The sequence below is a fragment of the Scyliorhinus canicula genome, chromosome 10 (genome assembly GCF_902713615.1).
Source record: "Scyliorhinus canicula chromosome 10, sScyCan1.1, whole genome shotgun sequence".
NCBI lineage: Eukaryota > Metazoa > Chordata > Chondrichthyes > Carcharhiniformes > Scyliorhinidae > Scyliorhinus > Scyliorhinus canicula.
This window is the reverse complement of record NC_052155.1, coordinates 155064638-155495890: the sequence shown is the minus strand read 5'-3', so window position 1 is coordinate 155495890 and position 431253 is coordinate 155064638. Positions and strand designations below refer to the sequence as shown.

Here is a 431253-nt window from a genome sequence, read left to right as displayed (position 1 = left end):
GATTATGGGCCTGTTGGGGAAGTTTGGAGGGTTCTCAGGGTACAAGCTGAATGTAGGGAAAAGCGAGGTATCCCCGGTGAATGAGCTGGCACAGCGGGCTAATTTAGGGGGGGATATCATTTACGGTAGCGAGGGATAGGTTTAGGTATTTGGAAATTCAGGTAGCGAGTGAATGGACAGGGCTCCATAAGTGGAACTTTACGAAGCTGGTGGAGGAGGCCAGGGAGGATCTTAAGAGGTGGGATACACTGCACTTAATGTTGGCGGGGAGGGTCCAAGTGGTGAAAATGAGTATTCTGCCGAGGTTCTTGTTTATCTTTCAAGCTCCCCTGATCTTTATACCAAAGGCCTTTATCGGAAAGTGGACATGATCATTTTGGACGTTTTATGGGTGGGGAAGGTGCCGAGGGTGGGGAGCACCCTGCAACAGAGGCAGTCAGCAGGGGGGGTTGACGCTGCCGAATGCTTCATTATTATTGGGCGGCGAATGTGGACAAGGTGCGGCTGTGGTGGGAAGGAGAGGGCTGGAGTGGGTTAGGATGGGGGAATCTTGTAAGGGGTCTAGTTTGAGGGCTATGGTGATGGCAGTGTTGCCAATGGCTCCGGTGGGTATTCAAGGAGTCCGGTGGTGCAGTCCACAGTGAAGATATGGAATCAGTTGAGGAGGCATTTTAGGGTGGAAGGGATGTCGGTGCTGACGCCGCTGTGCGAGAATCATGGGTTTGAGCCGGTTGGGGTGGGGGGAAGTGGGGCTGGTCAAGGTGAGGGATCTGTATTTGGAGGAAGGATCGCCAGTCTGGAGGAGGTAAGGGAGAGTGTAGAACTGCCGAGGGGGAGTGAATTCAGGTATCTGCAGGTTAGGGACTTTGCGCGAAAGGTCTGGCGGGGGTTCTCTAGGTTACCAGGATACACCCTGCTGGAGCAACTGCTGCTTCCAGATGTCGAAGGGGAGGGAAGAATTGGGGAAGTAAACAAGTGGCTAGGGGAGCAGGAAGGTGAGCGGGTGGTGAAGGTCAAGGAGAAATGGGAAGCGGGGTTGCGAGGGGTTCCACTTCCCATTTCTCCTCGATCCTCACCACCCACTCACCTCCCTGCTCCCCAGCCACTTGTATATTTCCCCAATTCTTCCCTTGCTTTCCACAACCGGGAGCAGCAGTTGCTCCAGCAGGGTGTATCCCGTCAATCTAGGGAACTCCCTCCGGACCTTTCACGCAAAGTCCCTAACCTGCAGATACCTGAACACACTACCCCCCGGCAGATGTACACTCTCCCTTTGCTCCTCCAGATTGGCGAACCCATCCTCCAAATACAGATCCGTCACCTTGACCAGCCCCACTTCCCTCCACCTCCTGTATACGCTATCCATCCCCCACCCCACCGGCTCAAACCCATGATTCTCGCACAGCAGCGTTAGCACAAACATCCCTTCCACCCTAAAATGCCTCCTCAACTGATTCCATATCTTCACCGTGGACTGCACCACCGGGCTCCTTGAATGCCTACTCGGAGCCATTGGCAATGCTGCCGTCACCATCGCCCTCAAACTAGACCCCTTACAAGATTCCTCCTCCATCCTACCCCACTCTACCCCTTCTTCTCAGCACCGCCGCACCTTGTCCACATTCACCGCCCAATAATAATGAAGCAAGTTCGGCAACGCCAACCCCCACTGCTGCCTCTGCCTCTGTAGCAGGGTCCTCCACACCCTCGGCACCTTCCCCACCCATACGGAGTCAGAGATGATTGTGTCCACTTTCCGAAAAAAGGCCTTTGGTATAAAGATCAGGGGAGCTTGAAAGATAAACAAGAACCTCGGCAGAATATTCATTTTCACTACTTGGATCTCCCGCTAACGTTAAGTCAGTGTGTCCCACCTCTTAAGATCCGCCCTGGCCTCCTCCACCAGCTTTGTTAAGTTCCACTTATGGAGCCCCGTCCATTCCCTCGCTATCTGAATCCCTAAATACCTAAACCTATCGCTACCGTAAATGACATCCCCCCTAAATTAGCCCGCTGTGCCAGCTCATTTACCGGGAATACCTCACTTTTCCCTACATTCAGCTTGTACCCCAAGAATCCTCCCCACCCGGCCCATAATCCTTCCCATACTCTCCAGCGGATCCGAAACATACAGCTAGAGGTCATCGGCATAGAGCAACACCCAATGCTCCCTCTGTCCCCATATAATTTAGATTAGGGTATATTAAAGACGGTGGAAATACTCACCAGTTCTGCTGCTCCTTGAGAGAAAAGGAAACTGAATTCCGAGTCATCAAACTCCGATTTATCACACTCTACTGCAGTGCAAGCAACACTTTAAAGATGTCTACTTTTATACTCAAGTGAAACTAGCCTCTGGAAACCTGTTTAAGCCAGTTATCGATTTAACTAGTTACAGAATCTGTATCAGCCTTGTTTATAATAATAATCTTTATTAGTGTCACAAGTAAGCTGACGTTAGCACTGCAATGAAGTTACTGTGAAAAGCTCTGAGTCGCCACACTCCGGCACCTGTTCGGGTGCACTGGGGAGAATTCAGAATGTCCAATTCGCCGAACAAACACGTCTTTTGGTACTCGAGGGAGGAAACCAGAGCCACCCGGAGGAAACACACGCAGACACGGGGAGAACGTGTAGACTCTGCACAGACAGTGACTCAATCTGGGAATCGAACCCAGGACCCTGGCGTTGTGAAGCAACAGTGTTTTAAAGCTAAAACTAAAACTTACCTTCTTCCAACCTAAAGAACAATTTTTAGTTAACTGCTAAATTAAGGAAAGACTAGACTTCAGATAGAAATTAACCCTTAATTTAATTCTTAAATTCCCTCAGTCACATTCTACCGCAGTCCAAGCAGCACTTTAAGAATACCCACTTTTAGGGATATTTCTGTTAGGCCAGGGAATGAATGGTTATCGGGGGTAGATGGAAATGTAGAACTTGAATCAGAAACCGGTCAGCCATGATGTTGTTGAATGGCGGAGCAGGCTTGAGTGGTCTTATGGCCTACCTCTACTCTATTCCGCATGCTCGTATGTTTTAACTTCTCATGCCAACTTCAAGTATTTGTGTAGGCACGACCCACCCAAGTTTCTCTGTTGCTGCAGGTCCTTACTAATTGTACCATTTAGTGGTTCACATTTTTCCTACCAAAATCTTTCACGTTTGAAAGCCTGTATGCACAGCATCATTTGCACTACTCTCATCAGTCCTCTCCGGAACTTCATCAAAATTCTATCGTAAAATGGTAACTGGAGCTCTGTGTCATAGGACCTAGTTTTATATATTAAAATTCTGCCTGAAACCAATTGCCTTAGCAACGTAGGCTCCAGTAAAAGTGGTAACAGGAGTTGGCTGAACCCATTACTTGTAGCCTCGTTAATATTGACTGTCGTTGGTCATATTTAGATCAATGTGAGAGAGTGACTCACTAAATTAGTTTAAACCTAGCAGAAAAATTATACACCTGGATTTTGCCAATCTTCAAGGTCCACCTTCACCCACTGGGTATTAGGCATCATGTGGGTGTGCGAAAACTTAGTGGGTGGGTGGGTGGGGGGGGGGGGGGGGGGGGGGGGTGGATTCCCCAGATGGTTTTGATGCTCCAGCCAGTTGCTGCTTAACATTTAGGTGGTACAGATGAAAATGTATCCCAGTGCTGTGTAAGCTTGGCTGTGTGGCATTAAAACTCTTAAATAACAGGAGACAGGGGGCAGCACTGTATTACTTTTCCTTTATTCCGGCACGAGCAGTGAAATAAATAACAATGATCACAGAACCACACATTGATACAGTTACGACGCCTATTATTAATGTTGAATTTATTTTGGTGCATGTTTCACTTAATTGGAATAAAACATGCCAAACTGTTGCTGCAAGGATAAATAGAGGCCATGGTTTTAGATAACTTATATACCGTTTTATTTCTCCTGTAAATGACCTGCAGATTCCTGTGTTGATTATATAGAACAAAGTGGAAAAGCACCATCCGGCCAGTAGGTGGAGGAGTCTTGTCCCTTGAACATCATTCTGGATTCATAATCTTTGTGCACAATACATTACAAACACGGCTTTTCAGATTTGTTTTGGCAATAAAGCAACAAGATTTGTTCAAAAACAGAGCCAACAGGAAGTGCTGGAGGTAGAAGCATGACATATATGGTGAGGAAATACATAAAGTAGGGTCACTTACACTGCATTACTGAAAAGACAGCTCTTCAGCTATTGAGGTGTATGTATGAAAACAATTTGCAGTAAACATATTAAAGATTAATAAGTATACAGATTATTTGACTACTTGACAAACTACTGAACTGTGATGCATTGCAACCTATATAGTGCATGGAACAAAACATAAATTTGTCATCGGGAGGATTACACTAGTATTATACTGATATTAAGGGGTTCATTCAAGAATCAACATTAACTCCAGGAGAACACAAATAAACATGGAGTCGCACTTTGTAAGCAAATACATATTCATTTCCATAGTTGGTTTGAAATATATCGAGGTCAATGCCATGCTTCCTGTGTTTTCAGCTAATATACATCTCCACTCTTCATTTTGTTCATTAGATGCTTTTAACCTTGCGGGTTAGCTTTTCAACTCTGATATTTACCCTTTGAAGATTCTAAGGACACAATCGTGCTGTGGGAGACAATGTGGTTTGCAGAGTAAAGTCCTGCTTTTCTGATAACGTCCTCACAGACAGACACCGGCTGAAGCCTACTCCAGTTGCTGAGTGAAATTCTTGGGAAACAAACCTTTAGAGGTGTTGGCAGGGCCGTACTGTAACCAATCCGACTCCCGTACACCTGTGAGCCAGCCAGCATCCTGTAAGGGCAAAGAACGCATTCATCTATCTTCATAGGTCAATGTTAAAAAAAAATGTCACGGTACTATTCAAAGAGGATCAAGGTAACTATCCTCCACCACCAACCCCATGTCCCGATCAATATTTCTCCCTCACGTACCATCGCTTAAAACAGATCCTCCAGTGATGTATTCGTTCTTGTTTGTTTTAGCTTGATGGGTGGTAAATCTGGTGCCACAATTCACAGCGATTACCAGCAACCTACTACCAAAAGGGACAATTTTGCATTTTTGCCTTCTCAGTTAAGAACAGAGGTTCTGGAATGTGTATGGCAGGAAGCACAGTGAGGAAAATCACTGGCATACAATCTGTGACATTTACCATATGCTCACTCACCACTGGGAGTGTGGAAGGCGAGACTGCAAAAAAAACACATTTCACTGAGCATTTAATAACTGAAAACAGAGGCTTTCACCTTGTCAATCTGAAGAGAGAAACAGAAAATTTATACTGCATCATGTCTTTGCCAGTTGAAAAAGGTCTATGAAATCTAATCCCTTGGTCTGTAGCCCTTTAGGCTATGGCACTTCAAGTGCACATCTAATTATTTTTTAAATGCAATGAGGCCTTTTGTCTCCCATTCAGGGAGCTGAGATCCCCACTACCCTCGGGGTGAAAAAAATTCAATTTTCCTGCTAATCCTTCTATCAGTTACTTTAAATCCATGCCCCCTTGGTTATTGACCGCTCTGCTAATGGACATGGGTTCTTTAACTCTATCTAGGCTCCTCAATTTTATAGAACTCAATTAAATCAGAGGTGGGTTTTTTACGCAAAGAGTGGTGAGGCCGTGGAATGCCCTACCTGCAACAGTAGTGAACTCGCCAACATTGAGGGCATTTAAAAATTTATTGGATAAGCATATGGATGATAAGGGCATAGTGTAGGTTAGATGGCCTTTAGATTTTTTTCCATGTCGGTGCAACATCGAGGGCCGAAGGGCCTGTACTGCGCTGTATCGTTCTATGTTCTATGTTCTAAATCCCACCCCAGCCTCCTCATTTCATGAAATCTCGAGCCTATCCAATCTTTATAGCAGTTTACCCCTCCCTGGTGTCATGTATTTAAATCTCATCTGTACCCTCTCTACCACAATTGCATTTTGCCTGTAAAGTGGCGATCAGAACAGTATAAAGTACTCTAGCTGTGGCATAACTCGTGTTTTATACAGTTCTAATGTAACCTTCCTGCTCTTATAATCCCTGCTCCGGTTAATAAAGGGAAGTACCACTTTATCTACTTGTCCTGTTACCTAGGAGTTAGTGGACACGTAATCCATTCCTCTACACTCCACAGTATTATTTATTAATACAGCCAAGGTTAGGCTGACGAACCTCTTTTTGAACAACAGTACACCATTCGCCGTTCTGCAGTCTTCTAGCACCACACTTAAAGCTGGAGAATTGTGGCAGAGGATGCTCAGGGCCTGTTAGTTCCTCCCTTGATTCCCTTAGCAGCCTCGACCCACCGATTTATCCGCTTTCAAAGATGCTAAGCCTTTTTCCTCTCTATGTTCAGACCATCTGATGTTTCACATGCCTCCTTTTCAACAACAGTGCCTGCATTGTCCCCTTCTTTCGCGAAGACAGATGCAAATTATTTATTAAGAACTAAATCAGTGTTTTCCACCTCCACAAACAGGTTAACTTTATGATCTCTAATTGCCCCTATTCTTTCCTTAGTTATCCTTTTGCTCTTTGTAGTTATAAAATATTTTGGGGGGCAGCACGGTGGCGCAGTGAGTTAGCCCTGCTGCCTCACGGCGCTGAGGTCCAAGGTTCCATCCCGGCTCTGGGTCACTGTCTGTGTGGAGTTTGCACATTCTCCCCGTGTTTGCGTGGGTTTCGCCCCTACAACCCAAAGATGTGCAGGGTAGGTAGATTGGCCTCGCTAAATTGCCCCTTAATTGGAAAAAATGAATTGGGTACTCTAAATTTATCACAAAAAAAATATTTTGGGGTTTTCCTTGAATTTACACGCCAATATCTTTTTTCAAGATCTCTTTTTACTTTCCTGATTTCCTTTTCAACTCCAGCCCAGCACTTTGTAAAGTCTCATGGACTTTCGGCTGTAATGAGCTTTTGGTATCTTCCAAAAGCTTTCCTTTTTTATTTTAACCCACTCTTTATGTTCTTTGACATCCAGGGTTGTCTAGTTTTGGAAGTACCATCCCATTTCTATGTGGGAACATACTGGGGTAAATCTTCTGGTCCCGCCTGCCACAGGAATCATCGTGGGCGGAAAGGACAATTTCACGGACTGTTGAAAGACCATTGACTTCAGGTGGGAATTTCCAGTCCCAGAGCGGTGCACGACGGAAAATTCCGGGCTTTAGTTCTGATTCCTCTCTAATTTCTCCCCGACTGCCTCCCACTCCTCTGACACTGATTTACCTTCAAGTAGCTGTTTCCAGTTCACTTCTGCCAAATCACATCTCAGCTTCGTAAAATTGTCTTTTTCTCCAAATTAAAACTTTTACTCTTGGTTTACCCTTGTCCTTTTTTTAATAACTACTCTAAATTCAGTTGGATTATGATCACTACGACCAAAAATGCTCTCCCGCTGATAACTCTTCTACATGCCCATTTCCTAAGAGTAAGTTCAAAACTGCCCTCTTGTTGTGGGGTTGGCTATATATTGGTCAAAAATGTTTTCCTGAAGATATCTGAAGAATTATCCATCTTTTACACTCATTTTATCTTAGTCAGTGATAGTGCAATTAAAATCTACTAATACTGGTGCTAATACTGCCCTATTGTTTCTGAATTTCTCAGCAATTTGCCTACACATTTGCTCATCTCTCTCAATCTGGCTGTTTGGGAATGTTTGGGATGTTCCCAGCCCCTTGTTTATTCCTCGGTTGAACTCCTACAGCCTCATTGGATGAATCCTTCCTCACAGCTGTGATCTGGGATTCACTCAGACCCAGGTTCAGGTTGAAAGGAAGAGTTCCAGCACATTTCTGACAGAAAACTTGGACAGAATTTGTTCTGTAGTTATACTAAAATGCACTAGGGTCGCCAGACACAAAGTAAGCACAAGTTAGTTCCATCCGTGAAATCTAAAATGAAAATTCAAGGTGTCAATCAGTCCCTGTAATGTCCTAACAAACCACTCCTTGAACTCATTAACTGAGCTACAATCTGGATGCTCAGTGCTAGCGCTTAAGGAGCTCTGGCATTGTATTTATTTCTATTCTGCAGTTCAACATTTGGAGATAAATTGTTTGGATTAAAAGCCGCAGGAAAGTACAAATCAGATTTTTGCAAACAACAGCTGATCCTGATCTTGTGACTATCGCTCTTTAATGTGGACGTTAATGTTTTGTCTGGCCTCGGTTGGTTGCATTATTGCCTTTGTTCAGGAAGATTGTGGGTTAAAATCCCACTCCAGATAAATGTAAACTTATGCTTCAATGAAGTATTGAGGGGGGTCATCATTTTGGATTATGACCAACTATCTTTTATTAGCTGGAGGTAAAATACACCATTTGAAGAAGAGCAGGCAGCTCTCCCAGTTTCCTGGCCAACATTTCTCCCTCAGTCCACACCATCTCGTAGTCATTCATCTTTTGTGGTGTTTGTGGAATCTTATGGATAAATGGGTGAACAACAGTGAACACACTTCAAAAGTAAACAATTAGATATAAAGCCCTTATGGATGCTGCGGTGTGTAAAGACATAATATAATTACAAATGTTTTTTCTTATTGGAGGCAAATCCCCCTTGGAAAGCACATGGCAACTACATTATTTTTTTAAAAATCAACTACTCCCACAAAATGGTGAAACATTTTGTTTCCCTTCAGAATATTATTGCAATGAACCTTCGGAAGCTTAATGATTCGAGCCAATTGACCCCTTTCTTCCTGCACATGCACAAGACTGAGGAAATAGTAATAATATTTCATTGTGGGCAACATTTCCAATGAGACCATCGAGTGGATCCTTATGTTTATTAACTTTGAGTTTGTTTCAGATTTTCGAGTTGCTGGGTCTCAGTGTGGTTTGAAAACAGTGAAAAATTTGAACCTTTTAGAGTACTTTTCCATTGGAATTTAGTAGCTCAGTCCCTCTGTAAGTGGTTTCAGCTTACCTGGTCTTCGATTTTCTCAGATGGAATCACTAACACAATGTCTCCACGCTCTAAGTTAAGCTCATCTGCATTAGCAGCTTCAAAGTCATGGAGTGCTTTAACCTGTTGGAACATTCAACCATAAATTGTCTGCTTTCGTTGATATGGGATCCACCACATCAAGGCGCACTTTTGTACATCATATTAACAGCTACAGACTGGATTCCTACACCAACTTTCAACCTGTAGTGTTCTGAAAATCCAGGGTATGCACCTCTGGTATTTACAGAGAAAGGAAGAACTAGTTAATTGTCAGCTTTGAATCAGTGGTAACATGCCTCTGAGTCCATAGGTTGTGGCATCAAGTCTCACTCCCCATCACATAATCTAGGCTGAAAGTTCACTGCAGTTCTGAGGGAATACTGACTGGTCAGAGGTGCCTTTTCTTTTGATGAGATGCTCCATCTGCCCTCCTAGGTATATAAAAACGACTGCATGGCACTTTGAGGAAAAAGAGGGCGGCTTCTCCCAGGGCCCAGGGGTATATTTATCCCTCAAACATCATCACTTAAAACACTATTGGGTCATTGGTCGAAATCTTCCATCCTCGTTTGCGGTTGGGAGTTTCTGGTGCCACCGAAAGCTGGTTCACCAAATTTCCGTTCTCGCTCGCAACGTGTCCCGCCATGAGGACACAGGAGAATCCCGCCATTATCTCATTGCTGTGCACAAATGAGCTTTGCACTTGCCTACGTTATAACTGTGGAGACACTTCAAATGTATTTCTTTGGCTGTAAAGCCCTTTGGGGAGGTGGGGGGGAGGGGGGGGGGGGGGGGGGTGGTTGTGTCCTAAAGTCATGAAAGCCACCATATTAACATACTTTACTTCTAACTCAAATATTTACCCTTTCACCTGGGGGGCGGGGGGCGGTAATTACTCCTATTTGAACAACTGATAACTTGTCTGAAAGGAACAGAATTTTGGAACTTTGGGGGGAGATACGAACTAAATATTTGCCGATAAAATATATGCACTATGGGTAAGAAAATACTACTCACGGATGCCCTGTTTTGGCAAAACCTAGCGACACATGAACTGTCTGTGTGTGCAAGGACTAATTTTGTAATTTCACTGTACAGCAGGAAGTCTTATTTGAAGGGACAGTAGGTCAGGCATGTTGATCCAAGACAGGTTGAGCTGTGATAAACAGCTCTGACGTTACGGACGTTTGGCCTTTGTGACTCTGGGCTAACTGGATTGGGGGTGGGGGAGGGAGGCGGTGCACGATATGGGGAGGGGGTAGAGTTGTGGTGGTGGGGGGGGGGGGGGGGGGGGGGGGGTTAGGCAGTGAAGTGAGATGTCATCCAGGGACCTGCCCAGGAAGTTTGCTGACAACACAAAAGAAGGTTTGTTTCTGAAAAAGGCCAAGAAGACACTAAGTAGAGGTTTTTCAAATTCAGATTTTAATTGTGTGACATTTCCTCTGCTTGGGGAGTCAGTGATGTGAAGTCATCAAGTAAAATTTTTAATTCTCACCAAGAGAGAGATGGCAAATTTCTCCACGCAGAAGATTTTATTTTAAAGGGGCTGGTTTAGCACAGGGCTAAAGAGCTGGCTTTGAAAGCAGACCAAGGCAGGCCAGCAGCACGGTTCAATTCCCGTAGCAGCCTCCACGAACAGGCGCCGGAATGTGGCGACTAGGGGCTTTTCACAGTAACTTAATTTGAAGCCTACTTGTGACAATAAGTGATTTTCATTTCATTAATTTTCATTATTTTACAGAGGGGCGGATGAGACATCTTTAGAGTGCTTGAACTGTTTGGAACAGTGGCAGATATTGGGCTTTGAGGAGTGAATAGAGCAGTGGGATTATCTTTGGATTGGCCTAGGAAAGAATTGGCACAAACACAAGCATGTCCTTTCGTACTGTACATTCATGTGTATGTGTGTGTGTGTGGACCTCTGTTGAAGAAAGACTGTGGCTTACAGTTTCTGCCACCCCTGTTAAACTATCTGTGCTCACTCACTCACATATTCCAAATTCCAATCTGTGGAAGATTTGAAGCTTGATTGGCACCTCGGGAACTGCGTTCTAGACTGAAATGCAGGAGCGGGCAGAAAAGTAGCAATGCTTGGGAAGGAGTTATCAGCTGTAGCTGTAAACTATTACAGTAGAATAACAAATCATATTTCTAGCTGTTCACTACTGAGTGATATTTTTGAAAAACCTGTACACACACATAATGTAGGCTGATTAAGGCATGGAGCGGAATTTTGCCTTTTTTTTGGGGCACAGTGCCACATCAGGCAGGAAAAGTGTAGGGTCGCCCGTCGACTGTGCTGCCGGTCTTTCCCGCTGTATTTTTAAACACTTGGTCAAAAAAACTAATTGCAAGCCCATCCCGCCAGCAACTAGGGTTTTTCAAAGGTCAGGTGGCATTTTTAAAGCGTGCCCCGATTTAAGAAATAAAATTGGACCCCCCCCACCCCCAACCATTGACCGCCCCCTCCCACAGTGCCCGGACACACAGAGGGTAGTGCCCCAGTATGACCCTCTTCTGACCCAGAGGTTGTACTCCCTGTGTACCCTCAGGGAATTCTCCTAGCCAGGTGCATGTTGTGGGGGATCTGTCATGATTCATGTCAGCGTGCTCTCACAACGAATGAATGGACGATTTAATGTCGGGGACTGTCGGGCGTAAATTCCTGATATGCATATTTATATAGACGGGTATAAATATTCCGACTTTTAAAGTTGAGATTCCCATCATGTCATGGAGGGGTGGGGACAATCAATCGGGGAACTCCTGCCGGCACAAAATCCATTTTGAGATCCCCGCTCAATTCTCTTGCCCTCTCTGCCATTCCTGCCTCCCGAAAATGGGAGCGGAACCACACCTTCCCCTCCCATAGATTCTTGTTTGTTTCACAGAAGACACCTCACCTTATACATGAATCCTGGAGGCAAGCTCTGTGAGAAAGAGACTTCATCCTCGGGTGCACTCTGTTGCTGAGGGGGACTGGCACTTTCTGCACTGGCATCTTGCCCAGTGCTGGCTGAGTTCATTTCTTCCGTTTGTTCTGGTGTACTGACTGTTGCGGATGTCTTCTCGTCAGTGACTGGCATCTGATCCACTTCTTGCGCATCCTGAGCTTCATCCTCTTCAGGGCCTTGATCATCTTCCTCCTCATTGTTTGATGCAGGCTGAACGATTACTGAAGGAACTGAAACCTTTCCAAAAGGCACACAAATCAAATTTAAAACACCTCTCATGTACATAAGTCTCTCAAGGTTATGTGCTACCGTATTCCAATTATCTCAAGCAAATCAAACTGGGCTTTTGAGAATTTGTGTGACCTGGCATCAATTTGTGCAATATTTGCTTCTGGTGCACAGTCTGCACCACATGAAATATTGGGATGGGAAACAGCTCCCAGTAAGGAAGGCTCGAAAAAAAACGGCCCTTTAATGTTGATGTTTAGATAGACTGCCTGGGTACATAATTAATTCATATGGATTCACCTCTGCATATTGCCAAAAAAAAGTCACAGGGTGCATTTTCCCCATTTTTGCACCAAGTGCTGACTGAGGGAGAAAACCAGTGTGCAGCTTGCCGGCTGCACAGCTGGCATTTCTCGCCAGATAATCCAGCACTTGGTGCAAAATATCTGCAGGCATGGCCACACCGTCACGCTGGCGGGGCGTGCTGAAGAAAGCCAGCAACGCTGAGAATCTCCATTAAAAAACAAAGAATCCACCCCTCCCCCAACATACACAGAGACCCTCCAACGAACACAGGGAAGCTGCCCTATGGATAAGGGTAGCCCGCCCTCCAATGGAGCTCCCCAGAGGCCCCCCCCCCCTTCTTGGCAATGCCCCCTTGCACCTTGGCACCCCCCTTGACCCCCTGGCAATAAATGCCAGCTTTGCTTGTAAAATCAATATACCAACAATACATTTTTAAAACACTTTTGTCAGCTTGATAAATTTGGTTGTAACCTTAGCTTGTGAATTTAAGCCACTCTACCACTTGAGAGAAGGCTGGCAAATTGGTGCAGCGGGGGATTGGCGGGCCTACAATGTCATCGGCTTGCATCAGACGCAGCCGTCACTGCAAGCACGAGTGCACAGCTTCCATAACTATTCTCAGCTTAAACTCAATAATATTCTGAGTTTATTTTATTATTTTAAAAAATTTTAGAGTACCCAATTCACTTTTTCCAATGAAGGGGCAATTTAACCTGGCCAATCCACCCAGCCTGCACATCTTTGGGTTGTGGGGGCGAAACCCACGCAACCACGTGGAGAATGTGCACAAACTCCACACGGACAGTGACCCAGAGCCGGGATTGAACCTGGGACTTCGGCGCCGTTAGACTTCTGAGTTTATGACTATCTTGGGTTCAAGGTACTCCAGAGAATTGTGGACATAACTTAGGCCAACACATCAAGGCTTCACTGAGCGAATACATTGTCGGAGGTACCATCGTTCTGGTGAGATAGTCTCAGTTGGAAGTTTCCATTGGAAGATTCAAAAAATATTAAAGGGCCGCTGGTCAATGCATCCAACCAACATTTATCCCACAACTAAAAGGGAGGGGGGGGGGGGGGGGTCTATTGCGTGAAGGGGGGAGGTGGCTGTAGGGTTATTCAGAAATAGGCTGAATCTATGTGGATTTGGCCTTGCACACAGCTTCGCGTCCCACACATAATATTTCCAGTGCAAATGGCCCCAGCTCCAAAGAAATGATGAAGGGCGTGATCCACCGGCCACGCTGTACCAGAAAAGCAGCTCGCGCGCGGTGCAGTATGGCCGGTGAAAGCCGGGAGACCCCGCTCCCGGTATCTACCCTGCTCGCAATGCCTCGCGAGATTCAACGCAGTCTCGCAAGACATTGCAAGGGGAATGGTTTGAATTACGTTTAAGTAAATCTGCATGTTAGAGCGAGGCAGTATGGCTTACCGCACTGTGCAGATTCCCGAGGTATCTGGGGCTTTGGGATTCAATCCCTTCGCCTTAGAGGAGCACCATTTGGGGACCAGACAGAATGGCATTAGTGGGGATTGCTAAGGGGATCGGAGACACCCCGCTGCATGGTCTTTGGGCAGGGTGATGCCCTGGCACTGCTGGTGCCACCTGGGCATCCTGGCTGTGCCACCTGCATGCCAGCCTGGAACTCGAACTGCCAGGGTACCAGGGATTCTTTTCGGGGCCACGGAAATTTAAAAGTGGCATCCCGATCTCTCTCCGGCGAGCAAAACTCCCCATTGTAAAAAACGTGGCTATGTGCGGCCTTGGGTGTGCATTTCTTGTTCAGGCCCCTTATTCAAAGCAAGTCCTGTTGGGCGGCACGGTAGCATGGTGGCTAGCACAGTTGCTTCACAACTCCAAGGTCCCAGGTTCAATTCCTGGCTTGGGTCACTGTCTGTGCGGAGTCTGCACGTTCTCCCCGTGTCCACCGGGTGCTCCGGTTTCCTCCCACAGTCCAAAGATGTGTAGGTTATGTGGATGGGCCATGATAAATTGCCCTTAGTGTCCAAAAAGGTGAGTTGGGGTTACGGGGGTAGGGTGGAGGCGTGAGCTTAAGTAGGGTGCTCCTTCTAAGAGCCGGTGCAGACTCGATGGGCAGAATGGCCTCCTTCTGCACTGTAAATTCTATGATTCTATGACGAGCCATGTGTTTCTCGGGATCTTTGTTCCCTTTTGGGAAGATTGCGCCCTAAGTGTGAGAAGATTGCGAAGGAAATCGCGCCGGCTATTCACATCGATTTTGCCACCTGAGATTGACATTTGGTTATTTTTTGGGAGTATTTCCCCCAAAGAATAGCAGTGTAGGATCACTGGAATTGAAAGTAATATAACTTTTTAAAATCCTAATTGGACTATAATCTTGTAAAAGGAGCAGTAATAAGTTGGACCTTTTATCCTTGCTTTCCACTGCATGCTTGCACATAGAAAGCTGAATATGGCTAGTTTATTGGATATACTGGGGGAGTCAGGTTTAGGCTATGTACCTGAGAAGCCTCCAAGTCTTCAGAAATTGGCTTGACTTGTTCGGTCTCTGCATCAGGTGTCACATTCTGTAAATTAAAAATCGGAACAGATTTGAAAACAGCTCTTTGTGACACTTGCACTTTTCTACATGTTAGTCTGCATCATTGTGCTACTCTCTGGTTGGATACTATTCTTACAGCAAGTTATTGTACCAGCTGGATGACAATGTCTTGGCATTTCACTGTTGAAGAATTTTATTTAACTTTCTACTGAGTCTATTGTTCTCCACTCCACTATGTTCTTCAAATGTACTGGAGCACGGTAGTTATGTTGAAGTGCACGGAAGGCTGCGGAAGTGGAAGTAATGGGTTTTAGGTTGTTCGATGCGATGAGGAATAATGTTTAAATTAAAGGCAAAATTGTTTGAATACCACACCAAATAAACTCACAAAGCTTATGGTGCAAGTCCGTATCTGTGGCATCGCAGGCACAATAATATTGAAATAGAGACAACTTAGTCCTTTACCTCTTCCTAATTTATTGGTCAAAGTCAATCAACCAAGCCATTAATCAGAAATTGAAGAATGTTCCTCCATAGAACATATTGTGATATCTGTTAAAAGCCAGTGAATAAGAGAACAAACCAAAGTGATTGAAACCATTTAGATTAAATACCATTTTTAATGTCGCCCCAGTAACATGCCCCGTTGTATAAGACAAGTAGGTAAGAAGTTGCATTGAACATATTACTTATGTTTGGTTCCATTTTATATTTATATAGCTTAGAAACCTAAGATTGAAAGTTGTTTTTATATTCCCACCAAAGTTATTATGGCAGTCGATAAAGGCAGATGGCGTGTGTTTACATTTAGATTTGCCTCTTCAACCCTATCTGGAGACCCTGGGCTGGATTCTCCGCACCCCGATGCCAAAATCGCCGGCGATAATCCATTTCTCCGCATGGAATCGGGATCGGCTCCGGTTCCCCGATTATCCGGGCCCCGAAAAGCGGCGTACTCAGGCCATTGCTGGAGGCCCACCCCGCCATTCTCCGTCCCCGACCGGCCGAAGTCCTGACAGCGTGGATCTAACATGGTCCTGCAGCTCAGGATACTAGATGGCAGCTGCAGACTCAGTCCGCGGCTGTCCTAGTCGGGGGTGTGCCGCTCGGAGGGCAAGTGGGTGGGGCTTAGACAGGACAGGGCAATTTCTGGTCGGGCATGCGGCCAATCGGGAGCACTATGTTTAAGATCCAGCTTCGCGGTCTGAGTCCGCCATGGATCATGGCACGGCCACAGGAGGCCGCCGCCGTGCGCATGCGCAGCCTCTGACTCGGAGGGCCACATATTCCTCTGCAGGGCGAGGAATATGTGGCCCTTTCATGCCAGTTTTTCTGGCGTGAAATTCCACAGTTTTTACGATGGCGTGGGAACATAGTCCCAAAAATAGAGAATCCAGCCCCCTATTCTTCAGCCTTTCTAATACAAAGATTAATCCAAAGATCAACACTTTGTGAGCAACTTTGGGAGAGCAAAGACCTTGGATATTTTGATATGGAATATTACTGGGAAAGGGTAGAAAGAGCAATTGACTGCCAGGTGAAGGATTAGCACAGCTAGCAGCAGTGAAATGGGCTAAAACGATAATCACAGGTTAAGACAACTGGAGAGAATTGAAATATAATAGGTGTTCCACTGCTTGTGTAGTCTCAGTGAGAAGTCTTACAACACCAGGTTAAAGTCCAACATGTTTGTTTCGAATCACTAGCTTGCGGAGCACTGCTCCTTCTTCAGATGAATCTCAGGCCTCGGCTGTGGCTAACATTTGTCCATTAATAAATCTTCAAATTTTTATCTACATATTGAAATGAAAATGAAAATCGCTTATTGTCACGAGTAGGCTTCAATGAAGTTACTGTGAAAAGCCCCTAGTCGCCACATTCCGGCGCCTGTCCGGGGAGGCTGGTACGGGAATCGAACCGTGCTGCTGGCCTGCTTGGTCTGCTTTAAAAGCCAGCGGTTTAGCCTGGTGAGCTAAACCAGCCCCTATTGAATTCAACGTTGGTGTACAGGCACAGGTTTTTAGCCTTTTGCCTCATATAAGTACAAAATTGACATTCCTAATGCTATGACCACATTTATAGTGCTGGGTCACTGTCTGTGCGGAGTCTGCACATTCTCTCCGTGTCTGTGTGGGTTTCCTCCGGGTGCTCCGGTTTCCTCCCACAGTCCAAAGGTTAGGTGGACTGGCCATGCTAAATTGCCCTCAGTGTCCAAAAAAAAGTTAGATGGGGTTATTGGGTTAAGGGGATTGGGTTGAAGTGAGGGCTTAAGTGGATCGGTGCAGACTCGATAGGCCGAATGACCTTCTTCTGCATTGTGTGTTCTATGTTCATTATGAGCCAGTAAGAAAGGTAAGAAATAGATTTGCACTGAAAAAAGACTTAGATACGTGTCACAATACGTAGAATAGCGTGGAGGATTCATTTATGAAACACATTCAAGATAGTTTCCGAGATCAGTGTGTCAAAGAAACAATTAGGGAACAGGCTATTTGATATTTAATATTGTGCAATGAAGCAAGTTCAATTAATAACCCTGTTGTAAAGGAACCTCTGGGAAGAGTGAGCATAATATTGTATTTTGAATTTGAGAGTTAAGTTCATAATAAGAGTCTTAAAGCTGAACACAGCAAACTATGTAGTCATGAAGGGTAAGTTGACTAAGATAGATTGGGAAATTAGATTAAAAGATATGTCGTCACATAAGCAAAGAAAATACGTAAATAATTAATAACTTTAACTAAATACACATTTCCTTAGGAATGAAAACTCCAATGGAAAAGTGTCCAACTGTAACTGACAAACAAAAGTAGGCCTGAGGATTTGGAAAATGTTAGAATTCAGCAAAGAATGACTAAGAAAAACATAGAATATGAGAAGAAACTAGTAAGTGACAAAAAAAAGATTGTAAAAGCGTCTATCGGTACATACAGAGAAATAGATTAATGAGAGTAAAGACTGATTCCTTAGAGGCAGCGAAGGAAGAAATTATAGGCACGATATAACAGACAAAGAGTCCCATTTGGGCGGGTATAGCGGGGTCTTTCTCAGTGGCGGCTATCAAACAGGACCCTGTTTCTTTCTAGCCTCGTTTGGGAACGCCACACCAAGGCCGCACTTACCTCACCCTCTGTACTAACGTGCTGAGCTAATAGATCGCAATCTCTCGCAAGATCTCATTAGAGCCCAAGAGGCGTTCTGTGCATCGTAAATCTCACAAGAGGCCTCTCACGAGATTTAATGCTCTCATTGCGTCACCAAGTAGGCACAACGAGGCTATTCGATCACGCCCAATAATGGGGAATAGGGAGAATAATTAAACGAATATGTTGTATCAGTCTTCACGGTAGAAGATAGAAGAAGCATTCTGGAAATAGAGGGGAACCACCAAGAGTCTAATGCAAATGTGGCACTTAAAGTAATTGGTATTAATAAAGAAATATTATTGCAGAAATTAATAGGCCTAGAAACCAACAAATCCCTTGGACCCGAGGGCCATACCCTAGGGTTTTAAGAGTTTGTTACAAAGTTAGTGGATGCCTTGGTTTTGATTTTCCAGAATTTGCTCAATTCTAAAATGGTCATCATGAACAGGACGGGAACAAACATAATCCTGCTATTCAAGAAATGAAGGGGAGAGAAAACAGGGAAATCAGTTAGGCTGACAGCAGTGGTAGAGAAAATGCTAAAAACTAGTATTAGGGATGTGGCAACAGGCCACCTAAAAATCATAATATGTTTTGACAGAGTCAACATGAATTTATGAAAGGAGAATCATGTTTGTTCGAACATTTTTGCGGTTGAACCTGGCTGGGTAGATAAAAAGGAAACAGTGGATGTTGTCTATTTGGATTTTCAAAATAAATGTTCGATCAGGTGCCACACAAGAGGTTACTACTCAAATTAATGTTCATGGGTTTGGGGTAATGTATTAGCAGAGGTTGAGAATTGGTTAAGGCACAGAAAACGGAGTGAGGGTAAAGGGTCATTTTCAGTATGGCAGGCTGTAACTCAGGAGTGCTACAAGGATCAGTGCCCAGGCTTCAACTTTTTACAATCTGTATTAATGACTGAGGTGAGGGAAGCGAGTGTCGGGCAAAGCATTATATTGGGAGAGATGCCTCACTCAACCTTTCATTGAGGGAAGATGGGCTGCAGATAGGGGTTAGGAGATCATTATTTAATTTGTCAGTATATCATCAACTCAGGATCAAAGCTATTGAAAAGAATATATTTCCTTAGATGTGATATTAGGATGAACATTAATTGAAAAAAAGGATGCGATTATTTATGAAACATTAAATTGCTAAAGAAGCTGGAGCTTCCTCAATCTGACTGACACCGGTTCCACTTCAATCTTGCCAGTGGCAATTTACACCAAAATTTCCTCAGAATCTCATCAACAAATGTCCAAGCTAAGCAAAAGGATACAACGAGCCAAAATCATTGCAAAACATGTTGAAGAAAATGCAATTGTGGGAGCTTCTCTCTTTTAAACATAACAGGTTCTGATTCCATAAAAAAAAAACATTCCAAGATATAGGAGATGCGGTGCAGGTCTTAGTGAGGAGTAATGAAAAAAATCATTATAAAACACCAGAAAGAGTTGACTATGAGATCTAGTCTTGCTTAAAGATTTGGGTGTAGATATACGTCCACTCAGAACAGACCTGAATGCTGGAAACCAGTATTCTCTGACCACTTAAACCAGGGTGTTGGGGGCCTGGGTTGGGGGGAGGTGTCCAGCTGGAGTTTAAAGCCACAAAATGAGCTAAGTGGGATTTCAGTGGCCTCAGGAATGATCGTAACGTAAAATTGTTCTTCTTATACCACAGCTGCGCTGGTGGGGTTTTCTTTTGTAAAGCACACACTTATATTGCACCTCCAGCATGGAGGTTCACCTACTGGGAGCCTGCATCAGGAATTTTGGACCGGTCAGAATTTCCATTCCGGAAGCCCATTTCTGGAATTCAGCAGTCCCGTACAATTTTCTATCTTGGAATCGGGGATCACGGGGGCGATTCTCCAAAATGGAGCACAAGTGTTCGTGCCGTCGTAAACGTCGTCGTTGGAGCGGTTCACGCCGCTCCAGCCTCCCTTCCCAGCGCCAAATGGGCGCCGTGCCAACCTGCGCATGCGTGGGGGACTTCTTCAGCGCGCCGGCCTCGACTCAACATGGCGTCGGTGTTCAGGGGCCGGCTGCGCAGGAAAGTAGGCCCAGGGGGGGGAGGCCGGCCCGCTGATCGGTGGGCCCCGATCGTGGGCCAGACCCATCAGAGGCCCCTCCCGGGAATGGAGCTCCCCCCCCCCCCCCCCCCCCACCACCCACAGGCCGCCATCCCCCGACCGTTCGCGCAGAATTCCCGACGGCAGCGACCAGGGGTGAACGGCGGCGGCGGGACTCCGTCGTATCCACACGGCCGCTCGGCCCATTCGGGCTGGAGAATCGGCGGCGCCGCCGATTCCAGCGGCCCGCGACCGGTGATGCACCAAACGCTCCGGCGTCGGGGTGTCATGGCACGGTTACGCCGATTCTCCGGCCCGGCGCAGGGCTCGGAGAATCGCCCCCCACAGATTTTATAAAAAGAGCACTCATTTTGGAATGGCAAAGTAGAGGTTGCACTAGGCAAGCCCATGGTGCAATCTCTGCTGCCCCGGCAATATAGTCAGCTGCATTATTGCAGGGCACACTGTTTCCAGGTGGAAAGCTCTGCTTCAGGATGAAGTAGGATGAATGAGAGCTGATGGCAAATATTTAACTGTAATGAACAGATGATACAATTTGAATTTAACCCAGCCCTTAAGCAAGATTGACCTACCTCAGTGCTCTCAGTCTCAGCGCTGACGGCTGGCTCCTGTACCTCAGGCTCCTTAACATCCTGGATGGGGAATAAGAGAGGGAATTTATTTAAATTGAACAGTGAATGCTGCAGAACAGAAACACTCTATTCAGCTCATCAAGTCTGCACTGGTGGGTTTCTTGACAAATCTAATTCCACCCTACTGCTTCTCACCATATTGTTCCCCTTTTCCGCACCATCGATTTGATTTCCCTGTGTAAAAGTAATTTGCGGGCTCTGCTTCAGCAATAGTTTGTAGTAGAGGATTGACCATTCAAACCATCTTTTCCATGAAATAAGTTTTACTTATCTCGCTTTAATTTATTTTGTGATTAGAGATGGGCAGCACGGTAGCACAGTGGTTAGCACTATTGCTTCACAGCTCCAGGGTCCTGGGCTCGATTCCCGCTTGGGTCACTGTGCGGAGTCTGCATGTTCTCCCTGTGTTTGCGTGGGTTTCCTCCGGGTGCTCCGGTGCCCTCCCACAAGTCCCAAAAGACGCATTTGTTAGGAGAATTGGACATTCTGAATTCTCCCTCTGTATACCCGCACAGGCACTGGAGTATGGTAACTATGGGATTTTCACAGTAACTTCATTGCAGTGTTAATGTAAGCCTACTTGTGACAATAACCAAGATTATTATTTTCATAAGATCTTCTTAAATCTGCACTTGCTCATTACCATCTTCGGGATTATCAGCTCTTTGTTTGCTCACAGCCCTTCAAAATAGTTTGCTTTTGCAAGTTACGCAAGTTACAAAAATTACATAATTAATTATTTCAAACAGCTGTAGTTTGCTTTTAACTCCAGCAGTGTAAAATAACAAATTGTGTCATTTGAAATGATTACACATTTCAAGAGATAATTAAAAAACAGGTTGATTAAAGAATGAGCTGGAGACAATCTGCCCTTCTCAGTAACTTGAGCCAGTGCTCATAAATGTCCTCTGCAAAGTTTTAGAGGTTTAGCACCAGGTGAAATGTATACCAAATGCACAATAATCACCCAATAAATTAACCATGTCTCTTCCTGCTTAATGTATAGTTTAAATATCCACTCCCACCACCAATGATGTACTGCCATGCAATGTGTCCTATCAACAGGATGCAGTGTAGCAATTCATCAAGATTCTTTGGCTGCACCAAAGCTGCATCTCCACCACTTAGAAGGGAAAAGGTAGCCGGTGTACAGAAGCAACACTATCTCGAGGTGACATATATCATTATTTCTTGATTGTCGCTAGGTCAAAAGTCTGAACATCCATACCCTGAGGATGTATGTGAAAAAAAGCTCCCCAGTCAAAGCAGGAAGAAACATATTTTACATTGTTTGTTCTGATATCACTCTAGACCTTGAACCTCACAGTGGGATTTGAGATTTTAAGTTGCCATTAAAATAGGCAATACAGTAGCAATCGGATGAGGTAGTAATCAAACTGCACAGAGCCTGATAAGATCACACCCTGAATACTGCAATCAGTTTTTGACCCTGTGACAGTGAAGGAACAGTGATATGGGGCGTGATTCTCCAGAAAGATTTCTAAGTGTGGTAGCGAGCGGGAACTGCTGCGAGCTCCAGCGAGACCGGCAATGCAACGTTAATTGGTCCATTTAACGAGATGCCACGAGCTTCTCGCCGCAAATTAAGGTACACCAGCCGATTCAGTGGGACCGCGCCCGCCAGCCCTCCGCTAACAAGATCGAGCAGCACGTAAGCAGCAGTTGCTCAGCCAACCCCAGTCAGCTCGCAATTATGGCACCGAGGATACCGGCCTCAAGATTCGGCGATGTGGACCGGTGGAGGCTCCTAGACACAATGGAGGCCAGGAGAGATGGCCTGTTCCCCCGTGGGTCCCGGAGGGTGAGGAATGAGGTGGCAGCGGCTGCAAGTGCTGGCAGTGTGACCAGGAGGACTGGCCTCCAGTGCCGTATAACGGTCAATGGCCTACACCGGACAGCACAAATGAACAGACACCAAAGCCCACCCCCACCCCTAACCCCCCCCCCCCCTTCCCCTCCCCGCTGCCCCCAGAGAGACCTTTCTGCCCCCCCCCCAGCGCGACCAGGCCCAACCCCAACCTTCTCTGTGGCCCCCAACACTCCCTTCACCCTCTCTCTCTTCAGTCCCCCCCCCCAACCCTTGCTTCACACCACCCCCCACCACTGTGGTTTCCATGGAGTCATGTTTTGCTAGCGCTACGTGATGCCATACTCGGACAAATGCTGCCCTCCTGCCAGGTGCAGTTATTTCACCTCATCTCTGGAGTTCAGCTCTTTTGTCCATGTTTACGTTAAGATTGTAATAAGGTCAGAAGTTAAGAGGCCCTGGCGGAACACAAACTGAGTGTCCATGAGCATTTTTATTGCTGACTAAGTGCCGCTTGATAGCACTATTGATGATCTATCACCTGGCTGATGATCAAGAGTATACAGGTGGTGGTAATTGGCTGGGTTGGCTTTGTCCCACTTTTTGTCGATAGAATACACCTGGGCAATTTTCCACATTTCCAGTAGATGCCAATGTTGTCATTTTACAGGAACAGCTTGGCTAGGGGTGTGGCAATTTCTGGAGCACAAGTCTTATCCATCGGGCTTTGTTCTCGTGCCTTCAGGCATTTCTTGATCTCACGTGGAGTGAATGGAATTGGCTGAAGACTGACATCTGTGATGCTGGTGATCTCAGGAGGATGATGAGATGGATCATCCGCTCAGCACTTCTCGTTGACTATGGCTGCAAATACTTCAACCTTGGGCGGGTTTCTCCGATCCTCCGTGCCGGAATCGCGCCTGGCGCGGTGCGGAGAATAGCCGTTCACGCCGGAAATCCGGCGAGATGGTGCTTCCGCTATTCTCCGCGGACCTACCAGTCACGTACGTGGTCAACGCGGCGCCGGTCGGGGGCCGTTGAAAGCGGTTTGCGGCGATGCTCTGCGCTCGACGGACCGAGTGCCCGCTGAGTTCCGCCGAGTCCCGCCAGCATGGTTCACAGGTGGTCCCACCCGGCGGGACCGCGGCGTTCTGGCTGCGGGGGCTGTCCTGGTGGAGGAGTGGGGGGGTCCGACTCCAGGGGTGGGGCCTCCACGGTCACCAGGCCCGTGATCGGGGGCTACTGATCGGCGGGCGCACTCATTCTGGGGAGGGTCTATGTTCCTCCGCACCGGGCCCCTGTAGGGCTCCGGCATGTTGCGCGGGGGCCAGCACGGAGATGGCCGTCGCGTGCATGCGCGGACCCGCCCCCCATTGCGCACATGCGCAAACCCGCGCCGGCCGTGCAGGGCCGCCTTTTGGCACCGGAGCAGCACGCAGCTCCCCGGCGCCATGCCCGTCCCCTGAGCAGCTGTGAAATTCTGGGCCAGGAGGCTCATCGATGCTGGCATACACCACTCCGGTGTTTACACCGGCGTCAATACTTGGCCGGGATTTCGGAGAATCCCAAGACCTTATACTTTGCGCTAACATGCTGGGCTTCCCCATCATTGAAGATGGAATATTTGTAGAGCCTCCTCCTCCTATAGTTGTTTAATTGTCCACCACCATTCAATACCTGATGTGACAGGGCTGCAGTGCTTACATCTGATCTGTTAGTTGCAGAATTGCTTTGCTCTGTCCACTGCATGCAGTTTCTGCTATTCACCGATACAGTAGTCCTGTGTTGTAGCTTCACCAAGTTGAAACCTCATTTTTTAGGTATGTCTGGTGTGTCTCCTAACATTCCCTCCTGCACTCTTCATTGAACCAGGTTGATCTCCAGGTTTGTTGGTAATGGTATAGTGGGCAATATCCCGGGCCAGGAGGTTACAGATTGTGGTTGTATACAATTCTTATGAGCCCCTGTTACCTCCGTGGTGGAGCCCTTTGGGTCTCAGTGCTGATTGTGGGGGTTCTGGAGCCGGTTGTTGGCTGTATCCGCCCGACCTGCCAGAGTGACAGCATAAACCACGGCTACTCCTTTTTTTTTCTTCAAAGAGGCTCAACATCCCAAGAGTGATATTGGGTGGGCTTAACTGGCTGTTTATGCCGGCAGGAAATTCCGGTCCCACACCGGCGCACGGGTTTCCCAGCAACAAGGGGTGCTGTTACTGCGAAATCCCGTTGCCAATGGCGGGACTGGGTCTCCAGCTGGTGGGCCGCCCCACCCCGCCGGAAAACACACAGTCGGGTGATCGGTAAATCCTGCCCATTGGTGAGTTACAAATTCTGGTAGGATTCTGCCCATGGCCACTATTATTGAGACTAGCTTTTAATTCATAGAAGCTGTTCATAGAATTTACAGTGCAGAAGGAGTCCATTCGGCCCATCGAGTCTGCACCGGCCCTTGGAAAGAGCACCCTACTTAAGCCCACACCTCCATCCTATCCCAGTAACCCCACCTAACCATTTTTTGGACACTAAGGGGCAATTTAGCAGCGCCAATCGGCCTAACCTGCACATCTTTGAACTGTGGGAGGAAACTGGGGCATCCGGAGGAAAGACACGGGGAGAATGTACAAACTCCACACAGTCACCCGAGGCCGGAGTTGAACCTGGGACCCTGGAGCTGTGATGCAGCAGTGCTAATCACTGTGCCACCATGAATTCCAGATTCATTAACTGAATTTAAATTTCACCAGCTCCACTAGTGGGATTTGAACCCATGTTCCCAAAGCCTGAGTCTCTCAATCTAGTGGCAGCACCACGACACTACTGCCTCCCATAATAAAGGTGTATGATATTAATATGGATACAAAGAAGTTATCCCAGATTATTACTTCACATTAAATTGTGAGCTGAACCCGACAGGGGAGGTCAGGGGTGTCATCCAGGGTGGTGTTGGGGGGGGGCTATGGGACAACATTCAGGGATTGTTTGGGCGGGGGGGGGGATGGGGCGGGTCAGAAGCCTTGGAGGGAGGTCAGATGCCTTGACGGGACAGTCGGGGTTCCGACCCTTGGAGTGGGGGTGCTGTTGGAGGTCTGGGGTTCAGACACTTCAGGGGAGATTCGGAGTGTAGATCGGAAACCTGGGTGGACAGGAGGCCCGTGGGGTCGTTTAGAGTCTTCAGAAAGGTCAGACAGAGCTGGAGCAGTTGGGTGTCCAATCACGAGACTGTTGCCCAGGCAGGCACCCTGGATCCAGCAGGTAAGTGGAAAGTTACTTACCTCCTGGGTCCGTCGGTTTTCTCCTGGGTTAAGCTGTGGGGTTTCCCCAAGCCTCAGGAAATCTGACTTCCCAAAGTTACATCTTAATTGTTGATTAATAACGAGACTCCTTATAGTATTTAAAATGTCGATATGTCCCTTTGGAGCAGGTTGACTGCCCACCTCCCCATCCTTCCACCATCCAGCTATCGACAGATTGGGGCTGGAATCAAATTTCAACCTCACATTCAACCTGCCTGCTTTTGGGGTTGGGGAGGGGGATAAAATTCCCCCACAGAATCTTACAGCACACAAGGAGACCATCCAGCTCGTCGTAATTGCACAGATGATCTTGTAAAACATTTGCTAAGCGGCCACTCTGTCCTGCTATCATAGGTTGCTATCATTGGCTTGAAGCGGCGGACACAAAGACAGGTTGGTAGTTCAGTTGGGAAAGAATTCATCAAAGAACTCAGTTTGACCAAACTATCAAGTGGTAGTTTTTTACAAAGAAAATCTGATAGAGGCATTCAATCTGCAAAACACTCATTTTTTAAAAATCACATCACAGAACCAGAGTTTGACTTTATTAAATTATTGTGTGGCCGCCACTTTGAGAATGGGTTAAATGTATTCATTAACTGCATCTTTTCTGAAGACATGAATTTGGCACCAGTGCTCAATCAGCAATGCTACAAAGTGAAGGTTGGCATCAAATGCACACAATTATTAAATACATGGCAGGAATATCAGTCTTTTTCATAATATGCAGATGCATCTCTGACGTACATGTAACAGTTCCATTGCGGAAGGCTAATTGTAGGCATGAGATTTAATGATGGATATTTAACTATCATGAACAGATGATCGACTTTTTTTGCCCAGTCATTGAGGCACCATTGACATACCTCAGTGCTGCCAGACTCAGCACTTACAGCTGGTTCCTGTACTTCAGGCTCCTTGCTCTCCTTGATGGGAGGAAAAAAAGGGAATTATTTCATCCAAATCTATCTCCAATATCTTTTAAATCTTGTTGTGTAAAATATAAGAACATGATGTGATTTGAAATGATCAAAGGGATAGTTCAAACAAGAATGATTTCTCTGATGGGATTCAAGCAATGGATACTTCTTAAAGGCATACCTAAGGAGTCATATATCAGAAACATTTCAATACCGAGGTGGACTACCGAGTTTGCTGAAGAGAGCAGTGGTAGCGAATGCATCTTCTGAAACTGTGCACACTTAGCTGTGCTTTTGGAAAAACAGAAAATGCTGAAAATACCCAGGTCAGGCAGCATCTCTGGGATGAGAAATAGAGTTAATTGCTTTGATTATTGCCATGTTGGGCTGACTTGGGAGCCCTTTAAAACAGTGGGATCTCCATGCCCATTTCTGGCAATTTTCACTGGTATGGGATAAGGGTGTGGCCAGCCAGGCTGAACACAGCTCCCTTGCCCGTGTTGACTCCAGTGTGGGGTGGGCAATTCAAATTCCCCCTCAGTTTTGGTGGAGCCAAGTCCTTTCTTAAGCAGATGTGGTTTGTCACCACTCAGAGGAGTCATGAGCCATGGGAGAACTGATATTATCAACTAAAAACATTTTTAAAAAATTCAACATTCCAGTCAGAATACATTGACCCACTTACCTTATCATACAGCTGTGCATCAATCACAGCTATTCATATTATCAGAAGCATTTATCCATACAAAAGCATTCATGATGCCATCTGTTCAGCCTGCTTTTGTTGACATGGTTACCAGATGACTTCATTATGAATTCCTGGCTGAGCTCCAAGAATACATTTAGATCTCAGCAAGCAATGCTTAGAAACTGCAGAGGGGAGTGAAAACAAACCTCGTCTGGTTGACATTTATAGTACGTTGTTATAACCTGTTTCTTTACGGAGTTTTTCACTGCATGTATGTTTATTTACACAAGATTGAGAGGTCTGAATTGGATAAATGCTATTGACACAATGAATGCCTGTGGCTGACGAAACCTTTAAGAGATTATACGTTGAGCCTTTCTTCAAAGCCTATTTTCATTTGTTGTGCCTGTTTCAAAATTATTTCAAAGACTTGTCAGACTTTCCAAAGGCTCATTGGTTCTGTACATAGTGGGTACTGGGAGAATGGGTCGGGGGAATGGAAAGGGCATGGGTATATGACTTTATGAGAGGGCATGGGAATGAGAGTTGCATGGAGCGGGTATATGGGGTAGGCAGAGTGTGAAGGAAGTATGGGGTGAGAGTTTGAGGGCCTGACATTCATTATTGTAATAGGGATGAAATCGAGATACCCAGGGAGACAGGAATGGGGAGGGAGTAGGGGGGGAGGGGGGCAACGTGTGGGGGGGGGGGGGGGGGGGGGGGGGGGCGGAGAAAATGTTTGTGATCGGGTAGGAGGTGGAGAGAGTAAACAACAAAAGGGAGGATGGTGATGGAAGCGGCGGCAGGGAGCCGGTCACGCGCCTGGCACTGACATCACGCACCCTGTATCTGTGCTTTTGGCACAAAATCACATAGGAGAGAGTCCTCCATTTTCTAGCTGTGAACAAGCAAGGTAACGGGATTGTGAAAAACTGAAGATTTTGTTATAAGGAAGAGAAGGCCAGAGACATAAATAGGCAGTGTACTACCTGGCCAGGAACTCACAATTGAACCTGCTGTAGAGAGCTGCTCAGGAGAGTCCATGGTGGGACAAAGCAATGCTAGTGTTAGCTCTGTACAGAGCTCCAGGGCCTCAGGTGAACAGCCAACAAAGAAAAAACTGAAATCGGGAACAAAGCAATATAAAGATGATTTCTTGAGGTATGGCTTTGTTAAATGTGCCAATGCAAATCAGGATGCAAAGCCAATGCATGTTATATGCAGGCAAGGACTGGCAAGTGAGCTAAACGCTCAAAAGCATTTGAAGAGTAACCATGGCGAGTTCAAAGAATGAAGCGAGAATTTAAATCATCAGCTGAAGTCCTTAGGAGAAATGTAACTTTGAATGGCAAAGCAAGTGACATTGTGAGGACCAAGCTTTCTCCCCTGTCGCATTAAAGGTAAGCTAAAATGGTGTGTCGCGAAGAGAGGCTGGCATGGGTACTGAAGGTCGACTGATTGGTAAATGCCGGTTCCGGGGAAAAAGGTTTGAAAAACACTGATCTGGAGTAGATGCAAATGACAGAATTATGAACAAATGCTGTCTGGAAGCAAAACGAGGGACTCATATGTCAGAAAAAAAAGAAAAACAGCCCAGCAAAAGAAAACAAAATGGTCTGAAGCAGAGTTATGATCTGAAATTATTGAACTCAGTTCTGAGTCCGGAAGGCTGTAAGATGCCTAATTGAAAGATGAGGTGCTGTTCCTTGAGCTTTTGTTGAGCTTCACTGGAACATAGCAGGAGACTGAGGGCAGAGAGATCAGACTGGGAGCAAGGTGGAAAATTAAAATAACAGGCAACTTGCAGACTGAATCGTGGGGTGCTGCAAAGAGGATTCAACATTGATCTCAACAACTGCAGACTGTAACCCCTGCCCCATTTTGGTTCCTTTTTCTTTGCTGGTTTTGGTTTCCACTGTGTCTCCAGCCAATGCAATTGGCTGTTCAAAATGGACACCAATACCTATCTCCCCGTATGCATTCATCCGCACATATACAGAGGCCGGTGATACAGGTTGTAGGAGACACAGTGCCGATTGGATCTCTGGATCCTGAAGCCATTCGCCAAGTTTCTGAGCCGTGCTGGGTACAGCCTCCCCATAGTTTCCGGGAATCGGAATGGGCAGGAGTGGGGGGGGGGGGGCTCCTCATGCATCCGGTGACGATCGCAGTTCCGGGACTTGTTGTCGGTGACAGACCCAGATTCAGGGGCAGAGGCTCCAAAGCAGGAGATTAATATTGGCGACCATATAAAGAGACAGCTTCACATTAGTAAAAGTTGTTAACTTGATGCTGCTGGCACTGTAGGGCACGATTCTCCCAAAAGGGAGCAAAGTGCCATAGCAAATGCGTCTAGCCATGTGTTTCCCGGCACTCACATTGAATAAGGGGTCTGAATGGAGAACGCGCGACTGAGGCTCCACATAGCCCCATTTATTACAGTGTGGAGCTCTGCTCACCGGAACTCCCCATTGTAGCGAGAGATCAAGATGTCACTTTTAAATGGTGTCCCAATCTGCGAGGCCCCCGAAACAATCCCCCACCTCCCCCCAAGACCGAACGTAATGTGGGAGGGTTCCCCCCACAAAACTTCTCCCAGTCCTGATGCAAGGTCATTGAGCTGAAATGTTAACCCTGATTCTCTGTCCACAGTTGCTGCCGGTACTGCTGAGTATTTCTAACACTATGTTTTTATTTTAGATGGCCAGCCATTGCAGTGTTTTGCTTTCGTACCTTTATAAGAATGCCTTGGAGCACCAGCATGTTGTATCTTGGAGCAGTGGGATATAGCCCTATAACTGTCGGACTGTTGGAGCAGCAGCCTGTGGTGCCACGGTGTAGTGGGATGTGGCTCTATACCTGCAGGAGTGTTGTCGTGCTTGCACCAGCTTGTAGTGCCATGGTGTGCAGTGACATATGTCCCTATACTGGTGGCACTCTGGATTTTGGTGTTTCTCGGGTATGCCACTGTAAGAAAATGTATTACAGGAGCCAGTGCCTTCTCCACTAGGAAGCAAGGAAAGAACATCAGAGGGAAAGTGAAGTATCCTGCCAGATGGGCGACCACCAGGTAGATTATGAATGAATGGTTTATTAAAGTAAGAAACTATATATGGAGAATGGGATAAAAGCTACCATGTTCCAGGTGTCCAAACTCCTAACTAATTGGGAAACCGTGCACCGCCCCCAAGATTCATAACCTCTGACTCCATTGGCTGATTGGCTCACATGACTCTCCGGGAACCTGCCCCTTTAAAGGGGCACACCATCACAGAAAGTCACTCCCAGGCTACACTCCATCTTTCTTCTTTAGCCATGGGATGTTGGCGAAGGCCTGTCACTTAGCATCCAGTGCAAATAGCATTAAATAAAACAGGCGTTCACCTACTCTTGTTAGCAGCAGTGAAATCACTGCTCCCATGGGTATCCACTTGCCTTTAACTGATTTTATGTGGCACTTGCGAAGAATGACAATTGCGAGCTTGCTCCTGCATTTATGACTGAATTAGGCTCTTGTCTCACTGGCAGCAATTGAAAACTCAGTTTGCTTAGGGTGAACAATTATAATCTTGCCAATGGGACAGGCTGTTGTCCCCAAACCTGACCATAAATGAGTGCCAGGATAAAAAAACTTCTGAACATAAGCATATCCTAAATGCAAGGGTAAGTTGTCCTTCAGATCTATTATTGTAGGGGCAGCACGGTGGCGCAGTGGGTTAGCCCCATTGCCTCACGGAGCTGAGGTCCCAGGTTCGATCCCAGTTCTGGGTCACTGTCCGTATGGAGTTTGCACATTCTCCCCGTGTTTGCATGGGTTTCGCCCCCACAACCCAAAGATGTGCAGGCTAGGTAAATTGGCCGCGCTAAATTGCCCCTTAATTGGAAAAAATGAATTGGGTACGCTAAATTTATATATAAAAAAGATCTATTATTGTTTTGGCTATGGTTATTTGCAGATTTAAGTTTGTCCAAAGTGCAAGTGGTGTCCAAAGCATGCAGTCATAGCCAGGCACACATGTACACTAACATGTACAGGCAGATATTGGTATACACGTATATATGTACATGTGCACACATCCACATTCATACCCCAGACAAAGTGCTTGTTGCTGGGCGGGAGAACAGTGTAGAGAAATAAGTAATTAACTGCTGCGCAATGCATAGTTTGGTTGCATCTGTAAGAACGTGCCCATTGCTGCGGTTCAGGCATTGATTTATGGAGTGATTTCAATGGCAGGAAACTTACAATTGCATTCAGAGAATGAATATTCAAATTGAGCTAATGTTTAAATTAAGATGGAAAACAGATGGTTTGGGGGCTGGAATGGGGAGAAACTTCACAAGTGACACCATGATGAGGGTGAAGAGAAATGGACAAATGTAAAATGAACAGAAAAAAAATAAACATTTCTGCTGTTGAGCAATAACAAAGGAGGTGGCTGGGTGATGGGATGAATGAAGAACTCAATGAATGAAATTGGTCTACAGTCAATCAGTGGGACTCACCACAACTTCCTCTACAGCCGCATTGGGCACAGCAGGGAGAGCATCCGGGGCTGGTTCAGTGACTGCTTCTGGGGCCTTGGGCTCCTCAGCAAGAGTGGGTTCCGTGTTGATCTTTGGAGGGTAGGGTAAGGAAACTGTGTTAGTGGCTTTGAGCACACATGGCAATTAAAAACTCAACATCATATGAGAATGAAACACAAGTCCCATGCAATGAACTGAATTGCTGAATTTTGCTGCATCTCACCAGCAAGGGTCACTGATTTATTGTTTTTCAGCAGATCCAATGCTTACAAATCACATACAGTGGAAACAGGTTTTGAGTTCTTCAGTCAATGTAAACCAGAGTCCCAGCTTTTATCAGCCCCATACACAGATTGACTGAGACTGAAGCAGCCACTGATATAGCACAGCACTTGTACCAAATATTCCACCTCTTGTATAACACTAAGATGTAGCTAAACAATTTTGAAATGCTGGCTTAGTAAGTAAGGATAACAGAAATGCTGAATAATCTGATTCAAGTACTCTTCATCATTCTCAAAGCAGAAATCAAATCAAAGGAAAGAATATCTTTCCAAAGTCTGAATGTCCATTGCACCAGCTTCTAAAACTGAGGAGGATACCATTGGTTGTGAACCAATTTGCTGGGTTTCCCGTGGTTGTATTTAGATAAAATGGTGAATTATTCTTACTGTGGAAGCCACAGCTTACTATCTTGTCTTATTTCACCACTTTGAACTTTCCTACCTCTTAATTTCCTACACAGAAGGAACTTACTTACCCTCCCTAACTACTCCATTACCTATAGTGGGGCGGAGACTCAAGCCCGCCACCATGAACAGAGCCTGGGAGGAGGTGGCAGAGGCGGTCAGTGCTCTCAGCCATACCAGTAGGACTGGCAGGAGTGCTGAAAGAAGGTGGACGACCTCCTTAGGACAGCTCGGGTGAGTCAGCACCTCTGTGCCCCTGGCATCACTCCCGTCCCTCACCCCTCACATAACCTCCCCACCCCCTCAACTACCTTAGAGATCAACTAAAACCCACCTACCTGGATCTCCCTCACATCCCATCCTCCACCAAACCCCAACACATGTATTTTCCTTTTGGCCAGGTGCCTTGCAGACAAGCCATCTGCTACACACAGTGCCACCCCTCCGCCCCTGTAGAACTCGCCTCCATGCGTCTCACCATGTCCTTTATGTGTTTCCGAGGACAAGGTGGCCTATATGCAAAAACCGAGACCTCTTAATCGGCCCATTCAATCCACGGACATTCCTCATTACAATTCTTACCAGAGGCTTATGCCTCCACTCCCATTTACCATCCGCCATCATCCTGCTGCTTTGCCTCCTGTAATACTATCTTAAATCTGGCCCATCCAAGATGGCCCCCCTCTCTGCTCAAGACCACGCTCAGTCTCCAATTCGGCCATGTTACAAATGGGGGGATCCTTACCTGCCATCTCCACCTCCCGCTCCCCCATCTCCCCCCCCCCCCCCCCCCCCCCACCCCCCCTCGCCTGGTCATCTCTCGCTGCCTTCTCCCCAACCTCACCTCCGTTCACCAGCATTACTTGCCAGCATGGCAGCTCCCGCTCAATGCCCCCCCCCTCCCCCAACACACCTCTCCATCCCTCCTTAACCTGTGCAAACAGTCCGCCTACCCACCTGAATGCCCCTCAGCCGGCAACCCCATTCAGCGGGCCCCACTGTGCACACCCCTTACCCGTAAAGAAAAAACACCTAAAATCGCAAATTAACCCCTCCAAAAAGCAAAACCACAGCAGACGACAAGGGGAGGGTGGATTATCCCCTTACAAACTTGTAACTCCCCAAAGAAGAAAGAACTCACTCCCCGGCAATGCACAATAGCCATAATCTCCAACCTTTCCAGATACAACTCCTCCATCTCACACCAGCTCTCAGTTCTCCCGCAGTTTATGGTCCCTTATATAAAGTCATTGGCCTCTTCTGGCATTTCAAAATAGTACTCCTGGTCTTCAAAAGTGACCTCGCTGGGGACAGCACCCCAAACCGAATCTTCCTTCGGTACAACACCGTCTTGACCCTGTTGAATCCAGCACACCTCTTCACCAGCTCCGCACCAATATCCTGGTATATTCAGAAATGATGGGTGGCACAGTGGCTGATAGGTGTCATGAGAATGTCACTTTAAGAAATGTTTGGCTGCTCATGTTACTGCAGTGATGTCAGAGTGTGCGTGGAGCTGAGCTCTGGCTCTGCTTTTTAGTTTCATTTTGAGAAAAGCTTTGGTGTGTCTGTGTTTTTTTAGTTTTGTTTCAGTGTTGGAGCTGAAGCCAGTCAAAGCAGATGTACTGTTGTTCTCGCTGCTTTGAAAAAACTATCTCTTGATCATTTGGTGAATTCAGAATTATAAATGTTCTGATGTGCTTCTGTTAAAAGGTGTTCCTTTTGTCTTCTGGGTGTTGTTTGGGAATTTATTAAGGATTACTTAGTGTATTCTTTGGGGTTGTATTTGAATTAATGGTTGCTAAAATGTTCACTGAACGTTTTAAAAAGGGTAACTTGATTTCATAGAATAAACATTGTTTTGCTTTAAAAAAAATACTTTTCCATTTCTGATGTACCACACCTGTAGCGTGGGCCGCATGCTCCCCATACCACAATCTAGTAAAAGTTGTGGGTCAGGTGAATTCCATGAAACACTTTGGGATTCTCTAAACCCTGGACCATAACACAGGCTTGATGGGCCGAATGGCCTCCATCGGCACTGTAAATTCTATGATTCTGTGATTCCCCTTCCATTCACAGTCTCACCTCTCCCTGGCCCATCGTAGGAACTTCTCCTTTTCAACAAATATGTGCAACAGTACAATGCCTGTGGTGGCTCCCCCTGCTCTCTGCCTCTGCATTAAAGACCTGTGGGCCCTGTCCACCTCTGAGACCTTATCCGGCACCCCCTCCTCCACCAAACCGACCAGCATTCTCAACACATATTTCATGGCGTTCGTACCTTCCACATCCTCTGACAGACCCATAATTTACATGTTTTGCCACCTAGACCTGTTTTCCTCCTCCTCAAAGTTCACTCTCAATGACATGCAGAGGTCCCCCAGGATCCCCACCTCCAGGGACATGATCCAACTGCTCTGATTGGACACCACGTTCTCCACCTCTCATATCATCGTCCCTTGTGCCTTGCAAAGGTGTTACTGCTCCCTCAATGGCCTTCGGCCATTCACCATGCATCTCCTTCTTTTGCTGGCGAAATCTGTCTTTGATGAAGGCCATCAACTGTTCCACCTGGGGCTTTCCAATTGGCGACGGCCCTTCCCCCTCCGCCATTCTCTCAATTGTTGCTGAGCCATATTGCCTCCAATTACTTAGTCAGGTCTATTGCTGGGTCTGTTAGCCAGTAGGCATGCCAATCTTGGGGAGATCCTCTCTCTCTACACCTTCTGCACCACTTTCCTGCCGGAGCTATTCCACTAATGGGTTTAAAGTGTCCAAAACAATGCCTTTGAGCCGGAGTTGTTTTGTATGCGACCATTCACTCTGTGGCGGTCACTGGAAGTCGATCGGTTACAGTGATGTTTAATGGGAATCCGTACCAGCTGAGGTTATTCATGAAAGCCCCGCCTTCTCATCCTTACGCCTTGCCTGAATGTGGTGATCCTACGGTTAAATCATCACCAGTCAGCTCGCCGCCTCAAATTGGAAAGCAGCCTATGGCCATCTGGGACTCTGGCGCTTTACCTTATCTTTTTAGTGGGAACTAGCATCTTAAGGTTAAGAAGCTGCATGTAATCTGTAATTGTTAAGGTCGAAGTTTAAAAGTTTAAATACAATTTTCTTTTGTTTTAATAAAGTTTGTTTTTAAATTATCCAAGTCCTATTCCTTATATTATCATTCCTGGAACGAACCGATCTTTCCGCACCATCTTAAAAATGAAAAATGTTATGGCATCTAGTCCAATCTCATAGCCACTGTTGAGAGCTGACCAGGCATCTGTAACATACTGCCTACTGGGAAATAGAAGATGTAGTTCAAGTCTTCAGCAAGTTGCAAGATTTTGGACTTCATAGGGTTAGGGATTGGGCCTAGGTAGGGTGCTCTTTCAGGAGGGTCGGTACAGACTAGATGGGTCAAATGGCCTACTTCTGCACTGTCGGGATTCTATGGTTCTTCTTCAGAAGGCAGTTCACATTGATATTGAACTGCAGGAGCATGTCGGCCAGACCAGATAAAGATGGCAAGCTTCCTTCCCAAAAGTATATCAGGGAACCAGTTTGTACAGTAATCCAGCAGCTTCATGCTCAATTTTACTGATACCGGTTCTTCCTTTCCATATTTTAAAAGAATAATTGAATTGAAATTCTCAAATTGTAGATTTCAACTCCACTTCAAGTCTGAAGTTTACATTACTCGTCTCGTTACATAATCACTGCACCCAAATCAAACTTGCAGTACAAGATTTACACTTTCTAACATTGCAAACTATGGCAGGATCCAGTTCTTTCAGGAACACTGTGCACCCAGCAGAACCTAAGGTCTGAAGACAGGGCTGCCAAAAATCACATTATGGAATTAGAAAACTCCAGAGAGCAAATGTGACTCACCGCTGTATCAAACACGCTTTGTTTCGCCAGCTCCATGGCTCCCCCAGCGACACCAGCATCCGGCTATAATAAGGCAGCCACATCAAAAGAAAAAGTGTAATTCAGAAGTGGAAAGGAACAGAGGAGGATCATAGATCTCACCAACTCTGAGCCAGGACAGCCATGATTCTGTTAAACTAACCTATGCAATAGCCCTCGAGGGTTAACCAGCAAAACAGGATAAGGAGCAGAGCTGGATGACACATTCGTGCCAGCTGAGGTTATTCATGAAAGCCCCGCATTCTCATCCTTACGCCTTGCCTGAATGTGGTGATCCTACGGTTAAATCATCACCAGTCAGCTCGCCGCCTCAAATTGGAAAGCAGCCTATGGTCATCTGGGACTCTGGCGCTTTACCTTATCTTTTTAGTGGGAACTAGCGTCCTAAGGTTAAGTAGCTGCATGTAATCTGTAATTGTTAAGGACAAAGTTTAAAAGTTTAAATACAATTTTCTTTTGTTTTAATAAAGTTTGTTTTTAAATTATCCAAGTCCTATTTCTTATATTATCATTCCTGGAACGAATCGATCTTTCTGCACCATCTTAAAAATTAAAAATGTTATGGCATCTAGTCCAATCTCATAGCCACTGTTGAGAGCTGACCAGGCATCTGTAACATACTGCCTACTGGGATATAGAAGATGTAGTTCAAGTCTTCAGCAAGTTGCAAGATTTTGGACTTCATTATATTTTTCATGTTCATTCAGAACAAATCAACTATTCGCACTTTCCAAACTTCATATTCAAACAAATGAAAATATAAATCTTTTATCTTTAAAATTAATTATTTGGATGCGGGCATTGCGAGCAAAAGTGGCATTGATTACCCATCCCTAGTTGCCCTTCAAAGGTAGTAAAGAGCCACCTTCTTGAAGTGGTTTGATACAACAGGATTGGGTTACGATGCTACTGGGAAGCACAGTGGTTAGCACTGCTGCCTCACAGCGCCAGGAATTCGGGTTCTATTCCAACCTTAGGTAACTGTGTGGTGTTTGCAAATTCTCGTGTCTCCGGGTGCTCCGGTTTCCTCCCACAGTCTAAAGATGTGCGGGTTAAGTGGATTGGTCATGTTAAATTGCCTCCTAAGAGTCCGAGGTTTGGTATGGTGCTGGTGATAGGGCTAGGGATTGGGCCTAGGTAGGGTGCTCTTTCAGGAGGGTCGGTACAGACTAGATGGGTCAAATGGCCTACTTCTGCACTGTTGGGATTCTATGGTTCTTCTTCAGAAGGCAGTTCACATTGATATTGAACTGCAGGAGCATGTAGGCCAGACCAGATAAAGATGGCAAGCTTCCTTCCCAAAGGTATATCAGGGAACCAGTTTGTACAGTAATCCAGCAGCTTCATGCTCAATTTTACTGATACCGGTTCTTCCTTTCCATATTTTAAAAGAATAATTGAACTGAAATTCTCAAATTGTAGATTTCAACTCCACTTCAAGTCTGAAGTTTACATTACTCGTCTCGTTACATAATCACTGCACCCAAATCAAACTTGCAGTACAAGATTTACACTTTCTAACATTGCAAACTATGGCAGGATCCAGTTCTTTCAGGAACACTGTGCACCCAGCAGAACATAAGGTCTGAAGACAGGGCTGCCAAAAATCACATTATGGAATTAGAAAACTCCAGAGAGCAAATGTGACTCACCGCTGTATCAAACACGCTTTGTTTTGCCAGCTCCATGGCTCCCTCAGCGACACCAGCATCCGGCTATAATAAGGCAGCCACATCAAAAGAAAAAGTGTAAATCAGAAGCGGAAAGGAACATAGGAGGATAATATATCTCACCAACTCTGAGCCAGGACAGCCATGATTCTGTTAAACTAACCTATGCAATAGCCCTCGAGGGTTAACCAGCAAAACAGGATAAAGAGCACAGCTAGATGAAACTTTCGTACCAGCTGAGGTTATTCATGAAAGCCCCGCCTTCTCATCCTTACGCCTTGCCTGAATGTGGTGGTCCTACGGTTAAAGCTTCACCAGTCAGCTAGCCGCCTCAAATTGGAAAGCAGCCTATGGTCATCTGGGACTCTGGCGCTTTACCTTATCTTTTAAGTGGGAACTAGCGTCTTAAGGTTAAGAAGCTGCATGTAAGCTGTAATTGTTAAGGTCGAAGTTTAAAAGTTTAAATACAATTTTCTTTTGTTTTAATAAAGCTTGTTTTTAAATTATCCAAGTCCTATTTCTTATATTATCATTCCTGGAACGAACCGATCTTTCCGCACCATCTTAAAAATTAAAAATGTTATGGCATCTAGTCCAATCTCATAGCCACTGTTGAGAGCTGACCAGGCATCTGTAACATACTGCCTACTGGGAAATAGAAGATGCAGTTCAAGTCTTCAGCAAGTTGCAAGATTTTTGACTTCATTATATATTTCATGTTCATTCAGAACAAATCAACTATTCGCACTTTCCAAACTTCATATTCAAAAAAATGAAAATATAAATCTTTTATCTGTAAAGTTAATTATTTGGATGCGGGCATTGCGAGCAAAAGTGGCATTGATTACCCATCCCTAGTTGCCCTTCAAAGGTAGTAAAGAGCCACCTCCTTGAAGTGGTTTGATACAACAGGATTGGGTTACGATGCTACTGGGAAGCACAGTGGTTAGCACTGCTGCCTCAAAGCACCAGGGATTCGGGTTCTATTCCAACCTCAGGTAACTGTGTAGTGTTCGCAAATTCCCGTGTCTCCGGGTGCTCCGGTTTCCTCCCACAGTCTAAAGATGTGCGGGTTAAGTGGATTGGTCATGTTAAGTTGCCTCCTAAGGGTCCAAGGTTTGGTATGGTGCTGGTGATAGGGCTAGGGATTGGGCCTAGGTAGGGTGCTCTTTCAGGAGGGTCGGTACAGACTAGATGGGTCAAATGGCCTACTTCTGCACTGTCGGGATTCTATGGTTCTTCTTCAGAAGGCAGTTCACATTGATATTGAACTGCAGGAGCATGTAGGCCAGACCAGATAAAGATGGCAAGCTTCCTTCCAAAAAGTATATCAGGGAACCAGTTTGTACAGTAATCCAGCAGCTTCATGCTCAATTTTACTGATACCAGTTCTTCCTTTCCATATTTTAAAAGAGTAATTGAATTCAAATTCTCAAATTGTAGATTTCAACTCCACTACAAGTCTGAAGTTTACATTACTCATCTTGTTACATAATCACTGCACCCAAATCAAACTTGCAGTACAAGATTTACACTTTCTAACATTGCAAACTATGGCAGGATCCAGTTCTTTCAGGAACACAGTGCACCCAGCAGAACTTAAGGTCTGAAGGCAGGGCTGCCAAAAATCACATTATGGAATTAGAAAACTCCAGAGAGCAAATGTGACTCACCGCTGTATCAAACACGCTTTGTTTTGCCAGCTCCATGGCTCCCTCAGCGACACCAGCATCTGGCTATAATAAGGCAGCCACATCAAAAGAAAAAGTGTAAATCAGAAGCGGAAAGGAACATAGGAGGATCATATATCTCACCAACTCTGAGCCAGGACAGCCATGATTCTATTAAACTAACCTATGCAATAACCCTCGAGGGTTATCCAGCAAAACAGGATAAGGAGCACAGCTGGATGAAACTTACGTACCAGCTGAGGTTATTCATGATCTCAGCCTTCTCATCCTTACGCCTTCCCTGAATGTGGTGGTCCTATGGTTAAATCATCACCAGTCAGCTAGCCGCCTCAAATTGGAAAGCAGCCTATGGCCATCTGGGACTCTGGCGCTTTACCTTATCTTTTTAGTGGGAACTAGCGTCTTAAGGTTAAGAAGCTGCATGTAATCTGTAATTGTTAAGGTCGAAGTTTAAAAGTTTAAATACAATTTTCTTTTGTTTAATAAGTTTGTTTTTAAATTATCCAAGTCCTATTTCTTATATTATCATTCCTGGAACGAACCGATCTTTCCGCACCATCTTAAAAATGAAAAATGTTATGGCATCTAGTCCAATCTCATAGCCACTGTTGAGAGCTGACCAGGCATCTGTAACATACTGCCTACTGGGAAATAGAAGATGCAGTTCAAGTCTTCAGTAAGTTGCAAGATTTTGGACTTCCTTATATTTTTCATGTTCATTCAGAACAAATCAACTATTCACACTTTCCAAACTTCATATTCAAAAAAATGAAAATATAAATCTTTTATCTTTAAAATTAATTATTTGGATGCAGGCATTGCGAGCAAAAGTGGCATTGATTACCCATCCCTAGTTTCCCTTCAAAGATACTAAAGAGCCACCTCCTTGAAGTGGTTTGATACAACAGGATTGGGTTACGATGCTACTGGGAAGCACAGTGGTTAGCACTGCTGCCTCACAGCGCCAGGGATTCGGGTTCTATTCCAACCTCAGGTAACTGTGTAGTGTTTGCAAATTCTCGTGTCTCCGGGTGCTCCGGTTTCCTCCCACAGTCTAAAGATGTGCGGGTTAAGTGGATTGGTCATGTTAAATTGCCTCCTAAGGGTCCAAGGTTTTGTATGGTGTTGGTGATAGGGATAGGGATTGGGCCTATGTAGGGTGCTCTTTCAGGAGGGTCGGTACAGACTAGATGGGTCAAATGGCCTACTTCTGCACTGTCGGGATTCTATGGTTCTTCTTCAGAATGCAGTTCACATTGATATTGAACTGCAGGAGCATGTCGGCCAGACCAGATAAAGATGGCAAGCTTCCTTCCCAAAAGTATATCAGGGAACCAGTTTGTACAGTAATCCAGCAGCTTCATGCTCAATTTTACTGATACCAGTTCTTCCTTTCCATATTTTAAAAGAATAATTGAATTCAAATTCTCAAATTGTAGATTTCAACTCCACTTCAAGTCTGAAGTTTACATTACTCGTCTCGTTACATAATCACTACACCCAAAGCAAACTTGCAGTACAAGATTTATACTTTCTAACATTGCAAACTATGGCAGGATCCAGTTCTTTCAGGAACACTGTGCACCCAGCAGAACATAAGGTCTGAAGACAGGGCTGCCAAAAATCACATTATGGAATTAGAAAACTCCAGAGAGCAAATGTGACTCACCGCTGTATCAAACACGCTTTGTTTTGCCAGCTCCATGGCTCCCCCAGCGACACCAGCATCCGGCTATAATAAGGCAGCCACATCAAAAGAAAAAGTGTAAATCAGAAGCGGAAAGGAACATAGGAGGATCATATATCTCACCAACTCTGAGTCAGGACAGCCATGATTCTGTTAAACTAACCTATGCAATAGCCCTCGAGGGTTAACCAGCAAAACAGGATAAGGAGCAGAGCTGGATGAAACTTTCGTACCAGCTGAGGTTATTCATGAAAGCCCCGCCTTCTCATTCTTACGCCTTGCCTGAATGTGGTGGTCCTACGGTTAAATCATCACCAGTCAGCTAGCCGCCTCAAATTGGAAAGCAGCCTATGGCCATCTGGGACTCTGGCGCTTTACCTTATCTTTTTAGTGGGAACTAGCGTCTTAAGGTTAAGAAGCTGCATGTAATCTGTAATTGTTAAGGTCGAAGTTTAAAAGTTTAAATACAATTTTCTTTTGTTTTAATAAAGTTTGTTTTTAAATTATCCAAGTCCTATTTCTTATATTATCATTCCTGGAACGAATCGATCTTTCCGCACCATCTTAAAACTTAAAAATGTTATGGCATCTAGTCCAATCTCATAGCCACTGTTGAGAGCTGACCAGGCATCTGTAACATACTGCCTACTGGGAAATAGAAGATGCAGTTCAAGTCTTCAGCAAGTTGCAAGATTTTGGACTTCATTATATATTTCATGTTCATTCAGAACAAATCAACTATTCACACTTTCCAAACTTCATATTCAAAAAAATGAAAATATAAATCTTTTATCTTTAAAATTAATTATTTGGATGCGGGCATTGCGAGCAAAAGTGGCATTGATTACCCATCCCTAGTTGCCCTTCAAAGGTAGTAAAGAGCCACCTTCTTGAAGTGGTTTGATACAACAGGATTGGGTTACAATGCTACTGGGAAGCACAGTGGTTAGCACTGCTGCCTCACAGCACCAGGGATTCGGGTTCTATTCCAACCTCAGGTAACTGTGTGGTGTTTGCAAATTCTCGTGTCTCCGGGTGCTCCGGTTTCCTCCCACAGTCTAAAGATGTGCGGGTTAAGTGGATTGGTCATGTTAAATTGCCTCCTAAGGGTCCAAAGTTTGGTATGGTGCTGGTGATAGGGCTAGGGATTGGGCCTAGGTAGGGTGCTCTTTCAGGAGGGTCGGTACAGACTAGATGGGTCAAATGGCCTACTTCCGCATTGTCGGGATTCTATGGTTCTTCTTCAGAAGGCAGTTCACATTGATATTGAACTGCAGGAGCATGTCGGCCAGACCAGATAAAGATGGCAAGCTTCCTTCCCAAAAGTATATCAGGGAACCAGTCTGTACAGTAATCCAACAACTTCATGCTCAATTTTACTGATACCAGTTCTTCCTTTCCATATTTTAAAAGAATAATTGAATTCAAATTCTCAAATTGTAGATTTCAACTCCACTTCAAGTCTGAAGTTTACATTACTCGTCTCTTTGCATAATCACTACACCCAAATCAAACTTGCAGTACCAGATTTACACTTTCTAACATTGCAAACTATGGCAGGATCCAGTTCTTTCAGGAACACTGTGCACCCAGCAGAACATAAGGTCTGAAGACAGGGCTGCCAAAAATCACATTATGGAATTAGAAAACTCCAGAGAGCAAATGTGGCTCACCGCTGTATCAAACACGCTTTGTTTCGCCAGCTCCATGGCTCCCTCAGCGACACCAGCATCCGGCTATAATAAGGCAGCCACATCAAAAGAAAAAGTGTAAATCAGAAGCGGAAAGGAACATAGGAGGATAATATATCTCACCAAGTCTGAACTAGGACAGCCATGATTCTGTTAAACTAACCTATGCAATAGCCCTCGAGGGTTAACCAGCAAAACAGGATAAGGAGCACAGCTGGATGAAACTTTCATCTGTCAGAAGCTCCATTAATATTTAAATGCACAAGCTCCAGCACTGTACTATCCTCAGGAATCTTTAGTCAGGGACAACAGGCCTCCAAAAAGATAAAATACGATTGAGTATCGGAATTGATGGCATATACATCTAAATCAAAGACTTTGGCTTCAACCCAAATCCCACAATTTAAATATAACATAATACTTTCACATAACACTGAGGGAGGGTTACATTGTTGCAGCTTCTGTTTAATGGATGAGACATTGGCCCCCAAACCAGTGGCGTGCAGAGGTCTGGTGATGCCCGGGGCAAATCTTGATTGTCTGCCCCAAAGACTCAAGTATAAGGCCTAATATACTGAGAAATATTATGAGAAAGGAAAACATTTTGAATATATAAACACAGATGAAACATGAAATAAACGCTTTATTCGATTTTAATATAAATCAATCAAATTTATTAAGTTCTTTTCCCCAAATGATACCTCCTGTCACAAAACACCTGAACTACTTCACTTTTTACATCAGCTGTGAGAAATTCTTTTTCAATGCTTATTAAAGCCAGGTTGGTCAGTCGCTCCTGTGACATAGAAGACCTCAGATATGTTTTTATTAATTTCAGTTTTGAAAATGACCTTTCACAGCTTGCGACTGAAAATGCGATTGTAAGCAGTAATCTGTATGAAACACACAGCTTCAGAAAGACATCCCTCCCATACTGCAGTAAAGACTCCAGAGCATCTTTAGGGTCAGGGGGAACTCTATTCCCTCCAGCTCGAAGGAGCATCACAAAATCAATAATTTTGTCATATAACTGAATTGCAACCACATCATTGTCATTATAATTTGCAAAGTCTGAACATTCCTTTTTAATTTCTCTCTTTCTTGTTCATCTTCAATCACTCCTGAATTCAAGTTCAGAAGAAAAGAAAATCGGTCACTGAGTCTTTGAAGACGGACACTGCGGTCTTCAATTTCAGTTTTTAATCTGTTCACAATCTCTACCATTACTCTATTCATTTCTTCTTGTGCCGTCAGTCCACTATCTCTTGCTGACTCTCCAGGCATTATTCTTCTTCTCCTTGTCATACAATTGGTATTGCCCAATTTTGACAATATTCATTGGCTAAATCTATTGCATTGTGGATAATTTCGTCATTCTTCAAATTCAAGATATGAATAAGTCCTCTCAGATCACAAGAAGCTTCATGGAACCCCATTTACGGATCCTGCAAACGTTTGAGACTTATCCACTGATAAAACTGAGTACCAAAAATTAATAAAGCTATAAACGGGAACTGTTGAATAGAGTTCAGTAGCGATCCTGCATCAGATTTAGTTTCCCTTGAAAATTCTCCTTCCAGCAGGTGTTGAAGGCTTGCAATAACGTTGTCACACTCTTCGTGGATTACTTGCACAGCATCATGGCTGGAACTCCATCTTGTGTCACACTGTCTTTTCACAGTCCGAGTGACAAATGATTTTAACACTTCCCAACGAGAAGTAGATGAAGAAAAAAAAGTAGAGTTTTTCTAGAATGCCAAAAAATGTAACAACAACAGGTTGCACCTCACTTGCATGGACACAGGACAAATTGAGGCTGTGGTTCTCGCAGTTCACAAACACAGCTTTTGGGTTAACTTCAAGAATTTTTTGTTGAACACCTCCTCTCACTCCAGCCATAACTGCTGCGTTATCATATGCTTGACCACGACAGTCATTCATGGAAATTTTGTCTTCTTCCAATTTTTCCTGAATTTTATTTACTGCATCTTTCTGGTTGACTTGAAAAAATCCCAGAAATGTCTCCTTTATTTCTACTTTTCTGTTTTCATCAATATGAACGTAACGCAGAATTTCAGAAACCTGATCTTCATGGGCAATATCAGGAGTTGAATCCAGCATTATGCTAAAATATTTTGCGTCCTTAATTTTGGAAATTATATTTTTCTTGACAGTTTCACCAAGAAGATTGATTATTTTGTTTTGAATTCTGTTGGACAAGTAGGTGACACTTTTTGGTTTCTCTTTCCCTCTCTGCAAGTGTTTTGCTAAGATGTCATCATATTTGGCCAAAAGTCTGATTGCTGCTAGAACGTTTCCTGTATTTTCACTGACTGTCTCCCCTGGCTCTGATAACCCAGATATTCCTTCTCCTCGATGTCCACGATAGGCCAGATTCTGTTTTGCCAGACAGGATATAACCTCGACAATCCGTTCAGTTATAGCTTTCCATCTTTTCTTTTCAGCAGACATTTGCTGTTGAAGTTCAGCATCTATCGTAGTTGAATGATGGAGTCGAACTACAAGGTTCAGGTATTCCCTCATGTGAGCTCTATGAGAAGGGCTTTTCTCATGGTCAGGTATTGTTGGATTTAATTTTCTCCAAGTGGAGAAACCGTCTTCCTTTCCAAAATTTGACACAGACAACAAATGCTCCTTTGAAAACAAAAAGCAAACAAAACTAGCATACTTTCCGATATGGAGAGTATAACAACCATTTTCTCTCCACAATTTCTCCGTTTGTGGAAACTTTATCAAACCACTGTTTGGAAAATGATCTCCCATCCTTCTCAGCAAATGGACCACTTTTATTCTGATATCTTTCAGGGCCATGTTGTAATATTGTCATCTTCAAATGATCTGGAATTGGTTTCTTCAAACAGCCAAAATCGCTTCTTTGCAAAAATATGCAAATATCTTCTTTATTTTCTTCACATGGATCATCATCCTGACAACGAGACTGAGGAGAGAGAGTATTATGTTCTGACCGAGCTGAATCCGTATCAGAAAAATCCTTCTCTGCACCCACATCATCTTTTATTTCTCCAGGTTCTCCTACTTCTTTACTTCTTTTTATCCATGCATCTAATGCCCCTCTTTGATGGGACTCTTCTTCGACTCTGGCCCTCTTTTTTTTCCTGTTCTGTGCTCCACTCGGTTGTACACGAAATACTCGTAACATTTCATTTTCTATCTCAAAACCGTAAGACGCATGAGAAAATGGGAAGAAAATGGTAAACAATCGGTCAGTTGCAGACGGATAAACCATATTTCATTTCTTTGTTCCTTCGTATCAAATTATTTCACACTGATTCTCCACTGATAATTTTGTGCAATTTATATCATAGACTTGCAAATTAGTGGTATCTGTATTCGAATATTAGCATGTTAAGGAATAAATGTCTCCTATTCCGAGATTAAATGCCATAGCAGTCCTCTGATCATCCAGGCTTCACTCTTACTACATCCCACGTAAATATTTCATTAAATATCGCCAGAAAACCTATAAAAAACCGTAGTTGCCCCGTTCTAGGTAAATCTAGATGCACAAAAAGCTGAAGAAAAGACGAGTTATGACTCGAGGAAACGCAGGAACGAACAGCCACGTCTGCTTGTTGCTTTTGATGGTTGCACCACGTACATCATGCGCATGCGTGTGGGGGGGATGGGGAGAAGGACCATTTTCTCTAGACAGAAAGGGTACACCATGTTAAAGGAATAAAGGGCTAACAACTGCCTCTGCAGTGTGGTGAGCCTCCAAAAATTGATTTATCACCGCTGAAATTTTAAAATTACTATCTTATTTCCTTCTCTGGGGCAGCACGGTGGCCTAGTGGTTAGCACAACCGCCTCACGGATCTGAGGTCCCAGGTTCGATCCCGGCTCTGGGTCAATGTCCGTGTGGAGTTTGCACATTCTCCCCGTGTCTGCGTTGGTTTCGCCCCCACAACCCAAAAAATGTACAGAGTAGGTGAATTGGCCATGCTAAATTTCCCCTTAATTGAAAAAAATAATTGGGTAATCTAAATTAAAAAAAAAAATATTTATTTTTAAAAAAAAAATTTTTTTTTTTTTAAAAAAAAAATTTTTTTTTTTCCCTTCTCTGATTGGATGCCCCCATCCAATGGATGCCCGGGGCCAAAGCACCGTCGGCCCCCCCCTCTGCACGCCACTGCCCCAAACCCCCAACTGTCTGCTCAAGCCATTGTATAGATGCTATGGCATTACTCATAGAGAACCATGGAATTCTTGAGACATCATGCCCAATGTTCAATTCTCACATGCAAATATCGAATCAGATCAACTGGTCAGACATCCTTGGAGCTGTTTATGGGATCTGACCATGTGCAAGCTAGTGGCAGTGCTTATAGCGTTTTTTATTCTTTCGTGAAATGTGAGCAAGCTTGGCAAGGCTAATTGCCCTTGAGAAGATGGCGATGAGTTGTCCCCTGGGGCCCCGCAGTCTATCTGGTGTAGATACATCTATTATGAAGGGTATGCCTGTGTTAGGGTCACCCTGTTAGGAAGGGAGTTCGAGAATCTTTACCCAGTGACAGTGAATAAACGGCGATTTAGTTTTCAAAGTCTGTGGCTTGTGCCTTATATTTAAACTTTTAAACTTCGACTGGTGGTGGTGTTCCTGTGGTTAGAGTTTGGAGAGGGGCTGGCAAGTGTTGGGGACAGGGGCAGTGAAAGTGGGGAGAGGTTTGCTGAGTGGCGTTCTGGTTCAGGGCACAGGAGAGGGCTGGCAGGGGCCTTGGAGCAGCGCATTGAGCGGGACGCAAAACCACCACCGGTGCAGGTAAAATATCCAACAGAACATTTGGAAGACGAGGAAGGGACAGAATGCATGGGAGAAAGTGGCTGAGCGAGAGACATCACCAGTAGCGCAGGTGCAAATCAGTACTGGAACCGGCTGATGGGGACACACCAATGGTGCCTGCCATGAAAGAAACAATGGCTGGGATTCTCCGACCCAGCGCCTGAACGGAGAATCCCCAGGGGGAAGCGTGAATCCCGCCCCGCTGCCCTGACGCCAGCTTCCCTATTCTCCGGCGCCGTTTTACGGGCGTCAGTGGGATCGCCTGCATGCCGGTCGGGGGCCGTTGATAGTGGCCCCCCCTGCCGATTCTCCGGGCCCCGATGGGCCAAGTGGCTGACAAGTTTTGCCCAGTCCCGCCAGCTTGGATTACTCACCTCACACAAGGCGGGACCTGAAAGGTAAATGTGCGAGGGTTGTCCTGGAGGGGGAGCGGCCCCCATGGTGGCCTGGCCCGCGATAGGGGCCTACTGATCGGTGGGCAGGCTGGTCCTACTTTACACCGTGTCGTGCCCCTGTAGGGCTCCGCCATATTGCCCGGGGACCGGTGCGGAGAAGGGAACCTCCACACATACGCGGAAATATGCCGACTGTTCTGCGCATGCGCGAACCCGTGTGGGCTGTACGGCGCCAGCTGGAGCTGCGGGAACCACTCCGGCAGCAACCTAGCCCCCTAGAAAGGTGAGAATCCCTTACTTTCAGGGACCGTTGACGCCCAAGTGGCTGGCGCTGGTTTTCACACTGGCGTGGGGACATAGCCACATAGCCGCATTATTAGAGAATCCCGCCCAACATCTTTACAGCGGATTCAGTGCAAGCCGAGTGTACATGTTTAACTATCTGGGATGGCCACTTCCAGAATACAACTTGGATGATTGCAATGACTATAGGGAAATGTGGACAATGTTAGGAAAGCGGGCAGGCACAGAGCCTGGATGCGTATTGAGAAGGCAACTCCCAGATGAGACTGAAACTGTAGGTCAATTAACATATTGATGGCCCATCTCCGGTGTTGCTCGTTTTACTGGAGTGTGATTAACACGCCTCCGTTTAAAGGCCGTGTGCTTAACATTACTATGGCTCTGTATGTGTAATTATGCTCGGAGTCGCCAGGTGCCGTATTGAGACACCGTCACAAGTATATCAAGGTCAGGTTCAAAGTAATAAATCCATACACCGATTAGTAAGTCCAAACGATTGGTGTTTATTATAACAAATATAATAAATACACATGCATACGCTAAAGAGACTAACTTATTTCTAATACTAAACAACTAAATACTTATCTAGACAGGAACAGGCAAGGTCAGGGAGCAAGGCCTTCGTCCCATTCTTGGTCTGTAACTTTCTGATTCGGCAAAGTTGTCAAGGGCTAGCAAGGTCTGGATCACGTAGTGATCGTTGTGTTGGCACTTACAGTTCGATGGCTGATGCTCAACGGCCGGTGATGAAACTGGAGTCAGGATGCGATGGAGCAGATCTGGGCCGGAGTCTGGAAGCAACAGACCGAGTCATGTGCTTGACCTTCTCTTTATAGGTCCTAGAAGTCCGTGCCCCTTGGGGCGGGCTCTTTCACCTGCTAGGTATCGATTGGGTCTTTCCCAATCGATATCATTCGAATTCCCCTATCCTGGGGTCGTTTCTCGATGTTTGGGGCGGTCCCTACGGCTCTTTGTTTTGGTTGCTTTGGCGCCATTCTGTCTGGGCGTCTACGGAAAAGTATCCATTGATACTTAAATGTTTCTATTGTACCTGAGCCTAAGCCGGGATCACCTCATTAATATGCAGATCTGTTTCCCATTTGCACCTTTGGCTGAAACTCTGCAACTCTTTGGAAACTGGTTTCTGTACATGCAAAATGCAAAACAGTCTTTTGCAAGCTGTGTGTCCTCACTATGACTGTTTTTCCCTGCAGTTCTATGCAGTTCTCCATTTTGTAGCCCAGTGTCCATCTTAGATGGCTACACCGGGAACAAAAGAATGACACTTAAGTAACCGATACTATTGCAGACACCCCGGTGCCAGAAAGACACAAACAAAGCAAGGCCAACGGCCACCTAGGACACGCCCAGCCATCAGGGCACTCACCCCTTTATTGGTCAAGATCAATACGAGTGATCAAGATATGGCCCAATTGGACTTGACTTCCGGGCGGCGAGCGAGGAGGTCGCAGGGAGAGGGGCTCCCGCAAGCGGTGGACAGCAGGAGGAACAGCCCCCCCCCGACAGGCCGGACGGCGGAGGAGCCGGAGCGGGAGCCGAGGAGACGGAGCCGAGGAGCCGGGGAGCCGGGGAGCCGAGGAGCCGAGGAGCCGGGGAGCCGAGGAGCCGAGGAGCCGGGGAGCCGAGGAGCCGAGGAGCCGGGGAGCCGAGGAGCCGAGGAGCCGAGGAGCCGGGGAGCCGGGGAGCCGAGGAGCCGAGGAGCCGGGGCGGAGGAGCCGAGGAGCCGAGGAGCCGGAGCGGGAGCCGAGGAGCCGGAGCCGAGGAGCCGGAGCGGGAGCGGAGGAGCCGGAGCGGAGGAGCCGGAGCGGCGACAGGGGGGCCCAACAGCAGCAGGTCCATCCCCTCTCCCTCCCCCCCCCCCCCCACGCGGGCCAGGAGCGGTGCGGCGGCGGCCCCTCTTCTCTCCCCCCCCCCCCCCACGCGACCCAGGAGCGGTGCGGCGGCGGCGGCCCCTCTTCTCTCCCCCCCCCCCCCCCCCCCCACGCGGGCCAGGAGCGGTGCGGCGGCGGCGGCCCCTCTTCTCCCCCCCCCCCCCCCCGCGCGGGCCAGGAGCGGTGCGGCGGCGGCGGCCCCTCTTCTCCCCCCCCACCCCCCCCCACGCGGGCCAGGAGCGGTGCGGCGGCGGCGGCCCCTCTTCTCCCCCCCCCCCCCCCCCACGCGGGCCAGGAGCGGTGCGGCGGCGGCGGCCCCTCTTCTCTTTCCCCCCCCCCCAGCCAGCAGCGGGGACCCCCCCCCCCCCCCCCCAGCCAGCAGCGGGGACACAACCCCCCCCCCCCCCCAGCCAGCAGTGGGACACAACCCCCCCCCCCCCCCCCCCAGCCAGCAGCGGGGACACAACCCCCCCCCCCCCAGCCAGCAGCGGGGACACAACCCCCCCCCCAGCCAGCAGCGGGGACACAACCCCCCCCCCCCCCCAGCCAGCAGCGGGGACACAACCCCCCCCCCCCAGCCAGCAGCGGGACACAACCCCCCCCCAGCCAGCAGCGGGGACCCCCCCCCAACCAGCAGTGGGGACCCCCCCCCCAACCAGCAGCGACCACCGGCCCACTCGCCCCTCCCCCCCCCCCCCCCCAACTGCTGTGACCACCACGTGGCAAAGACAAAGGGACTCTCTCTCCTGGTTGAGTGGGGAAAAAAAGAAAAAAGAGACTTGTATTTCTGTTCTTCCCAAAAGAAAACTGGTAAAGAGAAAAGGGGTAGGGGAAATAAATTTAAAAAAAAAATATATATATATATATATATATATATACATATATAGATATATAATAATAAATAAAATAAAAATAGGGTGCGGAAAAGGGGGAAAAAGAAGAACAAGGAGAGAAGAAAAGATGAAGGGGAAGGGGGAGAAAAAAGTGCCAGAAAGGAGCCAAGAGAAAGGGGGCACCGGAAGTAGACTGGGCAAAGGGAAAGCCAGCTCGGGCGAACGAGTCAACACGCGAAGCGGCGGGAAGGATGCTTCGCCGCATCCAGAAGAGCTGGACGGGCGGGCAACCTCTCCCCTGGGGTTAGAGGGGGGCGTGAATTGGAAGGAAGCCTTTGCCGAGGTGGTGAGGGAGCAGCTGCAGGCATTCAAGGCAGAGTTAAAAGCAGACGCAGAGGCCGCAGCACAGGCAGCAGCGACCAAGGCCATGTCAGGGGTGCAGCAGGTTCTGACCAGATTGGAGAAGAAAGTGGATGCCCAAGGGAAGATACTGGAAGCCCAAGGGAAGATACTGGAAGCCCAGGGGGCAACCATTAAAGAGCTGGAGAAGGCAGCGACTGACGCGAGCGACCGGGTCATATCCCTGGAGAGGGGAATGGTGAAACTGAGTGCAACACAGGGGAGCCTGAAGGGCAGGGTAGACGACCAGGAGATCAGCTCGAGAAGGCAAAATATCAAGATAGTGGGCCTGCCAGAGGGGATAGAGGGTAGAAGTCCCACAACATTCGTGGCTGCGATGCTGGGCTCCTTAGTGGGGCGGGAAACTTTTCCCACCCCACCGGAAATGGACAGAGCTCATCGGTCACTGCGCCCGAAGCCCAAGGAAGGGGAAAAACCGAGAGCAGTTATAGCCAGACTGCACCGGTACCGGGATAGGGAGACAATCCTGCGCTGGGCCAAGGAGAATAGAGCCTGCAATTGGGACGGGCACGCCATCCGAATCTACGAGGATTTTGGAGCGGACATAGCTAAGAGACGGGCGGAGTTCAACAGAGCGAAAGCAGCTCTCTATAAGAACAAAGTACGTTTTGGTATGCTGTACCCAGCAAAACTCTGGGTCACATACCAACACAAGGAATATTTCTTTACAGCCCCTGCCGAGGCGAATAGATTCGTCGAGGAGCACGGGCTGGAAAAACGCCATGGGAAGTAGGGACGAGGGGCCCATGGCAAGGAGACACGTCATGCCGACGGGGGGGTGGGGAGGGGCGAGGCAAAGCCAGCCCCCTCCCCCCTGGCAGAAACACCCAGAACGGAAAACAACCCAATGCCCTAGGGCCCGCTCCAGGTGGGAGGCCAGGCCCCGGCACGAGGGAACGGGAGTACTGGAGAGGGGAGAGGGGAAGCGGGACAGCAACCTCCGGGAGGGGAGCCACCGTGCTAGCAGGAAAGCTAGCGAAGGGGGCGCGCAACAGAGCAGGGCCGCAGCGCACCCCCAACAGGGGGGAAGGCGCCAGGCAGGGGAGGGGGGGGATCACCCATCAAAGGTGGGAGAGCAAATGGGGACAGGAATGGGGGAGAGAGGGGCAATGGAGGGGTACACAGGGGTATCCCCGAAAGGGATAGAGCGGGGGGGGGGGCACCCGGGGGGCGAGAGACCAGGGAGGGGAAACGCAGGGACGAAGGGACAAAAGAGGCCAGTAAGGGAATAGGGCCACAAAGTGCCACAGACAAGGGCTCGAAACAGGGAACTGCTGCAAGCACCCACCCAGTACGGTCTGTGGGTGAAGGGGCCCCCCGGAGTGCAGGGGACTACCCGCGTGGCGGACACAAAGTGGACGGCCATGGCGGGTGTCCCCGGGACAAGGGGGAACCCCGGAGCGCAGGGACCCGACCGCATGGGGAGAGCAGTGATAGTGGACATCCTGGACGGCCCCCTAACATAGGGAAACCCCAGAGGGCAGGGGCGCGTCCACCGGACAAATATGGTTAACCCCACAGGAGCAAGGGGGCAGAAGCCCCCCACCAGAATAGTCACCTGGAACGTAAGGGGACTTAACGGCCCAGTGAAGAGATCTAGAGTCCTCACCCACCTTAGAAACATGAGGGCCGACATAGTCTTCCTCCAAGAGACGCACTTGAGGGAGCGGGACCAACTGCGGGTAAGAAAGGGCTGGGTGGGACAAACCTATCATTCCTGTTATGGGGCAAGGGCCAGGGGGGGTGGCGATCCTGATTGGCAAGAGGACAATGTTTAGGGCGACAAAGACGGTTACGGACCCAGGGGGACGGTATGTCATGGTCAGCGGGGCCCTGGATGGGGCGCCGGTAGTTCTAGTTAACGTGTACGCGCCCAACTGGGACGACACGAGCTTCATCCAAAAGACCATGGCAGAAATCCCGGACATAGCGACGCACCGACTAATCATGGGGGGGGACTTCAACTGTGTACAGGACCCAACGACGGACAGATCAAACCCCAGAACGGGGAAAACCTCAAACATGGCAAGGGAACTCAGCCACTATATGGAGCAGATGGGAGCAGTAGACCCCTGGAGATTCGCCCACCCGGGGGAGAAAGAATTCTCTTTCTTCTCCCCAGTACACAACGTGTACACCAGAATTGACTTCTTTGTGGTGGGGAAAACGGTGCTTCCAGAGATAGACAAGGTGGAATACTCCGCAATTGTGATATCAGACCACGCTCCACACTACATGGATGTGCGGCTAGAGACGGGAAGGGCCCAGCGCCCCAAATGGAGGTTGGACGGTGCCTTACTAGCTGACAAGGCCTTCAGCGAAAGGATAGCGCAGGCCATAGCGGAGTACACTGAGATCAACCAAAACGGGGAGGTCTCACCCTCCACGTTCTGGGAAGCGCTTAAGGCCGTACTAAGAGGGGAAATCATAGCCTACAAAGCGCAAAGAGATAGGGAGGAAAGGGTGGCTAGGCAGAAGCTGGTCGACTCCATACTGGAGGTAGACCATAAATACTCCGAGGCCCCGACTGTAGAACTCCTGGCGGAGAGAAAAGAATTACAAAGGAACTTTGACCTGCTCTCCACCAGGAAAGCAGTACACCAACTCCGCCAGGCACGCGGGGCCCTATACGAACACGGAGACAAAGCCAGCCGCCTGTTGGCCCACCAGCTGAGAAAGCAGGCAGCCAGCAGAGAAATCGCGCAAATCAGAGATACCAGAGGCACGTTGGAAACAGAACCAGAGAAGATTAACAAAACCTTCAAGGCCTTCTACCAAGAGCTGTACACCTCAGAGCCCCCAACGGGGAAGGCTGGGATGAACCGGTTTCTTGACGGACTGAACATACCAGTTGTGGGAGAGGGCAGAAAACGGGATCTGGAAGCACCACTAGCACTGGGAGAGATCATGGACAGCATTAGCTCCATGCAGGCGGGGAAGGCGCCGGGACCGGACGGATTCCCGGCGGACTTCTACAAAAAATTTGCGACAGCGCTGGCCCCGCACATGCGGGAGATGTTCACAGACTCGCTAGCTAGGGGCACGTTGCCACCCACGTTAGCACAGGCCTCAATCTCGCTGATACCTAAGAAAGACAAAGACCCAACGGAATGTGGGTCATACAGACCCATATCTCTGCTGAACGCAGACGCCAAAATACTGGCCAAAATCCTAGCCAAAAGGCTAGAAGACTGTGTACCTGAGGTGGTCACAGAGGACCAGACGGGCTTTGTCAAAGGTAGACAGCTGACCGCGAACATCAGGCGCCTGCTGAACGTGATAATGACCCCCTCCGGGGAGAGAACACAAGAGGTGATCGTCTCCCTGGACGCAGAAAAGGCCTTCGACAGAGTCGAATGGAAATACCTCATAGAGGTACTGGAGCGGTTCGGGCTTGGAACAGGGTTCACCGCTTGGGTAAAGCTCCTGTACAACGCTCCCATGGCGAGTGTACAGACCAACAATACCAACTCCCAATACTTCCAGCTGCACAGGGGCACCAGACAAGGATGCCCACTGTCCCCGCTGCTGTTCGCACTAGCAATCGAACCGCTAGCAATCGCGCTCAGGGCAGCAAAAAATTGGAGGGGGATCCGAAGGGGAGGTAGAGAGCACAGAGTCTCACTCTATGCGGATGATCTGCTCCTCTATATCTCGGACCCACAAAGCAGCATGGACGGGATCATCGCGCTCCTGAAAGAGTTTGGAGCCTTCTCGGGCTACAAACTCAACATGAGCAAAAGTGAGATCTTCCCATTACACCCGCAAGGGGGGGGGGGGGCAGCACTAAAGGGGCTGCCGTTCAAACAAGCCCGACATAAATTCCGCTACCTGGGGATCCAAATAGCCCATGACTGGAAAGGGATCCACAAATGGAACCTCACCAGCCTGACGGAGGAAGTTAAAAAGGACCTGCAAAGATGGAACACACTCCCGCTCTCCCTCGCGGGGAGAGTTCAGACGATCAAAATGAACGTACTGCCCAGGTTCCTCTTCCTGTTTAGATCCATTCCGATCTACATCCCCAAGGCCTTTTTCAAAGCGCTGGACAAACTCATCATGGCGTTCGTATGGGGGGGTAAAAATGCTAGGATCCCAAAGAAGGTCTTACAAAAAACAAAAACCAGGGGAGGGTTAGCCCTCCCGAATCTACAACTCTACCACTGGGCAGCAACAGCCGAGCGAGTAAGGGGATGGATCCAGGAGCCAGAAGCTGAGTGGGTGCGTGCGGAGGAGGCCTCCTGCATGGGAACCTCCCTCCGGGCCCTCGCCACGGCAGCACTCCCATCCCCACCCAAAAAACACTCCAGCAGCCCAGTGGTGACAGCCACCCTCCAATCCTGGAACCAACTGCGGCAGCAACTTGGCCTGACCAAAATGTCGAACAGGGCTCCCATCTGCAACAACCATAGGTTCAAACCAGCACTGACCGACGCCACCTTCAAAAGGTGGAGGCAGGACGGGGGGACACTGACAGTCAGGGACCTATACACGGACGACAGGATCGCAACACTGGACGAACTGACAGAGAAATTTCAGCTAGCTGGGGGGAACGAGCTACGGTACCTGCAGCTCAAAAACTTCCTACGAAAGGAGACAAGGACGTACCCACAACCGCCACGACAGACACTACTGGAAGACCTACTGGACGCAAGTATCCTAGAGAAAGGGAACTGTAGTGACATGTATGACCGACTGGTAGATAGGGACGACACCGTACTGGACGCAACAAGGAGGAAATGGGAGGACGACCTGGGGATGGAGATCGGGTGGGGACTCTGGAGCGAAGCACTGCATAGGGTCAACTCCACCTCCACGTGCGCAAGGCTCAGCCTGACGCAACTAAAAGTGGTACATAGAGCCCACTTAACAAGAACCCGTATGAGTAGGTTCTTCCCGGAGGTGGAAGACAGATGTGAACGGTGCCAAAGAGGCCCGGCCAACCACGCCCACATGTTCTGGTCCTGCCCCAGACTCGTGGAGTACTGGACAGCCTTCTTCGAGGTAATGTCCAAAGTGGTGGGAGTGAGGGTGGAGCCATGCCCGATAGTGGCGGTCTTCGGGGTTTCAGAACAGCCAGATCTATTCCTGGGGAGGAGGGCGGATGCCCTTGCCTTTGCCTCCCTGATCGCCCGCCGTAGAATCCTGTTTGGCTGGCGGTCAGCAGCACCGCCCAGAGCTGCGGACTGGCTGTCCGACCTCTCGGAATCTCTCCAAATGGAGAAAATCAAATTTGCCATCCGAGGGTCGGACGACGGCTTCCACAGAACGTGGGAGCCATTCATGCAACTGTTCCGGGACCTATTTGTGGCCAATGTACAAGAGGAAGAATAGTCGGGGGAAGGTAGCGGGAGGGGGGGGGGGGGCTACAGGTTCGTTACGGGGGTTCGATGGCTAGCTAAGGCCCAAAACCAAGCTAAATAAACATGTTGAGGGGGGGGGGGGGGGCGCAGTTACTACTACGAAGATGCTTACCTGTAAATATGTGTGTTAATTTTTGCGTGTTTGTTTTTGTTTGTTTTTTTTTTCTCTCTCCTAACAATTTGTAATTTGTCCAATATAAAATACGAAAACTGAATAAAAACATTTATAAAAAAAAAGATATGGCCCAATTAATCGGGGCCAAGTTCAAGGCCCGCCGAAAAGCACGCAAAGCCCCTTCGGGTATAAGAAGATGCCCCCGAGAGAGAATCGATTTCTTGGACTCGGCTCTCGAAGTGGAGAGACCTGTCCACCAGCTGCACCAGAAGCAAGTAAGTCCAAGGTCAACGCTCGACATCAGATGGACGACTTTAACTGTTCTCCTGTCACCTCTTCAAACCCAACAGCCTCAGAACCGAACAACAGCCATTGTTCCTCTGACTGAGTGGCCACCCGAAGTTAAGTGTAGGCGTTAGAGATAGTTTAGTTTGTTGTATTTTGTGCATGAGTAGATATTACTGTGTGTGTAAATAAATAGTATTGACTTTGAACTAACTGGTGCATTGATTCTTTGATCAGTATTCGGGTTTGAACCTTGTGGCGGTCTCGAAAGATACCTGGCGACTCTAGAGCAAACGTAATTAGGATTAAGGAAGGCGACCATATTGACTGCTGTATTTATAACCAGATAAATATAGCAACACACGCACAACCGTTCTTGCCTGGTCAATCGCCATCAAAGTGTAGTCTCTGTCGGAAAAATTAGTGGCCAATTTGCATATAGTTTCACAAACAGCAAAGTGAATAAAGTCGCCTCTGTCCCAGATGACCATAGGCTTCTTTCCCCATTGAGGGGGAGAGTTGACTGGTGGTGATTTAACCTGAGAATCACCCACATCTGAGGCAAGGGGCAAGGTTGAGAAGGCGGGGACTTCATGAATAACCTCAGCTGGTATGGGAATTGAAGTCGCTCTGCATCATGAACCAGCTGTCCAGCCAAATGAGCTAAACAGCAAAGAGATAACAGGCAGATAATCTGTTTTAAGTGATGCGGTTGAGAGATAATTTTTAGCCAGGGATGAATTCCCCTCCTCTCTTTTCAAATGCACTGTGGGACCTTTTACTTCCACCGATGGCGGTTTAACGTCTCATCCACAATAAACACCTCCAACAGCTCCTTCAGGCTCTACTGAGGTGTCAAGCTGAATTTCATGCACAATTTCCAGGAATAGGGTTTAAACTAAAAACCTTCTGACAGAGGGAAGAATGCAGCACTGGGCCATAGTCCATAAGTCCATAAGAAATAGGAACGGGAGTAGGCCGCTCCGTCCCTCAAGCTGGCCTCGCTATTCAATATCATCATAACTGATCCGATATTCCTCATGTCCACTTTCCTGACCTTTCCCTATAACCCTGGTTTCCCTTACTGATCAAGAATCCAGCTGTTTTGTTATGCTCTTGACGTAGCATAAGCTGCTTCCTTGATGTGCACTCTGACAAAGGAAGGTTCAGACTTGGAGATAGCTTTAACACATTTATTAAACAGTTAACAATTCTCCTACTTGGATTCGACTCTCCTGTTAATCCTGCTGTAGCTACTCAGACTGACGAACCAGTCTGCTACAATCCAGGTGGTGGGTGTGATGTGTTTCAAATCAACCCAGTGTACTCACTGAGAGTCTCCACTGGAAAGAGGAAGATCATGTGTGCTGTGTCCTTTTATATGGGTTGGTGTAATGCCTCCCTGTGGTAGTGTCACCTCTGTGTGTATCATGGCTTTAATGTTGGTTTATAATTCTTTACATCAATGTTTACCAAACTGGGTTCCACGGGACTCATTCAGAGTTTCCAGGATTCATCCAGCAGTTTTAAATTTGAAAATAAAATGCTGTCCTTCCAACATGTCCAATTAGAGCTGGTTTTCACACTGTGTTGGCTTCTGTTAAGTGCACTGGCCTGTCTATCAGCAGCCAATGTACTGAGTGTGCATGTGTTAGAGAGAGAGAGGTGAGTGTGTGTGTGTGAGAGAGAGAGCAAAAGATAGGTGATGCACTATCAATTACGACGAGACGAGAGTAGAATGTAATCGAGGCTTTATTACACAAAGATGTGTGGCCTCCTACAGCAGCTGACAAAATGGCTGCTGTTCGGAGAGCACACACATTTATACTCTGCCTACTGGGCGGAGCCAGCAGGCAGGGATCTACCCCCGTCCCTGTAGTAATGGGGCCTTACCGTAATACCCATATATACAACATAATACAACAGTGGTGACTACCACATTCACCCCCTGTTAAAAATGAGTCCAGCGGGGGTGGTGGGAAACTATATACATACAGGTTGGTTTTAAAATTACAGAGATTACAAATTTAGACGATCGGGTTCCTTGATCTGTCGTTGAGAGCGCCGCAGTGCTGGTGGTGACCCAGGCGTCGCCTTGGTCTTCGGTGACTCTGGGAGCGTGTCGGAATCCTCTTCAGATGGCGCCGGGGGAAGGGAGGGTGGTGCCGGGGCAGAAGAGTGGGGGGGGGGGGATGTGTGGGGACCCAGCTGGTGCCAGATCCCTGAGGGAGACTGTGGCCGTCGGGGTACGCTACGTAGGCGTACTGCGGGTTTGCGTGGAGTAGCTGTACCCTCTCAACCAACGGGTCCGCCTTGTGGAGCCGCACGTGCTTGCGGAGGAGAACGGGTCCTGGAGCTGCCAGCCACCTTGGGAGGGAAACCCCAGAGATGGACTGCCTGGGGAAGGCAAAGAGACATTCATGGGGGGTTTTGTTAGTCGCGGTGCACAGGAGCGACCGAATGGAGTGAAGGGCGTTGGGGAGGACCTCCTGCCAGCGGGAGGCCGAAGGATATCTGGACCGTAGAACCAGCTGGACGGCCCTCCAGACTGTCCCATTCTCCCGCTCCGCCTGCCCGTTTCTCCTGGGCTATAGCTGGTCGTCCTGCTCGAGGCAATGCCCTTGCTGAGCAGGTACTGGCGCAGCTCATCGCTCATAAATGAGGATCCCCGGTCGCTGTGGACGTAGGCGGGGAAACCGAACAGAGCGAAGATGGTGTTGAGGGCTTTGGCGACGGTGGCAGATGTCATATTGGGGTATGGGACGGCGAAGGGGAATCGGGAGCATTCATCGACCACATTAAGAAAGTACGTGTTGCGGTCGGTGGAGGGGAGGGGCCCTTTCAAGTCCATGCTGAGGCGTTCAAAGAAGCAGGAGGCCTTCAGCAGGCACGCACGGTCTGGCTGGTAGAAGTGCGGTTTACACTCCGCGCAGACCAGGCAGTCTCTGGTGATAGCGCTGACTTCCTCGATGGAGTCGGGCAGATTGCGGGCCTTAATGAAGTGGTAAAAACGGGTGACTCCTGGGTGACAGAGATTGTCGTGAAGGGTCCGGAGTCGGTCCACTTGGGCGCTGGCACATGTACCTCGGGACAGGGCATTGGGGGACTCATTGAGCTTACCGGGGCGATACAAAATCTCGTAATTGTAGGTGGAGAGCTCGATCCTCCACCTCAAGATTTTATCGTTTTTGATCTTACCCCGCTGTGTGTTGTTAAACATGAAGGCAATCGACCATTGTTCAGTGAGGGGAGTGAATCTCCTGCCGGACAGGTAATGCCTCCAATGTCGCACAGCTTCTACGATGGCTTGGGCCTCCTTTTCGACGGAGGAGTGCCGAATTTCGGAGGCATGAGGGTGTGGGAAAAGAATGCCACGGGCCTGCCTGCCTGTTTGAGGGTGGCGGCCAGAGCGACATCTGATGCATCGCTCTCGACTTGGAAGTGGAGTGTCTTGTCGACCGCGTGCATCGTGGCCTTGCCGATGTCGCCTTGATACGGTCGAAGGCCTAGTGAGCCTCGGCCATCAGTGGGAAAGCGGTGGATTGAATGAGTGGGCGGGCCTTGTCCGCATAGTTTGGGACCCACTGGGCGTAATACGAAAAGAATCCCAGGCATCGTTTGAGGGCCTTGGGGCAGTGGGGAAGGGGGAGTTCCATGAGAGGCGCATGCAGTCGGGGTCGGGTCCTAGAACTCCGTTCTGAACCACATAGCTGGGGATGACTAATCGGTTCGTGCTGAACACACACTTCTCCTTGTTGTAAGTTAGGTTGAGGAGTGTGGCGGTGTGGAGAAATTTGGAAAGGCTAGAGTTGTGGTCCTGCTGGTTGTGGCCGCAGATGGTGACGTGGTCCAGGTACGGGAAAGTGGCCCGCACCCCGTACCGGTCAACCATTCGGTCCATCTCCCGTTGGAAGACCGAGACCCTCTTGGTGATACCGAAGGGAACCCTAAGGAAATGGTAAAGACGGCCGTCTGCTTCGAACGCAGTGTATGGGTGATCCACCTTACGGATGGGGAGCTGGAGGTAGGCAGATTTCAGGTCCACTGTCGAGAAGACCCGGTACTGTGCAATCTAATTGACCATATCAGATATGCGTGGGAGGGGGTATGCGTCGAGCAGCGTCTACCGATCGATGGTCTGACTGTAGTCAACGACCATCCTGTTTTTCTCCCCGCTTTTCACCACTACCACTTGGGCTCTCCAGGAGCTGTTGCTGGCCTCGATGATGCCTTCCCGCAGCAGCCGCTGGACCTCAGACCTGATGAAGGTCCTGTCCTGGGTGCTGTACTGTCTGCTCCTGGTGACGATGGGTTTGCAATCTGAGGTGAGGTTTGCAAAAAGGGAAGGTGGGTCGACCTTAAGGGTCGCGAGGCCGCAAACAGTAAAGGGTGGTAGGGTCCCGTCAAATTTCAGGGTTAGGCTCTGGAGGTTGGACTGGAAATCCAGGCCGAGTAGCAAGGCAGCGTAGAGGTTGGGGAAGAGGTAGAGCCGGAAACCGCTGAACTCTACGCCCCGGACGGTGAGGGTGGCGATGCAGTACCCCCCCGGATCATCACAGAGTGGGAGTCCAGAAGGCATGATATCTCGTGCCCCTCGACCTTCACCTTTGTCGAAGCGGTCGCGAGGTTGTGCGGTCGAGACTGGTCAATCGTGACCGAGACGAGACGCGGCTGGTCGTCAGCGGTTGCAGGCGATGAGCGGCCTGATAAGGTGCCCGACGGGCAGGGGTCCTGAGGCGTGTATAGTGGCGGCGTCCACGGGCTGCACGTGTCCTGGGGCAGGCAAGATGGCGGCGCCCACGGGCCGCACGTGGTCTGAGGAGAGGAAGCTAGCGGCGCCCACTGGCCGCACGTGGAGGGTGCCGGGACAATAGCGGAGATTGAGCGGGCCTGGCACACTGCAGCTTCTTCTTGCCACAGGCTCTGTGCCGGGCACGCTGCCAGGGGTGTTTTATCTGTCCGCAGAAGTAGCACTTGGGTCCCTCGGGTTTGGTTAGCTGCCACGCAGCGCAGGCGTGGGGTTGGCTGAGGGCGGTCGCTGATGGGATCCATGATGGGGTGGCCGCTGGCGGGGTCCACGATGCGCAGGGGGAGTGGGCCCTGCGGTCGGGGGCAGAAGCCTGTACAAGCGTGACGCGACCATGAGCGTGAGCGCTAGTTTCTTGGTTGCCGCGAGGTGAAGCGTGGCCCTTTCTAAGAGGCGCTGGTGGATGTAGTCAGACCCTATGCCCGTAACGAACGTGTTGGTTCGAATGTGCAGTGGCCGAAACGGCCTGGCAGTCACAGTCTCTCACCAGGGCGAGCAGGGCACGCCAGAAATCTTCCAGACTCACCGGGAAGTTGGTGCCGCGTGGACAGGAGGTGCCTGGCGTAGATCTTGTTGGTCCGCTGAGCGTAATGGCTCAGTAGCGCCATGGCCTCTGCGTAGGTAGGCGCGTCCTGGACGAGGGGAAAAACGTTGGAGCTCAGCCGCGTGTACAGAATCTGGAGCTTCTGTGCTTCTGAGATTGAGTCTGGCGCAGACCCGATGTACGCTTCAAAGCAAGCTAGCCAATGTACGAAGTCCTTTTTGGCGTTGTGTGCTTGAGGATGCAGCTGCAGGCGATCCGGCTTGATGCGGATGTTCATCTCTAAAAAATCTCTGTGTAATAAATTGACCCACTATAAATTACGACGAGATGAGAGTAGAATGTAATCGAGGCTTTATTACACAGAGATGTGTGGCCTCCTACAGCAGCTGACAAAATGGCTGCTGTTCGGAGAGCCCACACATTTATACTCCGCCTACTGGGCGGAGCCAGCAGGCAGGGATCTACCCCCGTACCTTTAGTACAGGGGCCTTACCATAATACCAGTATATACAATATAATACATCAGTGGTGACTGCCACAATAGGTGAGTGTGCGTGTGAAAGTGACAGAGAGAGAGAGTGAGAGAGAGAGGAAAAGAGAGGCGAGTGTGTGTGTGAAAGTGAGAGAGAGATGAGTGTGTGTGAGAGATAGAAGTGAGTGTGTGTGCGTGAGAATGGTGAGTTCATGCTTGAGAGAGAGGTGAGTGTGCGTGAGAGAGAGGTGAGAGTGTGTTAGAGCAAGTGGTGTGCATGTGCGCGTGTGAGAGAGACAGAGAAAGGTGAGTGAGTGTGTGTGAGACAGAGAGGTGAGTCTGTGTGTGAGACAGGTGAGTGTGTTTGTGTGAGATAAAGAGGTGAGTACGTGTAAGAGAGAAAGATAGAGAGATGTGAGTGTGTGTGAGAGAGAGAAAGAGGTGTGTGAGAGAGAGGTGTGTGAGAGAGAGGTGTTTGTGTGAGAGAGTGGAGTATGTGTGAGAAAGAAGTGAGTGTGTGTGTCTCAGAGTGCAAGGTGAGTGTGAGTCTGAGAGAAAGGTATATGTGTGTGTAAGAGAGAGAGGTGAGTGTGAGTCTGAGAGGTGAGTATGTATATGTACAAGAGAGGTGTATGTGTGAGAGAAAGGTGAATGTATGCAGTACGGTAGCACAGTGGTTAGCACAGTTGCGGAGTCTGTACGTTCTCCCCGTGTCTGCGTGGGTTTCCTCCGGGTGTTCCGATTTCCTCCCACAGTCCAAAGATGTGCAGATTAGGTGGATCGGCCATGCTAAACTGCCCTTAGTGTCCAAAAAGGTTAGCTGGGGTTACAGGGATAGGGTGGAGGCGTGGGCTTAAGTGGGGTGCTCTTACCAAGGGCCGATGCAGACTTGATTGGCCGAATGGCCTCCTTTTGCATTGTAAATGCTATGATTCTATGAAACTGTGTGAGAGAGGTGAGTGTGTGTGTGAGAGAGGTGGGTGTGTGTGTTGTATGTGAGAGAGGTGTTGTGTGTGTGAGAGAGACAGGGAGTGAGGTATGTGTGTGTGTAAAAGGGATAGGAGTATACGTGAGACAGAGGTAACTGTGTGTGTCAGAGAAAGAGGTGAGTGTGTGTGTGGGAGGCAGGGAGTGAGATATGTGTGTATGTGAGAGGGATAGGAGTGTGTGTGAGAGAGGTGAGAGTGAGTGAGAGGTGACTGTGTGTGCATGTGTGAGAGGTGACTGTGAGAGAGATATGAGTCTGTGTCTGAGAGGTAAATGTGTGCGTGTGAGAGGTGAATGTGTGTGTGAGAGAGAGGTGAGTGTGTGTCAGAGAAAGAGGTGTGTGTGTGTGTGGGAGAGATATATGTGAGAGGTGAGTGAGTGTGTGTGTGAGAGAGGCAGGGAGTGAGTTATTGTGTATGTGAGAGGGATAGGAGTGTGTGTGAGAGAGGTGAGAGTGTGTGAGAGGTGACTGTGTGTGCATGTGTGAGAGGTGACTGTGAGAGAGATATGAGTCTGTGTCTGAGAGGTAAATGTGTGCGTGTGAGAGGTGAATGTGTGTGTGAGAGAGAGGTAAGTGTGTGTGAGAGAGAGGTAAGTGTGTGTCAGAGAAAGAGGTGAGTGTGTGTGTGAGAGGTGAGAGTGTGTGAGAGGTGAGTGTGTGCATGTGTGAGAGGTGAGTGTGTGTGAGAGATATGAGGCTATCTCTGAGAGTTAAATGTGAGTGTGTGAGAGGTGAATGTGAATGAGAGAGGTGAGTGTGTGTGTGAGAGAGGTGAGTGTGTGTGTGAGAGAGAAGTGAGTGTGTGAGAGATGAGTGTGTGTGAGAGATGAGTGTGTGTGTGAGGCGCGTGTGTCTGAGAGAGGGAGGTGAGTGTATGTGAGATGAGTGTGTGTGAGAGATGAGTGTGTGTGTGAGAGGCATGTGTGTGTGACAGAGGGAGGTGAGTGTGTGTGAGAGAGGTAAGTGTGTGTGAGAGATGAGTGTGTGTGGTAGTCACAACTGTTGTATATATTTTATATAGAGGATGTCGATGTAGGTGCTTTATGATAAGGCCCTATACTACAGGTACGGGGGTAGTTCCCTGCCTGCTGGCTCTGCCCAGTAGGCGGAGTATAAATATGTGTGCTCCCTGTAGGAGCCATTTCGCCAGAGGCCACACATCTTAGTGTAATAAAGCCTCAATTGCATCCAACTCTCGTCTTTGCGTAATTGATCGTGCATCAATTTTTTACACTACGCTTTCAGAAGATGGACCTCCACATCAAGCCTGATCGCCTGCAGCTGCATCCGCAAGCAGACAACGCCAAAAAGGACTTTGAACATTGGCTAGCCTGTTTCGAAGCGTACATCGGGTCTGCGCCAGACCCAATTCCAGAAGCACATAAGCTCCAGATCCTTTACATGCGGCTGAGCTCCAACGTCTTTCCATTTATCCTGGAGGTGCCGACCTACGCAGAAGCCATGGCGCTACTGAAGGAAAACTACACTCAGCGGCCTAACACACTCTACGCCAGGCAGCTCCTCTCCACGCGTCGTCAACTTCCTGGTGAGTCAGTGGAAGATTTCTGGCGTGCCCTGGTTCCCCTAGTTAGAGACTGTGACTGTCAGGCCGTTTCGGCCACGGAACACTCGAATCTGCTCATGAGAGACGCATTTGTTACGTGCATAGGGTCCGATTACATCCGCCAGCTCCTCCTCGAAGGGGACATGCTCGACCTTGCGGAAACCAAAAAGCTAGCGCTCTCACTTACGGTCGCTTCACGCAACATCCAGGCCTACGCCACCAACCGCGCGGCCCACCCCCCTGTGCATCGTGGACTCCGCAGATGGCCGCCCCATCGTTGACCCCATCAGCGACCGCCCTCAGCCAACCCCACGCCTGTGCCGTGCGGCAGACAACCAACCCCGGGGGACCCAAATGTTACTTCTGTGGGCAGTCCAAACACCCCAACAGCGCTGCCCGGCCCGGAGCGCCCTCTGCAAGGCCTGTGGCAAGAAGGGACACTTCGCTGCAGTGTGCCAGGCCCGTTCAGTCACCGCTACTGTTCCGGCACCTCCCACGTGCGGCCAGTGGGCGCCGCCATCTTCCCCTCCTCGGACCACGTGCGGCCCGTGGGCGCTGCCATCTTGTTCTCCCCAGGACCAACGGGCGCCGCCATCTTCTTTTCCCCACGACACGTGCGGCCAGTGGGCACCGCCATCTTACCCGACCCAGGACCCATTCCCCCCGGGCACCTCACCCAGCCGCTCGTCACCTGCAACCGCCAATGACCAGCCGCGTCTCGCCTCGGTCACGATTGACCAGTCTCGTCCACACAACCTTGCAACTGCTTCAACCAAAGTGAAGGTTGATGGGCACTAGATCTCCTGCCTACCGGACTCCGGGAGCACCGGGAGCTTCATTCACCACGATACGGTAAGGTGCTGCTCCCTCGCGGTACACCTCGCTAACCAGAGAATCTCCCTGGCCTCCGGGTCCCACTCCGTGGCGATCCGGGGGTATTGCATCGCCACTCTCACTGTCCAAGGCGTGGAGTGCAGCGGCTTCCTCCTCTACGTCCTTCCCAACCTCTGCGCTGCCCTGCTACTCGGCCTGGACTTCCAGTGCAACCTCCAGAGCCTAACATTGAAATTCGGCGGGCCCCTACCACCCCTTAACTGTGTGCGGCCTCGCGACCCTTAAGGTCGACCCACCTTCCCTATTTGCAAACCTAACCCCGGATTGCAAACCCGTCGCCACCAGGAGCAGACAGTACAGCGCCCAGGACAGGACCTTCATCAGGTCCGAAGTCCAGTGACTGCTTCGGGAAGGCATCATCGAGGCCAGCAACAGCCCCTGGAGAGCCTAAGTGGTAGTTGTGAAAACTGGGGAGAAACACAGGATGGTCATTGACTACAGTCAGACCATCAATCGGTACACGCAGCTCGAAGCGTACCCCCTCCCACGCATATCTGATATGGTCAATCAGATTGCACAGTACCGGGTCTTCTCAACTGTGGACCTGGAATCTGCCTACTACTAGCTCCCCATCCGCAAGGCGGACTGCCCATACACTGCCTTCGAGGCAGATGGCGCCTCTACTATACTCTCAGGGTTCCCTTTGGTGTCACAACGGGGTCTCGGTCTTCTAATGGGAGATGGACCGAATGGTTGACCGGTACGGGCTGCGGGCCACTTTTCCGTACCTGGACAATGTCACCATCTGCGGCCACGATCAGCAGGACCATGATGCCAACCTTGCCAAATTTCTCCACACCGCCACTCTCCTCAACCTGACCTACAACAAGGAGAAGTGCGTGTTCAGCACTAACCGCTTAGCCATCCTCGGCTATGTGGCCCACAACGGAGTTCTGGGAACCGATCCCGACCGCATGCGCCCCCTCATGGAACTCCCCCTTATCCACTGCTCCAAGGCCCTCAAACAATGCCTGGGGTCCTTTTTGTATTATGCCCATTGGGTCCCAAACTACGCGGACAAGGCCCGCCCACTCATTCAATCCACTGTTTTTCCCCTGACGGCCGAGGCTCACCAGGCCTCAACTGTATCAAGGCCGACATCCTCAAGGCCGCGATGCACGCGGTCGACGAGACGTTCCTCTTCCAAGTCGAGAGCGATGCATCAGACGTCACTCTGGCAACCACCCTCAACCAGGGGGGCAGGCCCGTGCCATTCTTTTCCCGCACCCTACATGCCCCCGAAATTCAGCATTCCTCCATCGATAAAGAGGCCGAAGCCATCATTGAAGCTGTGCGGCACTGGAGGCATTACCTGGCCGGCAGGAGATTCACTCTCCTCACTGACCAACGGTCGGTTGCCTTCATGTTCAATAATACACAGCGGGGCAAGATCAAAAACGATAAAATCTTGAGGTGGAGAATCGAGCTCTCCACCGACAACTACGAGATTTTGCATCGCCCCGGTAAGCTCAATGACCCCCATGATGCCCTATCCTGAGGTACATGTGCCAGTGCACAAGTGGACCGACTCCGCACCCTGCACGACAACCTAGGAGTCACCCATTTTTACCATTTCATCAAGGCCAGAAACTTGCCCTACTCCATCGAGGAAGTTAGGGCTATCACCAGAGACTGCCAGGTCTGCGCGGAGTGTAAACTGCACTTCTATCGGCCAGACCGTGCGCGCCTGGTGAAGGCCTCCCGCCCCTGTGAACGCCTCAGTGTGGACTTCAAAAGGCCCCTCCCCTCCACCGACCGCAACACGTACTTTCTCAGTGTGGTCGATGAATATTCCCAATTCCCCTTCGCCGTCCCATCCCCGACATGACGTCTGCCACCGTCATCAAAGCCCTCAACACCACCTTTGCTGTGTTCGGTTTCCCCGCCTATGTCCACAGCGACCGGGGATCCTCATTCATGAGCGATGAGCTGCGCCAGTACCTGCTCAACAGGGGCATTGCCTCGAGCAGGATAACCAGCTATAACCCTCGGGGAAATGGGCAGGCGGAGCGGGAGAACGGGATGGTCTGGAGGGCCATCCAGCTGGCCCTATGGTCCAGAAATCTCCCGGCCTCCCGCTGGCAGGAGGTCCTCTCCGACGCACTTCACTCCATTCGGTCGCTCCTATGCATCGCGACTAACGAAACCCCCCCATGAACGTCTCTTTACCTTCCCCAGGAAGTCAACCTCCAGGATATCGCTACCAGTGTGGCTGGCAGCTCCAGGACCTGTTCTCCTCCGTAGACACGTGCGACTCCACAAGGCGGTCCCGTTGGTTGAGAGGTTACAGCTACTTCATGCCAACCCTCAGTATGCTTACGTAGCGTACCCCGACAGCTGCCAAGACACAGTCTCCCTCAGGGACCTAGCACCAGCTGGTTACCCCCACACACACCCCCCCCTCCGACTCGGCGCCACCCTCCCATCCCCGGCGCACCCACCGCAGCCCCCGCTCCCGGACAATCCGTCCTCCCTCTGCTCACACCCGGGAATGAAGAGGATTTCCACACGCTCCCGGAATCACCGAAGACCATACCGGCGCCGGAGTAGCCGCCAGCACTGCGGCGCTCTCAATGACAGATCAAGGCTCTGGACGGCCTGAATTTGTAATGTTATCTTTACTTTCAAAACACGTCTTTCTGTATATAGTTCTCCACCACCCCCGCCGGACTCAATTTGTTTAACAGGGGGTGAATTTGGCAGTCACCACTTCTGTATATGTTGAATATAGAGGATGTCGATGTAGGTGCTTTATGGTAAGGCCCCCGTACTACAGGTACAGGGGTAGTTCCCTGCCTGTTGGCTCTGCCCAGTAGGCGGAGTATAAATATGTGTTCTCCCTGCAGGAGCCATTTCGCCAGCTGCTGTAGGAGGCCACACATCTTAGTGTAATAAAGCCTCAATTGCATCCAACTCTCGTCTTTGTGTAATTAATCGTGCATCAATGTGCATGTGAGAAAGGGAGGTGCGTACGTGTGTGTGAGAGGCGAGTGTGTGTGAGAGAGGGAGGTGAGTACATGTATGTGTGAGAGGTGCGTGTGTGTGAGAGGGACGTGAGTGTGTGTGAGAGGTAGGTGTGTGTGAGAGATGAGTGTGTGTGAAAAAGGGAGGTGAGTGTGTGTGTGAGAGAGGGAAGTGGGTATGTGTATGTGAGAGGCGAGTGTGTGTGAGAGATGGCTGTGTGTGAGAGATGAGTGTGTGTGTGTGAGAAAGGGAGGTGAGTACGAGTGTGTGAGAGGCGAGTGTGTGTGAGAGATGGCTGTGTGTGAGAGATGAGTATGTGCGTGTGAGAGAGGGAGGTTAGTGTGTGTGTGTGAGGTGACTGTGTGAGAGAGGGAGGTGAGTACGTGTGTGATAGAGGCGAGTGTGTGTGAGAGAGGGAGATGAGTATGTGTGTGTCAGAGGGGAGTGGGTGTGAGATACGGAGGTGAATATGTGCGTGTGAGAGAGGGAGGCGAGTGTGTGTGAGAGAGGGAGGTGAGTACGTATGTGTGAGAGATGAGTGTGTGAGAAAGGGAGGTGAGTGTGTGTGTGAGAGAGGGAAGTGGGTATGTGTTTGTGAGAGGCGAGTGTGTGTGAGAGATGGCTGTGTGTGAGAGATGAGTGTGTGTGAGAAAGGGAGGTGAGTACATGTGTGTGAGATGAGTGTGTGAGAGAGGGAGGTGAGTACGAGTGTGTGAGAGGCGAGTGTGTCTGAGAGAGGGAGATGAGTACATGTGTGTGAGAGGTGAGTGTGTGTGAGAAACGGAGGTGAGTATGTGCGTGTGAGAGAGGGAGCTTAGTGTGTGTGTGAGAGGTGACTGTGTGAGAGAGGGAGATGAGTACGTGTGTGTGAGAGGCGAGTGTGTGTGAGATACGGAGGTGAGTACATGTGTGTGAGAGGCAAGTGTGTGAGAGAGGGAGGTGAGTACGTGTGTGTGAGAGGCGAGTGTGTGTGGGAGAGGGAGGTGTGTACGTGTGTGTGAGAGGCGAGTGTGTGTGAGAGAGGGAGGTGAGTACGTGTGTGTGAGAGGTGAGTGTGTGTGAGAGAGGGAGGTGTGTACGTGTGTGTGAGAGGCAAGTGTGTGAGAGAGGGAGATGAGTACGTGTGTGTGAGAGAGGGAGCTTAGTGTGTGTGTGAGAGGTGACTGTGTGAGAGAGGGAGATGAGTACGTGTGTGTGAGAGGCGAGTGTGTGTGAGATACGGAGGTGAGTATGTGTGTGTGAGAGAGGGAGGTTAGTGTGTGAGAGGTGACTGTGTGAGAGAGGGAGGTGAGTACATGTGTGTGAGAGGCAAGTGTGTGAGAGAGGGAGATGAGTACGTGTGTGTGAGAGGTGAGCGTGTGTGAGAAACGGAGGTGAGTATGTGCGTGTGAGAGAGGGAGCTTAGTGTGTGTGTGAGAGGTGACTGTGTGAGAGAGGGAGATGAGTACGTGTGTGTGAGAGGCGAGTGTGTGTGAGATACGGAGGTGAGTATGTACGTGTGAGAGAGGGAGGTTAGTGTGTGAGAGGTGACTGTGTGAGAGAGGGAGGTGAGTACATGTGTGTGAGAGGCAAGTGTGTGAGAGAGGGAGGTGAGTACATGTGTGTGAGAGGCAAGTGTGTGAGAGAGGGAGGTGAGTACGTGTGTGTGAGAGGCGAGTGTGTGTGGGAGAGGGAGGTGTGTACGTGTGTGTGAGAGGCGAGTGTGTGTGAGAGAGGGAGGTGAGTACGTGTGTGTGAGAGGTGAGTGTGTGTGAGAGAGGGAGGTGTGTACGTGTGTGTGAGAGGCAAGTGTGTGAGAGAGGGAGGTGAGTACGTGTGTGTGAGAGGCAAGTGTGTGAGAGAGGGAGGTGAGTACGTGTGTGTGAGAGGCAAGTGTGTGAGAGAGGGAGGTGAGTACGTGTGTGTGAGAGGCAAGTGTGTGAGAGAGGGAGGTGAGTACGTGTGTGTGAGAGGCGAGTGTGTGTGAGAGAGGGAGGTGAGTACGTGTGTGTGAGAGGCAAGTGTGTGAGAGAGGGAGGTGAGTACGTGTGTGTGAGGTGAGTGTTCCATAAATATGTTTTTGTATGTTTGCACCTATTGTTCAATAACAATCATTGTTTTGTGTTGTAACTCTTCAACATAATAAGAATGTTTCTTAGAGATTCCGTCATTACTCTTGGAAGTTCAAAATTGTTCCACAGCAGGAAAAGTTTGGGAAACTCTACTTCATAACACCCAAAACGGAGTGCGGCCTATTTTCTCATCTAGGACTGTAGAAACTTTAAGGAAAAGATTGTGAAGACCCGACATCCTCGAGCAAATTCTGGGCTCTTGTGCTCTGAATGGGGATGTTAGTCAAGGTTGGGCCAGCCAGCTCCATTTGGACTTCTTCCCATTCCCCAACTGAGCATCATGAATCCGCTGACCTTCACTTTGCCCAGCTATCTGTTCAGTTGCTTGGTCAGACAAGGTTGCACTCTGGAAGCTCTATTTATTAAAACGTGCCAGCAGAATCATGTAAAGGGGACTGGGCGGCATTGTTTATCAGAGATGCCTTACCTGTGCAAATCCATTAAAAGCAGCACTGGGCATCTGGAAGCAATGAAGAAAGAAGTGAAACATTGGATTAAGATCACAAACTTTTATCACTCCAACTACCATAACACACACAACAGGTTTACTTTTGCTATTTATTATGACATGTCCTTTGGGAGAAATAACATAGAACAACAGGCGATTGAAGGAAAGGAATGAATCAAGGATCATAATGAAGCTAAAGCTGATATTTTACAATGGTATTTAGGCATACCTAATAACTTTTTTTCTACACTAAACACTTGACAAGGTACCTCTTCTCTTTCAGCATCTAGCTCCTGGTATAACAGTCCGTATCTCCGGTTAGCAATCTCATCCTCCGATAGATCCAAGAAGTTTGTTTCATTATCTTTAGGGCTGGATGAACTCTCGTTGCTAGCGTTGCTTAAGTTCTTGGTTGGATAGGGCATTCGGGAGCTATGATTCTCTTTAGCATGGCCTCCCTCACTAATGATTTCATTGTCTCCACATAAGCCCTGTTGTAATTGTGTTTCCTCATTCTGATTAGAATCATTCATCATGTTTCCAGCCCATGTAACACCAAATTCATCAGAATCTGCTACAGGACAAACAGTGGCATTCACATTACACTCTTCCCAAAAATATGCTTTTCCATCTCCATTCTGGTAACCAAACTCCCCTTGACCTTCCTGAAATGATGGCCAAGGGTCAAATCCATTATTCAGGCCTTCTGGCGGGCTAGACGAACCCCACTCATTGCCACTAACAGTAGGTTCCCAGTTTTCTGGCCATATCCCATGCCTTTCTCTGCTCCAGGGATCCGACTCCAGGCTTTGAGGACCAAATCTATTATCATCACCAACATCTCTGTGGAATACATCTACTTGATTCACAATTGGGATATCAGTACGGGCTCCATCTGTTTGACTAGTTTCTTTTTCTGGGTTACCTGTGCTACCCGTTTCATTTCTCTTTGCGTTAATTGGTTCAAACTGGCTGTCTGCATCCTGACACTGGACTGTTCTGTCTGTATTGGAACAACTGACACCAACTATGTCATCCTGAAGGGCCATGATTTGGTCCCCTTCACACCTGCAAACAATTCCCTCTATCTCCGGGTTACTCGGAATAGCCTCATTGTCACACATAATAGGAACGTCCTCATTCTCCTGGCTATCTGAAACGTCATCACTTTTGTTCAGTGGAATTCTAGCTTTTGTACATTGACTAGCAGTGTTATCATCCCCATAGCTTCTGGAGATGTCACTGAGCTGATGCACGTTCAATTCTTCCATTTCAGCATCATTATCACCAGGGCCGTCACTTGTGTGGCTTTCAACCTCATGAATCTTATGTGCATTCTTTACTACCTCATGTGTCAGTTGGGCTGCAGAGTCGCAATGTTCCAAATTATCTTCATTACTGGTCTGTCCTAGCTCACTCAGATTTTCCTCTTCACCCAGTTCAATGCCTCCATCCTGGGGTGCATTAGGAACCAAGGATGCCGTCTGATTTACACAAAATTCAGAGCCATACTCTTGTTCCGCACACAGATTTAACTGCCAACTCCTGCACTCCGTAGCTTCAGTGTCTACCTGTTTGTCTAATGGATTCTCCTGCCAATTCTCTGCATTGACTGAACCCTGCTCCTCTTCCTCAGCCCGATATACAGGGTTCGCAATGCTATCAGCTGAGCGGTCAGTACAGCTCTCTGCAGTCTCGTGTTCCAGAGCATGTGGCTGAGCTTCGTCGTGAGAACCATCTAGAGCTTCTTCCTCACTGCTAGTGAGTGGGCCAGTGTCGGTTAACCCCCACTGCGGCACACAGTTCTGGCTGTCCGCTACTTCAAAAACTGCTGTAGTAACATCATTTGGTCCGCCAGCATCTGTGCTCTCCTCCACGGCCGGGTTATTGAGAGAGAAGAGACTTTGTGAAGAGTCGGGCTTTAGACAGAAAATGAGTGAAGACAGATATAAAAGATAATAGAAACAGAGATGAAGATAAAAGAGCAAAAAAAAAGACAGATTTCTCCACACAATAAAATAAGTTAATGTAAATGATATAAAAGCATGTGATATACACCCCATAATTATATAATGGCAAATATATCCAACAGGAGTTTAGGTCAAATGTTTGTAAGGAGTGCTGGCCATAAAAGCAGGTGCTATGGGATGACGATTTGCCAGTCAGTGCCCCACTTAAATCCCATTCCAATCCTCCGACACCTAACAGCAGATTGGACCCGCTCCCTCCATAATTAGAAATAAATTAAACAAAAAGCATGCAGTAAATAGATGCAAATTTACCCGAACAAAAGCTAATTAAATCTCAGCAAAGATGAAAACATAAAATTGAACAGGCATAAAAATAATTGCACCATATGAGAGAATATACCTATAAAAAGTCACTTAGAGATTGGAGAGAATTTATCTTTACGTCATTGTACATGATAAGGAAATGAGGAAAGGTACTCACAGGCTGAACCAGTTCTGCGCTTGCCTTGAAATAAACAAAGATAAGTGATTTTTTAAAAAGCACCAAGTGTCTTGCCTGTAGCTTACCATATACTGCGTTCGTTCACTGTGCAGCCGTATCTCATAGCCCAAGATACTTTCAACAGTAAATGCAATGCAGAAATACTCATTGTAGCGCAATTTGACAAGTCCCCAAAACCTGAAACTTCATGCTTTTCTGATGTTACTTTTTAAAATGGAACAGTCAAGGTGCAATTCTCCGGAAATATTTACAAGTGTGATAGCGAGCGGGAATTGCCACGAGCTTCCAGGCGCTATTCAAAGTTAATTAACATTGACGAGGTCCCACAGGCTTCTCGCCACTAATAAAGCTCGCCAGCCGATTTGCTGGCACCGTGCTCACCCACCAACAAGGTCGAACAGCACTTAAACAGCACTTGCTCAGCCAACCCCAGCTAGCTCACAACAATGGCACCCAAGATTCGGGGATGTAGATCTGGGGAGGCTGCTGGAGGCCAGGAGGGATGTCCTGTTTCCTCCCCACCACCTCCCTCCCCCAAGACCTTTCTCCACCATGCGAACACCCATCCTCACAACTCTCCATGTGACCCCCAACCATCCCTTCATCCCCCCTCTCCCTTCAAACCCTTCCAACCCTTCCTTCACCTTCCCCCCCTCCCCCCCACCGGCCCCCCTACTGTGAATCATGCGTGTGGCTAACAATGCCCTCTCTTATCTCTGCAGGAAAAGCTCTCCCTCAATCGCCGGGAGAGGGCCCAGACTGGAGGTGGGTGCGAGGACAGCACGGTCAACCACGTGGAGGCTGGCAGACCCGCAGAGGTGAGGAACCACCATGCTCCACCCGGAGGACCTATCAAATGTGAGTTATTATTGCCTTACTGACTGACCCAGCCCTCCCACAGGCCACAAGTCCATAATCCCGCAGGTCCTTCAGCCAACCAATCCGGCCCATCCGAGGTGGCACCTTCTCCAGCCTCCCATGAGGCCACATCATAGGGGAGCTCTGAGGAAGACACAATCGAGGCATCACAACTCCCACCCTCCACCAGCACAGATACACACACCTCGGTGGGAAATGTTAGTGGATAGGCTTATGGGGCACAATCTGGTGAGCGCCACACAGTTGCTGATGCACATCAGTTGGAGGCAGGAACCCTCAGGCGAGACAGTAGTCAGAGATTTACTGGATCCCAGGACCCAGCTGGGTCCCAGACTAATGCTGGGCCTATGGAAGAGGTATTACCGGAGCTGATGGGAGACGATAGGGAGTATTCAGGACATTCAGCGGGAGATGTCAGCAACACTCTGGCAGATCCACGGCCGACTGGAGGAGTCCCAGAGGCTACGGGTGCAGGAGATATCGCCGGCAATGCGTGGCACCAAGGCCAACACTGCTAGGATGGCAGTAAGCCCGGTGCATGCAACAGGCACCATTAGTGAAAGTCCAAAGCGTCGCGCAGTCAATGTCGGCCATGGCTGAGAGTCTCGGCAGAATGTCTGCCTCACTGGGGGATGTTACCCAGTACCCAGGCTGACCTTGATGAGGTTATGCGGGACATGTCCAGCTCTCAGATGGGAATGGCCGGGGCGCTGCGGAGCTTGTCCCAGTCACAGCTGGGAATTGCCGAGGCGCTGCAGAGCATAGCCCAGTCACAGAGGGGCATTGCTGAGGGCGGCGACACGGTGGTGCAGACCATGGGAACCGCCAGGGCTGGGTGACCAGATGACACAGGGGAGTTAGGGCTCAAACCAGCCTCCCCTCTGTTCCAAGGTGAACCTCAGGGCCCTATGGGCACCGACCGGGGCCGCTGGGTGGCAACCCGGACCTGCCACATGGAGTGGCGATGGTGGGCAGCAGTTCTCCCGAGTCCCACCCCTCTGATGAGGCCGCGTCTCACAGTCAGCGGAATGGCTGTGCATGTGCCACCGACAAGTGTGTCAGTGCCCTCCAGCCCCAGAGCCCCCAAAGGACACCCATCATGGGCCTCGAAGGCCATGGGGCAAGGTAAGCAGCTGGCCATGGGATACACCTAGAGGCAGTGGTAGAGAGGGTGGGTGTAGGTAGAGGGTGAGAGAGAGGGGGGGCGGCACCATCGGAAGAGTGGGGAATTGTTAAACCGATAAATACCCTTGTGCACAACCAGTATGGTGCCTCTGTCACTTTCTTCCGTTATGCAGCCGACCTCCGAACCCATGGTCCATCTCTCCAGGCATCCCCCCTCTCTGTAGCACTCACCCACCATCTGGCCGTGCACATGTCCCTGGAGCTGAATCCCATCCCCTGGGATTTTGGATGTTGGCTGCTGCGTGTGTGCTCACGCATCCCGCAGTGCTCAGGCACAGTGTCCAGGCATCACGGTCTGATTGGGATGCTAGGCAGTGACTCCCACATGCTACATGGCTTGCCCACCCACGGGAATCCACTTGGGATGTGTGAAGTGCTCACTTAACCATGATTGCCAGTTTCCTATTAGCAATAGTCTAAAGTTGCACGACCAGAGGCCTCGGCAGTCGATGGGGGTCATGGGTGGTCGGTGGCCCAGACGGGCAAGGTCAAGGGTTGCCCTCGGAACGGGTACACATGATCCAGGGGTTGGCAAGGTGATGCTGCACGCGATTGCCCCCTGGTTGCCCCCCCCCCCAAGCACCTCACCTCACCCTCCCATGATGGCCCACCCCCACCAGCCGCTGAGCATTGAGATGGCAAGCCCAGCGCTCCCGGGCCCTTTGCCTGTGAGCAAAGATGGCTGCTCACCTCCTCGGCTCCCCGCAGAAGCCCTTCCACCAGGTTCACGTTGGAATTACATTTCTGGTCCTGGCAACCATTTGCATCTGGCTAAATAATGGGGCGGGATCCTCCAGCCCGCCGCACCCATTTTCTGGTGCGGTGCGCCCCTGCCGGCAGCAGGATTCTCCATCCCGGCAGCCAGCCAAATGGGTTTCCTGTTGTGGACACCCCCATGCCGTCGGGAAATCCCTGGGTGTGAGTTCTCCGCCAGTGAAAGGAAGGATCCCACGACGGAGAATCCAGCCCATGGTGTGTGAGATTCAGAGTCTCAGAATGAATGACCCATTGGACCTTTTAAAGTCAGCTGACAAGTAAGGCTTTATAAAATTCTAAACATGAGACCCATTTCAAATGGAAAATAAAGCATTCCTACCTCCCACAGATCCCAAGGCAGAGTCTAAACGTGGATTAAAAGGGGAAAGAAGAACAGATACATTAAACCAATAGGAATAATTTTCGGCTATCAAGTACATATAGAACATAGAACATAGAACAGTACAGCACAGAACAGGCCCTTCGGCCCTCGATATTGTGCCGAGCCATGATCACCCTACTCAAACCCACGTATCCACCCTATACCCATAACCCAACAACCCCCCCCCCCCCCCCCCTCTTAACCTTACTTTTTAGGACACTATGGGCAATTTAGCATGGCCAATCCACCTAACCCGCACATCTTTGGACTGTGGGAGGAAACCGGAGCACCCGGAGGAAACCCACACACACACGGGGAGGACGTGCAGACTCCGCACAGACAGTGACCCAGCCGGGAATCGAATCTGGGACCCTGGAGCTGTGAAGCATTTATGCTAACCACCATGCTACCGTGCTGCCCATTTGTCATTCTCCATTTTCACCCAGCCCCTCTATAATACAATAACAATTTCATTTATATCACACTTTACCGCTGAATAGTGTCCCAAGACAGTTTGCAAAGAAAGCTGAACCTCAAGAAGGAAGGGTGACCAAAGTCTTGACCAAAGAGCTGTGTCTTAATGAGGGACTCAAAGGCCGACAATGAGGTGGAGGAATCTAGGGAGCAAATTCCACAGCCTGGGACTTAATGGTAAAAGGCATGGTCACCAATGGTGGGGAGAAGGGAAATGGACCGAGTAAGATATCAGTGTCAAGCAGATAGAGAGTTCGGAGAGTCAGGAAGACTACAGGTTGGCAAGCAGTTATAGAGATAGGGCAGGGCGAGGCTATTAAGGATTTAATGTAAGGTCTTGGAGGACTCACAGCTAATGTAGGTTAGCAAAATCATCAGAAGCCTTGTCAAACTGGCTTTTTTAATTCTTTCACTGGCTAGGCCATCATTTATTGCCCATCCATAGTGCTGTTAGAAAGCAAGTTATAGGATTTTAACCCAGTGACAGAATCACAGAATCTTTACAGGGCAGAAGGTGGTCATTTGGCCCATCCAACCTGTACTGGCTTGTTGAAAGGCCATGCTACGGACGCTCACTCCCCTATCTTATCCCCATAACCTTACACATCTATTTCTTTTCAGATAACAATCCAAATTATTTTTTTGGAAAAAAGAAAATCACTGCAGATGCTGTAACCTGAAACGAAAGGGAAAATGCTGGAAAATCTCAGCAAGTCTGCCAGCATCTGTAGGGAGAGAAAAGAGCTAATGTTTCGAGTCCGATGACTCTTTGTCAAAGCTAACAGACAGAGAAAGTTGGAAATATTTATACTGTTGAGTAGGAATGAAAGATGAGTCATAGCCACAAAAACCCAGGGAAACCGGGTGCTAATGGCCACAGATACCAAGGGGAAAGAGTGTTAATGGCAGTCAAAAGATGTGAAAGGTCCCTGCTGTTTGACCTTTCACATCTTTTAGCATTCTTCCTGCTAAAATGAATCACCTTACACTTCTGTGCATTGAACTTCATCTGTCACTTGTCTGCTCAATCCACTAAAATTTCTATGTCCTAAATTTCAAGACTATACTCATCACAGTTAACAATGCTTTCAATCTTTGCATCATTCACAAATTTTGAAATCATGCCCGTATTTATATTAGGAAAACCAAGGGTCCCAACATCGATCCCTGGGGAACTCCACTACAAACTTTTCTCCAATCTGAAGAACAATCATTTATCACAGCTCTCCTTTCCTGTAACTCAGCTCATTTCTTGCCCAAGAGCCAACTTTCCCTTTTCATAGAATCTCATAGAATTTACAGTGCAGAAGGAGGCCATTCGGCCCATCGAATCTGTAACTGGCTCTTGAAAAGATCATTTTACCTATCCCCATAACCCAGTAACCCCACCTCAGCCTTTTAATGAAATGAAAATCGCTTATTGTCACGAGTAGGCTTCAATGAAGTTACTGTGAAAAGCCCCTAAGACTCTAAGGGCAATTTAGCATGGCCAATCCACCTAACCTGCTCATCTTTGGACTGTGGGAGGAAACCGGAGCACCCGGAGGGAACCCACGCGGACACGAGGAGAACGTGCAGACTCCGCACAGACAGTGACTCAAGCCGGGAATCGAACGAGGGACCCTGGAGCTGTGAAGCAACTGTGCTAACCATTGTGCTACCGTGCTTTTATTCCATGAGCTAGAGTTTTGCTCACAAGTCTGTTGGAGGACCTGTAAAATTGAATGGGAAATACCGCTGGTGACTTGCTTCACTGGTCAATATCTGGCCATCTGCCCAGTTGGCAAAATTCTGTCTAAATTCCAAACCTTGCCAATAGGAAATACCTGACGAATTACTATTCTATAGACCCACCTAATGTTCTACTTGGGTTTAATATGAACGATAAATCCCTCATGGACCTTTTGCTCCCTACCAACAGGATCAATTGTCTGTCCATTATCAAGTCAGGTCCTAAAAATCGAATGGGTAATCTTTACCACTGTGTGGAATACCACACACTGCTATGTAACCTCCCGTGGTGTTTGGGAGATGGGTAAATAGCCATTCTATCAAACAGAAGCAAAGTCTGATAGACATTAAATACATATAGTTTATTGAGAGAATTGTAATTAGCATTTTTTACCATACTCCTCAAAGTGGCAAAGCTAGCAAATGTTCCTCCTGTATTAAGATTTAATGTCAAATTAATCTTTCAAACACAGCTTCTCAATTACATGATAATGAAGCATTATCACCATGCCAAAGTGGTCTAGTTTCTCTGGAAGAGGTCTTGTGGTACAGTGGGTAGTGTTTCTACCTCTGAGCCAGAATCTCCGTGTTTGAGTCCCACTATTTGATGGCCACAGAAGGGACACTCATAACATGATGAAGAAGGTTGATTATCAATGTAAATTCTTCCAATCTGCCTTTAAGGGATAGCAACATTCTATCACTTTGAGATGTTTTGCACAAGGCACAGGAAAGGACCAAGTCTTACAGTAAGCTTAGTGGGCACAATAACTGGCCGCGTTGCACTCTCGCTCAAGCGCGGTGTGGCCTGTGGATGCCGGGAGAAGCCTCTGGTGGGTTTCCCGTCAGCCTTCATGCCTTGCAGAATCTACCCAAGTCCCATGAGGCGTCGGAGTCAGAATCCCCCCAAAAGGGGCGTGACCAAACGGCGCTCGCTGAAGGCAGTTTTAAACCAACGTCGGCAAGCTTACCCGGGATCTACTCATCTCCCAGGAGCTACTGACCTCCACTGTGATGGAGGTCATCACAGCCGGGCGCCGTTCAGTACTTCCACCCAAATGTGGATAAGGTGGAAGGGCACCCGGGGGGGGGGGGGGGGGGGGGGATTCTCCTGGGCTATCGGAGACCCTTGGGTGGTCGGGGATAGGGCAAGGTGGCACGGTGGCTCCCTGCCTTCCCCTGAAATGCAGGCTTCTTGGCACTGCCCAGCTGGCAGGAGTACTGCCCGGCTGCCAGGATTGCACTGCAAGGGTGCCCGGGTGTCAGGGTGACATGGCCACGGGTCAGGGGCCGAGGGAGCTTTGCCCATGAGGATGGGGGGGGGGGTTTGAAAAGTGTAGGGGTGTGCATGGCAGGTACGTAGTGGCCTCTGGGAGGTTGGGGGGGGGGGGAAGGGTGGGGTCCTGGAGCGGGGGGGCGTTTGAGGCGGCATGGGGGGCCCGAAGAGCGGGGACCCCCAGGGATCCCATAGTGGGGTGTCCTCATTTAGGGAGTTGTGGGGTAGTGCCTATGTGTGTGGGCAGTGACATTGCCCATGAGTGGGGAGTGTGGGGGACCCACAATCTCACTTAGCGATTAGGGCACCCTTTCAAAATGGCGGCGCCATCTTGGAGTTCAGCTCCCCAGTGCTGAGAAAAATTCTAAGTGTGGGCTAAACCGGCAAGAAACCCCCCAGGGCCCAAAAACGTGCCTAAGTGTCATTGAATAGCGGGGGGGGAACTCACCGGCAGAGGTGGCGGGAGACGCCCTGAAAAACCCGCCACAAATGAATCTAGAAATTTTTCCATTGAATTCCGCCCAGTCTCTCTCCTGGCTTGAGACCAGATTTAAAACTGAGTCCATCATTCTTACAAAAAGCTGACAATTTAGAGGCCCCTGGCCACAAAGCCATCTGTCAAAGGGGCTGCAATGAGGCCCAGTCACCCATACAGATATAGCTGCCAGCTGTAAAATAGCTATCGCAGGTGTCAATTGTCAATCATTTGTAGAACAGAAGGAGGCTCTTTGATAGACCATTCAGTTAGTTCTAATCCCCCCACTTTCCCCTTTTTAATCCTGTGATTATTGTTTTCCTTTTCCAGAGTTTGCCTAATTCCATTTACAAAGTCACATTTCAAGTGGTGGAGACTGCACATTGTGGGTGGGGGGGGGGGGGGGGGGGGCAGTAACCCCCTTCATGTGGTCACCTAAACATTACGCTCCAATATTAACTTGCCCTATTGAACATGGGGAGGGTATTTGGAAGAAGGAAGCAGGGCCCTATTTTACACATGCAGATCATGTTGGGAATTGTTTCACCCACCCCCTCACACTAACACAGCAGCTGCAGGCCCCTCCTGCGGCAGCCCCGAATGCTCACTGCCATTGTGGAAGCCAGCCATGTCCATCAAGCTCTTAGTTTACTCTCTCCAGACAAGCAATAAATAAACTTGGTGGTACAGACCTGAGCATTTGGTGATTGACTTTGTGTTATTGGAGTGGACTGGTCTGGTTTGAAGGGATCAAAGTCCAGGTCGAGTAGTGACTCCACTGGTTGGGCACCAGGTTGTTCTGGCTGTAAAAAAGATAAAAGAGAAATTATCAAAGCAGATTTTAGTTTTCGATGCACAGCATCTGCCATCATTTGAAGCTCCATCTGTGCAAGTTTACTCATACTAATAATAAGAAATTTCCAGAATGACAGCATTTTGTTAAAACGTGGTTCCACTGGTCCCCCTCACTGGTACTTCCCACACCACTGGACACCACACCAGTGGTTCCCACACTACTTGTCCCCGCACTGTTACTTCCCACATCACTGGTTCCCTCACTGGTGATCCTCACACTGCGGGTTCCCACAACACTGGTCCCATCACTGATGGTTCCCACACCACTGATCCCATCACTGGTGGTTTCCAAACCACTGGTTCCCCACTGATGTTTCTCACACCAGTGGTACCATTCTCACACCATTGGTGGTCCTCTCACTGCAGATTCCCACACCACTGGTCCCCGCACTATTGGTTCCCATACCATTGGCGCCCACACTGGAGGTCCTGACACCACTAGTCCCCAAATGAGTGGTTCCCACACAAATTGGTCCCCAAACTACTGGTTCCCACACCACTGGTCCTCACACTGATGGTTCCCCCACCACTGGTCCCCACATGGGAGGCCCTCACACCATTGGTCCCTCCACTGGTGGTTCCGACACCACTGGCCCCCTCACTGGTGATCCTCACACTGCAGGTTTCCATGCCACTGGACCCTGCACTGGTGGTTCCCACACCACTGGTGGTTCCAGAACCGATTGGCCCAACAATGCCTGCCCCTACACTAATGGTCACTCCAGTGATGTTTTCTGCACAGGGGTAATATCATCATTTCTTCTGCACGGTCCAATGAATGAGACAAATGTATGTGTTCCAGCACAATGTCTCTGTCCTTTTCCTCTCAGAACATTTTCAACTTTATCAATCCGTAAATCTACAGTGGAAGAAGCCATAATTCCATCTTTCAACAGTGCAAGAGCTTGGGATTCTTAAAGCTGCTGTAATTCAGTCAATTGCAGTCAGCAATGTGATCTGATCTTGTGAGACTTCCTCCTCTGAAAATTAGAGAAATACCTTTTGCATGTTTATCAGAAAAGTAATGGCCATTTTTAAACATTGTGTCCTCAAATACCATGGGGCCAAAGATCGTGGGCGTTCTGGCTGTAAAAGAACCGCAAATTAGGGCAGGTCATAGCATGGATGGGTCCTGGCCTTACCTGTGAGCCTCTTCTGGCCTTCCAAAGTGTAGAGGGTTTCGTCTATGGCCAAGGAGGGACATGAATCTGGTGGCTAGAGAAGGGAGGTTGTGGTAGAACCAAAGTTGAGAGCTTTGGTCTTCCCACTGCTTAGCTGGAGGACGTTATGGCATATTGAAGAACGAATTTCTGACAAATGATCAGTCAGCAGTGAAGCAGCAGAGAGGTTGAAGAAATGGTGGGAATATTGAGAACTGCTACCAAATGATATGGAGAGTGCCGCCCAGGAGCTCCTTAATGGGCTAAAATATGGCTAGTCGCCATCAAATACCTATAACTCAAGATCCACCTCTCATCAGCAAATTCAAACCATGAAAAACACTGGCTAAGTGGAACAGAGATGAAAATACTGCGCTCCCCGGTCCACAGTAAAAGCTCTGCCTGCTTCATTAATATAACCCTGGCTGATATAGAGATTGAGGGAAGAATCACTACTTTGATGTGTCAAACAAGCTAAGCTGATGTAAGAAGCACTCAACACTGCCAAATGCAATTGCTTTTTTTCCCCCCAGAAGGATGCTTCCACATCATGTTCTATTGACAAGAAATATTTCAAGGCTTGTGGAGCAGCACGGTTCCGTGCCTGAGGGCAGTATACAAGGCGGCTCTACTGCCAGGGCTCTTCGAAGCTGAGCTCACTGTGACACCGCAGGTTGATTGATCAGTTCATTACCCCACCCCTGGATTGAAAGTGACTGCAGCTGAAATTTATTTTACTCCAAGGCAAGAGATTTCTCAAACTTGGGTAAAACTGTGATCATATTCATCACTTATCTTGAAATGGTTATTGAGCGTTTTGCAAGAGCTTAGGCAATAGTGCCATTAAAAATCACATTTTATTCCTCTATAATGAGTTTGCGCAAAATTAGTTCACCATCAATCATGCAACGATAGAAATGAAAAAATAGTTCTGCAGCAGTTTTCATTTACTTACTGTACATCATTAAGGTCCATTCGAAATGGACTGGAGCACGTCCTCTCGGGACAATAATGAGTTTTAATCACAGAGTGAACTTAATGAGGCAAATTCACTGTGATGGTGGGTGGGGTTGGAGGGGGTGGAACGCTCCTAAAATGGAGTACTGCTCAATGGGAGACAGGTCAGACAATCAACTAATTTTACCTTAAGGGGATGTCAAATGTTATACAACGAAATTTGCAGGACATGCAACTATTTTATTGAGTTGCAGTGTAGGACAAGGCACCTCCAAACTGCAACATTTAAACTGTAACAATTTGCATTTATATAGTGTCCTTAACCCAGAAACGTGTCCCAAAGTGGTTCACAGAGGAGTCAGAACTATCAATCTCAGGGCTGAAGAGAGAGATTGTGAGTTTGGTTCCAGAGGCAACATTTAAAAAAGGAAGGAAAGGAACTGACAGGGAAATCATTGGTGCAGATGGTCTTGGAACAATTTTTTTGTTTGCGGGCCCCCCCCCTCAGCGGTTCTCCGGCCTGCGATGGGCCGAAGTCCCGCTGCTGAAATGCCGATCCCGCCGGTGTGAATTAAACCACCTCCCTTACCGGCGGGACCAGGCGGCGCGAGCGGGCTCCGGGGTCCTGGGGGGGGGGCACGGGGCGATCTGGCCCTGGCGGGGTGACCCCATGGTGGCCTGGCCCACGATCGGGGCCCACCGATCCGCGGGCGGGCCTGTGCCGTGGGGGCATTCTTTCCCCTCCGCTGTGTCAGCCTCCGCGATGGCCGACGCGGAGGTGACCCCCCTGCACATGCGCGGGGATGACATCAGCAGCCGCTGACGCTCCCGCGCATGCGAGGACTTCTGCCGGCTGGCGGAATCCCTTCGGCCCCGGCTGGCGTGGTGCCAAAGGCCTTCCACGCTGGCTGGCGGGGCGCAAACCACTCCGGCGTGGGCCTAGCCCCTAAAGGTGAGGGTTTGGCCCCTAAAGGTGCGGAGGATTCCGCAGTTTGGGGCGGCCCGACGCCGGAGTGGTTCACGCCACTCCATCCCGCCGGGACCCCCCCCCCCCCTGCCGGGTAGGGGAGAATCCCGCCCCTGGTCTGAAAGACTGTGAGCACAGTCGACCTCTATCGAGATCAATCGGCTTCGCTGTGCAGGACTCGGGACACCACGAGGCTGTAAATCTCACGAGAGGACTCTCGCGAATTTCACCGGCCTCGACCAAGCCTCGCGAGATCTAACAAGTGAGTGCCAGTCCAGTGCCACACTGGCAGTGCCAAGATTGCCAGGTGGCATCTTGCCCATGCCAGGATTGGGCCCGGGGATGCCCAGCCCTTTCGCTGTGCTTTGTGGGCCCGACAAGGGACTCTGTTAATCGCACCCTGAACTTCTGACATTGCAGCACTCCCTCAGTACTGCACTGAAAAGTCAGCCTCGTCTCTGCCTCAAATAGGGTTTGATTCCCTCGACTTCTGATTCAAACACTGGGGGGCGGGATTTACCAGCTGCTCATGCCGGCAGGAAACGCGAGTCCCATGTTGCCGCATGGGTCTCCCGGCAGCAAGGGGTGCTGTCAATTGGAAATCAAAAACAAGTAAATTGTTGTGAAGGGGAACTTTAGATTATTTTATCTGGTGGGCTGAATGGCCTGCGTTATTGTCATATTATAAAAAATGTTATTCATCACTCAAGTCTAATGTCCAAATTCAGTGGACAAAGAGCTATAAATTAGGCTTTCAGCACAGATCGAATTAGGTATTCTTTTGCAAGCAAGTACTTTCAAAGAGTATGGGAAAGATTCCCATGAGCAATGAAATGCCTTCCAGCAGTTTTCAAATCTAGATTAATTACTAAACTGCTGTCCACAAGCATGGGAGGCTATGATTTATGACAGAAGATTCAATACATACTGTTCAGAGGAATTATATTAAAACATTGAAGCACAACTGACACTTTGCAAAGGCCACTTGTTGACTTAAAAGTCTCATGGGCAGAGCATGGGTGCAGACTGGATCTATTAATAAGTTCTGCAACAGTGTAATAGTGGATGAGAGCCTTCACTATCAGCAGCATGTGTCACTAGTTCGGCCGTATGCAGCACCCAAATTTTAAATCTGTGCTTCCAGGCAGAGCAGCTCCCTGCTGGGAGTGAAATGCTGGAAAATTCTTCCACTATCTCCCACTCTCATTGGGCCCATATTGGTATTAGAACTTTGCAAGCTGCCATTCTGCTATTTCTCCCTCAAGAAAGGCACATCCATTGGTCTAAGGTGCCCAATCAGATGTCATCCAAGTGTCCTTGGTGACATGTTTGGGCCCAGTTGAAGTTTCAGCAGGCTGCTTGACAATGGAACTATTATAGTGAGCCTGACCTTGCTCCTCATTGGATGTTCCCACAAGTAATCAGAAATGAGAATCCTGGATAATTTTGCTCTTCCTAACTAAGGAACTGAAGCTACACGCAGTGCTCCCATCATTGTGTAGGTTGAGATCAGCTTTTACAACAAAAACTGAGGATCAATCCTAGGAACTGCGAACGTGTAAGATTCAGTTGTGTATTGGCTTCCACCAGCTTAACCACAATGGCAACCTGCAACTAATCCTCTGATTTGTTTTTGATACCTAGGGGAACATAAGCTGCTTTGATCTTTCTTGATGTGGAGATGCCGGCGTTGGACTGGGGTGAGCACAGTAAGAAGTCTTACAACCTGAGGTTCACCTGAGGAAGGAGCAGTGCTCCGAAAGCTAGTGTTTGAAACAAACCTGTTGGACTTTAACCTGGTGTTGTAACACTTCTTACTGTTGATCTTTCTTAGTCTTTTATAGTACTTTATGAAGGGAACCACACCTGTATATGTAGAAAGAAAGGGAGGGGAGGGGATGTAGATAAAGGAGCATCAGCCTTCATTGCCAAGGCTCGATTTATCACATGGCATCGGCAGGCCCTCAAGAGCTTGCCCTCCAACGGCTAGTAAGTCAATGCCAGTAACCTCCGCTGCAGGAATACCCAGGCAGGTGGCTCATGGAGAGAACTCCATGAGGCCAATATTTGTACTGGAGCATCCACAAGCTCGGTGATTGTGCAACTGATGTGATGAAGGAAAGGACATAAGCCTCTGCCTGTTTGTAAAGCAATGAAAATGAACTAGATTAATGTGCACTCTGCCTTGCCTTCACTGGCTTCACATGGACTTTACTTTCAATGATCGATTACAGACCTGAAATCCCTTGTTTTGATCATTGTAAGTTGAGACATAAAGATCCTCATTAGGCGGTAATGAGGATATCTAGGGTGGGAGTGAAAAATGTAATAAAACTAGCAAAATGGAGAATTAATGAGAGCAATATATCTTGTATTTATGAAAAACTCAGAGCTGCGCTCCTCTGAGACAGCACAGAGGCAATAACTCTCTCTAATGGCCTTTGATATTGTTTTAGATTGGCAAAGTCAATTAGGTGGAAACAAAGAATATTTTGCTATCTCTCATTATCAGAATCAAATGAAAACAATAATTATAGCTTGCCAGAAAATATCGGAATAATGTTCAATAAATTATGCAGCAATAAAAAGGAAGCTGGGACACGATAAGGTTACAGAATAAATAATATGATGGAATGTGTTCAAATGGAGAGCAAAACAATCCAATAAAAGATACAACCGGTGAAAGGTCAGTTAGAATGTCATAGGAGTCAACAAAAACAACTTGCAATCGTGGAGCAGCTTTAATGTAGTAAAACATCGCGCGCGCTTCACAGGAACATATATTGGAAACTAAAATTCCCCAGAGCCACACACGAGAATATATTAGGGCGGTCTGCAAAAATCTTGTTCAAGGAAGCAGGTTTTTAAAAGAATGGAGAGGCAGAGAGGTTTAGGGAGAGAACTCCAGAGCAGGAGTAAATAGAAGTTGCGCAGGGGGCAAATAATTGGAGGAGTGCAGAGTTCTCAGAGGGCTGCAGGGATGGAGGAGGTGACAGAGTTAAGAACCATTGGAACAGGAGTGAGCCTTCACAGATCCTCCAGCCTGTTCACTATTCAATGAGATCCATAGAATTCCTGCAGGATACATGGCTGATCATGGTTGATACATATATCTTAACTGAATCCTCCTGCCGGGCTCTGTAACCTTACGTACTCTTGATCAGCAAAAGTTTATCAACCTCAGATTTAAAACTTACAACTGAGCGATCACCTGCTGCTCTCTGGGAGAGTGTGCTCCACACTTTGTCCAATTTTCGCATGAAGAAGTATTTTTTTTACCATCTGCTGGCTTCCGGTTTTAAGAATATGTTCCCTTGTCTTGGACTCTCCCACTTGCAGGAAAAACATTCTTTCAATTCACCCTGCTAATTCCTTTCACAATCCTCAGAGCATCGATCAATCTGCTTTCCAGATTCCAGAAAATACAAGTCTTGCTTATGCAATCTCTCATCACAATTTAACCTTCGGAACAAAGAAAGAACAAAGAACAATACAGCACAGGAACAGACCCTCTGACCCTCCAAGCCTGCGCTGACCATGGTACCTGCCTCAACTAAAACAGATTGCATTTACGAGGTCCGTATCCTTCCATTCCCACCCTATTCATATATTTGTCTCGATGTCCCTTAAATGCTCCCACCACCTCCCCAGGCAGCGTGTTCCATATATTTATCACCCTCTGTGTAAAAAAACTTGCCTCGCACATCTGTTCTAAACCTTTCCCCATGCACTTTAAACCTATGTCCCCTAGTACTTGACTCTCCTACCCTAGGAAAGAGCATCGGACTATCCACTCTGTCCATGCCACTCATAATCTTGTAGACTCCTATCAGGTCACCTCGCACCCTCCGTTGTACCAGTAAGAATAGACCGAGTTTATCTAACCTCTCCTCATAGCCAAGGCCCTCCATACCAGGCAACATCCTCGTAAACCGCTTCTGTACCCTCTCCAAAGCATCCACATCCTTATGGTAGTGTGGCGACCAGAATTGTACACAATATTCAAAATGAATATTAACTAAGTTCCTGTACAGCTGCAACATGACTTGCCAATTTTTATATTCAAGGCCCCGATTGATGAAGACCAGCATGCCGAATGCTTTCTTGACCACCTTATCCACATGCGTTGCCACTTTCAGTGATTGGCGGACATGCACGCCCAGATCTCTCTGCCTGTTAGTACTCGTAAGAGTTCTACCATTTATTGTGTAATGTTCTAGTGTATCTGTGCTGCAACTCCTTCCAAGGCTAATATATCCTCTCTGGGATGCAGTGTCCAGGACTGTAGATAGAACTCCAGATGAGGAGCAGCGAGGGTTTAGTCTAGCAGTCGCGAAGCTTTCTCCTCTTTATATTTTAGTCCGCTAATTATAAAGGGTAACATTCCAATAGTCTTTTTGAACTTCTCTTCCACAAATGGCAATTGATGATAGGTAAGTTGTAAATTTTCCATCTGAGATTGATAGAATCTTGTTGTTGCATAGGTATTAAGGGATATGGGGCAGGGTGGTTTTGTGGAGTTACGTTGGAGATCAACCATGATCTTGTTGAATGGCAAAGTACACTTGAGGGGCTAAATGGTCTGCTCTTCCTGTTCCTATGTACCTGACTGTCACAGAGATCTCGGACCACCATTCCTAGCTTTTCACCATAGAATCATAGAATTCCTATAGTGCACAGGGAGACCATTCGGCCCATTGAGTCCATAAGACCATAAGGCATAGGAGCAGAATTGGGCCACTCAGCCCATCGAGTCTGCTCCGCCATTCAATCATGGCTGATATTTTTCTAATCCCCTTTCTCCTGCCTTCTCCCCATAACCCCTGATCACCTTATTGATCAAAAACCTATCTATCTCTGTCTTAAAGACACTCAGTGATTTGGCCTCCACAGCTTTCTGCGGCAAAGAATTCCACAGATTCACCTCCCTCTGGCTAAAGAAATCCCTCCTCATCTCTGTTTTAAAGGATCGTCCCTTTAGTCCGAGATTGTGTCCACTGGTTCTAGTTTTTCCTACAAGTGGAAACATCCTCTCCACATCCACTCCATCCAGGCCACGCAGTATCCTGTAAGTTTCAATAAGATCGCCCTCACCCTTCTAAACTCCAATGAGTACAGACCCAGAGTCCTCAACCGTTCCTCATACGCTCTTCATTCCAGGAATCATTCTTGCGAACCTTCTCTGGACCCTTTCCAAGGCTAGCACATCCTTCCTTAGATACGGGGCCCAAAACTGTTCACAATACTCCAAATGGGGTCTGACCAGAGCCTTATATATATTGCCTCAGAAGAACAACCCTGGGGCGGTATTTTCCCCTACCCGGCGGGGCGGGGGGTCCCGGCGTAGTGGAGTTGCGCCAACCACTCCGGCGTCGGGCCTCCCCAAAGGTACGGAATTCTCCGCACCTTTAGGGGCTAGGCCCGCACCGCTCCCGCTCCGCCGACTGGCGCCAACGGCCTTTGGCGCCACGCCGACGAGCGCTGGGGCTGGCCGAAAGGCCTTCGCTGGTCGGCGTGAGTCCACGCATGCGCCGGAGCGTCAGTGGCCTCTTTCGCCTCCGTCATGGTGGAGGCCGTGGCGGTGGCGGAAGAAAAAGAGTGCCCCCACGGCACAGGCCCGCCTGCCGATCGGTGGGCCCTGATTGCGGGCCAGGCCACCGTGGGGGCACCCCCCCGGGGTCCGATCGCCCCGCGACCCCCCAGGACCCCGGGGCCCGCTCCCGCCGCCTGCTCCCGCCAGCACAGAGGTGGTTTAAACCACGTCGGCGGAAGAGGCCTGACAGTGGCGGGACTTCGGCCCATCGCAGGCCGGAGAATCGCCGCAGGGGGGCCCGCCGACGGGCGGGGCGCGATTCCCGCCCCCGCCGATTCCCAGGTGGCGGAGAATTCCAGCCACAGCGGGGGCGGGATTTACGAAGGCCCCGGGCGATTCCCTGACCCTGCAAGGGGTCGGAGAATTCCGCCCCCGGTCTTGTCTTCTAGCCCCCTCGACCTGAACGTTAACATTGCATTTGTCTTCCTAACTGCCGACTGAACTTGCACGTTAACTTGAGAGGATCGTGAACAAGGACTCCCAAGTCTGCACCAACCCTCTGAAAGAGCACCCTAGCTGCGTCCACTCCCCCACCCCCATAACCCCACCAAATCTGCACATCGTTTGGACACTAAGGGGCAATTTAGCATGGCCAATCCACCTAACCTGCACATCTTTGGACTGAGAGAGGAAACTGGAGCACCCGGAGGAAACCCACGTAGACTTGGAGAGAAAGTGCAAACTCCACACAGTCACCCAAGGTTGGAATTGAACCTGGGACCCTGGCGATGTGAGGCAGCAGTGCTAATTACTAACCAGACAGGTAATGCTCACATCTATTCCTTTGTTTGGCTTATCTCACAATTACCTGCATTAAAATCCATCCGCCACAGTTTTGCCCACCCATTTAATATATCAATGCAGCTGAGTGATTTTATGACCCGTTAACACTAATTACAATGCCTAGCAATCTTCGTGTCATTGATAAACTTGCTTTCATGACTTTTATTGTAATCATGAAGAGTTCCGAAAAGGTTAAAAACAGATTACTTTTTTTCCAGAGTAAACGAAAGCCACAAAGCGGCGGGGAGAACAACTAGTTCCAGCCCCCGGCTATCCGAAGATGGCGGTTCCTTTCCATGCCGGCCTTTATCTGTGGATATTAAGGAGCCCCCCCCCCCCCCGTTGTTGGGCCTCTGTCCCTCAGTGGGGGAGCTTGAATTCCATAAGCCCCATGGGGAGATAAATCGGGTCGACCCCATGGGGGTTACCCCAACTTTCTACTGCGTTATAATTACTGGTTGTAGGTCTCTGAGTGAACAGTTGTAACTTGGGATGTGGTTCTACTGATCACAAAGCTAATAAGTCATGTACCTCAGATTAGAAACCAGGCCCTATTCTATAATAAGAAACTTAAGAGCTGGATAATATTTAGTGCTGGAGATTTTGCCAGAATTCATCCAACAGGAAAAAGGATTGCCAAGTACACAAGTGCGGCAGTAAGTGGATGTCAGATTCTTAATGGTGAAGCTGAAGTTGGAAAGATGAGTAACAGAATATCTGAAGGAAACAGAATTGCCGGGTGCGATGTACCCGAATAATGACTGAGTATTATTTTGGGCGGGTTTGGCGGGGTGTTTTGCATTGGCTGTAATGGCGAGATCAAAACGCATGTTCACCCAAACTTAGTGCAAATAAAACAAGCCCCCCCACGTGAAACTCACCATGTCCGAGGCCGCAGCCGCCTGATTCGCCTATTTGTGCCTCAGATGCTCACCGCTAAACAGAGGCCTGCTCCTTGCTTTGGGTTTCCGACCTGGCTGGGCTTCTCGACACTGTGGCACTCTGTGTGCCCAAGAGACAGGGCACCCTGTACCCCCAAGAGATGGACCACCCTGTACCTCCAAGAGACAGGCACCCTGTACTCCCAAGAGACAGGGCACCCTGTACCCCCAAGAGATGGGACACCCTGTACCTCCAAGAGACAGGGCACCCTGTACCTCCAAGAGACAGGGCACCCTGTACCTCCAAGAGACAGGGCACCCTGTACCCCCAAGAGACAGGCATCCTGTACTCCCAAGAGACAGGCACCCTGTACTCCCAATAGATGGGCCACCCTGTACCTCCAAGAGACAGGCATCCTGTACTCCCAAGAGACAGGCAACCTGTACTCCCAAGAGATGGGCCACCCTGTACCCCCAAGAGATGGGCCACCCTGTACCTCCAAGAGATGGGCACCCTATACTCTCAAGATGGTTGGAGAAACAGCAGCACGGTGACAAACGCCACCTGGGAGGAGGCAGTGGCAGTTAGAACATAGAACAGTACAGCACAGAACAGGCCCTTCGGCCCTCAATGTTGTGCCGAGCCATGATCACCCTACTCCAACCCATGTATCCACCCTATACCCGTAACCCAAAAACCCCCCCTTAACCTTACTTTTATTAGGACACTACGGGCAATTTAGCATGGCCAATCCACCTAACCCGCACATCTTTGGACTGTGGGAGGAAACCGGAGCACCCGGAGGAAACCCACGCACACAGGGGGAGGACGTGCAGACTCCACACAGACAGTGACCCAGCCGGGAATCAAACCTGGGACCCTGGAGCTGTGAAGCATTTATGCTAACCACCATGCTACCCTGCTGCCCCGAGTTGCAGTAAGCGTAGGCAGCATGACTAGTGTCTGATTGACTGAAGCTGCCCCCACCCTAATTGCTGAGAGGCAGTTATCTGTCAGTCACCTGAGGCCTGTTTAGGGGCACAAAGGTGCACATTGTATTCTTCTCTTTGAAGTTTAGGAAGTTTTGAGTCATCGGTTAGCTGAGGTCTGTATAAAAGACAGACAGAAAGCCCACTCAGTAAGCTTGCGCAAGTCAAGGAGACACAGCCGGAGTGAGGCACACCCTGAGTGGGAATTGCAACTTGGTAATTTGGTGCAGTGAGGTAACATCCAGAGTGGGAAGTTGGAACTTGGTAATTTGGTGCAGTGAGGTAATCAGGTGCAGAGTGGGAGAAGGTGCTTTTTCTCTACTGTTTTGTTCTCTCTCTTTCTTCTGGCCTGTAACTTTTAATCTGCAGGGACAGAACCAGAGAGCATCTGAAACCCTGGGCGAGTTCTCCCAGTGAGCCAAAGAAGACACAGCCAGAGTGAGTTTGGGAATTCGAAGCTGGGTGGGGAGGAGGTGCTTTTTAACCCTGGTAAGTGACTGGTAGGTAGTTTTTCTTTTCATTGTCTACTTTATTTATTTTTATTTTGAAATTGTAGTTGTATAAGTTTACCTAAGGTTTAAGACATGGCAGGAGATCCCAGACCCGTGTCATGCTCTTCGTGTGCGATGTGGGAGCTCAGGGACACGTCCACTGTCCCTGGCTCTTTCATGTGCAGGAGGTGTGTTCAGTTGCAGCTCCTGTTAGACCACTTGACAGCTCTGGAGCTGCGGATGGACTCACTTTGGAGCATCCGCGATGCTGAGGAGGTTGTGGATATCACGTTTAGCGAGTTGGTCACACCGCAGGTGAAAGTTACTGAGGGAGATAGCAAATAGGTGACCAAGAGACAGAGCCAGAGGAGGAAGGCAGTGCAGGTGTCCCCTGCGGTCATTTCCCTGCAAAACAGATATACCGCTTTGGATATTGTTGGGGGAGGTGGCTCAACAGGGGAAGGCAGCAGCAAGGTTCATGGCACCGTGGCTGGCTCTGCTGCGCAGCAGGGCAGGAAGAAAAATGGCACGGCTATAGTGATAGGGGACTCGATCGTAAGGGGAATAGACAGGCGGTTCTGTGGACGCAATCGAGACTCCAGGATGGTATGTTGCCTCCCTGGTGCCAGGGTCAAGGATGTCTCGGAGCGGCTGCAGGACATTCTTGGAGGGGGTAGGGGGAGGGTGAACAGCCAGCTGTCGTGGTGCACATAGGCACCAATGGTATAGGTAAAAAATGGGATGAGGTCCTACAAGCTGAATTCAGGGAGTTAGGAGTTAAACTAAAAAGTAGGACCTCAAAGGTAATAATCTCAGGATTGCTACCAGTGCCACGAGCTAGTCAGAGTAGGAATATCAGGATAGATAGGATGAATGCGTGGGTCGAGAGATAGTGCAAGAGGGAGGGATTCAAATTCCTGGGGCATTGGGACCGGTTCTGGGGGAGGTGGGACCAGTACAAACCGGACGGTCTGCACCTGGGCAGGACTGGAACCGATGTCCTAGGGGGGGTTTTTGCTAGAGCTGTTGGGGAGGGTTTAAACTAATGTGGCAGAGGGATGGGAACTGATGCAGGAAGTTGGAAGGTAGTAAAACAGGGACAGAAGCAAAAGGAAGTAAGGGGGAAAGTGCAAGGCAGAGAAGACATAGTCAAAAATCAAAAAGGGCGACAGTACAAGGTACAGTGACTGAGGGGAGCTCAGTGAATAAGCCCAGTAATACTAAAAGGAATAAAACTGGAGATGTTAAGATTCAAAACAGAGGTAAAAAAAAACAACATAAGGGTACTTTACCTGAATGCTCGTAGTATTTGGAATAAAGTAAATGAGTTGATGGCGCAAACCATCGTGAATGACTATGATTTAGTGGCCATTACTGAAACATGGTTAAAGGATGGTCACGACTGGGAGTTAAATATCCGAGGGTATCAAACTATTCGGAAGGACAGAGTGGATGGTAAGGGAGGTGTTGTAGCTCTGTTATTTAAGGATGACATCCGGGCAATAGTAAGGGATGACATCGGTGCTATGGAGGATAAGGTTGAATCCATTTGGGTGGAAATCAGGAATAGTAAGGCGAAAAAGTCACTGATAAGAGTAGTCTATCGGCCACCAAATAGTAACGTTATGGTGGGGCAGGCAATAAACAAAGAAATAACTGATGCATGTAGAAATGGTACAGCAGTTATCATGGGGGATTTTAATCTACATGTTGATTGGTTTAACCAGGTCGGTCAAGGCAACCTTGAGGAGGAGTTTATAGAATGTATCCGCGATAGTTTCTTGAACAGTATGTAATGGAACCTATGAGGGAACAAGCGGTCCTGGATCTTGTCCTGTGTAATGAGACAGGGTTGATTCATGATCTCATAGTTAGGGATCCTCTCGGAAGGAGCGATCACAATGTAGTGGAATTTAAAATACAGATGGAGGGTGAGAAGGTAAAATCAAATACTAGTGTTTTGTGTTTAAACAAAGGAGATTACAATGGGATGAGAGAAGAACTAGCTAAGGTAGACTGGGAGCAAAGACTTTATGGTGGAACAGTTGAGGAGCAGTGGAGAACCTTCCAAGCGATTTTTCACAGTGCTCAGCAAAGGTTTATACCAACAAAAAGGAAGGACGGTAGAAAGAGGGAAAATCGACCGTGGATATCTAAGGAAATAAGGGAGAGTATCAAATTGAAGGAAAAAGCATACAAAGTGGCAAAGATTGGTGGGAGACTAGAGGACTGGGAAATCTTTAGGGGGCAACAGAAAGCTCCTAAAAAAGCTATAAAGAAGAGTAAGATAGAAGTAAACTTGCTCAGAATATAAAAACAGACAGTAAAAGTTTTTACAAATATATAAAACAAAAAAGAGTGGCTAAGGTAAATATTGGTCCTTTAGAGAATAAGACGGTAGTTTTAATAATGGGAGATGTAATGGCTGAGGAACTGAACAGGTTTTTTGGGTCGGTCTTCACAGTGGAAGACACAAATAACATGCCAGTGACTGATAGAAATGAGGCTATGACAGGTGAGGACCTTGAGAGGATTGTTATCACTAAGGAGGTAGTGATGGGCAAGCTAATGGGGCTAAAGGTAGACAAGTCTCCTGGCCCTGATGGAATGCATCCCAGAGTGCTAAAAGAGATGGCTAGGGAAATTGCAGATTCACTAGTGATGATTTACCAAAATTCACTAGACTCTGGGGTGGTCCCGGTAGATTGGAAATTAGCAAACGTGACACCACTGTTTAAAAAAGGAGGTAGGCAGAGAGCAGGAAATTATAGGCCAGAGAGCTTAACTTCGGTAGTAGGGAAGATGCTGGAATCTATCATCAAGGAAGAAATAGCGAGGCATCTGGATAGAAATTGTCCCATTGGGCAGACGCAGCATGGGTTCATAAAGGGCAGGTCGTGCCTAACTAATTTAGTGGAATGTTTTGAGGACATTACCAGTGCAGTAGATAACGGGGAGCCAATGGATGTGGTATATCTGGATTTCCAGAAAGCCTTTGACAAGGTGCCACACAAAAGGTTGCTGCATAAGATAAAGATGCATGGCATTAAGGGTAAAGTAGTAGCATAGATAGAGGATTGGTTAATTAATAGGAAGCAAAGAGTGGGGATTAATGGGTGTTTCTCTGGTTGGCAATCAGTAGCTAGTGGTGTCCCTCAGGGATCCGTGTTGGGCCCACAATTGTTCACAATTTACATAGATGATTTGGAGTTGGGGACCAAGGGCAATGTGTCCAACTTTGCAGATGACACTAAGATGAGTGGTAAAGCGAAAAGTGCAGAGGATACTGGAAGTCTGCAGAGGGATTTGGATAGGTTAAGTGAATGGGCTAGGGTCTGGCAGATGGAATACAATGTTGACAAATGTGAGGTTATCCATTTTGGTAGGAATAACAGCAAACGGGATTATTATTTAAACAATAAAATATTAAAGCATGCTGCTGTGCAGAGAGATCTGGGTGTGCTAGTGCATGAGTCACAGAAAGTTGGTTTACAAGTGCAACAGGTGATTAAGAAGGCAAATGAAATTTTGTCCTTCATTGCTAGAGGGATGGAGTTTAAGACTAGGGAGGTTATGCTGCAATTGTATACGGTGCTAGTGAGGCCACACCTGGAGTATTGTGTTCAGTTTTGGTCTCCTTACTTGAGAAAGGACATACTGGCACTGGAGGGTGTGCAGGGGAGATTCACTAGGTTAATCCTAGAGCTGAAGGGGTTGGATTACGAGGAGAGGTTGAGTAGACTGGGACTGTACTCTTTGGAATTTAGAAGGATGAGGGGGGATCTTATAGAAACATTTAAAATTATGAAGGGAATAGATAGGATAGATGCGGGCAGGTTGTTTCCACTGGCGGGTGAAAGCAGAACTAGGGTACATAGCCTCAAAATAAGGGGAAGTAGATTTAGGACTGAGTTTAGGAGGAACTTCTTCACCCAAAGGGTTGTGAATCTATGGAATTCATTGTCCAGTGAAGCAGTTGAGGCTCCTTCATTAAATGTTTTTAAGGTAAAGATAGATCGTATTTTGAAGAATAAAGGGATTAAGGGTTATGGTGTTCGGGCCGGAAAGTGGAGCTGAGTCCACAAAAGATCAGCCATGATCTCATTGAATGGCGGAGCAGGCTCGAGGGGCCAGATGGCCTACCCCTGCTCCTAGTTCTTATGTTCTTATGTTCTTATCAACCTTCCATGGGAAATTTTATCAAACGCCTTACTGAAGTCCATGTATATCTACAGCCCTTCGCTCATTAATTAACATTGTCACTTCCTCAAAGAATTCTATTAGGTTTGTAAGACATGAACTTCCCTGCACAAAACCATGCTGCCTATCACTGATAAGTCTATTTTCTTCCAGATGTGAATAGATCCTATCCCTCAGTATCTTCTCCAACAGTTTGCCTACCACTGACGTCAAGTTCACAGGTCTATAATTCCCTGGATTATCCCTGCTACCCTTCTTAAACAAAGGGACAACATTAGCAATTAGCCAGTTCTTATGACCAGGAAAACCACACCACCATCCAATGTAGGAAGGTGATGAAAGACCTCCTGCGAGCTGCAAGGGTAAGGTAACACCTCTGTGCTGGCAACAGTCCCGCCTACATCCTTAAATTCCCTAACTACACACCCTCCCCCCACCCTGCAACCGCACCAATCCACTGGCTGACCTCAAACCCTCCATCCAAGTCCTCACTCCCTGTGAGGCAAGGGCGCTGGAGATTGCAGGGTTGCCCGAGAGAGCAGTGACTGACAAAGAGGTTGGCCTCGGCCAGTGGAAGTGAGGGTCCACTGCTCCTTCATCTAGATGACCTATCTCAAGTGAGTTTCTAACGTCTCAAACAATTATCCTTCCCTTTCACTGAACATAGGATCTTTGTCTTCCAGGCTCCCCAGCTGATGAGGCCAGGCCATCCAAAGTCACTGCCACCCACCACACAGCAGGACATTGCTCCACAGCATGGCCCAGTCACTAAGGATCATTGCTGAGGGCGTCAACACCATGGTGCAGCCAATGGGGAGCCTCCAGGACTGGTAGCCGCAGATGACACAGAAGCTTCTGGACCTCAGTCAAGCTGCCCCTCCATTCTATGGAATCACCCACAGCCCCGTGGGCATCCTAAGGGAGGAGGAAGCGCTGGAGCCCAACACCAAGGTGTCTAAGGTAGTCTCCAGGCCTTCTGAATCCCCCCTCCTGACACCGACACAACGCAAGGGCAGCAGGCAGAACAGGGTGACAGTGTTAAGTCGACCGGGGCCCTCCTGCTCCAGACCCTCCAGAGGACATCTGTCAAGAGCATCAAAGGCCACAGGGCATGGAAAGCAGCGGGCTGCCTCCACCACTGATGTGCATCCTGGGGACACACCTAGATGTAGCACCAGGCCCCGGATGGTCAAGAGTGAGAGACACTGAGCGGGCACTGGTGTGGTCACTATCCGTAGCCAGGGGGAATGGAAAACTGTCACATTAAAATGTTCACCAGTAAAACATTTCACACCTGAAACATGTGAAGCTTCCGTCACTGTAACCTTCACAGCGGGCCTGCCTGCATCCCGACTTCCAGTTCCCCCTGCCCCCCCTCGGCACAGTGTCAAAGATCAAAGTCCCTCAACACAGACTCTGTCATGAGGATAGGTGTGAACACACTGTCAGCAGAAAGGCAGGAGACTTAATCAAAATCTGAGGAGCACCACAGCTTTCCTCACAGAGAATGGTCATCACTCCTGCCTTGTACAGTGACCTGCTGACAGTGCTAACACATCACCCTGGAGTAAGGTTACACAGACTCTCGAAGGAGAGGAACACGGTGATTGGGCATGGGGGGAACAGGGTAATCGGGGAAGGGGCAGTGTGATGGGGGAGAGGGGGGGGTAGAGCTGATGGACACAAACCTCATCTCATGTGAATCTAGTGACTCTGAGGGCCTCCCTGGTCCTTCTGGCATGTCGAACCCTTGCTGCTGCCTGTCCTCCTGTGGCAGTAGCTCCCATGCCCTCAAGCTGCATGCTGGGAAAAGGAGAGGGCTACTCACTTCTCCTCGATAGCCATTTTGCCAGCTTCACGTTAGGCCCACAGGACCTCTCACTGGGGTTCGGGTGACTCCTGGGAGGCCGCTGCATTCGACTTCAATCGCGCCTATGAGCTTGAAATGAATGCAAATTAGGCTTAATGAGCATCTCAGCATTTTTGGGTGAGATCCGGAACTCGTCATCGGGAGCGGGCCGGGTGAAGGGCAAAACGAATGGCCGTGAATGGCCTTTCCCGCTATTCACCCGGCATAACGGGATTGGAGCTAGGCTCAACAGGTTGGGAAAATCGGGCCTGCTATGTGTGGAGGAACCTGAGAGCCATCACGTTGGTGTATCTACACAACCAAAACACACAGCAGACTCCATCAGAAGAAAAGATCATGCTCAGTAAACAATGACACAGTGAGTCAGATGGTCATTAAACCTCTGACGGAAACGTTCGCCGTCAGTCCTGCAAATATCAAGCCTGTCATTCTGTTAGTAAGCGGTGGAGTAGTACGGATACCGTACAACAATTTCATCACCATCAGTTGGAGCTATTGTTAATTCTAGAACTGTCAGATGTGAGTTAACACTGCTTTTAAACAGGTGTGCTTATTTAAAAATGTAATTTATTTTCAGGCAGGAAACACTGGTGTAACTTTGAACAAGAAATTAATCGAAGCCCCTTCAGTTGTGCTGTCATAACTTTGCCAGATGTTTACACACATGGGCAGGGTTATCGCCAGGTCTCCAGTGAAGCTATGGCACTGGAGTGAGAGCACCTCTGAAGTACAAGAAACTGTGTGATTCCGTTTTCAAACTGCGGTGTGATTGACATTTGCAAGTTTTGAATCTCCGTAGTGATTTATTTAGTTTCCAGAACCTAATAACAAGTGCTACAGAACAGTCATTCCGGAGATACTGATAAGAAAGCAAATAGCCTGAACTCCTGCCAGTAGCAATGCTAACCATTCAGTAGACTCATTGTGAAAGACGGCTGCCTAATTCTGACACCAGGATGATGCACAAAATAAAAGTTATTTCCTCTGTTTACTCAGCAGGTTCATTGAACATATAGCCATTGCGATACACATAGAACATACAGTGCAGAAGGAGGCCATTAGGCCCATCGAGTCTGCAACGAGCCACCCAAGCCCTCACCTCCACCCGATCCCCATAACCCAACAACCCCTCCTAACCACTAAGGGCAATTTATCATGGCCAGTCCACCTAACCTGCACGTCTTTGGACTGTGGGAGGAAACCGGAGCACCCGGAGGAAACCCACGCAGACATGGGGAGAACATGCTGACTCCGCACAGACGGTGACCCAGCGGGGAATCGAACCTGGGACCCTGGCGCTGTGAAGCCACAGTGCTATCCACTTGTGCTACCCATAATACAGACCAGCATAGGTGTCAGATTCAATCCCTGTGCTGATCTCGGCTAAAATGGTGGCGCAGGCGTGACAGCCAACCTCAGTACTTCAGAGTAGGGAAGGCAGAAGAACAAATCGACCAGGGATTCCACTCCTGCTACCTATGCAGCGATCCCCAACTGGGAAGGTGCTCGGAGAAGGAATGAAAGGAAATAATAAACTCCTCCTGATAATAGTGCATTCAAAATCAAGGTGGAAAATGTACTTGGGTAGAAGGTCATGGTCTCAGAAGAGGACGCAGGTGCACAGACTACATTCTCACACTGAGGCAGATGATTGAAAGGTACTGGGACGAAAATTCTGTGGCCGTGCCTTTTTAGTGTAGGCAACACTGAACTATTGGTAGAAATGCGGAGACAGGGCAGCCCATTGTAAGTCCTTAGCTCTGGGCTCAGCAGCGACATTATTGCTTCTGAGTCAGAAGCTTGTGAGTTGAAGTTCCACTCCGGAGGTCTGAATGGTCACTGGAGTCTAGTACGGAGGGAGTGCTGCACTACCAAGGGTGATGGACAATTAAATTAAGTCCACTCTCTCAGATGGATATTAAAGGTGCCATTGCACTATTTCAAAACAACAGGGAGTTCTCACTGGTGTCCTGCCAATGCTCACCTGTCAAACAACAGTGAGGCCTGCCGATGTGCAATTTGGTGCTGGAATTTTCTAGGCACCCAAAACTAGCTGCAGAGCACTTTGGGGCATCAAAGGTCATGAAAGATGTTTAAATGTAAGTCCTTAGTTTTGTTTTAAAGAGGGCCGCGATGGGCAGAACACGGGTATGATAGAACGCCAATGCCCCAGGTATGAGGGTTTGGGAAAGGGTTCCAGCCGAGAAAGGATCATTTTGAAGGATAAGGCTGAGATGATGAGGCTGGAAATGGAATGGCCCAAATGTAAGAAGGAAAACGCACAGGTACCAACAGGAGCTGACAGAAGCGGGAGAACAACAGCAGGGTTGTGGGGCATCAAAAGCGAGTCCATAGAAGAGAACTGACTGACTGGTTTATCTTGTATGGCCCAAGGGTCAGCCATCATCCTCGCAACATGAACAAATGAGGAATGAGGTGGTTTGACATAAGCTAGATGCAGTTGACTGCATTCCTGAAACCATGCTCACAAAATAATTGAGAAATACCTCAATAATTAGTGATTGGCAAGTGTTCAGTGGTGTATTGGAAAGAGGAAATTTTAAGCAATTTTATTTTGTCCAGTATGAAAAAAATTTCTTCTGCAGTAATTCCATTGCTGGTATTGATCGTGCGAGAGTTCCATTTGCAGCTAATCCTGCCACTCTGTTAGTCTGAGTTTGATTGAGAAAGCTTTGGGGCAATGACAATTAAAGGCATGCCAGGTGTGGATGAGTTATGTTGATCTTTGGTAACCATGTAACTGTTTCTATAGTAACTATTGCTCTTTGAGTCCGATTGGTCTGAGGGAACAATCGAGAAGCAGAGAATCAGAATGCACAGCATGGGGCATTTGGCCCATGGTGTCAGCATTAATTAGCACTTTCAAAGAGCTATTCTATCAGTATGGCTCCCCTGCTCTCTCCCCGTGGCCTTACAAATTTTTCCTTTTAAGTATATATTCAATTCCCTATTGAAAGTTACCATGGTGACTGCTCCCACCACTCTTTCAGGCATGTGCTGCTGATCAAAACAACTTGCCGCAGAAAAATAAAACATCTCCTCGTCTCCCTTCTAGTTCTTTGGCCGAATACCTTAAATCTGTGTCCTCGCACCTGGGGGTGCAGGTTGCCCGGGAGTGGGGGAGCTCCGCAGGTACAACATTTCTAGTTTGGTGAGGAAGGTGAAAGCTCATCCGGCAAGATGGGGTGGTCTCCCTCTGTCACTGGCGGGTCGGGTACAGGCGGTTACTGTTTATTTTCCAATGTCTGCTGATTTTCCTGCCAAAGACATGTTTAAGAGAGACTGAAGGGGCGTGTGGTAGTCACCTCTGTTGTATTGTGCATACTGCATACGAGGGTAGTACGGTAAGGCCCCTGTACTACTGGCTCCGCCCAGTAGGCGGAGTATAAGTGTGTGGGCTCTCCGAGCTGCAGCCATTTCAGCAGCAGCTGCGGGAGGCTCCACATCTCTGCGTAATACAGCCTCGATTAGTCTCTACTCTCATCTCATCGTGATTGATAGTGCATCAATTTATTACGCAGAGATTTTAAAACGATGGATCTCCACATCAAGCCTGATTGCCTGCAGCTGCACCCTCAAGCAGACAACGCCAAGTCGGCCTTCGCATATTGGCTAGCCTGCTTCGAGGCATACATTGGATCTGCGACTGAACCACCCTCAGAGGCACAGAAGCTCCAGATCCTTTACACGTGGCTGAACTCAGACATCTTCCCCCTCATCCGGGACGCGCCGACATACGCTGAGGCCGTGGCGCTACTGAAGGAGAACTACGCTCAGCAGACCAACAAAATCTACGCCAGGCACCTCCTCTCCACGCGGCATCAACTCCCCGGTGAGTCTGTGGAAGATTTCTGGCGTGCCCTGCATGTCCTGGTGAGAGACTGCGATTTTCAGGCCATTTCGGCCGCTGAACATTCTGACCTGCTACTGAGAGACGCATCGTTACGGGCATAGGGTTGGCCAATATCCGCCAGCGCCTCTTAGAAGGGGCTATCCTCAACCTCACGGCGACTAGGAAACTAGCGCTCTCGCTCACAGTCGCCTCACGCAATATACAGGCATATGCCCCCAACCGCACGGCCCACCCATCCTGGACATCGTGGACCCCGCCAGTGACCTCCCCGAGCCAACCCCAGGCCTGCGCCGCACGGCAGCCAAACACCCCGGGCGACCCAAGTGCTACTTCCACGGACAGTCAAAACACCCCCGACAACGCTGCCCAGCACTGAGCGCGCTCTGCAAGGCCTGCGGTAAAAAAGGACATTTTGCTGCTGTGTGCCAGACCCGCTCGTTCACCACGGTTGCCGCGGCACCCCCCATGTGTGACCTGCGGGCGCCGCCATCTTCCTAGTCTCAGACCGCGTGCGACCCATGGGCACCGCCATCTTGCTCGCCTCACATGTGCGGCCCGTGGGCGCCGCCTTCTTGCCTGCCTCAGGACACGTGCGGCCCGTGGGCGCCGCCATCTTCCCCACCACAGCACCCCAGCTCGTCGGACACCTCATCGAGCCACTCATCGCCTCCAACCGCCGTCGAACAGCCACGTCTGGCCTCCGTCACGATCGACCAGTCACGACCGCACAACATCGCGACCGCGTCGACTAGAGTAAAGGTCGACAGGGACAAGGTTTCCTGCCTTCTGGACTCTGGGAGCACCGAGGGCTTCATCCACCCTGATACGGTGAGGCACTGCTCCCTCGCGGTACACCCCCCCAACCAGAGAATCTCCCTTGCCTCCGGATCCCACTCCGTGGCGATCCGAAGGTACTGCACCGCCACCCTCACCATCCAGGGAGTAGAGTTCAGCGGCTTTGGCTCTACGTCCTCCCCAACCTCTGCGCTGCCTTGCTACTCGGCCTGGATTTCCAGTGCAGCCTTCAGAGCCTAACCCTGAAATTCGGCGGGCCCCTACCACACATTACTGTATGCGGTCTCACGACCCTTAAGGTCGACCCGCCTTCTCTGTTTGCAAACCTCACCCCGGATTGCAAACCCGTCGCCACCAGAAGACGGTACAGTGCCCAGGACAGGACCTTCATCAGCTTTGAGGTCCAGCGGCTACTACGGGAAGGCATCATCGAGGCCAGCAACAGCCCCTGGAGAGCCCAAGTGGTAGTTGTGAAAACTGGGGAGAAACACGGGACGGTTATTGACTACAGTCAGACCATCAATCGGTACATGCAGCTCGACCCGTACCCCCTCCCACACATATCTGATATGGTCAATCAGATTGCACAGTACCAGGTCCTCTTGACAGTGGACCTGAAATCTGCCGACCACCAGCTCCCCATTCGCAAGGTGGACCGCCCGTACACTGAGTTTGAAGTGGACGGCCGCCTTTACCACTTCCTTAGGGTTCCCTTCGTTGTCACTAATGGGGTCTCGATCTTCCAACGGGAGATGGACCTAATGGTTGACTGGTACGGACTGCGGGCCACCTTCCTGTACCTGGATAATGTCACCATATGTGGCCACGACCAGCAGGGCCACGACGCTAGCCTTTCCAAATTCCTCCACACCGTCAAACTCCTCAACCTTACGTACAACAAGGAGAAGTGCGTGTTCAGCACGAACCGCTTAGCCATCCTTGGCTATGTGGTGAAAAATGGAGTTCGAGGGCCCGACCCCGATCACATGTGCCCCCTCATGGAACTACCCCTCCCTCACTGCTCCAAGGCCCTCAAATGATGCCTGGGGTTCTTCTCATACAATGCCCAGTGGGTCCCTAACGATGCGGACAATGCCCGCCCACTCATTCACTCTACCGCTTTCCCCATGACGGCCGAGGCTCACCAGGCCTTCGACCGTATTAAGGCCGACATCAGCAAGGCCGCGATGCACGTGGTCGACGAGACACTCCCCTTCCAAGTCGAGAGCGATGCAACAGACGTTGCTCTGGCCGCCACCCTCAACCAGGCAGGCAGACTTGTGGCATTCTTTTCCCGCGCTGTCCATGCCTTCGAAATTCAGCACACCTCCGTCGAGAAGGAGGCCCAAGCCATCGTAGAAGCTGTGCGACATTGGAGGAATTACCTGGCCGGCAGGAGATTCACTCCCCTCACTGTACAATGGTCGGTTGCCTTCATGTTTAACACACAGCGGGGTAAAATCAAAAATGATAAAATCTTGAGGTGGAGGATTGAGCTCTCCACCTACAATTACGAGATTTTGTATCGCCCCGGTAAGCTCAAGGCGCCCCCCGATGCCCTATCCCGAGATACATGTACCAGAGCACAAGTGGACCGATTCGCACTCTACATGATGATCTCTGTCACCCAGGGTCACCCACCTTTATCACTTCATAAAGGCCCACAATCTGCGCTACTCCATCGAGGAAGTCAGGGCTGTCACCAGAGACTGCCAGGTCTGCGCGTAGTGTAATCTACACTTCTGCCGGCCAGATCAATCGAACGCCTCAGCGTGGACTTCAAAGGGCCCCTCCCCTCCACACTGACCGCAACACGTATTTTCTCAATGTGATCAACGAGTATTCGAGATTCCTCTTCGCCGTCCCATGCCTCGGCATGACGTCTGCCACCATCATCAAAGCCTTCAACACCATCTTCGCTCTGTTTGGTTTCCCCGCCTACGTCCACAGCAACCGGGGATCCTCATTTACGAGCGATGAGCTGCACCAGTACCTGCTCAACAGAGGCATTGCCTCGAGCAGGCCGACCAGCTATAACCCCCGTGGAAACGGGCAGGTGGTGTGGGAGAATGGGACAGTCTGGAAGGCCGTCCAGCTGGCCCTACGGTCCAGAAATCTCCCAGCCTCCCGCTCACAGGAGGTCCTCCCCGACGCCCTTCACTCCATTCGGTCGCTCCTATGCACTGCGACTAACGAAACTCCCCATGAACGTCTCTTTGCCTTCCCCAGGAAGTCCACCTCAGGGGTTTCGCTCCCAACATGGATGGCAGCTCCTGGAACCGTTCTTCTCCGCAAGCACGTGCGCCTCCACAAGGCAGACCCGTTTGTTGAGAGGGTACAGCAACTCCACACAAACCCGCAGTACACCTACATAGCGTACCCCGACGGCCGCCAAGACACAGTCTCCCTCAGGGACCTGGCACCAGCTGGGTCCCCCCACACCCCCGGCGCCACCCTCCCTCCCCCCGGTGCACCCCACCACAGCCCCCGCTCCAGGATGATCCACCCTCCCCTTGGTCCCACCCGTGGATGAAGATGAGATCTACACGCTCCCGGAGTCACCGACGACCAAACTGACGCCTGAATCGCCACCACAACTGCGCCACTCGCAACGCTGGATCAAGACGCCCATCTAAATTTGTAACCCCTTTCTTAAATTTTAAACAACCTGCATGTAAATAGTTTCCACCACCCCCGCTGGACTCTTTTTTTAACAGGGGGTGAATGTGGTAGTCACCACTGTTGTATTGTATCTACTGATACAAGGGTATTACAGTAAGGCCCCTGTACTACAGGTCCGGGGGTAGAACCCTGCCTGCTGGCTCCACCCAGTAGGCGGAGTATAAATGTGTGGGCTCACCGAGCTGCAGCCATTTAGGCAGCAGCTGCAGGAGGCTACACATAGAACAGTACAGCACAGAACAGGCCCTTCGGCCCTCGATATTGTGCCGAGCAATGATCACCCTACTCAAACCCACGTATCCACCCTATACCCGTAACCCAACAACCCCCCCCCCCCAACCTTACTTTTTAGGACACTACGGGCAATTTAGCATGGCCAATCCACCTAACCTGCACATCTTTGGACTGTTGGAGGAAACCAGAGCTCCCGGAGGAAACCCAGGCAGACACGGGGAGGAAGTGCAGACTCCACACAGATAGTGACCCAAGCCAGGAATCGAACCTGGGACCCTGGAGCTGTGAAGCAATTGTGCTAACCACTATGCTACCATGCTGCCGGAGGAAATATTTTGATACATGCAGGTTCAAGACTTCGCCAGAAAGGAGATACAGAGCGACCTGATAGAGCCAGATTCCACATTGCTGGAGGAGGTGCTGACGACAGGGTGTCTGGAGAAGGGGGTAGTGTCGGCGGTTGTGGTAGTCACCACTGTTGTACATATCACATACATGAGATGTAATACGGTAAGGCTCCTGTACTACAGGAATGGGGGTAGATCACTGCCTGCTGGCTCCGCCCAGTGGGTGGAGTATAAATGTGTGTGCTCACCGAGCTGCAGCCATTTCAGCAGCAGCTGCAGGAGGCTAAAACATCTCTGCTTAATAAAGCCTCGATTTCTCTCTTCTCTCGTCTCGTCGTAATTGATAGTGCATCAATTTATTACACATAGATTTTACAACGATGGATCTCCGCATCAAGCCAGATCGCCTGCAGCTGCACCCTCAAGCAGACAACGCCAAGTCGGCCTTCGCCCACTGGCTAGCTTGTTTTGAAGCTACATCAGATCTGTGACAGCCCACAGAGGCACAGAAACTCCAGATCCTGTATACACGGCTGAATGCGATATCTTTTCCCTCATCCGGGATGCGCCCACCTACGCTGAGGCTATGACGCTTCTGAAAGAGAACTACGTCCAGCAGACCAACAAATTCGATGCCAGGCACCTCCTGTCCACGCAGCATCAACTCCCCAGTGAGTCTTTCCGGAGTTCTGGCGTGCCCTGCACGCCCTGGCGAGGGACTGCGATTGCCAGGCCGTTTCGGCCGTTGAAAATTCCGAACTGCTAATCAGGGACGCTTTCGTTACGGGCATAGGTTCGGTGTACATCCGCTAGCGCCTTTAGAAGGGGCTACCCTCGGCCTCGCGGCGACCAAGAAACAGGCGACCTCACTAACAGTCACCTTCCGTAATGTACAGGCGTACGCCCCCGACCGCATGGCGCCCCCCTCCTGCACATCGTGGACCCCACCAGCGAATACTCCATTGTGGACCCCACCAACGACCGCCCCCAGCCAACCCCAAGCCTGCGCCGCACGGCAGCCAGCCAACCCCGGGGGACCCAAGTGCTACTTCTGTGGACAGACAAAGCACCCCCGGCAGAGCTGCCCATGGGACGAAAGGACATTTCGCTGCGGTGTGCCAGGCCCGGTCGATCGCCGCTGTAACCAGGCCCATTGTTCCTGCACCCCCCACGTTCGACCCGTGGGCGCCGCCATTTTCACCCCTGCAACCCACGTGCGGCCCGTGGTCACCGCCACCTTCCTCGCCTCAGAACACGTGCGGCCCATGGGCGCCACCATCGTTAAAGCCACCCGCCATGTGCGTGCCGCCATTTTCCCCGCCTCAGGACCCCTGCTCGTTAAGCACCTCATCGGGCCGCTATTTGCCTGCAACCGTTGCTGACCAGACAGGGGCCTTCCAACACCAGCTAAAGCTCGCCTCCATCACGATTGACCAGTGCCGGCCGCACAACCTCGCAACCGCGTCGACGACAGCAAAATTCGATGGGCACAAGGCATCATGCCTTCTTGACTCCGGGAGCACAGAGAGCTTAATCCACCACGATATGGTAAGGCGCTGCTCCCTCGCGGTACACCCCATCACACGACGAATCTCCCTGGCCTCCGGATCCCACTCCGTGGAGATCCGGGGGTACTGCACCGCCACCTTCACCATCCAGGGCGTAGAGTTCAGCGACTTCCGGCTCTACGTCCTCCCCAACCTCTGCGCTGCCTTGCTACTCGGCCTGGACTTCCAGTGCAACCTCCAAAGTCTAACTCTGATATTCGGGGGCCCCTACCACACCTTATTGTATGCGGTCTTACGACCTTTAAGGTCGACCCGCCTTCTCTGTTTGCAAACCTCACCCCGGATTGCAAACCCGTCGCCACCAGGAGCAGACGGTACAGTGGATCGATTCCGGACCCTACACGACGCTCTCTGTCACCCAGGGGTCACCCAGTTCTTTCACTTCATATAGGACCGCAATCTGCCCTACTTCATTGAGAAGGTCAGGGCTATCGCCAGAGACTGCCAGGTCTGCACGGAGTGTAAACCGCACTTCTACCGGTCAGACCGAGCCCACCAAGTGAAGGCCTCCCGCCCCTTTGAACGCCTCAGCGTGGATTTCAAAGGGCCCCTCCCCTCCACATGTACTTCCTTAACGTGGTCGGCGAATACTCCAGATTCCCCTTCGCCTTCCCATGCCCCGATATGACGTCTGCCACAGTCATCAAAGCCCTCAACACCATCTTCGCTCTGTTCCGTTTCCCCGCCTAAATCCACAGCGACTGGGGATCCTCATTAATGAGCGATGAGCTGTGTCAGTACCTGCTCAGCAAGGGCATTGCCTCGAGCAGGACGACCAGCTGCAACCCCCGGGGAAACGGGCAGGTGGAGCGGGAGAATGGGAAGGTCTGGAAGGCCGTCCAGGTGGCCCTACATTCCAAAGCTCTCCCGGCCTCCTGCTGGCAGGAGGTCCTCCCCGACACCCTTCACTCCATCCGATCGCTACTTTGCACTGCGACTAATGCAACCCCCCATGAGCGTCTCCTTGCCTTCCCCAGGAAGTCGACCTCTGGGGTTTCGATCCCAACGTGGCTGGCCCGTTCTCCTCCGCAAGCACGTGCGGCTCCACAAGGCGGACCCGTTGGTCGAGAGGGTACAGCTACTTCACGCAAACCCGCAGTACGCCTACGTAGCGTACCCCGATGGGCGCCAAGATACAGTCTCCCTCAGGGACCTGGCACCAGCAAGTTCCCCTGTAGCCAAGCTGGCCACGCAAAATGGACACTGAGCCAAAGTAAAATGGAAGACAGAAGGAAAAGCCTGTTTAGTGAGAGCAGACAGTCTGCTCTCAACTAATTAGCATTTTGCAAGCAGCAAACCAGTTTCTGGCCAGGTGCAAGATCTCCAAGCCAAAGGTGTTAATGGCAAAGCGCTTAGCATTCTGATGAGGCAGCCCAGATCCAGGCACGAACAATGGCAACATTTCCATCTCAATGTAACACTTAATTGGTTGCGCAGACAGGATGGCACCAAAGTAACGAATATCGAAACCATCCCCCAACACCGAGGAAGGCCCTCGCATTGGAGGATTTCGAAGGTAACCGTTTGGAAACGCTCCAATCGGTACCGAAAGGTAGAGCCCGCCCAGAAGGGGGCAAGGACATTAGAGAGGGGTATAAAGGTAAATTCCCCACATAGCCCGGTCTGTTAAACCTGTGCTCCGGCTCTGACTGACATCTTGCATCCTGACTCCAGCCGTTGAGCACCAGCCGCCGAAACCGTAAGTTCAACGCTCGCTACGCGATCCAAGCCCACTAGACTCCCAAGTACCAGAACGCTTGCTGAAGGCTGCAGTACAAGACCAGGACGAAGGCCTCGTTCTCTGACCTTGCCTGTTCCTGTTAGATAAGTATTCTGATCACTTAAGTTTAGTTATAGCTTAGTCTCTTAGTGTGTGCATGAGTATTTATTATAACTGTATAATAAATATTGATCGTTTGAACCTTACTAATCGGTGTATCGTCTTTATTACTTTGAACTTGACCTTGGAATACTTGTGACGGTGTCTATACGGCACCTGGCGACTCCAGAGCTGAATAAATACATAGAACAGAGCCTAGTAGTGTTAAGCACACGTCGAATACGGAGGCGTGTTAATACACTCCAATAAACGCGTTTTACAACCACAGTAAAACGTGCAACACCCCTCCCCCTCCCCCATGGCCCCGGCGCCACCCTTCCTCCCCCCCCAGCGCACCTCACCACAGCCCCCACTCCAGGATGATCCGTCCTCCCCTTGGTCCCACCCGGGGATGAAGATGAGGTCTACATGCTCCCGGAGTCACCGGCGACTGAGCCGACGCCTGCATCGCCACCGGGACTGCGGCGCTCACAACGGAGGATCAAGGCACCCAATCGGCTGAATTTGTGAACGTCCCACAAAATGTTAACCGTAAAATGCACGTGAATAGTTTTTCCACCACCCCCGCTGGACTCTTTTTTTTAACAGGGGGTGAATGTGGTAGTCACCACTGTTGTATATATCTCATACATGAGATGTAAAACGGTAAGGCTCCTGTACTACAGGCCCGGGGGTAGATCCCTGCCTGCTGGTTCCACCCAGTAGGCGGAGTATAAATATGTGTGCTCACCGAGCTGCAGCCATTTCGGCAGCAGCTGCAGGAGGCTACATATCTCGATTACTCTCTACTCTCTTCTCGTCATAATTGAGAGTGCATCAGCAGTTTACGGGGCTATTTTGGAAGAGAAGAAGGCACCGCTGGATGGGATCAAGGCAAAGTGGGAGGAAGCGTTGGGAGAGGGTTTCTGGTGTGAGGTGCTCCGGAGGGTGAAAGCCTCCACCTCGTGCGCGAGGATGAGCCGGCTTTTTAAGGGGGTAGAAGATGTGTGTGAGCTTTGCGGGGGGCGGGGACCCGCAAACCACGTTCATATGTTTTGGTCCTGTCCAAACCTAGAGGATTACTGGAAGGGGGTTTTTAGGGTAATCTCTAAAGTGGTGCATGTGAAACAGGATCCGGGCCCTCAGGAGGCTATATTCTGGGTGTCGGACCAGCCGGGGTTGGAAACGGGTGTGGAGGCAGATGTTGTAGCCTTCGCCTCGTTGATCGCCCGAAGTCCAATCTGTTGGGATGGAGATCAACCTCTGCACCCTGTGCCTTGGCGTGGCCTGGCGTGCTGGGATTCTTGACTCTTGAGAAGGTCAAATTTGAACTCAGGGGAAAGATGGAGGGGTTCTACAATTCATGGGCGTTATTCATTATGCACTTTTGAGATTACATCAAACATTAGGTGGCAGTTGGGAGGGTTGGGGAGAGGGGGACTGTATGTATTAATGGTAACTATGGGTGATTCCTGATTCTTTTTTGTCATTTGTTTATGTGAACATGCGGGCTAATGTTTGGAGGTTTGGTGGGAGGATGGCACTGTTGTTATTGATATGGGGATTGACATTGCATTCGTTACTGATTACTGGTTATTGTTGGGTGTAAATTTGGGAGAAAATGTGAAAAAAGAGAATAAAAATATTTTTTAAAAAAGAAAACAAATCTGTGTCCTCGTAACCGTAATAAATATCCCAACCTGCCAATAGTGGAGCAAAGGAAATGGTGGAAGGGCAAGAGGCCAGGATTGTATTCTTTCAGAGGATTGTAAGAATGAAGGAGATTACCGAGATAGGAATGGGGCAGCAGGCCAGGGAGTGATTTAAACAGAAGGATAAGAAATCGAAATCAAGGTTTTTTTAAGGACCAGGGGCCAAGAGAATTTTGAATGAGCTGTTTTTGGAGGGCGGAGGATCAGCAGTCAGCCAGGAGACCACTGAAATAATCTGGTCTGAATACAGGCTTGCCCCCTCTAACTCAAAGATGGGAGTTCAATTGAGCCGAGCTGATAACTTGCAGGAAATCAAACATGGTCAATTATGAGAGAGGGAGAGATAGTTGACAGTGCGTGGATTCTGCAGCTGTTGACCCTAGGAATCAGTGTGGAACATCAGGTTTTGTTTGTGTCCATTGGGCTATCAGCAACCACCATGTTTCTTCCAGAGAGATTTTCTACCTCACGCCCAGCCAAATGCAAACGTTGATATACGACCCTTTCAAGAACGGGAAGGTGTGCATGTGAGGCCTGTTCTCAGACCATGGAGGAGTCAATTATGTGAATGATTATCCAGGTTTGATGGTCATAGAAGTCGATGGGATGGGGAATAGGGGATGAAACAAAAAAGTAACCAATTTGGATATGATGGAAAATTAATATTGAGCATTTGATGAAACAGAAACAGGTGACTGCAGATCACTGCTATTTACCTGTTGAGATAATTCTGGTACAGCAAAGAAGGATCCACAGCATGTCAGGGCCTAAGGAGAAAGGGGGAGATAATCTACTTAGTCTAATCAACAAAAGTAGCTGCCTCTGCCAAAACAAAACCGTCACATCCCAAAAATGATAACATCCTTTAATAGTTACGTAGAATTACATAGAATGTAGAATAGACAGGCCGTCTGACCCTACTGTTCTCTTCTGGCATTTATGCTCAATTTGAGCCTCCTCAGACCTAGATTCTTCTCACCCTATCAGCATAAGTTGCTATTGTTATGGGCCAGGATTTAGAGAATCCTAAAGTGTTTCATGGAGTTCACTTAACCCACAACTTTACAGGTGTGGTACAGCAGAACACGGACCAGTGGTTTTTAAAACAAAACAATGTTTATTCTATGAACTCAAGTTAACCTTTTTTGAAACAAACAGTGAATATATTAGCAACCAGTAAATCAAATGCACCCCAAGGAATACAACACTAAGTAATCTGTGTGCTGTCCTTTTGCACCCAAAAAACTTAACAAACCTTCAAACAGGAGCACATTAGGTTTACATTTAATGCTGAGACCTTTTACAATTCTGAGTTCACCAAATGATCCATAGATAGTCTTTGGATGGCAGAGATCACCTTCAGATGCAGCTCAAACTGAAACTAAAAAGCAGAAGTAGAAATAAGCTCCACCCACACTCTGACATCACTCCAATAACATGAGCAGCTCCCTTTCTTTAAGGTACATTTCTTAAACACCCATTTCTTAACAGGTACTCTCACATGACACTATCTTTTCTTCCTCATACACTTATCTAGCTTTCCCCTCAACACATCATGCTATTCACCTCAACTGCTCCTTGTGCTAGGTTGTTCCAGCTCAATGTTGACTTTTAAATACAAACCACCATCTGATTTGTCAAATTGCCACTAGCAACACCATGGCATTGAGCACTTTTTATATCAATCTGCAGTTACTTTGGATCCACTTAATACGCTGGACTGGTCAATCCTCACAATGGCTGATGCCTCAATGTCTGAAATCCATGTCTGCATTCCTGCTGAAATTATAGCTCACTCCATGGCATCCAGTGATTGTGGCCAGGTGGTGACAAAGATTGATAATTTTTCCTGGGGTTCGGATGTTTTCTTACTCTAATTAATTTCTGGTCTCTCAGCCAAGCCTCATTATGTATTCTTCTTTTTAGAAGATATTTTATTCCAAAACATACATAGCATCAACAGAATACACAATCCATCAAAGCATACTCAACAGTTTGTTCAGTTTTTCCCATTTTTCCCTACCCCTCTCCCTGCGATGTACAACTCTTCAAGTAAAGTCATGAACAGCCTCCACCATAGCTCAAAACCCTCTTCTCTCCCTCTGCAACAGAATCCTCTTCACCCTTGGTACCTTCCCCGCCCATATAAACTCCAAGATCAGTACCTCCACCCTCCAGAAGAAGGCCTTCGGGAGAAAAATTAGGAGAGTCTGAAAGACAAACAGGAACGTTGGCAGTACATTCACCTTTACCAGCTGCACCCTCCCTGCCAACGTCAAGTGCAAAGTGTCACACCTCTTGAGATCCCCCTTAACTGCGACCACTAACGCCGTCCATTTCCACCTATGCATCGTGACCCACTCATGCGTTATCTGAATTCCCAAAGACCTGAACCGCTCTCTTGCCGCATTAAAGAGTAGTGCCCCTGCCCCGCTACATTCACCGGAAACAACTCGCTCTTCCCTACATTCAGCTTATACCTGGAGAAAGCCCCAAACCTCTTCAACAGGTCCATGATTCTGCCCATACTCTCCAGCGGGTCCGAAATGTACAATGTACACCTGGTGCTCCCTGCCCCCCCCTCACAATCCCTCGCCACTTGGCCGACTCCCGAAGGGACATTGCCAAGGTCTCGATCGCCCGCGCAAATTACAATGGCGACATTGGGCACCCCTGCTTCGTTCCCCCTGTGTACCCCGAAATATGCTGTACTCGTCTTGTCTCGCATACAAAAATGCATCCACGTCACAAACGTCGGCCCAAACCCAAACCTATCCAGAATTTCAAACAGGTACCTCCACTATACCCATTCAAAGGGTCCGTGTCCATAGATACAATAACTTCCGATGCCAGCAGCGAGTGTTCAATTCCCGTACCAATCTCCCCGAACAGGCGCCGGATTGTGGCGACTAGGGGCTTTTCACAGTGACTTCATTGAAGCCTACTTGTGACAATAAGTGATTATTACTATTATTATTATCCCTATTAGCCTTAAACAGAATAATCTCACCTTGAACCCCAATCTTCAAAGCTTCCCAGCCAATGGGTAAACAAATGCTAAAACCAACTCCTTCGAGCCGAAGCTGCCCCGTGTGCGACTACTCACTCCTTGGCCGCTAACGGAAGTCTTCATTATGCATTCTTGACAAAAGCCTTGACATCTTTTGGACTACTGAAGCACCCAAGACTGACAGAAAACATTGCTTGATTGACAACTCTGGTACCCTGACCAATGCTGTGAATTGTACAATGTTTGCTTAAACAACATGACAAGGTTTCAGTTGCTTGCAGTTTCAGCTATTGATTCTTTATAGCGAAGGATGATTGACAGTTTTATTGACCTGTAGTAAATATGTTTTTTTTTAAAGAAAGTGGAGAGCTATCGGTGGATGGCAATTTTTTAAAAGATTTTTTTTTAAAAATCGTATTGTCACAATAGGGTTCAATGATTCTATACAGAAATAAATGCTGAATGGTCATTGAAGTACCATAGCTGGGTTTTGCTCATGGGGATTTGGTCATGAGGTGGTTGGGGGCATAGCTTGGCACAGGCTGCAGGGGTGCAGATACTTAGCATGAGGGGCCATAGGGAGTAGGAGAGGGGCAAACCATGGCACGGAGGACACGAGGAGCCTGCTTTTTAAAGCGTTGCCTCATGGAGATTGTAGTTCATGACATCTCTGAGGTGCCGTGCACCATGGCTCTTTGAAAAGCTGCTTTGACTCCATGAACATTGTGCGGGACTGGGGTATGCCTATCCCTGCAACAACACCGACCAGGTCAGGAATGCAGAATATGGACTCCTGACCCAAAACAGCCTGCACCCATAAAAGGCACTGTTTAAAACATAGAACACTCTGGGAATGGGGTTGGGAATCCCAGAATCAGGTCCTAGCCTCCATTTTTACAGATCTGTGCAGTCTACCAAAATTCGCAAAAGCCCAGCCTAACCTGTTTGTGAATTGCAACCAGGAACAATTGCCTTGAAGGAGTGTGAATAGGGGCCATCACGTGCTTATTAGTAAAGCTTCCAGATAATCACCTGGACACTCAACAGGGTGGTGGAAAACCATCAGATGTAATCAGTTGGACAACAGGACTCTGGCCGTGATAGGGATTTGTCCAGAAATCATCTAATTCTCTAAGCCCTTCAGCTGGAGTTCCCCAGACCCGGACCATGGGCGCAATTCTCCGCTCCTCACGCCGGGTGGGAGAATCACGGGAGTGTCGGGCGAATCACAACACGCCGCCCTGGCACCCCCCGCGATTCTCCCACCACCCCCAAAATGGCGTGTCATTTGCGACACGCCGCTCGGAGAATCGCCGCTCGCCGTTTCTCACAGCGTCCGGCGATTCTCCGGCCCGGATGGGCCGAGAGGCCTGACGAACCCGACCGGTTCACGCCGGCGTCGACCACACCTGGTCGCTGCCGGCGTGAACATCGCGCGACCGGTAAGTGTGGGGCCTGTGGGGGTGGAGGGAGGATCAAGCACCACGGGCATGCTCATCAGATGTCTGGCCCGCGATCGGTGCCCACCGATCGTCGGGCCGGCGTCTGTAAACGACGCACTCTTTTCCCTCCGCCGCCCCGCAAGATCAAGCCGCCATGTCTTGCGGGGCAGCGGAGGGGAAGACGGCAACCATGCACGCGCGGGTTGGAGCCGGCCAACCTGCGCATGCGCGGCTGACGTCACTTCGGTGCCGCCAGCCACATCATTCCCGGCGCGCCGCTTTGACGCAAGCGGGGGGGGGGTCGGGGGAATAGGGGCCGAGGAGCGGGTTTCACTCCGGTGTCGGCTGTTTCTCTCCATTTCGGAGAATCGCGCCCCACATGTGCAGCCACTGGGCAGTTGGAGAGAGGGGGTCATGTGACAAGACTTTGTGTGCTTAAACGTCTGTTTTCCCTTCAGGCCAACATAAGCAAATGATACATTGAAGGAGCAGCACGGTAGCACAAGTGATTAGCACTGTGGCTTCACAGCGCCAGGGTCCCAGGTTCGATTCTCTGCTGGGTCACTGTCTGTGCGGAGTCTGCACGTTCTTCCAGTGTCTGCGTGGGTTTCCTCCGGGTGCTCCGGTTTCCTCCCACAGTCCAAAGAAGTGCGGGTTAGATGGGTTGGCCATGTTAAATTGACCATAGTGACCAAAAAAGGTTAGGAGGGGTTACTGGGTTACAGGAATAGGGTGGAGGCATGGGCTTAAACTCTTTCCACTGTGTGGGTCTCTCTCTCTCACTAGATCACTGTGTGAGTTTCTCTCTCTCTCTCTCTCTCGATCACTGTGTGGGTCTCTCTCTCTCTCTAGATCACTTTGTGGGTTTCTCTCTAGATCACTGTGTGGGTCTCTCTCTAGACCACTGTGTGGTACTCTCTCTCTCTCTCTATCGATCACTGTGTGTGTGTCTCTCTCTCGAGATCACTGTGTGGGTCTCTCTCTCTCTCTAGATCACGGTGTGGGTCTCTGTCTCTCTCGATCACTGTGTGGGTCTCCCTCTCTCTCTCGACCACAGTGTGGGTCTCTCTCTAGATCACTGTGTGTGTCTCTCTCTTTCTAGATCACTGTGTGGGTCTCTCTCTCTCTCTAGATCACTGTGTGGGTCTCCCTCTTTCTGGATCACTATGTGGGTCTCTCGCTCTCTAGATCACTGTGTGGGTCTCTCCCTAGGTCACTGTGTGGGTCTCTCTCTCTCTCTCTAGATCACTGTGTGGGTCTCTCTCTCTCTCTCTAGATCACTGTGCGGGTCTCTCTCTAGATCACTGTGTGGGTCTCTCTCTAGATCACTGTGTGGGTCTCTCTCTGGATCACTGTGTGGGTCTCTCTCATTCTAGATCACTGTGTGGGTCTCTCTTTGAATCACTGTGTGGGTCTCTCTCTCTCTCGATCACTGTGTGGGTCTCTCTCTCTCTAGATCACTTTGTGGGTTTCTCTCTAGATCACTGTGTGGGTCTCTCTCTAGACCACTGTGTGGTACTCTCTCTCTCTCTCTATCGATCACTGTGTGTGTCTCTCTCTCTCTCGAGATCACTGTGTGGGTCTCTCTCTCTCTCTAGATCACTGTGTGGGTCTCTCTCTCTCTCGATCACTGTGTGGGTCTCCCTCTCTCTCTCGACCACAGTGTGGGTCTCTCTCTAGATCACTGTGTGTGTCTCTCTCTTTCTAGATCACTGTGTGGGTCTCTCTCTCTCTCTCTAGATCACTGTGTGGGTCTCCCTCTTTCTGGATCACTATGTGGGTCTCTCGCTCTCTAGATCACTGTGTGGGTCTCTCCCTAGGTCACTGTGTGGGTCTCTCTCTCTCTCTAGATCACTGTGTGGGTCTCTCTCTCTCTCTCTAGATCACTGTGCGGGCCTCTCTCTAGATCACTGTGTGGGTCTCTCTCTAGATCACTGTGTGGGTCTCTCTCTGGATCACTGTGTGGGTCTCTCTCATTCTAGATCACTGTGTGGGTCTCTCTTTGAATCACTGTGTGGGTCTCTCTCTTTCTAGATCACTGTGTGGGTCTCTCTCTTTCTAGATCACTGTGTGGGTTTCTCTCTCTCTCTAGATCACTGTGTAGGTCTCTCTCTCTCTCTCTAGATCACTGTGTGTGTCTCTCTCTCTCTAGATCATTGTGTGGGTCTCTCTCTCTAGATCGCAGTGTGGGTCTCTCTCTCTGTCTCTCTAGGTCACTGTGTGGGTCTCACTCTAGAACACTGTGTGTGTGTCTCTCTCTCTCTCTCTCTAGATCACAGTGTGGGTCTCACTCTGTCTCTCTAGATCACTGTGTGGGTCTCACTCTAGATCTCTGTGTGGGTCTCTCTCTCTCTCTGGATCACTGTTTGGGTCTTTCTCTCGATCTTTGTGTGGGTCTCTCTCTCTCGATCACTGTGTGGGTCTCTCTCTCTCTAGATCACTGTGTGGGTCTCTCTCTCTCTCTCTCTCTCGAGATCACTGTGTGGGTCTCTCTCTGTCTCTCTAGATCACTGTGTGGGTCTCTCTCTGGATCACTGTTTGGGTCTTTCTCTCGATCTCTGTGTGGGTCTCTCTCTCTCTCTCTGGATCACTGTGTGGGTATCTCTCTCTCTCTAGATCACTGTGTAGGTCTCTCTCTCTCTCTCTCTCTCTAGATCACTGTGTGTGTCTCTCTCTAGATCACTGTGTGTGTCTCTCTCTAGATCACTGTGTGTGTCTCTCTCTCTCTCTCTAGATCACAGTGTGGGTCTCTCTCTCTCTCTCCAGATCACAGTGTGGGTCTCTCTCTGTCTCTCTAGATCACTGTGTGGGTCTCACTCTAGATCACTGTGTGGGTCTCGCTCTCTCTCTAGATCACTGTGTGGGGCTTTCTCTCTCTCTCTCTAGATCACTGTGTGTGTGTCTCTCTCTCTCTCTCTCTCTCTCTAGATCACTGTGTGTGTGTCTCTCTCTCTCTCTAGATCACTGTGTGGGTCTCTCTCTCTCTCTCTCTAGATCACTGTGTAGGTCTCTCTCTCTCTCTCTCTAGATCACTGTGTGTGTCTCTCTCTAGATCACTGTGTGGGTCTCTCTCTAGATCACTGTGTGTGTCTCTCTCTCTCTCTCTAGATCACAGTGTGGGTCTCTCTCTCTCTCTCCAGATCACAGTGTGGGTCTCTCTCTGTCTCTCTAGATCACTGTGTGGGTCTCACTCTAGATCACTGTGTGGGTCTCTCTCTCTCTCTAGATCACTGTGTGGGGCTTTCTCTCTCTCTAGATCACTGTGTAGGTCTCTCTCTCTCTCTCTAGATCACTGTGTGTGTATCTCTCTCTCTCTCTAGATCACTGTGTGTGTCTCTCTCTCTCTCTCTCTCTAGATCACAGTGTGGGTCTCTCTCTGTCTCTCTAGATAACTGTGTGGGTCTCTCTCTCTCTAGATCACTGTGTGAGTCTCTCTCTCTGTAGATCACTGTGTGGGTCTCTTTCTCTCTAGATCACTGTGTGAGTCTCTCTCTCTCTGGATCACTGTTTGGGTCTTTCTCTCGATCTCTGTGTGGGTCTCTCTCTCTCGATCTCTGTGTGGGTCTCTCTCTCTCGATCACTGTGTGAGTCTCTCTCTCTGTAGATCACTGTGTGGGTCTCTTTCTCTCTAAATCACTGTGTGGGTCTCTCGCTCGATCTCTCTCTAGATCACTGTGTGGTCTCTCTCTCTCTAGATCACTGTGTGGGCCTCTCTCTCTCTAAATCACTGTGTGGGTCTCTCTCTCTCTAGATCACTGTGTGGGTCTCTCTCTCTCTAAATCTCTGTGTGGGTCTCTCTCTCTCTAAATCACTGTGTGGGTCTCTCGCTCGATCTCTGTGTGGGTCTCTCTCTCTCTCTAGATCACTGTGTGGGTCTCTCGCTCGATCTCTGTGTGGGTCTCTCTCTCTCTCTAGATCACTGTGTGGGTCTCTCTCTCTCTAGATCACTGTGTGGGTCTCTCGCTCGATCTCTGTGTGGGTTTCTCTCTCTAGATCACTGTGTGGGTCTCTCTCTCTCTCTCTCTCTCTCTAGATCTCTGTGTGGGTCTCTCTCTCTCTCTAGATCACTGTGTGGGTCTCTCTCTCTCTAGATCACTGTGTGGGGCTTTCTCTCTCTCTCTCTAGATCACTGTGTGTGTATCTCTCTCTCTCTCTAGATCACTGTGTGTGTCTCTCTCTCTCTCTCTCTAGATCACAGTGTGGGTCTCTCTCTGTCTCTCTAGATAACTGTGTGGGTCTCTCTCTCTCTAGATCTCTGTGTGGGGCTCTCTCTCTCTCTCTGGATCACTGTTTGGGACTTTCTCTCGATCTCTGTGTGGGTCTCTCTCTCTCGATCTCTGTGTGGGTCTCTCTCTCTCGATCACTGTGTGAGTCTCTCTCTCTGTAGATCACTGTGTGGGTCTCTTTCTCTCTAGATCACTGTGTGGGTCTCTCTCTCTCTGGATCACTGTTTGGGTCTCTCTCTCGATCTCTGTGTGGGTCTCTCTTTCTCGATCACTGTGTGGGTCTCTCTCTCTCTAGATCACTGTGTGGGTCTCTCTCTCTCTAGATCACTGTGTGGGTCTCTCTCTCTCTCTCTCTCTCTCTCTCTCTCGAGATCACTGTGTGGGTCTCTCTCTGTCTCTCTAGATCACTGTGTGGGTCTCTCTCTGGATCACTGTTTGGGTCTTTCTCTCGATCTCTGTGTGGGTCTCTCTCTCTCTCTCTGGATCACTGTGTGGGTATCTCTCTCTCTCTAGATCACTGTGTAGGTCTCTCTCTCTCTCTCTCTAGATCACTGTGTGTGTCTCTCTCTAGATCACTGTGTGGGTCTCTCTCTAGATCACTGTGTGTGTGTCTCTCTCTCTCTCTAGATCACAGTGTGGGTCTCTCTCTCTCTCTCCAGATCACAGTGTGGGTCTCTCTCTGTCTCTCTAGATCACTGTGTGGGTCTCACTCTAGATCACTGTGTGGGTCTCGCTCTCTCTCTAGATCACTGTGTGGGGCTTTCTCTCTCTCTCTCTAGATCACTGTGTGTGTCTCTCTCTCTCTCTCTCTCTAGATCACTGTGTGTGTGTCTCTCTCTCTCTGTAGATCACTGTGTGGGTCTCTCTCTCTCTCTAGATCACTGTGTAGGTCTCTCTCTCTCTCTCTCTAGATCACTGTGTGTGTCTCTCTCTAGATCACTGTGTGGGTCTCTCTCTAGATCACTGTGTGTGTGTCTCTCTCTCTCTCTAGATCACAGTGTGGGTCTCTCTCTCTCTCTCCAGATCACAGTGTGGGTCTCTCTCTGTCTCTCTAGATCACTGTGTGGGTCTCACTCTAGATCACTGTGTGGGTCTCTCTCTCTCTCTAGATCACTGTGTGGGGCTTTCTCTCTCTCTCTCTAGATCACTGTGTGTGTATCTCTCTCTCTCTCTAGATCACTGTGTGTGTCTCTCTCTCTCTCTCTCTCTAGATCACAGTGTGGGTCTCTCTCTGTCTCTCTAGATAACTGTGTGGGTCTCTCTCTCTCTAGATCTCTGTGTGGGGCTCTCTCTCTCTCTCTGGATCACTGTTTGGGTCTTTCTCTCGATCTCTGTGTGGGTCTCTCTCTCTCGATCTCTGTGTGGGTCTCTCTCTCTCGATCACTGTGTGAGTCTCTCTCTCTGTAGATCACTGTGTGGGTCTCTTTCTCTCTAGATCACTGTGTGGGTCTCTCTCTCTCTGGATCACTGTTTGGGTCTCTCTCTCGATCTCTGTGTGGGTCTCTCTTTCTCGATCACTGTGTGGGTCTCTCTCTCTCTAGATCACTGTGTGGGTCTCTCTCTCTCATAATCACTGTGTGGGTCTCTCGCTCGATCTCTGTGTGGGTCTCTCTCGCTCTAAATCACTGTGTGGGTCTCTCTCTCTCTCTCTCTCTAGATCACTGTGTGGGTCTCTCTCTCTCTAAATCTCTGTGTGGGTCTCTCTCTCTCTAAATCACTGTGTGGGTCTCTCGCTCGATCTCTGTGTGGGTCTCTCTCTCTCTCTAGATCACTGTGTGGGTCTCTCGCTCGATCTCTGTGTGGGTCTCTCTCTCTCTCTAGATCACTGTGTGGGTCTCTCGCTCGATCTCTGTGTGGGTCTCTCTCTCTCTCTAGATCACTGTGTGGGTCTCTCTCTCTCTAGATCACTGTGTGGGTCTCTCGCTCGATCTCTGTGTGGGTTTCTCTCTCTAGATCACTGTGTGGGTCTCTCTCTCTCTCTCTCTCTCTCTAGATCTCTGTGTGGGTCTCTCTCTCTCTCTAGATCACTGTGTGGGTCTCTCTCTCTCTAGATCACTGTGTGGGTCTCTTTCTCTCTAGATCTCTGTGTGGGTCTCTTTCTCTCTAGATCTCTGTGTGGGTCTCTCTCTCTCTCTGGATGACTGTGTGGGTCTTTCTCTAGATCACCGTGTGGGTCTCTCTCTCTCTAGATCACTGTGTGGGTCTCTCTCTCTCTCTCTCTCTCGATCACCGTGTGGGTCTCTTTCTCTCTCTCTAGAACTCTGTGTGGGTCTCTCTCTCTCTAGATCACTGTGTGGGTCTCTCTCTCTCTCTAGATCACTGTGTGGGTCTCTCTCTCTCTCTCTCTCTGGATCACTGTGTGGGTCTCTCTCTCTAGATCACTGTGTGGGTCTCTCTCTCTCCAGATCACTATGTGGGTCTCTCTCTCTCTCTCTAGATCACTGTGTGGGTCTCTCTCTCTCTAGATCACAATGTGGGTCTCTCTCTCTCTCTAGATCACTGTGTGGGTCTCTCTCTCTCTCTCTCTGGATCACTGTGTGTGTCTCTCTCTCTCTAGATCATTGTGTGGGTCTCTCTCTCTAGATCGCAGTGTGGGTCTCTCTCTGTCTCTCTAGGTCACTGTGTGGGTCTCACTCTAGAACACTGTGTGTGTGTCTCTCTCTCTCTCTCTCTAGATCACAGTGTGGGTCTCACTCTGTCTCTCTAGATCACTGTGTGGGTCTCACTCTAGATCTCTGTGTGGGTCTCTCTCTCTCTCTCTCTGGATCACTGTTTGGGTCTTTCTCTCGATCTTTGTGTGGGTCTCTCTCTCTCGATCACTGTGTGGGTCTCTCTCTCTCTAGATCACTGTGTGGGTCTCTCTCTCTCTCTCTCTCTCTCTCTCTCTCTCTCGAGATCACTGTGTGGGTCTCTCTCTGTCTCTCTAGATCACTGTGTGGGTCTCTCTCTGGATCACTGTTTGGGTCTTTCTCTCGATCTCTGTGTGGGTCTCTCTCTCTCTCTCTGGATCACTGTGTGGGTATCTCTCTCTCTCTAGATCACTGTGTAGGTCTCTCTCTCTCTCTCTCTAGATCACTGTGTGTGTCTCTCTCTAGATCACTGTGTGGGTCTCTCTCTAGATCACTGTGTGTGTGTCTCTCTCTCTCTCTAGATCACAGTGTGGGTCTCTCTCTCTCTCTCCAGATCACAGTGTGGGTCTCTCTCTGTCTCTCTAGATCACTGTGTGGGTCTCACTCTAGATCACTGTGTGGGTCTCGCTCTCTCTCTAGATCACTGTGTGGGGCTTTCTCTCTCTCTCTCTAGATCACTGTGTGTGTCTCTCTCTCTCTCTCTCTCTAGATCACTGTGTGTGTGTCTCTCTCTCTCTGTAGATCACTGTGTGGGTCTCTCTCTCTCTCTAGATCACTGTGTAGGTCTCTCTCTCTCTCTCTCTAGATCACTGTGTGTGTCTCTCTCTAGATCACTGTGTGGGTCTCTCTCTAGATCACTGTGTGTGTGTCTCTCTCTCTCTCTAGATCACAGTGTGGGTCTCTCTCTCTCTCTCCAGATCACAGTGTGGGTCTCTCTCTGTCTCTCTAGATCACTGTGTGGGTCTCACTCTAGATCACTGTGTGGGTCTCTCTCTCTCTCTAGATCACTGTGTGGGGCTTTCTCTCTCTCTCTCTAGATCACTGTGTGTGTATCTCTCTCTCTCTCTAGATCACTGTGTGTGTCTCTCTCTCTCTCTCTCTCTAGATAACTGTGTGGGTCTCTCTCTCTCTAGATCTCTGTGTGGGGCTCTCTCTCTCTCTCTGGATCACTGTTTGGGTCTTTCTCTCGATCTCTGTGTGGGTCTCTCTCTCTCGATCTCTGTGTGGGTCTCTCTCTCTCGATCACTGTGTGAGTCTCTCTCTCTGTAGATCACTGTGTGGGTCTCTTTCTCTCTAGATCACTGTGTGGGTCTCTCTCTCTCTGGATCACTGTTTGGGTCTCTCTCTCGATCTCTGTGTGGGTCTCTCTTTCTCGATCACTGTGTGGGTCTCTCTCTCTCTAGATCACTGTGTGGGTCTCTCTCTCTCATAATCACTGTGTGGGTCTCTCGCTCGATCTCTGTGTGGGTCTCTCTCGCTCTAAATCACTGTGTGGGTCTCTCTCTCTCTCTCTCTCTAGATCACTGTGTGGGTCTCTCTCTCTCTAAATCTCTGTGTGGGTCTCTCTCTCTCTAAATCACTGTGTGGGTCTCTCGCTCGATCTCTGTGTGGGTCTCTCTCTCTCTCTAGATCACTGTGTGGGTCTCTCGCTCGATCTCTGTGTGGGTCTCTCTCTCTCTCTAGATCACTGTGTGGGTCTCTCTCTCTCTAGATCACTGTGTGGGTCTCTCGCTTGATCTCTGTGTGGGTTTCTCTCTCTAGATCACTGTGTGGGTCTCTCTCTCTCTCTCTCTCTCTCTAGATCTCTGTGTGGGTCTCTCTCTCTCTCTAGATCACTGTGTGGGTCTCTCTCTCTCTAGATCACTGTGTGGGTCTCTTTCTCTCTAGATCTCTGTGTGGGTCTCTTTCTCTCTAGATCTCTGTGTGGGTCTCTCTCTCTCTCTCTCTCTCGATCACCGTGTGGGTCTCTTTCTCTCTCTCTAGAACTCTGTGTGGGTCTCTCTCTCTCTAGATCACTGTGTGGGTCTCTCTCTCTCTCTAGATCACTGTGTGGGTCTCTCTCTCTCTCTCTCTCTGGATCACTGTGTGGGTCTCTCTCTCTAGATCACTGTGTGGGTCTCTCTCTCTCCAGATCACTATGTGGGTCTCTCTCTCTCTCTCTAGATCACTGTGTGGGTCTCTCTCTCTCTAGATCACAATGTGGGTCTCTCTCTCTCTCTAGATCACTGTGTGGGTCTCTCTCTCTCTAGATCACAATGTGGGTCTCTCTCTCTCTCTAGATCACTGTGTGGGTCTCTCTCTCTCTCTCTCTGGATCACTGTGTGGGTCTCTCTCTCTCGAGATCACTGTGTGGGTCTCTCTCTCTCTCTCTCTGGATCACTGTGTGGGTCTCTCTCTCTAGATCACTGTGTGGGTCTCTCTCTCTCTCTCTCTCTGGATCACTGTGTGGGTCTCTCTCTCTAGATCACTGTGTGGGTCTCTCTCTCTCCAGATCACTATGTGGGTCTCTCTCTCTCTCTCTAGATCACTGTGTGGGTCTCTCTCTCTCTAGATCACTGTGTGGGTCTCTCTCTCTCTCCAGATCACTATGTGGGTCTCTCTCTCTCTGTAGATCACTGTGTGGGTCTCTCTCTCTCTAGATCACTGTGTGGGTCTCTCTCTCCAGATCACTGTGTGTGTCTCTCTCTTTCAGCTTGATCACTGTTTGAGTCTCTTTCTCTCTCTCGATCACTGTGTGGGTCTCTCTCTCTCTTTAGATCACTGTGTGGGTCTCTCTCTCTCCAGATCACTGTGTGCGTCTCTCTCTTTCAGCTTGATCACTGTTTGAGTCTCTTTCTCTCTCTCGATCACTGTGTGGGTCTCTCTCTCTCTAGATCACTGTGTGGATCTCTCTCTCTCCAGATCACTGTGTGCGTCTCTCTCTTTCAGCTTGATCACTGTTTGAGTCTCTTTCTCTCTCTCGATCACTGTGTGGGTCTCTCTCTCTCTAGATCACTGTGTGGGTCTCTCTCTCTCCAGATCACTGTGTGCGTCTCTCTCTTTCAGCTTGATCACTGTTTGAGTCTCTCTCTCTCTCCAGATCACTGTGTGGGTCTCTCTCTCTCTAGATCACTGTGTGGGTCTCTCTCTCTCCAGATCACTGTGTGCGTCTCTCTCTTTCAGCTTGATCACTGTTTGAGTCTCTTTCTCTCTCTCGATCACTGTGTGGGTCTCTCTCTCTCTAGATCACTGTGTGGGTCTCTCTCTCCAGATCACTGTGTGCGTCTCTCTCTTTCACCTTGATCACTGTTTGAGTCTCTTTCTCTCTCTCGATCACTGTGTGGGTCTCTCTCTCTCTAGATCACTGTGTGGGTCTCTCTCTCTCCAGATCACTGTGTGCGTCTCTCTCTTTCAGCTTGATCACTGTTTGAGTCTCTTTCTCTCTCTCGATCACTGTGTGGGTCTCTCTCTCTCTCTCTCTCTCTCTCTCTCTTTTTCTCTCTCCATTGAACTTGCAGGTTTTGAACCCTGTCTGTTGCTGCAGACAGAGATTTTTAAAAGAACTAAACTCCACAGATGCCATCTTCAGAAGATAGATAAATTATCCATGTTTATTTTTGAACTGTCTCGACACTGAGAAGAACCACCGAGTTCAGCCTGAAGCCTGCCAAATCGCCAAACCTGAAAAGACAAATCACGGGACTTTCAGGGCGGCATTCTCTGTCCGCTTACGGCATCAGGATTCACCGGTCTTGCTGCAGTGAGTGGGAGATTTGGCTGAGCGCCAGATTCTTCACCCTTGCTAGCAGCGGCAGGGGGGGCGAACTCCCAGCGGAGAATCCCAGCATAAATTGCCTAATCTATCTTCCCACTCCATCATCTATTCATATAATATAATATCATACAATTTACAGTGCAGAAGGAGGCCATTCGGCCCATCGAGTCTGCACCGGCTCCTGGAAAGAGCACCCTACCCAAGCCCACACCTCAACCCTATCCCCATAACCCAGTAACCCCACCCAACACTAAGGGCGATTTTGGACACTAAGGGCAATTTAGCATGGCCAATCCACCTAACCGGCACATCTTTGGACTGTGGGAGGAAACCGGAGCACCCGGAGGAAACCCACGCACACACGGGAAGAATGTGCAGATTCCGCACAGACAGTGCCCCAAGCAGGGAATTGAACCTGGGACCCTGGAGCTGTGAAGCAATTGTGCTATCCACAATGCTACCGTGCTGCTATTGTGTGTTTGTGAATCTTGGAATATTTATGTGCAGGAAAGTCAGAGCATTTTTAAAATTATTTTTCCTAAGGCTGGGTTAAGTACAATAAAAACTATCCTCTTATTTTCAAAAAGATCAAGGAAACCAGTCTGATTGTGGCTGTTATAGTCAAATAGGGAGTGCAAATGGCGGAGGCAACTTACCCCTCCTCACCTGGTTGTAACACCGGTTTCTTCAGTGTTTTGTCTTTTTGGCTTTAGTAAGGGTTAATACCGATTTAAGATGCTTTTAGACTCTTCTCAAGGGCTGTCAGAGGTTTCTCACTTAATTGTTGTACTATCCCTGTTCAATCCCCATATATCTCACTTCTACTCAACTCTATACTCACTCCACTGATATGCTCTTTGTACACATCTACATCTGCAGCTGAAGCTATGACGATGCGCTGATATTAAAAATGAGATGCAAACAGCCTAAGTCAATTTGAGTCCAGCCCAGGGCTGTCATGGTCCAGGCTGCACAAATGGGAAAACGTAAGGCCCAGTCCTGAAATCAGCCCATAGCCAGAACCATTTCTAATACTCAAAATTGATATTTTGCAGATTGTTTTTGAGGTGCCGTGGCAGGGCTGTTAGCATCCATTTAATGCCCTTGTTATACTTTGGTCTTCTCAGCATGTCCAGATGTTACAATGAAGATGGCAGAGGCAGAAGTCCAGGATCATGCCATCAGCCTAGTGCATCTTGCCAGAGGTTGCAGGGGCATAACGTTGTTTGAAAGTCAAAGTTTAACAAGGGCTTTCATTCAATTTACTGCCTTAAATGTACAATTTTCTACAACTTACAGCAGAGAAGAAGGCCATTAATCTCATCACTATTCTCCCAGTGCCAACACTTCAGCTGAATTGATCAGACAAAGTTTGCGACCCTTCTTCTCGCCCTAGATAGGGCTTCATCTCAGATGTGAATTGTGGCATTTCTATGTGCCACACGGACCCTTTTTTGAAATTCTGTCTTGGGATGGGGACGTCACTGGCTACACCAACATTTCTTGCTCATCTTTGATACATTTGGGAAGGTGGTGATGAGCTGCTTTCTTGAACCACTGCAGTTCACATGGTGTAGGTACATCCACAGTGCTGTTAGGGAGGAAGTTCCAGGTTTTAGACCAAGCCCCAGTGAAGGAACGCCAATATATTTTCAAGTCAGGATGGTGAGTGGCTGGGCGGGGAACCTGCAGGTGGTTGTGCTCACATGTGGCTGCTTCCATTGTCCTTCTGGAAGATAGTGTTTGTGGGTTTGGAAAGTACTGTCTAAAGGGCCTTGGTGTGTTCTTGAAGTGCATCTTGTAGATGGTACACATTGCTGCCACTGTGCAGCAGTGGTGGAGGGAGTGAATGTTTGTGAATGGGGTGCCAATTAAAGCTGGCTGCTTTGTCCTGGATAGTTGAGCATCCAATGATAATAATAACAATAATTTTTATTATTGTCACAAGTAGGCTTACTGCAATGAAGTTACTGAAAAAATCCTTTAGTCGCCACATTGCAGCACCTACTCGGGTACACTGAGGGAGAATTTAAAATGTCTAGTTCACCTAACAAGCACGTCTCTAGGGACTTGTGGGAGAAAACCGGAGCGTCCGGAGGAAACAGACGCGTGGAGAACGTGCAGACCCAAGCAGGGAATCGAACCCGGGTCCCTGGCGCTGTAAAGCTACAGTGCTAACTACTATGCTACCATGCCGCTGTTGGAGCTTCACTCATCCAGGCAAGTGAAGAGTTTTCCATTACACCCCTGACTTGTTCTTTGTAGAGAGTGGATAGGATTTGTGGAGTCAGGAGGTGAGTCACCTGCTGCAGGATTCCTAGCCTCTGACCTGCCCCGGTAGCTACAGTATTTATAGGGCTAGTCCAAATCATTTTCTGGTCAATGGTAACCCCAGGGATGTTGATGCTGAGAGATTCAGTGAAGGTAATGCCATTGATTGTCAAGGGGAGATAGTTAGATTCTCTTTTGCCTGGCATTTGTGTGGTTCAAATGTTACTTGTCAGTCAAAGCTTGGATATTGTTCAGGTCTTGCTGCATTTGGACATGGACTGCTTCAATGTCTGAGGAGTTGCAGATTGTGATGAACATTGCGCAATTATCAACTAACATCCCCACTTCTGATCTTGTGATGGAAGGAAGGGCATTGATGAAGCAGCTGATGATGGTTGGACCAAGGCACTACCCTGAGGAACCCCTGCAGTGATGTCCTGGAACTGAGATAATTGACATCAAACAACCACAGTCATCTTCCTTTGTGCCAGGTATGATTCCAACCAGTGGAGGGTTTTCCCCTTGATTTCCACTTGACTCCAGTTTTCCCAGAGCTCCCTAATGTCATACTCAGTCAAATGCTGTCTTGATGTCAAGGGCAGTCACTCTCACTTCACCTCTGGAGTTCACAATGAGGTCAGGGGCTGAGTGACCCTGGTACAACCCAAACTGAGCATGTTGTTGCTAAACAAGTGCCGGTGATAGCACTGTTGATGACCCCTGACATCACTTTACTGATGATCGAGAGTAGACTAATGGGGTGGTAATTGGCTAGGTTGAATTTGCCCTGTTTTTTTGCATACAGGACATCCCTGGCCAATTTTCCACATTCTCAGGTTGCTACCAGTGTTGTAGCTGTATTGAAACAGATTGGCTAGGGGCTTGGCAAGTTCAGGAGCACAAGTCTTTGGTACTATTGTGTGAATATTGTCAGGGCCCATAGCTTGCAGTATCCAGTGCCTTCAGCCATTTCTTGATGTCATGTGGAGTGAATCAAATTTGCTGAAGACTGGTATTTATGATGCTAGTAACTTCTGGAGGAAGCTGAGATGGATCATCCACTGGGCACTCCTGGCTGAAGGTTGTTGCAAATGCTTCAGTCTTATCTTTTACACTGATGTGCTGGGCTCCTCCATCACTGACGATGGGGGCATTTGTACAGCATCTTCCTCCAGTAACTTGTTTAATTGTCCTCCATCATTCACGGCTGGACGTGGCAGGACTGCAGAGTTGAAATGTGATCCATTGGTCATGGAATCGCTTAGCTCTGCCTATTGCTTGCAGCTTGTGCTGTTTGGCACAAATAGTCCTGTGTTGTAGCTTCCCCAAGTTGACGCCTCAAGTTGACTTCCTCCTGCAGAATGTGGGAGGAAAGGGTCACCTCTAGTATCCCTTCTGACTACATCTGCGGGAAGTGCACCCAACTCCAGCTCCTCGAGAGCCGCATTAGGGACCTGGAGATGGAGCTGGATGAACTTCGGATCATTCGGGAGGCGGAGGAGGTTATTGAGAGGAGTTATAGGGAGGTAGTCACACCTCAGGTAAAAGAAGAAAGTAGATGGGTTACCGTCAGGGGAGGGAGAGGGAACCGGCAGGCAGTGCAGGGATCCCCTGTGGTCGTTCCCCTCTATAACAAGTATACCGTTTTGGATACTGTTGCGGGGGACGACTTACCAGGGGTAAGCAATAGGGCGCAGGTCTCTGGCACAGAGTCTGTCCCTGTTGCTCAGACGGGAAGGGAGAAGAGGAACAGAGCACTTGTCATTGGGGACTCCATAGTTAGAGGAACAGACAGGAGGTTCTGTGGGAACGAAAGAGACTCACGGTTGGTATGTTGCCTCCCAGGTGCCAGGGTTCGTGATGTCTCTGATCGTGTTTTTGGGATCCTTAAGGGGGAGGGGGAGCAGCCCCAAGTCGTGGTCCACATAGGTACCAACGACATAGGTAGGAAGAGAGATGGGGATTTGAGACAGAAATTCAGGGAGCTAGGGTGGAAGCTGAGAGCTAGAACAAACAGAGTTGTTATCTCTGGGTTGTTACCCGTGCCACGTGCTAGCGAAGTGAGAAATAAGGAGAGAGAGGAGTTGAACACGTGGCTACAGGGATGGTGCAGGAGGGAGGGTTTTGGTTTCCTGGATAATTGGGGCTCATTCTGGGGTAGGTGGGACCTCTACAAACAGGATGGTCTTCACCTGAACCAGAGGGGTACCAATATCCTGGGGGGGAGATTTGCTAGTGCTCTTCGGGGGGGTTTAAACTAATTCAGCAGGGGGATGGGAACCTAAATTGTAGTCCCAGTGTACAGGATGTTGAGAGTAGTGACGTCAGGGATAGGGTTAAAAGTTCGAAAGAGGGCACCGGCAAGCAGGACGCTGGTTTGAAGTGTGTCTACTTCAACGCCAGGAGCATCCGGAATAAGGTGGGTGAGCTTGCAGCATGGGTTGGTACCTAGGATCTCGATGTTGTGGCGATTTCGGAGACATGGGTAGAGCAGGGACAGGAATGGTTGTTGCAGGTTCCAGGATTTAGATGTTTCTGTAAGAACAGAGAAGATGGTAAAAGAGGGGGGTGGGGTGTGGCATTGTTAATCAAGGAAAGTATTACGGCGGTAGAAAGGACGCTTGAGGACTCGTCTACTGAGGCAGTATGGGCCGAGGTTAGGAACAGTAGAGGAGAGGTCACCCTGTTGGGAGTTGTCTATAGACCTCCGAATAGTCCCAGAGATGTCGAGGAAAGGATTGCAAAGATGATTCTTGACAGGAGCGAGAGTAACAGGGTAGTTGTTATGGGGGACTTTAACTTTCCAAATATTGACTGGAAATACTATAGTTCGAGTACTATAGATGGGTCAGTTTTTGTGCAGTGTGTGCAGGAGGGTTTTCTGACACAGTATGTAGACAGACCAACAAGAGGCGAGGCCACATTGGATTTGGTACTGGGTAATGAACCCGGCCAGGTGTTAGATTTAGATGTAGGTGAGCACTTTGGGGATAGTGATCACAACTCGGTTATGTTTACTTTAGCAATGGGCAGGGATAGGTATATACCGCAAGGCAAGAATTATAGCTGGGGGAAAGGCAATTATGATACTATTCGGCAAGATTTAGGAGGTATAGGATGGGGAAGGAAACTGCAGGGGATGGGTACAATCGAAATGTGGAGCTTTTTCAAGGAACAGCTACTGCGTATCCTTGATAAGTATGTACCTGTCAGGCAGGGAGGAAGTTGTCGAGCAAGGGAGCCGTGGTTTACTAAGGAAGTTGAAGCACTTGTCAAGAGGAAGAAGAAGGCTTATGTTAGGATGAGACATGAAGGCTCAGTTAGGGCCCTTGAGAGTTACAAGTTAGCCAGGAAGGACCTAAAGGGAGAGTTAAGAAGAGCGAGGAGAGGACACGAAAAGTCGTTGGCGGATAGGATCAAGGAAAACCCTAAGGCTTTCTATAGGTATATCAGGAACAAAAGAATGACTCGAGTAAGATTAGGGCCAATCAAGGATAGTAGTGGAAAGTTGTGTGTGGAAACAGAGGAGATAGGGGAAGCATTAAATGGATATTTTTCGTCAGTGTTTACACTGGAGAAAGACAATGTTGTCGAGGAGAACACTCAGGTTCAGTCGACCAGGCTAGATGGAATTGAGGTTCAAAAGGAGGAGGTGTTAGCAATTTTAGAAAATGTCAAAATAGATAAGTCCCCTGGGCCAGATGGGATTTATCCTAGGATTCTCTGGGAAGCCAGGGAGGAGATTGCAGAGCCTTTGTCCTTGATATTTATGTCGTCTTTGTCGACAGGAATAGTGCCGGAAGACTGGAGGATAGCAAATGTTGTCCCCTTGTTCAAGAAGGGGAGTAGAGACAACCCTGGTAATTATAGACCTGTGAGCCTTACTTCGGTTGTGGGTAAAATGTTGGAAAAGGTTATAAGAGATAGGGTTTATAATCATCTTGAAAAGAACAAGTTGATTAGCGATACTCAACACGGTTTTGTGAAGGGTAGGTCATGTCTCACAAACCTTATTGAGTTTTTTGAGAAGGTGACCAAACAGGTGGATCAGGGTAAAGCTGTTGATGTGGTGTATATGGATTTCAGTAAGGCGTTTGATAAGGTTCCCCACGGTAGGCTATTGCAGAAAATAAGGAAGTATGGAATTGAAGGTGATTTAGCGGTTTGGATCAGTAATTGGCTAGTTGAAAGAAGACAGAGGGTGGTGGTTGATGGCAAATGTTCATCCTGGAGTTCAGTTACTAGTGGTGTACCGCAAGGATCTGTTTTGGGGCCACTGCTGTTTGTCATTTTTATAAATGACCTGGAAGAGGGTGTAGAAGGATGGGTTAGTAAATTTGCAGATGACACGAAGGTCGGTGGAGTTGTGGATAGTGCTGAAGGATGTTATAGGATACAGAGGGACATAGATAAGCTGCAGAGCTGGGCTGAGAGGTGGCAGATGGAGTTTAATGCGGAAAAGTGTGAGGTGGTTCACTTTGGAAGGAGTAACAGGAATGCAGAGTACTGGGCTAATGGCAAGATTCTTGGTAGTGTAGATGAACAGAGAGATCTCGGCATCCAGGTACATAAATCCTTGAAAGTTGCCACCCAGGTTAATAGGGCTGTTAAGAAGGCATATGGTGTGCTAGCCTTTATAAGCAGGGGGATTGAGTTTCGGAACCACAGGGTCATGCTGCAGCTGTACATAACTCTGGTGCGGCCACACCTGGAGTACTGCGTGCAGTTCTGGTCACCACATTATAGGAAGGATGTGGAAGCTTTGGAAAGGGTTCAGAGGAGATTTACTAGGATGTTGCCTGGTATGGAGGGAAGGCCTTACGAGGAAAGGCTCAGGGAATTGAGGTTGTTTTCGTTAGAGAGGAGAAGGCTGAGAGGTGACTTAATAGAGACATATAAGATAGTCAGAGGGTTAGATAGGGTGGACAGTGAGAGTCTTTTTCCTCGGATGGTGATGACCAACACGAGGGGACATAGCTTTAAATTGAGGGGTGAGAGATATAGGACAGATGTCAGAGGCAGTTTCTTTACTCAGAGAGTAGTAGGGGTGTGGAACGCCCTGCCTGCAACAGTAGTAGACTCGCCAACTTTAAGGGCATTTAAGTGGTCACTGGATAGACATATGGATGAAAATGGAATAGTGTAGGTCAGATAGGCTTCAGATGGTTTCACAGGTCGGCGCAACATCGAGGGCCGAAGGGCCCGTACTGCGCTGTAGTGTTCTATGTTCTATGTTCTATTTCTAGATATGCTTGGTGCTGCCCCTGGTTTGCCCTCCTGCACTGTTCATTGAGCCAGGATTGATCCACTGGCTTGGTGGTAATGGTAGAGTGGAGGATGTGACGGGCCATGAGCTTACAGATTGTGGTTGAGTACAATTCTGCTGCAGCTGATACCCCACAGTGCCTCGTAGTAGCCAGTCTTGAGTTACCAGATCTGTTCAAAGTCTATCCCGTTTAGCATGGTGTTAGTGCCGCACAAAACGACGGAGAGTACGTCAATGTGAAGATGGGACTTTGTCTCCACAAGTACTGTGCGGTGGTCACGTCTACCGATAAGGTCATGGACAGATGCAGAAGGCAGGTTGGTGAAGGTGTGGTTAAGTACGTTTTTCCTTCTTTTTTGTTCCCTCACCACCTGCCGCACTATGTTCTTTATGACTCGGCCAGCTCAGCCTATAGTGGTGCTCTGCTCCCTACCATTTCCCATTCCAATGAACCAAAGTCATGAGCAGTACAAGCCCATGGGAGTTCCGGCCATACAATGCCTCCATGCTCATACACCAAGAATGAAAATCTAAGCTAATCATGCAGAATTTACAGGGCAGTTTAAGCCACCTGCAACTACTTCACAATGTGCTGCAAGTTGTTAAAAATGCACAACCCAGGAAGAAGATACCATAGCACAATGTATAAAGCATGCACTGACACTACTTTGAGCTAACATATAGGTATCAGCCTTGGCTCAGTTCCAGTGATTTTGCCTCTATGTTAGGAGGTTGTGGGTTTCTGCCAGCTGCCGGGAGGAAAATTGAATCGTAATGACCAGCGAATTCCGGCACCTGTCTGTTTCTTCAAGCATTCAAGATGACATGATCACTATTTGAAACAGAGCAATATGCCTCGGTCAACATTTATCCCTCAATCACCATTTCACAAATCAGATATCTGCCCATTTATCTCATTGCTGCCGTGAGACTTGGCTAGGGTGCAATCTCTGCCTACATTAGAATAGTGATTATACTTAAAGAATATTTAATTAGTTGGAATTAATTAGAGGTTACGAAAAGCATTAAACAAACGCAAGGTTTTTATCTCATATCATTAGTCGTGTGTATAGTAAGCAGTCACCTAAAGCAAATGGTAATAACATTTCCTCTCTGTGACTGAACTGGAAAGAGACCAGGAAAGATTGCTCATGCACATTCGGCCCGCCCACGCCCTGCACTTTGATATGAAACAAACCTAGGCAGGCCAGTGTAAACAGTACAGTTGCAAAGTCAGCTGACCTGTGACGGGCTGGTGACACTGATCTCGGGAACAAAGTTGTCCTCAAAGAAGTTGATAATGTTTTCCTGGTGCAGCTCCTTTGTTGGGGTGAGCTTTGGAGGTGGTGGGACCGGAGGCCCTCTTCTCAGCTAGCCAGGAGAAATGAGAAGTTAAAGGGAAAGGAATGAAAACAAGTCTGGCACACAGGCAACAGTATCAAAGAGACCAGATATCGTAATCCCGCGCTCCCGGGAACTCTACTGAGAGGAACCGGAGACTCAAGTACTCCATCAGTGGGCTGTGTTTACCTTTAGGTTGGCACATAAACTGGATCTCAACACCAACAGTGTTTAGGTGAAAACACCGAGCTTTAATACAACAACAAAATCGGCCTCTGTGATGAGCAATATAAAATGGTCACGGCCAGATGCCAACGGATCCCCAGCCACCAGAGTGTGATAACATGTAATGCCGCTGAATTTCCTGTTGTTTACTTATATTAGGCCTTGAAAAGCCCACATAAAGTTCACTGGCCTTTTTGCACCCCACCATCAGAACAGCATGACACTTTTCTCTTTCCTAGCATGCAGCCAGGTTGAGTACTTAAGTTAAACTCATGCAGGCTTAGATCCTCTTGTGTCAGCTACTTAAATGGCCCAGTCTCCATGAATGCGACCAGCTCACCTACTGTTACCACAACCAGCAGAGAATCACCGTGCCCATGAATATCAGGGCCTGAGAATATTTGAAAAGCGGCAAACAGGTGTTTAGATGGAATGTTAACATTTATCGAGAGCCTTGCACACAAAACATTTGCCTCAAAAGGTGCTGAGTGAAATGTGGTGCATTTGCAGAATTTTCCATATTTGCAGGCATTATTTCTCCCATTCCTTTTACATACATTCTGTGCATCCCTTTGAAACATTTGCCAGTGGTTCAGACCAGACTGTTGTGCAAAGTCTGTGCAGCATGTGGGGGTATTATCCAAGCCAGGGAGAAAATGTTCAGTGTGTCTGTGCTGTTAAGTACAACTGAACACTGCCTGAATCCATTTTGCTTTTGGTTTCAAACTTTACCTGAGATGGTGACTTGGGACGAGTTGGAGTATGAGCTGGAGATGCTGCCAAAGGTGCCAAAGTATGATTGGGACTGGTCACTGGGCTACTGGGCGGAGATGGTTCTTCTGGTGGTGTCGGAGTCTTGGAGATTCTCAATGGTCCTGAGTCACTAAACAGGGCAGAAAAGCATGCAACATCAATTAGCTGGTGAATATTGTAAGATTATTCTACATACCTGTTACAGTGACATTGGTTTTGACCAAAAGTCTGGACCTACCATTGTGCCATCCTCTTCCAATCTTCTGCCAAACATGTTTCACACAAGCTTTTTGGACTGGTGCTGTTGCTTTGTGGAGTATTATTCAGCTTAAAGCTTCATCTGTCACTTCACTGCTCTGTCACGCACACTGCAAACATCTTCCCCTTGTTGAAACAGCCACAATATAGCCATTTATACTGGTAGGGTGATGAAGGGCGTGATTTAATGGCCACTCTGTGCCCGAAAAGCAGCTCACCATGGCGCAGTGTCCGATAGGAACCCGGAGATCCCACTCCCGGGATCTACCCGTTTCACAACGCCTTGCGAGATCTAACACGACCACGCGAGATGCTGCGATGTGAATCCCGCCCAATGTGGGTGGTATCACTTTTAGGCAAGTCTGAATATTAGAGCGAGGCAGCTAACCTCACTCTAATGTGCAGATTCCTGAGTTACCCGAGGCCTGGGATCAATTTCCCTCATCTCGGAGACCTCGGGCGAGCGCTGTTCAGTACTGGTCTCGGGGACCAGTTGGAGCAACACTCCTGGGAGTCTCCCAGGGCAGTGGAGGCCCCCATATTCATGCCCCTTAGGCAGGGTGGTACCCTGGCACTGCTGGTGCCACCCTTACACCCTGGCAGTGCTGGAATGGCACTGCCAAAGTGCCCAGGTGGAACTAGCAGGAGCACTGTCAGGGTGCCAGGCTGGCACCGGGGGTGTCCTGCACACAGGTGTTGGGCAGTGGGTGCATGGGGGTAGGGGGGCAGGAACCCTCCCTTGTGCATTGGGGCAGGGTCGCATTGGGGGTCTCAGAGATTTGGATGGTATTTTTAAATGGTGTCCCAATCTCTCGCTACACAGGAGAGTTCCGGTGAGCGGAGCTCCTCAGTGTACAAAACGGGGCTATGTGCAACCTCAGCCGTGGCTTCCTCGTTGAGGCCCCTAATCAAACATGAGTCGTGTTTTCTAGCCTTGTATTTCTTGGCGAGCACCGGGAATCATGCGGCGAAATGCGCTCGCAATGGAACTTTGTTCCCATTTAGTTAAATCATGCCCAACATGGAAGTAATTGGAGATATTGATCAGGGAGGGCAGTCCTGATGTTAAAGAATTTTGTTTTAAGTTTAAGCTCTCTACTTTTAATTCTACAACACAAAGAGGAACATTAAACTAATTACAAAGGGATTGGATATCTATCTAGACTCAATAACTAAACATGAACACAAACAACGGGTACATATCTAGGATAAATCCATAAAGCAACAAAAGCAGAGTGATAATTACAATCAGCAGGGACAATATCAAACATTAATACGATTTACCACCTGGTAATAATGTTGGTTCATCTTAGTTTTTGACAGGAGGCCAAGTTCTAAGCCTGCTAGCAGGACTACAGCGTACATGATTTGGTATTCCTAGCCACAATCGAAAACTAATCATTCCTACTACCAACTGTGTCTACATCACACACACTCCAAACCTACCTCCAGCTCCTTTGTCAACAGTAGCAAAAGACAGTGTGAAATAACATCAAACATTTGATTATATCCAACTGCTAATCGTTTAAAACATGAAACACTCTTGACTTTGATGTCACAAAGACCTACAGTACATCAGTGGTAAGAACCTCGTACTAATCAAATTAGATTTTCAGAAACGATGTAAGAGCTCAAGAAAAGAGAAATGAAAATCGGCCTCTCGCCCATCAAGTCTTTTGACATCCCATGGACACTACCATATCATTGTCGCTATCCACCTATGTAATCTCCTCCGAGCATGTACACTCAACCTTGTCATTGACTCTGACCCACCCGTTTGATATCCCTTTACAGACCATGTACATTCTACTCCATTGCGGACTTGACCCTAACCATTTAAACTCATTTCACAATGCCAGATTATGGTTTCTACCCCCTCCCATTCAAACTCCTTTTCATTGCCTGTGTACACTCAAGATTATTTTATGAACTCCATTCCACCTATTAAATCTTCTTCCACAGCCCATGTTGTACCCTATCATGGAGCTTCATTGGGTGTTCTTGTCCAATAACAACCAAGAGACCCTGTGGCCAACCATCAGGCCCAGAATTGCACACCTCACAGACACTTGAGTTGTATCCCAGTTCTTTGATGCAATGCTCACTAGAAGACAGGCGGCAAGTGACAGTGATGTAACTGTAGCATGCCAACAACGCAAAAATCCAGACATCCTTATCCCTCTATGGAACAGATGCAGTGTACTTTGAGCGTACGGATAGGGACAGGGAGTAGAATCTGGAGATATTTGTTAATGGGGCATTATGTAAGGCAAAACACTGCGGGATTTTCCAGTTCCACTGCCCAAAGTCAACGGACCTTTTGCTGGTCCGTCAACTTTTCCGCCCGCAATGATTCCCAAAGCACGTGGGACCGCAAACTTCCGGCTGCCGTGTCACCAAATCACGAAAATGTGCAAACAGGGTTCTTTTGGGCAATCAGGTGTACGATACGTTCACACCGATAAACACACTGTGTGTGCACACATACATACATGCATGCACGCACATTCAAACAGGCGCACACATTCAAACTCATCACTGCATTTAAGAGTTCCTCCAGAAATGACTGAAACCCACACATGTAAATCGGCTTGATTTAGAGTGCACAGTCTCCCCCTTTAGGAGTCTAACCATCTACAGTCATGTCAACGAGACAATGAGAATGTATGAGTGTTAACATTAGATAGGCACTACAAATGGGACTGCACATCCTTTAACATGAAAGCAACTCTAAAAAGAGTAAGGCCTGTTAAGGGAGATTCAGGAGCTCCACTCTGAATGTCGTTGAACCTGTTTTGGACGTGACATCTGTCCATTAATGGCAATATACTATCTATCCACCTTTACGATCAGCTTATTTACTTATTGATAGTCTGGATTCAGAACTCTTTAGCCTCAGTAAGTCTTACAACACTAGGTTAAAATCCAACAGGTTTGTTTCAAACACTAGCTTTCGGAGCACTGCTCCTTCCTCAGGGAAGTATGGGCTCTCTGCCAAAATTAGTGCAGTGCGGCGCTCAAGGGGGTACAAAGTGCAGAGGGGAGTCAGTGGCAGCTTCATTGGACACCTCAACTACAATGGGTGTGATATTGGTCGTCTGAGAGTGAAGACGCATTCTAAGCATTGTCTTGCATCTTTGAATTTGTCTATATATGTTTCTGGAACATACCTCTTCATTCACCTGAGGAAGGAGCAGTGCTCTGAAAGCTGGGGTTTGAAACAAACCTGTTGGACTTTAACCTGGTGTTGTAAGACTTCTTACTGTGCTCACCCCAGTCCAACGCCAGCATCTCATCTTTAGCCTCAGGCACAGTAAAAGTTTAGATCCCTGAGATTCACACTTGAAATGAAATGAAAATCGCTTATTGTCACGAGTAGGCTTCAAATGAAGTTACTGTGAAAAGCCCCTAGTCGCCACATTCCGGCGCCTGTTCGGGGAGGCTGTTACAGGAATCGAACCGTGCTGCTGGCTTGCCTTGGTCTGCTTTCAAAGCCAGCGATTAGCCCTGTGAGCTAAACAGCCCCGATTCCACTAGTAAAGTGGAAGATGCTGATGTTAGTGGGTCAATACCAATCTTAATTTTACTGGAAGGTTTGAACACACAACCAACTACATGAAACATAGGAACAAGAGTTGGTCATTCAACCTCTCAGGCGTGTGGCAGCTTTCAATCAGGTGATGACTGACCTGTTGGCTAAACAGCACCGATAAAAGGTTTTCCAAAAAGAGGGCAGCACAGTGGCCTAGTGGTTAGCACAACCGCCTCACGGCGCTGAGGTCCCAGGTTCGATCCCGGCTCTGGGTCACTGTCCGTGTGGAGTTTGCACATTCTCCCCGTGTCTGCGTGGGTTTCGCCCCCACAACCCAAAAAAATGTGCAAAGTAGGTGGATTGGCCACGCTAAATTGCCCCTTAATTGGAAAAAAATAATTGGCTAATCTAAATTTATAAAAAAAAAAATTAAAAGGTTTTCCAAAAAGGATTCCCTCGGTGAGTGAAAACCAGGACTGTGAGCAGGGGGAGTGTGAGCAAGAGAGTTCAGTATAAATGGAAAGCAAAATTGTGCAGGTGGAGAGTGAGAGGGTCGTCTGATTCCATCATTTTCCAATGGGTGAGCTGCATTAAAACCACCCTCCTCCCGATACTCAAAATCCACTTCCATGAAGAACACTGATTTGTAAAATTGCCCCTCAAATTTGTCAAGAAAGTTGTTCAATTTATCTGAAACTCAAGCGACGATGATTTAAGCTTTCACTAGGCACAATACCTGGGTGCACCTTGGATGGTAAATGCTTTGTCAGCGTGCTGCTCTCCCAGTTTACTCATTATTTCATAGAGTTTGTGACAGAGCTAGAAAAGAAAAAAGAACAAGTATGAAATGGCATCTTCAAACAAACACTGATAGTGGCCTGGTAATAACCGGGCCCTCTCATTTCCAGACTTTCAAAAATATTCCATCAAGAAATAAAATAAAATAAGAGTCTAATTATTTGTGTTTACTCTCATTGGGGCCCATCGAGTGATGGGTTAATAATATACAAATACCATACATGCTATGAAGGATTCCTCTTTAAACCACACCAATAGAAATTAAAAGTGGGCACTATAAGACTCAGTGCATTGAGTAACAGAAGAATATATTCAGGTACAGATATCAAAGAGTCCATGAGCCAGGAATTAGATATGTTCAACAGCCAAGTTCTTGATGTACACCCAGGTTTTGGAAAGTTTTACACCAGCAGCCCCAAATCATCCAATTTATCTCAAAGTTGTCCTTCCTTTTATTTCTCACTCTTTTCAATGAACAGTTTTATTTGAAATGTCAAATTATTTATATTGCTGTCTCATATGCACTCTATACAAGCTGCGAGAAACAAGAGAAGATTTACTTGAGGTATAGAATTTACAGTGCGGAGGAGGCCATTTGCGATTAGTGATAGTGAATTCATGGGTAATGATCCATTTGAAGTGTTCAAGAATAATACCAAGTATAAAAGAGATGGAATATGAAGAAATATTTGAGCGATCAAGAGGAAAAACCTTTACAGGAGAGGAGCCTCGTGAAGGATTAAGTGATGAACCCAGATTACCTTGCAGTAAGGGAAGGAAATCGAACTTGAGTAAATAAAGTAGCGGAAAAGTACATTTAAAACAGTATTACAAAGAACTTCTTTTCTCAGGGCCATGTATGATCAGGATATTTTGCCAGGCAGAGAGTAGGCAGATACATAACTGGGAGAGTGAGGATACTGGAGTGAGAAGTCAATTACTACATGAGGGTATGGGGCACATGTCCAGGAGCTCCAGCTAACTATGGGCTCTCTGCCAAAATTAGTGCAGCGCGGTGCTCAAGGGGGCACAGAGTGCAGCGGGGAGTCAGTGGAGGGGACACCTTCATTGGACACCTCAACTACAACGGGTGTGATATTCGTCGTCTGAGAATGAAGACGCAATGCCAGGGACCAGAAGCTTTAAAATTGACTGAGGAATTTACAAATTTGGGAGATATGGGTTGTGTCAGCCATTGGATGCTATGCTGAACTCTAAACACTATAATACAATGACAACAATGTGCATGCACCACCCTCACTCCCCCAACACCTCCTGCCAATAAGGTGGCTTACCATAGCAGAAAGGTGGTTCAAGTAGTACAATGCCCACTGCTCAATTAACAGGAATAATATTCTCACAAGTATCAACACCCATCTAAGACCACCATCTTAAGGCCTTTCAACCATAGTAGACCAAGGAGCTGGAACTGTGTGGAAGCCCTCAGACGATAGGCAGGACATGTAATGAAGCTTGTAAATATTGACTGTGATTGGAAATGTAGTGAATACCATGCAGTAATGGAAGAAACTCATTTGGTTTGTACCCTCTGTAATGTCAATATTAAACAGTCATAGAATTTACAGTGCCATTCAGCCCATCGAGTCTGCACCGGCCCTTACAAAGAGCACCCTACTCAAGCCCACGTATCTACCCTCTCCCCGTAACCGCCACTTAACCTTTTTGGACACTAGGGGCAATTTATCATGGCCAATCCACCTAAGCCGCACATCTTTGGACTATGGGAGGAAACCTGAGCACCCGGAGGAAACCCACGCAGACACGGGGAGAATATGCAGATTCTGCATAGACAGTGACCCAGCCGGGATTCAAACCTGGGACCCTGCTGCTGTGAAGCAACTGTGCTAACCACTATGCTACCGTGCTGCCCAGTCATGTAACGTATTTTATACATTTTATTACAAAAGTATATTTTTTGAAAAACAAAGCAGTCACCGTGCTTCCATTTTAATACACCCATTCACGCCAAGCTGACTTGAAGATGGAGGTGGGCAGTAAAGGTGGGTTTTAAATCATTCCAAACTGTTGGCTGAGATAAACGAAATGGAACATATATATATTTTAAATATTTAGTGATTGTTATGATGGCCACAAAGGGCACAAGGGATCATCATTAGATTTCCCCGTGGGCTCCATGGAATACAAATTCCCCTATTGAGTGGGTGGAGGCTTGCCCATTAAGAGATGCACGGCGGGAGTTCAAAGCCCTCAGTCCCGCCCCTGACCGGTATCTCCATAGGTACCCGGGCTGGGACGCCAGTGTTGTACACAGCAGTTGTGGCCCCATTTGTTACTTTAAATAAGGGAGTTATTGTTAGCCTTGACTAAGTTACTATATTGGCGACGAGGAGTAAAAACAGTCCCCCCCCCCCCCCCCCCCCCCCCCCGAGAGCCTTCAGAGTTGAATACACGCAGTTTCTCCAGTAAGAAACTAAATGCCTCTCTTCAGTAAACTTGAGCCTTCTGACGTAAATGGAGAAGACTGAGCTCAATATGCAGAGCTCATGCGTTACTTCTTCTGGGCTAATAACATAGTGGGAGCTGAGAAACAAGAAGTGATTCTGCGGACAGCATGTGGGGCCCTGACATTCAACATAATAAAAAGCCTGGCCTACCCAGACTCCTCTGTTTCGAAAAGTTTTGACAAGCTTGTAGACCTAGTGCGAAATCATTATGACTCCAAGTCCCCTATCATCCTCCAGAGATGCTGCTTTAATATAGTAGGTGGGAAGCCGGGCAAACCCATCCCTAAATTTGTTTTTTTTTTAGAAAATATTTTATTGAGGCATTTATAATTTTTTTAAAATGTAAACAACAAAGAGATCCAACACACACAAAAAACCCACAATAACATACCCAACTCCCCCTAGCCCTAAACCCCAACTATCCATACATTAGAGTCCCTGCCGTTATTCGTCACTTCCATGCCCCCCCCCCCCCCCCACCCGGTCCCCTCCTGCTCACGGTCAATTCACCTTGAAGAAGTAGATGAATGGCTGCCACCTCCAAGCGAACCCTTGTAGTGAATCCCTTAAGGAAGACTAAATATTCTCTAGCCTAAGAAACCCTGCCATGTCACTGACCCAAACCCCCGACTTTGGAGGCTCTGAGTCCCTCCATCCCAGTTAAATCCGTCTCTTGGCCACCTGGAAGGTAAAGGCCAAAACGTCGGCCTCTCTCCCCCTGGGCTCCCTGATCTTCCGACACTCCAAATATTTTTATATTTTTTTAAATTTAGAGTACCCAATCCATTTTTTCCAATTAAGGGGCAATTTAGCGTGGCCAATCCACCTAGCCTGCACAAGATGTGGATTGTGGGGGCGAAACCTACGCAAACACGGGGAGAATGTGCAAACTCCACACGGACAGTGACTCAGAGCCGGGATTGAACCTGGGACCTCGGTGCCGTGAGGCAGCAATGCTAACCACTGCGCCACCATGCTGTGACACCCCAAATACTGCCGCCTCTGGATTCGGAGTCACCTTCCCTTCCAGGACCTCTGACATGACATCTGAAAATTCCTGCCAAAATCCCCTCAGCCTCGGACCACCCAAAACACATGTACATGGTTGGCAGGACTTCCCCCACACCGCCCACACCTACCCTCCACCTCCTCACAAAACCTACTCATCTGGGCCACAGTCATATGAGCCCTGTGGACCACCTTGAACTGGATCAGGCTAAGCCTGACACACGACGAGGATGCATTGAATCTCCTGAGGGTCTTCTCCCATAACCCAACTTCCAACTCCCCTCCCAGCTCTTCCTCCCACTTCCTCTCACCTCCCCGATTGGGATCCCTTCCCACTCCATCAGTTCCTTGTACATTTTCGAGACTCTCCCTTCCCGACCCCTGTTTTAGACAACACCTTATCCTGTAGCCCCCTTAGTGGGAGGCGAGGGAAGCTCAGGCCCTGCCTCCAAACAAAATCCCGTACCTGCAGGTACCGGAGTCCGTTCCCACCCGGAAACTCAAACTCCTCTAGCTCTGCCAGGCTCGGGAAAACCCTCCTCAATGAAGAGATCCCCAAATCTCTCAATCCCTGCCCGCTGCCACCTCCTGAAGCCCCCGTCCAGGCCCCCCCCCCCCCCCCACACCCGCAGCAAACCGGTGATTATCACAGGTCGGTGACCACACCAACGCCCCCTCCAGTCTCATGTGCTGCCTCCACTGCCCCACACTCTCAGGGATGCCACTACCTGTGGAGTACAGAGCCAGCGAGAATGGCAGAGATGCCTTTTACAAAGCCTTCAGACTCGTGCCCTTGCAAGATGCCGCCTCCACTCGCTCCCACACCGATCCCTCCCCATTACCTATTTCCTAACCATCGATATATTAGCTGCCCAGTACTAATTAATAAAGTTCGGAAGGGCCAAGCCCCCCTTCCCACGCTCAAGAAGGACCTTCTTCATCCTCGGGGCTTTCCCGGCCCATATAAAACCCAGATCGCCACATTCATCTTCTTTAAAAATGCCTTTTTAAAATTGGAAGACACTGAAACACAAACAGCAATCTCAGGAGGACTGTCAATTTCACAGTCTGTACCCTCCCCGCCAATGACAGCGGGAGCACGTCCCATCCAAGGAAGTCCCCTTTCATTTGCTCAACAACCTGCCCAAATTTAGTTTATGAAGCTGACCCCAGTCCCTTGCCACTTGAATCCCAGGGACCTAAAACTCCCTCCCACCACTTTGAACGGCATCTCCCTCAGTTTCCTCTCCTGCCCCCTTGCCTGGATCGCAAAAACCTCACTCTTGCCCATTGCCCATATTCAGTTTGTAACCTGAGAACCAAATTCCTCCAGTATTCCCATAATTCCTGCAATTCCCCCTAACGGGTCTGTTATATAAAGGAGAAAATTGTCCACATAGAGCGAGACCCTATGTTCCACCGCCCCCTCTCGCTATCCCCCGGCAAATGTTGGATGCTCTCAGCGCCATTGCTAAAGGCTCCATGGCCAGGGCAAATAGTAGTGGGGAGACTGGACACTCTTGTCCCGTCCCCCGACACAGACTAAAATATTCTGATCGAACATGGTTTGTCCTTACATTTGCCACCAGTGCCTGATATAGCAGCCGGACCCAATCCACGAATCTCTGCTCAAACCCAAACCTTCCCAGGACATCCCACAAATACTTCCATTCCACCCGATCAAAGGCCTTTTCTGCGTCCATGGCCACCACCACCTCAACCTCGCGCCCCTCCGCAGGCATCATTATTACATTTAGGAGCCGCTTAATGGTGGACGTCAGGTGTCACCCCTTAACAAAACCCGTCTGGTCCTATTACCCCCGGAACACAATCCTCTATACGTGTGGCTAAGATCTTTGCCAGCAACCGTCCCTGAATTTTTAACCAGGTTGCAGAAACTGGCAGATCATTGTGAACTCAATGCATCCTTAATAGAGATGTTGCAAGACATATTGGTGAGTGGAATAAACAATAGCACAACTCAGAAAAGCTACTGGCAGTCCAGTCTGAATCTAAAAAAAAAACATTGAGATAGCCCTATCCCTGGATGTGTTTTTCAGGACAGTGCATGTTTTACTTGGAGCTGGTGTACGGGTCACCACCTTTGCCCCCTCCGACATGGCCAGTTCCCCGGGCAGCAGCTGGTGCATGGTGGTCTAGAGAGGTGGCAGATGGAGTTTAATGCGGAAAAGTGTGAGGTGGTTCACTTTGGAAGGAGTAACAGGAATGCAGAGTACTGGGCTAATGGCAAGATTCTTGGTAGTGTAGATGAACAGAGAGATCTCGGCATCCAGGTACATAAATCCTTGAAAGTTGCCACCCAGGTTAATAGGGCTGTTAAGAAGGCATATGGTGTGCTAGCCTTTATAAGCAGGGGGATTGAGTTTCGGAACCACAGGGTCATGCTGCAGCTGTACATAACTCTGGTGCGGCCACACCTGGAGTACTGCGTGCAGTTCTGGTCACCACATTATAGGAAGGATGTGGAAGCTTTGGAAAGGGTTCAGAGGAGATTTACTAGGATGTTGCCTGGTATGGAGGGAAGGTCTTACGAGGAAAGGCTCAGGGAATTGAGGTTGTTTTCGTTAGAGAGGAGAAGGCTGAGAGGTGACTTAATAGAGACATATAAGATAGTCAGAGGGTTAGATAGGGTGGACAGTGAGAGTCTTTTTCCTCGGATGGTGATGACCAACACGAGGGGACATAGCTTTAAATTGAGGGGTGAGAGATATAGGACAGATGTCAGAGGCAGTTTCTTTACTCAGAGAGTAGTAGGGGTGTGGAACGCCCTGCCTACAACAGTAGTAGACTCGCCAACTTTAAGGGCATTTAAGTGGTCACTGGATAGACATATGGATGAAAATGGAATAGTGTAGGTCAGATAGGCTTCAGATGGTTTCACAGGTCGGCGCAACATCGAGGGCCGAAGGGCCCGTACTGCGCTGTAGTGTTCTATGTTCTATGTTCTAGATCTCCCGGGAGCTGATGTACCGCTTGTTGTAATGGACCAGGTGATAAGCCTCACCCGCAATGCACTCGAAAATGATGTTGATGAATGAATTCATTATGTTCATGCCTTTGGAGGAGATGCCAGTATTCGGGTGGACCTGCTTCATAACTTTGTATCCATAGATGGATTTCCTTCAATTCTTACTGCCCTTTGTTGGGACCTTCGTCTGGGCTTTCTTGGCCCTCTGTTTGGAAGCTGGGACTTTCTTCTCGTCAAGCATGGTCAGCGAAATGTACAGACACAGATTGCAGAAAAGGGGCTCAGAAGCTATGCAGGTAGGGGGTTGGGGGGGGGGCGACCCATTCCTCAGTGGAAGGCACCTGTATGAATCATCCGTCACCAAGTCAGAGCTCAACTGCTGTCCCCTGGTAGACAAGGAAATATCATGACAACCCTCAGGATGCGAGGGAAACCACTTCAGACAGTGCTGTCGTCAGATGATGGGGTCCTGGAAAAGGGCACCACCAAGGCAAGGCTAAAGGAATCGGAAATATGCGTGTTAATCAGGAAGAAGCCGAGGCCAGCACAGGCTCGTACCATATAGGTGCAATTCTTGTCACCGGCCACCAAATGCATCCTGTACGCAGGATGCTCAGGTTGGTGAATTTCTGCCTTTCTACCACCAGATGGAGCTTTTACCTCTTTGTGAGAACAATATAGCCCGAATCCTGGAGGGCGGGGGGGGGGGGGGGGGGGGGGGGTTTGCTTTCCACTGTCCAAAGGCTACAAATTAAACAGAAATTCCAAAGGGTGCAGTAACTTTGTAGTAGCTAACCTGAAGAATATAAATCACAACAGGCAGCAAGACGGGCATTAAAAGTGAATACAGGACAGACAAACACTATCTTAACATCTACAGACACCTTGGGACAGGCATCGATTTCACTGTTGCTTAAAAAGGATAAGGATCCGACGGATACTGGCGGGTAGGCTGGAGGGGTGCCTCCCGAAGATGATAGGTGAGGATCAGACAGGGTTCGTGAAAGGGAGGCAGCTGCTTTCGAATATTAGGAGGGTTTTGAACGTCGTTATGGCACCGGTGGAAGGGAAGGAAACAGAGGTGGTTGTAGCATTGGACGCCGAGAAGGCGTTTGATCGGGCGGAATGGGGGTACCTGATGGCAGTTCTGGAGCGGTTTGGGATTGGACCAAGATTTGTGAACTGGGTAAAGTTATTATATAAGGAGCCGAAGGAGAGTGTCCGCACGAACAATATCAGTTTGAGATACTTTTCTCTCAACCGGGGGACGAGGCAGGGATGTCCTATGTCCCCCCCCCCTGCTGTTTGCGCTTGCGATTGCGCCGTTGGCCATCGCATTAAGAAGTTCGGGAGCATGGAAAGGGATAGTGGGGGGGGGGGGGGGATAGAGCACAGGGTGTCCTTGTATGCCGACGACTTGCTGCTGTATGTGTCGGAGCCGAGTGCATTGATAGGAGGAATATTGGAGTTGCTGCAGGTATTTGGGTCTTTCTCGGGGTACAAGCTGAACTTGGACAAGAGTGAGTATTTTGTGGTGTCTCAGCCGGGGGTGGGAGCAGGGGTGGGGGGGCTGCCATGCCGTAGGGCAGGGACCCACTTTAAGTATTTGGGGGTGCAGGTTGCCCGGGAGTGGGGGAAGGCTTCGCAGATACAACATTACTAGTTTGGTGGGGAGAGTGAAAGCTGACCTGGCGAGGTGGGATGGTCTCCCTCTGTCACTGGCGGGTGGGGTGCAGGCGGTTAAAATGAATGTGTTGCCGCGATTCCTGTTTATTTTTCAATGCCTACCGATTTTCCTGCCAAAGTCTTTTTTCAGGGATTTTGAGGGAAGGATTACCTCGTTTATATGGGGAGGGAAGGTGGCCAGAGTGAGGAAGGTGCTGCTACAGAGGGGAAGGCAGGCAGGGGGTTTGGGTCTCTCGAACCTGATGTACTACTACTGGGCGGCGAATGTGGAGAAGGTGCGGAACTGGGTCAGAGGGGTTGATTCCCAGTGGGTCAGAATGGAGGCGAGTTCGTGCAGGGGGTCGAGGCTGAAGGCACTAGCAAAGGCCCCGCTCCCGATAGCTCTGGGGAAATACTCAGGGAGTCCGGTAGTAATAGCTTCATTGAAAATCTGGAGGCAGTTTCGCCAACACTTCGGGTTAGGGGCAGGGTCGAGGGAAATGCCGATCCGGGAGAACCACAGATTTGAGCCAGGGAGGTGGGACGGAAGCATTCGGAAATGGGAGGATGAGGGGATTAAGACCCTAAAAGATTTGTTTCTTCAGGGTCAATTTGTAGGATTAAGGGAGCTGGAAGCGAAGTATGGGCTGGAGCAGGGAGAACTGTTTAGGTATATGCAGGTTCGGGACTTTGCCTGGAAGGAGATACAGAGCTTCCCGGAGGAACCGGCCTCCACGTTGTTGGAGGAGGTTCTGGCGGCAAGGGGACTGGAGAAGGGGACAGTGTCAGCGGTATACGGAGCTATGTTGGAAAAGGATAAGGCACCACTGGAGGGGATCAAAGCGAAGTGGGAGGAAGAGTTGGGAGAGGTTATAGAGGAGGGGGTCTGGTGTGAGGTGCTCACGAGAGTGAATGAATGCCTCCACCTCGTGTGCGAGGTTGGGGCTGATACAGCTGAAGGTGGTGTACAGGGTGCACCTCACGAGGGCGAGGATGAGCCGATTCTTTGAAGGGGTAGAAGATGTGTGTGAACGTTGCGCGGGGGGGGGGGGGGGGGGGGGGGGGGCGCTAATCACGTTCATATGTTTTGGTCCTGTCCAAAGCTTGGGGAGTACTGGAAGGAGGTGTTTAGGGTAATTTCCAAGGTGGTGCATGTGAAGTTGGACCCGGGTCCCGGGGTGTCGGACCAGCCAGGATTGGAAATGGGTGCGGAGGCAGATATCGTAGCCTTCGCCTCGTTGATCGCCCAAAGGCCGATCCTGCTGGGATGGAGAACGGCCTCTCCACCGTGGGCCCTGGCGTGGCGAGGGGACCTGTTGGAATACTTGACCCTTGGGAAGGTTAAGTTCGAACTGAGGGGAAGCTCGGAGGGTCTACAAGTCATGGGCACTATTTATTATGCACTTTCAAGAACTGGATAACATTGAACATTAGTTGTGGGGGGATGGGTGGGTGGGTTGGGGGGGGGGAGGGGGCTATGTATGTTAAAGATGGCTATGAGTAATCCCTGATTCCTTTTCTTTGTCATTTGTTTATGTTAACATGTGGGCTGATGTCTGGGCATGGTGGGAGGATGGGATCATTGTTACTGTTATGGGGTTTGAGATATTTGTTGTTGGTTATTGATTGTTGTTGGGTGTAAATTCGGGAGAAAAATTGTGAAAAAGGAGGAGAATAAAAATATTTTTTAAAAAACATCTACAGACAGCAGTCAGCCTGGCTTCCATTTATCAGTGTGCAAAGACAGGGACCAAGTCTTTTGGGAAGAGATTGGCTCCAGCGGATCAGGCTGGATTGGCTAGAGATTTTCAAATTGGGCGTTGGAGGACAATATGAAGTTATCAGAAAATACCCTTAAGTCTTCCATGAGAGCCTTGGGAAAATAAGAGGAGCCAGAGAGTTGCCAGAGCCAAAATCTATGTCGAGCCCGACTCTATGCCTAAATATTTCAGGGCTACACGGGTTCCGTGTTCCCTGTTGGAGAAGGTAGAGATTGACCTTGGGTGCCTGGAAAGTTTAGGTATATTAAGATCTGCGCAATTCGCAGAGTGGGCAGCGCCTGTCGTCCCTATCCTAAAACCGGACAAACCAGTCCACCTTTGTGGGGACTGTCCGCTTACAGTCAATCGGGTTTCCAAATTGAATACGTACCCCACGCCATGAATAGATTCCTATATGCCAAACTAACAGGTGGCCAGACATTTACTGAGGCACATATGAGCCTCGCCTATCTGCACCGCGGATCAGACGAGCCCTCCCACAAATACGTCACAATCAACACGCATAAGGTCCTGTATGAATCGCTTCCCCTTCTGGGTCTCTCCAGCATGCTCCATATTCCAACGGGTCATGGAGAACATACTCCAAGGGTCACCCAAAGCGACAGTATACTTGATGATGTTCTGATCACAGGGACTTCAGAACAAGCGCACCTGGCAAACCTAGATGAGGTCTTGCGCCGACTTTCAAAAGCAAGAGTACATCTCAAAAGGGAGTAATGTTCTTTCCAAGCATGTGAAGTGACCTATTTGGGCTATCGGGTAAACAAAAAGGGCTACGCCCAGTGGAGGACCAGGTCAGGGTCATTAAGAATGCGCCAACTCCAAGAAATACCACGGAATTGAAATATTTCCTGGGGTTAGTCAATTATCATGGGAAGTTTATCCCGAATTCAGCCTCCTTCTGTCTCCATTACACATGCTTCTGCAAAAGTACCAGAAATGGTCTTAGGGGGTCGCCACAGGTGGAGCCATTCAAAAGGTTGAAACGGCAGTTGCTATTGTCCAATCTATTGGCTCATTTCAACCCCAAAAAGGAACTCATGCTGACATGCGATGCTTCCCCTTACGGTATTCTCACACCGTGGAAAAGACGGGACAGAAAGGCCCATTGACTACGCATTGGATGGCGAGAGATTAACCCTAATTGTATCAATTAGTGTGCATCTCTTGAATAGGACTCCCTCAGATGGCGAACGGAGATATTCTCAAATCGAGAAGGAGGGCTTGGCAATTGTGTTTGGTGTAAAACAATTTCACCAGTACATCTATGGCAAGTGTTTTGTGATAGTGACCGACCACAAGCCCTTACTGGGACTTTTTAAGGTGGATGAAGCAATCCAACTATTGCCTCCACCCGGTTACAACATTGGGCCCTGTTACTAGCAGCTTGTGAATATCTCTTAGAGCTCCGAACCTATCTATCTTTGTCTTAAAGACACTCAGTGATTTGGTCTCCACTGCCTTCTGCAGTAAAGAGTTCCACAGATTCACCACCCTCTGGCTGAAGAAATTCCTCTTCATTTTAGTTCTAAAGATCGTCCCTTCAGTCTGAGGCTGTGCCCTCGGGTTCTAGTTTCTCCTATCCGTGGAAACATCTTCACGTTCACTCTATCTCGGCTTCTCGGTATTCTGTAAGTTTCAATGGGATTCCCCTTCATCCTTCTAAACTCCATTGAGTACAGACCCAGAGCCATCAATCACTCCTCATATGACAATTCCTTCATTCCTGGGACCATTCTTGTGAACGTCCTCTGGACCCCTCCAAGGCCAACACATCCTTCCTTAGATACGGGGCCCAATACTGCTCACAATATTCCAAATTTGGTCTGACCAGAGCCTTAACACAGCCTCTGCAGTACATCCCTGTTCTTAAATTAGGACAATTATTGATACAATTAGGGTGCATCTCTTGAATAGACATTAACTATGCTGATATTAACTATGTGTGGGCAGTACGGTAGCACAGTGATTAGCACTGTTGCTTCACAGCACCAGAGTCCCAGGTTCGATTCTCAGCTTGGGTCACTGTCTGTGCGGAGTCTGCACGTTCTCCCCGTGTCTGCGTGGGATTCCTCCGGGTGCTCCGGTTTTCTCCCACAAGTCCAGAAAGACTTGTTAGGTGAATTGGACATTATGAATTTTCCCTCAGTGCACTCGAACAGGTGTCGGAATGTGGCGGCTAGGGAATTTTCACAGTAACTTAATTGCAGTGTTAATGTAAGTCTACTTGTGACACTAATAAAGATTCTTCTTATTATTAAGTGCCAGAACTCCCACTTTGTCTGCAGCTCGCCCGCACACAGGAGACAAGAACAGAGTGGGAGGTCAGCACGTCCTGAGACGAAGTTTTAACTTTGAATGGCTGAACTGGCAGTCCTCAGGCCATTCGCCTGCAAACGTTGGCAAATGTAACCACCACACACTTGCAGATGGATACCCCAGAGAGTGCTGAGACGGTGGGTATAGGCTGAAGGTCCCATGTCATTATTGTGTTTCCATCTTGTGTTTCCCTCCCCTGTTCCACTCAGATCAGCGGCACACAGAATTCACGGTTGCGTAGCTAGTCTCCCTCTGCTTCTGGCGCTCTGATTGGCCCTCCCTCCTCCGCAGCCCGCCTGGCGTCCTTTCGAAAACAGAGACGGCCGACAAATGGGGCTGGCAGGTGCACTGCTGAAATACGTGGGATCGGGTCTCAGAAAAGATCCCACCATCATGTACCCAATACTCTCAGCAGCATTCAACCCCTGGTTTCTCCTCTGACTTACTTGCAAGGCCATTGGAGCCTGCTCCAATCTTCCCACATTTTTCCATTCTGTCTGACCTGCTGATCATTTCCAGCATGACCATTCATTTCAGATTCACAGCGCCCTGCGGTATTTAGCGTTTAGTTTTACAGATCAGCAAAATATATTCAGCAATTTGCAGGAATTGCAACAGTTAAAAGAACAGCAGGAAGACTGTTCAGATGTCAAAAGGACCAAGTCTGGAAATAATTGGGTGACAGAGATTGCTCAATGGTTTTTCATCAATCACATCTCCAACTCACATCACTGTTGGTGTTGGCCAGCAATTGGAAGGTTTAAAAAATTGCTCTCAGGATGTGGCGACACAGGCAACGCGGGTATTTAATAACCACCCCCTACTCGCCCGGAGAAAGTGACATTGGGTGAATTTCATTCTCACGATGGCGTTAAGCAGGAAATCCCAGGATGACGGAATGTGTTATAGTCAGGATGAGTGAATTGAGCTTAACCTGGAGGTGATGATGTTCTCTCGATATTTCTGCTTATATCCGTTATGATGGGAGAACCCAGGGGAGGAGGCAGCTCCAAGATCAGGCATCAGTTTCTGGGTCAGTAGAAATGATAATTGAGAAAGGTCCATAATGATGGCTGATCCAATATTGCTCATTTTACGCTATCTGCCTAAGTCAAAATGACTTGCCACCCTACCCGACCTCATGACCCATGGAGTGATATCACATCAGGTCGTAAAAATTGCGACCATAATGAGAGTGGAGAGTATTACCTGTGATTGGTCAATGGCAAGTGCCAGAAGACTGGGAAGTAACCTGGCCATTTCTAAACAGTGCCAATGACTTCAGACAGAAAGGCGTTGGGCAGAATCTTCCCATTTTTAGACCAAGTGCAGTGGCGAGTGTCTCCGGCGCCACTTTCCTGCCAATCAGAATAGCGGGATCCCGCACCAGATTCAGCGCTTTTGAAAGCTAATTAATTGTGTACAATCAAGTTTCCCTGTACTCCCAAACCCAGGCGCTGTACTGATCTGACCCATTGACACAGAAGAGTCCATAGGTTCAGCAGCATGATGCTGTCGATGAAGACCAACGTGGCACAGAGATGGAGACAGGAACCGGTCTGCCTTGGCAGAGTGGTGAACAGAACAGCATTATGGCAGAAAGGTGTTGCATTCATCTCGAAGCCTCTGGCAAACTGAGGATTGCCTTGTGCACGCCGCTCATCGGCAATTGGGTTTGGCGCTGAAGTAAATTCCCGCTGGCGTGACACAAGATTTAAAAACCTGACAGGATGCTAGTGGTCAGATGTTATAATGAACATTCATGAGATGCAAATGAGTGCAGATGACATTTTTGTCACCTGCCTGTGGGAAGAATGACCCGCTATTGACCCGCCATTTAGGGAATTGTAATGTGATTTTACACCAGCAGGTTTCAGTCTTTTTGGCTCCTACCAGATTCACCATATCTGTGCTCTAACCAATGCACCATGGGCTGGTTGGGAGAATACCACACACTATTTTTAATTCTTTTATGATATGTGGGCATCGGCAGCAAGTTTAGCTCCATCCCTAATTACTCTTGAATTAAGTGGCTTGGGGCAGTTAAGACAACCAAATTGCTGTGGGTCTGAAGTTACATATAGGCCAGACCAGGTTAAAGACAGCATAGTTCCTTTCCTGAAGGACATTAATCAACCGGATGGTTTTCAGGTTTAATGGTCAGCATTAATCTTTCACTTATTCACTGAATTTAAATTCCACCAGCTGTCACTGGAACCTACATCCCCAAAGCATTAGCCTGGGCCTCTGGATTACAAAGCCAATACTACCACTACACCATTGTTTCTCTCTAACAGACTGATAAATTAATCTTTGACTTAGTCAATACAATTCTCTACTGAAATACATACCAAGGCAATGGAAGAGCAATTATGGATAGTGAGGTTCTTGCTTAAAAAAAAGACATGAAGGACAAGTGCACAAGCTCAAAGGGAGGACAAACAATGATAATGAATCTGATGATAACATGATTTGTTGTCCAGGTACTGAGTTTGGAGGTGGGGGAGTCGGAATATGCAGTGGAGCTGATTTAGGTCACATTCCTGCCAACAAATAAGGAGTGTAATAATGTGTAACGAGTGTAAGAATGTGCAAGGAGTGTAAGAATGTGGATCAGTTGCCTGCTGCATGGCAGCGGACAATCAGCTGAAGTGCATAAGGCCTCAGGGTTATTTTTCATGCTCATTGGCATTTTGTCTGGGGCGGAACGGAACCAGTCATGTACAGAGGCCATCGGCATCATGGAGGCAGCTTTACTGAAGCAGTCAAGGGTGCCATCTGAGCCAAAGGCGCCATCTGCCAAAGAGCAGCCCCAAAAGCCAAGCAGAGTTGTTCCCCTCTGTATTGAGACACGGCCCATTCGCTAAGCTGCCTCAGCAGCGCCACCCAGTGACTTCTCTTGGTGGGGCAGCCGAAGCCCTCGAGCTGCCGGCCCTCTGATTGGGCCAGCACCATTGGGATCCCACCTGTCATCTTTAACTGGGCAGCAAAGTTGGAGGCCTTGTCGAGCAACATTCTTGAACTGTTCTCACTGCCGGCGCGTGCTGGCTCGGGATCTCAACTTTGAATATGTATGTTTAAAAAAATCACAAAAATAAAGTTTCTAGTGAAGACTGCTAACTTTGGAATAAAGATTATTCCAAGTCCCACAGCACAACAGAAAAGGCTTTGTGTAAAAGTGCACATACCAAAGGGAAATGAGAATGATTACAAATAAATAAAAATATTAAACAAACCGATTTCACCATTTGTGAGGCTAACATTTGCAATATATTGATAGCATCCAGCCAAACCAAGCTAATTAAATTGGAAATAAATGCACTGGAATCTGATTTTATAGCATCCTACAAATGTCCATACTTGTTGGCAGTTAGTCAAGGATTCTGATGAAAATTCAGCCCAGTGTGTGCTCCAGTTCAGTGATATTGTTGTATGTGATGCATGTGCCAGTAAATATGCAGATATATGGAAAACATCCATCTCATAATGTCAGAAAAGGCATCCAACTCAAGTGTCAAAAATCAGATCAATTTTCTGCTTCTTCTCTTCCAATATACAGCTTCAACCACCAGGGAAAGATTATGTGGAAACATTATGGACAGATAACCCAGGGTTGATTTTTCATTATGGGCTCTGCAAAGGTGAGACTCCAAGGTCAATTTGACACCCTCTCCATTGCGAATGGTGATTCAGAGGGAGTAAGATTGTCTGAGTCTGAGTCTATTTACAAGTCAGCACAGTAGCACAGCGGTTAGCACAGTTGCTTCACTGCTCCAGGGTCCCAGATCGATTCCCGGCTTGGGTCACTGTCTGTCGGAATATGCACACTTCCCCAGTGTCTGCGTGGGTTTCCTCCGGGTGCTCCGGTTTTCCTCCCGCAGTTCAAAGATGTGCAGGTTAGGTGGATTGGCCATGCTAAATTGCCCTTAGTAGCCAAAAAGGTTAGGTGGGGTTACTGGGTTATGGGGATAGGGTGGAGGTGGGGTTACTGGGTTGCGGGACTGGGGTGGAGGTGTGTGCTTAAGTAGGGTGCTCTTTCCAAGGGCTGGTGCTGACCCGATGGGCCGAATGGCCTTGTTCTGCACTGTAAATTCTATGATCTATAACAAGTCAATTACGAGCAGCGGCAGCCTCACTGATCCCATCCAGCGATATATTATCTTTACTGTCTTTGAAGTTGATCATGGTTCCGGCTTCAGGTGGGCATGGGCTTAATTTAGAACTAAATCCCATGCCCCAATGACACCATTGGCACCTCAGCATCATTCAAGAAGTCCACATGGGGTTGGGCCAGCCCCGGTAGTTGAATGGTCAGAAGAGGCCAAAGTAAGCTGAACAACATCAATGCTTGTGGGGCAGCACGGTAGCATTGTGGATAGCACAATCGCTTCACAGCTCCAGGGTCCCAGGTTCGATTCTGGCTTGGGTCACTGTCTGTGCGGAGTCTGCACATCCTCCCCGTGTGTGCGTGGGTTTCCTCCGGGTGCTCCGGTTTCCTCCCACAGTCCAAAGATGTGCAGGTTAGGTGGATTGGCCATGATAAATTGCTCTTAGTGTCTAAAATTGCCTTTCGTGTTGGGTGGGGTTACTGGGTTATGGGGATAGGGTGGAGGTGTTAACCTTGGGTAGGGTGCTCTTTCCAGGAGCTGATGCAGACTCGATGGGCTGAATGGCCTCCTTCTGCACTGTAAATTCTATGAAATGAAATGAAAAATTAATCATTCTAGATCAGGATGAACAGGGGCGCTGGGATCTACATTGGAGGCAATTAGCCTACCCAGCCTCAGCCTTGTCTCTTCCTTAAACAATCAGATTCCCTTCCAAAGTCCCAGCCTGGCAGTAACCATATGCCTTGTACTGTTCTTTTGGATTAACTTGGATTTTTTCAGTCCAGTTTCTGCTTCGCTCACCATTGAGCCCTCCTTAATTGGTTTCCTTTCTGTCCAGTACTCATTGCACGTGCCACAGTTGCAATTGATACTCCATTGCAGAATCTACCCAAGGAGAACCTGTCCCTAGCACCTCCTAGTGACAGTGAAATGTCATGCATTTGATGCAGTTTAATCATTTCTAAAATTACTAGGGGTGGATTAAGGTTGAATGAGTCAGTTTAACAATATTCACACCCAATAAATTATCTCGTTGCAATACAGGTTCAGAATCAATTGGTTAGGGCTGTAAATATCTAAGACATAATTCACTTATTCTGCAAGTTGTCATTGTAACAACCATACAATGGAATGCATCCTTCACTTGAACACAATGTGAGATGAATGAATCCAGTCCACACTACTCTCGTCATCGATGCTTATCCTGGATATCCAACTATATCCAGCACAGTGGCACAGTGGTTATCACTGCTGCCTCACAGGGCCAGGGATCCGGGTTCAAGTCCAACCTTGGGTGATTCTGTCGAATTTGTATTCTCCCCTTGTCTGACTGGATTTCCTCTGGGTGCCGGTCCGGTTTCCTCCCACATTCCAAAGATGTGCAGGTTTTTAAAAAAATAAATTGAGGGTACCCAATTCTTTTTTTCCAATTGAAGGGCATATTAGCGTGGCCAATCCACCTACCCGACACATCTTTAGGTTGTGGGGTGAGATCCACGCAGGCATGGGGCAAATGTGCAAACTCCACACGGACTGTAACCCGGGGCCAGGATTGAACCCGGGTTCTCAGTGCCATGAGGCAGCAGTGCTAACCACTGCGTCACTGTGCTGCCATAAAAGATGTACAGGTTGGGTGGAATGGCCGGTGCTATGTCTTTTCGTCCGACGACATTTCGTCCAACGACACTTCGTCCACGTCATTTCGTCCAACGTCTTTTTGTCCGCCCGTCTTTTGGTCCAACGTCATTTTGTCCGGTGATTTTTTTCGTCAAAGATTTTTTGTGACTTTTTACGTGTTTTTGCTGGATGATTTTTTTTGTCAAAGACTTTTTGTAACTTAACTTTTAGTAACGGGGGGATCAGGCGACTTCATGTACGCGATATAAGAAAATAACTGAACGCCTCAAAAGATTGGTCGTTGAATATGATCCCACAGCGAAAATTGATTTCTTGAGGAATGTTGCTCACAATTTACATCAATTTTAAGTAATTTCGGGAATTCATCAGTAGTAAACTTTTAGATCTTTTTAACTGCATTTTTAGATTTTTTAACTTTTTAACTGCATTTTTAAGCTTGCATTTTACTTGAATTTCATCAATTACTTGCATTTTAGCAATTAAATTCACTTGCTGTATTGTGCCTGCTTTCTATCAATTAAATGCTTTTATACGGAGTTGATTTGCAATTGGTTAATTGGACGAAGTGACGTTGGACCAAAAGACGGGCGGACAAAAAGACGTTGGACGAAAAGACGTGGACAAAGTGTCGTTGGACGAAATGACGTCGGACGAAAAGACGCGACACGGGAATGGCCATTCCAAATTGTCCCTAGTGCCCAAAGTTAGGTGGGGTTATGGGGTTACAGGGATAGAGCAGGAGAGTTGGCCTACCCGGTAGGCATCCTTTTCAAAGGGTCAGTGCAGACCCAATGGACCAAATGGCCTCCTTCTGCACTGTAGGGATTCTATGACTCTATATTAGGAAAATGACACCAACCATAGTCCATTACACAAGTGCCAATTACAAAGCCATGGTATAATACATTAGGCACACCAGCTGTTTCACACTGTTCAAACAGCTGCTCTCTCCTCATTTCAAGGTGTCATTAGATCACTCCAGGCAGTCTCATCGCCTCAGTTAATCAGACAGCAAACCTTCCCCCACCCTCCTTGCAAACCCCACACTGTGGCCTCGCGAAGTCTGGCGATTGCTGCTCACAAACAATGGTCAAAGACACATTCTGTCACAGCCTGCTGAAACGTGAGCTGTAGGCCACTGAGTGTGGGGGATGGACTGGAATAAAAGACTTGCATCAGATAACAATATACTAGACAAATGAAAGCTGAGACAGATGGGATTATAACCGCTGCATGCTTCAACTCCATTCAGCTCCCCAACATGACTGAAGATGCAACTGGTCAGATTGCTCTCTCTCTCTCTCTCCCTTTGAATCATTCCTGCATTGTGAGAAATGGCACTGTGCCATTTACACAGAGCAGCAAGTGGAGGGGCAGAGGATGAAAATTCTTGCCGCATTTCAAAACATTTCTTGGTTACACCAGCCTCTCTGTACAATGGGAAAATTCCATTGACACCAATAGGCCCAGTATGAATGTGGCGCACTGAATAAACAAAAAAATAATAATGTGTTGCACTAACAATAGGTCAACCCCTGAGAAGCTGTTTCAGTGCCCATACCACCCCAGTGCCTCAAAGTCCACTCACCACTGCAATCTCCTTGTGAAATTTTGACTCTATACACGTAATGTTTCTGAAGGTGTTGACATAGAAACCAACTCGGCTGTGAAACAAAAAACAAATGATCAGCAAATCTCATCCCCTTATTTCAAAAATACATTAAAAAACACAACACCAAATCATGTGCTTATTAATATGAGGCAAACCATTGTCTTTAGCATGCACACATAAGCTTTCATAAATGCACTGAGGGCTGGATTTAATGCTGGGGGCAGGTTCCCTATAACCCACAGCAGAAAAGTCAGGGGTGAGTCCACAATTATTTGGCAGACTCGCCCTGTGCCATTTAACAGCCTTGGTGCCATTGGCTCAGAGCAGTACATCGGGAGAGGAAGTTCTGCCTCTTTAGAGCTGTTGGTTAATCAAATGGTCCCGGCAGTGCCATCAGGCACTGTGACCACTGATGTGACTGTGTGGTGGGGAAAGAATCGTAAGCGGCGGGAGGAGATGTCGAGGGAGCCCCCAAATGGCCCAGGTGGCTCGTAATGGATGCCCACCCCAGTCGCACAACAAGAATCAGAAAAGAAGCAAAAAGGTCACGTCACAAAAAGTTCACGGGCAGCATCAACGGGTGCAGCATCGGCATTGATGGGAAAGTCTGGGCCAATATTCTAACTGTGGTCTAACCATTACATAGGACATATTTACCTGTTAGTCTTCGATATTTTGTGGGGGGTTGAAATATAAATATGTCGTATCTGGTTTGAAGTAGCCATGTGACCTCTGCCATGAGGAAATCTCTCTAGAAGCTGCCGTTTTACATCAGTTGAATAAATATCTCACACTGAGAAAGACACGAGGAAGCACTGCTGTCTTTGAACTCAAAACATTGATGTGTTATATGAGTTGGTTCAACATTGACTGCAACTGGATGCAGTGAGACTAGAAACAGGCTTCCGACACAGGAGATGGTTCAACACTGTTTTATTGAACCTGCTGATTGCTGTACATAATCTGCTGTAGGTTGACACTCTATTAATCTAAACTGATAACCTCTGACTGGCTTGACCAGACTAGCTCTCTGTCACATGGAGACGGTGCTTACTGCCTTGTGCACTCTATCTCTGTAGCTGTATCCTGTGAGAAGAGGGAGAGTCTAGATGCCTTGTGTGTTTTTTGTGGTAGTTTCCTGTCTGGTGATTGGTTTTTCTGTGTTGTGCGTGTTCATTGGTTATCCTGTGTGTCAGTCACTGCCTGTCTGCATCTCATTACATACATGAGTGGATATTATGACAAACATGTTGTCAGAAAGGGAGATAAAATAGAGTTTTGAAACCTTAGAAATGCTACAGCGATGCCACAGCTCAGATAGGTGCAGAGAAATATTCAAATTTATTAAAAGCTGCTGAAAAAGGACAAGAAGAAGGAAAGAAAAACCGAAGCCTGCAGTAAAATACTGGGTGAGTTAACATTGCCGTCCACTTTCCCAGCTCTGCTCCAATAGAAATGGAAGGCAATGGGCATGATCTACTGGCCACACTGTGCCAAAAAGCATTGCCAGGAGACCCCGCTGCCAGCATCTACCCAGCTTGTCACACCTCGCGAGATCGAATGCACTCTTATGAGATAGAGCAAAGAACAAAGAAAAATGACAGCACAGGAACAGGCCCTTTGGCCCTCCAAGCCTGCGCTGATCCAGATCCTCTATCTAAAACTGTTGCCTATTTTCTAAGGATCTATATCCCTCTGCTCCCTGACCATTCATGTATCAGTCTCGATACATCTTAAATGACGCTATCGTGCCCGCCTCTACCACCTCCGCTGGCAATGCGTTCTAGGCACCCACCACCCTCTGTGTAAAGAACCTTCCATGCATATATCCATTAAACTTTTCCCCTCTCACCCTCTCACGAGATGTTGTGATGTGAAGCCCACCCATTGTGGGCAGGATCACCTTTTGGCAAATCTGCATATCAGAGGGAGACAGTTAATCTCACTCTAATATGCCTGAGGTAATCAAGGCATTGGGATCTGTACCCTTCACCATGGAGAGCTTGGGCATGCACCATTCAGTACTGATCCCCACAAATGGGGATCAGATGGAATGACACGCATTGGGGTCTCCCAGGAGATCGGGAGGCCCTCAGGTGCTTACGCTCTGGGCAGGATGGACTGGTAACCCTGACATTACCAAGGTGCCAAGCTGGCATTTTTTACGTGGTGGTGATTGGGTCCAGGGGAGCCCTGTGTACATGAGATAAGGTATGTGAACCCCCCCCCCCCCCCCCCCCCACCCACCCCACCCACCGAGGACCCCCTTGTGATTTGGGTGGGTTCAGAGGTCCTGACTGGGGGTTGAGAGATCAAGATGCCATTTTTAATTGCCGATTTCTTCCTGCACTGAGGAATTTCTGCGAGCGCCGGGAAACACGCAGTTAAACACGCTCGGTATGGGACATAGCTCCCATTCGGTTTGATCGCATCCAACAAGTCCGAACCTATATTAGTAGCCATACTTCTAACACTGCAGGGAAGGACTGCAGCAAATTGTATTCCATCCTAAATAAAACCAATCGAACAGACGACAGAGATTTTGAAAGCTTTGGACGCACATTTTGAACCCTGAGTGAATGCAACTTTTGAATGCATGGTATTCAACACTAGAGTTCAAGGGGAAAAGAACCCAGGAATCAGTATATGACTGCGGTAACACAGCTTGCAGAATCATGTGAATTTTGGACCGGCAAAAGATGTCTTAGGCGTACAAGACCGCTCAGTGAGAGGATGTCTACTGAACGAGGAGAAACGTACACTCAGCAAAGCGATAGACAGGTGTACAAATGTGCAAGTGTAAACCGTTAGCGAGAGCACATGTATGGCAGAACTGACCAGGCGATACATAATGCTGATAGACATTCCAAGTCAAAAGAGCAGAAAAAGCGCAGAAAAAAGGGCAGGATGCAAATACTGCGGACAACATGATATAAAAGAAAAGAAGGATTGTCCAGCGTAAGGGAAAGCAGTGGAAGAAGTGGAATCATTTTGCATACAAGCGCTTGGCCAGAAAGAAGCAAATCAAACCTTAGCAGATGACCACTGGAGAAGATCACCAGAAGAGTCTTTTTTTAAAAAACATTTTATTAAGGCATTTATGGTTTTACAACAATAAACGATACAAATACAAATGTAAACATAGTTTGGTGCGTAACCCATCCTTCCATCTCCCACTGTTCCCGCCTTCTCTAAACACAAAATACCCTAACTCCCCCCTACCTCCCCCTTCCCCCCCTCCCCCACCTTATTCAATCTGCTGACAGTTTAGTTTTCTCCGAAGAAGTCGATAAATGGCTGCCACCTCCGAACGAACCCGAATGTTGATCCTCTCAATTTCCTCAAGTCTAAGAAACCCAGCCATGTCGCTAACCCACACCCCTGATTTTAGGGGCTTCGGGTCCCTCCATGCTAACAATATCCGTCTCCAGGCTACCAAGGAGGCAAAGGCCAAAACATCCGCCTCTCTCGCCCCCCTGGAGTCCCGTTCTTCCAACACTCCAAAAATCGCCACCTCTGGACTCGGCACCACCCTCATTTTTGGCACCGTGGACATGACATCTGTAAATCCCTGCCAGTATCCCCTAAGCTTCGGGCATGCCCAAAACATGTGGACGTGGTTTGCGGGCCCTCACACGCACCTCACACATCTGTCCTCCACCCCAAAGAACTTGCTCATCCGGGCCACCATCATGTGTGCCCGATGAACCACCTTGAATTGTATCAGGCTGAGCCTGGCACATGATGAGGACGTGTTGACTCTGCTCAGAGTATCCCTCCACAGCCCTGCCTCTACCTCCCCTCCCTGCTCATGTTCCCATTCCGCTTGAGCTCAACTATCTGGGTTTCCTCTCACTCCATAAGTTCTTTATAGATTTCCGAAAACTTCCCCTCCCCCATCCCCATTCTAGAAATTACCTGGTCCTGTACCCCCCATGACGGTAAAAGCGGAAAGGTTGAAACCTGCCTTCGCACAAAATCCCTTATCTGCAGACAGCGAAACCCATTCTCACCCAGCAATTCGAACTCCTCCTCCAAATCCTCTGAACAATAAACAGTTCCTCCAGCCTCTCAGTCCCTGCTCTCTGCCACCTCCGAAACCCATCCAGCCTCCCCAGGACAAACCGGTGGTTGCCACAAATTGGAGCCCACACTGACGCTCCCTCCACTCCCACTGCCCCCAAGCTCTCAGGGCCGCCACCATCACTGGGCTTGTGGAGTACCAGGCCGGCGAGAACGGCAGAGGAGCCGTTAAAAATGCCCCAAACGTGTGCCCTTACCCGAGGCCGCCTCCACCCGCTCCCCACACTGACACCCCCCAACTACCCACTTCCTAATCATGGCTATATTTATCACCCAGCAATAGTTCCTAAAGTTCGGCACTGCCAGGCCCCCCCCCCCCCCACTCTAGCAGCACTTTCTTTACTTGCAAGGTTTTACCCGCCCACACAAAGCCAGAGATCACCCGCTTAAAAAAAGCCTTTGGTATAAAAATAGGGAGGCACTGAAAAACAAACAGAAATTTTGGGAGAACCGTGATCTTTATGGTCCGCACCGCCCCACTAGTGACAACAGGTGCATGTCCCACCTTCGAAAGTTCTCTTTCATTTGTTCAGCTAACCGGATCAAATTTAATTTATGTAACTGCTCCCATCCCCGTGCCACCTGAATTCCCAAGTAATGAAAACTCCCTCCCACCACTTTAAAAGGCAGCTCCCCCAGTCTCTTCTCCAGACCCCTTGCCTGGATCACAAAAACCTCACTTTTGCCCATTTTTAATTTGCACCCTGAAAACCGGGCAAATTCCCCCGAAGATCCGCATAATCTCCCCCATCCCTTCTAATGGGTCAGAAATATATTGGAGTAGGTTGTCTGCATATTACGAGACTTGTTTTTCCACCACTGCCCCCCCCCCCCCCCCCCGCCCTTTCCAGTCCTTTGAAGTTCTCAGCGCCATCGCCAATGAAAACAATAGTGGGGAGAGAGGACACCCTAGCCTTGTCCCACGGTGCAGTCTAAAGTTGTCCAAACTCACCTGGTTCGTCTGCACACTCGCCACTGGTGCCTGGTACAACAACCGAACCCAGTCAGTAAAGCCCTGCCCAAACCTAAACCATCCCAGGACTTCCATTCCATCCGGTCGAAGGTCTTTTCCACATCCATAGTGACCACTTCCTCCGCCTCCCTCCCCTCGGGGGGCACAATTATCACATTTAGGAGCTTTCTAACGTTGGCCGTTAGTTGCCTGCCTTTAACAAACTCTGTCTGGTCTTCCCCTATCAGCCCTGTGGTAGTCACCACTGATGTATATATTGTATATAGAGGATGTTGATATAGGTGCTTTACGGTAAGGCCCCTGTACTACAGGTACGGGGGTAGATCCCTGCCTGCTGGCTCCGCCCAATAGGTGGAGAATAAATATGTGTGCTCCCCGTACAGCAGCCATTTCGCCAGCTACTGTAGGAGGCCACACATCTCAGTGTAATTACATCCTACTCTCGTCTTTGCGTAATTGATCGTGCATCAATTTATTACACTGAGATTTCAGAGATGGACCGCATCAAGCTGGACCGCCTGCAGCTGCATCCTCAGGCAGACAACGCCAAAATGGACTTTGAACATTGGCGAGCTTGTTTCGAAGCGTACATCGGGTCTGCGCTAGACACAATTCCAGAAGCTCAGAAGCTCCAGATCCTTTACATGCGGCTGAGCTCCAAGGTCTTTCCCCTCGTCCAGGACGCACCGACCTATGCAGAGGCCATAGCGCTACTGAAGGAAAACTACTCTCAGAAGACTAACAAAATCTACGCCAGACACCTCCTCTCCACGCGGTGCCAGCTTCCCGGTGAGTCAGTGCAAGATTTCTGCTGCGTCCTTCTCGCCCTAGTTAGAGACTGTGACTGTCAGGCCGTTTCGGCCACGGAACACTCAAATTTGCTGATGCGAGACGCATTTGTTATGGGCATAGGGTCTGACTACATCCCGACATCCGCCACGCCTCTTAGAAGGGGCCACGCTTGACCTCGCAGCGACCAAAAAACTAGCGCTCCCATGGTCACATCACGCAACATTCAGGCCTATGCCCCCGACCGCAGGGCCCACTCCTCCTGTGCATCGTGGACTCCGCAGACGGCCACCCCATCATGGACCCCATCGGCAATCGCCCTCAGCCAACCTCACGCCTGTGCCGCGCGGCAGCCAACCAACCCCGGGGGACCCAAATGCTACTTCTGTGGGCAGTCAAAACACCCCCGACAGCGCTGACCGGCGCGAAGCGACCTCTGCAAGTCCTGTGGCAAGAAGGGACATTTCGCTGCAGCGTGCCAGGCCCACTCAATCTCCGCAATTGTCCCGGCACACCCCCGTGCGACCAGCGGGCGCCGCGATCTTGTCTTCCCCACGGCACATGCAGCCCCAGAGCGTCGCCATCTTGCCTTTCCCACGACACGGTGGCTCGTGGGCGCCGCCATCTTGCCCTACTCAGGACGCCTGCCAGTCGGGCACCTCATCAAGCCGCTCAGCACCTGCAACCACCGACGACAAGCCGTGTCTCGCCTCGGTCACGATTGACCAGTCTTGACCACACAACCGCGCGACTGCTTCAAATAAAGTGAAGGTCAATGGATATGAGATCCCCTGCCTGCTGGTCTCCAGGAGCAAAGAGCTTCATTCACCCCGATACGGTAAGGCACTGCTCCCTCACGGTACACCCTGCCAACCAGAGAATCTCCCTGGCATCCAGATCCCACTCCGTGGCGATCCGGGGGTACTGCATTGCCACTCTCACTGTCCAGGGCGTGACGTTCAGCGGCTTCCGCCTCTACGTCCTCCCAAGGTAGCAAGGGAGCCAACCTCTGCGCTCCCTTGCTACTCGGCCTGGACTTCCAGTGCAACCTCCAGAGCCTAACCCTGAAATTCAGCGGGTCCCTACCACCCCTTACTGTGTCCGGCCTCGCGACCCTTAAGGTCGACCCATCTTCTCTGTTTGCAAACCTAACCCCGGATTGCAAATCCGTCGCCACCAGGAGCAGACGGTACAGCGCCCAGGACAGGACCTTCATCAGGTCTGAAGTCCAACGGCTGCATCGGGAGGGCATCATCGAAGCCAGCAACTGCCCCTGGAGAGCCCAAGTTGTAGTGGTCAAAACTGTGGAGAAAAACAAGAAGATCGTTGACTACAGTCAGACCATCAATCGGTACACGCAGCTCGATGCATACCCCCTCCCACGCATATCTGATATGGTCAGATTGCACAGTACCGAGTCTTCTCGACAGTGGACCTGAAATCTGCCTACCACCAGCTCCCCATCCACAAGGCGGACCACCAATACACTGCGTTCGAAGCAGACGGCCGCCTTTACCACTTTCTCAGGGTTCCCTTCGGCGTCACCAACGGAGTCTCGGTCTTCCAACGGGAGATGGACCGAATGGTTGACCGGTACGGACTGCGGTCCATCTTCCCATACCTGGACAATGTCATCATCTGCAGCCACGATCAGCAGGACCATGACGCCAACCTTGCTAAATTTCTCCACACCGCCACTCTCCTCAACCTCACGTATAACAAGGAGAAGTGCGTGTTTAGCACGAACCGCTTAGCCATCCTCAGCTATGTGGTTGGGAACAGAGTTCCGGGGCCCGACCCCGATCGCATGCGTCCCCTCATGGAACTCCCTCTCCCCCACTACCCCAAGGTCATCAAACGATGCCTGGGGTTCTTTTCGTATTACGCCCAGTGGGTCCCAAACTATGAGGACAAGGCCCGCTCACTCATCCAATCCTCTGTTTTCGCATTGATAGCCGAGGCTCAACAGGCCTTCAACCATACGAAGGCCAACATCGCCACGGCCGCGATGCATGTGATCGACGAGACGTTACCATTCCAAGTGGAGAGCGATGCATCAGACGTCGCTCTGGCTGCCACCCTCAACCAGGCAGGCAGGCCCGTGGCATTCTTTTCCCGCACCCGTCATGCCTCCAAAATTCGGCACTCTGCCGTCGAAAAAGAGGCCCAAGCCATCGTTGAAGCTGAGCGGCATTGGAGGCATTACCTGGCCGGCAGGAGATTCACTTTCCTCACTGACCAACGGTCGGTAGCCTTCATGTTTAATAACACACAGCGGGGCACGATCAAAAATGATAAAATCTTGAGGTGGAGGATCGAGCTCTCCAGCTACAACTACGAGATTTTGTATCGCCCCGGTAAGCTCAAAGAGCCCCCCCGATGCCCTATCCCGAGGTACATGTGCCAGCACACAAGTGGACCAACTCCGCACCCTGCACGACAACCTCTGTCACCCAGGAGTCACTCGTTTTTACCATTTCATCGAGGCCTGCAACCTGCCCGACTCCATCGAGGAAGTCAGGGCTATCACCAGAGACTGCCAGGTCTGCGTGGAGTGTAAACCGCACTTCTACCGGCCAGACCGTGCGCACCTGGTGAAGGCCTCCCGCCCCTTTGAACATCTCAGCGTGGACTACAAAGGGCCCCTCCCCTCCACCGACCGCAACACATACTTTCTCAGTGTGATCGATGAATATTCCCGATTCCCCTTTGTCGTCCCATGCCCCGACATGACGTCTGCCACCGTCATCAAAGCCCTTAACACCACCTTCGCTCTGTTCGGTTTCCCCGCCTACGTCCACAGCGACCGGAGATCCTCATTCACGAGCGATGAGCTGTGCCAGCACCTGCTCAGCAGGGGCATTGCCTCGAGCAGGATGACCAGCTACAACCCCAGGGGAAACTGGCAGGTAGAGAGGGAGAACGGGACGGTCTGGAGGGCTGTTCAGCTGGCCCTACAGTCCAGAAATCTCCCGGCCTTCCACTGGCAGGAGGTCCTCCCCGTTGTACTTCACTCCATTCGGTCGCTCCTGTGCACCGCGACTAATGAAACCCCCTATGAACGTCTCTTTGCCTTCCCCAGGATGTCCACCTCCGGGGTATCGCTCCCAACGTGGCTGATAGCTCCAGGACCCATTCTCCTCCATAGACACGTTCGACTCCACAAGGCGGACCCGTTGGTTGAGAGGGTACAGCTACTCCATGCCAACCCACAGTACGCTTACGTAGCGTACCCCGACGGCCGCCAAGACACAGTCTCCTTCAGGGACTTGGCGCCAGCCGGTTCCCCACAGAAACCCCCCTCCGACCCGGCGCCCCCCTCCCTTCCCCCGGCGCACCCCACCGCAGCCCCCGCTCCAGGACAATCCGTCCTCCCCTTGCCCATACCCGGGGATGAAGAGGATTTCGACACGCTCCAGGAGTCACTGAAGACCAAACCGCCGCCGGAGTTGCCACCAGCACCAAGGCGCTCTCGACGACAGATTAAGGCACCGGACCGCCTGAATTTGTAATATTATCTGTACTTTTAAACATGATTTCCTGTAGATAGCTCTCACCACCCCCGCTGGACTCATTTTTTTAACAGGCGGTGAATGTGGTAGTCACCACTGATGTATATATTGTATATAGAGGATGTTGTTATAGGTGCTTTACGGTAAGGCCCCTGTACTACAGGTACGGGGGTAGATCCCTGCCTGCTGGCTCCGCCCAGTAGGCGGACTATAAATATGTGTGCTCCCCGTACAGCAGCCATTTCGTCGGCTGCTTTAGGAGGCCACATACCTCAGTGTAATAAAGCCTCGATCACATCCTACTCTCGCCTTTGCGTAATTGATAGTGCATCAAGCCCGGAACACAGTCCTCTATCCTTGCGGCCAAACCTTTGGCCAACAATTTGGCATTGACATTCAGTCGGGAGATTGGCCTGTATGAGCTACATTGCTGTGGATCTCTTCTCCCACTTCAGGATCAATGAAATCGAAGCCTATGATATTGTTGGGGGAAGGACACCTTGCTCTCTTGCCTCATTAAATGCCCTCACCAGCAGCGGGCCCAGCATCCCAGAAAACTTCTTGTAAAATTCCACAGGATAGCCAACTGGTCCCGGAGACTTGCAATCCCTCTGCTAGTTCTACAATCCCAATCGGGGCTCCCAACCCCTCCACTGACCTTTCCGCCATCTTCAGAAACTCCAACCCTTCCAAAAACTGCCTCATCCCTTCCATCCCAGCTGGGGATTCCAACTCATATAGCTGACTATAAACTCCTTGAACAACCCATTCACCCCCACTGGGTCCAAGACCGTGTTCCCCCCTCTATCTTTCACTCTTCCTATCTCCCTTGCCACCTCCCTCTTCCTTAGCTGGTGTGCTAGCATCCTACTGTCCTTCTCCCCATACTCATATATCGCCCCCCACTCGCCTTCTTCAACTGCTCCACCACATTCCCTGTGGTTTACAGAACAAACTCCATCTTCAGCTTCTGCCGCCCCTTCAACAGTCCAGCCTCCGGGGCTTCAGAATACCTTCTGTCCACCAGGAATATTTCCCTCACCAGCCTATCCATCTCTACCCGCTCCACCTTCTCCCTATGAGCCCGTATCAAAATTAGCTCCCCCCTGACCACTGCCTTCAGCACTTCCCATACCATTGAACATAGAACAAAACATAGAACATACAGTGCAGAAGGAGGCCATTTGGCCCATTAAGTCTGCACCAATCCACTTAAGCTCTCACTTCCACCCTATCCCCGTAATCTAATAACCCCTGATAACCTTTTTGGTCACTAAGAGCAATTTATCATGGCCAATCCACCTAACCTGCACGTCTTTGGACTGTGGGAGGAAACCGGAGCACCCGGTGGAAACCCACGCAGACACGGGGAGAATGTGCAGACTCCACACAGACAGTGACTCAGTGGGGAATTGAACCTGGGAACCTGGCGCTGTGAAGCCACAGTGCTATCCACTTGTGCTACCGTGCTGCCCAACCTTGCTGCCGAAACTTCCCCCGTATCACTTATCTCCAAATAGTTCTGAATGGCCTCCCTCACCCGCCCGTACACCTCCTCATCTGCTAACAGTCCTACATCCAATCTCCATTGTGGGCCTTGACCCCCCCCCCCCTCCCCTCCTTATTCACCTGTAAATCCACCCAGTGTGGGGCATGATCTGACACAGCTTTCGCCGAATACTCGGTATCCACCACCCCCGCGAGTAAAGCCCTGTTTAAAATGAAAAAATCAATCCGGGAGTACACTTTGTGTATGTAGGAAAACAAAAAGAAAATTCCTTCGCTCTTGGCTTCATAAACTCTGTGTCATCCCAATTTGGTGCTGTAAATATTCACTAGTGATTAGCAGAAGAGTCTGATGAAGCCTATACACCATAAAACAGGCTGGTTCCATCAAGTCTATCGGTGATAAATGGTTTGTAACTGTTACAATGCTGATTGCAGATGTAAAGTATCAAGGGAATAAGAAGTGTCAGATAAACACTGGTGTGCCGTGCAACATCATGACCTTCGTGGACCTCTGCAAAGTGACTCAATATGGTGATCCAAAGGTGAAGCCCTTGAAAGTAAGGTTGAGGCCATAGGATGGCATGATAATCATACCAAGTGGATAACTTAGTCTGAGAGCTCAATGCAATGGCATGAATGAAGATCTGGGCTTCCAAATCATAGATGGCTCGCAACAGTCACTCATCTAAGCTGGAGCAAGTCTAAAGCTTGGGCAGGTAACACTGCACATGACAACAGAGATTTACAATGTGTCACAGCACACAAAGCCATTGGCCGCTGAACAGATCCTCAAGGAGTACAAAGATGTGCTTACAGGCTTTGGATATCTACCAGCAGAAAATCACCTCAAAGTAGACAAGTGTTTAAGACCCAAGCATCTGCCAAGGGGAGTTCCAGCTGCCCTCAAGTCGAGCCTAAAAGACAAGTTGAAGAGCTGAAAAAGAAAAGGGAGTAACCAAAAATGTGACAATTCCTACAGACTAGATTAGCAGCATGGTAGCAGTGAAACAACCTGAAAAACTGTGAGTATGTTCAGACCTACAGGATCTGCATAAAGCATGGAAGAGAACTCACAACACCATGCCAACCATCAAAGGAATCTTGCCTTAACTTGCCAAAACAAAGATCTTTACTACCCAAGGTACAAAGGATAGTTACTGGCAAGTGAAGCCGGATGAAAGCAGCATATTTCCTACAACATTCTGGACTCCGTCCGGGAGATACAGATGGTTATGTGTACTGTTTGGCATTTCCACGGCTCCAGAAGAGTATCAACATAGACAACATGAGATAGTCGGTGATCTTCCCAGAGTGGAAGCCGTAGTGGATTATCTACTAGTCTATAGACATGGAGACACAATGGATGACGCATGATCAGAGCTCACCAGATGAACCTGACGTAGAACCAGAAAAGCTTACAAGTGAAAATGCCTGAAATCAAGTACATAGGTCATGTACTGACAACAAAAGGTCTTAACCCAGATCCTCACAAGGAGAGAGTTGTAGCGGCGACGCAGTGCACAACAGCTGTGAAAGCAGTACAGCGATTTGTTGGATTTGTGAACTATTTAACAAAATGTTTGCCTAATTTGTCGGCAGAGTGTAAACCATTACCCAAATACACTAGCAAGGATATGCAGTGGAATTGGAGAAAAGAACAAAAAGTTAAAATCAAAACAACTCGTGACAACACCACTGTTGAAGTACCATGTCATCAATGATGAAGTCACCTTGCAGTATGACGCTAGCAAGGTGGGCCTGGGAAGCAGATGTTTATCACTGACATACTTTTGAGCGCAACACACCCCACAAAGAAAGTGGAGGATGCTAAAACAGAATGTGAAATCTTTCAGACTCAACAGGAAGCAGCAGCTCAACATTCTGGAAGCATCAACCCAGTAGAGATAGTGGGCAGAATTCTCCCATCTTGGACCAAGTCCAATGATGGGGGTGGGGATGGGGGGTACTTCCCGCTGTGGAAGCTGATGGGAAACCATGGCATAACTTCCAGCCCCAATGTAATTAATTATGCATCCAGGGTTTCGCTCTGTTTTCTGTGGTGGGATAGGATTGATGGCACTCGTCCTTGCCATCATATTCGGGCACCATATTTAAAAGACACCCGACATTCACAATATCAGGCCACAAACAGAGGGACGTCTGCACGGTCACCTGCTGACCCAGCTCTGAAATATAGTGATGCTTCTCTCCATGTCCTCCTGGACCATGTGCAGGTGGGTAGGAAGGAGGAGGCCAAGCAGAAAAAACAATACTACATGGGTGCAGATAGCCAATGCTTTCAATGCCCAGGGGATGCACAAGAGGTGGGCTACACAGTGTCGGAAAAGGATGAATTATCTTATTCATTATGCCAGGATAAGTCTCATCAGATGGTCATATAAACTACAAAGACTCCAATATGTCAGGGTTCAAGGCACAGTGGCAACACTGTACTGCCTCACAGCCCCATTTCAGTATACCCAAGCTGCCAGGCAGTGCCTCCTTCACTCTTCAGCAGATACGGAATACTGCATGGAAGACGGGTGGAGGTGGTGGAGGCGCTGAGAGAACTATCAACCTCCATAAACCACATGTCTGTCTGAGCCTTCCCCTTGCATTGCAGATGTGTTCAACACTCCGGAGGGAGATGGTCCACATCCCTCCTACCCAATTCCACCAGTGTAGACCTGCCGCACAGAGATGGACTGTCTTATGAGGGTAGAAATGATAAATGACCCAAATGCCAATGCTCCAGTCCATGCACCATGCAACTCCTCTCAAACATGTTTTCTTCTTTGAACAGGAGAAGCGCCATCACATTCAGAGAGGATGTGAGAAGATGGGGGTGGGGTGACCACTTTTCAAGTCTCTGGCAGAATTTGTAGAGAAGACATCTGAGATCGCAGGAGTAGAGCGGGACCGATCCATTGCCAACAGGGAGCTTGGCCTTGGGCATCCACCTAGTAAGGATTCATCCATTCAATGCAAACCTGAGGGCCGAATGTGCCCCATGTTGGAGGCAACTGATGCTGTAAGTTGCACTTTCCTATCTCACTCACAGGTGCCTTTCTGACCAAGGTCTAAGGAAGTGGAGGAGGAGGAATCCCTATCAGGCCTCAGCGCCAGTCCAGAGATGAGCAATGAGGAGTGGAAGAGGAGAGCTCTACACCGGTCTAGGCATCACCACGGTCACTTGCACCCTCCACCAGCTCTGAAACACACACCTTAGTGAGTATTAGTGGTAGTTCAGGAAGAGTTTGACAATCTGATGGTCACTGCATGGGTGCGTGTCTACAGCAGGAGGAGGCAGGTTCAGCCGAGCTCCCTGGCTCTCGGAGGACAGCTGGGGAAGAGGTATTTCAAATGCTATTGATTGTCTTTTGTCATTTTATCCACTATTTAATTCCTTTAATCTATCTGGTCATCAACATTCTGAAACATTTTTCCATTGTGTGTACACAACCATCTTGTTGTCATCCGAAGGCGATTAGTCTCACATTTCTATCTGCCACCGTTCTGTCCACTTCCCTAAGACTGCTCATCCACTGGGAGGTGGTCAATATGATAGTGCCACCTTCCTTCTCTACTCCTCTTGTCTAAAATTGATAAGCAGGAAATTGGCATCTCTCCAAGACAGCTCAGCTGAGACTTACAACACCTTGGAAAAGCATGCACAAAAATGTATTCCTTCCCAATTTACACATATTGATACCCCCAATGTGTTGTGTCACTGTGCATTCGCCAAGGAGGAAACATAATCCCTACCTGTCCAGTGGAAACTGGACATACATAAATAGTTCAAATAGCCCATGGCACTTATCCACAATGGTGCCATCAGAAGCTGAGCTATTTTAATGTGTTATTTTAATGTGCTCCTCGGAACATATGGCAAGGACACCCTTATTGACATATACCTGCCAAGACCATTAGATCACAGGACCAGGCTGCAAACGTTACTCAGAGGCAAGCACTGGAACCAACAGTGAGCTTCGTGTTAGCATCAAGTGGATCAGCTTCAGAAGAGGCTTAAAAGGGTAAATGTAACCTTTTAAAAATGACTTTCCTTGTTGGACCTGGAAATGAGCAGTACTCCTTTCGCCTTCAAGAGGAAACCTAAGGTCTTCATATAGACCTGCACAAGACAGCTCAGCCACTGATTCCAAATATTTGCTTGCTTGTTGGGCAGCCTTTGAGTCACATAAATGTTTGCCACTTCCTGCTGACTTTCCATTCAGAGCTTGAGACCTTGGTATTAAATTATCCCAGGTATTTCTAATATCAAGGCTATTCCATCCCAAATCAATTCCCCCCCCCCAGGTAAAATCAGGTCCATAATGTTGATTACAGACTGGGACAGACAGAGCTATGTGATGTACATGCTAAGCTGCTCAAAGCAGAAATGGTATCAGCTGCAATGATGTGAAAAACAACCTTGGTTGAATTAAAGCCTTTGACTTTCTCATTGAAGATATTCAAACCAGAGAGGTATAAATGTGTTTATATGGCAAGAGAGACAACATGAGAAAGAATGGAGTTTAATACCTCCTCCACAATGATGGCAATTCATCCTGTAGGTCAGTATTAAGTTCCTCAAATACTTTCTGAGCCTTTTGGAACTCCTCTTCTGCCTAAAGGATAACAAGAGTATTTGGTGTTTGTTTTTGATAATCAGAACAGTGAATACAAAGACTTTGTTGTAATGCTGAGCAGATGATATGTAGCCAATCAGAAGAGGTCTCTCAATCAACCTACTGGCAAAATCAGGGCAATTGTTCTGATCACTATTTTAGTTTCTTTGCCAACTCAAGCCAGGCCTCTAGTTCCAAGGATTAAAATGGCTGTGGGATTATTGCTCTTATGTTTAACCCCCATTCGATGCTTCTACAATGCAAATGAAGATGGCTACTGGTGGCAGCGAGATTTATATTAGGAGATTGAACTTCAATGCAAATAGTGCCGGGCTTCAGGATTTTCTGTGATACTTTATTTAAATCTGAAACCCACATCTCAATTGATCCTTTTTTAGTCCAATGTAGGTGACCTTTCACGTGCCTATATTGAAATCCATTTATCTTGTAAGGAAGCTCTTTTAAATCGTTGTCTGATCCTTGCGTGCCATTTAATTACTGTCTTGCTGGCTGCTGCAACATTGCAGACTTTGGGTTTGAACTGCAGACTTCAAAATTAGCTGCAAGCTGCTAGTTGAACTGGCCCATGAGAATTACCCTTTTCCAGTGTGGCATGGTCCTGTGATGTCATTTTAATGGACTTGGCTAGCAGCCAATCAGCTCTTCTGAAATACTGGGATTTATCCTATTCTTGATTCTGATTGGTGGAGCCCCACAGAAGCTTCTGGAAGGAAGGTTGGGAGAAGATGCAATCTCCATTTTACATCAATTCTGTTAAGACTTAGAAGGCAGCAAAGAGCCAGTCTGGACTCTCTCTATCACCTCTTTGCCTGGTGATTTAAAATGCTTCCTGCCAGCCTGTGAAAGTTCCACTTGAAGCTAAAGCAGATCTCTCTCAGCTGAGAGCTTGTGACTAAATAACCTTCTCTTTCTGCACAACTTGGGAGCTGTAGGCAAGTAGTAATTTCCGTTCTGATTAGTAAACTGTGAGGCCAGAGCTTTTAGTTCTCCCTTGGTTTCTTCCTGTGGGTTCAGGATAAAGAGAGGGGCTATTTGAAAATCCATTTAGAACTCTCATGTTGTGAACTTCAGTTTGACTCAGTGAGGCTGGTAGTCCATCTGGTGGATGCAAGCTAGAATTGCACAGACCTGAGGAGAATCTTCCCTGTGAAAGCCCAAGTCAGTGGAAGTGAAGGCAACTTCCCAAAGAAAGCCTTACAGCCTGTGAGTTCTAATTGGAGATAAACCTTAGAAGATCAAACCAACTGATGATTTCAAGATCACCAACTACAAAGACTAGCACCTCAGCAGCGAAGATTCATCTCGTGCCTTTTAATCCTTATATTTTTTAACCTTTCCTACCCACCCACTGTGTGTCTGTCTTGTGTGTGTCTGGGTGGGACAGGGTTTGGGGTATACTTAGATAAGTGGACCATTGTTCTATTATTTCCCGTACATGTTTATCTCTTCTCTTGTCATAAATAAACAGTTTTTCAAATGTTTTACTTACAAATCTGGTGCCTGTATGTCATTGGAGCAGTCGAGGGTGAAAGATCTCAGGAAAACTTACTAATTATTGGAGAATCCACTTATGTTGGGACTCCGGGGCCTGTGGTGCTGGAATTGACCGTGCACTCGCCCAGGGTGTCGTAACTGTCTCATATTTTAGGGAACCTTGACATTTGCTGCTGTTCAGAAATCCGTCTTGTACAAACTCTGGTGCAACAAATGCACCAACCTTCAAATAATTCACTTGTTAACAGTGAATGTATCAGCTCAATGTTGGATGCACCTGATTTCACTTTGTCAAGAGGAATGATTTCAGATCATTAGTTTAAATGTTTTCTAATGCCGTACCTTGGTGAGCTTGCTATCATCCCGTCTCCTTGAATGCTGCAAAGATTCTAAGTGGTGTCGTGCACAGTCATAATCAACCAGCTTTCGGCTGCGTTTTGCAATTCGAGTCTGTTTCAGATGCAAAAAGAAGAGAGGACAGAATTATCACCTTGATCCTATTTATACAGCAGCTCCAACACCACTGCAGTTCATGTTTCTCACCCCGCATCTGACAGTCACAGAAATCACAATCGCACACATGACTGAATTCCGTCGCAGAGAGGAAAGTGTATACATGTGTTACCGAGGGATGGGCTTTCTCTTTTAGTGCACATGCTGGATGATTTAGAATAGAAGGCTTTTTCTTTAATTGAAAAAGGAAAACTTTGACTGCTGACAGCTCACATTGGGAGAGAAAGACTAGCATTTACATAGCACCTCTCATGAGCTCAGAAATGCCTTCAAGTGCAGTCACAGTTGTAATGTAGGTAATTTAGCTGCCAATTCTTTACACACAAGTTCCAGAAAGAGCGGGCTGCAAGAGAGGTGTAACTGGGGCCGAAGTGGGAGTGCATCATAACCAATAAATCACATTTGAAGTACAGCCACACTATTATGCGCACAAATACAGCCACCAGAACAGCTGACGAGATGATTAGTCATTTACTCTATTTCTCAGGGCAGTGAGTTAAGAAGGCGGTCATTGGTCAGTATCCAGGAGAACCTTTCCATCATTTGAAATAGATCTAAACCGGCCCCACTCATGAAAGGATCGAGATCGAGAGCTTATTTAAAAGGCCATGATGTGGCGTTGCTGGCGTTGGACTGGGATGAGCACAGTACGAAGTCTTGCAACACCAAGTTAAAGTCCAACTGGTTTGTTTCAAACACTAGCTTTCGGAGCACTGCTCCTTCCTCAGGCGAATAAACCTGTTGGGACTTTAACCTGTTGTTGTAAGACTTCTTACTGTATTTCAAAGGCAACAGCGTTAACAGAGCAGCATCATTCAGTACTGCACTGAAATGTCTTTTATTCCAGTCCTGCAATGGGACATTAATCCATATCTATGCATGTCAGATACAAGTGCAATGAGACATACGGGGCCAAAAGGGTTAATCTGCAAACTGATGACTTCAGTTGTTTAATCAATAGTAGAGGCAGCACAGCAAAAGTTAATTTTCTGCTACATCACCATTTTGATGAAAGGCAAACCTCACCTCACAGAGTCATCACAGTGTAGAAGGAGGCCAATCAGCCCAATGTGTCTGCACTAGCTCTCCAAATGAGCAATTTACCTAGTGCCATTCCCCCCTGTGGTCCCATCACACTCCACATTGTAGTTACAATTGCTGCTTTTGTCGATTACCATAAATTTATTCCCTCTCATTTTTGATCATTTTATGAGTGGGAACCGTTCCTCCCTGTGCGCTCTAGACCCCTCCTGATTTTGGATACCTCTATTAAATCTCCTCTCACCCTTCTTTTCGCCTGGAAAAACAGTCCCAATTCTTTCCATTCTATCTTAATAATTGAAGTTCCTCATCCCTGGAACCATTTTTGTGAATCTTTTCTTCACTCTTCCCCAATGCTTTCACATCTTTCCTAACGTCCAGTGCCCAGGACTGCACGCAACGCTCCAGCTGGGGGTAAACATGTTCAACGAAACCTCCTTGCTCTTGAACTCAATGTCCCTATTAATAAAACCCAGGATACTGTCTACTTTATTAATTACTCTCTCAGTCTGTCCTGCCACCTTCAATCCACATATACACCCAGGTCCCTCTGTTGCTGCACCCCCTTTAGAATTGTACCCTTTCTTACATAGTTTCGTCATGTTCTTCTGGCCAAAATGATCACTTTGCATTTCTCTATATCGAACTTCATCTGCCATTTGTCCACCCAGTCCGTCAAACTTTTTATGTCCTTTGAAATTCTATATTATCCTCCCCACATGTTCTGTATCAGCAAATTTTGAAATTTAACTCTGTACTAATATTAATGTCTCGGTCATTAATATACATCAGGAAAAGCAAGGGTTCCAACAATGACTTCTGGGGGGACTTCTGAAGAGCTCCGATGGTACTTTGATCGCTCGATGTAATACCCAGACCAACCCAAAGTCACCTGCTGGGGGGTCCGTAAGCCCCCCGCACCCCATCTCACATGGGCAGGGCAGCGCGGGGCCCGATTCCCAGTACGGGAAACATGCCACCTGAGCACCTTACCCCTGCCAGCTTCCCGCCCTAGGAGTGCCCTTCCAGGGTGCCAGGCTGGCAGTGCTAAGCTGTTGGGTGGTATCAGCAGTGCCAAGGTACCATCCTGCCCAACATACAACCACTCGGGTGTCTTCAATCGCCTGGGATTACTGACTTTCTGGCTGACATGCTGCCAGACCCGCTGCGTTTTTCAGCATTTTCAGTTTTCGCCCACCTGACTTACATTCTGTAGCGTTTACAGGTCTGCAGCATTGTAAAAGGGGCAGGCATCAACCAAACAAGACTGACATTAAGTAGTTGCTGTGAGATCGGTACAAGCCAAAGAGTGTAACATGTATACCGGCATGAACATGTCACTGAGCAATGTCAAGCACACAACCAAGGCCCTGTTTGATACTGAAGCCCAAGAAGGTGTAATGATGACCTTCACAGGACACCCGGTTTGAGTGACAGAAACAATAGAACGTACAGGTCGCTTTACTGCGCTTATCAGACCGGACGCTTTATGAGCAGCTGAATTGTTGACACTTTGGCAATGGTTGACAGTATGGGACACAATCGGCAGAAAGAGCGATTTCCAATCCCAGTGGGAGTGTTCACTAATCCTGCCTGAGTTGGCGGTCAGGTTGATCATAGATCATAGAATTTACAGTGCAGAAGGAGGCCATTCGGCCCATCGAGTCTGCACCGGCTCCTGGAAAGAGCACCCTACCCAAGGTTAACACCTCCACCCTATCCCCATAAACCAGTAACCCCACCCAACACCAAGGGCAATTTTGGACATTAAGGGCAATTATACCGGGTGCCAGGCCATGTTTAAACCATGCAGATAAGCTACTCGTCTGTTTCAGTCAGAAAACAGCAGCTGACCAGTGAAGAAAGACAGAATGTACGAAAACCAAAGGTAGCAGAAGAAACCCGCCAGCTGCAAGGCAAGACCAGGATTTTGGGAGGAGTGTGGACAGGGGGAGCCGCTGAGGTGTTCTGGAGTCTGGTATATGGGGTGGGAGGGCCCCAGGCAGCAGAGGTTTGGAGTTATTTTTTAGGGTCCAGAGAAGCATTCCTGCTCCATGGAATCCAATTAACAAATAAGACTCATCTCATTGTCCAAAGGGAGCTTCATCTGCCACCAGAACCAGCCGTGCTAACAGAGGGGGGCTGAATTTTAGCACGGTGTTCACCACACTGCACAAACTGTCTGGAAGGAAAGTCGGTGCGACACTGACTGACATTGAACAGCACCGTCCTACAGCCATAACACGCCATGGACAGCCTTCAGCAGGTGAGGGTCAGACATCCGCCGCTCAGTAGGTGGAAGTCCCTCGAGAGTTGCCAGCCAATCTGACAGGACAACAGCTCTCGCAGTAGAGCAAGAACTCAGCAGTAGGTGCTGCTGGAGAGCCCAAAGAGAAGAGCAATGGACGCTGGAGGACTCTGTCTAAGGAAAGTCCCGAGTGTTTTTGGGCAGGACGGGATCAGGGAGCTAAGGCTAGGGTCGGGGCAGGTGGAAAGGTTTTGAAGGCCAAGTGGGAGCGAACAAAGAGAGGGGGAACGGGGAACCCCCCCCCCGCAAAAAAAAAATGCACCCACCACCTCCTTCTTTCATGCCTTTTCCAGAGTTATTAAAGACAGGTCTGGTGAATTTCACCCACCTGCCTACCCAAGAATTCCATGGTGTGGGCAGCATATTATTCAGGTCAACTGGGTAATTTCCCGAAATAATATATATTTTTTAAATGGCAGTGGGTCTGCTGATTCCTGTGCCCGCCTGCCCATTGTATTGTGGGCACCAGGTTGGGGGTGGGCAGGAAGGACCTGGCCTACCCACCCGTCATATTTTACATGCCTTGCAACACCTAGCCCTGCAGAAAACACGCCTGGCATGGTGGGGTAAAATCCAGCCCAGCGAATCGGAGGACTGGCATTGCTCTATTTCAACAGCTTTGCTCCTTCATTCCCACCAAGAGTTAAAATTTCCCCTAATTTCCTTGCGAATAAGTTTGGTGAACAAGATGTGAACTAAACTTGTAGGTAACAAATACACATTAAACAAGTGACATGTTTCATACACAGGGAGGATACATGGAAAAGTCAGATTACCCCCTCTCCGATTAGTGGACCTCCTGTTAAATTCACAGCAAGCAGAGCTCTCTATTGAAGATGAAAATTTTTCCCTATATGTTTAACAGGCATCTAGATGTACTTAACACTGGCGTCCACTTAAGTATCAATTCAGTGGGGATAATTTTGGTCAATACCACAGAAGTCATTTCCATTGACTTCATAAAAATCAGGACAGAAGTATAATGAGCAGTTAATCCAATATCATTCAATATTGTCCAAAATCAAAACTCCCCTCAGTAAGTAAAATATATTAAGTGCAGCGAGCAATACGATTGAATATTTCATAATCAGACGATACCTTAATATCAGGAAACTGGCCCAAGTATGTGTCCAAGGTTAATAAAGCCTGATCCACCAGCTTCTGGTGAAAGTCTGCCCACAATAAATCAGAATTCTGAGGAACAAAGGGAAGATAATTGCAGAGTGTAACAACAATGGTATCGTTCATCAGTGTCTTAATCCAAGCAATTTACTTTTCAAAAACCTGGAGCAATCAGTGAGAAATGGTCAAATCAATAGTGGGAACTACAACAAGAATGTACAAACAGATGATAATACACGAACGATTAAAAGTAATTGATCTACAAATGGCCTGACTTGATACATTAGCACACAAGCTTTCAGAAATGAACGCACACAAGCTCGCTCACTCTCACACACACACACACACTCTCACATTGAGCACTTGAGTGCCAATGTCTTCAAGTTAACGTCACTCTCCTCCTTACAGGTATAAATGGCATAGAACTGGGTGGAATTTTTCAGATGGCGACTGCAATGTTCAGGCCATAAAAAGAAGTTGGAGGGAATGGGGATAATGAAGTCAGAGCCCTCTGTCAATATCCTTTGGTGAAGGAAACCTTTCCCATATTCATTGTGCCCTAGATGTGACTTCAGCTGACCAAAATGGATGACTCTTAGCTGCCCTCTGAATAGGCAATAGATAGAAGATAGAACAGTACAGCACAGAACAGGCCCTTCGGCCCTCAATGTTGTGCCGAGCAATGATCACCCTACTCAAACCCACATATCCACCCTATACCCGTAACCCAACAACCCCCCCTTAACCTTTACTTTTTAGGACACTATGGGCAATTTAGCATGGCCAATCCACCTAACCCGCACATCTTTGGACTGTGGGAGGAAACCGGAGCACCCGGAGGAAACCCACGCACACAGGGGGAGGACGTGCAGACTCCACACAGACAGTGACCCAGCCGGGAATCGAACCTGGGACCCTGGAGCTGTGAAGCATTTATGCTAACCACCATGCTACCGTGCTGCCCAAATGCAAGCCATTCATTCAGAAAAATGCTTTGCAGAAGATGATTCATCACCATCTTCCCATGAGCTATTAAGGGATGGCCGATAATTTCCAGCCTTGCAAGACGTCATCCTGAAAATGAGTTTCTTTAAAACTCAGGATTAATTTCCCGTTATTCTTTGTTCACATGCACAGACCATAGGGCTGAACTTTTGGGGCACCCACCTGAGACCTAAAATACTAGCTCCTGACAGTGTACTAATTTCAATTTCGATCCCAGCACGGGCAATAATCACCAAGGCGGGAAGGAGGGTGGGACAGGAATCCACTCCACTCCCAATGCCTCCAATTAAATTTGTTAAAAAGCTCATTCAGAACTGGTCAGAGGCTGAGGTTCAAGTTTTACCCACCACATCTGAACCTGACCAGCTGAAGGCAGGAAGGTAAACTGTGAGAACACCCTGGTTTCTTAAGTGGGTCAAACTGGGACTGGACACTTGGTAAGGGAGCGCATTTGACAGTGCACAAGTGACGGACAGAATAATATGTCCCATAATGGCGCATAGAATTCACATCCGGAAGTAATCGGCTTTCCCTCTCCCACCCTCTCACCATAAAGGAACACTGCATAAAACAGCAATTGGCTAATAGTGGGCCTGAGGGCGGGTTTCAAGGTCGGGAGGCCGAATACCTTTCTCCCATCCGTCCAATCAGAGTTGGATGGTGGGATGTCCACCTTCTACAGTTGGTAGCTGTGACCTGGAAGGAGGTCATGGGAGCCACCTAGCATGTGTCAGGTGACACAGCAAATGCTGTGATCCAAAGTCAGCATTTATGTGTCAGAGATAGTGGGCATGATTTACGGAAATGGGATCAAAATCTCATAGCCAGCCATTAAGCCGCATGTTTCCCTGCGCCCGCAGCACTGAGAAACACAATGCTATTAAACATCACTCGGGTTAGATAGGGGGCCTCAGCGGGGAGCATGCGGAGACCTGTTTTCTGCGCTGAGGATACACGTTCTGCTAATGGTGCTGAGCATTGTGATTTTGCACGCTGATTGAATGCTTTCAAATGGCACATAACATAATTTTTTTCTGTGTCTCCCGCACAGATGAAGCCTCTCAGCCTGACTATTGCTTCCGGGAAGGATGCAGGTTCACATCCTCGCCCTATTCCAAGCACCAGTGTAGACACTGTCATCTCCACAGGGATTAGCGCATGCTTGATATCCAGCACGATGAATGTGGACATTTGGCAGATAAAGCAGAGATTGTGAGTTCTGACACAGACTGGGGAGGTGTTCATCCAGGCCATGTGCACTGCGATTACCCCCTCTTTGGAACATCAGGCTTCCTCTGTGGAAGTCCTGGAGGAACAAACCAAGCATGCTGCAAACGCAATCGTGACTTGACACTCCAATCTGCATGCAATTAACCTTGTCCTGAGCTCAGGAGCCCAGAGCCAGTGCACTGTTCCAAATCCTGGGACCTCATGGAAAGATAGACAGGACCAAGCGAACCCCCATGATGGAGGATGAGCAGTTGCTGCCACCATCTGGAAGCATCTCTCAGGGTACTTCTAATTGAGGCAGCCTTTCCTCCACCCATCAACCACTAACACAGCCGTTGTCGACTGCCTTAGTGACAGAGGCTGCTCCTGTAACTCAACTTTTAACTTGACGAGGCCCTCAAGGCCTCAGCCACCAAAGTCATCTGGGACAATGGAGAAAGCAGATCACATCCTCTCTCCTGGGTGCCTCGCATGCAAAGGACTCAAAACCGTGAGTGTGCTGACAGTACTTTCCCAACTTTCTCATGGCTCTCATGTTGCACATAGAATGACTTTGAGATACCTGTGGCATGTGCATTTCTGAGACCCAGAAATCCTAACCTATTGGAATATCCTCCTTACCGAGGCATGCCTTTTGTCATCCATTCAAACCAAAGGCCTTACACCTCTACATTGGAATGTACCCTCTCCTCGTCTTCACCCTCATTGTCAGATGAATGGCTGCTATCTAGCGTCACGTATTCCTCAAGGGCATCCTCTCTCTGAATGGTGAGGTTATGGAGTGCCCAACACACGGTTACCATGGGTGACACTCGTGTTGGAGCATACTGCAATTCTCCTCCTGATCTGTCAGGTATCTGAACGTTATCTTCAGGAGCCCAATTGTCTGCTCTACAATGGCCTTGGTGCTTTAGTGGCTGTTGTTGCAGGTCCTCTCTGCATCTGTTCTCAGTCATGAGCCATCTCTTCAAAGGGTCACTTGTCAGCTAGAAGCCAACCATCCAGGGCTTTGACTCCACTGAAGAGTTCTGGCACCTGAGTGTTATGCAGAATGTAAGCAGCATGGTGCTGCCTGGGTACCTTGCCCACACCTGCCAAGCCCATCAATTGTGGTCTCAGACCGACTGGACGCTCAAGTAGTAATATGCCTTCCTGTTAATAAATGATCAGGACTCGCTTGGCAACATGTGCACTGTCAATCGCCCCGTGGACCCGTGGGAAAACCTGCGATCGTTGAAAGTCTTTCTGCATCTCTGTTGATGCATCATTATGCCTGCATTAGCTTCTTGCTTCGTGAAGCTCTGCCACCCTCATGCGCCATCAGCGCATCTTGAACCACTTCTGCCCTTCTTCCTCTTCCTCTCAATCTCCTCCTCACTGCAGGATGCATCTCTCACAGAGACAACTTTTATCATGTTTTCCCGACCAAGAAGGGAGAGGTGCAATTGAGAGTCTAAGTTCATCTCTCAGCAGGAAAAGAGAGCATTCAAAATAACAAATGTTTACCATGGAAACACATCTTTCTATATCACGCACAGCCAGGAATCACAGCACCCTGAACTGCTGAATCCATATCTTTTTATTAAAACAGTAAAATAATATATACAAGGCCTAATGGTACAAACACTAATTTTGTGTTGGAGAAAAAGGGTACCCTCCCCTCAGTACCAATGTACGGGTGGATACTCTGATTATTAAAACTGTTCACATCACATTTCTACCAAAAAACGAATGGTACAAGCATTAAACTTTGCGCTGGAGAGACCAGATACTCTTGCCTCTGTACCAACAGAAGGGAAAGGAAGGGGTTGGTGGGGAGAGAGGGGGAAGGTGGGTGGTGGGGAGGGAGGGAGTCGGAGTGTTAGTGGAGGGGGGCCCAATCCAAACTAAAGACTCAGCTGGGGACTTTAAACCCACCCTTAACAAAAAATACGAGTCTCACCTGGTGTGAAGCACAATCGACATGCCTTTTAATGCTTCCAATATTTGAATCATTGACACAGTAACAAGCAGTAACAAGCAATTGAATTAGATTTGAATAAGATGGGTGGGCTCCTGATTTCTGGCCTGCTAGATTATCCCTATCAGGACGTGATGATGTTGGGAATGTGACTCAAAGTCATTCCACGCATTAATACGTGAACTCAGGCATACAAACGTGTTTTTGTTCCATCTTATCTAACACAGCGAGAGTCGGAACACAGCACCTGGGCTTGGAACAGGGTCAACATCCAGAGGTGAAGGTAAGCTGGAACGGTGCAGGACAGCGTATCGATAAGGAAGTGGCCTAGGAATTGGACAGGAAATGGGAATGCAGAAACATGGGGTGGGGAAGACAAGAGGCAGCTGGAGAGAGGGAAAAAGAAAAGTCACTACAGAATAGATGACCATTTGTTGCTTTCCCCTTTGAAGGGACATGGCTAGGGAGATAGTCGCAGTGCACAGGCCAATGAACATCATCATCATGTGATAGAGAGCTAGTCTGGTCAAGCCAGTAGGAAATTATCAGTTAGGTTAATAGAGTGTCAACCCACAGCAGATTACGTATTGCAATCAACAGGTTCAATAAAACAGTGTTGGACCATCTCCTGTGTCAGAAGCCTGTTTCTCGTTTTACTGCATCCAGTTGCAGTCGATGTTAGACCAACACAGAAAACACATCACACAGAACATTACATTGGGCAGCGTGGCATAGTGATTAGCACAATTGCTTCACAGCTCCAGGGTCCCAGGTTCAATTCCTGGCTTGGGTCACTTGTCTGTACGGAGTCTGCACGTTCTCTCCATGTGTGCGTGGGTTTCCTTCGGGTGCTACCACAGTCCAAAGATGTGGAGGTTAGGTGGACTGGCCATGTTAAATTGCCCTTAGTGTCCAAAATTAGCCTTAGTGTTGGGTGGGGTAACTGGGTTATGGGGATAGGGTGGAGGTGTGCGGTTGGGAAGGGTGCTCTGTCCAAGAGCCGGTGCAGACTCGATGGGCCGAATGGCCTCCTTCTGCACTGTAAATCCTATGAAAGTTACTGGACAAAATTTGCCACTGAGCCTATCATGATGTAGTCTCCTGTCGCTTCACAAGATGAGTGTTCAGCAAGGGCACCAGTTTGCTGTCTAGACTGGTACTGTCTCGTATCTAATATATATCAATTTTTTAAATTTAAAGTACTCAATTCATTCTTTTCCAATTAAGGGGCAATTTAGCATGGCCAATCCACCTATCCTGCACATCTTTGGGTTGTGGGGGCGAAACCCACAGAAACACGGAGAGAATGTGCAAACTTCACACGAACAGTGACCCTGGGCTGGGATCGAACCTAGGACCTCAATGCCGTCGGGCAGCAGCGCTAACCACTGCACCACCGTGCTGCCCTGTATCATATCTAGTATTTATTTGCCAATAGCAAATATTAACTACAAAGTCATTATTGGAAGTGGGGGTATCCGGGAATACAATGGCTCTCCACCAAGCTCACTTGTCCTGTGGGGACCTGACCCTGTTCTCCTCAAATGTAGATACTGTTTAATGACAGAGACTTCTCCATTTGGATCTGTCCAAGATTTTTCTACCCCACCGTGTAGAAGGTCTAACTCACCAGCTGTAAAATTGCCTTTCAGAATGTCTTTGTTCTAAGTCAGAGTCCTCCAGTGGTGCGGGCTGCCATGCTACACTGACTACATACTGTCTGATGTAGGATTCCTCCATGTGAATCGCATACTGACCCAGTGGAGTAAAGCCCTGATGAGCTTCTCTCGATACTAGTTACGCGGCAGCTTGTAAGAACTTTCGGGTGGTAGGGATTTTGTCCTGTCACCTAATTTTGCAGATGGATCCTAAGCAGCAAAACTGGAATGCATCTAGTTGCTTCATGTGACATTGATAGATTATCCATGCGTCACAGCCATAGAGAAGCGATGTGAGAACCACTGCTTTGATCTTCGTTTTGGATAAATTAAACGCTCACTCCAAAGTCTGCGGGTGCCCCAGCCAAATTCTGAGCTTCCTTCTGTCAGGTGATGGGCAATTTCATCACCGAATGTGGTGCTGTTGACGAGGATACTTCCAGAACCTCAAAATCAGACACTCAGGACGCGATCCTCTGGCCACGCTGCTCCAGAAAAGCAGCTCACGGAGAGACCATGCTCCCAGGATCTACGCAGCTCGCAACACCTCGCAAGATTCAATGCAATCTTGCGAGGTGAATCCTGCCCATTTTTGGCAAATCTGCATATTAGAGTGAGGCAGTAAACCTGACTCTAATGTGCAGATTTCTGAGATACCTGAGGCTTTGGGATTCAACCCCTTTTCCTCCGAGACCTCTGGCAAGTGCCGTTTGGTACTGGTCTCAACCAGACGGAATGGCACTTACGGGAGTATCCAAGGGGATTGGAGGCCCCCAGCTGCATGCCCTTTGGGCAGGGTGGTACCCTGGCACTGCCATGGGTATCAGGTTGGCACTGCCATTTAAAATGGCGTCCTGAGCTCTTGCTAAAATGGGGAGAATTGTAAAATTGAGGCGTTTCTGGGTCAGGAGTCAAAGTAGGTCATAGAACATAGGGTGATGGGGGAACAAGCTTTGACTTTAGTTAGTGTATGGCAGCAGGGTTTTAGATGAGTTCAAGCTTACAATTGGGAGTCTGGACAGAGGACCATTAGAATGGTCAAGTCCAGAGGTAACAAAGACACAGATGATGGTTTCAGCAGCAAATAAGCTAATGCACAGACAGTGACGGGTGCTGTAAAGGGAACACTATGAAAAGTTATAATACAATGATACATATGGATCACCTGTAGAAAATAAAACGGTTGTACTTTATTCTAACTGTGTTCTGACTGTGTTCCTAGTCCAATAACAAGATTTAAGTCATCGCTATGTAAGGCTGAAACATCATTGGCCTTTGTTGTCCATATAAATAGCTCTAGTGTATTGAAATGCCAAAGGATTAATTTGCATCTGATTAATCGCTATATTAATCATTAAAATGAGCTGGTGCGTCAGTGTGTGTGTGCATTTTTGGTTAATATACAAGTTTGGCCAGTGTTGCGGAAATGTCTTATTTCATGATTTATAGGTTAAAATATCAAACTTTTAGTCTGGGAATTGAATCTAAATGCAAGACATGTGCCAAAAATAATCTGAATTTGAGAGGATGGCAGGCAGATCTCGGGTGATTGAATTCAAAGGGTGGGCAGTGTTTATTGAATGAGGCCAGAGTCTCATGGGGGAAAACATTAAACAATGGACCCTTTTGTGACACTTGGTGGCGATAAGATGTCCAAAGTTTAAACCATAAAGGGTTCAAATTCGTTATGTAACTTATCAGATCAAAGAAAGGTTTGAAAGCAACTGGTAAACAAGGGAAGGTCTTAAAGTATCCATATGTTTTTCAGATCAAAGAATATCCTCTGAAAGGTGAAGATGATTCATTGAAATCTCTTTCTGGAACATCCCAGGGGTATTAGATTGCCATGGTAATAGGTTTCAGGGAGACACCCTATTATCTGTGTGTTCTTCAGAGAAACAGGCAGTTTACAATGGGAGCTTGAACATCTTAGAAACAGGCAGAGACAGAAAGCAACCAGCAGTGTAGTGGGAGGAAACGCTGAAACCATAAGCAAATGGCTATCAGACACAAAGGTGTTTTTTTTCAATTTTGGAGACACTGAACAAGAAAGCAGTGGAGCTCATGCTCCAATGAAAAGCTCAAGGACAATTGGAGAGTTGCCTAGTTAGATGCAGGTGGAAGGATGCCAATAAATCTCATCTCTCAGGGAAGAGAGGAAATACTGAGGGAATCACAGAATCCCTACAGTGCAGAAGGAGGTAATTAAGCTCATGGGATCTGTGTAGATAGCACAATCGCTTCACAGCTCCAGGGTCCCAGGTTCGATTCCCGGCTTGAGTCACTGTCTGTGTGGAGTCTGCACATCCTCCCCGTGTGTGCGTGGGTTTCCTCCGGGTGCTCCGGTTTCCTCCCACAGTCCAAAGGTGTGCAGGTTAGGTGGATTGGCCATGATAAATTGCCCTTAGTGTCCAAAATTGCCCTTAGTGTTGGATGGGATTACTGGGTTATGGGGATAGAGTGGAGGTGTTAACCTTGGGTAGGGTGCTCTTTCCAGGAGCCGGTGCAGACTCGATGGGCCAAATGGCCTCCTTCTGCACTGTAAATTCTATGTACCGATCCTCCAAAAGAGCACCCCACCTAGCCCCACTCCCCAACCCTATCCCTGTAACCCCATAACACCACCTAATATTTGGATACTAAGAAGCAATTTAGCATGGCCAATCCACCTATCCTGCACATCTTTGGACTGTGGGAGGAAACCGGAGCACCTGGAGGAAACCTACGCAGACACAGGGAGAATGTGCAAACTCCACATAGTTACCCAAGGCCGAAATTGAACCCATGACCCTGGCACTGTGAGGCAGTAGTGCTAACCACTGTGCCAAAGTTAATTCCTGAGAGCTGTGGCACACCTTGGTTTGGTCCCAGGTGAAGTGAAGGAACAGAATAACAGAATTGTTACAGAACAGAAGGAGGCCTTTCAGCCTATTGTGTCTGCACAAGCTCTCTGACTAAGCAATTCACCTAGTGCATTTCCACCACCACCTTTTCCCTGTAACTCTGCATAATCTTCCCTTTCAAATAAAAGTCTAATTCCCTTTTGAATGCTTTAGTTGAACCTGCCTCTACCACACTCAGTACATTCCAGACCTTCGCTACGTGCCGCACAAGAAAGGTTTTTCTCAGGTTATTTTTGTTTCTTTCCCCAATGGGTCTGTGTCCTCTCGTTCTGAATCCTTTCATGAGTTGCAACAGTTTCTCCCTATCTACTCTGTCCAGATCCCTCATAATTTTGAATAACTCTATCAAATCTCCATTCAGCCTTCTTGTTACAGACAGGCGGGAGATTAATTCAAACAGCCCTGATTTCTTATCTCTCCATCCGTCCATGAACAAAATTGGAATATGATTTGCTTCTCCAATGACTTTTGGTGGCGGCATGTAGGAGGAGGTTGTGCATTATATAGCTCCTGACAGGGTACTTGTTTTTTTGCCTAGTTCCCAGGGTTTTTTAGTGGTTAATCTCTTCCTATAAGAAAATAGAGGGGTCCTAGTGTGGAAATATGTCAAAAAAGACCACAGCTAAGAAGTCCTGCGGGTGGAAATATCTGGCTTTGAGTCAAGCCTCAGCAGGGAAGATGGCAGACATTTTGAGAGATAATGGAGAGTGATGATCGATACTCTCTAAGTCGATTGAGGAGGCAGTGGGTCCTGTCCGTGAAAAGTTGGAGATGACTTTGAAAGCTGTAAAGGAGCATGGCAAGGTGTTGAAAGGGGTGGAGGAGACTTTGTTGAGGCACAGCGACCAAGTCGCCTCACTGGAGGCTGAAATCTCAGTGGTGGCAGAGAATCATAGAATCATAGAATTTACAGTGCAGAAGGAGGCCATTCAGCCCATCGAGTCTGCACCGGCTCTTGGAAAGAGCACCCTACCCAAGGCCAACAACTCCATCCTATCCCCATAACCCAATAACCCCACCCAACACTAAGGGCAATTTTGGACTTTAAGGGCAATTTATCATGGCCAATCCACCTAACCTGAACATCTTTGGACTGTGGGAGTAAACCGGAGCACCCGGAGGAAACCCACGCACACACGGGGAGGATGTGCAGACTCCGCACAGACAGTGACCCAAGCCGGAATCGAACCTGGGACCCTGGAGCTGTGAAGCGATTGTGCTATCCACAATGCTACCATGCTGCCCCCAAGAATAAGAATCTGAGGGCGAAGGTGGACAACCTGGAGAATCGGTCAAGGAGACAAAACCTCAAGGTTGTGGGGTTGCCGGAGTGTATGGAGGGCTCTAATCCAACTGCGTACCTTTCGCATATACTTGGTAAGATAGTGGGGGATGGTGTACTAGCAGCCCCTCCTAAGTTGGATAGAGCCCGTCGAACATTCCGGCAGAAGCCTTGGAAGAATGAGCCACCACGAGCTGTGATAGCCAGGTTCCACAGCTTCCAGGAGAAGGTGCAGGCCCTGAAGTGAGCCAAGGAGAATCAAGGCTTGAGATGGGAACTAAGCCTGTTAGAATATATCAGGATGTTGGTGCGCAGCTGGCGAAGAAGCTTGTCTCCATTAATAAGGCCAAAGCAACGTTATACAAGAGTGAGGTTTGGAGTGGTTACCGTATGAGGCTGCGGGTTACCTTTCGGTCAAAGGGCCATTATTTGATATTCCAGAGGAGGTAGAAAAAAATAAAATTTAAAATAATCTTTTTTGTCACACATTAACACTGCAATGAAGTTACTGAAAAAAGCCCAGAGTCGCCACATTCCAGCACCTCTTTTGGTACACAGAGGGAGAATTCAGAATGTCCAAATTATCTAACAGCACGTCCTTCGGGACTTGTGGGTGGAAACCGGAGCACCCGGAGGAAACCAACGTAGACACGGGGAGAGCATGCAGACTCCGCACAATGACCCAATCCAGGAATCGAACCCTGGACCCTGGCGTAGTGAAGCAACAGTTCTAATTACTGTGTTACCATGCTGCCCATACTTTTGTTACAGAGCATTGACTGGGATCTAGTTAAACGGGCCCTGAGTAGGCTTCTTATGGGTGTTTTGGGTAGGAGATTTGAGGCATTTGCTGTGACCTCTGTTTTTTGGGTTGGGATTGAGGGGGGAGGGGGCGGAGGCAAGCTATTGCGATATTGTTTAAGGCAGAGTTTCGCTTTCCTTGGAAATATATGGCTCCCGGTGGGATTGTCATGGTGTGAGTGTTGATTTTTGTTGTATTTTGTAGCTGGGACAGGTTGGGGTATTTCTTTCTCTTTTTTCGGCCCTGGGGAGAGGCTAGAATTAAAATTTTAGCTAGCGAACGGGAATGAGGTGGGGGGAGGGACTGTGGACCTGTTTCTGTGGTTCAATAAGCCTAGAGTTTTTTGTTTGGGTGGGGGTGGGATTGGTTAGGGTGGGGCATTGTTCTTTGGATTGTGATCAATGTGGATGTTTGGGTGGGGTTTGGTACAGGGGACTGGGGGGGAGGGGCGGGCGGGGCGGTAATTTTCTGATGGTGACCAGGGGATTTTCTTTGTTTTGTTTTGCGGGCTGGTTTGACGGCCGTATTGGGTAGGCCTTGGGCCCACATCCTCTGGGCAGGCGTTTGTTAATCCTTTATGGTGAATATTGCTAAATCCGGGTTAAGGGCGATGGAACAGTCCAGGTTCTATTGGTCAGCTGGAACGTAAGGGGATTGGAGGTCCCAGTAAAAAGCTCAAGGGGTTTCTCTCACCTAAATAATTTGAGGGCTGATGCGGTGCTTTTGCAGGAGACACATCTGCAGCTGAGACCAGACTGGGGTGCGGAAGGGGTGGGTGGGACATTTGGGCTTTGAAGGCAGGTTTGGGGGGGGGGGGGGCAGCTAATCAACAAACTAGGTTTGTTTTTGGCGGACAAGTTAGTGGCAGACCCTTGTGGTAAATACGTGATGGTTCCAGGGTCCTTGTTTGGTTGATTGGAGGTGTTAGTTAACATATATGCCCTGAACTAGGGCAATACAGCATTTATTAGGAAGTTGTTGGCTTCCATTCCAGATTTGGATACACACCAACTTGGGGGTGATTAAAATTGCGTGCTGGGCCCAAATATAGACCGTTCTAGGTCAACACCATTGGTGCTCTCAGGGGTGACTAAGATGCTTTTAGCGTTTATGGAACAGGGGGGGGGAAGGGGGGGGGGGGGAGCAGATCCATGGAAGTTTATGTACCGGGGGGGGGGGGTAAGGAATTCTCATTCTTCTCCCCAGTACACAAGGTGCATTCTGGGATTGACTTTTTCTAGTTGGTAGGTCTTTTCTTGGTGGGTAGGTTGAAGAAGGCAGAATATTTTTTCTACATCTCGGATCATGCCCCTCATCTGGTGGACATGGTTTTGGAGTTCAGCGCCTGCCATCGAGTTTAGATGTAGGGTTACTGGCGGCTGTAGGGTTTTGTGGGCAATTGTCCAAGGCCATTGGTGAGTACGTGCAATTCAGTAAGAATGATTCTGTCTCGCCTTCCATTCTTTGGGAGGCCTTGAAGGCAGTGATTAGGGGAGAGATTATATCGTACAAGGCTCATATGGAGAGGGAGTTAAGAGTGGAACGGCAGAGGTTGGTGGGTGAAATCTGGAAGTGGTACTCAAGTGACCCTACCACTGAACTCCTGGCGAGCAGGAAAAAGCTGCAGACACAGTTCCATCTGTTGTCTACGGGGGAGACGAGAGACAGTTGCGGCGGTCGAGGGGGATATTTTACGAGTATGGGGAGAAGGCCAGCCATGTTAGCTTATCAACTGAGGCGGCCTCCCGGGAGATTATTCAGGTTAGCAGTTTGAGTGGTAGTTTAGTTTCCGCCCATTTAGTCAACCCGGCATTTGAGGCTTTTTAGAAGAATCTTTATAGGTCGCAGCCATAAAGGTTATAACCCTTTGTCAGAGCTAGGGTCATCTGGACTCAAAACGTTAGCTCTTTTCTCTCCCTTCAGATGCTGCCAGACCTGCTGAGATTTTCTCTTTTTTGGTTTCAGATTCCAGCATCTGCAGTAATTTGCTTCTATCAAAATGAATATGCTTCCAGGGTTTTTGTTTCAATGTTTTCCTATCTTCCTCCCTAAATCTTTCTCTGGGAGGATTAATAGGTTGATTTTGTCCTTCATACGGGCGGGCAAGACTCTGAGGATCTGTCGGGTAGTTCTTAAACGGGAAGGTGCTGGGGTGGTGCAGTGACCCAGGTTCCCTATGGGGACAGATAGAGGTGAGGTCGTGTAGGGGGTCTAGTTTGGGGGCATTGGTGATGGCCTCGCTTCTGTTTTCTCCAGCAAGGCACTCCGCGAACCCGGTGGTCGTGTCTACTTTAAGGATATGGAGACAATTCAGGCAGCATATTAACCTTGGATCAGTGTTGAGGTTGGCCCCTATCTGTGCCAATCATTTATTTGAACCATTGAGACTGAATGACACATTTGGGATGTGGGAAGTGAAGGGGCTGGAGATATTCGGGGATTTGTTTATAGAGGGCGACTTGCCAGCTTGGAGGAGTTGTCGGTGAATTTTGGGATGGGGGTGGGGGGGCGGACCCGTTCAGCTACCTCCAAGGTAAGGAATTTTGTGCGGGTGGCCGTCCCAACATTTCCCGAGGCACCACAAGTGCCTCTGTTGGAAAGTATACTTTGGCTGGCGGAATCGGAAGTGGGTAGCACATCTGGTATTTATGGGGAAATTGTGTCCTGAGGATTCGAACTTGGTGGATGGAGTGAAGTGGGAGACGGAGCTGGAGCCTTTTGTGGATGAGGAGGTGTGGAGTGAGGCCCTGCGCAGGGTGATCACCACATCTTCTTGCGCATGGCTTGGTCTAATTCAGCTTAAGGTGGTGCACCATGCGCACCTGACCAAAGCTAAAATAATAATCTTTATTGTCACAAGTAGGCTTCCATTAACATTGCAATGAATTACTTCCAGTGGCGGCCATGGAGTAGGAGGTCGCACATTTGGTAGCTCCCGCTTGTGACAAAGCTTTTGGACCTTTTCTCCCATTTTTTTCAGAATTTTACTGGATAAATCGGTGGAGAGTGAGTCAGTGAGGAGCAATCCCCACCAGTGTATGGAGCATTGGACTAGAAGTGACCGTGTAAGGAGACATAGTCAAACAAGGAAGACGCGTGCAGAGCCAGCAGCGCAATAAAACATGGTGGAGGTGCAGGATCCTGGACAATGGTACAGCTGATGAAGTTCTTTGAGGGGATGATGTGGGTGAGGGTTTAGTTTTTTTTGTTTGTTTTTCGGTTGTCTTTTAAAAAAAATCTCGGTGAATGAAGTGGCCATGATTGGTCGGGGTTTTTTTTACGTTGGTTTCTGTGCATCATCTGCTGTGGCAATATGGGTTTTGTTGTCAAATCTAATGTAAATGGAAAACCTTTAATCAAAATATATATATTTTTAATGATTTGTCCCCCCCCCTCCCCCATTCATAAGCAGTGATGTGCTTCCTAACTCATCAGTTTTGGTGTGATTCCAACTTCCTTTTGATAGCCCCAAAGCATACAAAAGATAGGATAAACTTAGTTAGATTATTTGCACTCAAACATAGGAGGAGGTTGGCAACACGACCTTCTCTTCACTCATACAATAAGTGAGTGGGATAGAGAAAGAAATAATTACAGGGTCCAATGATATATTCTTTCACAGAGGTCGGGAGGTTGAAAACTGTTGCTGAATAATTCATTTTTCCAGTAGAGATTACTTCCAGAATGAGACAGACATGTAGAGATAAATTAATAGTTTAGCGATGGTACAGACATTCAAAGATTGCACTACAAACAAGGTAGATGGTGAGGTGGGGGGGTGGGGGGGGGGGGGGGGGCCACAGGCACTGAAGCCTGCACAGGGCCCGTTTCTGTGCTGCTCCTTCATAGATGAAAAGGTGATAGTCTGAACAGTGCAGCTTGAGGAGGCAGTTTTACAGGTTCCACCATTTGGGGTACCATTTCACTTGACTCCTACCAGCCCACTTTGGTTTGACTAAGGGTGTATATCTCTTTGTCTGGGTTCCTGAGATTGTTAATGCTCCCACCAACTAAGTCGTAACGGAAGGTTGCAGGGCCATTTGTCCTTGCAGACAAATTGACTCCAGTTGACTAGGCCTGGCTTATGTAATCTAGATGGCCTTTGTAAACAAGGCCCAGAGGGGTGCTTAGGATATCTTCAGAGATAGCGAGGGACGGGTTTCTGCGATACAACCAAATAGCTCCTAATGTTTAAGGGTCACAACCAGACCGAGCTTCAGCCACTGTCAAAGGACATTGTCCAGTTTTTAAATTTTGGAAATTATCCATGATTAGCCCATTATATAATTAGCCGCATTATACTTTTGCTCTCCACAGTAAACAGTTCCAGCATCTCCATTCCATATTTATAACTGAAATTCCTCAACCTTGGAACCATTCCCATGAAGCTTTTCTGCTGAACTCTATCCATTTCCTTCATATCTTTCCGAAATGTACTTCAGCCCAAGTCAAACTAGCTTCTTGTACATGCTCAACATAACCTCCTTGCTCTTGTACTCTATGCCCCTTTTAATAAAGCCTGGAACACTACATGCTTTATTAACTGCTCTCTCAACCTGTCCTGTCACCTCCAATGACTCATGCACATATATTCCCAGAGCTCACTACTCCTGCACCCTCTTCCGAATTGCACCCTTTATTTTCTCCATGTTCTTCTTACCAATATAAATTACTATGTATTTCTTTACATTGAACTTAATCTGCCACTTGTGCACCCATTCCACCAACTTGTCTACATCCTTTTGCAGTTCTGCACTATCCACTTCACACTTCATCTTGCTTCCAGGTTTCTTATTGCCCGCAAGTTTTGAAATTGTGCCCTGTATACCAAGGTCTAGGCCATTAATATATATATCATGAAGAGCAAGGGTCCCAGCACTGAAGCCTGGGAAACTCCATGACAAACCTTCTTCCAGCCTGAAAAATATCCATTAATCACCACTTTCTGTTTCCTGTCGCTTTGCCAATTTTACATCCATGCTGCTACTGTCCTGTCCCTGTTATTCCATGAACTTCAATATTGCTCTCAAGTCTGTTGTGTGGCACTGTATCTAATGACTTTTGGACGTTCATGTACACCACATCACCATCATTGCCCTCATCGACCCTCTCTGTTAGCTCTTCAAAAAACTACCTCAAGTTATTTCAACATGATTTTCTCTGAACAGATCTATGCTGGTTTTCCTTAATGAAACTACATTTGTCCAAGTCACTATTAATTTTGTACTGAATTATTGTTTCTATAAGTTTCCCTAAAACAAAAGTTTTGCTAACTGGCCTGTACTTGTTGAGATTATCCTTCGACACTTTTTGAATGAGGGTGTATGATTTACAATTCTCCAGTCCTCTGGCACCATTTCTGAGTTTAAGGAAGACTGGAAAATTCTAGTCAGTATGATGAATGTAAGGAATTGTCATTTTATATTTTGTTGCAGTAATGTTATTAAAACCTGGGTTAAGATACATACAGACAGTATGACTGCTAAAGTGGTGATTAAGGTGTTGTAAAAGTGTGCTAATCATTGATTTGCAGGTGAGGTGTAGATGTTGAGAACCATTTACTTGTTTCCAGATAGCTAGCTAATGGGATATTATTCTGATTTGAAGGACCCCTGGGGTGTAGTTAATTTATCAGGAGCATAAATGAGGAATTCTCCGTTCCCCACGTGGCGTGGGAGAATCGCGGGAGGGCCTCATTTTTTATGCCCCGCTGGTGGCCCCAGCGATTTCCCCCCCCCCCCCCCCCCCCAGCTCGGGAAAATCGCCGTTCGACGTTTTTCACGTCGAACGGCGATTCTCCGAGCCCGATGGGCCGAGTGGCCGGCCCTTCACGCCCGTTTCACCCGGCAGCAACCACACCTGGTCGCTGCATTCGTGAACCAGGTGCCAGTTGCCCGTTTGGGGCATCTAGGGGCCCGATAGGCACGGGAGCACCACAACTGTGCTCGGGAGGGGACAGGCCCGCGATCGGTGCCCACCGATCGTCGGGCAGCGTCCAAAACGGACGCACTCTTTTCCCTCCGCCGCCTGGCAAGATCAAGCCGCCACGTCTTGCCGTGCGGCTGAGGAGAAAGACGGCCACCACACATGCGCGGTTCGCGCCGCCTCCGCGATGAAGTCATCCACGCATGTGCGGGTTGGAACCGGCAACCCGCGCATGCGCGGATGACCTCACAAATGCGCCGTTTTGCGCGTCATTTCCGGCGTGACGAGGTCGCAGCCGGGAAAGACGGAGGCCCGCTCCTAGCCCCCCGGGTGGGGGTGAATTAGGTGCGGGGAGCGGGCCCCAAGGCTGTCGTGAACCTCGGCCGAGTTCACGACGGCCTCCACGATTTTGGCCACCAGCGGAGAATTACGCCCATTGTGTTTTGGTCTGGCTGTACAAGTCAAGGGACATCTTGAGGGAACGGATACAAGAATGCCTTTGCTTTGGGTACAGGTAATGAAGTTAATGGGAGGAGCCAGGTCTGTCTGAATAGTCTATAGGTCTTAGAACTCTCCTCTGAATAGAGATGTTTCAGTTTGGTCCTGAAAGGTGTTCTCTCCAAAGATTCCGCAAGCTGGTTGTTAACTTATTCAGGAATAGTATTTAATATATATTTACTAATTAGAAAAAGTGGCAGGTTTAAGAAATAAGTGGTGTGATTCTCCGGTCTCATTGCGCTCTCGCTTGAGCGAAACGAGGCCAGTGAATAGCGGGAGAGGCCGAAAACATGAAACGCGCCAGGTGGCAAAAAGTTTGCGATGCAACCAGCCTGCTCCCGTAGGCGAAAATAGGATCTAGCTGGAGTGTGGCGAGAAACCAATTATCACCACTTAAGCATTATTTCCAAACAAATAACGGAAGCCACCCCATATCCAGTGGCCTTCAGTCATTGCATCAGCCTCCCCAACAAGTGGTCACACTGGTGCCGAATAGTACTCCTTTCAAAAACGTGAACCTGGTGGGGAGCCAAGGAGGTGAGTGGCCATCTTGCTCAGACGCAAAGAGCCCAGGGAGATAGGCTTGCCACCCCAGTGGACGGCACGGGGTGGGGAACCCTCGACTGGGGATGGGGGAAGGACTCTCCACAGGGGTGGACCGCCATGGGAGGGTGGGGGATGGTGTTGGGGGGGGGCCAACTGGGGGGCAACCGCACGTGTCACCACCATGCCAACACCCTGATCGTGTGTACCCAATCCAGGGGCAACTCTTGTCCCTGCCCATCTGCTCCACCAACGACCCATAACCTGCACCGACTGCTGAGACTTCTGGCCGTGCGGTTGAAAGCTAATGCTAATAGGGAATTGGCAATCGTGGTTAAGTGAGCACTTCACACAACTCAAGTGGATTACCGTGGGTGGGCAGGCCAGGTAGCATGTGGGAGTCATTGCCTAGCATCCTACTCAGACTGCGATGCCTGGACACTGTGCCTGAACACTGCAGGAGACAGCACCGCATAAGCAGCAGCCAACATCCGAACACCCAGGGGATGGGACACAGCTCCGGGAACATGTCCATGGCCAGAGAGTGTGTGAGTAGCATGGGGACCCAGCCCGACCCAGGTTATGGTATGAGCGGGTGTCCGGGATACAGTGTCTGGGGCCCAGTGAAGGGGACCCAATGGCCCTGGGTGTGTGAGGGCAGGGGTTCTGGGTGGGGGGAATCAAGGGGGAAAATAAAGTGTCCTGGGGTGGGAGACACCGTTGTTGTCAGTCTAACACCGTCGTCCAATGCCTGACAGATATTGAACACTATGGCAGAGATTTTGGACCCACAACTTGCCCTAGTGGTGCTGCTGCTAGGCCGTGCGGCCAGACGCCGGAGACAGCGGCGCAGCAGCGTCTGCAGATGCTCGAGGTGGCGGACCATGTATCAGACCCGGCCCCACACCCTGATGACCTGGCCACCCATCAAGCCAAAAGGGACCCAGAGGGGGGAGACCCGTGACGGCCCAGGGTGTACAGGCATTGCTGGTCGTTTGAAAAGATGACAGACAGCACATGCCGCAACAAGAAGATGGTGCGACACCTGCGCTATGTCCTCGCAGACTTGTCACCAGATGAAGGAGGAGGACACCCGCTCCCGGTGGCCACCAAGGTTACCGCAATCCTGAACATCTACGCCTCGGGATCATTCCAGGTCTCGAGCGCGGACATGCGTGGCATCTCTCAGGCCACAGCCCACAGGTGTATCCGGCAGGTCACGGATGCCCTGTTTGCCTGGGCGGAAAACTACATCAACTTTGACATGGACCAAACCCAGCAAGATGCCAGGGCAACAGGTTTCTCCGCCATCGTCGGGATATCCCAGGTATCCCATGCTGTGATTTAGCATTGGGCTCCTCAAGCTGCGGTTCTGATGCCTTGACCGCACTGGTGGTGCACTACAGTACACCCCCGGAGGGTTGTCCGCTTTGTGGTGGTCAGCTGTGCCCTCCAGAACCTCGCACAGCAGCAGGGTGATGAGCTCGAGATTGGTGATGAGGAACATGTGGCCACCGAGGAGGAGGAGGATGGAGACGGGGACAAGGATGATGAGGCGGCGCCAGTCCGATAGGGACTGGAGGATAAGGCCAGGGAGGAACCAGAGGACCAACTGGAGGCTGCAGGACAGGCGGTAGCGGCGAAGGTCTGGCAAGCCCAGAGGGCCAGGGAGGCCCTCGTACCCGCCTGATTCACTAAGGATGTGGCCTGGTCCATCAGTGCTACTTTACCCACTGTGGTGATATGCATCACTGTAAATACACAAGGGGTTAATGTAAATACATGTAGACTAGATAGACACGAGAGGGAGCACCAGAGACATAACACACAGACATTCAACCAAAAGGTCAGTAAGATAGGACACGACCAATGGGCATTCATGATACACACAGAGTTGAAACTACCACAGTTGGGCATTACACCAACCCATATAAAAGGGACACAGCACACATGATCTTCCTCTTTCCAGTGGAGACACTCAGTGAGTACAGACACAGGGTTGATTGAAACACATCACGCCCACCACCTGGATTGTAGCAGACTGGTTCGTCAGTCTGGGTAGCTATAGCAGGATTAACAGGAGAGTCGGATCCAAGTAGGAGAATCGTTAACAGTTTAATAAATGTGTTAAAGCTATTTCCAAGTCTGAACCTTCCTTTGTCAGAGTGCACATCAAGGAAGCAGCTTATGCCAAGTCAAGAGCATAACAAAACACCACCCCACCCAATCCCTATCTCACACCCTCCCAGGATATGTGTTACATCACTCCAGGGTAATGGGTCTGTGTCAGAATTGTGAGCGGATCACTGTGGAGGGCAAGAGGGTGATGATAACCCGCAGAGAAGTGCTTCTCCGTATAAGCCATATTCTGACCTCTCCCTGTCTGCTGAGTGCCAGGTCACACCCATCACCTGCAGCCAGTATGCCTGGGAGGGGATGCCTGGAGAGATGGGCCACGGGTTAGGAGGTTGGCGTGCACTGAAAGAAAGTGACAGAGGCATCATACTTGCTGTGCACAAGGGTCGTTATCGTGTTTTACAATTCCCCACTCTCACGATGGTACCACCCCTTATCTCCTAAACCCCTTACCTCCCCCTCCTCTGATGCCCACAGTGATCCTTGATGTGCTTTGCCCTCCTAGCTCTACACCTACATCTAGGTGTGTCCCCAGGATGCACATCAGAGGTAGAGGCAGCCAGCTGATTACCACATCCCGTGTCCTTCAATGCTCCTGGAGGGTGTCCTCTAGGGCCGGAGGGCCCGGCACACTTGCCAGTGGCACATGCACAGCCGCGCCACCCTGTTCCGTGTGCTGCTTGTGAGACATGGTGTCATGTGAGAGTGCCTTTAAGAATTGGATATTTAAGAAATGTACCTTTAAGAAATGAAGCTGATCATATTACTGAAGTGATGTCACGGGGTGGGGGGGGGGGGGGAGCTAAGCTCACTTCTGCTTTTTGGGAGTTTTAGTTTCAGTTTGAAGAAAGCTTGGCTGTGGCTGTGAGCTGCATTGCTGGTGATCTCTGCCATGAAGGACTATCTCTTCATCATTTGGTGAAATCGGAATTGTAAAAAGATCTCAGTATTGAATATAACTGTGCTTCTGGTTGAAGGATTGGGTAGTGTTGTATTATTTTCGGGGTTATCTTTGAACTAAGGGGTGTTAAGAGATCCAATGTTTATTTAAAAGGTTAATTTGAGTTCATGGAATAAACATTGTTTTGTTTTAAAAACCACGTGTCCATAATTGTAATACTACACCTGGGGAACAAGCCGTGTGCTTCAAAAGCAACAATCCATTAAAGGTGGGGGTTGGTTGAACTCCATGATACATTTTGGGGTTCTGAAAACACCTGTCCCATAACAATGGCCTCATCAGAGGGGTGGAACATCAGGGGAGTTGGTGGCCTCCGTTGCTATTCCATGGGACGGGTCTGGGCTGACACTCAACACTCCCACCTGCGATCGGTGCCAAAGGGCCCTGGGCATGGAGGGGCAGCTGGTTCGAGCCCCGGCTGGCCCTGCATCATCTGGCGCTGCCAGCCCTGGCGGCTTCCCCTGGTCTGCACTATCGTGTTGACTCCCTCGGCAATGCTCCTCAGTGACAGGGACATGTTCTGCAGCGCCTCGGAATGCCCACCTGCGACTGAGATAAACTCCGCAACGCCTCGGCCATTCACATCTGAGATTGGGGCATGTCCCGCAGAACCTCATCAAGGTCAGCCTGGTATTGGGTGATATCCCCCAGTGAGTCGGACATTCTCCGAGAACCTCAGTCATGGCCGTCACCGACTGCGTGACACCATGAACATCTTCACTAATGGTGCCGACATCGTGCACCAGGCTCTCCATTGCTGTCGCCGTCCTAGCAGTGTTGGCCTCGTACTGGACATTACCGGCAACATCTCCTGCGCCCATAGCCTGTAGGACTCTTCCAGTCGGCCATGGATCAGCTGGAGTGTCGCTGACATCTCCCGCTGAATGTCCTGACCGCTCCCTATCGTCTCCATGAGCTCCAGGTACACCTCTTCCACAGGCTTAGCATCAGGCTGGGACCCAGCGGGGTCCTGGGATCTATCAGACCTCTGACTGCTGTTTCTCCTGGGGATTCCTGCCTCCACCTGATGTGCATCAGCAATTTGTGGTGCTCACCTGATTGTGCCTCAGAAGCCACTAACATTTCCTACCGAGGTGCGTGTATCTGCGCTGTGGGAATGTGGGGATAACAGCTGTGAAGCCTCGATCGTATCTTCCTTGGAACTCCCCTCCAAGAGGGTCTCCTGGGAGACAGGAGAGGATGCCACACGGGCTGGCTGGCACCTTCGGTTGGAGGACCTGTGGAAGAATGGACATGTAGTCAGTGGGAGGGATGGGTCAGTCAGTAAGGCAATAACAACTCACATTTGGCAGGTACTTATGGTGGAGCCCAGTGGTTCTCACCTGTGCGGTGTCTGCCAGCCTCCGTGTTGGTGACCGCTCTGTCTTCAGTCACCTCCAGGGCCCATTCCTCGAACGAGGTGAGGATTCTTAAGTGCGGCATCCCACTGGCAGTCTGGGCCCTCTCCCGGAAATTGTGCGACAGTTTTTCCTGAGGATACAGGGAGGGCATTGTTTGCCTCACGCGTGGTTCACAGTGGTGGGAGGAGGGTGTGAAGGAAGGATTCGGAGGTTTGAAGGGAGTGGGGTGGAGGGAGGGTTGAAGGGAGAGGGGGGTGGAAGGAAGATTGGGGGTCGCATGGAGAGTTGATGTGGTAGACGCTCATGTGGGTGCAGAAAGGCCTTGTTCTTTCCGGCACTGGAGGCCATTCCTCCTGGTCATACTCCTGGCACTCACAGCTGCCACCACCTCGTCCCAGGCAGCACTGGCTGACCCTCCGGGACTCTCGGGAGAACAGGACATCCCTCCTGGCCTTCACTGCATCTCAGAGCCTCCCCAGATCTGCATCCCCAAATCTTGATGCCAGTCTCCTGGGCGCCCTTGATGCGAGCTGTGATTGGCTGAGCAAGTGCAGCTTAAGTGCTGCTCGACGTTGTTAGCAGGAGGCTGGCGAGCCTTCATTTACGGCGAGACGCCCGTTGGGCCTCGTTAAGTGGACCAATTAGCATTGAATAGCGTTGCTGGCCTCGCTGGGCCGAGCGCCAGGAAGCGGGCTGCAGTTCCTGTTTGCCACCATACTTAGAAATCTTTCTGGAGAATCGCACCTAAAGTTTCTTCTTTTAGTTAAAGTAACTGTGGTAACTAGTAACTGTAAAGCTATTTCTTTGTTACTACTATGGTTAATTCTGTAATTAAATTAAAGTTTGCTTTAACATTAAAGATGCCTATGGGTCTGTGTTATCACTCCTCCTGTGGCGCAGTAACATTTCTGCACAGTTTTACAAATTGGAAATAGTTGGGTTCTAGTTTAGGATCCTAAAACCACTGCCTCCTCAATTTCCACCATCACTTCCCTCAGCATCCTTGGATGCATTGCATCTAGTCCTGCTGGTTTATCAGCTTTAAGTGCAGGCAGCTTATCCAATACCTTTCCCTTTTGAATTTTAAACCCTTCTCGTGTATTAATTGCACCTGTTTCACCAAAGCCTGAGTAGCATCTTCTTATTTGGGGAAGACAGATGCAAAGCATCTATTTAATACCTCAGCTATGCCCTTTGCCTCCACACATAAATCCTACTTTTGGTCCTTACACCTCCTTTTACCATTCTTTTACTATTTATACGACTAGAGAGAACCTTTGGATTTCCTTTTATGTTAGACGCCTGTCTATTTTCATACTCTCTCTTTCCTTCTCTTATTTGTTTCTTCCTTTTCCCTCGGAAACTTCACACTCAGCCACATTCTCCACTGTATTATCCGCCCGACATTTGTTACAAGCATAGTTTTTCTTCCTTCATCTTCATCTCTATGTTATCCAGGGAGATCTGGATTTGTTTGCACAACCTTTCAAAGGAATATACCTAGACAATGCCTGAATCCATCTCTTCTCCGAAGATTGCCCATTGTTCAGTTACCATTTTTCCTGCCAACCTGAGTCCAATTCATTTGGCCCAGAAACAGACTTGCCGCTTTGAAGTTGGCTTTCCGACAGATAATTATTTTGAATTGTTTGTACTTTTCCATAGCCAACCGAAAACATATGATACAATGATCAATGTCCCCTAAATATGTTCTGCTGCAGACTATAGGCACTTGATCTCCTTGGCCCACCTCATTCTCCTTTCTCATTGGGCTGTAAAGACGGCTAAAAACAATTCTCCTGAACACACTCTGCTTTTACCCTCCTTTGCACTTTACACTGCAACTGTTCCAGCCTGTTTTTGGATCACTAAGGTCCCTCGTTATGCTCTATAATTTCCTCGCAAATTTGTTCCTCTACATCCTTCTCTAAAGATTCTGTCAAGTACAGGGAAGTTCTTGGGTTGTAAGAAGATAGAACGGGAGTGATCTGTGGAGATATTCAGGCTTAAGGAATAGGGGCGCGATTCTCCGATGCTGCGCGGCATCGGGAAAGCCGTCGTGAACTCGGCCGAGTTTCACGACGGCGTCTGAGGCCGCTCCTCGCCCCCAATTCCCCCACCCACCCCGGGGGGGGGCTAGGAGCGCCGTTTCGAGAAACTCAGCCGGCGGGCCTTGACGCTTGCATCAAAGCGGCGCGCCGAGAAGGACGCGACGGCGGTGCCTAAGTGACGTCAGCCGCGCATGCGCAGGTTGGCCGGTTCCAACCCGCGCATGCGCGGTTGGCGTCTTCCCCTCCGCTGACGTGGCGGCTTGATATTGTGGGGCGGCGGAGGGGAAAGAGTGCGTCTCTTGGAGACGCCGGCCCGACGATCGGTGGGCACCGATCGCGGGCCAGTCCCCTCCCGAGCACGGCCATGGTGCTCGATCCCCCCCCCCCCCCCCCCCCCCCCCCCCCACAGGCCCCAAACTTACCTTTCGCACTATGTCACGCCGGCAGCGACCAAGTGTGGTTGCCGCCGGCTTGAACAGGTCGGGAACGTCAGGCCGCTCGGCCCATCCGGGCCGTGAAAAACAGCGAGCGGCGATTCCGCGACAAGCCATTTTGGGGAGGTGGGAAAAACATGGGGCGCGATTCTCCGCTCCCCAGGCCGGGTGGGAGAATCGCGGGAGGGCCGCTCTGGCACCCCCCGCGATTCTGCCACCCCCCCAAAATGGCGTGTCGCGTTTTGCGACACGCGGCTCGGAGAATCGCAGGTCGCCGTTTTTCACAGTGACAACCGCGATTCTCCAGCCCAGATGGGCCGAGCGGCCTGCCATTCCCGATCGGTTCACGCCGGTGTCAACCACACCTGGTCACTGCCGGCGTGAACATAGCGCAAAAGGTAAGTGTGGGGCCTGTGGGGGGGCGGAGAGGGGATCGAGCACCACGGCCGTGCTCGGGAGAGGACTGGCCCGCGATCGGTGCCCACCAATAGTCGGGCCGGTGTCTCCAAGAGACGCACTCTTTCCCCTCTGCAGCCCCACAAGATCAAGCCACCACATCTTGCAGGGCAGCGGAGGGGAAGACGGCAACCGCGCATGCGCAGGTGACGTCATTTCGCGCCGCCGGCCGCGTCATTATCAGCGCCGCCTTGACGCCAGCGTCAAGGCCCGGCGGCTGAGTTTCATGAAACGCCGCTCCTAGCCCCCCGGGGCGGGGAGAATAGGGGGCGATGAGCGGCCTCCGACTCCGTCGTGAAACACTCTGGGTTTAACGACGGCGTCGGCCGTTGCGGAGAATTCCGTCCATGGAATCTTAAGGTACAATTATTTCAGTTCACAACTGGGAGTTTGAATTTATTTCTCAAAGTTAATGACCTCCCCAGAGACCAGGTGCAGGATTGTCCGACCCCCTGCCGACCATAGACGCGGCGCCAACCACTCCAGCGCCGGCCTAGCCCCCGGAAGTGCAGAGGATTCCGCACCTTCCGGGCAGCCCGACGCCAGAGTGGTTCACGCCACTCTTTGCCGCCGGTAGCCCGCCCCCCAATTGCGGAAGAATCCCGGCCCAGAACACCATAAACTACAATGCAGGAATCGGCACCTGATTTATTTTCAGTTACTATTTTGTGACAAACGACCCTGTTGCAACAGTCCAATATCTTGCTACGTACAAGTGTTTGTTTGTTTTATTAAAATAATTTTTTCCTTTTTCCAATTAAGGGGCAATTTAGTGTGACCAATCCACCCATCCTGGGTTGTGGGGGTGCGAACCACGCAGGCAAGGGGAGAATGTGCAAACTCCACACGGACGGTGACCCGAGGCCAGGATCGAACCTGGGTCCTCAGTGTCTTGAGGCAGCAGTGCTAACCACTGCACCACCGTGCGCTCCTGTATTTGTGTTACTGTATTAAAGTGTTTCCGGATACAAGCCACGATTTGAAGTGTATCTAACAGTTTTTGTGCAGTGAAAGTTAGCAATCTTTATACCAATCATAACAGACATGTATTTCTGTCGCACTTCCTCAGTTTTCTCATCATTAGCCTTCCTGAAAGAGGAAGCTTAATTCATATACTCTTAATCTTACCTGTCCCACAGTTTTAACATCATCCCTGCCATACCATTCAGGCTCGTAGACCTCATGCAGTGACTCTGTGAGCTTTGTGGAGGCTTCCTGCATCCCTGAAGAAAATAAATAGATCAGACTGTCAGAGGTTTTAGAGGTGTGCACTTGCACATTGATTTTGCACATTGATTTTGCACAATAATGCAAGCATCCCTGTTGACCATTCTTTCTTTCGGTGTATGTAGATTCATTACTCCACCTTCAAACCGTATAGAATAGAAATAACTGGCAGGAGGGGGGGACTGCTGGGGGTTGACCATTTTTTAAGATTCAGAGCCAAATCAAAGAGTTAGGATTGAAACTTAACCTTTGTTTTTTTTTCCCCACAGTTTGGACCGTACTGAACGTGAATGAAGGAGAAATGAAGTAGATTCTGACATGAATAAACTGGTAAATGCAGCAATAGTTTTGGAGGCCTGGAACCAGGAGCAAAATATCCGTCTATCTTTGTGCTGCCCGAGCATCAGGAAATGGGGGCAGATCCATACCTACAGTCACCCTCTTAACATGTCCACTTTGCATCCTTGCGCATTTTATAGTCCACCTAATTTTCCAATGACTGTAACGACAGCCCAGGTGAGATCCTGCTCAGAATGCATGTTTGCATTTAAATTGGGCAATAATGCCAGTGACATCCTGCATATCAACTTGACAACTCTGGACGCCTACAGCAAGGTATAGATCAGAGCAGCCATTGTTTCTGTGGAGAGGCACAATGGAGCCTAGCACATAAGGACCTGGGCAGTAAATTTAGGCACACTGAGTGTCCATGCCAAGCCAGCAGATTTTTCTATTTTGTGCACTAGGAAAATTCTTTCCTACAAGATAATCTATTTCGTTAAGGTGCTGGGTCAGTGGCCACTCATAGCAATGGACATTTCCTGCCGCAGCCCAAGTGGTGAGTGCCCAAGTGCAGGTGGGAATCCCACCAAAACCAGTGTGCTGACTATAATGAATTTGCTGTTGTTTAGGTCGGTTATTAGATTTGGCTGAGGGAAAATGACTGTCTAGTTTTTCTACAGGGCTTCTGCCAATATCCTGCTTGGATATTTCAGAGTTTGAGTCACTTTTAACCTGACAGACCCGAATTTGCATCAAAAAAAGTTGTTTAACTCTTTCAATACATGAAAACAAAAATTAACTTCCCCTGGTTATACCAGGACAGTCACTTCACGGATGTAAGTTACTTCAGATGAGGTAAGAAGTTAGAATAAGGACGGCTACCATCGGGGGCCAAGAAAAAATTACATCAGAGCAGGCAGTTCCGGCAACAACACAGTGCACTGCGAAAGACATCGGTGTGCACATAGATAATAACATCACCATGACGGCACGGTGGCGGTGCCTAGCACTGCTGCCTCACGGCACCGAGGACCCAGGTTCAATCCTGGCCTGGTTCACTGATCGTGTGTATTCTGCACATTCTCCCCATGTCTTCATCCCCATAACCCAAAGATGCCACTGGTCCACAGCAGATGCCATCTCCCTGGCCCTACACTCATCCCTGGTGCATCTCCACAACAAGGACTCCTCCATCAGACTCCTATTTATTGACTACACCTCTGCCTTCAACACCATAATCCCAGCCAAGCTCATATCAAAGCTTCAAAACCTAGGACTTGGTTCCTCACTCTGCAACTGGATCCTCGACTTCCTGACCCATCGACCACAATCAGTAAGGATAAACGACAACACCTTCTCCATGATAGTCCTCAATATGTGGTCCCCATAAGGCTGCGTACTTAGCCCCCTACTATACTCCCAGACTCATGAGACTGCGTGGCAAAATGTGGCTCCAACTCCATCTACAAGTTTGCTGGCAAACCGTAGTGGGTCGGATCTCGAACAACGATGAGTTAGAATACAGGAGGGAGATAGATAACCTAGTGGAGTGGTGTAACGACAACGATCTCTCCCTCAATGTCAGCAAAACTAAAGAGCTGGTCATTGACTTCAGGAAGTAAAGTATCGTACACATCCCTGTCTGTATCAACAGGGCTGAACTGAGATGGTTGACAGCTTCAAATTGTGAGGTGTACCCATCACCAACGATCTGTCCTGGCCCACCCACTTCAACGCTACCACCAAGAAAGCACAACAGCGCCTAAACCCTATAATTTCTCAGGAAACTAAGGAAATTCGGCATGTCCACATTGACTCTTACCAACTTTTACAGATGCACCATAGAAAGTATCCTATCTGGCTGCATCACAGCCTGGAATGGCAACTGTCCGGCCCAAGACTGCAAGAAACTTCCGAGAGTCGTGAACACCATCCAGTCCATCACACAAATCCGCCTCCCATCCATTGACTCTGTCTACACCTCCCGTTACCTTGGGAAAGCGGGCAGCATAATCAAAGACCCTCCCACCTGGCTTATTCAATCTTCCAACTTCTTCTATCGGGCAGGAGATATAAAAGTCTGAGAACACGCACTAACAGATTCAAAAACAGCTTCTCCCCTGCTGCAACTGGACTCCTAACAGACCCTCTTATAGACTAATCTGATCTCGTCACACATCTTCTCTACAGAGTAGTACTACACTCCTGTACGCTTGGCCCGTGTCTGTATTTATATTGTATATTTAATGTTTGTCCTATGTCTTTTATTTTCATAAAGGGAATGGTTTGCCTGAGCTGTACGCAGAACAATACTTTTCACTGTACCTCTGTACACATGACAATAAACAAATCCAATCCAATCCCAAATCAAAAAGGTGGTGCAGGGTGGGCTAAATTGCCTCTAAATTGGAAAATTGGAAAAAAATGAATTGAGTACTTCAAATTTAAAAAAAAAATTAAATGTCATCATGCCTGGTGATGACATGACCCTGAGCATCCCATCCCAAACTAAAAAATCCACCAGAATCACATGTGTTTGCGACTATAATGGAACAGCAACTGAATGCTGGCTCGTCACTGCCTTGTAGGCTCCTGTATTTTGCAGAATTACTTCAGGTGGCTGACTCTTAAATGATCCTTCCATCCCAACCCAAGAGTACTGGATACAAAGTCAACCGGTACCAAACAGTGGACAGGTCAGCTAAAAACTGGACTGCCTGGTCTAAAACCAGGCAGACAGCCATTCACAAATTTCAACCGCCAGTAAAATTACTAAGCCTGTCGAACAATATCCAATTGTGTCCTGCCACTCTCAGTTTCCCTCAAAAATCATTCTAAGACTTAACATTAAATTGTTTGCAATGTCAATCTTGTGGATACAAGAAGTAGTTTCATGTTACTTAGTCAGCAGCTCCAATAATGCGGTATCATGGGTATAGGATGGCAGAAGTTGAACGAGGTGAACGGTCTTGTCTTCATTCAGCAATTTCTATCCTTTTAAAAGTAGTCTCCCGTGATGGTTGACCAAATAAATCTTTTTGAAGGATTACACCAAGGAAATCACTTCGACTTAAGAGTTAACATCAGGGCATAATTTTCAGTGAGAGTGGGTCCTCAGCACATTATCCAAAATGGTGGCGGGATCATAGATCCAGAAGTCAGTCCTGCCTTCGTTTTCAACAGATCCTATTTTTGCCAGGAATGGCGATGTCTCAGAGTTGCTTCCGGGGACGGTGGGCCGGCTCCAGCATGTGCCTGCCCCCGGAACAAAAACTTTTGGGACTGTTTCTCCAGAGGCGGGTGTGCTGAGTTGGGAATTTTCTTTTTTTTTAAATTTACAGTACCCAGTTATTATGTTTTCTAATTAAGGGACAATTTAGCGTGGCCAATCCACCTACCCTGCACATCTTTGGGTTGTGGGGGTGAAACCCACGCAGACACAGGGAGAATGTGCAAACTCCACACAGACAGTGACCCGGGGCGGGGATCGGACCCGGGTCGTCAATGCCATGAGGCAGCAGTGCTAACCACTGTGCCGCCCCTCGAGTCGGGAATTTTCCTGACACTGCAAAACCTAGCCTTGGGAGCAAAAATCCAGGCTCTGTAACATGAGTATTCATCCTGATTCATTCAATTTGATAAAAACACATTCAGCAGATACATTCTCATCATCACCAAGCAGTTAACAAACACATGAATTGGAGAGAATCATCTTAGTCTATTCATAATTCAGTTTTAGGAGTATTACCTAATAAACTCATCACAAACTGCACCTTTTTCTTAATGATTTTCAACATGAGGTGATCTCGACCCTGATTTGACAACATATTTAGGTAGCACGGTAGCATGGTGGTTAGCATAAATGCTTCACAGCTCCAGGGTCCCAGGTTCGGTTCCCGGCTGGGTCACGGTCTGTGCGGAGTTTGCACGTCCTCCCCGTGTGTGCGTGGGTTTCCTCCGGGTGCTCCGGTTTCCTCCCACAGTCCAAAGATGTGCGGGTTAGGTGGATTGGCCATGCTAAATTGCCCGTAGTGTTCTAAAAAAAGTAAGGTTGGGGGGGGTTGTTGGGTTACGGGTATAGGGTGGATACGTGGGTTTGAGTAGGGTGATCATTGTTCGGCACAACATTGAGGGCCGAAGGGCCTGTTCTGTGCTGTACTGTTCTATGTTCTATGTTCTATATGGGGCTTGTTCCCTGGCAACAGCAACTTTGGTTCTTCCAAAGTGTTACAAAAATGATTTTCTCCAAAACCTTGAAAACTAAAGATTTAACAAGCTTTGATGCCCAAACGTCACCTATATTTTGTTTGAACAAAGCACAATGAAGTTCTGAGATTTCTTGCACGTAATATTGAAGAATAGGCAGAGAAATAGGTCTGCCAGGTTTTATGAGCAATCCTATGGGGAGCCAAACGAGGTGGGATTGTGAGATCTAAATGGGCTATAGCCTTGTGAGTGCTGACTGTACAACCCATGATTCTGTTGAGTGAATATATATGCACCAGGCATAACGGTGAAGATTTTATCATTTTAGAAATGATAGGTCTCAGAAGGGACCCACTATGTAGGAAAGAATTGGCGAATAATTGTGTCGAGATCCATGTCCAGCACAAAAAAAATCATAAAACAAAATGGCGTTACAACCTTTCACTGCAGTTAGATAGCCCCGTAGTTCCCTCTGTAGTCGACTGCCTTCAGCCTGAAAAAAAGCACAAGAATAAAAAATCCTCCAGTCAGTGAGCAGTGTGTGGAAAGCATGCCAATTTAATACGATAATATACACTGTTCGCAAAGTGAAACTGAAAGGGATTCAGTAATTGTTCAAACAAATTGGATTGTTTGCCGAGCACATTCTCCCAACCCCTGGCAAGTTACCAACAGGTCACCAGTGATCATTTGCAAAATGGACTTTGCCACACCCTACCCTCAAAGAAGGTCAATAAAAATGACAATACCAGGTATCTGTTTCAGATACAATCTCATGCAGGTGGACTCTCTAGACTGAATTTAAAATACAAGGAGGCTGTCAAGACAAACACCGCAGGCTTAGATAGCTCACCTTGCTCAAGATGGTTTGTAATTAGTCACTCAAAAATAACATAAATCTCCAAACCTATCTTACAGATCCAGCAGTTCCAGTGAAGGGTAGCTGAGGTGAATATTGAATAATGTTAATGACCTTGTGTTTCTGCTCTTCATTCCTACTCACCTCAACTGTTGCTGCACCCTAGTCAAACACCAAGGCCTAGATTTTTGTGGAGTTATGGAAATGCCACGGATTTTCATTTACAACCTCCTGGACTAGTGCACGGTCAATTCCAGCCCAACGTGACCCGGAGTCACAACGCAATTTAAATTAACAAATAATTCTCAGGAAAACACCCAAAGTCTTTGGTCCTTGGCTGCCCAATAACTCAACACAAGGTTGGTAAAAATTAAATACAATTAACTTTATTAACAGCAAGAACTATGATTAAATATGCAGCAGATTCAATAGGTTAACTATTTTCTAATTCTTAACTCCCCCTCCCATCCCCCACTCAAACTTGCTCCATCTTCTACACACACAAGATAGATAAACAGAGGGGAAAAGAGCGGTGAAAAATAATAAGAAAAGGGATAAAAGCCTTTGTTTCGGATGTTTGTTTTCTCACACACCTTTCTTCATTTCAGGCTTTCAGTTCGCGATTTCTGTTTCCAGTCTGTAATGGTTTTCATTGTAGATTCATTCAGGTGTCTGCAGTTTCAGAAATGCAGCAGCTATACAACTTTTCTGAAGAAAACAAGAGTGAAAGAGAGAGCAGCCCCTTTCCTCTGAGCATCCAAGTCTCAACTGTCTTGAATCTCTGAAAAATCATCCCGAATGGGCAGGATCCAATCACCTGTTACTGAGCAGAATACAGTCTTTCTACCCACTCATTGGCCACCAGTCAGCCAATCGAACCGAGTCCCACCGATCTCTTAGATGGCAAAAAGTCTATGTTCTGCAATCCGAAAGCAGGCACAGCGTACTCTGACAGCGGCCGCTGACATCATACCGGCGCATGCGCAGGGGAGGGGGTCTCTTCCGCCTCCGCCATGGTGAAGACCATGGCGAAGGCAAAAGAAAAAGAGTGCCCCCCAAGGCACAGGCCGGCCCACCGATTGGTGGGCCCCGACCGCGGGCCACGCCACTGTGGGGGGGACCCCCCCGGGGTCAGATCGCCCCGTGCCCCCCCCCCCCCCAGGACCCTGGCGCCCGCCCGTGCCGCCAATCCCACCTGTAACGTAGGTGGTTTAATCCACGCCGGCGGGAGAGGCTTGTCTGCGGTGGGACTTTGGCCCATCGCGGGCCGGTGAAGCGTCGCGGGGGGCCGTCCGACCGGCGTGGCACGATTCCCGCCCCATGCCGAATCCCAGGTGGTGTAGAATTCAAGACAAGGCGAGGGCGGGATTGACGCCGGCCTCGGGCGATTCTCCGATCCGGCGGGGGGGGGGGGGGGGGGGGGGGGGTTGGAGAATCCCGCCCCTGGTTCCTCTTCTTGAGGGCCATAACATCACTCCTGCCTCCTGTCCGTTTCATCCTCGTCGCTCCCACAATGCCTTTCAGCGGCCAGCCTCAGGTCCGTGGTAGGTGGAACCTGATCGGCTGGGGAGGGGGGGGGGGTTAGAAGTGCACAGGCGACCTTCGCTTCCTCAGGAGTGCCTGAGGATCACCAATGCAGGTTCAACCTCAGTACTGGGACTGGAGGCAGACCAGTTTCTTCAGCCTCCATATCAAACCCCGAGTCTCCACTGCTATTCGTCCTCCAGGGTGACGCTCCATGGAATATTAATTAGCTGCCAGTAACAATTAACATTGGATCTGGGGTGACACAATGTGGAAGGCTGGGTCACTTTGTTATCTTTGAAAAGGCCCGGCAAAAGCTGGTGGTCTGTTATTTTCACAGTTTGCCAGCCATAGACATACTGGTGGAATTCCCTTACACCAAAAATGCGTGCAGTCCAGCCAGATCGTTCCATACATGAAAAGCATAGGACATACAATAAATACACAATGTAAATACATAGGGTGAAGCATACGGAGTGTAGTACTACTCAGTAGAGAAGATGATGTGTGGACAGTCAATTCAGTCCATAAGAGGGTCATTCAGGAGTCTGGTAACAGGGAGAAGAGGCTGTTTTTGAATGTTAGTGTGTGTTCTCAGACTTTTGTATCTTCTGCCCAATGGAAGAGGTTGGAAGAGCGAATAACCTGGGTGGGAGGGAGTCTTTGATTATGATGCACATTTTCCCAAGGCAACGGAGGTGTAGACAGAGTTTTTTGGATGGGAAGCGGGTTCGCATGATGGACCGGGCTGTATTCATAACTCTGTGAAGTTTCTTAAGGTCTTGGGCCGAGCTGTGGGATGGACTGGGCTGTGTTCACGACTCTCTGAAGCCTTACGGTCTTGGGCTGAGCAGTTGCCATACCAGGCTGTGATACAGCCAGGTAGGATGCTTTCTATGGTGCATCTGTAAAAATTGGTAAGAGCCATGTGGACATGCCGAATTTCCTCAGTTTCATGAGAAAGTATAGGCGCTGTGGTGATTTCTTGGTCATGGTGTCGATGTGGGTGGACCAGGACAGATTGTTGGTGATGTGTGCAGCTAGGAATTTGAAGCTGTCAACCATCTCCACCTCGGCACCATTGATACAGACAAGGGCGTGTACGATACTTTGCTTCCTGAAGTCAAGAACAGCTCTTTAGTATTGCTGAGATTGAGCGAGAGAATGTTGTCATTACACCACGCTGCGAGTATGTCTTACCTTCTCTCTCTCAACAGCGCCAGTGCCCATTTCCTGATTTTTAAAACCACAAGTGAACCTTGCCATCGGTAATTCTCCCCAGTGGTGGCGGAGTATCGTGGAGGTCCGGAGAATACCGTGTCAGGCCCATTAGTGATATGCCAATGGCATTCCTTGTACGTGCGGAGTAGAACACATTGACGCCGCTGTCGAGGCACAGGAGCGTGACATTCTGGTGTGTGCCCGGCACCGGCCACAATTTTGGCGTCACAACCAATTGTACGCGCAGTCAGGTTTTTCCGATTTCGGTGTCGGCCGACGGAGAATCCCACCCATTGTCTCTGAAGGGCAACTTATGCTGCACTGTGCACAGACCAAATTCAAAGAGAGCTTTGCAAAGGCCGTCTGCATTTCATAACCCAGGCAGGCCAATAAGAGTCAACATCTCTTTAAGACAAAGGAGCCAACAATCTTCCTTTCAATTCTTAATGGTTGAGACATTCAACAATCTTGGGAACCCACACGAGGGATACACACCCTTTGTCACAGACAGTGTGAAGAAGTGGGAGTTATGTGACATGGTTTGTGGAGCCAGCAATATTACCTTGCTGTTCTGGAAAGTTGTAGTCTCCCATTTTACCATCTAACTGGTAGCCTCACAGACAAGGAGCTCTGACCCCGGTTGGACACCTGGTCCCATCCACACGGTCTCTCCTGGAAAGCCTGTACCATTGCCTACAAGATATCTCTGCGTGCATATTCCATCATGTGAAGTCGACACCACCATGGAAAAGTGAATTATTCAGCATCGGTTTTCAGCTTACCCACCTCCATGAAGGAATACTTTATTGCACTTTGATTTTGGACTCTGGAACCCAGGTGAATTTTTGCGATCTCTGCATTGTAAATCCTTATTTTCTCTATCCCTCTTTACTGTATGACTGTAAAGAAAGCAATGTTGTGATCCTCTTCTTGCAATTTATGTGTGTGCAAATAAAGTAACCCTTTGAGTTAATCCTATCTCAGGTTTGCTATGGCTTATTAAAAGAACTTGGATCACACCAAAACTGAAGAGTTGGCAAGTACATCACTGCTTAAAAAGGGGGAAGCAAATCAAAACAACTTTTTGTTTAGGGGCAGGTGGTGAGAAATGAATTAGTGCCATTTAAATTAACCCCCTCTTGTCCTTAACGACTGTCTTTCATGCGGCATTATGAATATGTGGCATTATGAATACAAGTTTTTTTTATTACGTGATTAAATAATTGGGAGATTTAAAAGTTTTGAATGGGCTTTCATGAATGGGAGTGTTGCTTCCATTCAGTGAAGTCTGTAAATACATTTATAACTGTATTTTATTTCATCTCAACCCGACTCCTGAGATCTGCCTACAATGGATACTGGAATGTTGAGTGTAAGGGCAAAGAGTTGTGGGTGGGCTGGCATAAGTTGGCAATAGGGGTTATATGGAGTCATGGGGGATGGCTGGGGGGGGGCATGTGTTGGCATGGAAGATATTTTTTGAAATATATTCTTTCTTGGGGATATGGGTACATTGGCAAGGCAATTTGTTGCCTATGACATTTCCCATGAACTCAGTGGCTTGCTAGACCATTTCAGAGGCAAGTGTTTTTGAACTTTATTTTATAAATTTAGTTATAGTTTAGTTAGTTTAACAATTATTTTGTTATCCAATTAAGGTGTGATTTGGCATGGCCAATCCACCTAACCTACACATCTTTGGGTTGTGGGGGAGGACACTCAAGGGAAGAATGTGCAAACTCCACATGGACAGTGACCCGGGATCGAACCTAGGTCCTCAGCGCCGTAGTCCCAGTGCTAACCACTGCGCCACCATGCCGCTCATTTTTCAGAGGAAAGTTAAGAATCAACCACATTACCAGTCTCTCTCGGATAGTGGGGCATCCCTTCCATCCAGCTGAAGAGTTGGCGGCGGCGGAGAACACACCCTGCCAATACAAGTTAATTGGCTGAAGGTGGGTTTCCGCCCCTCCCTCGGGGGGGGGAAGTTTGCTCAGAGAGCTATTGGCTAAATCCGATTGGTCAGCAGTTCTCTAGACCCTACAGTGGACTGGGCTGGGGTTGCAAGCAGCTTGAATGGTCATGCCTGGTGACCCACTATCCCAAACTAAACTTCAAAGATATTTGAGTGTAAAATGCTGTGGGACATTCTGAGATCATGAAAGTGTTGCAAAATTGTATGACTTTTATTCTGTCCACCCTTTCTATTTTTATTTCTATCACTATTTGTAAGGGATGTGTTAATTCTGTCCACTGTGAGGATACTTGGCAGCCTTCCAGGGCCATGATGTTGACTGGGACATAAAGCTCCAGGTGTTCAAACTCAGGCGTTCTCATGCCAAGCTCTGCTTGTTATCCAACTATTTGCAACATCCTGCTGACTTTCCCAGCCACTTATCTCTTCAAGACTGGTTTATTCCACTGTATAACTGAGAGGCCCTTCTGCTAGTTTGCTGGACTTCACCTCGGACCTGAGATACGACAGGTGCCAAGAGTCAAATCACGAACGTCCCAGGGTCCCCGACAAGAGAGAGATTCTTGTGTTGTCTTCTTATCTTATAATATGCTTATATTATATTCTTATATCATATTATTCTTATCAATAAAGTAGAGTAAATGAATTTCTGTCATTGTTCTCTCAATTACATTATGTCCGAAATATAAAGATCCCTTGAAGTAATTCAAGACATATTTGATGTAGTCAGACAGGATTCAGTAGCAATGTTGAACAGAAAGGGACAGACACCCAAGGAGCTTGAATCTGTGACCTATCATGTTCCAGGATGCAATGCAGCGGACTGGGGTTCTGGCTCAAAAACTAATTTGTTTACGTAGGCCGGTGCCCCATGAGAGGGAAGCACTATCCTTGTAAGTAGAACAACAACAGCTAACGTTAGCAGAGGTCGTGAAGGCAGCTCAGGAAAGAGCGGATCGGCGGTAGCGAGGTGATAGACTTGCAGATCTGTGACCGTGACTCCCTAACTCTCTTTATGACGTGATCGGCATCGGGTGGTTAAAAATACTATTAAGGAGTAGAAATTAGTGGAAAATCCTTGAGAGATATTAAACGTGTCTTAGAATTGAAAATACTGCGCAAACAGATCCTGACAAGAGAAATATGAGATTATTGTCTGGTCAAGGCTAGGATGTAGTTTGGCAGTGATTAAATTTGGATTCTTCAAAGCACGTTACATAGAACATACAGTGCAGAAGGAGGCCATTCGGCCCATTGAGACTGCACATGTGAAATGTTAAGATTTCTTTATGTGAAGATAAAATTGGAGCACAGAAGTTAACTATTTCAGCAGACAATTGATTGATTTTTAAATTGCCCAGAACCACGTGTCTGAATTACTCAATATACAGTTTAAATGTTGATTTATAGGAACTCAGTGACGGCAGTTAAAAGCAGAAATGATTAAGTGCTTGAACTTTACGAGCAAATGAATATGTGGTGTTGGTGAGTCATGTTATCGTTAAGGTTTATATGTTTCGCTGCTTGTGTGTGAATGAGATTCATGTGTGTCTGTTGCAAGGCTTCATGTTTTCTGTCGAAATTGTGATCTTTGTGATCCTTGTTTAAGTGACCCAAGTCAAAACAGCTAACAAAACCTAGTGTCATGTTTTTCTGGCCAGAGGCATGATTCCAGGATACTTCTGATCAACATTTGGGAATTTTAATCCGATACAAATTCACACGTGTACGGGTGCGATAATTAAAGCTAATGGGATTTATTGGAATTCGGAATATCTGAAATGATTATAGCCAATCCTGTATTGGACTGATCTCAAGTTAGAACTTCTTGTCAGGTTCAAAAAAAGAATTATTCCTAACACAATAAGTGACACATGAAGAAAGATGGAAAGATTCTGCGATTGGAGTGTAAAGTAGTGATTGTTAAAGAAAAGGAGTCCAACAAAGCGAGGTGGCAACGTAATGACGTCCAGTTAAACACTTTCACTCCGCCGCTTTTCCAAATGAGCAGAGAATTAACCCTTGCCTGTTAACAGCTGAAGGCGTATATTTATTTTTACAGGAATTGTGAATTACAAATTTTAAGTTTGAATGGACCGATTAATTAACCAATTTTGCCTCAAGCAGAATGGATCTTTTGTGTTTTACTTCACAGATAATTGCAAGTGGAACAAGATTTGCGGTTCAGCTGGTGTCCATGGACATAAGGACAAAGCCTATTTTTTGAAGAAGAAATTCTACAACTTAAGACAAAGACGAGATTAACTGGACATTAATAAAAATCTGAAAGCCAACAACAATGTTGATTGAATTTGGGACAATTCTGGGATGCAGACAGTAAATGTAATTTAGCAAGTTACCTTACAAAGATGTAACTTAAGACAAAGAACAAGTAATCACAATGTTACTGCCTGGAATGAAATGGAAATGTTTGATTTCTGTTTTAAACATGAAGATATTTTATTGGACTGCAGGAATTATCCTGGGCTCATGGTTGGGATAAGATTAAGTAACTGAGGGTAGACAATTGAGACAGGAAATCAAAACAGGATATGGGAATTGGAAATGGGGTGAAATGCAATGGAATATTTCAGTCTGGCATTAATATGAAGGGGAAAATCTAGAGGAGGCTAGTAAATTGATACATATTCTCTTGGTGATGCTTGTGTCCTTGCCTATGCTTATTTAAGAGAACAAAGTCTGACACTCTGGTCACCACCCAAGGCATCGAGACATATGTGGAGCGATGAGCAACAACTTTGAGATCTTTTGATAAGATCACAAACCGTTCCCGAATGTGCGGTATGACATTGAGGGCACTGCGTGTGCAGATGAATTACATGTGAAGTGACTAATAGGAAGGCTTGCTATTATGCATTGAAGAGCAGGCCCCATGCATGAACACTACTTGACAAATAGCATGGCCAGAAATGGTCAATGGGGTCAACAGAGTGAAATAACATCATTAAGTGATCAAGGCATTGACACATATTCCATAGAGAAACTGACTTTGAAATGGCTGGGATACATTCAAATAGACTGATACCTGTTGAAATTAGCACAAATGGAGAGACAGGGTAAATTATTTGGATAAGAACTCATAAGAGCCTGGTAGCAAATAAACCAGTTGAGGAATATCCACAAAATGGATAGACAATTTGGAGAGCTGGATAATATTTTAAGTTCATGCACGATGTTATTTTGACTGATATTTGAATGGGATGATTTGCAAATGTCAAAGAGAAAGGAGTATCAATCCAATTATGCAGAGATCATATTCAAGTTACCATAGATTATGGAATAAACAGGAATTGAAAACAGAAACAAAGAAGTGAATTTTCTCTCTGCACAGATCACCCCACTCAAGGGCTAGAGAAAGAAAGTGACCAAGAATAATAATGAGATAAGGGGTGGAAGAGTAAGATCTCACCCTGTGAAAACTGGAACTGTATTGTACGTTACTCAAGTTGAACTGACATTTATTTTAGTTTAGTTAACACATATTCAATATGATTTTATAGCCAATTTCCGATCAAAAGCTCATCCCATGACCCAGTCTCCACATCACACTCAAAATTAACAAGGGAGAAAGAACATATGGCCTTAAGGCAATGATGCGGGATGTCACGGTTGAACAATTACTGATACAAACTATCAGTGCAAATGTTCCCTCACTGCACGAGATAGATTTCTTGCTCAGCTTGTTTCCTTTTATAGGGCCAGATAGCTGGAAAGGGATCATTAATTTGGCAGAACACATTAGAAGTGAGGTTGGAAAAACTCAAACAACCCGAGACTGACACTCTTTGGAGTTGGGCTACGGAGTGGTTGGGATCCTTTGGAAGCCTCAATGGGTGCAAGGCTTGGCCATGTTCTCTGTACTTATTTTTGCTACATACAACTTGTATTTCTGACAACCAAATGTATCTGTAAAAGGATGTCAAGGGGCACTGAAACAGCAACACCTTTACAGGGTACGAGACTCTTACTATTAACACTTTACCACTCATCTTTATTTTTACTAACTCTACATGCTTGTAACCATTTTTTGAGAAGTACCCATTCTTGTCTTGAAGGTTGTTCCGAAACAAAGGGACAACAGTGAATGCTCCCAAATATCCTGGGGGTGAAATGTAAGGGATGGGTTAATTCTATCCATTGTGAGAATATTTGGCAGCCTTCCAGGGCCACAATCAGTAAGAATGAACACCAACACCTCCTGCACAGTAGTCCTCAATACCGGTGCCCTGCAAGGCTGCGTACTTAGCCCCCTACTCTACTCGCTGTACACACACGACTGCGTGGCAAAACTTGGTTCCAACTCCCTCTACAAGTTTGCTGACGATATGACCATAGTGGGCCGGATCTCGAATAACGACGAGTCAGAATACAGGAGGGAGATATGGGGCGGAATTCTCCGCTCCCAACGTGGCGTGGGAGAATCGTGGGAGGGCCTCCTGACATTTTATACGCCCCCCAGCGCCTCCAGCGATTCTCCCCCTACCCCCCCCCCCCCCCCCCCCCCCCTTCCCGGCTCGGAAAAATCGCCGCTCGCCGTTTTTCACAGTGAACGGCAATTCTCCGAGCCCGATGGGCCGAGCGGCCGGCCCTTCACGCCCGTTTCACCACGGCAGCAACCACACCTGGTCGCTGCATTCGTGAAACGGGCGCCAGATATCCAACTATTTGCAACACCTTGCTGACTTTCCCAGCCATTTATCTCTTCTAGACTGGTTTATTCCACTGTATAACCAAGAGGCCCTTCTGCTTGTTCACTGGACTTCACCTCGGACCTGAGTCGCGACAGGTGTCAGGAGCCGAATCTCGAAGCCGCCGTCTACACCGGGGTCCCAGACGAGCAAGAGATTCTTGTATTGTATTCTTATAATATTCTTATATTATATTCTTATATTATATTCTTATATCATATTATTCTTATCAGTAAAGTAGAGTAGACTAACCTCTGTCATTGTTTTCTTAATTTATTGTGTCCGAATCACAAAGAACCCTTAGAGTAATTCAAGACATTAGTCAATCTCTCTTCAAAGGTTTCACGGTGTCCTGCAATAAACCCTTCATCTCATCTTGCAAAATAGAAAACAAATCTGACCTATAATCACATCTCCCGATGGAGAAACCATAATAGACACAAGGATGGGTGCAACATTTCTGCGTATGAAGAAATCTAGAAACTCCTGAGGAATAATGAAAGGTCAAAATAAAGGGGGGAAATCGCCATTGCATCCACTTCTAGCATGTACTGTGAAAATGTGCACTCCTGATTTGTAAAGTTATCTGTAAAAATTATCTGTCACAAAGTTATCTGTATTTTGCCATTGTGGCGTTATATCATGATCTAACTCTGAATAGCTATGTGGTACATTGTAAGGGAAGTGCCGTTGCATTAATTTAGAATCTGCATTCTATTCAGGCTTTGGAACTCAATCTCAAAGTGCAGGCTGCAGATCAAGCTGCAAGCAGCAGCGGGTTGCTTTCCTTAATATATTAATAGCATTCTGTAAGGTTGCAGAGAGAAATAGTCCACACTATACAGAATGGGTAAGTACTGTTACTTCTAGATTTACATACTACTGAATAAATAGTCAAATAGTTTCAATCCCCATAGACTATCCCCAAGAATGGGGCTAATTTTTCAACTATTTGCGGGCAGCAAGCAATCGTGGCTGCCTCAAGTCAATGCTGAAAGAGCATAAGTATGTTTATGTATAGGAAGTACATTATGCATAGGAACCACAGGCGCAGCAAGCATGATTTTCAAGTATGTGGTGCCAGTAGGCAAGGTTTGAAGGCAACTGCTTTCATTTGAGGAAATTATCGCAGATGTGCGGCACTTACCCCTCCAACCTTACCCCTCTAACTATAGCAGAGATAACAGAAAGGTGCACACCCACAAGATGCCACACTCCTCTCTCACTATATTGCGGGAGTCTTCTTGGGCAGAATGCACAACAAGGCTCCAACCATTCCTGCGTCTACAATCTGGAGAACCAGAGAGTAGCAGCACGAGGTGATATATTTCACTGCTTTGCGACTGCATCATGGATCAGCCACAGTGCACAGCAATTTGATGCTGTTATTTATGCTGCACTGAATATCGATCACTAACAAGAACTACGTCAACACAGTAGAAAAATATACTGTGGATCATTTTTCAAAACGGACAAATACCCAGACCCAAAGTGCCACTATTAAGACAAAATTGTTATTTTGCAGAACTCCCAGGTCACTTCAGCAATGAGGTAGATGCTGCCATTCATCTCAGTCTCTCCAGTATTTTTCTCTGCTCATGTTAATTACCTTAATCTCTTCACTCTTATTTTGCTGAGGTGACCCTCTATTTCTGGTGTGCAACTTGTGCCTTCTACTGTGAAGACAGACAGAAAATATTTGCTCAACCTCTCACTGATGCACAATCAATAACTCCCGAAGCGAGATTGGAGTACAATTGAAGGCTTGATTGGACTAGATGTTTCCCCCAGCAGCGCAGGTACAGAATGCAGCAGCTAGGGAAACACAGACTCTTATACTCCGCCTTACTGGGCGGAACCAGCAGGCAGGCTTCACCAATGATCTTACAGTTTCAGGTACCTCCAACCTAGGTACCATAATACCCCTAATACCGACTACCACATTCAGGATGCTTCATTCCCCATGATAATTTATCATTCTCTGCTGCAAAGTGACCAACCATGACTCTAGCTACTCTCTTCATTTTTACAGACTTGTAAAATCTCTCACAATCTGTTTTTATATTCCTGGCTAGTTTTCTCCCATCTTCTGTCTTCGTCCTTTTAAAAAAAATCAATTTTAGGTGGCCCTTTGCTGATTTGAGAGTGCTTTGGGAAGGATATGTTGAACACTTCAAATTCCACTTGATATTTTTGTTATATAACTAAGAAGTACTGATCATACCCTTTCAGGATATGTTGATTCAGAATAAGGAGGAATAACCATTTCCTACAGTCACAGCTCCATTTCCAACTGGTGATCAAAAAAGCTTCCCGAAACAGTCGGGGCAAAACCTTGTGGCAACAATGGAAATCTTGGCCATTGGCTGGAGAGCTGGTGGGACCCCTGTGTCCCCTCTTTTCGGGAGGGTCCAACGCACCGTATGCTGCTCAGGCACTTAACAGGCCAGCAGTAGGCCTTCCCCAGGATCAAGGACCCCAGAGGCAGAGGTCTGTCCTATCGAGAGTTATTGACCAATCAGAGGCTGGCAGCTCTTCTGTACTCAGCAGCACCACCCAAGGCCTAGGATCGAGGAGGGACCAAGGCAGGGGTGAGCGTTGGCAGGGGTGAGATCGTGGAATGGGGTGAGGGAGGAGCGATCTGGCTGAGGGGTTAACAGCGAGGGCAGAAGGCTGACTCTTAGTGCCCCCCCCCCCCCCCCCCTCCCCTTCCCAATGTCCGGTGCTTCAATCAGACTCCAAGTGCCTTTAAATTAGGGAACCCGTGGCAGCCTGCAAGCAAACAAGCCAGGGTTTGCTCGTCGTACCCCCTGCTTGGGGAGTCCCTTGCCTGCTGCTTGATTAATACCAGCAGTAGTGGGATGAGGCCCTCAACTGGGCACTAACTGCTCACTTAAAGGCCTCAATTGGCTGCAGCATAGTATGGCTGTCTGTGGGCCTTCCTAACATGGACTTTATCAGAGTGGAGGCGGGAAATAGATGACAGAGGGGCATTCTCTGGAGGGTGAATATCAAAAATTTTAGCACTTTCTCTGCAAGATTCTCCATTGATATTTGTAAAAAATCAAATGCTGTGTGCGCCCGATCTTCATGTACTCACTCTCTGCATACAAGGTTTCTCGAGGGAGTGCGTGGTCGGAAAATAACACCTTTGGGTATTCTGGTATCAGGTGCTTGATGTTATTTTTGGCATCACAACCTGGTTGCATATTTATGGAGCAGAGGTGTTTTTATTTTGTTAAGTATCCTCATTGAAAGAGGATTTGAATATGTGCTGTCAGTGACTCGTTCCCAAGAGCCCCTTGAAACTCCTCCAATATCAAAAAGCTTTCATTAATAAATCTATTCTGCTTTCAGTTTAAAAAAGGGAAGTAGATGCGGGGTCGGTTTGGGGGTGGATGGAGGCCGCTTCGTGCAGGGGGGCCAGTTTGGCGCCCGAGTTACGGTGCCCCTGCCGCTCCGCATGCACGGTACTCCACCAGCCCCTTAGTGATGGTGACTTTTCGTATCTGGGGCCAATGGCACATGGGGGGAATGGGAGTATCAGTCTGGTCCCCAATTTGCGACAATCACCAGTTTACCCCGGGGAACATGGACGGTGGGTTCCAAGCATGGCAGAGGGCTGGGTTGAGAGGATGGGGGATTTGTTCTTGGAAGGGAGCTTCACGAGCATGAGGGCGTTAGAGGAGAAATTTGGGCTGGCGAGAGGGAATTAGTTCAGGTACCTGCAGGTGCGGGACTTTCTACGCAGACAGATTCTGTCCTTCCTACGCCTGCCACTCAGGGGGATCCAGGACAGGGTAGTGTGGGGTTAGGTGGGGGAGGGGAGGGTCTCTGGTATATATAAAGAACTTATGGGAGCGGAGGAGTCACAGACCGAGGAGCTGAAGCTTAAGTGAGCTCGGAGGGGAGATAGAAGAGGGCTTATGGGCGGAGGCGTTGAGCAAGGTTAACGCGACCGCAACATGCGCCAGACTCAGCCTGATTCAGTTCAAGGTCGTCCACCGGACCCACACGACAGTGGCTCGGATGGGTAAGTTCTTTGGACTGGAGGACAGGTGCGCCAGATGTGCGAGAGGACCAGTGAACCATGTCCACATGTTCTGGGCATGTCCAAAACTCAGGTGGTACAGGCAGGGGTTTGCGGATGTTATGTCCCGGGTACTGAAAACAGGAGTGGTGATGAGTCCAGAGGTGACTATTTTTGGGGTTTTCGGAGGGCCCGGGAGTCCAAGAGGACAGAGAGTCTGACGTTTTGGCCTTTGCTTCCCTGATAGCCCGGCGACAAATTCTGCTGGCATGAAGGGACTCAAAACCTCTGAAGTCGGAGGCTCGGCTATCAGATATGGCGAGCTTTCTCGGTCTGGAGAAGATTAAGTTTGCTTTGAGAGGGTCACTGTATGAACTGTATGGGTTCGCCCAGAGGCGGCAACCATTTATCAACTTCTTCGCGGAAAATTAATCGTCAGCGGGGGGGGGGTTAGGGTAACGTTTGTTTACTTTACTATACTTTGGCTGGTTACGTGGTCATTGGTCAAAGGGGACAGTAAGAATGATCTACTTCCATTTCTCTTTGATAAACAATTTTATTAAGAGATTTTGGCTAGGGGGTTAGGTTAGGGGGGTAGTTAGGCTGCTCCTTGTGGGAGGGGAGCTGGGTTTCTTGCACTATAGCGATTGTTTTTTTTGCACACGTAACCAGCCAAAGTATAGTAAAGTAAACAAACGTCATCCCTATCACATTGCTATCCTTGAAGGATCCCAGTCAGACTGAAGGGCAAATCTCTGCTCACCTCATTGTTACAGTCAATGCAGCAAAACTCCCTACATGATTGTGCAGATGGCTGTAATGGCCTGCCTGCAGACTCCGAAACTTCTGACACATTATGGCTGCAAAAGTTCAGGGAGCTATTCTGGATCTATTAATCTATGTTAGAGCAGGTATTCATCCACTTTCCTGTCCTGCCGAGATGAACCACATTTTCTGATATATTTGTCATGTCTATAGTGAAAATGACCTTGGTGTCCTTTTCATGAAAAGGGTTCATCACAGTCACCAGCCTGCACTAATATCGCAAATGGCCTCCTTAATTAGTAGTGAAGATTTCATGCAGAGTGTAATTAAGACAGAAATTCACGCTGTTTAGGAATTTGGTCTCGGACCACCTGTGATTGTAAGTTGAACTGGCAGAGGTGTCACCTTAACTTATCCCCTCCCGTCACTTGTTTCAGCTTGATGTAGAGGATGGCTGAAGCCCAGGTAATGAAGGGAAGGTAGAAACAATTCCCCTGACCTTGCCTGGTGTTACTGAATCATCTAAAAATAATCTAAATAATTAAACTGTGAGACAAAAAGCTGATTGTATTCAGGCAAGAATAAATGCTGCCTTGCCCAAAGTTTGGAAGTTTCTCTGAGTTTGGAACATGGATCAGAAAGGATGAAAAGCAGTTGGGTTGGAGATGCAGATGGCTAAGGAAAGAGAGCAGCTACACATGGGGTGAGTGGCTGCACAAAATAGAGTTCAATGGCAAAAAAGTTAGAAGACATCGGATGCGATTTAACAATAAAACAAAGTCCGTTATGGGTGGGATTAGTGGAGTCGTTCCCAGTGATCCCCTCCGAATCCGCACTTTAACGTCATTTCCTGCACTGAGAAGCTCCAGCGAGCGGAGCTCTTCAATGGAGGCTGAGATTAGGGTGCCATTCTTAAATGGCACCTCGGTCTCTCGACCCCCAACATGATCCTCGGACCCCCCAACACCGAACACACCTGTTGGTGGGAGTGGGGTGGGGCCAACTGAGCACCCCACACCTGACCACATACTGGCAGGGCACCCCAGGCCTGATCCCCTGCATGGGCAAAATGCCAGCTTGGCACCTTGGCAGTCCCTCTGCCAGGCTGGCAGTGCCAAGGTGGCACCAGCAGGGCCAGGCTGCCAACCTGGCCAGAGGCCCACCACCCGGGGGACTCTGATCGCCTGGGAGATCCCCTCCACCGCCTCAAAGGGCCATTTCACCTCATCCTAGTTTGTCTCCGGCTGGGGTCGCCACGGCGAGGCCGCTAGATGCAGATGTCGGTTAGACCCAGCGGCAGCATCGCTAAGTGAGCTTTTAAGTTCTTTTAACTATGAGAGTCTGGGGCCTGCCCATTGCGAGGCGCAGCAACTGTCAGGAATCTCTGGAGTGGCTTCTCCTGAGATCTACTGACTGCGTCCAGTCCTGATTCTGGCGGGATGTGGTCAGTAAATCGTGCCCACAAGGCCAATTCATAATTCGGGCATGCTGGGTCTGGGTGAGTGTCATAACACTTTGCGAGGCCTGGAGTGTTTTGAACTCCCAGATGAACTCCCCAAGAATCACCAGTGGGGCAGCAGGTATATAAGATCCTGAATGGTCTGGAAAAGATGGACGTGGACAGGATGTTTACTCTTGTGGGTGATTCCAGAACTAGGGGGCTATGTTTTGAAGTTAGAAGATGCCCTTTTAGAACAGAGATGGGGAGACATTTTTTTCTCTGAAACCTCTTTGCGTCAGCGGAGATGGGATCATCGAGAATTTTTATGGCAGAGGTAGATAGATTCTGGTTAAGTAAGGGACTCAAAAAGGTTATCGGGGGTAGTTGGGAGCATAGAACCTGAAACACAAACACGTCAGCCATGATTTTGTTGAATGGTGGAGCCAAATGACCTATTTCTGCTCTTATATTGTATGGTTGAACCTGCCATGCCACCTTCAAATATTTGTGTACATATATCACTCAAATTATACTGTTTAGTTCATATTAGTGGTTCTTGTTCTTCCCACCAAAATGGCCTACTTATGCTCCTATTTTGTATGTTCGGATGGGACTTCAGGTTGCAAGAGGCTGTCATTGAGGATGCGGAGGGGCGGGGGGTGTGAGGGGGGTTGGCTGGTACAATCGCAGCCCAGGAAAGAGGGAAATGCTGACGCAGCCAATGAATGGTCTATGGTTTCCTTCCTTATGCGGCACAGAAGAAAAAGTCGCCCACATGGGAAAAAAAAAACCTTGCAGCATATTTCCTGGCCCAAAGATGTTTAGCTCATGGGTTCGCTGTTACTGTTTGGGACTTTGGAGATTGGAAGTCAAAATTGTTCCCTGTGTATGTCACAGGACCTCGAATTTTACATCTTGCCAAATCCTTTGGTGTCTGCAACTAAGGCCTGACATGCCTTGGAAGCCAGGAGTCAAAATGACAATGGAAGGGTCAGTGCTTGGCCCCTATTTTAATCCTGATGGGGCTTGGCGGGTTAGGATTGGGTCTTTATTCTGTACATGCTGGACTATGATTGAATGACGATGATGGTCTTGACTCGTTTCCCCGGGTCAAGGAAAGGTGTATGGTGCAGGCAGAATAAAAGAGAAAAAGAAAATAACTTGGAAAAAGGAGCATATAATAAAAAATAAATCCTACCAATCATTTGCAAGCTTCATTTGTACCAGATGTGGTTGAAATGCACTTCATCATTCATATAAACCCTTGAAACACTGCATGAAGCAACACCGCAAGTTTCATTGATTAATCATTATTTATGGTTTGCTTTCTTTCAGCCACAAATGATTTTTGAAAGTTTATTTCACTTCATTCCAAAGTAAATCTCAATATACTTCTGTACAAGTGATGGATATGTACATTCGTACAGCTTAGTGATTATGTGCTACAGTTTAACTTTTATAGAACAGTCATCACTCAACGGTCTAACGGTCACTACCTTAATTGGACGTGGTCTCTTCTGATCAATTTACAACTATAATGCTGGAGTGTTTTGTTAACATGATTAATGAGTAATAGACTAGAAAATATTGCAGAATTTCAGAATAAATGGCCTATATTTACTTACCATTGTTGTCACATAACCTACAATTTCCAATCATAACAAATATAAAATTACACTGATACTCATGGAAGTTCCATGTGCTAAATTACTTAGTGATAGAAATTGACTTTTCTAGTCAGCTATAACCATGAGAGTAAGGGAAGATGATAGAGGTTTAACTGCGAACTCATTAAGAATAATTAACTATAATCATATTAAGCATTACTTCAGTGCAACAATAGCTGGGAATCCACTAAGGGTTAATCCAGATCATACACTTTAATTTCATATTAGCAAGTTGCTTGAGACTGCAAGGGCAGTGACACCAACTAGCTGAAAGGCCCCATTGTATGGTAAAAACCTGGTGGCCGTCCAGTATGAGTAATCCCGTGTCTATAGTAACAGCCAGTCTAGGGCTGATAATTTCTTAACGAAAACAGTTTTCTCTAATTAAATTGGCAAGCGATGGAATGGGAAATTGGCACCAATATATTTAAATACATATATCTCTTAAATTAATGGACAGACAGTTTGGCCGAATTGAGTGAATTATAAATTAGTTAAAGCCAATCAGAAGTAAAAAGGTCAGACCTTAAGATAATAATTTCCTTAAGAATCACTTACCGGGATGGAAATACTCAGTCCGGATCTATATTTATGAAACCTATTTATTTGCTGCTTGCTTTTGCTAATCGTCATCTTTCTTTTGTTTAAATCACTTAGTTATGTTATCCTGTGTATTATGATTTGAAGAAATACCACGATCTGTAATTGAATGAAAACTCAACTACTGTATTTGCTAAAGACAATCAATCTGACTAGCTTGCTGCAGGGCTCTTCGGAACTTCCAAAATGTTGCATTGAAAATAAGGTTACCAGTGGCACAGCTGACAAACAAAGTGCAAGTGGACTTTGCCAAAAAGCACAGACTTGACCTCTGTTAGTTGGGAACTGAGAAGGGATAACGGATATCCAGGGTTCCGAATAGACACAGAGATCCATCACTAAGGTACATTTTTTTGCACCTCCACAGCTAGTCCATTTCGTAATATACTACCAGTAACATAATGAGCCATATTCTGGGTGAGAGAAATGAATGCCCCTCACCAGTTGTGGCTCGCTAGCACCACTACCCACCGAGCTGGCTAATTCACAAAGGACATATCCGACAGAACGGGCCTGTGGCGGGAGACTCAATACAGGGGAAAAAACCTACTAAGCCTCTAATGTACCTGTCACAGATGCATCTGTGCATGATTATCGACAGGAGTAACCAGCGTGCAGTCTTTCTGGAGACAAAGTCTCATCTTCAAATTGAGGCCACGCTCCATCTTGTTGTGTGGCATCAACATTGTGTATGAATAGATTCAGAACAGATCTAGAAGCTCAAAACTGGCCATCAGTAGCAGCAAAATTGTGTTCAACCACAATCTGCAATCTCATGGCCCAGCATATCTGACATTCTACCATTGCTTTCAATCCAGGGGACAAAACCTGGTTCAATAAGGAGTGCAAACAGAACTAATGGTGCTCCACAGACCTACATGCAGGTTAAACAGTAAAAACAGCATAGTAGAGACGGGGCTAAGCAATCCCATAACTGGCGGGTCAGATCTAAGCTCTACAAGTCCTGCCACATCCAGTTATGAATGGCGCTGAAAAATTGAATAATTAACTGGTGGAAGAGGCTCCACAATCAACCCCATCCTCAATGATGGTAGAACCCAGTAAATCAGGCAAAAGACAAGACTGAAGCAATTGCAACCACCTTCAGCCAGAAGTGCTGCGTGGACGATTCATCTCGGCTTCCTCCCGGGGTTTACAACATTCCAAATGTCAGTCTTCAGCCAATTCGATTCACTCCACATAATATCAAGACATTTCTAATTCACTAATATAGCAAGGGCTATGTATGGACCCTGACAACATCCCAACTGTAGTAGTGAACCCTGTGCTCCAGAACTATTCATGCCTCTAGCCAAGCTGTTCCAGTACAGCCATAATACCAGGATCTACCTGCAAATTTCCAAACTACCCAGATATGTCCTGCCCACAGTAAGCAGGGCAAATCCAAACTGGTCAATTACCACCTGGCAGTCATCATTCAATCATGAGCAAAGGAAGGTGTCATCAACAGTGTTATTACTCATCAATAACCTGCTCACCAGTGTTCCCCCAGGGTCACGACTCAGCTCCAGGGGGGTGGCAAGGGAGGGACAAGGAGACCTGTAATATATGTTGATTGTCCAGTCACCTCTCTCCTGTCCACTCTGAAACTTTGCCCATAATATGGGGCTGGGTAAGGCACCCACAGGGCATCCCAACTTTAGTCCTATTGAGGGCCTAATGTATCCAATTAAGTGGCAATTAAGAGCCTCAATCTTCCTCCACTGGCATAAAATGCTGGGCAGTGGCAGGTGGGCAAGGGAGAGAAAGTTATTTTTGAAATGGCTTTGTTCCGAGGGCGTCATGCGGCACAGTGGTTAGCACTGGGACTGCAGCGCTGAGGACCTGGGTTCGAATCCCGGCCCTGGGTCACTGTCCGTGTGGAGTTTGCACATTCTCCCCGTGTCTGCGGGGTTTTCATCCCCACAACCCAATGATGCGCAGGTTAGGTGGATTGGCCACGCTAAATTGCCCCTTAATTGGAAAAAAAAAAATTGGGTACTCTAAATTTATTTAAAAAAAAGAATTTTTGAACTGGTGTTTGAACTGACAGGAAGGAAGTGGGGGAGCTCATCAATTAGGGAAGAAGGGAACCCTCTGCACATCGAGGGCACTTCCACCAAGATGTCACCCCTCTTTCTTACCTGCCCACCTAATTCCCTAAACTCAACCACCCACCACGCCCCCACCCCCCGACCCCACCCTGTCCATCCCTCGGCTTTCCATTCCCTCCAATCCCTAAAAGCCTGGGACTGAACTCTCCCATCGCCACAATCTTTTTCCCAGGGCCTAATTTCAGTCCCAGAAATGTGCATGACTGAGTTTTCGTGTTGAATGGCCAATCAGATTGTGTAAATGTCACAATGTGGGCTATGGAAGACTGCTGAACTTCTGACACAGTTAGTCACATGGGAATATGATGTTGGGGTGCCAGAGGACACCGCGCTCAGAGAAAGAGCAGGGCTGAGTGCTAAATATTTCTGAACTGTGTTCAGGAGAATTTAGCACTTTTTTGGCTAAATGAAGGAGGAGTTAGTGTGTGATTAAATTGACTAAATGGCAGTGGGGGGCATTTGGGCAATAGTGATCATAGTACCAAAAGGTTTAGGTTAGCTATAGAAAAGGGCAAAGAGTAATCTAGAGTTAAAATGTTTAATTGGAGCATGCACCAATTTCCCTGGGCTGAGAACAAACCTGTCCAACATAAATTGGAATCAAAAATTGGCAGACAGAACTGTAATCAGACAAGGGGTAGCATTTAAAGAGGAGATAGTTGGGGTAAAGTTGAGGTGATTCCCATGAAAGTTGGAAGTTAGGGCAAGCAAAACCAGAGTTCCAGGAATAATGATGGAAATGAAGAGTAAGATGAAGTAGAAAAAGTTGCACAAGATCGATGTCAGGATGATAATCCAAGTGAGAACCAGACTGAATATAGGTAGCTCAGTGGTACAATGAAATATGAAATAACAGTCAAGACAACTGTATGGGAAAAAACTGGTAACTAACATGAAAGGGAATGCAAAAGTCTCCTCTCAACATACAAATAGAGGGTAGCAAGAGGAGGGGTGGAGCTGATTAAGGACTAAAAAGAGGATGCACACATTGAGGCAAAGGCCATGGCTGAGATACTATCTCAGTATGAATACTTTATGAATACTTTATGCAAGTCATCTGGACCAGATGGGATACATTCAAGGATACGGTGTAAATTGTGGACCGACTGTCCGTGTTTTTCCAATTCTCCTTAGATATGGGACTGGATGCAAGAGGACTGGAGAATTGAAAATGTTGCACCTATTCAAAAAAGAGCATTACGATAAACCCAGTAACTGTAAACCGGTCAGTTTAACCTTGGTGGTAGGATCGTATTTTGAATTGATAATCTGGGAGGAAATGAACAGTCACCTAGACAAGTGCGGATTAATTAAGGAAAGTCGGGCAGGGGGGTGGCGCAGTGGGTAGCACGGCACGCTGAGGTCCCAGGTTCGATCCCGGCTCTAGGTCACTGTCCGTGTGGAGTTTGCACATTCTCCCCTTGTTTGCGTGGGTTTTCACCCCCACAACGCAAAGGTGTGTAGGGTAGGTGGATTGACCATGCTAAATTGCCCCTTAATTGGAAAAACGAATTGGGTGCTCTAAATAATTTTTGTTTTAAATTAAGGAAAGACAGCATGGATTTGTTAACGTCAAATAGCGGTTTTTTAAAATATTTTTTATTCTCCTTTTTCACATTTTCTCCAAAATTTACACCCATCAACAATAAATAATAATCAGTAACAAATATGAGTCAATCCCCATATCAATAACAACGATCCCATCCTACCACCAAACCCCAAACATTAGCCCGCATGTTCACACAAGTGACAAAAAGGAATTAGGGATCACCCATAGTCGCCATTAACACACACAGCCCCCCTCCCCCCAACCCTCCCACCCACATGCCCCAACTAATGTTCAATGTTATCCAGTTCTTGAAAGTGCACAATGAATAATGCCCATGAATTGTAGAACCCCTACATCCTTCCCCTCAGTTCAAACTTAACCTTCTCAAGAGTCAAGAATTTCAGCAGATCCCCCCACCACGCCAGGGCACAGGGTGGAGAGGTTGCTCTCCAACCTATCAGGATCCGCCTTCGGATGATCAACGAGGCAAAGGCTACGATATCTGCCTCCGCACCCGTTTCCAACCCAGGCTGGTCTGACACCCAAAATATTGCCTTCCGGGGGCCCGGGTCCAGTTTCACATGCACCACTTTAGAAATTATCCTAAAAACCTCCTTCCAGTAATCCTCTAGCTTTGGACAGGACCAAAATATAAGAACGTGATTAGCGTGACCCCGCCCGCAACGTTCACACACATCTTCTACTCCTTCAAAGAACCGGCTCATCCTCGCACTCGTGAGGTGTGCTCTGTATACCACCTTCAGCTGTATCAGCCCCAACCTCGCGCACGAGGTGGAGGCATTCACTCTCCAGAGCACCTCACACCAGAACCCCTCCTCTATATCCTCTCCCAACTCTTCCTCCCACTTTGCTTTCATCCCTTCCAGCGGTGCCTTCTCCTCTTCCAAAATAGCTCCATAAATCACTGACACTACCCCCTTCTCCAGTCCGCCTGTCGTCAGCACCTCCTCCAGCAATGTTGAGGCCGGCTCCACCGGGAAGCTCTGTATCTCCTTTCTGGCAAAATCTCGAACCTGCATGTATCTAAACATTTCCCCCTGCTCCAGCCCATACTTCACTTCCAGCTCCTTCAATCCTGCAAACCGACCCCCGAAGAAACAAATGTTTAGGGCAGCACGGTGGTGCAGTGGTAGAACTGCAATCTCACATCGCCAAGGTCCCAGGTTCGATCCCGGCTCTGGGTCACTGTTCGTGTGGAGTTTGCACATTCTCCCCGTGTTTGCGTGGGTTTCGCCCCCACAACCCAAAGATGTGCAAGGTAGGTGGATTGAAAACGCTAAATTGCCCCTTAATTGGAAAAAATGAATTGGGTACTCTAAATTTAAAAAAAATAAACAAATCTTAGTGTCTTAATCCCCTTCTCCTCCCATTTCCGAAAATTTCCATCCCACCTCCCTGGCTCAAATCTGTGGTTCCCCCGAATCGGCATTTCCCTTGACCCTGCCCCCAAACCGAAGTGTTGGCGAAACTGCCTTTTTCAATGAAGCTATTATTACCGGACTCCCTGAGTATTTCCCCGGGGACATCGGGAGCGGCGCTGTTGCTCGTGCTTTCAATCCCGACCCCCTGCACAAACTCTCCTCCATTCTGACCCACTGGGAAGCAACCCCTCTGACCCAGCTCCGTACCTTCTCCACATTCGCTGCCCAGTAGTAATACATCAGGTTTGGAAGACCCAAACCCCCTGCCTGCCTTCCCCTCTGTAGTAGCACCTTTCTAACTCTGGCCACCTTCCCTCCCCAAATGATCGACGCAATCCTTCCCTCAAACTCTCTGAAAAAAGCCTAAAGCAAATAGTGCTCAACTAACTTGATTGATTTTCTTTGATGAGGTAACAGGAAGGGTTGATGAAGGTAATATGAAAGTTAAAAAATAGGAATGGGATTCGGCCGTTGACACTTCAAGACTGCTTTGGCATTCAACAAAAGCATGGCTGATCTTCTATCTCAATTCCACTATCCACATATCCCCAATACCACCAGTATCTAAAAATCTATTGATAACCAATTATTTTTCCTACCAAAGTGGATGACTTCACACTTTACCATATTGTATTCCACCTGCCATGCTCTTATCCCTCACCCATCCTGTCTATAATCTCTCTGCATATTTGTGTCCTCCTCAATGCTTACTTTCCCACCTAACTTTGTATCATCAACATTTTTGGATATGTTACACTCAGCCCCTTCATTTAGGCCATTAACATAGTCTGCACTGAGTCACAAGTATTGGTTCTTGTAGTACCCCACTAATTATAGTCTGTTAACCCAAAGGTATCACATTTATTCCTATTCTCGGCTTTTCTGTCCATGATTGAATCCTTAATCAATGCTGACATATTACCCCCATTTGGATGAGTACTAATTTTGTGCAAAAATCTCTTGTAGGGCACCAAATCCTCCGCATCCACTGGTTCCCTCTTATTCATTTTATGAGCTACATCCTCAAAACCTCTTAACAGTTTTATCAAAAGGTGACTTCCCTTTCATAAATCTGTGATGACTCTGTATAATCATGTAATCTAATGGAGTCAAAGGGATGATGACTGCATGGGTGCAAAGTTGGCTGAGTGACAGGGAACAGAGATAGCGATGAACAAAATAAAATCAGAAAGCACTGGAAATACTCGACAGATGTGGCAGCACCTTTGGAGAGAGAAATGGTCTTAACATTTCAAGTCAAATATGACTCCGTCTACTCTGTTTCTGTTTCTCTCTTCACAGATGCTGCCAGACCTGCTGAGTATTTCCTGCACTTTCTGTTGTAATTTCACATTTCCAACATCCGCAGTGTTTTGCTTCTATTGTAATGGAGAATGGTTACTTTTCAGACTGGAGGAAAATATATGGTCGCGTTTCCCAAGAGTCGGTATTAAGGCCACTGCGTTTTTGATAGGTGTTAATGGCCTAGACTCGAGTACAGGGCACAATTCCAAAATTGTCAGATAACCCAAAGCTGAGAAACATTGCGAATTGTGAGGAGGCCAGGGATGGACTTCAAGAGGATATAGACAGGTTGATGGAATGGGCAGACAATGGGTGACTGATACAATTTAGTGCAGTAAAGTGTGAAGTGGTACATTTTGGTAGGAGGAATGGAGAGAGGCCAGAGAAACCAAAGGGTACAATTCTAAAGTGGGTTCAGGAATAGAGCGACCTCGGGGCGCACAAAAAGGTAAAGGTGGCAGGACAGTTGAGCAAGTGGTTAAAAAGGCATACTGTCCTGTTGGCTTTATAAATAGAGGCATAGGCTGGGATTTTCTAGCTTCACCACAGCACCTTCCCACACGGGGGATGTGGGAAGTCATTCAAATGTACATTGACTTTGTCGGGACTGAAAGACTCCACGGCAGGAAGGGTTGGAAATTATGATGAGCCTTCCTAAAACACTGGTTTAGCCTGAACTGGAGTATTGTGTCCAATTGTGGGCAACACACGTTCGGAAGGATGTGAAGGCATTGGAGAAGGTGCAGAAAATATTTACAAGAATGATTCCAAGGATTCCAAGGATGAGGGGCTTCAGTTACATGGATAAGTTGGAGAGCATGTTCTGAAGGGCCCAGAATCAGGAAACATAAGGTGTGATTTAACGGGCCCATTAGCCGCAGGCGGAAATCCCGTAAAGGTCGCTAAATTTTGCGAGAGGCCAAAATCAGGATTTGTGATGGTGCGATTTCAGAACACAATCTTCCCGGGCCCTCCATGGTGATATGATCAGGACATGGACCTGATTAACTGAATTTGAATCCATTAGTTAACATCGCATCTTCGACTTCCGGTTGCAGTGATGCGGAGCTACGCCGCACGTTCAGTAGCTCCCGCTATTTTCGGTCTTTTGGGCTCTTTTAAGGGCTTGTAGGGGTGCTGGCTGGACTTTTCCCGGTGTGAGAACACATCCACTGCACTTTTCTGCCGGTGGATGGACTGGACCAGGAGCGGAGCGGTTAAACAATCGGCACTGGAGCAGAGAAAGGTACGAGGCAGGAGAAACAAGATGGCGGCGGGCGGGGAACTGACAGCGTGGCAGCAGTGGGCGCAGGAGCAGCGTCAGCGCTGCTTCAGAGAGCTGAAGGCTGAGCTTTTGGAACCGCTTAAGGCCTCGCTGGACAAGCTCAGGGCGACTCAGACGGCTCAGGATGCTGAGATCCGAGAGCTACGGCAAAAGGCCTCGGAGAGCGAGGACAAACTCCTAGGCCTGGCAGTGAAGGTGGAGTCGCACGAGGCGCTCCACAAGAAATGGCTAGCGAGGATGGAGGAGATGGAGAACCGCTCCCGTTGGAAGAACCTGCGGATCCTGGGCCTCCCGGAGGGGCTGGAAGGTTCGGACTTGGGGGCCTATGTGGCCATGATGTTGAACTCGTAAATGGGCGCGGGGTCGTTCCAGGGACCCTTGGAGCTGGAGGGTGCCCATCGAGTGCTACTGAGGAAGCCCAGGCCGAACGTGCCGCCTAGGGCGGTGCTGGTCCGTTTTCACCGCTCCGTTGACCGTGAGTGTGTGCTGAGATGGGCGAAGGAGAGCAGCAGCAAGTGGGAGAATGCAGAGATCAGGATTTATCAGGATTGGAGCGCGGAGGTGGCGAAGAGAAGGGCTGGTTTTAATCGGATGAAGGCAGTGCTTCACAAGGGGGTGAAGTTTGGCCTGTTACAGCCGGCTCGCCTCTGGGTCACTTACAAAGATTGCCAGCTTTACTTCGATTCCCCGGAGGATGCCTGGGCCTTCGTCCAGGCAGAAAAGTTGGACTCGAACTGAGGACTGGGGGGCTGGGGACTGATGTACATAGTCCGGAGGCCTTGTCCTCCTGGGTATTCTTTCGTATTTCTGGTTGTGTTTGTTGATGCCTTTTTGCTTTTTTGCTTTTTCGCTTTTTGGGGCTGTTATTTATTTATTCTGGTGCTTTCTTGTTTTTCACTGGTGGAGGGCTGGGGAGCTGTTCGCGGGCCCGCTGGGTCACGCGCCCTTCTTTTTCCCGCGTGTTGGGTTGGGGGGGCGGGGTCTGAGATGGAAGGCGCAGCGGGCAGGACCGGCACTGGGTGGGGGGAGTGGTGGTTGTCTTACACGGGGGAGGGGGGGTCATTGGGGTGGTGGGAGCAGCCAGGGTCAGCAGGAGTCGGCTGACTTACGGACGTATGATAGAAGGAATTACGCAGCTGGGGGGAGCTCTAGCTTGGGGGGGGTGGTGGGGGTGGGGGGGCTTTGGGGGGGGAATAGGGGGGGTACCGGGTTGCTGCTGGAGGGGCCGAAGGGGAACTGCTGGTGATGGGGGGGTTTGGAGGGGGGTCTGCCACCGTGGGGAACAGGCCTGGGGGCTTCTGCGGGCACGTGGGAAGCCGAGGGAGAGCTTTGGCTGACCGGCGCAGAGGGAGGGGGAAGACCCCCCAGATTCGGCTGGTCATATGGAACGTGAGGGGGCTGAATGGACCAGTGAAGCGGTCCCGGTTCTTGGCGCATTTGATGGGGCTGGGAGCGGACGTGGCTATGCTCCAGGAGACGCACTTTAAGGTGGCGGATCAGGTGAGGCTGAGAAGAGGCTGGTTTGGACAGGTGTTTCACTCGGGACTAGATGCGAAGAATCGAGGGGTGGCGATTTTAGTTGGCAAGAGCTTGTCGTTCGTGGCGTCGAGTGTGGTGGCGGATAGCTGTGGTAGATACGTAATGGTGAGTGATAGGCTTCAAGGGGAGCGGGTGGTTCTGGTTAATGTGTACGCCCCCAACTGGGACGATGCAGGTTTCATGCGGAGAATGTTGAGCCGGATTCCGGACCTGGAGCTTGATCTTGGGAGGAGATTTTAATACTGTGCTGGACCCAGCTCTGGATCGTTCAAGGTCTAAGACGGGCAAGAGGCCGGCAGCGGCCTCGGTGCTGAGGGGGTTCATGGATCAGATGGGAGGGGTAGACCCTTGGAGGTTTTTGAGGCCGGGAGGTAGGGAGTTTTCTTTTTTCTCCCATGGCCACAAGGCTTATTCCCGGATTGATTTTTTTGTCCTCAGCAGGGCGCTAATCCCGAGAGTGGTGGGGGCGGAGTATTCGCCGATAGTCATATCTGACCTTCGGTGGACCTGGAGCTGGGGGAGGGGAAGGATCAACACCCGCTGTGGAGGTTAGATGTGGGGCTTCTGTCAGAGGAGGAAGTATGTGGGCGGGTCCGCAGGTGCATAGAGGGGTATTTGGAAGCTAATGACAATGGGGAGGTGCAAGTTGGGGTGGTCTGGGAAGCACTGAAGGCGGTGGTTAGAGGGGAGCTGATATCTATTTGTGCGCACAGGGAGAGGGGGCAGAGGGTTGTGAGGGAGAGGTTGGTGGAAGAAATGGTAAGGGTGGACAGGAGGTATGCGGATGTCCCGGAAGAGGGGCTTTTGAGGAAGCGCTGCATTCTCCAAGCGGAGTTCGATATACTGACCACCCGGAAGGCGGAGGCGCAGTGGAGGAGGACGCAGGGGGCGGTATATGAGTACAGGGAGAAGGCAAGTCGGATGCTGGCCCACCAGCTCCGGAAGCGGGAGGCAGCGAGAGAGATAGGGGGAGTCACAGATGTAGGAGGGAACCTGGTGCGGAGTGCTAGGGACATTACATAGAACATAGAACGATACAGCGCAGTACAGGCCCTTCGGCCCACGATGTTGCACCGACATGGGAAGTCAAAAACTAAAGGCCATCTAATCTACACTATGCCATTATCATCCATATGCTTATCCAATAAACTTTTAAATGCCCTCAATGTTGACGAGTTCACTACTGTTGCAGGTAGGGCATTCCACGGCCTCACCACTCTTTGCGTAAAAAACCTACCTCTGACGTCTGTCCTATATCTATTACCCCTCAATTTAAGGCTATGTCCCCTCATGCTAGCCACCTCCATCTGCGGGAGAAGGCTCTCACTGTCCACCCTATCTAACCCTCTGATCATTTTGTATGCCTCTATTAAGTCACCTCTTAACCTTCTTCTCTCTAATGAAAACAACCTCAAGTCCATCAGCCTTTCCTCATAAGATTTTCCCTCCATACCAGGCAACATCCTGGTAAATCTCCTCTGCACCCGTTCCAAAGCTTCCACGTCCTTCCTATAATGAGGCGACCAGAACTGTACGCAATACTCCAAATGCGGCCGTACCAGAGTTTTGTACAGCTGCAACATGACCTCATGGCTCCGGAACTCAATCCCTCTACCAATAAAGGCCAACACACCATAGGCCTTCTTCACAACCCTATCAACCTGGGTGGCAACTTTCAGGGATCTATGTACATGGACACCGAGATCCCTCTGCTCATCCACACTGCTAAGAATTTTACCATTAGCCAAATATTCCGCTTTCTGTTATTCTTTCCAAAGTGAATCACCTCACACTTCTCTACATTAAACTCCATTTGCCACCTCTCAGCCCAGCTCTGCAGCTTATCTATGTCCCTCTGTAACCTGCAACATCCTTCCACACTGTCTACAACTCCACCGACTTTAGTGTCGTCTGCAAATTTACTCACCCAACCGTCTGTGCCCTCCTCTAGGTCATTTATAAAAATGACAAACAGCAACGGCCCCAGAACAGATCCTTGTGGTACGCCACTCGTAACTGAACTCCATTCTGAACATTTGCCATCAACCACCACCCTCTGTCTTCTTTCAACTAGCCAATTTCTGATCCACATCTCTAAATCACCCTCAATCCCCAGCCTCCGTATTTTCTGCAATAGACGACCGTGGGGAACCTTATCAAACGCTTTACTGAAATCCATATACACCACATCAACTGCTCTACCCTCGTCTACCTGTGCAGTCACCTTCTCAAAGAACTCGATAAGGTTTGTGAGGCATGACCTACCCTTCACAAAACCATGCTGACTGTCCCTAATCATATTATTCCTATCTAGATGATTATAAATCGTATCTCTTATAATCCTCTCCAAGACTTTACCCACAACAGACGTGAGGCTCACCGGCCTATAGTTACCGGGGTTATCTCTACTCCCCTTCTTGAACAAAGGGACCACATTTGCTATCCTCCAGTCCTCTGGCACTATTCCTGTAGCCAATGATGACATAAAAATCAAAGCCAAAGGCTCAGCAATCTCTTCCCTGGCTTCCCAGAGAATCCTAGGATAAATCCCATCAGGCCCCAGGGACTTATCTATTTTCACCTTGTCCAGAATTGCCAACACTTCTTCCCTACGCACCTCAATGCCATCTATTCTAATAGCCTGGGTCTCAGCATTCTCCTCCATAACATTATCTTTTTCCTGAGTGAATACTGACGAAAAGTATTCATTTAGTATCTCGCTTATCTCCTCAGCCTCCACACACAACTTCCCACCACTGTCCTTGACTGGCCCTACTCTTACCCTAGTCATTCTTTTATTCCTGACATACCTATATAAAGCTTTTGGGTTTTCCTTGATCCTACCAGCCAAAGACTTCTCATGTCCCCTCCTTGCTCGTCTTAGCTCTCTCTTTAGATCCTTCCTCGCTTCCTTGTAACTATCAAGCGCCCCAACTGAAACTTCACGCCTCATCTTCACATAGGCCTCCTTCTTCCTCTTAACAAGAGATTCCATTTCTTTGGTAAACCACGGTTCCCTCGCTCGACCCCTTCCTCCCTGCCTGACTGGTAGGTACTTATAAAGAACATGCAATAGCTGTTCCTTGAACAAGCTCCACATATCCAGTGTGCCCAACCCTTGCAGCCTACTTCTCCAACCTACACATCCTAAGTCATGTCTAATGGCATCATAATTGCCCTTCCCCCAGCTATAACTCTTGCCCTGCGGGGTATACTTATCCCTTTCCATCACTAACGTAAAGGTCACCGAATTGTGGTCACTGTTTCCAAAGTGCTCACCTACCTCCAAATCTAACACCTGGCCTGGTTCATTACCCAAAACCAAATCCAATGTGGCCTCGCCTCTTGTTGGCCTGTCAACATATTGTGTCAGGAAACCCTCCTGCACACATTGTACAAAGAACGACCCATCTAATGTACTCGAACTATATCTTTTCCAGTCAATATTTGGAAAGTTAAAGTCTCCCATAACAACTACCCTGTTACTTTCGCTCTTTTCCAGAATCATCTTCGCCATCCTTTCCTCTACATCCCTAGAACTATTAGGTGGCCTATAGAAAACTCCCAACAGGGTGACCTCTCCTTTCCTGTTTCTAACCTCAGCCCATACTACCTCGGAAGAAGAGTCCCCATCTATCATCCTTTCCGCCACCGTAATACTGTCCTTGACTAGCAGCGCCACACCTCCCCCTCTTTTGCCCCCTTCTCTGAGCTTACTAAAACACCTAAACCCCGGAACCTGCAACAACCATTCCTGTCCCTGCTCTATCCATGTCTCTGAAATGGCCACAACATCAAAGTCCCAGGTACCAACCCATGCTCCCAGTTCCCCTACCTTATTTCGTATACTCCTGGCATTGAAGTAGACACACTTCAAACCACCTACCTGAACACTGGCACCCTCCTGCGAAGTCAAATCTGTGCTCCTGACCTCTATACTCTGAATCTCCCGTACCCCAAAACTACAATCCAGGTTCCCATGCCCCTGCTGAATTAGTTTAAACCCCCCCAAAGAGCACTAACAAATCTCCCCCCCAGGATATTGGTGCCCCTCAGGTTCAGATGTAGACCATCCTGTCTATAGAGGTCCCACCTTCCCCAGAAAGAGCCCCAGTTATCCAGAAATCTGAATCCCTCCCGCCTGCACCATCCCTGTAGCCATGTGTTTAATTGCTCTCTCTCCCTATTCCTCATCTCACTATCACGTGGCACGGGCAACAACCCAGAGATAACAACTCACGTTTGGTATGTTGCCTCCCAGGTGCAAGGGTACGTGATGTCTCGCTCTGAGCTTCCATCCTAGCTCCCTAAAGGCCTGCCTGACATCCTTGTCCCCTTTTCTACCTATGTCGTTAGTGCCAATGTGGACTACGACTTGGGGCTGCTCCCCCTCCCCCTTAAGGACCCGGAAAACACGATCCGAGACATCACGTACCCTTGCACCTGGGAGGCAACATACCAAACGTGAGTCTCTCTCGCTCCCACAAATCTCATACCTGTGCCCCTGACTATTGAGTCCCCAATTACTAATGTTCTACTCCTTTCCCCCCTTCCCTTCTGAGCAACAGGGACAGACTCCGTGCCAGAGGCCCGTACCCCATGGCTTAGAACATAGAACAGTACAGCACAGAACAGGCCCTTCGGCCCTCAATGTTGTGCCGAGCCATGATCACCCTACTCAAACCCACGTATCCACCCTATACCCGTAACCCAACAACCCCACCCTTAACCTTACTTTAATTAGGACACTACGGGCAATTTAGCATGGCCAATCCACCTAACCCGCACATCTTTGGACTGTGGGAGGAAACCGGAGCACCCGGAGGAAACCCACGCACAAAGGGGGAGGACGTGCAGACTCCACACAGACAGTGACCCAGCCGGGAATCGAACCTGGGACCCTGGAGCTGTTAAGCATTTATGCTAACCACCATGCTACCCTGCTGCCGCTGCTACCCTGCTTACCCCTGGTAAGTCCCCCCACCCCACAAGTATCCAAAACGGTATACTTGTTACTCAGGGGAACGACCGCAGGGGGTCCAGCACTTAATGGGGTGTTCAGGTCCTTCTAAGAGGAGCTGTACCGGTCGGTGCCCCCTAGGGAGGTGGGCGGGATGGACCGCTTTCTGGATAAGCTGGAGTTCCCAAGAGTGGAGGAGGAGCGGGTCTGGGGGCCCCAATCGAGTTGGAGGAGTTGATGGAGGCGCTGGGGAGCATGCAGCCAGGGAAAGCACCGGGACCTGACCGCGTTCCGGGTGGAGTTTTATAAGAAGTTCTCAGACTTGCTGGGCCCGCTGCTTGTGAGGACGCTGAATGAGGCAAGGGAGAGGGGGGCTTTAACCCCGACAATGTCTAGAGCAATAATTCTACTGATTCTGAAGCGGGATAAGGACCCCCTCCAGTGTGGGTCTTACAGGCCGATCTCGCTCCTCAACGTGGATGCAAAGTTGTTGGCTAAGATACTGTCCAGAAGGGTGGAATATGTGGTCCCGCTGGTTATCCAAGAGGACCAAACGGGGTTTGTGAAGGGGAGGCAGCTGAATGTCAATGTGAGGCGGCTTCTTAATGTTATGATGATGTCGTCGGCGGATGAGAAGGCGGAAATAGTAGCATCAATGGATGCGGAGAAAGCCTTCGATAGGGTGGAGTGGAGCTACCTGTGGGAAGTGTTGAGGAGATTTGGGTTTGGTGAGGGATTCATTAGCTGGGTGAGGCTGCTGTATAGTGCCCCGGTAGCGAGCGTGGTGACGAATGGGAGAAGGTCGGAGGACTTTCGGCTGTCCCGGGGGACGAGGCAGGGGTGCCCCCTGTCTCCCCTGCTCTTCGCGTTAGTGATTGAACCCCTGGCCTTGGTGCTGAGGGATTCGCACCGGTTGTCGTTGTACGCGGATGATTTACTGTTGTCCATCGTGGATCCGGTGGGGGGGATGCCAGAGGTGTTGAGGACACTTGGGGAGTTTGGGGACTTTTCGGGCTATAATCTCAACGTGGGGAAGAGTGAGCTGTTTGTGCTGCACTTGGGGGACCAGGAGAGGGAGATAGGGGAGCTCCCGTTGAAGAGGGCGGAGAGGAGCTTTAGATATCCTGGCGTCCAGATAGCTAGGAGCTGGGGGGCCCTGCATAGGCTAAACTTTGAGGCTGGTGGAATAGATGGAGGAGGAGTTTAGGAGGTGGGATGCGCTGCGGCTCTCTTTGGTGGGCAGGGTCCAGTCGGTTAAGATGACGGTGCTCCCGAGGCATTTGTTTCTCTTCCAGTGTCTCCCCATCTTGATTCCGAAGGCTTTCTTTAGGAGGGTTAATAAGGGTATTCTGGGGTTCGTGTGGGCGCGGAAGACCCCGAGAGTGAGGAGGGTATTCCTGGAGCGAGGCAGGGAGGTAGATGGTTTGGCGCTGCCCAATCTGTGTGGGTACTACTGGGCTGCGAATGTGGCAATGATTCGTAGGTGGGTGATGGAGGGGGAGGGTGCCGCATGGAAGAGGTTGGAGGTGGCGTCCTGTGGGCACGAGTTTGGAGGCACTGGTGATGGCCCCGCTCCCACTCCCCCCGGCAAGGTATTCTACGAGTCCAGTAGTGGTGGCTTCCCTCAAAATTTGGGGGCAGTGGAGGCGACATAGGGGGGAAGTGAAGGCCTCAGTTTGGACCCCGATATGGGGCAACCACCGGTTTGCACCAGGGAGAATAGATGGTGGGTTTTTGAGTTGGCATAGGGCAGGCATCAGGGGGATGGGGGACCTTTTCCTCGACGAGAAGTTTGCGACCTTAGAGGAGTTGGAGGGGAAGTGGGGTCTCCCCCCGGAATACTTTCAGGTATATGCAGATTAGGGCGTTTGTTAAGCGGCAGGTGGCGGAGTTTCCGCTATTGCCGCCAAGGGGGGTGCAGGATAGGGTGCTCTCAGGGACGTGGGTCGGTGAGGGTAGGATCTCGGCAATTTATCAGGTGATGCAGGAGGGGAAGGAGGGCTCGGTGGAGGAGCTGAAAGCGAAGTGGGAGGAGGAGCTAGGGGAGGAGATCAACGAGGGAACGTGGGTGGACGCCCTGGGGAGGGTGAATTCGTCCTCTTCTTGCGCACGGCTCAGCTTAATTCAGCTGAAGGTGCTGCATAGGGCGCACATGACTGGGGCCAGGCTGAGCCGGTTCTTTGGGGGTGAGGACAGGTGTGGGAGGTGTTCGGGAGGCCCGGCGAATCACACCCACATGTTCTGGGCGTGTCCGGCGTTGGAGGGGTTCTGGAAGGGGGTGGCGGGGACCTTGTCCAAGGTGGTCGGTTCCAGGGTGGAACCGGGCTGGGGGCTCGCTACCTTTGGGGTGGCATCGGAGCCGGGAGTGTAGGAGGCGAGAGAGGCCGGTATCCTGGCCTTTGCGTCTCTAGTAGCCCGGCGTAGGATTCTGTTACAGTGGAGGGACGCAAAGCCCCCGAGCCCGGAGGCCTGGATTAATGACATGGCCGGGTTCATCAAACTGGGGAGGGTCAAGTTTGCCCTGAGGGGGTCGGTGCAGGGGTTCTTCCGGCGGTGGCAGCCTTTTCTTGATTTCCTGGTGGAGTGTTAGGGGGTGGTCAACTTCAGCAGCAACCTGGGGCAGGGGGGGATGGGGGGGGGGGGGGGGGGGGGGGGGGTTATGGGTCTGTTAAAGGGGTTTGTTTTTGCAACTATATGTTTGTTACTTTCTTTTTTGTTATTAATTTATTGCTTTGTATTGGCGGGGAGGGGCTTTTCTTTCTATTTTTCTATGCCTTGTTTATTTTATTGTTGGGAGAAAATTTGTTGTTGAAAAATTTGAATTAAAATTATTTTTAAAAAAAAAACATCACATCTTCAGCCCTCATCGAATCTTCCCACCCGTCAGGCATGACGTCACAACAGGATGAATTACCGTTGCTTTTTAAAAATGGGAAGCAGCCGCCATGACCTCTGAGAAGGAGCAAGGAGGTGAGCAGCACTGTCTCCACGGAGCACCAGGGAGTCCCAGGGGACAAGAGGCCGCTGACCAGCTCCGGAGTAGGGAGTGAGAGAAAGAGGGCAGCTGTCAGGGCATAAGGCTGTACCTACAATGCAGGGTGTGGGTTGAGGTTGGTGCCAATGGTCCTGAAGTCTGTTTTCAGTGCGAGTCTGCTGTCTGTGGCATAGGAGTCTGGGGGGACCACTGCAAGGCACATGGGGTGGGGAGTTGATTGTAATGGGAGTCTAAGGGGCTGGGTGGATGAGACCCTGAAAGAGACAGCAACATGGTGCCCAACTGGTGGGGGGACCTCAACCTATGGAGTGACTGTCCAGAGGCTTAGATGTTGAGGCAGGATAGCAATGAGATCTCTGAATTATGCAGCTTAAGTAACAAGGGTGCCAATTAGCTCTGCCTCTCCCTGAAGCAGAAAAGAATTGTGCCCTTTAACATTCCCGAGACTCATGCTTGTGGCACTAATTGGACATCAAGAGTTAACCCTTAACTACATCAGCTCTCAAAGTCAAGGAATGGGATAAAGTCCTCGGGGTTCAGGGTATGGGATCAAGAGGCAATGGGGTCAGTTCTCTTCTGGAACCACAATGCCTACCAGCCTGGAGCCAGCAGCCTCCCCAAGGTGGACATAACCATCCAGTTGACCTTGGACAGTCGGGATGAGGGAGCACATGACCATCCGATAAGAACACCTAGGGGTAGTCAGTTTAAAGGAGGGGAAACCCAGACAGAAGGTTACAGGTGAGTCTAAGTGGGTGAGGGCATAGGCCGAGACCAGTCATGGTCTGGAGATGGGAGGACACCTGAGCTGTGAGTATGTGATTGCTACTGGCAAAGCTCTGGGACTGGCTTCTTCCAGGTCAGGAAGGTCAATGGGTCAGGGGAGATAATGATGGTCAGCAGCTGTGACACCAACCTGATTCTCTCTCTCCCATTCGCTGTCTAATCCCTCGCAGGATTCCGCTTGATATTGGGATGGAGCCAGTGGAGCTGACTTTCTGACTAATCACCGTGCTTGAGGAACACAGACTCCAGCAGCAATGTGCAGCGGCTCCAAGGGAAGGCGCTGCAGATTGAAATTAGTGGGCCACAGGGCCGGCTCAGGGGCCAGAGGTTGCACCACCCATACAACGGGGCACGAAGGCGCTGAAGGAGACCAAGTGTCTACCAAATGCATGGAGCTGTCCAACACCATGTGCCATCGAAGACACCCCCTCACAAAGGAGACTGTGCGGACTTGTGGCATCATTGGGCAGAAGAGGACACCCCCTCACTTTGGCCATTAAGGTCACGGCAGACCTCAACCTCTACCCATGGGATCCTTCCAGGGCTCCACAGGTGATCTTTGTGGCAATTCACAGGCAGCTGCTCATAGGTGCATATGTGAGGGGACGATGCACTGTATGCACAGGCTTTGTGCTACATTCAGACCAGGCTTTGCAGGATGAGAAGCCTACGGGCTTTGGGCACATAGCTGGTCTGCCACAGGTGCAGGGGGTGATGGAAAGCGACATAGGTGCAGTTTAAGTCCAATGCCTCCGGGAAAACTCCTTCATCGACCAAAAGGGTTCCACTCCCTCAATGTCCAACTGGCTTGCAATCACCAGATGGGCTTCGAGCACGTGTGAAAAATGAAATGAAATGAAAATCGCTTATTGTCACAGGTATGCTTCAAATGAAGTTACTGTGAAAAGCCCCTAGTCACCACATTCCGACGCCTGTTCGGGGAGGCTGGCCTTCCTTGGTCTGCTTTCAAAGCCAGCGATTTAGCCCTGTGCTAAACCAGCCCCTGTTTCTCAGAGAGCATGCATGACAGCTACATCCTCGGCCAGTCACAGATCCCTAGAAGCTTCGAAGACTCTCCAGGCGACAGGGATGGCTCCTTGGGGATAAGGGGACAAGGACAGTTTGTGGCTGATGATGCCTGGACAGAAGCTACGGACTGCAGCAAGGCCCAGGTACGATGAGGCACACAGTGAGACACAAGCTGTGATCGAGCGATGCATCTGCTTGTTGAGGATGCAGTTCTGCTGCCTTGACAGGCCCGGTGGGGCCCTACAATACAGCCCCGATAAGGTCTCCCATGTTGTCATGGTTTGCTGTGCCCTCCATAACCTGTCTCTGCAGCAGGGTGAGGAGCTTCCTGAGGATAACCTCAAAAAGTGGCACATGTCCTTGAATGAGTAGGCCGTGCAGGAGGGCATTGAGGAACAGCCCACTGAGGATGGAGGACAGGCAGGGATGAGGTTGCATCTAGGCCCTCATCACCGTCTGCCTCAAGATGGAGGACCAGCTTGCTGGCCGACAGCGTGACCAGGATGCATGACCTCTCTGTGACCAGGGAATGAGTGTGACCAAGATATTATCATCAGGGTGCTGGGGCTGGATTGCCCTTGAATGCCTGCTGCTTGGTCAATGTAGGAGGCTAATGATAACTCGCGGTGAGGAATGGTCTGTGATGCTCCTCAGCTACTGCTCAAGTCTGACTCCTGTCTGTCTACTGCCAGCATGCGAGTGAGGGTCTGCGCTACATTCCTTTGTCCTTTTGCTCTCGAGGGGGATTAGGGGCGAAGGTCTAGGCTTCAATAAATCATGCCAGAGTCCTATCAATGCAAATGAAACAATCACTCTGAGAGGACCAAACTGTCAGGTGGGTATGAAGAACTACTGAGAACAGTTGTGACCCAATGGGGAGAAACACCATGCCAATGGGAGGAGGGTTAAAGAGGTGTTAAGGCAATGACCGGCAGGGTCGGAGAATCGCCCGGGACTGGCAAAAATCCCGCCCCCGCCGTGGCCGGAATTCTCCGCCACCCGGGAATTGGCGGTGGCTAGAATCGCGCCGCGCTGATCGGCGTGCCCTCCGCGCTGATCAGCGAGCCCCCACGGCGATTCACTGGCCCACGATGGGCCGAAGTCCCGCCGCTGAGAGGCCTCTCCTGCCGCTGTGGTTTCAACCACTTCTGGTGGCGGTGGGATTGGCGCCGCGAGTGGGCCCCCGGGGTCCTGGGGGGGGGGGGGGGGCGCGGGGCAATTGGACTCCGGGGGGTGCCCCCCACAGTGGCCAGGCCCGCGATCAGGGCCCACCGATCGGCGGGCGGGCCAGTGCCGTGGAGGCACTCTTTTTCTTCCGCCGCCGCCACGGCCTCCACCATGGCAGAGGCGGAAGAGAACACCCCTACCGCGCATGGACCGGTGATGACATCAGCAGCAGTTGACGCACCGGCGCATGCGCAAACCGGCGAAGGCCTTTCGGCCAGCCCCGACGCCGGCTGGCGGGAGTCAAAGGCCGTTGGCGACAGTTTTGGCGCCAGTCGGCGTGGCGCCAACCACTCCGGCATGGGCCTAGCCCCCAAAGGTGTGGAGAATTCTGCACCTTTGGGGGGGGGGGGGGGGGGGGGGGGCCCTGACGTCGGAGTGGTTGGTGCCACTCCGCTACACCGGGACCCCCGCCCTGCCTGGTAGGGGAGAATCCCGGCCCTGATCCTTTTATTCCCAGTTCTGCCTTTGCAACTCAAGCAGCTGAGGGACGAAGGTGTCCAGAGGCGGAGCACTTGGATGGGATCCAGCTGACCTCCGACTGTCTGATTCCTGGGACATTCCTGCCACCACCTGATGTGCATCAGAAGCAGTGTGGTGCTCACCAGATAGTGACCCAGAAGCCTGCCTGCTAGGATCGCCCACTGAGGTGTGTCTCTCTGCACTGGTGGATGTGCGAGTGACAACCATGATCCATCTTTGTTGTCCTTTGACATCTCCTCCGAGGTCATGTCGAGGGTGAGTGGTGGGACTCTGCTACTGGGCAGGCCAGGTTGATCGGTGATGTTCCTGCAAGGAAAGGAACAATTTGTACACGGTCAGGGCAATGGTCTGTGATACACAGAACTCAGTTGAGTTTGGTCATCTGTATGAACGCGCAGTGGCTCCTCACTTTTCTCTCGCAGGCCCACCTTGCTCTCAGCACAGGCCCGCTCTTGCGCCTCCCCTGCAAGCTTCAGGGCCCTCTCCTCGGAAGGAGTCAGGATCTTCAGCTCGGGCATCCCATCGCTCGTCTTCTCACACTCAGCCGTTGTGAGCAACCTTATCCTACAGGAACAAAAATGGGAGTGATGTGAGCTGGCCTTCTGGCGGGTCAGATGTTGATGACATCTGACATGTGTGGGCATTGTACATAAGCAGAGAGGGGTCCGGATGAGGAGTACCGGGGGGTTGAGAAAGCCTGTGGGACGTCTGGGTGCTGGGGCCTTGCGAAGGGTGATGGCAAGGTCGAATGCAGAGAGGAGTATGCCACTCACCTCCTTGCGACCCTGTACTCCTGTCCTCTTGGGAAGGCTGCTGCACTAACCAATGCTGCGACCGTCTCCCAGGCAGGGTTCATTATCTTACTGGAGGGTCTCCTGCCAGCACGAGGGTATTTTGTTGCCTGTTTCTTCTCCATGGCATCCAGCATACGGGTGATGGCCCCCTCTGAATCGCACAGCTGGCTTTCTGGCTGTCATCCTCCTGGCTTAGATGAGAGCAAGTTCTGTGGAGCTGTTTAAATGCAGCACCTCCTTCATTGATGTGCTCAGATGACACTCCTCGCAGTCCCCAGGATGGGGTGAATCAGACACTTTGCACCTCAGGCGTGGCGTTTTTCATCATCATCATATCATAGAATTTACAGTGCAGAAGGAGGCCATTTGGCCCATCGAGTCTGCACCGGCTCTTGGAAAGAGCACCCTACCCAAGGTCAACAGCTCTCCCTATCCCAATAACCCAGTAACCCCACCCAACACTCAGGGCAATTTTGGACACTAAGGGCAATTTATCATGGCCAATCCACTTAACCTGCACATCTTTGGACTGTGGGAGGAAACCGGAGCACCCGGAGGAAACCCACGCACACACGGGGAGGATGTGCAGACTCCGCACAGACAGTGACCCAAGCCGGAATCGAACCTGGGACCCTGGAGCTGTGAAGCCATTGTGCTATCCACAATGCTACTGTGCTGCCCTGACGTGAGAAACGTTTTTGTCTTCAAAGTCGCTATAAATTGTAGTCTGGATCGTGCCGGCAGGAACTACACTGATTTCCGCTGCCGAAGATGACACTTTGTAACTTTTGGGGAAAATTCCTCCCATAGTTTCTGGCCACAAGTTCAGAAATTCGCTCCATCAGCCTCTTTTTACCCCCCAGAACTATCTGTCCTTCTTTTAGATATTTGGCCAAGCTTTTTCGTTTAGACAAATTTGTTTTATAATGTTCCTGTGAAGATTGGAATGTTTTACGATGTCAGAATGCACTATATAAATGCACGCGTTATTGTCGCTCTTCACACTAGCCAGGAACTGGTTCAGGGTGAGAAAACCTCAAAAGTGAACGGACAATTATAAAATAGAGGGGGTGAGAATACAGACATTTTCTGAATGAAATCAGTTAATAATGGTAAAATGATTGATTCCTGAACCAACTATGGTTGGCTCAACATCAACGAGCATGACTTTATTACATTAGTAGCCAGAAAGCACTATTTCCTTCTCAATCAAGCGCTAACTTCACATACATTCTGAAGAATCAATGTCTAGTTCTCGACATGAATGCTTCTGGGCCTTTCTTCCTCCTTCGACCAAAAAAAAGGAAAACAAGTCAGCTATACTTCCCCATCAGTTCATTGTTGGCTTCTAAAAGGTTTGCTGCATTGGTCTCAGTTTCAGTGGGGAGATGTTAATGCTGGCCTGACTCCCCAAGCCCATGAACAAATGGGAAGAAAACTGACTACACCACAAAAATAATAATTGGTTCAGATATACTTTAGGGAATCAAGGGGATATGAGAATGTACCATATGCATCCAAAATCCTTCTTTACTTACTTCTTGCTTTTTGAAGTTCTGTACAAACCCTTCAAACTGTTCATCTCTTGTTTCATCCGCTTTACCGAGTTTCTGAAGCACCTGCGAATTGAGACAAAAAAATTCTGATGTTACTTAACATTGGGTCATGCTGTAGTGAAGTTGATTTTCAAAGTGATGCTCGACTACTGCTTCAGTCAAGAGGCATTGTTAATAATAGAATCATCAAATAACTATTGCACAGTACTGGATCCTTCATTTGGTCAGGTCATGACTCAGCTCGTCCAATTTTGCCACCCTCCCTGTAGCCCTAGAAAGTCTCTCTCTTCAGGTAACTGTTCAACTCTCTTTTAAAAGCCCCATTTGAATCTGACTCCGTCACACTCTCAGGCAGCGCTCTCCAGTTCCTAACCACTCACCGCTCATGTCGCCTGTGATCCTTTTGCCAATCAAATTGAAATCGGTCGGTGTCCTCCAGTTCTCGACAATTTATCTAGATCCCTCAGAATTTTCAGCACTTTGATCAAACTTCCTCCCGACCTTCTCTTCTCAAACGAGAACAACCCCAGCTTCTCCAATTTATCTATTTAACTGAGGTCCCTCGTCCATGGATCCATTCTTGCAAATCTTTTCTGCCTTCACATTCTTATGGAAGTGTGGTGCCTATAAAAGGACACGATGGGATGAATTCTCCACCTCCCCAGCGGCGTGTTTGTTGGTAGCGAGCTGTCCCTGGCAGCGGGATTCTCTGTTCCGCTGCTGGCCAATGAGATTTTACATTGTAGCCACCCCACACCGCCGGGAATTCCGCCAATGGGGGTGCGCTACCGGTGGGATGGAGAATCCCACCAGCAGGGAATTCATCCCAATACTTCAGTTAAGGTCAACCAGTGTTTTATAAAGATTCACCATCATTTCACTCTTTTGTACTCTGTGGGCGGGATCTATCGCCCACCTCCAGCTGGAATTAGAGCGGGACATGGTCGGTAAATGCCAGGGCTTCCCAGTAGTTCTAACGCCTCATGAGATCAAACCAGGTGTCATGATCTGGTTCCCACTCACGATGGGTGGGACCCAGGTCTTGCACGGCTAAGTAGGTTTAGGAAGCCACTTAACCATTCTGACATAGGATCTAACCAGCTCCTGGCATCTATCGGCCTCTGCAGGGAGACCTCCAGCTGGGCACCGTTCAGTACTGGTCCACACAAATATGGATGAGGCAGAATGGCACCTGTTGGGTGGGGGTTAGGGGGAGGGGGGGGGGTCTCCCAGCCATTGGCGTCACTGGATGGTCAGACAGAGGGCAGGGTGGCACCCTAGTTCTCCCCCCTGGCACCCAGACACCTTGGTACTGCCAGGCTGGCACCTTGGCACTGTCACCATGGCACTTCCAAGGTGCCACTGCAAAGGATCAAGGACTGAGGAGGCCCAGCACATGAAAGGAGGAATGAGGGGATATGAAGGGTGGTGGGGCGAAGGGTGGGTATGAAGTGGTCCTAAAAGGGGCGGGCCCGAAATGGGGTGAGGGAAGGCCTGAAAGTGTGTGTGTGTGTGTTGGGGGGGAGGGGGGGGGGGGGGGGCCTTAGTGACACCATAGTGGGTTGTCCTCACTTGGGGGGGGGGGGGGGGTAATGTTCATGTGGGTGGGGGGTGACATTGCCCGTGAGTAGGGTGTGTGTGGGACCCTCAAGCTTATATAGAAATCAGGGCACCCTTTAAAAATGGTGGCCTGTTCTCTGAGGAGTTGGTCTGACCAGTGAGTTCAGCTCCCAGTGATGAACAAAAAATTATAAGTACGCGCTAGCCCAGTGAGAAACTCCCAGGGCCCAAATAATTGATTAAGCGTGCTTAGATAGTAGTGGGGAACTCACCGACAGAGTCAGAGAGAAACTCCCAGCCAAATCCACCCGAAATGTCACTTTGTTAAAGCGCGCCCTTTATAATTTCCCAGCCTGCTCTGCCGCCCCACTCCAAGCTCCCTCTGTTCCATCACTAGTTTTTGAATTGTATTCTTTATTGTATGTTGTATCTCCTCATTCTTCCAAGCCTGCCGGGCATATTCCATCCCATCATTCCTCATACCCAGTTTGAAAAGTACCATGGTTCAATTTCAATGTATCTCCCCATTCATTCATCCATTACTGCCACTCACCTCTATCCATTCGCAACGGGATGCTGATAGTCACTCTCACTGACTACACTACACCCATCGGGTGAGTACCTCACCTTCGCTCGCTCACACGTCCCAGGGACCATCATTGAAAAAGAGTAGGCTAGAAGAACAGCAGCAACTGGCAGACTTGCATCCTCTTCAGCAGCAAAGAGGCTGTTGGGATCCAGCTGAATCACTCGGGGATCGGTAGCACACGGACCCTGTCAGAACAGCTGTTATAGGAGGCAGCACGGTGGCGCAGTAGACAGCACTGCTGCCCTCACAGCGCGGCGGTCCCGAGTTCAATCCCGGCTCTGGGTCACTGTCCGTGTGGAGTTGGCACATTCTCCCCGTGTTTGCGTGGGTTTCGCCCCCACAACCCAAAAGATGTGCAGGATAGGTGGATTGGCCACACTAAATTGCCACTTAATTGGAAAAAATATATTGGACACTAAATTTATATTAAAAAAAACATGTTATATAGAGGATGGCTGCTTCCATGGTGCAAAGAAACAGCTCGCTAAGGAACCTGTGCAGGCGATGACTACAACCACACAGGAGATGTCAAGTCACATTAAGCAGGATGGCAGATAAGTTATCCAAGCTCAGCGTACGTAACTGATCTGCAGCGAGGTGTTCTGGAGCGAAGTGGTAAGTGTGATATGTTGCTGATATGGTGCAACCCTCCAAAACACCCCCTGCTCCCCCTCCCCATCCCCTCACCTTGGGCAGTTACCTGCTCTCTAGGTGGCTGACGCTGCCCCTGCACAGGTACTGATGGAGCAATCCCTAACAGGGCTCTCAGGGCTCCAAGACCCAAGGGGCATCAGCCAAAAATACATGAACAGACAAAGCAGGGACCTGACAGTCTGCCAATACCCCTGCTGAAAACACTAGGGATGCACCACGTAGAAGCAGAAGGAAGTGGGAGAGGAAGTAATTGCAATTCATGAAAGGCATGTACTGGGTGTTTGACAAAACACTATTACTATTTTAACACCACAAATCATTTACATTACTGCCAATGCAAGACAGTTGCTCAAGATGGCCACTGACTCCCGTCTGGGCATGCCAACTTGTGCATATGCAGGAAAACCAATGACGTTATTAGCTGGCAACACAGTGCCAGCAAAACCTGTCTGTGGAGACGGCTAGGGCAGGAACTCTCCTTCAATTCAACAGCCCTGGCTAAATGTCACGAAAAACCTGAATTTATAGATTTTGGTATTTTTATTCGTGACATATAAAAATCATAGGTCCCTGGGTACCTAAGGAACTGCAAAATATAATTGATAGGAATTCTTATCCGCCAGACTTGTGAATAGTTAGTTAGTATCATTTGACTGGCAGTGACCCAAGAGCGTTTTAAAAACTACATGGGAGAAGAAATTTAATTTTCTTGTCACAGAAACAATATGAAGGCAACCTTTTGATCAACAGCAGTCATTTTATTTTATTTGTTCATGGGACGTGGGCATCGCAGGCTGTGCCAGCATTTATTGCCCATCCCTGATTCCCTTGAGGGGACAGTTAAGAATCAACAACATTGCTGTGGGTCTGGAGTCACATGTAGACCAGACCAGGTAAGGTCAATTCCAGATTTTTATTGAATTCAAATTTCACCATCTGCAGTGGCGGGATTTGAACCTGGGTCCCCGAAGCATTACTATGTTCTCTGGTTTACTAGTCCAGTGTGACAATACCACTACGCCACCGCCTCCCCCGAGGGAGCATTACAACTATAGCTGCCTCGCCAGTCGTGACTGCAATACATTTTCAAACCAGTGAAACTAGACACATTGATCCATGGAGCAGGGATGGTGCTGAAGATCAGTTTAAATGCCACGGCTGACTATGAATACTTAAAAACAGCATCCCTACAGCGCAGAAGGAGGCCATTCGGTCCATTCAGTCCACTCTGACCCTCTGAAAGAAAACCCTACCTAGGCCCAGTCCCTTGCCCTATCCCCCACCCTATTCCCATAACCCCACCTAACCTTTGGACATTAACGGACAATTTAGCATGGCCAATCCATCTAACCTGCACATCTCTGGACTGTGGGAGGAAACCGGAGCACCCGGAGGAAACCCATGCAGACCCGGGGAGAACGTGCAAACTCCACACAGACAGTCACCCGAGGTCAGTATCGAACCCGGGTCCCTCGGGTGAGGCAGCAATGCTAACCACTGTGACACCTCAAGACCTTGGAGTGTGGGGTGAAGGTTGTTGGGCGCAATGTGAGTTTCTTTTTTTTAAATGAATATTTTTATTGAAGGTTTTTCATTTTACATTTAACCACAAGACGCAACAGCACGGTAGCATGGTGGTTAGCATAAATGCTTCACAGCTCCAGGGTCCCAGGTTCGATTCCCGGCTGGGTCACTGTCTGTGCGGAGTCTGCACGTCCTCCCCGTGTGTGCGTGGGTTTCCTCCGGGTGCTCCGGTTTCCTCCCACAGTCCAAAGATGTGCAGGTTAGGTGGATTGGCCATGCTAAATTGCCCGTAGTGTCCTAAAAAGTAAGGTTGGTTGGGGTGGGGGTGGGGGGGGGGGTGGGGGGGGGGGGGGGGGGTTGTTGTTGGGTTACGGGTATAGGGTGGATACGTGGGTTTGAGTAGAGTGATCATGGCTCGGCACAACATCGAGGGCTGAAGGGCCTGTTCTGTGCTGTACTGTTCTACGTTCTATGTTCTAAATCCCCAAAATTCAGTACAATGCAGACTGATCATTATTCCACATATATACAGAAAAGACCAGCAAATACTCATACAAATGGTTCAGATTATCAACCATTGTAATTGTTGGAGTCAGCATCTCTTTTGTGCAGAGGGTGGAGGTATGGGCTTAAGTAGGGTGCTCTTTCTAAGAGACGGTGCAGACTCGATGGGCCGAATGGCCTTCTGCGCTGTAGGGATTCTATGATACCGGAAAGAGTGGGGGATCTCAGGATAACAGGATATAGCTATGAGCACAAGGCACCATGGTGCACGCCCTCCTCCACAGGACAACAAGGACTGAGCTACACAATTAACAATTAACTTATGCAATAAAATACAACCAATTGGGACCCATCTCAGCGTCCCAAGACCTTCAAACAATGAAAGGATACCTCAGAAAAAGAGGAACATTTGGATACTACCATCGGTACAAGATGTGGATTGACAGTGAACAGTCTTCTATACAGGAGCCAGTAAACTAGATACTTGCATCATGCCAACACTTGCTAAACAACAGACCTCATTCCTCTCCAGCCAAATCAGAGGCATGGTTCAGGCCTCATGCTTACCAGAAAAGTTAAACCATTTACACCAAGGAAATCCCACCAACAAGGAGAAGACAAACCATCAAGACACCCAACAACAGGATATCTCAGGAAGGGATACAATTCTCCTCCTCCTGACAAGATAAGGGGAATACTCTAGAATTAAATACAACAAATCAGAACCTGTATCAGCACCTCCTCTACCCAGATAAAGAGAGGAACAACAGGATGAGTCAATAGACTTCAGACACGGTCTAGCAATCGCAGAAAGGGTACCAGGGACAGAACAGCATAACCTCATAAGAAACAAGATGATGTCCACCAGGGGAGCCGAAGCCACTTGCAGGAGGGTGACCTACTCCCCATCCAACCTGATGTCAAACCAAGCAGAGACTCCAACAGCGCTGAACCGAAGCACTTAAGACTCGCACTCAGACCCAGAGCCAACAGGGTACTACCTCCCCAAGAGAACCAAATTTAAAAAAAAGAGAGAAGTCCAGAAGCTCCCAAAGGGGGGCATCCCAGGGAATGGTGACCTACTCCCCCTCCCAATATACTCTCCACCTCACCCGGATAAACACAGTTACAACTGCTCTAATCTACTCAATCGAGCGAATCTAGGATCACGACATGTTGGAATAGGGGCCAACAGGTCAAGGATACTCACATTGCTCTTATATATTAAACAATGCAATCTACCCCTTTCTGTAGGCAACCCAGAGGTGCAACTTAGGCCCTGCCATCAACAAAATTCCACCCATTTCCCCTCATTAAAGAAACCCCAATAATAGGATGCCCAATGTACATTCCATGAGCCAAGTAATCAAGTAACCATTGTTACTACCCACACAGCCAAATTTACAATACAAATCCAAGAAAGGCTAGATATCCTAGGATTAACCGACCACACCTCGGCATGCACCAGTGCATATTTCCCTCTACTGCAACAACACCAGAGACACCAATGACAGAAAAAGAAAGAACCCAGTCTTATCCAGGATACATGATCCATCTGTACCTTCAGAGTGGACAAGCAACGATTCCATGATCCCAAAATAACAAAAGTACAAAAGAAAAACACAATACCAATGGTTCTTACGGGGGATTTCCTCAACCACAATAAAAATTAATGAGGCCATACCAACCACCTCGATACCAAACCACCTACCCACCAACCTGCTGTGACACTACTCATCTTATCTATAAAAAAGATGAAAGGTACCAAAAAAATATATTTGCTCAGCAAGGATTACAGCATATATAATACCATACAAGGGGCTGGTTTAGCTCACTCGGCTAAATTGCTGGCTTTGAAAGCAGACCAAGCAGGCCAGCAGCACGGTTCGATTCCCATACCAGCCTCCCCGGACAGGCGCCGGAATGTGGCGACTAGGGGCTTTTCACAGTAACTTCATTGAAGCCTACTCGTGACAATAAGCGATTTTCATTCATTTCATTTCATTACAACCGTCATTCATACAAGCAACTCCCCAATAGAAAGGAGACCTACAAACAATCCTCAAGAAAGGAAATATCTCTGTAATGCAAACACTGAAACTCAAGGATTAGAATTTGGCACAGGGTCAGAAGTAGGGTGGGCATACCCCCTTATCCACTCCACTCCACTCCCCTGGTACCATACATCAAAACCAAGGTTGAATACGAGACCTGTGTGGCATCTCACAGGCCACAGGTGCATCTGACAGGTCACAGATGCACTGTCTACCCAGAAAGTTTGACATGGACCAAGCCCAACAAGTTACCAAGGCAGCAGGAGTTCCAGGGTACCAGGTTGGTACTGCTCAGGTGCCAGCGGCAATGCCGGGTGCCAAGGGCATGAGGCCTGAGGGGGGCCAGAAAGGGGGGGAAGATCTTGAAGTGGAGAACCCTGAAGGGGTATATGTAGGGTGGGGCATGGTGAGGGGGGCTGAAAGATGGGGCCTGAATCGGGTGCATGGGGGTGCCTGAAATGGGGGGGCCTGAAGGGGGTCTCTTAGGAGAGAGCTGAAAGGTGGGGGGTACTCAGCGGCCCATCGCGGGGTATGCTCACTTGGGCGGTGGTGATGCCCTGATGCCAACAAGCATGGATGGAGATGGGGATAGGGCTGGGTCACTCATGCCTGGGTGGTGTGGGAGCCTGACGCGGACATTCAGTAATGAAGGGGAATGGGAGGGGTTGAGGATTGCGGTTGTTTTTCCCTTGTCAGTGGGGGTTGGGGAGGGGTCGCAATTTATGTGGGCTGAGGGTGTGGGGGACCTTGAACTTAACTTTGAGATATGGGATATGGGCACCCTTTAAAAAGGACACCCCAATCGCCTTACTGACTGATCCATCCCTCACGCTGACCATATGTCCATTCTCCCGCAGGTCCTCCAGCTAACGGTGCTGGCCCATCCCTGGTAGCCCCTTCTCCAGCCTCCCAGGAGCCCATCATGGAGGAGAGCTCCGAGGAAGAAATGATCGAGGCGTCACAGCCGTCATCCCCACCCTCCACCAGCGCAGATCCACGCATATCGCAGGAAATATTAGTGGTCAGGCTTCCGGGGCACAATCTGGTGAGCACCACTAAGCTGCTGATGTACATCAAATGGAGATGGGGACCCCCAGGTGAGTCAGCAGTCGGAGGTTTGCTGGATCCCAGCCTGATGCAGAGCCTATGGAAGAGGTATTCCCGGAGCTGATGGAGTTAGTGGGGTGCAGTCAGGAAATTCAGAGGGAGTTGTCAGCGACACGCCAGCAGATCCATAGCCGATTATAGGAGTCCCAGAGGCTGAGGGCACAAGAGATATCGCTGGCAATGTGTACACCAAGGCCAACACCGTGAGGGTGGCGACTACCTGGGCCTGGTTTAGCACAGGGCTAAATAGCTGGCGTTTAATGCAGACAAGCAAGCCAAACAGCGCGGGTTCAATTCCCGTACCAGCCTCTCCGAACAGGAGCTGGAATGTGGCGACTATGGGCTTTTCACAGTAATTTCATTTGAAGCCTACTTGTGACAATAAGCAATTTTCATTTCATTTCACAGTGGAGAGCCTGGTGAATGACGGTGGCAACATTTGGTGTCCAAGACATTGCATAGTCGGTGACGACCATGGTCGAGGGTCTCGGCAAAATGTCCATCTCGCTAGGGGCTGTGACGCAGTAACAGGCTGACCTTGATGAGATGCTGTTCGACATGTTCTGTTCTCAGATGGAGATGGCCGAGGCGCTGCAGAGCTTGTCCCAGTCGCAGGTGGGCATTGCCAAGGTGATACAGAGCATGTCCAAATCACTGAGGAGCATCGGCGAGGGTGTCGACACGATGGTGCAGGTCTCGGGGGCCACCAGGACTGGCAGAGCCAGATGATGCAGGGGCAGCCAGGGCTCAAACCAACTAGCCCCTCCGTCGGAAGGTGAACCCTAGGGTCCAATGGGCACCGCTCAGGAGGAGGGGGCACTGGTGGCTACCCAAACGTGTCCCATAGAGTGACGACAGTGGCCACCAGCTCCCCCAAGTTTCACCCTCTGATGTGGCCATGTCTCACAGTTAGCACATGTGCCAGGGTGGCACGGATGTGCATGTGCCGTCAAGTGCCCCATGGTCCTCCGGCTCCAGAGCACCCCCGAGGACACCCGCCAGAAGCATCGAAGGCCACGGGACGAGGTAAGCAACAGGCTGCCTCCAAGTCTGATGTGCATCCTGGGGACACACCTAGGCATAGGGGTAGAGCTAGGAAAGCAAAGCGCATCAAGGATCACTGAGGGCACTGGGGGATGGGGGGTGGGGAGTGGGTGGCACCATTGAGAGAGTGTGGAATTGTAAAACACAATAAACACCCTTGAGCACAAGCAGTGTGAAGCCGTGTGAAATGAAATGAACCCTTGGCTCATCTCTTCAGGTATCCCCCCCCACCCCATGGACTCGCCCACCCTCCGACCATGAACATGTTCCCAGAACGGTGTCCTATCTCCTGGGTGTTCGGATGTTGACTGTTGAATGAGGCACTGGATAAGGGGTGACTCCTGGTAATTGTGTGGAAATAGGGTTTAAGTGGTGCTAATTGTTTTCTCACTACGCTATGGCAGGATCCTGATTTTGCCTACAGGCGTAGGCTGGTAGCATCGCAAAGTGTTTGGTGGCTGCCATGGTTCTCGATTTCGGCCAGCCTTGGTTTGCTTGAGTGAGAGCGCAACGAGGCCGGAGAATCGTGCCCCAAGTCTGGGATTTTCCAGTGAGAATCTCCCCAAGTTCCAAAAAAATAACCAAGTGTGAGTGAATTATGATCTGGATCATGCCCATATGCCCAGTGGAAATCACCCCATGACTCTTGCCCAAAATGACACTTAGATTTACCAACTGTTAACGCCAGTGGGAAATTCCAGTCCCACGCCGCACACGGGTTTTTCGGCGGTGAGGGGATGCTGTAAACGGGAAACCCAATTGACAATATCAGGACTGGTAGATTCCACTGACGGGCTGCCTCCGCCCTGAAATCACGTGGCGGGGTGGTCGGTAAATCCCGCCTCTAGTCATTTTTTGGGATAATTTCGGCCAACATTTCAGGTCAAGGACATCTCTTCAGAACTAAAGGAAGATTAAAATGTATAGGTTTTGAAGAGCGAGGGGCGCGATTCTCCGCAACGGGCGATGCCGGAGTGAAACCCGGAGTGTTTCACTCCGGTGTCGGAGGCCGCTCCTTGCCCCCTATTCCCCCCCCCCCCCCCCCCCCCCCCCCCCCCCCCCCCCCCCCCCGGGGGGTCTATGAGCGGCATTGTGAGAAACACGGCCGCCGGGCCTTGACGCTTGCGTCAAAGCGGCGCGCCGAGAATGACGCGGCCGGCGGCGCCTAAGTGACGTCAACCGCACATGCGCAGGTTGGCCGGCTCCAACCCGCGCATGCGCGGTTGCCGTCTTCCCCTCCGCTGCCCCGCAAGACGTGGTGGCTTGATCTTGCGGGGCAGCAGAGGGGAAAGAGTGCGTCTCTTAGAGACGCCGGCCCGACGATCGGTGGGCACCACCTCACGAGCACGCCCGTGGTGCTCGATACTCTCTCCGACCCCCACAGACCCCACACTTACCTGTCGCGCGATGTTCACGCCGGCAGCGACCAGGTGTGGTTGCCGCTGGCGTGAACCCGTCGGGGTTGTCAGACCGCTCGGCCCATCCGGGCCGGAGAATCGCCGGCCGCAAGGAAAAACGGCGAGCGGCAATTCTCCAAGCGGTGTGTCGCAAAACGCGACACACCATTTTGGGGGGGGGTGGGAGAATCGCGGGGGCTGCCAGAGCGGCCCTCCCGCGATTCTCCCACCCGACGTGGGGAGCGGAGAATCGCGCTCGAGGTGTTTCCGGTGAATGCTGTGGGGCGGGCAGCCAGTTTGGGGGCACTACCATTTAAGGTGGCAAGTGAGTGGTCTGGGTATTTGGGGATGCAGGTGATGCATGCGTTGGCCATGATGCAACTGAACAGGTGGAACTTGACAGTTTTAGTGGAAGTGGTAAAGGGGAATTGCAAGAGGTGTGATACTTTGCATCTGACTTTGGCAGAGAGGAGGCAGGTGTTAAAGATGAATGTGCTGCCAAGGTTCCTGTTTGTCTTTCAGACCCACCTGAATTTTCTCCCTGCGGTCCAGTGGAGGCACTGATTTTGGAGTTCATATGGGCGGGATGAAGGGGGCTCTGCTCCAAAGGCAGAAAAGGAGGGTGTTGGCGCTCCTGAATCTGATGTATTATTACTGGGCTGTGAATGTGAATAAGGTGACGCCTTGGTTGGGAGGGGGGGGGGGGGGGGGGGGGGGGGGGGGGTGGATGGATTAAGTTGGAAGAGGAGACCTGCAGGGGTTCTAGTTTGAGGACCCTGGTGACGGCCCCATTGCCGTTAGCCTTGGAGAAGTATACGGGGAGTCCGGTGGTGGAATCGACTATTAGGATTTGGAACCAGTTGAGCAGACATTTTAATTTGGATAAATGTCGGTTTTGACGCCACTGTGAGGGAACCACAGGTTTAAGCTGTGGGTGATGGATGGGATGTATGGCAAGTGGGGAGTTGGGGCTAGTTGGCGATATGTTCTCAGAGGGAATGTTTGTTGAATTGGATGAGCTGCGGGAGAGGTTTGAGTTAGAGGGGAAATGAGTTTAGGTATATGCAGGTGCGGGATTCAGGCGAAAAGAGTTGCTAGCGTTCCCCCAACTACCAGAGTACCCATTATTAGAACATCCCCCTGATGACTTGGGGGAGGGCAGGATTGCGGACATATATGGGTGGTTGGGAGAGCAGGGCAAGATACTGGTGGTAAGGATCAAGCGGAAGTAGGAGGAGTTGGGAAGGGAGATAGGATGGGGACTCTGGTGTGAGGTAATGTGGCGGGTGAACGCAACCTCCACCTGTGCGAGGATGAGCTTGATTCAGTTCAAAGTGGTGCACAGGGTACACAAGACTCAGGCTAGGATGAGTGGGTTCTTCCAGAGGATGACAGATGGGTGGTTAGCATCAATGCTTCACAGCTCCAGGGTCCCAGGTTCGATTCCCGGCTGGGTCACTGTCTGTGTGGAGTCTGCACGTCCTCCCCGTGTGTGCGTGGGTTTCCTCCGGGTGCTCCGGTTTCCTCCCACGGTCCAAAGATGTGCGGGTTAGGTGGATTGGCCATGCTAAATTGCCCGTAGTGTAAGGTTAATGGGGGGATTGTTGGGTTACGGGTATACGGGTTACGTGGGGTTAAGTGGGGTGGTCATTGCTCGGCACGGCATCGGGGGCCGAGGGGCCTGTTCTGTGCTGTACTGTTCTATGTTCTATGTTTGAAGGCTGCCAGAAGTTGGAAAGTTTTTTGGGAGGCGGTGCTTAGGATGTTATACAGGATAGTCAGGCCGGACCCTATGGTGGCGATCTTTGGGTCTCGAGGAGCTGGAACTGCTGGAGGGGGAAGGCGGCTGATGTTGTGGCCTTCACCTCTCATCGCCCAGTGAAGGATCCTATTGAATTGGAGGTTGGATACACGCCGGGGGTGGCGGCCTGGCTGGGGGATCTGTACGGATTTCTTTGGCTGGAGAAGATTAAGTTCTCTGAAGGGGAGAGACGAGGACTTTGATGTGTGGTGGAGGCTGTTCCTGACTTTATTTGAGGAACTGTTTGTCATGGGGTTGAGGGGGAAGGTTCAAAAGAGTAAAAATTGTACTTGTTTTGTTGGACTATGTATTTTGTTGATATTGTGTATACTTGGAAGAAAATATCTTTAAAAAAAGAAATGTAATACATTTTGGGCAAATGAAAAGGGAGGGAAGAGACATTAAAATGCAACATATTGGATATGGAAACAACAGCTGCCACAGCCAGACCCAAACAAAACCTCTTGAAAATACACAATGAAAATACAGCTACTAGAGAGAGGTTGCAAGTGACACAGGCAGTGCCAAGAAAATATCTAGCAGGGGAAACAGGCCTACGACTGCTTTCTCTCCCTCTTTTTCTTTTGGAATAAGAGTGACACCTGGTTCGAGAAACCAACTCGACAAGAAACCTACCAGTGAACCGAGATCTCATAATAATTGCAACATCTTCTATATTTGAACCTATCTAAGAAACCAGCGAATCTAAAATGGCCACCGTGTTTACAATTTACGCATCAAGGATAATCAAATGATACTTAACTGTCTATTATTTTCCCATTTTTTAATTGAACTCTAGCTCTGAGTGTGTATGCGCGTGACTATCCGAATAACAGCATGAAGGCTGAATGCTTGAAGTCACGTTTTTATTATTTTTCTCAGGTTTAGTGGTTAATAAATTTGCCCTCTCTTTGATGCAAGAGAAATTAGTTTTTATCAGCTCCTATTACACAGCTTAAACAGTTAAATATATTCTGATTTGGAAAAGGCATGGCCACGTGAACAAAAAAAACTTAAACCTGTGTTGTGACCAACCGAGGAGGTTGAGTTAAGGGGAGCCAGTTCATCCCTCTCACCCAGTCATAACAATATATCTGCAGTCCCTAGCGTTTAGACAAGGTAACAATCAAGGGGAACCAGCTCCACTGCTCCAGGTCTGTACAAGGGCAACTACAGGCACTGCCAAAGGGTAAAAGCACCGTTTTTGGAAGGTGTTTTTTTACAATCTTTCCTTAAAGAGCCATAAAACTCTTGGCAAATGTTGGGGGTGATGGCTAGAAGGTGGAATCGCAGACAGTGATAAAATGTGTTGCAGTAGCAATAGGCTGGGTCATTTAAAATATACAAGAATAAGATCAAAGGAATCCTGTTAGGCAAGGGTTAAGAGATATGGAGCAAAGATAGGTAAACAGTGTTGAAGTGGTGATCAGCCATAATCTAATAGAATCTAATAGAATGGTGGGTCAGGCTCAAGGGGCTGTATGATCTACTCTGATCTCATATAAATGAGGAAATAGCAGAATAGCTGGGGAAATCTCCTCAGTTTGCTGTCAGTGTCAGATACTCCAGGGAAAAATGTGGCTTTGCTATCCAATTGTCTGAAGTAAAATTACAGCCCCACTGTTCTCAAAAGAACGGCCAACACAATATATGCTTAAACCTGCTTGTCCTACAAATAAGAACTTGTATTTGGATTTAGTAGAGTTTGCTTTAGTCTCATTAATGCAAGCAGCATTTACAGCTGCTGTGGTTCCATCCAACACAATATATGAGCAAGTACAAAATTGCAGTGAGTATTCCTCCATTCCATTAAGCAGACACTGCTCAGATATATATATATATACAATACATATAAAATATATAAATATCGCCTGCCTCAGGACTTGCAAGGATACTGAGATTAAACACTGCAGTGTGTGTTTCTTTATGACGAGAGGCTGCATACACTGACAATGACTAGGGAGTGAGCTGTTAATGATTATACAGACACACCAGATTTCTTGCACTGAAAAACTAAGCCCCAAACATAGAGCTGTACACAAACCAATTTCCACCCAAATAGCCCATCACTGAGCCCCAAAATATGAGCTTCCATAGACAAAAATGCAAGACACACCCATTCAAGATATTCAACATGCCCACATACATAATCACTTGTATTTATGCCGCATCTTTGCCTTGGTAAAACTTGCCAAGGAATGTGTCAGATGTCTAGTCAGACAAAAAATTGACAATGAACTGATAATCAAACATTAGGATAGGTGTGTGGTGAATGTGATTCACACCAGATTGTAATCTATACATACATGTCTGTATTGTAAGTGCAGTTACACTACCTGTCCTCCAGGGGGAGTAGCTCTGGGAATGCTCGCGTTCTATGGGGGCTTATCCCTTGGCTCTGCCCAGGACTCCTCCCCCTGGGTGCTGCTGTATAAATGTCACTGCCACATGGTCAGCCGGCCAGTTCACTGTAAGTTCAATGGCTAACCGGCTGCGTCTGTTGTGAGTATATTAAAACCGCTATTCTAATCCTACAAGCACGTGTCTGTAGAATTGTTGGTTCCAACAAGGTGATTAAACACTTAGCCAAAGAGAGAAGATGTGATTTTGACAAAGGGGCGCGGAATGTTGGGCTGAATTTTATGTGGCCTTTGGGCACGGTCTCGGAGGCAAGAAGGCTGGTAATATGGTGCGTGAGGGCGTCAGCTGACAGACTCAGTGCCTTCCTGCCACCATGCCACTTTCTAGTGACAGGAAATGATGGCATATGGCCTGCCCGCCCAGAACCCAGTTGAGTTACTGAAATATCCAATTGGGTAAGGTGGGGTTGGTTGGTGGGGAATTGTTGTTGGGGTGTTGTTTATGTAAGCCATGTTGGCTGGGTTTTGTTTTTCTTAAGTGTGTGGTTGTTTATTATGTTAAAATTTATAATACAAATGCCTCAATAAAATATTTTTCAAAACAAAATATCTATTTGAGCCTGCCTGTGCTGGCATTTTACCAGCTTCTCCAAATTATGTTGCCAATCAAAACTTGGTCCACCCCCACCCCCATATCCTGCCCCAGAGGCAGGACTACCACCACCTCAGCAGAATCACAGTTTCGAGGAAGAGTCACGTTAGACTTGAAACGTAAACTGCTTCGCTCTCTACAGATGCTGCCTGACCTGCTGAGTATTTCCAACCATTCCTATGTATTATTTCAGATTGCCAGGATGTGCAGCACTATACTCATGCTTGGTCCAAGAGGTTGGGTTAATCAGCATCTTAAAAGAGAAGAGAAAAGTGGAGAGGCAAAGGTTTGAGGAAGGGATTCCAACACTAGAAGGCTGAAGACCCGGCCACCAAGGTTAGACAAAAGGAGGTTGTGATATACAGGAGACCAGATCTGGAAGAACAAGAATTTTTGGTGGATCGTAACTGGAGGAGGTTGCTGAGATAATTAGGGGCAAGGCCACAGGAGAATTTGAATCTAAGAAGAAGGGTTTTAAGGTGTTGGTGAACCAGGATCCTTCTGGATATCAAATCATTTCAGAAAATTAAGCATTTGTTTTCTTTCCTTAATAAATTATTTCTGTTTCAGAGTAATGTTTGATATATGTCAGCAAGTACAGGGTTGATGGGCAAATGGGACTTGGTGTTGTTCCTCTTCTTCACTCTCCACCTTCCCCTCTCTCTCGTTACCCCCTATTCCTTCATCCATCCTCTCATTTCCCATTCTCCACTTGTCCACCCCCTCCCCTGGCTGGTCTGAACCCATCGGCTTTTGTCAGTCCTCCAAGTCTACCTGTTTCAAAATCAAGAGGCTGAGTAGAATGCGGCCAGAGTTCCACAGAAGGGCACAGAGGCACAGAGAACCCAAAAGAGGTACTCAGACTGGGTGCAATTAACTCATGAACTGAACTCACAGCAGGACGTGCCTTTTACACCACAATCCCAAACACGTAACTTGGCTCTCTGGTGTAGTTAAATCCTAGGTTCACAAAAGCAGATGCTTCAAAATAACTAATAAATAAATCAGCAAAGCCCTAACTTGCAACATGAGGAAAACAGAGATCCAAACCAAGCTGCAACAGAGATCTCAATCCTGATTACCTCCAAGTCAGAAATAAATCTACCCGAGAGATGTGGATAATTCTGCAACAATTAAATAGTTTAACATTAAACACTTGCAAAAATTATACAAATTATATATGGGCTGCCTAAAGGTCTACCATGAGTAGCCATTGAGGACTTTCCTGGGCTACAATATATGTGTCAGAGGAAGGTGAGACGTCCGCTAGGTTTCACTGCATAGGTTGATAATGGGCAAAAAGGGGGATACGTCTTTTGGGGAGTTGCCTGTGCCTATCAGAGGCAATCCAGCTCCACCCCATTTAATTATCCCACCCTGGTCTCTAAATCACAGCCTCCCACCTCCTTCCCTCTCTGGGATCTGCCAGGCTAACTCATCCAAAATCCCCAGACGTCCCTGAATTCCACCAGTCCACTTCAGGGGGCTGCTCGTGGTCTCGGCAGTGGCCACTACTCGATCCTACCGCTGCTGGGACGACAGAGCTGCCATCCAATCAGGTGGTCCGGCAGCTCTCTGGGGCGGGAATTCCACCCCCCGTCTGAGATGAAAATAATATTAGTGCGAGGTAGCTGGGTTTCAGTGGACAAGCTGACCACAGGCTGTTCAGTCAGAGGCAGGGAATACACCACCCACTACCATAAAACGCACCCAAACTGTTTAGATGAACAATTCTCTGTGAAATTGCTCGATCTTTTATAATTTAACTACTTAGCCTAACTTATACACTAAGACTTTGTAATTATATATGAGTGTGGAGTTCATTCTAAAGTTCTTTGAGACCAATCTTGTGGTACACATTCCTACCTCGTGAAACCCTCTACCAGGTTTGGAGACACTATGGGGTTAATTCTGTGCTACACGCGCACATATTGATGCCCCATACTTGGAGTGGAGACACTGGTGGTCAATTCTGTGATGTATGCTCCTGCCTAGCGACGTTCCAAGTTAGGGATAGAGTCTCAGGGATGACCATATCCATGTTAACATCAAGCATCTCATTGTGAGGTGTCGTGTAAGGAAGCAGTGAAGTAAAGCATGACACTAACCACCAACAGTGCACCATTGGAAAGTTAGCTTCAAATGTGCCAGTTTGACATTTGCACAGCAGCCCTCCCCAAGTGAGATCTCCATCGGTAGCACAGTGGCGGGTGGCACTGTAGCACAGTGGAGCGATACGGTAGCAGTGTGGCTGGCACGGTAGTACAGTGGTTAGCACAGTTGCTTCACAGCTCCATGTTCCCAGGTTTGATTCCCGGCTTGGGTCACCGTCTGTGCAGAGTCTGCACGTCCTCCCCATGTTCCCATTTTAGGGTTACGTATGAACCTCATGAAAGATTGAAACCAGGGATTTTCTGTGTTGGTCTTTGATGAGGGGTTTGTGTGTTTTATGAACTCCATTCGGCTTTCCAAGGTTCATCAGGGTTGAAGTCACATTGTCAAAAGATTAAATGCACAAGTCTAAGCTTCAAGAACTGTTGAGGGGCATTGGTGATACCCAAGTGGAGGGGGAGATGTTCATCTTCTTCAATTTACTGGAATTCCTGGAGAGTTGTGGGGAATGAATGGGGACTGATGTGTGACTAGATAGGTGTGTTGGTATGGGTGTTGGAGTTGCCTCTAGGGTTCCAGTGGAACATCACATTGCAGCTGGCCATCAGCAAGTGGAGTGTGACTGGTCTGTATCCACGCATAGAACTCGGCTACAGAGTACATAAGGCATAATGTCAGCTTCAGGTGGTCACTCAGAACTAGACTGGTCTGGTCATTTTACACAATACTGTAGAAGATCACTTTCAGAAATTGATTAACATTCCTATTATCAAGACGGAATGCATTGACTGTTGTTTTCTATGGGGAGAGCTTGACTTTCTATTTCTGAAAATATTCTTCCATGTTGTTTAGGTCCAATTCAAGGTGAACTTGATGTTGTTGAAGATGGCTGCATATGTTACTAGGGCAGTGTTCTCCGCAAATGCAAATCTGCAGTTATTTGCCAACACTGAAGACATCACTGCGAATATCAAGCCCTATGGCAGAAACTTGTTGAGAAAGTGGAGCAAGCTGTCATGGTCACCCAAATTCAAACATAGGGTATGATTTAATGTCCTCGTCAAGCCCGACTTCGTGAAACTTGAAACGCTTTGCAAGATGTCACAATCTGGATTTCGCCTATTTTGAATGTTTACGCCTTATTCTCCCTGGGCCTGGGAACCAACGTCCTTGCCTGGGATACCTCGCCATGGCGCCATTTAGCACTTTGGTCCATGGGCCAGGCATAAACAAACCGTCAGGTATCTAGCAGGCTGTTGGAGACCCCCCCAAGTGATTGGGCACTGGGCAGGGTGGTACCCTCAAACTCCTGCTGACCGAGTATTTTGGCACTGCCAGCCTGTCATCTTAGCTCTGCCACCCGGCCACCCTGGAGCTTGTCCCAGTCACAGGTGTGCATTGCCGAGTCACTCCAGAGTATGGCCCAATCACTGAGGAGCATCGCCAGGGGCGCAACACCGTGGTGCAGACATTGGGGAGCCGCGAGGGCTGGCAGAGCCATGTGATGCAGGGGCAGCCAGGGCTCAATCCAGCTGCTCCTCCATTCTGAGGTGAACCTCTGGGCCCTATGGGCAACGACTGGGTGGAAGGGGCGCTGAGTGGCAAACCAGACCCATTCTATTGACTGGCGATAGTGGCCACCAGCTCCCCCAAGTTCAACCCTTCTAATGAGGTGAGCTCCGCAGCCAGCACCCAGAACAGGGCACCACATTATGCATGTGCCACCGACATGTATGCCGGGACCCTCCAGCCCCAGAGGATTCCCGCCAGGGCATCAAAGGCCACGGGATGAGGTAAGCAGCTAGCTGCCTCCATGTCTGATGTGAGTCCTGGGATATACCTATACCTAGTAGTAAAGCAAGGAAGGCCATGCACATCAAGGGTCACCGAGAGCACTGAGATGGTGAGGGTAAGTGGGGGGGGGGGGGGGGCGGGTAAGGAGTGGAATATGCGCTGTGGGGGTTTTGGGGGGGGGCGAGGGAGGGAGGTTGGCTATACTGGGGCGACACAATCAGGATAATGGGGAAGTGGTGAACACTTGTACGAGGAACATTAAAATACCCTCACCATAACCAGAGTGATGCCTCTGGCTCTTTGTTCTGCGATGCGGGTCGACCACCAATCCCATGCCCTATCCCCCAGACATGTCCCCCCACACCCGGCATGCCCTGCCCATCCACTAGGTTCACGTTTTCATAAGGAGTACTAATCGGCGCCAGTGTGACCACTTGCTGGGAACGCCGCTGGATATGGGGTGGCTCTTGGTAATTGTATGGAAATAGGGCTTAAGTGGTAATAATTGGTTTCTCGTCACGCTAAGGCGGGATCCCGATTTCTCCCAGGGGAACGGGCTGATTGCATTGCAAAGAATTTGCTGCTCGGCCCAGTTCTCATCTTCCGCCTCTCCCGTTATTCACCCGCCTTGTTTTGCTCAAAGGAGAACGCAACGAGGCCGGAGAATTGCATGCTTGGTCTTCACTGTCCTTTCATTATTTCCTGCTTCTACATTCTCTTCCAGTGTCTTTGAGAGGTTCATTGGACCTTCAAATCCCTTGAAAGGCAATAAAACCCTGGGAATGTTTCGTTTTCCCATCTATTTCTCATTGCCTTTAAAGCTAGACAGCTTCTTGCTTGTTTGGACTGATGGCTTTAAAGAACACTGTTCCCTCTTGCTGTTGAACAGCGAGTTGTATAGTTCCTCCTCCAGGAAGGGGTTTCTGATAGGAATGTTATTGTAGGCAAAGTCTAAAATATTTGGCAAAATTACCTAAGATAATAACCAAAAGAACCAGGGGACAATCTGCTTATACAGACAGGTGCTATGATCTGGAAGGCACTGTCTGCAAGGTTGATGCAAACAGATTCAGTCAGAACATTTGACAGCTAATTAATGCATGGTTGCAAAGAGAAAATCTATCAAGCTACGGGAAATTAGCAAGGGTGTGGAACTAACTGGATAGCACTTTCAAGGAGCCAACATTGACAAACTGGGCCAAACGACCTCCTGTTTTGTGCTGTAAACATCTATAATTCTAATAAATCAACCCAGTTCGTAATGAATACACTCTACAATGGATCACTAGCCCAGTCAAATAATAATTGTACTCCATGAAAAAACATGACTCATATTTTGAATTGAAAATACACAAAGGGGGAGAGTATCGGGAGAAAACAATTACACAAATGAATCCAAAATTAAAGGACAGGACAAGATTCTGAAGCAAGGTTACAATGTGAAATGTTATGTTACAAAACATTGTTGCAGCACAGCCATTGAATCGTAGGGGAAAGCAATGATCCCCAAAATGGTTACATTTAGGCCGGGTGTAAAATGTTTTAAAAAATCAAACACGGCCCAAGTTCGCCCACCTCTCATGTTCAAGGAGGGAGAACAGGGGTGTGTGTGATCTACCCACTTTCAGGAGCTCAGAAAGCTGGTAACAGCTGTTAAGGAGGATGTGTGCTTCCCATTCTTATAAGCTTTTCATTTTTAATGAATGTTAGCCAAGTTCATTAGACCTCATGTTACCCTGCAGATAGAAGGGGCTGGGAAGGTAGGCACTAAATAAGTTAATGTATTTTCAGCAGGAGCAGAAACATTTACCCATCTGCTCACAAAACCTGCAAGCTCTCCGCGATTCACAATTCCACATTCTGACAACCTCCTCCCCTTCAGCCCACAATTTGCCATCTTGTCTCGCCTGGCCCTGCTATATCCGGTTGCAGCCTTTACCTCTTTGACCACCACTCGACTCCCCTAACAATCGCCGGTGAAACCCCTGTCCCTGCTCCAACTTTGATCTCTCTCGACCTCCCTATCTGCTTTTTCTTCTGGTCCACGTTGTCAATCAGGCAGCCTTTTGGGCCAGAGCCCATTTCAAAAAAATGTTTTTAAAATGTTCTGTAATTAAAAGCTATAGATGTTTGGAAACCCGTACTTCCTCCAACTGCTGTTTCCTCCGCTCCCATTACCTGAGCCAGGAGCAAATTGGCGCAGCCTAAATAAAACTGGAGAGATGAAGCGCGGCTCAAAGATTGGTGTGGAGGAAATGGGTTTTGATTCATGGGGTATTGGCACCAGTAATGGGGAAAGTGGGACCACTATTGGGATGATCTGCACTTCACAGAATAACAGTATGGAAGAGTCCTTTCAGCCCATCGAATCTGCACCAACACATGAAAAATACCTGAACTATCTACCTAATCTCATTTGGCAGCACTTGGCCGATAGCGCTGAAAGTTATGACATGCCAGGTGCTCATCCAGGTACTTTTTAAAGGATATCAGGCAACCCGCCTCTACCAGTCTCCTAGGCAGTGCATTCCAGACTGCATCACTGGCTGGGTAAAAAAGGTTTTCCTCAAATCCCCCCTAAACGCCTGTTCCTCACCTTGAACTTCTGTCCCCTCGTGACTGACCCTTCAACTGAAGGGAACAGCTGCTCCCAATCCAAATTGTCTATGCCCGTCATAATCATGTACACCTCGATCAGGTTGCCCCTCAGTCTTCTCTGCTCCAGCAAAAACAACCCAAGCCTATCCAAAATCTCTTCATAAATGTTCCATCCTAGGCAACATCCTGGTGAATCTCGTCTGCACCCCCTCCAGTGCAATCATATCCTTCCTATAATGTGGTGACCAGAATTGCACACAGTACTCCAGCTGTGATCTCACCAAACTACTATATAACTCCAACATGACTTCCCTACTTTTGTAATCGATACCTCTACTGATAAAGGCAAGTGCCCCATATGCCTTTTTCACCACCCTATTAACCAGCCCTTCTGCCTTCAGAGATCTATGGACAACAACGCCAAGGTCCCTTTGTTCCTCAGAACTTTGCAGTGTCTGACTAGTCATTGAATACTTCCTTGTCAAATTACTCTTTCAAAGTGTGTATCATCTCACACTTTTCAGGGTTAAATTCCATCTGTCACTTTTCTGCCCATTTGACCATTCTGTCTATATCTTCCTGTGACCCAAGGCACTCAACTACGTAGCCACTCTCTGTGTCATCCTACCTCCCCCCCCCCCCCCCCCTCCCCCCCTCCCCACATAGGCATCTATGTTGTTTATATAAATAACAAATAATAGGGGACCCAGCACAGATCCCTGTAGTACACCACTGGATACTGGCTTCCAGTCACTAAAGCAGCCGTCTGTCATCACCCTCTGTCTCCTACAGCTAAGCCAATTTTGAATCCACTTTATCAAATTCTGCATTTGCCTTCTTTATAAATCTCCCATGTGGGACCTTGTCAAAGGCTTTGCTGAAATCCATATAAACTACATCAACTGCGCTACCCTCATCTACACACCTGGTCACATTCTCAAAAAATTCAATCATGTTTGTTGGGCATGACCTCCCTCTGACAAAGCCATGCTGACCCTCCCTGATCAAACCTTGCCTCTCCAAGTGGAGATAGATTTTCTCCTTCAGAATTTTGTCCAGTAGTTTCCCTACCATTGAGGTGAGACTCATTGGTCTGTAGTTCCCTGGCTTATCTTTACAGCCCTTCTTAAATAGTGGAACCACATTAGCTGTTCTCCAGTCCTCCGGCACCTCCCTCGTGGCCAGAGAGGGATTAAAAATTTGGGTCAGAGCCCCTGTAATCTCCTCCCTCGCCTCCCACAACAGCCTGGGACACAATTCATCCAAGTCTCCTCCTTTTTCACATTTTCTCCCAAATTTACACCCAACAATAAACAATCAGTAACGAATGCAATGTCAATCCCCATATCAATAACAACGATCCCATCCTCCCACCAAACATTAGCCCGCATGTTAAAATAAACAAATGACAGAAATTAATCAGGAATCACCCATAATCACCATTAACATATACAGTCCCCCTCTCCCCAAACCCTTCCAGCCCCTCCACTAGTGTTTGATGTAATCCAATTCTCGAAAGTGCATCATGAATAACACCCATGATTGTAGAACCCCTACATCCTTCCCCTCAGTTCAAATTTGACATTTCAGGAGTCAAGAACTCCAGCAGGTCCCCCCACCACGCCAGGGCACAGGGTGGTGAGGTTGATCTTCACCCTAACAGGATCCGCCTTTGGGCGATCAACGAGAAGGCTACAGCATCTGCCTCTGTGCCCGTTTCCTACCCTGGCTGGTCCGACACCCCGAATATGGCCTCCCGAGGGCCCGGGTCCAGTTTCACGTGCACCACTTTAGAGATTACCCTAAAAACTTATTTTCAGTAATCCTCCAGTTTTGGACAGAACCAAAACATATGAATGTCCCCCCGCCCCCGCAACGTTCATACACATACTCTACCCCCTCAAAGAGCTGGCTCATCCTCGCCCTTGTAAGGTGTGCTCTATACACCACCTTTAGCTGCATCAGCCCCAACCTCGCACACAAAGTGCAGGCATTCACCCCCCAGAGCACCTCACACCAGAATCCCTCCTCCATACCCTCTCCCAACTCTTCCTCCCACTTTGCCTTGATCCCTTCCAGTGGTGCCTTCTCCTCTTCCAAAATAGCCCCGTAAACTGCCGATACTATCCCCTTCTCCAGTCCCCCTGTCGTCAGCACCTCCTCCAGCAATGTGGAAGCCGGCTCTACTGGGAAGCTCTGTATCTCCTTTCTGGCAAGTCTCGAACCTTCATGCATCTAAATATTTCCCCCTGCTTCAGCCCATACTTCGCTCCCAGCTCCTTTAATCCTACAAACCGACCCCCAAGAAACAAATCTTTTAGTGTCCTAATTCCTTTCTCCTCCCATCTCCGAAAAGTTCCATCCCATTTCCCTGGCTCAAATCTATGGTTCCCCGGAATCGGCATTTCCCTTGACCCTGCCCCCCACCCGAAGTGTTGGCGACACTGCCTCCAAATTCTCAACGAAGCTATTACTACCGGACTCACAGAGTATCTTCCCGGGGCCATCGGGATCGGCACTGTTGTTAGCACCTTCAATCCCGAACCCCTACACAAACTCTCCTCCATTCTGACCCATTGGGAGTCAGCCCTTCTGACCCAGCTCCGTATCTTCTCCACATTCGCCGCCCAGTAACAATACATCAGCTTTGGAAGACCCAAATCTCCTGCCGGCCTTCCTCTCTGTAGTAGCACCTTTCTAATTCAGGCCACCTTCCCTCCCCATATGAACGAGGTAATCTCCCTTCAATCTGTCTAAAAAATGCCGTTGGCAGGAAAATCGGTAGGCATTGGAAAATAAACAGGATTCGCGGCAACACATTCATTTTAACCGCCTGTAACCGAGCCGTCAGTGAAAGAGGGAGACCATCCCACCTTTCCAAAACAGCTTTCACTCTCCCCATCAAACTAGAAATGTTATACCTATGGAGGCCCCCGGCCCCCCCTCCCCCGGGAGAGAGAGAGAGTCTGCGGGGCAGAGAGTCTGAGGGGCGATGGAGATGATGAGGGAACGAGAGAGTGAGTGAGGAGAGAATGTGAATGTGTGCGGGGAAAGTGTTTACGAGTATGGTGTGTCCATAAGTCTGTCTCACCCCCAGTCTCCAGGCTCTCATTTACCTTCAGCCACACACATCATCCACTCCCAGTTAGTGAGCTGGAAACACACAGTCTCATCCTATTGCACGCTATTGCTCAGTTTTCTTTATTACCCTTTTTGTTTGTTCAGCAAGTTGTTGCTCCTCATACCTGCAATCTTTACTTCATGTGTAACAGTTGTGCGGAAGTTCCTTACTGAAATTCCTTCATTGGTTCCTGGAGTGCAAAAAATTTTGAAATAGAACCGTCCATGCGAAAAGATTGGTAAAGGCGTTTGCTAGAAAACCAGGGAGCAGGCTATCCTAGACCTGGTAATATGCAATGGGACAGGATGAAATCAGTAACCTCACAGTAAAGAAGCCACGAGGAGACAGTGACCATAACATTATAGAGTTTCATGTTCAGTTTGAAATGGAGACGTGTGGGTCTATGATTAGGGCTTTCAACCTAAATAAAGTTAACTATGGAAGTATGATGGCAGAGCTGGCTATGGTGAACTGGGAAACTAGGTTAAAAGGTTGCACCAGTAGAGATACATCAGCAGACCTTTCAGGTGATATTCGATAAGGCTCAGAAAAAGTTTATCCCAGTGAGAAAGAAAGAAAGGCTCTTTGAGAAGGATGCATCATCCGTGGCTAAATTAAGAAGAAATCTGAAAGATTAGTGACAAATCAGAGGATTGGACAGATTTTAAGAACCAGTAAAGGATGATGAAAAAGATAAAGAGACAGAAAGCAGGCTCTGAGAGAAAGCTAGCTAGTAATACAAATATAGATAGTAAATGTTTCTACATGTAATTGAATAGGAAAAGGGTAACTAAAACAAATTTTGGTCCTCCACAGTCCAAGATGTGCAGGTTGGCTGGATTGGCCATGCTAAATTACCCCTTAGTGTCCATAGATGTGCAGGTTAGGTGGGATTACAGTGATAGGGTGGGGGAGTGGATTTAGGTAGGGTGCTCTTTCTGAGGGTCGGTGTAGACCCTATGGGCCGAATGGTTCCTTCTGCACTGTAAAGATTATATGGACTCCAGAGAATCCTGGGAATTGATAATGGAAAACAAGGAAATGGCAGACGTTGAATGGATATTTTGTGCCTGGCTTCATGGTTGAGGACTTGGAAAACTTCTCAAAGATTTTTGAAAATCAAGAGATAATCGGGAGGGATGACCATAATATAATCACCATCACCAAGGAAAGGGTGCTAAAAAAACCAATCAATAAAATTATGGTTGATCTGGTTGTGGTTTCAACTTCATTCCACCTCCCCCCCCCCCCCCCCCCCCCCCCCCCCCGCCACACACACACACACACACACACACACACAACCCTTGGCTTCTCTATCTACCTGTTAAGTATTTCCAACATTTTCTGTTTTTAATTTCAAATATTTTGCTTTTATATTTGTGGTGAATGTATTATACCAATAATCCACCAGTGTAATTGTATCTGTGCTGTTGCCCTTGTATTTGTATCTGTGCTATGCTGTTGCCCTTGTGGGCTTCTCCTATGGGTCATTGTATGGCATTATCCATAGGGGAACATGTTGGGGCATGTTTGGGCTCTGCCTATGGCTCCTCCCCTTGAATGGAGGTATAAAGAGCAGTCGACCTGTAGGCTGTTCTCAGTATTGATTCAGTCGCAGGCAGGCACTCTTCTAAGTTGATTAAAGCCACGGTTTACTTCTACTCGTGTCTCGAGTGAATTGATGGTCGCATCAATTTAATCAACTTAAATGCACCTATGGAATCGGCCCTCAAACCTGACCAACTGGAACTCGATCCACAGGCCACGGAGGCGGAATAGATTTTTTCGCACTGGCTCCGCTGCTTCAAGGCCTATCTCGCAGCCTTCTCCACACCTTCCGTTACCGACGAACAGAAGCTGAGCCTCCTCCACGCACGGGTGAGCCATCGCATCTCTGTTTAACTCGACGGGGCCTCCTCCTACACATACGCCCTTGCGATGCTCGAACGCCTCTATGTCCGGCCCGTGAACGAGGTCTACACGCGACACATCCTCACCACTTGCCGCCAGCATCCCGGGGAATCGCTAGAAGACTACCATGTATTATACCAATAATCCATCAGTGTATTTGTATCTGTGCTGTTGTCCTTGCATTTCTATCTGTGCTATGCTGTTGCCCTTGTGGGGCTTCTCCTATGGGCCATTGTATGGCATTATCCATAGGGGAACATGTTGGGGCTTGTATGGGCTCCGCCCATGGCTCCTTGAAGGGAGGTATAAAGAGCAGTCGACCTGTAGGCGGTTCTCAGTATTGGTTCAGTCGCAGCCAGCACTGTTCTAAGTTGCTTAAAGCCACGGTTTACTTCTGCTCATATCTCGAGTGAATTGATGGTCGCATCAATATTTCTCTTCAACCTTTGGAGTACTACACAGACAGATTGTAAGCTTGTGTTGCACTGTATTGGAAAGCCAGATGGTAGGGGAGTGAGTCTGCACATGAGTTTGGGGTCCCATGTTGGGTATTGTGCATTAATGTCTGTATGATGCAGATATTACAAGCCCCAAACCAGAAGGACCATATGCTTAACCCTTAGACAATCCACTTTTAGATCTTTGGAAATCATAATGAGAAATTATTTGCATCATTGGGATGAACAGAGATCGGACAGCATGTTGGGAGGAAATAATACAGAGCTAATGAGCGTTTTTAGTTATGAATATTGAGTGACTCAGTGAATGAGCAAGGGTATTTCTGAAAGCTCTGGTTATGTGCGACATAAATGGAAGGTCTCATCTTCTCCAATACCCACTCCTCCAGAGCTTATAAGATACTTTGACAACATCGATGGACCCACTCACTGCATTGAAGGGTTTGCAATTATCAGGAAAAGGTTCTTCCATAATCTTCATAAAAAATAGGGGAGTAAAGTCAGTTGACAGTACAGTATTTATCAGAATCCATTTTGTTCCTCCTATCGCTTGTCAATATTTTAGCTACTTGTGATATGATCAAAAAAGCATGCAGCTCATTAACAAACACGACTTACTACGTCACCTGGGGATAGGGTTAGATTATGAACAGATGTAAATCTCATGCTGGGACCATAATCTGAATACAAGCACTGGTGTTCGCCAGACACAGTTTTTCATGTAGAATGGCAATGAGGGAAAAACATAGTGGGCTGGATTCTCTGATTTGTAGGCCAAGTGCTGACGCCGGCGTGGGAACAGTGGCGTTTTACGCTAGGAAAAATGGCGCAAAAGCTGCACCGATCCTCCGTCCGGTGGGGGGCTGGCAGCCGCGCAGCGTAAAGAATCTGCTTTATCTGTGGATACGTCCGGAGAATTGACGAGTCCACGCATGCGCACGGCAGTGGCCTGCAGCGCCTGCCAAAAACAACCCCCTGTAACCAGCACCCCCACCAGTCTCCCCTGCCCCTGCCAGCAGAACGGCTCCCCCACCCCGGTCAGACTGTGGCACCGCTGGACTCAGTCCGCAGCCGCCACGGGAAAAAAATAAGTGTTCCACCCTGTCGGGAACTGGGCCTATCGGGGGCGGAGCATTGGGGGAGGGCCTCAGGTGACGTCCTGAGGCCAACCCGACCGCGCGCGGCATAGTCGAAGAGTTTGAGAGGGCAGAGTATCGCAAAAGTGGCGCCACCCCTGTCTCGGCGCAAATGGGGATTCTCCGGCCGATCGGCGAACTCGATTGCGGTGTCGGAGACCGGAGAATCCCACCGAGTGCACAGAGCAGCGGGGAACAAGGTGGGGGGGGGTGGGGGGGGGTGGGGGGGGGGTGGGGGGGGGGGGGGGGGGAGGAAGGAAGCCATGGGAGTATCATGGAAAACGAGTAAGGAGGGGAGGGAGCAGAGAGCCCCCCTCCCCCCACAAGGATTACAGCAGGAATCACATAAAGAAGTATAATACGACACCCAGGGTGAAAGATGGTGCCATGAGGGAGCCCGACCATCAACAGGGGAGGAGGAGGGGGGAAGCAAAGAAAGGGGAGGGGTAGGTGTCGGATATTGATAAGGAATTGATGGAGAGGGAGGGCTCTCCTGTGGAGGATATTAAGCGGAAGTGCGAGGGGGAGCTGGGTGGAGAGGTGCAGGCCGGGATGTGGACAGAGGCCTTGCAGAGGGTGAACGCACCCTCAACGTGTGTGAGGTTAAGCCTCATTCAATTTAAAGTGGCGCACAGGGCCCACATGACGGTGACGATTTGTGAGTAGATTCTTTGTAGGGGTGGAGGATAGGTGTGGGCGGTGTGCTGGAGGGGGTGGTCCTGCGAATCATGTCAACATGTTCTGGGCATGTCCAAGACTGAGGGGTTCGCGGACGTTATGTACGAGGTGTTGGGTGTGGCGGTGGTTCCGAGTTAAGTTGTGGCGATATTTGGTGTGTTAGAAGGCCCAGGAGTTCTGGGGGAGGGGAGAGGGGCCGATATATTGGACTTTGCCTCCCTGATAGCCTGGGGATGGATTTTGTTGAGTTGGCGGGACTCAGAGCTGGCAAAAACAGGGGTGTGGGTAAGTCACTTGGCAAAATTCCTGAAGTTGGAGAAGGTCAAGTTCGCTCTGCAGGGGTTGGTAGAGGGGTTCACCCGGAGGTGGAAACCATTCATCGATTTCTTTAAGGAGAATGAGCTGTCAGCAGGGGGAGGGGGGGGGGAAGGGGGTTAAATGGGGTAATGAGGTATGGTGGGCTGTTGGTGTCAGGGAACTTGGAGTGTTGTGTTTGTTTATAGGGTTGATGTGTCATTCTTCTGATATTCTGTATTCTTTGAATATATGTTAAATGCCTTAAATAAAATATTTTTTTAAAAAGAGAATAGTTGCCCTATTTGGCTGTTCATTCCAGAGGACAGTAGTGTCAGAAGCCTTACAGGAGGTTATGGGCAGTGTCAACAATATGTAAGCAGTCAGTTGATATGGGCGTATATCTATGGAGGAAAATAGCAGACCTTCAGAAAGTGCCAAAAATCCAGTAACCTAACAATGCCAAATGCCAGATAAAGACTCCAAATACGGTAGCACAATGGTTAGCACTATTGCTTCACAGCGCATGGGATCCGGGTTCGATTCCCAGCTTGGGTCACTGTCTTTTCGGAGTCTGCATGTTCTCCCCATCTGTGCGAGTTTCCTCCAGGTGCTCCTGTTTTCACCCACAAGTCCTGAAAGATGTGCTCGTTTGGTGAATTGGACATTCTGAATTCTCCCTCAGTGAACCCGAACAACAGTGTGTGACTAGGCGATTTTCACAGTAACTTTCACAGTGGGCAGCACAGTGGTTAGCTCAATTAGCTCCAGGTTAGTGGTTAGCTCCAGGTTCCCAGGTTTGATTCCCGGCTTGGATCACTGTCTGTGCAGAGCCTGCACATTCTCCCAGTGTGTGCGTGGGTTTCCTCCGGGTGCTCCAGTTTCCTCCCACAGTCCAAATATGTGCAGGTTAGGTGGATTGGCCATGCTAAATTTCCCTTAGTGTCCAAAATTGCCCTTAGTGTTGGGTGGGGTTGCTGGGTTATGGGGATACAGTGGAGGTGTGGGCTTGGGTAGGGTGCTCTTTCCAAGACCCTGTGCAGACCTGATGGGCTGAATGGCCTCCTTCTGTACTGTAAATTCTATGATTCTATGAACTTCATTGCAGGGTTAATGAAACTCTACTTGTGATACTAATAAATTATTAGTACAAATACATTGCCATAAAATGTTGTTGGTCATTTAGAGATTTTTAATTTCTTGCTTTGCATGCCCATATTTCAATGGCGCACACATATTCAAGTGGCAACTTACAACTAAACCTCTTGGTTCACCTTCTAATGCTGTCATACAAAATCATTCCAATATAATGTAGCATATTGCATATCCTGTACAAGATCCCAAGATTCATACAAGAGCAGGGAATCTATCCAAAGTTTGAACCTTCTGGTCTTAGGCAACTCTTTGTTTTCAGGACAAGTTCTGGGTCCAGATCCTGATGGTGTCTGCATTCAACACACCTGTACAATGTTCCCAGAGGCCACCTTGATACTTGCCATTCAAGCAAGGACAGAGGGCAGGTTCCTGAAGCAGGCGGCCTAGTCACAGGTTTGGGAGACGTGCACTAACCGGTAGTTCCACCAGGAGAGGGGGCACTTCTGAAACATGTCGAAGATAGTGAGGGATACTCAAGTATGAGGTTTGTCTTGGGTCCTGTAGGAAATTTTAAAGTAAATTTAAATTTTAAAAGGGTCAATTCCTCCACGGGATTATTCGTCACCAAGGTTGTGGCCATCTCATCTCCATGGTTTTTTTTAAAATGGGGGATGAGGCAATTGATGGAAGGTGTCAATGACGCCCCGAGTCTGTCATTGGGAGGTCGCCTCCAGGTATATGGCGGGTGTTGGTCCTCAGTGGAGGGGGCTCATCTGACATCGAGTAGATATTGGCAGTGGCTGCATTTTGTTTCCACTTTTGTCCCCGAAGTGGGCCTATTTGGCTACCTGCCGCTGCTGGGCAGGTAACTACTGCTGCCTCTGTGCACCTGACTCTGACAAGATCACATGGAGGCAGGAACATGTCAGAAGCTGACCCATTGTGCAGCTCTTGGTGATGTGCTCTCGGTCCTGGCTTCAAACCGGACTCCACGGGAGCAGGAAGACAAGCCTCAAAGTGTCCTAGCCGATATTCATCCCTCAACCAATATCAATAAACCAGATTTGTCTGATCATCAGCACATTGATGTTTGCCCTTGCTATGCAAAAGGTAGCTGTCATATTTTCTATATTGCAACAGTGACGAGATGTCAAAAGTATATTATTTGCTGTCGCACTTTGGGATGTCGTGATGTCGTAAATGATGCTACAAAATCCAAGCTTTCTTTTCCTTTCTGTCACATCAACAGTGGCTGTACATCAGAATAATCAGAAAAATATTCTCTCTTTTTGGGGAGATCAGGGAGATTTTAGTAGATAATTATTATGTCGGGACATCAGGGCCAGAATTCTCCACCTGTTTGTTGGTGACGGGACTCTCTGCTCCTGCCGCTGTCAATGGGATTTCCCAGTTAAGTCACCCCGCACCGACGGGAAAACTGGGGACGGGAGTATGCTGCTGGCGGGACTAGAGAATCCCGCTTAAGTGGATGGCCGGAGAATTCCAGCCATAGTGTGGTGGGCGGTGATAAGTGCCAGAATATCTCTGGATGAATCAAGCGGAGAAAGTAACTTGATTGTCTTTGGGCAGAGGAGACATTTTCTAAAGTGCTCCCTAAACCTAACCATGTTTTTCCCACTCTGAGGATTGATCAGTGTTCAGGCTTGTGGAAGGGGTGCTTAATGCACTGTGTAACAGATAGGAGAGCATGGATGGACCTAATAATCTCATTTTTCCCCCCCCTCCCCCTCCACCTGTTTTTATTGAATGATAAACGTAATTCAATCCACCTTGGTTCTTCCTAATCTCTACCCATTCAAATCTCTTAAATTATCTCCGGTTTTTGCCTCCACTATTCTAAAACATTATTTCCTCTATTGATCCCGTGTTGTGTGAAGTTCAGTGTCCTAATAATTGTCCCAAATTCGGCTTTCATGAGTTTGAAACTGCAGTCCCTTTTCACACTTAAATGCTTATATTCATAGTAATTTTCCATGGTTTATTTTTCCCTATCTTCGTATGAATCTAGTAGTTTAAAAAATTTTTTTTTTTACCCTCATCAGTATAATGAACAAGTGTTCCTCCTGAATATGACTCAAAATTTGAAACCTCCCATTATAACTTTGAGACCAATCAAGACCCCGGATGGTAGTCAAAATGTTACAAACCTTCTTTTTTGCTGCCAATCTAAGCTTTTTATTTAATTTCAGTCAGCGAGCAGTATGCACAGGTGCATTAACCACCAATAGGAAAACCTCAAGCCTAGATTTCTAAATGGTTTGAAGATCTCCGTGTTGATGTGTCCAATTTTCCACTCCCATAATTACAGGAGTTTTTGCGAGAACAAAGATTATGGGGAAATTTGGTTGAGGTGTTTATACTTATGAAGGGATAGGATAGAATAGATAGAAACAGATCTTTTCTGCTGATTGATCGGTTCAGAATAAGGGGACATAGATGCAAGTTTATGTTCGAAGATAACCCAGGATGACAGTGGCACAGTATGACAGCAGTAGTAGCTTTAGGCATGAAAAGGTAGCTGGAAGGAGACTGTAAAGCAAAGGCTGATGGGATACTTGACATGTGTTAGTCTCGAGAAAGGACACATAATAAACAAAACTAGCCCAGATTAACCCAAAGCAAGTATAGAACATAGAACATAGAACAGTGCAGCACAGAACAGGCCCTTCGGCCCTCGATCTTGTGCTGAGCCATGATCACCCTACTCAAACCCACGTATCCACCCTATACCCGTAACCCAACAACCCCCCCCCCCTTAACCTTAATTTTTAGGACACTACGGGCAATTTAGCATGGCCAATCCACCTAACCTGCACATCTTTGGACTGTGGGAGGAAACCGGAGCACCCGGAGGAAACCCACGCACACACGGGGAGGACGTGCAGACTCCGCACAGACAGTGACCCAGCCGGGAATCGAACCTGGGACCCTGGAGCTGTGAAATATTTATGCTAACCACCATGCTACCGTGCTGCCGCCAGCAAATGAACCCAGCAATTATAGATCGATAGGATCAGTCACTAGAATGCTCAGCAAAACGAGACAATTGGTTTCCAAAACTTGGTAGTTATTATGATAGATTGTAAGAAGTCTTGAAACAAACACGTTGGATTTTAACCTGGTGTTGTAAGACTTCTTACTGTGCTCACCCCAGTCCAATGCCGGCATCTGATAACCAGGTGTAGTCACTGGAATGCTAAGATACACAAAACAAAATGGGACAGTTGATGTGAAACATTTTACACCTGTTCCGATAGGTTGGGAGCCTACGTGATTGATGAGACCATCAATTCACGCGACACGTGGTGAGAAGTGAACAGTGGTTTTAATCGTCTTACAACAGAGCCTGCCTGTGACGAGGTGAACTCCAGATGAACTGGCAGGCAGGCTCTCACCATCAACCGTTATACTTCCGGTTAGGGGGAGGAGACATGGGTGGAGCCATGGGCGGAGCCAAGGGTGGAGCCCAGTACAAGCTCCTCATCTCCCCCTATGGGTAGAGCCGTGCAACTACACGTGATCCAATACAATATACAGGCTCAACACATGTACAATACAGTGTGGATTATTAGTATTTATAATTCACCACAGTGACCAAGAACACATCCTCAGTCACAAAAGGACAAGGAATAAACGTATCGCAGACAATGGGTAGAATTTTACGTGCATGTTTCCTGGGCCTGCAGTGATCAATTAAAAATTGCAACATTACGCTGGCTTACCACTCAAGAGGCAGCCAGTGCGAATCCCATCTGCATTGGGTCAGCAGGATTAGACGTGCAGCTGGCACTAGATTCAATGGCAGCCTGGCAAAAAGTAAATGGTAGCATCCAGTGGCTGCTGAAGACAAGAGAGGAGCTAATAGTGGCAGCAGGAAACCACACCAGGGAGGCGGGAGGCTGAGGTGGGGAACAAGCCTCCCTCCCATCCCCCTCCCCACCTTTTCTGCCACAATTGTCTATGAGCTCTGGCGGAGATGGTGACAGCCAGGAGGGACATTTTCATACCCAGAAATGGTAGCCGGAGGCCACCTACCTAAGCAAGAAGGTCTGCGCAATGGTGGCATCTGAGGTCAGGGGGCATGACCTGGTCCAGCGCACCTGGGTCCAAAGCTGGAAACAGTTCACTGACCTTCTCCGTTCGGCAAAGGTGAGCTCTGAGTGGGCAGTGTCCAGTGTGGGGCACTTAGGAAGGGTGTCCAGCCTTAATTGTCGGTTTCAGGGAGTCTCAGAACACATCTTTGCCCATCTTTGTTAAGGCTGGAGAGAAGATCTGAAGGCCTGGGTCCATTAAAGGGTCAGGGTGGGAACATTCTCAGGGGTGATCCAGATTGGGAGGCAGCATGGTATGTTGCTGAAGGTTGGGAGCTGAGTACTCAATGGAGCTCTGTACTCATGTGCAGGATAAACGGAGCCACAACAACAAGGAGAGATGTGCCACTGGTGGTGGGGGTTTAACCTGGCAATCTTCACCAGCCATGAGCTGGCAGCCTTAGAGCTAGAGTACAAACAGGGAGGGAGGGCATCAGGTCATGGAGAGGTTGGCGTCTCTGAGGAAGATAAAAGATCAGTGAGCTGAAGCATGAGAGTGAAAAGATTATATGGGCATTTCATCCCTCATAAAGACTTCAGTGATACGCCAATCACTGAGCCACTTTAATACTATTGATACCAATCACACTGAACAGAATTTTGTACAAATTGACACTGTGATATGACCGATTATTTTCAGCCCTCAGCCAAGGGATCCACCAGAGAAATTTAAATGCCTCAAATGCTTGACAGTTCCACAGAGCTTATCCACTTTTTATGCACATTCATGTCGACATTTACTTTTCCAATAGGGCACCTTACCTCTCCTATAAAGGGCTACCTGTACCTAAAGAAAAGGTACTATCCTGGTCCTGTCCAAAAGTGTAGCCCATCTCTTCAAATAATTCCGAAAGTTTAAAGTCCTTGAATTGTATTTTGCACATCCCACCAACAGAAATTGTATCTGCCTGAGGACAGCTGCACTTTTCAATGTGCAGCTAACTCCATGAACCACAGATATGCAATCTACAATCTGCCCCCTTGAGAAAATGGTAGATGTTGGGTTTGGGGTGGGATTTGGTGCCTTGGATCTCCGGTGCCATTTGGCTAAGCTGGAGATCCTTTCTGTTCCAGTTAAAATTCAGGCCAAAATAAATGAAACAAAAACAATTAGCCCTCACCCCTCACACATCCTCAATCCCCTATCCATGCCAACTCATGTTCCCAACCCATTCCCCACAACATGTGTACCCTTCTTGTCCACCTACATCCCTCCAACCAACCCAGCAGCCAGTCATTCCCCCAATGTTAACCTATGGAACGTCCATTCTCATCCACTAAGTATATACTTTTTACAGAACCACTGAACCACTGTGGGCAGCACGATAGCATAGTGGTTAGCAAAATTGCTTCACAGCTCCAGGGTCCCAGGTCCGATTCCTGGCTGGGTCACTGTCCGGAGTCTGCACGTTCTCCCAGTGTGTGCCTGGGTTTCCTCCCGGTGCTCCGGTTTCCTCCCACAGTCCAAAGATGTGCAGGTTAGGTGGACTGGCCATGCCAAATTGCCCTTAGTGTCCCAAATTGCCCTTAGTGGGGTTACTGGGTTATGGGGATAGGGTGGTGTGGGCCTGGGTAGGGTGCTCTTTCCAAGAGCAGGTGCAGACTCGATGGGCTGAATGGCCTCCTTCTGCACTGTAAATACTATGATTCTGTGAACCCTATAGTAATTTTCATGACCAGTCATTCATTCATAACTTTCTTCAAAAATAGCTACATTTTATAAAATTGTCAATAATCCACATGCTTTAAAGTATCAATTGCTGAAACTGCAAACACTTGCCACCCCTTTATCTTGTATACATAGATATGGTAAAGTCGCCATAGTCCAAATGACCATAGGTTGCTTTCCCCTTTGAGGGGGAGAGCTGACTGGTGGTGATGTAACCGGAGGATCACCACACCTCAGGCAAGCGGCAAGGTTGAGAAGGTGGGCTTCATGATTTCTTGTATAATTGTGCAATGAACAAAATAGATCACAGGGAAAAACTAATGTTTTTCCGGGAGCAGTTGTTTCCACAGACTAATGGATATCTGGGCTTTTAGCCACCCTCCAATAAAATTTTGAAGGACTAGGAGATGCCTATCCCTACAATGGGGTCAGCCATGTTGGATGTGCAGGGTGCGAGCTCATGACTTGCATCAGCCCACAGCTTTATCCTGCGCTGATAAAAATGGGAGGTGTCGGGAATCATAGAATCGGATCCTGGCTGCCATTGTTGAAGGTGCATGGAATCTTCTTGGCTCCATGACATTCCTACCTTGCACCAATAGTCCGGCAACAGTTGAAATAGATAGTTGAAGTAATAAAGAAATACGAGAACTGGACACGCACATGGGATTAGGACGACTGCTCATATGGAAGATAAACACAAATAAATAGTGGTGGGGCCGAATGGCCTGTTTCCAGGTTGTAATTTCTAAGCTGCAGCACTCTGATCACTCAGTCTGAAGGTTGTCTAGACACTGGAGTACAAGTGAAGAAGAGCAGGCGGGTTTGTCCCTGATATCCGGAACTGCATTTATCCCTCACCAATATCATCCAAACAGATGTTACAGACAGGAGTGGAAGGGAGGTTGATTTAAACAAAACTAATTTCTCCTCTGACCACCCGCCCAAAAATAGAAAAAAAAGTGTTTTGATTTGCTTCCCTTGTAATGAGTGGTGGCGTATTTCCCAACCCCGAGGCGTTAGTGTGACCTAAGCCACAGCAAACTATCCCAAGGGTTATCTGCACACACTTGAAATGCAAAAAGAGGGTTTGCAACATCTCCGCCCACGCCCCCCCCCCCCCCCCCCCCCCCCAACCCACCGTTGCATTTATGCAGTAAGAAAGAGATAGAGAAAATAATACTTTACAGTCCAGAGACCACAGAGTAAATAAATATTGGGTCCAGAGTCCAGAACCAAGTCCAATGAGGTATTCCCTTGCAGAGGTGTGGGGGTGGGTACAGTTCACCTTTCCAGTGATCTGGACTTCACACAATAAGTTATGTAGGGAAGAATGAGTCTTGTGGGTAATGGTACAGAGTGTCCAGCAGAAGCAAATGTAGGTGGGGCCAGGTATCTAACCAGAGCCAGAGCTTCTTATCTGTGAGGATGCTAGACAGACGATAAAAAGCCGACTGAGACTTTGCAATTCATAGAATCATTGAATTTACAGTGCAGAAGGAGACCATTCAGCCCATCGAGTCTGCACCGGCCCTTGGAAGGAGCACCCTACTTAAGCCCCATTAGCAATATTACTGGTTCCACAAGCCAGAGGCCCATGTCACATGACTCCCATCTCACCACACTGTCTAGGATAATGGATGTGTATCCCTCCTTTGGATCTTTGAGATTGTTAAATGTCTCAACCATCAAGAATTGACAGGAAGGTTGCAGGGCCCTTTGTCTGAGCAGTAACTCCTATTGACCAGCCTGGGCTATGAAATGCAGCTGGACTGGAGTTTGAATCTGATCTGTGCAGCACACCAACAGTCGTTAGTGGCTCTTCCGGGATAATGATGTGAGAGTTTCTCTGATACTGCCAGATAGCTTATTTTGTTCAGGGTCACAGACAGACATAGATTGAGCCATTTTATGTCTTTGTGCTATTTGAAAATTTTCGGAGGTGGCAATGAGTGTATCTCTATAGGTTTTATATAAAAAAGATGCAGGGCGAGGTCGTAGCCCCTCACACAGATTACCTGGTCATCATCATCATGTTCCTGTTTGTGGGTGTAAATTAGCTACATGTTTTGTGCGTTGCATCAGTGGCTACACTTCAAAAGGATTTAATTGGGTGTAAAGCACTTTGGGATGTCCAGAGGTTGTGAAGGGCTCTGTACACATGCATGCTCTTTCATTCTCATTCTTTCATTGTAATCAAGCAGCACACGATTTCATGCCGCAGTCCTGTTAGTTCTGCATCAGATTATCACCAGAGGCTTTCGGATTCAGAGCTTTCTGGACTGGAAACAAATACAAATAATTTAGCCACACGTTTTCCACCTTCCGCTTCTGGTTTTCTTTCCATTTGTCTCAATTGTTTACGCGTGCTTCCACGCATGAAACTCTAAAACCCAAAGTGAGCGTTTGTCCCTTTCTTCACTTATTCATCAACACTGATGTCAGCCTCACACTTCAAAAGCATCGGCGGCAATTATGTTGAGTCATGTCTAACTACATATCAAATCAGAGATTTTAAAAATGATATTACAGCTTATTCATTAGAAAGCTACAACTTTTCCAATTTTCATGAATGGTTTGCCTGATTTCCAACCATAATTTTAGAGACTCCTGTGGGTGCTGCTGGGCACTTAAGACCGGCTACTTTGGCTATTTGATGTTTAGGTTTCAAGCGTGGATCAAAAGCAGCATTCTCACCACTGAGTCAGAACGTGAAACTCCAAATGCTTTAGCAAGTTATCCCGGTAGATCTTTAAGGCAGTACTGAAAGAGCGCTGCACTGTCAGAGGTGCCATCTTTCTGGTAAGATATTAAACTGAGGTCTACCCTGACAGGTGGATGTTGAAATATCCCATGGCACCATCCAAGGGAGAGTAGGGGAATTTGCCCGGTGTTCTGGCAAACCTCTATCTGTCAGCCACCAGCAGAAACAGATGATCTGGTTATTACCTCAGGACTGTTTGTGGGAGGTTCTTTCAATCCCTACACTGCAGCAGTGACATTGTAAGTACATCAATGGCTGTAACCGCATTTGCAACATCCCATAGTTGTAAAACATGCAAGTATTCTTCGACAGTCAATTCCATTATTTTACATGTAATTGAAGTACAACTAATGTGTCTGTAGCTGTTTATGGCTGTTTATCGTTAAATTTAAATGAAGTCAGCGTCTCAAAACCGGGGCTACTTTGCTGATGGACTTGGTGGCCAACCAATGCAGAGTAGTAATCACCAAAGTCAATGCAGAACAATGTGGACATTCTAATAAGAATTAAGAAAAACGATACAAAGTAAATGGTACAGTCGTAAAGAGGGTGAATAGACAGAAAAACCCTGTGATTTTTATGCACAAATCATGGAAGACGAGAGACTGGGTTAACAAGTCCATGGCCAGAGGGTGGGCGGGTGCCACGGGGAGGGGACCGCATTCGGTTCAATTGACGTTGTGAGCGGGTGTCCATGGTACAGGGCCGGGGGTCCGGTGAGGGGGACCCGCTGCGGGAGTGCATGGACAGAGCGTTCCGGATTTTGAGGGGGCGGGGGGAGGAAAAAAAAATCAGTGGGGGTATGGAGGGTCCCGGGATGGCAGCCACCACTGTTTGTCAGTCTAACATCCTCTTCCAATGCCTTCAGATATTGAACGCTATGGCAGGGATGTTGGACGCAGAAGTTCCCTGGTGGTGCTGGTACTACGTGATGCAACCAGGCGCTGGAGAAGGCAGCTGTAGCGTCTGCAGATGCTCAAGACGGCGGTCCATGTGCCAGACCCCACCCCACATCCTGAGGACCCGGCTTCCCATCAGGTCAGGGAGGGACCCTGCGACGGCCCAGGGTGTACAGGCGCTACTGGTCATTTGAACAAATGACGGATGGCGCGTGCCACAGGAGGCTTCGCCTCAATAAGGAGATGGTGCGGCACTTGTGCCATGTTCTCATGGACTTGGCACCACGTGGAGGAGGAGGACACCCGCTCCCAGTGGCCGTCAAGTAACCACAACCCAGAACCTTTACGCCTCAATATCATTCCAGGGCCTGAGTGGAGCCTGTATGACATTTAGCAAGCCACAACCCACAGGTGTATCTGGCAGCCCTGTATGCCCAGGTGGAAGACTACATAGTCTTTCATATGGATCAAGCCCAGCAAGATGCCCGAGCTGCAGGTTTTGCCATCTCGCCAGAATGTCCCTGGTCCAGGGGGTAATAGATGGCACACATGTTGCCCTGCATTCACCAGGCCATCTGGGGGTGCCCTATGTTAACCAAAAGGGGTTCTACTCCCTTGACATACAGCTTGTGTGCGACCACCAGAGGAAGATAATGTAAGTGTGTGCCCACTTCCCGAGGAGTGTGCATGACAGCTACGTTCTGGGACAGTCGGTCATCCCCACCCTCTTCAAGGAGCACCCCAGGGTGGGCAAATGGCTCTTGGGGGATTAGGGAGTACCTCACTGAGGACCTGAGTCAAGGCGCCAGTATGAAGGCCGGAGACCAAAGTGAAGACCCGGTACAACGAGTCCCATGCAGCCATGCGGGCTGTGATTGAGCGGCGAATCAGACTCCCTAAGATGCGGTTCCGATGCTTTGATAGCTCTGGTGGTGCACTCCAGTGCGCCGCCCAGAGGTCCGCCTGCTTTGTGGTGGTCTGCTGTGCGCTCCACAACCTCGCACAGCAGTGGGGTGACATCCTTGAGGTTGGTGATGAGGAACATGTGGCCACCTCCGGGGAGGATGAAGCAGATGATGATGATGAGATGCCGGACCAGCAAGGGCTGGAGAGCGAGGCCGGGAGGAACCCGAGGCCCAGCCGGAAGCTGCAGGACAGGCGGTAGCGGTGAAGGTCTGGCAAGCCTGGAGGGCCAGGGAGGCCTTCATAAGCAGCCTATTCACTTATCTTGGCCCATCATCGCTAGCTTACCCACATCCCACACCCATTTCTCACCCTCCCAGGGTTTGTGTCACATCAGTCCAGGGTGCTGGGACTGTGTCAGAACTGTCAGCGAGTCACTGGTCTTTCCAAGACAGTAGCAACCCACTGGACCCAGGCTGCCCTTGTGTTTTGGATTTTTAATCAATTCATTATATACTGTCATTTTGATCAAGCTGTTGCAGTCTACATTTCTTAAGCACAGCTGTAATAAGGGCACCATCTGGCATCTTCCTGAGGCAGGAGATACAATAGGAATTGTGCCAAGATATAGGAAATAAGGTGTACTATAATTCAATAAAACACAAGTAGAATGGCATTGCCTTCCTCGTTGGTGAGCAAATTGAATGTTGTTCAATGTGTAGTTTTTGCTGCATATTTCTATGCTAATTTGTGATAAGGGGAAAGTCCTCTCATAGTTAGTTTCATTCTGCTCAAGCTCCACTGCCCCCTCTCCAAGACCTTGACATCATTTCTTATGTGTTGTGCCCAGAATTGGTCACAATAGTCTAGTGCGGGTCGAAGCAGGAATATATAAAGGTTCCCCATTACTTCTCGGCATAACCTTTCAACTCCCAAGACGGGAGGAAATGCTGCCACTTGGGTTTCTCACTCTAGCTTCTTCTTTATTCAGTCACATGACGTGGGCATTGGTGGCCAGGCCAACATCTGTTGCTCATCCCAATTGCCCTGAAGGTGGTGGGGAGCCACCTTCTTTGAACCGCTGCAGTCCACGTGGCACAGGTGCATTCTCAGTGCTGTCAGGGAGGGAGTTCTAGGATTTTAACCCTGCGACACAGTGAAGGACCGGCGATGTGATTCCAAGTCAGGATGGTGCATGACTTGGAGGGGGACTTGCAGGTGGTGGTGTACCCACTTGCCCTTGTCCTTCCAGGAGGTAGATGCCGCCGGTTTGAAAGGTGCAATAAAGAAGGATCATGAAGATGTTGGAAATTTAAATTTTCAAAGGAGGTGTGATTAAGGACGATGATCTGCTTTGAAGACAGTAGAAAAAAAACTGAAGTCTTGCTCACTGATCTAACACCTGGGGCGCGATTCTCCCAAAACGGGAGAAATCGTAAAACCCGGGCGGGTTTTACGGCAGCGCGCCCCTTCCCGCGCGCCGTAGGCTCCGGCAAGACGGGCTTAACGAAAATCGTCATATGACGTCAGCCGCGCATGCGCAGTTTGGAAGACTTCAACCCGCGCATGCGTGGGTGACGTCATCGCGTTTTTGCGCGAAACCCGCGCATGCGCGGGCCGGGTTGCCCCTCAGCCGCCCCGCGAATGGATACTGCGGGGCGGCGGAAGGACAAGTAGTGCGCGGGCATCGGGCCCGCTGCCCGCGATCGGTGCCCACCGATCGCGGGCCCATGGCACCCTTGGCACGGCCGTGGTACGGCCGTGCCAATCGGTGCCATGGTTATTAATAGCGAGTTAGTCACGCCGTTTTTACGAACGGCAAGACCAGGTGTGTTTGCCGTTCGTAAAAACGGCGTAAAGGGCTGGGACTTTGGCCCATCTAACAGCTGAGAATCGCTGCCGGCCGTAAAAAAAACGGCGGCAGCGATTCGGGTCGGGACTTCGGCGGGGGGGGGGGGGGGAGAATAGCGGGAGGGCTGCAAAAATGTCGGGAAGGCCCTCCCGCTATTCCCCACCCGTCGTGGGGGGCGGAGAATTTCGCCCCTTATACTTCACCGTGTTACGCAGGGCGTTAGTTCTGCAGCCTATATTTTTAGTTTGAAAAGGGACAAGAAGTATTATGCCCTGGTGGCCCATTTATCTGAAATATCGATGCAGGTGGGTGCCCAACAGCTTTCTGCAAATGCCTTCAATCCCAACTTAGCGCCTCGAGGAGGAACATACTCCAATCACACCCAAGAGGAATGTTTCGGCTCCTTTCTTCAAAGAAATCTTTGAGATGACCTTCCAAGTGTTCCTTAATGGGGATGAGGATCAATTTTATAAATGCAGCCTTATAACAAGAAGCCTCAACTGCTGGGTGCGTAGATCAAGATATCACAGGCAGTTGCAAACCTCCAAGTAATTAGAATTTAAAAGTGCTCCTTTAAGCAGCTTATCTTTGTGAAGGGAGTACAATGAAGCTGGAAAATATTGTATCTCCTAAAGAGCACTGCTCAAAATGCAAGAGATGAGGAGATTTAAAACTAAGTGGCTGTGTCTCGAAATGCTGGAAGTCTTCAACAGCAAAAATGCTTCCGAGAAAGTGATGCGACCATCAATTCACTCGAAACAAGAGTAGAAGTAAACCGTGGCTTTAATCAACTTAGAACAGTGCCTGCCTGCGACTGATCCAATACTGAGAACCGCCTACAGGTCGACTGCTCTTTCTACCTCCCTTCAAGGGGAGGAGCCATGGGCAGAGCCCATACATGCCCCAACATGTTCCCCTATGGATAATGCCATACAATGGCCCATAGGAGAAGCCCACAAGGGCAACAGCATAGCACGGATACAAATACAAGAGCAACAGCACAGATACAAATACACTGGTGGATTATTGGCATAATGCATTCACCACAGAAAGTTTCAGCCTTCGCAATGGCTGAATTGGAGGATAGAAGCATTAAAATGTACTGTGTTTGAGTTCAACCCCCACCTTCACCTGAACTAACCGCCTTGTACAAACAAAAAACCCAAATAGGCCGTCCTCGGATGATTCGATACATGTCCCTTTACCAGAATTCCTTTGATTTACAAAACCAGCCGAACAACCAGGTTCATTCAGTTTGCTGTCTACGCTGGGAGTGTAGACGAATGGGCCACTTATCAGGGAACTCATATTCCAATTGGCCAATCTCAAAGGCCTGGTCTAAGTCATTACACTCTACTTATATTCAACAGAAGTAGAAGCAATTACATTATTATAGTGCTGCAAAATAGTACCATTTGAAATCTATGCATATCGAGTGATCTCCACTGGCTATGTTGTGTTGAGACCAATTCTCACACTGTGAAGTGTCATCCTCTTTAAATACTGACTTGTTATTGAAGATAAAGATGGAATGTTTGAGAAGGCTATTAAAAAGGAGAGGGAGGTGGAGGAGGGTCAGAGGTTGAGAGGTGATGAGATATATTGTCAGCAGGAATTTAGTTGATTATGATAAGAATTCTTCATCGCCTGACATAGGGCCATAGTTCTGCAGTTTATTTTTATTTTTAAATAGAACTATGCCCATGCAGTGTTAGCCCCAGGCACTGCGACTGCTCACCCATGTGTACATTTACTAGGTTTCCTGCCCTGAAACTACTCGGTAAGAGCTCAATATCTTTTACCTGGATTGCTGAACATCATATATACATGTATATATTCTCCCTATCGTGAAATGGTTTGCGATTATCATTTTTGATTCATGAGTGATTAATGGACATGTATCTTTAAGTCAAGCAGCAGAGTGAATGGCTAATTCAGAAGTTACAGGAGTGAACACTGCTAGTTCAAACAAGAGTTTCAGACTTTTTGGCACCAGAGAGAGAGAGAGAGATGGGTTGTGTTTGATTGACTGATTGGCTGGGGGCCAATTGAATTGGCCCAAAAGGCTTTACTCTGCCCGGTTGCCGATGGCGATTGAATCCTGTCCCAGCAGAATGATTTTCAGAGTCCAAAGGTTTTTTTCAGTTTGACTTCTGGACACAGAAGGACCTGTTTTCTCTCCTTCTCCTAAAAGATTGTGAGTGCTGTATTCCTGAAACTGCAGAGAACCTGAATGAATGAATTTATAGGAAAACCATTACAGGCTGCACACAAAGACTCTCTTTCTCTCCAGAAAGTCTGAGAGTGCTGTATTCCTGAAACTACAGAGGCCTGAATGAATCTACAGTAAAAACCTCGAACTGAAAGCAAAGTTTTAACAGGAGTAAATTGCTTGAAACACCCATCTAAAACAAAGACTCCGTTTACTTATGTTTTTTACCACCCCCCCCCCCCCCCCCCCCCCTTTTCTTTCCCTCTATGTTCTGAGGTAGATGCAAAGATAGAGAGATATAGATATAGACTTCGGGGGCGAGATTCTTCAAACCCCCGCCAGGCCGGAGAATCGCCCGGGGGGGGGGGGGGCAGGCGGCGTAAATCCTGCCCCGACGCTGGCTGCCGGATTCCGCAGCGCCGGTTTATCGGTGGGGACAGGAATCGCGTCATGCTGGTCGGGGGCCGTTGGCAGCAGCCCCAACGGCGATTCTCTGCTCCATGATGGGCCGAGTGGCTGCCCGTTTTCAGCTAGTCCCACCTTAATAAATCAAACCAGGACCGTACTGACGGGACCTGGTTCTGCGGGTGGCCTGCGGAGGCCTTGGGGGGCCGCGGGGGAATCTGGTGGTCTGGCACACGATCGGAGCCTGTGCCATGGGGGCACTCTGTCCCTCCGCGCCGGACGGTGTAACAGACCGTCATGGCTGGCGCGGAGAACCCCCCTGCGCATGTGCTGGGATGACGCCGGTACACACTGGCGCTCCTGCGCATGCGCCAATTCACACCGACCAGCGGAGGCCCTTCGGCGTCGGTTGGCGTGGCGCCAGTTGGCACGGTGCCAAACCCGCCGGCGCCGTCCTAGACACACCTTCTGGACGGCCCAACGCCGGAGTGGTTCACGCCACCCCTCGGCACCGATACGGTCCACCCCGTCGGTTAGGCGAGAATCCCGCCCCGGGTAATTTTCTAAGAATTATTGGCTAACTCACGTGTGCTGTGACTCCAGGGTCAAGTGGGGTGGGAATTGACCGCACACTAGCCCAGGGTGTCGTAACAAAATATATAATTTAGAAATAACAACACCAGGAAAAATGTGAAAGATGGAGCTGTCAATAAATAAGAGCAATCATAAATCATGCTGAATATATGAACATCCTATTTTCTATAATCCATTTATCCTGTTACACACCAAGTATATTTGTTAGACTGTTGGCTACTTAATTTTCTTAATGTCTATCTTCCCAGATTGTGGGAGGAATGTTGATTATTCTAATCAGTGATGTAGCTTTAAGATGGTCTCTCTTAATCCTCCCACAAGCTTATTTATGACCATGCAGCCAGGCTCATCACTGCTTCCTCATTTCCTGAAGACAGCCGCATTGTTCTTCCCTGCCTTTCCCAAACATGCATAATTACTTCCTATTTTCCCAACGTGTGGAAAGGAAATGAGTAATGGAAAACGGAAAGGAACAAAGGAAAGCTGCAAAGATATTGAAGTAAAGAGAAAGAAGGAAATGAATGAAGGCAGGGAGGACGGCAAGAAGGAATGGAATAACTATTATTGTCTGTTATTTTACTGTTAAAGTGTCTAGAAGCAGTTTGCTGTGAATTACTTTTGGTCTGCAGTAACTGTTGTGTTCGTGTTGGCAATAATTCTTAGTATTCGGCATTGGAAACAGGAAGTTACTCCATGAAGTTACCGCTCTTCCTGCAGCAGAACCATGGAACCTTTCAGGTTCACTTGAACAAGCAGACAGGGCCTTGTTTAAATGTCTCATCCAAAAGACGGCAGTTCTGATAACAGCACTCCCTCAAAATTACAGCACACAGAAGAATATCATAGATTATCATAGAATTTACAGTGCAGAAGGAGGCCATTCGGCCCATCGAGTCTGCACCAGCTCTTGGAAAGAGCACCCTACCCAAGGCCAACATTTCCACCCTATCCCATAACCCAGTAACCCCACCCAACACTAAGGGCAATTTTGTACACTAAGGGCAATTTATCATGGCCAATCCACCTAACCTGCACATCTTTGGACTGTGGGAGGAAACCGGAGCACCCGGAGGAAACCCACGCACACACGGGGAGGATGTGCAGACTCCGCACAGACAGTGACCCAAGTAGGAATCGAACCTGGGACCCTGGAGCTGTGAAGCGATTGTGCTAGCCACAATGCTACCGTGCTGCCCCAAAAAATATAAAGGGGGTAATCTCAAAGTGGAATTCTGGAGTTCACAGAATTTTATTCCGAAGGTTACATGCATGCATGCAGTTTTGCTCAAAGATACTGACACACACAGAATTCCGCACCAAATTTAACAAGAAAACTGGGAGCAGAGTTTAACAGTCCAAGCAAGTTTGACAGTCTCATAAAATAAAGCATATGGCCTGCCAGCACCTTCCCACCCAACCCATCTACCATTTTGCACAATACGTTGGAGGCATCAGGTGCCTGACAATTGTAGCCACCAGATCAGATTCTGGTACTGTGCATACGTAAGAGGCTAGTATATAGAGTAAGAATTTGTACATAGTGAGTCAGTGGGCATGGGTGAGCTGTAGCCAGGCCGGGGGAAAAGGGCTGTTTATGTGTCAGCTCCCCAGAGGACAATGTGATAGACAAGTTCTGCTACACAGAACACGGATGAGGACGGGGAGGGAGCTGTGTTTTCAGGTTGTATAAACCGAAATGCTTGGTGAATTATACGCTCCCCCTCCTGCCTTGGAATGCGCACACATTTCTGACCCTGTGTTTTATGTGCACTTGCATTTTAGCTCATGTTGCATATTCCAGGTTGTTTCAACGTGCAACATTTCTCCGGCAACACCCACCTCCATGTCACTGCCTGAAATGTCCATCTTCACACCATCCAGTCTTCTGATTAAAAAGGAAATAGACAGATATCTAACTGGATGATTCTTGAATTGTCAAAAGAGCTCTTTCCCTCCTGTGTTCATTTGTTTTCATGTCCACATGCTTGCTCTTCAAGTTTTCTCCCAGCAATGTTCAGGTGATTAATCTTAAATTCATGGAGACTCCAGGACAATCCAGCAGTGCAGGACAAGAGTAGAAGGAACAGGTGGAAAAGCTATGTGTCCGAATTCTGAGCAGCGCAGCCTTGAATCTTCCACAACTCAATTGCTAGCAGCTTTTGTGTAACAAACACCCTCAAGTCAAAATGCACTCTTGTCCTCCTCCACAATAAATTGCAATGACATTGCCCCGTGGAGTGTTTTCATTTTTAATGTTTGTATGGATTATCCTAAATAAATTGAATTTGATTGTAGCATAAGTATTTAAAAATGTGATTACGATAAGATCAGAAAGCAAATTGCTTTAACAATTCAATAATCTAGAATATCAAATCACAAACATATACATCAGGTTAATGGTTCAATTCTATTCCACAATTGGAATGCACCCAATTGCTTAAATGTGTCTTTGAATTGTTACCGTGCAGTTTCTTTTTTTCAAATAAAGATATTTTATTCTAAACATAAACAATAATACCACATTCCAACAAAACAGAGTTAACAGTTTATACACTTTTCCCCTTTTAATTCCTCCCCTCCGCGACGAACAGCTCCTCAAATATTGCCGTGAACGGTCTCTACCATACCTTTGAAGCCCTCCTTCGACTCCCTTAAGGCAACTTAATCTTTTCCAACTGGAGAAACTCATAACAAATCCCCCAGCCAGGCCACAACTTTCAGTGGTGTATCAAACCTCCAATTCAAAAGAATCTATTGCTGGACAGTCAGAGAGGCGAAGACCGCAACATTGACCCCCTTGCCCTCCAGCAGATCTGAAACCCCAAAGGTCGCCCACCATGGAGTCCGGCTTCACCTCAGTTTCCACTATCCTTGATAAGATCCCAAATACTGCCTCCCAGAAGCTCTCCAACTTCCCAAACTCCAAAACACTTCCATTACCCCCGGGAAGAACTCACTCATCCGAGCCCGAGTCACGTGTACCATGTGCACAACTTTAAACTGAATCAAGCTCATTCTAGCATAGGAGGGAGTTGAGTTCACTCACTGCATCGTCTCACTCCAGAGTCCCCATCCTATCTCCCTCCCACTTCTACTTAATCCTTTCCACCGGCACCTTACCCTGCTCTCCCAACCACCCGTATATATCCCGGTTCCTGCCCTTTCCCACCTCATCCAGGAACAGCAATTTCTCCAGCAGCGTTTACTCCTGTAGTTGGGAACGTCGGTAGCTCCTTTCACGCAAAGTCCCACACCTGCCAGTACCTAAACTCACTCCCTCTCGGTAACTCAGGATCTCTTGACCGGTCCATTCATTCACGGACATTCCCTGTCCCGATTCCCACTGGAGGCTTATGTCTCCACCCTCTCTAGTGTCCACCATCACCACCCTTAGGCTCTGCCTCACCCATTCCCACTCTAAACTAGACCCATCCAAGATGTCCTCCCGCCTATGACTACACATCCTCCATACCTTCCACGTCGCATTTGCCCCTCCCTCAAACACCCCCTCCTCCTGCTCCCCACTCCTCCCTCCCCTCCCCTGCCCCCTCTCCTCCCTCCCCTCCCCTGCCCCCTCTCCACTACAATCCCGTTCACTACCATTGCTCGCTAGCATGGCGACTCCTGCCCGAAGGCCCCCCTCCAACACTCCCCATCCTTCCTCCAAAAATACAACCCTTACAAAGCAAAACATCGAAAAATATGAAAGACCTCCTGAAAAAAAGTGGGGGGGGGGGGGAGCAATTGTCCCTGTTACAAATTTACAATTTCTTAAATTAACCCCTCACATTGGCAAAGAAGAACGATAACAAAACCCAATTTTCACAATCATTCCTCCATTCCAAGTCACCATTTTGTTCTCCCCCAGCTTATGATCCCTGATAAAGTCATTTGCCTTGTCCAGCGCCCCAAAGTAATATTCACGGCCATCATAGGTTATTCAAAGTCTGGCCTACTTGTGACTGACCCTAATGAAGATTATTATTATTGTTGTTAAATCTGGACTGGGTTTTCCTCCCATTCACAGGCCCATTTCACCTTCGCCCACCTCAGGATCTTTTCTGGTCCAGAAACCTGTGCATCCACACAATCACTGTCCGTGGCGGCTCCCCCACCCTCGGCTTCTGCCTCAAGGACTTATGGGCCCAGTCCACCTCTGGGGTCTTTTCCAACACCTTCTCCTCCACCAACCTGGCCAACATCATTGTGACGTACTTTGTGGCTCGTTCCCTCCACTCCTCCAGCATACCCATAATCCACATAATTGTCACCTCAACCTTTTTTCTTTGTCCTCCAACTTTGATTTGCACAGATCTCTCAAGATCACCACATCCTCCTCCAATGACACAATATGGTCACTCTGGTTCTCTATCCCCTGGATCGTCATCCCCCTCCATGTTTTGAGGCACTTTTCCACCCGCTCCAGGGACCCGTGAAGAGGTGCCGCTGTCCCCTCAATTGCCTTCGGCCAGTCGCTCTGCATCTCATTCCTTTGCTGCCGAAACATCTCTCTAATGAAGCCCATCAATTGCTCCATCTGCAGCTTTCCCGCCGCCGACCCTTCCCCCTCCACCATTTTCGTAATTGGATCTGTGCCATGAGTCTCCTCCAACTCTTCCACAAGGTCCTTCACTGTTTTTAGCTGGGTCTGATAGCCTGCAAACATGCCCATCCAGGGGAGAACTTCTTCCCCTACACTCTCCACTCCACCTTTCCACTTAATCTACCCACAACAGGTGTGAAGGGCCAAAACTAATACCTTTAAACCTGAGCCGCCCTGTAAGCGACTATTCACTCCCATGGTTGCCACCGAAAGTCTAACCTTGCAGTTTTGTTATGCTCGTAATTCTTTTGTAGGATGCGAGTATTGCTGACAAGGTCAAGTTCTTTTGTTGCTCCACAAATTGCCTTGAACTGCTGCAGCTTACCTGGTGCAGGTAGCGTTGTTTGGAAAGGGGTTCCAGGGCACGATTCAACTTTCTCGTCGCGCCCTACTTGGAGTTGGGATGCGACAGTTGAAAGGCCAAATTCGGCCTTCGCACCGGGTGAGAAACCTCGCTAGAGTTACTGGACTCGCGAGGCTCGGTGCAATCTGAATCGCCCCCTCACAGGTTGAGATCCAGAAATGCTGGATTCCCCCGGCGCCCAGGATTCAATGGCCATGCCTGCGAGGCCTCAACCATGTGCTGTTCAGCACTACTTCACAAAAACGTGAGCCAGGCACGATGGCACCTCTGGGAGTCTCACAGGCAATTAGAGGGCCCTGGTGGTCAGGGACAGAGCAGGGTGGCACCCTGGCACGCCCCCTGACACCCAGACGCTGCCAGCCTGGCACCTCAGCACAGCCAGTGGCAATGTGCCAGGGCTGGGGAGCCTTACTCATTACAGTGGGGGTGAGGGGTGTTTCAAGAGCCCCAGAAATGGTTGGCAGCTGAAGTGAGGGGTCCTGAAAGCCAAGAAGGGGGCTGAAAGGGGATGATCTAGAGATTGGGACAGTTTTCCAAAATGTCGCTCCGATCTCCGAGGAGCCGGTCTTCGCCAGTGCTGCCCAAGTGCGGCCTCAATGGGGGAAAACTCCCCGAGGCCAAAAAAACGGTAAAGTGCCATTACCGTAAACGGTAAAGCGGCGTTATTCTTGGTGCTGCAGCCGCTGCAGACATACTCCACCAAATGAGCTCGAAACAGCGCTTTCAATTGTTTTTGTTCAATCGTGCCCCAGTATTTGGACCCAGTGATAGTTGAAGATCGGCGATTAGTTCTAGGTCAGGCAAGTGTGCAGTGTGGCTTGGTGGTGTTCCTATAGATCTGCTAGCCTGGTCCTTCTACATGGTAGAGGTCACAGGTTTAGAAGCTGTTGTTGAATGCGCCTTGGTGAGTTCCTGCATTGCCTCTTGGAGATGGTAAACACTGCTGCTTCTGTGCACTGGCAGTGGAGGGAGTAAATGTTTAGGATGATGGATGAGTTACTGATTGAACAGGTTGCTTTGTCCTGGATTGTTTCCAGCTTCTTGAATGTCATTGGAGCTGCACTCATCCACCAAGAGGAGAATATTCCATCGCACTCATGACTTGAGCCTTATAGATGGTGGATAGGCTCTTAGGAGATGTTTTACGTTTTGCAGAACTCCTGCTTTGACTTGCTCTTGTAGCCTGCTCTTCTATCCATAGAATCCCAACAGTGCAGAGGAGGCCATTCAGCTCATCGAGTATACACTAACCCTTCGAAGGAGCACTCTAACAAGACCCACTCCCCCTGTAAACCGGCGCATTGATCATGGCCTATCATCGCCAACCCACCTAACCTGCACAACTTTGGAATGTCTAACCAGTGGTGAATCCAGGATGTTGATAGTGGGAGATTCAGCAATATAATGCCTTTGAACATCAAGGGGAGATGGTTAGATTCTCTCTTGCTGGAGACCTTCATTGCCTGGTACACTTGTGCAATGCAAATGTTACTTGCCACTTATCGGCCCGAGTTTGAAGATTGACCAGGTGTGCCTGCATATGATCTAGCTGGCATTGTTGGTGTATTTCTGTCACCACTACACTCCTGCCCCTGGAAGTGCACAAGGTAGCGGGAGCACATCGGGGTGCCACCTTGACACTTTTTTTCTGCATTTCCAGGTCCTCCACCCTCAAAGCTGTCTCCCCAGAGCTCGGGAATTGTGGCCCTGCTATGTATATTATCACGGCCTGTGATTCACTGGTCGATGGAACGTTTTATATTCCAATAGTTATTATGTGCTTCACCACCATCACTGTGCTTGCATTTTGATTGGTTGTTTAACACACCGAGAACTGAATTTAATGGTTATAGTGGTGGGTCATCCATTGGCCAGAAAGTCGATGGCAACCCCACCATGACCATTTCCAGGAGTCCCAAGAGGACTAAATGCCAACCAGGCAGTATGCCGTCTGCCATCGGGGTTCCTGTGCCTTTAATGGCAAAGAGCCCACCTCCAAGAGCTTCCTGAGTTCGCAGCGCTTCGGTCCCAGCAGCTCCACCAAGAGCTCTGGCCACTGATGGTATTGCAGTCCCCATGAGCAGCAGCCATGAAAGAGGCTCCAGAAGACAGGTGAGTGGGGCAGACTTGACAGTGCCAGGCAAGCAGACCTCAATGAGAAGGTTGTGGGGATTGTTGCGGAAGACAAAGAGCTCTTTAGGTGGAGACAGTCACAGGTGGGGTCCCCCATGGGCTGCAGGGTCCCCTGGGAGCCGGTTTAGCTCAGTTGGCTAGACAGCTGGTTCATGAAGCAGAGTGAGGCCATTAGCGTGGGCCGAACGGTAGCACAGTGGCTAGCACTGTTGCTTCACAGCGCCAGGCTCCCAGGTTCGGTTCCCGGATTGGGTCACTGTCTGTGCGGAGCCTGCACATTCGCCCCATGTCTGCGTGGGTTTCCTCCGGGTGCTCCGGTTTCCTCCCACAAGTCCCAAAAGACATGCTGTTAGGTGAACTGGATATTCTGAATTCTCCCTCTGTGTACTCGAACAGGCGCCAGAACGTGGCGGGGCTTTTCACAGTAACTTCATTGCAGTGTTAATGTAAGCCTGCTTGTGACAATAAAGATAATTATTATTATAATTCCACCAACAAACATCTGCCCCTCCCAGCCCGGTCAACATTGCGAAGGGACAGTTCCTTCCGTGATACTCTGGGTCTACTCTTCAATCACCCCACCAACCTTGTCTCCTTCCCACGGCACCTTCCCATGCAAAAGCAGTGGTCCAAGGCCACAAACACTCATAGTTAATGCAGTGATTTGCTTGTACCTCTTCTATTCGCTGCTCTCCTGTACACTGGGGAGACCAAACAACAGATGGTTTGACTGCTTTGCAAAACACCATCTTTCAGTTCACAAGTATAACCCTGAGCTTCCGGTTGCTTGTCATTGTAATTTGCCACCTTGATCTCACATTCACATTTCTGTCCTTGGCCTGCTGCAGTGTTTCAGTAAAGCTCAATGTAAGCTTGCAGAAGAACACCTCCTCTTGCGAATAAGCAGGTAAGGCCCTCAGCACTCAACACGGAGTTCAACAATTTTAGACTGTGAACCCTTGAGTCTTTTTTTAAAACCGTGTGCCAGTTTGAATCTTGTTTATCCTGTTTTTGGTTTCAGACACAGCTGTTCATTATTCTGCTATTCACACTTTACTTTGGACAAATGTTTTGTCTCTTTACTACAATCATTACCACTCCCCTTGCCTTTTATTCCATGATATCTTCGGCATTTAATCTCTCCAGCCCTCTACCCACTTCAGACCTTCCCTTTAGTTCTTCATTCCCTTCCCCTTTCAGTAGCATAAAACACAACATACAAACACTCATAGGCCCCAAACCCAACCCTTCAGATCATATTTCAACTTTCAGTTCTAAAAAAGAAGTCATTTTTGACTCAAAACATTAACTCAATGGGCGGGATTCGGGTCGGAGAATCGCTGGGGGGCGGCATGAATCCCGCCCCCGCCGGCCGCCGAATTTGCCGGCACCGGAGATTCGGCCGGGGCGTGACTCATGCCACGCTGGTCGGCGGGCCCCCCCCCAGGCGATTCTCCGGCCCGCGATGGGCCGATGTCCCGCCGGCGTAAGTTGGATGAGGTCCCTTACAGGCGGGACCTGGCGGTGCAGGCAGGCTCCGGGGTCCTGGGGGGGGGGGGGGGGGGCGCGGGGCGACTGGCCCCGGGGGATGCCCCCACGGTGGCTTGGACCACGATCGGTGCCCACCGATCAGCGGGCGTGCCTTTGCCGTGGGGGCACTCTTTTCCTACGCGCCGGCCATGTCAGCCTCCGCCATGGCCAACGCGTAGGTGAACCCCCCCCCCCCAGCTCATGCGCGGGCCCGTGCCGGCCGCCGGAGTCCCTTCGGCCCCGGCTGGCGTGGCGCCAAAGGCCTTCCACGCCAGCTGGTGGGGCGCCAACCACTCCAGAGCGGGCCTTGCCCCTAAAGGTGCAGAGGATTCCGTACCTTTGGGGCGGCCCGACACCAGAGTGGTTCACGCCACTCCGTCCCGCCGGGCCCCCTGCCCTGCCGGGTACGGGAGAATCCCGTCCAATTTCTCTCTCCACAGAAGCTGCCAAACCTGCTGAGTATTTCCAACACTATCGTTTTTATTTCAGATTTCTAGCAACCGCGGTATTTTGCTTTTATTTTCGTGATCATTTTGCAACCATGGCCAGGATTCTCCGAGCCCGCTCTGGGTCGGTGAATCGGCGGAGGCGTGGGAAATTCCCACCACGCCACTCCGACGCCAGGCCACCGTTTTCTGGCGACCTGAGAATCAGCGCCAATCGTGCCCGTGCGGTCACCACGACGCCGGTTGGGGGCCGCTAAAATAGGCCCCGCAGCGATTCTCCGCGGGCAACTGGCCGAACCCCCGCCGGCATGGTTTACATCTGGTACCACGCGGTGGAAGCTCGGACCCACGGCCGCAGTGGGGGTCCTGGTTGGGGGGGGGTGGAATCTGACTCCAGGGAGGGGCGGCCTCAGCGGTGGCCTGGTCAACGATCGGGGACCACCGATCGGCGGGCCATCTTGATCTAGGGGGGACCTACCTTCCTCCAGGGGGCCCGTGGTGTGGCTCGACCACGTCGACGGCTCCTGCAGCGAAGTGAACCACCGCACGCATGCGTGGATCCGCTTGCGGCCGCCGTGCACATGTTCGCGAAAAAAATCCGGAGTGATTCTCGCCCATTTTCCGGCCGACGTGGGGGACTTAGTCCCCAAAAGGGAGAATCCCGACCCATGTCTCTGCAATGGCTGTTATATCAAACACATTCATTCCTATTTGTGCTATTGATTTATCCATATTGTTATGAATGCTGTGTGCATTTAATTGTCTTTTTTAACCATTTACTCCGACACGGACCTTATTTGTTGCTAGTTGGGGACTTTAACTGGGACAGACATAGCACTAAGGGTTTGGATGGAGAGAAATTTGTCAATATGCGGATGGTCCGACCAGAGAGGGGGCAAAACATGGCCTCCTCTTGGGGAATAAAGAAGAGCAGGTGATGGAAGTGTTAGGGACGGATCACTTTGGGACCAGTGACCATAATTCCATTAGTTTTAAGATAGCTATGGAGAATGTTGGTTCTGGACCAAAAGTTAACATTTTAAATAAGGGCAAGGCCAATTTCGAGCGTATTAGGCGGGAACTTACAAAGGTTGATTGGGGGGGAGCCTATTTGCAGGCAAGGGGACAGCTGGTAAGTAGGAATCTTTCAAAAAGGTGTAACTAGGGTTCAAGGTGAGCGCATTCCTCTTCGAGTGAAGGGTAAGGCTCATAGAAAGAGGGAATCCTGGATGACTCGGGATATTGAGGGCATGGTCAAAAGGAAGAAGGAGGCATGCATAGGCAGCTGGGATCAAATGGATCCCTTGAAGAGTATCGGGCTTGTCAGAGTAGAGTTAAGAGAGAAGTCAGGAGGGCAAAAAGGGGACATGAAATTGTCTTGGCAGATAAGGCAAAGGCAAATCCAAAGAGCTTTTACAGATACATAAAGGGTAAAAGGGTGACTAGGAAGAGGGTCGGGCCTCTTAAGGATAAACAAGGTCATCTATGTGCAGATCAACAAGGGATGGGAGAGGTCCTAAATGAATATTTCTCGTCAGTATTTACTGTTGAGAAAGGCACGAATGCTAGGGAAATTGGGGGAAAAAAAAGTGATGTCTTGAGGCGTGTATATATTACAGAGAAAGAGGTGCTGGAAGTATTAAACGCATCAAGATAGATAAAGGGGCTGGTCTAGTACAGTGGGCCAAACAGCTGGCTTGTAATGCAGAACAAGGCCAGCAATGCAGGTTCAATTCCCGTACTGGCCTCCCCAAACAGGCGCCGGAATGTGGCGACTAGGGGCTTTTCACAGTAACTTCATTGAATCCTACTTGTGACAATAAGCGATTATTATTATAATATCCCAGGATGTTGTGGGAAGCTAGGGAGGAAATTGCTGGCCCCCTAGCTGAGATATTTGAATCATCGACAGGAGAGGTGCCTGAAGATTGGAGGGTAGCAAATGTTGTGTCCTTGTTGAAGAAGGGCTGTAGGGATAAGCCTGGGAACTACAGACGGGTTAGCCTTACTTCTGTTGTGGGTAAATTGTTAGAAGGTATTCTGAGGGACAGGATCGGCAGTCATTTAGACAGGCAAGGGCTAATTATGGAATGTCAGCATGGTTTTGTAAGGAGAAAGTCATGTCTCAAAATTTAATGGAGTTTTTTGAAGGGGTAACCAAGAAGGTAGATGAGGGCAGTGCAGTCGACATTATCTACATGGTCTTTAGCAAGGCCTTTGACAAGGTACTGCATGGTATGTTGTTGCAAAAGGTCAAATCTCACGGAATCCAGGGGGAGGTAACCAATCAGATACAAAATTGGCTTGCCAACCGAAGCCAAAGGGTGGTTGTGGAAGGTTGTTTTTCAAACTGGAGGCCTGTGACCAGCGGTGTGCCTCAGGGGCCGGTGCTGGGTCCACTGTTATTTGTTATATATATTAATGATTTGGATGAGAATGTAGGAGGCATGGTTAGTAAGTTTGCAGATGACACCAAGATTGGTGTCATAGTGGATAGTGAAGAACGTTATATAAGATTGCAACAGGATCTCGAGCAATTGGGCCAGTGGGCCGATGAATGACAGATGGAGTTTAATTTGGGTAAATGTGACGTGATGCATTTTGGTAGATCAAATCAGGGCAGGACCTACTCAGTTAATGGAAGTGAGCTGGGGAGAGTTACAGAACAAAGAGATCAAGGGGTACATGTTTATAGCTCCTTGAAGGCAGAGTCACAGGTGGACAGGGTGGTGAAGAAGGCATTCAGCATGCTAGGTTTTATTGGTCAGAATATTCAATACAGGAGTTGGGACGCCTTGTTGAAGTTGTACAAAGACATTGATAAGACCACGCATAAAATACTGTGTTCAGTTCTGGTCACCCTATTATAGGAAGGATATTGTTAAACTAGAAAGAGTGCCGAAGAGATTTACGAGGATGCTACCAGGACTTGATGGTCTGAGTTATAAGGAGATTCTGGATAAGCTGGGACTTTTTTCCCTGGAGCGTAGGAGGCTTAGGGGTGATCTTATAGAGGTCTATAAAATAATGAGGAGCATAGATGAGGTAGATAGTCAACATCTTTTCCCAAAGGTAGAGGAATCTAGAACTAGAGGGTATAGGTTTAAGGTGAGAGGGGAGAGATACAAAAGAGACCAGAAGGGAAGTTTCTTCACACAGAGGATGGTGTGCATCTGGAATGAGCTGCCAGAGGCAGTGGTAGAGGCGGGTACAATTTTCTCCTTTAAAAAACAGTTAGACGATTACATGGGCAGAGTGGGTATAGAGGGATATGATAGAAACTTGGTGGCATGGACAAGCTGGGCCAAACGGCCTGTTTCCATGCTGTAAACATCTATGATCGTAGTGGGTCAAATCTCGAAAAACAAATGAGTCAGCGTACAGGAGGGAGATAGAAGACCTAGTGGCATGGTGTAATGCCAACACTCTCTCCCTCAATGCCAGCAAAACTAAGTAGCTGGTCATTGACTTCATGAAGCAAAGTATTGTACACACACTTGTCTGCATCAATGGTGCCGAGGTAGAGATGGCTGACAATTTCAAATTCCTAGTGAGCACATTACCAATCTGTCCTGGTCCACCCACATCGACGCGAGAACCAAAGAAAGTACAACAGCGCCTATACCTCCTCAGGAAACTATGGAAATTTGGCATGTGCACATTGACTCCTTACCAATTTTTACAGATGCACCATAGAAAGCATCCTATCTGGCTGCATTGCAGTCTGGTATGGCAACTGCTCGGCGCAAGACCATAAGAAAATACAGAGAGTCGTGAACACGCCGCAGTCCATCACTCAAAACCGCCTCCCATCCATTGACTCTGTCTACACCTCTCGCTGCCTTGGGAAAGCAGGCAGCATAATCAAAGACCATATGGCAGGAGATACGAAAGTTTGAGAACACACACTAACAGATTCAAAAACAGCTTCTTCGCCACTGTTACGAGACTCCTGAATGACCCTCTAATGGACTGAACTGGTCTCTTCACATCTTCTCTATTGAATCGTGCTACACTCCATATGCTTTACCCGCTGCCTGTGACTATGTATTTACATTGTGTATATATGTATGTCCAATAGTTTTTTTCAATGTATGGAATGATCTATATGGACTGTGTGCAGAACAATACTTTTTACTGTACCTCAGTACACTTGACAATAAACCAAAATTAATCAAACAAAATTGGCTTCAGTGTTTTTAAAAAGTTCCAAAAAATCTTAACTTAAATTACACTCAGAACTAACCTTCCCTTTTCTTCTTGCCAACAACGATTCACCTATTGCACACATGGGAAAGAATTCACTCAATCATCCCACCTTCTGAAACATCAACTATTTCTCACTGGCGAGTGGCCACTCACCTGTTCTCAGTGTGGGAAGGGATTCACTCAATCATCTCACCTGGTGAGACACCAGCGAGTTCATAAATGAGTGCAGGAGTTGAATTTGGTTATTACTGTTGTAAGTCTGTCCAGGACTGAACTTGTAAGTTAATTTTGAGGTCTGTAAGAAATGTGTCCCCCTGAAAGCGAAACAGCAGGTTCAAGTTTTGAGTCTGAAACAGTGCTCATTATGGTAGGAGAATTTACCAGGCGGTACGGTAGCACTGTTGCTTCACAGCGCCAAGGTCCCAGGTTCGATTCCCAGTTTGGGTCACTGTCTGTGCGGAGTCTGCACATTCTCCCGTGCCTGCGTGGGTTTCCTCTGGGTGCTCCAGTTTCTTCCCACAAGTCCTGAAAGACGTGCTGTGAGATAACTTGGGCATTCTGAATTCTCCCTCCGTGTACCCAAACAGGCGCCGGAGTGTGGCGACTAGCTTTTCACAGTAACTTCATTGCAGTGTTAATGTAAGCCTGCTTGTGACAATAAAGATTATTATTAAATATATAAAATTCCAGAAATGTTTACCACAGAGTCCACTTTTGCTCTTGGGGTGTTCTCTGAGGCTGACAGCAACTGTTTCGTCAGTCTGGCCTTGTCCATGCTGTCTTCTGGGAGATCTTAGCAGCTAGCACCCCACACTGGCTTCAGTGTTTTCATGTATGCATTCCTTTCCTTCGATCTTTCTATCATAGATACAGACAAGATAGGAGCAGGAGGAGGCCTTTTAACCCTTCGAGCCTGCTCTGCCATTCATCACGATCATGGCTGATCATCCAACTCAATAGCCTAATTCTGCTTTCTCCCCATAGCCTTTGATCCCATTCTCCCCAAGTGCTATATCTAGCCGCCTCTTGAATATATTCAAAGTTTTAGCATCAACTACTTCCTGTGGTAATGAATTCCACAGGCTCACCACTCATTATGTGAAGACTGTCTCCTTATATCTGTCTGAAATGGTTTACCCTGAATCCTCAGACTGTGACCCCTGGTTCTGGACAGACCCATCATTGGTAACATCTTCCCTGCATCTACCCTGTCTAGTCCCGTTAAAATTTTATACGTCTCTATGAGATTCCCCCTCATTATTCGGAACTCCAGCAAGAACCCCAACCTAGTCAATCTCTCCTCACATGACAATCCCGCCATCCTTGGAATCAGTCTGGTAAACCCGCTGCACTCCCTCGAGAGTAAGAACATCCCTCCTCAGAGAAGGAGACCAAAACTGCATGCAATACTCCAGGTATAGCCTCACCAAGGCCCTGTATAATTGCAGCAACACATCCCTGCTTCTATACTCAAAACCTCTCGCAATAATGGCCAACATACCACTAGCCTTCTTTACCGCCTGCTGCACCTGCATGCTTACCTTCAGCGACTGGTACACAAGGACACCCAGGTCCCGGTGCACACTCCCCTCACCCAATTTACGACCATTCAGGTAGTAATCTTCCTTCTTGTTTTTGCTTCCAAAGTGAATAACCTCACACTTATCCAAATTATATTGCATTGTTTTACCCAGTCTTTCAGACGTACCCTTTACCCAGAACTGACCTAACTCCTTTTTTTATTTTAGCTAATGCATTTTAAAAAGTAAACTTAACCCCATACTTACAATGTTTTACAATTTGTATATGTACCCATTGAGCAACACACTTCAAAACTACTTCTTATATTACCTTATGTAAATTCTTATTGAAGTTCCTCTTAGTTCAATAACATATCAAATTCACTTCTTACAATTGTTTTAGACCCTTGCAGTCACTCTTGGCAGGATTCTCCGAGCCTGCACCGGGTCGGTGAATCGCTGGGGAGGACGCCACACCGTCTGACACCGGGCAGCCAATTCTCTGGCGACTGGAGAATCGGCGTGGTCGCCGGGGCGCCAGTTGGGGACCATTAAAAGCGGAGACGGCCGTGGCGCGCATGCGCGGACCTGTGACGGCCGTGTAGGGCCGGCTTTCGGCGCCGGAGCAGCCCACAGCACTTCGGCGCAGTGTTGGCCCCCCGAGGAAGGGGAGTATGACTGGGCCTGGAGGCCCATTGACACCAGCGTCGCTCGCACCGGTTTTGATGCCGGGGTCAACACTTGGCTGGGATTTTGGAGAATCCCTGCCTCTGTCTCTTAATCCAATTACAACAAGCACACCCCACCCATTCTCTTTTCCAGTACATGAAAAATATGACAGTGATATTGACAAAAGAAAAATATTATAATTCCTAATTTCCTGATAACTGTCACTCTTACTCTGTTTTTTCCTAACTATTTAGGTTTCATGTTTAGACATATTACTCAATAATATTCCGTGTGTATATTATGGAGTTTAAATAGTTATGCTATCAATTTAATAAACTACTTATTTTTCACCTGTACCAGTTTAAACATCTATCACAATTTAAAGAGAGAAGAAAACTTGAAACTGAAAAAGGCACTTCACAGGAGCAAAGTAGGACACCAACATATTAGGTCTGATTACCGAAGCTCGGTCAAGTCGTTAAAGTTTACAAAGTTGCTTAAAGGAGGATAGTGAGATAGAGAAGCGGAGGGATGTAGGGAGGGAATTCCAGAGCTTGTAGCCGAGGCAACTGAAGTCACCATCACCAATGGCGGGAGCATTTAAAAGTACAAGAGGCCAGAATTAGAAGAGCACAGATTTCCCGGAGGGTTGTGGGACTGGAGTAACATATACAGATATAGTCTAGCCGGTTTAGCTCAGTTGGCTGGACAGCTGATTTGTGATGCAAAGCGAGGCCAACAGCACAGGTTCAATATTTCTGTACCAGCTGAGGTTATTCATGAAGGCCCTGACATTTCAACCTTGCCCCTTGCCTGAGGAGTGGCGATCCTCAGGTTAAATCACCACCAGTCATCTCCACCCCCCTCAATGGGGAAAGCAGCCTATGGTCATCTGGGACTATGGCGACTTTACCTTACCGTACAGAGATTGTGAGGGGTGAGGCCATGGAGGGATTTCAAAACAAAGATGAGAGTTTTAACATCAAGCGGTTGCTTCACTGAGAGCCAATGTAGGTCAGAGAGCACAGGAGCGATCAGGGAATGGAACTTGTTGCGAGTTGAGACAAGGGCAGCAGAATTTTGGATGACCCTAAGTTTATGGAAGGTAGAATGTGGGAGACCAGCCAGGAATGTGTTGGGCCTAGAGATAATGATGACATGAATGTGGGTTTCAGCAGATGAGCTGGGACAAGGGTAAAGGCGAGTGACATTGCAGCGGTGGAAGTAGGTGGCCCTAGCATGAACACAAAGGTCAGAAACTCATTTCAGGTTCAAATGTGATACCGATGCTGCAAGCGCATTGGCTTAATCTTGGATTGTTGCCAGGAAGAAGGTTGGGGCTAGTAGCTAGGGAATAGAGTTTGGAGCGGGAACCAAAAACAATGGCTTCACGCTTCCCAATATTTAACTGGAGGAATGCTTTGCTCATCACATTCAATGTTAATGTGGAACAGTCTCTCCCCAAATATTGTGGATTCTGCATTATTTTAAACTTTCAAAACTGATGCCAATGCATTGTTATGAAGTCAGGCTATCAAGGGGAATGGGGACAAAGTCAGGTAAATGGAGTTGAACAGACGTCAGCCAAAGTCAATGAATTAACAGGATTAAGAGACTAAATGAGGGAGGAATTCATTATCAGAAGTGTCATCTGTCAGATGATATATTACAAACCAAAGCCTCATCTGCCTTCTCCTGAGGCAGTAAAAGATCCCAGAGCACAATTTGTAGAGCTGGGAGTTCTTCCAATCAATATCTCTTCAACCAACCAATGGACAGACTTGGTCACTAATCTCAATTGCTTTGTGGAAAATTGAGTGCTGCGGTTGGTTATTTAGCAGCAGTAACTGCACTTCAAAAATAATTAATTTTCTGTGCAGCCTATCGAGCCATCCTGAGGATCCAGGCAAATACACATTCTTTTTCAAAAGTAATAATGTGGTGTGTTTGGTTGTGCAAACATTCATTTATAGGTTGCTCCATTAAAAACAAATCCTCAATTTCCAACTTCTAAATTAATTGCTTTATGTAAACGTACTGTTTATAAATGTCATGCAGCACAGCACAGATGCAGCATTGTGATGAGGTTCTGCATGAGAAATCAACTCAGGTCAGTGGTGAAGAAGTCTGGCTGAGAGTTAATGATGTTTTAATGTAAAGAGGACAGCTCTATTCAACCATCCATTTTTGATGGAGAGACAGAGATGGATTCCTTTGAATGTATTCTCATTAAATTTCTTCACTGTCATTCTTTTGACTCTCCTTTACCACACAATGCTCTATCCCCACATTGATGAGAAGAGAAAACTTGCATTTATTTAGTATCTTTCACAACCTCATTACATCCCCAAGTGCTTTGGCTCGGAAATATCAGACTGGTCTGATTTTAAACTAAAGTTTTCAACTGGCGACCTTCAATCACAATAAGGTCTGAAGGGGTCTACAAGTGGCTCCCTGTCTCAATTGCACTGGAAATTTAGAGGGTGAATGCATCCTCGTTGTGCACTAGGCTTAGCCTTATTCAGTTCAAGGTGGCCCACAGGGCGCACATAATGGTGGCCAGGATGAGCACGTTTTTTGAAGGGGTGGAGGATAGGTGTGGGCATTGTGCGGCTGGGCCCGAGAATCATGTCCACATGTTTTGTGCTTGACCGAAGCTTGGGGGATTCTGGCTGGGGTTTGCCGATGTTATGTTGGAGGTATTGAAGGCAAAGGTGGTCCTGAGTCCAGAATTGGCGATCTTTGGAGTGTCAGAAGACCTGGGAGTTCAGGGGGGGGCGAGAGAGGCCAATGTCTTGGCATTTGCCTCCCTGGTAGCCCGGAGACGGATCTTATTAGAATGGAGGGGCTCGGGGCCCCCAAAACAGGGGGTGTAGATAAGTGAGGGACCTGGCAGAGGGTTTCTTAGGCTGGAAAAGATAAAGGTCGCCTAGAGAGGGTCTGTGGAGGGGTTTGCCCGGAGATGGCAGCCGTTCGTCAACTTCTTTGAGGACAGTTAAGATGTCAACAGTAGGGTGTCAGGCTTTTAATTGATTTGATGATTTGCAACCCTGTTGGCTTGTTTTGTTTTGTGATGTATAAATACATGGGCTGGGATTCTGCGACCAGTGGCGGGTCCGAGAATCCCCGGGGCGGCGCGAGAATCGCGTCACACCGCCCCAACGCCGGCTTCACCATTCTCCGTCGCCGTTTCTCGGGCACCCGCAGAATTCCCCCCTCCCTGGTCGGGGGCCATTGACAGCACCCCACCCCCCAAGCGATTCTCCGGGCCCCCACGGGCTGAGTGGCCAACGAGTTTTGCCGAGTCCCGCCGGCGTGGATTACTCACCTCCCACACAGCGGGACCTTGAAGGTAAGTGTGCGGGTCTGTCCTGGAGGGGGGGGCGGGGGGGATCCGACCCCGGCGGGGGGGGGGGGGGGGGGGCACGGTGGCCTGTCCCGCGATCGGGACCAACCGATCAGCAGGCGGGCTGGTTCCGTGGGGTCTACTTTACTCCCCACCGGGCCCCTGTAGGGCTCCGCCATATTACCGCTAATAATGTCGCTATAGTCCTCAAATCTGGCCCTCGCCCCACACAATATGTCGCTATAGTCCTCAATTCTGGACCTTGCTCCACATAATGATGTGAGGAAGCAGAAACTGCCACTTGGTCAAGAGGCTGATGGTTACTGGAGCACCGTGTTGACAAGGGGACACTGTCCAGACTCAGCAAGAATGCTTCAACTGGGTCATTAGTATGGGATTGGGAGGAGCAGCAAAAAGTAATACCGCCATTAACACTATCACGCTCATCAGCAGCCTGTCAGCTCCAGTGACACCTCAGTAATCACCTATCAACTTCTGCAAAAGTTTACTAACTTCAGTCTAACTCCACTGATCTCAGGGACAGTTTGTTAATCTCAATAACAGTCCACAGACCTCAGTATAACTTTACCAACCGTAGCAAGAACAAATGACTGCAGCATAACTGAGACTGGATGAACAGTGAGCATGGCATGTATGTGTGCATGTTGAAAGTATCTCTATATCTCGATAGAATTGTTGGACAGCACCAGGAACAGGTTTCACATTGACCAAGGGCCACAATGATAATGTTATGTGTTTAATAGTATAACTAATCTTTAAATTCATTCATGGCACATGAGGATGCTGGCAGGTCCAGCATTTATCGAATATCTCTAATTTCCCTAGAGAAGGCGGAGGTGAGCCGCCTTCTTGAACAGCTGAAGCCCCTGTAATGTAGGTATACCCATAGTGCTGTTTTGGAGGTAGTTCTAGGTTTATGACCCAGCGACATAAAGGAACGGTAATATATTCCCAAATCAGGATGAGGCATGAGTTGGAGGGAAACTTACAAGTCGCAGAGTTCCCATGCCCCTGCTGCCTTTGTCCTAGGTGGCAGAGGTCACAGATGTGATTCTCCGCTCCCACGCCGGGTGGGAGAATCGCGGGAGGGCCGCTCTGGCACCCCCCCGTGATTCTCCCACCCCCCCAAAATGGCGTGTCGCGTTTTGCGACACGCCGCTCAGAGAATCGCGGGCCGCTGTTTTTCACGGCGACCGCCGATTCTCCGACCTGAATGGGCCGAGCGGCCTGCCGTTCCCGACCGGTTCACGCCGGCGGCAACCACACCTGGTCGCTGCCGGCGTGAACATGGTGCCAGAAGCTGGTTTGTGGCTTGTGGGGGGCGGAGAGGGGAGTGAGCACCACGACTGTGCTCGGGAAGGGACTGGCCCACGATCGGTGACCACCGATCGTTGGGCCGGTGTCTCAAAGGGATGCACTCTTTCCCTTCCGCCGCCTCACAAGATCAAGCCGCCACGTCCTGCGGGGCAGCGGAGGAGAAGACGGCAACCGCGCATGCGCAGGTTGGCGCCGGCCAACCTGCACATGCGCAGCTGACGTCATTAGGCGCGTTGGCTGAGTCATTCTCGGCGCGCCAGGCCTTGACGCAGCGACAAGGCCCGGCGGCCGAGATTTACGGCACGGCCCTCCCAGCCGGAGGGGGGGGGGGGGGGGGGGGGGGAGAATAGGGGGCGAGGAGCGGCCTCCGACGCCGTCGTGAACCTCTCCGGGTTTCACAACGGCGTCGGGCCTTGCGGAGAATTCCGCCCCACAAATGTGAAAGGTACAGTCATGGGAATCTTGGTGAATTGCTGCAGTGTTTCTTGTATACGGTACACCGTTGTCACCGTGGTCCTCTGCTGGAAGAAATTATTGTTTAAGGGGGTGCATGGGATGCCTATCAAGTGAACTGCTTTGTTCTGGATGGTACGAAACTTCATGAATGTTGCAGGAGCCCCATTCATCCAAGTATGTGGAAAGTATTCCATTATTCTCATGACTTCTGATTTGCAGATGAGTGACAGACTTGAGAGTCAAGAGGTGAGTTACTACAGAAGTCCTGCCCAATGTTGTTGTAACCGGAACATTTATGTGGTCAATCTAGTTAAATTTCTGGTCAATAGTAACCCCCAGGATGTTGAGGGATTCAGCAATGGTGATGCTGTTTGAGATGTTCATCAAGGTGGGAAGGCAGTGGCATAGTGGTATTGTTGCTGGACTAGTAATCCAGAGACCCAGGGCAACGATCTGGGCACCCGGGTTCGAATCCCACCAGAGCAGATGGTGGAATTTGAATTCAATAAAAATCTGGAATTAAAAATCTAATGGTGACCATGAAACCATTGTCAATTGTAACAAAACCCAGCTGGTTCACTAATGCCCTTTCGGGAAGGAAATCTGCCATCCTTACTCAGTCTGACCTATGTGTGACTCCAACCCACAGCAATGTGGTTGACTTTTAAATGAGATACTAAATATAAACAGATTGCATCTGCCTACCATCAATTAAACGCGAGACGAGTTGCTGAACAAAAGTATGGCCCTGCGGTCGATTACAGTAGAAGGACGACCGCCGGGAGTACTGGGTATTTATACCCCGCCTCAGCCTCTCGACCAATCGGGGAGCCGTCACATGACTGGTCTCAACCAACCGGTCGAGAGGCACATGACCGACCAGGGCCAATGGTAAGCCGGTGTTCTGCACCAATGGCAGGCAGCTATGCTAATCATACCACCACACCTACATACCAAGGAAAATAAATGCTTCCCAAAGTCATAGTCAAAAAGGAGGTATTTGAGATGTTCGCTGGGTAGGTAAAAAATTAACAAAGAGATATCAGAAAGGTTGGTTGTACTTAAAATTACAAAACCATCAGGGCCAGATCAGACAGATCCACGAGTATTGAGGGATGTAGGGGTGGATTTGGGTAGCATTGGCCATAATCTTCCATTCCTCTTCAGTTACAGAAGACTGCAAATGGTACAAGATAAAGTTACAAATTAAATCTTGGTGATGGGAAAGAATAATTTGGGAACAAAATTAACAATCACTTGGGCAAATGTGGATTAATGAAGGAAAGTCAACATGGATCTGATCAGGACAGAGTTTGTTTAACCAACTTGATTGAGTTTTTGATGAGGGTAATTCGGGTGATTGGCTGTACGTGGTGTGTATGGTGTTCCAAAAGGTATTTGATAAAGTGCCACTTTAACATTCAAGAGCAAAGTTCGAGCCTGTGAAATAAAAGGGCCAATGGAAGCATGGATACAAATTTGGCCGAGTTAAAGGATCAGAGTAGTGGTGAATAATAGAACAAGGTATATAGTGGGGACTCCAAGATAGGTATTTAGGACTACTACCTTTCTCAATACTTATTAATAACTTAGACTGATGTATACAGTGCACAATTGTAAAATTAAAGATATAATGGGCAGAGGGACCTTGGGAGTAAACGTGCACCAATAGGTGAAGTTGGTCAGGCAGGTTGAGAAAGTGATAAACTGAATTCTGGCCTTTACAAATAGAGGCATAGAGTTCAAAAGCAAGGAAATTCCAAAAGATCCAGTATAAAACATTGGTTTGGCCTCAACCAGAGTAGTGTGTCCAATTGTGGGCAACACACTTTTGGAATAGTGTGAAGGTTGAATATAGAAGGTGCAGAAAAGATTTACAAGAATGGTTCCATGCATGATGGGCTAGAGAAGCTGAAGCTGTTCTCCTTAGAGAAGGCCGAGAAGAGATTAGTTAGAGCTGCTCCAAATCAAGAGTAGTTTCGAGAGAGTAGGTAGGGAGAAACTTTCCATTGACATAAGTGTTGTTGACACCAAATTGGCAGAATCAACCAAAAGCGGCATGAGGAAAAACCGTTCACACAGTGAGTCGTTTGGATCTGGAAGACAACTGACCGAGAGAACGGAGGCAGATTTAGTCATGGCTTTCAAAAGAGAATTGGATTATTATCGGAGTAGAAAACATTTGTAAGGCTACAGGTACAGACAAAAGGCAGGCGAACGGGACTAGCTGAGTTGCTCGGCAGAGAAAGCACAAGGTCACAACAGGCCAAATGGCCTCCTTCAAAGCTGTAACCATTTTATGATTCTAGAATATCCCCACTTCTGACTTTTTGATGGAGAAAAGGTCATTGATGAGTCAGCTGAAGATGACACCACCCTGTGGAAACCTGCAGCAATGTGACACGATTCACCTCCAACAACCACCACATCTTCCTTTGTGCTGGATATGATAACTCTGGAGAGTTTTGTTTTAAAGGCTTGCATTTGTATAGAACCTTTCATGAACACTTTACTGCTAATGAAGTACGCTGTCACTGTTGCAATGTGGGAAACGCAGTAGCAAATTTACACACATATGGGATATTTAACATCTACTTGAGAGAGCACAGAATAGGGCGGTGATTAACATGGCAGGGGAGGCAGTGGCATAGTGGTATTGTTGCTGGACTGGTTATCCAGAGACCCAGGGCAATGATCTGGGGACCCATGTTCAAATCCCACCAGCGCAGTTGGTGAATAAGAATCTGGAATTAAAAATCTAATGGTGACCATGAAACCATTGTCGATTGTTGTAAAAAAAAACTGTTCACTAATGCCCTTTAGGGTGGCTAGAAGCTGGGGGGGCCCTGCATAAGCTCAATTTAACGAGGCTGGTGGAGCAAATGGAGGAGGAGTTCAAAAGGTGAGATATGCTGCCGCTACCCTGGCGGGCAGGGTGCAGTCCATTAAAAGGATGATGCTCCCGAGGTTTCTGTTTTTGTTTCAGTGCCTCCCCATCCTGATCCCTAAGGCCTTCTTAAGCATTATGGGGTTTGTGTGGGTGGAGAAGACCCCGAGGGTGATAAGGGTGTTTCTGGAGTGGAGCAGGGACGGGGGGACCGGGGGGACCCGGGGGGCGGGTGGCTGGCATTGCCTAACCTCTGTGGGTATTATTGGGCTGCCAACATGGTGATGGTACGCAAGTGGGTAATGGAGGAGGAGGGGGCAGCATGGAAGAGTTTGGAGGTGGCGTCCTGTGTGGGCATGAGCCTGGGGGCGCTGGTGACGGCACCGCTGCCGCTCCCTCCGATGAGGTACACTACGAGCCCGTATCTGGGGGCAATGGAGACGTCACAGGGGGAGGTCCCCGATATGAGGGAACCACCGGTTTGTCCCGGGGAAAATGGATGGGGGTTCCGGAGCTGATACTGGGCAGGTATTAGGAGGATTGGGGACCTGTTCATTGACGGGAAGTTTGCGAGCCTTAGGGAGCTGGAAGAGAAATTTGGGCTCCCTCCCAGAAATATCTTCAGATATATGCAAGTAAGGGCGTTCGTTAGGCGTCAGGTGGTGGAGTTCCCACTGCTTCCGGCGCGCAGGGTTCAGGATAGGGTGTTGTCGGTGGAGTGGGTTGGAGAGGGTAGTTCATGTTTGGTTGGAGATCAACTATTGTTTATTGGTTAACGTTCATTTGTTTATTTATTTCTGTTGTTTCATTTTTTCTGTAAAGGGGCTGGGGGGTTTCTATTTTCCTTTTCTGTTATTTATAATGTAAAAATTTAGAATAAAAATATCTTTAAAAATAAACAAATGCCCTTTAGGGATTTGTCCTTACGTGGCCTGGCCTACATGTGACTCCAGATCCATAGCAATGTGTTTAACTCTTAAACGTCCTTTGGGACATTATGGGCAGCACAAGAGGCTAGCACTGTGGCTTCACAGCGCCAGGGTCCCAGGTTCGATTCTCCGCTGGGTCGCTCACTGCAGAGTCTGTACGTTCTCCCCGTATCTGCGTGGGTTTTCTCCGGGGGCTCCGGTTTCCTTCCACAGTCCAAAGACGTGCAAATTAGGTGGATTGATCATGCTAAATTGCCCTTAGTGTCCAAAAAGGTTAGGAGGGGTTACTGGGTTACGGGAATAGGGTGGAAGTGAGGTCTTAAGTGGGTTGGTGCAGACTCGATGGGCCGAATGGCCCCCTTCTGCACTGCATGTTCTATGTCTATGGATGGGTAAGAAATGCTGGCTCAGCCAGCATGCCCACATCCCATACACAAATTTTTTTTACAAATCCCAAACACCACCACTTTGACAGTAAAGCGCTCCCTCAATACTGCACTGGAGCATTAACATAAATGATTGTACTCATGTCCTGGAGTCCAACTCAAATTCAAAACCTTCCCCGTGATGCCAATTGAGCCATGGCTGAAAATCTGATACCCACGTATTTCAATTTTACTAGGGCTCCTTTGCCATATCCAGTAAAACTGCGGCCTTGATGCCAAGGGCAGTCACTCTCAACTCACCCTGGAATTCAATCCATATTTGGACCAAGGCTGGATGGAATGAGGGCTGGAGCTGAGTGGTTCTGGAGCAATCCAAACTGAACATTGGTGAGCAGGTTGTTGGTGAGCAAGTGCCCCTTGAAAGCACAGTCAATGACATATTCCATTACTTTTCTGATGATTGAGAGTACCGGTAGTCTAATCAGGTGGTGAAGGTGACCCGTTTGCTGCAAAGAGAACATTACTTCATATTGTCAAGTAATGTACATGTCAGTGTTGTAACTGTACTGAAACAGCTTGGTTAGGGGCATGACCACTTCTGGAGCACAGGTTTTCATCACTACAGCGGAGATGTTTTCAGGGCCCATAGCCTTTGCAGTGTCTAGAATGTTTAACTGTTTCTTGATAATACATGGAATGAATACATCTGTGATGGTGGAGAGCTCTGAAAGAGGCTGAAAAGGATCACCCACTCTGCACTTTTGGCTGAGGACAGGTGAAAACGCTTTAGTCTTGTCTTTTGCCCTGATATGCTGGGCTACCCCATCATTTTGTTTTATTCATTCCAAGATGTGGGTATTACTGGCCAAGCCAGCATTCATTGCCCTTTCCTAATTACCCCTGAGAAAGTGGTGGTGAGCTGCCGTCTTGAACTGCTGCAGTCCATGTGCAGTGGGAACACCCACTATTAGGGAGGGAGTTCCAGGATTTTGGCCCAGTGACAGTGAAGGGACAGCAATATATTTCCAAGTTATAATGGTGCGTAACTTGGACGGGAATTTCCAGGTAATGTTATTCCCATGTGTCTGCTGCCCCTGTTCTTCGAGATGGCTGTGGGTTTGGAGGGTGCTGTCTCAGGAGCCTTGGTGGGCCCTTGCAGTGCGTTGATAGTGAGGTTTTGGACCTTCCTCTTTTTGTTAGTTACTTAATTGTTCTTCATCATTCAAGATTGGATTGGTAGAACTGCAAAACTTTGATCTGATCATTGGGTTGTGGGATTATTTAACTATATAACCTGCTGCTTCTGCTGTTTAGCATGCATGTAGTCCTGTGTTGCAGTTTCACCATGTTGGCACCTTGCTTTTAGTTATGCCTAATGATGCTCCTTGCATTCCTCGCTTAACCAAGGTTGGTCTCTTGGCTTGGTGTAATAGTAGAGTGGGGTTATGCCGTGCCGTAAATTACAGATTGTGCCGGACGACAATCTGCTGCTGCTGATGGTTCACAATACCTCACGGGTGCACAGTTTATGTTGCAAGATGTGCCCTGAATCCATTCCTTTTGCACAGTGACACTGCCACACATGATGATGGAGGGCATCCTCAGGTTGAAGACAGAAAATAATTCTGTTATGTTCCAGGGTTTATTGGAATTTATTTAACATGGGAGGGAGACCAAAGAGGCACGAATGTTGAAAACCAGAATTAAAAAAAGACACCATCTCCAACAGTACAACATGCTCTCGGCAGCGCACAGGGATACAAGTCAATTACACGTTGATGTTTCTGTTGAGGGGCTTGAACCCATGATCTTCTGAGGCAAGAGGGCTACCACTAAGTCAATACTGACATTTCTCTACCCTTTATCCTCTTCCTTTGTCTATAGTACTCTTTATCTGGTCATTAGATAGTACTAAATATTATTGTCAGCTTCACTGAGTCTCGTTGCAGAACGCGATCTTCATCAAAGGGCACCTTTAAACTCCAGTTATCCATTTCACCCCGTACCTGGAGTTTAGGTTGCACCCAAGCACTATTCTAATTATAAAACTTGGATCCTGCATGGCTGCCCCTCTAAGCAAACAACCAAAGGAAGAACAACTCCCGGGTCTGCAAACACCAAGCAAGGAGTTCTCTCTATGCAGGCAGACATTGAAATGCTGAGAGAAGGGAATACCCACTGTCAAGATATTTATATTCTGGTGGGGTAGGTATTGAAAATAACAACTGCTCACAAGTTTAGCAAACCTTCTGATCACTTTGTAAACCAGATTGCCCAATGTATTGGATTTATACTCTTCGTGTTGCCAAACCTAAGAACTAGGAGTCTATTCTCTCCAGGAAATTGGACCACACTTTACCTCTGAAGTCAGGTGCAAGACTGACTCCGGATTTACACACACTAAAAATCAAATCATTTTTAGATTGAATCAATGCCGAAAATAAGATTTCAGTCATGGTAGAGGGAAGCTGGGGTGGGAGGTAGAGTTGCCTGTGTGAATTCACTAATTGACTCCTGCAAGAACTGTGGATCTAATTTCATGAACGAACAGTGCTGGACTGATATGTCTGCATTTAAGACATGTGCCATCTTTTCACTGTCACAGATAACCTGGTTCTCATTTTACTCTGAGCTATCTTTGGTTGGGGTGGTGACTTTTTACTCTTGTATCCAATTTATTGTTATCCAAGTTATCTTCAGGTGGTCATGTAGGCAATGGAGGAACCTCAGCCCCTGCAACTGACCAACAGGTTTCAAGTTCTTACAGCTTGTGTGGATGACAGCAGGGACTGCAGGCCTGTATACTTTGGCCTGTAGAGAGAGCGTTAAACTAAATAGTTGTTGGGGAGCGGAGAGAGTGGGAAAGTATCGCGTGACAGGAGGTTTGGAAAGTTAAAGAGAAAGGGCAAGGCAATAGTGCAGGTTAGCAATACGGATAATGGTAGCCAGAGTGTGACAGGAAGGGATAGGGTGCACAAACATAAGAATTAATCAGTAACTATGGCCAGAGTAAGGAGAAATAGCTTTAGACTAATGCTGTTCGGTGTGGTTCAGGTGAACGGAAATTTAAAAATCCACAGATAAAAGTTGAGGCAATAGGAAAAAAAATGATCCATGTGCGTAAAGACAAGCTGAGTGGAACAGGATTGGACGGTGAGTTTAATGGTAATAGTTCATCAGAAAGTAAGGTCCAGTCAGGTAATAGTAGTTTTTTTAAAAATGGAAGTCACTTTCTTTGAATGCACGGAACATCCACCATCAGATAGATGAACGAGTGGAACAAATTTAAATAAATGGTTTAGATATAATCCCCATTGCAGGGACATAATTACAAGGTGAGCAAGGATGAGAAATAAATATTCCGGGTTACACATCATTTCAAAAAGTCAGAAAGAATAGAAAAGGGATTGGGGGGCACCATATATTAAAGCATGGCAAAAGGATGTTCCTGAGAGAGGATCTAGGTGGAATCAGTATGGATGGAGATTGGGAATAGCCAGGGTCAGAAAATTTTGGCAGGAGTAGTGAGTAAGAAATTATTAGAGCTTGAAGCAATGGTAATGTAATAGTCATTGGGGACTTTAATCTTCATGTAGACTGGATCTATCAAATTGCTAAAGGTAGTGTGGAAGATGAGTTTGTAGAATCCTTTCTTGACAGTTTTCTGGAGCAATACGTTATCGAACTAACTAGGGATTGAGCCATTTTAGATCTAGTATCTAAAACTCACTTCATAGTAAAAGATCATAATACAATTAAATTCCACACGAGGTTTGAAAGCAAGTTGGCTATGGTTGTTTGGATAATTAGGTGAATTGATACAGCGGCAAATAAGCAATGGTTAACATTTAAAGAAACCATTAAAACATTTCAAAATAAATACATTACTTTGAAAAATTAAAATTAAAAACTTAGTGAGAAATATAGATTTTCGGCTTATGAAGAAGGTTAAGTATAATATTAGATTAAAAGAAGAGGCTTATAATGGTGCAAAGAATAGTAGTAAGGTTGAGGATTCGTGGTGTTAAAAAAAACCCACAAAGGTTATAGAAAGGGGAATAAAATAAAAAAATAGAGTATGAAAGTAAACTAGCCAGGAACAGATTGTAAGAGCTTTTACACGTAGTAAGACGTATATAAGTAAAGGAGTAGTTAAAGTAAATATTGGTCCCTTAGAAGCAGGGAGAGGAGAAATTATCATGGGCAACGAGGCAATGTGAGATATTGAACAAATATTTTATAACTCTTCACAATCAAAGACACAAGTTGCACACCAGAAATAGAGGATAACCTAGGGGCTAATAAGAGTGAGGAAATTAAGGTAATTAATATCAAAAGAGAAAAGTATTTGAGGAATTCAAGGGACTAAAATTAAACAAATCTCCAGGATCTGATGGTCCACATCCTAAGATTCTAACAGAAATAGTTGCATATAATGGATGCACTGCCTACGATTTACCAAGATACCCTAGATTCTGGAATGTTCCCAGCAGATTCGAAGTTAGTAAATGTAACACCAATATTCAAGAGAAGGAGAGAGAGAGAAAACAGGGATCTCTAGGCCAGCTAGCCTGATATCAATCACCGGGAAAGTGCTGGAATCAATTATTAAGGAAATCTTAACTATACACTCAGAAAAGCATAGTAAGATTAGAACAAGTAATCGTTGCTTTAAGAAAGGGAAATGCTTTTTCTCTAATGTATTAGAGTTTTTTGAGGATGTAAGTTGTAGGGTCGGTAAGGGGGAAGTAGATGTAGTGCATTTTGATTTCCAAATGGAATTCCATTCTTAGAACCAAGGCCATGCAGAAACCTTCATAGAGGTAGTTTTGATATCTTTGCCAGATATCTCAGCCCTGTATTGTGTGGTAAGCATAAAATGGATTTGACTTACAGCTTTATTAAATTTGGATGTTGTTTGGGGAAAGGGAAGTCTTAAAGAGTTCAGGGATCATCAATATATTTTGGAACAAAGTGTTCTTCATAAACTGTGCGTGTGTTTCGTTATTCATGTACTTCATTGTCTTATAGCATTGTAAGACAATACAGACTCCTGTATTGTCTTTTCTTTAACAAATAGTCTTTAATAATGGTTACCCTCAGCTCAGCTGCTTATTCTCACTGGGGTTTCACATGATTCCTTGCACCATTCCAAATAAAACTATACACCCCATGAACCAGTGTTTCAAGTTGGGATACCTACGCAGATACCATCAGCATGATTTGTGACAGAAAACTGATTAGGGGCTTGTCTGGGATCTTAAAAATGGACATAAATCTATTGGGTATCCAGGGCTTTGGACTTTTAAAAACATAACAAGAGGGAGGAGCAAGTGGAACCAAGTGAGAATGTGTTATTTAAAGTAAGAAGGCTGCAAAAATGCCTCTTGACCTCACTCGATCGCATCTGGAAGTAGATAATATAACCTGAACAAGTTTGAAAGTGTGCCTAAAATCAAATCGATAGAATTAGCAGATAAATTGGAATTAAGATTATCTACAGGGACTAAGAAAGCTGAAGTAATTGAAAGCCTAGAAACCCATTTAAATATACAGGTGGTGTCAGACAGACCGAGTACTTTGAGAAATGGGGAAACTGAATTGGCTAAAATTCAATTACAAAGAGAAATAAATTAGAAATGCAAGAAGACGAGAGAGATTTACAAAGGGAATTGGAAATGCAGAAGTTAGCAATGAAAGACCGAAAACAAAAGAGAAAGATCATCAAATTAAAATGCAGTGAATTGCAGCTGGAACAACAGAGCTGACTGAGAAAGAAAGCAATTCTAGACATGAACCTAGTAGGGAGATGTTCAGATATGTACAAGTGCTCCCAAAGTTCGATGAACAGGGGGCCGAGACATTTTTTGTGCTTTTGAGAAAATAGCATCTGCAAGATGCATGGCAACAAATCACCAAGGCTCCTTCAACAGCACCTTCCAAACCTGCCACCTCTACCATCTACAAGGACAAAGGCAGCAGATGCACAGGAATCCTATCACCTGTAATTTCCCCTCCAAATCACACACCATCCTGACTTGGAACTATATCGCTGTCTCTTCATTCCGCTGCGTCAAAATCCTGGAAATCACTTCCTACAAAACATGGATTGCAGCAGTTCAGGAAGGCAGATCACCACCACCTTCTCAAGGGCAGTTACGGATGGGCAACAAATGCTGACCTAGCCAGTTACACCAGCATCCGTGAATACATTTCAAAAAAATAATTCCCGCATGGAATGTGGTGGGAGGTTTGGAACAACAATATATATATTGCCTTTAACATAATAAAGCATCACAAGGAGTTTCACAGATGCATCATCGAACTAATTTGACAAAAAAAATTGATAGATGATTCAATTGCCTGCTTCTCGCAAGAACATTCCTACATGACAAGTCTAGAAGACAGGAAAATAAATAATTACAAAGATATTACTGCTTCTTTAGAAACAGCAAACCACTGTAAATATCTTTGACAGATAAATGGCTTCTAATTAAAGTGGTGTTAATTGATGCTCGTGTTCTTTGTGAAGCTAAATAAAACAGCAGATTAAATTAGTTTTGTATTTAATCTAAGGATACATAATTCTTATAAACCATAACCAGCTCAATGGAAGAATGCCAAATCCAGATAGGATCCCTTCATTCTAACCTCTGTGGGAAAGGTTTATACTTGATGGCAAGATCACTAAATATCCAATGCTTTGTGCTGAGGGAGTTGATCTGCTGAGATTCATGGCTTAACTGAGAGATATCCAATTTGTAACCCTTGAGCCCCAAGTGGTCCCGAAGCTGAACACGCCAAGCACCAACCCCCAGGCAACACAGTCCTATTTGTGGTTACATTTCTTATTCACTAGTTTGTTCTGTTCAGTTTTATCGGCCTGGAGGTTTATAATGGGGCATTTTTACTGTTTTTCACCACTGGGAAAAAAAACCTAAAGCCGAAACCAAAAATCGTTTCCATTAGCTCGAGATATTGAATAATTAAAGAGGACCGGAAGTGAACTGTAAAGGTGGCACCTGAGGTTCCTTGGTGCACACTTGTGTCTCTTGAACACAGAATGTTTGGGCATCCTTGGCCAAGATTGTGGAACATTAATATTAAGGGGGAAACAGATAACACCTTTGAGAAATAACACTGCAATATTAGAGGAGAATTGGTAAGTGGTACTGGCCACTCAGCAATAGGAAAGTTAATAAAGTCATAATTGATTTGGTCAAGCAACAAGAAAGCAATGACACTGTAACATTGTGGAGATGAGACATAACTTAGATGCGGTCAATATGATACCTTACACTAGTAACTTCGTATGATAGCTCTCCAAGATCTAGTACAGGGGCTGGCTTAGCACAGTGGGCTAAACAGCTGGCTTGTAATGCAAAACAAGTCCAGCAGCGCGGGTTCAATTCCTGGACCGCCCTCCCCGAACAGGCGCCGGAATGTGGCGACTGGGGGCTTTTCACAGTAACTTCATTTAAAGCCTACTTGTGACAATAAGCGATTATTATTATTATTATTACTCTGAACAGCTGTTTGAAATCAATGGGCTGTAATTTTCTGGGCCTATTCGCCTGTGGCGCAAATCCCATTATGGCTGCTAACTCTCGCGAGAGGCCATAACATGATTTGCTCGAACAAGAACTCAGAATGCGATATTTCCAGGCCCTTCCCGCTGATGTAATCTGGGCGTGAACCTGATTATCACAAATTTTAATTCATTTATATATGACTAAACTGTTTAACACCATTGCTTCTGAGGACACCAAATGTTCCAACTGTAGCCACCTGGGTTGGCCACTTCCCGACTTAAAATGGAGATTCGCAAAGAGCGCAGGGAAAATTGGACAGTATGAGAAAACAAGCAGTTTGCCGAGTTCTTCTGTATATTCGAGTTGCAGAAAGCAGACAGCATTGAAACCAGCAATCTGAATATTAATGAGCGATTCCCAGGCACAATAGCAACAGTTAGGATAATCGAGGTAAAACCAGACTTCTCGGCGCCAGCAGGAGTCCAAGACAAAAGAAGCTAACAAGCACCCAAGGACCGCCCAGCGATCAGGAAACAGCCCCAGTATTGGGGAATTCAAACCGATCGATTGGTACGTGATCCAATCGATTGGAGTCAGGTACGGGGTCTGCCCAAAAGGGCGCGAAGCCCCTGGGGCCTATAAAAGACAGGTCCCAAGTTCAATTCGCTCTCTTGGCAGTTTCTCTCGATAGACTTCTCGGCAGGGTCACGCAGCAGACCGAAACAACACTTGACCCTGAACTGCCTTGCAGCTGCACCCACAAGTAAGTGTCCAGTCAACGCGCGCTACGAGATAGGCGCTCCTGACCCTTAGTCCGTACCAGCTGGAAGCCTGCAGTCTCAGGATTAAACAAGAGGCTATTGTTCCCTGACCCAGTGGGTTCCTTTTCCAGAAGATAAGTATTGGCCTTTAGTGGTAGAAGTAGTCTAGTTTTGTTGTATTTATGCATGAGTAGCGATTGCCTGTGTATATAATAAATGTGTTTTGATTTGAACCTTACTAACTGGTGTATTGAGTTATTGATCAGCACTTGAACATGAACCTCGTGGTGTATCATAAAGATACCTGGCGACTCTAGAGCAAGGTTATAAAACAGAGCCAATTGAGTGTAAAGCACACTCACCAAAACGAGCAATACGACCCACCGGCGTGACATAACATCGGAGGAATAACTCCTGCTTTCTGATGTGTTAGGCAGGCTAGGTCGACGTGGACTGCACTTGATGCAGTGTAGCGAGAGACAGACCTCCAACATGTGGTAAGATGCAACACGATTTTTTTAACGTCTTATCTACTATACATGTTCAACTGTGGGTTGACACTATACTGACTTGACTGGAGACCTAGTACTAGCCTGACCAGACTTACTAGCTACCGCATGGTGTTTGCACTGGCTAGCTCACAAACTCTGACTGTCTCAGTGGCTGGGTCCCGAGAGAGCGGGAAACCTAGTGCCCTCTGGCTTTATAGTGGTAGTGTCCTGTCTGGTGATTGGCTGCTGTGTTCTGTGTGCTTACTGGTCATCCTGTGTGTCAATCACTGCCTGTCTGCACTCCATTATATACATAGACGTATATTATGACATCGCCCCCCATTTTTTTTAGATAATAAATATTAAGGTGCGTGTGGATGTGTATATGTGCGTGACTATATACAGAATGTGCTAAATTGAACTTATATACATAGGAAGGTGTCGCTAATGCAGATATAGGGCAGATGAAACGGTAAAACTATATTTACAGAGGTCAAAATGATGAGGTAGCAGGATGTACAAAAGTCCAGTCTATAAATTTAGTCTTTGTGGCGGGCGACGAATTCTGGTTGATCACCGCAAGGGTGGATCAGGGGCCGCCTGCACTTGGATAGGCGGGACTGCCGCCAATGCGGTGGTTGCAGGGGCCGGAGGAAGCATTGTGGGTGACGGGGCATTTCGGTCAGTTGGCGGGCATGGAACTCTACACAGTGCCCGTCTGTTGCGTCATAGCAATGAGCCATCAGCCATGCGGACGAGGAATGATCTCGGGGTCACTTGCTTGACCACCACAGCAGTGGATGACCAGCCGACGTCAGGCAACTATACACGAATACGATCATTTGGGACCAGCTCAGGGAGATCTGTGGCATGAGCGTCATCTGCTGATTTTTGTTGGGCCCAAGACTGCTGCATTTTTTGTATGACCATGAGGTGGTCAAGGTCTGGAACATGGATGGCTGGAGCCGTGGTCCTTAGAGTGCGATTCATGAGCATCTGCGCTGGAGTCAACCCAGTGGACAGCGGGGTTGCCCGGTATGCCAGCTGTGCCAGGTTGAAGTCGGAGCCTGAGTCTGCAGCTTTGAATAGCAACCGCTTTACAATATGGACCCCTTTTTTGGCCTTCCCGTTTGACTGCGGTATTGGGGGCTGGAGGTTACGTGACGGAAGTTGCGTGACCGTGCAAAATCAGACCATTCCTGGCTGTAAAAACAAGGACTGTTGTCACTCATCACCGTAAGCAGTATCCCATGCCTGGCGAACGTTTCTTTGCAGGCTTTGATCACTGCCTTCAACGTGAGGTCGGACAGTTTCACCACTTCTGGGTAACTGGAGAAGTAGTCGATCAGGGGGACATAGTCACGCCCCTTGACGTGGAAAAGGTCGACACTGACTTTGGACCACGGGGAGGTCACTATCTCATGTTGCAGCAAAGTTTCTTTAGGTTGAGCTGGCTGAAATTTCTGACATGTAGGGCAGTTGAGGACCGTGTTGGCAACATCCTGGCTGATGCCCGGCCAATAGATTGCCTCCCGAGCGCTGCGCCGGCATTTCTCGACCCCGAGGTGACCCTCGTGGAGTTGGCCGAGCACCATAGCTCGCATGCTCTGAGGAATCACGATCCTGTCGAGCTTCATGAGGATGCCGTCCACCACCGTCAGGTCGTCCTTGACATTGTAGAACTGGGGACATCTTCCCTACTGCCAACCATTTGTAAGGTGCTGCATCACTCTCTGTAGCAGAGGATCCTTGGCCGTTTAGAACATAGAACATAGAACAGTACAGCACAGAACAGGCCCTTCGGCCCTCGATGTTGTGCCGAGCAATGATCACCCTACTTAACCCACGTAACCGGTATACCCGTAACCCAACAATCCCCCCATTAACCTTACACTACGGGCAATTTAGCACGGCCAATCCACCTAACCCGCACATCTTTGGACTTTGTTTCCTCACGAATTTTGATGACCCTCTCATCGGAGGCCGGAAGGTTGGTGGCACACAATTGTATCTGCGCGTCGATGTGGCAGATGAAGTCAGTTTGTTCACACGGTGTGGTAATGGACCTGGAAAGGGCATCTGCAACAATGAGTTCTTTGCCTGACGTGTAGACAAGTTCAAAGTCATAGCGGCGTAGCTTGAGAAGGATTCGCTGTAACCGAGTCGTCATGTCATTTAAATCCTTCTGGATTATGTCGACTAGTGGCCTGTGGTCCGTCTCTATCGTGAATTTTGGCAGACCATAAACATAGTCCTGAAACTTGTTGATTCCCACTAGGAGGCCCAGGCATTCCTTCTCAATCTGAGCGTACTGTTGCTCAGTGGGCGTCATGGCTCTGGGGGCATACGCAGCTGGGGCCCAGGACGAGGAGTCATCCCGTTGGAGGAGCACCGCCCCAATGCCGTCCTGGCTTGCATCAGTGGATACCTTGGTCTCCTTGGTTGGGTCGCAGAACGTCAGAACCGGGGCTGAGGTGAGCTTTGCCCTCAGCTCGCGCCTTTACTTTTCATGCGTGGGCAGCCACTGGAATTCCATCGGCTTTTTGACGAGATGGCGGAGGGCCGTGGTGTGAGACGCCATATTGAGAATTAATTTCCCGAGGAAGTTGACCATCCCAAGAAAGCGGCGGACCGCCTTCTTGTCCTCCGGGGTCTTCATGGCGTTGATCGCCGAAACCTTGTCAGCATCTGGCCGCACGCCTTGCTGCGGGATGTGGTCACCAAGGAATTTGATGTCTGATTGACCGAACGAGCACTTGGCCCTGTTGAGCTAGAAACCATGCTCATGGATTCTCTGGAATATCTGCTTGAGGCGATCGATGTGTTCTTGGGGAGTTGTGGACCAGATTATGACATCGTCAACATACACTCGCACGCCCTCAACACCCTCCATCATCTGTTCCATGATGCGGTGAAATACCTCTGAGGCAGAGATGATGCCAAAAGGCATCCGGTTGTAGCAGTAGCGACCGAACGGGGAACTGAATGTGCACAGCTTGCGAATGGATGCGTCCAGCTGTATTTTCCAGAACCCCTTGGAGGCGTCCAGCTTCATAAAGAATTTGGCATGAGCCATCTCGCTGGTCAACTCTTCTCGTTTTGGTATCAGGTAATGCTCCCGCATGATGTTGCGGTTTAGATCTTTGGGGTCGATGCAGATCCGGAGCTCCCCTGACGGCTTCTTAACGCAGACCATGGAGCTGACCCAGTCTGTGGGTTCTGTGACCTTTGATATGATGCCCTGGTCCTGGAGGTCTGCTGCTTGAGGCGATCCTTGAGGGGTGACGGCAACCGACGTGGTGCATGAATTACAGGGGTGGCGTTCGGTTTGAGCAGGATTTTGTATCGGTATAGGAGCGTGCACATTCCGTCGAAACCGCTGTGGTACTGCGTGATGATGTCATCAATATCAGCCTGGAAGTTTTCATCAGGTGAGGCCGTCGCCTGTGACGATGACATGGGCTGGGATTCTCCCCTACCCGGCGGGGCTGGGGGTCCCGGTGTGATGGAATGGCGTGAACCACTCCGGCGTTAGGCCGCCCCAAAGGTGTGGATGTCTCCGCACCTTTAGGGGCCAAGCCCTCACATTGAGGGGCTAGGCCCGCGGCGGAGTGGTTGGCGCTCCACCGGCTGGCGTGAACGGCCTTCGGCGCCACGCCAGCCGGGACCGAAAGGACTTCGCCGGCCGGCGTAAGTCCGCGCATTCGCCGGAGCGTCAGCGGCTGCTAACATCATCCCGGCGCATGCGCAGAGGAGGGGTTCTCTTCCGCCTCTGCCATGGTGAAGACCATGGCGAAGACGGAAGAAGAGTGCCCCCACGGCACAGGCCCGCCCGCTGATCGGTGGACCCCGATCGTGGGCCAGGCCACCGTGGGGGCACCCTCCGGGGTCAGATCGTCCCCACGCTCCCCCCCCCCCCCCCCCAGGACCCCGACACCAGCCTGCGCCGCCAATCCCGCCGGTCAGATAGGTGTTTTGATTCCCGCCAGCGGGAGAGGCTTGACAGCGGCGGGACTTCGGCCCATCGCGGGCCGGAGAATCGCCGCGGGGGGCCCGCCGACCAGCGCGATTCCCGCCCCCGCCGAATCTCCGGTGGCGGAGAATTCGGGCCACGGCGGGCCTTTACTTCGACATTTAGATTGGGGGGTAATTTTAAAACAGTGCTCCGATCTATAGAGCCAGGCTTGCCAGCTGTATGAGGCCCTCCCCCACCAGAGTGATGGTGCAAATCATGCCCCCTGTTTTTCTTTGACAACGTGTCAGAAGGTCTGGAGGGAAAACCTGCCTGTTTCTCTGTGGAGGAACCTACTGGTTTTCAGTCAGATCCTAATACTTTGTGATTTTTGGGGAAACTTCTGTCCAATGATGCATATATTTATCCTTGTTCATGACAGCTATTCCAAAGTGTTTTGCTCTGGATGCGATTTGACCATACACTACATGATATAATTGCTAGTTGATAGTGGTACAAAGTTGTGTTGGTATCACATGCAGTGCATCAAATGCAGCCAGCCTTAATGCATTGCTCTTTATTGTTCTACGGCCCATGAATTCGCGCTGTTTCCTTAAAGCTGCAACCCACTTCTATATTTCGGCTTTTCTATTGAAAGAATAACCTAGGCAGGTGCCAATATCACCCTATAGTCAGACATCCTACAGGGAGGCTATTCCTATGGTAAAACAGCAGCCTGCACTTAACCCAATGGTCCTACCAACTAGCGACCTTACTCTCAGAGGGCAGGGACCAGAAAACATTTGATTTTGTTGACCTTTCCAATTCCCGTCTGGGGTTCAATCCTGCAGCTTACCCCTGCTAGCTGCATCTACCCCTGCTAGCTTTTTTGAAAAAAGGTAATTCTTTATATGTCAGCTTAAAAACTGGTGGAGGGGTAAATCATTTTAATTTCTGGCATCAGGTGAAAATCAGCAACCTATTTGATTTCCGTTGAGCTCAATGACAAGGTATAAAATAACTGCTGATTTACTCCCACACATTTTTCACATAAGCAGTGACACGGCCCTGCTTCAAATGCTCAAATTATAAAATCTGCATTCACAAATTTCACCTGTGCCAAGGCTAGACCTTCAGCTTTGATTCCATTTCCCTGAATCCTTTTATATTTTTTGTATTCCTTTTGATTTTTCAGTTGATGTTTGAGACTCTATCACAATAGTTCACTGTGGTAAAACATTCCATGTCCTAATAACACTCTGTACAAAAAGATTTCACCAAATATCTACCTTTATTTGTCATACCTCAGTTTCTGCTCCTCATTAATGATTTTCCAACCAGAGGCAATAACATAAGAATATAAGAAGTAGGAACAGGAGTACGCCATTCAGCCCTTCACGTCTGCTCTGCCGATAAGTGAGATCATGGCTGACCTTCTACTTACATAGAACATAGAACAGTACAGCACAGAACAGGCCCTTCGGCCCTCGATGTTGTGCCGAGCCATGATCACCCTACTCAAACCCACGTATCCACCCTATACCCGTAACCCAACAACCCCCCCCTTAACCTTACTTTTTAGGACACTACGGGCAATTTAGCATGGCCAATCCACCTAATCCGCACATCTTTGGACTGTGGGAGGAAACCGGAGCACCCGGAGGAAACCCACGCACACAGGGGGAGGACGTGCAGACTCCACACAGACAGTGACCCAGCCGGGAATCGAACCTGGGACCCTGGAGCTGTGAAGCATTGATGCTAACCACCATGCTACCCTGCTTCAAAACCATTTCCCAAGACTAGTCACTTATCCCTTGATATTTTTAATAAGCAGATATTTATCAAGATAAGTCTTGAACATGCTCAATGACTGAGCCTCCACTGCCCTCTGGGGTAGAACATTCCAAAAGTTCTCAACACTCGGAGTGAAGAAATTCCCAAATGGCCTCCTCCTTATTCTGAAACTGTGTCCGCTGGTTCCATTGCCACCGGGGATAGCGGCTTGGTTGGGTGACCTGTATGACTTCCTGCGATTAGAGAAGATAAAATATGAGTTAAGGGGCTCTTCAGGGGGGTTTGAGGAAAGATGAGGGATGTTTGTGACCGTGTTTGAGGGGCTGTTCATCGTGAGGGGGAGGGTGTGAAAAAGAGGAAAAATCTGTACAGACTGTATAGTTGATTGTAGGGAAGCATGTTTCCCGGAGTGTTTGTTCACTGTAGCCTGTTTTGATACATGTTTGTAATAAAATAGATTTTTTTACAAAAAGAATAAACATCATTGCCCTTTAAGCATTCTGTATGTTTGATTGAGATCACCTCTCGGTCTTCTAAATTCCAGAGAATAAAAGCCCAGTCCGTTTAATCTTTCCTCATAGGACAATCACTCCATTCCAAGATCTGGATTGGTGAATCTTCATTCTGCTGCCCCTTTGGCAAGTATACCTTTCCTAAAGATAAGGAGATCAAAACTACATACTATGCTCCAAGAGTGGCCATACTAAGGTTCTATATAATTGCAGTAAGACATCTTTACTCCTATACTCAAATCCTCTTGTGATAAAGGCCAACATATCATTTGCCTTCTGAATTGCTTGACGCACCTGCAAGTTAGCTTTCAATGGCTCATGAATAAGAACACCAAGTCCCTTTGAAGTTCAACATTTTCCAGGCTCTCACCATTTAAGAAATACTCCACATTATCGTTTAACCTCACATTACTCCAATTTGTATTCCACCTGCTAAATGTTTGCCCACTCGCATAGCCTCTTCAAATCCGCATGAATCTTCTTTACATCCTTCTCAAAGCTCACACTTCCACCTAGTTTTGTGTCATCTGCAAATTTGGAAATATTGCATTTAATCCCCACATCCAAATACCTGGGGCGCGATTCTCCCAAACAGGGAGAAATCGTAAGGCTGGCGTCAAAAACGGGCGGGTTTGACGCCAGCCTCCCCCTCCCCGACCGGGAACCGATTCTGGTCCCCGGTCGGGGCTAGCATGCCGCGGCCGTGAACTCCGGCATCGCGGGCTTAACGAATTTCGTTAAGCCCGCTTGCCAGAGTTTGCGACGGCTGACGCGTCACATGACGTCAGCCGCGCATGCGCGGATTGGAAGACTCCAACCCGCGCATGGGCGGATGACGTCATGCGCGGGCCGGGCTGCCCCGTGAATTAATACAGCGGGACGGCGGAAGGACAAAGAGTGCGCGGGAATCGGACCCGCTGCCCGCGATCGGTGGGCACCGATCGCGGGCCCATGGCACCCTTGGCACGGCCAGACCAGGTGTGTTTGCCGTTCGTAAAAACGGCCGTAAAGGGCTTGGACTTCGGCCCATCGGCCAGCTGAGAATCGCTGCTCGCCGTAAAAAAACGGCGACAGCGATTCGTGTCGGGTGTCGGGCGTGGGGGGGGGGGGGGGGGAGAATAGCGGGAGGGCGTCAGACTAGCGTGGCCGTAAAAATTTACGACCCCCGCTATTCTCCCCACCGTCGTGAGTGCGGAGAATTGCGCCCCTGATATAGATTGTGCATGGCTGGGGCCCCAGCACTGATTTTTACGTCACCCACTAGTCACAGCCTGCCAACCTGAAAATGACCCATTTATTCCTACCCTCTGTTTTCTGTTTGTTAACCAGTTCTCAATCCATGCCAGTATATTCCTGCCAATCCAATGTGCAATAACATTTCATTGTTTCCTCTTTCAAAACCTTTCATAACCTTTCATGGGCAGCACGGTAGCATTGTGGATAGCACAATGGCTTCACAGCTCCAGGGTCCCAAGTTCGATTTCGACTTGGGTCGCTGTCTGTGTGGAGTCTGCACATCCTCCCCGTGACTGCGTGGGTTTCCTCCGGGTACTCCGGTTTCCTCCCACAGTCCAAAGATGTGCAGGTTAGGTGGATTGGCCATGATAAATTGCCCTTAGTGTTGGATGGGGTTACTGGGTTGTGGGTATAGGCTGGAGGTATTGACCTTGGGTAGGGTGATCTTTCCAAGAGCCGGTGCAGACTCGATGGCCCGAATGGCCTCCTTCTGCACTGTAAATTCTATTATAATTCTATTATAACTTTAAAAACAATTATTAGATCTTCTTGTTTAACCATCTTTGTTCCAGTGAAAAGAATACCATGTTTTCACCACAGCTATAACATTTAATTGCTAGGTATCAGTCTAGTGAACCTTTCCATACCTTTCCATGGCTCTAATATTCACCCTGTAATGGGGGGAGGGGGTTAGAATTTCACGCAACATTTCATTCAGTTTACATCCTCGAATTGCATTTGTCTTTTTTTAAAAATAATTTTTATTGGCTTTTTACTATCTTTTCTACTTCTACTCGCACCTCTAGGGATTAAAATCCACTGTCTTCACTTAAAATCCACACATACCGCATTAACTTGCATTCATATACAGTAATGCCTTTCATATCCACACAATATCCCAAACAGTTTCACAGCCAATGAAGCACATCAATAAAGACATGTGTCAGACAATTTGCATACAGCAAGGACCCACAAACAGCAATGGTATAAATGTCCAAATAATGGTATTGGTTGTGGAATAAATGTTGCCCATTTGTTGTCAGAACTCACTTGCTCTTCTTTAAATAGTGCACAGTACATCCACCTGAGAAACCACACAGGATCTCAGTTTTAATTCCCCACCTGAGAAATGGAAATCTGGCCACTTTTTACCAAGGTCATTAAACGTTGAATCGACAGGATTGGAAAAACGTAAAGATGTTTCCCTCCATTCCTGAAGGGTTCTGAGGCCAGATTTAACATCCTGACTGCTGAAGTCAGCTAATTTAGTACTGCACAGAAACTTTTGCTAAGAAAGTGGATTTAATTTTAGAAATCTGACAAAATACTGCTATATGCTGCTAATTTGTAAATAGGCACTCCCAAGTCGCTATTCAATCACTGGAAAGTGACTGAATTATTTGAAGCAATTGCCGTGAAATAATAAGACTTAATTATCTGCATATCACATCACTTGTGATTCACTTGTGCTTTCACAATCTTCCACTGCATATGTTTGAGTTACTAATTCAACTATTGAACCAGAAGCTGGAACTTACTGGAATTAATTTACATAAGTTCAATACTATTTGCTGCAACATAGGGCGATACGGTGGCACAGTGGTTTGCACTGCTGCCTCTCAGCGCCAGGGACCCAAATTTAATTCCAACCTTGGGTGACTGTGTGGCATTTGCACATTCTCCGTGTCTGTGTGGGTTTCCTCTGAGTGATCCGGTTTCCTCCCACAGTCCAAAGGTGTGCCAGTTCGGTGGATTGGCCATGCTAAATGCGAAATTGCCCCTTAGTGTCCACAAGATTAAGTGGGGTAATGGGGTTACCGGGATAGGGTGGGGAGTGGGCCTGGTAGGGTGCTCTTTCAGAGGGTCAGTGCAGACTTGATGGGGTGAATGACCTCCTTCTGCATTGTAGGGATTCTATATAGACACTAATGGTAACCCCTCACTGAACACACAAAATCATGAGTGGCCCTCTCTGGTCAGCATGGTGACCAGTACTTATTTTCCAAATTCTTGGACTTGCAAGAGCTGAAGGCTACTTTTGAAGAATCAGACTACTATTGTTCAAAAAAAGGTAAGGGTAATTGCACCAACTTTCAGTCCCAATAAAAACCAATAACATTTTCGGTCACGCCTACTGTAAGATCGCTATGGACGGGACAGGGACCATATAAAGGTCCATTGACCTCATGCGGGAAATTCCAGTCGCCTGGCGGGCGAGGCCGAAATTGTATTCTCATCTTAGTCCATTTAAGATTCATGAGAATTCTGATGCATTTTAAAACAGAAAATTCATTCTTATTCTAATTTTACTGAGTTTACTAGATTCCTCAACAAATTATCCTTAGGAAAATGTTGGGTAGGAAACAATCTACTGTTCCACCAAGTCTACCCTATATTCTTGACGCCAAGAGCAGGCGAACTAATACTTTGACAGGCTAATGTACAAATGGTACATCCAATATGGGCAATCATCTTTATACCAAACATTGGTCCTATATGGCTGAAGCTTATTCTGCGTTCCCAAACCCATACAATGTGAGGAAGGGGGAAATCATCCATAATCACTGGATTTTAGATTCATGCCAGGATGTCAACCCAAATTCAAGATCGGAGCTCTGGCCTCAACTTGCAAAGATAATTGTTAGAACACTACTACCCTTTCTGACACGTTGCTTGCTACCTCTAAGCCATATATCAGGTGAAACCTAAGATGCAAAACATTGGCAAATACAAAGCAATTCAAACGGTTACATGGTGCAACTGGCAGATTTACTCCATCTCATTGATTTGCAAATGTTTTGCAGACCTGATTTGCTTAATTAAGCAGCTTCCTATATAAAATGGTAGCTGCATGAAGCCAATAACACATATTGCCTCGCTTTCTTATCAATAATGTGGTTTATCATATAAATAAATATTTAATTCAGTTTCTAAGTTCAATCAATTTTAAGAGAAAATAACAGAACACATTGGGAGCTACTAATTTAGACAGTGCAGACTCACTTAGGGGATTCAGATTGAATTTGGGTTGTCAATTGATATTCACACTATTGTCTGCACAAGGAGGCATTTTGTCCTAATCAGATTGTCTGCTTCAGAATAGACATGGGCGCAATTCTTCCCCCCCCCCCCCCCCCCCATCCCAGGTGGGAGAATCGCGGGGGCGCTGGGCGAGTCCCTCCATGCCGCCCCCGCACCCGCACGCAATTCTCCCCCCCCCCCCCCCCCCTCCAAACCGGCTCGCCGAGATTTACGGCTGGCCGCTCGGAGAATCGCCGCTCGCCAGTTACAAACAGGCGTAAATGACGCGGCGCCGCTCCTAGCCCACCGGGGGGTGGGAGAATAGGGGGCGAGGAGCGGCCTCCGACGCCGGAGTGAAACACTCCAGATTTCACTCCGGCGTCCAGCGTCTCCCGTTGGGAGAATCCCGCCCCATGTTTGAACAGCAGTCCAAGTCTGAATTGATTGTATGATAGTGTCTATGGAAATTCGGACAAGTAGAACTACCTAATGTCCCAGCTGCGAACAATGTCATAAAGGTTTGGTAGTTCCAGCAACACCCATGTCTACAGAGAGTGGGCTTTGTTTATTTTGGACCAGAAGATGAATGGTTCAATGCCTACTCAAAGGTCGTTCTCCTCCCTCAGTTCTACAGATCCAACTATTTTTTATAACATGCATCTTCAGCCCAACCTGGGCTATTTGCCCCCTTTCTCATAATGGGTAGGGATCCCAACCAAACCTGCACATGTATCAGGCAAGACAAACACTGCTCTTAGTAACAAAAATATAGTTGTCTTTGGACCAAAGAGGTTTACAGCACAGAAGTGGACCAAAATCCCAAGCTATCCCACAATCTTGCTCACTTCGATAATCTTCCTCTTTGTTAAATATTTCATCAATTAAAAGATGCAACAAGGGTCCTCAATTCAACAACCCCCTGCAGTAAAGCATTCCACCCATCACCAACCTTCTGCATAAAGAATTTTCTCCAAAACACTTTCCTTGCTGTCAGTGAGAATTGTATAGAGTCGGTAATATGTTTTCAACATTTCCCAACTAATGAGCTAGTTAAGCAGTAAAAACGTTTTAAAAGATTCAATAATTCAGCATTGACAGACAATTGTTGGAAAAAATGCTTCAACATAAAGGCTGATTTACAAAGCAGTATTGGTGAGTGCATGGAGAAGCACAAACACATATTTGGTGGTGGAAAGATAAACTTCAAAGTAAACAATCAGATGTGAAATATGGCGACTGACAGCATCTCCTCAACTCTTAGAGGGGCACAAAAGGAGATCAAAAACACACATATCTTAAAGACTAGTAGAAAGGCTAGGCATGAATCGTACTGTAAGTTAACTGGAGAGGGTTAGATAGAGATGAAACAAAATAATAGTACTTAAACATAGCTGCAAAAAGAAAAGTATTGGTCAGGATGTAACATACAAGTTAGCAGAAGGCAATTGAAGTCAATATAAATATGTGGGAGGAAAAAGAATGACTGGTGTTTCTACAGGGCCTTCCTTTTATGAAGAGTAACTCAAACCTTTCTCCCCAAAAACTGTCCACCGTTTACAAAGCACAAGTCAGGAGTGTGATGGAATACTCTCCACTTTCCAAATTTGTGCAACTCCAACAACACTCAAAAAGTTCAGCTCCATTCAGAACAAAGCAGCGCAATTGTTCAGCACCACCTACTTAAACATTCACTCCCCATACTGCCAGCGCACAATGACAGCAGTGTTCACCATAAATCAGATGCACTGCAGCACCTTGCCAAACATCCTTCGATAACACCTCACAAACCTGCAACCTCTACCACCTAGAAGGACAAAGGTAGCAGATGCATGGAATCACCATCACTTACAAGTTCCTCGAGAAGCCACACGCCATCCCAACTTGGAATTCTATTGCTGTTCCCTCACTGTGGCTGGGTCAAAATCTTGGAACACACATCCTATCGACACCTGATAGACCAGCGGTTCAAGAAGGCAGCTCACCACCACTTCTTCAAGGGCGATAAGGCAACAAATGATGCCCTTGTCAGGAATGCTCATATCCCATGAAATAATAAAGATTAAAAAACAGTCCTAGCTACCCGTATCTGTTCAGACTCACTTGTGAGGTGTGAATCACCAAGTGGAAATGCAGCTTTCCAGTTGGACTCACTGAAGTGGGTTATTTGCACAATTCCAAAATCCTGGAACTCCCTTCCCAACAGCACTGGAAGAAGGATTGCAATGATTTGAAGTTTGTTCACCACCACCTTCTCAAGGGCAATTTGGGATGGAGAACTAATGCTGCCTTGCCAGCACTTCTCCGGAGTGGCACTTGAACCCACAACTTTCTGACTGAGTCATAGTCACAGCTGGCAAACTACAGGAAGCATTTGTAGCAGATAAAGGGAAGTGGAGAGAGCTAGAGAGTAGGAATACGATTTGGATTACTTTCACAAAGAGCCAGTTCAGACAGTATGGATCAAATGGCCTTCTGTGAAGTGAACATCAATGATTCTATTCCAAAATGGGAGAAACAATGTGTACTATACAGGACTTTTAACATAACATATCCCAAAGCATTTCCTAGGAACATTATCAGACAAAATTAGTCACCAAACTTGCAACCTCTACCACCTAGAAGGACAAAGGTAGTAGTTGCCTGAGCGGCACTGTAGCACAGTGGTTACCAGTGTTGCTTCATAGCGCCAGGGTCCCAGGTTCAATTCCTGGATTGGGCCACTGTCTGTGCGGAGTCTGCACGTTCTCCCTGTGTCTGCGTGGATTTCCTCTGGGTGCTCCGGTTTCCTCCCACAAGTCCCGAAAGACGTGCTTGTTAGATAATTTGGACATTCTGAATTCTCCCTCTGTGTACCTGAACAGGTGCTGGAATGTGGCGGCATGGGGCTTTTCATAGTAACTTATTTTCAGTGTAATGTAAGCCTACTTGTGACAATAAAGATTATTATTATAAAAACCACACAAGGAGTTTGACGAACAGGTAACCAAATGCTTACTCACAGTTGGTTTTAAGGATCATCTTAAATAAGGAGATGGAGATGATGTAAATCAACAATAGAATTCCAGAGCTCAGGGTCCAGATATCTGAAGCTATGTGGTCAGTGGGGTGATGTAAATCAAGGATGCAAATGATGCCAGATTTGGAGGAATGAAGGTTTCTCAAAGAATTGTAGGAGCTGGAAAAGGTTATAGAATAGGGAGGATCAAATAGCTCACTGGGCTAAATTGCTGGCTTTTAAAGCGGACCAAGCAGGCCAGCAGCACGGTTCGATTCCCGTACCAGCCTCCCCAGACAGGCGCCGGAATGTGGCGACTAGGGGCTTTTCACAGTTACTTCATTGAAGCCTACTCGTGACAATAAGTGATTTTCATTTTCATTCAACAGGGCCATGGATCGGTTTGAGTAAAGGATGAGATTTTGTTCAGTCAAATCACCATTTATCAACAAAATGAAAGAAAGAGTTTCATGACCTCAGGATATTCCAAAGCATTTACATGCTGCAAAATGTTTTTAAAATGGTGCAATACAGGAAATGTGGCTGTCAGTTTGCACACTACACTGTGGCTAGATCCACAAAAGCAATGTGATAATGACCAAATAATGACCAGATAATGTGCATTAGCGATGATGATTGAGGGGTAAAGCTAATGTTTAGTGCATCAGGCATAACTTCCCTGTGCTTCTTGAAATAGGGTTTTTTATGCCCACCTGCAAGGAACCCAATTTAACAGCTTATTTGGAAGATGGCACCTCCAACAGTGCAGCACGTCTTCAGTACTATGCTGAAGCATCATGCCTCAATTATGTGCTTGTGTTGCTGGTGTGAGACTCCAGTGCATGACCTTCTGCCTGAAAAGCAAGAGTACCACTACTGTACAACTTACATGTCATTTAATAATTTATTTTACAACTGAATTTAAACTTAAAGATTAGAAAATATTAACAAAAGGCATACATTTCATGTTTTAGCATTCAGAAGGTGAAAATAATGATGCCGACTTTAGTTGAGATCAGTATATGTTTAGAGTAAGGTAAAGTCACCATAGTCCAAGATGATCATAGGCTGCTTTCCCCTTTGAGGAAATGAAAATGAAATGAAAATCGCTTATTGTCACAAGTAGGCTTCAAATGAAAAGCCCCTAGTCGCCACATTCCGGCGCCAGGTCGGAGAGCTGACTGGTGAGGATTTAACCGGAGGACCACCACACCTCAGGCGAGTGGCAAGGTTGAAAAGGTGGGCCTTCATAAATAACCTCTGCCGGTACGGGAATCGAATCCACGCTGCTGGCCTTCCTCTGCACCACGAACCAGTTGTCTAGCCAAGTGATCTAAACCGGCCCCTTTACTAAACATTGAAAATAGGAATAAATGTGGATCAAACTACAGTGAATCAAGATTATAAAAGCTACGTGTTCAAGAAAGTAGTTTATATTAGTCTATGTTTTTGGTCTGTAGTTTTGTGTTTATGGATGCGATATAATGGAAATGAAACAGAGTCCCGTGTCGAACGCATTTAGCTGGATATTTCCGGGAACAGTGCTGAGAATGACTCCACTCTCAAATGGGACTCTATTTTATTCCTGGGACTCGGCAAGGAACCCACCGCCGATCCGGAGTTAGTCCCGTTTCCTGCACTAATGGGCTCCGCTCGCCAGTGGAGAAAGAGATCATGGTGCCATTTTAAATGGCACTTGAATCTCTAAATCCCCCCCCCACTGCGGTCTCTGGATATCCCAACATCCCAACTTACCGATAAGGGCTCATCGAGCCCGCAGCACCCCCATCACCTCATGAGAGCAGTGCTCACCCCAGCCCAATCTCCTGCATGAGCATAATGTCACCTGGGCACCTTGGCACTGGCAATCTGGCAGCACCACTGGGGTGCCAGGCTACCACTCTGCCCAGAACCCACCCACCCAGGGGCTCCCAATTGCTTGGGAAACTCTCCCCTCCTCTCCAAGTGCTGGTACGCCTGGTCCACATTTATGGAAACCGGTGCTAAACGGTACCCGCTCGGGGTCTCCAAAGTGAGGCCGTTAGGTCTTGGGTGCTGGGTAGATCAGCCACAGATATTTTCAAGTGAGACTAACTGCTCACTTGAATATTCAAATCTGGGTCCTGTCTCAATGGGCGGGATCCAGATTGCAACAACACTCGAGATCTCACAAGGCATGCGATGTCAGTAAATCTCAGCGAGATTTACCAGTTTCATTGTCGGGCATGCAAGGCCGACAGATCGTGCTCTATTTGTGTCTCTCATTGTGCTTGGGGGCACAGAGCATGCCTGGTATTGTAATAATTTCACAGCAGCAGAACTCAAGCAAACATATTCTCAGTTACCAGTGGATGAAAAGCAGTGCCCTGAGAAAAGTGCTCACTTTCTTAGAATCCTATGGTGCGTAGATAGAATAGTCAATGAGCTCAGCATTATTGTCCATACTTCTCTGGTCAAATATTTATTTGCAATAGTTTTAACAGTGATTACGTTGCCATGCTATACCACATGTTACATTTTCAAGGAATCCCCAGGAGATTGGAAAAGATATACATGGAATTATTCTTCACCTTAGAATGTATTTACTTGGAACCTAGCAGTTAAAATCTACCTTTTTGCCAAAGGCAATGTTGAGAATCCATTAGCTCTCATTATCATAGAATTTACAGTGCAGAAGGAGGCCATTCGGCTCATCAAGTCTGCACCGGCTCTTGGAAAGAGCACCCTACCCAAGGTCAACACCTCCACCCTATCCCCATAACCCAGTAACCTCACCCAACACTAAGGGCAATTTTGGACACTAAGGGCAATTTATCATGGCCAATCCACCATCTTTGGACTGTGGGAGGAAACCGGAGCACCCGGAGGAAACCCACACACACACGGGGAGGATGTGCAGACTCCGCACAGACAGTGACCCAAGCCGAAATCGAACCTGGGACCCTGTGAAGCAATTGTGCTATCCACAATGCTACTGTGCTGCCCTATTATCTTGGAACAACACGAGTCATATTGTCTACCTTCATTGCATGTTCCTAAAGTTGCTTTGTATAAATATATTTAAATTTTAAAAGGGGTGATATTGTCAATTTAATATATATTTAATTGAATTTTTCAATTCAAGAAATAAGCCCGTCAGCTTCCCAAGTTAACAAGTAAAGAGCTAGTTTTGTTGCTAAACAAAAGGTTTAAAATGTGTTAATTGCCCAAATAGTGCAGAAACACATATCCACACAATCCACCTCCACAGAGTATCAGATCTAAAAAATCTTGTCCAAATACCAAGTTACATCAGAAAAAAATCCACAGATGTCAAGTATTTTGTTTACAGCTGAATGGTCCCTTTCTACTGTGGAGCAGTTGTCTGCAGTCGTAGCTGGTTGCAGGAATGAGGTCTTCTGGTGGGTTTTTCAAACTACAAACAGCTCAACTTTGATTAGAGAGGTTTTAGAAAAAAAAGAGCTGGGGTCAGGTTTTTGTCCACGTGGCAGTCTCTCTGGCCACTGAAAATCCAGTATCTTTTCACCTAAGAGATGGACCATGTGACCTATCCCTGAGAGCTCCAAAGACTCTGGGCTGGATTCGCTGCCCCGCCGTGCCACATTTCTGCTTCACCCCGCTGGCAAGATGCTCCGTTACACCGGCTGCTCAATGGGGTTTGGCATTGTGGGGCAGCTCCACGCCGTTGGGAAACACACAGGCAGCCAACAAAATGGAGCATCCCGCCAGCGGAGAATCCAGCCCTCTGTCTCCATAAAAAGCAGCTTGTGTCATTTGCAAATACACCTTAGTGGATGCTGTAAGGAAGGGTTCTTTGTTTAGCAAAAAGTGTTACTTTCAAAAAGTTCAATATATACATTTTTATTAAGGGGCAGCACAGTAGCATGGTGGTTAGCATAAATGCTTCACAACTCCAGGGTCCCAGGTTCGATTCCCGGCTGAGTCACTGTCTGTGTGGAGTCTGCACGTCCTCCCCGTGTGTGCGTGGGTTTCCTCCGGGTGCTCCGGTTTCCTCCCACAGTCCAAAGATGTGCGGGTTAGGTGGATTGGCCATGCTAAATTGCCCGTAGTGTCCTAATAGTAAGGTTAAGGGGGGGAGTTGTTGGGTTACGGGTATAGGGTGGATACGTGGGTTTGAGTAGGGTGATCATTGCTCGGCACAACATCGAGGGCCGAAGGGCCTGTTCTGTGCTGTACTGTCCTATGTTCTATAGGTCCAGTTGAGACATTATAAATTAATATTTTATGTGACATATTTTCATAACCATGTATAATATATATATGGGAGAGAGAGAGGGGGAGTAGAGAGAGGTAGATAGGTAGAGAGATATTGGGGATCTGTAACCTTAAAGGTCACACTAAAGTCAACATAATAGTTAGCAGTATCTCCAGCAGCAGCGCACCCCTCCCCGATGAACTCAATGCATTCTATGCTCGGTTCAAGCAGGAAACCAACAATCTGCTGTTGAGTGCCCCAGCAGCCCATAAAACACCCATACCCACCATCGCAGCTTCCAAAGTCAGATTGGCTTTCCTGAAAGTGAACCCTTTGAAGGCGACGGGTCTGGACGGGATCACTTGTCGTGCACTCAGAGCCTGCGTGAACCAACTTGGAAGAGGTGTTCGAGGACATCTTTAACCTGTCCCTACTCCGCTCCGAGGTCCCCACCTGCTTCGAGACCACCATCGTACCAGTGCAAAAGAAGAACCAGGCAACGTGCCTCAATGACTACCATCCGGTGGCCCTGACTTCAGTTGTAATGAAGTGCTTCAAGAGGTTAATTATGAGTGGCATCACCTCCATACTCCCAGAATGCCTTGATCCACTGCAATTTACATACCGCCGCAACTGGTCCACAGCAGACTCCCTGGCCCTACACGCATCCCTACAGCATCTCGACAACAAGGACTCATACATCAGACTCCTATATATTGACTACAGCTCTGCCTTCAACACCATAATCCCAGCCAAGCTCATATCAAAGCTCCAAAACCAAAAAGCTCCTCACTCTGCAACTGGATCCTTGCCTTTCTAACCCACAGACCACAATCAGTAAGAATAAACAACAACACCTCCTCTACAATAGTCCTCAATACCGGGGCCCCGCAAGGCTGTGAACTTAGCCCCTATTATACTCCCTATACACAAACAACTGCATGGCAAAATTTGGTTCCAACTCCACTATGGCTGGATCTCGAATAACGACTAGTCAGAATACAGGAGGGGATTGACAACCTAGTAGAGTGGTGCAGCTACAACAATCTATCCCTCAATGCCAGAAAAACTAAAGAGCTAGTCATTGACTTCAGAAAGCAAAGTACTGTACACCAAGAAAGCACAACAGCACCTCAGGAAACTAAGGAAATTTGGCATGTCCACATTAACTGTTACCAACTTTTACAGATGTACCATAGAAAGCATCCTACCGGCTGCATCCCAGCCTGGTATGGCAACTGCTCAGCCCAAGACCGCAAGACTTCAGAGAGTCGTGAACACAGCCCAGTCCATCACACGGACTTGCCTCCCATCCATTGACTCCATCTACACCTCCCGCTGCCTGGGGAAAGCGGGCAGCATAATCAAAGACCCCTCCCACCCGGCTAACCCACTCTTCCAACTTCTTCCATTGGGCAGGAGATACCAAAGTCTGAGAACACGCACGAACAGACTCAAAAACCCTCTTATGGACTGTATGATTCATCCGATGCCAGTGCTTATGTAGTTACATTGCGTATCTTGTGTTGCCCTATATGTATTTTCTTTTATTTCCTTTTCTTTTCATGGACTTAATGATCTGCTGAGTTGCTCGCAGAAAAATCCTTTTCAGTGTAACTTGGTATACGTGACAATTAACAAAATCCAAATCTATTGTGACATCCTACAACCACATTTCTATGGAAGTCAAATCAGAATGAACATGATAGGTCAGAGTCAAAGCCTATCAATTAATTTTCTGTACATTGTGAAAAATCTCCATCTAATGGTTCCAGTGGGCCACTTAGAAGGTGACCTTTACAGGCAATTTGCACTGAACATCCAGCAGTAAATTAAAATAGCTTGATGGCATCATCTTACTTCAAATAAGTAGTGAATTCCCCTCGATAATTTATAATCCCATGAAAAGTGTTTGATCTGTGCAAGGAATGACGCATCCACCAAGTTAAGAAATGCACTAAATGCTGGAGTTAATTGAAAAACACTGTCTCACCTTCGATGTGGCACCGAATAAATTAAGAATCACAAATGTATTAATAGCCATCTTTAAATACCCAACTGCACCTTTTTTTTCCTTAAAAGTACGGAATAATTCTGATTTTGTTTTAATTCTTCATAATGTCACACTGCCAAATCAAGTTAGAATTGATCTATTGAGTGAAGATATTCTGCCCAGTATTGGCAGAAAAAAAACATGGCTTTAATGTCAGCAGAAATTGATAAGTCCCTGAATGAAAGAGGTTACTTTCTGCGTACATTACTGCCTTGATCCAATCAATAACACTGGAAAAGGTCAAAGATTTCTCTCTCCTTGTGTCTCTCTATGAATCAGTGCCAACAGCCAGCTCACACCGATGAAACTCACACTCCCACTGACTGCAGGATGCAAACCAGATGTACTCATCACTATTAATATCAAATGAAATTAAGACTTTTAATTTCATCCACTCGGTCACGGGCGAATCTGGTTAAAATATCCAGCTTCTTTGTGCCAGTGAAGTGAAGTGAACACAATTCGACTGGGGATTAGAACGGCTGTGTGTGTGGAGATATTAAAGGAAAGGAAATCCTCTTATAAAAGCCATGTGGGGGTGGGGATGAGCACCAAAGCACTGGACCTATCTCTCTCCAATTTCTCGATTGCTCACTGGGACATCAAGTCACCGGCCCTGTGTTAACTCTGTCCGCGCCCGGTTGCCGAGGAAGCCTTTACAAGCCTTCCCAACAGTGTTTGACTTTGTCCCTGGTCGATTCTAAAACCGGGGCTTTAATACTAACCCCGCTGCTGACCTTGCGGGTGCAAGTGGGCGGGTTGCGGGCTGATCCCATCTGCTGGGTTGCTGCAGATGGCAACAAGAGGTCGGGTTCCACACATGGGCAAACCCCAGCCCTGCACCGAGCCTGCTCACATCAGAGAGGAAGGGGGGGGGGGGGGGGGGGGGGAGAAGAGAGTGAGCCGTGCAGAGCAGAGCCAGGAAAACTGAGCAGGCTTATCCCCCTCCCATCCTCCCCCCCCCCCCCCCCCAAACACACACACACACTGCACCATCCCTCTCTCTCTCTGACCCCCTCCTCTCTCCCCCCCGCCCCCATTTCCTCTCCTCTTCCCCTCCCCGTCTGCTGCCTGGCTCTCCGCTGGTCGCTGTCCCCCTCACTTGGTGCTGAATCTCTCCGCTCGGTACAGCTCTGCAGCGGTGAGGGGTGAGGTGGTGGGGGAAGCAACAACAACCCTTTCCACAAATTGGGGGGCGGGGGGGAGAGTTTTTTTCTCAGCTCCTTACCTTTTCTTGGGCCCTGTTAAGCCGTTTCTGGACGTTTTTGGCGAAGACTCCTGTTTTGATGTTGTCCGCCATGGCTGAGTGTGGAGTGTCCTCTCCCCTCCCCCCAATCCCCGGGCTCGGCTGGGACAGGCGGCTCCGGCTCTTAAAGGCGCCTCCACCAAGCCCAGCACACACGTCGGCGAATGCGCGCGTGGGGCGAGCGCGCTCCCACATCTGCATCCACGCGCGTGCACGCTCGCGCGCATGCAAAACAAATCCGGCTCAATCAGCTGAATGCACGCAGAATACCCGCACCTCGGGCCGATAGAAATGGGAATACAACAACATGCGCAAATATTTGCAAGCTCACGGGTGTGCATTTGGCAAAGGGATGGGATTAGATTTGTTTATTGTCCCGTGGACCGAGGTACAGTGAAAAGTATTCTTCTGCGAGCATAAAGGGGAGATATGTTCACAGGCACCCATTATTTCACCCGCACTAACTTATTATGTCTCACAGGCCACTGGCAGTGTTAAGCCCCTTTCCTGCATTTCCACAGCAGTCGGTTGCACCTTTGTGAAAACGATGCCCTGGTGATTCGGGACCGAGCATCACCAGACTCACCTGGTATAAAATACATGCACAGTCCAGTCTGCAGCATTGCATTTAGGAGAAATAGCAAGCTGTTAGTTTCTGTTATGTGCCTGTAATGCATTGAGATGCTCTGCTGTTATTAACTAGGAACATGGGAAGTTGAGTATCATTTGGCAAAGTGATGTTTACCAGTGGATTACAGTCTGCCCAGCATCATAAATGACACAAGTTTCTAGCAGAACCACAAAAGAGCCCAGTTGCAAAAGGGACCTGGGCCCATTCATCTAACCTGCAATTTGAATCCTGCTCCTGTGTCTCAACGGGATGATGAGGTTCAAAAAGGATATGTTTGTGGGAGGTAGCCATCAGTGTTCCCTGCCTGTTTAAAATTGTTCAGAAAAGAAACGTGATGATAGGGTAAAGTAGAACTTTGGGAGGTGCTAATTGAACTTGATGTGGTAAAATAGGCCGGAATTGACTTAATGTTGGCATTTTTGTTCTTTCGTGATGACAATGAACTCTCACTCCCAACTCGCCTTCCCTCCCAAATCAAATCTCAGGGTTGCACATGTAGCTATTTGAAGTTCTCCACCCCCATCAACATTCAAAATGAATGAGTTACATTGCCTCCGCCATCCTGGTGGCATCTACACACAATCTTGCCAAAGTAGCCTTTGTAAGGGGGCAATAGAAGGAGTCCATAGCTAGTAGTCAAAGAAACAAAACATATTTTATTTAATCAAGTTAACTATGTACACACAACTACAATAATTCCCTGCTGAGTGTGCTGTAGTTGGTGCATGGCCGGCCATCTCTATTTATACAAATGCACAGCACATTGTTAAGGGACCCCTGCCCCCTTATCGGGGGAGCTTGTATTCTGCAAGTTCCATGGGGTAGTTAGTGAATCATCCCTACCCTGTGAAATCCTTGCAGGTTAGAACAGTAACTATGTTGGTCTTAGAGCATTAGATAATAAAAAAGAAACATATTTGGTGCAACAAAGCCAGGGGCAATTCAGGAGAATCTTGACTCCTCAATACTGTTTGACCTCTAACTACTATATTCTCAGGTTACAATGTCCACAGGAATCAGGTAACATATTTTTCAATGCAACATTGCAATTCACTTTCTGATGCCTTTGTATTCGATTCACTAGCTATTCTGGAATTTACTTGCAAGTGATTAACAACAAACAAAATATTCACTTTAATTCAGGCTGTGGAATTAGCCTCGTGCAAACATATAAGTTGCCAATACCACTGCCACTCTCATGTCCTCTCCCTTTTACATGTGTGGTGTCAGGTCCCACACTCCACTTCCATGTGCTGCCAGATGTCACAAAAGTACCACAGTTTACATGGTTTACTCCAAACCCAAACTGAAACTGGATAGCAGATTTAATGGCTGGGGTGTTGCACCTTGTTCTCACCCCCCCCCCCCCCCCCCCCCCTACTTACATTGATGTGTGGATATTGGATCTGAAATGGCTTCCTTCTGAGGAGTGGACATAATCTTTGCTGCTTTTCAGCTGAAAGGAAACGGTAGTGTTCAATTGTTTGGCATTTGATTGTGCGTGTCTGGTAAATGTTCTCTATTCCCGAAGTGCGATAAATTAAGCCTGGGTGTGGTTACTGAGAAAAAGAAATTAAACAGAAGTGAGCATCTGGAAGCATCGAGGGCAGACGTTTGTGGGCAGAATTTTACATTCCACAGCTGGCAGATTTGTAAGTGGCGATGTGGACTGAGTGTTCATGTGAGAACGTGATGACTTGGCTACAAAAGAGGGAAGTGGCGGGAGTGCAGGAGTTATCCCCGGGAGCTCAGGTAGAGCACAAGTCTTGAAGTTGCTAATAAACTAGTGAATAAACTACGTTTGCTGAAAGTCGTTGCTGTCAGTGATTCAGGAATCCACAACATCTACATGGTGTCAGGAGTTGGTCCCTGAAAAGGATTTTGCCGCATCGACCCACTCATCTTTTAAAAAAATGTTATTGAGAAAATGTTTCATTAGAACTCAGTGGAAACACAAAACAAGTACAATCCCAAGCTTATCCTCCACCCCTAAAAGCAAACACATCAAAACTAGACAACATCCCCCCTCTTCTCTAACATCTGACGGTGACCAACTCCCTGAAATAGGAAATTAAAGGTTGCCATCATGAGTAGAATCCTTCTGCCGGCCCTCTCATGAAGTTCTTGACCTTCTCTAAGTACAAAACTCCATAAGGTCACACAACCAGGATGAAGTACATGACAGATCCCAAGTCCTCCAGCCAAGCCGATCTCGCCTCTGGGCTATTAACGAGGCAATGGCGAGAGCAACCACCTTCGCCCCCATCTGCAGCTCCGTCGAGTCCGAGACCCCAAAAATAGCCTCCCGCTGTCAAGGCTCCAACTCAATTCCAAAAATCCCTGACATGGTGTTGAAGAAGGAGACCCAAAAGCTCACCAGTTTAGGACATGACCAGAACATGTGTGAATGGTTTGCCAGCCCCGAGAACAGTACTCGCACTCATTCTCCACTCCTGGAAAAAAAAACACTCATCCGCTCCTGGTAAGATGCGCCCTGTGCACAACTTTGAACTGAATCAAACTGAGCCTAGGACATGAGGAGGTGGAGTTGACCGTGTGAATAGTGTCACTCCACACCTACCCCCTGCCCCACCCCAACCCCCAATCAAAAACTGGACCATTTCACTCTCCCACTTTCTTTTAACCTCATCCAACGGAGCTTGTTCCACTGACAAAATCTGATGTAAATATCCAATATCTTCTCCTCCCCAAGGTCAGCCAGCGAAAGGACCCGGTTGAACAGGGAGGGTGAAAGTGAAGAGGGGAAGGAAGGAACCTCGTTGTGCAAAAAGTTACGCACCTGAAAAATGCTAAATAGATTAGACTTCAGAAGTTGGAAAGTACCCAACAAATCTTCAAAACCAAGGAACCTCTCCTCTATGAACCTGTCCCCAAACCGCTCCAACCCCAAACGATGCATCCAAAACCGCCGGAACAAAGCATGATTTCTGCAGATTGGGGCCAACATTGACATGGTTCCCAGTTTAGATTATTGCCTGAACTGTCTCCATATCAGCAGAGTGGCCACCATCACCGGGCTTGAAGTAAACTTTGCTGGGGAAACGGAAGTGGAGCCGTAACCAAGGCCTTCAAACTAGTGCCCTCACCAGAGCTTCCCTCCATCTGCCCCCATATGGAATCAGGCTCTTTAAGCCATCCCGGTACTTTCTCAATGTCCAATATTAAAATAACAAATTTGGTAGTGCTAGGCCCCCCGATTTCCTCGCCCTCTACAGAAACATCTTACAAATCCTTGGAGTCTCACCTGGCCAAATAAAGGAATGAATCAATTTATTCACCTTCCCAAAGAAAGATTTTGGAAGGAAAACTGGGAGACACTGAAAGAAAAACAAAAACCTATGAAGGACATTCATTTTTACCAACTGGACCCTGCCTGCCAAGGACATAGGACCCCGCTTCTTCAAGTCAGACTTAACCCCATTCAGTGGGCTAGTAAAATTAAGTTGCCAAGGCAAACAATAGAGGAGACAATGGGCAACTTTGCTTCGTACCTCTATTTAACTAGAAGTACTCCAAGTTTAGGGCATTTGTTAGGACACTGGCGGTGGAGGCTTTATATAAAAGATGAACCCAAATTATAAATCTAGACCCAAACGCAAACCTTTCACTGATCTCAAACACCCTATCAAACACCTTTTCAGCATCCATAGAAATAATTACCCTGCAATTATTTAGATTAGACTTCAGAAGTTGGAAAGTACCCAAGAAACCTTCAAAAGTCTGGTTCAGGGACTTGAGAGTGGGGCAAAATAATATTAAGCAGTCCTCGTATGTTGACTGAAAGCTACCTGCCCTTAATAAACCCAGTCATTTCCTCTGATATCACCCCCAGAAGGCAGGCTCCAAGCACATTGGCAAAACTTTTACCAACAGCTTAGCGACTGTGTTCAATAATGAAATTGGACGATATGAGCCATGATCTGTCAGATCCTTAACCTTCTTCAAAATCAAAGAGATCGAAGCCTGCATCAATATAGCCAACAATACTCCCAGGACAAGAAATCATTAAACATGTCTAATAGCAATGGGATCAGCTGACCCGCAAACTTCTTGGGAACACGGCCGGGCCTGGAGCCTTACCTGACTGCATTAGACCATACATTTCATGATCTCCTCTGAGATCAACCGGACGCCAATTCCTCCCTTCTCGCTCACTCTATCACTGGGATAGACAAGCCATCCAAAAATTCCATTATAGGCAACCTATTCCCCGAGGGCTCCGACTTGTAAAGTCTATGGAAAAGCCTTGTTGACGTTCCCTGGGGCGGAGACCAACCAGTTACCCGAGTCCTTCACCTGTACTATCTCCCAGTAGACAGTTGCCTCAGCTGGTGCGCTAACATGTGACTGGCCTTCTCCCCATTTTCATAAAATGCTCCCCTCGAGTGTCGCAGGTGGTGCATCCTCTGGCCCGTTGAGAACAGCCCAAGCTCCATCTGTAATTTCCTCCTGCTCGCCAACAACTCCGGTGTCGGGGCAACAAGTACTGGCGGTCCACCTTAAGGATGGAATCCACCAACCTCCATCTGTCCATCCTTCCACTCTTTTCTTTATCTGTCCTTGAGAAGATTATCTCACCCCAATAAGACCGCCTTCAGAGCCTCCCACAACATGGAAGACGAGATAGTCTCACTCCTATTAAAATCAATGTACTCCCCAATGGCGGAGGACACTCTCTCACAGAAACACTCCTCCGCCAGCAACATTGTATCCAGCCTCCATGGAGGGCGCTGAGTGGGGCCTGACCCCAACACCAAGTCCACAAAATATGGAGCATGGTCCAAAATAACTATTTCCAAATCCCCTGCCCCCAGTATCCCAGGAAAGAGAGACCTACCCACCACAGAAAAGTTAATTCGAGAGTACATCTTATGCTTCTGAGAGAAAAAAGAAAAGTCCTTCTCACCTGGATGTAAAAATCACCATGGGTTGCGAGTCCAGGTCTGGAATAGAAGCCAGCAATTTGTTAACGAAAGCGTTTAATCCCAGTTCGATGCATACAAATTAACTAGAACAACCGGAGTCACCACCAACAAACCATTAACAATCACGTTTGGATCCACCAAACATTTTGTCACTCAGAACAATATTCTCTCATTCACCAAAACCCCAACACCCCGGGCCCCGCTATTAAATCCCGAATGAAATACTTGCCCCACCCAGCTTTTCCATAACCTTGTTTGCTCCTTAATCCGCAAATGGGTCTCCTGCCAAAACACCACATCAGCATTCAAACTCTCAAGGTGCGCAAACACCCTAGATATTTTTACTAGGTTGATCAACCCCCTTACATTCCAGGTGACCAGTCACACAGGGGGCCATCTACCCCAACCCCCTACCCCCACCCCCCATCCACAGACCCAGTGTCAACCATTCTCATGCACGGGGTAGTCCAGCGACTACTCAAAGAAAGCCCAACCAGGCCAACCCAAGTTGGCCGCCAAATCTCCCATTCGAACAGAACAAAGAAAATGTTAAAGCCACTGTCAGAGAACTATCCCTCCCACCCAGCCCACCTCCCATCAATACCACATCCAAATCAACCAGCTAACAACAACACAAGGTAAACAAAGGCCCCCACCCTTTCCCCTCCCAAGCTTAACCCCAAACAAAGTGAAACCAAAAATCCTAAACTCATCCTTAAAACAAAACGCTCTGTATGATCTGCAGTTACCCTCACCACTCTGCTCCCATTAACTAACTATTCAGCTAGCAGGGCGACCCCTGCTCAGAGTAAAAAAGAAGCTGAACTGATAACCTTAACACCAACCAGCCCTCCATCCATATTCAACTTTAATAGTTTTTAAAAAAGGCCAATGAAGAACAAACCCATCCCACAAACCAACAGTAAAAATACAAGTGTAAACTCCAAAATGCCCAACAGACACCCCGCCAAATCCCAAACATCACACGCCCACAGCAGATACAGTTCACAGTTGGCGTGACCCTAGTCCATGCTGCTGAATGAACCCGGCTACATCCTCCAGTGCATCAAAATATCATCTGTCAATTTGTAAGTTACTTAGAGGCGCGCAGGATACAGCACACCAAATCAAACGTTGCTCCTGTGCAATGCAGCCTTCGCCTTGTTGAATGTTGCACGCCTCTTAGCCAGTTCTGCCCCCACATCCTGGTAGAGCCTAATGGTGTGGCTCTCCCATTTATAGTCCCAGTGGTCCTTCACCACCGCAGGATCCTTTCCTTTTCTTAATAGCAGTGAAAACGCATGATGACTGCACGCGATGGTTCACCAGAAACGGGGCTTTTGCCTGAGCGACTTGAGGGCCCGATCCAACTCAGGAGGGTACGTCATTCCACCCTTCCCTACCATCTTCCCAAAGATACAACATATATTTTGTTGGGTTCGGACTCTCCAGACCCTTTGGCAGCCCAACAACTCTCAAATCCTGTCTTCCGGAGCAATGCTCCAGATCATTGACCTTCACCCTTAGCGCCTTGTTGTCCCCAGCCACCAGTGCCATCTCCGCTTCCAGGAAGGTGATCTGGTCATTCTGCCTTGACAGGGCCGTTTCCACAGCCTTTAGCACTTGCCATGATTCTTTACCATCAAATCATTTTTTTCCACGGTCACATAAATAGGGGCCAGGTCTTTGGAGATAGCTGCTGCAATTTCTTACGTTCCCCCATTAAGATACCTATAAGCATACCTATCAGTCATTAGCGGAGTGGCCAAAGACACAGCTGGAGCCTCCGCCATTTTCTGAGCAGATGTAGCTTTCGAAGCTCCCAAATTCAAAAACAAATCTTTACATTTCTACTGCCTGGTTTTATACTTACTGGGCATTCCTTTTACGTGGGACTCTTATCCCATCAAACTAACCAAGTTCCTCCCCAAACCACCCTGAAAACCGGGCGAGAAGGGGTAAAATCAAGGTACACTGGTGGGAGCCACCTTGTGTACCAACTGTTCTCTACATGCTTCCACCAGAAGCCTTGACCCACCCGTCTTTGATTAAAATATTGTGGATTGTTGGGAATAGTTTGAGATGTAATGGAGTATTTACTGTGGTACTGCACTGTCTGGAAAGTCAGAGAATGTACAGGCTTATATTCTATTGATCTTAGCAGGCCCTAAAGCCCATCAAAAAATTTGAATAATTTGTTTTCCAGACAGAGGAGGAAAAAGAGGAACCTGAAATCATCCAAAAAAGTGTGAGAATATTTGTCTCCTGGTAAAAAGCATAATCATTGATAGATATGATTCAATTCAGCAAAACAAAATGCAGGTGAATCAATATAATCTTACATGGCCACCCTGAAAACATTGGCAAAAAATTGTGCGTTTGGAACTCTCACTCGAATAGTTTGTGGAATTCATAGCAATCTAGTCCGCAAGCCATCAGCAACATGACAGTGGTTAGTCCTTCATGGGAAGGACTATCAATAAGGTGAGTGAATTGGAGCACAGCCAAATCAATGAATCTACAGAGCCTCCAACAACACTTGATTGCGAGAGTGTCAGCAGTGTTACAGAAAAGGGTGAGATCTTCACCATCCTCAACATAATTTGTAGTAACGCAAGACTGAAGGTAAAGATTGACACTGGAGCAAAGTGTAATGTATTGTCCAGTTGAATATTACAGGAACTAGACCCATATGCAGCACCAGACCCCAATACCCAGTTCGACCTCGTGCCTATGGCAGACAAACCATCTGCACCGAAAATAGAGCCACCCTCCACTGCACACAGGGCAATTTCAAATTTCATATAGTTGATCAGAATGTTAGGCTCTTACTAGGTCTTTCGAACAGCATTACATTGGGACTCATTCAACTTGATCCAGAGGTGCGTGCTTTACAACACCAGGCCCATACCAAAGCTATACCACATGACACTAGATGATTTGATACCGACAACAGTTTGTGCTCCGAGGAGAGTACCTGTAGCCATGAAATAGAAAGTAATCAATGAGCTGCATCGGAGGGTGACACTGGGTGTCATAACACCACAGACGAGGCCACAGAATGGGTTTCAGCAATGGTGGCCGCAGTAGAGAAAGATGGCATGGTCAGAATGTGCATTGATCCAGTGCACTTGAACAGACCTCATCACCCTATGTAGACAGTGAAAAAGGTGATAGCAGACATGTCAAATGCTAAGGTGTGAAATACGCGTTCTGGAAGATTCCATTTGCAGGTTGGTGGACTAATAATCCAGAGACCCAGGGTAATACTATGGGGGCCAACATTCGAATCCCACGACAGCAGATAGTGAGGTTTGAAGTCAATAGAAATCAGGAATTAAAAGTCGAATGACCATCATGAAACCGTTGTTGATGATTGTTAAAAACCCATCTGGTTCACTAATGTCCCTTCAGAGAAGGAAATCTGCCATCCTTACCTGGTCTGGCCTACAAGTGACTCCAGATGTGCAGCAATGTGGTTGACTCTTAAATGCCCTCTGAAATGGCCTAGCACGCCACTCAGCTCAAGGGCAATTATGGATGGGAAATACATGTTGGCCCAGCCGGTGATGCTCGCATCCCATGAATGAATAAGAATAAAACGAGGACTCCTCAAACTAATCACATTCATGTCACTGGTAGGCAGATAGCATTTACTTTGTATGTCCTTTGGGACCTCCACTGGCCACGAGGTCATCCAGCGGTGCATGGAGCAACTCTCTGCATGCCAACCTTGAGTGATCATTGTTGATGACATCCTGGTTTGGGGTCATACTACCCAAGAACATGATGCTCATCTTTGTCTTGTCTTTGACAAAATCAGAAACATAAAGCTGAACCTTAACTCTGTAAAATGCAGATTTAGGATCAACCATTTCCTTATGAGGTTTATTTACTCACAGCCGAAGATCCAGACAAGACAATGGCTAAATGGCAGGTGGCCTGAAGACTGAAGTGCTGTGTTATCTATCTGGTTCCGATACCTATAGAAGATGACGGCGGTTGCGTACAGAGTGGGCACCATCTGAGGCTACCACATAACTGTTTGGATGTGGGGCATGGTGGTGTACAAGAAAACAGTGTTTTCTTGATATAACAAATCATTTTTCTAAGTTCATCCTGAGGTTACGCGACCTCCTTGTCAACTTCTCCACCAGGATGTCGAATGATGCTGGCAAGAGCATCACACAACAGTCTTCAACAGACTCAAACAGGCAGTCACAGAATGACCAATGCTACACGTTCCAGTGCCTATACTTATATCAGCAGATTCCTCCTAAATGGGCTTCACAATCGCCTTTCTCCAAGGGCCCTCACCTACACTGAGACTCATTAATCACGGATCGAAAAGGAACTTCTTGCTTTAGTCTTCACCTATCAGGAATTTCATGATTTTATTTATAGCCACCCTGCAACTGTTAAAACAGATCCATCCACTCAACTATTTTAAAAAAGCCTCTTCACATTTTGTCTGCATGGCTGCAATGCATGATGTTAAAGCTGCAAGGTTGCAACCTCAGTGTCATCTACAAACATGCTAAGGATCTGTACTTGGCTAATGGCTTCTTACCCCACTATATTCCAGGCAGATCATGAGGAAGATATAGACATCCTGTCAATATAGGTGCTATCCTCTTACCAAATTCAAGAACTTATAAATTCCTTACAGTTAGACATCACATGCAGGCAATTACACAACGTCAACATGAGGGGCTGGCCAAAGTCCTCAAGGGAACTTCCCCATGAGCTCCGCACATTCTTCGCTGTCAGAGATGAACTAATCACGTAGGATGAACTAATGCTGTGTCAGCCTGTGTGGCCAGCAATTTGTCATCCCTACTACTCTTCGGATGTACCACGCCCAACTACCTGACCAAGGGTACTCCCGTTTGGAAACAACCAGATACAAGGCCAAGGAATCAATGTACTGGTCCTCCATGTATGCAGACACGGAAAGGGAAGTTTTTGGATGCGCACCATGCAATATACTCAAGCCTCTTCAAGCAAAAGAACTGTTGCACTTACATAAAGTCCCAGATCTCCCATGGTCATTCACAGCAGCTGATAACCTCGAACGGAATGGTGACCAACATTTAGTTTCAGCTGATTCGTATTCCGGGTAGTTTGAACTTGACTACCTGCCAACCATGGTGAGTGCCAGAATCATCATCAAACTGAAAAGACGCTTCACCACACATGGGATCCCAAAGCGATTCATGACAGACAACGCTCGCCAATTCGTCTCCATGGAATTTTGGAACTTTGCACACCCATGATACTTTGGCGGAATGGGCAGTTAGCTCAGCCATGCATCTTCTGGAGAAATGTGCATGAGATTGTACAGACTAACATGCTGCACTCCTCAGCCTGTGAAATCTACCTCGACAGGGCCTGCCTCATCAGCATATTGACTATTTTCTAGGTATACCAAGACCATGCGGCTATGCCCAGCTGGCAGAGATACACCACCATGCCCCACATCCAAACAGTTATGTGGTAGCCTCAGATGGTGCCCACTCTGTACGCAACCGCCGTCATCTTCTATAGGTATCAGAACCAGATAGATAACACAGCACTTCAGTCTTCAGGCCAATGGCACAAACCCCTACACCAGTGGACACCGGCCAGAGAAAATCTATAATACCCCCAACTGGTGTAACCACATGCTCTGGGCTCCTGAGAAAACCGAACAGGAGGTTCCAGAACATCACAAACACTTAGCCTAGAGCTGGCTTTCGATTTCAAGCTTTCTACAGCAAAAAGGTTGGGGGGGAGGGGGGGGGGGGGTGATTGGGGGGGGGGGGAGAGGTGTGATGGGCTTTGCACCAGCTGCAGTATCTTAATCCATGACTCATTATATATGTAAATAATTATTCTTTATTCTTTGACAGAGACCAGAAACCGGAATGGGCAGACTAAGGGGCTGCATTGCGCCCAGCACAGCAGAGATTTCTGCTCTCCAAGATTAGTCCTCATGATCTCTTCTTGGATCTCCAATGCTCCATCCAGGAGCAATGATGGATTCCTGCATCACCACTGAGCCAAGCACTGCCAAAGGGGATCTCAGGCAAACACTGTCACAACATACATGAGAAACCTCTATCAGTGCAACTACAATCACTTTGATAGGTCCTTGTCCATGAATTGAGAAGTTGGCACTTGGGTGATAAGCATGTCATGACTATACAGGAGGAGATGAGAGAGGAAGACACAGCTGTAGATAGTTCCCTCAGAGGATGGAGGACAGACGTAGCCCTCATCAGGTAGGGCACTGATGTAGAGGCCATAAGCGTCACATAAAAACTCTACTTAGGCAACAGCAATAGATGTGTTCCTACATACTAGAGCTCCCTGAGGCAATGCGGGGTCTTGGGCTGTGAATACAGTAGCCCATTCAGCTGATGTGAGCCACCATGTCTCAGGGCTTAGAACACGTGAACTCCTCTATTGAAATAATGACTAATCTCATGGAGATCCATTGGGGCCACCCATCACAGGACATCATCATCATTGGCCTCCATTACCCCTCTGACTGTGGAAACATCAGTGTGACAGGGCATAGTGATGGAGGCTGTCCCTTCAATGACGATGGGGCAACAATCCTTCAGATGTGCCCCCACTGGCATCTCCACAACAAAGACGACCACCATGTACACCTCAGCCACAATCCGAGACAAGTCAGCAGGTTCTCTCCACCTCCTCCAAGGCCACAAAGGAAGTGCAGCTTAGAAATCCCCTCGCCTGGAGGCCATCGCATCGAGGTGTGAGCATTGGTTGGGTCACTAGAGTTTATTTAATCTATTAATTTGCACTTTGCTTCTTTTTGAACACTTTGCAGATATTGACACAAGAAGCCAGATTTGTGAGCACCCTTTTATTAATGACCAGATAAGAAAAAAAAAATGAATTGATGAAGGAGATAAATAACTCTTGAAGGGGGCAGTGGAACTTCTGGTCATATGTGAACCCTTCATTGGTGGTAAGAGTGGATCTATTCCAGGTTGCGTCTTCAATAAAAGTGCTCTCACAAGGTAGCTCCCAACCATACCATCCTCTGGCTCAGCAGAAACGTTGCAGGCTTAGAGTATCCCTGGCCTTGATGGCACTCTAAAGAGGCCCATCAGTCCTGTGCTCGGGTCTTTGAAAAGAGGTGAGTTGCGATCTCTTCAAGGAATGTCCCTTTTTCCCGCATACTTCCATAGAATTTGGAGTGCTTGGAGTGAAGAGCAGCAGAAGTCCAGACCACCAGAGGATGAAGAAACCTTGGCAGCTGTCAGGAAAGTAAGAGGACAAGTGGAGAAAGCTCTAGTTTTTGCATACCAGCTGAAGATTGAAGGAATGAAAGCCCTTCCAGTTGATGAATCTCACTGGGAAGTCACTTGGCTCACATTGAATTAACTGCCCAGCTTTAGCTAATCTCTCTTTCTTGTTTGTCCTTCGAGGGGAATATGGCCATGTTCATGATATGGAGTGTTTGGTAGGGTTGTGGTGGATACATAGGTGACTGCTAAGGCTAACCTGTGCCCAAAGAGTTCTACTGCAAATAGGACAGGATACTGCAGACCTTTGTGCTTTGGATAAATTGCTGGTTTGGGATCCCCTTGCCCTGTTTTTTCTCTCTGCCTCTGATGTCTGCTTGCTTTTGAAGGAGGCCATGCTATTTATTATTCAGTTGTGCCTGGTGGAGTAATACCTGGTGAGCTTCTCCCAGTACTCAAAGCCAATATCAAAACTTCTAAGCGAAGTCAGGGTGTTCGTGTAACACTTCTTTTGACTGCCATGAGAGTGCTCCCCAGACTGAAGCTCTCCATAGAATATTCACTGTGGCAAGGGAGTCTCAGGCATTTTGGCTACATGACCAGAGCAACTCTGTTTTGACTGTCTCAGTATGGTCTGGATGCTTGACATGCCAGCTCAGATGAGCCCCTCAGTGTCTGGTATTTTGTCCTGCTATCGGATCTTCATAAGCTTCCAAAGGCAGCTGAAAGGAGAGCGGTTGAGGTCCTTGGCTCAGCATAAGTTTTGCATGTATAGAGCAGAGAGGACAGGACAATTGCTGCATAGGCTTTCAATTTGGTAGGCGGTCTTGGCAATGGGGCATTTTCAGAAATAGGGCATCAGTAACGTATGAGATGCAAAAGTATGCAGCTGTTTGCGAGATCCTCAGCCGATCCTTGGAAGGAACCAGAGGCAAAGAGGTTGAAGGTCACAGTGACTGTGACCGCTACTGGCAAGGCCTGACAAGCAGTGCTGTGAGCTGTGAGATCTTCCACAACAAAGGTGAACATTTCCCCATGCCTGCCCTCAAAACCTAGCTCCCGATATTTGAAGATTCTGCTGAACCACGTCATTCTGGTTTAGCACACTTGGCTAAATCGCTGGCTTTGAAAGCAGACCAAGGCAGGCCAGCAGCACGGTTCAATTCCCGTACCAGCCTCCTCGAACAGGAACTGGAATGTGGCGACTAGGGGCTTTTCACAGTAACTTCATTTGAAGCCTACTTGTGACAATAAGCGATTTTCATTTCATTTTTTCATTTTCGATGCGAGGTTAAAATAGATGCAGTTTCACAAGGTCAAATCTTTCTTTCCCTGTCTGTCAGAAAATCATACATGGTGTGATAAGTCAGCTTGTTATGAGTTGGCGAGGCAGTCAGATGCATAATTCAATTACTCTGCCCAAAAAAAGGTTTAATCGACCATTGCAAATAAAGTTCAAATCATAAGGGTAGAATAAATATTTGAATCTCTGATAAGGCACAAGTCCGTGTTGCTTGCTCATTAGCTAATTGATCAAGAATGTTAGGCAACCTTGCAACAACTTTGGGAAACTCCAGGGGATGGTAGTTTAAACAGATTGGCTTATGCTGCATTTTTATGTCAACTACAAACAAATAAAATCTTTATTTTCATTGCAATTTTACAATTAACATGATAACTTTTTTGTCAGCTGTCAGGAAGACCCACACTGGAGAACATATTGAATTGAATGTTTCTGAATTTCAAAAACGGGTGGCTCGTGGGTAAGAATTCAGGTCACTAATTTGGAAAATTATCCTGCAGCTACAAAGCAAAGTTGGTTGAGATTCTCTGGCACATTTTCCAAATGTAACTATCGCTTTGAGGTGTAGTTGCAGCTCCTTCAAGCTCCTGAAGTGCTGGACACCCCATCTCCATAACCAAGATGCATCCAGCAGATTTCCCAATCTACACAGAGTGCTGAATAATTGGTGAAATAGATTCACACCAATCTAACGTACAAGGAGGTGGATTCTCCGTTTGGGAGACTATGGGGCGGGATTCTCCAACCCCCCGCCGGGTCGGAGAATCGCCGGGAGGTGGCGTGAATCCCGCCCCCGCCGTCCGCCGAATTCTCCGGCACCGGAGATTTGGCGGGGGCGGAAATTGCACCGGTCGGCGGCCGCTCACAGCGCCCCACCCCCCCCCCCCCACCCCCGGCGATTCTCCTGCCCACGATGGGCCGAAGTCCGGCTGGTTCTTTGCCACTCCCACCGGTGGAGATCAGACTAGGTCCCTTACTGGCGGGACCTGGCAGTGTGGGCGGGCTCCGGGGTCCTGATGGGGGCGCGAGGCGATCTGGCCCCGGGAGGTGCCCCCACGGTAGCCTAGCCCACGATCGGGGCCCACTGATCTGCGGGCGGACCTGTGCTGTGGGGGAACTCTTTTCCTACGCGGCGGTCGTGTCAGCCTCCACGATGGCCAACGTGTAGGTGAACCACCCCTGCGCATGCGCGGGGATGGCGTCAGCAGACGCTGATGCTCCCGCGCATGCGAGGACTCTCGCCGGCCGGCAGAGTTCCTTCGGCCCTGGCTGGCGTGGCGCCAAAGGCCTTCCACGCCAGCTGGCGGGGCGCAAACCACTCCGGCGCCGGCCTAGCCCCTGAAGGTGCGAAGGTTCACGCCACTCTGTCCCTCTGGGACCCTCGGCCCCGCCGGGGACAGGAGAATCCCGCCCTATGTGCTGATGCCGGCATGGGATCAGCCGAGTTTTACGCCCCCAAAAATGGTGTAATACCTCCACTCATCCTCCGTCTGGTGGGAGGCTGGTAGGTACGCAGCATAAAGCCCCTGGCTCTAGCTGTGTATATGGCCAGAGAATTGCCGGGTCCGTGGCCGCGCATGCGCACGGCGGCGGCTTGCATTGGCTGCGCCCTGCAGTAAGGCGCCGGCCACGTGGGTACCCGGCCTGCAAAATAGTGTCCCCCTTTGGCCAGGCTCGCCACCCCCGGACCACCCCCCCACTATTGCCCCCAGCCCCCGCCAAACCCCACCTGCCCACGGATCACCTCCCACCCCCCACCCCCCAACTGTGGCGACACTGGACTCAGTTCGCAGCCGCCACGCCGGGTTCCGGAAAAGAAAATAGAACACGTGCCCCACGCCGTCGGGAATTCGGCCCATCGGGGGGAGGGTCCCAGGTAACATCCTGAAGCCGTCCATAAGACGTGCGGCCTACTCGCAGGGGGCGAAGCATCGCAAAAAGAGGCACCAATGGAGATTCCCTGGCCGATCGCCGAACACGATTTCGGCATCGGAGACTGGAGAATCCCGGTGTCTGGGGCCTTCCTAGAACTGTTACACTGCACTTCAAATGGAAAATTAGCTTTTAAGTAGTCATTTCATCTTTCTGAAAATAAATGCATTTTGGGAAGGTGAAAAATAACATAAAAATTGATCTCTATGGAAAAGTAACATTTTTGCCCAAAGAATTAGATGCACAGGGTGGGATTCTCCGGTCCCCGACGGCGAAATCGCATTCGCCGATTGGCCGGAGAATCACGTTTGCAGCGAAATCGGGGGAGCCGCTTTTGCAATGCTCCGCCCCCTCCAAAGGGGTGTACTCTAGGACTGGCTGAGTTCCCGACGCCGCGGGTCTCTCATGCTATTTTTGTCGGGAACTCGGCGTGGGGGCTGTGGACTCAGTCACCGGCTCCATGTTGCACGGTACGGCCACTGCTCTGTGAATCCGCAGCCACGGACCTGGCAATTCTCCGGCTGTATCGGCAGCTAGAGCCGGGTGCTCTACGCTGTCTGCCTGCTAGCCCCCCCAACAAACGGAGGATCAGTGGCCGTTTTGCGCCGGTTTTTCGGTCATTCCCACGTTGAGTCAGGACATAGCCTGAAAATCGGAGAATCCAAGCCCAAATTGTCTAATCTATATCTTTCCAAAAGTATCCATCTCTCCACCATGATACTAGTTCTTTTGGAAGAGAAATGCAAAACTGAAAACACACTTACCAAGTTTGGCAATTGCACTAAACTGCTGCTTTCAGAATGTTTCGCTTTTTTAATGACTCTAATAGGCATTTAAATGATCACATCAAGAACATGCAGAAATGCTCATGGGCATAGGCAAACCTCAAATACTGCCGCGAAGCAGTTTTCATTTTTCAAGTTGAACTGGTCGCTTTTCAGTCTTCAAGTTCAAAAGAAAATCTATGTTAACAGGATAAAGAAAAGCCCAGCATTAGTAATATTATGGCAGTTGGAATTAAAATAAATATGGGAAAAAAGGTGGACGTGCACAAAAGGGAAGACAAGGTGGTTAAAAAGTAGCTTAAATTCTTCAGTTAAAATGTTAAAAGGCTATTTTGCAGTTTAGCATTACTATTATATTAATACATCAGCTCCTGGCTAATTTAATAAATGAGTCTGTTCAGTGCCAAAGGGTTTCTAAGCCACTGGCATTCTCTTCATTAGCACTGGTCACAGCTCGAACTGCAACACTTAAATTGCAAAAATTGGGGTTTGATCAAGATCTCGTCTATTGCAGCATTACATGTTTGATGGTGAAGTCACCAGACTTTTCTCTCCTGCTTGAACCAAGAATTGATTGGCAACATCAGTACTGCAGTGTTATTGAAATAATTACTGTGTGATTTTTCTTTGATATGAGTCATTCATTGATGGGGCGAGGAGCCAAAAACTATCAGCTCAAGAAGAAATAATTCTAGGTACTATCTTCTGTATGGGGCCAACAAGCAAATGAATCATTCCATTTAAGAATGTAAAGCAAGCATTCCTGATCAGAAGAAACTGTTAGTGTGAAATTATCAACCCTCTCAATTTTGGAAGAGGTAGATTGGAGTGGAAGCCTAAGATATTTCAAAGGAAGTTATTTGGGCGTCTGCCTTGGCTCAATAGTTCCAGCACTAAATCAGGTCATGGATCTGAGTCCCTCTCCACAAATCATCACTGACAGTGCAATTCAGTACTGGGAGAGTGCTGCAGTGTTAAAGGTGCTGGGTGGGATTCTCCGTCGGCCGACGCTGGAATCACGAAAAGCAATTCGGTGGAAAATCGGTTCCGAAGGTGAAATCGCAGCGGGACCCAGTTTCACACCAAATCGCAATTCTCCGTCACCTCGACAGCAGGGACAGTACAAAGCCGTTTGCATGTCATTAGTGGGCCCGACCCAGTATTCTCCGGCTCCGATGGTTTGAATTCCCGATGGCAAGGTTCACTTGTGCTTTTAAAAATCGTGAAATTGACGTTGGGGCTGATGGGGAGAGAGAGGGGGTACAGAAAGTGTCCAACATCAGTATAGTTTGCTGACAGTTGTGCCACTGGCCAGGGGGGGGGGGGGGGCTTCTGCCAGGGCCGAGGGGAGTAGCGGGGTGGCCAGGAGGTGGGCTGTGGGGTCAGGGTGAATGTGCACAGAGCATCATTGCCTCAACCGGAAAGGCAGCCATGCAGCTGCGCATACCGCTGACTGCCCACTGTGAGTTTCGGGCCACAGTTTGTATGGGTGCCCCCCCCCCCCCCCCCCCCGGGCCAGGACCCCCCCCCCCCCCCCCCCCCCCCCCCCCCCCCCCCCCCAGGTGCTCTCTGGCCTCAGCCGGCCCATCAGCAGGATGGGCGCGCTCCAGTGCAACCAGTACCATCTTATTGGCTGGGATGAGTGTGGGTGGGGATTGTAATGTGTATGTGTGGCTGCAGCTTGTCAGTCTCCTGAGTGTCAATCACAGACCCGGCAAATCCCGCTGTTTCTCATTGGGATGGATTGTGTTCCACATGGCGCCGGTGCCAGCCCCTCCACAGTCACTGAATCGGTCCAGGTTCAGTGGCAGTTTCGCTGTTGTGGAAGCCCTTGAATCCTGCCCTAGCATCAACACTTAGTCCCAGGAACGGAGAATCCTGCTTGCTGTCTTTCAGATGATACATTGAACCAAGGCTAGTTCCATTTCTCAAGTGGACATAAAAGATCCCAAGGCAGCATTTTGGTGAAAAACAGGCAAATCATCCTGAACAAAACATATTTTTCAACCAACAGTACCAGGTAACCTCATATTAATCTCATTGCTGCGCAAATTGATTGCTACATTTTGCTACATTGAAACAATAACAAACATTGGGACATCCTGAGATTGTGAAAGATGCTTTATAGAATCATTGAAGAATAGAATCACTACAGTGAAGAAGAAGGCCATTCAGCCCATCGAGTCTGCACTGACTCTCTGAAGGAGCACAGTACCTAGGCCCAATCCAATCCCCCACCCAATCTCTGTAATCCCAACCAGAGGCAATTTAGAATACCAATCAACCTGATCCTGCAGATCTTTGGAAAAGAAAATCAGGACAACCGGAGGAAACCCACACAGACACGGGAAGAATGTGCAAACTCCACACAGACAGCCCCTCAAAGTCAGAATCAAACCCGGGTCTCTGGCACTGTGAGGAAGCAGTGCTAACCACTGTGTCACCGCGCCACCCATATGCAAGTAATTTTTTTTCTATTGGCAACAATTTTTCACCAAATATTGATGCTTTAATTGTATAACTTTTATGACAGTGATCAGTTACATAAAGGATATTAAGTACGCTATCTTGGCCATTTCTGCATGGAATCATAGAATCATAGAATTTACAGTACAGAAGGAAGCCATTTGGCCCATCGAGTCTGCACTGGCTCTCGGAAAGAGCACCCTACCTCCAACCGATCCCAGTAACCCCACCTAACCTTTTTCTGGACACTAAGGACAATTTAGCATGGCCAATTCACCCATCCTGCACATCTTTGGACTGTGGGAGGAAACCGGAGCACCCGGAGGAAACCCACGCAGACATGGTGAGAACATGCAGACTCCACACAGACAGTGATCCAAGTCGGGATTCGAACCTGGGACCCTGGAGCTGTGAAGCGACAGTGCTACTTACCTACTGTGCTACCGTGCCGTCCACTCTGGGCCTTACTGTTGGTCTGCCAAAATTAATGTAGAGAATTTATCAAGCTTATTAACACTGAACTCAAGAGATGGAGGATACAATTTTTGCTCCCTGGCCGAATAAGTTATCTGTAAAGGATACTAATGTTGAACAGAATGTCCTTCAGTAATCCCTAAAATTGATAGACTGTTTGTTTTGCTTTTATTTGTTTATAGGATGTGGGTGTCGCTGGTGAGGCCAGCATTTATTGCCCTATTTCCTACTTGCCCTTCAGAAGGTGGTGGTGAGCTGCCTTCTTGAACCGCTGCAGTCCTTAAGATGTAAGTACACCCACTGTACAGTTAGGGAGGGAGTTCGAGGATGTTGCCCCAACGACACTGAAGGAACACGATATATTTCCAAGTCAGAGTGGTGAATGACTTGGAGGGGAACATCCAGGTGGTCGGGTTCCCAGGTCTTGTCCTTCTATATGGTAGTGGTTGTGGGTTTGGAAAGTGCAGTCTGAGGAACCTTATTGAGTTACTGCAGTGCATCTTGTAGATGGTACACACGGCTGCCACTGTTTGTCGGTGGTGGAGGGTTTGAATATTTGTGGAAGGACGAGCAATCAAGCGGGCTGCTTCGTCCTGGATGGTGTCGAGCAGTTTGAGTGTTGGAGCAGCACTCATCCAGGCAAGTGAAGAGTATTCTATTACACTCCTGACTTGTGCCTTGTAGATGATGGACAGGCTATGGGGGTCAGGAGGTGAGTTATCCGCTGTAGTATTCCTAGCCATTGACCTGCCCTGGTAGCCACAGTATTAATGTGGCTACTCCAGTTCAGTTTCTGATCAATGGTATCCCCCAGGATGTTCATTGTGTGGGATTCAGCGATGGTAATGCCATTGGATGTCAAGGGGCAGTGGTGAAATCCTGCCTTGTAGGAGATGGTCATTGCCTGGCACTGCTGTGGCACGAATGTAACTTGCCACTTTTCAGCCCAAGCCTGGATATTGTCCAGGTCTTGCTGCATTTGGACTTGGACTGCTTCATTATCTGAGGATTGCGAATGGTGCTGAACATTGTGCCGTCATCGCAAACATCCCCACTTCTGACCTTATGATGAAGCAGCTGAAGATGGTTGGGCTTAGGGCACTACCCTGAGGAACTCCTGCAGTGATGTCCTGGAGCTGAGATGATTGACCTCCAACCACCACAGCCATCTTCCTTTGTGCCAGGTATGACTCTAATCAGCTGAGAGTTTCCCCCCCTGATTCTCATTGACCCAAGTTTAGCTAGAGGTCCTTGATGCCATACTAGGTCAATTCCAGCCTTGATGTCAAGGGCAGTCCCTCTTATTATGTTATGTTATTTGAGTAACATAAGTCGCTACTTGCTGTAGACGATGTTGAAGAATACTCCAGTCTTAGAAGTAAATTGAAAGTATTTATTGAGCAATTAACAAAGCTGCTAAATGAGATTGACACTCTGCTGATCTAACTCTAGTAACACAGTAAATTTGCCTAGCTGTACAAACTGTATCTAAGCCACATGTGGTGGCGTGATTGAGATCTATGCTACACTACTGTTGTACCTTCAGCCTCTGCTGGGTGAGTGAGGTGGAGAGCCTGTGTGTGTTGTGTTTTATAGTGGTTGTGTAGTGCCCTCTAGTGGTGATGCCACAGCTGGGTGTTCTGATTACCCATTGGTTACATGTCTAGTTCTGATTATCCATTGGTTACATGTCTACATTTCATTACATCTCTCCCCCCTTTTTTTCCCTTTTTTTTTAATGTGGTAGTAAGAAAAATGGTTGAAATGACTAAAAGTAATAACATAATACGTATGACTTATGTACACAGCAAATAGATACATATATATATGTACAGGAAATATAGGAAACAAAGTGTTCATGATTTCAGGCTTTTGGGTCGCCGTCTTCGTCGCGATGACCTTCTTAGAAGTTGCAGTGGAGACATTGATGTGGTGATAGTTGTGTGTCATGACTAGTCGAATTGTTGGTCATGGTGTCCTGAAATATTGCTTCATTAAGCGACACTTGAGGGAAAAAAAAAACAATCAATCGTGGTGTGTTGAAGTACCAAGTCATCAGCAGGTATTCGAATGGTCGAACCACTTATGTTGACTGACGTGGACTTTTTTCTGTGCTTGTGGTATCGATTTAGTGTGTCATCTGCCTTAAACATTGTGTTGCTTCTTTGTTTTTGAGCAAATATGAACTTGTGAAATTCCTTGTCATGACATTTGTTTTGTGTGAACAATGTCCATGGTATATTTGAACACTTTCCATTGTTTTCGACTGTTCTGTAACATTGTCCTTCATGTGCAGGGTTGTACCATGTTGTGCAGGTTGTTGTTTCATTGTTGTTGTTTTTATTGTTGTTCTTGTTGTTGGCGTTGTACTCAATAACTGTTCCTTGTGGATAATTTGAGTCATTCTCAAAGTTATTGGTATCAGTGTCATTTGTGATACCTGATGTTTCATTGAGATTTTCGACTTGAGGTATATGTGAAAGATCTGATGTTGCATTGATCTTGGTGACATCATTCATGTGTGGTTGATTTGATTCCTCTTTGATTCCGTGGTGCTCTTCTTCTGGAGTCCTTTCTGCTTGATTTGCTTTGTCTTTGATCTCTTGGTGCTCCTCTTTTGGAGTCATTTCAGGTCGATTTGCTTTACCTTTGATCTCTTGGTGCTCCTCTGCTGGAGTCAACATTGTCAAGATTTCAGTTTCTTGTAGGTTGTGAAGAGTAGATGAGATTTTAATTGATGCGGTCTCACTAGACTGATGAGTGGTTGTACTTTGATTGTCAAGTTCTGTTGTACAGATGAGCTGAGATCTGTCAGTCTCGCTGTAATCTTGTGTATCTTGTATGGGAATTGTGATTTCTTCATCACTTGTCTCACATAGAGTGGGTAGACTTACATTGTCTTCTTGTTGTTAGTTAAATAAGGTAGATAGACGTTCATAGTCGTCTTTTTGTTCAAATGAGCTGGGTAGACTTTCATAGTCTTCATTTTGTTGTTCAAATGAGGTGAATTGACCTTCATAGTCTTCTTCATGCATCGTTGTCCCTCTGAAGACTTCAATTGCTTCCATTCTGGAGTCTGTCGACGAGCTCTCAATGGAGGCTTGCGTCGCTCTCTGTGTGGAGTCTTTCATCACTCTGTGTGGAGTCGTGCAGTGTTCTCACTGTCGATCAGTACTCTCTCAACGGAGTCAGTCAGTACCCTCTGTGTAGCATTGTTTTCTTCTTGGCTATTTGACAGGTTGCTGTCATCCAATGTGTCAACAATCTGTCATTGCGTCATGGTGTTAGATTCATCTTCCATGAGAAGAGTCATGTTGAGCTGATCAGCCGTGTTGCTGATGCTATTATGATCATGTCCAAACAACTCTGCCATGTCTGAGTGGTATTCTTTGATAAACAAATCATCTTCTGTGGTTATGGATTTGTTTGTGTACTCTTCCTTTTTAATTAACAAATAATCTTCAGTTTTGGATTTGTATTTGAGTGTTTCATTTTTAATTAGCAAATCATCTTCTTTGGCTTTGGATTTGTTATTCAGCTCTTCACTTTTTCTGAACAAATCAACTTCATTACTTTTGGATTTGTTAATTTGCTCTTCACTTTTTATGCAAATTGCTAGTTCCGTGGTGCTGCAAAAGTCATTTTCAACTTTTTGCTGAAGTTCAGGCAATGTTGTGCTTTTTGAGGTTGAATTTTTGAGTTTTGTACCTTTAAGAGTCTTAATTGTGATTTGCGGGCATTTCCCCTTTAAGTGGACGTATTCTGAGTCTTCTGACATCATGACGCCATGCGCAGCTTGTGCATGCGCAGATCGTTCATCGAACGGTGTGCGCTTTTTCTTCAACTGCGCATGCGCACCTTGCGCATGCACAGAACGGTCTTCGCACAAAATGGCTATTTTCAATTGCGCATGCGTGGCTGCGGTTTCCTGCACATGCGCAGAACCAGATTTGCACCTTTTGTTCCCCGGGCAGTTTGAAATGTGCTCAGATGCCATTTTACCTTCTTTAGACCCGTGGAGTAGAACTTTTTTGGCTTTCTTTCTTGGTAAAAACTTCATTTTTTTTTTCTTGCGATCTGCACTTTTCAATCGTGAATTCCAGCGCTAAATCCTGTTCACTCAGTAATTTTTCTCTGAGGTGCTCAGTATTTATTCCCCAAACAATTTGGTCACAAATTTTAGAATCATTCTGCAGTGAAAAGTTGCAGAATTGTGCCAGAAGCTTAAGATCAGTCAAAAAGCTGTTGAAAGATTCCTCTTTCCCTTGCAATCTCTTTACAAAGATATAGCGCTTATATATGTAATTTGACTGTACGGTATAGTGGCTATCAAATTTTTTAAGGATCGTTTCATACTTTGTTTTATCTTGATCTTCTGCATAGTTAAAAGAGTTGTAGATCTCCATCACGTGATCACCAGCCGTAGTCAATAAGAGAGCTATTTTCCGAGCCTCTGTCGCATTTGTTAAGTCAGACGCTTCTAGATACAGTTAAAATTTTTGTTTAAACAATCGCCAGTTATCATTAAAGTTACCATTGGTCCTGAGGTGACGAGGAGCTTGTGGTCTGTCCAGCGTGCCCGGAATCGGCAGCTTAGTTTCGGAGGCAATGTTTCTGTTGCCAAATCGCTATCTGGTTTTCTCTGCATTTAGCAAGGTAGATGCAGCAGCCACTCCGGTACCATATTGTGTTATGTTATTTGAGTAACTTAAGTCGCTACTTGCTGTAGACGATGTTGAAGAATACTCCAGTCTTCGAGGTAAGTTGAAAGTATTTATTGAGCAATTAACAAAGCTGCTAAATGAGATCGACACTCTGCTGCTCTAACTCTAGTAACACAGTAAACTTGCCTAGCTGTACAAACTGTATCTAAGCCACATGTGGTGGCGTGAGTGAGATCTATGCTACACTACTGTTGTACCTCCAGTCTCTGCTGGGTGAGTGAGGCGGAGAGCCTGTGTGTGTTGTGTTTTATAGTGGTCGTGTAATGCCCTCTAGTGGTGATGCCACAGCTGGGTGTTCTGATCACCCATTGGTTACATGTCTAGTTCTGATTATCCATTGGTTACATGTCTACATTTCATTACACCTCTCACCTCACCTCTGGCATTCAGCTTTTTTGTCCATGTTTGAACCAGGGCTGTAGTGAGGTCAGGAGCTGAGTGGTTCTGACATAACATAAACTGAGTGTTAGTGAGCAGATTATTGGTGAGTAGTCAATCTTCAAAGATGACTTCAATGGTATCTGCAATATGGGTAGGTAATGTGTTGCACTGAAATTGAGATGCAGAAAAATCTTCCAAAAAATAAAAGAAACATTTTGAAATTGTCACAATCCTGCCAAGGGTCCATAATGGCATAGCAACTTTGCCAGCAACCAGGTGAGTGGACAGTGAACTTCTTCTGTGAAAGTGACAAGCCGAGAAGGCCTTGATCAGTGAAACTGACAAGCTGCTATCATTACCAGGTGAGACTCTGCTCCTCACTCCGCACCCTCTCAGAGAAAATGTTATTACTGCTGACATGTGATTGCCAAATACTTGGAGGTCTGTTCACCCTTCTTGTCCTTTGGGGGGCAGTGCCATGGCGAAGTGCCCGGATAATGGATGGCATGATAGCACAGTGGTTAGCTCTGATGCTTCACAAGGCCAGGGTTCCAGGTTCAATTCAAGGCTTGGGGCACTGTCAGTGCGGAGTCTGCACGTTCTCCCTGTGTCTGTGTGGGTTTCCTCTGGGTGCACCGTTTCCTCCCACAAGTCCCAAAAGACGTGCTATTCAGTAGTTTGGACATTCTGAATTCTCCTCCCGTGTACCTGAACAGGTGCCGGAATGTGACGACTAGGAGCTTTTCACTGTAACTTCATTGCTGTGTTAATGCAAGCCTACTTGTGACAATAAAGATTATTATTATTAGTGCCGGGGCAATTGCATGGGTTGATGATGTGGGAGGGGGGGGGATGTTGTATGTGTGTGTGTGTGTTCCATGGGGAGGAGTTCCATGTCCGTGGGGGTGGGGGGAGGACAGTGTTGTGGGGGAGAGGAGCCCTGTGGTTGGGGAGGAGAGGAATTATTTGATGGTGGGTTCCAAGGCCCATAACCGTGGGGGGGATTTGCATGTCTGGGGGGGGGGGGGGGGGGGGGGGGGGGGGGGGAGGGGGGGGGGAGGGGGGGGGACTCCATGCGACGTCCATGGTTGGGGAGGGGTTCCAGTTGCTATTTTAATTTTTTAAAATCCAGACATCCTTCAAAAACATTAGTTGCTGGCAGGGCTCAATGAGAGATCTCTCACCAACATATTGTCGTTGGATCAGCACAGTACCTTTTTATAAAACTAAGAGCCTAAAAACTCAACGGAGGATGCCATCCTTGGGATCTTCCAACCCATTTTTCGTACCCCCGTGACACTCTGCAACAGGATCGCCGGGTAAGAGGGAGAGACCCAAGGAGCAGCCGTCCCAGGTCTCCTCTGCATCTTTATGATGTGCAGCTGAAATTTCAACACATTCTTGACAACCGTTTTGGCAGAGACTAAGGGCTGGATTTTCCCACAGGCTTCAGGATCATGACATCAGGATCAAATGGGTGTGCTGAGCCAGCATTGGTTGACAGTAAGACAGCAGCATAATCCTCTAGGAGTGCGCTTGCTAATTGGCTGCCTCCACATTCAGCTTCCCATTAAGGAAGGTGGGTGGGCTCCTGATGTCTCTGGCTCAATTAGAGAAGCACTGGAGCTCAGGCAGCCCCACTAGGGGAGGGAGAGGGGCTGCTGAGGCAGATGGGGAATCTAGCGGGTGCCCCAACATGGAGGTGCTTTTGGAGACATGACATGGGATCTTCACTGCTGATCTACCCACCAACTGAGGGTGTAGCGATGCCTAACAGAAAATTAGCTGGGCTGAAGACATCCGCCTTTTGGAGGAAAATGGAAATCTCTGCCACTGAATTGTTTGGGCCCTGGTTGTAGCTTTTCCTGCCCACAGCCCTGACATTGGGTATGGATCCTCCAGCTCTGATGGCCCTCTGAAGTATTGCAGAGAGGTCACCTCTACTGAGCTGGTTGCCTTCTCACACATTGGAGGATTGCTCCAGCAGCATGAAATGTTGGTGAGGACACAATATGATGCTAACTGGGTAGACTTGGCTGCCCACCTTTCTACTGAACCCCAGGGCAAGCTCTTTGGCATGTGATGAATGTTGGAAATTGTTATATGTTATATTTTATATTTCTTGCAGTAATGTTATTAAAAACCCTGGTTTAAGTACATTTAGGCAGTATGTCTGCTAAAGCTGTGATTAAGGTGTGGTAATCATTGGTTTTAACTATTTACTTGTTTACAGATAGATGGTTAATAAAAACATTGTTTGATTTTGGAGGATCCCTGGGGTGATGATAATTTATGAGATATGATGCTTTGTTCTCGATAAACAGGTTATGGGACATCTTAATGGGAGGCGAGAGCAGAATGCCTTACAATGTGATTAAGAGGTAGAGCCAGGTCGATCTGTAATTTTGCAGTTTGCCATAGGATTTTAGTCTGACAAGACAGAGCTTCAGCTGGCTCCTGGAATGTTTTCTCCAAGGTCTTTGCAGAGAGAAGAGCAAGTAACCCTGATTGTTAACTTTATTTATAAGTGGTTTTTGAACTATATTGGCTTGCTTAATTGGAATATATATATAGTTGTAGGTGTAGAGAGAAAATTAATGTTTTACCTTTTATTGAAGAAGTGTTTGAACTATTAACTATTAACACTTTGTTGTTACTTTGTTGCTAATGTGATTAAATCTATTGTGTTTAAATTAAAGTCTGTTTTAACATAAAATATACCTATTGGTCAATGTTATCACTCCTGGGGCAGTTTAACAAATTGAAAATTGTTGGGTTTCATATCTGCGATCCTAATGTTTCAGGAAGTCATGCATTGCAGCCCTTCCCCCTCCCCCCATTACACTATTTTCCAACAATCCCCCACCTCCAAGCATGCCACGAAGGGCCAAGAAAAGTCACTGGTAAGTGTTGAAAGTTTTGCCCAAGGTCTCTAACTTACGAGATAACTGTAATGTAAATTTGGCATATCAGCATCACTCATGGTTCCATGTAACTTCTTGGGCATGGCATTGCCACACCTTTGAACATCACCTCAGCTGATGGGTAGGTCAGGCGAAGGTTGGCAGCGAAGGTCCCATTTCACAATAGTGTTACTGATGAAAGAGATAGGCCCTCTCTGCCCATGAGAAAGTCCATAATAGTGCAGTGGCATTGTGATTATGGGAAAGGATGGCTGTCAATCCAGATGTAGGGACAATCATAGTCACCCATAGCAGCCAGGCAAATCCCCGGCCCTCTCCAGGTTTTCCAAGCAAAGAATTTGCAGTAACACCAGCAAAGCAGCTAGCCCACTTATAACCTACTCAAGATTGTAATGTTTGAGACTGCAAGTGGAGTTGAAAATACTTTTGGGAATAGGCAAGCGACAAAACAGTCATTGTAAATGACAGCGGTGATTGAAGTTGAGCAATTGCACACAGACGTCATAATCTAAAACTGAAGCAGCTCCATCTCCTGGTAATATCCTGAGTGACGTGGCAGCTGTATTTAAGATGACAGTAAGTGGATGGTGGGGAGGGGGGGGGGGGGGGGGGGGGGGGGATTCAGATGGAACAGATAATATAAGTATTAATTCAAAAACAACTGCAAGGGAAGGGAATAAAGGGAAATCTAAAATATGTACATTGATTAATCCAGGAGAGAAAAATAAGAAATGTGTCAGTAAAACTTTGAGGCAGAAGTACAGGTCAGGATGTATATCCCAAAATAAGCATTCTTTAGAAAATATGTATGGAGTATAGATTGAAGTGTAACTGTAACGGGGGGGATGCTCATGATATGGGTATGGCATAACTGAGGCATGGCTGCAGGACAGTCAAAGATTGGGAACTAAATATACCAGGTCATAAGGTCTACAGGAAAGGGAGGAAGAGAAGAAGGTGAAGTCTGAGTAATTTGAACGAAGCCATTTCAACAATAAGAGAAATTATAACAAGAGGTATGCAGACAATGAATACTTTTTTAAAATAAATTTAGTGTACCCAATTCATTTTTTTTTCCAGTTAAGGGGCAATTTAGTGCACTCAATCCACCTACCTTGCACAGCTTTGGGTTGTGGGGGCGAATCCCACGTAAACACGGGAAGAATGTGCAAACTCCACACAGACAGCGACCCAGAGCCGGGATTGAATCTGGGACCTCGGCGCCATGAGGCAGCAGGGCTAACCCACTGCGCCACCGTGCTGCCCTGACAATGAATACTTTAACAGTAGAATTAAATAGAATGGAGTTCAAGACTGTAGAGGAAGAACATAAGATCATAACATATAGGAGCAAAACTAGGCCATTTGGCCCATCGAGTCTGTTCCACCATTCAATCATGGCTGATATGTTTCTCACCTCCATTCTCCTGCCTTCGTCCTGTAACCCCTGAACCCGTTATTAATCAAAAACATATCTGTCTCTGTCTCAAAGACACTCAGTGATTTGGCCGACACAGCCTCTGCGGCAAAGAGCTCCACAGATTCACCACCCTCTGGCTGAAGAAATCCCTCCTCATCTCAGTTTTAAAGATCGCCCCTTCAGTCTGAGACAGTGCCCTTGGGCTACAGTCTCTCCTATGAGAGGAACATCTTCTCCACATCTACTCTATCCATGTCTCTCAGTATTCTGCAAGTTTCAATAAGATCCCCCCTCATCCTTCTAAATTCTATTGAGTATAGATCCAAAGTCCTCAACCTCTCCTTATATGACAAGCCCTTCATTCCCAGGATCATTCTTGTGAACCTCCCCTGCACCTCCTCCAAGGCCAGCACATCCTTGTTTATATAAGGGTCCCAAAACTGCGCCCAGTATTCCAAATTTGGTCTGACCAGAGCCTTATATAGCCTCAACAGTACATGCCTGCTATTGTATTCTAGCCCTCTCGACATGAATGCTGACGATGCATTTGCGTTCCTAATTGCCAACTGACCTGCATGTTAACCTTAAGAGAATCCAGAACTAGGTTTCCCAAGTTCCTTTGTGCTTCAGATTTTCAAAGCCTTTCCCCATTTAGAAAATAGTCTATGCCTCTATTCTTCCTACCAGTGTGCATAACCTCACACCTTTCCACATTATATTCCATCTGCCACTTTTTGCCCACTCTCCTAGCCTGTCCAAGTCCTTCTTCAACCATCCAACTTCCTCAACACTAACTCTCCCTCTACATATCTTTGTATCATTAGCAAACTTAGCAACAATGCGCTCAGTTCCTTCCTTCCAAATCGTTAATGTATATCGTGAATAGTTGTGGTCGCAAAACTGACCCCTGCGGAACACCACTATAATAAAAATCCTAAAAGGTTCACCCCTTATCCTCAAACTATGTCTCTAGTTCTGGACACCCCCACCATCGGGAACATTCTTTCTGACTCTACTCTGTCTAATCCTTTTCGAATTTTCTAAGTTTCTGTGAGAACCCAACTCACTCTTCTAAACTCGAATGAATATAGTCCGAACTGAATTACTCTCTCCTCATATGACAGTCACGCCATCCCAGGAATCAGCCTGGTAAACCTTTGCTGCACTCCCTCCACAGCAAGAACATCCTGTCTAACGTCCTTGTTACCTCCTCAAAGATTTCTAACAGATATGTCAGGTATGACTTCCCCTTGACGAAGCCGTGATGACAGCCCTATTTTACAATGCACTTCCACGTTCTCCGCAATCTCAACCTTAATAATGGACTCTAAAATCTTACTAACAACCAAAATCAGGCTAACCAGCATATAATTTCCCGTCTTCTGCCTTCCTCCCTTCTTAAACAGGGGTGTTGCATTAGCCATTTTCCAGCCCTCTGGAACTTTCCCTGACTCCAGTTATTCCTGAAAGATCACCACCAATGCCTCCACAATCTCTTCAGCTATCTCCATTAGGAGCCTGGGATGTAGTCATCCGGCCCAGGTGATATATCCACCTTCAAACCTTTCAGCTTCCCCAGCACCTTCTCCTTCATGATGACCACTACACTCATACTGTTCGAGAAAACTTTTGCGGATACATTCTATGAACTCGTCCTCAAAGCTGCCCTGACCGACCTGGTTCGACTAATCAACATGTAGATTAAAATCCCCCTTGATAATTGCCATACCATTTTTACATGCATCATTTATTTCTTTGTTTAGTGCCCGTCCCACCATGATGTCACTATAGACTACACCTATCAGCGATCTTTTCTCCATATTAATTCTAATTTCCATCCAAATGGATTCAAACTTTTTATCCAGAGAATCTATATCATCCCTCACTACTGCCCTTACATCATCCTTAAATATCAGTGCTACACCACCTCGATCACCTTTCTGCCTGTCCTTCCGAATAGTCTGTTAACCTTGGATATTTAACTCTCAGTCATGACCATCCTGCAACCACGTCTCTGTATTGGCCACTAAATTATACTTATTTGTGATGATGGCTGGTTTAGCACAGTGGACTAAACAGCTGGTTTGTAATACAGAACAAGACCAGCCTCATGGGTTCAATTCCCGTACCGGCCTCCTCGAACAGGTGCCGGAATGTGGCAACTTGGGGCTTTTCACAGTAACTTAATTGAAGCCTACAATAAGCAATTATTATTAAACTTATTTATCTTGTTTTGACTGCTAAGAGCATTCAGGTAAAATGCCTTTATGCTAGTCTTAATGCCTTCTCTTTGAATCTTAACACCTCCATTAATAACATCTCCTGAGTTCTTCTTCCCTTTGTCCTTTCAGATCCCTTAGAAAATAGGCGACAGTTTTAGATAGAGGATCTGGATCGGCACCGGCTTGGAAGGCCGAAGGGCCTGTTCCTGTGTGGTCATTTTTCTTTGTTCTCTTTATTGGCAATAGAGGGATACGGACCCTGGAAGTGTAGAAGATTTTAGTTTGGACGGGCAGCATGGTCGGCGCAGGCTTGGAGGGCCAAAGGGCCTGTTCCTGTGCTGTACTTTTCTTTGTTGTTCTTATCTTTATTGATAACTTTCGATGTAATTGAACCCACTTTCCCATGTGCTAACCTGCTGCTTTGCTACCCATTAACCATTTTATTTGTACCTGTGCAGTCTTCTTCTTTGTTCTTTGGCCAAGGGTGGTATCATGACCAGTACAGGCTTGATGGGCCGAAGGGCCTGTTCCTGTGCTGTATTGTTCTTTTTACTTCCCGTAGTGTTACCATTCACTTCCCCCCCCCCCCCCCCCCCCACACTTGCTAGTTTAAAGTCCTTGAGACCACCCTATTTATCCTTTTCGCTAGAACACGGGTCCCAGATCGGTCTTCTTTCCTAGTCTTGCCTATGTTGTTTGTCCCAACGTGGATCACAACAACTGGATCTTCCCCCTCCTCTCCAATATCCTTTCAAGCCAGTCAGAGATGTCCCTCACCCTTGCACCATGTTGCATGCTATCAAACCCCCTAATTATAGAATCCCCTACAACTACCTTTTTGCTTCCCCTGCTTGCATGGCCTCCTGTACCCCGGTGCGGTGGTCGGCTAGCTCATCCTCCCTACAGCCCTTTTCCTCATCCACATAGGGAGCAAGTACCTCGTACCTGTTGGACAAGATCAAGATCTGAGGCTCCTCCGTTCCTGAATTCAGGATCCCTTTACATGCCTCACTCGCAGTCACATCATGCTGTCCCTGACCACTGACCGAATTTGATGTACTCAACGTACGGAAAGTGACCGCCTCCTGAAACAAAGTGTCCAGGTAACTCTTCCCCTCCCAGATATGTTGCAGTGTTTGAAGCTCAGATTCCAGCTCATCAACTCTGAGCCAAAGGGAGAAAGCACCACATTCAACAACCTCCTTACATTTGAACCTTTATGAACCCCGTCTGGTCCTCCCCAATCCCCAACCTTAATGCCAACACCTTTGCCAGCAGAGATATGGGCCTATATGACCCACACTCCACTGGATCCTTATCCTTCTATAACAATAGCGAGATAGAAGCCTGCTCCATTGTTTGCAACAAGACACTCCTAATCATCGTGTCCTCAAACATTTCTACCATCAGCAGCGCCAGCCTATCATTAAATCTTTTATAAAATTTGACTAGAAGCCTATCAGACCAAAACCCACCACCTTCCCTGCCTGCATCCTCCCAATTCCCACCTTCACCTGCTCCTCCCCCACTGGCTCCACTAACTCTAACCTCTCCGCCTCCCCCAGCCCACCCAGAAACTCCCTCATCTCCTGCTCCCCCTCCGGTGGCTCCGACCTATACAGATCCTTACAGACCTACTCGATCACCTGATTAATCTGTTCCGCAGCCACCACCAACTCCACCGCACCCGAACTATCCCCCTTGTTGCGGCCTCCCTCCGGAGCTGACCTGCCAACATACGCCCTATCTTCTCCCCATACTCATAGACAGCTCCCCTCGCCCTTCTCAACTGACACACCGCTTTCCCCATGGACAATACATTGAACCTCGTCTGTAACTCCTTCCTCTTTGCCAGGAGTCCCAGGTCTGGGTCCCCCAGTCCCTCCCTATCCACCTTAGCCTTAAATGAGATCACTTCCCCCTTCAGCTCTGCCTTCAGAACCTCCCAGACCACCTATCACCCCCCGTGCAATTAAACCCCACTTACTCCTCAATCACCTTCCCTATCTTGTCACAGAAGCTCTGGTCTGCCAATAACTCCACATCCATTCACCACCCAGCCTCTGGGCTGCTTCCTTCTCCAAAACCACATCCATCCAATGTGGAGCATGATCCGAGATTATAATTGGCGGGTACACCGACCTCTTAACCCCAGCCAACAGCATCTTTCCCACCACAAAAAAGTGAATCCCTGAAAACATCTTTGCACCGGTGAGAAAAATGAATCCCTTGGGTGTAAAAACCCTCCACAAGTCCCCACCCCCCACCTTCCTCATGGGCCCAGCTAACACTTTGCACCCACACACCAGACTGGGTCAGCGAAAGAGGCTGGGACCTGTCCACTATGTTCCAGCCCCCCCCCCCCCTACTATCAGCTCGTGGGTACCCATTTCCAGGATGACACCCTGCGCCCTCGTCACAAATCCTGCATCGTCCCTGTTGGGGCCATATACGCTCGCCAGCGCCACCGACGTCCCCTCTAACGCACCCGCTACTACCACATACCTGTCCCCCGAACAGCCACTACCTTCTCCATCTGAAACCTCACCCTCTTGCCCACCAATAGCGACACACCCCCAAGCCCTAATATCGAATCCCGCATGAAACAACTGACTCACCCAATCGTTCCTAAGCATCACCCTCAAATGGCTCTCCTGCAGCATCACCACATCAGCTTTTAAACTCAAGTGCGCAAAAACTCTCGCTCTCTTCAACGTTCCCCCTAATCCCTCTCGCTCCATGTCACCATTCTGACTGGGGGTCTCTCATACCCCCCCGATCCTCCAATGTGCCATTGCTATTACCCCTGGCCCTGCCTATCCAGCCAGGCCTGCCCCATCCTTTTGTTACTGTCAATCCCCTGATCCCTCCCAGAATCCCCCATCCACTTCCTCTTGCAAGCACCTCACCCAGTATTAATCCCCTCCCACCCCCCCCCACCATTCATACCTCCCAAGTTCATTGAAACCTGCTCGACCAGATTCCAATGACCACGGCCCCTCCCTCCTACCACACTCCCATTTACTAGCCAACCGTAATTTGCTTGTGTGAAGGCCCCTGCCAGAGCCCCCCCCCTCCTCCCCTCTGCCTCCTCAGTAAACCTGCCCCAAGTCCCTTTAACCAAGGAATAATACAGAACCGCACCCATTAGAAAAGGAAGAAAACCAAAACCCAAAACACATGTAAACAAACCCCAATCAAATTTTTAAAAACCTCCATAAGAAAAACAACATTCCTGTCCCTACCAACCAAGTCCAAATCCCAAGGGCAGCATGGTAGCATAGTGGTTAGCACAATTGCTTCACAGCTCCAGGGTCCCAGGTTCCATTCCCGGCTTGGGTCACTGTCTGTGCGGAGTCTGCACGTTCCCCCCGTGTGTGCGTGGGTTTCCTCCGGGTGCTCCGGTTTCACAGTCCAAAGATGTGCAGGTTAGGTGGATTGGCCATGTTAAATAGTCCTTAGTGTTCAAAATTGCCCTTAGTGTTGGGTGGGGTTACTGGGTTATGGGGATAGGGAGGAGATGTGGGCTTGGATAGGGTGCTCTTTCCAAGAGCCGGTGCAGACTCGATGGGCCAAATGGCCTCCTTCTGCACTGTAAATTCTATGATTCCAACTCTCATCTCAGTCCCAGTCCTTCAGTCTGAACAAAATCCTCCGCCGCCTCATAATAAAAATTCCCCGATTTGTTCGTCACTCACAACTTCTCAGGGTAGATCAATCCAAATCTCACTCCGCTGCCATACGGCTACCTTCAGCTCCGCTGTCAGGTCTTGGTATGTTCGTAAACCTTCGCCTTCCCACTTCACCTCTTGGCTGTGCTTCGCCCAACCCAAGACCATCTCCTTCACATGGAGCCTGTGAAAGCAGACTATAACTTCCCTTGGTGTCTCATTCACTTTATGCTTTGGTCTGAGCCTCCGATGTGCCCTGTTCAATTTGTAGTGGGAGGAATCTTTCCCTTCCCCCATCGATTCTGCAAACATCTTGGCAAAGTGCCAGGTTGGCTTCGGGCCCTCCACCCCCTCATATTTTGCCCCCTCGACCTGTTCTCCAGCTTCTCCACCTTAGCTCTGAGCCCTTTATTGGCCCCGCAGCCCCTTACCCATCATGGTGAAGTGGTCGCTATGTTGCGACAATGCCCACTCCACCCCCTTCGACTTCTCTCCTTGCTCCCACACCGCAACTGACGTCTTCATCACTGCCGTCTTTACCGGGCCAATCGCCCCTTCCACCCACTCTTTCATCGCAGTCATCAACTCCCTCCGAAGCATCTCCATATGCTTGACAACAGCCTCTTGAACTCGACTGACATCACCTCGGTCAGAGTTCCAACGTGAGTGGAAGGCCCCACCCGTAGACCCAGTTCGGTGAGCGGCTAGCAGCGGTGCCGGTTAAAACTCCTGGCTCCTGTGCCAAACGGAGAATGGCCAGGACTATGGCCACGCACGTGCACGGCGACAACCAGCAGCGATCGTGCTGTACAACTACCCAGATAGTGCGGCCCTGGACCCTCCCTCGCTACCCCCAGACCACCCCCCACCAGTCCCCCCAGCCTTCCCGAAGCCCCCCCCCCCGGTCAGCGGCACGGCTCCCCGCGACTGTGGTCGCACTGGACACAGTCCACAGCTGCCACGCGAGGTTGACAAAAACTGAGAGCACAAGTGATCCGCGCCATCGTGAACTCGGCCCATCAGGGGCGGAGCATCGGGGACGGCCTTCAGGTGATGTCCTGAGGCCGTCCCAATAGCGTGCGGCGTACTTCCCGATAATGTTGTTCTGAAGGGGGCGGAGCATCCGAAAACAGACGCCGCCCCCGATTCCGCCGTAAAAAGGGATTCTCCGCCCGATCACCGATTATGATATCGACGTCGGGCAACGGGGAATCTCGCCCATAATACTTGGCACAATATAGGAATGAGGTACCCAGTGCATTAACCAAATGTTATCGCTGTGAATTACCATGGTGCATTTGCTTTGAACCTGTGATTTGTTTGTGGCATGAGACATCAAGCCTCCTAAATATGAACTTTGTATTCCTTGGCTTTCGAGTTCCATTGTATGCTTATTGCTACCTGGTCCTGCATACTTTATGACAAATTAACTGTCTCTTCAGACTTAGGAGCAGAATAAGTTATTCAATCCTTCGAGCCTGCTCCACAATTCAGTAAGATCATAGCTAATCTAGTGACCGCAAGTCCACTACCCTGTTTGTCCCCATAACCCTTGACTGCCTTGTCTATCAAAAATCTGCCTTGAATAAATTCAATGGCACAGCGCTCTGAGGAATAGAATTCTGCACAGAGAAAAAAAACTTTTCCTCATCTCAGACATAAACTTTTCCTCACCTCAGGGCAGCACGGTAGCACAGTGGTTAGCACAGTCGCTTCACAGCTCCAGGGTCCCAGATTCGATTCCCGGCACTGTCTGTGCAGTGTCTGCAGGTTCTCCCCATGTCTGCGTAGGTTTCCTCTGGGTGCTCCGTTTTCCTCCCACAGCCCAAAGATGTGCAGGGTAGGCGGATTCACCATGATAAATTGTCCTTAGTGTCCAAAAGATTAGGTGAGGTTACTGGGTTATGTGGTGAATATGGTGGATGTGTGGGCTTAAGTAGGGTGCTCTTTCCAAGGGCTGGTGCAGATTCGATGGGGGGGGGGTTAACAGAGCTGAAGGCCATAACTGCTGAAGGCACAACCATAAAGGAGGAACACAGGGTTTTCAGAAAGTTGTCGAGCTGTTGGAGGTTACAAGAGGCGGGGAAAGTGAGGCCACAAAGGCTGTAAGAATGAGGATAAGGATTTTGAAATGGGGATTACCAGCGAAGCGGAGGATCCCGCCAATGGAGAATCTAGTTCTTGACGTAGTGTTCCATATCTATTTAATCAATGCAAACTAAAATTACACTTTCAGTCTCCAATTCAATTCCAAAGGAGCTCAGTGAATTAGTGTTAACTAACTCCAGACAATATTCCACACATCAATCAATCGCAGAAGAAAAATGCCAAAACTCACTAGCCCACAATGGTTGGTTATTTGTAATTCATGTAGCATCACAATTACAATAAAAACAAAATACTCCAGCTGCCTTTCCCAAATTCAATATTAATATTTAACAGTTAAACATCAGTGATATTTTTTACTAGATTTTAAGGTAATTGCAAAGACTTTTGCAGCATGATGAAAATCCTTAGGCTTCTAAGTCTGTCCAATTTTAAAATAACAAAATTATCTTAAGACACTTCGGAATCATGAAGTATCTCTCTCTTCCAAATCTGATCCACACAATCCTTTGCAATTAAAGTCTCACTATTTTCAATCCAAGTTTTCATGGATGTAATTTGCCGAGAACGATATACCTTATACTACATATCTTTCATGCTTGCCATTGCTGAAAATCTGACATTGTTCCTGGAATAAATACTTTCACCCTCATTTCAAAGAAAAATTATTCAATTTTTACTGTGGGCACATTCAACGGCTTATAGCTACAAATGCTGTTCCGATTAGTCATCTTTCTGGTGACTGCCCATTACTTTTGTTTACATTTGTAATATAATCAATCCCTTGGTTTACTAGATTCCATGTACGTTTGAAAGCTGGTTTAATAATACCCTTGGCATGACAATATAATTATATTGGTCTGTTTCTTTTAATGCGCATCAGGGATTTGATAGTTTCAGACCAGTTACCAGTCTTACAAGGAATACAAATTTATTTCTAAATGTAATCACGCTCTTCTTCTTTGGCGATCACTTGCTAATGAGTATGATTGTCCACCTAAGAAAATGTTTGTGGTTTCTGTGGGCTCTTGAGTGGCTGGTGAGCCCAATCCTCGAGCTGTGCTTGATGAGCCTGCTAGATGTGGTTTTCCAGCCAGGTTGGGGGTGGAACAGACTATTTTGAGGACACCTTTTCTAGTCTTTTCCCCATGTGGGGTGAGCAGAGTGGATCCTGAAGCTGCCCAAAACGCTCTCTTATTCCTAGTCCAAGAGCGAGACAACAAAATCAATTTCCACCGCCTACATGCTGGTCCTTCCAGATCTCATGGTCCTGTTCCACAATTTGCTCATGCTTTCTCACAAGAATGCCCATATTCACCATGTCAAATCTGCTTTTTTGTGTTCAAATCAATTTTTATTTAGTTGTGTCTTTGTGGCAATTTAATAATCGATTATTTGATGGTCTGAGTTATAAGGAGAGGCTGGATAGGCTGGGACTTTTTCCCCTGGAGATTAGAAGGCTGAGGGGTGATCTTATAGAGGTCTATAAAATAACGAGGGGCATCGATAAGTAGATAATTAACACCTTTTCCCAAAGGTACAGGTGTCTAGAATTAGAGGGCATAGGTTTAAGGTGAGAGGAGAGAGATACAAAAGAGTCCAGAAGGGAAATCTCTTCACACAGAGGGTGGTGAGCATCTGGAATGGGCTGCCGGAGGGTAGAGGCGGGCACAATTTTGTCCTTTAAAAAACAGTTAGACAATTACATGGCGGGGTGGGTATAGAGGGATAAGGGCCAAATGCAGGCAAGTGGGGCTAGCTTAGTTGTAGATACTGGGCGGCATGGACCATCTGGGTCGATGGACCTGTTTCCATGCTGTAAACATCTATGACTCTGTGACCTCTTACCGATCACCACAGGGCTTGTCTGTGTGGAGGGGGATGGTGCTGGATTCCTCAGCTAGATGCCTGGTGTGGGACACCTTTTAATGTGGGCATGCTGTTGAACATCAGCAGACACAATTCCATCAGTGGGATCTTCCACTTCGCCGGCAGCGCACCCACGCCCGCGGACTTCCCGATGGTCTTGGGGTGCCCACAATAGGAAACCCCATTGGCCGACTGCTGGGACGGAGGATCCAGCTGCCGGCGGTGGCATACCGCACCAGTAAATAGGTGCGGAAGGACGGAGAATCCTGTCCAAGGTCCTTGTTAGAGGGTAGGTCCAGTTCCAGTGGCAACTGGACCTTGACAACTGGGGATCTCCCTATTGCTGCAGTCTTCATCCGCCATTGCAGCTGTTGATACCACACAGGTATAGTCCACTTGATCCGGCGTTAAGGACTTGTTTTGGATTAAGCTTTGTCTGGGTCCTGCCCTCCAACCTTACCATCATGAGCGACCCTGGCAGGAGCTTAAGACTTCTGATGGGATTGCTCTTGGGAACTATGAAATGTTCAAGCCTCTCTGCCATGGCAAGGTGACAATCCACCGAAAGGTAATTACTCTAAAATTAACTTACAACATGGAAACTCTTCTTTTAACCTATGTGCAAGTTTATAATCAGTACATTCTAAAAAATATATCTCAGCACTAATCAGACTTGTTAATTAATCAATATCTTTCTTGATGTGGAGACGCTGGCGTTGGACTGGGGTGAGCACAGTAAGAAATCTTACAACACCAGGTTAAAGTCCAACAGGTTTGTTTCAAATCACTAGCTTTCGGAGCACTGCTCCTTCTTCAGGTGAATGAAGAGGTAGGTTCCAGAAACATATATATAGACAAAGTCAAAGATGCAAGACAATGCTCTGAATGCGAGCATTTGCAGGTAATTAATTCTTTACAGATCCAGAGAGAGGGCTAATCCCAGGTTAAAGAGGTGTGAATTGACTCAAACCAGGACAGTTGGTAGGACTTTGCAAGTCCAGGCCAGATGGTGGGAGGTGAATGTAATGCAACATGAATCCAAGGTCCCGGTTAAGGCCGTATTCATGTGTGCGGAACTTGGTTACTAATTTCTGTTCGGCGGATTTGCGTTATCGTGCGTCCTGAAGGCCGCCTTGGAGAATGCTTACCCAGAGATCAGAGGCCTCTGTATACACAGGATCTGCTCAGACAAGGAGGAGCATACAGATGATGAAAGATGCCCTCATACGAATGGAATATGGTACTCGACTCATCGATCGACAGTTCCAACGCGCCACAGCAAAAAACCGCACCAACCTCCTCAGAAGACAAACACGGGACACAACCGACAGAGTACCCTTCGTCATCCAGTATTTCCCCGGAGCGGAGAAACTACGACTTCTTCTTCGCAGTCTTCAACATGACATCGATGAAGACTAACACCTTGCCAAGGTCATCCCCACTACTTGCCTTCAAACAACCGCGCAACCTCAAACAAACCATTGTCTGCAGCAAACTAACTAGCCTTCAGAACAGCAACCACGACACCACACAACCGTGCCATGGCGATCTCTGCAAGACGTGTCAGATTATCGGCATGGGTGTCAGAATATCCACTCATGTATATCATGAGATGCAGACAGGCAGTGATTGACACACAGGATAACCAATGAACACACACGACATGGAACAACCAATCACCAGACAGGACACCACCACTATAAAGCCAACAGGGCATTAAGGCTCGCTCTCTCTCACAGAATACGGCTAGGGAGATAGTCGCAGTGCACAGGCCAATGAGCATCATCACCATGTGATAGAGAGCTAGTCTGGTCAAGCCAGTAGGAGGTTATCAGTTAGGTTAATAGAGTGTTAACCCACAGAAGATTATATACAGCAATCAACAGGTTCAATAAAACAGTGTTTGACCATCTCCTGTGTCGGTAGTCTGTTTCTCATTTTACTGCATCCAGTTGCAGTCGATGTTAGACCAACACAGATTACACATCAATGGGTACCACCATTACATGTGAGATCACCACCCACCTGGTATGCGGCACACACCTGTGTGACTCGGCCAACATTGTCTACTTCATACGCTGCAGGAAAGGATGTCCCGAAGAATGGTACTTTAGCAAGGCCATGCAGACGCTGCAACAACGGATGAACGGACATCACGCGACAATCGCCAGGCAAGAATGTTCCCTTCCAATTGGGGAACACTTCAGCAGTCAAGGGCATTCAGCCTCTGATCTCCGGGTAAGCGTTCTCCAAGGTGGCCTTCATGACGCGCAACAACACAGAATCGCCGAACAGAAACTTATAGCCAAGTTCTGCACACATGAGTATGGCCTCAACCGGGACCTTGGATTCATGTCGCATTACATTCACCCCCCCCCCCCCACCATCTGGCCTGGGCTTGCAAAATCCTACCAACTGTCCTGGCTTGAGACAATTCACCTCTTTAACCTGATATTACCCTTCCCTGGATCTCTGGATCTCTGGATCTGTAAAAACGTAATTACCTGCAAAAGCTCGCATTCAAAGCATTGTCTTGCATCTTTGATTTTGTACATATATATGTTTCTTGAACCTACCTCCTCATTCACCTGAGGAAGGAGCAATGCTCTGAAAACCAATATTTTCCAGAGGAACATCCAGGACTTGATATAATACATTGCATTTGCTAAACAAATATAACTTTGTACTATTTACAGCATATTATCAAGATGGTCATGAGCATAGCAACAAACACAATTTCTAAAGATTAAATTGATAAGATCCTAGTGCCCAAAATTTTAATCAATGGAAAAGTACAATAAGAATGTAATTATGTTAACTAACATTACAACATTTTATAATTATAGGCTACACAAGTGATTTAGATATGGCTCTATTGGATGTGGTTAATAGTTTTTCTGTCTGCCGCATTAGAAACCACCCCAAGGAACTGATGGAAATAGTATGGTTGGGTGTTTTGTCTGAAAAGGCTGGCTTTGTTCAGAAAATATGTTTTATCCTTTTCTGCGATGTCTCCAGAGGCAAATACTTCTCAAAACTGCGGAATGGAAAATGCACATTGAAATCTGTTTACAAAAGACAATCTTCTTCATGCACCTCAAAATGCACCTCCATTTTAAAATTCTCATCCCTGCATAGTCTTGTGCCACCCTACATCTGTGAACTTCTCAAGCCCTCCAAGACTTTGAGATCTCCTGAATTTAATTGTAAACGAAATAACAAATGTAATGAAGGAATCGAGGTGTTAATTTAATTAATAAGCAAAAAAATTAAAGAACACTGCACAGGATTTGAATCATGGTCAAAAGATCAGTCACCACAGAAAGTGCGGTACCTCGGGACTTTTCACAGTAACGTAATTGAAGCCTACTTGTGACAATAAGCAATTATTATTATTATTATTATTAATAACCTTTAAAGAAGTCCTTGGATTACCTTTACATTTGGGAGGCAGCCAATTAGCCAGTTATCTGCAATTTCCAGACACACAAAATATTCCTCAAGAATTTTAAATTCAATATGATTTATTGATAACTTGCTTTTGTAGGGGACAATAGATAAGAAGCTTCTTTGATTTCAGTTAGAATGGTCTTAAAACGGCACCATAGCTAGAGATAATTAGTCAGCCATCTTGGGACACAATGGTCAAGTTCTGACTGTTAGAATTCCTCTAATGGTTAAGACAAAATCACTTAATCATTAAGAAATTATACTAGATTGTAAGCATAATTTTCATTGGAAGCCTTGGAACGGGTGCAGAGGAGATTTACCAGGATGTTGCCTGGTATGGAGGGAAAATCTTATGAGGAAAGGCTGATGGACTTGAGGTTGTTTTCGTTAGAGAGAAGAAGGTTAAGAGGTGACTTAATAGAGGCATACAAAATGATCAGAGGGTTAGATAGGGTGGACAGCGAGAGCCTTCTCCCGTGGATGGAGGTGGCTAGCACGAGGGGACATAGCCTTAAATTGAGGGGTAATAGATATAGGACAGAGGTCAGAGGTGGGTTTTTTACGCAAAGAGTGGTGAGGCCGTGGAATGCCCTACCTGCAACAGTAGTGAACTCGCCAGCATTGAGGGCATTTAAAAATTTATTGGATAAGCATATGGATGATAAGGGCATAGTGTAGGTTAGATGGCCTTTAGTTTTTTTCCATGTCGGTGCAACATCGAGGGCCGAAGGGCCTGTACTGCGCTGTATCATTCTATTGTAAGTATTTGTTTATTAACTTTATTAGACTTTATTAAGGTGGATCCAAAAAGTGTGTTATCTTAAGTAGAATTGACATGATTAGATTTAACAACCATCTATTCTATGGTATAATCCTTAGTCATAAAATGTAATCTATAATATCTTTTATAAGAACTATTCATTAAACAAGTATAAAAGAATTATAGTCTCATACTTATCTACCAAAGCTACGGATCAGAGGATAGGGTGGCTGTTGAATAGGCAGAAATAGTATGCAGCAAGTATGTGAGGAAGGATAGACAGTTGATAGGGCAAAGTTGCACTCAGTGCAATGGGTTAAAGTGTGTCTGTTTTTTAGATCATGGATCAGTACTTGGAACTACGATATTGTGGCCATCACGGAGATATGGATTTCACAGGGGTAGGAATGGTTGTTAGATGTTCCGGAGTTTAGATGTTTTAAGAAGAATAGAGAGGGAGGTAAAAGAGGAGGGGGAGTGGCACTGTTAATTAGGGAGTGCATCACAGCTGCAGAAAAGAAAGTAGTCGAGGAGAGTTTGTCTACTGAGTCAGTATGGGTGGAAGTCAGAAACAAGAAAGGAGTAGTCACTTTATTGGGAGTTTTCTATAGACCCCCCCAATAACAGCAGAGAGGTGGAGGAACAGATTGGGTAGCAGATCTTAGAAAAGTGCAGCAATAACAGAGTTGTTGTCATGGGTGACTTCAACTTCCCTAATATTGACTGGAACCTCCTTACTGCAAATGGTTTGGATGGAGCACATTTTGTCTTGTGTGTCCAGGAAGGATTCCTAACACAATATGTAGATAGGCTGACTAGAAAGAAGGCCATATTGGATTTGGTGCTTGGCAACAAACCAGGCCAGGTGTCAGCTGTCTCAGTGGGAGAGCATTTCGTTGACAGTGACCACAACTCCTTGACCTTTACCATAGTCATGGAGAGGGATAGGAACAGACAGTATGGGAAGGTATTTAATTGGGGGAGGGGAAATTATATGGCTATTAGACAGGAGCTGAGGAGCATAAAGTGGGAACAGTTATTCTTGAGGAAATGCACAGTAGTAATATGGGGGTTGTTTAAGGAGCACTTGCTGTGAGTGCTGGATAGTTTTGTCCCACTGAGACGAGGAAGGAATGGTAAGGTGAAAGCCTTGGATGACAAGAGAAGTGGAACTTCGAGTCAAGAGGAAGAAGGAAGCTTACATAAGGTTGAGAAAGCAAGGATCTGACTCGGCTATAGAGGTAGCCTGGAAGGAACTCAAAAATGCACTTGGGAGAGCTAGAAGGGGGGCATGAAAAAGTCCTGGCGGGAAGGATTGGGGAAAACCCCAAGGCGGTCTACACTTATATAAGAAATAAGAGGATAATCAGAGTGAGAGTCAGGCTGATCAGGGATAGAGGAGGGAACTTGTCCCTAGAATCTGAGGAGGTAGGGGTGGCCCTAAATGAATATTTTGCTTCAGTATTGACTAGAGTGAGGGACCTTGTTGCTCATGAGAACAGCGTGAACCAGGTTACTGGACTCAACCAGGTTGATATTAAGAAGGAGGATGTGCTGGAAATTTTGAAAAGCATCAGGATAGATAAGACCTAGGCAAGACGGGATATACCCAAAGTTGCTACGGGAAGCGAGGGCGGAGATTGCTGTGCCATTGGTGATGATCTTTGCGTCCTCACTCTCCACTGGAGTAGTATTGGATGATTGGAGGGAGGTGAATGTTATTCCCCTGTTCAAGAAAGGGAATAGGGAAATCCCTGGGAATTACAGACTAGTCAGTTTTACGTGTGTGGTGAGCAAAATACTGGAAAGGATTCTGAGAGAAAGGATTTATGATTATTTTAAAAAACATAGCTTGATTAAAGATAGTCAGCGTGGCTTTGTGAGGGGCAGGTCATGACTCATTGAATTCTTTGAGGATGAGACGAGACACATTGATGAAGGTTGGGCAGTGAATGTGATGTATATGGATTTCAGTAAGGCATCTGATAAGGTTTGTTCATGGTAGGCTCATTCAGAAAGCCAGGGGACATGGGATATAGGGAAATTTGGCTGTCTGGATCCAGAATTGGCTGACCGAAAGAAGACAACGAATGGTAGTGGATGGAAAGTATTCCTAAATGTTGCTCGTTCTGGGTGAGTTTGCTTAACACTCAATTGGCTCTGTTTTATTCCCTAGCTCTAGAGTCGCCACGATATCTTTATGATACCGCCACGAGGTTCAAGTTCAAGTTCAGATCAATGACTCAATACACCAGTTAGTAAGTTCAAACAAGACACGTTTATCATTACACAGTTATTTACTTCTCATGCATATAACACTCAAAGACTAGGCTATTCCTACCACTACTAGGCCAATACTTATCTGGAATAAGGGAACTGCCGGATCAGAGAACAATGGCCTCTTGCTCTGTCCTGGATCCGCAGGCTTCCAGTTGGTGTGGACTAAAGGGGTCAGGAGTGTCTATTCTCGTAGCGGGCATTGTATGACACTTACTTGTCGGTGTAGCAATTGGCCAGGCTTCTCCTTCTCACGTTCAAGTTCCTGGAGAGCTGCTGCAAAGGTGTTCTGCTGGGAGGGCCGGCTAAGAGAGAGAGGCCGGCTAAGAGATCGAATTCGTCTTGGGACCTTACTTTTATAGGTCCCAGGGGCTTTGCGCCCTTTTGGGTGGACCCCTAACTCACTGGCAATCGATTGGGTCGCATCCCAATTGATTGATATGAATCCCCCAATACTGATGCTGTTCCTCGATCGCAGGGCGGTTCTTTCTAACTTGTTTGTGTCCTTTTGTTTCAGACTCCGTTGGCGCCGATAAGTCTGATCTGCTATAGAATGTTTCTATTGCAGCTAATTGTTGTGTCCATTGTGCCTGGGAATCACTCAATTAGTATGCAAACTTGTTAGTTTCTATGCTGTCTGGTTTCTTCACAGACAGAATCCACAGAGAGGTTCTGCAACCTGCTTGCCTTTCTGACCTTGTCCAGTTTCCCCAGCATGCAACTCAATGTTCCATTTTATGTTGGGAAGTGGCCAGCTTTGGTGGCTACACTCCCTCCTTGTGATCCTAACTCGATAGCGTGAAGGATCACACAACTACGGTGTCTTCGTTGCCTGACCTCAGAGAGTTCCATGGCATCTGCACTTTCCTCAAATATGCAGAACATTTTACCTACAATCTTTATTTGTCGCTATGTCATAAGGGGACATGCATTACCAAATCACAACGGGAACCTCTAGCTCACCTTAAATAAACTACACTCAACTTACATTCCATCATTCTATCTTCCTATCAGTACAGAATTATAACAACATTCATGATACACTTCTCTGACTCGGCAGTCGAGCTCAGAGATGTACATAAGCATTCAAAACACATTCTTTATTTACATGGCAACAACAGCGAAAAAAATCCTTTATTACATTTCAAGGGGTTCAGGGGACTGATGGAAACCGAAGATAGGGGATCGCGTCCTATATACCGTCGAGGTACGAGAGCGGTATGCTCTCCTTCGCCATTTCCTCATCCTAAAAGTCTGTACTATGATGCAGACAATTGTCAGTGCCAAAAGCGATTCTCCTACATATGACAAGGAGTACCAATTCATAAATTTGGTACACCAGGTCGAGTTACTGCTGCTTGTTACTGGGCTTTGAGTGGTCTGTGGAAGTGAAACATTAACGGCCGGTGGAGTGGGGAAAAGGGGGTTCGCGTCCGCGCGCAACAACATGGATTCCATAATCCATAGTACAACAACAACTGGGGTCTTCATCTTCTTTCTTTTCTCTTTTCCTGCTTTGGTCTTCTCTTGCTTTGATCCTGTTCTTGGTCTCTCCTCGGAATGTTTCAAAACAAATTTAGGACCAGACATACACTTAACGACTGTGCCACTGCGAGCCGTCTCGCAGGCTTTGCAATTTACCATCCCAATGTTCCTGGATGTAAATAGCATGTGGAATGGCAACCAAAGGGCTACCTAAAACAAAGCAAACAAAACAAAACTTTTAGAAACTAGAATTTCGAAATGAGGTGCGTATGGGCCGCAACGGGTAAGATTTGGGTGGAATCCCCGGGTAGGGCGTGCTGTGCTGTGCCCGAGCTTAGCTGACCGGAGGGGGGTCCTCAGACACGGCGGGTCCTCAATGCCGTTTCTCCACTGCCTGAGCGACCTGAAACGAACGGGCAAGAATGTAGTCATCATGGGGGTTGCCTCTTCTGTCCTCCAAACAGAAGAGCAGTTATGAAACTGGAACTAGCAAGCTCTCAGAGGTTTTGGCCGATATGCCAGTCGGCTGGACTTCAGACATTTCAGCTGATAAGGTTTCTTGCAAATTCTCAAAGGTATCGGCGGACAAATTGAGTGTGTCCCCGCAGAGCTACTGTTGCTGGAAAACAAACAAAACACAAACAAACAAACATGCAACCAACATACTGCAGGTTCCATCAGAAAAGGACACCCTTTATCTCTCAAGCGGTTCCTCTTTTTACATCATCTGGACACCTCAATCATCGTCTTCTGCGAACAGGGTCGCAAAGGGGTTGCCGTGTCGGGAGTCAGACGTAAAGTCATCCTCTTCTCCCGGATCCCATACCCTTGTATGGATCAGGCATGCTATGGTTGCATTGTGTGAACGGGGGTCCATCTCGTCATTCCAGACGAGCCTGGATGAATTGTCGTGGTGCCAATGAGTGTTGTCAAAATTTGAATGAGCGAAAGTGGGGTCGTCATTGTGGGGTGGGGGTTCTGGGTCTGGGGCCTTTATGTATATGATCTCAAAAGGATCACTGGAGTCGGGTTCATAGTCGCTGTATGTGGAGTCTGTTGTATCGGGCCAGTAGAGAGGCATGCTGTGGCTGTCGTCAGAGTCACAGTCGTTGTCTCTGCTGTGGCAGCTTGTGGGCGTGTCGGGGCGTGGTCTAAAGTCAATGGGCGGAGTCTAGGTCGAGTCCGATGAGGTGCTGGTCTGTGAGGGGGAGGGTGGAAATGCGTCTCTTGTGGGGGGGGGCGTGGTGCGCTGCATCAAGCAGGACATGATGCGTGTGGTTGGACTGTGTTCCATATGCCTTTAACTTGTTAATATGGAACCAGGCAGTCTTCCCATTGAGGAACTTTATTTTGTAAACCGAAGGGCTGACTTTGTCCGCAATTGAGTACGGACCTGAATATTTTGGGGCCAGAAATGTGCTGGGATTATAGACAGACAGCATCACTTGCTGTCCAACCTGAAACTCTGTGGAATGTACTGTCCGGTCGAAACAAGGCTTGCTCTGTTTCTTTTTCTTTCCCAATTTAACTGCGGCTGTTAACTGAGCCGATCTTACATTTTCCACTAATTGTTTGACTGCTGTCTCGTGTGTGAGGACCGTCACTTCTGGGCTGGTCATGTCGAGTCCTAAAAGGAATTCAGAACCTTTCATGGGGCGTCCGGTCATGCGTGTGTGTGGGGTGAAATCTGTTGCAGCTGAAACAGTATTCCTTAAAAACATAAGTGCGAATGGGAGCACCGAATCCCAAGTCGTATTATTTTCCTGGACCATCTTTCGAAGGGTCGATTTTAGAGTCCGATTCATGTGTTCCACTATGCCGCTGGACTGAGGGTGGTACGCAATGTGGAAATTTTGTTTAATGCCGAATATGGTCAGGACGTTCTTCATGACCCGTCCGGTGAAATGAGATCCCTGGTCCGACTCAATACTTCTGGGGAGTCCCCATCTAGTAAAGATGTGGTGTGTTAGGATCTTTGCGGTTGTTTTGGCCGTGTTAGTTCGAGATGGGAATGCCTCTACTCATTTCGTGAATGTATCAATTACCACCAAAACATATTTATAGCCATTCCTTCATGGGGGCAATGGACATATAAAATCGATCTGGAGGTTAGTCCAGGGGCCATTAACGGGGCGAGAGTGACCAAGCTGAGCCTTCTTAGAATACCTCTCCGGGTTATTCTGTGCGCAAATTAAACAATTCTCGATGTAATGCGTTACATCTTCTCTCAAATTTGGCCACCAACAGAGCTGTCTGAGGTGGGCTGTGGTGGGGTCTATCCCTTGGTGTCCATGACTATCATGGAATAGGCAAATCATTTGATTCCTGTCCTTCTCAGGAACCACATACAGTTTATCTTTCAGCACCACACCATCATGTGTGGTCAGAGCGTGTTTAAACTTGTCATACGGGGCCGAAAACCTTCCTTTCAAAATCTCCCTGAGATTGCTGTCCTGTTTTTGGGCCTGTATTAAATCCTCAATGTTGGTCTGTGAGACCTGAACTGAACTCACACGGGCGCTAGCTGGGGGTGTCCAAAAATGTCCTTGCCTGGAACCTGCATTTGCCAGTGCATCGGCTTTCACATTTCCAGGGGGGGATGACCGCTGATCACTAATTATTCCGTAAATCCTATCTTTTGCCTTTTGTAGGATATGGCGGAGCCATGGGGCTGATGGAAGGGGCTTTCCATCTGCGGAAACAAAACCTCTTGTCTTCCACAGGGGTAGAAAATCCATCAAACTGTTGCAGACATATAGACTATCAGAATATAGATCTGCCGGGCTGGGGAATGAATCTGGGTGGTCCACTATATATGCTATGGCCGCGAGCTCTGCTGCCTGCGCGCCTAAGTGACCGGGTAACTTTAAAGCTATCTCTTCTAATGCGCATCCATGCGTGTCCTCTACATAGATGCCGCATCCTGTTATGCACTCACCATTTAAAACAATGGATGAACCATCCAACTAAATTCTCAAGGGGGAACATGTGTCAGTGTGCTGGGGGTTTGGAGTTGAACTTCCTATCTTCTTGGGGGGCGTCTTTGCAATGAAGGGTCCTGTGTTGTGGAGGGGGGCTACTATCTCACAATCATGGGGTTGTCCTGGGTATTGGAGGTTGTCTGCTAAAAAGGTGTGTGCCTTTGTCCGTTTAACTGTGATGTCCCTGTAAAAGAAGGGTCCACCTAGCTGCTCTAATTTGGCTAACTGAGCCGTCCTTCAGTCGTCCGTTCAATAGAAGCTGTGTGGGGGTGTGTTCGGTCAGAATCGTTATGGGGTTGAGTCCGGTAATATACGAAAAGTACTGTACTGCCCAGAATACTGTGAGTAAGTGCCTTTCGCAGGCTGAAAATCCTTGCTCAACTGGGTTTAAAAGTCTGGAGGCATAAGCCACTGGTCGTAGCTGCTCGTGCTGTTCCTGAAGGAGCACGGCCGAGAGGGTCAGATCTGTGCTTGCTACCTCAATTGCATAGGGGGAAAGCGGGTCTGGAACTTGGAGTGCAGGGGCTGCGCTAAGGGCTTTCTTTAAATCGTCCACAGCATCTGTATGCTGTGGAAGCCATTCCCAGAGGCTCCTTTCTTAAAGAGGTCTGAAAGTGGGGCTGCCTTTGTCGCAAAACCGTCAATATGGTTCCGACAGTACCCAACCAGTCCTAAAAATGACCGGAGGGCTGAAACATTTTGGGGAAGGGGCAATTTGATGATCGAGTCAATTCTTTTGAACTCGATCTCGCGTTTGCTGTGCGTGATGATCGTACCCAAATACATCACTTTACTCTCCAATATTTGGGCCTTTCTGGGGTTCACTTTACATCCAATTGTTTGCAGAAGTTCCAGGAGTTCAGACAGAAGCGTGATGTGCTCTGCCTTGGTGTCTGTCTGCAGTAATAGGTTGTCCACATACTGTACCAGACATTTGGGTCGGGAAAATTTAGCTAAACCATTTGCCAGCTGCCGGTGGAAAATGGAGGGGGAATTGTGGAATCCTTGTGGGAGGCATGTCCACGTGTAATCCTGACCTTTAAAAGTGAATGTGAATTTTTACTGGCACGCCTTCGCCAATGGGATTGACCAGAAGCCGTTGCTAATGTCCAAAACCGTAAAGTACTTGGAGTTGAGTCCCTGCTTGAGCATGGTCTCGGGACTTATTGCTACCGTGGGGGCTACTGCGGGGGTGACTTTATTGAGTTCCCGATAATCAATGGTCAGTCGCCATGATCCGTCAGGCTTCCTCACTGGCCAAATCGGTGCATTATTAGTAGAGGCTACTGATCTAAGGACGCCCTGCTCTAATAAGCTCTCTGTTACTTTGACGATTTCTCCCTCTGCTTCCTGGGAAAATCTGTCGTTGTGGTCTAGGGTCAGGTCCTGTAATTTGAACGGATCCAGTCATTCTGCCGCAGTCGTGCCTGTGACTGGCAAATGCTGATCTGTTGCTCTTTAAAACTGCCCTAACCTGTTTGTCTGTGGAGAGCGTGGTCGGATCAAAGCAATAATCTCCTACTGCACTAATCCTGTTTTCATACTCACCTACTGTGAGCGTTGCGGGGGCTCTTTCAGACCTTGCCATTCGCCAGACACACTGATTGACTGGGTCGAATGACAGGCTGTGTGCATTCATGAAGTCAATTCCGGGTATGTGTTCTGCTGTGTGGGGCAGATCTACTAGAACAATGGGGTGTCTGGTGGAGATATTCCCTAGCTGGATGGGTACAGGGGCTGCAATGTGTCCCTGCTGTGAGTGGCCTGTAAAGCCGCTGAGTGTGATTGTGGCTGTAGTGGGCCATGTGTCCTTTTGGTACAGGGTGGAGGAATTTATGGTCGTGCGGGACCCTCCTGTGTCCCAGAGTAATTCAATGGGCTGTCCCTGAATTTTCGCTGTGACTACCGGTCGTCCGGATCTTTCCCAGAGGGTGTCACAGACCCAAGTGGGGGAGCTCGAACACCGTCAGTCCGTTCAGTCCACATTGGTCTGTCCTGACTGCATCCCTATACTGTGAATGGGCTTCGCTCTGTTTCTGTTCAGAGTGCCTGTTTGTTGGCTTCTCTGTGATGTCTGTGGTGCATTGTATTCTCTAGCAAAATGTCCTAACTGTCCGCAGTTAAAACATTCCTGTGACTTCTGTGGGGGGCTGTTCTGTCCCTTATTTACCCATGCGGGGTTTTGGTGCGCTCTTACTGCTTAAATGTCTACCTCGGTTTGCGCCTCCTCGGGCTTCTTAAATGCTGTCTTACGATGAATAGATCGCTCCCAAGCGCGGGGCAATCTTTTCAAGACCCATTTTTCATTATGGGCCTCTTCTGAGGGGTCGTAATTAGAGCAGGCTTTCTGTCCTGCCTCTGTGGCGTGGGTGATAATAGTGCGGGTCCATTTAACCATGTTATCTTGGGTCAAATGTGCGCGGTCTAATTCACCGAAAACTGCAGTGAAGTGAATCCACAGCCTTCCTACAAATGCTGTGAGGTGCTCGGTCTTTTTCTGCCTACATCTGTTTAGGCCGTTTACTGGGTCTCCTCTGTTGTACCCTATTGCGTCTAAAATAGCTGTATGCATCTCTTCGAGGGTGCCTCCTCCAACGTTCTGTGGATCGGGGAGGGCTGCTACTACTGACGAGTCTAAACTCAAAACTGTGAGCTTAACCTGCTCTCGCGTATCAAGGCCGTACATGGTCGCCTGCTGTTTAACTTTCGCAAAGAATTGGTGGGGGTCTGAAGTGGGGAGAAATGGGGTGATTTTCTCACATGCGTCCCTTACTTGAGTCACAGTTAAGGGGGTGGTGTAAGTGATCTCGGGTGCGCCGTCTGTAGTTGCTTTTCGTTGGGTGGTGACTGGGTTCATTGGTGCGGGTGCTATCTGATCTGTGGGAGGTTGGGGCGCCTTCCTTTTCTGCTGCGTTTCTAGCGCACATGTTCCCTGAACATATCGCTGCGCTGTCTCGCTTAACTCCTGCCAATCTTGTGCATTCTCTTCCTCTAGTTGCGTTCCAAAGGTATCTTGGAAGCCATTCTGCACAGAAAGCAGAGATTGCAGCTCCGCAATCTGCTTCCTACACTTAGCATGGTCCACTGTGCTTTGCCTTTGCTCAGTGGTGGCAGCATGAGTGCTCGTAAAGCTGCCTTCAGGTCGCTGCACTGCTTCTTCAATGCCTCTACCTGCTTTTCTGATTCCTGTCTTATCAAGACTGCACGCTGCACATCCTGATAGGCTTTTTCATATTGTACTTGGGAGCTGCTCAGATGGGCTAGACAAGACTGGTGTGCCCTCTTGGCATCATCCACCTCTCTATCCTTATCTGCCAACCTCTTTCTTAATTCTAGATTCTCTCTTTCTATATCACTGACATCAACCTTACTCATGCGATGCCTTTCCTCTAATTCTGCTCGGAGCGTCCGAACAACCTCCTCTATGCCTCGCAATTGTGCCAGACAGGACACAATTGCCATCGGCTTACGTGTTTTACCTAAATTCCTTTTGTGAATTGCACTCAGGTCCTCCCACCAAGTATGTCCTGTGCTCCAGGGGTCTGTTTCCTCATTCGAACAGAATTCACTCCAAAGGGGCCATCCTTTCCCTTTGAGGTACTCCCTGATCTCTTGTTCCCAAACGGGACACTGTCCTACTCTGCTGGTCGCTGCGACCACAAACACTTGGTGGTGCATGAGGCGTTCCATTGCCTGCATGGCCATCTCTTTCTCAATGCTCTCTCTTAAATTTAGAACAAGGGATGCTAAGGCGGTGTTATAAAATACGGGTACGGCTTTCGCTATTTTCCGAAGTATAAACTCCCGACAGTTTGTCGCAACAAAAATCTCTCGGTTTTACGTTATAACCCTGTTAGTTACGCATGCAAAAACACACTTCCGAATTGTGAGGATTGATGTGAACTACTTGAACACTTGTGGTTTTTCCTTTTTCCCAATTGGATTTCTGGTTCAAATTGCTGGGTTCTCTCGGAGTGGGGGGGGGGGGGGGGGGGGGGGGGCACTTCTAGTCGAGTCCCACCAGAGTCGCCACTAAATGTTGCTCATTCTGGGTGAGGGGCTTCGCACCCTTTTGGGCGGACCCTAACTCACTGGCAATCGATTGGGTCTCATCCCAATCGATTGATATGAATCCCCCAATACTGAGGCTGTTCCTCGATCACGGGGCGGTTCTTTCTAACTTGTTTGTGTCCTTTTGTTTCAGACTCCGTTGGCGCCGATAAGTCTGACCTGCTATAGAATGTTTCTATTGCAGCTAATTGTTGTGTCCATTGTGCCCGGGAATCACTCAATTAGTATGCAAACTTGTTAGTTTCTATGTTGTCTGGTTTCTTCACAGACAGAATCCACAGAGAGACTCTGCAACCTGCTTGCCTTTCTGACCTTGTCCAGTTTTCCCTGTAAGCAACTCCATGTTCCATTTTATGTCGGGAAGTGGCCAGCTTCGGTGGCTACACTATGTAGGTCAGTGACCAGTGATGTCCCGCAGGGATCTGTTTTGGGACCTATGCTCTTTGTGGCTTTTATAAATGACTTGGATGAGGAAGTGGAAGGGTGGGTTAGTAAGTTTGCCGATGACACAAAGGTTGGTGGAGTTGTAGATAGTGTTGAGGACTGTTGCAGGTTACAACAGGACATTGACAGGATGCAGAGCTGAGCTGAGAAGTGGCAGATGGAGTTCAACCTAGATAAATATGAAGTGATTCATTTTGGAAGGTCAAATTTGAATGCTGAATACAGGGTTACAGGAAGGATTCTTGGAAGTGTGGAGGAACAGAGGGACTTGGGGTCCAGATACAAGATCCCTCCACATAGATCCCTCAAAGTTGTTACTCAGATTGATAGGGTTGTTAAGAACGAGTATGGTGTGTTGGCTTTCATTAACAGGTGGATTGAGTTTAAGAGCCGTGAGGTTTTGCTGCAGCTTTAGAAAACCCTGGTTAGACCACACTTGGAATATTTTGTCCAGTTCTGGTCGCTTCATGATAGGAAGGATGTGGATGCTTTGGAGAGGGTGCAGAGGAAATTTACCAGGATGCTGCCTGGACTGGTGGGCATGTCTTATGAAGAAAGGTTGAGTGACCTATGGCTTTTCTCACTGGAGCGAAGAAGGAAGAGAGGTGACATAATAGAGGTGTACAAGGTGATGAGAGGCATGGATAGAGTGGATAGCCAGAGACTTTTCCCCAGGACTGAAATGGCTGTCATGGGGGGCATCATTTTAAGGTGATTGGAGGAAGGTATAGGGGAGATGTCAGAGGTCGGTTCTTTACACAGAGAGTGGTGTGTGTGTGGAATGCACTGCCAGCAGAGGTGGTTGAGTCAGAGTCATTAGGGACATTTAAGCGACTCTTGGACAGGCACATGGACAGCAGTAAATTGAAAGGGTGTAGGTTAGGTTGATCTTAGATTAGGATAAATGGTTGGCACAACATTGTGGGCCTAAGGGACTGTACATAAGAACATAAGAACTAGGAGCAGGAGTAGGCCATCTGGCCCTTCGAGCCTGCTCTGCCATTCAATAAGATCATGGCTGATCTTTTTTGGACTCAGCTCCACTTTCCGGCCCGAACACCATAACCCTTAATCCCTTTATTCTTCAAAAAACGATCTATCTTTATCTTAAAAACATTTAATGAAGGAGCCTCAACTGCTTCACTGGGCAAGGAATTCCATAGATTCACAGTCCCAGTCTACTCAACCTCTCCTCGTAATCCAACCCCCTCAACTCTGGGATCTCCTCTGCACACCAGTACGTCCTTTCTCAGGTAAGGAGACCAAAACTGAACACAATACTCCAGGTGTGGCCTCACTAACACCGTATACAATTGCAGCATAACCGCCCTAGTCTTAAACTCCATCCCTCTAGCAATGAAGGACAAAATTCCATTTGCCTTCTTAATCACCTGTTGCACCTGTAAACCAACTTTTTGTGACTCGTGCACTAGCACACCCAGGTCTCTCTGCACAGCGGAATGTTTTAATATTCTATCGTTTAAATAATAATCCCGTTTGCTATTATTCCTACCAAAATGGATAACCTCACATTTGTCAACATTGTATTCCATCTGCCAGACTCTAGCCCATTCACTTAACCTATCCAAATCCCTCTGCAGACTTCCGGTATCCTCTGCACTTTTTGCTTCATCACTCATCTTAGTGACGTCTGCAAACTTGGACACATTGCCCTTGGTCCCCAACTCCAAATCATTTATCTAAATTGTGAACAATTGTGGGCCCAACCCTGAGGGACACCACTAGCTACTGATTGCCAACCAGAGAAACACCCATTAATCCCCACTCTTTGCTTTCTATTAATTAACCAATCCTTTATCCATGCTACTACTTTACCCTTAATGCCATGCATCTTTATCTTATGCAGCAATCTTTTGTGTGGCACCATGTCAAAAGCCTTCTGGAAATCCAGATATACCACATCCATTGGTTCCCCGTTATCTACCGTACTGGTAATGCCCTCAAAAAATTCCACTGAATTAGTTAGGCACGACCTGCCCTTTATGAACCCATGCTGCGTCTGCCCAATGGGACAATTTCCATCCAGATGCCTCGCTATTTCTTCCTTGATGATAGATTCCAGCATCTTCCCTGCTACCAAAGTTAAGCTAACTGGCCTATAATTACCTGCTTTCTGCCTACCTCCTTTTTTAAACAGTGGTGTCATGTTTGCTAATTTCCAATCCGCTGGGACCACCCCAGAGTCTAGTGAATTTTGGTAAATTATCACTAGTGCATTTACAATTTCCCGAGCCATCTCTTTTAGCACTCTGGGATGCATTCCATCAGGGCCAGGAGACTTGTCTACCTTTAGCCCCATTAGCTTGCCCATCACTACTTCCTTAGTGATAACATTCATCTCAAGGTCCTCACCTGTCATAGCCTCATTTCCATCAGCCACTGGCATGTTATTTGTGTCTTCCACTGTGAAGACTGACCCAAAAAACCTGTTCAGTTCCTCAGCCATTTCCTCATCTCCCATTATTAAATCTCCCTTCTCATCCTCTAAAGGACCAATATTTACCTCAGCCACTCTTTTTTGTTTTATATAATTGTAGAAACTTTTACTGTCTGTTTTTATATTCTGAGCAAGTTTATTCTCATATAGCTTTTTTGTAGCTTTCTGTTGCCCCCTAAAGATTTCTCAGTCCTCTTGTCTCCCACTAATCTTTGCCATTCTGTATGCTTTTTCCTTCAATTTGATACTCTCCCTTATTTCCTTAAATATCCACGGTCGATTTTCCTACTTTCTACCGTCCTTCCTTTTTGTTGGTATAAACCTTTGCTGAGCACTGTGAAAAATCGCTTGGAAGGTTCTCCACTGTTCCTCAACTGTTTCACCATAAAGTCTTTGCTCCCAGTCTATCCCATTGTAATCTCCTTTGTTTAAGCACAAAACACTAGTGTTTGATTTTACCTTCTCACCCTCCATCTGTATTTTAAATTCTACCATATTATGATCGCTCCACTCCTCCTGTACTGTGCTGCACTGTTCTATGTTCTATATGTGGTAGTCACCACTGTTTGTATAATACTTGTATTAGAGGTGATATGGTAAGGCTCCTGTACTACAGGTACGGAGGTAGATCCCTGCCTGCTGGCTCCGCCCAGTAGGTAGAGTATAAATGTGTGTGCACACCGAGCTGCTCCCATTTCTGGTAGCAGCTGCAGGAGGCAACACATCTCTGCTTAATAAAGCCTCAATTACTCTCTACTCTATAGCAGAACTATTAATATAATCACTCCACCATTGGTGCCTTCAGCTGCGTGGACCCTAAGATCTGTAATTCATTTCTTAAACTTCCTCTCGCCCCTTCTTTAAGATGCTCTTAAATACAACCACTTTGACCAAGCAGTTGTTCATTTCTCCTAATGTGCCTCATTGTAAAATATTATTTCACAATGCTCTTGTAATTTGCTTTGGCAGTTTTACTGCATCAGAGGCACCAAGTTATTGTTGTGGTACTAAAATTGAGCACAAGTAGAGAACACACAAGAGGAGATGTAACAATCTATCTAACTTATCTATGTCAAACTGCTTATAGTTGGCAGCATTGGCAAACAGGGCATCCGTGACCAGGGTGATGTAATGGCACACGACAGATTGTGAAATCCTGTAGCTGTAGCAGGTCCCTACGCTACCTCTCCAGCTAGAAAGAGCGAGATGTAAAAAAATTGAGGATTGTAGTGACCTTGACAACAGATAATGCGTGGCCACCTGCTCCTCTAGGGTGGAGGCCAAGCACAGAATCTATTCGCCAAGCAGAGGGTCAAGGATCAGTTTCTTTGATGTTAACGTTGCCTCTGAAAGGCTTAGGCCATCAGAAGGTTGCAGATATCTAAGAGTACCTGCCTCGAGAGCCTGAGCCTTTCATCAGAAATGTTGCCTAGACATACCAAAGAAGCTGACCCTTGGCTTATAGACATTGTACTTGGGGCATTGCCTGCTTCAAGGTAAAACTGTGTTTCCATCCACTGTTTCCTGTGGACCTGCATGTGGCAGTGGAGAGGCTGTTACTGAAGTTGCTGCTGAGGTGCATCAAGCTGTTGTTTCTCCCCAGATCCAACCTACTGCGGCACAGGTAGATCTCATGTTGCATGGAGGTATCACAGGCAGGATGCTGAGATTCAGCTCAGCGGATGCTCAGGCATTTCAATGTTAGCACAAAGTTGCAATTCCCAAATGAAATGGTGAATTCAGGCTGGAAGTGCTACTCCTGTCAGCACTAGCCAATCATTGCTGATTTCAGCCTTTGTGAGGTCACAGCGTTTATGAGGTCAATGGTTCCACACAATGCAATCACCTTCTCCAACCTGATGAGGTATAGGAACAGCGCAGAACCCAAGTACTGGCTGGGAAAGTATGATTGCAGAGGTAAACAATGACTTCTCAGGAGTACTCCCAGTGCCATATGATAGCCAGATCAGGAATAAGAGAATTGACCAGATGATTGAGTGGCTGGAGAGATGGTGTAGGATGGAGGGATTTAGATTCCTGAGACATTGGGATTGATCTGACCCTGGACTGCATAGGTTCATGGACTCCCATGGTGCCTGTGCCCCCTGATTCTCCTGGAGCTCTGGCATCCCACTGGTGTCTTCCACCTTGAAGACTGATGGAAAGTAACAATTCAGTTCCTCTGCCATTCCTTTGTTTCCTATTTAGTACTTCTCCAGCCTCATTTTCCAGTGGTCCAATGTCTACTCTTGCCTCTTTCTTACCTTTTACAAAATGAAAAAAACTCTTCCTATCTTCTTTTATATTACCAGCTAGCTTACACTCATATTTCATCTTCTCCCCCCTTGTTGCTTTTTTAGTTGTCCTCTGCTCGCTTTGACAGGCTTCCTGATCCTCTGGTTTCCCACTAATCCTCGCCACTTTGTATGCTATTTCTTTTGCTTTTATGCTGTCCTTGACATCCTTCATTCGCCATGGATGCCTCGTTCTCTCCTGAGCATGTTTCCTCTTCCTTGGGATGAATTTCTGTCGTGCCTCCTGAATAACCCCCCAAAACCCCTGCCATTGCTGTTCCACTGTCTTCCTTTCGAGGCTCCCCTTACGTTCCCAAATCAAATCTGCCTCATTACACATCATCAAATCCAGAATTCCCTGTTCCCTAGTAGGCTCTGTCACAAGCTGCTCCAAAAAAAAATCTCTTTAGATGTTATGGAGCGAATTGATGCTCGCCGCCCTGGACTTTTCCAGACCATTTAAAATGGCCATTGATGCCAGTGACCTGGGGTAAAGGACAGTGTTATTCCAAGACTTTGATGCAGGAATAGCGAGGCCACTGGGGTATTTCTTGAGAAGTCCGTGCCAAAGAAAGTATTCCACCATTGAAAAGGAAGCCTTGCTATTATCCCTTCAGAACTTTAAAGTATATGTCCTACATGACAATAAACAAAGGATTGTTTATATAGGCCATAATCCACTTGTGTTTATAGAGAAGTTTAAAACCCAGAACACAAGGCTATTCTGTTGGAGTTTATTATTACAACAGTTCAATGATAAAATTGTACACATTCCTGGAAAGGATAATGTGATTGAGGATACTTTGTCATGCATTCAAGGACTGACTGGTTACCAGTGTAGAGACTGAGAAGTGAACTTGTATAATAGGGATGGATATGCATTTGTGATTTATGTCTTGCATATCTCATAATGAAATATCCATGCCCTGAAGTTTCATTCTTTTAGGGAGGGAGGTATGCAAGGGTCCTTTCTGTTTGTCCCCTTATTTCCCCTTCCTTTTATTTTGCCGTTATTATTTTGATCCATGGATGATAACTGGACATGTCTCTTTAAGACAAGCAGCAGAATTCAGAAGTTGCAGAGAGAACATTCTGCTATCCTCAACTGGTTTGAGCAGGAGGCTGCAGACTTTTCGGCACCAGAGACAGTGACGGTTTGATTGATTGGCTGGTGGCCAATGAATTCGCCTAAAGGGCCATACTATGTCTGTTAATGGGTGGTGATTGGATCCTATCCCAGTGTATTGCTTTTCAGAGTCCTCAGAAGTTTCTATTTGAATCCTGGTCACTCGGGGAAAGGGCCTTTTCTCTCTTGTCTTCTCTTATCTTCTCACTGTGTCACTCTTTCTCCAGAAAGCCTCTGAGCTGCTGTATTTCTGAAACTGCAGGGAACCTGAATAAATCTATTTACAGAAAAACCATTACAGATCGGAACCAAAGACCAGACCCTGCCATCCCTCTCCAGAAATCCTGTGAATGCTGTATTTCTGAAATTACAGAGGCCTGAATTAAAACCATGAGCTGAAAACAAAGTTTGAAGAGAAGTAACGTGCTGGAAACCACCATCTGAAACAAAGATTCTTTTCTTTTACTTATGATTTTTACCCCTTTCATCACCTCTGTGTTTGTCTTGTGTATGTGTAGAGGGTGGGGGTAATTTAAAGTGGGGATTAGGAATTAGATAATAGTTAACCAGTTGTATTTGCTGCATTTTTCATTATAGTTCTTGTGATAAATAAACAGTAATTATGTGTACTTTGGCAAACCTCATGACTGCAATTATTAGGCAGCCAAGTGCCAAAGACTTTGGGTATTTTTCCAAGTATTATTGGTTAATTCACTAGTATTATATGACTCTGGGTCAAGTGAGACTTGAATTGACCTCACATTAGCCCAGCGTGACGTAATATTCAATATTTAGGAAGGACAAGCAAAAAAGAAAAGTGGTGTTGTTAGTTAAGGATAAAATCAGTGCAATTGTGAGACAGGATATAGGCTCAGAAAATCAAGATGTAAAATCAGTCTGGTGGAGCTCAGAAGCAAAAAGGGGTGGAAAACATTAGTCCTGTACAGGGCATTGTTGAGATTTTACCTGGAGTACTGTGTACGCTCTTATTCTTTTAATGGTATTAAAAGGGGCAGCACGGTAACATTGTGGATAGCACAATTGCTTCACAGCTCCAGGGTCCCAGGTTCAATTCCGGCTTGGGTCACTGTCTGTGCGGAGTCTGCACATCCTCCCAGTGTGTGCGTGTGTTTCCTCCGGGTGCTCCGGTTTCCTCCCACAGTCCAAAGATGTGCAGGTTAGGTGGATTGGCCATGATAAATTGCCCATAGTGTCCAAAATTGCCCTTAGTGTTGGGTGGGGTTATGGGGATAGGGTGGAGGTGTTGACCTTGGGTAGGGTGCTCTTTCCAAGAGCCGGTGCAGACTCAATGGGCCGAATGGCATCCTTCTGCACTGTAAATTCTACGATAATCCATGATTTAAGCACAATGAAAATGTATATGAATGTGTAAAAATGCAAGTTTAAATGTTTTGTAATGAGTTTAAATTATAAACGAAATGATATTGACTCCAATCTAAACTCAACAATCCCTCAGCTTGTGCTGAGTGGATGTTGTCCCTATAGTATTGTCTATCGTCCTCCTAAAAGTAATGGTAAAGTAACAGATGGCATTAAACGGGAAATTAGAGATCTATGTAACAAGGACGCTACAGTAATCATGGATTCCTGGGATAGCAGGATTGTTGTACAAGGAGAGATTGGATTGACTGGAGTTTAGATGAATGAGAGGGGATCTCATTGAAATGTCTAAAATTCTGACAGGGCTGGATAGACTAGATGCCAGGATGATGTTTCCACTTGCTGTGGAAGCTCTAGAACAAGGGGTCACTGTCTCAGGATACAGGGTAGGCCATTTAGGACTGAGATTAAGAGAAATGTCTTTACTCAGAGGGCTGTGGAGGCCGATTAACTAATTATATTCAAGAAGGAAATAGATTTTAAGAAGGAAATAGATTTTTAGAGTCTAAAGCACACGAGTATGGCATTAAAATAGAGGATCAGCCACGATCATAATAAAGTTCAGAGCAGACTTGAAAGGTGGAATCATAGAACGCCAACAATGCAGAAGGAGTCCTTTCGGCCCATCAAGTCTGCACTGACCCTCTGGAAGAGCATCCTACCTAAGCCCACCCCCCTGCCCTATCCCCGTAATCCCACCTAACCTATGGACACTAAGGGATAATTTAAATTTAGCATGGCCAATCCACCTAACCTGCACATCTTTGGACTGTGGGAGGAATCCGGAGCACCCGGAGGAAACCCACGCAGACACTCGGAGAACGTGTACACTCCACAGTCACCCAAGGCCAGAATCAAACCAGGGTTCCTGACTCTGTGAGGCAGCAATGCTAACCAATGTGCCACCGTGCCGCATTGGTTTATTCTGGCACTTATTGCTTTCCTGAGAAATGGGTTCCTGGGAAATGGGATAAAACTGCAGTTAGAAGAAATGTAAACTATTTCTATAGCATGTTTGTCTGCTGTTAATTAAAAAAAAACAGCACTATGGCCAGTGGGAATTAAAGTATGCTGGCAGACCATTTTTTCCATATGGGACATTATTTCAGCGTCTAACTGTATCCTCCACTCATACCTGCACATCTCACACTTTCTCCACAAGCTGCACTCTGAAGAGTCACTGGGTAAAGATCAGGAGCACATGAATTGGCAATTTTTCACCTTTCATAGTTGAGAAATATTAACATATGAATATATCTCCAAGTGGTTAGAGAGAGAATTGTTTTAGTAACATGCTGCGCCTTTTAAGCATAAATAAAATGGGGTAAGCTGTGAAACTTCAGCAACAGCTCATCGCATGATGCATCATAACGTTCAAATGCCTCCATCTTGTATCTGAGCATGAAAAATCCCAGTTGATGTTTAACACAATTCTAGAATACTCACATAATAAAAACCACCACTGTAGGGACAACATCCACTCAGCACAAGCTGAGGGATTGTTGAGTTTAGATTGGAGTCAATATCATTTCATTTATAATATAAACTAATTACAAAACATTTAAACTTGCATTTTTACACATTGATATACATTTTCATTGTGCTTAAATACCATTAAAGAATAAGAACACAGTACTCCAGGTAAAATCTCAACAATGCCCTGTACAGGACTTCTTAACTTTTATACTTCTTAACAAGAACAACTTGAACTTTTAAAACATTTAACAGAATGAACTATTCCCCCTCCTGTTTTCTGTGCTAAAGGGGTAGACAGGAAAGTAGATCCAACAATCAGATCAGCTATGATTTTATCAAGTGGTGGAGCAGGCTTGAGGGGCTGAATGGCCTACTCCTAATCTGTATGCACCTATGTTTAAGTGCCTCAATTGGTTTCCCTACCCCCCAACCCCGTTGAAAACTGGAAGAGGTTGATGTTAATGTGATGACACTGGTATCTTAACCCAATGTCACTTTTAGAGGATATAACTGGCCACCAAATCCGCCCGTCCCCAGGTCTTTATCTATAGAGCAAAATATGCTTCAACAGACTTATCAACCTTTGTCATCTTTTTTTTTTTTTAATTAGATTACCCAATTATTTTTTCTATTAAGGGGCAATTTAGAGTGGCCAATCCACCTACTCTGCACATTTTTGGTTGTGGGGGCGAAACCCACGCAGACACGGGGAGAATGTGCAAACTCCACACGGACAGTGACCCAGAGCCGGGATCGAACCTGGGACCTCAGCGCCGTGAGGCGGTTGTGCTAACCACTAGGCCACCGTGCTGCCCTCAACCTTTGTCATCTTTAAGTATTTGTGCACGTGGACCCACAAGTGTTGCAGTTTACGACCCACTTTAAAACCATACTGTTTAATTATTTTTCCTCTCCTCAATCTTAGCTACAAAATATATATAGCTTCACATTTCTCTTCATTAAATGTCATCTTCCATATGTCTTCCCAGTTTGCCAGGCTGTCACATGTACTCTTTGAGATCTGTTTCTAACTTTCTAAAAAATCTGTCTGTGGCATATTTTAGTCCTGTTTTTAAAATTCTGGATGCTGTTCTAGCTCTTTCAATTACCGTTTCCTTGGCTCACCAATACTAGTGGTGCAGGAGGTTGTCAGCTGATGAGAGTAACCAGATGGTGTTGCAATCAATGCAGATTCCAAGCACATTCAGCTCCCGTTTAAAGAGTCATGGGTATTAAATGCAGTGCATATACATTGTAAGGTTTAATCAACCTCGTGAAGCCTTCTCTAAACTGCCACCAATTAAAGTATATCCTCTGTAAAAAAAGAACAACCGCCTACACATTACTCCAGGTAAAATCTCAACAATGCCCTGTACAGGACTCCTTATCTTTTATACTTCTGTCCAGGACTCCTTAACTTTTATATTTCTCTCCAATGCAATAGAGGCCAACATTACATTTGCCTTCCTAATCACTTGCTGCACCTCCATGCCAATATTTTGTGACTCATGTATGATATGATGACCCATATGCTTCGGGAAGAATGTTTTTTTTTTAAGAACAAAGCTGGCCGAGGAGTATTCTGAAAAAGGGTTAATTTGTTTCCTGATTGACATCTTTAGGTTCCAAGGAATTACCATCTAACCTAGAGCTGCCATAGAATGAACAGCTAAGAAGCAAAGAATAAATGGAAAGCTAATTGCAGTGCAGTTGGGTCAGCCTGCTTGTTGTTTGGCAGTTCAGAACACAATGAAAATTTGTATAAAGAGCAATCGAGCAGGATTTCTTCTGCATGCAATCGTTTCTGTTTGGCATTCTGTTTGGAAACAAATCCTGGTGTTGAAGTGGTTTTCTGGAAACAGCAGAGACTGTGGGTGCGATTCTCCAGAAAGATTGCTAAGTGTGATAGTGAGCGGGAACTGCTGTGAGCTCTCCGGCGCTCGGCCGAGCGAGGCCGACAACACGATTCAATGTTAATTGGTCCACTTAAAGAGGCCCCATGGACTTTTCACCGCAAATGAAGGCTAACCAGCTGATTCGCTGGGACTGCACTCGCCAGCCCCCCAGCTAACAAGGTCGAGTAGCACTTAAACAGCTCTTGCACAGCCAACCCCAATCAGCTTGCAACCATGGCATTGGGAAGACTGGCCCCAAGATTTGGCGATGCGTATTTGAGGAAGCTCCTAGATGTGGTTGAGGCCAGGAGGGATGTCCTTTTCCCTTGAGGATATCGGAGAGTGAGCCACAGACAACCAATGCTGCTGGGGACGAGGTGGCGGTGGCTGTAAGCCCTTGGAGTGTGACCAGGAGGACTGGCCTCTAGTGCTGTAAAAAGGTCAATGACCTACACCGGACAGCACAGGTGAGTAGACACCAACACACCCTCCCCCACTAAGACTTTTCTGCCCCCACACGAGCATTGACCCCCCCAACTCTCCATGTGGCCTCCAAACATCCCTTCACCCCCTCCCTTCAACCCCCCAACCCTTCCTTCACAACCCTTCTCCCACCACTTTGACCCACACATGTGGCTAACGATGCCCTTTGTGCGTCTCCTCAGGAAAAGCTCTCCCATAATCGACAGAATAAGGTCCAGACTGGCGGAGGTGTGCCAGACTTAAGAACCCTTACCACTTTTGAGGAATGGGCCCTGGAGGTGACTGGAGTGGCCGGTGACAGAGCGGTCACCAACGCGTAGGTTGGCGGAAGCCGCAGAGACGAGGATCCACCGGGTTCCACCCGTGAGTTACCGCGTTACTGACTGACTCATCCCTCCCGCAGACCACAGTCCATTTTCTCGCAGGTTCTCCGGCCAATGGCGCCAGCCCATCCCTGATGGCCTCCTAGCCAGCCTTTCATGAAATCACCTCGGAGGAGAGCTCCGAGGAAGACATGATCGCTGCATCACAACTGTAACCCCCATCCTCCACCAGCACAGGTACACACACCTCGACGGTAAACGTTTGTCAGGCTTCTGGGGCACAATCTGGTGAGCACCACACAGCTGCTAACGCCCATCAGGTGGAGGCAGAAACCTCCAGGCGGTTAGTAGTTGGAGGTTTGCTGGATCGCAAGACGCAGCTGGATCTCAGCCCGATGCAGAGCCTGTGGTACAGAGTTACCCGGAGCTGATGGAGACAATAAGGAGCAGCCGGGACATTCAGAGGGAGATGTCAGTGCCATTCCACCAGATCCACAGCCGATTGGAAGATTCCCAGAGGCTACGGGCACAGGAGATATCACCGACAATGCGTGGCAGCGAGGCCAACACTGGTAGGGTGGTAACCACAGTGGAGAGCCTGGTGCATAACGTGAACACCATTAGTGAAGATGTCCAAGGTGTCGCCCAGTCGGTGGCGGCCATGGCTGTGGGTCTTGGCAGAATGTCCAACTCGCTGGGGGGATGCGACTCAGTATCAGGTTGACCTTGATGAGGTGCTGCAGGACATGTCCCACTCTCACATGGGAATGGCCTGAGGCATTGCAGAGCGTGTCCCAGTCGCAGGTGAGCATTGCCAAGACGCTACAGAGCACATCCCAGTCTCTGAGGAGCATCGCCAAGGGTGTTGACATGATGGTGCAGACCATGGCGAGCCACCAGGGCTGACAGAGCCAGATGATGCAGGCCAGCCGGGCTCAAACCAGCTGCCCTTCCATCCTGAGGTGAATCCCGGTGCCTCATGGACACCGAACACGAGGAAAGGGCACAGGACGCCAACCTGGACCTGTCCTATGGAGTGAGGATGGGCCCATTTTCTTCCGCAAGTTCCACCCCTCTAATGAGGCTGGGTCTCGAGGTCAGCACACGGAACAGGGCAGCATGACTGTTCATGTGCCGTCGACAAGTGCGCTGGGGCCCTCCAGACCCAGAAGATGCCTGATAGGGCAGCACGGTAGCATGGTGGTTAGCATAAATGCTTCACAGTTCCAGGGTCCCAGGTTCGATTCCCGGCTGGGTCACTGTCTGTGCGGAGTCTGCACGTCCTCCCCGTGTGTGCGTGGGTTTCCTCCGGGTGCTCCGGTTTCCTCCCACAGTCCAAAGATGTGTGGGTTAGGTGGATTGGCCATGATAAATTGCCCGTAGTGTCCTAAAAAGTAAGGTTAAAGGGGGGGTTGTTGGGTTACGGGTATAGGGTGGATACGTGGGTTTGAGTAGGGTGATCATTGCTCGGCACAACATCGAGGGCCGAAGGGCCTGTTCTGTGCTGTACTGTTCTATGAATCTATTCTATGCCCACCAGGGGCATCAAAGGCCACGGGACAATGTAAGCAGCTGGCTGCCTCCACCTCAGATGTGCATCCTGGGGAGACACCTAGATGTAGCAGTAGAGCTAGGAAGGTGAAGCACGTCAAGGATCACTGAGGGCACCAGGTGAGGAGGGAGAGGAAGGGTTAAGGGGTGGTGGGGAGAGTGGAACAGCACCATTGGAAGAGTGGGGAATTGTAAGACACATCGAAGACCCTTGAGCACAACCAGTATGATGCCTCTGTTACTTTCGTCCGCAATATGGGCTGACCTCTGAACCCTTGGCCCATCTCTCCAGGCATACCCACCCCATCCCTCTGGGCACACTGCATGCAGGTGATGGGTGTGAGCGAGGACTCAGCAGACAGAGAAGACAGGCAGTGGTCAGACTATGGCATAGATTGAGGAGCACTGGCACTCGGCTCTCTGCCGCTTGTCGTGCAGCTTTTGGCTGGATCTCCAGCCCCAGATTGTCTAGCGCAGCCTCATCATCCTCATTCTCCTTCTTGTCCTCCTCCATGTCCAAGCAACTTCAGAAAGAATATGGCTGCTGGCAAATATGACTAAAAGGCTGAAATGAGAAATCCTATAATGTGGAGGTTGAGTTGGAATTGCATGTGAGATTACATGTGGTCCCACATTTGTGCGGGGACTAATACAAGTACTTGTAACTATGACCCTTTGCTGTAGCAACTAATTAATTGTTTGAATCATGTCTATTTTAATTGGTTAAAATAAAACGTTTTTAAAAAGCAAGTTTCTTTACAGACCTAGAACCCATTGCACTCTATAATCTAGCTCTATTTAAATTGGATTTTTTTTATTGTCATATGCACTGAAGTACAGTGAAAAGTAATGTGTGCAGCTCAAACAAATAAAGTAGTACATGAAAAAAAATAAAATACATAATAGGGCAACACAAGTGTCATATGAGTGCCCCTTTAAGAAAGGTTTTTGTTTTATCACATGGCTTCAGTGATGTAATAGTGTGGGTGGAGCTGGGCTGTGGGAGTTTCTTTGGTTTCCCTTTCATGTTTGATTTGACTGCTGCGGATTATAGACAGAGAAAAGAAGTGCTTTGGCCTGTCTCTCTATTTTCATGTTAAAGAGTGATTATAGCTACCTGCTTTTGGTAACTTAAAAGATAGTTTGCTTTCTGGAAGGGTTTAAACCTTCTGGTGAGACGGGGTCAGAAACTCTGGGAAAGCCAGTCTGCTTGAAGTGAGAATGCAGAGTGCTGGGCCATGCTCTTGAAAAGGGGTTTTTGGTTTTATCGGATTTTGTTTTTGAATTGGAACAGTTAAGGTGGAATTCATTAAGTGTTATACATAGGTTATTGTAGTTGTGGGGTGGCTTTATGTTTGTGATAAAAATTCTTGCTGCTTGTTTATATATATATATATGTTAACTAAGTTCTTAGAATAAAGCTTGTTTTGATTACAGTGTCTAGGAAGACTGTTGAATCACACCTGAAGGGAAGGCTCTTGTGTTCATCCTAGCTAAATTCAACATAAAGGTTGGGAGTCAGGCGGACTTCATAACATACTTTGGAGTTTCTAAGCTCTGGCACATACACAAGTACATAATGAAAATTACATAGACACCGGCATCGGGTGAAGCATACAGGCGTGTAATATTAATGAGATCAGTCCACAAGAGAGTCGTTTTGGAGTCTGGTAACAGTGGGGAAGAAGCTTTTTTTGAATCTGTTCGTCTGCGTTCTCAAACTTTTGTACCTCCTGCCCGATGGAAGAAGCTGAAAGAGTGAGTAAGCCAGGTGGGAGGCATCTTTGATTATGCTGCCCGCATTCCCAAGGCAGCGGGAGGTGTAGATGGAGTCAATGGATGGGAGGCAGGATCATGTAATGGACTGGGCTGTGTTCACAACTCTCTGAAGTTTCTTGCAGTCTTGGGCCGAGCAGTTGCGATGCAGCCAGAGCCTTCTATGGCGCACCTGTAAAAGTTGGTAAGAGTCAGTGTGGACATGCTGAATTTTCTTAGTTTCCTGAGGAAGTATGGGAGCTGTTGCACTTTCTTGGTGGTAGCATCGACATGGGTGGACGAGGACAGATTTTTGATGATGTGCACACCTAGGAATTTGAAGCTGTCAACCATTTGCACCTCGGCCCCATTGATGCAGACAGGGGTGTGTACAGTACCTTGCATTCTGAAGTTAATGACCAGCTATTTAGTTTTGCTGGCATTGAGGGAATGATTGTTGTTGTTGTTACACCACTACACTAGCTTCTCTCTATCGTTCCTGTATTCTGACTCATCGTTGTTCGAGATCCAACCCACTATTGTCATGTCACAAGCAAACTTGTAGATGGAATTGGAACAGAATTTTGCCACACAGTAATGAGTGTATAGGGAGTTTAGTAGGGGGCTAAGATTTCAGGTATGCTTTGGATGATTTTTAGTGTGTCTCCTACAGTGAAGATAGACATGAAATATCTTATGTAAAGAATGATCTACCTGGCACTGAGAGAGCACAATGATAGTTTGCCAAATTAATTGCTGGGATGGAAGGACTACCCTGGGGGGGAAATATTAAATTGAATGGGCCTTTATTCTTTGGAGTTTAGAAGAATGAGAGGTTACCTCATTCAAAGGTAGAACATTTTTACAGGGCTAGACTTGGTAGATCCAGGAAGGGTATTTCCCTTGGCTGCAGGATCTAGAACCAGGGAACACAGTCTCAGAATAAGGGGCCCATTTAGCCCAAGATGAGGAAGAGTTTCTTCACTCAAGAGTGTGGTGAATCTTTGGAATCCATGAAGGTTCATGCGTTGCGAGTTCAAGGCACCAATTGATAAAATTTAGCATATTTAAAACATCAAGGGATTATGGAGATAGTGCAGGAAAATAGAATTAAAGTAGATCCACCATGATTTCATTGAATGGCAGAGCAGGCTTGAAGGGCTGAAATGCCTACTCCTGATCCTATTTCTTACATGTTTCACAGTTTGGTCCTCTAAGGAGCCAACATTCACTTTTGTTATTCTTTTCCTCTTTAAATACTTGCGAAAACCTTTATTACCTGTTTTTGATTTCTAGCTAACTTTTTCTCAGACTCCAATTTCTCCCTTTTTTTAAAAGTCACTTTGCTGGGTTTCAAAATCTGTCCAATTTTCTGACGTATCACTAATCTTCACAGTATTGTACATTTTTTTCTCTCGATGTAATACTGTCTTTAACTTCCTTAGTTAGCTACAGGTGATGCATCCTTTCGAGTCTTTCTCAATGGAATATATCTTTGATGAGAATTATGAAATATATTTTTAAATGTCTGTCACTGCTTCTCGACTATCCTACCTTACAACCTATTTTCCCAGTTTACTTTGGCCAACTCAGAAACTTTAATAAAGATGATTATAAATATAAGACATTAGACAATTCTCACCCTCAAACTGAGATAAATTCTATCATGCTACGATCACTATTAATAAGGTTTTTATGTAATCCTGTCAAATTGGACATTACAGGTTTAAAATGGCCTATTCCCCTCATTGACACAGAAGCTAGCTCTAAGAAATAGTCCCGAAAACATACTATACTAATTTTCCAGGGTATCTTAGCCAATCTGATTCATCCAATCAAAATGAAGATTAAAATCACTCATAATTATTGCAGTATCGCTTCTTTGCTATTTCTTACTTTTTCACCCACACCAATCTTTGAGCTACAAGCCAACTCTCTAATCTTATTTACTCAACACCAATTCATTGCGACTCAGATAGTAATCGAGAGATTCTTACTTTTGTGGCTTTACTTTTTAATTAATCTCCTAGCTGTTTATAATCCCCAAGCTGAACAGCTTTCCTGGGGCTTGTTTAGCACAGGGCTAAATAGCTGGCATTTAAAGCAGACCATGGCAGGCCAGCAGCGCGGGTTCAATTCCCGTACCAGCCTCCCCGAACAGGCGCCGGAATGTGGCGACTAGGGGCTTTTCACAATAACTTCATTTGAAGCCTTCTTGTGACAATAAGTGATTTTCATTTCATTTTTTTTTCACCTTTCTCACCAGCCCCCATCATTTCTTCCTGTATACCTTTCCCACAAGCCCCCATTCATTTCTTCCTGGATAACATGTCCTACAATATAGTTAATGGGGCTATAAATTATTCTCTCAAGTGACTTCTTTGCTATTTCTTACTTTTTCACCCACACCAATCTTTGAGCTACAGGCCAACAATTAATTTTATTTGCTCAACACCAATTCATTGCGACTCAGATAGTAACCCAGAGATTCTTACTTTTGTGGCTTTGCTCTTTAATTAATCTCCTAGCGGTTTATAATCCCCAAGCTGAACAGCCTCCCTGGTCCTATCCATGTCTTTGGTACTCACATGGACAACTCCATCCTCCCACGTGCCCCCGCAACCAAATGTTCCTTTCCAAACTCTGGACAGGCAACACAGCATTTGGACATGGGTTCTAAGCTGCAGAGAACTGTGTCTCACCCCGATACTTTCCCTTACTGCCACTACATTCCTTTTTATTCCTTCAACTTGAATGGCTCCTCCACAATGGTCACATAGTCAGTTAGCTCATCCACCTTGTAGCTCACCCTCTTGTCCATGCAATCTGCAAATATTACAAACCTGATGGACAACTGCAGGGGCTGAGACTCCTTCAGTGCAACCTTTATGATACCCATACCTGCTAAACTCTCAACCCGAAGAGTACCTACTCCGAGGAGTGTGACTGCGTCTAGAAACAATGTGTCCAGGTAGCTTTCCCCCTCCCCGAAGCTCAGATCCAGCGAACCAACTCTGAAGCCACATTCCTCAAAGCAGTTGCTGTGGATCACACAGGTGACCACCAGTTCCCACATGCTACAGCTGCAACATGTCACCTACCCTGCCATCTCTTTGTTTAGTTCTTGAAACTCACCAACTGCTCACCTGATTGATACATCTAGGCTCCAGTTCTCAGATCAGCATGATTTATTCAGCACACATTTCGAAAGGGCCAGCCTCACTGATTCCCGATCCGCCATGGCAGGTACCAGTGGAAGATCCCACGTGAAATATACATCGGTGTAAAGTTGACTTTTGGACTCCCGCTGAATTCTCCCCCCCCCACCTCTTCCCACCATTTAGCCTGTCGCAGGGCCATGGGAGAATTCAGCCCATAGGGTGTTTTGCCACTTGAGGAGAAAAGAACAACCAGAGGATATCAATAT

The 431253-nt window shown here is 47.9% G+C and overlaps 1 protein-coding gene across 23 annotated transcripts; it reads right to left on the bottom strand.

Moving 5' to 3' along the window:
• Positions 1–3719: 3719 nt before the first annotated feature.
• Positions 3720–358661, bottom strand: amph (amphiphysin). 23 transcript variants are annotated; one of them, XM_038809944.1, is made up of 30 exons: positions 358466–358660; positions 257985–258065; positions 216589–216643; positions 211564–211658; positions 185207–185302; positions 180589–180696; positions 178646–178731; positions 163214–163289; positions 143569–143651; positions 140747–140755; positions 139022–139172; positions 137966–138094; positions 114841–114891; positions 83039–83149; positions 78349–78372; positions 75168–75191; positions 72986–74635; positions 72696–72728; positions 43479–43541; positions 41788–41850; positions 40101–40163; positions 38410–38472; positions 36719–36781; positions 32118–32228; positions 26870–26929; positions 20824–20883; positions 14964–15029; positions 11892–12179; positions 8968–9069; positions 3720–4834 (listed from the first exon to the last, which is right to left on the bottom strand). In XM_038809944.1, the coding sequence occupies exons 1-30, from the start codon at positions 358535–358537 to the stop codon at positions 4727–4729; spliced, it is 4044 nt and encodes a 1347-aa protein (XP_038665872.1). In that variant the 5' UTR covers positions 358538–358660; the 3' UTR covers positions 3720–4726. The 23 variants fall into 23 exon arrangements, with proteins under 23 accessions (XP_038665872.1, XP_038665887.1, XP_038665876.1 ...); XM_038809959.1 differs by having other exon boundaries at positions 74288–74635; positions 358466–358657; XM_038809948.1 differs by lacking the exon at positions 36719–36781.
• Positions 358662–431253: the final 72592 nt, after the last annotated feature.

What these genes read in the sequence shown, in the direction of transcription:
- amph (XM_038809944.1), bottom strand. Translation starts at nt 358,537, where the DNA reads ATGGCGGACAACATCAAAACAGGAGTCTTCGCCAAAAACGTCCAGAAA. An exon ending in ATGTTAAAACTGTGGGACAG is followed by an intron (nt 185,303 to 211,563) that starts GTAAGATTAAGA and finishes TTTGTTCCTCAG; the next exon opens with AATTCTGATTTATTGTGGGC. An exon ending in AAGACTTGGAGGCTTCTCAG is followed by an intron (nt 12,180 to 14,963) that starts GTACATAGCCTA and finishes CCTTTTGGAAAG; the next exon opens with GTTTCAGTTCCTTCAGTAAT.